Here is a 576716-nt window from a genome sequence, read left to right as displayed (position 1 = left end):
GTCTCCTCACGCATCACCAACTTACTAACAGACATATCTGTATCAATGTCATAACACCTCCTCAAACTCAACTTGTCCAAAACCGAACTTATAATATTTCCTCCCCCACGTGCCTCTTCCCCCGACTTCTCTGTCAAGAGTCATGGCACAACCATCCACCCATCCCCACATGCCAAGGTTCTAGGTGTTATCCTGGACTTTGAACTCTCCTTTCAGCCCCACATCCAATCACTTTCCAAAGCTTGCCGCCTCAACCTCCGTAACATCTCTAAACTACGTCCCTTTCTAACCAATGAAACCACAAAGCTCCTGATTCACTCCCTGGTTATCTCTCGCCTTGACTACTGCAACTCCCTCCTCATTGGCTCACCTTTAAATAGAATATCCCCCCTTCAGTCCATCATGAATGCTGCTGCCAGACTCATCCACCTTACAAACCGCATAGTGTCTGCTACCCCTCTCTGCCAATCCCTCCATTGGCTGCCACTTGCCCAACTAATTAAATTCAAAATACTAACACTTACTTACAAAGCCATCCACAACGCTGCCCTCAGCTACATCACTAGCCTAGTCTCAAAATACCAACCTAATCGCCCACATCGTTCCTCTCAAGACCTCCTGCTCTCTAGCTCCCTCATCACCTCCTCCAATATCCACCTCCAGAACTTCTCCTGAGCCTCGCCCATCCTCTGGAACTCACTACCCCAGTCTGTCAGACTGTCTACAACATTATCCACTTTTAGGCGATCCCTGTAAACTTTCCTCTTCAGAGAAGCCTATCCTGCCTCCATCTAACAACTGTTTTCTCCATTAGCTCATCCCCAACAGCTATTACCCTTTTGTATAACTTGACCCTCCCTCCTAGATTGTAAACTCTAATGAGCAGGGCCCTCTGATTCCCCCTGTCTTGAATTGTATTGTATTGTAATGTCTACCCTAATGTTGTAAAGCGCTGTGTAAACTGTCGGCGCTATATAAATCCTGTATAATAATAATAATACTATAGTTTGTTGCCTACTAGGCTGAGGAGGGGAGGAGATAACTGTTTGTATTGGTAATTGTAATTAGCTCCTGCTATTGTGTGAAGGTGTCCTGTGTTTATACTCATGATAATGTATAATCTACTGTGTGAAGCTCGGTGACAACAAGTCTGACCTGTAGTGAAACCTGATTAATCATAACAATGCTCAGGAGGGCATGGAGTCACATTGTCTGCTTTAAGGGATTAGTTAATTAGCTCATGTTAATTACGTTTCTGGTTTCTGGTTACAGTTGTATTGTTAGAGTAATATGAGCAGGAGGGAGGAACCTCCTCTTCTACTGTATATAAGACTTGTATTTTAGTTCTAAAATAAAGAGTCCATGGTAAGCAACTAAACAAGTATTGTCTTGTTTTGTGCTTGTTAGCGGTTGGAATATCTGATATCTATATTCAGACTGGGAGGAAGCGGTATATGACGAAAGCACTCAAGAGGAGTGTGTGACGTTCTGTTACAGGACAAATGGTAAGAGGGGCCTTACAGAGAAGAAAATACCCCATACTCTCCAATCAGCAAGGCCTAGGTGGCTGTGGCCATGTTTACCGGGAATAGCTACAGAGAATGGCAGTAATATATGCTTGGGAAGGGAGCTGATGGAGCGGAGTCAACCAAAAAACCCAAATCAAGGAATGATGGGAAGGCGGACATGGCATGGGTAGAAATGAGTGACCTTGGAGGTCCTGGATAATCTGTTCAGGTGTCAACTATAATATAACATAATATGTATATAATCAAACATTGCTGAATTGGCAAAATAATTATGAAGTATATAATGGAATGCATGAATGCATGTATAAACCAACCTGTTTGTGATAAGGCCTTATTATCCATCCTACCATCGCAACAGGTTGGTTTATACATGCATTCATGCATTCCATTATATACTTTGTGATTATTTTGCCAATTCAGCAATATTTCATTATATACATATTATATTATAGTTGACACCTGAACGGATTATCTAGGCCCTCCAAGGTCACTCATTTCTACCCATGCCAAGTCCGCCTTCCCATCATTCCTTGGTCTGGGTTTCTTGGTTGACTCCACTCCCTCAGCTCCCTTCCCAAGCATATATTACTATATTACTGCCATTCTTGGTAGCCATTCCCGGTAAACATGGCCACAGCCACCTCGGCCTTGCTGATTGGAGAGTATGAGGTTACAAACTCCTGGTCCTGGACAATGTGTTGCTGAGGCATCGGTCAGAAGGAGCGGTGGAGAAGGTGGCTGTCTGACCGATGCGTTTAGACAATTTTTTAGTCCGCAGCCCCAAGGTATGATCGGTTCCAGCAACCATCGCCAGCGTCTGATTTACATGGTGCAGGAATACCTAGGGGCAAGGTCAGACTTGGACACCTTTCCCACTGAAAATCCTCTGGCTTACTGGGTCTTGAGGATGGATCACTGGCCAGAGGTTGCACAGTATGCAATTGAGCTACTGGCCTGTCCTGCATCCAGCGTTCTTTCGGAACGCACCTTCAGTGCTGCTGGTGGCTTTGTTACCATTCACAGGGTGCACTTGTCCACCGACTCGGTTGATCGACTGACCTTCATAAAGATGAATCAGTCTTGGATCACCCACAGCTACCAAGCACCTGAAGCTGATGTAACTGAATATTTTTTTTTGAAATATCACATCCCTTCAAGACTGCCTATGCTGATGCTGAGTGACTTTCCTGTTATGTTGATTGTCTATCCTCTTCCTCCTCCGCTGATATCTTGGAAGAACATTTTTGGTTCTGGGTGATGCCACCAGTCCAATTTTTCAGCCCCTGTTTAACAGGGGCGTTTAATTACAATTTTTGAAGCAATGCTTTGCAGCAGGGCTCATTCCTGCACTACAACTAGAGTATATGGGAGAGGTTACAGTGTCGTGGCACCAGCACCAGTGCCTAAGGCCCAATTTTTCAGCCCCTGTTTAAAAGGGGCATGTAATTACAATTCTTGATATAATATTTCACAGCAGGGCCCATTCCTGTGCCCACCGAGATTAACTGTGAGGACTTATAGTGTTGTGGCACCAGCACCAACACCACAACCACCAAAGGCCCAATTTTTCTACCACTGTTCAACAATGGCATGTAATTACAATTCTTGAGATAATCGTTCACAGCAGGGCGCTCCAGCGCCCACCAAGAGTCACGTTGAGGGCTTACAATGTTGTAGCAACACCTTGTTCCTCCATTTCTGCAGAGCATATAGGGCAGACCCCTACTTTCAAACATCCAACTTACAAACGTCTCCTACTTGCAAACGGAAGCAGACAACAGGCAGTGAGATGAAAAAAGACGGACGGCAAAACAAATTATACAGGGGTGATAACCCTTCCCTATGTTTTCCAAAAAGCTTAAAAATAGATTTTTTGACTGGAGCTACACTTTAAAAATATACCAGTTCAAAATTACAAACAGATTCTACTTAACACAACAAACCTACACAGTCCCTGTCTTGTTTGCACTGCCTGTATACTGCTGTTCTGAGTATATAGGGCCTGGGGGCACCACGCCTTTCCTTTTTTTAATATGGGTACGGGGTTCCCCTTAATATCCGTACAAGACCCAAAGGGGCTGGTAATGGGCAGGGAGGGCTACCCATGCCATTTTTCTCAATGATTTCCATCCATATTGCCGGAACCAGATATTACATTAAAACCGCAAGCAGTTTTAAATTACTTTTTTTCCGTTAGTTGTCATTTTGTGCAGGGACTGTTCGAAACGCGGGAAACACGTGGCACTTCATAGGCATACTATAGACACCCCCCAGGCACAATATTTAAAGGAATATTTCACTTTTTTTTCACTTTAATCATCATTAAAATCATCATTAAAATCCCGAAAAAACGGCCCTTTTTAAAACATTTTAGGCATTGACCCATGTCCCCTGGGGCAGGAGCCAGGTCCCCAAACCCTTTTTAGGACAGTATCTTGCATATTAGCCATTAAAATTAGCACTTTTTATTTGGAACGTTCAAGTCCCATAGACTTCAATGGGGTTCTAAAGTTTGCACGAATTTGCGGTCCGTTCGAAAGTTCTGGTGCGAACCGAACCGGGGGGTGTTCGGCTAATCAATACAAATCAGCAAGGAGTGGACAATAAGCACTGAAAATCAAAGCATACTACCGTATATACTCGAGTATAGGCCGACCCGAATATAAGCCGAGGCCCCCAATTTACCCCCAAAAAAACTGGCAAACTTATTGACTCGTGTATAAGCCGAGGGTGAGACATGCCTGTCCATCCCTGTGTGTGTGTCCGTCCATCCCTGTGTGTCCGTCCATCCCTGTGTGTCCGTCCATCCATCCCTGTGTGTCCGTCCATCCCTGTGTGTCCGTCCATCCATCCCTGTGTGTGTGTGTGTCCATCCATCCATCCATCCCTGTGTGTGTGTGTCTCCATCCATCCATCCCTGTGTGTGTGTGTCTCCATCCATCCATCCATCCATCCATCCCTGTGTGTGTGTGTGTCTCCATCCATCCATCCATCCCTGTGTGTGTCTCCATCCGTGTGTGTGTGTGTGTGTGTGTGTGTGTGTGTGTGTGTGTGTGTGTGTGTGTGTGTGTGTGTGTCCAGCCTACCTTTGTCCCGAGCCTCCGTCCCGTGCCTTGCCTCCTTGCCTCCGTCCCGTGCCGTGACTTGCCTCCTTGCATCCGTCCCGTGTCGTGCCGTGCCTTGCCGCCGCCGTCCCGTGCCGTCCCGTGCCGTGCCTTCCCTTGCCTCCGTCCCGTGCCCTCTTCGTCGGCGGCCATTGTAAAGTTCAAAAGCTGCGCCGCCGCCTTCGCCTGTGATAGGCGGAACACTGAATTTCCCAGCAGCCTGTGTTCCGCCTATCACAGACGTCGTATCATCCTCGTCCGTAGTACGAGGATGATACGATGTCCGTGATAGGCGGAACACAGGCTGCTGGGAAATTCAGTGTTCCGCCTATCACAGGCGAAGGCGGAGCCGGAGGCGCGGCTTTTGAATAGAATGGCCGCTGTCTGTCTGCTCGACACGCTGATCGAGCGGGCAGACAGCGATGACTCGAGTATAAGCCGAGGGGGGCACTTTCAGCCTCAAAAAAGAGGCTGAAAATCTCGGCTTATACTCGAGTATATACGGTATATCAAAGATATAGGCCGCAATGACAAACAAATGTGAACTGACTACACGCACTGATAGGCAGATACGCACCAACAAGCACAAACTGTAGATCAGGGACAATCTGAAGCACAAGTCTGAAAATCGCGAATCGTCTCTAACCAAACTTCTAATAACACGAGATAAACACGAGAACAGCAGAAGGAGCCCAAAGGTGCAGTACGTGGTGCTGAACTCCTCTTTTCTAGTCCCGTCGTACGCTTAGTGTCGGCTAGATGACACATTATGATGTGAGTGCAATATGTTTTTTTAAGTTTTGTAATTAAAGTTGAAACGGTTTTACACTATGTTGGTTCCATATACCTTTTTTATGAACATACAATAATCGAGGAGTTGCTGATGGGAAAGTGGATATCCATTGAATGAACCGAAGGCGTATTGTGACGTTAAAGTCTGGTGAGTGGCCATTTTATAAGGTGGTGGTGGCACAAATAGTTTTGGTGGAAAATAAGGCACATGGACACAGAAGGACTTGTGTTTTGATTTAACAATATATCACAATTTTTAGATAGGACTGAACCCACATTACACCCACATTACAGTGGGGGGTCCTGGCACATAAATAATGACCATTGCATTTGAGGACAATTGTGGCATCTTTGATTAACTTATTGTTTTTTATTTATTTTTTTATTTTATTTTCTTTTGTTTTTTTTTTATTTGATTTATTTTTGATTTGGGATTTTGTTGAGCCCATGGAGTGGTCCTCAGCCGGGAGGATCACACCCATATGAATATACGTTGTAAGACACTGGAATGATTGGTAAAAATGAATTATTCTTTGGGATATAATTATATTACATGTACTATAGAAGTTCTGTGTTGTACATAAAAGCAATAGGGGGCGCAATCCTCAAACACAGTTTATACATATTGTGCCACCTGTACAGTGTACACCTAAAGCTACCCCAATTGCTGGTGTTCTGCTGCTCCTATACCACAGACAGGCAGCTGCAGCATTTACAGTCGGTGTATTGTGCCACCTGCACAGTGTACACCTAAAGCTACCCCAATTGCTGGTGTTCTGCTGTTCCTCTACCACAGGCAGGCAGCTGCAACAATTACATTCAGTGTATTGTGCCACCTGCACAGTGTAACCTAAAGTTACCCCAATTTCTGGTGTTCTGCTGCTCCTATACCACAGGCAGGCAGCTGCAGCAATTGCAGTCGGTGTATTGTGCCACTTGCACAGTGTACACCTAAAGCTACCCCAATTGCTGGTGTTCTGCTGATCCTATCCGCAGGCAGCTGTAGCAATTACAGTAGGTGTATTGTGCTATCTGCACAGTGTGCACCTAAAGCTACCCCAATTGCTGGTGTTCTGCAGATCCTATACCGCAGGCAGCTGCAGTAATTACAGTCGGTGTACTGTGTCCTCTGCACAGTGTGCACATAAAGCTACCCAAATTGCTGGTGTTCTCATACTAATTATACTATAGGCAGGCAGTTTATTCTGCTAGCTGTAGTATATCAGTATATACGTCCCAGCTTTTTGCAGCTACATCTCCCTGTAGGCAATTAGTATGTCTGGAAGGCCAACAAGGAGAGGCAGACAGTCACGAGCCAATAAAAGAGGGAAAGCAGGCTCTGTGTCTAGAGGCAACAGTGCTGGTCGTAGACACAGTGCATCCTCATCAGCACATGGCCATGGGACACGCTTGTCCTTATTTTTGGCAGCTTGACATGTTGAGCCGCAACATGCCGAAGACTTGGTAGAGTGGATGACCAAGCCATCCTCATCCTCTCTCACCCAGGCTCAGGGTACTGGCAAAGAAGCTGCCAATGTGGCCTCTTCCCTCGTCTCAATGGCATCAGTCACTCCTTCCCTAGCCCCACCATGTCCTCCTAAAGAGTCCCCCGAACTGTTTGAGCACAGTGTTGGGTACATGTTCCATGAGGATGCCCAGCGTTTTGAAGGCTCTGATGATTATACCCAGCTAGAGGAAGGCAGTAACGTGAGCCCAGAGAAAGGGGATGCCCAAGAAGGACAGCAATCTGGCAGTCATGTTCCCCCAGCTGCAGCATACTGCCAGGTTTGCTCCAGTGATGAGGAGGGAGGGGATAATAAGGTCACTGACTCCAGGTGGGTGCCTGATAGGAGAGAGGAGGAGGAGGAGGCACATCTCCAGCGAGGCAGGATGCCCTTCAGGGGCCAGCTTAAGGGCAGCACACCGCAGAGCTCCGCATGTGCAGGGTGCTGCCTCTGCGTGTTATTCCAAAAGTGCTTTGGTTTGGGCCTTTTTTGAGACGAGAGCATCAGATGGCACCGCTGCTATTTGAAACATATTTCTCAAGCGTATCTCGCATGGCCAAAATATCAGCCACTTGGGCACCGTATGCTTGACCAGACATATGTCGACCTGCCATGCAGTTTGTTGGCAAGCGTACCTAAAAGACCCACACCGAAGAAAAAAGCGTATCTCTCCTTGCTCCTCATTAGCTGGGATCTCCAACCCCACTATATCTTCAGCCCTCTCTGAAACCTGCACCGAGAGCAATGAAGTTGTAGAATTAGGTGTGTCACAGCCAAGTACTTGCAGGCAATCTGCTATCGGTACACTGACATCCGATTGTACCAGGCAAATTTCCCTGCCCCAGCTGCTGCACCATCAAAAGAAGTTCCCTCCCAGCCATCCACATGCCCAGCGATTGAATGCTAGCTTGGCTAAATAGCTAGCACTTCAACTGCTGCCTTTTCAGTTGGTAGACTCGGCCCCCTTCCGTGAGTTTGTGCAATGTGCGGTTCCTCAGTGGCAAGTTCCCAAACACCACTTTTTCTCATGGAAGGCGATTCCAGCTCTCTACCGGCATGTGGAAGGCAATGTCTTGACCTCGCTGGACAAGGCGGTCAGCGGTAAGGTGCATATTACCGCTGACTCATAGTCCAGCAGGCATGGACATGGATGTTACCTATCTTTCACTGACACTTCTGGCAGCTGGGAAGGATGTAGGACAAGGTGCAATAGTGTTGGAGGTTGTTCCACCACCACGCCTCCAAAATGTTACTACTAGTGATTCTGACACACCTCTCTCCTCCACCCCTGCTCTTCTTCTTCCTCCATGGCCTCTTCCTGTGCTTTGTCCTTGGAACCAGTGGTGCTCCGTAGGCATTCAAGGGACTATGCAAGTACGCAGGCAAAAAGATGCCATGCCGTGCTTGTGCTGGTGTGCTTGGGGGACAGCAGCCACACTGGGGCAGATATTCTGTTAGCTCTGCAGGGGCAGGCTGAGAGGTGGTTGATGCCATGCCAGCTTAAGCCAGGCATTTTGGTTTGCTACAATGGCACCAACCTCCTCTCCGCCCTCCGACGGGGACAACTGACCCATGTGCCCTATGTGGCTGACGTCTTTAACTTGGTGGTGTAGCGGTTCTTGGGCAGGTACCCAGGCTTACTGGATGTCCTGAGGCAGGCCAGGAAAGTTTGTGTGCATTTCTGCCGGTCATATAAAGCCAGTGCTCAGCTGGCTGACCTACAAAAGGAATTTAACCTGCCCAAGAACCGCCTAATCTGTGACATGCCCACCAGGTGGAACTTAACGTTGGCCATGCTGCAGTGGCTGCACATGCAGCAGAGGGCCATCCATGAGTACCTGGCCGACTACGGCACCAGGACAGGATCAGGGGAGCTTGTTTTTTTTTCCCCATGCCAGTGGGCCATGATCAGGGATGCATGCACTGTCCTGTCGCCATTTGAGGAGGCCACAAGGATGGGGAGCAGTGACAATGCATGCATCAGTGGCACTGTCCCTCTTGTCCACCTGTTGGAGCACACGCTGCGTGGAATAATGGACAGGGCACTTGAGGCAGAACAGAGGCAGGAAGAGGAGGACTTCCGCTGGCCCGCCAATCACATAGGAAGAGGAGGAGGAGGATTGTGTCAGCATGGAGGTGGAGCCTGGCACTCAGCATCAACAGCAGTCTTTTAGGGATCATTTACAGTTCCAAGAAGCCTGTGGACTTGTAGGTGGCTGGGAGGAGGTGGCTGCGGATCATGTCGTCCTTAGTGAATCAGAGGACTCCAGAACAAATTCCTCAGCTAACCTATGCTGCATGGCCTCCCTGATCTGGCAAAGCCTGCGGAAGGATCCTCGTATCAAGGAGATGGATCGTTACTGGCTGGCAACCCTCCTTGATCCACGTTAAAAAGGTAAGGTTGCGTACCTTATCTTGCTGTCGCAGAGGGAGCAGAGGATGAAACATCTTCGGGAGGCCTTGCAGAAAAGTCTGTGCAACGCATTCCCAGAGACTGGGAGGTTACAAAATCCTGGTCCTGGACAACGTTTTTCTGAGGCTTTGGTCAGTCACAGAAGGAGTGGTGGAGAAGGTGCCCGTCTGGTTACAGTTGTATTGTTAGAGTAATATGAGCAGGAGGGAGGAACCTCCTCTTCTACTGTATATAAGACTTGTATTTTGGTTCTAAAATAAGTTAAGTAACTAAACAAGTTTTGTCTTGTTTTGTGCTTGTTAGCGGTTGGAATATCTGATATCTATATTCAGACTGGGAGGAAGCGGTATATGACGAAAGCACTCAAGAGGAGTGTGTGACATTCTGTTACAAGACAAATGGTAAGAGGGGCCTTACAGAGAAGAAAATACCCCATACTCTCCAATCAGCAAGGCTTAGGTGGCTGTGGCCATGTTTACCGGGAATGGCTACAGAGAATGGCAGTAATATATGCTTGGGAAGGGAGCTGATGGAGCGGAGTCAACCAAAAAACCCAAATCAAGGAATGATGGGAAGGCGGACATGGCATGGGTAGAAATGAGTGACCTTGGAGGTCCTGGATAATCCGTTCAGGTGTCAACTATAATATAATTTATGGTTCAGAGCCCTATGACCGATACGTATAACGATGACAAACAGGGTTAACATAAACTTACCACTTGAAATAGATCTGAAGGCGTGCCCTGGTCTAACGTACGGTATACCAAAATAAGGGGGCATACCCTAGATAAGAAATGAGGATTAAATGAAATGAACATGAAATGAAGTGAAATGAGTACTCTGTGAGGAGTATGATGCCTTGAGAAATGCCCTAAAAAGGGGATGGGAGGGTGGGTATTGCACACAGGAACCGACGAGGAACACAGCAGAATGGGCTGATTAAATACCCCTCCTCCCATAAATTCCGGCCACCATACTGGCTGATAAGGAACACAGCTGAACGGGCTGATCAATTACTCCTCCGGGCTCCTCCCATAAATACAGGCCACCATACTGGCCTTTCAACTTATGGTTCAGAGCCCTATGACCGATACGTATAACGATGACAAACAGGGTTAACATAAACTTACCACTTGAAATAGACCTGAAGGCGTGCCCTGGTCTAACGTACGGTATACCAAAATAAGGGGGCAAAAACATACTGGTAGGGAATTGCTCTTTATCGATTGAGTTTGACCACTGAGTGAGTTTAACAGATGCCTGAGCTATTTCCACCTGAGGATTGTGGCTGTACTGGGTGAAGCAGGCAGACTCCTACCTGCCTAGCTATTCAATGACATTGTCTGGGGACCCGCTGTTACCGATTCTGTAAAAGTGATCTTTGTATCAGGCTAAGTAGCATCTACATAGCTCTCGGCCTGCTGGATTACCGCAGGTGAACTCTCCAGGTCACAGGAACCTGTAGTAGGCCAACACCTGGCTGCTTGTAGGACCATGCTAGGGGAGAGAACAACAAGGGGATAGTCAGGATGGTCGGAATACCCTTAAGGATGTCGCCCGTTTGGGTAAGCATTTGTCACCGACCATCGGTTGGATTTCCTGGACTTCACAAAGCACGGTTCAACCAGCGTGGGACATGAATAAAGAAGGTTTGCGGGGTCCGGCAAGGACAAGAAATGTTGCCTGCCGGCTAGGTATGGCCGAACAGTGTTATAGGATAGGCAGCTGGGTATGACAGTATGACGGAAAGGCCAGTAACTGCCGGATGTAGGAGGTTTCATAGGAGTGGTGTGTCCGGAATTTCTGAAGGCCCTCCAGGCCGTCTGGTAGTTTGAGCATGTTGCGAGAAAGTGAGATGTTTACGAGTTTGGTTCGCTGTTTGTAGATATCGTACTACACCGGGGTTTAGGTGAGACCGACCAAGGACAATGGCTGACACTGGATCGGCTCCAGTCAGATACGACAGCGCATCTGCTACGAGATTGCTCTAGGCCAGGAACAACGTATAGTCAACTTTAAACTGAATTACAACGACAGCTGTACCAGCCTACCCAGGCAGGACATGACTGCTAGGGATTTAGACCTATCTTGCAATAATCTCTGCTGGTTGCCTGATGGTGGCCAAAAATTGCAGCGACGCCTGTGATGGTCGCTTACATCTGTCCCTAGCTGGGGTGATAGGGGCGAGATAGACAGTATAAACATGATATACCGATCTACGTAGTACGGAACCTCTGAAATTGAAAGATCCGTGGCATCCAGATTAAGGGTCTGACAGGGGCCCTGAATCTGGGAGGGGAAGACGAGGATGCATGACATAAAGACCAACCCTGAGGAATGAACATATGCAGAACTGAGCATACCCGAAACAGACTGAAGCTGCTTCTAGGTATACCCCTGTGTGTGGGTGAAGTGTTTGAAAAACTGACCTGATAGGGTCAGCTTGTCAAGGGGGAAACTGGCGTGCGAGGATGTTCTACATGTCCCTAAAGATGGCAGTTGTGATGGGCAAGCGTCTAGCGTTGGCTACGGGCCGATGTTTCTGGATACCCGTTAGAGGGGATCTTACTGTATGGGCCATCAACAGACGGCTCACCGGGGTCCTGTAAGGATAGAAATGTCGGGTGCTGGCTAGATATAGCCTGACCGTGTTACGAGAAGAAGCCAGCTGCGTGTGGCAACTCGACCTCTGGTGTAGGACGGAAGCTGAACTCAACTGCCCAACGGGAGGAATGAGCGTCAGGAGTGGCGTAGACACTGGGGCTAAGTGGCCGAATGAGTACCGCTGAAAATGATGTGTGGCTGAGTGCCAACAAAATGCTTGCAACGATCACAAGTTATGCTAAGTTGCACGCCTAGCCGTGATAGCAAGTGTTGCGCTTAAATGTGTGCACACAATGATAGCAAGGGAGTTAACGTCACTGGAGATGTGTTTGTGGTGGCTGGACTCGGTGGTGTCGCAGACGTCCGGACACCGGGCTGTGAGCAGTAAGACCTGAAAAGGCTGAATAAGTTATGCCAAGATGCGTGCTTGCTGCGATTGCAAGAAGTTATGCTAGGATGCGTAGTTAGCTAGGTTGAAAATACAAAGTCCACCCAGCCCACGACAAAATCAACAATTTAGACAAACATTGCACAACCCGACACACCCAATGCTAACCCCACAGCTGATCCAGAGGAAGGCAAAAAACCCCCGCAGAGCATGCTCTAATTAGCTACAGCAGGGGAAAAAATTCCTTCCTGACCCCTCGAGTGGCAATCAGATTTCTCCCTGGATCAACCTACCTATGATATAGCACCCCATTATACTACGTACGTTAGGAAGATATCCAGGCCTTACCCAGCAATGCACTGAGCCAGCCAGAACTGCCTGCCAGCAAGGATAGTACTACATTTGTGCCTGGGGCTTGCTAGCGACAACTGCAAAGTTTGTGCTAGGATGTGTGCTAGCAACTATTGCCAGAAGTCTATGCTTGGATGCGTGTTTGCAACGATTGCAAGAAGTTTATGCTTGGATGTGAGTCTGCCACGATTGCAGGGAGTTATGCCTAGATGTGCTTGTGGTGACTGCAGGATGTTTGTGATTGGATGCGTGCTAGCAACGAGCTTGCACAGAGTTGTACTTGGATGCGTGCGAAATGAACCCGATATGAACCGGATGTAGGTGTGAAATGAATCCTATGAATTGGTTATGTGATAATCCGACCCAAACGATCGTGGAGTAGATGACAATGAATCCGATATGAATTGCTGAGTTATACCCATAAGGCTAACAAGACGGGTGTGGATTAATGCGTTGCTGGTTTGAGGGATTTGAGTTGGTAAGCGATGAATATGTGGAATGAAATAAATGAAACGTTTGCCGTGATATAGACAAGAATTGGTATGTTTATGATTAATGATGAGTTGGAACTGCGGAGCACAGAACGAAATGAGGTCAAGACACCTGGGGCATGCCTAGATGAATCAGTGCATGGAGGGTGCTACTGGACTTGACTGAGCTGTAAACACAAAGGCCAAACCAGTTGAGGATTCCATACCTGTCATAGACAACTGGCCAAATGGTGACTCCTAATGGGAGTGGTGAGCTTTGAAATGAAACGAAATGACATAAAATAAAATGAAACGAGACAAACAAACAACGAAATGTTTTTTTTTTTTTTTAAGATATACATTTTTTTTCCCTTTTCCTATTATTATTATTTCTTCTTTTTCCCCCCCTTTTTTTTTTTTGAAATGAAATGAAATGAAATGAGACGAATAAACATAAACGAAATGTTGCCTTTGATGAGAACCTGCCATGGCAGAAGCGCAGCTCGGTCGTGTCACAGGCGCCACTGACAGCGAGCCGGACTCTGGAGCATGTACTGAAATGAGGCAATTAGTGAAATGAGGCCAAATGAGCATGGCCCCCTGTCCAGAACCCGAATTTGTAAAACAACTGGGTTTGAACCGAGGTGCAGGAGGTGACAGTGAGATGAGTGAAATGAGTGAATCCGCCATGACAGAGGCCCGAATCGCCATGCCGTAACTTTGCGACTGAGCACGAAACGGACTCTGGAGCATGTACTGAAATGAGGCCAGTCCTGGGGCACGCCGAAACGAATTAGCACATAGGTGTGACTATTCGTGTCGGAGCGTGATAGGTGAAACAAAATGATACCCATGACAAAGACAGGGATCAATGGCTGCACTCAAGAATCAACAATGACCCTGTTCTCTGGAGCATGTACTGAAATGAGGCCAGTCCTGGGGCACGCCGAAACGAATTAGAACATAGGTGTGACTATTCGTGTCGGAGCGTGATAGGTGAAACGAAATGATACCCATGACAAAGACAGGGATCAACGGCTGCGCTCAAGAATCAATGGTGAACCCTGTCTCTGGAGCATGCACTGAAATGAGGCGAAGCAGCTGGGCACACCGGAACGAATCGGTGCATATAACTGCGACAGGATTCGAATCGGAGCGTAATAAGTGACATACCATGACAGAGACCGGAATCAACGAGTGGCCCACCGATTCGGTAAAGAATCCATCTCTGGAGCATGTATAGAAATGAGGCCAAACAACTGGGCGTACCGAGGCGAATCGGTGCATCGATATAATGCGACTGGATTCGTAACGGGGCGTGATAGGTGACCAGAAATGATATGCCATGACAATGACAAGAATCGAAAACCGTGGCTGAACCTGCAAATGATTCTGTCACTGGAGCATGTATTGAAATGAGGCCAACAACTGGGGCACACCGGAGCGAATCGGTGCATCGGAGATGCGACTAGATTCGAATCGGAGCGCGACTCGTGACCGAAATGAAATGAAATGATTGAAATGATCGAAAATGATTGAAATTATCGAAATGATAGAAATGATCAAAACGACTGAAATGATTGAAACGATTGAAACGATTGAAACGATTGAAATGATTGAAACGATTGAAATGATTGAAACGATTGAAATGATTGAAACTCTCCGGTTAGTTAGAATTTAGGACATCTGATTGGGAATTTCCGAAATGATCCGAACGATTCGGACGTAGGGACCCGTGATTTGGTCGGTATGTTTGAAAAATGAAACGCTCGATGTGGTGTCATGAACGAGTGACCACGACTTCTTTCGAGAAGAATGAAATGAAATGCCATGATTAAAATGATTAAAATGAGCCGGTTAATTAGAATTTAGAACATCTGATTGGGAATTTCGAAATAAACCGAACGATTCGGACGTTTCAGTAGAGACCAGTGATTTGGTTGGTATAGCGGGTTTGTGAAATGAAATGCTCGATTTGGTGTCACGAACGGATGACCACGACTTCTTTTGAGAAGCAAGGAGCACAAATGTTTAGAGGTAATGGACGCGTGAACGATATCGGAAAAATACGAAGGTGATATTTCAGTGAGTGGTTCGTGAGTTCAACAGATCACAGTTTAGTGACATGAAATAACATGAAATGAGAAATGGGAGCCGAAGCCCTACCCGTGACCGCCGAACCAGATGCGTTGCACGATACCGGCAAGTTTTCGAGTGTTGCGCCTCAGACAATACACGAACGCTCACGACGGCAAAACCGACTGTAACACGAGGATGAAGACAGGACTTCAATGAAGACGGAACTCACGAACACTGCACTCAATCTATCGAACGGTCTCGAATAGTCGGCCCTAGATCTGTGGCGTAGCTAGTATTGCACACAGGAACCGACGAGGAACACAGCAGAATGGGCTGATTAAATACCCCTCCGTGCTCCTCCCATAAATTCCGGCCACCATACTGGCTGATAAGGAACACAGCTGAACGGGCTGATCAATTACTCCTCCGGGCTCCTCCCATAAATACAGGCCACCATACTGGCCTTTCAACATAATATGTATATAATCAAACATTGCTGAATTGGCAAAATAATCATGAAGTATATAATGGAATGCATGAATGCATGTATAAACCAACCTGTTTGTGATAATAAGGCCTTATTATCCATCCTACCATCGCAACAGGTTGGTTTATACATGCGTTCATGCATTCCATTATATACTTTGTGTTTATTTTGCCAATTCAGAAATATTTCATTAATATTTCATTATATACATATTATATGATAGTTGACACCTGAACGGATTATCTAGGACCTCCAAGGTCACTCATTTCTACCCATGCCAAGTCCGCCTTCCCATCATTCCTTGGTCTGGGTTTCTTGGTTGACTCCACTCCCTCAGCTCCCTTCCCAAGCATATATTACTATATTACTGCCATTCTCGGTAGCCATTCCCGGTAAACATGGCCACAGCCACCTAGGCCTTGCTGATTGGAGAGTATGAGGTTACAAACTCCTGGTCCTGGACAACGTGTTGCTGAGGCATTGGTCAGAAGGAGCGGTGGAGAAGGTGGCCGTCTGACCGATACGTTCAGACAGTTTTTTAGTCCGCAGCCCCAAGGTATGATCACTTCCAGCAACCATCGCCAGCGTCTGATTTACATGGTGCAGGAATACCTAGGGCAAGATCAGACTTGGACACCTTTCCCACCAAAAATCATCTGGGTTACTGGGTCTTGAGGATGGATCACTGGGCAGAGCTTGCACAGTATGCAATTGAGCTACTAGCCTGTTCTGCATCCAGCAATCTTTCGGGAAAGCACATTCAGTGCTGCTGGAGGCTTTGTAACCGATCACAGGGTGGGCCTGTCCACCGACTCAGTTGATCAACTGACCTTCATAAAAATGAATCAGTCTTGGATCACCACCAACTACCAAGCACCTGATGCTGATGTAACCGAATAATTTTTTTTTATATGACAGATTCCTTCAAGACTGCCTATGCTGAGTGACTATCCTGTTATGCTGAGTGACTATCCTCTTCCTCTTCAATGATCATGCTGATAGCTTGTAAGAAAATTTTTCATTCTGGGCACTGCCACCAGTGGCTAAGGCCCAATTTTTCAGCCCCTGTTTAACAGGGGCATGTAATTACAATTTTTGATGGAATACTTTGCAGCAGGGCTCATTCCGGCGCTCCATCTAGAGTATCTGTGAGGGGTTGCAGTGTTGTGGCACCAGCACCAGTGCCTAAGTCCCAATTTTCCATCCCTTGTTTAACAGTGTTTAGGCACCAGCACCACCATCAAAGGCCCAATTTTTTCTACCACTGTTCAACACTGGCATGTAATTACAATTCTTGATATAATAGTTCACAGCAGGGCGTTCCAGCACCCACCAGTCACTTTGAGGGCTTACAGTGTTGTGGCAACACCAACACCTTAAGCCCAAATTTCTGCAGAGCATATAGGGCAGGCCCCTACTTTCAAACATCCAACTTACAAACGTCTCCTACTTGCAAACGGAGGGAGACAACAGAAAGTGAGATGAAATCTACGTCTAGGAAGGGAAATTCTCTCCTGTAAGAGTTGATATGGTAAAAACGTGTCTCCTCTCCACTGATGCTTTATCCCAATCCTTGTTTACTAAAACCTCCAAATTTTCAAAATCATTTGTCATTGGGACAGAAAGTGAGGTGAAATCTTATGAAGAGGTGCACAGACAGCAAAAAAAATGTTACAGAGCTGATAACCCTTCCCTATGTTTTCCAAAAAGCTTAAAAATAGATTTTTTGACTGGAGCTACACTTTAAAAATGTGCCAGTTCAAAATTACAAACAGATTCTACTTAACAACAAACCTACACAGTCCCTGTCTTGTTTGCACCACCTGTATACTGCTGTTTAGAGTATATAGGGCCTGGGGGCCCCACGCCTTTCCTTTTTTAATTTGGGTACAGGGTCCCCCTTAATATCCACACAAGACCCAAAGGGGCTGGTAATGGGCAGGGGGGTACCCCCATGCCATTTTTCTCAATGATTTTCATCCATATTGCTGGAACCAGACATTACATTAAAACCGCAAGCAGTTTTAAATTACTTTTTTTCTGTTAGAAATGTCATTTTGTGCAGGGACTGTTCTAAACACGGGAAACATGTGCCACTTCACAGGCATACTATAGACACCCCCCAGGCACCATATTTAAAAGAATATTTCACTTTAAGCGTCATTAAAATCAGTGCTCCTGAAAAAACTTCCCTTTTTAAAACTTTTTTTTGCATTGATACATGTCCCCTGTGACAGGACCCGGGTCCCCAACCCCTTTTTAGGACAATAACTTGCATATAAGCCTTTAAAATTAGCACTTTTGATTTTGAATGTTCGAGTCCCATTGACTCGAACATTTGTGCAAATTTTCGGTCCGTTTTCAGGTTCTGGTGCGAAGCAAATGGGGGGGGGGGGGGGGTTCGGCTCATCCCTAATCCAAAGCATCTTGGAGCTGTGATAGCTGCAAAAGGTGGCTTTAACAATAGTTATGCACATTGACTTTTTCTGTTATTTTATCCAATTCGTTGGTTGCTTCACAGTAAAAAAAAAAAAAAAAACATCTTCAAAGTTGTGGGCATGTTCTGTAAATTAAATGATGCAAATCCTCAAACAATCCATGTTAATTTCAGGTTGTGAGGCAACAAAACACAAAAAATGCCAAGGGGGTGAATACTTTTGCAAGGCACTGTATTTGTTCCCGCCTGACATGGGCGTTTTCATTGGACCACATACGTCACTGTGTATGAGCTGCAGAGGTTGGGTGTATTTTCTTTGAGAGGCCTGTGGAAGAGGAGCACATGTGGCTTTTGCTTCAATAAAGCTCTTGCATTTTATGAGCTCTTTGCAAGGCATTATTGTCAAATCTTCTGATAAACCTCTCTTTATAATATCCTGTATAGCTTCTGGACTTCTGCATCTCAGTTGCCTGTGCCATAAGTGAATACATTTGCTGTGTAGGCCATTATAGACTATATTGGCTTGCTTGTGTGTGGTGATAAGCCCATAGTTGCCAATAGTCCCGAAAATCACGGGACAATCCCAAATTTTCGAGACTTGTCCTGATTTTAATTTGTCCCGTTTATTGTCCCGAATTTTGCCGCTTGTCCCGGGCATCTGAAATTTCGGGCAATCAGGTGTTAATGTTTTGGCGCTTTTACAACAGCCTGGGTCCTCCCTCTACCCTAGAGTGTCCCCTCTTGCCTTATTTTGTCCTCCTTGTCTCTATTGGAGATCTTCGGCAGTGGGGTGCCCCCCCCCTTATGGGGACAAATAGCTGATGTTTGCCCTGTTAGATTGGGCAGGTAAGTGCTCGGCTCAGCCTCAGAAACTGTGTGCTCTCTAGGGATAATTTTTAAAGTAATCAAAAATTGAGCAGGCTGCAGCTACTCCCTTGAATCATCATGCCTGTTTTTTTGTTTTTTTTATTATTTTTGGGTTGTTTTTTTTTTAGGGAGATCTTCGGCAGTTTGACCCCCCCACCCCCCCCCCCCCCCCCCGCTTTATGGGGACAAATAGCTGATGTTTGCCCTGTTAGATTTTTATATATTTTAAAAAAGGCCACTCACTGCTGCTTCCTATTACTGCCCCACCCCCTAAAAAATTTTTTTGAATAGTACATAAAATCTAGGGTAGGGGGAGCAGTAATAGGAATCTGAGTAGGTGACCTTTTATGGGGTTGGATGCTTGAAGGTAGACTTTAAAAAAATATATATATATATTTTTTTTTATTCAATTTTGGTGGTATGTGTGATACTAGGAAATGACAGTGAATGAGCATGGCCTTGATTTGGGGGGGGGGGGTGTAGATGGGAAGTGGCGGTGGGTGACCCTGTTCATTTTTGATTTTTAAATACACCAAAATCTAACAGGGTCGTCACCATCAGCTATTTGTCCACATAAGGGGGTCACCCACTGCCACTTCCAATCTCCCCCCCCCCCCCCCAACAAAAATAAGAAAAACTCATCAAGATGCTCACTGTCGCTTTCTATCACACTCGCCCCCCCCCCCAAATGGGGGTGGTGGGTAGAAAAGGAGGGGGTCAACCTTCAGCCATCTGTCCCATAAAGACCACCCACTGCTGCTTCCTATTACCACCCCACCCTCTCATTTTTATTTAAAATGCACAAAAATCTAGGGGGTGGGGGCAGTAAGAGGAATTTTATTTCTAGGAAGCGAAAGTGAAAACTAGGAATTCCCCCGAAATTTCGGCTGCCGAAAAACGGTGGCAAATGGGGCGTGGCCTGGGGGAGCCGGGCAATCCCCCCATGTAGTCAACAAAACATGTCCCTTTAAAAAAAAAATATATATATATTTTTAAATTTACCTCCCTATGTGCACTGTATCTGGGCGCAGTGCAATATAGGAAGTGCCACGTCTATGCAATCACAAGATTGCAGGCGAGGCGCTTCATTTGACCAAAAAAAAAGCGCTCTGTGGCGCAGCCGATCGCGCCACAGCTTCCAGTGCGATTGACTGTCCAAGCGAGTACATAGACTTGCACTTTGAGTGAGTGGTGGGCGGTGCTTCCGACGTCACTCAAGGAAGTGACATTGGCCCGGCACTGCTCTGTTCTGTCTCGCCTGAGAAAATGAGGTAAGGGGCTGCCGTATGGCTGCTTACCACTTCTTTGTTTATTCAGCGCCGCCACCGCTACCCCCTCCACATCCACACGGTAACTATGGTGGTCGGCACTCGGCAGCATACCCCAACCCCCCCACCCCCCTGCTAAACAAGATTTTAAAAAAGTGTTATTATCGGTGGTCGGCAGCATACATCCCCCCCCCCCCCAGAAGTTTTTTAAAAAAAGGATTGTTAATAACCCTTTTTTTTCTAAAACTTGTTTAGCGGGGGTTAATGTTGCCAACCACCAATAATATCCCTTTTTTTTAATCTTGTTTGGGGGGGTATGCTGCCAACCACGATAACAAATTATCAGTGTTTGGCAGCATACCCCCCCCAAACAAGTAAGAAAAAAGGGTTATTGGTGGTCGGCAGCGTACCCCCCCAAAACAAATTTGCAGGTTGTAGATATGTGCGATTTGCAGGTTGTAGATTTATGCGATTTACAGAATGCGATTTACAGAATGCAGATATGTGCGATTTACAGGTTGTGATATGTGCAATTTACAGAATGGGATTTACAGGTTGTAGATATGTGCGATTTACATGTTGCAGAATGCAGATATGTGCGATTTACATGTTGCAGAATGCAGATATGTGCGATTTACAGGTTGTAGATATGTGCAATTTACAGAATGTGATTTACAGGTTGTAGATATGTGTGATTTACAGGTTGTAGATATGTGCGATTTACAGGTTGTAGATATGTGCGATTTACAGAATGTGATTTACATAATGCAGATATGTGCGATTTACATGTTGCAGAATGCAGATATGTGCAATTTACAGGTTGTAGATATATGCGATTTACAGGTTGTAGATATGTGCGATTTATAGGTTGTAGATATGTGCAATTTACAGAATGAGATTTACATGCTGCAGAATGCAGATATGTGCAATTTACAGGTTGTGATTTACAGAATGCGACTTACAGGTTGTAGATATGTGCAATTTACAGAATGCAGATATGTGCGATTTACATAATGCGATTTACAGGTTGTAGATATGTGCCATTTGGCCTCTGCCTCTCTCTCCCCCCTCTCTCCCTCTCCCCCCTCTCTCCCTCCCCCTCTCTCCCTCCCCTCTCTCTCCCCCTCCCCCTCTCTCTCCCCCCCTCTTTCTCTCCCTCCCTCTCTCTCCCCCCCTCTCTCTCACCCCGCTGCCAAACTCTGCTGTTGCTGTGCAGGAGACAGGACAACACAGCCCGGTGGTAAGTGCTGCAAGCGGTCAGTGCTGAGCTGGATCTTGTAGTGCAGTGATTGGCAGCTGTAGGGTTCCCAAATACCCCCCATGTGCAGTGCTAGCAGTCAGTTTCCCGCTCTCTCTCTCCCCCCCTCTCTCTCCTCCCCCCTCTCCCCCTCTCTCTCTCTCTCTCTCCTCCCCCTCTCTCTCTCTCCCCCCTCACCCCCATCTCTCTCCCTCCCCCTCTCTCTCTCTCTCTCTCTTCCCCTCTCTCTCGCTAATGTATAATGCCTTGTTTCATCCTTTATCCTCAGGTTCCAAGGCTCGTACAAACCAAAAGATCTGATGCTGCCAAACTCTGCTGTTGCTGTGCAGGAGACAGGACAACACAGCCCGGTGGTAAGTGCTGCAAGCAGTCAGTGCTGAGCTGGATCTTGTAGTGCAGTGATTGGCAGCTGTAGGGTTCCCAAATACCCCCCCCCCATGTGCAGTGCTATCAGTCAGAGTCTCTCTCTCTCTCTCTCCCTCCCTCCCTTCCCCTCTCTCTCCCTCTCTGATGTGTAATGCCTTGTTTTATCCTTTATCCTCAGATTCCAAGGCTCGTACAAACGGTGCAAAACTCTGCTGTTGCTTTGCAGGAGACAGGACAACACAGCCCCGTGGTAAGTGCTGCAATTGATGGTTACTGTAAGCGGTCAATGCTAATATTTGAGGCTGTGCTGGATGTTGTAGGGCACCCAAATGCCCCCTTCCCCTCCCTTCCTGTATATTCCAACAATCACCCACCTACCTTATTCTCCATCCTAAATGATAAACTGCCTCCCCTCCCCCACCTCAAATGTTAAAGATACAGCGTTACATAGTAAAAATGGTTATCGGTGCTATTAGTATGTGGTTGTAGGATATACTCCCCCTCCTATGTGCAGTGCTAGCAGTCTCGCTCTCTCACATTGGTGTATCTTATGGATGTGTAATGCCTTGTTTTATCCTTTTTAACCTCTGTTTTTAAAGATCTGCCGGTGCCAAACTCTGCTGTTTATAGATTTTTTACTTTTTGAAATTGTTAAAGTGGAGCTCCACCCAATTTGACAGCTACCCGTCCCCACTTCCGGGTGATTTTGCCGAGACCTTGCCACGGCAAGATCACTATGATCCCTACTATGCACCTGTGTGCATAGTAGGGAACCAGCTGTGAAGCTGCAAGGCTTCACTGCCAGTTTCCCTTATTGGCAAGGGGGCGCCGTTGGCAGTTGAGAGCCGATGAAAATATTTAAGCAGAAATGTGGTCATCTACTTCTTATAACCTTGTTTTTCAACATGCATTAAGAAGGAAGCTTTCACATCGAGGCATCGGCAGTAAAGCGCTCTTAATTTTTGCAATGATTTACCGTCGTATTTGCAGATGTATTCTGCCAATAGCATGGTGCTTTTCAACCCCGGTAGTGGCCAAAAGGGTTAAAACCGCTCACAAAGCGCAGCTGCCCATTCATATCAATGGGCAGGAGTGGTGTACACGCCTCTCGTTCACCACTCCGAAGATGCTGCTTGCAGGAATTTTTTTTTTTTTTTTTTTAAAGAGTATAAACAAAGAGAACAATACAATACAAATGCAACATAAAATAAGTGCGAGAGTTCGGAACCATAATCGCAGATGAGGTGCATAAGAAAATTGGAGCAGAATGTAGCTCTAGCGTAATAAACTAATACCATATACATAGATATATAAAATCAAGAGGATGGTAGTGAATTTAGTGTAATAGAGCGGCGTACTAACAGCGACTGGATGGATCTTGCATAAAGACAGTTGCAAATGTAATGTGTATGTAGAACAGCAAGAATTACCATTTCCCAAGTATAAGTGCTCATGCACACGGACGTTTTAAAAAACTGGCTGCAAAGCTAGCTCCGATGCCTGGAAAAATTGTTGTTAAAAACGGGATTTTTACCGCGTTTTGCATTGGCGTTTTTGCGCGTTTTTTAGCGTTAGCGTTAAGTAGCGTTTTTTAAGAAACACATCTCTTGGCTATAGCACTCAGAAAACAAAGAAAATATGTTGCACGTTTATGCGCGTTTTTGCGCGTTTTCCCGCGATTCGCGTTTTTACAGCTCTAGCTCCACGCCACGGAACGCACTGGTCCTGGGTTTTTTTTACAGCTTAAAAACGCCTATGCCATTTGCAGCTCAAAAACGCCTAGGTGGGCATGAAGCCATAGACTAACATGGACAGCCGTTTTTAAGCTGCAAAAAAAGCTCAAAAAAGTGGCTGTATAAACGTTCGTGTGCATGAGGCCTAACAATATAACAGATCGTAGGAACGGTAGTAACAGGTCGGATGTAGCAAAGGAAAAGAAAAGAACAGAAAGAGAAATAAAGAACAAAGAGAGGGGAGGTAGGTGAAGAGGGGAATGCATACAGATACATAAAGGAAAAATAAACAGGTAAAGAGAGGGGGGGAAGAGGGATATGGGGTTCACAGGAAGAGTCCCTAAGGTAGGAGGGTTTCAGAGAGAAGGTCCAGGGGTTAGTTGGCTGCTGGGCGAGGCACAGGTGGTAGATTGGGGGGAATCCAACCCCGGGATTGGTAGATTAGTGCCAAAGTAGGAGAAAGTGAAGTTGTCCAAGTTGAGGATGTCCACCGGAGGGAGAGTGTCAGATATGAAGGGAAGCCATCTCGCATAAAAACGAGATTTCGCTTTTTCGTCCCTAAAGTTTGTATTGTAGCGATCTTTGTAGAGGAGTGAAAGGAGTTCCTTCTGCGCCTGGGCGACGGAGGGTGGAAGAGATGAAGTCCAGCTCTTTAGAATGGATTTCCTGGCAAGGAGTAGGCACATCAGAGACCAGTCCACATGGGGGAGTTTGCAGGGCGTGCCGCTCAGGGGCACACGGTTGGTGATGGAAGACCATGGAAGCAGGAGAGGGTCCCAGTATCCAAAGATGAGAAGAAGGGGGTCCTTTGGCAATTTCAGCAGGGTGACTTTAAAGATGTAGGAGAGGATCTGATCCCAGAAGGAAGAGATGAAGGAGCAGGACCAGAAGCGGTGTGCAAGCGAGGGCCTGTTCTGAAGACATAGGGGGCACTTGGTGCTGTCCTGGTCGGATTTGGAAGGCAGGAAGGGGAGGTAGGCCCTGTGGGCAATTTTTAGTTGCATTTCTCTCCAGAGCTCGTTCGGGGTTAGGCGGTAAATTTTGTTGAGTCCATGCAGGATTTTATCTACTATATCTGGGTCACGGAAGTCTTTCTCCCAGTTGGCGACTGATGAGGATGTCAATTGAGGAGCGACCTGCTGGAGTAGCGGTGTGTAGATGTCAGAAATTTTATAAGTATCGTCCTTGAGCAGGCGGTCCAGGAAGGTTAGGGGGAAACGCTTACGTTCATCGCTGCAGATATCCTTTAAGTAGCTGACACATTGCCTGTGGTGGAAGGCGTGAGCTGGCGGGAGGGAGAACCTTTCAGCTAGAAGGGAAAAAGGCAGAGGGTGTCCAGATTCAAGATCGCAGATTGTAGCAAAATTGACAATGCCCCTCTCTTTCCAGATGTGGAACGGTTTGTGGAGTAGGCCAGGGGAAAAAGAAGGATTCCCCTGAATCGGAAGGTGTCTGGAGATGAAAGGGGGGAGCTTAAGGCATTTTCTGGTTTCCCTCCAGGCTATGGCAGTGTCCCTGAGTAGGAGGTTGTGTTGAAGCAGAGACGGCATTGACTTCCACCTGCAGTGGAGGAGTGCTGTCAATGAGAGTGGAGAGACCATAGCAGCTTCCAAGGAGTAGTTGGAGTATCTGGAGGATTGAGAGATCCAATCCAGACTAGTTCGTAGCAAGCATGACAGGTTATACAATCTTACATTAGGTAGGCTGATACCCCCCTCGCGCCTGGGAAGATGCAACTTTTTTAGGGCTATGCGTGGGCGTTTTCCCCTCCATAAAAAGGAAGAAAAAGCCGATTCTAGAATTTTTATGTCCTTGTGGAGAAGGAACAAAGGAATAGTTTGAAGTGGGTACAATAGCCTGGCAAAGCTAACCATTTTCAGCAGGTGGCATCTTCCCAGAAGCGAGAGAGGCAGATCCATCCAGTTCACCATTTCTTGAGAGATTTTCGTGATCGGGGGGGGGGTAGTTGAGATGGTAAAGGGAGGAAGGTAATTTTCCAATTTTAATGCCCAGATAGGTGATATGTGAGTTGGCGATTGAAAAGATAGAATGTTGTGTCCAGGGGGGTTTGCGAGAGGACCCTATCGGGAGGATTTCACTTTTACTATAATTTATACGTAGCCCTGAGCATGATCTAAAAACGTCAAAGACCTCTTTAATAACGGGCATGTCAGAAGTGGGGTCTGATGAGAAGATGAGCACATCATCGGCAAAAAGAGAGGTGCGCAGGTCGTGCTGACCAATATGAATCCCGTGGAGAGGAGCCGATTGGGACAGGTATCTGGATAAGGGTTCTAGGGCGATGTTAAAGAGGAGAGGGGAGAGTGGGCAGCCCTGACGAGTGCCTTTATGCAGGAGGAAATCATCGGAGAGAACTCCAGCCACGACTAATTTAGCTGCTGGGGATGAGTACATGGCTTTGATGAGATGGCAGAAATGCCCCGAGAAGCCCATTTCAGATAAAGTCATAGAGAGCCATTCAAAACTGACATTGTCGAAGGCCTTTTCCGCGTCTAAAGTTATAATAGCAAAATCCCCATCCGGATTGTTTTTAGCATGTTCCAGAGCAAGCATAACCTTACGTATATTCAAGGTGGCAGTTCTGCCTCTCACAAAGCCAGATTGGGCAGGATGTATGAGGGAGGGTACAATGGCAGCCAATCTCATGGCTATGATTTTGGACAGGATTTTTACATCCAGATTGAGAAGGGAGATCGGCCTGTAAGAACCTGGGTCAAGCGGGTCTTTCCCTTTTTTGGATAAGAGTTTAATAACGGCCTGGTTTCCAGAAGGGAGATATGGACCACCAGACCAGATGCCATTGTACACCTTTAGGAGAGTGGGTTCTGTAATGGAGGAGAGAGTTTTATAAAATTCACTGGTAAACCCGTCGGGGCCTGGAGCTTTGGACGGGGTTAGTTTACGAATAGTGGAGGAAACTTCGACAAGGGAGATGGGGGCATTGAGCGCTTCTAGTTGTTCAGGGGTAACTTTAGATAACAATACATTATCGAGGAAAGAACGAGCCGCATTACTATCTATGGGGTCTGGGGCGTAGAGGGACGTATAGTAGTTTAACATCGCCTTATTAATTGCTTGTGGGGTAGAGTGTACAACACCCTTAGCGTCTCTGAGGGAAGTGATGTGCGTCGGGTGGAATGGGCCCTTACACAGCCTCGCCAGTAGCTTGCCCGCCTTGTTACCAAACTTGTGGAGCGTCGCGTCTAGTTGGGATCTTTTAGTTTGTTCAAGTGTGTTTGCCCAAGTGTCGAAACTATTCTTGGCCGCCTGCCATTCGGTTCTATTAACAAGGGAGTCGTTGGTAGAGAGGGACCTTTGGGCTAAATGTAGTCGCGCACTGGCCCGTTTGTAATGGGATAGTGCGTTCCTTTTAAAGAAGGAGGCATAGGAGATGATCTGGCCTCTGAGGAACGCCTTGCCGGCATCCCAGAAGAGGTTGGGGGAGTCCGAATGGGGGGAGTTTGCTTCGGAGTATTCGCGCCAGGAGTTTGCCATAAAATGTTGAAAGTCTGGGTTGTCATGGAGGTACGAGGGGAAGCGCCACAGTCTTGGGTGAGGTGGGAGATCTAGGTTAGCAAGACTAATAGAGATTGGGGCATGGTCAGAGATAGCTATATCGAGCACTTCAGTGTCAGACAAATTTGGTATGAGATCGTCAGAGCCAAAGAAATAATCGATTCTCGAGAACATGTTATGGGGGTGTGAGTAAAAGGTATATTCCCTGTCCGCTGGGTGAGATAGACGCCATAGGTCACGAAGATGGAGTGATTCCATGGTGGATGCAAAGTGGGAGGGAGTAGACGAAGCACTAGTCGCCCTGCGACGTGGGGGGAGGACCTGTCATCTGTATGGTGCAGGATGTCGTTAAAGTCACCGCCGACTAAATGGGGGGTCTGGGAGGTCTGGAGTATCCAAGAGGTCAGGTCACTATAAAAAGACTTAGTAGGGTTATTGGGAGCATAAACGTTCGTGATCACTAGTTCCTTAGTCCCCAAGCGGGCGTGTAGCGAGAGGAGCCTGCCCTGGGAGTCTGAGTGCGTGGACAGCACCTCGCACGGGAGGTTTTTGTGGATCAATAGGAGAACACCCGCTTTGCGACTAACGGCGTCTGAGCCTAGGACTTTGCCGACCCAGAGTTTTCGCATACGATGAAAATCTGGGGCGGACAAGTGGGTTTCCTGCAATAGGGCGATATCTGTTTTCAACCTTTTTAGGTGTCGGAGTACTTTCATTCTCTTATGTGGAGATCTGAGGCCTTTCACGTTCCATGAGACTATTCTTACGTCAGGGGCGTCGAGAAGAAGAAATGGGCAGACTTTAGAAAATTGTCGCCAGCCGGTGGGCAAGGCAGGAGAAGTTGTTGCTGGGAGAAAATGGACCTGGAAGTAATGTGGGACAAGGGAAATAGGATGTTCAGGAAGGAGACACTGGCATTGAGTGAAGGAGGGGGAAGGGGGCAGTAAAAGTGGGGAGCAAACTGAAATATAAACAAAAACATAAACATATACACTGGAGAGAACTTCACTTTTTTCCGCATGGAGTCACTGTGTAGGCCAGCTCCCAGTGCACGACCCAGAGGTATAGGACGCGAGCGTCCGGGCAGTGGGCCTAAATATCGAACAAGGATGCGGATACGCCCCAAGTGCCAAAAAGGGCGCGTGCCATGTTGCGGCAGTAGACATACGCAGTGATTCCAGGAGGAGTGCGGCACATTTCAATAAACATATGCATTAAAGTAACAGACCCACATTAGTGTAAAACAGTACATATATGAGGACCCAGGGGTGGAGAAAAAACAGAGTAATAATAAAAAAAAGCAGAGTACCCTATCATAAAAAAAGAAAAAAATACGGTATTATATAAAAGATAAGTCAGGTGGCCGCAAGATAAAAAAAAGAAAAGGAGCAGCGGGATCAGGAGCGGCGGGAACTCCTGGTATACTTAGGCCAGGGTGTCAAACAGAACATAGGTGGCCAGTATCACTGATGGTGTGCCCATTGGATGGGGGCAGCGCTGAAGGCCGAGGTAGACAAGTAGCAACAGGCTGGACCGTGAGCAAGCTTGGGCGATAACATAAAAAGGAAAAATAACAGCATAGTAACTCACAGAAAATAAGTCAGGTTGACGAACCTGGCGAGAGGGTCACCTATAAGGTGAGGAGAGAGGGATCCAAGAGGGCCGAAATGTCATCAACGAGGGACGTCCCGATGGCGGGCATCAGGGGCAGCGGACCTGAAGCATTTGGGTGAGTCCTTCCGGGGGCTCCTCTGGTCCAGGGCGCGGTTGAGCGGTGAGGATTTGGAAGGGGTGTGAGGGTGTGCATCCTGGCGTAGGGAGCGGAGAAAGGCTTCGGCTTCAGAGGGGTCCTGGAAAGATAGTTGGTCACCGTTGGGGGCCTTTAGGCGAAGAATAGCCGGAAAGGCTAGGGAGAATTTAAGTTGCATATTAAAGAGTTCCGAGCATACCTGTTGGAATGCCTTTCTTTTCTTGGAGACCTCGATGGAGTAATCGGCAAAGATTAGAACCTTGATCCCATCCACTTGTAGAGAGTGTGTTTGCCTGAACTTCTGTAGGATCAGGGCCTTGTCTGAGTAGTTTAGGTACTTTGCGATGATAGGTCTAGGTGACTTGCGTTCTGGTGCAGGTTGACCCATACGATGTGCGCATTCGCAAGGGCCGGGTAGGCCAAGGGCTTCTGGGATGCGCACTGCGCAGAAGTTAGACAGCTCCGAGGACTGTAGCGACTCGGGGATCCCTACGAATTGCAGATTGCTCCGTCTGGCCCTGTTTTCCAGGTCATCAAGCTTCTGAAGAACATATTGATTTGTTCTGTCCTGGGAGCGTTCCGTGGCTTGGGCCTGGTAGAGTTCTTCCTCTATGTCCGACAAACGGTGTTCCAAATCATTCAATCTGGTGTGGTGTTCACCTATTTGGGCCTTGAGCTGCTGCATGCCAGCATTTACAGCTTTTTCCACCGATGCCGTTATCATGGGGGATAATAGAGCGGCCACGGCCTGGGCAATGCGCTCTGTGGTGGAGTCCCCTGCAGGCTGCATGGAGAGGCTACTCTGTGTTGGAGGGGCTGGAGAAGCTGGTAGTGCTTGTGGAGAGGGGGGAGGCACAGTATCACAGCTCACCTCCATGTCTGCTGCACGTTGTGGAGAGAAGGGGGCCGAGTAGGCCGAAGCCGGGGCCTCGATTTGCGGCCGCGCCGCGGTCGCGGGCGGCGCCGCATGCGATCGCGTTCCGGTTTTCTCCAGGAACCGGTCCATGGTCGTGGGGGATGATCCTGGGGGGTGTTCCGTCGGGTGCCCGGCCGCTCAGCGGGATTTATTAGCCGATATGGGGGCCGTGATGCGGGAGCCGAGGAGGAGAGCAGTCACTCCATGCGGCACCGGAACCGGAAGTGAGGAATTTTTTTAATGTACTGGCAGCGCACCGCCTCAGCTTTCACACTGAGACTGCAGGGGAGTCGTTTTACAGGCACTATTTTTAGCCCCAAAAAAACAGTGTGAAAGGGGTCTAGTTGTTGTCCTGGTTGTGTCCGTAGTTGCTGATGTAGTGGAACAAGTGTACTACCACAATGTATCCAAAAGCCAGCTAGAATATGGTACTCTTGTTCTGGGAGGGTTTCTATGGATGTCCTCACAGAGTGCTTTATGCGTGGCCCCTTGGGCACACATCAGGCATGCTCCTGTGAAGTTTCTCAAAACTTTTTATTTTTTATATACTGATATGTTCTGTTGTATTAGGCTTTTTTTGTGTGCTCTGTGATTAACATCAACGTGTTGGGCTACAAATCGGGTTCCCAGGCAGGGCAACACTGGCTTCCACAGTCAACTTTACTTATGTAATGTAATTGACACGACACAGCCAAGAGGCATGGTTGGCAAAACAGCAGGGTTCCAGGCCAATGGTTACATCACCCTAAAATATAGTATTTAACTGCTTGCCAACTCCCTCATGACGATGTATGTCGGCAGAAGGGCTCATACAGGCAAACTAACATATCTGTACATTGCCCTTTAAGAGGCGGCTAGCTCTGAGTCGAGTCGCGCTGACTCTATGTCCGCAGGAATACCCGCAATCGTCTCACGGACAGGAAGAACAGGGAGATGCTAATGTAAACAAGCATCTCCCCGTTCTGCCTAATGAAAGTGTCACTGATCTCTGCTCCCTGTGATCGGGAGCAGAGAACATTGAGTTGCCACATGTAGCCATGCCCCCCACAGTTAGAATCCCTCCCCAGTACATAACCCCCTACACTGCCCCCTAGTGGTTAACCCCTTCACTGCCAGTGATCAGTGTATTTGTATAGCACTCCTTGTTGTATAAAGTAAATTTTTGGGACCATTGTCAGATGTGTTCGTCATGATGTAGCAGTCATTACAGTGGTGGGGGGTGTTTTTTTGGAAGCACCTGACTGGAGCCATAGGCTGTAATAGGCGTCCAAAAAAATGAACAGCGGGTGCCATGCTGGGTGTTCGCTGTTCACTCAGCTGTGTTAAGAAAGCAAATTCTGACTTTCCTAACACTGAACGGCCTCTCAACTAATCAGGTGCTTGGGTCTGTTACTTGATTGGCTGGAATGACAGGTGCTGTGATTGGATGCCACCTATCAGGCATCCAATAATAGCAGAGAATGGGAATAGGACAGGAGAAAATCAAAACAAATCAGAGCACCAGTGGCCACTGGTATCCATGCTTTCATATTTATGCCAAATTCTGATGAAATTGAGACTTGTCATAACAGGCAAAGTTATTCAAATCTGTTACATTTTGGTGAGCCTTTGGGAATGTTAACCTTTCCTGTTCTCGGCTGTCAGGAGCAGTACCTGGTGTGGTCTTCTGCTGTAGCCCATATGCTTCAAGGTTCAATGTGTGTGTGTGTGTGTGCATGCCTTGGTTGTAACGAGTGGTTATTTGAATTACTATTGCCTTTCTATCATCTGTAACCAGTCTGCCCATTCACCTGACATGAACAAGGCATTTTCCTCCAAACAACTGACGCTCACTGGATATATTTTTTTCCCACCATTCCCTAATCCCCGACAAACGGTTGTGTGTGAATCTCTGATCAGCAGTTAATGCCATAATCAGACCAGCCCATGTGGCACCAAAAATTATGCCATCTGTTAAGTCACTTAAATCCCCTTTCTCCCCCATTTTGATGCTTGGTTTGAACTTCAAGTTGTCTTTACCACATCTAGATGCCTAACTGCATTGAGTTGCCACCATGTGATTGGCAGATTTAGCAATTTGTGTACTAATAGAGTGGCCTGTGAGTGTATATTGGGAAGCCAATCATAAGGGCACAAATAAATATGAAAATGGTGACAGGCTATAAAATGATATAATTTTTTTAAAGCATGTAATTTATTTATTTTTTTGTATTTTTTTTTCTCTAATACAGTCCACTGTGGTAAATCTAATAGCTTTAATTTGTCCTTTAAATCCAGTAAGATACTGAATCTGAAAATGAGCTGGACCAAAAAAAACCTATACAATTTCTTTAAAAAAAAACCTGTATGCCGAAAAGATGCTGATGTATCCGAACAGGATGAAGGACTCAATTCAATGCAAAACGGAACGGTTACGAAAAAAAAATCAACTTCTATTGCTCAAAATAGCACAGTAATGCATCCTATTTTTGAAAAAATACCGGTCACACTGCAGTAGAACCTGCACATGTACAATCCATTGCAGTGTATTGTGTGGATTCTGAAAGCAATGATTCTGATTGCCAAGATGAAGCACAATCCTGTGATGGATTATTCTGTGTCAGTAACCTAGTTTATGCGCATATTACAATCAGGGCCCAGATTAAGAGTATCATGGGCCTGGTGCTGAGGATTTTGATGGGCCTTTTTATGGAAATAAATAAAATGAAAAATTCACACTGTATGTGCAAGAGAACCCATGTGAATGAGCCCTTAATTCGTTTAATTATTTATAACATTTCTGAATTATTTTCTTCATTTATTATTATTTGCTGGAGTTTTTTTTTTTTGATTTTTTACATTTTTTTCACAATACTTTTTTGGGAGAATGGAGCAGTGGAAGGTGTCAGTACTGCACACGGGGGGGGGGGCAGAGCAGGAGGAATCTAATGGACAGTCTTGGGTGATCAGTACAGAGCGGCGCAATTACAAGCACCGATCTACCTCTAGAGGAGGTGGAGTGGCTTCCAGCTGCTTCATGGAGAGTCATAGAGGGAGTGGTGATGGTGTCGTGGTGATGGTGCTTGTGATTGCCCGCCGCAACGATTACCCCCGATTTTCAGATTCCCCTTGCTGCAGGAGGTACAAGGAGCATCTCAGGCAGTGCAGTATCCAAATGGTCAGTCCGTCCCTGCTGGGCCTATATTAAGGTAGGGGCCTGGAGCTGCAGCTCCAATAGCCCCTATGTTAATCTGGCCCTGATTACAATAAGTTCAGAAAATAGTGAGGGTGACAATGATAGTATTTTGCATCAGCGGGATCAACTAGCGCTACAAATTGTGACAACAAAGGAGAGTCTTCCTAATATGGAAGAATCTACTTCAGAACTGTCTCTTGACATTCAGGTATTGCCTGAGCATGAGATCGTATTGCCTGAGCATGAGATCGTATTGCCTGAGCACGAGATCGTAGAGGAGGAGCTCATTGAGAGTGCATCGGCTGAGGAAGATAAACGCAAAGGTTCTCAGACTTTAGCACAATTAAAAGCAACCAAAAAAAAAAAAAAAGAGGACATGCAGCTTTAATGCTGAATGGCTGACAAAATATGCCTTTATAAGAAAGAGTTCTCTTGGCGTGGAGTATGCCTTTTGTACTCTTTGTAGCAAGGATATTAATATTGGCCATGGTGGAGCAAGTGACATCAAAATCCATTGCAAGTCTCGGATCCATACAGAAAAGGCTGCACAAGAAGACTCATTGATGGGTAATAGAAGAATAACCACATGGGCCAGTACATCAGAAAATGCCACACTAGATGATCAAGTCAAACGAGCTGAACTGCTGTGGACTGCCTTCTTAATTGTTCCCAGGAGAGGTCACAGCTAGATTTGCATGTGGTCGAACCAAGACCATACATCTGCGTAATGGTGTTATAGCACCAGAAGCAAATACAATTGTTGCTGATGCATTGTCGAATACAGAAGATGGCTTCTTTGCTATTGCTACTGACGGAAGTAGTGATACAGAGGATAAAATGTTCCCAATTCTTGTCACGCATCATGAAAAGAATTCCATGAATGTTGTTACATCATTGCTGGATATGTCCCACTGTAACAAGGCAACAGGGGAAAACATATTCAACACTATCAATGAAGTGATTAATGAGAAAGGCCTTAATTGGAAAAAATGTGTAGCACATTTACTAAGTCAACGATCTGTCAAGGTTTTGTCTGTGAATGTGGAAGAACTTATAATTGACACTTATTATCACTTTGAGAAAGCTTGTGGCCGAAAACAGGATTTGCGAGACTTTATGGTCTTCTGTGGTACTGATATCAGGAAAGTTCTAAAGCACAGCTCAACCCGTTGGCTTAGCCAAATGAAATGTGTGGGAAGAATTCTTTCGAAATGGGATGCATTAGAAGGCTACTTTCTGATCTATTTTCAAGATGATAACGGGCAAGGGAGGAAGAAAGGAAATGAGAGAAAAATGTTTGGTTGCAAAGTTTGAAGACAGAATCACAATGATCTACCTCTATTTTATCCATGTGGTGTTAAATGGTGCTGACAGCTTTAACATACTGCTGCAATCCAAGGAACCTAAAATTCATGTTTTGCATGAAGAAATTATAAAGTTGTACAAGCACTTTCTTGTGAAACTTGTAAGAGTGGACATTTTGGCAAACAAGAGTGAAGGTGAGCTGCTGGAGATCGACTCCATCGAATCCATCCAAAGAGATAATAGAAGTCTTTTCATTGGTTTTTCTACCAGAAAAGCTCTACGAGCACATGAGGATGACCCGAGCCAAATTCACATTAACACATTTTTTGCAGATGTGAGATCTTTCTACTGTGCTGCACTCAAATATATGCATCTAAAATTCCCTCTGGAAAACCAAGTTCTAAAAGCTGCCAGATATCTTCATCCAAAAAACAGATCTGTTGTTGGATTTGGAGAACTAGCTGATCTACTTGTGAAATTTCCAGTCATATTTTCTTCTGAAGAAATCGATACATTGCAATCTGAATATGAATTGTACCAAATAGATCAAAACACAGAAATTGGAATTGATGAAGACACAGCTGTTGATAGAATTGATTCTCTCTGGCAGAATATTGCTACACTGACCTGGACTTCATCAGGAGTTAAAAAATACCCCCGTCTCTGCAAGCTTTCAAAATGCATCCTGCTCATTCCACATAGCAATGCCTACTGTGAAACTATGTTCAACATGGTGCAAAAAGTACAAACAGAATTACGAAACCAGCTTGGAAAAGACACCAAGGAGGCTTGTTCATCCACCAGTGTGTACTCAGATTTTACTGGAATCCGAAACACGTTGGTTGCAATTTTATCTTCAAAAATGTATTTGTTTTCCACAGTTTCTTGTCATGAATAGAAGGCAAATGAGCAGCTTGTAAAGAAGGTGAAAAGTATCACATATACAACATTGAAACAGAGGAGGGATAAGGTTTCTCAGGAGACCAGGCAATGATATCTTTGCTAAGGAATTGGGTGTGTTATACTCTTTGGGCCTTTATTTGTGGTTGGCCTCTTTCTACTTAATACATCTATGAAGCCAAGCCTAAATCCATAGTCAATTCTTATAAGACACAGAATGCAATGATTTCCATGTCTCAACCCTTTTTATTTTTTTATTTTTTCACCAACACAAGAGCAACATATTTTTTTCAACTGAAAATTTACCATTTGTAAGAACTTTTTTGGTTAATTTAACATTGATGGCATCGACAATGCCAAGTCATGGCCGGTCTGTAAGCTATACAATCTGCTTAGATTTCAAGTCTACAATCAGGACAGGACAGGAACTAACTGACCGCTCTGGATCACAGACAGATAAAGCTGCTGTGTTAACACACACCCCCAAAGGGACAGCACTTCTACTCCTCCTCCTGTCCTCTCCTCTGTCTGCCCTGCACGTATTCCCTGACAGTGTTCGGCCTAAGAGTAAATGTGTGCAGCATAGGTAAGATGAATCATACTGATCCATCCACTCCCTCCCTTCTTACTCCTGCTTCAGTTGGTATTCTGATGTAAGGGGCTCCCTTACTCTTCTCCTCCCTTACTCTGTCCTCTTTTTTTTCTGTCTCTCCTTCTTTCTCTCCCTCTCCCTTATTTCCTTTTCCCCCCTTTTTTTTCCCCTTCCCTTTTTTCCCTTCCCGTTTTCCCTTTTTTTTTCCTTTTTCCCCACTCCCTTTTTTCCCTCTCCCTTTTTTTTCCCACTCCCTTTTCCCTTTTTTTTCTCCTCTCCCTTTTTCTCCTCTACCTTTTTCTCCTCTCCCTTTTTCCCTTTTTTTTCCCTACTCCCCTTTTCCCTTTTTTTCCCTCTCCCTTTTTTCCCTTTTTTCCCCTCTCCCTTTTTTCCCCTCTCCCTTTTTTCCCCTCTCCCTTTTTCCCCTTTCCCTTTGTCCCCTCTCCCCTTTTCCCTTTGTCCCCTCTCCCCTTTTCCCTTTGTCCCCTCTCCCTTTGTCCCCTCTCCCTTTGTCCCCTCTCCCCCTTTCCCCTTTCCCTTTTTCCCATTTCCCCTCTCCCTTTGTCCCCTCTCCCTTTTTCCCTTTGTCCCCTCTCCCTTTTTCCTTTTTTCCCACTCCCCCTCTCCCTTTTTCCCCTCTCCCTCTGTCCCCTCTCCCTTTTTCCCTCTGTCCTCTCTCCCTTTTTTCCCACTCCCCCTCTCCCTTTTTCCCCTTTGTCCCCTCTCCCTTTTTCCCCTTTGTCCCCTCTCCCTTTTTCCCTTTTTTCCCCTCTCCCTTTTTCCCCTCTCCCTTTTTCCCCTTTCCCCTCTCCCTTTTTCCCTTTGTCCCCTCTCCCCTTTTCCCTTTGTCCCCTCTCCCCTTTTCCCTTTGTCCCCTCTACCTTTGTCCCCTCTCCCCCTTTCCCCTTTCCCTTTTTCCCCTTTCCCCTCTCCCTTTGTCCCCTCTCCCTTTTTCCTTTTGTCCCCTCTCCCTTTTTCCTTTTTTCCCACTCCCCCTCTCCCTTTTTCCCCTCTCCCTTTGTCCCCTCTCCCTTTTTCCCTTTGTCCTCTCTCCCTTTTTTCCCACTCCCCCTCTCCCTTTTTCCCCTTTGTCCCCTCTCCCTTTTTCCCCTTTGTCCCTTCTCCCTTTTTCCCCTTTGTCCCCTCTCCCTTTTCCCCTTTGTCCCCTCTCCCTTTGCCCCCTCTCCCTTTTTTTCCCACTCCCCCTCTCCCTTTTTTCCCACTCTCCCTCTCCCTTTTTTCCCACTCCCCCTCTCCCATTTCCCCTTTGTCCCCTCTACCTTTTTCCCCTTTGTCCGCTCTCCCTTTATTCCCACTCCCCCTTTCCCTTTTTCCCCTTTGTCCCCTCTCCCTTTTTCCCACTCCTTTTCCCCTCTGCCTTTCCCCCTCTCCCTTTCCCCTCTCCCTTTTTCCCCTCTCCCTTTTTCCCACTCTCCCTTTTTTCCCACTCTCCCTCTCCCTTTTTCCCCTTTGTCCCCTCTCCCTTTTTCCCCTTTGTCCCCTCTCCCTTTTTTCCCTTTTCCCCTTTGTCCTCTCTCCCTTTTTCCCACTCCTTTTCCCCTCTCCCTTTTCCCCTTCCCTTTTTCCCCCTCTCCCTTTGTCGCCTCTTCCTTTGTCCCCTCTCCCCCTTTCCCCTTTCCCTTTTTCCCCTTTCCCCTCTCCCTTTGTCCCCTCTCCCTTTTTCCCACTCCCCCTCTCCCTTTTTCCCCTTTGTCCCCTCTCCCTCTTTCCCTTTGTCCCCTCTCCCTTTTTCCCCTCTCCCTTTTTCCCCTCTCCCTTTGTCCCCTCTCCCTTTTTCCCCTCTCCCTTTTTCCCCTCTCCCTTTTCCCCCTCTCCCTTTGTCCCCTCTCCCTTTGTCCCCTCTCCCTTTTTCCCTTTGTCCCCTCTCCCTTTTTTCCCACTCCTCCTCTCCCTTTTTTCCCACTCCCCCTCTGCCTTTTTCCCCTTTGTCCCCTCTCCCTTTTTTCCCACTCCCCCTCTCCCTTTTTCCCCTTTGTCCCCTCTCCCTTTTCCCCTCTCCCTTTCCCCCTCTCCCTTTTCCCTCTCCCTTTTCCCTCTCCCTTTTCCCCTCTCCCTTTTCCCCTCTCCCTTTTTCCCACTCCTTTTTCCCACTCCTTTTTCTCCCCTCTCCCTTTTTTCCCTTCTCCCTTTTTTCCCACTCCCTTTTCCCCCTCTCTCTTTTCCCACTCCCTTTCCCTTGCCCCCTCCCCTATTTATTTATTTTCCTTCCCCTACCTGTTCAATCTCCCTTCTTGCTCCCCATCCCCATGCTCAAATTATACTATGGTTATGCTATGGTTATTCCCTATCCCTCTCCAGTCCCCTTGGGATGCATCTATTTAACCCCCTTCTACTCTCATGCCAGCACAAATCCTCTGTAGAGCCGCCTCTGTGGGATGGTACAAAGATCTTGGGCTCTGAAACTGGCAGCGGTGGCTGTCTTCGGGTAAATATCTCCTAAACCGTATAGGTTTAGGAGATATTTCTTGGACCTACAGGTAAGCCTTAATCTAGACTTACCTGTAGGTCCAAGTGGTTTGTAAGGGTTTACAACCACTTTAAACAGGTCACTAATGTAAGGCAGCAGCTATAGAGAATAGCTGCAACCATTGTTTCTACAATCTTCATTCCTAGCCAGGCACCTTCATACAGAAATAATACTCTATTTTGTGCCGTTGCGCTTCGGAAATATTTCCTATTGCACTGTTTAAAGTGGAACCATGCAAAATCTAAAATCCCTGTATCTATAGACACCAGGGATCAAACACTAACCTCTCTATTCCAGTAAATAAAATATGAATATACATAACTTTTTTTTTGGTAGCCGATCTGACCCACTCCGACCCAATCTCCACGGTAGAAGCTCTGCAGAGGACACAAACAACTGCTGTGAAATTAATGAGACATAACATCACCCATGGAGGTACTATGGGGCTTCTGTTTGTCTCCTCTACACCTGTCTATACAGAAGCGACAGCTCAGCGTGGGATCCGGTAAGAACGGGTCGGAACGGCTTCCAAAAAGGTATGTATACTTATTTTTTCTTTACAGGGATAGATAGGTTAGAATTCTATTCCCTGGTGTCTATAGATGCAGGCATTTTAGATTTTTGTTAGACTTCCACTTTAATCCAAATCTTGCACTTTTTGGGGCCTGAAGTGATTTATTTATATTTGATTGATTACTTTTTATACTCGGACATGTTAATTCAGGCTGCTTTTATCAAACGGTGTGAAGATAAAAACACTTGGGGAAAATGTTAGCAGCCATCGGAGAGTAGTACTGAAAATTGCTATTTTTCGGTAGCTGGTAAATGCAGTTTATTCTAATTTAGGTAGATTTTTTTCGTCAATGTACCGTATATACTCGAGTATAGGCCGACCCGAATATAAGCCGAGGCCCCCAATTTACCCCCAAAAAACTGGAAAACTTATTGACTCGTGTATAAGCCGAGGGTGAGACATGGCTGTCCATCCCTGTGTGTCCGTCCATCCCTGTGTGTGTGTCCGTCCATCCATCCCTGTGTGTGTGTCCATCCATCCATCCATCCCTGTGTGTGTGTCCGTCCATCCATCCCTGTGTGTGTATCCATCCATCCATCCCTGTGTGTGTGTGTGTCCATCCATCCATCCCTGTGTGTGTGTCCGTGCAGCCTTGTGTGTGTGTCCAGCCTACCTGTGTCCCGAGCCTCCGTCCCGAGCCTCCGTCGTCCCGAGCCTCCTCCGTCCCGAGCCGTCGTCCCGAGCCTCCGTCGTCCCGTGCCTCCTCCGTCCCGTGCCGTGCCGATGGATCGCCGCTCCAGGATCGCCACTCTTCTCGGCGGCCATTCTACAATTCAAAAGCCGTGCCTCCGCCTCCGCCTGTGATAGGCGGAACACTCAAATTCCCAGCAGCCTGTGTTCCGCCTATCACGGACATCCTCTCATCCTCGTCCGTAGTACGAGGATGAGCGGATGTCCGTGATAGGCGGAACACTGACTGCTGGGAAATTGAGTGTTCCGCCTATCACAGGCGGAGGCGGAGGCGGAGGCGGAGGCGCGGCTTTTGAATTGTAGAATGTCCGCTGTCTGTCTGCTCGATACACTGATCGGGCAGTCAGACGGCGATGACTCGAGTATAAGCCGAGGGGGACACTTTCAGCCTCAAAAAAGAGGCTGAAAATCTCGGCTTATACTCGAGTATATACGGTATCTGCCTTGTGAAAGTTTACTATTTATCCATTTTGCACTTTATTATTGCCCTGTGAGGTGTTACTAATGTAATCTGAAATGTTGCTTTCATTTATGACCATTTTGACAATGTTTGTTGAATTAAAATGTACAAAATAAATAAAATATTTTTTCAAATATACAAGGTTTGGTTCTTCTGTCTTAATGTAGCTCTTGGAAAGGGGTTCTTACTAGAATACTGTTTGTTTTTTTGTTTGTTTTTTTAAGATTAAAGTGGATGTAAACCCGAAACTTTTTTTTTTAGTCTGGCACAATAGAGAGTATGGGATTTCAGATCAGCTGTGCTCAGTCTTGCCAGAGAGTTAATATAGGCTCTGAGCAATCCTTGTTTTTTATTTCAGTGAAATACAAAATAACGGAAAACTTTGTCCGTTCTTCCCTCTTGCTGTGATTTACATCTCTCAAGCACTAGCTTACCCTTAAGACATGCATTATTTTTTAATTCCCACCCCCACTCCTTTCTTCAGCAGCTCTGCAAGGATTGGCTGATCCACACCTCAGCATGATTTGGCATGCTGAAGTCATGTGGGGACTTTTCTAGGTTTGGACTGGATGTTAGAGATCATAGCAGAACTTCAGTGTAAGAAATACACAGGAGAAAATGCATGTTAAGGGGAGTGTAGAGGTAGGCGGGGAGTCTACTGACATCATAACTTCACCTACTGAGCCCTGGAAAACGGACCCACCCACAAAATCTGTAGTTTGTTGGGTCTCATAGACAGGGGAGACATTTGACAGATGGTATACATGCAGGAGGCATGTATATCCTTCTAGATAACCAATATTGCAGTAGTTTAGAAAGGATGAGATTGAGTTTACATCCACTTTAAGCTTTGGCAATAACACCTAGAAGCTGGTTGGTTTATAAGCCGAGCTGCACCAGATTTTGTACCATGAAGTTGGAGTTACTAAACCACTATTACGAGGTAAACCATCTCTTGGATGGTGTGATAAACTGCACCATGGGCCACGAAAAGAGAGTGGAGCTAGATTTTCCGCTGCATCTTTTGTGATGCCGGTTTTGGAGGATTTATTCCACTGTCCTATTTTTACAATAGGAGACACATTCTACAGGCCTCTGCCCTATATATTAGACCTGCTGTACATACTACAGTCCTCTGTACAATGTCCTTCCAACATTTCCTATTTAACTTTACCACATTCTCCACTATGTAAGCTATATCAATCCAATGAGCAGCAGAGCCAAGGGACTCTGCTGGGGGCACCTGGTGGCAGGTGACACACTCAGGGGTCCCACTGATTCTGGTGAGTTGAATTATTTCATTCTATATTACAATGTAATAGAAATAATGCACTTCAATCAATCTGACACCATAACAACCATGGTGCCGGTATGATTAAAGCGCTAACACCAGGTGTTTGGGGTTTCTTTATCTGCTAATTGTTAAACTCTGGAATACACATTTCTATTCTGGTGTAGGATCTGGGGCTGCTAGCCCTCCCCCACCCCCTTTCCCACTCCATCCCTCATTTATATCAGACTCTAACCACGCCCCTTTTGAGACACACCCCTTTACATAGACCACACCCCTTTTTTCATTTCTTCAGTAGCTTCTTGGTTTCTGCCCTAGGCCAAAGTCATGTCATACATCTCAGGAGTCTTTCTACCAAATTTACCATGAGACTAATGCCCCGTACACACGTTCCGATTATCGTACGACAGATCGTACGACTTTTGTTGACTAAAGACTAACATCGAATACAACAGTGCAAAAAGTGCTCTATGTAGTTAAGATTTTTGTCGTATGATTTCGGAAAAACCTTCCGGTGTCCGTAGCTACGTATCGAAAATGAAATCAAATACGTGTGACCCCTGTGTCTGCCATGCCTCTCCGTTCGTAGTGTACAGGCATATTTTCTCTCCAGAACATTTCTTTACACAAGCTCGTTCTCTGAACCTCTCTGAACAAACGGACAGAAGTAATGCAGGACCCAGCACTTCCAATTGCAATGTTGGGGATATTGACTGTCCATAATGTCATGAAAATGAAAAAAAAAAAAGGAGGACATGGTCCAAGCAATGGCTACAGGACCGTCAGAAATACTCCCATATGTCTCTTCTCAAAGAGTTGCAAGAGAACAATCCAAATGATTATAGAAATTTTCTAAGGATGAATGATGACAATTTCCAAAATCTGCTGCAAGCTGTCACACCATTGATCATCAAAAAGGATACATCAATGCGAGAATCTATTAGCCCTAAACCACGGCTAATAACCACGCTCCGTTACTTGGCGACAGGGCGAAGTCTTCAAGACCTGAAATTTTTGACCGGTATTTCTCCCCAAGTACTTGGACAAATCATCCCAGAAACCTGCAAGGCTATTATACTGGCATTAAAGGAAGAATATATTAAGGTACAGTGATTTTTTTTCTTACGCATGTCATACGCTATGTGCATGGTTTTGAACATATTGGCCCTGATCCTCCTTGTATGATGTGTCCCTGGGGGGCTTCTGACTTCTCCTCCTCAACCTTTTGGTGGCTACTTCAGCACAAAAGGTTTTTTTAACTTAATGCATGGAATGCATCAAACTAGAAAACCTATAGACTTTACAATTAATTTTGCAAAAATGTTTGCTAATACTGTAGCGTTCCATCTTAATATTTTACTTTTGTTAATAGCCTGTTTTTTTTTTCTTTCAGTTCCCCACCAATGCACAGGAGTGGAAGGAGGTTGCCAATGATTTCCAACAACATTGGAACTTTCCTAATTGTGGTGGCGCCATCGATGGCAAACATGTTCGTATTTTACCACCTGCAAATTCAGGCTCTTACTACTACAATTACAAGGGCTTTTTTTAGTATTGTTATGTTAGCAATAGTCAATGCCACCTACGAGTTTCTTTACCTTGATATTGGTAAAAATGGTCGGAACTCCGATGGAAGCATCATCGACCAAACTGAGTTCTACAAGCGTCTCAAGGAAGGGACACTCAACCTACCATCCCGTGATGAAAGCGTTGAAGGCATGAACTTTGTATTCACTGCAGATGATGCATTTGCACTCAGCGAACATATAATGAAACCATTCCCCATAAGAAATCTTACAAGAGACGAAAAGATCTTAAAAAAAAGTATGACAACATTCTACATATATGGACAAAAACAGTAATCAACATACCTATATCAAAGGTATAAACAAAATTTCAATATCAAAAAAGGAACTTAAAAATGACGTGTTTGCACTTTAGCTATCACATCAATGAGGTACTGCATCTGGGGCAGTATGGATGACGCAGCATCTTTAATCCTTTGCACCTCGGCATAACAGTGCAGTAGCTCATTGGACATCATGCCCAATGTTGTGGAATCCAAAGTTGAGTCTGTAGAAAAATACATAGTACATTTAATTCATCAAGTAATGCAGTAACATGTGTGTACATATCCATGCATGCTACTCACCTGAGGCAGAGACAAAATCGACTATGCTTTTCCGTTCTACTGCTGTATCAAAATGAATATTCGAATTATCTTCTACAAGATCGGGTAGTTCAGGGTCACAACGATCACTATTGCTGTCCTGTCTAGAATCCTGGAGGTTGCTTATATTACCTTTAAAAAAAAAATAATAACTAGAAATTATTCACAATTAATTAACAGCAAAATAATACTGTATTGCCTGAAATAAAATCACATTATACCACTGTGGAACATTAAACACGAGAACACAGAATAACATTAAAACAACAACATACAAACCTTTTGGAGATTCCATAGGATAGGACAAATCCTCAAGAGTTATCACACCACTATCTTCGTCTAGGACATATGCTTGCTCATTGGTTCTATCTTCTGCATTCTCCAAAATGCCCTCTTCTTCACTATCTTCTTGCTCTATTTTACTTAAATGACTTTCTTGCTCTAACCAAAAAAAAAAAAAAAACAACAACAAAAAACAGTACATTATGTTTGTTAAAGTTTACATTTTTCCAATATGTGACGGTAATCGTAGTTCAAATATGTTTCTGTACCCTGGTAAAATAATAAATGCAGCATTCGTATGTATTGTAAAAGCAATTCCAGCATCTAGCTGCCGGATTGCTGTTACAAGCTGTGAGCGTGAACATAGCCTCCTCCCCTGCAACTTGGGATATCTAGAATGCTTTCAATGACAGAGTGGGGAATGGACATGTGATAAAAAAACAATTTTACACATAAGTAGTACCTGACATATGATGTGATATTGATTTTATAAATACTGAGAAAAATAATTTACATAATTTTAATTAAATTTTAAAATAAAAAACAATGGATGTATAAGACACTTAATTATTTTTGAAGTCTATGAAGCTTATGCTATTAAGTAGCCTGTAATATTAAAGGTGTTGTAACGGTTCACATATTATATTCTTTAACCACCTCAATATAGCGCTCTCACAGTTTGAATGACAATTACTCAGTCATCCAACACTGTATCCATATGAAACTTGCGTCCTTTTTTTCCACACAAATATAGCTTTCTTTTAGTGGTATTTAATCACTAGTGGGTTTTTTTTTTTGTTTCTGTCATAAATTTTTGCTAATTAGTAATTTTTCTTCATAAATTTTGGCCAAAATTTATACTGTTACCTATCTTTGGTAAAAAATAACACACATTAGTGTATATTATTTGGTCTTTGTGAAAGTTATAGAGTCTACAAACTATGGTGCCAATCACTGAAAATTGATCACATCTGATCAGGCCTTCAGTACATCAGGTGTATCTAATTTCTTGAGACACTAACAAGTCAGGAAAGTACAAATACCCCCCAAATTACCCCTTTTTACAAAGTAGACATGAGAATAAGTAAGTAACATGGTGAGTTTTTTTTAAGTTGTCATTTTTTTCCCACAATTCTTTGCAAAATGAAGATTTTTTTTATTATTATTATTATTTTTTACAAAATTGTCATATTATCAGGTTATTTCTCACACACAACATATGCATACAACAAATTACACCCCAACATACATTCTGCTACTCTTCCCGAGTACGGCGATACCACATGTGTGAGACTTTTACACAGCCTGGCCACATACAGAGCACCAACATTGATGTAGTACCTTCAGACGTTCTACGAGCAAAAATGATGCATCTCATTTCTCAACCACCTATTACATTTTTGAAGGCCCTGGAGTACCAGGACAATGGAGTTTCCCATAAAATGACCCCATTTTGGAAAGCAAACACCCCAACGTATAATCTGTGAGGCATAATGAGTCTTTTGAATGCTTAATTTTTTTCCAGAAGTTTTTGGAATATGTGGAAAAAAATTAAAACGCATTTTTTTTTTTTACACAAATTTGTCAATTTATAAGATATTTCTAACACATAGCATGTATATAGCAAAAATTACACCCCAAAACACATTCTGCTACTCCTCCCGAGTATGGCGATACCACATGTGTAGGACTTTTACACAGCCTGGCCACATAGAGAGACCGAACATTGAAGTAGTACGTTCAGGCATTCTAGGAGCATAAAAGACACATCTCATTTCACTCCTACCTATCACACTTTTGAAGGTCCTGGAGCACCAGAACAGTGCAATTACCCACAAAATTACCCCATTTTGGAAAGCAAACACACAAACGTATATTCTATGAGACATGGGCTGCAAATAGGTACTCGGGTACTCTGATGGGCTGGAGATAGGTACTCTTGTACTCTGATGGACTGGTGACAGGTACTCTGATGGCTTGGTGACTGGTATTTGGGTACTCTGAAGGGCGGTGACAGGTACTAATATGGACTGTGACAGGTACTCGGGTACTAAGATGAACTGTGACAGGTACTCGGGTACTCAGATGAACTGTGACAGGTACTCAGGTACTCAGATGGGCTGTGACAGGTACTCGGGTACTCAGATGGGCTGTGACAGGTACTCGGGTACTCAGATGAACCGTGACAAGTACTCGGGTACTTTAATGGGCTGTGACAGCTACTCGGGTACTCGGATGAACCGTGACAGGTACTTGGGTACTTTGATGGGCTGTGACAGGTACTCGGGTACTCTGATGGACTGTGACAGATACTCGGGTACTCTGATGGACCGTGACAGATACTCAGGTACCGTGATGGACTGTGACAGGTACTCGGGTACCCTAATGGACTGTGACAGGTACTTGGGTACCCTGATGGACTGTCACAGGTACTCGGGTACCCTGATGGACTGTGACAGGTAATCGGGTACTCTGATGGGCCATGACAGGTACTCGGGTACTCTGATGGGCTGTGACAGGTACTCTGGTACTCTGATGGGCTGTGACAGGTACTCGGGTACTCAGATGGGCTGGGACAGGTACTCGGGTACTCTGATGGGCTGTGACAGGTACTCGGGTACTCTGATGGGCTGTGACAGGTACTCGGGTACTCAGATGAACTTTGACAGGTACTCGGTACTCAGATGAACTGTGACAGGTACTCGGGTACTCAGATGAACTTTGACAGGTACTCGGGTACTCTGATGGGCTGTGACAGGTACTCAAATACTCTGATGGACTGTGACAGGTACTCTGATGGACTGTGATTGACAGGTACTATGAGGGGTGGTGACAGGTCCTCTTTATTGGGGGGGGCAATCAGTGTGCTTGATGTGTACTGTAGGCGGTAACGAGATGTTACCGTAATCTCCTCCACGATCGGTGTGTGAGGAGGAGAACCCGGTAACATCTCGTTACCGCGGTTTGTTTACATTTTAGTGATTGGCTGTGAAAGGATCACAGCTGATCACGTGGGTAAACAGCCGGCCAATGGCTGTTTACCAGTGTTGGTGACGAGCAGTGTTCCCGGGGAACACGCCGCCACCGACGTGATCACGCGCATGCGCCGTGCACAGTCGGGGTGTGACCATCTGTGATTGGCCGTGATTTCATCATAACCAATGGCTGTTCACCCCCTTCGGTGGCGAGCGGTGTCTCCGTGACACGCCGCCACCGTAGAAACAGGGATGCGCGCGCATGATCGCGCGCATTCCCTGTTTAAACGGGAGGCCGTCATATGACGGCCTCCCGCCACAATAGGTGCGCCGCCTGGCCGTCATTTGACAGCCGGCGGTCAGCAACTAGTTAAATAAAAAAACATGTCATACTTATCTCCTATGTGCAGTTCATTTTGCACAGAGTGGCCCCGATCGTCCTCTTCTGGGGTCTCATGGCTCCCCCCGCAAGAGCTAACCCCCTCTGAGGAACACTTTACAAAAAAGGGGTTAGCTTGCGGGTGCGCTCCTGTGTCATACAATCGGTGTCCATAGCCGCCAATTGTATGACTCGGCTCCACCCCCTGGTGGGCGTGCAATTGGATGTGATTGACAGCAGCGGGAGTCAATGTCTGTGGTGCTATGAGTTATCCAATGAAGAGCCTAGAAATGCTGGGGGAAAGCAATGTGGAATATCGCACACAGAGATTTGGGGCTCAGGTAAGTAAAACAGGGGCTCTGGGGGGCCGCTGACTACAAGGTGTTTATCCCCCTTAATGAATATGATGCATTAGACCCCTTTCACACTGAGGCGCTTTTCAGGCGCCACAGCACTAAAAATAGCAACTGCAAAGCGCATTGAAAGAGCAGCTGCTGTGTCTCCACTGGAGCGGAGTGCTGGCAGGACGACAGAAACAGTCCTGCTAGCAGCATCTTTGGAGCGGTGTATTCACTGCTCCTAAACCGCTCCTACCCATTTAAAATAAATGGGGCAGTGCAGCTATACCGCCAGCAAAGCGCCACTGCACCAACGCTTTGCGAGCGGTTTTAAACCTTTTTAGGCCAGTAGCGGTGGTCTATCACATACTAGCACATCATGACATGGTCTTTCATGTATTTAATTTGGAGCAGGTTATTAATTTAAAATCTAACAATTATAATTTACATTTGGAACAAAGCTGTTTACATTAATTAATATTAAACTTTTATATAACATACCTTCTTGAATTATTCTTTGCTCATGAGCTCCTGAGATGTCACCATGTGCTATTTTATGATCTGAGGTGATTTCTTCCAGTCGTTTCTTAATGCGCCTTTGACGCTGCGATTTCTTTGATCTTATTTTTTTCTTTTGCCCTGAAATAAGGAAAACATACAATATATTCAGTTTAGGGGTATTAGATATTTTCATAAGCCACACAAAAACATCTGAAAAAGGCAATATATCTTTTTTTTTTTTTACTTACTTTTTTTAATAGTTTGATGAATTTTTTCAAGCTGGTCTTTTTCACGGTGCTTTAGGTCAGACCAGCGCTTCCTCAACTGATCCTTGGATCTTTCTACATCATGTTTCCTTTTTAGCAATGCAATCACTTTATCCATGATGATGTCCTTTCTTCTGTTGGGCTTTTCATAGTTTGCCAGTTTGCCATCATAATCATTCTTCTCAAGAATATAGACCACGTCCACCATCTCACTTCTTGACATTGGGGTTGCTTTTGTTTTGTGTCCAGGTCTGGCAGCATGTGCCTTTCTGCCCTCCATGTCCACCATTTTCTCCATGCTGCTGGTGAGAACTCATGGCTGTGTCGCAGGCGTCGGGAATATTGCATGTTCACACATCAGAAAGGGGCGGGGCAATGTACACATGACCAGTGTGTAATGTACCGATTGAACGTTGCAATGTTCGTTGACACTAGCCTAGGACAAGATCACGAGTTTACACCGCGCACGAATGCTATTTACACACGAACGTAGGTATGTGTCATGGTTTTGCAATAGTGTTTGTCTGCTTACCTGTTTCCATGTGTTCATCTCTAGAGACCATCCGACCCTCACCGGACTGCTTTTGTAATCCATCCTCTGGCATGACTCCACCCTAGCTCCTATCCGAGAACTCTATATTAACCTGTGCACTGCAGGCCAACCTTGCTGATCAACCTTTGTGTGTTAGCCTCCTGTTACCTGCCGTGTGCTCTTCTGTTGTTCCGTTACCGACTTTGGTGTGTCCTTGACTATCCCTGTTTGCCTGTGATCCTGACCTATTGGCGTGTCCCTGACTATTCCTGTCTGCTTGTGGCCCCGACCTTGGCTTTGTCCCTCACCATCCCTATCCTCCTGTTGCCTACTGTGGGTGTGAGCTGGGGGACCCTGGGGGTCACGACCTGGAGCCAGTTGCAGCCAAGTCCATCCTCACCTCTAGAGGCTCTGGTGAACACCTGCTGGCTCTTAGACTCCACACCCCAGGGAATCTTACACTCTAACCCCGGTGGGATCTGTCCCCCGTCTGCAGCAGTCAGCCGTAGGGTCCACAACCTTGCGGTGCACTCCTGATCCCTACGGTGTGCATCTGTCACCTCGCCTCAAGGTGACCTGACAGTATGTTTCAAACATGTTTTTTTAATCCTTGTTTCTGTATTACATTGCAAATCTTTTTTTTATTCAAGTGCTGTGTACATTAAGGCCTTGTTTAATGGTAGAAATGAGTGCATATTGTGAGGTGATAGCATAATGTATATGTAGGTCTGATGTAAAAGATAGGTATTATTTAGAATATTTACATTTTATTTCGCAGGAAAAATGGTGGACATGTTTACAAGCCCAGAATTCTTGGCACAATTCATAGATATATACAAGCAGATGCCATGCTTGTGGAAGATAAAATCAAAGGAGAACTCCAACCGTAATAAAAGGCACGAGGCCCTCACTAAACTAGTTGAACTGTGCAAACCAATTTGTAGTTCTGCGGACTTGAACTATGTTCGCAATAAAATTGCTAACCTAAGAACTGTTTTTAAAAGGGAACTCAATAAAATTAATGATTCTCAAAGATCTAGAGCAGGAGCCAATGATATATATGTTCCCAGACTATGGTACTTTCAAAGCCTGAGGTTTCTAACAGATCAAGTAGATGCAAGATCATCAATATCTACTCTTCCTTCAACCTCCAGTACTCTACTTTCCACCTCTGAGGATTTTGAACAAATGTCTCCTGAAATGCAGTTTGAGGATTCAGAAGACATACCACGGACACAGGTATTAACAAATATTTGGCTTTTCATATATTTTCTTACATCGTGGTTTGCATCATGGTATTTATTTGCAATACTATAATACTATAATTTCCCTTTTTTGAATAGACAACAACACAGGCACATGAATCACCAGAAGACTTGAATGTGTCCACTCCGAACACACCGGAGACAACATCCATCACAAGTATGACCACTTTGAGTAGACCTGTGACTAGGCCTCAGAAGAGAAGGAGACTTGAGGATGCCATTACATCTTTTCTGACCAAGGCGAGTGCTGCTCTTCAAAAGAAAACAGATGTATTTGACGCTTTCGGCATTATAACAGCAGATGAGAAGCATGTCGGTGGAACAACGACAAATTGCTGAAATTTTAATGCTTGAGATGCTGAATAAAGGAGTTAGAGGTGAGCTAACTAGAAAAACGATAATTACGGAGTCTGCTTCATCTCCATCATCAACACAACAATCACAACACATTGCTCATGGATCAAATCATCCTGGTGCCCAATGGCAATACATACAGCATGAACGTCAAATTCCACCTTGGTCACAAGACTTTAATTATACACAACTGTAGTTTCAGATTAATGTGTGTTATGTTTAAAATAGTGTTTTTTTTTGGATGTTATCAACATTATATTGCATTTATGTTGTGACTTGTTCTTTGTTTCTTTGTTCTTTGACCACCAGGTCTATTATAATGCATTTATATTGTTTGTTAGATATCAGCAATGTGGATCTCTAGTGGTTTCATTACAACTACTTCCAGTTTAAAATGTAATGTTTATTATTGTAAAAATTTATACAATATTGGACACATGTAGAAGCACTGAGATTTATTTTGTTCAGTTTTATAAGACACGCTTTAATAAACATGATCTGATTTGAAAACATTCTGCAAACTTTATTATTCTTTAGTTTATTTTTTATTTATTTTTAGGGGAGCAATTAGTACAGTGCAATGAATATTCAAATAATTAATATAATTATATCCTATTTTCAAGGAATATCCTGATTTAATAATTAACTACAATATTATCATCTGTTGATTGATTCTTGAAGAAAAATTTGATTGGCTACAGGCGATTTTCTGTTCGTATATAGGAGCAATTTCCTGGTAGATCATTGTTTACATTCTCACATCTCCTTCTGGGTTATTTTCGTGTTTCCGATCATTCGCGGTGTTTGTCTATCGACTTTTAGCGGACGTATACTGTACTGATTACACGATTGTCGTACGATGGGCTGTCGTCCGAGCAAAGTTTTATTTTTTGTCCCTTCGGATTTGGTTGGACGGACTATCATGATCGGCAGTCGAAAGCGGTGTACTAACGATCAGATTATCAAACGATCTATCCGAATGCGATTTTTATCATCCGATAATCGGAACGTGTGCACGAGGCATTTGACGCATGTCTAAATCTACCCTCACTATGATTTTTATTTAGATTTTTACAATTTTTCTTAACAGATACCATTTTATTTTAATTATTTTTTCATTTTTTGGGGGGCCTTGGGGGACTTTGAAGAGACATCAGGGGTCTAAACAGACCTCTAATGTCTCTTTTTTGGAAAGAGAAAGGGACTGAAGACAGTTCAGTCCAATTCTCTACAGGCCCGGCTGCAATGCATATGAATGAATTGAAGTCTTTGCATAGAGGCTCCTATTCATTCATAAACCAGGGCATAGTAAACACTGTTTACTATGGCACAGTGATGAATGAAGATAGTCATCCATTCATCCAGGAAAGGAAGGGGGCTGGTAGTGATCTCCCTCCCTCCCTAGCAACAGCTGCAGGCTGGGGTGCCAGGAGATTGTGGATAGGGTGGGTCAGAATGGTGGCGAGTGGGAAATATAGCTGGATTTTTTCCCTCGTGGCTCCCCTGCAGCATATAAACCTGGAAGGAGGGCAGAAGAGGAAAGCCACAAGCTGCAGGGGAGTATCAGTGCCGGGGGGGGGGAAGAACAGTGTGGGGGTATGAGGGGGGAGGGGTGAGTGTAGAGAAATAGTGTGAGGTGGGGAAGGGATATTTTAGGTTAAATCAGGGGATAAATGTCAGTGTACTACTGGCGGCAGCGGAGGAGGGGGCACCTTTTTGGGGGAATAGCTCTGATCAGCAGATGACCTGGCCAGCTGGAAGCAGTGCTGTAGGTCTGTACGCCATATGGACCTGGCAGCGAAAGGGTTAAATTCCCCAAACAATTATATATTTTCTGAAAACAGAAGATCTGTAAAATAAAATAGAGGCAGTAGCATTTTTTTTTTTTAGGAGAAAATACCTTAAAATGATTTTAGTGCAACGGTTACTTTCTTTTGTATCACTTGACGTCATCCTTTTATATTGTAAGCGCTAACGAGGAGGGCCCTCTGATTCCTCCTGGATTGAATTGTATTATAACTGTACTTTCTGCCTTCATGTTGTAAAGTGTTTCACAAACCAACTGCGCTATATACTGTAAATCCTGTATAATAATATTAATCTTCACTGCGCAGACTATCCCCTTGCCGCCGAGCGTATGCAGATGTGCGTACTCGGCTTTCGGGGGTTATACCGGGATGATGCCCACAGCTGCAGGCATCATCCCGTTACCATTTTTTAAAATCGGCGATCGGCTTTCCAGCCATAATAACCGATTTGGCTAAAAGCCACTCAGCTGTTATACCGAAGGAGCGGGAGGGGACACCCCCCGCCACTCTTACCGGGGCTCCCGTTCCATTGGGAGCCCCGATCAATAAACCGCCACTTCTGGCGGCTAGGGACAGACTGGATTGAAGCAATAAGCAGCTTCATTCCAGTCTCCTGATCGTAAACACGGAAGCGACGTCATGACGCCACTTCCCGTTTATTCGGCTGCCAATGGCGCCGGTTTTAAAAAAATATACAGTATTCAGAATCACCGAAAACGGCAATCTGAATACTTTGAATTGCAAAGGAGGTATTGGAGGTCTTTTAGACCCCCCATCCCTCCATAAAGAGTATCTGTCACCACCTATTACTGTCACAAGGGATGTTTACATTCCTTGTGACAGCAAAAAAAGTGATCCCAATGTACATATACGGCTGGGTGGGAGCCGCCTCCTTCTGACTGGACGTTCAGGAACGTCCTTCAGAAGGAGGGGGATCACGCGCGTGCCCGCGCAGCGGCACGATCCCGATGTGCTCGTGTCACCCGGACATGGCGCATCTCGGATCGGCAGGAGGGCTCTGTGATTGGCCCTCCTGATCACATGACGGCCATGTCCAATCACAGCCATCATGTGATGTAAACAAGCAGCCGGTTGCTAGGCAATCGGCTCTCCTCTCCTCACACGGAAGTCATCGCTAAGGAGAGGAGAGCAGATCGCTGCAGCCGGCTGGTGATCAGTGAGTATGGGCTGTTTTTTACAGCTTTTTACTCACTGATCACCAGTCTAGTATAAACCTACAGTGTAAACACAAATGTCATCACAATACACGTCACCACACATGTCCCCAAATAAAAAAACGCATGTCCCCCACATATGTCCCACTAAAATCACATGTTCCAATGATTATCTGCACACATATGTACATGATCATTTGCGTACATATGTCCGTGATCACACAAACCAATTATTATACACTTAACAGAATTTTTTTTACCAAAAATATGTAGCAGAATACATTTTGGCTTAACCACTTAAGGACCAGGCCTCTTTTTCAGACTTGGTGTTTCCATGTTTAAAACAGTTTTTTTTGCTAGAAAATTACTTAGAACCCCCAAATATTTTATATTGTTTTTTTTAACACCCTAGAGAATAAAATGGCGGTCATTGAAATACTTTTTTTCACACCATATTTGCGCAGCGGTCTTACAAGCGCACTTTTTTTGGAAAAAATTCACTTTTTTGAATAAAAAAATAAGACAACAGTAAAATTAGCCCAATTTTTTTTTATTGTGAAAGATAATGGTACGCCGAGTAAATTGATACCCAACATGTCACGCTTCAAAATTGTGCCCGCTCGTGGAATGGCGTCAAACTTTTAGCCTCAAAAATCTCCATAAGCGACATTTAAAAAATTCTACAGGTTGCATTTTTTGCGTTACAGAGGAGGTCTAGGGCTAAAATTATTGCTCTCGCTCTATCGATCGCGGCAATACCTCACATGTGTGGTTTGACCACCGTTTTCATATGCAGGCGCTACTCACGTATGCGCTCGCTTCTGTGCGCAAGCTCGTCGTGACGGGAGTTTTTTAAAAAAAAAAATTTTTTTCTTATTTATTTTAATTGATTTCATTTATTTTTACACTGTTTTAAAAAAAAAAATGGATCACTTTTATTCCTATTACAAGGAATGTAAACATCCCTTGTAATAGAAAAAAGCATGACAGGTCCTCTTAAATATGAGATCTGGGGTCAAAAAGTCCTCAGATCTCATATTTGGGCTAAAATGCAACAAAAAAAAAAGAAAATATAACATTTAAAAAAAATATACCTTTAAGAGGTATGGGTGGAAGTGACGTTTTGACGTCGCTTCCGCCCTCCTATGGTATAGAGACGAGTGGGGGCCATCTTAGCCTCACTTGTCTCTATGCCCAGCTAGCGAAAGGACCCGATCTCCTCCACCGCTACCGACGGCTCCGGTAAGCGGCGGAAGGTGCGGGAGGGCGGCGGGAGGGGGGTGACACCTCTCCCGCCACCGATAGCGGTGATCTCGCGGCGAATCCGCCGTGGAGACCACCGTTATCGTACAGCCGACCACCGCCTGAAGAGATGGATATCTTGGTTGTGGCAGCAGCTGCTGCCGTTACCGAGAAATCCCTCTTCAAAAATAGGACGTACATCGGCGTGCGGCGGTCGGCAAGTGGTTAAATTTATGACAAAATTTGATTTTATTGGATTTCTTTTAAAATAGAAAAAAGAAAATATTATTTTTTTTCCAAATTTCCACTTTTTTTGCACTTATATCGCAAAAAATAAAAACCGGAGTCGTGAATAAATACCACCAAAATACCACCGCGCAATTGTCATTGAAAGCGCTAGAGCGATGAACGCTGAAAATTGGGCTGGGAAGGAAGGGGGCGAAAGTGCCCTGTATTGTAGTGGTTAAAACAATTTATTCATTTTAAAATAAAATAAATAAGAAAAAATAAAATTTGAAATCGCCACCGTCGCCGCGAGCTCGCACAGCAAAGAAAACGCATACGGAAGTCGCGCCCGCATATGTAAACTCCTCTGTAACTCTAACCTGGTAACCGTAAAAAAATTTAAAGCGTCGCCTATGGAGATTTTTAGGTACCATATTTTGTCGTCATTCCAGAGTGAGTGCAATTATAAAGCGTGACATGTTTGGTATCTATTTACTCGGCGTAACATCATCTTTCACATCATACAAAAAAATTGGGCTAACTTTTGTTACTTTACTGTTTTAGTTTTTTTTTAAATCCATGAAAGTGTCCCTTTTCCCAAAAAGTTGCATTTAAAACACCGCTGCAAAAATACCGTGTGACATAAAATATTGCAACAATCGCCATTTTATTCTCTAGATCCCCTGCTACAAAATCTATATAATGTTTGGGGGATCTAAGTAATTTTCTAGCAAAAAATATAGATTTTAACTTGTAAACACCAAATGTCAAAAATAGGCTTAGTCATGAAAGGGTTATACAAGATACAGATTTCCTACAGCTTTCTCCAATATCTGGATCTGTTAAGACATCTGCTGACTGCTGAGACATTGACACTGTTATTGCTGTATCTGGGCAGCACAGTGGTGTAGTGGTTAGCACTATTGCCTAGCAGTAAGAAGGGTCGTTGGTTTGAATCCCAACCCCGACACTACCTGCCTGGAGTTTGCATGTTCTCCCTGTGCCTGTGTGGGTTTTCTCCAGGTACTCCGGTTTCCTCCCACAATCCAAAGACATGCAGGTAGGTTGATTGGCTTCTGTCCAAAATTGGCCCTAGTGTAGGTATGGGGACCTTGGATTGTGGGCTCTTTGAGGGTAGGGACTGATGTGAGTGTGCAATGTACAGGGATGGGGACAATTGTAGACACTCAAATTACAAAGCTATGAAACTATCTGTTGTAAGTATTGGTCTCAGTATCATTGTCTGTGATGGGTTCATCTCCACTTCACATGATATTGCAGGTCTGTCCTTTATGCCATTTGGAGTCACAGTCTTAATGCTTCTCTTTTTCTTCCTGAAATGGATCTGAGAATATAAAACCCAGTATAACAGGTAAGATGACAAGCACAGAATATCCTCACAGATCACATAGGAATTATAACAGTTACACCTCATCCTTTCACTGACTGTCCCTGGTCATGTGACTGCTGGGTGTTTATTGCATCAGAATAGGGCCCCCAAGCTGGTGTGCCTCACCCCTGATCACCTCCTAACAGTCCATTGTATGACTTTACTTTCTACACAGTGTTTAGTCCTTAAAGCGGAGGTCCACTCTAAAGTGGACCTTCCACTCATCGGAACCCTCCCCCCCTCCGGCGCCACAATTGGCACCTTTCAGGGGGGAGGGGGGTGCAGGTACCTGTACAGCACAGGTATCTGCACCCACTTCTGGGATAGCTCTCTGCGGAAAGGGGCGTAGATTACGCCCCTTTCCGAAAGTCCCCCGCTGTCTGCTGGGAAACACATGGATCCCAGAGACAGCGGGTCCATTCTTATTGCGCAGCGTGACTCGCGCATGCGCAGTAGGGAACCGGGAAATGAAGCCGAAAGGCTCCACTTCCTGATTCCCATACCCAAGATGGCGGCGGCGGCAGCACCCGAGAGGCGATCGAGAGATTGGCTTCGGGTGCCGACATCGCGGGCGCGCTGGACAGGTAAGTGTCACTATTTTAAAAGTCAGCAGCTGCAGTATTTGTAGCTCCTGGCTTTTAAAAAAAAAAAAAAAACGCGGAGTCCCGGCGGACTCCCGCTTTAATAATACAATTACTGTCCCTATAAGGAGCTTGTATAAACAGGGATGTTGTCTGACCACACACAGTAGACGACCCACAGATGGACAGAAATTATTGGGGGACAATTGTTGCTATGAATGAATTCTAAAAATGTGACCTGGTCTTTATCCAAGTCATAGTAATAAAGGATGTTTTGTTTACCAATAAAAACATTCTTCTTCTTCATGTTGGAAAAAAAAAAAAAGTAACACTTTGGGATAAAAGCATCTTTAAAAAAACAAAAACTGGTGTCATCTAATCCAGCTGTACAAACCATCCCCTAGTTTTTGTTACCTGCCTTTCAAAATTCAATTCTGTTAAAGCGGAGGTCCACCCTAAAGTGGACCTTCCGCTCATTGTAATCCTCCCCCCCTCCGGCGCCACAATTGGCACCTTTCAGGGGGGAGGGGGGTGCAGGTACCTGTACAGTACAGGTATCTGCACCCACTTCCGGGATAGCTCTCTGCAGAAAGGGGCGTAGATCTATGCCCCTTTCCGAAAGTCCCCCGCTGCCTGATGGGAAACACACAGATCCCAGAGAGAGCGGGGTCCATCCTTATTGCGCAGCACGACTCGCGATTGCTCAATAGGCAACCGGGAAATGAAGCCGAAAGGCTCCACTTCCTGATTCCCATACCCAAGATGGCGGCGGCAGCACCCGAGAGACGATCGAGAGATCGGCTTCGGGTGCTGACAAATTCGGGGGCGCTGGACAGGTAAGTGTCACTATTTTAAAAGTCAGCAGCTGCAGTATTTGTAGCTGCTGGCTTTTAAAAAAAAAACGCGGACTCCCGGCGGACTCCCGCCTTAAAGGGCAAAATGGCTTGATCAAAGAAGACTTCAGTAATCAGCAAAAAATGAACACTAGAGCACGCCTACATAAGTGTAGCATTAGAAAGACTTTAAAGTGGTTGTAAACCCTTACAACACACTTTGACCTATAGGTAAGCCTAGATTAAGCCTACACGGTTTAGGAGATATTTGCTGAAAGACAGGCACCGCGGTGCGCAGGTCATCGGCGAAATGCCGCGAGCGGCGGCTCCCGTGCGCATGCATGGGAGTGACGTCATTGCGGCTTCGCCGAATGACAGCGGCGGAGTGGCGAGACCCACCGAGAAGATGGATGTGCTGGACTACAGGGGACAGCGGTGACTTCGCTGGCTCCTGTGTCAGGTAAGTGACACATAATGGATTACAATGCGATGCATAGTAGTCCATTATGCTTTACCTTTGCAGGGAATGAAAGAGGAAGTAAACCAATCAGGGTTTACTTCCTCTTTAAAGTGTGATTAAACCCAATAGTTCACATTCACTATATCTGGTCTCCCACAGTACACAGAGCATGGAACTGCAATTATTTTAGTAAATATAAACAGGTAAATACCTTTTCTCTTCAGCAGTATATAGCAGCCCTGTGAATTCTATCAGTGTCTGGTTAAGCACGGTTAAAGTTTGTAGGAGGAGTTTTCATTCTCCTCTGACTGTCCTATGAGGCGGCATGACCGCCGCCCCTCTGTCTGGACAGTGTTTATTGGCCCTAAGCTGATCACATGCACCCCCCCCCCAAAAAAAAACAAAAAAAAACTCTAGGAATAAACACCAAAATGAGCATGTGCAGAGTGGAAATATATTGGGGACAGTAGAAGAAAGGGAGGATCAGAGAAGACCGGATCAAACTGCCTTTTTACACAATGCAGAGGATTAACCCCTTAGGTTCCACAGTGAGTATAACAAGCATGCTTTACAGACTGATTTTACTGTTGTGGGTTTAGTATCACTTTAATGATAAAAATGACAGCTCATAAAAGTAGCAATATATGGCACTGGTTGTAAGTACATCACAATACAGATCCCACGCAGATGGATGGCAGATTACTCCAGGAAACAGCATCACCACCACTGGCCAGGTTGAAGAAACCAGGAAACAAGCCCAGAAAAGGGGACAAAGAAGCTAGGGATCTCGACTGAGTGGAGGGCTCGACTGGTAGTGATGTTGGACGCTTTTGGAGGGAAAAAAGGTGTATAGGACCTTTTGCAGAGGAGGCTATTTACATATACATTTCACTGAATTTCGTGCAAAATGGTCTCAGGGTTTTAGTCATTGAATTTATCCCCAACAATCTTCCACCAGCCGAATGCTTCAAAAAGCTGTGTGAACAAGAAATATATTGAACCTACGTGCTCAACTCCCTTAATCCCAGGGGTCTTAATGAGGAAATTGAGGTGCTTTCAGAAACCATGAATCAGATCGAGATAGAAGTACAGTTAAATCACACTTGTTTAATAGGGATGAGCCGAACACCCCCCCCCCCCAGTTTGGTTTGCACCAGAACTTTCAAACAGACCTTAACCTCCCTGGCGGTACCATTATTTCGGATTTTAGGTGCTAAAAGCGGTACCATTATTTTGCATGAAAATTTGGCGTTTTATATTGTAGTCCTGCAATTCTTAGGAATAACTCTCTTAAATCTGTCCAAACCAGAGTCTAGCAGACATCCCGGGTATGATAAAGTTTGAAAAATTAAATCATAAATTATAATATAAGAAATAATTATAAATAATTGTACCAAATAATAATATAACAATAATAAAAATTATTCAATAATGTAATCACATCAAAAACACTGAAATTTGCTCAGTTGCAGAATTGTCACTGTCATTACTTTTCAGTATTTGATGACGGATCTCCCCACAAATCGCTATCGCTCAATTCTGCGAGTGATTCTAATTTATTATCGCTGTTTTCTAGCTGGTCTAAAATCATTTTTGATGTACAGTGACAGTTTTGGTTGCTATGGACAATCTCCAGTTTCCAGGTATAAAGAACAGCTTTTATTATATAAAACTACATGCAGGACACTGGGCAGACCACTAGGGACAACGGGGGATGTGAAATGTTTACATACAGCAATGTAATCTGTAAGATTACATTATACTGTATGTTTACTGTGTGTTTCACTTTTTGAATTTGGCGCCGATCTCCGTGCCCGTGCGTCGCAACGCTCGCAGGGCACGGAGATCGCCGATGTGATAGATCGAGCGAGACACGGCTCGCTCATACAGCGGGGAGACGACGCTGGATCCGAGGGAGAAGGTGAGTATTCCTCCTCCTGGATCCAGCGATGCAGTCCCGAGTCTGACTCGGGGATACCGCTAATGGTATAAAAAATCCACCCCGAGTCAGACTCGGGAAAACCGTCAGGGGGGTTAAATTCATGCGAACTTTAGAACCTCATTGAAGTCTATGGGACTCGAACGTTTGAAATAAAAAGTGCTAATTTGAATGGCTAATATGCAAGATATTGTTCTAAAAAGGGTTTGGGGACCTGACTCCTGCCCCAGGGGACATGGATCAATACCTAAAATGTTTTTAAAAACAGCCGTTTTTTCAGGAGCACTGATTTTAATGACGATTAAAGTGAAAAAAAGTGAAATATTCCTTTAAATATTGTGCCTGGGGGGTGTCTATAGTATGCCTGTGAAGTGCCACGTGTTTCCCGTGTTTAGAACAGTCCCTGCACAAAATGACATTTAACGGAAAAAAAGTAATTTAACCACTTGACCACTGGGCACTTAAACACCCTTAATAACCAGACCAATTTTCAGCTTTCGGTGCTCTCACATTTTGAATGACAATTATTCAGTCATACAACACTGTACCCATATGAAATTTTTGTCCTTTTTTTTACACAAATAGAGCTTTCTTTTGGTGGTATTTAATCACCGCTGGGTTTTTTATTTTTTGTGCTTTAAAAGAAAAAATACCGAAAATTCTGTAAAAAAATAAATTTTTCTTCGTTTCTGTTATAAAATTTAGCAGATTAGTAATTTTTCTTCATAAATTTTGGCCAAAATTTATACTACTACATATCTTTGGTAAAAATAAGTACAAATTGGTGGATATTATTTGGTCTTTGTGAAAGTTATAGAGTCCACAAACTATGGTGCCAATATCTGAAAATTGATCGCACCTGAAGGACTGACGGCCTATTTCAATTTTTGAGACCCTAACATGCCAGAAAAGTACAAATACCCCCCCAAATGACCCCTTTTTGGAAAGAAGACATTCCAAAGTATTTAGTAAGAGGCATGATGAATTTTTTGAAGTTGTCATTTTTCCCACAATTCTTTGCAAAATCAAGATTTTTTTTCTTTTTTTTCCCACAAAATTGTCATATTATCAGGTTATTTCTCACACACAGCATATGCATACCACAAATTACACCCCAAAACACATTTTGCTATTACTCCCGAGTACGGCAATACCACATGTGTGAGACTTTTACATAGTGTGGTCACATACAGAGGCCCAACATGCAGGGAGCACCATCAGGCGTTCTGGAGTTTCATAGTTTCATAGTTAGTTAGGTTGAATAAAGACACCAGTCCATCCAGTTCAACCTGAGTAAGTGTCTACAATTGTCCTTATCCCTGTACATTGCTACACCCACATTGGTCTCTATCCTCAAGGAGCCCACAATCCAAGGTCCCCATTCATATACTAGGGCCAATTTTGGACAGAAGCCAGAAGCCAATTAACCTTACCTGCATGTCTTTGGATTGTGGGAGGAAACCGGAGTACCCGGAGGAAACCCACGCAGGCACAGGGAGAACATGCAAACTCCAGGCAGGTAGTGTCATGGTTGAGATTTGAACCAGCGACCTTCTTACTGCTAGGTGAGAGTGCTAACCACTACACCACTGTGCCGCCCAAGCACCCAGGCCAATTCTGACATTTCTCTCCTACATGTAAAAATCATCATTTATTTGTTAGAAAATTACATAGAACCCCAAAACATTATATATATATATATATATATATATATCTATATATATATATATATATATATATATATATATATATATATATATATATATATATATGTGTGTGTGTTTTTTTTAGCAAAGACCCTAGAGAATACAATGGTGGTCATTGCAAAAAAAAAAAAACAGTAAAGTTAGGCCAATGTTTTTGCACAATGTGAAAGATGAAGTTACGCCAAGTAAATAGATACCTAACATGTATCTATGTAACATACCTTCAAAATTGCACACGCTCGTGGAATGGCGCCAAACGTCGCTACTTAAAAATCCCCATAGGAGACACTTTAAATTCTTTTACTGGTTACATGTTTTGAGTTACAGAGGAGGTCTAGGGCCAAAATTATTTCTCTCGCTCTAATGTTCGCAGCGATACCTCACATGTGTGGTTTGAACATTGTTTTCATATGTGGGCAGGACTTACGTATACGTTCGCTTCTGCATGGGAGCACATGGCTTTAATTTTTTTTTCTTTTTTATTGTTCATTTTACTTTATTTATTTTAGTTTGACATTTTTTTCCCCAAAAATAATTTTTTTGATCACTATTATTCCTATTACAAGGAATGTAAACATCCCTTGTAAGAGGAATATGGCATGAAAGGTCCTCTTTACAGTGAGATATGGGGGGTCAATTATACCCCATATCTCACCTCTAAGCTGGGAAGCCTGAAATAAAAAAATACAAATAGAAAAATGGCAGAGTATTGGCAGGGTATTGCAGAGTATTGCAGATTATTGCTGGGTATTGCAGAGTATTGGCAGGGTATTGCAGAGTATTGGCACTTTGGCAGGGTATTGGGTATTGCAGAGTATTGCAGGGTATTGCAGAGTATTGGCAGGGTATTGCAGAGTATTGGCAGGGTATTGGGTATTGCAGAGTATTGTAGGGTATTGCAGAGTATTGGCAGGGTATTTCAGAGTATTGACAGGGTATTGGGTATTGCAGAGTATTGGCAGGGTATTGGGTATTGGCAGGGTATTGCAGAGTATTGGCAGGGTATTGCAGAGTATTGGCAGAGTATTGCAGGGTATTGCAGGGTATTGGCAGGGTAGTGCAGAGTATTGCAGAGTATTGGCAGGGTATTGGGTATTGCAGAGTATTGGCAGGGTTTTGCAGAGTATTGGCAGGGTATTGGGTATTGCAGAGTATTGCAGGGTATTGCAGAGTATTGGCAGGGTATTGGGTGTTGCAGAGTATTGCTGGGTATTGCAGAGTATTGCAGGGTATTGCAAAGTATTGGCAGGGAATTGAGGGGTTCATTTTCGGTGAGCAGCACTGTGGGCACTGCAGATCCAGCCCACAGCGCTGCTGACACCAATCTCTTCTCCCTCCGCTGTACCGATCGGTACAGAGAGGGGAGGGAGGAACCGGCGTCATAACATGACTTCTGGTTTATTTACAAGTGATCGCTCCATCATTTGACGGAGCGATCATGTGGTAAACGGCCGTGTCAGACTGGCACTTACCGAACTGGTTAACCCGCTTGGGCAGAGGGTGGTCTCCCGTACGTGTCCGACTTACAACCCCTGATAGAGCAGACAGGTGGCTGAGAGTGCGGAGTGGTAAGAGAGCCTGTGGTATGGCTCCAGGAGCAGGAACTTGCAGGAAACTTCCAGCAGCAGGTGCGTAGGTTGGACACAGGCAAACTGGGTACGGAGCAGGAGCAGAGCAGGAGCAGAGCAGGCAGGTCCGGGTTCAGGCAGGGTTTGGCAACAGGCGGGCAGCAGAGGTACAGTAGGAGCAGGCAAGAGAGAGGTCAAACAGGCCGAGGTCAGGTGCAGGCAGAGGTCAGAGGTGTCCAAGGAGAGCCAGGTCGTCTGGAGATCTGGAAACAGGAACGCAGGATACGGACAACGGAACAGGAACCGAGGAGCTGTTGATCAGGCAGCACCTGAATGGTCTAAGCAGCAGGCCTAAATAGGCCGATTGGCGCCAAGCGCCGCACACGCACGCGCGCACCCGGGCGCCAGCAGACACACCAGCGCCACCCGAAGTGCCCACAACAGCGCGCGCCGGCGCGCGCCGACGTGCACCGGCACCGGCAGGGGCACGCAAGGGCACACACTGACGCGCACCAGCGCCCACAGGAGCGTGCAACAGCGCGCGCACAGGAACACGCACCCCAGCACGCACCGCAGGACATTGGCACACACCAACACGGGCAGCACCGCGACCATCCAGGTAACTACCCTGACAGTGCCCCCTCCTTAAGGGCAGACTCCAGCTGCCCAGGTGAGCCGATTTGGAAACCTGGCGGTTCTTGAAGGCCCGCAAAAGTTCTTGAGCATGTAGATTGTCCTCGGGCTCCCAGGAGTTGTCTTCAGGGCCATACCCCTTCCATTTGATGAGGTACGGGGTTACATTACCCTTCTTCCTGCAATCAAGGATTGCTTCGACCTCAAACTCTTCTTCATTGTCCACTATAACAGGTTCGGGTGGGCCAGTAGTGCGGTCAGCAAAGGGATTTGGAGTAACAGGTTTCAGTAAGGTCACGTGAAAGACCGGGTGCACTCTAAAAGAGTCAGGTAGGTTAAGTTCATAGGCAACTTCATTTATCTTCCTCTTTACTGTTAAAGGGCCCATGAATTTAGGGCCTAACTTCCTGGAGGGACAGGCCACCTTTAGGTTAGCTGTGGATAACCATACTTGGTTGCCGGGCGCCAGAACAAGTTCTCCACGTCTCTTCTTGTCAAACGCCCGTTTATAGCATTCCTGGGACCGGGCCATAGTCTCCTTTAGGAGTTTGTTGTTATTAGAGAAGAAGTCCAATGTCTCGGAAACTGCAGGAACAGAGCATTCTGGGACTGAGCTGGGTAAAAAAAAGCTGGGTGGAAGCCGTAATTGGCAAAGAACGGTGTTTGGTTGATGGCGGAATGCAAAGAGTTGTTATATGCAAACTCCTCCATAGGTAGTAGCGAGACCCAGTCATCTTGCAAGAAAGAAGAAAAACAGCGGATGTACTGCTCCAGGGACTGATTGGTTCTTTCCGTTTGTCCATTTGTCTGGGGGTGATAAGCGGAAGAAAGGGCCAATTCAATTTCAAGAGACCTGCAGAGCGCTTTCCAAAACCTTGAAGTGAATTGGACACCTCGATCGGAAACAATACTTGCCGGGACCCCATGCAGCCTTACAATTTCTTTGATAAAGATCTTGGCCGTCTCCATTGCCGAGGGGGTGCCCTTCATCGGGAGGAAGTGGGCCATTTTGGACAGCCTATCTACAACAACAAAGATAGTAGAGAACCCCTCGGATAGTGGAAGTTCCACGATAAAATCCATCGAAATCATTTTCCACGGTCTCTCAGGGACAGGCAAAGGTTTCAGTAGACCCCAAGCCCGTGTCCGGCTATTTTTACTTCGGGCACAAGTGCTACAAGAGTCAACATAGTCCTTGCAATCCTTGAGAAGTTAAGGCCACCAGAAGGTGTGTTGAACCAGTTCGGCAGTCTTCAAGGTACCAAAGTGTCCGGCCATCTTATGGTCGTGGCAGAGTTCCAACACGTTCACCTTCAAGGCTTCAGGAACCACAATTTTGCCTTTGTGCCAGAACAACCCTTCACTACAGCTGACTTCAGGGCTCGGGGGCATTCCCACAGAAGCCTGTCTGATCCGGGAGATAAGGTCCCCTTGGAGGAGCAGGAAGTTCCCAGAAGGGAGAATTGTATCAGGAGGCCGAGTCTTTTCAGGGTTAGAAAACATACGCGACAGGGCATCCGGCTTGACTTTCTTAGAACCAGGTCTATACGTGAGGTGGAATTGAAACCGGGAAAAAAAAAAGAGCCCATCTGGCTTGCCGTGGTCTAAGTCTTTTGACCGTTCTCAAATATTCCAGGTTTTTATGGTCAGTGTAGACCAGGATATGATGTGCAGCACCCTCCAATAGATAACGCCATTCCTCCAGAGCCGCCTTAATGGCCAGAAGTTCTCGGTCCCCAACATCATAGTTCCTTTCGGATGACGACAGTTTGTGAGAAAAGAACGCCACCGGAAAAAGAAGGGCCTTGGCATCCTGCCGCTGGGAGAGCACCGCCCCCACAGCGATTTCTGAAGCATCAACCTCAAGGACGAAGGGTAAGGCTGGATCAGGATGTTTCAGAATAAAGGCAGAAGTAAATAGCATCTTGAGTCTTTCAAAGGCCAGCTGAGCCTCGGGGGTCCAAGAGAATCGGGTACCCTGCCTGGTCAGTTCGGTGATGGGAGCAATAATTGCAGAGAAACCCCTGATAAATTTCCGGTAGAAGTTGGAAAAGCCGATGAAGCGCTGTACACCCTTCTTGTCCACAGGCGCAGGGCAGTCCAGGATGGCAGACACCTTTTGGGGATCCATCTTGATGCCCTCCACTGATATAACCAGGCCCAGGAATTGGATGGACTGGCGTTCAAACTCACACTTTTCAAGTTTTAGTTTACCCTGAGTCGAGCTAAAACGCTACGGACATGTTTACGATGGTCTTCCAATGATGAGGAAAAGATTAAGATATCGTCCAGGTATGCAATTACATATAGATCCAGGTAATCATGAAAAATGTCGTTGACAAAATGTTGAAAGGTCGCGGGTGCATTACACAAACCGAAGGGCATGACAAGGTACTCGAAGTGTCCAAAACGAGTACGGAACGCTGTCTTCCATTCGTCTCCTTCTCGGATACGGATTAAATTGTAAGCTCCGCGAAGGTCTAATTTCGAAAAGATGACTGCAGACCCCAGCCTTTGGAATAACTCGGGTACTAGGGGTAAAGGATAACGGTTTTTAACAGTTATTTTGTTCAATTCCCGATAGTCAATGCAGGGGCGTAGGGAATGGTCCTTCTTTTCGACTAAAAAAATGCCAGCACCGGCAGGGGAAGTAGAAGGATGGATAAACCCCTTTTTCAGGTTTTCATCAATATAATCTTTCAGCGTGCCTAACTCCTGCTCCGTTAATGGAAAAATTCTCCCAAAAGGAACTTCAGTACCTGGTAACAGTTCTATAGGGCAGTCATAAGGCCTGTGGGGGGAAGAGTCTCTGCCCCTTTCTTGCTGAATACATCCAGAAAGTCCTTATAGGGTTCAGGAATGGACTGATGCAATTCCGGATCGACATCCAAACAAAGAAGTTGAGAGGAATTATTGGTTGGTTGGCCCAAGCAGTGTTGTTGACAGTACTCAGAAAGAAACTTGACTTCTCCTGTGGCCCAGTTTATGCTTGGATTGTGGGCCTGCAACCAGGGTATCCCCAGGATAACAAGGGGGAGGAGATGGCATCCAGATGTAGGTGCTCTTGGTGACAGGTGCCCATAGTAGCCAGCAAAGGGACAGTCTCTTGCGTGACAGGACCGGAACTAAGAGCGGAGACATCAGCTAGATGTACAGCAAGCCCCTGAGCCTTAGGTAGAAGCGAGATGTGATGGTTGGCAGCGAAAGTCAGATCGATGAAGCAGCTGCATGCTCCGGAATCAATGATGGCTGACACTGGGAAACTCCCTCCTGGAAGCTGCAAAGTGAGGAGAAGGGCAAGGTGAGAACTGGGTTTTCGTAGAACAGAGGCACACATGAAGGAAGAGGAAACACACTTACGTGTCTTGTTGGGGCAGGCCCTGGCATAGTGCCCAGGTTCCCCACAGTAGAGACATAGGTTGTGGGCACGTCTGCGCTGCTTTTCTTCAGGGGTCAACGAGGGCCGAAGTAACCCGAGCTGCATCGGTTCAGGGGCTTCTAGAGCGGGAGCAGAAGAGGTAGAAGAGAACTGACCAGCAGAACTGGGAACCTTGGGGAGCACCCAGGTGGGACGGAAGTGGCTGGAGGACCTCTCCGACCGGCGCTCCCTTAAGCGACGATCAATCTGAATGGAGAGGTTGACTAACTCATCCAGGGTTTGTCTTATTCCTACCCGTGCCAACTCATCCTTAAGGGGGTCAGAAAGTCCCATCCGGAATTGGTGGCGCAAGGCGGCGTCATTCCAATCCATGTCGGAGCTCCAACGGTGGAATTCCACCGCATAGTCCTCGGCCGCTCTGCGACCTTGTTGAAGAGAGTACAGTGCAGCTTCTGCATCGCAGTCAATTGGGGGTCCTCATATAGTTGAGACATGGCCAAGAAGAAATTTTCAAGGCTATCCAGGGTTCCAGATTTCTGCTCCAGTAGACGGTGGGCCCAGGTCTGAGGCTCGCCGGACAACAGGGATATTACAAAGCCCACCTTGGTTGCCTCTAGAGAGAATGTCCGGGGCTGCAGTGCGAAGTACAGTTCGCAAGAGTTGCGAAACGCATGATACTTGGTGCGATTGCCAGAAAACCTCTCGGGCGTAGGTACCCTTGGCTCTGGAGGAAGCATCACTACGGAGGGTGCAGATGAAAGACCGGTGACAGAGGTTCCTTGAGGGTTAGATGAGGAGGACAAGGCTTGAACTTGCTCCTCCAACCTTGAGTAGCCTTCCTGGAGATTCTTCACGGCTTGGGTCAGACCGGCCAAATGTCTGCATAATTCATCCATGGGGGAGGCCCCCTGCCCGGACTCAGTCATGGCTGCCTGATACTGTCAGACTGGCACTTACTGAACTGGTGAGTCCACTTGGGCAGAGGGTGGTCTCCCGTACGTGTCCGACTTACAACCCCTGATAGAGCAGACATGTGGCTAAGAGTGCGGAGTGGTAAGAGAGCCTGTGGTATGGCTACAGGAGCAGGAACTTGCAGTGAACTTCCAGCAGCAGGTGCGTAGGTTGGACACAGGCAAACTGGGTACGGAGCAGGAGCAGAGCAGGCAGGTCCGGGTTCAGGCAGGGTTTGGCAACAGGCAGGCAGCAGAGGTACAGTAGGAGCAGGCAAGAGAGAGGTCAAATAGGCCGAGGTCAGGTGCAGGCAGAGGTCAGAGGTGTCCAAGGAGAGCTGGGTCGTCAGGAGATCTGGAAACAGGAACGCAGGATACGGACAACGGAACAGGAACCGAGGAGCTGTTGATAAGGCAGCACCTGAATGGTCTAAGCAGCAGGCCTAAATAGGCCGATTGGCGCCAAGTGCACCCGCGGGCGCGCGCATAGGCGCGTGCACACCCGGGCACCAGCAGACACACCAGCGCCACCCGAAGTGCCCACAACAGCGCGCGCCGGAGCGCGCCGACGCGCACCAGCACTGGCAGGGGCACGCAAGGGCACACACTGACGCGCACCAGCGCACACAGGAGCATGCAACACCGCACGCACAGGAACACGCACCCCAGCAGGCACCGCAGGACATCGGCGCACACCAACACGGGCAGCATCGCGACCATCCAGGTAACGACCCTGACAGGCCGCGATGAGCGGCTGTTTACCGTGATACGTGATGTGCCGGGTCCTGTGGTCATGGATGCTCTCGAGTGCGTGCCCCAGGGGGCGCACGAGAGCAGAATTCTGGGAGGATGTCATATGACGGCTAAACAACTGCCCTGTAGCCATCATTCGGCTATGGGCCAGTTGTTAAGTCATTAAAACTGCTTGCGGTTTTAATGTAATATCTGGTTCCAGCAATATGGATGAAAATCATTGAGAAAAATGGCATGGGTAGCCCCCCCTGCCCATTACCAGCCCCTTTGGGTCTTGTACGGATATTAAGGGGAACCCCGTACCCATATTAAAAAAAGGAAAGGCATGGGGCCCCCAGGCCCTATATACTCAGAACAGCAGTATACAGGCGGCGCAAACAAGCCAGGGACTGTGTAGGTTTGTTGTGTTAAGTAGAATCTGTTTGTAATCTTGAACTGGTACATTTTTAAGTGCAGCTCCAGTCAAAAAATCTATTTTTAAGATTTTTGGAAAACATAGAGAAGGGTTATCACCCCTGTATAATTTTTTTTTGCCATCCGTGTTTTTTCATCTCACTTCCTCTTGTCTCCTTCTGTTTGCAAGTAGGAGACGTTTGTAAGTTGGATGTTTGAAATTAGGGGCCTGCCCTATATGCTCTGCAGAAATGGCAGAACAAGGTGTTGGTGTTGCCACAACACTGTAAGCCCTCAAAGTGACTCATGCTTTTCGGCATGATGTGGCTCAACACTGCCGAAAATAAGGATAAGCGTGTCCCATGGCCACGTGCTGATGACGATGCACCGCGTCCACGACCAGCACTGTTGTCTCTAGACACAGAGTCTGCTTGCCCTCTTTTATTGGCTCGTGACTGTCTGCCTCTCCTTGTTGGCCTTCCAGACATAGTAATGGCCTGCAGGGAGATGGGAAAACCAGCAATTGGGTAGTGTATATTGTGCTGGAGGCACACAACACCCACTAACTCCTGCAGATGCCTGTATGATAGAACACCAGCAATAAAGGGTAGATACAGGGGTATACTGTGCTGGAGGCACACAACACCCACTAACTCCTGCAGATGGCTGTATTAGAGAACAACAGCAATAAACGGTAGATACAGGTGTATATTGTGCTGTGCTGGAGGCACACAGCACCCACTAACTCCTGCAGATGGCTGTATTAGAGAACAACAGCAATAAAGGGTAGATACAGGTGTATAGTGTGCTGTGCTGGAGGCACACAACACCCACTAACTCCTGCAGATGCCTTTATTATAGAACACCAGCAATAAAGGGTAGATACAGGTGTATACTGTGCTGGAGGCACGCATCACCCACTAACTCCTGCAGATGGCTGTATTAGAGAACAACAGCAATAAAGGGTAGATACAGGTGTATATTGTGCTGTGATGGGTGTACACAACACCCACTAACTACTGCAGAAGGCTGTATTGGAGAACAACAGCAATAAAGGGTAGATACAGGTGTATACCACGCTGGAGGCACACAACACCCACTAACTCCTGCAGATGGCTGTATTATGCCGTGTACACACGATCAGACTATCTGGCGGACTTAGTCTGGCGGGCAAACCGCCGGAAAGTCCGCCGGACTATCTGAACGAGCAGACCTGCCCACACACAACCGGACTTTTCCAGTGGACTAGCTCCGACAGACTATGGCGAGAGTCCGGCGTACTTTGGAAATGAATGGACTTGCCCACACATAGAGGAAAGTCCATTACTTTCGAACGCGGCTCCAGGTAGCCGGGACTAGCGAAGGAAGTCAATGTTGCTGGCCCCATCACCTGGTATGGACTTAAAGGGGAAGCCCTATGCAGAAAAAACAGCGTGGGGGTCCCCCCAAGGTCCATATCAGACCCTTATCCAAGCATGCAACCCGGCCGGTCAGGAAAGGGGGTGGGGATGAGCAAGCACCCCCCTCCTGAGCCGTACCAGGCCGTGTGCCCTCAATATGGGGGGGTGCTTTGGGGAAGGGGGGCCCCTGGACGTTGGTTGTCGGGGTCTGCGGGTGAGGGGCTTATCGGAATCCGGGAGCCCCCTTTAATAAGGGGGCCCCCAGATACCGGCCCCCCACCCTATGTGAATGAGTATTGGGGTACCATGTACCCCTACCCATTCACCTGTGAAAAAATTGTAAAAAAAACACAACACATGTTTTTAAAATAATTTATTGGACAGCTCCAGTGGGAAGAGGCCCTTGTCCTCATCAACATGGGGACAAGGTGCTTCCCCAAAGCACCCCCCATGTTGAGGGCACGTGGCCTGGTACAGCTCAGGAGGGGGGCCACTCGCTCGTCCCCACCCCTTTTCCTGACTGGCCGGGTTGTGTGCTCGAATAAGGGTCTGATATGGACCTTGAGAGGGACCCTCACGCCATTTTTTCAGTGTAGGGCTTCCCCTTTGAGTCCATACCAGGTAACGGGGCCAGCGAGGTGTCAATCATTGACTTCCTTCGCTAGTCCCGGCTACCTGCAGCCGCGTTCAAAATGAACAGACTTTCCTCCGTGTGCGGGAAAGTCCGTTCATTTCAAAAGTCCGGCGGACTAGCACACAGACAGCCGCAGGATTGTCCGCAGGATTGTCCGCAGGACTCGCAGTCCGGTGGACAATTTTTGAGTCAAAACTTCTAATTTCGCCGGACTTTTGGGGGAAAAAAAGACAGCCAGACCCCACATACGGGTGGATTGTCCAGCGGACTCTGGTCCGCCGGACCAAGTCTGCCAGATAATCCGATCGTGTGTACGCAGCATTAGAGAACAACAGCAATAAAGGGTAGATACAGGTGTATACTATGCTGGAGGCACACAACACCCACTAGCTGCTGCAGATGGCTGTATTAGAGAACAACAGCAATAAAGGGTAGATTCAGGTGTATACTGCGTTGGAGGCACACAACACCCACTAACTCCTGCAGATGCCTGAGAAAAGAACAAACTGTCCCTGCTTATCCTTCTCTCCCTGCACGCCGGAACACACTGCACAAGGCCGCCGCTCTATAATTGGCTACAGGCAATTATGGCTCTCCTCGCTGCCGGCGCTGTGATTGGCCAAGCATGCGGGGTCACAGTGCATTCTTGGCCAATCATGAGCCAGCAATGCACTGCGAAGGCACAGTGCATTGTGGGCCATGAGCGCCACACGAATTTGGCGCGAACGGCCCATAAAGTTCGGTATTTGCCGAACGTGCGAACAGCCGATGATCGACTCGAACACCAAGCTCATCCCTATTGTTTAATAATAAAAGTAAATCGAACATACATAGTCAAAACATTGCCAAAGTTTGGTAACCGGAACATATAGCCAGCCAAGCCAGAAAATCAGGGATCAGTGTAATGGAACAGCAAGCAGGGTCTGGAGCCAGAAGGGATGTCAGCCAAGCAAGTCTAACAGGAACGCAGGTCTCTGTGATGTTGACCAAGGCGAAGGCAGAGATCCTCTGGGCTGGACTGCTTAAAAAGGAAGTAAACTCTGCCACTCTGATGCTTCTTTTCATTTAGTCCATTATAATAACTAATTATCAAACTATAGCCACTGTAATCCAGCCCAAATCGCATATTATTTACAATTTAAAGAAACTTTAAAAAAAAAAATTCCAGGGGTAAAGCAGTGCCATCTTAAGTATTGTTTTCTGAGTCCACAGTAGAGTGTATTTTTACCCTTACATTGAATACTTCCTGTACTGTTAACCAAGCCTCCTTCTCAATCCAACATTTCTATGGCAACCCTGCTTCCCTGTTCCTAGCTGACTTGTTTTATTTCATAGTATTTACTTGTGCCGATTATCTAGTGTTTGCGTAATGCTGTCCAATGGCCAGGTTTACACTTCATGTGATGTCACATGGTCACATGGGGTGTAGTAGGAAGCTCTGAGTGATTATGCAGCCTCGTGGGATTTCAGTGTTGTGCTGTAGGAAGTCCTGATAATAGATAGACAAGCACACAGAGTGTGCCGTAAATCAGGAGAGATATGGACATGCTCAGTTACGTCATTCTACAGAACAAAAAGGATTACAACAATACTAAGCAAGTAAGGAGATATCTACAAGCAGTGTTCATTAGGTTTTTTTATGCTGATTTACATGGGACAAAAGTTGTAGGGGAGAGTTTACAACCACTTTAAGTAGGCAGGACCGATGAGCAGGATATCATTAACAGATGAGTTACTGTGAAGAGATAGGAGCTGGCAATTAGCCGACAGCTGAGCTGCCAGCTCAGAAAAGGAAGGGCTGAGCCCAGCCCTGACAGTACCCCCTCCTCAATGACCCCTCCCCCTCGGAGGATCATCAGGCTTGAGGGGAAAATGTCTATGGAAATCACAGAGGAGGACAAGGGCATGTACATCCAAGGACGAGACCCAAGAGTATTCCTCCGGACCGTACCTGTCAGGGACATGGCTGTCACGGTACTGGTAATACTGCCCTGAACACTCATTGATGCCCACGGAGGATCCCAAGACATTCATGAGCGTGTGCCACGCATCAGCACATACTGGCGCGCATGGGCGCGCATCGGCGCATACCAATGAGCATCAGCACGCATTGGCGCATACCAGGCGCACGCGATGGCACACAACTGGCATGCCTAACGCTGGAACCAGTGGCCCTACTTAAGCCAGCCTGCAACCACAGGACATTGCTGGATTATCTCCTCAGCTGCCTTGTGTACCTTGACCTTGCTTCCTGACCCGAGATACCCGTTGTGACCCGGTTTGCCTTCGACCTTGCTTCCTGATCTCCTAATATGACCCTTGGCCTGTTCCTGGACTCTGCTTCTGCTTCCTGATCTCCCGGCTTGACCTTCGGCTTGTATCTGGACCCTGCCCATGTTTGACTTTGGCTCGCCCCTGTGTATTCTCTGGACTGATCTATCTGTGCATGACCTCTCACCTGGCTCCTGGTTTCTCTGCAAGTTCTGCTCTGCCTGCTCCATCCATCCCGCAGCGGCCAAGCTCATCGAACTACAAGCAAGCACCCAGCCACCGTGCTTCTTCGGGCACCGTGCTTCCTGTTCCCAACTTCAGGATCACGCTGCACCTAGCCGCAATGGGAGTCCTCCTAGCATCTCGATCTCCATACATGCACCTGACAGTACCCTTTCCAATATACCAAGTACTGTATGCGCCCACTGAACCTACGGCAGTCAACAATGGACTGTACTTCATACACCTCATGGTTCTCAACCTGTACAGGGTGAGGACATGGCACCGAGGTGGTAAAGCAGTTGCAGACTAGGGATGGGCGAATGGTTCGGCCCGAGCATAAGTTCATTATTCGGATGTTCTGCGAGCACCGAACACTAAGCGGTGTTCGGGGCAAATTTGAAAGCTGCCGGAACACCGTTAAAGTCTATGTGACACTAACATGAAAAATCAAAAGCGCTAATTTTAAAGGCTTATATGCAAATTATTGTCATAAAAAGTGTTTGGGGACATGGGTCCTGCCCCAGGGGACATTTATCCTATGCTTTTTTTTTTTTAAACTGACGTTTTTTCGGGAGCAGTGATTTTTTTAATGCTTAAAGTGAAACAATAAAAGTGAAATATTCCTTTAAATATTGTGTCTGGGGGGTGTCTATAGTATAGCCTGTAAAGTGGCGCATATTTTCCGTGTTTAGAACCAATACCACAGCAAAATGAAATTTCTAAAGGAAAAAAGTAATTTAAAACTGATCGCGGCTGCAATGAATTGTCGGGTCTCGGCAATATAGATAAAACTCATTGAAAAAAGACTTTGGGATCCCCCAGTCCATTACCAGGCCCTTTGGGTCTGGTTTGAATATTAAAGGGAACCCCGAATCATACCATGCCCTTCAAGTCTGATATAGAAATTAAGGGGAACTCTGCACCAATTTTTTTTTTTTAAATGGCATAGGGGTCACCCCAAAATCCATACCAGACACTTCAGGTCTGCTATGGATTTTAAGGGGAACCCTGTGCCAAAATGTTAAAATAAAAAATGGCGTAGGGGTCCCCCAAAATCCATACCAGACCCTTATCTGAGCACGCAACCTGGCAGGCCATAGGAAAAGAGGGGGGATGAGAGAGTGCCTCCTCTCCTGAACCGTACCAGGCCACATGCCCTCAACATGGGGAGGGTGCTTTGGGGTAGCCCCCCAAAGCACCTTGTCCCCATGTTGATGGGTACAAGGGCCTCATCCCCACAACCCCCGCCTGGTGGTTGTGGGGGTCTGTGGGTGGGGGGCTTATCAGAATGTGGAAGCCCCTTTAACAAGGAGACCCCCATATCGCAGCCTCCCCCCGTGTGAAATGGTAACGGGGTACAAATGTACCCTACCATTTCACAAAAAAGGGTCAAAATGGTACAAAAGACAAGACACAGCTTGGGACAAGTCCTTTATTAATTGATTAATTTATTAAAATGGCTGGGATATCTTCTGGGACCTGTGATATGCCCCAGAAGATTGCAGGGAGGAGGAGGAAGAACTTCCACTCGAGCCACCTAGGTAGCTCAAGCAGAAATGGGAACAGGTATCTGTCAAAACAGGGTGCCTGTAATGTTGGCCGCCCAAGGCCAACCCGTCCCTAAGCTCTAGGGTTCCAGCGCTGCCATCCTCACTAAGAGAAACAGGCAGTGGAGCCTTGTGGCTTCACTGCCCGTTTCCTACTGCACATGCGCGAGTCACACATCGCTTTGTGAATGGGATGCGCTGTGTTAGGAAACACACAGTTCCCAGAATACATTGCGCCCCATTACCCAGAAGACAACGCGAAGACCGAAGATCACCGTGGAGTAGGAAGAGGCAGATTAGGAAGACTGCCTAGCAACAGGGATTTCTGGTAAGGTATTTTTTTTTCTTCAAATGTTTTTTTTTGTAAGAATATTAATCCTGTTTTTTTTTTTTTAGGGTGGCCCTCCACTTTGAAGCAGAAGTTCCACTTTTGGATGGAACTCTGCTTTAAGCATCATTGGCAGTCACTCAGGTGTGCAGAGGGCTGACAGGTATGTATAGGTGTTACATTTAGAGTTGTGCATGAAGACCAAATATTGTGATTAAAGAAATTAGTAAAGGGTGAAGAAAAAGGTAATGAAAAATAAAAAATAATAAAATGTAGAAAGATGGGGTTTTCAAGTCATCCAAAATCAAGAAGTATAAAAGATGTATAAAGTGGATAATTATGGATGAATAAAAAATGCTAGTGATAGCAAAATATTAAACACAAAGGGGCCAAAAAGCCAACAATCCCTCCCAAATCCCATTTAAAACAAACCCTTTATTGTTCTATCATTAAAACATATCCAGCAAAAGTACAGTAAAAGTTGTACAGAACCTCCAAAACAATGGAAAACACTCCAAAATGTACTTATAAGTAGGGCAGGCCAAAATATATTTACTGATATGTTTGGTATTGGAATGAGAATGAAAATAAAGATAAGAATGAAATTGAAAATAAAGATATAGAGATCGACCATGTGTGGATTATTCATAGTAATCCACAGGCCAGACTGCGGGTTAGAAGCTAAGCAGTGAGGACCTTGAGTGGAGTGTGTGAACAAGTTGGGCTTTTTGACTGCTGGTGATTAGAGATGGCCTTGCGGTTCGCCCAGCAGTCGGTTCGCTGCAAATTTTGGTCATTCGCGATTCACTTCTGGCGCTGTTCACGCGGCGGACATATGCATTTACATTGTGAAGAACTTTGACCCATGACACATCCATCATGGGGTACAGGACAGCCAATTGAGACATTTCAGCACACGGACAATTGGACATACCCCCTACCTTATAAATAGACCTGATCTGGTGGCCATTTTACATTCTGTCTTTTGTCAGTGTAGGGAAAGGACGCTGTGTGGAGCAGGGACAGTCAGTTTAATCAGTAGCTTTTACTATTAGGTCCACAAAGTCCTTTTAAGGACTGGTATAGGTGTACAGTATATAGGGTTTTAATACACCTATAATTTACTTTCTTTCAAATATACAAAGTATATTATGGTGCACTGCTGACTGCTGTGCTGAGTGCTGCCCGATTCTGCAGCTGTCTTTTGTCAGTGTAGGGAAAGGACGCTGTGTGGAGCAGGGACAGTCAGTTTAATCACTAGCTATTACTATTAGGTCCACAAAGGACCTTTTAAGGATTGGTACAGGTGTACAGTATATAGGGTTGTACACGTATAATATACGTTCTTTAAAATATAGAAAGCATATTATGGTGCACTGCACTGCTGTGCTGCTGACCGATTCTGCAGCTGTCATTTCTCAGTGTAGGGAGCGACAGTTTGGTGTTTGGAGCAGGGACAGTCTGCAATTCACTAGCTACTAGCTAGCTACTATTAGGTCCACAAAGGTCCTTTTAAGGACTGGTATAGGTGTACTATTTGGTGTGCAGCATATAGGGGTGTAATACACGTATAAAGTACTTGCAAATATAGAAAGCATAGTATAGTGCATTTCCACTGTGTAGCATTGTGACTGCTGAGTGGTTCTGCAGTGATACTACAAAGAGTGACAAATGCAATAAAAAAAAAAGTATTATAACTGGTGTGATAAACCACTGGCCCCCCAAAACAACCGATTGAAGCGGGGTGTTATATACCTTCTTCCACATACATACTGCACTTCTCTAGAGACTTTTGTCACAGGGTCATTTAAAAAATGACAGGCAGAGGAAGAGGCAGGCCCTTCCGCAGGGGTGGTAGGGGTAGGGCAGGAGCAACAGGCTTGAGCCAAAGTGGCAAATTGCAGAAGGTGTGTTTGATTACGTCAAAGGACACACCAGACTTGGTTGAGTGGCTCACTCAGCCTTACTCTTCTGCACCCTCCTCATCCTCTCGAACTGCACCCTCTTCTTCACTCTCTGCTGTGTGCACCCCCAAAGACACTACCACCAACACCACCACCACCATATACCCTCCGTTTGAGTCACAGGAATTAGTTTCTGATCCTTCACAAGACATTGCCGATGCACAGCCACTCTTGGCATTGGATCAGGAAGAGGAGGTAGCAACAACCACCACTCAGCAGTCTGACGAAAAGTACCCAGATCAGCCTAAGGAAGTGGTCTCCGGTGTTGCTGCCTACTCCGAGATCTCTAATTATAGCGGTGGGGAAGATGGGGAAGGTGACATAGATGATGATGTGTCTAGTGATGTCACGTGGGTGCTCACAAGAGAGGAAGAGGAGGGGAGTTCAGAGGGAGACATGGACCAGCAGATATGGAGGAGAAGCAGGCAGAACTTAGATTGCACAGGAGGGGCAAAGCAGACTGCAAATGTATCAGGAGCGAGGCATCAACCATGTACGGTCACATCTGGCTCTCCCAGGATGCCGGCACATGGTTTCCGCAGTGCCGGCTTTTTTTAACGTGTCCACTGCTGACAATAGTATTGCCATCTGCAATCTTTGCAGTCAACGCATTAGTCACGGTAAGCCCAACACTCACCTAGGGATGACCGCCTTAAGAAGGCACATGAGCTGCCATCACTGAGCCCAGTGGGAGCAACGGAACCCACAAAGCCACACTCCAGGCTCTCACCGTCCAGCCTCATCTTCTACTTCTCCTTCTCCTCTCTCCTCACAATTGTCCTCCACTTCACCTTCCATCATGCCGTCCTCACGTTTTTCTGGAAAAAGGCAGGCTTCCGTGAGCCAAATGCTCGAACATAAAAAAATGATGACGCCGGATAACCCTCTTGCCCAACGGTTGACGCCTGGCTTGTCAGAAATGATAGCCCGCCAACTACTGCCATATAAACTGGTGGACTCGGAGGCCTTTCAAAAATTTGTGGCCATTGGAACACCACAATGGAAGGTCCAAGGAAGGAAGTATTTTTCACAGAAGGGCATCCCAGAGCTATATGGCCATGTTCAGCGGCAAGTGAATGTATCTCTGGCACACAGTGTCGGTGCCAAGATACATCTAACTAGGGATGAGCCGAACACCCCCCGGTTCGGTTCGCACCAGAACTTTCGAACGGACCCCAAATTCGAACGAACTTTAGAACCCCATTGAAGTCTATGGGACTCGAACGTTCGAAATGAAAAGTGCTAATTTTAACGGCTAATATGCAAGATACTGTCCTAAAAAGGGTTTGGGGACCTGGCTCCTGCCCCAGGGGACATGGGTCAATGCCTAAAATGTTTTTAAAAATGGCCGTTTTGGCGGGAGCACTGATTTTAATGACGATTAAAGTGAAAAAAAAAAGTGAAATATTCTTTTAAATATGGTGCCTGGGGGGTGTCTGTAGTATGCCTGTGAAGTGCCACGTGTTTCCCGTGTTTAGAACAGTCCCTGCACAAAATGACATTAAACGGAAATAACACCATTTAAAACTGCTTGCGGTTTTAATGTTATATCTGGTTCCTGCAATATGGTTGAAAATCATTGAGAAAAATGGCATGGGTAGTCCTCCCTGCCCATTACCAGCCTATTTGGGTCTTGTACGCATATTAAGGGGAACCCTGTACCCATATTAAAAAAAGGAAATGCGTGTGGCCCCCAGGCCCTATATACTCAGAACAGCAGTATACAGGCGGTGCAAACAAGACAGGGACTGTGTAGGTTTGTTGTGTTAAGTTGAATCTGTTTGTAATTTTCAACTGGTACATTTTTAAAGTGTAGCTCCAGTCAAAAAAACGATTTTTAAGCTTTTTGGAAAACATAGGGAAGGGTTATCACCCCTGTATAATTTGTTTTGTCGTCCATCTTTTTTCATCTCACTTGCTGTTGTCTCCTTCCATTTGCAAGTAGGAGATGTTTGTAAATTGGATGTTTGAAAGTAGGGGCCTGCCCTATATGCTCTGCAGAAATGGCGGAACAAGGTGTTGGTTTTGCCACAACATTGTAAGCCCTCAAAGTGACTCTTGGTGGGCGCTGGAGCGCCCTGCTGTGAACGATTATATCAAGAATTGTAATTACATGCCATTGTTGAACAGTGGTAGAAAAATTGACCTTTGGTGGTTGTGGTGCTGGTGCCACAACACTATAAGTCCTCACCGTTACTCTGGGTGGGCACAGAAAGGGGCCCTCCTGTAAAATATTATATCAAGAATTGTAATTACATGTCCCTGTTAAGCAGGGGCAGAAAAATTTGGCCTTAGGCACTGCTGCTGGTGCCACCACACTGCAACCTCTCCCATATACTCTAGTTTTATTGCAGGAATTAGCCCTGCTGCAAAGCATTGCATCAAAAATTGTACTTAAACGCCCCTGTTAAACAGGGGCAGAAAAATTGGGCCTTAGGCACTGGTGCTGGTGCCACCACACTGCAACCTCTGCCATATACTCTAGTTTTATTGCAGGAATTAGCCCTGCTGCAAAGCATTGCATCAAAAATTGTAATTAAACGTCCCTGTTAAACAGGGGCAGAAAAATTGGGCCTTAGGCACTGGTGCTGGTGCCACCACACTGCAATCTCTGTCATATACTCTAGTTTTATTGCAGGAATTAGCCCTGCTGCAAAGCATTGCATCAAAAATTGTAATTAAACGCCCCTGTTAAACAGGGGCAGAAAAATCGGGCCTTAGGCACTGGTGCTGGTGCCACCACACTGCAACCTCTGCCATATACTCTAGTTTTATTGCAGGAATTAGCCCTGCTGCAAAGCATTGCATCAAAAATTGTACTTAAATGCCCCTGTTAAACAGGGGCAGAAAAATTGGGCTGATGGCATCAACCAGAACCAGAAATGTTCTTCCAACATATCAGCGGAGGAGGAAGAGGATAGACAATCAACATAAATGGACAGTCACTCAGCATCAGCATAGGCAGTCTTGAAGGGATGTGATATTTCAAAAAAAATTATTCTGTTACATCAGCTTCAGGTGCTTGGTAGCTGTGGGTGATCCAAGACTGATTCATCTTGATGAAGGTCAGTAGATCAACTGATTCGGTGGACAAGCGCACCCTTTGATCGGTAACAAAGCCACCAGCAGCACTGAAGGTGCGTTCCGAAAGAACGCTGGATGCAGGACAGGCCAGTAGCTCAATTGCATACTGTGCAAGCTCTGGCCAGTGATCCATCCTCAAGACCCAGTAAACCAGAGGATTTTCAGTGGGAAAGGTGTCCAAGTCTGACCTTGCCCCTAGGTATTCTTGCACCATGTAAATCAGACGCTGGCGATGGGTGCTGGAACCAATCATACCTTGGGGCTGCGGACTAAAAAATTGTCTGAAAGCATCAGTCAGATGGCCACCTTCTCCACCACTCCTTCTGACCGATGCCTCAGCAACACGTTGTCCAGGACCAGGAGTTTGTAACCTCCCAGTCTCTGGGAACGCGTTGCACAGACCTTTCTGCAAGGCCTCCCAGAGATGTCTCATCCTCTGCTCCCTCTGCGATGGCAAGATAAGGTCGGTAACCTTACCCTTGTACCGTGGATCAAGGAGAGTGGCCAGCCAGTAATGGTCCCTCTCCTTGATCCGAAGAATACGAGGATCCTTCCGCAGGCTTTGCAGGATCAGGAAGGCCATGCAGCGTAGGTTAGCTGAGGCATTCGGTCTGGAGTCCCCCGGGTCACTAAGGACAACATGATCCGCAGCTACCTCCTCCCAGCCACGTACAAGTCCACGTGTTTCTTGGGACTGTAAATCATCCCTACAAGACTGCTGCTGCTGCTGCTGATGCTGATGCTGAGTGCCAGCCTCCGCCTCCATGCTGACACAATCATCCTCCTCCTCCTCTTCCTCCTCCTCATCCTCTTCCTGTGTGATGGGTGGCACAGCAGGAACACTGTCTGGATAAAGGGGGCCTTGAGAGGCAAGGAAGTCCTCCTCTTCCTGCCTCTGTTCTGCCTCAAGTGCCCTGTCCATTATTCCACGCAGCGTATGCTCCAAGAGGTGGACAAGAGGTACAGTGTCACTGATGCATGCACTGTCACTGCTCACCATCCTTGTAGCCTCCTCAAACGGTGACAGGACAGTGCATGCATCCCTGATCATGCCCCACTGGCGTGGTGAGAAAAAACCAAACTCCCCTGACCCTGTCCTGGTGCCGTAGTCGCACAGATACTCATTGATGGCCCTCTGCTGCGTGTGCAGCCACTGCAGCATGGCCAATGTTGAGTTCCATCTGGTGGGCATGTCACAAATAAGGCGGTTCTTGGGCAGGTTCAACTCCTTTTGGAGCTCAGCCAGCCGAGCACAGGCATTAAATGATTGGCGGAAATGCACACAGACTTTCCTGGCCTGCTTCAGGACATCCTGTAAGCCGGGGTACCTGCCCAAGAACCACTGCACCACCAGGTTAAGGACGTGAGCTACACAGGGCACATGGGTCAGTTGTCCCTGTCGGAGGGCGGAGAGGAGGTTGGTGCCATTGTCGTAAACCACCATTCCTGGCTTAAGCTGGCGTGGCGTCAACCACCTCTCGGCCTGCCCCTGCAGAGCTGACAAAACATCCGCCCCAGTGTGGCTCCTGTCCCCCAAACAAACCAGCGCAAGCACGGCATGGCATTGTTTTGCCTGCGTACTTGCATAGCCCCTGGAACGCCTACGGAGCACCGCTGGTTCTGAGGACAGAGCACTGGAAGAGGCCATGGAGGAAGAAGAAGAGGAGGGGGTGGAGGAGAGAGGTGTGTCACAACCAATAGTAGCATTTTGGAGGCGTGGTGGCGGAACAACCTCCAACACTACTGCACCTTGTCCTGCATCCTTCCCAGCTGCCAGAAGAGTGACCCAATGGGCTGTGAAAGACAGGTAACGTCCCTGTCCATGCCTGCTGGACCATGAGTCAGCGGTAATATGCACCTTACCGCTGACCGCCCTGTCCAGCGAGGCAAGGACATTGCCTTCCACATGCCGGTAGAGAGCTGGAATCGCCTTCCGTGAGAAAAAGTGGCGTTTGGGGACCTGCCACTGAGGAACCGCACATTGTACAAACTCACGGAAGGGGGCCGAGTCTACCAACTGAAAAGGCAGCAGTTGAAGTGCTAGCAATTTAGCCAAGCTAGCATTCAACCGCTGGGCATGTGGATGGCTGGGAGTGAACTTCTTTCGCCGGTCCAGCAGCTGGGGCAGGGACATTTGCCTGCTATAATCGAACGTGGGTGTACCGCTAGCAGAGTTCCCGGAAGCACTTGGCTGTGACACACCTAATTCTACACCTTCATTCCTCTCAGAGCAGGTTTCAGAGAGGACTGAAGGTCTAGTGGGGTTGGAGATGCCAGCTGATGAGGAGCAAGGAGAGGTCCACTTTGTTCTTTGGTGTGGGTCTTTGAGGTACGCTTGCCAACGAGCTGCATGGCAGGTCAACATATGTCTGGTCAAGCATGTGGTGCCCAAGCGGCTGATGTTTTGGCCACGTGAGATACGCTTGAGACATATGTTGCAAATAGCAGCGGTGCGATCTGATGCACTCGTCTCAAAAAAGGCCCACACCAAAGAACTTTTAGAATAACGCGCAGAGGCAGTGCTCTGCACAGGCGGAGCTCTGCGGTGTGATTCAGTCGGTGTGCTGCCCCTAAGCTGGCCCCCGGAGGGCATCCTGCCTAGTTGGACATGTGCCTCCTCCTCCTCCTCCTCTCTCCTTCCAGGCACCCACGTGGAGTCAGTGCCCTCATCATCCCATCCCTCTTCATCGCTGTAGCAAACCTGGCAGTATGCTGCAGCTTGTGGAACATGACTGCCAGATTGCTGTCCTTCTTGAGCATCCCCTCTCTCTGCACTCACGCTACTGCCTTCCTCTAGCTGAGTGTCATCATCAGAGCCCACAAAACACTGGGCATCCTCCTGGAGCATGTACCCAACACTGTGCTCAAAGAGTTCAGGAGACTCCTCAGGAGGACGTGGTGGGTCTAGGGAAGGAGTCACTGATGATGACATTGAGATGAGGGAAGACGATGCGTTGGCAGCTGCTTTGCTAGTACCCTGAGACTGGGTGAGAGAGGATGAGGAGGATGAAGAGGGCTTGGTCATCCACTCTACCAAGTCGTTGGCATGTTGCGGTTCAACATGTCCAGCTGCCGAAAAGAAGGACAAGCGTGTCCCATGGCCACGTGCTGATGACAATGCACCGCGTCCACGACCAGCACTGTTGTCTCTAAACACAGAGCCTGCTTGCCCTCTTTTATCGGCTCGTGCCTGTCTGCCTCTCCTTGCTGGCCTTCCAGACATGGTAATGGCCTGAAGGGAGTTGGGTAAAAAAGCAGTTGGGTAGTGTATATTGTGCTAGAGGCACACAACACCCACTAACTCCTGCAGATGCCTTTATTATAGAACACCAGAGATAAAGGGGTATATACAGATGTATACTGTGCTGTGCTGGAGGCACACACAACTTCCAATAACTCCTGCAGATGGCAAGTGGGCTCAAATAGAGAACAGCTATGTAGGTGGATATAGCGGTATGTACTGGGTACAGAGCACACAGACAGCACGCACTATCTCCTAACACTACTGACTGCAAGCTCTATTATAAAAGATAGATCACTAGCTATATAGGTGAGGTGAATATAGCGGTGTATACTGCGGTCAGGGCACGCAGACAATAACCACTACACAACAGCAAGATCGAAAATCGGCCGAAAACGATCGGTGTGTACTGTGTTGAAGGTACACAGAACACCCACTGCTTCAGACGCCAACACACTACACAAGGCCGCCGCGCTGGCGGCCTTATATAGTGTGGGGCGTGCACTACACAGCCTGAGCTATGATTGGCCACAGGCATCCTGCCTGTGGCCAATCATGGCTCTCCTCGCTGCTGGCGCTGCGATTGGCCAAGCATGCGGGGTCACAGTGCATGCTTGGCCAATCATGAGCCAGCAATGCACTGCGCCATCGCAGTGCATTTTGGGCCGTGAGCGCCACACGAATTTGACGCGAACGGACCAAAATGTTCGGACTTCGCCGAACGGACGAACAGCCGATGTTCGAGTCGAACGTATGTTCGAATCGAACACGAAGCTCATCCCTACATCTGACCACAGACACGTGGTCTAGCAAACATGGGCAGGGAAGGTATATCACTTTTACTGCCCACTGGGTGAACCTTCTGATGGCCGTCAAGCATGTAACCCTTGGCATCGATGTAGATTTGGTTTTACCGCCACGGATTGCATGCAGGCCAGCCTTCTCCTCTCCTCCTAGTCCATCCTCCCTCTCCTCCTTGGCTGACTCCTCCTTTTCCGCTGCTAGCATCTCTTCCGCTGCGCCACCCAAGATCCCCAGAACCAATTCAACATGCCAGGTAAAACGTTGCCATGCTGTGCTGCGTCTGTTGTGCCTGGAAGCCAAGAGCCACACTGGCCCTGCACTCCTTTCAGCTTTGCGTTCACAGGCAGATCAGTGGCTAACACCGCTCAATTTGACAGTTGGTAAAGTGGTGTGTGACAACGTTGCAATCTGCTTAGCGCATTGAAACAGGGCAAAATTACACAAGTGCCATGCATAACACACGTCTTAAACTTGGTAGTGCAGCGATTCGTTGTCAAATACCCTGGGGTCCAGGACATCTTGCGGCAGGCAAGGAAAATCTCAGCCCATTTCAGAAGATCTTACACGGCCATGGCTCGCCTTTCTGACATTCAGCGGCAACACAATCTGCCGGTCAGATGTCTTATTTGCGATCGCCCGACGCGATGGAACTCAACCTTCTATATGCTTGATAGGCTGTTCCAGCAGAAACGTACAGTTAACGACTACCTGTACGAACTCTGCGGCAGAACAGGTTCTGGGGAGCTTGGTTTTTTTCACCGCGCCAGTGGCTGCTCATGCGCGATGCATGCAGACTTCTGCGGCCATTTGATGAGATCACCAAACTGGTCAGTCGCAGCCATGGCGCCATCAGTGACATCGTACCTTATGCCTTCTTTATGGAGTGTACATTGCGTCATGTCATTGATCAAGCCATGGAGGAGCAAGAAGATGAGGAAGTCGCAATGCTAGATGAATTCCCAGGGGGGCTACTCTATCTGAGACACGTGAACAACAAGAGTGTGAAGAGGAGTCAGAGGAGGATAGTGCCGGGGCGGATGAGGAGGAGCAAGAAGAGCATGCTTTAAACCTTTCTGGGATCCCTGTTGTTGTGCGTGGATGGGGAGAGGAGAACGAGGAGGATGACATTATCCTGGATGAGGAGCAGGAACCAGGCCACCACACCGCTTACAGTTTAGTGCAAATGGGTGCCTTCATGCTCCAGTATTTTAACAGGCACCCTGTATAAAAAGCATAAAGGTCAAGGACCAGTACTGGGTGGCAACGTACTTAGACCCCAGGTACAAACACAAAATGGCAGAAATGTTACCACCATCACAGAGGGCTGTCAGAATGGAGCACTTCCAGGCCTTACTTCGAGAAATGCTGCATTCTGCTTTTGCATGCGCTGGCAGAGGAGCAATTCCCACTCCCAGAGAAAGAGTTGCGGGTACCAATTCAACAGCGCTTACAAGAAGAGGGGGTGGTTTGAAGATGGGTTGGTGACTTCTGATATGATTCTTTCAGTCGACCCATCGACAGGTCTCATCCGGATCCAGCATCAGGGAACGCCTAGACCAACAGGTGTCCGACTACATCGGGTTAACTGCCGATGTGGACGCTCTGAGAAGTGATGAACCCCTGGACTACTGCGTGGGCAGGCTTGACCTCTGGCCAGGGCTTGCCCAGTTTGCAATGGAACTGTTGGCTTGCCCCTCGTCCAGTGTCCTGTCCGAAAGGACGTTCAGCGCAGCAGGGGGGATCGTGACCGATAAGCGCACTCTCCTAGCTCACGACAGTATTGACTACCTCACATTTATAAAAATGAATGAGGCATGGATCTCGAAGGTATTCAACACATGTGACCAGTAGACCATGTATATGCATAACTCTATAAACTATTTATTTAATCTAGCACACAGACCTTTTTTCTACCTTTGGCTCACTTCCTTGTACAAAAAAAGCACACTGTACTATATGCTCATACCCTCCTGTTTGAAGAGGTTGAGCGGTGTCATATTTTTGGGTCCCGCAGCGAGTTGCTGGTATCAGTGCTGGTGTCAGTGCTGGTGTGGTGTCAGTGCTCTCTATCTCGATGCTGGTGTCAGTGCTCTCTATCTCGGTGCTGGTGTCAGTGCTCTCTATCACGGTGCTGGTGTCAGTGTTCTCTATCTCAGTGCTGGTGTCAGTGCTCTCTATCTCGGTGCTGGTGTCAGTGCTCTCTATCTCGATGCTGGTGTAAGTGCTCTCTATCATGGCGCTGGTGTCAGTGCTCTCTATCACGGTGCTGGTGTCAGTGCTCTCTATCACGGTGCTGGTGTCAGTGCTCTCTATCTCGGTGCTGGTTTCAGACAGTGAGGGAGATAGCAGCGGAGAAGCCAATCAGCAGGCAGTGCCAGCACCATGGCTGAGGATCAGCACTGGACTGGCACCTCCGGACCACCGCAGTGGAGCCCTGCATAGGTGGGGGTAACGGCCGGGCAGAGGGAGGGGCTCAAGCACAGGTGGTTGGCACACTGGGACACTGGCACAGGACTGCGCTGCCCTGACTGTGGCACTGATCATCTCCTGCACCCCCTTCATAGCCTGGCCTGACCTTGCCTCTCCTCCATAGCCTTCATGCGCTCCTGAATTGTCAAAATTTCACAGATAAAAAAGAATGCTTGTTGTTATCGATCCCAGATTCACTTAATACTTTTGTTATGTCAGTGTCCTTGTTGTGGGACTATGTGTGCACAGCTAGTAAGTATTTTGTGGCTGAAAATATGACCTGGAGGTTTTTAAGGTTCACCTGCCATTAAAGTCAATGGGGTCCGCCACGAACCGCACGGTTCACAATCTTTTGGACACATTCGCGGTTCGCGTTTGCGAAACGCCCCATCGGGAGTTCGTCCATCACTACTGGTAATTGCTGGGTTGCATTTTTAGGTACTTTTTGGGGCTTTTCCTTGTAGCTTTTTAATGCCTTTTTTAACTTTTTTAACACCTTTTTTTCTTTGCTTCCTTCAGCCTACTAATTAAGGGGAGTGGTTAATTGGTCACAGGTGCTTGAGGCCTTTATAACCTGCTGTAGAACCCATTGTGAGCCTGCTCATCTTTGAGCTTCCTGGAACTTAGCCTAACATTAATAGTATGCATGAACCCAAATGAGGTTTAATGTAGAAAAATGTAAAATAATGCATTTGGATTGCAAAAATATGAATGCAATTTATACACTCGGGGAAAACCTCTGGGGGAATCTAGGATGGAAAAGGACCTGGGGGTCCTAGTGGATGATAGGCTCAGCAATGGCATGCAATGCCAAGCTGCTGCTAACAAAGCAAACAGAATATTGGCATTAAAAAGGGAATTCATTCCAGAGATAAAATGATAATTCTCTGGCTATACAAGACTCTGGTCCGGCCGCACCTGGAGTATGCTGTCCAGTTCTGGGCACCAGTCCTCAGGAATGATGTACTGGAAATAGAATGAGTACAAAGAAGGGCAACAAAGCTAATAAAGGGTCTGGAGGATATTAGTTATGAGGAAAGGTTGCGAGGACTGAACTTATTCTCTCTGGAGAAGAGACGCTTGAGAGGAGATATGATTTCAATATACAAATACCGGACTGGTGACCCCACAATAGGGATAAAACTTTTTTTCAGAAGGGAGTTTAACAAGACTCGTAGCCACTCTTATAAATTAGAAGAAAAGAGGTTTAACCTTAAACAATGTAGAGGGTTCTTTACTGTAAGAGCTGTAAGGATGTGGAATTGACTTCCACGGGAGGTGGTCTCAGTGGGGGGCATAGATAGTTTCAAAAAACTATTAGATAAGCACCTGAACGACCGCAACATACAGGGATATACAATGTAAAAAATGACATATAATCACACACATAGGTTGGACTTGATGGACTTGTGTCTTTTTTCAACCTCACCTACTATACTATGTAACTATGTAACTATGTCCCATTCATAATTTAAGCCTTTAGGGATTCTGATGTCCATCCTAAAAATCCAATAAACTTCCCTTCTACAAAGGAGAGTCACCGGTCTCCACCATGAACCGGACAATTTACTCTTTCAACTGAAATTTGAAAGATTATGTGGTTTGTTGGTGAAATTGATTAAAATGTCTGTCCAGATTTGTGTTCTTATTGGTTCTGATGTCAGAGAAATGTTCTGTCATTCTGTCACTAAGTCATCTAGTTATTCTTCTTATGTATTGAATGTTGCGTGTGGTGCAAGTGACCACAATTATGCCATATTTCGTGTGACAGCTGACCAGTTGTATGATGGTTAAGGACAGAGCATTGGAGCAGGAGGCTATGGTGTGGGGGATTTCCCAGATGTTTGCAGGTGGAGCATCCAGTAACTCTGCATCTATACATCCTTGTGGTATTTAAAGAGGAACTGCAGTCTGCTTATATAATTTGTAATAAAAACTATTTAAACATGTGAACTGGTGAAAAATATGTTAGTTTTCATGTTCATTTCATTCGTGTGTTTTTTTTTTTCATTTTTCGGGTCATTCGTTATGATTGCAATTCGTAAATTTGAAAATTTGTAAATTTGAAAATCCATAATTTTGTAAATTTGAAAATTCGTAGAATGGTAAATCGAAAATCTGAAAATAAGAAAGAAAATCCGAAAATTCTAAAGAATGAAAATTTGAAAGAATAACTAACTAATAATAACTAACTATTAAATTATAAGTATTAGAATTTCCTTTCAAATTTGGCTGCTAGTGAACATAATGAATACAAATGTATCTGAAGTTACAAATTATCCGAAATAACAAATTCTGTTAATACTAACCCGAAACAACCGAATAAACAAATGGAAACGGAATGAATTAATGATAAATAATAATATTAAAAAGTTTTTATTATTTTATTATTATTATTATTTTATAATTCATTACATTCTATTTGTTTAGATGCGGCATTTGATATTTTGGATAATTCGTAACTTTGAATAGATTCGTATTTGTTACGTTCATTAACAGCCAAATTTGAAAGGAAATTCCAATACCTATAATTTAATAGGTAGGTATTATTTCAGATTTTAGAATTTTCTGGTTTTTCGCATTTCGAATTTTTGAATTTATGAATATTTGGAAAAATTCGTTAAACAGGTTTTCGTTAATTCGTATGTTTCCGAATCAACTAATTTGTCAAAATTAGTTAACCGCTTGCTGACCATCTCACGCCAAAATACGTTGGCAGAATGGCTTGTACAGGCATATTAACACACCTGTACGTTGCCCTTTAAGACGTGGCTTGTGGGTGCGTGCGCACGCCTGCCGCAAGTTCTGTGAGTGTGATCATGGCTCCTGCGGACTCGATGACTGCGGGGATACCCGCGATCATCTCACGGAGAGGGAGAATGGGGAAATGCTGATGTAAACAAGCATTTCCCCGATCTGCCTAGTGACACTGACACTGATCACAGCTCCCTGTAATCAGGAGTGGTGATCACTTGCGTGTCACACGTAGCCCTTCCCGCCCACAGTTAGAACACCTCCCTAGGATACTCTTAACCCCTGCAGGGCCCCCTCCTGGTTAACCCCTTCACTGTCAGTCACATTTACACAGTAATCAGTGCATTTTTAATCGCCCTGATCGCTGTATAAATGTGAATGGTCCCAAAATATCGCCAAAAGTGTCCGATGCGTCCGTCATAATGTTGCAGTCACGATGAAAATCGCTGATCGCCGCCATTACTAGTAAAAAAAACAATTATTAATAAAAATGCCATAAAACTATCCCCTATTTTGTAGACGCTATAACTTTTGCGCAAACCAATCAATAATCGCTTTTTGTGATTTTTTTTTACAAAAAATATGTAGAAGAATACGTATCGGCCTAAACTAAGGAAAAAATTATCTATTTTTTGGGGATATTTATTATAGCAAAAAGTAAAAAATAATGTGTTTTTTTTTTTTTAAATAGTCGCTCTTTTTTGTTTATAGCACAAAAAATAAGGTGATCAAATACCACCAAAAGAAAGCTCTGTTTGTGGGGGAAAAAAGGTCATCAATTTTGTTTTGGAGCCACGTCGCCTGACTGCACAATTGTCAGTATATCAAACATCCAGCATACACATTTCATTTTTTGGGTGTCATTCCCCCTTTTTATCTCTATTTTCTGTTAACCTCTCCATACTCAGATAGTTTCCTTTTTTTGTTGATATCCCAGACTCTGGGTACTTTTTTTTATATAGTTTCCTCACATATTTGTAAGCCTGCCAATATTATTACTAGAGTAATATGGCTCTATCTAGTGGTCTTTTCTGGGTGCATACACCAAGGTCCTAATGCCAAAAATGTTTGCAATATAAGATCAATAACTTATTAGTTTATTTAAATATATTTTATAAGGTTTTACCCATTCTATCTATTTGGTTATTTTTAAATCATGCTGGCAATTTGTATAGTTGTTTCTTATTCTTTTTTTTGGATTTGATTCCAAGTAGCAACTAATCACACATCGTATTTTATTTATATATTTGTATCGTAATTTTTTTAATGTACTCATTACAATAATATTGCTAGTCTAGCCGATACTTGTTGTTGCCTTCCATGTAATGCCCTACTTTGAGGTCACCCCTAGTATTAGTTCATTTCACCCTATCAATGCTGGGAAATGTAGTCCCAGGTTAATATAAATAACCCCTTCACAATAGGTCCTATAGGCTTGAGAAAGGAGCCTGGGTGGCCCCAAAACACGTAGCCACATCCCTTTGCCCTACAGCAACATCTGACATAACTTCCAGTCCAGTCCTGCACTCCATTGGAATCCCTGCCTTCTTGGTCCCTGGTTCTAGCCCTACTTCTTTCTGGTTTCTACCACTTGACCAGTGGTGGTGAGTCAGTTTCCTGGAATGGAGTGAACTGACATCAATCTGCATTGGATTTGTACTTATGACCAGTGCCATATTTGCTACTTTTGTGAGTTAGGGAGAAATATTATTTGCTGGACAAACCCGAGAGTCATTTAGCACCACATCTATGCATAGTATATCAAGAATTTAAAGGACTGGGATTTTAAAGGTGCAGAAATAGAAAACATTTTTTTAGAAAAGTATAACAATTTTATTTAAGAAACATTAAAATTCTGATGACAAGACACGAGTGGTATGCACGCTGTGCAATCAGAGCCTGAAGCAAGGCATAAACGTTCTCAGCCTGAGCACAACCTGCATGACCAGGCATCTCAGTGCAAAGCACGAGCTGCAGTGGAGTAGACGCCTCAAAAACCAAGAAAGGTCTCTGGCTCCTCCTGCTTCCTCTTCTGCTGCAGTCTCAGCCTCTTCATCCACCTCTGTAGTGACAGTGGCACCTGGCAACCCGCAAACAGCAACACTACCACCTGGGTCACCAATCATCTCTACAATGTCCCATGGAAGCGTTCAGCTTTCTATCTCCCAAACACTGGAGCGGAAGAGGAAGTACCCCCCTACCCACCCGCGATCCCTGGCCCTGAATGCCAGCATTTCAAAATTCCTCGCCTTTGAAATGCTGTCATTCCGTCTGGTGGAGATGCAGAGTTTTAAAAGCCTGATGGCATTGGCTGTCCCATGGTACATCGTGCCCAGCCGCCACTACTTTTCCAGGTGAGCTATCCCTTCCCTGCACAACCAAGTGGGGGACAAAATCAGGTGTGCACTGCTCAATGCCATCTGTGGCAAGGTCCACCTAACTACGGATGCGTGGACCAGTAAGCACGGTCAGGGATGTTATATCTCCCTAACAGCATACTGGGTAAATGCAGTGGTGGCTTGACCTTAGGCGGATAGCAGTTTGGCGCATGTCCTTCTGGGGCGTCTGTGCACAATTTTGGTGTTCTCACCCTGCTGCTGCTCGCCTATCAGCGCTGCAGCGTAACTTCAGCCTTCCCCCTCACCGCCTCATATGTGACGTGCCCACAAGGTGGGACTCCACCTTGCACATGATGGCCAGACTGTGCAAGCAGCAGCAGGCAATAGTGGAGTTTTAGCTGCAGCACGCACGCGTGAGTCACTCTGCGGAACAGCACCACTTCACCACCAATAACTGGGCCTCCATGCGAGACTTGTGTGCCTTGTTGCACTGTTTCGAGTACTCCAACAACATGGCCAGTGCCGATGACGCCGTTCTCAGCGTTACTATCCCAGTTCTATTCTAAACGCTTCGGGCGATGATGGAAGAGGATGTGGCACAGGAGGAGGAGGAGGAAGAGGGATAATTTCCAAGGCTTTCAGGGCAGTCATTCACAAGTGGCTATGAGGGTGGGTTCCTGCCCCAACAAACGCCAGGTACACAATTGTCCTGCAGCAAGGGCACAGTTCTGGAGGATGACGAGGTGGAGGATGAGGAGATGGAGGAGGAGGAATTATGTTCACAGCGGGTGGCACCCAGACCAGCTCATGGCCATCACTAGTGTGTGGCTGGGTGGACACAGAGGACACAGATGATACACCTCCCACAGAGGACAGATTTTCGTTGCCTCTGGGTAGCCTGGCACACATGAGCGATTACATGCTGCAGTGTCTCCGCAATGACCACCGAGTTTCCCACATTCTAACTGGTGCTGATTACTGGGTGGCCACCCTGCTGGATCCCCGTTACAAGGACAATGTACCGTCCTTAATTCCCTCACTGGAGCGTGATTGTAAGGTGCGCGAGTACAAGCGCACGCTGGTAGATGCACTGCTGGTGGCATTCCCACCTGACAGCGGGGGTACGGTGGAAGCACAAGGCGAAGGCAGAGGAGGAGGAAGAGGTTGCCAACGCAGCCGGGGCACCGGCAGCACCTCAGAAGGCAGGGTTAGCATGGCCGAAATGTGGAAAAGCTTTATCAGCACGCCACAAGAACCAGCACCACCAGCTGAGATGGAACGTCTTAGCAGGAGGCATCATTTCACCAACATGGTGGAGCAGTATGTGTGCACACGCTTACACGTACTGAATGATGGGTCTGCCCCCTTCAACTTCTGGGTCTCCAAATTGGGAACATGGCCTGAGCTTGCCCTTTACGCCTTGGAGGTTCTGGCCTGCCCTGCAGCCAGTGTATTATCTGAACGTGTATTTAGCACTGCAGGGGGCTTTATCACAGACAAGCGCAGCCGCCTGTCCAGAGCCAATGTGGCAGACTCACGTTCATTAAAATGAACGAGGCATGAATCCCACAGGACTTGTCCATACCACGTGCAGAATACACATGTATATCAGTGTTCTAACAAAAACTGTCTGGCCATCGGATAGTGACAAGGAGATTCCGAAAATCTCGGAAGATGAACGGTGCCTGAGCAGTGAGTGCAGGTTCAAGCCCCACCATCCAAGTGAATATACAGTAGCACATAGTAACAGGGCCCCTCACGGGCTCGCTTCGCTCGCCACGCTTCGGGCATGGCCTTGCTTCGCTCGCCACGCTTCAGGCACGGCCTCGCTTCACTTGGCATGAACCTTGGATGGTGTGGCTTGAACCTGGACTCACCGCACAGCGCCGTTAGTCTTCAGAGATTTTCAAAATCCCCTTGTCCTACATACTGAGCAAGCACAGTACAGGGGGGGACACTATCCGACGGGGGACAGAATTCAACACATCACCGGCCTTACCCAGCCATTGTTATATTTTTGAACCAGTCTTGGCTACCTCGTCCTCCTCCACTGCCGCTTCCACCTATACTGCCACATCCACCGCCACCTCCACCTCCTACTCCATATGGATCTCCTCCTCCTAGGTCAAGATTATAATTTTTATTTTTTTTAAATTTCAAAGTATTTTATTTTCCCACTAGCTTATCCATTAAATGTAATAATTTTTTCCAGAAAGGGCGTATTCTGGGGCATTCCCACCATATGTGTGGCATTGTGCCGTTGAGTTTCTGAGGTTCTTAATCATTTCCTGTACCTCTTCTTCTGAGAAGGGGGCCTCCAGCATATATATATATATATATATATATATATATATATAAATATTTATTTTTATTTATTTTATGTTATTTTAAGTTATTTCCCTATCCACATTTGTTTGCAGGGCACTTGCCATGCTCTTAACATTTTGTTGCCATTTGCAGTGCTCTAGCCCTTTCCATTACTTTTTTAGAGCCATTTTAGTCCTCAAAAGTTCAGGTCCCCATTGACTTCAATAGGGGTCGGGTTCAGGGTCAAGTTCAGTCCCGAACCCAACCTTGTTTCCGAAGTTCGGCCGAACCCGTCGAACCCGAACATCCAGGTGTCCGTTCAACTCTAATTACAAATCAATATATAATGCAGACAAATTATAAGTTCAAAAAGAACAAAAACAAGAAATTATTTATGAGAAATGAATCTCTAAGAACATGACAAAAAACCTACAGAAAAGGCTTAAATTTGATGGATTTATTCAATCCTGGATACATAGTGGCAGCCAGAGAATGAATCCATTTGGTCTCCCATTGAAGGAGAATTCTATCCACATCTCTCTCTCTCTTTCATGTGTGGGTATATATTCAAGAGCACAGAATTTCATCTTTGATGCCTGTAAGGAATGATAGAGTCCCATGTGCCTACCTATCGATGTCTCCATTTTCTTTTTAAATACAAGCAAAACATGGTCCCTAATTAAGTGGAAAAAGGGCCGTTCCCTTTTGTGGTCTTTCCCACATAGAATACCCAACATTCGCACTCCATGTAGTTTGGTTTATATACCATTAGGGAGAGCTTCCTCCGCAGAGTTCATAAGAAAACTGCAGAAATCACATCTCCCACATGGGGCAGTGCCCCTACGAGACTGTCCTGACCTTGGGGTCAGATGGCTATGCACCAGCTGATCTTTAACTAGATGCCGACCGCCGACCGTCAAATGACGGCCAGGCGGCGCACCTATTGTGGCGGGAGGCCGTCATATGTGCTGTGCGTGCACGTCACCGTCGCTGGTAAACAGCCATTTGCCGGCTGTTTACCCACGTGATCGGCTGTGATCCTTTCACAGCCGATCACTAAAATGTAAACAAACCGTGGTAACGGGATGTTACCGGGTTCTCCTCCTCACACATCGATCGTGTGTGAGGAGGAGATTGCGGTAACATCTCGTTACCGCATACAGTGTACACCAATCATACTGATTGCCCCCCAATAAAGAGGACCTGTCACCACCCCTCATAGTACCTGTCAATCACAGTCCATCAGAGTACCTGTCACAGTCCATCAGAGTATTTGAGTACCTGTCCCAGCCCATCTGAGTACCCGAGTACCTGTCCCAGCCCATCAGAGTACCCGAGTACCTGTCCCAGCCCATCTGAGTACCCGAGTACCTGTCCCAGCCCATCAGAGTACCTGAGTACCTGTCCCGGCACATCAGAGTACCCAAGTACCTGTCACGGCACATCAGAGTACCCGAGTACCTGTCACGGCACATCAGAGTACCCGAGTACCTGTCACGGCACATCAGGGTACCTGTCACGGCCCATCAGGGTACCCGAGTACCTGTCACGGCCCATCAGGGTACCCGAGTACCTGTCACGGCCCATCAGGGTACCCGAGTACCTGTCACGGTCCATCAGGGTACCCGAGTACCTGTCACAGTCCATTAGAGTACCGAGTACCTGTCACAGTCCATAAGAGTACCGAGTACCTATCACAGTCCATTAGAGTACCGAGTACCTGTCACAGTCCATCAGGGTACCTGAGTACCTGTCACAGTCCATTAGAGTACCGAGTACCTGTCACAGTCCATTAGAGTACCGAGTACCTGTCACAGTCCATCAGGGTACCCGAGTACCTGTCACAGTCCATTAGAGCACCGAGTGCCTGTGACAGTCCATTAGAGTACCGAGTACCTGTCACAGTCCATTAGAGTACCGAGTACCTGTCACAGTACATCAGGGTACCCGAGTACCTGTCACAGCCCATCTGAGTAACCGAGTACCTGTTCCAGTCCATCTGTGTACCAGAGTACCTGTCACAGTCCATCTGAGTACCCGAGTACCTGTCACAGTTCATCTGGGTACCCGAGTACCTGTCACAGACCATATGAGTACCTGTCACCGCCCTTCAGAGTACCCAAATACCAGTCACCAAACCATCAGAGTACCTGTCACCAGGCCATCAGAGTACCTGAGTACTTGTCACCAGGCCATCAGAGTACCCGAGTACCTGTCACCAGGCCATCAGAGTACCCGAGTACCTGTCACCAGGCCATCAGAGTACCCGTGTACCTATCACCAGCCCATCAGAGTACCCGAGTACCTATTTGCAGCCCATATCTCATAGAATATACGTTGGGGTGTTTGCTTTCCAAAATGGGGTCATTTTGTGGGTAATTTCACTGTCCTGGTGGTCCAGGACCTTCAAAAGTGTGATGGGTAGGAATGAAATGAGATGTGTCATTTATGCTCCTAGAACGCCTGAACGTACTACTTCAATGTTCGGCCTCTCTATGTGGCCAAGCTGTGTAAAAGTCCTACACATGTGGTATTGCCATACTCGGGAGGAGTAGCAGAATGTATTTTGGGGTGTAATTTTTGCTATATACATGCTATGTGTTAGAAATATCTTATAAATTGACAATTTTGTGTAAAAAAAAAAATGCGTTTTAATTTTTTTCCACATATTCCAAAAACTTCTGGAAAAAAATGAACCGTTCAAAAGACTCATTATGCCTCACAGATTATACGTTGGGGTGTTTTCTTTCCAAAATGGGGTCATTTTATGGGAAATTCCATTGTCCTGGTACTCCAGGGACTTCAAAATTGTAATAGGTGGTTGAGAAATGAGATGCGTCATTTTTGGCTCGTAGAACGTCTGAAGGTACTACATCAATGTTGGTGCTCTGTATGTGGCCAGGCTGTGTAAAAGTCTCACACATGTGGTATCGCCGTACTCAGGAAGAGTAGCAGAATGTATTTTGGGGTGTAATTTGTTGTATGCATATGCTGTGTGTGAGAAATAACCTGATAATATGACAATTTAGTAAAAAAAATATAAAAAAATAAAAAATCTTCATTTTGCAAAGAATTGTGGGAAAAAATGACAACTTAAAAAAACTCACCATGCTACTTACTTAATACCTTGGGATGTCTACTTTGTAAAAAGGGGTCATTTGGGGGGTATTTGTACTTTCCTGACTTGTTAGTGTCTCAAGAAATGAGGTACACCTGATGTACTGAAGGCCTGATCAGAAGTGATCAATTTTCAGTGATTGGCACCATAGTTTGTAGACTCTATAACTTTCACAAAGACCAAATAATATATACTAATGTGGGTTATTTTTACCAATGATATGTAGCAGTATAAATTTTGGCCAAAATGTATGATGAAAAGTTACTAATTAGCAAAAATTTATGACAGAAACGAAGAAAAAGGCATTTTTTTCACAAAATTTACGTTTTATTTTATTTATAGCACAAAAAAATTAAAAACCCACTAGTGATTAAATACCACTAAAAGAAAGCTCTATTTGTGTGGAAAAAAGGACGCAAGTTTCATATGGATACAGTGTTGGATGACTGAATAATTGTCATTCAAACTGTGAGAGCGCTGAAAGCTGAAAATTGGTCTGGTCAGGAAGGGGGTGTAACTGCACTGTACTGAGGTGGTTAAAGGATTTCGACTTTCTGTAAGTAATCTGCGGATATGAACTCACATATTTGGATATCACCTCATCAGTAGCCAGGAGGTGTCAATATCTTTGAATGATTTGTTGAACTTTTCCGTGTTCACAATATGTCCATATTGTGTTAATCAAACCTTTTTGATATCTTTTTAAATTTCTTTGAATGAATTTGATTATTTCTATCATTCTGTTTCGCTCTATGGTAGGCTTTTTTCAAACACAATTGACTGTAGCCTCTATCAGTGAGGCGAGTCTGTAAAGCCCTTGCTTCATGCTCTAAGTCCTCATTACGACTACAATTTCTTTTTATTCTGAGATATTGTTTATAACAATATCGGATTAATTCGCCATTTCTTGTTTAACCTCTTCGTGCCCACCCTATAGCTGAAAGACGGCTACAGAGCGGACGCTAACTGCCGGGAGGCTGTCCCTGGATGGCCTCCTGTTTACTTCCGCAATGCGTGCTCCCGTGAGCGCGCATCTGGGAAGTTCTGTGCTGGCCGTGTCCGAGGGACACGGCCAGTCACAGATCGCTGTAAACGGCCAATCACAGCGGCCGTTTACAGCGCGATCGGCCTATCCAATGAGAGATGATCTCATATGTAAACATATGAGATCATCTCTCAGCACCGCACTCCCTCCTTACACAGACAGCATGTGAGAAGGGACAGATGAACGGCTGCAGCGGCCGTAAGTAAAAAAAAAAAAAAAGTGCCATCCGCCCCAGTGCCATCCTCCCCCAGTGCTACCTGCCCCCAGTGCCATGCTCCCCAGTGCTACCTGCCCCCAGTGCCACCTGTTAGTGCTATCTGTCCCCAGTGCCACCTGTTAGTGCTATCTGTCCCCAGTGCCACGTATAAGTGGCATCTGTTATCAGTGCCACGTGTCATCAGTGCCACATAGTGCCATCTGTCATCAGTGCCACATATTAGTGCCATCTGTCATCAGTACCACGTATTAGTGCCATTTGTCATCAGTGCCACCTGTCAGTGTCATATGCCATCTGTTGTCAGTGTCACGTGTCAACAATGCCACTTATCAGTGCCATCTTTCATCAGTGTCACGCGTCATCGGTGCCACGTATTAGTGCCATCTGTCATCGGTGCCACGTATTAGTGCCACGTATTAGTGTCATCTGTCATCAGTGCCACGTATTAGTGCCACGTGTCATCAGTGCCACGTATTAGTGCCATCTGTCATCAGTGCCACATATAAGTGCCATCTGTCATCAGTGCCACATATTAGTGCCATCTGTCATCAGTGCCACGTATAAGTGTCATCAGTGCCACGTATAAGTGCCATCAGTCATCAGTGCCACGTGCCACGTGTCATTGTCCTGGTGCTCCAGGGCCTTCAAAAGTGTAATAGGTAGTCAACAAGTTAGATGTGTAATTTATGCTCCTAGAACACGTGGCGGCGCTCCCTGCATGTTGGGCCTCTCTATGTGGCCAGGCTGTGAAAAAGTCCCACACATGTGGTATTGTAATACTCAGGAGGAGTAGCAGAATTTTTTTGGGGGTATCATTTGTGGTATACACATGCCATGTGAGAGAAATAACCTATTACAATGACAATTTTGTGGAAAAAAATAAAAAAAAATAAAAAATCTTAATTTTGCAAAGAATTGTGTGAAAAAATGACAACATCAAAAAGCTCGCGATGCCTCTTACTAAATACCTTGGAATGTCTACTTTCCAAAAAGGGGTCATTTGGGGGGTATTTGTACTTTCCTGACTTGTTCAGGTCACAAGAAATGAGATAGGCCACCAGTACATCAGATGTGATCAATTTTGTATGATTCGCACCACAGCTTGTAGACTCTCTAACTTTCACAAAGACCAAATAATATCCACTAATTTGGGTTATTTTTACCAAAGATATGTAGCAGTATAAATTGCGGCCAAAATTTATGAAGAAAAATTAATAATTTGCATAATTCTGTCACAGAAACAAAGAAATATGCGTTTTTTTCTAAATTTTCGGTCTTTTTTCATTTATAGCGCAAAAAATAAAAATCCAGAGGTGATCAAATACCACCAAAAGAAAGCTCTATTTGTGGGGAAAAAAAGGACAAAAAATTCATTTGGGTACAGTGTTGTATGACTGAGTAATTGTCATTCAAAGTGTGAGAGCACCGAAAGCTGAAAATTGGTCTGGGCAGGAAGGGTGTTTAAGTGCCCAGTAAGCAAGTGGTTAAAGTGTTGTTTGGTATGTCTCTTTTTGAGACATTTACTTTTAGAATTTTGGACATTAATCAAATTCTTAAGGCCCCTTTCACACTGGAGAGGGAACAGTGTCGGCGGTAAAGCGGCGATATTTTTAGCACCACTTTACCGTTGTTTTAGCGGTGGTATTCGGCCGCTAGCGGGGTGGTTTTAACTTCCGCTAGTGGCCAAAAAAGGGTTAAAACCTGCAGCGGCGCTTTGCCAGCGGTATAGCCACGCTGCCCCATTGATTTCAATGGGTAGGTGCGGTGTGGGAGAGGTGAATACACCGCTCCTTCACCGCTCCAAAGATGCTGCTAGAAGGGCATTTTTAACCGTCCTGCTAGCTCACCGCTCCAGTGTGAAAGCCCTCCGGCTTTCACACTGGAGTGAAAGGGGCCGGATTTTTTCAGGCGCTACACAGGCTCTATTTTTATGTAGCGCCTGAAAAACGCCTCAGTGTGAAAGGGGCCTAAAGGAATGGATCTGGGTTAGGTAACCATACAGATGCCCAGGGCGTCATTCGGATATTGTCCTTTTTCTGGACTCCATTAGGTGGCGCCATTTGCCTTTGTACTTGTTTTGTCGCCTATTGTAAAGCTGCTGCTGCTGCTTTAAATCATCTTAGCGCAGCATTTGGATGGTTTTTGGGTTAAATTTAGCCAGTTAGGGTTTCTTTTCCATCATGGCGCCGATGTCCGTGTCATCACGTTGGACGTCTGACGTTTTCTATGTCTGATGTCAATTCCGGTGTGTTTTTTGAGGCATCCGCACCTCTTTTGGTGTCAATACCGCCATTCGGAGTTGGAGGGGGGTATATATAGAGGCCAGTAATGGTTGAGTTGTGATGGTCCAGTATAGGAGAGGGAGAAGATGTTGGTGATTTTCCTACGGCAGGTAATGAATTTTCCTTAAATGACAACATGTATGCAGTTCAATCCGTTTTTTGGCTATTTGAAGAACCGCACTGATTTTTGTGTCTTTTGATTACGGTTAAATCTTTCAGTGTTCCTTGGCTGGCTCTATATAAATTGGTGCTTTATCTACATACCCCATGTGGCATCCTTGATATCTGGGAAGTAAATCTAAACTTGAGTTTCTGGTATTTAGGAGTTGTTTTTCTACAGCTGTTGGCCTCGGGTAGGCTGGGATTATCAATCTGTATCATGATGACATTGATATTTTCTATCTTTCTCACAGACTGACTTCTAGTGAGCATGTATCTGCCTCAATCTATGGTTTTACCAACTGATCCATCCCTATGACTCTGGGGTCTGTAGATTTTTTTTTCAAATGTATCCATTGACTATACAGGTAACTTATCTGACCCAAGATTTGCTGTTCAGGCCCTACCCCTTTTTTTGCCGATTCAGGAAATTATAATATATATGTGTATTTATGTGTTTAACCACTTGCTTACTGGGCACTTAAACACCCTTCCTGCCCAGACCAATTTTCAGCTTCCGGTGCTCTCACAATTTGAATGACAATTACTCAGTCATGCAACACTGTACCCAAATGAATTTTTTGTCCTTTTTTCCCCACAAATAGAGCTTTCTTTTGGTGGTATTTGATCACCTCTGGGATTTTTATTTTTTGCGCTATAAATGAAAAAAGACCGAAAATTTTGAAAAAAAACGCATATTTCTTTGTTTCTGTGACAGAATTATGCAAATTATTAATTTTTCTTCATAAATTTTGGTCACAATTTATACTGCTACATATCTTTGGTAAAAATAACCCAAATTAGTGGATATTATTTGGTCTTTGTGAAAGTTAGAGAGTCTACAAGCTGTGGTGCGAATCGCACAAAATTGATCACATCTGATGTACTGGTGGCCTATCTCGCTTCTTGTGACCCGAACAAGTCAGGAAAGTACAAATACCCCCCCAAATGACCCCTTTTTGGAAAGTAGACATTCCAAGGTATTTAGTAAGAGGCATGGTGAGCTTTTTGATGTTGTCATTTTTTTCCCACAATTCTTTGCAAAATTAAGATTTTTCATTTTTATTTTTTTTTTTCTCCACAAAATTGTCATTGTAATAGGTTATTTCTCTCACGTGGCATGTGTATACCACAAATGACACCCCCCAAAAAATTCTGCTACTCCTCCTGAGTATTACAATACCACATGTGTGTGACTTTTTCACAGCCTGGCCACATAGAGAGGCCCAACATGCAGGGAGCGCCATCTTGTGTTCTAGGAACATAAATTACACATCTAACTTGTTGACTATTTATTACACTTTTGAAGCACCAGGACAATGACACATGACACTGATGACAGATGACACTGATACGTGGCAATGATGACACTTATACGTGGCACTGATGACAGGTGGCACTGATGACAGATGGCACTAATATGTGGCACTGATGACAGATGGCACTAATATGTGGCACTGATGACGCGTGGCACTTATACGTGGCACTGATGACAGATGGCACTAATACGTGGCACTAATATGTGCCACCGATGACGCGTGACACTGATGACAGATGGCACTGATAAGTGGCATTGATGACACGTGACACTGACAACAGATGGCACGTGACACTGACAGGTGGCACTGATGACAAATGGCACTGATACGTGGCACTGATGACAGATGGCACTATGTGGCACTGACGACACGTGGCACTGACGACACGTGGCACTGGGGGCAGGTGGCACTGGGGGCAGGTGGCACTGGGGGCAGGTGGCACTGGGGGCAGGTAGCACTGGGGTGGATGGCACTGGGGGCAGGTAGCACTGGGGTGGATGGCACTGGGGGCAGGTAGCACTGGGGTGAATGGCACTGGGGGCAGGTAGCACTGGGGCGGATGGCACTGGGGCAGATGGCACTGGGGCAGATGGCACTGGGGCAAATGGCACTGGGGCAGATGGCACTGCTGGGGGCGGATGGCACTGCTGGGGGCGGATGGCACTGCTGGGGGAGGATGGCACTTTATTTTATTTTTTTACTTTTTTTTTTATCCCACAGGCAGAACGGCTGCCGCTGCAGCCGTTCATCTCTCCCCTCTCGCACTGTCTGTGCGAGGAAGGAGAGCGGCGCTGAGAGATGATCTCATATGTTTACATATGAGATCATCTCCCATTGGACACGCCGATCACGCTGTAAACGGCCGCTGTGAATGGCCGTTTACAGCGATCTGTGTTTGCCTGTCCCCGGGGGACACGGCGAACACAGAACTGCCGCGATGCACGCCCGCGGGGGCGCGCATTGCGGAAGTAAACATCAGGCCGTCCAGGGACGACCGCCCGGACGAACGCGCCTGCTCTACGGCCGTCATTCGGCCATAGGGCGGGTGCGAGGAGGTTAAAATTGTAAAGTAATATATTTTGTGCCTCTAAAAAAAGTCTTTATTTATTGTTTTGGCTCTTAGTGACTATATATATATACAGTGCCTGATAACCATCTCCTGAAGAAGCCATTGATGTGGCAAAACATGTAAAGATTCAATTAGTCTGCTTTGTCTATGTATTGTATGGTCATTTAGGACATTTTATATCTATATACTGAGTTTAATGTTTCTAAAATAAAATTATTATATTTTTCTAAAAAATTGTTTTGTATTTCTGCACCTTTAAAATCCCAATCCTTTTAATTATTGATATACTTTTGTGAGTTATTTATTGTCTTTTTATCATTAAGGTATTTCTAATGCTACACTTAGGTGGGCGCCCTCTAGTGTTTAAAAAATTCTACAGGTTGCATGTTTTGGGTTACAGAGGAGGTCTAGGGCTAGAATTATTGTTCTCGCTCTACTGATCGCTGCAATACCTCACATGTGTGGTTTGAACACCGTTTTCATATGCGGGTGCTGCTCCCGTAATCGTTCACTTCTGCACGTGAGCTTGGCGGGACAGGAACTTTTAAAAAAAAATTCTTATTATTTATTTTACACAGTTATTTTTACACTGTCCTTTAAAAAAAATGGTGTCACTTTTAATCCTATTAGAAGAAATGTAAACATCCCTTGTAATAGAAAAAAAGCATGACAGGACCTCTTAAATGTGAGATCTGGGGGTTAAAAGGACCTCACATCTCATATTTAGACTAAAATGCAATAAAATAAAAATAATTTTATGTAATTTGTCCCTTTAAGCCCTTGTACACACGGTCGGAGATTACGTCGGAATGTTTCCTATCGGACTGTTTTGTCGGATATTCCGACTGTGTGTGGTCTCCATCGGACTGTTTCCGTCAGAATATCTGTCAGACCAAATTTCTCAACTTGTTGGAAATATTTCCCGACCAACTGGTTCGATCGGAAATACTCCGATCATGTGTAGAGAATTTTGATCGGACCAAGTGCCACGCATGCTCAGATCAAATTCCTACATCAAAGCTATTGGCTACTAGACTGAATGTAGTCCCATCATAACGAAATTACGTCATCACGTTCTGAAAGATGGGATTTTCCGACAACTTTGTCCGACCGTGTGTATGCAACAGTTTCGGACAAGATCCATTGGACAAAATCCGACGGACAAAATCTGACTGATTTGGTTGTCGGAATCTCCAACCGTGTATACAAGGGCTAAGAGCTTTGGGCGGAAGTGACAAATGGACGTCGCTTCCACCCAGCAATGGTATGGAGACTGATGGGGCCATCGTCCCCTCCCTCATCTTCATACCACACAGGGAGAAGAACCTGATTGCCTCTGCCGCTACCGGTGGCTCCGGTAAGTGGTGGAGGGTAGGGATGAGCCGAACACCCCCCGGTTCGGTTTGCACCAGAACTTTCGAACGGACCCCGCGTTCGTAACGAACGTTAGAACCCCATTGAAGTCTATGGGAATCGAACGTTCGAAATGGAAAGTGCTAATTTTAACGGCTAATATGCAAGATACTGTCCTAAAAAGGGTTTGGGGACCTGACTCCTGCCTCAGGGGACATGGGTCAATGCAAAAAAAAGTTTTAAAAATGGCCGTTTTGGCGGGAGCACTGATTTTAATGACGATTAAAGTGAAAAAAAAAAGTGAAGTATTCCTTTAAATATGGTGCCTGGGGGGTGTCTGTAGTATGCCTGTGAAGTGCCACGTGTTTCCCGTGTTTAGAACAGTCCCTGCACAAAATGACATTAAACGGAAATAACACCATTTAAAACTGCATGCGGTTTTAATGCTATATCTGGTTCCTGCAATATGGTTGAAAATCATTCAGAAAAATGGCATGGGTAGCCCTCCCTGCCCATTACCAGCCTATTTGGGTCTTGTACGCATATTAAGGGGAACCCCGTACCCATATTAAAAAAAGGAAATGCGTTTGGCCCCCAGGCCCTATATACTCAGAACAGCAGTATACAGGTGGTGCAAACAAGACAGGGACTGTGTAGGTTTGTTGTGTTAAGTTGAATCTGTTTGTAATTTTCAACTGGTACATTTTTAAAGTCTAGCTCCAGTCACAAAAACTATTTTTAAGCTGCAACCTCTGCCATATACTCTAGTTTTATTGCAGGAATTAGCCCTGCTGCAAAGCATTGCATCAAAAATTGTAATTAAACGCCCCTGTTAAACAGGGGCAGAAAAATTGGGCTGCTGGCATCACCCAGAACCAAAAATGTTCTTCCAACATATCAGCGGAGGAGGAAGAGGATAGACAATCAACATAACAGGACAGTCATTCAGCATCAGCATAGGCAGTCTTGAAGGGATGTGGTATTTCAAAAAAAATTATTCGGTTACATCAGCTTCAGGTGCTTGGTAGCTGTGGGTGATCCAAGACTGATTCATCTTGATGAAGGTCAGTCGATCAACTGATTCGGTGGACAGGCGCACCCTGTGATCGGTAACGAAGCCACCAGCAGCACTGAAGGTGCGTTTCGAAAGAACGCTGGATGCAGGACAGGCCAGTAGCTCAATTGCATACTGTGCAAGCTCTGGCCAGTGATCCATCCTCAAGACCCAGTAAGCCAGAGGATTTTCAGTGGGAAAGGTGTCCAAGTCTGACCTTGCCCCTAGGTATTCCTGCACCATGTAAATTAGACGCTGGCAATGGGTGCTGGAACCAATCATACTTTGGGGCTGCGGACTAAAAAATTGTCTGAAAGCATCAGTCAGATGGCCACCTTCTCCACCGCTCCTTCTGACTGATGCCTCAGCAACACGTTGTCCAGGACCAGGAGTTTGTGACCTCCCAGTCTCTGGGAACGCGTTGCAAAGAGCTTTCTGCAAGGCCTCCCGGAGATGTCTCATCCTCTGCTCCCTCTGCGATGGCAAGATAAGGTCGGCAACCTTACCCTTGTACCGTGGATCAAGGAGAGTGGCCAGCCAGTAATGGTCCCTCTCCTTGATCCGAAGAATACGAGGATCCTTCCGCAGGCTTTGCAGGATCAGGGAGGCCATGCAGCGTAGGTTAGCTGAGGCATTCGGTCCGGAGTCCTCTGGGTCACTAAGGACAACATGATCCGCAGCTACCTCCTCCCAGCCACGTACAAGTCCACGTGTTTCTTGGGACTGTAAATCATCCCTATAAGACTGCTGCTGCTGCTGCTGATGCTGAGTGCCAGCCTCCACCTCCATGCTGACACAATCATCCTCCTCCTCCTCTTCCTCCTCCTCACCCTCTTCCTGTGTGATGGGTGGCACAGCAGGAACACTGTCTGGATAAAGGGGGCCTTGAGAGGCAAGGAAGCCCTCCTCTTCCTGCCTCTGTTCTGCCTCAAGTGCCCTGTCCATTATTCCATGCAGCGTATGCTCCAAGAGGTGGACAAGAGGTACAGTGTCACTGATGCATGCACTGTCACTGCTCACCATCCTTGTGGCCTCCTCAAACGGTGACAGGACAGTGCATGCATCCCTGATCATGCCCCACTGGCGTGGTGAGAAAAAACCAAGCTCCCCTGACCCTGTCCTGGTGCCGTAGTCGCACAGGTACTCATTGATGGCCCTCTGCTGCGTGTGCAGCCGCTGCAGCATGGCCAATGTTGAGTTCCATCTGGTGGGCATGTCACATATAAGGCGGTTCTTGGGCAGGTTCAACTCCTTTTGGAGCTCAGCCAGCCGAGCACAGGCATTAAATGATCGGCGGAAATGCACACAGACTTTCCTGGCCTGCTTCAGGACATCTTGTAAGCCAGGGTACCTGCCCAAGAACCGCTGCACCACCAGGTTAAGGACGTGAGCTACACAGGGCACATGGGTCAGTTGTCCCTGTCGGAGGGCGGAGAGGAGGTTGGTGCCATTGTCGCAAACCACCATTCCTGGCTTAAGCTGGCGTGGCGTCAACCACCTCTCGGCCTGCCCCTGCAGAGCTGACAAAACATCCGCCCCAGTGTGGCTCCTGTCCCCCAAACAAACCAGCGCAAGCACGGCATGGCATCGTTTTGCCTGCGTACTTGCGTAGCCCCTGCAACGCCTACGGAGCACCGCTGGTTCTGAGGACAGAGCACTGGAAGAGGCCATGGAGGAAGAAGAAGAGGAGGGGGTGGAGGAGAGAGGTGTGTCACAACCAATAGTAGCATTTTGGAGGCGTGGTGGCGGAACAACCTCCAACACTACTGCACCTTGTCCTGCATCCTTCCCAGCAGCCAGAAGAGTGACCCAATGGGCCGTGAAAGACAGGTAACGTCCCTGTCCATGCCTGCTGGACCATGAGTCAGCGGTAATATGCACCTTACCGCTGACCGCCCTGTCCAGCGAGGCAAGGACATTGCCTTCCACATGCCGGTAGAGAGCCGGAATCGCCTTCCGTGAGAAAAAGTGGCGTTTGGGGACCTGCCACTGAGGAACCGCACATTGTACAAACTCACGGAAGGGGGCCGAGTCTACCAACTGAAAAGGCAGCAGTTGAAGTGCTAGCAATTTAGCCAAGCTAGCATTCAACCGCTGGGCATGTGGATGGCTGGGAGTAAACTTCTTCCGCCAGTCCAGCAGCTGGGGCAGGGACATTTGCCTGCTATAATCGGATGTGGATGTACCACTAGCAGAGTTCCCGGAAGCACTTGGCTGTGACACACCTAATTCTACACCTTCATTCCTCTCAGAGCAGGTTTCAGAGAGGACTGAAGGTCTAGTGGGGTTGGAGATGCCAGCTGATGAGGAGCAAGGAGAGGTCCGCTTTGTTCTTTGGTGTGGGTCTTTGAGGTACGCTTGCCAACGAGCTGCATGGCAGGTCAACATATGTCTGGTCAAGCATGTGGTGCCCAAGCGGCTGATGTTTTGGCCACGTGAGATACGCTTGAGACATATGTTGCAAATAGCAGCGGTGCGATCTGATGCACTTGTCTCAAAAAAGGCCCACACCAAAGAACTTTTAGAATAACGCGCAGAGGAAGCGCTCTGCGCAGGCGGAGCTCTGCGGTGTGATTCAGTCGGTGTGCTGCCCCTAAGCTGGCCCCCGGAGGGCATCCTGCCTCGTTGGACATGTTCCTCCTCCTCCTTCTCCTCCTCCTCCTCCCTCCTTCCAGGAACCCACGTGGAGTCAGTGCCCTCATCATCCCCTCCCTCTTCATCGCTGTAGCAAACCTGGCAGTATGCTGCAGCTTGTGGAACATGACTGCCAGATTGCTGTCCTTCTTGAGCACCCCCTCTCTCTGCGCTCACGCTACTGCCTTCCTCTAGATGAGTGTCATCATCAGAGCCCACCAAACACTGGGCATCCTCCTGGAGCATGTACCCAACACTGTGCTCAAAGAGTTCAGGAGACTCCTCAGGAGACTCCTCAGGAGGACGTGGTGGGTCTAGGGAAGGAGTCACTGATGATGACATTGAGAGGAGGGAAGACGATGCGTTGGCAGCTGCTTTGCTACTACCCTGAGACTGGGTGAGAGAGGATGAGGAGGATGAAGAGGGCTTGGTCATCCACTCTACCAAGTCGTTGGCATGTTGCGGTTCAACATGTCCAGCTGCAGAAAAGAAGGATAAGCATGTCCCATGGACACATGCTGATGACAATGCACCGCGTCCACGACCAGCACTGTTGTCTCTAGACACAGAGCCTGCTTGCCCTCTTTTATCGGCTCGCGCCTGTCTGCCTCTCCTTGCTGGCCTTCCAGACATGGTAATGGCCTGAAGGGAGTTGGGTAAAACAGTAGTTGGGTAGTTTATATTGTGCTGGAGGCACACAACACCCACTAACTCCTGCAGATGCCTTTTTTATAGAACAGCAGAGATAAAGGGGTATATACAGATGTATACTGTGCTGTGCTGGAAGCACACACAACTTCCAATAACTCCTGCAGATGACAATTGGGCCCAAATAGAGAACAGCTATGTAGGTGGATTATAGCGGTATGTACTGGGTACAGAGCACGCAGACAGCACGCACTATCTCCTGACACTACTGACTGCAAGCGCTATTATTAAAGATGGACCACTAGCTATATAGGTGAGGTGAATATCACGGTGTATACTGCGGTCAGGGCACGCAGACAATAACCAGAAAACAGCAGAGTTAAAGGGGTATATACAGATGTATACTGTGCTGTGCTGTGCTGGAAGCACACACAACTTCCAATAACTCCTGCAGATGGCAATTGGGCTCAAATAGAGAACAGCTATGTAGGTGGATATAGTGGTATGTACTGGGTACAGAGCACGCAGACAGCACGCACTATCTCCTAACACTACTGACAGCAAGCTCTATTATTAAAGCTAGATCACTAGCTATATAGGTGAGGTGAATATAGTGGTGTATACTGCGGTCAGGGCACAGACAATAACCACTACACAAGAGCAAGATAGGAAATCAGCCAAAAACGATCGGTGTGTAACTGTGTTGAAGGTACACAGAACACCCACTGCTTCAGATGCTAACTAACACACTACACGAGGCCGCCTCAAAGGCGGCCTTATATAGTGTGGGGCGTGCACTACACAGCCTGAGCTATGATTGGCCACAGGCAGGATGCCTGTGGCCAACCATGGCTCTCCTCGCTGCTGGCGCTGCGATTGGCCAAGCATGCGGGGTCACCGTGCATGCTTGGCCAATCATGAGCCAGCAATGCACTGCGCCATCGCAGTGCATTGTGGGCCACACAAATTTTGCCGCGAACGGCCCAAACGTTCGGAATTCGGCGAACGCCCGAACGACGAATGTTCGAGTCGAACTTACGTTCGACTCGAACACGAAGCTCATCCCTAGTGGAGGGCACCGGAGCGCGCCGGTAGGGGGGGGCCCTCTCCTACTGCCGATAAAATTGATCTCACAGCGAATCTGCCACAGAGATCCCTATTATCGGAAACCAGACCACCCATCAAAAAAGATGATATCGGGGCTTATGGTAGCTAGCTGCTGCCATAACAACGATACTCCTCTTCAAAGTAGCGACGTAAAACGATGTTAGGCGGTCCGGAAGTGTAGGGAAAGTGTAAAAAGAAAAAAAATTTAATAAAAATAAAAATTAGAAAATTAAAGTGCCCCCGTCCCCGCGAGCTTGCACACAGAAGCGAACGCATACGTACATCACATCCACATATGTAAACGGCGTTCAATCCACAGATGTGCGGTATCCCCGTGAACGTTACAGTGAGAGCAACAGTTCTATCCCAAGACCTTCTGTATAACTCTAAACATGTAACCTGTAAACATTTTTAAAATGCTGCCTATGGAGATTTTTGAGTACAGAAGTTTGGCGCCATTCCACGAGCATGCGCAATTTTCAAGCAAGACATGTTAGGTATCTATTTACTCTGCGTAACATCATCTTTCACATTATATTTTTAAAAAATGGGCTAACTTTAGTGTTTTGTTTTTTTAATTCATGAAACCTTATCCCCCCCCCCCCCCCAAAAAAAAAAACACTTTGAAAAATTGCTGCCCAAATACCGTGTGACATAAAAAGTTGCAATGACCACCATTTTATTCTCTGGGGTCTCTGCAAAAAAAAAAACATATATAATGTTTGGGGGTTAATTTTCTAGCAAAACAATGATGATTTTTACATGTAGGAGTGAAGTGCTAGAATTGGCCCAGATGGGAAATGGTTAATTAGTCCATAGTACATTCAATGTTAGCTCTCAGTCAGCAGGCGAAAATAAGAAATCTGTATCTGGATCCACTGATCAACTACTCTCATTATTAATGTAGTGGTATAATTCAGAGAAAGGGAAGATCACTCACCATCAGCACTACCAGCATTACTGTGACAATGGAACCGATTATGAGACTCTTTCTATATGGATCAGAATCTGTGAAAGAGAAATGCAATGTACACACAATGTATACGATTCACATACAGATATGATAAATATACAATGTATACAATTTATAAACACATATAATAACTATACAATGTATCGGTTTGTATGGTTGGTGGTCATGTGACATCTCACCTGTATGATCCTCCATCAGGAGAGCAGAGAAGAGACAACAAGACACAATGTTACTATTCTGTGTCACCCTCCCACTATGACCCCCAGAGAAGAGGAGACAGGACCCCAATCTATAACACCCCCATACATGGAATATAACATGACCCCCCATAGTCACCAATACCTTCTGTTTCCAGCATTCTGATGAACTGAGTCTCATTGATTAGCCGGTATTCCCGGATCTCCTCACTGACCGGGTTTGTGATCCTGACCCGGAATGTCCTCTCGGCGTCGTCTCTCTGCACACTGGGGATAATCAGCGTCCTATTGTCATCTATCAGCCGGTATCTTTCAGGGATCGGCTCCCCGTCCACCTCCCAGGTCACATAGCTCTCTTCTCCAGAGGACTGGATGATCACAGCCATCTCCTCACCCAGCCGGCTGAAGTTACTGGTAATGTTGGAGATGAGAACCGAATCTGGAAATATCAGGACAGTCACCTCAGTCATAGATCACCAACACAGAGCCCAGATACATGGAATAGATTACAAACAAATAACAATAATAGGCAGCGCACATAATATGCATAAGCATGAAAATATAGACCATATACCTATGTGCAATCTTGAAATAGTAAATAAATCCACCAATGTGTATCACTCAGTACTCCACGGCACAATCCCACCACCTACTGGACTAAAACTCACAGCATCAGAAAGACCATCTGTATAAAGGCAAGTCAAAATGCAGTTTGTTATCTCCTCTCCGTGGAAAAAAATTTTTTGTCTAACTCTGGTATTTAATTCTGTATATTGTATAAAAGGATATATTATTGACAAATCTTGGTTTTTGTACCAACACCCATTAAGGGGTCTATTTATAAAATAAAAATGCATAGCCATTCTTTAGTGAATCTGCATGTACATTTACTGTGTGTGAATCAGGGAAATATACAATTTTCTTTAGTCTATTTTCTTTTCTGAACAAATGTTCTTTTATTATAAGCAGTAAGAAAATGCTGCATTATGGCCAGAAGATGGCACTGCAGAGCAAAGGTTATCTTTTTTTTTATTTATTTTTTTATCAAAAGTTTTTTATTAATAAATTGCTTATTCAATGCATACAATAATTGCAACCTGTATGTAAAAGAGTATACATATTGAACAGATTGTATTGAACATCCGTAGAGCATGAGCAATGACAGAAGATAAGACAGATATTGTGATTTAAAAAAAAAAAAAACACCAACTACCACTTTCTCTCCAATGTGTTATAACAATATTAGACACTTCTTCAGCCAACAGATTATGTGGATTCTAGTGCTTTAACTTTGAATCATGACCTAACCTGTTTCTCTTACCTCTTTCCCTCTCTCCCCTCCCCCATAACAGTGGTGGGTCTCTACTGAAGGAGTCTGTCTATCACCAATTGTGGTGGGGCAAGGCTGGGATCATCCAGCCATGGTTGCCAAATAAGATTGAATTTTCTCACAGCTTTCCTGAGAAGAAGTGAATTCACATAAGTAATCAATTTTTTTTTTTTTTTATTATTTGGTTCCAGCTCCCATCAACACCCATAAAGAAAGGCACCGCATCCCAATTAGAAATATTTTATGTAATTGGAAAGACCAAGAGGGGGATTTTTACTCTGCATAATTTCAAATTAGAAAATGAGGAGAAAAGGGAAGTACATGAAAGTATAAAAACAATTATTTTATTACAATGCAATAAAAATAACACATGGCAGTGTGTTACGTAGACGTCTACATATACAGTGTTACATATAATAACTGGTCTAAAAAGCAAACGAGTTGGGGTGCTTGTAATCGACTATCCCAACATGTTTTGCAATAGCTTCCTCAGGGGATATACAAGCTAGTAATAAATAACATCAAAAACTGACAGTCAATAACAGTCATCACAGTACACATCGATTAAATACATCCATAGCACAGCTTAAATACATAGCTAAATAATGCAACCCTCCACGCCTAGAATTCCAAAGGAGTGCTTACCCTCCCTCCAATCCAATATCCTATGCAGGAGGTACCAGTCTTGATGTACAGGAGAGTGTGCAGGACCCCGTATCCGACAGTGAGACAACCAGCAAAAGAGGGCACAGACGGGAGCAAGTCTGGACAGTGATAAAAAAAATGCATGAGATGCACTAGCGGAATAGGATATGTAATATCAAATGGTGAAAATAAATTATAATAGAAATTAATTATAAATGTCCTCCAACACGAAGAAAGGGCAAAAGGCCTTCATAAATATAAATAAATGAATATGTCCGGGCAATAATAATTACGTGAGATGTACTGAATGCCATATACAGACCAAATTATATCCAAAAAATGAATAAATAGTATCCAAATTACGTAAATATTTTCGTTATTACTTACTGATGCAAAGTGTGGTATAAGGCTGGATAGAGACAGCCTTAAAGTGGTATATTATGGTTACAGTCCAGCCTTATACCACACTTTGCATCAGTAAGTAATAACGAAAATATTTACGTAATTTGGATACTATTTATTCATTTTTTTGTATGTAATTTGGTCTGTATATGGCATACAATACATCTCACGTAATTATTATTGTCCAGACATATTAATTTATTTATATTCATGAAGGCCTTTTGCCCTTTCTTCGTGTTGGAGGACATTTATAATTAATTTCTATTCTCATTTATTTTCACCATTTGATATTACATATCCTATTCCGCTAGTGCATCTCATGCATTTTTTTATCACTGTCCAGACTTGCTCCCGTCTGTGCCCTCTTTTGCTGGTTGTCTCACTGTCGGATACGGGGTCCTGCACACTCTCCTGTACATCGAGACTGGTACCTCCTGCATAGGATATTGGATTGGAGGGAGGGTAAGCACTCCTTTGGAATTCTAGGCGTGGAGGGTTGCATTATTTAGCTATGTATTTAAGCTGTTCTATGGATGTATTTAATCAATGTGTACTGTGCTGACTGTTATTGACTGTCAGTTTTTGATGTTATTTATTACTAGCTTGTATATCCCCTGAGGAAGCTATTGCGAAACATGTTGGGATAGTCGATTACAAGCACCCCAACTCGTTTGCTTTTTGGACCAGTTATTATATGTAACGCTGTATATGTAGACGTCTACGTAACACACTGCCATGTGTTATTTTTATTGCATTGTAATAAAATAATTGTTTTTATATTTGCATGTACTTCTCTTTTCTCCTCATTTTCTAATTTGAAATTATGCACAGTAAAAATCCCCCTCTTGGTCTTTCCAATTACATAAAATATAAGTAATCCATTGTTTCCCTGTGGGGACTGTAGATGCCATCCAATATCTAGCTATAAGTTTCCTAGCCAGTTACAGCAGTCTGGTTATTGTGTAATACATTCCCTTTGGGCAGGGGCCGACTGACCATTGGGCCACTCGGGCACTGCCCGAGGGCCCCATACCACTAGGGGGCCCCATCAGGGTTGCCAGCCTTAGTAAACACAGGGACAGTATGTAAAAATCTGTGTTTTTTTTACATCTGTCTCTGAAATGTCCCTTACCAACATCCTTTTGGTCTAAAAATTCTGAGATTATAGCTGCCCCACCTCTCCAGTACCTTCTCAGCCAATAGAAACAAGTCTGTGTATACTGTGTGATTGTATACTGTGTGTGTGTGTTTGTGTCTACTGTGTGGCCCCATAATCTCTGATTGCCTGGGGGCCCCATAATCTCCTATTGCCTGGGGGCCCCCTGAGTTGTCAGTCCGCCCCTGCCTTTGGGTACATCTCTTCTTGAATTGCCCCTAGTAGGTATACCGGGGGGGTTCAGGGGTACAGTAATCTGAGTCAATCTAGAGATACATTGGGATACCTCCGCCCAGTATCGGTGGAGTTTGGGGCATCTCCAAAGCAGCTATATAAAGTCCCCCTGATGTACTTTACATTTTGGACATAGGGGAGAGTCTCTCTTGCCCCAACCATGGAGTTGTATAGGTGTTCTATGTAAAGTAAACAATTGCGAAAGTTTATGAGAGGCTGAGACAGATATTGCAGGTATCGATTCCAAAGCCATGTCCCATTGATCCCCATCTATATCTCCAATGTCTTCCACCCATCTAGTTCTACATTTAAAAGAGGAGTGATCTTGGACAGATGACAACAACTCTGCATATATTTTAGATATCAGTCCCTTCCGGGTGTCTGACCGGAGGACTTCCATCAGCAAAGAAGAGGATGATACAACTAAGGAGTGCGTTTGTTGATGCGCATGTCTAAGTTGGAGATATTTATAAAAGCCCCTTCAGGTGAGCTGGAATTCCGTGCATAACTGTTCATACGTTTTCAGGACGGTCCCCTCATAGAGCTGTGGGAAGAACCATATCCCCTTCTGTCTCCAGGGAGAGAACCCTTGTAATTCAAGGAGTTCCGGGTATCTGGGATTGTTCCACAAAGCTTTAAAGGGCAATGGGCCCATAATGGTCAACGCTTTTTGAAATTCCCTCCATACCTTCCTGAGGAGATCGCCGGTTGGGGCTGAGGGTGGAATGCTCGGTAGATCCATCTCCATATGGGATGCAGCCTTCAGTGCGGGGTAAGACATAGTCACTAATTTAGCTACGGGTCCCTCGCCTGCATCCTGTCCCCATCCCACCAGTTGTTGAATTTGTGAGGCTATGAAATACATTTTGGAATGTGGTACTGCCAGTCCTCCCTGATCCTTCCCATATTGTACCGTGGTCAAACTAATTCTAGCCTTTTTTTTCCATATTAAATCTCTCATTAAAGAATCAATGCGTTTGAACCATTTATATAAAATCTACATAGGTGAATTGTAAAACCCATATAAGAGTTGCGGTGCCCAAACCATTTTAATTAGGTTCACTCTGCCCACCACCGATAGGAGAAACTTACACAAACGAGTACATTTGATTTTCTGTCTGTCCAGTAGTGGGTCCAAATTCAACCGAAGATAATCAATCGGGTCTGGGGTAACCCCCACCTCCAAGTATTTGAAGCTATTTGATATGGTAATTTAAAAGGTTATCTTTATTTGCTAATCCCCTATACCACCTAGATCAGTGGTCTCCAAACTTTCTAAACAAAGGGCCAGTTTACTGTCCTTCCGACTTTAAGCGGGATGGACTATGGCCAGTGGGAATAGAAAATACTCTTGCATCTAGTGGGAGTAAATAGTAATAATAATAATCTTTGGTGTCAGTGGGTGGAACAGTGCCCCATTGTTGGTGTCAGTGGGAGGAAAAGTGCCCCATTGTTGGTGTTAATCAAAGGAATTGTGCCCTATTGTTGGTGTCAGTGGATGGAATAGTGCCTCAAAGGCCAGATAAAGTCAGGGAAAGGGCCACATCTGGCCCCAAGGGTCACAGTTTGAAGACCGCTGATCTAGAGTTCTTTAGAATTGCTTCATTGTATCTCTTGTTACAAAGATGTATGAATTTAATATGCTGAAAAGCTCCATCTATTGGCCATAATATGCTAGTTTACTACTGCTAATAATGAAGTAGCTAAAAAAAAAAAATCATACAGAATGAATGTACATACATCTTCACTAGAGGAATGGCTATGCATTTATTTTAATGAACCATCAAGTATGTAATGCTCTGGGGGGGGGTGGGACCGGATGTCCGTGTGAGAGGACACTTCAACTGAGAGCTCTGGCTCCCTAGGCTCTCTATCCGGCTCAATCCTTTGCCTATCTTTGCCATCCTGCCTAGCTACTGGCTGCCACTGCTGGGGGAACCCTTCCTTGACCCATCCATGCCCTGCAAGAGGAAATCCAGCAAGAAACAGCCTCCTCCTAAGTGCTGTAACTCACCGGCTGGACATCACACGGCGGCCATCTTGCCTTCTCCCTTTGCCACACTCATGGAGCTGCAGCAGACCCATCCAGTGGATCGTGGCCATGACGCACCTGATACACCTCTGGGCACAGCTGACCAGAGCCCTGGCACATGTCGGCCTGCTTCTCAGGGCGAGACATCCATGGCCACCATCCTGGCAGCCAGTGATGCTAGCAGATCCTCCCTCATGAGCCGCATTGACTCTCTGGCCCTGAAATGCAGTCTAATCCGAAACAATACGGACAAATTCTGGGGGTGGATGGTGGAGGCAGAGTCTATAATTTCTGTGGTGGAGGATGCCTCGGCTACCTCTGCGTGCACCATTGCAGACCTGCAACGCACGGTAAAAATGGTCACGGATCGCTCTGAAGACGCAGAGAACAGACTCCGCTGGAATAATATCCGGGTGGTTGGCCTGCCTGAGGGAGCTGAGGGGGATAGCCTGGCCTCCTTCGCTGAAGATTTCTTTAAACAAATCCTGCATCTTACACAGGTTTCCTCAGCCTACATAGTGGAACGCACGCACAGGGTCCCGAGTGGGCCTAGATGGGTGGGAATGCCTCCAAGGCCTTTCTTGGTGAAATTCCTCAATTTCTGGGATCGGGACCTTATCCTTGCCGCTGCCAGAAAGAAGTATGAGAACACCAACATCCACCTGTTCCCTGGTTTTTCTCCTGAGATTCAACGTCGCAGGCATTCGTTTGTGGATGTCCGCAAACGCCCCAGGGAGAAGGGGTGCACATACAGTATGCTGTATCCAAGCAAGTTTTGAGTTTTGCATCAAGGTACTGTTAATTTTTTTCTTACCCCTTCAGAGGCTGCTGACTGGCTGGACTCCTTATGCCGCGTACACATGACCGGAGTTTCCGGCAGAAAAGGTCAGACGGAATCATTCCGTCGGATATTCCGATTGTGCGTGGAATGATCCGATCATTTTTCACAAAAAAAATCAGATGAACCTAGAAATAGAACATGTTTCAAATCTTTCCAATGGAATCAATTCCTATCGTGAAAGCCGTTCGTCTGCATGCTGGTCCGTCGGACCAAATATGACGCAAGGGAAGCTATTGGCTATTGAACTTCCTATTCTAGTCCTGTCGTGCGACATCACATTCAAAAACGAACAGACTTTGGTGTGTTTATGTGTGGGCAAGTCAGTTAGTTCGTAACTCCACCGGAACTCTGTCAGAACTCTGTCGGGAAGACTGTTGGACCTTTTCTGCCGGAAAGTCTGGTCGTGTGTACGTGGCGTTAGGATGATTTCTACTCATGCAAGTGTGATTGGTCCTGGTGGAGTCTTTCCCTGGCTTCCCACTAGCCTATTGTGCTTATTTCCCCCCCTTGATCTTCGTCCATCTGATTTTTTTGTCCCCCTTTTTTTGTATTATTTTTTCCTTTAATTAACAAAACAAGAAAAACATGTAGGTCCTAGGGGTCAGATACAAATATTTGTATGACTCTAGTCTATCATTGGGACTTACACAGAATCCTATATAAGCTCGGGTATAGGGAGCCGAGGGATGCAGGGTCAGCTGAATTTTTCCCTTTTGCTTTTCTCTCCCCCCTACTACTGGTCTGGCCAACCCCCTTTTTGGTTGTCCTAGGCTGGACTGTTACTAAGGGTCTTGTTCTATTTTTGGGTATAGAGTCCAGTGGCACAGATTTTTTGTTTTTTGGTTCGCACATGCTACTGGGACAGGGAGTTATGTTTAATGAACTATGTTGTGTTTTTTTTCTTTTTGTATCGCTATTGTTTTTAGCACTACAACAGCCCTTTTAGAGATGGTGAGAGGGAGTGTCTTTTCAGCTCCTACACTGTACCTATGTGTAAGGGTTAACTGTGAAGGGTTGTACACTACACACCACTGTAAGTGGCAATGTATGACTCCTGGATCCTTCGCTGTGATTAGGCCCCATCTTGTCACATCTTTTGGTATTGCACTCATGGGTACACACACACACACACACACACACACACACACACACACAGGTTAAACTTGTCTCCTGGAATGTCAGGGGATTGAATTCTAAAAGAGCCCTTGTTTTTAAATATTTACAAACTCACCGCCCGCACATCATTTTTCTCCAAGAAACACACCTTATGGGTAATAAAATTTTAGCCCTGAAGCACCCCTGGATACGGCGAGCTGTACATGCCACGGGAGTTACCATACTCCTGCACAAATCCTTGCCTTGTCATATAGCAGAGGTTGTTACAGATCCAGATGGGAGGTATGCTATGGTAGTGTTGGAAATGCCGCATAGCACTAGTGAATGTATATATCCCACCCTCTTTCTTCAGCAAGCTTATCTATATAATGTTAGACAAACTGTCTGCATTGGCTCCAATGAAAATCCTACTGGCTGGAGACTTCAATAATATCCTTGATTACACACTAGATACCTCAAACTCACAATGTGCACAGAATCTGGAGCTGGTTCATTGGGCCGCTTCTGCTGGGCTGACAGAATTTTGGAGTTGGAAGCACCGGAATCTCAGAAGCTACTCTCATCTGTCTTTGGGACATGCTTCCTCCTCCAAAATGACCTGGCATTTGCCTCATCTGACTTACTGCCATCGATATTGGAGGCCTCATATTTGCCAGGGGGTCTGTTTGATCATTCTCCACTCCAGGTTGTGTTGCGCTTGGCGGGTCTTTAGTCCTCAGGTGCTTGGCGGCTATCACCAGAGTGGGTATGTGATTCGTTTGTGGCTTGTACCATCCAGACACCATTACAGTCTTATTGGCAGATTAATGAGGGCTCCTCATCTGCACAGTTAACCTGGGATGCTTTTAAAGTGACTATTAGAGGCGAGTACATTTCGGCCATTAAGGCCGCTAGAACTCAATATAGCCACGATACTGAGATACTACAGGAGAAGGAGCAGGTATGCGCCCAGACATATGCTGACAATCCATCATCTGCTTCACTGGCAGACCTGCGCCAAGCCAGAAGGGAGCTCCATGTACACTATAAAGACATGACAAAAAAAGCTAGTACACTTATGATGGAGCGGGTATTTGAACGGGGGGACAAGAATGGACGTTTGCTGGCCATGCTGGTGGCTGATAGCTTTGTATCCACTGTTGTCTCTTTGTGTGTTTTCACCCTCTGGATCACTGGTGTCTTCTAGGGAGGAAATTCTTGATGCTTTCATTTATTTTTATGCAACACTATACTCCTCTATCCCATCCTACCCCAAGGAAGACCTGGCTGCACTTCCCGGTAGCTAGGGGGATGCGCCAGGGCTGCCCATTTTCTCCTGGCCTATTTGCCATGCTTATCGAGTCATTGGCTGCAGCCCTGCGTGCATCTTCTGGGGTGAAGGGAATTCAGGTGGGTGTATTGGAGGAAAAAACAGCGCTATACAGGAATGATATGGTGCTTTTCCTGGGGGATCATGATTCCTCATTGACCAGAACCCTGTCCATTCTAGACACCTTCTCCCGGTTCTCTGGTCTTAAAATAAATTGGGGTAAGTCACAAATTCTACCATTACAAGTTCCATCCCCAACCCTTAGGGCCCGACAGGCTGCCCACTCCAGTGGGTGGATAAGGTGAAATATCTGGGACTGCATATTACCCAGTCAGTATATAACTTTATCCCCCTTAATGTTGCTCCGATTGTTCAGACGCTTAAGCTGCTCACACAGGCCTGGCGTAACCTACCATTGTTCCTGATTGGAAAAATAAACTCGCTGAAAATTAAACCTCTTCCCCTATTCATTTGCATCTTTAAGAATTTCCCAGTTTGGATACCTCAGACTATCTTTCAGTCCATTGACAGAGTGATTACAGATTTTCTCTGAGGTGGGGGGACCCCACGCATTAGATTGCAAGTGCTACAGCAGCCCTGGAAAGAAGGGGGATGGTGGTACCCAATTTTGTTAGATATTTTTTAGCGGGGCAGTTCGTTTTTGCACATAGATGGCTGACTCAACCAGAGGATAATGCTGTGGTAACTTTGGAAGCTGCAGTAGTTGGCTCATATGAGGCACTGTCTGACCTACTATACAGGGGAAGAAGGGCACCTGTTCCCATGAGGGGACAATCAGAGCATGGGACTTGACTAGAAGGGCGGCACTTCAGTACGGGGTAGTGTCACCTTATACTCCTCTGTGGCGCAATCCAAGCTTATCCCATTTTTTTCCATATCCAGATCCAATAGTCTGGACCAGATATAGGATTAAAACAGTGGGTGCGGTGGTTGGAAACGGGGTGTTATTGTCTGATGTGCTCAGAAGTAAGTAGCAGCTTCCTATCTTGCACCTGTTCTGTTTTTTACTGTTCAAGCATTCTTTTTCGGCCCAGTTTGGTGACCTGGAATCACTACTCAGGGACAATGACCTACCCAAAGCCTTGTCTACTATATACAAGGAACTGTTCACTGATACTATGAAGTTTTAGTGCTACCTGGACGTTGGATTTCCTGCAGCTTGACAATGATGATTGGGATGATGTCTGGAGCATCACATCTACCAGACTGGTGTCGGCCTTGATCACCTGATACAGTTCAAGTTTCTTCATAGTATATACTACACCCCCGCTAAATTAGCAAGGATTTTCCCTGCGCACCCCTTGCACTGCTGGAGGTGTGATGTACCTGGAGCAGATTTTCTGCAATTTTTTTGACTTTGCCTGCACATCCGGCGGTTCTGGGTGGGTGTGATGGACTGTGTTAGGTCGGTAACTACAATCGCCATTGCACTATCTATCAAAATCTGTCTGTTGGGCTTGGTAGACACATTAGCACCCAAAAATGTAATTCGTACTCTTCTCACATTGCTCCTGTATTATGCTCGCAAAGTGACTATCTTATCGTGGAAGAAACCAATGGCTCCTACCCTTATGGCCTGGAAGGCATTGCTTAACAAGGCTCTACCGCTGTATGAAGCTATGTATCTAAGTAGAGGGGTACCTGATAAGTTTAAAAAGGTGGATAGACAATAATTCAACCACATTATATTAATTGCCCCCTGGTGAATAGTTGAAATGTGTGGCGGGTAGTGAGGTTTGTGTACGCCTGGATGGCAACTTATAATCTCCTTTAATACTGCTATTGGGGGATACTATACTGCATATAACGAATGTAAATTATATATAAAAAAATCTCTATAATAAGGGAACCTGAAAAAAATCAGCTCTGGTTCTCTAAGGAGACAAGAGAATTAAAATGGGTTGCTGAAAGTGCATGGAGAAAATCCCCAAATGAATCATCAAAATTAAATTATATGGTTAAGTTAAAAAAAAAATACAAGGAAGGCATCAGAAATGCCAAGAAAGGATTTTTCACAAGCAAAATAAAAAATGCATCTAACTCATCAGCGGTGCTCTTCAGGGTGGCCAGGCAATTGGCTAATCCCACTTGTGGTCAGCCTGAAGAGAAAAACTCTGCTGAATTGTGTGACATTTTATTCTGTTATTTTAAAGAGAAAATAGAAATTATCAGAAAAAACATTTCCTCTGTGGAGGTGGAAGAAACATGCCCACCATATGTAGAGGGACCGCTTCTCGGTATTTTATTTGGTGACTCCAGAAGATATTTAAACCATCCTCAAATCTCTCAGAGCCCCGCCCTCATCACTTGGTCCCTGCATTGCTCAGTTGGTGAAGGACTCCTCAGATGCTCTGGCGCCTTTTATTGCAGACATTGTCAGCATGTCTTTTGCTATGGTGTCATTCCATGTATTATGAAGCAGGCGGTGGTTATACCTCTTCTAAAGAAAGCTAACGTGTAGCGCACCATGCTGAGCAACAATTGTCCTATTTCTACCCTGCCGTTTTTGGCAAAAATCATGGAGTGGTCTGCGGTATGGCAACTTCAACCTCACCTGGAGTCTAATAAAATTTTTCATGACTTCCAGTCAGGATTTGGTCCTGGGAGAGGTTCGGAAACAGCCCTGGTAAAGGTCCTAGACAATTTGCTCTGGGCCTTGGATGAGAATGAAGCTTTGGCCTTGGTACGTCCAAATCTGTTGGCAGCTTTGGATACCATCGACCACTCTATACTTGTGGATAGGTTTAAGATGGTGGCAGGAATGGATGGTATAGCTCTGGCATGGGTATCCTCGTTCCTGTGAGACAGGGTTAAGAGGGTAAAGTTGGGACCATTTTATTCCTCTGATAGTCCCCTGTCTTGCAGGGTCCCACAAGGATCGGCTTTATCTCCGATCCTTTTTAACATCTATATGAGGCTTTTGCCTTTTCGCTCAAATGTATATGGGATGGATTTTCATGACTCTACCAAATCATGATATCATGCAAAGTCCCTAGGGATGGAAATACATGACCTTACCCAGCCTTGGCTTCCTAAAAGTCCCTAACTTCCCCCCGGAAAAAATTCAGTTTTTTCCAATTTCTGAATATAATTAGGGATGGAAGCACACTGATTAGCTCTATCAGTTACTGTAAGTTGTATTATCTCCTCTGCCCTCTTTGACCTATGTTTTAAAGTCCTCCACTTTACCTTATTAACTTTGTACCATATTAACTTGCCATTTTCCCAATTGTGTATTTTCTACATTCCAAACAGGTTTAATAGTAGGCATTGTGTTTGCTGTTGGTGGACATATTTTGGGCCACACTGTTGTCTGATTTATCTCCTGTTCCAGGAACTGCGACATGCCTTCCGGGCATCCCCCCTCCCCCTTGCACTTTCTATTGCCAGGGAGGACAGATGCGCCGTTACTGCACGTCAATGTCACGTACCTCATGCTGCACACGTGGTGTCTTTGTGAAGCTGCTGTGAGCAGGCTGTGTTTACCATGCACGTGTACAATGGGGGAGGTGACTGTGCGTTGGTGCCGGATTTTCGGCAGTCCGTCCACATGGTGCTCCTCCCCCGGTGCACAGCGTGACATTGGTGGATTTTCCCTCACCTGGTCTATTTAGGGGTGATCCCCGGGTGGTCCCGACATGCGAGGCTTTCTCTACACAAATCCTCACACAATTTGGCTATTCCTGATCCTTCTGGTTCCCTCCTATTGGGTTCCTCATTCTCACAAGGTAAATTTGTCATACTGTATCATCACTATTTTGGCTTCATCTACTTCACCATTCACTTTTTGGCCCTTTCTCACCATCCCCATCATACACAACCTTGCCCACTCAATTTCCATTCCCCCACATCACCCCTCCCACACTTTCACTATTCACCAATACCTCCCCTTTCTTTCTTTCCCTTTCTTCCTCTCTTCTTCCCTTACCTCTTTTTCCTCTCCCCCTTTTTTCCTTTCTCCCCCCTTTTTCCCCCTTTTCCTTTTCCCCTTTCCCCGTTCTTTTTCCTCCCCTCCTCCCCATCCGCCCTTTTTTCCCCCCTCTTTCCTTCCCTCTCTTTTCCTGCCCCTCTTCCCTTCCCCCTTTTCATCCTAAACCCCCCTCCTCCTCTTTCTTCTCCATCTTTTCCCATTTTCTTCTTTTTTTACCCCCTTTTTCCCCCTTTTCCCCCCTTCCACCAATTTGTTCACACTGTGTTTTCCCCTCATAGAGTGTCCTCGTTTTCCGTGCCTGCCCTGGGTATTGCCCTTTCCCAGTCCGCTGGGTTTCCACCACAGTTCCTGGTTGGAGCTATTATCGGACTGTCTGTGGGGCCCCGCCACCATATCAGCAACACATTCAACCTCAGCAAGTAAGCCTTGGCTATTGGGGTTCTATATTTTACCCTCAACCTTGTCTTCTGCATTTTTGTTATTTTTTTCTCTTATCTCTACAATAACTCTTTACAGATAACACACGCGCTTGCTCCTGATGAGTGGCATTAAAGCCACGAAACGCGTAGAGCTACAGGTTGCCGGGTACCTACCAATTATATCAAGATTTTTCAAGTGATTATGCAATTTATCCCCCCCAGGTCTAGTGAGGCCATAGGATCTGCAGGCAATACCATTTAAAAAAAAAATTATGCATTTTTCTTGAGATGAATTAAGGAATTTAATGTGTTCATACCATGTAATGCCATCATTAACTTTATTGTTCTCATTTTTTATTGTATATTATTGTCATCACCATAAACTTATATGGATTGTGTCTAATGGCCCAATTATTCTATGTATGTAACTGTTTATTAATGATACCATGTATTTGTACAATTTTAATTGAGTTTTCTAATAAAATTCCTTATATTCATCCTAGTACCCTTTTGCTGTCCAGTGCTTCATACAAAGTCCCACCCTCCTTGTTTAAATACACCCTTTTCGCTCAAATGTATATGGGATGGATATTCATGACTCTACCAAATCATGATATCATTCAAAGTCCCTAGGGATGGAAATACATGACCTTACCCGGCCTTGGCTTCCTAAAATTCCCTAACTTCCCCCCAGAAAAAATTCAGTTTTTTCCAATCTTTTATGAATATAATTAGGGATGGAAGCACACCAATTAGCTCTATCAGTTACGTTTTATTATCTCCTCTGCCCTCTTTGACCTATGTTTTTAAATCCTCCACTTTACCTTATTAACTTTGTACCATATTAACTTGCCATTTTTCCAATTGTGTTATTCCTACATTCAAAACAGGTTTAATAGTAGGCATTGTGTTTGCTGTTGGTGGACATATTTTGGGCCACACTGTTGTCTGATTTATCTCCTGTTCTGGGAGCTGCAACGTGCCTTCCGGGCATCCCCCCCTCTCGCTTGCACTTTCTATTGCCAGGGAGGATGCGCCGTTACTGCGTGTCGATGTCACGCACCTAACGCTGCAGGTCCTGTGAGGCCATAGGTCCTGCAGGCAATACCATTTAAATACATTTTCATATCCATTTTTCTTGAGATGAATTAAGGAATTTAATGTGTTCATACCATGTAATACCATCATTAACTTTATTGTTATCATTTTTTTATTGCATATTATTGTTATCACCATAAACTTATATGGATTGTGTCTAATGGCCCAATTATTATATGTATGTAACTGTTTATTAACGATACCATGTATTTGTACAATTATAATTGAGCGTTCTAATAAAATTCCTTATATTCATCCTAGTACCCTTTTGCTGTCCGGTGCTTCATACAAAGTCCCACCCTCCTTGTTTAAATACACCCTTTTCGCTCATCTATATGAGGCCGCTGCTGTACATCATTCGCTGTCACAATCTCCCGTTCCATGTCTATGCTGACGACACCCAGATCTACTTCAAAGTATCCAAGAAAGGGGAGGATCGGTTCATGCTGGCCTCCTGTCTGGAGGAAATCCAATCCTGGATGGGTGCCAGTTATCTAAAGCTAAATGGTAACAAAACTGAATGTATCATCTTCAGTAACAAGGCATATTCCAACTTGTTTCTGTCATGGCCATAATCTTTCAAACCTTTTCCAATTCCGGCCACTCAGGTCAGGGAGGCCACGCAGGTCAGGGACCTGGGTGTCATCTTTGACTCTAGGTTGAACCTGCGCCCTCAGGTAAATCAGGTGGTGAGTTCATGTCACTTCTACCTGAGACTCCTGAGGTCGACTTTTTGCTATATCGCAGACTCTGACAAGATCGCCATGGTCAATGCCATCATCAGCAGTCGATTGGACTACTGCAATGCCCTGTAATTGGGTTTGCCTGCTTGTACCATCTGCAAGCTCCAGTTGATTCAGAATGCCACAGCCAGGCTACTGACAGGTGTTGGTCACCGTGACCACATCACTCCATCCCTTAGAGCCCTGCATTGGTTGCCCGTGAAAGAACGGGTTCTGTTTAAAACTGGATGTCTTGTCCATAAAGCATTGCATGGATATGGCCCAGGGTATCTGAAGGAAAAATTTGTCAAGTATGTGCCGACCCGATCCTTGAGATCGGCGAACTTGGCCATACTGAAGATTCCAAAATCTTAAAAGAAAACATGCGGGGGGAGAACGAGTGAAGTACAAGGAGCTGAATTTTGGAACTCCTTGTCTCTGAAACTGAAATTTCAGAATTACGTTTTGAAATTCTAAAAGAAATTGAAAATTTTACTTTTTGTACAAACTTTTAGAGTCACCTCATTTTTAATTGGGGTGTGATGGACAGACTCCCTGGCTTTTATTCTGTATCTTGCTTTGCTGGTTTGTTGATTCTCTTAAGGTTATTTAATGTCAATGTCCTATTTTTTGCGCATTGAGGCCTCCGGGTAAGACTGTGTAGGTCAAGCATTTTAATAAATATAAAAAAGTATGCTAAAAATTGTAAAACCAGCCCTAATAGCACACTGCTCTGCGCTTCTGGATGTAAATAAATGCACTAATATATAAATGAAAATAATATATATATGAGCAGTCACTCAATATTACACCACTTATATATCAAAACTTACAATAGCTGCTGCTTTTATACCAAACAATATACAAATATATAAAAAAATGCAACTTAAAAAGAGTCCACGCCCTCAGACGAAGTCGGAAGTGACGAAACGCATCAGTGCGTAATCATACCGGAAGTGACGTGTGCTCCTCAAACTCTGCGTTACAGTTAGCCGAGGAAGCAGGAAGTGAACCGCTGCTCCATAGAGCAAATGATCATTTCTCCTCTGGCAAACCAGGACCAGGAAACAAGGCATAGTACTTTTTTGCTTTAGCAATTCATTTATTTGGTACGCATATTTGTATTGGGTTGTTTCTTATAATAAATGGTGAAAAGCAGTATTATGCTATGTTTGGACATTTTGTTCCTTTTATATGACAAACGGGATTCCTATACCAATAAGAGAGACATCTAGTGGCCAAAGAAGAAATGTTCAATGGTATTTTGAAGGCTTATAATTTCAGGCGTTCGGTGAGTGCATCCCTAAAGTGGGATCAGTTTGATCCACAAGTGGTGTATTACATGGTGGAAGCTGTCCCTCTACCCTATATCATATTAAGAACTGGTTGATTGAGCACCATCTTTTTCTGAACACCGGATAGGACTAATGATGATTCACTTTGGTTGAAAGTGTTTATGTGCTGCTATATATGGAAAATTGACTCTTTTTATGTTGCATTTATTTATATATTTCTATATTTTAATAAATATGTCCTCCCCCTTCCCTTCTTTTACCCTTTACTATGATTTTATATGGAAGGATTTCTGGTGTCTGCTTTTATTTGGCGTGGGAGCTGCATTGTACACTGGTGCTGGGAATTGTAGTGCTGAATGTTTATTATGTTCTAAGTTTGTATACGTCTTTTTCTATGTTAAAAACCTTTAATAAAAAAGAATTGACAATATATATATATATATATATATATATATATATATATATATATATATATATATATATATATATATATATAATGCTCAGTAAAGGGGAAAACAGTTTTGAGACCGCTGATCTAGAGTTCCCTAGAATTGCTTCATTGTATCTCTTGTTACAAAAATGTATGAATTTAATATGCTGAAAAGCTCTATCTAGTGGCCATAATATGGTATTTTACTACTGCTCATAATTAAAAAAAAGAGGAAATAGCTGAAAAAAAAATCATACGGAATGAATGTACATACAGCTTCACTGGAGGAATGGCTGCATTTATTTTAATGAACCAACAAGTATGTACCGTATTTATTGGCGTATAACACGCACAGGTGTATAACACGCACATTCATTTTAAGAGGGAAGTTTCAGGAAAAAAAAAACTTAAATTTTAAATAAGGAACTTTGAAGCAAAATAAGGGTCAGTGCTCATCTGCAGCCTCACCATTGCCATCAATGCAGCCTGATCAATATCCATCTGCAGCCTCACCATTGCCATCAATGCAGCCTGATCAATGTCCATCTGCAGCCTCGCAAGTGCCATAAATACAGCCTCATCAGTCCTCATCAATGCAACCTCACCATTACCATCAATGCAGCAGCCTCGCCATTGCCATCAGTGCAGCCTGATCAATGCCTATATGCATCCATTTAGTAAGAATCTCCTATGATAGACAGAACAGTGGTCCAATGGCGGCCCAGGAGATGGGACTTCCTATTACAGAGGCCACCAAGTAAACAGGAGATTCTCACTATATGTAATCTGATGACTCTTGTCCTGCCCCCCTCCCTGTCCCCCCAGAGGCAGCTTAAAAATAAGTATTGGCGAATAACACACACACGCTATTTGCACCCGATTTTCATGGTGAAAAAGTGAGTGTTGTATGCCAATAAATACAATAATGCTCAGTAAAGCCCTCCCATTTCTTATCTTAGGCCGCGTACACACGAGAGGATTGTCCGTCCAACTTAGTCCGCTGAAACGTGTTTCAGCGGACAATTCACTCGTGTGTGGGCTTCAGCGGACTTTTTCAGCGGACAGTCTGGCGGGCTAAGTCTTTCGGAATTTCCGTAATTTTGTCCGTCCAAACTTGGTTTCAGCGGACAGTCCGCTCGTGTGTAGGCAAGTTGGACGGACTAAGTATGGCGCATGCTCAGAAAGGATTTACACGCCGAAGGTTGCATTGCAGTGTATTGGACGTCGTATTTCTAGTCCCGTCGTACGTGCTGTACACGTCATCGCGCAAGCTTTCAGCGGACTGTCTGTTCATCGTGTGTGGTCAAGTCCGTTCATTCAAAAGTTGAACGGACTGTCTGTCGGATTGTCTGACGAACTTAGTTGGGCAGACAATCCGCCCGTGTGTACGCGGCCTTAGAGTACAAAACAATCAGCCTTTTTGTTGTAAGGATCTGAGATTGGGGGTGATTAGGTCGTTTAGCAAAAAATACTGGCAGGGCTGACACCACTCAGTCCACAAAAATGCTGCATGTTGTAGGCCCACAACAGGAGAAGCTGAGTGCATTTCTAACAAATCAAAAAATTTCTGTACACTGACCTTTTTTATTTTTTCTAATAACAGTGCCTTGGCATTTACTTTACCCTTCTTCATTCCCAACTCATAGTACAAAGGTTTAAAGAGTAAAATCATGAATATCTAAACTTCCACTTCCACCTGGCAGCACTAGGATTTTCAGTTCCAACCATGGCACTCCCTGCCTGGAGTTTGCATGTTCTCCCTGTGCCAGTGTGGTTTCATCCCACACTCCACAGACATGCTGGTAGGTAAATTGGCCCTAAATGTGTATGTATGAATGTGAGCCTTAGATTGTAAGCTCTTTGGGGGCAGGGACTGATGTGAATGTACAATATATTGTAAATAACAAATCCAGTATACTGTGTATGTCATAGTTTGCAGACTTTAAAACTTTCACACGAACCATATAATATTCAGTGCCTTGAAAGAGTATTCATTTTGTCATATTACAACCAAAAAATGTAAATGTATTTTACTGGAATTTTATATGATAGAACAACACAAAGTGGCACATAATTGTGAAGTGGAAGGAAAATGATAAATGGGTTTAATTTTTTTTACAAATATGTGAAAAGTGTGGGGTACATTTGTATAGCGCCCCCCTGAGTCAATACTTTGTGGAAGCCCCTTGCTCTGCAAGTCTTTTTGGGGATGTCTCTACCAGCTTTGCACATCTAGAGAGGGACATTTTTGCCCATTCTTCTTTGCAAAATATCTCAAGCTCTTTTCAGATTGGATGGAGAGCGTCTGTGAACAGTAATTTTCAAGTCTTGATTCTCAATTGGATTTAGGTCTGGACTGTGACTGGGCCATTCTAACACATGAATATGCTTTGATCTAAACCATTCCATTGAAGCTCTGGCTGTATGTTTAGAGTCGTTGTCCTGCTGGAAGGCAAACCTCCGCCCCAGTCTCAATTTTTTTTGCAGACTCTAATGCCCCATACACACGATCGGACGTTGATCTGACTTTCCCCAAAACAAAATCCATGGATTTTTTCCAGACGGATGTTGGCTCAAACTTGTCTTGCATACACATGGTCACACAAAGTTGTTGGAATTTCCAAACATCAAGAACGCAGTGACGTACAACACGTACGACGGGACTAGAAAAGGGAAGTTTAACCACTTTCAGACCGGACCATTTTGCTGGTAAATGACCAGAGGTCTTTTTACACTTTGGCACTGCGCTGCTTTAACTGGTAATTGCGCGGTCATGCAATGTTGTACCCAAACAAAATTTGCGTCCTTTTCTTCCCACAAATAGAGCTTTCTTTTGATGGTATTTGATTGCCTCTGCGATTTTTATTTTTTGCGATATAAACGTAAAAAGACCGCAAATTTTGAAAAAAAATGATATTTTCTACTTTTTGTTATTAGAAAAATCCAATAAACTCAATTTTAGTCATACATTTAGGCCAAAATGTATTCAGCCACATGTCTTTGGTAAAAAAAAAGTCAATAATTGTATATTTATTGGTTTGCGCAAAAGTTGTCACATCTACAAACTAAGGTACGTTTTCTGGAATTTACGCAGCTTTTAGTTTACGACTGCCTATCTCATTTCTTGAGGTGCTAAAATGGCAGGGCAGTACAAAACCCCCCCAAATGACCCCATTTTGGAAAGTAGACCCCCTAAGGAAATTGATAAGAGGCATGTTGAGCCCATTGAATATTTTATTTTTTTGCCTCAAGCGATTGAATAATGACAAAAAAAAAAATTTTTTTTTTTTTTTACACAAAGTTGTCACTAAATGATATATTGCTCACACATGCTATGGGCGTATGTGAAATGACACCCCAAAATAAATTCTGCTGCTTCTCCTGAGTACGGGGATACCACATATGTGGGACTTTTTGGGAGCCTAGCCGCGTACGGGGCCCCGAAAACCAAGCACCGCCTTCAGGCTTTCTAAGGGCGTAAATTTTTGAGTTCACTTCTCACTACCTATTACAGTTTTGAAGGCCATAAAATGCCAAGATGGCACAAAACCCCCACAAATGACCCCATTTTAGAAAGTAGACACCCCAAGCTATTTGCTGAGAGGCATATTGAGTTCATGGAATATTTTATATTTTGCCACAAGTTGCGGGAAAATTACAAACTTTTTTTTTTTTATTTTTTTTTTAACAAAGTTGTCACTAAATGATATATTGCTCATGCATGCCATGGGCATATGTGAAATGACACCCCAAAATAAATTCTGCTGCTTCTCCTGAGTACGGGGATACCACATATGTGGGACTTTTTGGGAGCCTAGCCGCGTACGGGGCCCCGAAAACCAAGCACCGCCTTCAGGCTTTCTAAGGGCGTAATTTTTTGATTTCACTCCTCACTACCTATTACAGTTTTGAAGGCCATAAAATGCCAAGATGGCACAAAACCCCCACAAATGACCCCATTTTAGAAAGTAGACACCCCAAGCTATTTGCTGAGAGGCATGTTGAGTCCATGGAATATTTTATATTTTGCCACAAGTTGCGGGAAAATTACAAACTTTTTTTTTTTTTTTTTTTTTTTCACAAAGTTGTCACTAAATGATATATTGCTCACGCATGCCATGGGCATATGTGAAATGACACCCCAAAATAAATTCTGCTGCTTCTCCTGAGTATGGGGATACCACATATGTGGGACTTTTTGGGAGCCTAGCCGCGTACGGGGCCCCGAAAACCAAGCACCGCCTTCAGGCTTTCTAAGGGCGTTACAGTTTTGAAGGCCATAAAATGCCAAGATGGCACAAACCCCCCCCAAATGACCCCATTTTGGAAAGTAGACACCCCTAAATTTAGGGGTACACTAGTGAGACTAGGTAATAAATGGCGGGTGCCCTGAAACTATAAAAAAATAACTAACCAACCAGCGTCACCTGTAACAGTTATATGGTGATCACTGGTGAAAGGGTTAACTAGGGGGCAATTAGGGGGCTTTATGCGGTAGTATATGGGGGTCCCTGGCGCTATAAAAAGCTGCAGCGAACCTAAATACCTACCTGCCTAACTAGCGTCACCTGTGACACTAATACAGCGATCAGAAAAACGATCGCTTATTAGGCTGGGTTCACACTGGAGCGATGCGGGAACGCCACGAATGCGCGGCGGGTTCCCGCATCGCATGCCTCCCGGCGGCAGTTCACACTGCCCTATGCGAACTGCTGGGAGTGTCAGTGAAATGTTACTGACACCCCCAGATCAGTTCGCATATCGCAGTGCGATCTGCAAACTCGGATCGCATGGTGTGAACACCCATGCGATCCGATTCTGCTGCGGGCCAAAAAAAGGGTCCCGTGCGAATTTGCGGCGGGTGTGGCGGGTGCGGCGAATGGCTGAACTCGAATCGCACAGAGATCGGATGTGATTTGCACTGCAGTGCGGTGCGAATCACATCCGTTCTCATAAACCGCTGCAATGTGAACCCAGCCTTAGTGACACTGGCGACGGGGGGTGATCACGGGGTTAAACCTTTATTGGGGGGGTTAGGGGGGTACCTTAGAACTAAAGGGGGCTAACCCTAACTGCCCTAACAGTTATTAGTCACAAATGACACCCGCCGGGTGATCAGGGGGTTAAACCTTTATTAGGTAATAAATGGCGGGTGCCCTGAAACTATAAAAAAATAACTAACCAACCAGCGTCACCTGTAACAGTTATATGGTGATCACTGGTGAAAGGGTTAACTAGGGGGCAATCAGGGGGCTTTATGCGGTAGTATATGGGGGTCCCTGGCGCTATAAAAAGCTGCGGCGAACCTAAATACCTACCTGCCTAACTAGCGTCACCTGTGACACTAATACAGCGATCAGAAAAATTATCGCTTATTAGGCTGGGTTCACACTGGAGCGATGCGGAAACGCCGCAAATCCGCGGCGGGTTCCCGCATCGCATGCCTCCCGGCGGCAGTTCACACTGCCCTATGCGAACTGCTGGGAGTGTCAGTGAAATGTTACTGACACCCCCAGATCAGTTCGCATATCGCAGTGCGATCTGCAAACTCGGATCGCATGGTGTGAACACCCATGCGATCCGATTCTGCTGCGGGCCAAAAAAAGGGTCCCGTGCGAATTTGCGGCGGGTGCGGCGGGTGTGGCGGGTGCGGCGGGTGCGGCGAATGGCTGAACTCGAATCGCACAGAGATCGGATGTGATTTGCACTGCAGTGCGGTGCGAATCACATTCGTTCTCATAAACCGCTGCAATGTGAACCCAGCCTTAGTGACACTGGCGACGGGGGGTGATCACGGGGTTAAACCTTTATTGGGGGGGTTAGGGGGGTACATTAGAACTAAAGGGGGCTAACTCTAACTGCCCTAACAGTTATTACAGTCACAAATGACACCAATGCAAAAAAAAAAAAAAAAAAAAAAAAAAAATGACATTGGTGTCACTGTGACTGGGGGGCAGGGGTAATTGGGGGGGTGATCGGGGGGTAAAGGGGGGGTGTGAGTGTGCCTGGCATGTTCTACTGTGTGTGTGAGTGTTGGTGCAACTTACTGATCCGCTCTCCTCCGTGTCGGAACGAAAAATACCGACACGGAGGAGAGAATACATCACTTCCTCTCCTGTGTTTACATTACAGGAGAGGAAGTGATGTCACCGGGGATTTCTATTCGTCGGGAGCGATCGCGAGGGGGTGGCCATGAATGAATGGCCGTCCCCTCGTCCGGGATCGCTCCCGAACGAATACCGACCGCCGCAGGCACCGGGCGGGGGCCCGATCGGGCCCCCGACCCGCGGGAGGCAAGGGACGTACATGTATGTCCTTATGCCTGCCCGTGCCATTGTACCGACGTACATCGGCGTGCGGCGGTCGGCAACTGGTTAATAGCCAGTACGCCACCTTTTGGGCTCCTTCTGCTTATCTCATGTTAGTAGAAGTTTGGTGAGAGACGATTCACGCTTTTCAGACTCGTGGTTTTCAATCCATTACTGCTCTTCAGTTTGTGCTTGTGGGTTTGTATCTGGTTTTCAGTGCGTTCTTGTCCACTCGTATCGGATTTTCAACTTGCTCTTATCAGGCCTTGCGGTTTTTCAGTGCGTTCTGTTCATTGGTTCTGACCAGCCGACCATTTTGAAGCCATGTTGCGTTTACATACTCGTCGTAGAGTTCATGCTATGCAGGGGCTTAATGTTGGGGTTCTTACTTTGACCCAAGCCCAGTCCATGAACAGGGCAAGGAGGAGGAGTTCATGGACCAAGAATTGGTTACTCCAGCATGACCAATTCTCTCATATGCTTTTGTTGCAGGAAATCCGTGAGAATAATCCTGATGATTTCAGGAATTATCTTCGGATTGCGGGCCCTTTTTTTCACCATTTGTTGGCTTTGCTGTCCCCTTATATTACGACGCAGGACACCTGCATGTGGCAAGCCATCACTCCCGAGCAGAGGCTAGTCGCTACGTTGCAGTACTTGGCCATGGGGAGAAGTCTACAGGACCTCAAGTTCTCAACAGGCATCTCCCCCCAGGCTTTGGGGATTATTATTCCAGAGACCTGTTCTGCCATCATTCAGGTCCTGCAGAAGGACTATATTAGGGTAAGTTTTATCCTTTAACATCACATTATATGTATTTAATGTTTACTAATGTATTGTATTTCTTTCCTCATTCCCTAATTACCATGAATGTAATATGCTGTGAATGTCCCCTTTGTTCTCATGCATGCTTGAATTCTTTTTTTTGTCCTTCATGCATATTTGCCTTTACTAACCTCCCCAGCATGCTATCTTGGGCCCATACACACCTAGCCTAGTCACTTAACAATGTATTTTGTCAGCTCCATAGTAGTGCTTTACCCTAAACACCCCGTAAAATGTGTCCAAATGTTATTTGTGTACTTAAATTCAGGCAGAGTGCCTGAGCATTTTTTTGGGGTCCCAAAATCATTTGGAACCCTCCCCCCAACTGCTAGGTCAACCAATACCAATCCTCTATCTGCTGACTTTGCCAAACCCATACACACTATACCTACCTCTTTTGTGTTCATATTTATGGATGAATTCACCAAAGCATGTAGTGAAAGGGCTTGCCCGAACACTTTCAAATGGTACTGTTTAAAGTTTTGTTCTCCTATTATCTTGACAGGTAATTGCAGATTGTAAAAATGTGCTTCCATTTGTCTCCAGTGCGTATTTTTATTTTTCTATTATGACACTTCTTACCTGTCCAGTGGGCTGCCAATAGTGTAAGTAAGGAGGGCCTAGCCAAAGTAACACACATTATGTATGCATTCAGCTCTCAATGAAGTGGAGAGGGTTACCTGTCCAAAACATCCCCCCCTCAAATTTTTACATTGGGCCATCGGAGCGAGGGGAATCTGATAATTGGACCTTGTACTTTTGTCTTTAAATACTCCTTCAAATAAAAGTGTCGCGCCGACTCCTGAAGAGCACATGCTATGTGTTTTTGTAATTTAATATTCCTGGAACCACAGTTTGGTTTTGGGTTCAATTACACAAAATTTTGGTCTCAGTACCAATTTGGCTGGATTGCATTGTGTTCTGCTTGACCATAGGTGGTGCTGTCATCTCTGGCAAGTGCCAGGACGTAGTCCAGTTAGGTGCATTGAGTGCCAGTTCTCCACTTCTCTCTCCGAACCAGCCCAGTGGGAGTGTCACTCTTGCTGTGCATTCTGGGAGGGGGTACTTAAGTGCTGACATCACGTGTTTCGGGATTCAGGTCCAGAAGTGCTTTCTGGCTTTTTGGTCCCGGTCCTCCTGCCCAGCCCCCAGGGTTCTCATGGCCTGGGGTGCAGATCCACCTGACTCCAAGTCTCGGGGCTGGCTGGCCCGAGGCAAAGTAACTGAAGGAAGGATTGGGGGGTGGTTCTGGTGCCTTCTCGGTTTGTGGAGAGGCCCAGCAACTGTAGAAGCATCCAGGGGAAGACTCTTTGGGAGAAGGCCACGCAAAGGTTGGCTTCTCAGAAGAAGCCTGGAGGCTAAGTTGAAAGACCCCAAGCGAATCTGATCTTGCATGCTATCGTTGGACCGGCTGCAAGATACTGGTGCCGTACGAGGGTTCTCTCTGTTTTCTACATCCTTCAGTTATTCAAGTATTCTACAACAAGTCTGTGGCAGAGACTTTATTCAAGTGTTTTACAACAAGTCTGTGGCAGAGACTTTGTTTTATTCAAACACCCTGTTGGCTGCTAGGCCTGGTGAGAGAAGGACTATCCGATAAGGGTGAGGATCCAGCTGTGAATGGCTATTCTCTGGATTTCCTAAAGTGAGAGACTTTTTTCTACTTTACTTAGTTCAAAACGTACCTGGACCTTCCTACCTGAACCCTCTAACCCTACTTTGAGAGACTGTGTTTGTTTATTCTTCTTGCAAATAAAAATCCCTTAAGTGGATCTGGTCAGTCTTTGCAGTTCTTGGGCCATCTACCTCTGGAAACCTTTAGACATACACAAGGTCAAGAAGGTAACGGTAAGCCCAATTAAATCAGCTATATACTGATGTTGGTCAAGAATGTTTGTGTCTAATCTGCTTGCAATGTTTATGCAAAATTACAATTTTTTTGTTCTTGTTTGACTCTACAGTTTCCTTCAATGCCACAGGAACGGCAGACTGTGGCATCCCACTTTGCCGTTCGTTGGGACTTTCCCAAATGTGGAGGGGCAATTGATGGCAACCACGACCACATAGTTCCACCCCCCAACTCGGGGTTCTACTAACTATAAGGGGTTTAATAGTATTGTGATGTTGGCGGTGGTGTCGGCAACATTTGAGTTCCTCTATGTGGATGTGGGGAAGAATGGCCAGATGTCGGATGGTGGAGTCACTGCCCAGACGGAGTTCTACAAGCGTCTCCAGAGTGATGGCTTGGGAAGGACTCCCATTTGTCTTTGTTGCTGATGAAGCATTTGGGTGAACTTCTGATGAGGCCATTTCCCATATGGACCCTCACCCACCCCGGACCAGCGGGTTTTTAATTACCAGCTGGCCAGAGCCATAAGAGTGGTGGAGAAAGCTTTCAGGATAATGGCCAGCCAGTTCCGCCTATTTCTGACACCAATCCACATAGCGGAATATAAACTGAACCATAATGTGCATGCTGCATTCTGCACAATTTTCTTCGAAAAAATGCAATGAACTATGTGGCCTCAGTTGGGACTGAGGCTGGCTTTCCTGATAGTTCAACCCTGATGGCACTTGAAGCTGGCCATCCTGGCTTACCCCCCAAAGCGCCCGCAAAGTGAGACAAAAATATCTGGAATTATTTGCAGGTAGGGGGGCCATTGATATGCCAGCAAATGTCTGAGACATTTTTTCAATAAATATTTTATATATCTGAACTAATATTTCATTTGATTTACTGCTTGTGTTTCTTTTAGCTGTCTCCTAGGTTCTCCAATGGGCTTTTTTTGGCCATTTTCTTCAATAGCGCAAAACGTTATTTCTTTGATACATGAGGTGACAATCTCTTCTTCAGCTAACTATTATGTTGTGGGTATGCTACAGACGTACCTTGTTTTTGTTAAGGTATGTAATGCATTAATGATTGTTGCAAATTATAAAACACTGTGGGTGTTATATACTAAAGGAAAATCCACTTTGCACTACAATTGCACTTGAAACTGCACTGAAAGTGCACTTGTATTGCAAAGTAAATTTGCCTTTAGTAAATAACCCCCATTGTCACTGTAAACACCAACTTACTCCAAAAAATGGTTTTGAGCATTGAAAGAAGAAGCCACACATTGTTGAGTATAAAACTTTTTACTCAAAGCACATTCACATGTGTTTTTATAAAAGGATTTTTGAACAAACCAATATCTTTGTTGTATAACATTATTTTTTTCATATTAATTAGAAATAGTCTTTTTTGGTTAAACAAGCATGTTTCAAAGCATAACATACGCAACTCAGGAACTTACAAAGTTCAACCTTGATGAAGTGAAGGCAATATGTCAAAACAGTTGATCTTGCCTTCATCAGATGGGGTGATGTCACCCCTGTAAAAGCTAAGCTTGAAGATGCACACAAATTGAGAGTCAAAATAGGGATTTCCCTCTTGACCCCATGCCTAATGTCAACATGTGCTATCTACCATCATGGGGGTTGAATGGACATGCTCTGGGGGTGCAACCCCTTCCTCTCAGCTACTTTATCTGGGAGGTGTTGCACCGGCAAAACACATGTTGACACACTGTGTGCGTCTTCAAAATTTGGCTTTTAAAATACTTTACATAATAAAAAAGGGTAACATTTTTGTGTGTTTTAGATTCTCCCTAAAACATCAATGATGTTCTTAATTTTTTTGAACATCATTGATGTTTTGCTTAAGATTTTCTAAATCGTGATTGCACCCCATTATCTCCCTGATGAGGATCTGGGCACTTTCACTTGTGAAATGACATTCTTCTTCAACATCCACATCACCTTAAAAACAAAACAAAAAAAACACCATGTATTATAAATATGCAGGCATCCATCTATTACCTGAAGCTGTGGTCTCAGACACTCACCTGTTGTGCTGACAATTTCGCCAACATCCAAAACGTCCCCTTCCTCTGCTTGTGTTTTGGTGACTTATCCTTTTTTAGGAGGTGGGGGCTCCCTGGTAGTGATGGACGAACTTCCGACGGGACGTTTCGCGAACGCGAAACGCGAACGGGCACAAACGTTCGCGAAAACGACCGTTCGCCGCGGGCTCCATTGACTTCAATGGGAGGCGAATTTCGCAAACCTTTAGGTCGAATTTGCGGCCACGGGGTAATTATTAGGGGGTAGCACGTAGTCCCACCACCTGGACAATAGCATAATACATGTATGAGGTGAATTTGGGATCGATAACTACAAGCATTTTTTTTTTATTTGGGAAATTGTTCTGACAATTCAGGACTATGGAGCTAATGAAGGCAATGGAGGAGAGGGAAGGTCAGGGACCAGGGTAGGCAAACAAGAGGGTGCAGGAGATACAGAGCACTGACAGCAGCACCGTAATACAGAGCACTGACATCAGCACCGTGACATACAGCGCTGACAGCAGCTCCGTGACATACAGCGCTGACAGCAGCTCCGTGACATACAGCGCTGACAGCAGCTCCGTGACATACAGCGCTGACAGCAGCTCCGTGACATACAGCGCTGACAGCAGCTCCGTGACATACAGCGCTGACAGCAGCACCGTGACATACAGCGCTGACAGCAGCTCCGTGACATACAGCGCTGACAGCAGCTCCGTGACATACAGCGCTGACAGCAGCTCCGTGACATACAGCACTGACAGCAGCTCCGTGACATACAGCGCTGACAGCAGCTCCGTGACATACAGCGCTGACAGCAGCACCGTGACATACAGCGCTGACAGCAGCTCCGTGACATACAGCGCTGACAGCAGCTCCGTGACATACAGCGCTGACAGCAGCTCCGTGACATACAGCACTGACAGCAGCTCCGTGACATACAGCGCTGACAGCAGCTCCGTGACATACAGCGCTGACAGCAGCACCGTGACATACAGCGCTGACAGCAGCTCCGTGACATACAGCGCTGACAGCAGCACCGTGACATACAGCGCTGACAGCAGCTCCGTGACATACAGCGCTGACAGCAGCTCCGTGACATACAGCGCTGACAGCAGCACCGTGACATACAGCGCTGACAGCAGCTCCGTGACATACAGCGCTGACAGCAGCTCCGTGACATACAGCGCTGACAGCAGCTCCGTGACATACAGCGCTGACAGCAGCTCCGTGACATACAGCGCTGACAGCAGCTCCGTGACATACAGCGCTGACAGCAGCACCGTGACATACAGCGCTGACAGCAGCTCCGTGACATACAGCGCTGACAGCAGCTCCGTGACATACAGCGCTGACAGCAGCTCCGTGACATACAGCGCTGACAGCAGCTCCGTGACATACAGCGCTGACAGCAGCTCCGTGACATACAGCGCTGACAGCAGCTCCGTGACATACAGCGCTGACAGCAGCTCCGTGACATACAGCGCTGACAGCAGCACCGTAAGCAGCCCCAGGAGGAAGTCAGCACAGCACAGGGATGGTGTGATCCCCTCATAATAAGAACCCCCAGGAGGAAGTCAGCACAGCACAGGGATGGTGTGATCCCCTCATAATAAGAACCCCCAGGAGGAAGTCAGCACAGCACAGGGATGGTGTGATCCCCTCATAATAAGAACCCCCAGGAGGAAGTCAGCACAGCACAGGGATGGTGGGAGCCCCTCATAATAAGAACACCCAGGAGGAAGTCAGCACAGCACAGGGATGGTGGGAACCCCTCATAATAAGCAGCCCCAGTAGAAATATGACACCGCTCAACCTCTTCAAAGAGGAGGGTAGGGGCATATAGTACGGTGTGCTTTTTTGGGTCAGGGAAGTGAGCCAAATGAATTAAGAAGGTCTGTGTGCTTGATTCCAAAAATTGTTTATAGACATATACATGGTCTACTGATCACATGTGTTGAATTCCTCCGAGATCCATGCCTCATTCATTTTTAGAAATGTGAGGTAGTTAACACTGTGGTGAGCTAGGCGAGTACGCTTATCGGTCACAATCCCCCCTGCTGCGCTGAACGTCCTTTCGGACAGGACACTGGATGAGGGGCAAGCCAACAGTTCGATTGCAAATTGGGCAAGCTCTGGCCAGAGGTCAAGCCTGCCCACCCAGTAGTCTAGGGGTTCATCACTCCTCAGAGCGTCCACATCGGCCGTTAACCCAATGTAGTCGGACACCTGACGGTCTAGGCGTTCCCTGATGCTGGATCCGGATGACACCTGTCGATGGGTCGGCTGAAAGAATGACCTCATATCCGAAGTCACCAACACATCTTCAAACCGGCCTCTTCTTGCAGGCGCTGTTGGATTGGTACCCGCAAATCCTTCTCTGGGAGTGGGAATTGCTCCTCTGCCAGCGCACGCAAAAGCAGAATGCAGCATTTCTCGAAGCAAGGCCTGGAAGTGCTGCATTCTGACAGCCCTCTGCGACGGCGGTAACATTTCCGCCATTTTGTGTTTGTACCGGGGGTCTAAGTACGTTGCCACCCAGTACTGGTCCTTGACCCTCATGCTTTTTATACGGGGGTCCCTATTAAAACACTGGAGCATGAAGGCCCCCATTTGCACTAAAGTGGAAGCGGTGTGGTGGCCTGGCTCCTGCTCATCATCCAGGATAATGTCGTCCTCTTCATTCTCCTCTCCCCATCCTCGCACAACAGGGATCCCAGAAAGGTTTAAAGCATGCTCTTCTTGCTCCTGCTCATCCGCCCCGGCACCATCCTCCTCTGACTCCTCATCAGACTCCTGTTGTTGACTTGTCTCAGATAGAGTAGCCCCCCCTGGGAATTCATCCAGCATTGCGACTTCCTCATCTTCCCGCTCCTGCTCCTCCACAGCCTGATCAATGACACGACGCAATGCACGCTCCAGAAAGAAGGCATAAGGTACCATGTCACTGATGGCGCCATGGCTGCGACTGACCAGTTTGGTGATCTCCTCAAATGGCCGCAGAAGTCTGCATGTGTCGCGCATGAGCAGCCACTGGCGCGGTGAAAAAAAACCCAGCTCCCCAGAACCGTTTCTTTCGCAGAGTTCATACAGGTAGACGTTAACTGCACGTTTCTGCTGGAGCAGCCTATCAAGCATATAGAAGGTTGAGTTCCATCGCGTCGGGCAATCGCAAATAAGACGTCTGACCGGCAGATGGTGTCGCCGCTGAATGTCAGCAAGGCGAGCCATGGCCGTGTAAGATCTTCTGAAATGGGCCGAGATTTTCCTTGCCTGCCGCAAGATGTCCTGGACCCCAGGGTATTTGACAAGGAATCGCTGCACGACCAAGTTTAAGACGTGTGCCATGCACGGCACGTGCGTGATTTTGCCCTGTTTCAATGCGCTAAGCAGATTGGCACCGTTGTCACACACCACTTTACCAACTGTCAAATTGAGCGGTGTTAGCCACTCATCTGCCTGTGAACGCAAAGCTGAAAGGAGTGCCGGGCCAGTGTGGCTCTTTGCTTCCAGGCACAACAGACGCAGCACGGCATGGCAACGTCTCACCTGGCATGTGGAATAGGTTCTGGGGAGCTTGGGCGGTGCAGTGGAAGAGACGCTAGCAGCGGAAAAGGAGGAGGCAGCTGAGGAGGAGAGGGAGGAGGATGGAGTAGGAGGAGGAGAAGAAGAGTCAGGCCTGCATGCAATCCGTGGTGGTAAAACCAAATCTACACGGGTGCCACGGGTTACATGCTTGACGGCCGTCAGAAGGTTCACCCAGTGGGCAGTAAAACTGATATACCTTCCCTGCCCGTGTTTGCTAGACCACGTGTCTGTGGTCAGATGTATCTTGGCACCGACACTGTGTGCCAGAGATACATTCACTTGCCGCTGAACATGGCCATATAGCTCTGGGATGCCCTTCTCTGAGAAATACTTCCTTCCTGGGACCTTCCATTGTGGTGTTCCAATGGCCACAAATTTGCGAAAGGCCTCCGAGTCCACCAGTTTATATGGCAGTAGTTGGCGGGCTATGAGTTCTGACAAGCCAGCCGCCAACCGTTGGGCAAGAGGGTTATCCGGCGTCATCATTTTTTTACGCTCAAACATTAGGCCCACGGAAGCCTGCCTTTTTGCAGAAAAATGTGAGCTTGGCGTGATGGAAGGTGGAGTGGAGGACAATTGTGAGGAGAGAGGAGAAGGAGAAGTAGAAGACGAGGCTGGACGGTGAGAGCCTGCAGTGTGGCTTTGTGTGTTCCGTTGCTCCCACTGGGCTCGGTGATGGCTGCTCATGTGCCTTCTTAAGGCGGTCGTCCCTAGGTGAGTATTGGGCTTACCGCGACTAACGCGTTGACTGCAAAGATTGCAGATGGCAACGCTATTGTCAGCAGCGGACACGTTAAAAAAAGCCCACACTGCGGAGCCATGTGCCGGTGTCCTGGGAGCGCCAGATGTGACCGTACATGGTCGATGACTCGCTCCTGATACATTTGCAGTCTGCTTTGTCCCTGCTGTGCAATGTAAGTCATTGCTGCTTCTCCTCCCTATCTGCTGGTCCATATCTCCCTCTGAACTCCCCTCCTCTTCCTCTCTTGTGGGCACCCACGTGACATCACTAGACACGTCATCATCAACGTCACCTTCCCCACCGCTATAAGTAGAGTAGGCAGCAACACCGGGGACCAACCTCCTCCTTGGGCTGATCTGGGTACTGGCGTCAGACTGCTGAGTAGCGCTTGTTGCTACCTCCTCTTCCTGATCCAATACCAAGAGTGGCTGCGCATCAGAAATGTCCTCTTGATATGGATCGGAAAATAATTCCAGTGACTCAAGCGGAAGGTATGTGGTGGTGGTGGTGGTGGTCGTGTTGTTGGTGGTAGTGTCTTTGGGGGTGCACATAGCAGAGAGTGAAGAAGAGGGTGCAGATCGAGAGGATGAGGAGGGTGCAGAAGAATAAGGCTGAGTGAGCCACTCAACCAAGTCTGGTGCGTCCTTTAAAGTAATTGAACGCACCTTCTGCAACTTCCCACTTTGGCTCAAGGCTGTTGCTCCTGCCCTACCCCTACCACCCCTGCGGAAGGGCCTGCCTCTTCCTCTGCCTGTCATTTTTTAAATCACCCTGTGACAAAACTCTTAGTCCCTATACCGCTGAAGGACTGCTGCAGTATAGGGCAGCGGTCAGCAGTAGTGCACGTCAACCCTATGTATTGTGGACCGATAGCGGTCCTTACAGAACAGCAGACTGTACTGCACTCAGGCCTATGTACCGTAGCACCCTATACCAAGTTACCAGTCCTTATAAAAACTTTTGTGGACCAAGCAGGTTGTGTGTTAGTGATTAGCAGACTGTACGTCAGTCCCTATACCAATGAAGGACTGCTGCAGTATAGGGCAGCGGTCAGCAGTAGTGCACGGCAACCCTATGTATTGTGGACCGATAGCGGTCCTTACAGAACAGCAGACTGTACTGCACTCAGGCCTATGTACCGTAGCACCCTATACCAAGTTACCAGTCCTTATAAAAACTTTTGTGGACCAAGCAGGTTGTGTGTTAGTGATTAGCAGACTGTACGTCAGTCCCTATACCAATGAAGGACTGCTGCAGTATAGGGCAGCGGTCAGCAGTAGTGCACGGCAACCCTATGTATTGTGGACCGATAGCGGTCCTTACAGAACAGCAGACTGTACTGCACTCAGGCCTATGTACCGTAGCACCCTATACCAAGTTACCAGTCCTTATAAAAACTTTTGTGGACCAAGCAGGTTGTGTGTTAGTGATTAGCAGACTGTACGTCAGTCCCTATACCAATGAAGGACTGCTGCAGTATAGGGCAGCGGTCAGCAGTAGTGCACGGCAACCCTATGTATTGTGGACCGATAGCGGTCCTTACAGAACAGCAGACTGTACTGCACTCAGGCCTATGTACCGTAGCACCCTATACCAAGTTACCAGTCCTTATAAAAACTTTTGTGGACCAAGCAGGTTGTGTGTTAGTGATTAGCAGACTGTACGTCAGTCCCTATACCAATGAAGGACTGCTGCAGTATAGGGCAGCGGTCAGCAGTAGTGCACGGCAACCCTATGTATTGTGGACCGATAGCGGTCCTTACAGAACAGCAGACTGTAACGCACTCAGGCCTATGTACCGTAGCACCCTATACCAAGTTACCAGTCCTTATAAGAACTTTTGTGGACCAAGCAGGTTGTGTGTTAGTGATTAGCAGACTGTACGTCAGTCCCTATACCAATGAAGGACTGCTGCAGTATAGGGCAGCGGTCAGCAGTAGTGCACGGCAACCCTATGTATTGTGGACCGATAGCGGTCCTTACAGAACAGCAGACTGTACTGCACTCAGGCCTATGTACCGTAGCACCCTATACCAAGTTACCAGTCCTTATAAGAACTTTTGTGGACCAAGCAGGTTGTGTGTTAGTGATTAGCAGACTGTACGTCAGTCCCTATACCAATGAAGGACTGCTGCAGTATAGGGCAGCGGTCAGCAGTAGTGCACGGCAACCCTATGTATTGTGGACCGATAGCGGTCCTTACAGAACAGCAGACTGTACTGCACTCAGGCCTATGTACCGTAGCACCCTATACCAAGTTACCAGTCCTTATAAGAACTTTTGTGGACCAAGCAGGTTGTGTGTTAGTGTTTAGCAGACTGTGCGTCAGTCCCTATACCGCTGAAGGACTGCTGCAGTATAGGGCAGCGGTCAGCAGTAGTGCACGGCAACCCTATGTATTGTGGACCGATAGCGGTCCTTACAGAACAGCAGACTGTACTGCACTCAGGCCTATGTACCGTAGCACCCTATACCAAGTTACCAGTCCTTATAAGAACTTTTGTGGACCAAGCAGGTTGTGTGTTAGTGTTTAGCAGACTGTGCGTCAGTCCCTATACCGCTGAAGGACTGCTGCAGTATAGGGCAGCGGTCAGCAGTAGTGCACGGCAACCCTATGTATTGTGGACCGATAGCGGTCCTTACAGAACAGCAGACTGTACTGCACTCAGGCCTATGTACCGTAGCACCCTATACCAAGTTACCAGTCCTTATAAGAACTTTTGTGGACCAAGCAGGTTGTGTGTTAGTGATTAGCAGACTGTACGTCAGTCCCTATACCAATGAAGGACTGCTGCAGTATAGGGCAGCGGTCAGCAGTAGTGCACGGCAACCCTATGTATTGTGGACCGATAGCGGTCCTTACAGAACAGCAGACTGTAACGCACTCAGGCCTATGTACCGTAGCACCCTATACCAAGTTACCAGTCCTTATAAGAACTTTTGTGGACCAAGCAGGTTGTGTGTTAGTGATTAGCAGACTGTACGTCAGTCCCTATACCAATGAAGGACTGCTGCAGTATAGGGCAGCGGTCAGCAGTAGTGCACGGCAACCCTATGTATTGTGGACCGATAGCGGTCCTTACAGAACAGCAGACTGTAACGCACTCAGGCCTATGTACCGTAGCACCCTATACCAAGTTACCAGTCCTTATAAGAACTTTTGTGGACCAAGCAGGTTGTGTGTTAGTGATTAGCAGACTGTACGTCAGTCCCTATACCAATGAAGGACTGCTGCAGTATAGGGCAGCGGTCAGCAGTAGTGCACGGCAACCCTATGTATTGTGGACCGATAGCGGTCCTTACAGAACAGCAGACTGTACTGCACTCAGGCCTATGTACCGTAGCACCCTATACCAAGTTACCAGTCCTTATAAGAACTTTTGTGGACCAAGCAGGTTGTGTGTTAGTGTTTAGCAGACTGTGCGTCAGTCCCTATACCGCTGAAGGACTGCTGCAGTATAGGGCAGCGGTCAGCAGTAGTGCACGTCAACCCTATGTATTGTGGACCGATAGCGGTCCTTACAGAACAGCAGACTGTACTGCACTCAGGCCTATGTACCGTAGCACCCTATACCAAGTTACCAGTCCTTATAAGAACTTTTGTGGACCAAGCAGGTTGTGTGTTAGTGTTTAGCAGACTGTGCGTCAGTCCCTATACCGCTGAAGGACTGCTGCAGTATAGGGCAGCGGTCAGCAGTAGTGCACGGCAACCCTATGTATTGTGGACCGATAGCGGTCCTTACAGAACAGCAGACTGTACTGCACTCAGGCCTATGTACCGTAGCACCCTATACCAAGTTACCAGTCCTTATAAGAACTTTTGTGGACCAAGCAGGTTGTGTGTTAGTGATTAGCAGACTGTACGTCAGTCCCTATACCAATGAAGGACTGCTGCAGTATAGGGCAGCGGTCAGCAGTAGTGCACGGCAACCCTATGTATTGTGGACCGATAGCGGTCCTTACAGAACAGCAGACTGTAACGCACTCAGGCCTATGTACCGTAGCACCCTATACCAAGTTACCAGTCCTTATAAGAACTTTTGTGGACCAAGCAGGTTGTGTGTTAGTGATTAGCAGACTGTACGTCAGTCCCTATACCAATGAAGGACTGCTGCAGTATAGGGCAGCGGTCAGCAGTAGTGCACGGCAACCCTATGTATTGTGGACCGATAGCGGTCCTTACAGAACAGCAGACTGTAACGCACTCAGGCCTATGTACCGTAGCACCCTATACCAAGTTACCAGTCCTTATAAGAACTTTTGTGGACCAAGCAGGTTGTGTGTTAGTGATTAGCAGACTGTACGTCAGTCCCTATACCAATGAAGGACTGCTGCAGTATAGGGCAGCGGTCAGCAGTAGTGCACGGCAACCCTATGTATTGTGGACCGATAGCGGTCCTTACAGAACAGCAGACTGTACTGCACTCAGGCCTATGTACCGTAGCACCCTATACCAAGTTACCAGTCCTTATAAGAACTTTTGTGGACCAAGCAGGTTGTGTGTTAGTGTTTAGCAGACTGTGCGTCAGTCCCTATACCGCTGAAGGACTGCTGCAGTATAGGGCAGCGGTCAGCAGTAGTGCACGTCAACCCTATGTATTGTGGACCGATAGCGGTCCTTACAGAACAGCAGACTGTACTGCACTCAGGCCTATGTACCGTAGCACCCTATACCAAGTTACCAGTCCTTATAAGAACTTTTGTGGACCAAGCAGGTTGTGTGTTAGTGTTTAGCAGACTGTGCGTCAGTCCCTATACCGCTGAAGGACTGCTGCAGTATAGGGCAGCGGTCAGCAGTAGTGCACGGCAACCCTATGTATTGTGGACCGATAGCGGTCCTTACAGAACAGCAGACTGTACTGCACTCAGGCCTATGTACCGTAGCACCCTATACCAAGTTACCAGTCCTTATAAGAACTTTTGTGGACCAAGCAGGTTGTGTGTTAGTGATTAGCAGACTGTACGTCAGTCCCTATACCAATGAAGGACTGCTGCAGTATAGGGCAGCGGTCAGCAGTAGTGCACGGCAACCCTATGTATTGTGGACCGATAGCGGTCCTTACAGAACAGCAGACTGTACCGCACCCAAGCCTATGTACCGTAGCACCCTAGACAGACCAAGTTACCAGTCCTGATAAAGAGCTTTGTGGAACAAGTGAGTTGTGAATGATTAGCAGACTGCAGCAGAAGGGCAGCAGTCAAGTATAATATTCTTTCTATATTTGGAAGAAAGAATATTATACGTGTACAAGCCTATTACCGTACCACTGATACCAGTCCTGAAAAGAACCTTTGTGGAACTAATAGTAACAGCAAGTCTTTAAAATTATCCTCACTGCCTGACAACACTGCTTCCTGCCTGTCCCTATACAAATTGGCAAAAAAGAGTAGGCTGGAACGATTAGCTGGAACAGCTCTTTTGTGGACCTGATAGTAACAGCTAATGATGATGATGATGATGATGATGAAGAAAGACTAATCTGGCTGAGCTGTCCCTAAAATAGCAGCATACAGCGCTCTGTCCCTTTATCTAAACTGACAAAAGAAACTCAGGCTGCTGACCTAACACCTATACCAGTCCTGAAAAGAACTTTTGTGTACCAAATAGCTAGCGTTTTCTCTGTCCCTACTCCACACAGGATCCTTTCCCTACAGTGACAGAAGAAAGAATGTAAAATGGCCACCGGATCGGGTGTATTTATAGGTTAGGGGGAATGTCCAAGTGTCCATGAGCTGTCATGTCTCAATTGGTTGTCCTGTAACACATGATAAACGTGTCACGAAAGGTTAAAGTTCTTGTATACATTAAACACGTAAGTCCGCCGGGGCGAACGACGGAAAAAGGCGTTCGAACCCGCGGACGGCGAAAGTCGGAAATTCGCCGCGAAACGACCGCCGGGCGAACCGTTCGGCCATCACTACTCCCTGGTGTCCTCAGATGTCCCAAGTCTTTTCTCCCCTATGTGAATAAAAAAAAGGTATACTTAGCACACACATATTTGAGGCCAGAAATAGGAATATGAAACATTGCTTGGAAGTGTCGTACAATTGTCTGTTTTGGCAGAGTTCCAAGCTGAAGACATTTTTATTTCCTTTCCAATGCTGGAATACTTACCTTTTTTGGACAAGTTTCACACATGGCACATCTGTGTGGGACATCGCACAGCATTTGTCTGTTTGGGAAGAAATCCAAGTTGAAGACATGATTAAAATTCCCTTTTTACCAACGTGCAATACTTACCTTTTTTTGGGCAAGTTTCACAGATGGAGACACCCCAAGTATCCACTGGAGCACCTGTGTAGGTTACTCTAAAAAATGTGCTCTGGTGTCCCACACTAGTGCTCCTGCGTCCAGATGTGTAAACACCTGCTGAGTGTCCTCTCCTTAAGGCTGGGTTCACACCGCTGCGGGGGGAGAACCGGATGTGATTCGCACAGCAAATCACATCCGATCTCCGTAGCGCTGCGAGTTCAGCCATACAGATAGTATGGCTGAACTCGCAGCAGTCCCGCAGCAAACTCGCACAGGACCCTTTTTTGGGTCCGCAACGGAATCGGATCGCATGGGGGTTCACACCATGCGATCCGATTCCTGTGCGAGTCGGCAGATCGCACTGCGATATGCCGACGGATCTGGGGGTGTCATTAACATAACATTGACACCCCCAGCCGTCCGCATAGGGCAGTGTGAACTGCCGGCGGGAGGTGAGCGATGCGGGAAAACGCCGCGGATTCGCGGCGTTCCCGCATCGCAATAGTGTGAACCTAGCCTTACACTGAATCAAGTTTGCATTTCATTCTAGTTACAAACCCATCTAGACAACAAACTTCTTTGCATGTGCCCAAAACATTGTATTTTAGTGAGCGAACGGACAATGTTTCCTATGACCGATTAATGTGCCCATAACCATGAAAGTTGCCATTTTAAACTGTACAACAGTAAAGAAAAACACATGGAGCAGCATGCAAGTAATAATAATAATAGGAACATAGGACAACTACTTACTTTTTAGAAGCACTCTCTTGATCCTTCTGTACTGATCGTGCTCCTTCAATTTGAGGTCTGACCATCGTTTCCTCAGTTGATTCTTGAAACGTCATACCCCAAAATTCTTCTGCAGACTCTTCACAACTTTAGTCCTGATCTTGACTTTCTGACATTTGGGTTTGAGTATGGTCCATGCTTCCCATCATAGTCGGCCCTCTTGAAGATATCCACCATCTCCACCATCTCTACAAAGGACATATTTGCGGCCTTAAATCTCCTCCTGGATCGGGACGTTCGTGGTTCTGAGCTTTTGTCGTCGTTGCTGAGATTGTCATGCACCTGCTGTGTCTCCGCCATGTGCTCTCTCCACGAAAGACAAGGGGCGGGGAATAGACTAGAAAGAACATCGGGGCAGGCGGAGTTTCACACATGCGCAGTGTATATAAAGCGGAACATGTGTGTGTGTCATACGTATGATCTGTAAGCGGATGACGAAGTAACGGAAGCGTTGATCGTTCTAACGAAGGTACGATATTAACTTGCTGCATCACTGGCCTTATAATGCTTATAGATTGAGGCCTATATTGGGTCAAGATTAGGAGAGTTTAGCCTGACATTAGTGCTTGACTTGTGTTGTGTCTTGCAGAGAAAATGGATGGGTTCAAAGACCACAGCTTTCTCCCAATCTTCATAGAGAAGTTCAGGAAGCTGCCCTGTCTGTGGCAGGTCAAACATCTGCATTATAACAACAAATTAAAGAGGCAGGCAGCGATGGAGAAACTCCTGGAGTTGGTGAAGCCACAGGTCCCCATGGCAAACATCCCCTATTTAAAAACAAAAATTGGTGGCCTGAGGAGCACATATTTTAGGGAGCGCAAGAAGGTCCAGGATTCCCAGAGATCAGGAATAGCAGCAGATGACATTTATGTCCACAGGCTGTAGTACTATGACAGACTGCATTTTCTGTCAGACCAGACTGAAGTCAGGCCAGCACTCTCCAAACTTCCTTCCACCCTTCCTTCAACGATTCCTTCCACCTCAGCTGAGGCTTCCGATGCTTAATCTGGGCCTTCCAGCCAGGAAGAAGTGGAGTAGCCCAGCTTGAGCCAGGTATAGCATTGTTCAACATATTTCTTTTCAAAAAATGAATGTTAACTAGATGTTATTATTGATCACTAATTGCTGATTTAATAAAGTGTTTTACAGATCAATAGACAGTAGTGGCCAAAAATGATTGTGACAAGAATGAAAAATGCTAGGTCAGAATTTTCTATTTATTAACATTCAATTTGCAACAGTCATGAGCTGAAAACTGTGTATGATTGATGAACAAAAAACTAAAACTATGCCCCTTTTTCATACACAGGAAAGCCTCTGCCAGGAGGAGGCTGTGGAATGTGGCAGCCAGGAAGAGGCTGTGGAATGTGGCAGCCAGGAGGTGGCGGGGTAGGTGTCAGCCAGGAGGTGGCGGGGCCAAGTAGCCTGACAGAGTTCCAAGTCCCTCTCCTCCGCCTTTCACCAAAAAGGCCCAAGAAGGGGAGTAATGTGGTGGAGTCAGCCCTCAGGCTGATTGGGGAGGCTTCTGCGGCCCTCAGAACCACCCCCACTCTTCAAGAGGCCTTTGCCTCCATGGCTGCATGCAAACTGCAGGAAATGGAGGAGGGCCAGTGCTTCTTGTGTGAGGAAATCATGTACCTCACACTAAATAAGGGTTTGAGGGGCGAAATCACCAACAAAACCCACCTGTGTGAGTTGGACCATCCTCCTCCTGCCACCACACCTCCAACACCTCAGCCACAGCCTGGATGTAAGTCTGGAAAGAAGAGTGGAAGGAAGACAAGAAAGTGATGGCCTGGGTTCAGTCTGGTCTGACAAAAGATGCAGGCTGTTGTATGATCATAGCCTGGGGACATATATGTCCTCTGCTGCTGTTCCTGATCTCTTGTAGTCTGGGATCGGATTGTGCTCACTATTATATGGACTCCTCAGGCCACCAATTTTGGCTGGCAAATAATTGATGTGTGCCCTGGGGTACAAAGGCTTCGCCAATTTCATCAGTTTCTCCAGCATTGCCTTCCTCTTTATTTGGTTATGACCCCGTAATAAAGGGATATTTATTTTTCACAAATACTTGCCTATGTTTTTTCCTTCAAAAAGGACAGTTTGTTTGTGAGTAGGCAGGTACATTTCAAAAATACAATGTGGAATTAACAAGGGACACCAACCAAACCTCCTTGAGGTTAAAAAATACCAGATAATAATGGTGTTGTGGTAACTTGACACACAAAACCCACAAAAAAATTAGGGAGATCACCAAAAAAAAAACAAGAACAAAAAAACACAGGAGATCTTGATAAAAAAACATATTCACTATAAAAAACCCCCAAAAAAATTCTTCTGGATGAACAAAATATATATATATATATATTTATAAAATCACAAGAAATAATAAAGAAATCAGTTTGTGAGAACTGTGTGAGAATATGAGCAGCAAAACAATTTCATTCTTCTAGCACTATAAAGAAGAAGAGAATATGCTTAATTTAAAGATTTTAAAATTTGCAGCGTGACGAATGTGCTACCTCCATTACTAACGGTAGTTTTACCAGACCTAGCGCTTCCGTCTTGTAATTTACTCTGAGCAGGCGTGGCACTTTGTACGTCGGAATCGTATACACACACAATCGGAAATTTGGGCGAATGGATTTTGTTGTCGGAAAATTTCAGAACCAGGTCTTAAATTTTGTGTGACGGAAATTCCGATGGAAACTGTCCGATGGAGCCTACATGCTCCGATTGCACATTTTAGTTGGAAAGTCCGATCGTGTGTATGGGGCATAACAGAGTTTCTTCTAAGATTGCCCTGTATTTGGCTCCATCCATCTTCCCATCAACTCTGATCAGCTTCCCTGTCCTTGCTGAAGAAATGCATCCCCACAACATGATGCTGCCACCACCATGTTTCACGGTGGGGATGGTGTGTTCAGTGCGATGTGCAGTGTTAGTTTTCTGCCACACATATCATTTTCCTTTAGGTCAAAAGGTTAAATTGTGGTCTTATCTGACCAGAGCCCCTTCTTCCACATGCTTGCTGTGTCCACCATATGACTTCTCGCAAACTGCAAACAGGACTTGTTATGGCTTTTTTTCAGAAATGTCTTTCTTCTTGTCACTCTACCATAAAGTGCAGATTTGTGGAGAGACGACTAATAGTTGTCCTGTGGACAGATTCTCCCCCCTGAGCTGTGGATCTCTGCGGCTCCTCCAGAGTTACCATGGACCTCTTGGCTCTTCTCTGATGAATGCTCTCCATGCCCAGCCTGTCGGGCCAGGCAATTGTTTTTTTGTTTTTTTTACTATGTAGCGGATGACATTTTGGTTATAATGTCATACGCATGTAAATTTAGTTTTTGCCTCAGAACAGTAGGGGTTCTGAGGGTTAATTGAGTAGGTAGGCCTTAACACCAGTCTGACCAGGCTCTGTTTAGAAGTTCTTCCTGGTCATGTGGACGGTGAGGTGCACATGACAGGCCAGAACCAAGTCTGGTTGGATGTTTGGGTATCGGCCTTCTCGGAACCAATCAGTGGGAATGCCGGGGGCCCACTGAGGAGTCTGGGAGGGGGTACTTAAGAGGTGTGAGTCAGGTGTTTGGGGAGAGGAGTTTTCAAGACCCGTGGGGTCTGTTCTGGTTCCAGGACTGGGGTAGCCCCTTGAGGGGTCCCGGGGTGTTCAACACCCCGCAACATGTTCCTGTTAGAGGCCCCTGATAGACCTGTCTGGTCTGGGGTAGGGATCTGTCTGTTCCTGAGTCTCAGAACCGGCTGATCCGAGGCGCAGTAACTGAGGGAGGATTCAAGGTGTCCAGGTGTGCTCTCGGCTAGGAGAGGCCCCACAGCTCGTGGAAGTGACCGGGGGAGGACTCTTCGGAGGAGGGCCTGCAAGTGGCATCCTGGGAAATGCCTGGTTACTGAGTTGGGAAGGACATTGATGAATTCACGCTTTTCCAGTACCATTGAGGAGGCGGGAAACGTTCCAGGTACTGAGGAAAAGGTTCCTGTTCGCCTTTGGTTACAACTTGTACACGTTCACAGGACTGTTTCAAGTTTTGAGTCAATGTTCTGACTGGCATTAACTCTGGTTAGAGATCTGTTCAGCTTTGAAGTACCCGGCTGCGAGTGGCTACTCTCTGGGTGGAATTAGAGACTTTGCTAGACCTGCAGTTCAAGGTGCCTGAGTTCTTCACCCGTGCCCTCTGTTCCCAAAGAGACTGTGTTGTTTGGAAGTTAATATTTTAAAAGAGGACTTCATCTGTGTCAGCATTCAAGTTGTTGGGTATCAACCCTGTGAACCCCTAGACATGGAAGAGCAGGCTGAGAGAAGGTAACTGGTAAGCCCAATAAGTCAAGGCCACACAGCAAAGGTTGTGGCCGCTACAACTATATAAACAATTGTTTTACACAATATCTATATACGATACACGCAAATATGTGTGTGTTTTGCTATAGGTTGTTGTAGGTTCTCTCTATTCTACGTGTATCATATATAACAGGAATTATGCGAATTAATGATTAGTGTCACCTGCTTTATAAGTAGATCTATGCTGCTCTTTCTGTGTAATGATTAAGCACACTTGGAGTGTGTGAAATGCATCTACCAGCTTTCTGTCAACACTTGGGATGTTATGAATAAAAAAGAATTTTAATCCAGTACAGAGTGTGGCCATTTCTTCTATTATTGCCAGGCCGGTCAGTTTAGGTGGACGGCCGTGTCTTGGTAGGTTTGTAGTTGTGCCATACTCTTTCCATTTTCAGATGATGGATTGAACAGAGCTCCGTGAGATGATTAAAGCTTGGGATATTGTTTTATAACCTAACCCTGCTTTATACTTCTCCAAACTTTATCCCTGACCTGTCTGGTGTGTTCATTGGCCTTCATGATGCTGTTTGTTTACTAAGGTTATCCAACAAACCTCTGAAGGCTTCACAGAACAGCTGTATTTATACTGAGATTAAATTACACACATGTGGACTCTATTTACTAATTAGGTGACTTCTGAAGACAATTGGGTTGACTAGATTTTAGTTAGGGATATCAGAGTATAGGGGACTGAATACAAATGCACCCCCCCCCCCCCCACACACACACACACACACCTTTCACATATTTGTAAAACATGTTGAAAACCATTTAACATTTTCCTTCCACTTCACAATTATGTGCCACTTTGTGTTGGTCTATCAGATAAAATCCCAATAAAATACATTTTTGTTTTTGACTGTAACATGATAAAATGTGGAAATTTTCATCATGTCTTTGGGGTGTGGGAGGAAACCCATGTAAGCTCAGGGAGAACATGCACATAATGCCTTGGCTAAGATTTGAACTAAGGACCCCAGTGCTGCACGGCAGAAGTACTTACCATTAAGCCACCGTGCTGCATCATTTTCACACTTGAATTATTCACGCATATGGCAGAAACACAACATTTTCCACCCATAGAGCAGTGTAATACAGTATATATGGACTCTTACCCAATACACGGATCTCTGTAGAGGATATTAGATATTCTGGAATATCATAACACCAAATCTTATACACACAGGAATCCTCCTTCCTGGCATGTCTCAGCTTCCAGCAGCCGCTCCCTGTGTGCAGTTGGAGTCTGGGGTCTCGAGATTTACTATTATTGTAATAACAGTGACTTTCCAGCAATGTCCTATCCTCCCCTCCGCATACTTTGTACAATTCCACAGTAACATCATCCTTAGGACATTTCATATTACAGTCAGTGATGTCTGACCCGCTCTGTACATACACCGTTTCTGATGACACCGATATGATCATCATATACAGGCTACCTGGGAGGAGAAGACAAATCAGAAATGTGAGCAGAACTTTCATAGCGTCCTTAAATGAAAGCGATATTACACCCAAAACCCCAAAATGTTATATATTGCAGCTTACCAATGATTAGATGTGGTGGCTGCACTCATTTTCTTTTTTATGCCCTTTTGCCCCTGTTTTCACCTGGTGATCTGGCCAGTAGCACACCTCCTCTGGATGAAGGAGCACAGGTGAGATTTTGGATAGCAGCATTATCAGTCTGAGGAGTGTTATATGTACTAGCAGATTTAGATACACTAACAAACGGAAGTCAAACTCCAGCTAAAACTTTATGCTAGGTTCACACATGTGTGGATAGTTACCGCTGTGGTACCGCACTTGTTTCAGCAGCCACAATCCCCCACACAGGAAAACGTGCAGCTGTTCTGGAGAAGCATGCAAGCAGGGACGTTTTTTTCCACTGGGCATGCTGGGCAGTTGCCCGGGGGCCCTACTTGCCTGGAGGGCCCCACCCAGGGCCAATCCTCAGCACTGCGACAGAGGCTGCGGCTGCCCCAGCATTCATAGCACGCCCACACATAGCGGCTAGTGAACAAGCTCCGTCCACCTCTTCCATGTTCTTCAGACAGCATGGAGAGGGAGCGTAGCGGAAAGACAGCCCTGATTGATAGCTGGTGCTGCCTTGCTGCTGTGAGTGACACACTGTACTGCACCAGGCGGGCGGCCTCAAGTAAGTCTACCGTAACACAGTCTACAAGTAAGTTCACTGTTCAAGTTGTGCATCAAACACAGCCACTGTCTGTGCCCCTCAATAGCTGCCACTGTCCCCATCAAACACAGCCACTGTGCCCATTAAAGCTGCAACTGTGCCCATCAAAGCAGCGCCATCTTACTGATTGGGCACACCTTGGCACAGCGCTTGTGATAGACAATATGTGGGTCCAATGCTGGGATGTGTTCCATCTATCACAAGTGTGGAATCAGGAGCATGGCAGGGCTGTGTGTGACGATGAGCAGAGCAGAGGCAATTTCAATGTAAGCTGTAACAGTGGCTATCCATTCTGTTATCCTGCCCCGAACTCCTATTCCACCTGTCATGATCTGGCCGTCCTCTCTTCCTCCGCCCCTGGCGAGGCTGCAATGGGGGTACAGTGAGGCTACAGGGGGCACAGTGAGGCCGCAATGGGGGCACAGTGAGGCTGCAATGGGGGCACAGTGAGGCTGCAAGGGGGGCACAGTGAGGCTGCAAGGGGGGCACAATGAGGCCACAATATTGGCACAGTGAGGCTGCGATGTTGGCACAGTGAGACTGCAATGACAGTGAGGCTGCAATATTGGCACAGTGAGGCTGCAATGTTGGGCACAGTAAGGCTGCAAGGGGCACAGTGAGGCTGCAATGGGGGCACAGTGAGGCTGCAATGTTGGGCACAGTGAGGCTGCAATGTTGGGCACAGTGAGGCTGCAATGTTGGGCACAGTGAGGCCGCAATATTGGTTACAGTGAGGCCGCAATGTTGGGCACAGTGCGGCCGCAATGTTGGGCACAGTGAGGAATTATACTTTAATTCTTGAGAGTAGGGGTGAAAATTGGGACAGGCTTGTAGGGGCCCCAGTGCATTACTTTGCCTAGGGGCCCATGGTGCTGTTAAGATGGCCCCGGGTGTCACTATAGAAGATGGGGGGGATTTCACTATAGAAGATGGGGGGGATTTCACTATAGAAGATGGGGGTGTTACTATAGAAGATGAGAATAATGCCCTGTACACACGATCAGACATTCCAACAATAAAATCCATCGGATTGGCTCAAACTTGTCTTGCATACACACGGTCGCACAAAGTTGTCGGAAATTCTGATCGTCAAGAACGTGGTGACGTACAACACATACAACAGGACCATAAAAAGGAAGTTCAATAGCCAGTAGCCGATAGCTTCCATTTCATAATTTATTCTGAGCATGCGTGGCACTTTGTGCGTCGGAATTGTCTACACACGATCGGAATTTACGCAATCAGATTTTGTTGTCGGAAAATTTTATATCCAGATCTCAAACTTTGTAGGTCTGAAAATCTGATGGAGAAAGTCCGATGGAGCCCACACATGATCGGAATTTGTGACAAAGCGCTCCGATCGCACATTTTCTGTCAGAAAATCTGACCGTGTGTACAGGGCATTAAAGATGGGGGTGTCACTATAGTAGATGGGGGTGTCACTACAGGAGATGGGGGTGTCACTACAGGAGATGGGAGAGTCACTATAGTAGATGGGAGAGTCACTATAGTAGATGGGAGAGTCACTATAGTAGATGGGGATGTCACTATAGTAGATGGGAGAGTCACTATAGTAGATGGGGATGTCACTATAGTAGATGGGGATGTCACTATAGGAGATGGGGATGTCACTATAGGAGATGGGAGAGTCACTATAGTAGATGGGAGAGTCACTATAGTAGATGGGAGAGTCACTATAGTAGATGGGGATGTCACTATAGGAGATGGGAGAGTCACTATAGTAGATGGGGATGTCACTATAGGAGATGGGAGAGTCACTATAGTAGATGGGGATGTCACTATAGGAGATGGGAGAGTCACTATAGTAGATGGGAGAGTCACTATAGTAGATGGGGGATGTCACTATAGGAGATGGGTATGTCATTATAACGGATGGGGGTTTTGCTATCAGAGATGGAGGGGTGCCACTATAAGAATGGTGGTGTCACTTTAGGAGACTTTGTAGGGGGTGCCACTATAGGAAATGGGATGTAACTATGAGAGATGGGGGTATCACTATGGAAGATGTGAGAAGTCAATGTAGGAGATAGAGGATGTCGATATAGGAGATGGGAGATGTCACTATTGGAGATAGGGGTGTCAAGAGTTGGAGATGTCTCTATAGGAGATGGAGGGGCGCCACTATAAAAATGGAGGTGTCACTTTTGGAGATGGTGGGGGTGCCACTACAGGAGATTGAGCGTCTCACTATAAGAGATGGGGAACATCGCTAGAGATATTGCTATATAAGATGGGGGAATGTCACTATAGAAGATGGGGGTATCACTAAGAAGGTGGAAGGATTTCACTATAGAAGATGGGGGTGTCACTATAGAAGATGGGGGATTACACTATATAAGATGGGGGTGTCACTTGTAACATTGGGGGATGTTTAACTCGGTGGCAGATGCCTTTCAGTAAGTTCACAGCGAACAGGAACTTTCATTTAAGGGCATGGTAGCCCACTTTTATTAAAAAGGAACATAAAGTTCATACATGCACTTGGTTGCCCACACAGGGATTCTTCTGCCAAAAAAACAACACATGAAAAATGCCAAGCCACCTGGCTCTCTTCAGCAGCACTGCCACCTAGGCTTTACAATTCAGCCCTCTTGACCATATAACAGGGTTCCCGCACAACTACTGTACCTCTTTTCAGCTTCCTTGCTGCTCGGGCCTTCCGCTTCAGGCTCTCATTTGTCTCAGATGCACACAGCTTTAACACACACAGTCAGGGGTGGACTGACAACTCATGGGGCCCCCGGGCAATAGGAGATAATGGGGCCCCCCGGCAATCCAAGATTATGGGGCCACACAGTATACACACACACAGTATACACATACATGTACACACAGTATACACAGACATGTTTCTATTGGCTGAGAAGGTAGTGGAGAGGTGGGGCAGCTATAAACTCAAAATTGTTAGACCAAAAGGATGTCGGTAAGGGACATTTCAGAGACAGATGTAAAAAAAAAACATATTTTTACATACTGTCCCTGGTTTTACTGAGGCTGGCAACCCTGATGGGGCCCCCTTGTGGCTCAGGGCCCTCGGGCAGTGCCCAAGTGGCCCAATGGTCAGTCCGCCCCTGCACACAGTGTCTATCTAGAAAGCAGCCCCTCACTGCTCTGATCCTCAGACTTGTGTCTCTGGCTTTCACTAGTGCACACCTGGACTCTCTGCACTCTCTGCACTCTCTGCACTCTCTGGACTCTCTGGACTCTCTGGACTCTCTGGACTCTCTGGACTCTCTGCACTCTCTGGACTCTCTGGACTCTCTGCACTCTCTGCACTCTCTGGACTCTCTGGACTCTCTGGACTCTCTGGACTCTCTGGACTCCTGGAGACCTCCTGTCTCTCTGGGTGGAGCCCAGAACCCTAATCCTAACTTTGCTATAAGATGGGGGATTACACTATAGAAGATGGGGGTGTCACTATAGAAGATGAGGGTGTCACTATAGAAGATGGGGGGTTACACTATAGAAGATGGGGGGATTTCATTATAGAAAATGGGGATTACACTATAGAAGATGGGGTCTCACTATAGAAGATGGGAGGATTACACTATAGAAGATGGGGGATTACACTATAGAAGATGGGGGTGTCACTATAGAAGATGGGGGGATTACACTATAGAAGATGGGGGATTACACTATAGAAGATGGGGGCGTCACTATAGAAGATGGGGGGATGTCACTATAGAAGATGGGGGGATTACACTATAGAAGATGGGGGATTACACTATAGAAGATGGGGTCTCACTATAGAAGATGGGGGGATTACACTATAGAAGATGGGGGATTACACTATAGAAGATGGGGGTGTCACTATAGAAGATGGGGGGATGTCACTATAGAAGATGAGGAGATTTCACTACAGAAGAAGGGGTGTCACTATGGAAGGTGGAAGGGTGCTACTATAAGAATAGAGGTGTTACTTTAAGAGATGAGGGAAATTACATTTTAGGAGACTGTGACTGTGTACCACTACAGTTGATGGGAGAGTCACTATAGAAGATGGGGGTGTCACTGTAGAAGATGAGGGGATTTCACTATAGAAGATGAGGGGATTTCACTATAGAAGATGAGGGGATTTCACTATAGAAGATGGGGGTGTCATTTTAAGAGTTGGGGGTGTGCTACTTACTATAAGAATAGAGGTGTCATTTTAGGAGATGAGGGAAATGTAATTTTTGGAGGCTGTACAGGGGGAACCACTACAGGAGATGGGAGAGTCACCATAGGAGATGGGGTGATGTCACTATTAGAGATGGGGTGTCACTATAGGAGATGGGGGTGTCATTATAAGAGATGGGGTTTTACTATAGGAAATTATATAAGTCAATATAGGAGAGTATAAGACTATAATGCCCTGTACACACGATCAGACATTCCAACAACAAAATCCATTGGATTGGCTCAAACTTGTCTTGCATACACACAGTCGCACAAAGTTGTCGGAAATTCCGATCGTCAAGAACGTGGTGACGTATAACACGTACGACAGGACTATAAAAAGGAAGTTCAATAGCCAGTAACCAATAGCTTCCATCTCATAAGTTATTCTGAGCATGCGTGGCACTTTGTGCGTCGGAATTGTCTACACACGATCGGACTTTACACGATCCGATTTTGTTGTCGGAAAAATTTTATATCAAGATCTCAAACTTTGTAGGTTGGAAAATCCGATGGAAAAAATCTGATGGAGCCCACACGTGATCAGAATTTCCGACAACGCACTCCGATCGCACATTTTCCATCAGAAAGTCCGACCATGTGTACACGGCATTAAAGATGGGGGTGTCACTATAAGAGATGGGAGAGTCACTATAGTAGATGGGGGTGTCACTATAAGAGATGGGAGAGTCACTATAGTAGATGGGGATGTCACTATAGGAGATAGAGATGTCATTATAAGGGACGGGGGGTTTGCTATATGAGATGGAGGGGTGCCACTATAAGAATGGTGGTGTCACTTTAGGAGATGACGGATATGTCATTTTAGGAGACTTTGCAGGGGGTGCCACTATAGGAAATGGAGGGATATCACTATAAAAGATGGGGGTATCACTATGGAAGATGGGAGAAGTCAATGTAGGACATAGGGGATGTCAATATAGGAGATGGGAGATGTCACTATTGGAGATAGGGGTGTCAAGAGTTGGAGATGTCTCTATAGGAGATGGAGGGGTGCCACTATAAAAATGGAGGTGTCACTTTTGGAGATGGTGGGGGTGCCACTACAGGAGATTGAGCGTCTCACTATAAGAGATGGGGAATATCGCTAGAGATATTGCTATATAAGATGGGGGAATGTCACTATAGAAGATGGGGGTATCACTAAGAAGGTGGAAGGATTTCACTATAGAAGATGGGGGTGTCACTATAGAAGATGGGGGATTACACTATATAAGATGGGGGTGCCACTTGTAACATTGGGGGATGTTTAACTCGGTGGCAGATGCCTTTCAGTAAGTTCACAGCGAACAGGAACTTTCGTTTAAGGGCATGGTAGCCCACTTTTATTAAAAAGGAACAACATAAAGTTCATACATGCACTTGGTTGCCCACACAGGGATTCTTCGCCAAAAAAACAATACATGAAAAATGCCAAGCCACTGTCACTTTTGGGGATGGTAGGGGTGCCACTACAGGAGATTGAGCGTCTCACTATAAGAGATGGGGAACATCGCTAGAGATATTGCTATAGAAGATGGGAGTGTCATTATGGGAGATGGGGCAGTCACTGTAGAAAACTGGGGGATGTCACTATAGATGATGGGATCCAGGGGTTGCCCATCCATGAAGGGTGCATGGGCACCACCCCCTCTATCCATGCCAGCTCCTATATGGTTAATTGATAGATTCATGTATTGGATAGCATATCCACGGTTGCCGCAACTACCCCCTATTCATGCGTCCGGCCCCTTTCAAGGTACTGGGTGCAGGTCCCCACCCAGGTGTGATAGAAAAGCAAATAAATATTTGCTTTTCTAACACAGAATTACCTCTCCACCAATCAGAATGTGCAGGTCTGATACCTGTTTGCCGAGTTGCTGAAAGGTCAGGCGATCCTATTGGATGCCCAGGAGGATGGGATGAGATGTACGGCGGAAGCCTGATCAGCCTGATCCCCTGTCCAATGTGCCCACCGTTCCCTGCCACTGTGTGCCTGCCAATCCATGATGCTGTGTGCGTGCCGATCCCCGTCGCTGTGTGCTTGCTGATCCCCCATGTGCCCACCAATCCCTGCCGCTGATGGGGTAAGTTCTGGTGGACTGTCAGACAGCAGAGGGGGTTTGAGGTGCTTCGGGGGGGTTGCTGTTTGCCTCCCCCCAAACAAAAAAACAGCTGCCACTGGAAGTCACTATAAAAAATGGGGGGGATGTTTGGTTATTTTATGGGGATTGGTGCACTCTTTCTCTCTCTCTCTCTAATGCCGCGTACACACAAGTGGACATTCTGGCAGACTAGGTCTGGCGGTCTTTCCAACAGACTTTCGACGGAGTTCCGACGGACTTTCAGAATGAACAGACTTGGCCACACACAATCACACCAAAGTCTGGCGGATTCGAACGTGATGACGTACGACCGGACTAGAATAAGGAAGTTCATAGCCAGTAGCCAATAGCTGCCCTAGCGTCGGTTTTGTCTGTCGGACTAGCATAGACACGAGCGGATTTCTCAATAGGAACTGGGTCCGGCGAAAAAATTTGAAACATGTTCTATTTCTAAAGTCCATCAGATTTTTGGACAGCAAAGGTCCGATGGAGCCCCACACACGATCGAATTGTCCGCCGGATTCGTTCCGTCGGATCTTTGCTGTCAAAAAGTCCGGTCGTGTGTACGTGGCATAAGAGAAACTATGGTCTCTGGAATGTAGTAGGCAGGTAGATTACACATCAGACACTACACAGCACACACAGCTCGGACATTACCTGTTATAAACCACCAGATGTTTCCTGATAGATCCTCTACTGTCCTCTCCATTGTCCTGGCAGAGCACTGTATGAATTATCACATTGGAAGATCATGAGTTTATAAGGTGAGCAACAGGTGTGAGAATGTCTTGTGATATATACAAGGGGGAGGTGACAGACGCCAAGTACACAGAGATCATAACACTGTAAAGAAGCAGCAATAAAAAAAATTAAAAAAAAAACCTATGAAGAAAACATATAAAAAAAAGTCCCGGAAACACACTCTTTATACCCACAAAATATTGCCCCCTTATACATTTGAGTTCCCCTTCAGCTGCTGGACAGACGCATGCCTCCATTTAAGCTCATCCTGTGCAGAAACAGGTTCGTCAAGGGGAGTCAGCACTTGCTGTATCCTGGCCATAAGAGCTCCGCTTCAGCCCGTGGACAAAAAATGCTCGACTCAAACATCGCCTGTTCGGTTGTTCGTCGAATTGCGAACGTTATGGCCCATTCGCGCCAAATTCGAGTGGCGCGTCACGGCCCATAATTCACTGCAGCATCGCAGTGCATTGCTGGCTGATGATTGGCCAAGCATGCACTATGACCCGCATACTTGGCCAATCACAGTGCCGTCTGTACAGAGAGCCGTAATTGGCCAAAGCCAGGGTGGCTTTGGCCAATTATGGCTCAGGGGGTTTAATAAGCGCCCCACACTATATAAGGCCGCCTGCGTGGCGGCCTTGTGTAGTGTGTTGCGGTGGCAGAAAGAGATAGACATAGAGATAGTGTCATTTGATTGAAGTTAGAATAGGCAGGCAAGTCAGCTGCAGTTACAGTGTATGGAGGATATATATGCATCCTAGGTGTTGTGTGCATATATATATATATATATATATATATATATATATATATATATATATATATATATATATATATACTGTATGTATATATATATATATATATATATATATATATATATATATATATCCCCCTTTGTTTTCATTGACTAGAGGTTCCAGTATATATATTGGTTATGGATTAACGGTTCTATAGTATACAGTCCTATATACTCTAATACATCATATATCATCTACATGTAGTGTTTAGAGCAGTGCACCAATGTAGGCTGGACATTATGTGATTGGCTCCCGCAGCGGTGGACATGGCGATATAAGCTCGCCTGTCGTGTCGTGTGGCCACGCCCTCTGTTGAAGTCGGAAGTGAAAAAACACGTCAGGGCGTGGCCTACACCACGTTCCCGGAAGTGACGAGTGCCTTCCACCTCTAGCCAAGGTCCAGGAAGTCACCCATAGTGTCTGCAGTGGAACACAGGTGGACGATCCTGGCGTTAGGAGACACGGTGAAACACACAACTTTTTAATGCTGTTTTTCTATTTGTTCAATGTACGCAGATAATTAAATGGGGTAACTTACTAGCTTGTGCAATTAACTTTAAATGAAACGGAATTACGCTATGTGCACACTCATTTTATGACACTTGTTTTATGACATTTGTGGAGCATTGTTGAAAGCTGGACCCTGGTGGATGACGTATGAAATGTGGTAAACCTAGAGAGGGAATACTTCCTTAAGGCTCTTTTGCTCAACTTTGTCTGGTGAGTTTAACCCCCTAAGGGGGACGTATTACACGCAGTGAAATCCTGCCATTATCTAGTGGAAGTGATACTAACAGCACTTTGAAACAACCACCGTTATCACCTTGCAACGTTGATTCAATCACTACAGTCACCTTTCCTGCACATTAAGGACTCTTTTTTAACTTTTTATGGATATAACTTTTTATGGATATATCTTGGACTTTATTTATAGCTCTGTTTTAATACTGAAATTTTCAGGAATCATATTGACTAATTTCTGTATTACTTGTTATATATATATATATATATATATATATATACACTGTATTCGGTTTAGCTAAATTCATTCCTGTTATTCTCTTCCTAATATACTGACAGGCAGGCAGGTGATTTTAGTACTTGCAGTATTTACAGTTAGTGTACTGTGTCTTCTGCACAGTGTGCACCTAAAGCTACCTTCAAGACAATTGCTGGTGCTGTTCTGATCCTATTAATACCACAGGCAGGCAGATGCAGTATTTACAGTCAGTGTACTGTGCCCTCTGCACAGTGTGCACCTAAAGCTACCTGAAGACAATTGCTGGTATTCTGCTGATCCTATTAATACCACAGGCAGGCAGCTGCAGTATTTACAGTTAGTGTACTGTGCCCTTTACACAGTGTGCACCTAAAGCTACCTGAAGACAATTGCTGGTGTTCTGCTGATCCTATTAATACCACAGGCAGGCAGCTGCAGTATTTACAGTTGGTGTACTGTTGTCAGGAACCATGAAACAGACAGAGACAGAAGTACAATCAAATCACACTTGTTTATTAATAAAAATAAAAAGGTAAATAGGAAAAAGCATAGTCAAGCAAGCCAGAGTCCAGTAGCCAGATTGGTAGTCAGCCAGTCCAAATTGTACACCGACGTCAGATTGTACCAGGCAAAGGTCCCTGCCCCAGCTCCTGCACCGCCAAAAGAAGTTCGCTCTCAGTCATCCCCATGCATGGAGGTGGAGCCTAGCACTCAGCATCAGCAGCAGTCTTCAAGGGATCATTTTCAGTCCCAAGAAACCTATGGACTTGTATGTGGCTGGGAGGAGGTGGCTGCGGATCATTTCATCCTCAGTGACCCAGAGGACTCTGGATTGAATGCCTCAGCAAACCTATGCTGCATGGCCTCCCTGATCCTGCAAAGTCTGCGGAAGGATCCTTGTATTTGTGGTATCAAGGAGAGGGATCATTACTGGCTGGCAACCCTCCTTGATCCACCTTACAAGGGTAAGCTTGTGGACCTTATCTTGCTGTCACAGAGGGAGCAGAGGATGAAACATCTTCGGGAGGCCTTCTTTGAGAACGCACATTCAGTGCTGCTGGAGGCTTTGTAACCGATCACAGGGTGTGCCTGTCCACTGTCTCGGTCGATCGACTGACTTTCATAAAAATGAATCAGTCTTGGATCACCACCAGCTACCAAGCACCTAATGCTGATGTAACCGAATAATTTTTTTTGAAATGTCAAATCCCTTCAAGACTGCCTATGTTGATGCTGAGTGACTGTCCTGTTATGCTGTGTGACTATCCTCTTCCTCCTCAATGATCCTGCTGATAGCTTGTAAGAACGTTTTTGGTTTTGGGCGCCACCACCAGTGGCCAAAGCCCAATTTTTCAGCCCCTGTTTAACAGGGGCATGTAATTACAATTTTTGATGCAATATTTTGCAGGAGGGTTTGTTGCCGTGCTCAACTACAGTATTTGTGATGGGTTGCAGTGTTGGGGCACCAGTACCAGTGCCTAAGGCCCAATTTTTCTGCCCCTGTTTAACAGGGACATGTAATTACAATTTTCGATGCAATAATTTGCAGCAGGGCTCGTTCCTATGCTCCAACTAGAGTATCTGTGTGGTGTTGCAGTGTTGTGGCACCAGTGCCTAAGGCCCAATTTTTCTGCCCCTTTTCAACAGGGACATGTAATTACAATTCTTGATCTAATATTTCACAGCAGGGCCCATTCCTGCACCCACCAAGAGTAACTGTGAGGGCGTAAAGTGTTGTGGCAACAACAACACCACCAAAGGCCCAATTTTTCTGCCCCTGTTCAACGGGTGCATGTAATTACAATTTGTGATATAATATTTCACAGCAGGGCCCGTTCCAGCACCCACCAAGAGTAACTGTGAGGACTTACAGTGTTGTGGCACCACCACCACCAAAGGCCCAATTTTTCTACCACTGTTCAACAATGACAGGTAATTACAATTCTTGATATAATAGTTCACAGCAGGGTGTTCCAGTGACCACCAAGAGTCACTGTGAGGGCTTACAGTGTTGTGGCAATACCAACACCTAAGGCCCAAATTTCTGCAGAGCATATAGGCCAGGCCCCTACTTTCAAACAACTCCTACTTGCAAACGTCTCCTACTTGCAAACAGAAGGAGACAACAGGAAGTGAGATGAAATCTACACCTAGGAAGGGAAGTTCTCTCCTGTAAGAGTTAATATTGGAAAAACGTGTCTTCTCTCCACTGATGGCAATTGTACAGAAAAGAGCCGCGCTCATGGAATAGAACACAATAAACAGGAAGGTAAGTATATGCTAACGTACCAACAAAAAAAAAGATTTTTTTGTTGTTTGTTTGTTAATTTTAAGAGGTTGCTGCCTCCCTAAAATACACGGGCTATGTTCAACAACTCGTGTTAAAAAATGAGTGATTAATGTGGGCTACTGGCGCTACCTCAAGTATACTTATATTCAAAATATTAGAATTATTTAAATCACCATTACTGGCCCTAAGGCCTAAAATATATCCAGATTATGTTTAATACCTTATACCAAATAATGAGAATGGGCTAAAAAATTCCTCACTATTTAAACCAAAGAAGATGAGTGATATCTAAACCCCGATAAAGGGGTTGTGTATCAGAGAAAAAAGCCTAATATTCCCTAATATTACAACATAAATACTTAATTTATATACCATTTATCTATGTTTACCAATATGTGAGAAATATACAAATTAGTGTAGAGTAAATCCCAAGCTTTGTGATATTCTAAAAAAGAAAGAAAAAATCCCCATACATGGGGAGTGTAGCAGCTTAAGGACCCAATTGATAAAAATTAACCACTTGAGACCCGCAATACATCTATTGACGTCATGGGGTTCCGGTGGTTATATCTAAATGATGCCTGAGTCCACAGACATCATTTAGATATTGCCGTTTTCAGCCGGCGATTCCCTACACCATAAGAACGATCATAGCGGCTGTTCCGCCGCTTGATCGTTCTTACGGGCAGCGGGAGGGGACGCCCCCCCCTCCCGCCGCCCTCCGGTGCTTCTACCGACTCACCGTTTCCATCGGGTCCGCCGGCCCCAGCATTTGATCATAGAGATTTCCGGCGGACTAGATTGTCCCCGGAGTCTCTATGATCGTTCGGAGGCCGGGCGCGATGTTATGACGTCACGCCCGGCCTCGGTATTCAAATCAACGGCGCCAATCTGGCTAGGAAGCCAGGATCGTTTTTTTTTTTTTATTCTTCCCAGCCTAGAGGTGAGATATGGGGTCTTATTGACCCCATATTTCACTGTAAATAGGTCCGATCGTGCCATATTCCTATTATAAGGGATGTTTACATTCCTTGTAATAGGAATAAAAGTCATCAATTTTTTTTTTTTTTTTTTAAGTGTAAAACTAAAAAATAAAAATAAAATTAACAATAAAAAAAAAAAAAAATTTAAAGCGCCCCTGTCCCCGTGAGCTCGCACACAGAAGCGAACGCATACGTAAGTCCTGCCCACAAATGAAAACGGTGTTCAAACCACACATGTGAGGTATTGTCGCGAACGTTAGAGTGAGAGCAATAATTCTAGCCCTAGACCTCCTCTGTAACCCAAAACATGTAACCAGTAAAAAAATTTAAAGCGTCGCCTATGGGGATTTTTAAATACCAAAGTTTGGCGTCATTCCATGAGCGCGTGCAATTTTGAAGCGTGACATGTTGGGTATCTATTTACTCGGCGTATCCTCCTCTTTCACACTATGCAAAAAAATTGCGCTAACTTTACTGTTTTTTTTTTTTAGCATGAAACTGTTTTTTTTCTGAAAAAAACGCGTTTGAAAAATTGCTGCGCAAATACCGTGCGAGATAAAAAGTTGCAATGACCGCCATTGTATTCTCTAGGGTCTTTGCTAAAAAAGCATATATAATGTTTGGGGGTTCTATGTAATTTTCTAGCAAAAAAATTAGGAATTTTACATGTAGGAGAGAAATGTCAGAATTGGCCTGGGTCTCAAGTGGTTAAACAACTAAATGGAAATCCCATAAGCTAAATACAGAAAAACCCAAAGCCAATCCTACAAATTCCTTAGACCAGTTATAAACAAAGAATATAACGATGATAAAAAAATTATTTATTTTTTTACGGTAAAAGTTATAGATGTGAGAAAATGAAAAAAATTTTTTTGCAAGTGATAATAAAAAAATGAAAATGAAAATAGAAAAAATAGTCCACAATAATTCTTCTATCAGGTATCCACAAATATGCAAATTTTCTGCTTCAGGAGACAAGAAGGGGACTTTCGTGATTATGAATGCTTATTAGTGACTTCCGTGCTTATTCCCCCTCAAGGGTCCCCACTCACCGAATCCACGCACCCCCTAAGGGGTTATGGGCATGTACGCTGTATTCCGCTTTATTGTTGAGGATTTCACCGCTCGGCTGTGTCTTCCAAAGTCCTCCACAGGATTTTATTCGTTATTAAGTAGGAAAATCACTCTTGTATCCGGTGGTAATTCCTCAAAGGAAAAAAAACCCACTCATGGTGAAGTATATCTGGTATCCAGAACACTTTTTTGTTGTTGGGGGAAGGGGAGCAGGCTAGAGCCACACTTTTATTAAACTCTTTTCAGAGCTGTAAAAAATATATAGTGGGAGACCTATAGCCACTATTTAAAATATATATTTTATTGCAAAAAATAATAAAAAAATCTTTTAAACAGAGAAAGATTTTTTACAAAAATTATAAAAAAAATTATAAAAATATATTTTTTCATAAAAGTTATATAAAGTACAATTACAAATGATGTAAAAAATGCAAAGTCTATATTATAAATCAATCATATAAAGCCTATTTACAAAGTCGTTTCCCTCCTTATAAAATGGGGAGCTGGACTGACATATCTTCCAGAATGCCACTCTCTATATGTGTTATATCCCCAAGGGAGCCGCTTAGCAGAAAATTTAGGCTATTATAGACTGAATTTAAAAAATAATAAATTTAAAAATTGTAAAATTGATAAATCTTTGGCGCCCTAGCGCTAAAGGAAACAAAGGGAAACACACCGGTTTGCCAAAACAAAACAGACCCCCTCTAGCGAGCGGCGTGCATTCCAGCTGCACTCTAATGGGTCAGGCGCACCGGAAGTGACGTAGTGTGCGTAATGACGCTGTACGCGTTTCGTCAGAGACGTCTTCAGCAGCGATAGTACGCACACACACACTAGCATCTTTGAAGGCGGCCGTCCCTCCCACTCCCAGGCATCTACCAATCCGCAGCCAGGGTGGGGGCACGATTTTTTTCACCTCCTTCTTAAGCAATTACATTACTGCGGGCGGGGCGATTTCTGTTTACATAACTCCTAGAACACATTATTTGGGACAAATAAGTTATCTTAAGGATGGTATGAGGAGAAACTGTTTTCTATTTTTATTCTTTATGTATTTGCCATATTAACAGTATTGTGAACCAATCTTAACGCAAAAAGGGGGAAGAGAAGCAAGAAGTTAGACTGTTTTCTACTTTTATCATATTATTATTAGCCTTATATTCTTCTCGTGCTCCAATCCTAGTTATAATAAGAAAAAAATCCTTTTAGGATTATAATACATAACATGTGTTTTCGTAGAATTTGACACCAGATATTCAGCTTCTTTCTCATTGAGGATACCCATTTGTTGCCCTTTTCTCACATAGGCTTTCAACTGATCTTCGTATCCTAATTTGGGATTACCACGTATCTTCCAGAATGCCACTCTCTATATGTGTTATATCCCCAAGGGAGCCGCTTAGCAGAAAATTTAGGCTAATATAGACTGAATTTAAAAAATAATAAATTTAAAAATTGTAAATTGATAAATCTTTGGCGCCCTAGCGCTAAAGGAAACAAAGGGAAACACACCGGTTTGCCAAAACAAAACAGACCCCCTCGAGCGAGCAGCATGCGTTCCAGCTGCGCTCCAATGGGTCAGGCGCACCGGAAGTGACGTAGTGTGCATAATGACGCTGTACGCGTTTCGTCAGAGACGTCTTCAGCAGCGATACTACGCACACACACACTAGCGTCTTTGAAGGCGGCCGTCCCTCCCACTCCCAGGCATCTACCAATCCGCAGCCAGGGTGGGGGCACGATTTTTTTCACCTCCTTCTTAAGCAATTACATTACTGCGGGCGGGGCGATTTCTGTTTACATAACTCCTAGAACACATTATTTGGGACAAATAAGTTATCTTAAGGATGGTATGAGGAGAAACTGTTTTCTATTTTTATTCTTTATGTATTTGCCATATTAACAGTATTGGGGGACTTTAATATGACCCTCACACCCGCTCTAGACGGAATGGGCGCGCCGGACCCCTATTGATCCACCGGCCCATACCAGGCTGCACCGCAATTTGACCGACTTTGCTCTAATAGACACTTGGCGCCACAAACATCCGTACGCTAAGGTCTTTTCGTGCTTCTCGGCCAGCCATAACACAATGTCGCAAATCGACTTTATTTTCATCTCAAGGACCCTGACACCTAAATTGGGAGATGTGGGCTTTGCTCTGAGAATTCTCTCGGATCACGCCCCCTACTGGATTACAGTGCAACTCTTGAAGGCCTCTCCCCCTCATCCTTGGCGGCTGAACCCATTTTGGCTGACAGCTTTGCAGGACCAGGAAGATATCCCCACGGAATTGCAATATTATTTCACAGCCAACGGGGACTCAGCCACGTACGATATAGTGTGGGAGACATTTAAGCTTCAGGCCCGCTCCCTGCTCTCCACACGTATTAATAGACTCAAGCGGTCATCACACCAACAGAACACCTGCAGGTGCTGGAGGAGGTGTTTCACCAAGACCCTTCACTCAGCAATGCCAACAATCTCAAGGTTCAGTCACGACAGGTCTCCAAATTGCATATTAAGAGGGCCAAGCAGCGCATTTTTTCTGTAGGCAAAGGATATATGAGTATGGAGAAAGATCTGGCAAACTGCTTGCATATTTTTCTTTTTTTTCTTGAATTTAGAATCACGTCCCCTGGTGGTGGTATCATTGACGGACGGCCAGGGGAACGATATTACGGATCCACAACGAGTGGCGGAGGAATTTGTGAGATTTTATCGCGATGACGTGTACAGCACGTACGACGGGACTAGAAAAACGACGTCCTATACACTGCAATGCAACCTTCGGCCGTGTAAATCCTTTCTGAGCATGCACCATACTTAGTCCGTCCAACTTGCCTACACACGAGCGGACTGTCCGCTGAAACCAAGTTTGGACGGACAAAACCAAGTTTGAACGGACAAAATTACGGAAATTCCGTAAGACTTTGTTCGTCAGACAGTCCGCTGAAAAAGTCCGCTGAAGCCCACACACGAGCAGATTGTCCGCTGAAACACGGTTCAGCGGACTAAGTTGGACAGACAATCCGCCCGTGTGTACGCGGCCTTAGAGGCTCCCATCACTAAGGAGGATATTTCTTAAGCCATCTCCTGCCTGGCTACTAAGAAAAAAACATTAAACCCCTAAACTCCATGACCTTTATAAATCCATATTTGACTCGGGAATCCTACCCCCCTCCATGCGAGAAGCCCAAATTGTAGTAATTCCCAAGCCCGGTAAGGACCCCAAATATCCGGAGTCGTATAGACCTATTTCCTTACTACAGGTTGCCTCCCGCCTTAACCAGGTCATTCTCTCACTGATCCACCCTGACCAGACTGGCTTTATGTTATGAACATTCGCCGCCTACTTATGAACATTCAGGGGTCCCATGATTAAGTCGGCTCGAGGTTTGTGGTGGCCTTAGATGGCGCCAAGGCCTTCAACTCCATGGAGTGAAACTATCTGTGGGAGTGCCTCTCTCTACCTGTGGGATTTGGACTTGGCCCCAACTTTATTCGCTGGGTTCAACTCCTGTATCAATCCCTAAGGGCCAAGATGTTTGTAAACGTCTGGCTCTCTGACCAATTCCCGCTGGAGAGAGGGACCCGACAAGGCTGTCCCCTTTCCCCCATGCTGTACGCATTGGCTATGGAGCCACTGGCCATCATGATTTGTGCAGACACCAGCACCTGCTGCCTTAGGATAGGGAGTATGGAGGAAAAGATCAGGATGTACGCTGACGATACGCTCCTATACTTAGCCGACTCAGGTCCCTCTCTTGTTGCAGCCCTTCACTCCATAGAATGCATTGGTAGCCACTCGGGTCTGCGTATTAATTGGTCTAAGTCCCAGATCCTTCCCCTTGATCATTTCCCCCCTTTGACTCTCCCTAGGGTTTCTTTGATTAAGTACCTTGGAGTGCAAGTCACTAGATCACTGAAAGACTATGCACCCCTGAATATTGAACCCCTGTACACCCTGATCAAGACCAAGACACAAACTTGGGCTAGACTACCCCTGGGTGTTATGGGATGTATCAGTCTAGTCAAAATAATTCTCCTTCCAAAGATACTCTACTTGGTGTGGCATGCCCCCCTGTATATACCACAATTTTTTTTTTTAAAACAATTGAATCAATTCTTAATTCGTTTGTATGGGGTCATAGCAGACACAAATTATCTTGGAGGATTCTGAAGAACCCAGTGACATTGAGAGGAGCTGCTCTTCCAGATTTCCAGGACTATTATCTTGCCTCCCAATTGTCCCACTTCTATCATTTTGACAAGAATGAACTACCAAGATACCAATTACTACTCTGTAAACACCCTGATGACCCAGCCCATACCCCACTTCAGTCAGCCCTCAGAGCCCCATTGCCAAGATGTCCCTCTCAGCACAAAGTAGACATGTTGACACATCACCGGAAGATATGGCAGACAGCACTACAAAAACTAGGGACCCCAAAGATTCACTCTCATACCCCTCTCTAGTTTAATACACACCTGCCTGAACTATTGTACATTCCTTCAAACCCATGTACAACCCAGGATGCCACCTATGTGACCACGCCCCAGGCTCTTTCTACCACCTTATATGGTCCTGCCCAACCATCCAAGCATACAGGATACAGGTGATACGCTTCTTCCACGATCAGATGGGCTCTACTGCTACCTTAGACCCGAAGATATGCCTGCTTGGCCTGCTGCCAGACTTAGGCCCTGACAGACCCCTTCACACCTTTTTACATGAGATGCTATTCTTGGCGAGAAAAGCGATTGCTCGTAATTGGATGCAGGCCCTTCCCCCCACAGTCCAGTGCTGGAAAAAAGAGATTATCGACACTCTTCCTTTCAAGAAGTTGATTTATGTACATAGAGGCTGTCCTCTTAAGTATGAGCAGGTCTGGAACAGATGGTTGGAAGACGGTTAAACATTTACTTTAAATATTGATTTGCCCATCCCTTATCCCCCCCCTTTTTTTTTGTTTGCTTTTGTGTTTTTTGTTTTGCTCTCTCCTTTCCCTTGCATTATATGTTGACTCTACTCCCGTTGGGTGCTTAACCCTATATTATGCAGATAACCTATTGTGCTCATGTACGTACTACTGTTTTGGCCATGTTGGCCTATACCATTTTCTGTACCATGCATATACTTATTCTCTCCTCCTTTTTCTTTTTTTTCTCAATAAAGTTGCTTTTTCAAATAAAAAAAAAGAAATGTCATTTTTGCAGGGACAGTTCTAAACACGGGAAACACGTACCACTTCACAGGCATACTATAGACCTATAGACACCCCAAGGTACGATATTTAAAGGAATATTTCACTTTTTTTCCCCTTTAAGCATAATTAAAATCACTGCTCCTGAAAAAAACAGCAGTTTTTAAAACTTTTTTTGCATTGATACATGTCCCCTGGGGCAGGACCCGGGTCCCCAAACACTTTTAGGACAATAACTTGCCTTTAAAATGAGAACTTTTGATTTTGAACGTTCGAGTCTCATAGACTTTAACAGGGTTCTAAAGTTTGCGTGAACTTTCGGTCCGTTCACAGGTTCTGGTGTGAACCAAACCGGGGGATGTTCAGCTCATCCCTATTCAGGAGTGTATTGTGTGATTATCTAGTGTACTATTCCTTGTCTCTTCAGATATGAGGCCAATTCTTTGCTTATGTATTCTCCCCCATTGTCCGTTCATATTATTGCTGATTTGCGTTGGAATTTGTTGCTAGACATGGGAACGAACTCTTGAAGTTCCTCTGATGTTTCAATCTTCTGTTTCAGATAAACAGTTGTGTACCTGGAATAATCATCAATGAAAGTCAGTAGAAACAATACCTTGCAAAAATATTCACCCCCCCCCCCCCCCCCTGGCTTTTTGCCTATTTTGTTACATTGCAGCCTTTAGTTCAATGTTTTTTTTTAATCTGAATTATATGTGATGGATCAGAACACAATAGTCTAAGTTGGTGAAGTAAAATTAGGAAAATATATACATAAAACTATTTTTCAGAAATCAAAAAACGATAATTGGCATATCCGTATGTATTCATCCCCTTTGTTATGAAGCCCATAAAAATCTCTGGTGTCACCAATTACCTTTAGAAGTCACATAATTAGTGAAATGATGTCCACCTGTGTGCAATCTAAGTGTCACATGATCTGTCATTACATACATACACCTTTCTGAAAGGCCCCAGAGGCTGCAACACCTAAGGGAGAGGCACCACTAACCAAACACTGCCATAAAGACCAAGAAACTCTCCAAGCAAGTAAGAGACAATGTTGTTGAAAAGTACAAGTCAGGGTTAGGTTATAAAAAATATCCAAATATTTGATGATCCCTAGGAGCACCATAAAATCTATCATAACCAAATGGAAAAAACATGGCACAACAGCAAACCTGCCAAGAGACGGCCGCACACCAAAACTCACAGACCGGGCAAGGAGGGCATTAATCAGAGAGGCAGCACAGAGCCCTAAGGTAACCCTGGAGGAGCTGCAGAGTTCCGCAGCAGAGACTGGAGTATCTGTACATAGGACGACAATAAGCCTTATGCTCCATAGAGTTGGGCTTTATGGCAGAGTGGCCAGAAGAAAGACATTACTTTCAGCAAAAAACAAAATGGCACAAATTTGAGTTTGCAAAAAAGGCACGTGGGAGACTCCCAAAATGTATGGAGGGAGGTGCTCTGGTCTGATGAGACTAAAATTGAACTTTTTGCCCATCAAAGAAAACGCTATGTCTGGCACAAATCCAACACATTACATCACCCAAAGAACAAAATCCTCACTGTGAAACATGGTGGTGGCAGCATCATGCTGTGGGGATGTTTTTCAGCAGTTGGGACTGGGAAACTAGTCAGAGTTGAGGGAAAGATGGATGGTGCTAAATACAGGGATATTCTTGAGCAAAACCTGTACCACTCTGTGATTTGAGGCTAGGACCGAGGATCACCTTCCAGCAGGACAATGACCCCAAACACACTGCTAAAGCAACACTTGAGTGGTTTAAGGGAAAACATGTGAATGTGTTGGAATGGCCTAGTCAAAGTCCAGACCCCAATCCAATAGAAAATCCGTGGTCAGACTTAAAGATTGCTGTTCACAAGCGCAAACCATCCAACTTGAAGGAGCTGGAGCAGTTTTGCAACGTGGAATGGGCAAAACTCCCAGTGGTAAGATGTGGCAAGACTCATAGAGACTTATCCAAAGTGACTCAGAGCTGTTATAGCTGCAAAAGGTGGCTCTACAAAGTATTGACTTTAGGGTGGTGAATAGTTATGCACATTGACTTTTTCTGTTATCATGTCCTATTTTTTGTTTGCTTCACAATAAAAAAAAAACATCTTCAAAAGCTGTGGACATGTTCTGTAAATTAAATGATGCAAATCCTCAAACAATGCATGTTAATTCCAGGTTGTGAGGCAAAAAAACACGAAAAATGCCAAGGGGGGGTGAATATTTTGATATTTTGCAAGGCACTGTATTTGTTCCCTGCTGGCGTGGGAGATTTCATTGGACCACATATGTCACTGTGTATGAGCTGCAGAGGTTGGTTGTTTTTTCTTTGAGAGGCCTGTGGAAGAGGAGCACATGTGGCTTTTGCTTTAATACAGCTCTTGCATTTTTTGAGCTCTTTGCAAGGCATTATTGTCAAATCTTCTTATAAACCTCTCTTTATAATGTCCTGTATAGCTTCTAGACGTATGTGTCCCAGCTGCCTGTGTCATAAGTGAATACATTTGCTGTGTAGGCCATTAGAGACCATACTGGCTTGCTGGTGTATGGTGATAAGCCTGTATAGGTGATCATCCAGTTTTCCTTCTGGGAGGAATCGTTTATTGTGAATTGTGCATTCATCACCCTGGAACTTAACCGTCAGACAGTTTGCAAGACTTTTTATTGATAGAAGGCTGCCTTCTAGTTCTAGAACATACAGCACTTTCTTTACAAAGATACTGTGGTGACCTCCCTGTGGTGTAATGCAGTTCAGGAAGCCCTGGCCTTTACGTACAAAATTTATGCTTTTCCCGTTTGCTAGGAAAACTTTGTCTTTTGCACTGTAATCAATGTTTGTGAAAAAGGTCTCACCACTAGAAATGTGGCTTGTCACTCCTGAGTCTATGCACCAGCCACGTGGCTTGCAGCTTTGTGTCACTTTAAAAGTACCACTCCATGATGTGTCTACAGTTTCCGTTGTGGCTGCTTTGACTTTTTCTTTTGTGAATAGTTCTAGCTATCGCTGCTTAGCTTAGCAGATAGAACAGTCTTTTTTTAAGTGACTAGTCCTTTTACAGCGGAAATAGGATCTGCTTTCCTTGTTGTGTTTTGTTCCTTTGTTGCATAGCATACTAGCTCATTATGAATTACTTACCCAAGCCGCCGGCAACATACATGCCATTGCTTCAGTTTGACCCAGTGCGCATGTGCCGATGTCATTGACATATGCAGGGGACAGGCAATATCTCTCAAACCGTGCAGGTTTAGGAGATATCCTGGATAGCTACAGGTAAGCCTTATTATAGGCTTAACTGTACTGGGTAAGCCACGGAGACCCTGCAAATGCAGACCATCTGGTAGAGTTGGTCGAAAGATACACCATGGTTGTAGACCATATTTCCCAAATGGATGAGAGGGTGGCTAGACTGATGCCATTAGTGAGGGAGTATCTCCAGAAGGTCCAGGATGCCCAGAGGAGGGTGGGAAATTGGTCAGCTAACATCAAACAGTTTCAAGTGGGAGCCCAGGTGGCTGTTCTGATCCCCACAGTAGAAAGCTAATTTTTGGCCAAGTGGCAAGGTCCATTTGAGGTGGTGGAAAAGTAATTGAGGTGAACTACAGGGTACATCAGCCTGGAAAGAGGATACCATACCAAATTTATCAAATCAATTTGTTAAAACCCTGGAAAACCAAGAAGAGCTGTGCACTGTGGTAGGCATCAATGCAGGGAACCCTGCAGGAGTTGACCTGGTGTAGGTTGCTGCTACCTTGTCTAAGCCCCACACCCAACAAGCAAAACGGTTTCTGCAGAGAAACAGAGCAATGCTTTCAGTATTGCCTGGTCTCCCCAATGTCATTGAGCATGACATTGTAACAGAGCCCAATGTAAGAATACGGTTAAAGACATATGGCATCCCAGAAGCACATAGGAAGGCAGTGTTCGAAAAGGTGAGAAGAATGCTTGAACTTGAGTCGCAGAGTGAATAGTCAAGTACAATCATTTTGGTACCAAAACCCAATGGCACCCCACACTTTTACAATGACTTTAAGAAACTTAATGAAGTGTCCCTGGTTGATGAGAGGTTGAGTCCCGTCTGGTACATCACCACATTGGACCTCGCAAAAGGGTACTGGCAGATTCCCCTCACCAAGGAAGCCTGGGAGAAAAACATTTTCTTCCACTCCCAAAGGCCACTTCCAGTATAAAAGGATGCCATTTTGGCTTACGCTCTGCCCCGGCCACGTTTCAAAGGTCAGTGGACAAAACATTACGCCCCCATCGATAATACATTTTGGTCCACCTGGATGACATTGTCATTTTTAGCACCGATTGGGATACCCATCTTCCCCGGGTTCAGTCAGTCATAGACTCGCTGAAGAAAGCAGAGTTCACAATAAATCCTGAGAAATGTGTGGTTGGCATGGAGGAAGTACCTAGGGTACATTGTGGGTTGGGGGCTAGTGAAACCTCAATTGAATAAGGTAGAAGCCATACAGAACTGACCATGTCCCCTAACTAAAAAGCAGGTCAGAACATTTCTGGGCTTAGTTGGCTACTACCGGAGGTTCATCCCCAACTTTGCTACCATCGCTACACCCAGGGCCGGTACAAGGGGTGGGCCGGCAGGGCTTCTGCCCTGGGCACAATGTGGAAGGGGCGCTAGGTTGTGAGCTGAAAAATCTATCCATAACAAAACCTAGCTGTGACACTTGTATGCCCCGTTGCCTGCCTAAATCAATGAATATATGCCCCTGCTTGCTGCTCTGCGGCAGCAGATACACACCTTTCCAGGCTCCCTTATTGAGTTCCTGTGAGTCTCCCCCCCTCCCTAGATCGAAGCTGGTACAGTTTCAAAGACAGTACATGTGGGCGGAGCAGGAAGTGAACCTCACATTGCAGCATCAATCTTTGGTTTCCGCCCAGCACACAGCAGAGACGTCCTCCAGAGCAGAGTGGAGATGTGTAAATCACAGATGGCAGACTGGATATTTTTATATTGAGGGTCCTAACTGCTCTGCATTCCTCACTGTGATGTAAACATGCTGTGTTCTTTTGAAGTAAAATTTTTGAATAGGTTAGGAATTATTGTGACATATCAGGTGCTACATAGATATAATCCACCTACACATTATATCTTCTAAATAGAATGATTTTTAATAAGATATAATGTGTGTGGATTACATCTATGTAGCACCTGACATGTCCATAGTTGCCAACTGTCCCGGGACATTCCCAGGATTTAGACCCCTTTCCAGATTTAATAGTTTCCCGGGAAATGTCTTTTTGTTTTTTCATGATTTTCGTTGCCGAGGTCCGCTCCACCGGCAGTTAGAGGTCCACGGGCTTTTTCTAAGAAGACCGTAGTAGAAGTAGGCTGGCCGGATGGCTACGATAGAAATTGAGCTGCGACGCCGACCACCCCCCACCCCACTCCACCCCGCTGCCAGTTTCTGCGACCTAATATGGAAAGGGGCAGGGGATGGGCGGCGCCGCAGCTCAATCTCTATTGTAACCACGCGGCTCCGGTTGACCAACTTTGGGGTCCATATAGTCTGCATTTCACATGGGGAGCAAGTCTGGATGTCACGGGAGGGGGCAGACTGGATGTTATGGGGGGGCAGTCTGTCGTCCTCCTCCCTAGACATCATCACATATGCAAGAAGGATAACCATGTATTGTCCAAAGTGGAGGCTGGAATGTCCCAGTAAGGGTGGATTTCCTCATCCACCCCCCCCCCACTTGCGTGGATGGAGGAATCTGTCAGCCACTTGCTCTCTAGTGGACTGTTTGTTTGTAGTGCACTTTATACTTATACTTTGCACTATGGTGTCCGTTTATGAAACAGTGAATAGCGGTGATCCCAAGGGTCGCTGCTGATCACAGTCCATAAACGGTTTATGAACCAGAGATAATCGGGGGTAGAAGTGTTTGAACATGTTCTCCCGCCAATGAGCTCCGCACACTGAGAATCCTCATTGACCGACACAGAAATGGCCAGTTTATGAAGCTGTGATCTCATCGATTCACTGGTGATCTGTGTCAGAATTCATACTCCCCGATTCACCAGCTCAGAGGTGGAGAATCGGGGAGTGAAGAGAGAATCTTGGGGGATCTGAGGGGAAAAGAGAAAGATATTTAACTTCCTTATACCTTGTAGGGGGACTTTTTTTTTTTTTTTTTATTAACTACACCATCTGTCAGTGTATTGAGCTTTGATAATTTATCACTGCTTAACCACAGGGCACTTAAACCTCCTTAATAACCAGACCATTTTTCAGCTTTCGGTGCTCTCACATTTTGAATGGCAATTACTCAGTCATACAACACTGGACCTATATGAAATTTGTCCTTTTTTCACACAAATAGAGCTTTCTTTTGGTGATATTTAATCACCGTTGGGTTTTTTTATTTTTTGCGCTATAAAAAGAAAAAATATGAAAATTCTGTAAAAAATAAATTTTTCTTTGTTTCTGTTATAAAATTTAGCAAATTTGTAATTTTTCTTGATAAATTGTGGCCAAAATTTACACTGCTACATATTTTTGGTAAAAATAAGTACAAATTGGTGGATATTATTTGGTCTTTGTGAAAGTTATAGAGTCCACAAGCTATGGTGCCAATATCTGAAAATTGATCACACCTGAAGTACTGACGGCCTATCTCATTTCTTGAGACCCTAACATGCCAGAAAAGTACAAATACCCCCCAAATGAACCATTTTTGGAAAGAAGACATTCCAATGTATTTAGAAAGGGGCATGGTGAGTTTTTTGAAGTCATCATTTTTTCCCACAATTCTTTGCAAAATCAAGATTTTTTTTTTCTTTTTTTTCACAAAATAGTCATATTATCAGGTTATTTCTCACACACAGCATATGCATACAACAAATTACACCCCAAAACGCATTCTGCTATTACTCCAGAGTATGGCGATACCCCATGTGTGAGACTTTTACACAGTGTGGCCACATACAGAGGCCCAACATGCAGGGAACACCTTCAGGCGTTCTGGAGCACCCAGGACAATTCTGACATTTCTCTCCTACATGTAAAAATCATCATTTATTTGCTAGAAAATTACATAGAATCCCAAAACATTATATATGTTTTTTAGCAAAGACCCTGGAGAATACAATGGCAGTCATTGCAACTTTTTATCTCGCATGGTAATTGCGCAGCAATTTTTAAAACTTTTTTGGGGGAAAAAAACTGTTTTGTGCTTTTAGAAAAAACAAAACAGTAAAGTTAGCCCCTTGTGACAGCAATAAAAGTGATCAAATTTTTTTTTTAACAATTTAGTCATTTTAAATTAAAAAATAAAACATTTTTTAAAGTGCTCGCCGTCCCCGCGAGCTCGCAAAGCAAAGAAAAAGCATACAGAAGTCGCGCCCGCATATGTAAATGGTGTTCAAATCACACATGTGAGGTATCACCGCGATCATTAGAGCGAGAGCAATAATTCTAGCACTAGACCTTCTTTGTAACGCTAACCTGGTAACCGTAAAAAAAATTTTAAAGCGTCGCCTATTAAGATTTTTAGGTACTGTACTTTGTCGTCAATCCACGAGTGTGTGCGATTATAAAGTGTGACGTTTGGTATCTATTTACTCGGCGTAACATTATCTTTCACATTATGCAAAAAATTGGGCTAATTTTACTGTTTCGTTTTTTTTTTTATTCATGAAAGTGTGCATTTTCCCAAAAAGTTGCGTTTAAAACACTGCTGCGCAAATACCGTGTGACATAAAATATTGCAACAATCGCTGTTTTATTCCCTAGAGTCTCTGCTAAAAAATATATATAATGTTTGGGGGTTCCAAGTAATTTTCTAGCAAAAAATATGGATTTTAACTTGTAAACACCGAATGCCAAAAATAGGCTTAGTCATGAAAGGGTTAATTAATTTATTTTAATTTGACATTTTTTTCCCCCCCAAAAATTTTTTTGATCACTTTTATTCCTATTACAAAGAATGTAAACATCCCTTGTAATAGGAATATGGCATGACAGTTCCTCTTTACAGTGAGATATGGGGTCAATAAGATCCCACATCTCACCTCTAGGCTTGGAAGCCTGAAATAAAAAAAATAAAAAAGATCCTGGCTTTGATCGTAGCGGTGAGTCGGTAGAAGCACCGCAGGGCGGTGGAAGGGGGGGCTGTATGGCTGAGTATGGCTGAGCATGGCTGGGTATGGCTGAGTATTGCTGAGTATGGCTGGGTATTGCAGAGTAGTGATAGACGAACTTCCAACGGGACGTTTCGCGAACCCGAACCCGACCAAAAGTTTGCGAACCGCAAAGTTTGCGGCGGACTCCAATGACTTTAATGACAGGCAAACCTTAAAAACCTCCAGGTCATCCACAAAATACTTACTAGCTGTGCACACATAGTCCCACAACATGGACACTGACATAACAAAAGTATTAAGTGAATCTTGGATCGACAACGATAAGCCTTCTTTTTTTATCTGTGAAATTTTGACAATTCAGGAGCTCATGAAGGCCATGGAGGAGAGGCAAGGTCAGGGCAGGCTATGAATGGGGTGCAGGAGATGATCGGTGCCACAGTCAGGGCAGCGCAGTCCTGTGCCAGTGTCCCAGTGTGCCAACCTGTGCTTGAGCCCCTCCCTCTGCCCGGCCCTTACCCCCACCTATGCAGGGCTCCACTGCGGTGGTCCGGAGGTGCTGGCACTGCCTGCTGATTGGCTTCTCCGCTGCTATCTCCCTCACTGACACTAGCACTGAGATAGAACACTGACACCAGCTCCATGATAGAGACTGAGCACTGACGCCAGCATCGAGATAGAGAGCACTGATACCAGTACCGTGATAGAGAGCACTGACACCAGCACCGTGATAGAGAGCACTGAGACCACACCAGCACCGAGATAGAAAGCACTGATACCAGCACTGTGATAGAGAGCACTGACACCAGCACCGTGATAGAGAGCACTGAGACAAGACCAGTACCAAGATAGAGAGCACTGACACCACACCAGCACCGAGATAGAGAGAGAGCACTGACACCACACCAGCACCGAGATAGAGAGAGAGCACTGACATCAGCACCGAGATAGAGAGAGAGAGCACTGACATCAGCACCGATATAGAGAGAGAGCACTGACACCAGCACCGAGATATAGAGCACTGACACCAGCACTGTGATAGAGAGCACTGACACCAGCACCGTGATAGAAAGCACTGACACTAGCACCATGATAGAGAGCACTGACACCAGCACCGAGATAGAGAGCACTGACACCACACCAGCACCGAGATAGAGAGCACTGACACCACACCAGCACCGAGATAGAGAGCACTGAGACCAGCACCGAAATAGAGAGCACTGACACCAGCACCAAGATAGAGAGCACTGACACCAGCACCGAGATAGAGAGAGAGCCCTGACACCAGCACCGAGATAGAGAGCACTGGCACCACACCAGCACCGTGATAGAGAGCACTGACACCAGCTGTCAACTGTCCCTCCCTACACTGAGAAACGATAGCTGCAGAATCGGTCAGCAGCACTGCATGCAGTGCACTATAATATGCTTTCTATATTTGAAAGAACTGTACACCTATAAAAGGACCTTTGTGGACCTAGTAGCTAGTGATTTGCAGACTGTCCCTGCTCCAAATACCAAATTGTCCCTCAGTCCCTACACTGATAAAAGACAGCTGCAGAATCGGGGCAGCAATCAGCGCAGCAGCACAGCAGTCAAGTATAATATGCTTTCTATATTTGTATAAGTATATTATACGTGTACAACCCTATATACTGTACACCTATACCAGTCCTTAAAAGGACCTTTGTGGACCCAGTAGCTAGTGATTTGCAGACTGTCCCTGCTCCAAACACCAAATTGTCCCTCCCTACACTGATAAAAGACAGCTGCAGAATCGGTCAGCACTGAGCATCACAGCAGTCAGCAGTGCACCATAATATACTTGAAAGAAAGTATATTATAAGTGTATTACAACCCTCTATACTGTACACCTATACCAGTCCTTAAAAGGACCTTTGTGGACCTAATAGTAATAGCTAGTGATTAAACTGACTGTCCCTGCTCCCCACAGTGTCCTGTCCCTACACTGACAAAAGACAGAATGTAAAATGGCCGCCAGATCAGGTCTATTTATAAGGTAGGGGGAATGTCCAATTGTCCATGTGCTGAAATGTCTCAATTGGCTGTCCTGTACCCCATGATGGATGTATCATCATGGATCAAAGTTCTTCACAATGTAAACACAAATGTCCGCCGTGCGAACAGTGCCAGAAGTTTGCCGGTTTGGCGAATCGCGAACGAGCAACATTCGCTGCGAACCGTCCACCGGGCGAACTGCAAGGCCATCTCTATTGCAGAGTATGGTTGGGTATGGCCGGCCTATTACAGAGTATGGCAGGGTATGGCAGGGTATGGCAGGGTATGGCTGATCATGGAGGGATGGCTGAGCGTGGATGGATGTCTGGATGTGACTGCAATTGGCACTACAGATCCAGTCCACAGCACTGCTGCCACCGATCTCTCCCCCTTTCGGTACCGATCGGTATACAGACAGGAGAGAGGAACCGGGGTCATGATATGACGACGGTTTGTTTGCAAATGAAATGCTCTGTCATTTGATGGAGTGCTCATGTGGTAAACGGCCGCAATCAGAGGATGGTCATGGATGTTCTCGGGTGCGCGCCCAGGGGGCGTGCGAGAGTGGAATTCTGGGAGGACGTCATAGTACACCCTCCCAGAGTTAAGCAACCGCCCTGTAGGCATCATTCGGCTATGGGCTATGGGCCAGTTGCTAAGTGAATTTCTGATACTGTAATCTCATGGGATTCCAGTATTAGGGGCCGTTCTCCACTGTTGGAAGCGTTTGTAGATCTCTTCACTCCTCCAAAGGTGAAGCGATCTACTCCACTTCATAAACGGGCACATAGAGAAGAAAGATCTCCTCTGAGAATGCCGGAGAATGAAGCAGTGAATAGATTTCACTGCTTCATAAACGGACACCTCTGTGTTTGATTTGCAGCACTGGGAGTTTGGTAGCGACTCCTACACCAAATTTTGTGCAAATGAACCAAAAGAATTTGACTCGAGTTATTTGAATATTATTTGGGAGTTATTCACATTATGTTACAGTATTTACATTTTTTATTTACAGCACGAGGAGTGCGGTCTTAACTCCCTCACAAAATGTTTTTGCAGCACAGGGATTTTGGTCCCATATATATCTGATATGTAATTGAATATTTATGAGTTGTACGCATTATATGTTTTGGTATTCCACATACAGCAACAGGAGTCTGGGATTCGCTCTCTTAGGCCGCGTACACACGGGCGGACTGTCTGCCCAACTTAGTCCGCCGAAACACATTTCAGCGGACAGTCCGCTCGTGTGTGGGCTTCAGCGGACTTTTTCAGCGGACAGTCTGGCGGACTAAGTCCTTCGGAATGTTGGAAAGACTGTCCGCTGGACTCGCATTTGGGCGGACAATCCGCGGACAATCCGCCCGTGTGTGTGCCAGTCCGCCCAACTTTTGAAATGAGCGGACTTTTCCCGCTCGGAGAAAAGTCTGCTCATTTCGAGCGGGTATCCAGGTAGGCGGGGCCCGCGACGGAGACGTCGCTGGCCCCGCCGCCTGGTATGGACTTAAAGGGGAACCCCAACGCCGAAAAAAATCGGCGTGGGGTCCCCCCTAAGTCCACAACAGACCCTCGATCGAGCACGCTACCCGGCCGGCCAGGTATGTCACATGGGTTGGTCACATGGGTTGATGTCACATGGGGACTAGGACACCGTAAGGGGGCGGGGTCAGCATGTGACACCAACCCATGTGACATATACCATGTGACACCGCCCCATTGTCACTATATAAGTGGCCGCGCAGCGCGGCTCTGGCATTCCGGCCGGAGAGATCGTCGAGGCAACATCTCCTGGAGAAGAAGAAGAAGAAGAAGAAGAAGAAGAAGAAGAAGAAGAACGGAAGGCGGCGGCGACATCGGCGACAGAAGAACCGAAGAGGGGGACAAGACCCCCGAAGTCGGGAGAAGAGGCCGGCGGCGGGGAGGAAGAAAGCCGGACTCCTCCGCTAGCAAAAGAGCTACAAGAAGATAGCGGAGGAGTCCGGCGAGAAGACCCCCGAAGACGGAAGACCCCCGGAGCTGTGCAATAAAGTATTTTATCTCGTCTGTTGTGTTTTTTTTTGGTACTTTTATTTTACAGGTGAATGGGTAGGGGCACATTGTACCCCATACTCATTCACATAGGGTGGGGGGCCGGTATCCGGGGGCCCCCTTATTAAAGGGGGCTCCCGGATTCCGATAAGCCCCCCGCCCGCAGACCCCGACAACCAACGGCCAGGGTTGTCAGGAAGAGGCCCATCAACATGGGGACAAGGTGCTTTGGGGTGGGGGGGCCGCGCGGCCCCCCCTTCCCCAAGGCACCCCCCATGTTGAGGGCACGTGGCCTGGTACGGCTCAGGAGGGGGGGCGCTCGCTCGCCCCCCTTTCCTGGCCGGCCGGGTAGCGTGCTCGGACAAGGGTCTGTTGTGGACTTGGGGGGCACCCCCACGCCGATTTTTTTCGGCGTTGGGGTTCCCCTTTAAGTCCATTCCAGGCGGCGGGGCCAGCGACGTCTCCTTTGCGGGCCCCGCCTACCTGGAGACGCGCTCGAAATGAGCGGACTTTCCTCCGCGTGTGTGGGCGAGTACGTTCATTTCAAAAGTAGAGCGGATTGTATGGCGGACTTAGTCCGCCGTATTAGTCCGCTCAAAAAGTGCCGTGTGTGGGCAAGTCCGTTCATTCAAAAGTTTGGACGGACTGTCTGTCGGATTGTCTGACGAACTTAATTGGGCAGACAATCCGCCCGTGTGTACGCGGCCTTACAATTTTGTTTGCAGCACTGGTATTTTGGTACCATATTCATTTGAATATATATATATATATATATATATTTTTTTTTTTTCACTTGGTCATATTTGATAATGACACATATACACTAAATTTGATATAATTTATAGGGGTACTGCTATGCAATAGGGTGTATATACTCCTGGTCTTTGCACTCTGCAGTTTACCACTCTTGACTCCTGCACATTATATTACTATACATACACCTTACCTCTGCACTCTGCGTGTTTTCCTCTCCTGACTCCTGCACACTGTACATTATCTTTGCTCCTGATCCTTGTACTTTGTAATTTATACAATCCTGATCCTCTGGTTTGAACCTTTGAGCTGGTCCTGGGGAGTGCAGCTCAACATGTTCGCCCTGGGCGCTGTTTGACCTTGTCCCGTCACTGGCTGCACCATTGACTGACTTAAAGGGATTGTAAAGTGTTTTTTTTTTTAAATAACAAACATGTTATACTTACCTCCACTGTGCAGCTCATTTTGCACAGAGTGACCCCGAACCTGCTCTTCTGGGGTCCCTCGGCGGCTGTCTCGGCTTCCTCCTGCAGGTGCTTCTCACGTTCATGTGAGCTCCCTCACATGGTGAGAAGCATCTGCGGGCGTGCTCCTGTGATACAGCCGGCGGCTATAGCCGCTCGCTGTATCACACGGCCCGCCCCCCCCCCGATGCTCCGCGTCATTGGATGTGATTGACAGCAGCGAGAGCCAATGGCTGCGCTGCTTTCCATCCATCCACTCCAGCCAATCAGCGGCCAGGCTGAACGGTGGAAAGGACGTCGGGAGACAAGCGCGGGACTTTCGAGGGGTGAGGTAAGTAAAATGGGGGGGCTGGGGGCGCCGGGACTGTCAGATGTTTTTTCACCTTAATGCACAGAATGCATTAAGGTGAAAAAACATTTTACCTTTACAACCCCTTTAACAAAAGGCAGGAAGTTGGTAAGGATAATGGAATGTGGATGCTGAAGAAGCCTTTCAGAGGCTTAAAATTGCATTGTGCTAGCATCCGATGCTTGTGGTCTGATTTGTGGTGCAGACAGGTGCCTCTAGTGAGGGCTTAAGAGCAGTGCTATCTCAATTGGTCAATGGGGAAGAGCACCCCGTAGTTTTTCTCAGTAGGAAACTGATGGCGGTGGAGAAAAACGATGCTGTGGTGGAGCGAGAATGTCTCGCCATCAAGTGAGCTCTGCAATACTTTCTGCTAGGTAGGAGGTTTCGCCTGGTGTCAGCCCTTGTACACACGGTCGGAGAATCTGTCGGAATGTGTCCTATCGGACCGTGTCGTCAGATAATCCGACTGTGTGTGGTATGCATCGGACTGATTCCGTCCGAATCTCTGTCCGACCCAATTTTCCAACATGTTGGAAATATTTCCCAACCAACTGGGCCAGACGGACCTAATCCGATCATCTGTAGAGCATTTTCATCGGACAAAGTGCCACGCATGCTCAGATCAAATTCCTACATCAAAGCTATTGGCTACTAGCCTGAATGTAGTCCCATCGTAACAAAATTACGTCATCACGTTCTGAAAGATCGGATTTTTCACCAACTTGGCCTGACCGTGTGTATGCAACAGTTTCGGACACAATCCGTCGGACTAAATCCGACAGGCAAAATCCGACGGATTTGGTTGGCAAAATCTCCGACCGTGTGTACGTGGGCTAAGACCATGCCCCATTGACCTGGATGAGACAAAACAAGCAGACCAATGCCAGGGTGACAAGATGGTTCCTTTCCCTCCAGGATTTACATTTTATAATAAAGCACAGACCCAGGAGACAGCATCAAAATGCTGAGTACATTGTATGCTATTGAATTTTGCCTCCAACACCTCTGCGTTGAGGCGGGGGGAGGGGGATACGTACAGGATGCCAAGGATGGGTCCTGGACGGATGCTATGTTCCACCGATAGTCGGGTAATGGTTGTTTTAAGAGTAATAGATTGGTGTACTCAGGGGGTCTGAACCATACAGGGTGAGGGATTCCAGGGCAGTAGTACAGAAGAGAGAACTGACTCGCAGTTTTCTCGGCATTAGTATTGGCGTAGTTGGGACCCAGAATTAGAGAGGCCCTAAAGTGACATTGGAAAAAGGGTCCCCACTCCTGACTACAGGGCCTCCAGTCCTCAAGGGTTAAGAGCCTCCAGGAAGCAGCTCTTAAAACAAGAAGTAGTATTAGGTGTGGTGGTGTGAGTAGGAGTTGAAGGTTAGATACCTGTTTTGGAATGCTGCAAGCTGGCAAACAGCCAGACTGGGGTATGGACTGTATGTTTCTGTTATGATAAACATAAGGAGACTGTTTTATGTTTTTTTCTAGTTTTACTGCTAGAAAGAGTTTATTTACATTTACGTTAAGAAAGGAAAGTAAACACTTTAGGGCCGGTTCACACTGCAGGCGAGGCGAGGCGTCTCCGACTTGCCTCGCCGCGACCTGCGGCGACCTCAGCGGCGACTTGCAGATGACTTCTGTATAGAAGTCAATGCAAGTCGCCCCGAGGTCGCCCAAAAGTAGTACAGGAACCTTTTTTCTGAGTCGGAGCGACTCGAGTCGCTCCTCTCAGAACGGTTCCATTGTACAGAACGGGGGCGACTTGCGGGAGCGAGGCGAGGCGAGTCGTGTCGCCTCGCATCGCCCGCTGTGTGAACCGGCCCTTAAAGTGGTTGTAAACCCTCCTAAACATGTTTTGTTAGGTAGATAATACTTTTCTCAGGCAGCGATCTGAGAAAGTACACACTCATTTTCGTATAAACTGCCGTTTGATGTCCATGACCTCAGCCTCGCTTGCGCAGTATGGACTTGCGAGCGCGGCATATATTGTATTGCAGCCTTTGTCCTTCCTGCTTCTCTGCCTTTGTTAATACGAGACATTCTCCTTAGAGCGACAGAGGAAAAGTCTCACGATGTACAGATATCCCTGCTCTTCCTTGACACTCCCCCTTGTGACTGAAGAAGACGTGACACAGGGGAATGAATCATAGCAGAGCAGAGTGAGAGAGAGAGAGAGAGAGAGAGAGAGAGACACACAGGCAGACAAGAAGTATACAGTGAAGAGTGAAAATCATCAGTGAAAACCGATCTAACAATGTAAGTACAGTTAAAAAATAATAGAATAAAGATGTAAGAACATTTTTTTTCAGAGTTTTATGTTATTTTTAATTCTTTATTATTGGGACAAAAATAATGATCTTTAAAAATATTCAAAAATATATAGAGAGTGCAATAATAAAATAAATATTTAATTAAGGAATAAATTCAGTGCATTGTCTTTATTTTATTAATAATGTGAATTGTTAAAGTAAATTATTTTTCAAAGCACTTTAAAATATTTACAAATTTTCTTTTTTATTTCTAATATTTTTTTTAATATTTAGCAATAATAAATAAATAATACTTACTAGAACCTTTTCCGCAAAAAAAATATTTATCAACAATATTCTACATTAATTGTATATAATTATTATGTATTTAAAATAAATCTCGAAAATAAAATATCTAGTGTGTGTGTGTGTGTGTGTATGTATGTATATATAATAAAAATCAGGATACACACTTAAACAAATCGCCAACCTAGTGTATCATCACAGCGCTAAACACACCCTCCTCCAGCTGCTACTTAAAAATGCAAATATGTAAATCAGAAGGTGAATACAAGAATAAAATAAATAATTAATCAAAACATCACCTAGTAGCGCTCAAAAAATAATCAAAGTTACATATATTAATAGTGAAACCATATTAACCCCACAATTTTATATAAACTCACATGTGCATAGTCAGTGATGCCTCAATAAAGATAGACTCTACTACAATAAAGTGCAAATGTGAAAAAATAAACGAATGTGTAAAGAACAAAGAATAAATGTAGAGTCCATAAAAAGAAATCCAGAATGCGGAAAAGTTTTTCTTTTATGTGCAAATTCAGTGTCCGTATAACACAAAGCCTTCACCACACCCTTGGTGTTCATGACCCCCCTCGTATGGAGCTGTACTGCTGTACTGCTCAGCACTCTCGTGTTGAGACACAAAGCGTTTAAAGATTTTATGAATGGTGTTGTTCAATATCCAGCAATCGCTTGCAGTATGATTCCCTTCAGATATCAATAGATTTTCCGCATTCTGGATTTCTTTTTATGGACTCTACATTTATTCTTTGTCCTTTACACATTCATTTATTTTTTAGTATTTTGTAGTAGAGTCTATCTTTATTGAGTCATCACTGACTATGCGTATATATATATATATATATATATATATATATATATATATATATATATATATATCTCTATAAATAAATTAAAAAATATTTTTATTTTCCTCTATTTCGAGTTCTATATACACACACAAACACACACACACACACACATATATATATCAAAATAGAGGAAAATAAAAATATTTTTTTATTTCTTTATTTGGAATATATTTTTAAAATGGTTATGAGATTTTTAATTAAATTTTATTATTTTATTATAGAAGAGCGCTGTAATGACAATGTACATCTGTGTGTATATATAGTAAAACAGCTAGACTGTTTACTATATTGGTCACAGCGTTGATCTGCATTTCATACATGAAATGCTTTGTTGCCTTAGTAACGGCAACTGGGATCAAGGCTTGGTTAGGATTGTTATGATGCTACGGCGCATGCGCGAGATTTCTTGAGGGAAATCAAACTAAGGGCGGAAATGACGTCCGCAAAGGAGAGGAAAGCCAGACGTTGCAATGGCGCGGGCGATACCCGGAAGGCACAGATTTTTTAAAATGAGAAAAAAGGTATTTTTAACGCTCGTTTTGCGGAAATATATAGATCGTATGAATGCTGATGTTAAGTAGAATAGAAACAATAGAAAATTACGATTTTTTTTTTGGTGGGGTTTACTTCCTCTTTAAGTGTACGGGCTTTGCACAGGTCCAGTGGTTTTACAACATGCAAAGTGTGAGTATTCAAAGGTCAGTCTAAAGCCCCATCAGATTTTCTGCTGATTTCTTCCATCAGATTTACCAAAACCATATAATATGAGGTCAAACTGTGATGGATTAGAACTATAAATTAGTTCTTGGTTATCTGCTGCTATTCCTAATTAAAAAGTATAAATGTGCATGCACATTAGAAGTAAACACTCTCTGAGATATGTTCAGCTCAGGCTACTTCTAAATACTGATTTATTCGTGGGCGGTGTTAATATTTTATACAGAAAGATACGTCATTACTATGTCAGTCTAATTGGTACATCTTATTGGTTACAATACAAGAGAAATGAAGAAACTTGATGCTTGAAGTTTGGTTGAAGCTGGTTCTGTTATCTCGAATGCATTCTTTTAATGCGGGGGATGTAGGGTATAGACGCCATCTTGGCTCCGCAGAACAGGGTCAATCTGTATGCTACATAATAAGTAAGGAGCATGGGAACATGTATACACATAAGCAAATAGACATTTTCTGATTATCATTATGTACATTGGATTCCTTAACAGTCCCCCCTAAAATGGCTATTTTCTTCTGTCCCTCATCTAAAGGTCCTACTCACCTGGCCCATTCTCCTCAGCAACTCTTTTTAAGCTGTATATAGAGTTAGGCAGCAACTACTTCACTACCCCCCTGGATACAGCTGGAGAAGGGCAATCAGGTGCTATCTACCCCTATAACCCTAGAGGATTGTGAGATTATGGACAGGGAGTGACTGTAGAGGAGTGAAGGGTTTGTCATTCTCCATCATAAGAGGGTCCTCTTCCTCTTGGTGGAGAAATGTAGGTGGGCTGTTGTCTACAGCCTTGCTCATTAACTTCTTTATGAAAGGTAGAATACAGCATACAATCGGGGGGTAAAAGACCAGGATTATTAGTACCGTTCCCCCTATCTGGGCGACCACCTTCTGCCACCCACTCATCCAGCTAAAATATTGATCCCATGGGTCTGTAATACCGGAGTTCTTCTTCAACTCCAATGACAAATCTTCTAATTTCTTTATAGCTAAAGTTACTTTACCATTTGGGCCGGTATTATCAGGAATGTAGGTGCAACAGGTTCTCATTTTTTCTATGATTTAACAGACACCTCCTTTCTCAGCTAACACCATGTCTAAGGCCATCCGGTTCTGGAATGTCATGTAGGAAGTGGGGGGGGGTAACTGGTCAGCAATTCCCTGGAGGGCATCTTTAGTGTAATTCACCAATCTTTGTTGGTTGTAGTATATGTAATTGATCCAATCTACATTCTTGTTCACAGTTATTATGGGGATCAAAGACTCAAAACCAGCTTTTACCTGATCCCTGGCTTTGAATTCATCAGGGACCCCCCTTGGGACCCCTATAGCATCTATGTACACATGAGGGTCAAAGCTTCCGCAGAGAGCTGCTCGCTTCCTCCTCTGACTGTGTGCTGGGTCAGTGTATGTATCAGGGGTATCTTCTGCTAGGATATGGAGGGGCATAATCACCTTTTCAAGGGCACATTCACCGGTCCAGATACCCTCTAATCTGGTCCTATGTTCCAACCCACTGTCCCTCCCAGGAACCACAATTCTGGCCCCAGTAACTGTCTGTAAAACACACATATATATCCTTACCATCAGGGATGTCACTGTACCAATGGCATTGCCATGAAAGAGTCAAACGGACAAGTTACTATGTCACAGTAATCAAAGGTAAAGGTGGTCACATGTCTACCTGAAGAGTTATACCAAAATGTAATTATGTTATCATTTTTTTTTTTGTGATGACCACCTCCTGAGCCTCCCCCCTAGACCAAACAGAAAAAGGATATGCAGCATGGTCGTCATGAAGTGGGCGGGATCTTGTCCTTGGGGGTGGAGCTTTCTTGCAGTGGGAAGCGTGTATTCAGGTGTTCTTCCCGGCCAATTCCACTAAGGTGGCTGTGGTCAGCAAAACTTGGAATGGACCATCATATCTGGGTTCAAGAGTGAGAATGTTTTCTCACAAATTTCTTTACCAGCCCCCAATCTCCAGGCAGTAGTTGGTGTGTTCCTGTATCTAATTCAGGATCTGGAATGGAAGAAAACACCTGGACATGCATTTGGGTTAATTCTCGTGATAATGCGGTTACATAATTAGTCAACACATCAGATTGTAACTGTGACTGTTGTGGAAAGTGACAGCCAAGTCTGGGGGCTGAACCAAACTAAATTTTATAAGGAGATAGGGCATATTTCCCCCGGGGTGTGTGTCTGACACTGAACAGGGCAATGGGCAAACTGTCTGGCCGACTCATGTTAGTCTTTTGGGCCATCTTCTAACATCCTGTTTTTTCTAGTGTCCCTTTCATCCTTTCTACCTTCCCGCTACTTTGAGGGTGGTAAGGGGTGTGTAGAGCCAACTGAACCCCCAGTGCTGCCCTAATCTTTTGTAAGGGTTGCTGTGAAGGCTGGGCCTGATCGCTCTCTATCACCTCTGGGACCTAAAATCTACATACTATCTCACTCAGTAGTTCCTTAGCTGTGGTCCTGGCAGTCATGTCCACCTCCACTAGGGCGTATTCGAATCTGTCACTCCTTTGACATTTGGGAGTGATCAATTTGTATCCTCTGGAAGGGGTATAAGAGCTTTTGCCAGGTGCTTCTTCTGTGCCTTTTCTGTAGATTCTGGGTTACATTTGTTGCAGATAGTGCATGATCTGCAGAAGTTGTTGGTCAATGGAGTAACTCATAAGTTCATAAGAGTCTTTGTCAAGTGGGCAGTTCCATTTCCCCATTGCACCATGGCTGGGTACATACTCCTGGGTAGACAAGGCTTCTTGCTGCACTCGAATAGTCCATCTCTGAGAGTTCCTCCTCTCCGTTTTCCAGCTTTCCTTCTCATCCGGACTTGCTGCTTCCTGTAATTATTTCAGATAAACTCTGTCCATTGGGAGAGTCTGTAGGATAAGCACAGGGTGGTCTTCTTCTACCACCCTGCTGTCCACTTCCCGTGGAACACTGTCTGTCTGGCAGCTGAATCGGCTAGATTGCCTCGAGCTTCCTTCAAGTTGAGTTTGTTGTGTGCTTTTACTTTTAGAATAGTCACTTGGGTTGGAAGAAGCAGGGCGTCCAAGTCCTTGATGGCTGAGCTGTTTCACAGGTGTTCCTGCAGCCGTTAGGAACCCTCTGTCCTTCCAGATAACACCAAAATAATGGGCAACGCTGAAAGCATATCTTGAGTCCGTATGAATGTTGGCTCTTTTTCCCTCTGCCAATTTACATGCTGTAGTAAGTGCTTGCAGCTCTGCCACCTGTGCAGACATCACCGGCGGTAAGGTTTCAGTTTGGAGAACCGAGTTTTCAGTGGTGACCTGGATCCTGCAGGGGTATTTCACTCACGGTGGGGAGATGTGTGGTTTCCAGCTGCATTAGTTCGATGCAGTTATGGGGTGACAAGTCAAGACTCGACTCCTCCTCCTCCTCCTTACCCCCCTCGAGAAGTGGAAGAAGGGTGGTAGGTTTTGGTGTTTGACAACGTAATAGAGTAATGCTGTCTAGAAGGTAGAAACACAGGGGTATCAAGTGTCTGGCAATGGACAGATGTTTCGGCTGGATCTTGGTGGAGTATGGGAGCAATGTCATGGGAAGCAAGCAGAACGAGGCAGCGTCCGAGAGCCAAGTTTGAAGTTTTGTCAAACAAGGCTTGTACAGCAAAGACAGCTCACAGACACGATGGGCCTCCTCTTGCTATCGCATCCAGCCGACAGGAATAATATCCTATAGGGCATTGGCAGATGCCGTGTGATTGGGCGAGTACACCTGTAGCATGTCCCAGATGTTCAGATACAAAGGGCTTGAACGTTTTGTCGTAGTCTGGGAGCCCTAGCACCAAAGATGGTGTGCTTGAAGGCCTCAAAGTTGGATATTGCTTCAGGAGACATCTGGAATCCATGCTCTGCAATACGAAATTAGTCCAAGGAAGGAATGAAGGGGCTTCTGGCCTTGTGGCAGTGGGATGTCAGAGATTGCTTACACCCTGTCTTCAGTGAGGTGTATTGTCCCATGGGACAAAACAGTGTCCAAGAACAATTACAGATGTTGAGCACCACTGCAATTTGGGCTTTGAGGCTTCGCAACCCTGTGTGGCAAGATAGCCCAACTGGCTTTCTGAGGTGACTTCAACAGTGGGTAAGTCAGCTGCACAGTGGAGAAGGTCATCAACATATTGGAGGAGAGTCACTTCCAGGTGATCCTCTTGTTATGTGTCAAGGATGATAGCCATAGCGTTTGCAAACTAGCTTGGAGAGTTCTGTGCCCCTTTTTGGCATAACTGTCTGGGTACGTTGCTGTCTTTTCGTGGGTGAATGCAAAAGGTACCAGCATGAGGGGTGAGGGTGGACACTGAAGAGAGCGTTTGCATGGTCCACCACTGTGAGGTACTTTGCAGTCAGGGACACCCCCACAACCAGCTTGTTCTCTTTTAGGGGTTCTCTTCTTCCTAGAGAACAGAGGTGTGTTGCATGGAGATGCGCAGGGTGGGCTCCATCTGACACGAGGGCCTTGACATGCTTCAAAATAGCTGCAGATTGAGCTAACTTTAGGAGGGGGGTATTGTGGTTTCCGGGGCAATGATGTGCCCTCTTTGAGCTTGACTGAAAATGGTGGCACCATTAAGTGACAGTTGTCTTCCGGTCCTGTGGATCATAGACACGCAGGGATTCTGTCAAGTACTTCCTGTGGTATTGAACTTGGAGTTATTGCTTCATGAAGTGTCATCAGGAGAGGCAGAGAATACAAAGCAGATGAGTCTTCCAAGGATAGGGGAGTATGTAACTTCACCGCCCCCTTCAGGTGTGAAGATGATTGACGCCTGTAGTCTGGACAGCACATCAGCTCCTAGTAGATTCAAGGGACATGTAGAGGACACCACAAATCTGGTAAGCAAATCAGGAAATGTCCCCACTTGGAGAGGCTCAGTGAGTGGACTGGAGCGGGGCACCCCATCCACTCCCACGCAGGAAACATCAATAGTGGAAAGGAAAGAATTATCAGGCAGGTCCTCAGCCCTCAACACACTCCTGGCTGCACTCATGTCAATGAGAAAAGTGGTAGGTTTTCCTTGTATAGGTAACGTGACCTTTGCTAGGGGTCCCCCAGTCTCATTTGAGGACACTGTCATAAGGGGTGACACGGGTTTTCTCATTTCCTAGCATGAGTTGGGGCATGGTGGTGGAGGTTCATGTCCACGTTGCCCTTCGGCGGGATCCCTGTCTTGTCTCGGATGTCTTGGGGCTCTGCATACTATTCTGATGTGACCCCCGCTTCCCACAGTTGTAACAGATGATCTTTTCCCTGGTATTGGGCAGTGGTGGTGGACGAGTGTAGGCGGGATCTTCGTCTTGTGTTACCATGAGGGGCGTTGGTTTTTTTCCTTTTTGGTTTTCTATCCCTCTGGCCACCAACAGTAAATCAGACATTTTCATTGAGCGATATTCAGGGCGGGCCACCATCAGCCTTTTTCTGATATCCTCTCTGAGTCCTGAGACAAAAGCAGATGATAATGTGTGTGTGTGTGTCTTTTCATAGAGGGAGAAGGCCAGATCATCAAAGGCCTGTATGAGTCTAGCATGATACTTCTCCACAGACTCCCCTTTATCTTGGGCAATATCTTGGATTGTGGTGGTCTGATCTGCCAATTTCTCCTTTGCCCAGTCGCGGAGTTGTGCACAGAACTCCAAGCCTGAGGTATAAGAAGTGGCACTTGCCAGGCAGGCATCATAGTAGGGCCGCCTGCATAACTGGCCAAAAGACATGTCCTGCTTTAATTTGGCATAGGCTGATCAAGTCTCTCCAGGCAGCTTAATAAGTTTCTTGTATCTGCACTATCCTGCGGTAGAAGGGCATTGGCTGTTTCTCTGGGTCAGGCAGACTTGTCACTAAGGTTGCTGCTTGTGATGGGGTAAAAGCGACATACATCACCAGTGCCCCTTCTGGTAACCGAGACTGATGTTGAGGCAGGGGGCTGAGAATGGGCACTGTTTCTCATGGTTGTCAGCATATGTTTGCGATCCTCTCAGAACTGTGAGTCCGGAGCCAGATTAGGGGTTAAATCAGCAGGTGGCCTTGCTGCCTGTTGTTGGTCTTCCCACTCGGACGCTTCTTCATCATTAACATATCCGGCCTGTGAAGGTAGTGCTTCCATATTAGGGAAGACAGGTGTGTGGTAGGAACCATCCTGGTTTAAATGGGAAGAACTGGTTATATGCCACGGCTGGGCCTATTGGGTGTACCAAGATGGCCGCCGGCAGGAAGTGCACTGGGCTGTGCCTGAAGCGAGGGCTTGGGTGTACCAAGATGGTCGCCTGGGAGTGGTCACAGTGGGTTATGCTCGGGTTGGGGTGGTGAGAAGGGAGTGGGCGTTAGTTGTCCCTCTCCTCCTTCGTTCCAGTTTTTTGTATATGGGGGCGGTACAGCCACATTTAACTCTGTGATACACATACATAGTACAATTTGCATCTTTCTTGATTTCCTCTTCTATCCAACCCTCTTTGCAATGTCCTTGCCATCCTGAACCATGCTTCTGCCACATCCAATAAGCCGTTATCACACAGAGCTCCTCTTTTTTTTCTCTTATCAGCACATGCCATTCCTCTGCTTCTTGCAACATCTTCTCTCCTCTTCTAATATCACATTCTAGCATTCCCTTCTCTCTCTCTCTCTCTCTCTCTCTCTCTCTCTCTCTCTTTTTTTTTTCTTTCTTTCTTTCTTCGGACGGCTCAAGAGGAGAATACAGGCAACAAAGTGGTTAATACTCCTCTGACTGCTGTCTTATCAAAGAATTCCTAGGGTGGGGGCTCGCATCCCTGCGAGAGATCTGTCTCCTCGCACACTCCTGACTGTTCGAGGGTCAAAACTAGCACGTCAGAGGTGGTGTGGAGCAGTGGCTTATGGCCCAACTGATCCTTCAGGTAGCCACTTTCTCTCACCATCACCCTCTTCCTGTATATCAAACAGTAATGGACAAATACACACACACACAGTACAGGACATGACACCTGACACTCTTTGAACTGCAAAGATAGCTCTCGGGAAAAGCTCACCTGAGTCACAAGACTGCCAAATTCCAGCTAGCCTTCTTTCAAACTGCCCTAATTCACAGTTTGAGATTAACCCTCAGGAAAGCTTTCCCGAGCAAAACATTCATAGACGGTTGCAAGACTGCCACTTCCGCAAGCCTTCTTTCAAACTGCCCTAATTCACAGCTTGAGATTAACCCTCAGAGGTCCTACACAGCCAACCTCGAGTAACCCCGTCTATAAATGCCTACAGAATTCCACCCCACCACTAGAGGTAGAATCTAGGGGTGAGGATGGACACACGCCTGCAGCTGCACTTTCAGTCTGCTAAATCTGCAGTCCTTCAGAATGACAGACACTTAACAGATAATAGTCAGCAGAAAACCATCAGCAGGTTCGTTAAAACGGCTTCAGGCGAGAAATAAGTTACCTGCCTCTTTGAACAATCGAAAGGAGCCAACAAGACCAAATCAACCAGGCAAACCAGAGAAGTCGTACAAATGGTAAGGATAAATATGCTTACCGTACTGTTAGGGCTGCGCGCTTAACCCCCTTCTCTGATCTGGCCAGTCGTTCAGTCCTGGAATGCGGTCTCCCTTCGATTGTGGCCTGAAAGCCGCCCCACACACGGACGCCAGTTGTGATGGATAAGAACTATAAATTAGTTCTTGGTTATCTGCTGCTATTCCTAATTAAAAAGTATAAATGTGCATGCACATTAGAAGTAAACACTCTCTGAGATACATTCAGCTCAGGCTACTTCTAAATACTGATTTATTGGTGGGCGGTGTTAATATTTTATACAGAAAGATACGTCATTGCTATGTCAGTCTAATAGGTACATCTTATTGGTTACAATACAAGAGAAATGAAGAAACTTGATGCTTGAAGTTTGGTTGAAGCTGGTTCCCTTATCTCGAATGCATTCTTCTGACGCGTGGGATGTAGGGTGTAGACGCCATCTTGGCTCCGAACAGAACAGGGTCAATCTGTATGCTACATAATAAGTAAGGAGCATGGGAACATGTATACACATAAGCAAATAGACATTTTCTGATTATCATTATGTACATTGGATTCCTTAACAGTAAACCTCGCACCTCCGCAATCCGCAATCCTAACCACATCCGACCTACCCGCTGACTCCGATGCCCCCTTTTCACCAGCCGTCTCGGTAACCGCTGCCTGCACTATTGCCCAGGGGGCTGTGGGCTTCTGCCCCAGCCGATCCCACCGCTGCAGGCACGCTGGCCCCAGCCATCCATGGTGCCACCTGGAGTGGTTGGCCCTGTCCCCCCTCTAACCTACCCACCAACGCCCGCAGCCCCTCCAGCAAATCCTTAATTTGCATTGCGGGTCCAGACAAGGCAGGTCCACACCTCCACTCACCTGTGCCACCGGTGCTACTGACCCCACTGTGCCCGCTTGAACCACCCCCAGCAGATCCTGCAGTGCATCAGACAATGAAACGTGATCAATAGACTTACAGGCTTCACCCCCAAAGACTTTTACTAGGATTGATTTTTATTCATCACTCGGATTGATTTGTTTCCACCTAAATCAACAACATTGATGGGCTTTTTGAAGTCCTTAGGTCTTAGCCTCGGTCAGGGGTGGACTGACAACTCATGGGGCCCCTGGGAAATAGGGGATTATGGGGCCCCCGGGCAATAGGAGATTATGTGGCCACACAGTATACAATCACACAGTATACACAGACATGTTTCTATTGGCTGAGAAGGTACTGGAGAGGTGGGGCAGCTATAATCTCGGGATTTTTAGACCAAAAGGATGTCGGTAAGGGACATTTTAGAGACAGATGTAAAGAAAAAAAAAATACAGATTCTTACATACTGTCCCTGGTTTTACTGAGGCTGGCAACCCTGATGGGGCCCCCTAGTGGCCTGGGGCCCTCGGGCAGTGCCCGAGTGGCCGAATGGTCAGTCCACCCCTGGCCTCGGTTCACAGTACTGTGATGCGATGTACTGCGAATTTGATCCATTTTTTTGTCCTGTGTGAGGTGTGAATTTGCCTTGCATTTTGAGGTGGACAGGTGCAAATTTACTGCGATTTTTCAGGAGGCAGACAGTGAACAATTAGCAGAGATGTGAACTGTGTGCTGTGAGTTTACTGCAAGTTCAATTGAAGCCTATAAAGATAAAATTAGCACTGCACCATAGAAATTCAACACGCACAGGATCCTTTTTTATTATTTGGGAATAGTTACATTGTGTATAATAGTGATCGCTGGATTTATAGGTATTAGTTAAATTGTGTGTTATAATAATAATAATAATAATATTATTATTAAGAATCGTTTTAAATTTTTTTTTACATTTATAGGGGAATAGTTGCAGTATTGTGTTTAATAATTATAATGATCGCTGAAATGATGGGGGAATAGTTCCATTGTGTATAATATTAGTAGTAATAATACTAATAATTGCTGAATTTATGGGGAAATAGTTACAGTCTAAATAATATGTAAAACCATGCTCCCTTTGTAATATTATACGTGCAAAATTCAATACAATACAATTCACATTAGGCTCTGTTCACACCTAGGCGTTTTGTTCAGACAGAAAGTTTTTGCCACGATTTTGCTGCGTTTTTACTGTGATTTTTGCAGCGGTTTTACCGTGATTTTGCAGCATTTTTGTACAGGTCAAAAGGTCACCAATCTAAAAAGCAGAAAACGCCTGTAATCTGCCAAAAAAGAAACTCCTCTAAGTTCACACTATTACAATGTGATGTACTGCAAATTTGATAATTTTTTTTTTTTTGTCCTGTGTGAGGTGCAAATTTGCCTTGCATTTTGAGGTAGACAGGTGCGATTTTACCGCAACTTTACCGCAAATTCCAGGAGGCAGAAAGTGAACAATTTGTAAAGATGTGAACTGTGTGCTGCGAGTTTACTTCAAGTTCAATTTTAGCCTATGAAGATAAAATTTGCACTGCACCATAGGAATTTGTATCACACCCGCAATCAACATGCACAGGACCCTTTTTTTTGTCCATCGCACCAAATTCGCAACGCATAGATGTGAACCAAAGCCATGGAATACAGTGCTGTTTACATGACCTGTGAATCTGTGTGTTCCTAAATAGTGATGGACGAACTTCCGACAGGACGTTTCACGAACGCGGACCGCGAACGCGGCTGATAGTTCGCGAACCGGAACGTTCACGGTGGGCCCCATTGACTTCAATGGGAGGCGAATTTCGCAAACCTACAGGTCAAATTTGCAGCCACAAAATAATTAATAGCTGTGCAAACATAGTCCCACCACATGGCCAATGACATAACACATGTATGAGGTGAATCTGGGATCGACAACTACAAGCATTCTTTTTTTATATGGGAAATTGTTGTGACAATTCAGGACTGTGGAGCGCATGAAGGCAATGGAGGAGAGGGAAGGTCAGGGACCAGAGTAGGCAAAGAAGAGGGTGCAGGAGATGATCACCAGCAGCGTGACATACAGCAATGACACCTGCACCGTGATAGAGTCATCTGACAACAGCACCGTGATAGAGAGCACTGACATCAGCAGCGTGACATAAAGCACTCACACCAGCACCGTGATATACAGCACTGACAGAAGCACCGTGACAGAGAGCTCTGACATCAGCAGCGTGACATACAGCAATGACACCTGCACCGTGATAGAGTCATCTGACAACAGCACCGTGATAGAGAGCACTGACATCAGCAGCGTGACATAAAGCACTAACACCAGCACCGTGATATACAGCACTGACAGCAGCACCGTGATAGAGAGTACTGACATCAGCACCGTGATATACAGCACTGACACCTGCACCGTAAGCAGCCCCAGGAGGATGTCAGCATAGCACAGGGATGGTGGGAGCCCCTCATAATGAGCATAGCACAGGGATGGTGGGAGCCCCTCATAATGAGCATAGCACAGGGATGGTGGGAGCCCCTTTATAATAAGCAGCCCCAGGAGGATGTCAGCATAGCACAGGGATGGTGGGAGCCCCTCATAATAAGCAGCCCCAGGAGGATGTCAGCATAGCACAGGGATGGTGGGAGCCCCTCATAATAAGAAGCCCCAGGAGGATGTCAGCACAGCACAGGGATAGTGGGAGCCCCTCATAATAAGCATCCCCAGTAGAAATATGACACCGCTCAACCTCTTCAAACAGGAGGATACGGGCATATAGTACAGTGTGCTTTTTTTGGACAAGGAAGTGAGCCAAATGAAGAAAGAAGGTCTCTGTGCTCGATTAAAAAAATTGTTTATAGACATATACATGGTCTACTGGTCTATGTGTTGAATTCCTCTGAGATCCATGCCTCATTAATTTTTAGAAATGTGAGGTAGTTAACACTGTCGTGAGCTAGGCGAGTGCGCTTATCAGTCACGATCCCCCCTGCTGCGCTGAACGTCCTTTCGGACAGGACACTGGATGAGGGGCAAGCCAACAGTTCGATTGCAAATTGGGCAAGCTCTGGCCAGAGGTCAAGCCTGCCCACCCAGTAGTCCAGGGGTTCATCACTCCTCAGAGCGTCCACATCGGCCGTTAACCCGATGTAGTCGGACACCTGACGGTCTAGGCGTTCCCTGATGCTGGATCCGGATGACACCTGTCGATGGGTCGGCTGAAAGAATGACCTCATATCCAAAGTCACCAACACATCTTCAAACCGGCCTCTTCTTGCAGGCACTGTTGGATTGGTACCCGCAACTCTTACTCTGGGTGTGGGAATTGCTCCTCTGCCAGCGCACGCAAAAGTAGAATGCAGCATTTCTCGAAGCAAGGCCTGGAAGTGCTGCATTCTGACAGCCCTCTGTGACGGCGGTAACATTTCCGCCATTTTGTGTTTGTACCGGGGGTCTAAGTACGTTGCCACCCAGTACTGGTCCTTGACCCTTATGCTTTTTATACGGGGGTCCCTATTAAAACACTGGAGCATGAAGGCCCCCATTTGCACTAAAGTGGTAGCGGTGTGGTGGCCTGGCTCCTGCTCATCATCCAGGATAATGTCGTCCTCTTCATTCTCCTCTCCCCATCCACGCACAACAGGGATCCCAGAAAGGTTTAAAGCATGCTTTAAAGCATGCTCTTCTTGCTCCTCCTCATCCGCCCCGGCACCATCCTCCTCTGACTCTTCAGACTCCTGTTGTTGACTTGTCTCAGATAGAGTAGCCCCCCCGGGAATTCATCCAGCATTGCGACTTCCTCATCTTCCTGCTCCTGCTCCTCCACAGTTTGATCAATGACACGACGCAATACACGCTCCATAAAGAAGGCATAGGGGTACCATGTCACTGATGGCGCCATGGCTGCGACTGACCAGTTTGGTGATCTCCTCAAATGGGCGCAGAAGTCTGCATGCATCGCGCATGAGCAGCCACTGGCATGGTGAAAAAAAACCCAGCTCCCCAGAACCGGTTCTGCCGCAGAGTTCATACAGGTAGACATTAACTGCACGTTTCTGCTGGAGCAGCCTATCAAGCATATAGAAGGTTGAGTTCCATCGCATCGGGCAATCGCAAATAAGGCGAGCCATAGCCGTGTAAGATCTTCTGAAATGGGCCAAGATTTTCCTTGCCTGCCGCAAGATGTCCTGGACCCCAGGGTATTTGACAAGGAATCGCTGCACGACCAAGTTTAAGACGTGTGCCATGCATGGCACGTGCGTGATTTTGCCCTGTTTCAATGCGCAAAGCAGAGTGGCACCGTTGTCACACACCCCTTTACCAACTGTCAAATTGAGCGGTGTTAGCCACTGATTTGCCTGTGAACGCAAAGCTGAAAGGAGTGCCGGGCCAGTGTGGCTCTTGGCTTCCAGGCACAACAGACGCAGCATGGCATGGCAACGTCTCACCTGGCATGTCGAATAGGTTCTGGGGAGCTTGGACGGCGCAGTGGAAGAGACGCTAGCAGCGGAAAAGGAGGAGTCAGCTGAGGAGGAGAGGGAGGAGGATGGAGTAGGAGGAGGAGGAGAAGAAGAGTCAGCCCTGCATGCAATCCGTGGCAGTAAAACCAAATCTACACGGGTGCCACGGGTTTCATGCTTGACGGCCGTCAGAAGGTTCACCCAGTGGGCAGTAAAAGTGATATACCTTCCCTGCCCGTGTTTGCTAGACCACGTGTTTGTGGTCAGATGTATCTTGGCACCGACACTGTGTGCCAGAGATACATTCACTTGCCGCTGAACATGGCCATATAGCTCTGGGATGCCCTTCTCTGAGAAATACTTCCTTCCTGGTACCTTCCATTGTGGTGTTCCAATGGCCACAAATTTGCGAAAGGCCTCCGAGTGCACCAGTTTATATGGCAGTAGTTGGCGGGCTATCAGTTCTGACAAGCCAGCCGTCAACCGTTGGGCAAGAGGGTTATCCGGCGTCATCATTTTTTTACGCTCGAACATTAGGCCCACAGAAGCCTGCCTTTTTTCAGAAAAACGTGAGCTTGGCGTGATGGAAGGTGGAGTGGAGGACAATTGTGAGGAGAGAGGAGAAGGAGAAGTAGAAGACGAGGCTGGACGGTGAGAGCCTGCAGTGTGGCTTTGTGTGTTCCGTTGCTCCCACTCGGCTCGGTGATGGCTGCCCATGTGCCTTCTTAAGGCGGTCATCCCTAAGTGAGTGTTGGGCTTACCGCGACTAATGCGTTGACTGCAAAGATTGCAGATGGCAACGCTATTGTCAGCAGCGGACACGTTAAAAAAAGCCCACACTGCGGAGCCATGTGCCAGTGTCCTGGGAGCGCCAGATGTGACCGTACATGGTCGATGACTCGCTCCTGATACATTTTCAGTCTGCTTTGTCCCTCCTGTGCAATGTAAGTTATTCCTGCTTCTCCTCCCTATCTGCTGGTCCATATCTCCCTCTGAACTTCCCTCCTCTTCCTCTCTTGTGGGCACCCACGTGACATCACTAGACACGTCATCATCAACGTCACCTTCCCCACCGCTATAAGTAGAGATCTTGGAGTAGGCAGCAACACCGGGGACCAACCTCCTCCTTGGGCTGACCTGGGTACTGTCGTCAGACTGCTGAGTAGCGGTTGTTGCTACCTCCTCTTCCTGATCCAATACCAAGAGTGGCTGCGCATCAGAAATGTCTTGATATGGATCGGAAAATAATTCCTGTGACTCAAGCGGAAGGTATGTGGTGGTGTTGTTGGTGGTAGTGTCTTTGGGGGTGCACATAGCAGAGAGTGAAGAAGAGGGTGCAGATCGAGAGGATGAGGAGGGTGCAGAAGAGTAAGGCTGAGCGAACCACTCAACCAAGTCTGGTGCATCCTTTAAAGTAATTGAACGCACCTTCTGCAACTTCCCACTTTGGATCAAGCCTGTTGCTCCTGCCCTACCCCTACCACCCCTGCGGAAGGGCCTGCCTCTTCCTCTGCCTGTCATTTTTTAAATGACCCTGTGACAAAACTCTCAGTCCCTATACCGATGAAGGACTGCTGCAGTATAGGGCAGCGGTCAGCAGTAGTGCACCTCAACCCTATGTATTGTGGACCTATACCAGTCCTTATAGAATGGCAGACTGTACCTCACTCAACCCTATGTACTGTAGCACCCTAGACAGACCAAGTTACCAGTCCTTATAAGGACTTTTGTGGACCAAGTAGGTTGTGTGTGAGTGATTAGCAGACTGTACGTCAGTCCCTATACCGATAAAGGACTGCTGCAGTATAGGTCAGCAGTAGTGCACCTCAACCCTATGTATTGTGGACCGATACCAGTCCTTATAGAATGGCAGACTGTACCTCACTTAACCCTATGTACTGTAGTACCCTATACCTTACCAGTCCTTATAAGGACCTTTGTGGACCAAGTAGGTTGTGTGTGAGTGATTAGCAGACTGTACGTCAGTCCCTATACCAATGAAGGACTGCTGCAGTATAGGGCAGCGGTCAGCAGTAGTGCACCTCAACCCTATGTAGTGTGGACCTATACCAGTCCTTATAGAATGGCAGACTGTACCTCACTCAACCCTATGTACTGTAGCACCCTAGACAGACCGAGTTACCAGTCCTTATAAGGACTTTTATGGACCAAGTAGGTTGTGTGTGAGTGATTAGCAGACTGTACGTCCGTCCCTATACCGATGAAGGACTGCTGCAGTATAGGGCAGCGGTCAGCAGTAGTGCACCTCAACCCTATGTATTGTGGACCGATACCAGTCCTTATAGAATGGCAGACTGTACCTCACTCAACCCTATGTACTGTAGTACCCTATACCTTACCAGTCCTTATAAGGACCTTTGTTGACCAAGTAGGTTGTGTGTGAGTGATTAGCAGACTGTACGTCAGTCCCTATACCGATGAAGGACTGCTGCAGTATAAGGCAGCGGTCAGCAGTAGTGCACCTCAATCCTATGTATTGTGGGCCTATACCAGTCCTTATAGAATGGCAGACTACCTCACTCAACCCTATGTACTGTAGCACCCTAGACAGACCAAGTTACCAGTCCTTATAAGGACTTTTGTGCACCAAGTAGGTTGTGTGTGAGTGATTAGCAGACTGTACATCAGTCCCTATACCGATGAAGGACTGCTGCAGTATAGGGCAGCGGTCAGCAGTAGTGCACCTCAACCCTATGTACTGTGGACCTATACCAGTCCTTATAGAATGGCAGACTGTACCTCACTCAACCCTATGTACTGTAGCACCCTAAACAGACCAAGTTACCAGTCCTTATAAGGACCTTTGTAGAACAAGTGGGTTGTGAATGATTAGCAGACTGCAGCAGAAGGGCAGCAGTCAAGTATAATATTCTTTCTATATTTGGAAGAAAGAATATTATACGTGTACAAGCCTATTACCATACCACTGATACCAGTCCTGAAAAGAACCTTTGTGGACCTAATATAGTAACAGCTACTGATTAAACTGACCCTCACTGCCTCACACACAGCTTCCTGCCTGTCCCTATATAAACTGACAAAACAGAGGCTATTGGAACAATAATTGAAATAGCACTTTTGTGGACCTGATAGTAACAGCTAATGACTAAACTGGCTGTCCCTGCAGCACACACCGTCCTGTCCCTTTCTCTAAACTGACAAAAGACACTCAGGCTGCTGCACAGCACTGCCTATCCTGAACTACACCTAACTAGAGGTCGACCGATATGGGTTTTTCTCTGGCCGATGCCGATACCGATATTTAGAAATCGCCACGGCTGATGGCCGATATATGATGCCGATTTTTTTGGGCCGATATGTTAGGCCGATTATTTCTTTTTTCCCCTTCATCTCATAAAATCTAACAGTTCCACACCTTTCCCACTGGGGCGTTTTTCAGGCGCTTTAAAATAGCGCCTGTAAAGTGCCTGCAAAACGGCTCCCCTGCAGTCTGTGTGGAAGCCCCGAGTGCTTTCACACTGAGGAGATGCGCTGGCAGGACGTTAAAAAAAAGTCCTGCAAGCAGCATCTTTCGAGTGGTGTATACCGCTCCTCCACCACTCCTGCCCATTGAAATGAATGGGCACCGCTGCCGAAGCACCTGCAATGCAATTTGGCAGCGGCGCTTCACGGGCACATTTAACCCCTTCCTGGGCCGCTAGCTGAATTATAAGTGCCCCGCTAAAATGACGGTAAAGCGCCGCTAAAACTGGCAGCGTTTTACCATCAACGCCTGCTCGCTCCAGTGTGAAAGCAGCCTTAAGACCCCTTTCACACCATGGTGTTTTGCAGGCGCTATAGCGTTAGAAATGGCGCTTGCAAAACGCCCTAAAGAAGCTGCACCATCGTGTGTAGTGTGATAGCCCGAGGGCAGGACGCTGGCAGGACGTCAGAAAAAAGTCCTGCCAGTAGCTTCTTTGGAGCGGTGTGTTTACCGCTCCTCCACCACTGCTCCCTATTGAAATCAATGGGGCAGCGCTGTAATACTGCCGGAAAAACGGCGCTATTGCGGCGTATTGCCGGCGGGTTTAACCCTTTCGCGGCCGATAGCGGGGGTAAAAGCGCCCCGCTAGCGCATGAAATGCGCCGCAAATCCGGCGGTAAAACGCCGCTAAAAATAGCAGCGTTTTACCGCCCACGCTATCGGCGGTGTGGTGTGAAAGGGGTCTTAGGCTTGGTTCACACAGGGGTGGCACGACTTGCAGCGCGACTCACAGACGCGACCTGCAAACGACTTCAGCGGCGACTTGCAAAACGACTTCTGTATAGAAGTCAATGCAAGTCGCCTGAAGTCGCCCCAAAAGTAGTAAAGGAACCTTTTTTCTAAGTCAGAGCGACTTGAGTCGCTCCTATTAGAACGGTTCCATAGTACAGAACAGAGCGCGACTTGTCAGGCGGCTAAGTCGCCTGGACAAGTCGCCCCTGTGTGAACCGAGCCTAAGTGATACAGAAAATTTCTTAGGCCGCGTACACACGGGCGGACTGTTCGCCCAACCTTGTCCGCTGAACAGTGTTTGGGCGGACAGTCCGCTCGTGTGTGGGCTTTCAGCGGACAGTTTCAGCGGACAGTTGGACGGACAAAGTCTTTCGGAAATTCCGAAAAACTGTCCGCTGAAACTGTGTTTGAGCGAACAGTCCGCCCGTGTGTGGGCCTGTCCGCTGTACTTTCGAAATGAGCGGACTGTTCCCGCTCGGAAAGTCCGCCCATTTCGAGCGCGTGTACAGGTAGGCGGGGCCCGCGAAGGAGACGTCGCGGGCTCCGCCGCCTGGAATGGGCTTAAAGGGGAACCCCAACGCCGAAAAAAATCGGCGTGGGGGTTCCCCCCAAGTCCACACCAGACCCTTGTCCGAGCACGCTACCCGGCCGGCCAGGAAAGGGGGGCGAGCGAGCGCGCCCCCCCTCCTGAGCCGTACCAGGCCGCGTGCCCTCAACATGGGGAGTGCCTTGGGGAAGGGGGGGCCGCGCGGCCCCCCCACCCCAAAGCACCTTGTCCCCATGTTGATGAGGACAAGGGCCTCTTCCCGACAACCCTGGCCGTTGGTTGTCGGGGTCTGCGGGCGGGGGGCTTATCGGAATCCGGGAGCCCCCTTTAAGAAGGGGGCCCCCGGATACCGGCCCCCCACCCTATGTGAATGAGTATGGGGTACAATGTACCCCTACCCATTCACCTGTGAAATAAAGTACAAAAAAAAACACAACACATGGAAAAAGTATTTTATTGCACAGCTCCGGGGGTCTTCCGTCTTCGGGGGTCTTCTCGCCGGACTCCTCCGCTATGTGTGTGTAGCTCTTTTACTAGCGGAGGAGTCCGGCTTTCTTCCTCCCCGCCGCCGGCCTCTTCTCCCGACTTCGGGGGTCTTGTCCCCCTCTTCGGTTCTTCTGCCGGGCCACCGCGCCTGGTCCGGTGTCCCGGTCTTCTGTCGCCGTCTTCCGTTCTTCTGTCGCCGCCTTCGGTTCTTCTGCCGGGCCACCGCGCCTTCTTGTAGCTCTTTTACAGGCGGTGGCCCGGTCTTCTGTCGCCGTCTTCCGTTCTTCTGTCGCCGCCTTCGGTTCTTCTGCCGGGCCACCGCGCCTTCTTGTAGCTCTTTTACAGGCGGTGGCCCGGTCTTCTGTCGCCGCTGTCGTCGTCGTCGCCGCCGCCGCCTTCCATTCTTGTTCTTCTTCTTGTTCTTCTTCTTCTTCTCCTGGAGATGTTGACTCGACGAGCTCTCCGGCCGGAATGCCAGGGACACGCTCCGCTGCCACTTATATAGTGACAATGGGGCGGTGTCACATGGTATATGTCACATGGGTTGGTCACATGGGTTGATGTCACATGGGGACTATGACATCGTAAGGGGGCGGGGTCACCATGTGACCAACCCATGTGACATATACCATGTGACACCGCCCCATTGTCACTATATAAGTGACCGCACAGCGCGGCTCTGGCATTCCGGCCGGAGAGATCGTCGAGTCAACATCTCCAGGAGAAGAAGAAGAACAAGAAGAAGAACAAGAACGGAAGGCGGCGGCGGCGGCGACGACGACAGCGGCGACAGAAGACCGGGCCACCGCCTGTAAAAGAGCTACAAGAAGGCGCGGTGGCCCGGCAGAAGAACCGAAGGCGGCGACAGAAGAACGGAAGACGGCGACAGAAGACCGGGACACCGGACCAGGCGCGGTGGCCCGGCAGAAGAACCGCGCGGCCCCCCCTTCCCCAAGGCACCCCCCATGTTGAGGGCACGCGGCCTGGTACGGCTCAGGAGGGGGGGCGCGCTCGCTCGCCCCCCTTTCCTGGCCGGCCGGGTAGCGTGCTCGGACAAGGGTCTGGTGTGGACTTGGGGGGAACCCCCACGCCGATTTTTTTCGGCGTTGGGGTTCCCCTTTAAGCCCATTTCAGGCGGCGGAGCCCGCGACGTCTCCTTCGCGGGCCCCGCCTACCTGTACACGCGCTCGAAATGGGCGGATTTGCCTCCTCCTTACGTGGGCGAGTCCGTTCATTTCAAAAGTTGAGCGAACTGTTTGCCCAACCTTGTTCGTCAAACAGTCCGCTCGTGTGTGGGCAAGTCCGCTCATGCAAATTTTGAGCGGACTGTTTGCCGAAACTGTTTGACGAACAAGGTTGGGCAAACAGTCCGCGCGTGTGTACGCGGCCTTACATTTATTAAACAAAACAAACATCCAAACAGTTCACGTGTATGTATAATTTAGAATGATATATATATATATATATATATATATATATATATATATATAAAAATTTATATATATATATATATATATATTACACAAAAACAGGTAATCAAAACTTTTGGATGAAAAAAAATGGGCTAACTTTACTGTTTTTTTTTATTTTTTTTTAATCTGTGTATTTTTTCCAAAAAAAATTGAGTTTGAAAGACCGCTGCGCAAATACTGTGTGACATAAAATATTGCAACAACCGCTATTTTATTCCCTAGGATCTCAGCTAAAAAAATATATATACGTTTTGGGGGTTCTAAGTGAATTTCTAGCAGAAAATACAGGATTTTTATTTGAAAGCATCAAGTGTCAAAAAAGATTTAGTCTTTAAATGGTTAAACTGAGAACTCTACACACAGAGTTGAATTCATTCATTCAAGTGTAAACATTGTATCATTTTGATCTTTTCTTGGCAGACTGCCCAGAGAGGAGACAAGTTGCTTCACTCAAGTCTCCAGGCAACTTGCATTGACTTCTATTACTGAAGTCATTTTCAAGTCGCGCTGAATATATCATCGGCCTTTTTTAACAGCACAATCGGCCGATGCCGATTAATTAAAAAACTCCAAATATCGGCCGATATATATGCTGGCCGATATATCGGTCGACCTCTACACCTAACACCTATACCAGTCCTGAAAATAACTTTTGTGTACCAAATAGCTAGCGATTTATCTCTCCCTACTCGACACAGTTCCCTATAGTGACAGAAGAAAGAATGTAAAATGGCCGCCGGATCGGGTGTATTTATAAGTTAGGGGGAATGTCCAAGTGTCCATGTGCTGTAATGTCTCAATTGGCTGTCCTGTACCCCATGATGGATGTGTCATCATAGGTCAAAGTTCTTTTACACAGTAAACACGGAAGTCCGCCGGGCAAACGGCGCCAATAGTCCGCCAAATGGGCGGACCGCGAACAGCCGAAATTCGCCGCGAAGCGACCGCCGGGTGAACCGTTCGGCCATCACTATTCCTAAACGCATCAAACATGCTGTATATTCTTATCAGTGTGAACCCAGGCTAAGCTCTGAGCTTTATACTGGCTGTGAAAGAAAGAAAGAAACATTTTTTTTTTAATGTACACACTTAGGCCCCTTTCACATATGTGGACCGTTCAAATCCGCCTGTCAGCTTTTTCAGGCGGATCTGAACGGGCGCTCCATTGTCTCTATGGAGCGTCGGATGTCAGCGGTGACATGTCCACTGACATTCGATCCGCCCCGATCTGCTCTGCAAAATCCAGATGGATGCAAACCCTGGCGGATCGGATGAAAACGGACAGGTGGTCTGTAATCATCCGATCCCCCCATAGGGGAGAGCGGACTCTCTGACAGGTCCATCCCTGGAGTGATTCCCCAGCTGAGCAAACGGAAAGAAAGGAAAATTTACAGCCCCATGTGAAAGGGCCTTATAATGTCTTACCTTAAAACCAATAATGGGATTTTTATATACAGCTTACCTGTAAAATCCTTTTCTTGAGAGTACATCACGGGACACAGGAGCTTCATTACATAGTGGGTTATATAGGCACCTCTGGTGATTGGACACTGGTTGACCCTAATTAAAGAGAATTCCTCCCCTATATAACCCCTCCCATCTGGGAGGCACCTCAGTTTTGTAGCAAAGCAATAAGAAACCACGTAAAACCCAAGAGGGGCGGGAGCCCTGTGTCCCGTGATGTACTCTCAAGAAAAGGATTTTACAGGTAAGCTGTATATAAAAATCCCATTTTCTTGATCATACATCACGGGACACAGGAGCTTCATTACATAGTGGGATGTCCCATAGCAATGCTCAGGTTGAGGGGAGGGAGACACAGATCATAAATCTAGACCGCCAGGGACCTGAGGACCTAAACTGCAGCCTGCAGTATACTGCGCCCAAAGGCGATATCCTCTTGCCCTCTGACATCCACCTGATAGAATCTGGTGAATGTGTGGACTGATGACCAAGTCGCAGCCTTACAGATCTGAGCCAGGGAGGCCTGGTGATGCACTGCCCAAGAAGCACTGATAGCCCTAGTAGAGTGCGCTTTCACCTGAAAAGGAGGAATCTTCCCCTTTAAGTTATAGGCCTGAGAAATAACCTGTCTGATCCACCTTGAGAGAGTGGACTTTGATGCTGCCTGACCCCTTCTAGGGCCTTCTGGCAGAATAAATAAACAGTCAGTTTTCCTTATCTGAGCAGTTGCTTGAAGATAAAGACTGATTGCTCTAACCACATCTAAAGTGTGTAAGGACTCTTCCTCTATGGACTGAGGATTTGGAAAAAAGGATGGTAGGATTATATCCTGATTCAGATGGAAACCTGAAACCACCTTAGGTAGAAAGGACTCGTTGGGACGCATAACCACCCGGTCCTTATGGATAATTAAATAGGGCTCTTTACAGGAAAGAGCTGCCAATTCTGATACCCTTCTAGCCGTGGATATGGCTACTAGGAAGACCAGCTTCTTTGTCAAGAGAGCTAAAGAAGCCAGATGCAGAGGTTCAAATGGTTGGGCCTCTAAGGCCGAGAGAACCAAATTCAGATCCCATGGGCATACCGGAGGTTTGACTGGCGGTTTTATCCGCATAGCCCCCTGGATAAAAGCCCGTACTAGGGAGTGTGATGCAAGAGGTCTTTGAAAAAAGACCGATAGGGCCGAAATCTGCACCTTGATGGTGCTTATGGCCAAATTTATTTCTAGGCCTGATTGGAGAAAGGCCAAGATTCTGCTAATGACATACCTTCTAGGATGCCATCTCCTGGGTTCACACCAGGAAACATATGTCCTCCAGATCTTGTAATAGATACGCCTGGAGGCCGGCTTTCTGGCATTGACCAGAGTGGAAAGGACTGGCCCCGAAAGACCACGGTCTCTCAAAATGTGGGTCTCAGCAGCCAGACCGTCAAATTCAGACTGCGTAAAGCAGGATGGTAAATTGGACCCTGTGAGAGCAGATCTGGCCGGAGAGGGAGGGTCCATGGCCTGCCCACTGCCAACTTCATGATTTCTGCAAACCATGGTCAAAAGGTAAAAAATAGTGTAGCGCTTCTGTAATAGTGAATGTGATCAACACATACACAAAAAATTCCAAATATATAGTCACATGAGAAAGTCCATAAACATAAAACAAAGTCCAATGGAATGGGTATGAACTTCCGTGATGTAACTGGTGCAAAGATGGTTAGGCCATTTCAAGGAAAGAGAGAGATCTTGCTAAACAGATATGCCCATGTAAAACAGCTTGTCTGTAGACATTAGGGAAGTAGATAAATACTCTTACCAACTGTGTTGGACTCACACGGTCATATGACAGTTGAGTCTGTAAAGCTTGGGGTCCCAATCTAGGGCCAGGGGGTGGATCGATGAGGGTCCGTCAGACTGGTGAGAGAACTCCAACCGACTGTGTGCCAAGCGATGTGTTTCACGGATGCAACATCAGGATGTTTCTTATCCAACTCGGACGTAGCACGATCAACACCGATACTCCGATCACCCCAAAATAGGGTGAAAGATGTTAAGGGTTTTTAGGCCAAAAAAGAGAAAGGAAAAAGAGAGCTCCACATGGTGCGGGTCAGACGGTATAAAACGGCAAATTTATTTAAAAGTCAAAAAATTATATAAAATATTTTATGACTTAGTGATCACAAAAAGATTAGATAAAAATGAAAGTAAAAGCAATGTAGGGTGCCAACAGCTAGCCCGACGCGTTTCGACACATATGTCTTCGACAGGGGCATGTCCTCGACATTCAACATGCCCCTGTCGAAAACATATGTGTCGAAACGCGTCGGGATAGCTGTTGGCACCCTACATTGCTTTTACTTTCATTTTTATCTAATCTTTTTGTGATCACTAAGTCATAAAATATTTTATATAATTTTTTGACTTTTAAATAAATTTGCCGTTTTATACCGTCTGACCCGCACCATGTGGAGCTCTCTTTTTCCTTTCTCTTTTTTGGCCTAAAAACCCTTAACATCTTTCACCCTATTTTGGGGTGATCGGAGTATCGGTGTTGATCGTGCTACGTCCGAGTTGGATAAGAAACCATCCTGATGTTCCATCCGTGAAACACATCGCTTGGCACACAGTCGGTTGGAGTTCTCTCACCAGTCTGACGGACCCTCATCGATCCACCCCCTGGCCCTAGATTGGGACCCCAAGCTTTACAGACTCAACTGTCATATGACCGTGTGAGTCCAACACAGTTGGTAAGAGTATTTATCTACTTCCCTAATGTCTACAGACAAGCTGTTTTACATGGGCATATCTGTTTAGCAAGATCTCTCTCTTTCCTTGAAATGGCCTAACCATCTTTGCACCAGTTACATCACGGAAGTTCATACCCATTCCATTGGACTTTGTTTTATGTATATGGACTTTCTCATGTGACTATATATTTGGAATTTTTTGTGTATGTGTTGATCACATTCACTATTACAGAAGCGCTACACTATTTTTTACCTTTTGATTGCGGAACTTTGTTTGTTTTAAGTGTTGGCAGCTGCTTTTTTGTTTTACATTCAGTTATAGCGCAGTGTTTTCCCCCACTTTTTCCTTTGCAAACCATGGTCGCCTGGGCCAAGCCGAGGCCACTAAAAGGACCGACTTCGACTCCCTCTTGACCCTTCCCAGGAACCGCGATAGCAGCGGGCTCGGGGGGAAGGCATAGATCAGATTGTACTGATCCCAGGGAACCGTCAGAGCATCTGACCCCTGAGCAAGTGCATCTCTTGTCCTTGACACAAAGTTGTCCAGTTTCCTGTTGAATCTGGACGCAAACAGATCCACGTCTGGAGTGCCCCACTTGTAACATATGTCTCGAAACACATTGGGGTGCAGAGCCCATTCTCCTGGGCACAACTGCTGGCGGCTGAGAAAATCCGCCTGCCAATTCTCCACTCCTGGGATGAAGACTGCAGAGAGGCACGGAACATGCTCCTCTGCCCAGACAAGTATGCGATTCACCTCCTTTTGGGCCACCAGACTTCTGGTACCGCCCTGGTGATTGATATAAGCCACTGCGGTGGCATTGTCGGACTGAATCCGAACTGGGAAACCTCGCAGTCTGTGAGACCACTCTATGAGTGCCATGTAAACTGCCCGAATCTCCAAGATATTTATGGGCAGCAGATTTTCGGTCGCAGACCATTTTCCCTGCGAGCATGTTCCCTCCAATATGGCTCCCCAGCCTGTCAGGCTGGCATCTGTTGTGACAATCTTCCATGAGAGGGGAAGAAAAGTTTTGCCTTTCAGCAAATTTCTGGTTTGTAACCACCAGACAAGCGTGCCCGGGGGGATAAACGCATAGGAAGATCCAGGGATTGGGGCTTCCTGTTCCAAATCGCAAGGATGCATCTTTGCAGGGGCCTTGAGTGGAACTGGGCGAATGGGACGGCCTTGAATGAGGCGACCATTTTTCCCAATAGTCTCATACATAAGCGAATGGAGGAAGATCTTCTGCCCAGAATCAGGCGCACCAGATCTCCAATGGCCAAGGCTTTTGGCCCTGGAAGGAACACCCTGCCCTGAGCGGTGTCGATAATCAGACCCAGGTAATCCAACCTGGTGGTCGGTTGCAAGGACGACTTTTCTAGGTTTATAATCCAACCTAGGCGCCCTAGATGTTCTAGCGTTCTGGTGACGCTGCGACTTAGGCACGTTGTAGTTCTCTCTACGAGAAGCAAGTCGTCTAGGTAAGCCATGATGGCTATGCCCTGAACTCTTAAGATTGCTAAGAGAGGGTCTAGAATCTTCGTGAAGACTCGGGGGGCCGTAGCTAGGCCGAACGGCAGGGCCACAAATTGAAAATGGCGCTGCTCTACCGCGAACCTTAGAAACTTCTGGTGTGCGGGAAATATTGGCACATGGAGATATGCATCTTTGATATCTATTGATGCCATGAATTCTCCTCCTTGCAGGGAGGAGACCACAGTGCGTATTGACTGCATCCGGAAGGTCTGGATGTGTAAAAACCGGTTTAAGTCTTTCAGATCCAAGATAGGTCTGACACTTCCGTTTGGTTTTGGAACGGTGAAGAGATTCGAATAAAAACCTGAACCCTGATCTTTCGGGCTCACTTCTACTATCACACCTTGGGATAGTAACTGATCTAAGGCCAGTAATAGCGGTTTCTGCTTTATCGGATCCTTGGGGATCCTTGACCTTAGAAAACGAGAAGGTGGAATCTTCTGAAACTCTAGCCTGTAGCCCAGAGATACTGAAGAGATCACCCATTTGTCCTGAATCTCCTCCCGCCAGGCGCCTGCAAACTGCAGGAGCTTTCCCCCCACTCGGCCGAGCGGGGGCGCCCCTTCACAAGGAGGTCTTGGGGGTCTGCTTGGCAGGCTTTCGCCCCCAAGTCTTTTTCTGTCCCTGGGCTCAGCCCTGAGGCTTTCTAGCAGCGGAGGGCTGGGAAGGCCGTCGCCACTGTTTAGAGCTTGATGCTTCGGGAGAAAGAGTACGCCTGAATGAAGGACGTTTACTCTTTTTGACTGGAAGGAGTGTAGATTTACCTCCCGAAATATTTTGGACGAATTTATCTAATTCTTCCCCAAACAAACGTTCCCCTTTAAACGGGAACCCAGCCAAATGCTTCTTGCATGACATCTCAGCAGCCCAATTCTTTAGCCATAGAGCCCTACGCATGTGTACCAACATGAGGGATAAACGTGATGCTTGTTGGACAGAATCCAAAATCGCATCAATTATGAAACATAAGATATGAGGCATCTCTGCATATTTCTCTACTTCCTCACTGGGGAGGAGTCCAAACATTTGTTTAACTTGTTCCTTAAGGAACTGACACAACCCCACGGCTGCGACTGTAGGTTGCACCACAGCGCCAGCCATGGAAAAGGAGGCTTTTAACAAGGTTTCCAGCCTTTTGTCAGCTGGATCCTTAAATACCTGCGCATTATCCAAAGGACAAGTTAGGTTTTTATTCACACAAGAGATAGCCGCATCGACAGATGGGGCCCCCCATTTCTTGGTGAAACTTTCTTCCATAGGATAATGCATAGAAAACCTCTTGGGAGGAGTAAACAGTTTATCGGGATGTCCCCAGTCCTCATACATCAAGTCACCCATTAAAGGATGAATTGGGAAGGAACAAGCAGTCTGTGGGGCTTTCCTGACTCCCAGGGAAGAGACAGAGGATGTAGCGACTTCAGCAGCCGGCATTCTGAACGTGGTACGCACCAATTCAGTATAATACTGCACCTGCTTTCTGAGTGCCTGGGAGGAGGGGACTAACTCCTCTTCCTCTGACTCATCCGACTGCTCATGATCCCTATCCAAAGATAGGGATCCCTCCTCATTTTCAGAACAACTGTCTGAGAGAGGGATCTCAGCAGAGGGAGGGGATCTACCCCTTTTCCTGCTATCTTTTAGGGAAGCAGAAATAAAATTCATGATCCTCCCTTCAAAACCCTCCAATGTAGCCCTAAGGGAGTCCTCAGTGACATAGACCGGGGCTGCGACATTGGGAGAGGCTGCAAAGCCTGAAAGGGGCACTGACTCGTCTTGAGATGCAGGCTCCAGTCTTGCAGAGGGGGATGGTAATTTGCATGCACTTTTGGAACCCCTGGAACTAGGCGGTGACTTTCCAGTGCTTTTATTACCTGCCCCTGAAACCCTCTTACGAGGAGACATAGTACTGAGCTACAAAGCAGAGGTACTAGTACAAATGCAATCACTGTTGCGCTTAAAGTCTCACAATAAATCAATATATGCTTAAACTGCACAACCTGATGCTGAGTAGGTGTCTTAAGGTTTGCCTGGATCCAATCCCCACGGATGCTTACAGCCCACAGCTCCTGTGTCTCCAGTTACAGTCCCCTGACGCTCTGGGCTTTTTAAAACTGCCGCTTGGCGCCTGCACTACAGCATTGAGCACACTAATCGTGCACAGCTGGCAACCACACCCCCCCTTCTCCATTAGGCCGGGAGCGCGCCCGGCGCGCGTGCACGAGGACCGCGGAATCCGGGGGGGAAGGAGAACCCAAAGGGAGCAACGTGGGACCCCTGGACCTGCATGGGACCCCTTTTTACCTTAACTGTGGCAGGAACTGTAAGGGAGACGTGAGTAGCTGGAGAACCAGGCTTTCACTGAGCGTGTTTGTATTGAAAGGCATGTAAGTATGCATCAGGCTGCTCTTACTCCCTCTAGTGGTGGAAACCAGGTAAGACATACAACTACTCACAATGAAGAAATCCATTCATATATTTAAAATATATAGGATGACTTCCCTTACCTGTTCCCCGCCGCAGGAATTGCTGATCTCAGACCAATTCCAGCCTTCACCCATTACGGCGGGTATTGTTAGCCAACCTTCAGGCGTATCTGGGGTTCTTACGAAAAGATCCTCCTACCTGGGCCATGTAAAAAGCTCTGCCAGAAACTTACGGGCGCCCTGAGTCAACAGTACCCCAAGTCTGGTTGTCCCAGAGCCCAGTCTTCCAATGGAGAGGACTTACAGGCAGAACCTCGTTTCTTCGGCAGACGAGGCCCGGGTACCATACCATCTTGGGAGTCAAATATCGGCCCGAGGTATGGATCCGGTTTGTTGTAGCCCTTCGGCCCTCGCCGGGACCCGCATAGAGCTAAGTTTTACGTGACCATCGACCAGACACTGGCGAAAAAACTGAGGTGCCTCCCAAATGGGAGGGGTTATATAGGGGAGGAATTCTCTTTAATTAGGGTCAACCAGTGTCCAATCACCAGAGGTGCCTATATAACCCACTATGTAATGAAGCTCCTGTGTCCCGTGATGTATGATCAAGAAAAACTTTTACAGTCAACTGACTAATAAAAAGATATGCAGCATAAAACACAGCAATAGTAAATACCTACATAAAAAAAAATAACCACACAAACTTCTTCCACCTGACTGACCTTTGAACACTCAAGTTTTGCACCTTGTAAAGTGTGGAGGTTGTAACTCCCCTGGACCATATGCAAAGCCAGTAAACTTTAAACAAAGTGTTTATTTTCTTCCTTAAAGAGGAAGTAAACCCAGTAAAAACATCTCTGGTATTAAACTGCTATTGTTGGCAAGACGGGTTTATGAGTCTCATCGAGGCTTCAGCCCCCGCTGACACGTGGCGCTCACTGCTGACATCCATAGCTCCCTCTGCTTCTTCCACAGCTTTACCTTACATACCTTTACCTACTGAGCACCATGTGAGTGCATTTTAATTGTTTTAAACGTTGTTACTTACCATTAAAATGATACTGCACCAGAAGTGGCTTGGCACGTCTCTTTTTTTCCCTGCCCTCTTCTATAGTGTGAAGATACAATATAAGTTGGCTCAAAAAAAAAAAAAAATGTTCAATGAACAGAACAAGTTCAAATACAAACTGTTGCATGGGCTTTTGCAAAATCTCTCAATTTCACAGAGAGGGAAAACATAGAAAGACAACATGACACGTTCTCAGCCATGGGGGCCATTCAGAAAGAATAAAGTGTTCACATATGTGGGGGTGGGGGGGCTTAGCTCTCAGCCAATCACAGCGCCGGAGCAGCGAGACCCCGAAGTCACTCCGGGATACATGGCAGCGGTGAAGATGAAGAAGGAGGAGCGCTTCGGAGGCTTCGTTCTCAGGTAAGTTATTCCTTATGAGCTAGTATGCTATGCATACTAGCTCATTATGCCTTTACCTTGCAGGTTTAAGCACTTTCCCCATGTCACTGTACACTTTCTTATACAAATGCAGCAGTTCTGAGGAGACATTGCAGAGCCTTTGTTCTTCTCACCTCCCTCCCAGTGACAGTGCAAGTTCCCGTCAGATTTTTAGCACTTCCTTGTTGTTTCTTGCTTCCCATACCTCCAGGCTAGGTCCCCCGTGCTGCCGTATCGGGCCTGTGTATGGGATGCTGATCGCTAGGATGTCTCTCATGCCAGGTACTGACCTACCACTGGCTGGTTGCTATTGCATTCACACAGCGCTGGTTACCCATGGCCACGGCAATATAGCCGCATCTCCTGACAACTTTCCTGCATGTCCTGCAACCCTTTCATGGTGGCCTTCTTGTATCCCCTCTTCATTCTCTTTGTAAAAACCTTTGTGGAAGAACTTCAGACCAGACAATCACAATTTTATTGAAGAACTTTTTGAGCAATTTCCACGATATTGCTCTTTATTAGGGATGAGCTTCGTGTTCGAGTCGAACGTACGTTCGACTCGAACATTGGCTGTTCGGGCGTTCGGCGAATTCCGAACGTTTTGGCCGTTCGCATCAAAATTCGAGTGGCGCGCACGCGGACCACAATGCACTGCGGTGGCGCAGTGCATTGCTGCCTCATGATTGGCCAAGCATGCACTGTGACCCCGCATGCTTGGCCAATCGCAGCGCCAGCAGCGAGGAGAGCCATGATTGGCCACAGGCATCCTGCCTGTGGCCAATCATAGCTCAGGCTGTGTAGTGCACGCCCCACACTATATAAGGCCGCCTTTAAGGCGGCCTCGTGTAGTGTGTTGGCATCTGAAGCAGTGGGTGTTCTGTGTACCTTCAACACAGTTACACACCAATCGTTTTTGGCTGATTTCCTATCTTGCTGCTGTGTAGTGGTTGTTGTCTGTGCCCTGACCGCAGTATACACCACTATATTCACCTCACCTATATAGCTAGTGATCTAGCTTTAACCACTTAACAACTGCCCATTGCCGATTAACGGCTTCAGGGCGGTTGTTTATCTCTGAGAGGCCATTAATTAACGGCCTCCCAGAATTCTGCTCTCGCGCGCCCCCTGGGGCGCGCACTCGAGAGCATCCGTGACCGCCGAGTCCACGGTAAACGGCCGCTCATAGCGGCCGTTTACCACGTGATTGCTCCGTCAAATGACGGAGTGATCACTTGTAAACAAACCGGCGTCATGTTATGACGCCGGTTCCTCCCTCCCCTCTCTGTACCGATCGGTACAGCGGAGGGGAAAGAGATCGGTGTCAGCAGCGATGTGGGCTGCATCTGCAGTGCCCACATCGCTGCTCACCGAATTTAACCCCTCAATTCCCTGCCAATACTCTGCAATACCAGTGCATACTCTGCAGTACCCTGCCATTACTCTGCAGTACCCCGCCATTACTCTGCAGTACCCCGCCATTACTCTGCAGTGCAGTACCCTGCCATTACTCTGCAGTACCCGCCATTACTCTGCAGTACCCCGCCATTACTCTGCAGTGCAGTACCCTGCCATTACTCTGCAGTACCCGCCATTACTCTGCAGTACCCCGCCATTACTCTGCAGTACCCCGCCATTACTCTGCAGTACCCTGCCATTACTCTGCAGTACCCGCCATTACTCTGCAATACCCCGCCATTACTCTGCAGTGCAGTACCCTGCCATTACTCTGCAGTACCCTGCCATTACTCTGCAGTACCCCCCATTACTCTGCAGTAACCCCCATTACTCTGCAGTACCCTGCCATTACTCTGGAGTACCCCCCAATACTCTGCAGTACCCTGCTATTACTCTGTAGTACCCCGCCAATACCCCGCCAATACTCTGCAATACCCTGCCATAAATTGCCACACCCAGCCATACTCGGAGATACCCAGCCATACTCGGTGATACCCTGAAATACCCAGCCATAGACGCCCCCCACCCCTCACCGCCCTCCGGTGCTTCTACCAACTCGCCAGTACGATCAAAGCCAGAATCTTTTTTTTATTTTTTTATTTCAGGCTTCCCAGCCTAGAGGTGAGATGTGGGGTCATATTGACCCCCAGATTTCACTGTAAAGAGGACCTGTCACCCCATATTCCTATTACAAGGGATGTTTACATTCCTTGTAATAGGAATAAAAGTGATCAAAAATATATTTTTGGGGAAAAAAATGTCAAACTAAAATAAATAAAGTAAAATGAACAATAAAAAAAAATAAAAATAAAATTAAAGCGCCCATGTCCCCATGTGCTCGCATGCAGAAGCGAACGCATGCGTAAGCCCCGCCCACATATGAAAACGGTGTTCAAACCACACATGTGAGGTATCGCCGAGAACGTTAGAGCGAGAGCAATAATTCTAGTCCTAGACCTCCTCTGCAACTCAAAACATGTAACCAGTAAAAAAAAAATTAAAGCGTCGCCTATGGGGATTTTTTAAGTAGCGACGTTTGGCGCCATTCCACGGGCATGTGCAATTTTGAAGAGTGACATGTTTGATATCTATTTACTCAGCATAACTTCATCTTTCACTTTATGCAAACATTGGGCTAACTTTACTGTTTTTTTTGTTTGTTTTTTAAGCACAAAACTGTTTTTTCCCCCAAAAAAACGCGTTTGAAAAATTGCTGTGCAAATACCGTGTGAGATAAAAATTTTCAACGACCACCATTGTATTCTCCAGGGTCTTTGCTAAAAAAATATATATATATAATGTTTTGGGGTTCTCTGTAATTTTCTAGCAAATAAATGATGATTTTTACATGTAGGAGAGAAATGTCAGAATTGGCCTGGGTGCTCCAGAACGCCTGATGGCGCTCCCTGCAAGTTGGGCCTCTGTATGTGGCCATGCTGTGTAAAAGTCTCACACATGTGGTATCGCTGTACTCGGGAGTAATAGCAGAATGTGTTTTGGGGTATAATTTGTGGTATGAATATGCTGTGTGTGTGAAATAACCTGATAATATGACATTTTTGTGGAAAAAAAAAAAAAAAGGAAATAGGCCGTCAGTACTTCAGGTGTGATCAATTTTCAGATATTGGCACCATAGCTTGTGGACTCTATAACTTTCACAAAGACCAAATAATATCCACCAATTTGTACTTATTTTTACCAAAGATATGTAGTAGTATGAATTTTGGCCAAAATTTATGAAGAAAAAATGACTAATCTGCTAAATTTTATAACAGAAACGAAGAAAAATTCATTTTTTCGCAGAATTTTCGGTCTTTTTTCTTTTATAGCACAAAAAATAAAAAACTGAGAGGTGATTAAATACCACCAAAAGAAAGCTCTATTTGTGTGAAAAAAAGGACAAACATTTCCTATAGGTCCAGTGTTGCATGACTGAGTAATTGTCATTCAAAATGTGAGGGCACCGAAAGCTGAAAATTGGTCTGGTTATTAAGGGTGTTTAAGTGCCCAGTGGTCAAGTGGTTAATAATAGAGCTTGCAGTCAGTAGTGTTAGGAGATAGTGCGTGCTGTCTGCGTGCTCTGTACCCAGTACATACCGCTATAATATAGGGCAGGCCCCTACTTTCAAACATCCAACTTACAAACATCTCCTACTTGCAAACGCAAGGAGACAGCAGCAAGTGAGATGAAAAAAGATGGACGACAAAACAAATTATACAGGGGTGATAACCCTTCCCTATGTTTTCCAAAAAGCTTTAAAATAGTTTTTTTGAATGGAGCTACACTTTAAAAATGTACCGGTTGAAAATTACAAACAGATTCAACTTAACACAACAAACCTACACAGTCCCTATCTTGTTTGCACCGTCTGTATACTGCTGTTCTGAGTATATAGGGCCTGGGGGCCACACGCATTTCCTTTTTTTAATATGGGTACGGGGTTCCCCTTAATATGCGTACAAGACCTAAAGGGGCTGGTAATGGGCAGGGAGGGCAACCCATGCCATTTTTCTGAATGATTTTCAACCATATTGCAGGAACCAGATATAACATTAAAACCGCAAGCAGTTTTAAATGGTGTTATTTCCGTTTAATGTCATTTTGTGCAGGGACTGTTCTAAACACGGAAAACACGTGGCACTTCACAGGCATACTACAGACACCCCCCAGGCACCATATTTAAAGGAATATTTCACTTTTTTTTTTCACTTTAATCGTCATTAAAATCAGTGCTCCCGCCAAAACGGCCGTTTTTAAAACTTTTTTTGCAGTGACCCATGTCCCCTGGGGCAGGAGGCAGGTCGCCAAACCCTTTTTAGGACACTACCTTCCATATTAGCCGTTAAAATTAGCACTTTCCATTTCGAACGTTCGAGTCCCATAGACTTCAATGGGGTTCTAACGTTCGTACCGAACGCGGGGGTCGTTCGCAAGTTCTGGTGCGAACCGAACCGGGGGGTGTTCGGCTCATCCCTACTCTTTATGTGAACACATCAGAATCACACATCGGACCAGTTTTAAACCCGAATTTGATCCAGAATTATTTTTATCAATCTCCCACCAATCCCGGGTGTGGGTCTGTGGGCAGGACGCTTATAGGAATCTGGAAACCCCCTTTAATAAGGGGGGGGGGGCCAGATCCTGCCCCCGATGTGAATGTACCCCTACTCATTCACCAAAAATAAATAAAAACACACACACACAGTTTTTGACAATACCTCTACTAGAAATAAAAAAACAATGTCCCCCAGTGTATATCTATCATATCATGACACCCACTGCCACCGCCAGACCCGGAAAAAAAATGCTCCGCCCACGGCAAAAACTACTGCCATCTGTCTGCTCCGCCGTGTGACAGTTCTTAAACAGGTAAGGGGTGGGGCTATCTGGTTATGTCATCTGGTGGCACTGCCCCCTGTGACGTCCCCAACTGGTGCATGCTGGATCTGTGACATCACAGAAGGGACGGTGCCACCGGGTGACATCACCAGGGTACTCCTTAAAATCCCTACCAAACACAAAAAGGCCTGGTATTGGGGGAGGATTCCCCGCACCTTTTTTCCGGCCCACTCCTTAACAACCAACTAGGGTTGTAAACCTTCGTGTTTTTTCACCTTAAAGTGGATCTTCACACAATTTTTCAACTTTGGCTCAGTAGTTTTTAAATAGATAGCATAGAGTGCTCAATAGACCTTTTTTTTGTACCTGTACATATATATATGTGGCCCAATCTGTTTTCACTGAATAACGCCTCTGCGGCTGTGGGCGGGAATTTTGCAGGTATTATCGTCATTTTCTGTCTTGGCCGCACTGTCTCCTGGGATCTCATGTCATTGCTCCCAGGAGTCAGTGCAGAGGGCCGTCGCGAAATTTCATGGGATTTGAACAGACGCCACCCGTTGTAATGGCAACCAAGATGTTTGCGGCGATCCGCGCTGTTACGACCGAACACACGCGGGATCCAGCAAGGAATGCTGGTACATCTGCAATACTGGAACCAGGAAGTGATTGCTTTTGGGCTTCAAATGCTCACAAGCAAGATAAAAACGGCAGTAAACATTTTATATACGTTACGATTTGAAAGAAAAAACTGACATCTAGGGAGCAAAAGAATGCAAAAAGTGAGTGTGACATTTGAAAAATGGGAATTTTTAAGCGTAAAAAAAAAAAAAATTAATAAAAATTTGCGAGTGCACATCCGCTTTAATGCATCCTATACATTAAGTTGAAAAAAAACACTTGTCAGTGACCGGCCCTCCAGACCCCCCCCCCCCCGTTTTACTTACCTGAACCCTCGAACTTGACCCGGTGGGGACGCGCTGTCTTTCTGCCCGGGGTTCTCGGTTCTTGATTGGATAGATTGATAGCAGCACAGCCATTGGCTCCCATGGCTGTCAATCAAATCCAATGATGCGAGCGCCGGGGCGGGGCCAGGTCCTACATTTAGTAAAAGGAAGGAGAAGGAAGTAAGGTCGCGCTATGGAGCAGTTTGGTGTAATTTTGGTATGAGCGGCCTCTATTCAATTTCCACCCAATGTGGGTGAAAACAGTAAAATGAAATGAGAAGGGGAAATAGACTTGGCGCTATACCGTTTTGGTTTGAAAAATTAATAATTGGTTATGGTTTATATAAATTTTCCAGCATACTGGTAAATAATAAAATAAAAGTAGAATAAACCTAAATGAAAGTAAAAACTATCTGTTCATACCCAATCCAATGTGCAGCTCTTTTTGCACAGAGTGGCCCCGAACCTGGTCTTCTGGGTTCCCCGGTGGCTCTCACGGCTCCTTCCCACATCTGATAACCCCCCTCGGAGAAGCATTTCCCTGAGGGGGGTTACCTTGCAGCCACATTCCCGAGTCCAGTATTCAGCATCCATACATGCCAAATGTAGGACCTGAAATGAGAAGGGCAAATAGACTTAGCGCTATACCGTTTTGGTTTGAAAAATGAATAATTGGTTATGGTTTATATAAATTTTCCAGCATGCTGGTAAATAATAAAATAAAAGTAGAATAAACCTAAATGAAAGTGAAAACTATCTGTTCATACCCAACAGTACTCTCCAATAATTATTTATACATATATGTTTTTGTGCTTCCTTATAAATGTTAATAAACCATAAATAAACATGCGATACCTCTATTTAAGTATTAAAGTGCAAGTGCCAGTGAAAAAACATGTGCGAGTGTTGAAATACACAATTACAACTCCAAAATAAATAAATAAGTAAATATATGATTAATTAACAATTTTGTATATTATATCTCAATTAGTGCTCACATAAAATACCATGTGACAAATGGCCCGTGAAAGGATAAAAAATAAATATTAAAATTAAAATTAAAGAGGTGAGCAGCCTAGAAAATTATAAAAATAGTAATGGCTAGCCCATATAAAATTGAAAGATTTAAAGTTAGATATTGGAAAAACAGACAAAAATTGTTTTTTTATAAAAATAATAATAATAATAATAAACAGTGAAAAAACAGTGAAAAAAAAGTGAAAAAAATTGTGAAAAAATGGTGAAAAAATCTGTTATGAGTGTCTTTAAAAAGGGAGAGGGAGGAGGGTGACTGCAATTGCTGCTTGCTGTGCTCAGTGACTGCTAATGTGATTGCTCTCACCAGAGGTAGAACCCTGTCCGAGGTGGATCAGCCTTCACAGTGTAAGCCACTGTGTTGCTCTCTGGCTTGTCTCTGCTGTAGTCCTGGGGGTCCCTCGTTCCCTTCGTTCGTATAGCGTGCCTCGTTATATGCAACAAGTAAGAGGCATATCCATTGTGCAGTACGTTTGTAAAATGAATTTTATTAATATAAAGTAAAATTACTCACAAACGTTCAATTTAAAAGATCGTTTTCTTGAAATGCTCTATTTGAAAGTCCCGCCCGGCTGTGCCGCCGTCTAAGCAAGAGGTGTACGCTGCCTGGCCACGCCCTATGCGTTTCGTCATTCAGACGTCATCTGGAGCGTTTTTTTTCACTGTTTATTATTATTATTATAAAAAAACAATTTTTGTCTGTTTTTCCAATATCTAACTGTTCATTTTTCAATTTTATATGGGCTAGCCATTACTATTTTTATAATTTTCTAGGCTGCTCACCTCTTTAATTTTAATATTTATTTTTTATCCTTTCACGGGCCATTTGTCACATGGTATTTTATGTGAGCACTAATTGAGATATAATATACAAAATTGTTAATTAATCATATATTTACTTATTTATTTATTTTGGAGTTGTAATTGTGTATTTCAACACTCGCACATGTTTTTTCACTGGCACTTGCACTTTAATACTTAAATAGAGGTATCGCATGTTTATTTATGGTTTATTAACATTTATAAGGAAGCACAAAAACATATATGTATAAATAATTATTGGAGAGTACTGTTGGGTATGAACAGATAGTTTTCACTTTCATTTAGGTTTATTCTACTTTTATTTTATTATTTACCAGCATGCTGGAAAATTTATATAAACCATAACCAATTATTCATTTTTCAAACCAAAACGGTATAGCGCTAAGTCTATTTGCCCTTCTCATTTCAGGTCCTACATTTGGCATGTATGGATGCTGAATACTGGACTCGGGAATGTGGCTGCAAGGTAACCCCCCTCAGGGAAATGCTTCTCCGAGGGGGGTTATCAGATGTGGGAAGGAGCCGTGAGAGCCACCGGGGAACCCAGAAGACCAGGTTCGGGGCCACTCTGTGCAAAAAGAGCTGCACATTGGAGGTAAGTATGATATGTTTATTATTTAAAAAAAAAAGAAAAAAGTGCCTTTACAATCACTTTCAAGATGCCGGTGGCCACCGGCTCCAAAAATTTGCATCTGAACCGCATCTAAAATCGCAGCTGAGCAGCTGCTTAGGAAATTTGCAGTGAAAACGGAGTGGAAATTTGCAGCAGTTATGTGTGAACCTGGCCTAGCAGAAAAAAAAAACAATTCAACACAGTCTCTTACAGATATCTTGCAGCATAAACCTCTCCTCTCCAGTCCTAGGCTACCAGCTCATACCTCTCCATATGATCAAATCCACTTGATTTTCTGTTGGACTCTGTTTGGGTACCCCCAAAAGGGTTGCTCTCCTCAGAGGTGACGGCTACATTAGTACATAGCCCTTTCCCATGTGCTCAGCCACCCTCAGAGCAGAGCCCCCCCCCTATTTATAGCAATATAGGGTAGAGGGCAGAGACCAGAAATACTGGGAAAGCACAGAGCCTACGCTGAAGTGGTAATAAACAGCAAAAAAACAAACAAACACCACATTATGAAAGCCTTCGTGAAAACAAATGCCCTTACTACCACTTTAACCACTTACTGGCCCTCTCACAGATAAAGCACAATACACATAGCTCACAGTAATTATGACTCGGCAATAGGGATGAGCCGAACATCCCCCCTGATTCAGTTTGCAGCAGAACATAAGAATAGGCAAAAAATTTGTGTGAACACAGTTAAAGTCTATGGGACACAAACGTGAAAAAACAAAAGTGCTAATTTTAAAGGCTTATATGCAAGTTATTGCCCTAAAAAGTGTTTGGGGACCTGGGTCTTGCCCCAGGGGTTATGTATCAATGCAAAAAAAAAGTTTTAAAAACGTTTTTTTTCGGGAGCAGTGATTTTAAAAATGCTTAAAGGGAAACCATAAAAAATAAACATTCCTTTAAATATTGTGCCTGGGGGGTGTTTATAGTATGCCTGTAAAGTAGCACATTTTTTCCCATGTTTACAGTGTCTTATGTAATGCAATAAAGTGTTTCCATGGGCAAGGTGTCTGTACACAGTCTCCAAGCAAGACAACCGGGTAAGGATTGTGAACGATGGGCGACTGCCCTCTCACCAACAGCAGAACTGGATAGGAACCTCCCGAACAGCGATCCTAGATAAGACGTCCTTCTGGGAAATGAACAGTGATGACCAGCCAGATGCTGGACACAGGTGACGATTGGATCCGTATGGTGAGGTGGTGCCGCGATGATGTCTCACCAACAGCCAGCAGAGTGGGGCCCTCCAGGGCCAGGCTGGATTGCCATGTGGTAGGCACGCGTGAGGCCCAGGAAGAAGACACGCGGGGCGGATATTTTGACCCTTTTCTAGTCCCTCCCAGAGGTCTGTTGATGTTACAGAGGAGCTGTAACGTACCTGACAGTAGAGCCTGATATGCAGCGGACAGCCTCTCTTACACCTCTGACTCGCAGCCCCCCGGTAGAGCAGACAGGAAGCGCAGAAGTGCAGAGTCGCACGAGTGCCTGATTGGTTGCAGACCGTGGAATCCAAAACAGCTGTAGGAGGAGCGGTACCTCAGTAGAATTCTCCAGGTGGAAGCCAAGTAGCAGAAGGAGTAGGCAGGTGCAGTGGCCAGACAAGCCGGGCCGGGTGCAGGCAGATAGCAGGGATCGTCAAAGGCAAGCCGGGTCGGGTAACAGGAACAGGTAACAAGATGCAGGCAGCAGGAACACACGGGAACGCTGTAGAGCAGACAGCACCATGTCTGTGTACTGGCAGTGTTTAAATAGGCTGTTGAGCGCCAAAGCTGTTACTGGGTCAATGCGCGCGCATGAGCATCTGACAGGTCTTGGATTCTTATGTGCACGTGTGCGCACACGTGCACGCAGATGCACCGGAGGTGTTCGTATTCTTCGGCTGCCATCTTGGATATTGGCTAGCCCTTCCTGACAGGAGCCTCTGGGATGTGTAGTTCAGGGGTAGTTTCACTTCATCAGAGAGGCTGCTCCAAAGACTACTAGTCCCATAATCCTTCCTGATTAGCGCAGATATATGTCAGTCACTGGAGCCCAGCACTAGAGGGACACTGGAATAGACTGAGAATGACAGGGTGGTCTGCGGAACAAGGCAAGTAGTCCACTGTTGCCTACACATAATTTTAAATGTAATGTTTATTGAAAAAAAAACCAACCTCATCGCATTCTATTTGTTACTTATGCAAGTGTTCATTGACAGTCAGGGCCGTAACTACAGGGGGCGCATAACCCGGCCCCATGCTCCAGGGGGCCCATGTGCTTCTCCCCTGTTAACCTGGGTGTCATGTAGAGAAACTGATCCCCTTCATTTTCCTTGTTCTCCCCTCCTAACCAGGTCCTGCCCCCCCCCCCCCCCCCCGCAGTGCTGCTGGCTTCCCCTCTCACCTCTTCCACTAGCTGCTGTGGTGAAAGGTGTAAAGATAGAGAACGGGAAAGGGGCCAATAAATATGTAATTTCCTTTTTCCAAATGATTAGTACTGGTCACTATGTCCATTCATGACTGAAGCATGGTAAACTGTGTCTACTATGCTTTAATTTGTGAATGAATGGGAACCTCTGTAGAGAATTATTCCCGTTCATTTATTCTGTGCAGCTGAGGCTTCAGAAAAGGAGGTTGAGGGCTGTGTCCTTAATCAGTTTTTCTGTCTCAAAGGTGATACATAAGAGGTAGGTTTAGACCCCTGATATTTCCCCAAAGCCCCCCAACGAGGCTCCTAAAAAACAACGTAAACAATAATAGAAAATATTGTAAAAAATAAAATAAAATGTTAAAATGTTTTTAAAAAATAATAAGTAATAATAATTAAAAAATAAAATATCAAAAATAAAAAACTACTGCCACTAGTCAGGCAGAACTACCATGGTCGCAAAGGTCGCACTTGTGACCAGACCCAGACATTCCACCACTGGGCTGGGGGGGGGGGTGGCGGTCAGGGGGACCCTTCCTGGTTTCCTGTTCTGGGGCCCTGATGCCCCTCTGCATACAGTCCTGATGCTAGGTAATTTCTAGAAGTTCCTAACTCTTTATTTGGAATATTTTGGTAATAGGTGGGGATGGGAGGGGGTCCGGGGAATTTTAGGGGGGTGGGTGGGTTTGAAAGGGTTTTGTGAACTCTGTTTTGATATTTTATTCAGTTTTTAAGACATTATAATGTGGCACTGTGAAAAGTGAACTACAAAACTTTGGATTGCGATTTGTTCCAGAAACATGCTTGTAATCCAAAGCACTTGTATATCGAAGCAAATTTTCCCATAAGAAATAATGGAAACTCAAATGATTTGTTCCATAACAATTTATTCATAGGTCCTTCAGTTTATAGTCCATATAAAAAGATTATAGCAATGTGATTGTGTAACCATAAAATGCCCATCCACAAATGGAAGCCTCCACAAGGGGATTAGAAGCAAAATCCAGCAGGAGCTCCAGAGTATAAAAGAGAAGAAAGGTAAATATCTAAGTATGGAGCCATCCGGGGTAAAGCTGTCCACATAGACCATCCCCCTCACCGCTGTCAGTCTCTGATCGTGACCAGGAAGACTACCCTGCAGTAGAGCGATCTGAAAGCGAGGCTTGAAGTGCTGCTGGAAGAGATGACATCCATGGTGGTGTGGGGGATGGTCTATGTGGACAGCTTTACCCCGGATGCCTGCATACTTAGATGTGTCTGTTTTAAACCTCAAACATGCGAGTTGCGAAATGTTGTACCTTCGTTAAATGTAACCATATTGCTACACTTAGAGGCGCCTCTCATCTCTTTTATACTCTGTTGTGACGTGACTAAGGATGAGCCAAACACTCCCCGGTTCGGTTCGCACCAGAACCTGCGAACAGACCTAAATTTCGTGTGAACTTCAGAACCCTATTAAAGTCTATGGGACTCAAACATTCAAAATCTAAAGTGCTAATTTTAAAGGCTAATATGCAAGTTACTGTCCTAAAACGTGTTTTGGGACCCGGGTCCTGCCCCAGGGGACATGGATCAATGCAAAAAAAAGTTTTAAAAACTGCAGTTTTTTCAGGAGCAGTGATTTTAATAATGATTAAAGTGAAACAATAAAAGTGTAATATTCCTTTAAATTTCGTAGCTGGGGGGTATCTATAGTATGCCTGTGAAGGGGCGCATGTTTCTGGTGCTTAGAACTGTCCCTGCACAAAGTGTAACTTCTGCAGAAAAAAGTCATTTAACTACTTCCCACCCGGCCAATGTACATATATGGCCGGGTGGTAGCCGCCTCCTTCTGACTGGACGTTCAGGAACGTCCAGAAGGAGGGGGATCGCCCGCGCAGCGCCACGTCACCCGGACATGGCGCATCTCGGATCAGCAGGAGGGCTCTGTGATTGGCCCTCCTGATCACATGACAGCCATGTCCAATCACAGCCGTCATGTGATCTAAACAAACAGCCGGTTGCTAGGCAATCGGCTCTCCTCTCCTCACACGGAAGTCGTCACTGAGGAGAGGAGAGCAGATCGCTGCAGCCGGCTGGTGATCAGTGAGTATGAGCTGTTTTTACTCACTGATCACCAGTCTAGTGTAAACCTACAGTGTAAACACACATGTCACCAAAACACACATGTTCCCAAATAATAAAAAGACATGTCCCCAAATAAAAAAACACATGTCCCCCACATATGTCCCACTAAAATCACATGTTCCAATGCTTATCTGCACACATATGTACATGATCATTTGTGTACATATGTCCGTGATCACACAAACCAATTATTATAAACTTAACGGAATCTTTTTTTACCAAAAACATGTAGCAGAATACATTTTGGCTTAAATTTACGACAAAATTTGATTTTATTGGATTTCTTTTAAAATAGAAAAAAGAAAATATATATTTTTTTCCAAATTTCTGCTTTTTTTGCACTTATATCGCAAAAAATTAAAAACGGAGTCGTGAATAAATACCACCAAAATAAAGCTCTATTTGTGCGAACAAAATGATAAAAATTTCATTTGGGTACAGTGTAGCATGACCGCACAATTGTCACTGAAAGCGCTAGAGCGATGAAAGCTGAAAATTGGGCTGGGAAGGAAGGGGGCGAAAGGGCCCTGTATTGTAGTGGTTAAAATCACTTGCGGCTATAATGAATTGTTGGCTCCCGTAATACAGAGAACACTCATTGAAAGTCATTAATAAAAAAAAAATTGTGGGGTTAGCCCAAATTCAATTGCCAGGCCCTTCGGGTCTGGTATGGATATTAAGGGGAACCCCATGTCAAATTTAAAAAAAAATGACGTGGGGTCCCCCTAAAAATCCATACCAGACCCTTTATCCGAGCACGCAACCTGGCAGGCCACAGGAAAAGAGAGGGGGACGAGAGAGTGCCCCCCCTCTGAACCGTACCAGGCCACATGCCCTCAACATTGGGAGGATGCTTTGGAGGTCTGTGACCCCCTCAAAGCACCTTGTCCCCATGTTGATGAGGACAAGGGCCTCATCCCCACAACCCTGGCCGGTGGTTGTGGGGGTCTGCGGGCGGGGGGCTTATCAGAATCTGGAAGCCCCCTTTAACAAGGGGACCCCCAGATCCCGCCCCCCCCCTGTTTGAAATGGTAAGTACCCCTACCATTTCACAAAGAAAGTGTAAAAAATAGTTAAATAAGACAAACACACTTTTTTGAAAAATTCCTTTATTAAAAATAAAAAAAATAAAAATAAAGATTCCAGCGGTGATAATCCACTCTTGCTATCCAGCGACGGACGATCATCTCTCCGGGGTCCAGCGATGACTGATCTGATCCAGCGCAGCGCATCCATCCATCTTCTGTCTCCACGGAGGAGACACTGCGGGGATCCCAGAGGCCTGACGTTTGTTACATGCGGAGGGCGGGGCCACCGTCTTCTGACCCCGCCCCCCTCTGACGCTAGTGAGGAAAGCCGGGCTTCCCCAATGACGTATGGGTGACCCGCCCCCCTCTGATGTAACGCAGGTTTCCGTTACATCAGAGGGGGCGAGGTCACCCACACGTCATTGGGGAAGCACGGCTTTCCTCACTCGCGTCAGAGGGGGGCGGGGTCGGGAGACGGGTGGCCCTGCCCTCCGCATATAACAAACGTCAGGTCGCCGGGATCCTCGCAGTGTCTCCTCCGTGGAGACAGAAGATGGATGGATGTGCTGCGCTGGACCAGATCAGCCATCGATGGACCCCGGATGATCATCCGTCGCTGGATAGCAAGAGTGGATTACCACCGCTGGAATCTTTTTTTTTTTATTTTTTTTTTTTTATTTTTTTTTAATAAAGGAATTTTTCAAAAGTGTGTTTGTTTTATTTAACTATTTTTTTACACTTTCGTTGTGATATGGTAGGGGTACTTTTGTACATTTTTTTTTAATCCATGACTTTCAGTGCGTGTTCTCTGCATTACGGGAGCCGTCAATTCATTATAGCCGCAAGTGATTTTAAATGAATTTTTTTTCTGCAGAAATGACACTTTGTGCAGGGACAGTTCTAAGCACGGGAAGCATGCGCCTCTTCACAGGCATACTATAGACACCCCCCAGGTACGAAATTTAAAGGAATATTACATTTTTATTGTTTCACTTTAATCATTATTAAAATCACTGCTCCTGAAAAAACGGCCGTTTTTAAAACTTTTTTTTTTTTGCATTGATCCATGTCCCCTGGGGCAGGACCCAGGTCCCCAAACACTTTTTAGGACAGTAACTTGCATATTAGCCTTTAAAATTAGCACTTTAGATTTCTCCCATAGACTTGTACAGGGTGTTCTGCGGCTTTTCGAATTTGCCGCGAACACCTCAAATTGTTCACTGAACAGGCAATGTTTGAGTCGAACATGAAGCTCATCCCTAGACATGGCGCTACTTGTATATCATAGTATGAAAAACATTTACTCCTCTAAGGAGAGGACTTTATCATGGGCAGGTGGCCATACAAGATATACAAAATTGCATCAAAAGATAATAAGTAATTATTTAATGATAATAGTTAAAAATGTATAATATTAAATACAATATACATTTCATGTATTTACAGACAGAAAATAAATATACATAATTTATCAACTAGGGTTTCTGCCTTCTGTCCACTGTAGGGTGTTGTCATACAGTTGACTGAGGAAATATACAGTGTAACAGGATAAATTATGTATATTTATTTTCTGTCTGTAAATACATGAAATGTATATTGTATTTAATATTATTAATTTTTAACTATTATCATTAAATAATTACTTATTATCTTTTGATGTAATTTTGTATATCTTGTATGGCCACCTGCCCTTAGAGGAGTAAATGTTTTTCATACTATTTTGTCTATTAGGATGGGGTTCAGGTAGGCCTTGCTAGACTTGTGATCTACAGCACCTTGTTCAATTTGTCTACTTGTATATCAAGACATCGCTTGTATATCAAGTCAAAAAATGTATTAAAAGATTTAGCTCTCAAACCAAGTTACTCTCAAACCAAGGTTTTACTGCAATTTGTATTATTAAACTGTTGCCACTGCCCAATTTGTACAGAGTTGAGGTATTAAGCTTTATTTTTATTTTTTTTAATTCATTGTTGCTGCTACTTCCATCAGTCAATTTTTTCCAAGTTGAAAATAAATCAGATAGGGGTGCTACTGCTGGGCCAAGGTACTCTAAAAAAAAAAAAAAAGATTTTAGTTGTGTCAGATGCCCCCATAACAATGTCCAGCTCTTCACTGTCATTTTCTGCCAATTAGACATGTGCAGAATGCAAAAATATGTTTCTTTTCATTACAGATTGATTTGTTAAGTTACTCCATTTTTTTTTTTGTTTTTTTGTTGCAATTGTAACAAAATTCTTTTTCATTTTGTTTAATTTATGTGTTTTCGACTGGATTCAAAGTATTCAAAATCAAATTTGAATCAAAAATATTGAATCAATCTGAATTCATTATGAAGAATAGCTGGTTATATTCCATTTAAAATTTGAATTTTGGAAGACAGCTGTATGCTCTCTATTCTATTTTATTCTATTCTTTTTTTTTCATTCTATTCTATTATATTTTATTCTATTCTTTACTAAATTCGAATTTCGAAAGACAGTGATATTCTTATTCTATTCTATGCTTTTCTATTCTATTCTATTCCTTCTTCTGTTTTATTCATTTTTTTTCTTTTCTATTTTTATTCTATTCTATTCTTTTTAAAAAGCTATATTCTAACACTAATACACATAAGTCTTTGAAGGAAATCAGCCATACTCAGCAATATGTTTACATTTCAAATTTGTTTTCAAATCCGTTTTGAATTCAGATAATTTATTTCAGCCAAAATGTCATTATTTTGGATTCATTTAAATTTGTTACTATTGTAATTCAGAAATTTGGATACATCAAAATCTCCAAAAAACAAAATTTTCATCCGAATTTCTATTCGGAAGGAAACAAACCGCAAATATCTACTGCCAATAGCTTGCCTATTAGCCTTGAAAATGGCCAGAATTTAGTAACAAGATTTGCCCCCCCATAGACCTCAGTGTTCTCAGCTAAGTTTGGGTTTCATGGATTTGATGCAGGATTCAACAAACCCCCCCACTAATCAAACTAAACCAGGGGGTGGATAAAACTGAAGCCTAACATTACCCACTTCCTGCCCAGCTCATAACAAGAAGGCTGGGCGGGGCCTCTCATTGATCCAGGTTGATCCAGGTGGACATCATATGACGTCCTCCCAGAACGTGGCCCGCTGGGCCATACAGCTGCATGTTCTGTCCCCGGCTGCATCCACCAGGCACAGCCAAAGACTGATCAGTGTACCAGCTCGCTACGGGGTACCATGTGACCAATCACAGCAGATCACGTGACATGATAGTTGCAAAACACAGAATGGCTTCTTTTCATGCTATTCCTCATATACAATTGTGTTGCTAGCTGTGATTGGTCACATGTGATCACATGGTGCAGACAGGGCCAACCACAGCCCATCTGTACCATGTGATTTAGTTCTTGCCAAATACAGCTAATCAAAACAAACTGAATGAATCAGTTTCATTCAGGAAAATGCTTGCAATCATGATGTATAATAAAAAAATAAAATCCTGATCACTTCCCCAGAGTAGTACAATGTTACTATGTTAACATTATATTGCTCTGGTCACAACATGTTTAGAAAAAAATTGTAAAAAAATAAATCGAAAAAAAATATTTTTGTACTGTCAGTGTACTCGATCACTGCCACGCCAGTTATATTATAATGCTGTAATGCACCGGTGACAATATGTAAAAAATAAAAATAAAAAATAAAATTAACTTTTTTTTGTTTTGTTTCTTAATTTTCACAGAAATTATGACAAAAAATGACAACTTCAAAAAACTCACTATGCCTCTTACTAAATACCTTGGACTGTCTACTTTCAAAAAAGGGGTCATAGGGCCCCCTCCCCCTATGACTATGAGTATTTTTTACTGTCCTGACATTTCTGGGCCTCAAAAAAATGAGATCGGCTGTCAGTACATCAGAATTGATTGATTTTCAGATATATATCCCATATTTTGTGGACTCTATAATTTTCCTACAGACTAAATAATATACACTGATTTGGGTTATTATCACCAAAGAAATGTAGCAGAAAACATTTTTGGGTTAATTTTTTATGAAGAACAATTATTTATTTGCAACAGAAATAAAGTGAACTTTTTTTCTTTTTTCCAAAATTTTTAGCAAAAAGTACAAAACACCTTGTGGGGGATTAAATGCCACCAAAAGAAAGCTCTATTTGTGTGAACAAAATGATAAAAATGTAGTTTAATATACTGTGTGTTGCGATTTTTTTTTATTTTTATTTTCTCCTAAAACAGAGGTTTTTTTTTTTTGTTTTGTTTTTTGTAGGTTTGTGATGAAATTGGTGATCTGTATGAAGAAGCCAAAACTAAAGCAATCTATGGCCGGTGACGAGTGGAGACAATCTAATGACCATGTTTGCACTCACGAACAAGTGTGTGTTTAGAGCTTCTGTTTTATAGCACACTTAAAGCACAAATATAGAAATGATTACCGTATCTCTGCCCATTATCTACTAATGAGGAATGAACTTGGTTTTGATTGGTTAGGAAGTAATATGAGAAAAGTGTCCATGTAAAAAAGTCATGCTGTACAACACATACTACAGAACTTCCAGACTTTTTCCTGCTGCTCTGGCATCATCTACTGGTCACATTGAGGTATGACAGCCAATGTTATCTTCGTTGGAGTGCAGGTGATTCTATTTATTGGCTAACGCAAAGTTCTGGAAACACAAATACATATACACTATATTGTCAAAAGTATTGGAACGCCTACCTTTACACGCACACAAACTTTAATGGCATCCTAGTCCGTAGGGTTCAATATTGAGTTGGCCCACCCTTTGCAGCTATAACAGCTTCAACTCTTCTGGGAAGGCCGTCCACAAGGTTTAGGAGATGTGTCTATGAGAATGTCTGACCATTCTTCCAGAAGAGCAAGAGAAGAACATCAGTGCCTGACTTCACAAATGCTCTTCTGGAAGAATGGTCAAACATTCCCATAGACACACTCCTAAACCTTGTGGACGGCCTTCCCAGAAGAGGTGAAGCTGTTATAGCTGCAAAGGTGGGGCCAACTCAATGTTGAAGTATGTGCAAAAGAGGTGACCGCACTCCAATCTTCAGAAGTATGAATGCTTTAATTGTAAAAATCCACACAGTACATCAATAGACCACGATACAGCAGGACTATAGCAGCAAGGCAGGGGCGGATTGACCATTGGGCCACTCTGGCACTGCTGAGGGCCCCATGCCACTAGGGGGCCCCATCAGGGTTGCCAGCCTCAGTAAAACCAGGGACAGTATGTAAAAATGTTTTTTTTTTTTTTTTACATCTGTCTCTGAAATGTCCCTTACGGACATCCTTTTGGTATAAAAATACAGAGATTATAGCTACCCCACCTCTCCAGTACCTTCTCAGCCAATAGAAACATGTCTGTGTATACTGTGTGATTGTATAGTGTGTGTGTGTGTGTGTGTCTACTGTGTGGCCCCATAATCTCTGATTCACTGGGGGCCCCATAATCCCCTATTGCCCGGGGGCCCCATGAGTTGTCAGTCCGCCCCTGCAGGAAGGTTAACATGTTTTGTGAACTAAATCGCTTAATCATAACCTCAGAAGCACATGTGTAGTTAACTCTTATATACCTGAATAACAGCTGAATCAATTGGTGCCTAACCACTTGTCGACCAACCGCCGCAGTTATGTAACGTTGCTTCGCCCTGTGGCCACTAGGGGCACACGTGTGCCCGCTGCTCGCCCCGGGAGCCGATGCGAGTGTCCGGCAGTCACGATCACCGCCGGGCTCCCACGATCGCTGGTGACACACAGAGAACCGAGATCTGTCTGTGAAAACACAGTTTCCGGTTCTCTGAGGGTAGAAGTGACAAATCGTCTGTTCATACAAAGTATGAACAGCGATCTGTCATCTCCCCTAGACAGTCCCCTCCCCCTTCAGTTAGAATCACCTCCCGGGAAACACAATTAACCCCTTGATCGCCCCCTTCCCTGACAGTGACATTTTTACAGTAATCAATGCATTTTTATAGCACCGATCGCTGTATAAATGACAATGGTTCCAAAAATGTGTCAAAATTGTCCGATGTGTCCGCCATAATGTCACAGTCTCGATAAAAATTGCAGATCACCACCGTTACTAGTAAAGAAAAACAAGAATAATAAAAATGCCATAAAACTATCCCCTATTTTGTAGATGCTATAAGTAATCAATATACGCTTATTGCATTTTTTGTTTTTTACCAAAAATATGTAGAAGAATACAAATCGGCCTAAACTGAGGAGGAAATTTTTTTTTATATATTTTTGGGGGATATTTATTCTAGCAATAAGTAAAAAATATTGTGTTTTTTTTTTTGTTTTTGTTTTTTTAAATTGTCACTTTTTTTTTTGTTTATAACACAAAAAATAAAAACCGCAGAGGTGATTAAATACTACCAAAAGAAAGCTCTATTTGTGGGGAAAAAGTGACATTAATTCAAGTGCAACGTCGCACGATCGTGCAATTGTCAGTTAAAGTGACGCAGTGCTGAATCTCAGAAAGTGCTCTGGTCAGGAAGGGGGTAAATTCTTCCGGGGCTGAAGCGGTTAAAGACTGCTGTTTAGGATGAAACAGACACATCTAGCATGTAAAACACAAAAGATAGAGCAGAATAGGAGAAATAGCTACATATAGGAAATAAAAAACCAAAATGAGATTATAAAATGAAAGAATGTAACAATATTCAAAAAAGTTTGTCCTACAAAGCCAGACACAGGTTGTGCCCACAAAAGGAGATATCCGGAGATTTCTGTATAGGTGTCACCCACCCCAACCATACCAAAGAAAGACCACTGACCGTTGTATCAAACAATATATATGAGTATCAAATAATGATAGATCATGAACAAATAAATGAAAAATAGAAACCTATTGATATCAGCCTTAGCCCTTGTACACACGGTCGGAGATTTTGCCAACCAAATCCGTCGGATTTTGTCTGTCGGATTTAGTCCGACGGATTGTGTCCGAAACTGTTGCATACACACGGTCGGGCCAAGTTGTCTGATTTAGCGGTTACCAAGAACGTGATGACGTAATTTCGTTACGATGGGACTACATTCAGGCTAGTAGCCAATAGCTTTGATGTAGGAATTTGATCTGAGCATGCGTGGCACTTGGTCCGATCAAAATTCGCTACACATGATCGGAGTATGTCCGACCGGCCCAGTTGGTCGGGAAATATTTCCAACATGTTGGAAAATTGGGTCTGACGGAGATTCGGACGGAATCAGTCCGATGCATACCACACACAGTCGGATTATCTGACGACACGGTCCGATAGGACACATTCCGACGGATTCTCCGACCGCGTGTACGCGGCATTAGACATGCACAAATTGCTATCACAGCTGTAATCATAAAACATATATAATTCTAATATCACAAAACCTGAGTAAACAACATTTCGGTCTTTTCACAGATATATCACATGTGAACAAATACTGGAGATAAGGATTAATGTATAAATGCCTACTTAATGCAAATAACCAACATAATATGAATACAGCAAGCATGTGGTTAGAGGTATGTGTGTGTGTGTGTATATATATATAGTCAATGGACTGTACAGAATAATGTAATGTGGAAATATCATTAAAGGCTCCAAAAGACTGATTACTGTCGGAGAAGATCACTAAATAATTCAAACGTCATAAAAAAAAACTTTAAAAAATATATTTTGAGAAAGTGTGTGTGTGTGTATGTATGTGTATATGTGTGTGTGTATAATATATATATATATATATATATATATATATATATATATATATATATATATATATATATATATATACAGTATGTATTTAAATTATGATTTTAGTACTTTGGATCAATAACTCTATTCTATAGAATCCCAAATCCCTTTATTGGATTTTTTTCCTTCTGCAGAAATGTATCTTCCCCAATATAGAGTAATATAAGCCACCAACACAGACTTCTGTTCATGGTTTAGGGAAGGGGTCTCCAAACTGCAGCCCGAGGGCCGGATGTGGCCCTTTGCTTGCCTTCACCTGGCCCTTGGGACACTATTCCTCCAATGATATGGGGCACTATTCCTCCCACTATCACCAACAATGGGGCACCATTTCTCTCACTAATACCAATGATAGGGCACCACTACTCCTTATACTGACCACCAACACTGAGGCCATGTTTACTCTCACTGATGCTGGGCTAAGGACATATTCGCTGACCACATTCTGGTCCCCCCTAAAGTCTAAAGGACAGTAAACAGGCCCTTTGTTTGGAAAGTTTGGAGACGTCTGGTATAAGGTTATAGACTATGTTTTTGGCAAGACAACATTCCTAACACTGGTGACACTGGGGGGGGGGACACTGCATTATATTTAAAAAAAGGTAGTAGCACACTGCCACCTAGTGATAACAATATATACAAAATATAGCTCCTGCAATCGCCAAATGTGTTCCCACATCCACAGAGAATCAATCAGATGAAGCCACGTGCTCTGGCGGCGGGATTATTCACCGATATACGTGAGATGCTGGATTTGTTTCGTACCAAAATAGTGCATTGTATAAAGGGATGTTCTGTGCGGTTTGTTTAGCTTAATAACCCGGATACTGCACTATCGGAGGCTGTCTCTTCTGTGTATTGCCTATGATCTACTTGTGAGCTGTGTGGAGCCATTTTGGAGAAGGAAAACCCCGTCCGTCTTAAGGGAACCCGAACATCAGAGTTTGGTCCAACAGATTGATCTGCTTTGTATGCTTTATCGGGGTCTATAATGAAGGTGAGCTTGTACTTCACCTGGTGAAAGGAGCACAATTTGGAAATTGGAGAAACACCATGGTGTCATCTCTATGAATTACTTTATGAAATAGAGACTTTTTGTATTGCACGATTCATAAGAAGTTTTACTATTCATATTCTATTCTATTGGACTTTTTGTGTATTATTTATTTATATATTTGTTCAATGATCTATTTGGCTCTGGCACTTTATCTATATGACATGTTTATATTTATAGTCATTCATTGTCACTTTTCAGTTATCACCCTATCATAGTATGGAGGCATCGCTATCCCACGTTTTAATATTGAAACGCTGCATTATAATATTGCATGAAATGATCCAGTCATCCAGGGCCTGAAATACTCTTTAAGTCCTTGTACACACGGTCGGACATTCCGACAACAAAATCCGTCGGATTTTGTCCGAAACTGGTATTGCATACACATGGTTGGACAAAGTTGTCGGAAAATCCGATCGTACATAACGTGATGACGTTATTTCGTTACGACGGGACTACGTTCAGGCTAGTAGCCAATAGCGCTGGTCTAGGAATTTGATCTGAGCATGCGTGGCACTTTGTCCGATCGGAATTCTCTACACACAATCGGACAAAGTCCAATCGGATCATGTTGTCGGAAAGTTTTATAGCCCAGCTCTAAAACTTTGTCCGTCGGATATTCTGACGGAACCAGTCCGATGGAGCCCACACACAGTCGGATTATCCGATAACGCGGTCCGATCGGACATTTTCCGTCGGAATGTCCGACCGTGTGTACAAGGGCTAATACTGCAATGTGAGGGGATGCCAGTAACCACTACTGGAACGGTGGTATTATTCTACAAACTAGAGTCATTCTATAATGTTTCCATAGGTGATCAGCAGAGCTGGGAACTCTAATGCGCGTACACACGATCGGAATTCTCGTCGGAAAAAGCTCTGATGGTTTTCCCGACGGAATTCGGCTCAAGCTGTCTTGCCTACACACGGTCACATCAAATTCCGATCGTTTATAACGCGGTAACGTACAACACGTACGACGGGACTAGAAAAAGGAAGTTCAATAGCCAGTAGCTTCCGTCTCGTAGTTGAAACTGAGCATGTGTGATTTTTTGGCATATCGGAATTGCATACACACGATCGGAATTACCGATAGAAAGTTTTTCCGTCTGGAAAATTGAGAACATGCCATCAATTTTTGGCTGGCGGAAATTCGGACAGCTAAATTCCGATGGAGCATAAACACGGTCGCATTTTCCGATTGAAAAGCTCTCATCGATCTTTTTCTGGCCGGAATTCCGATTGTGTGTACGCGGCATTAGGCTGGGTTCACACCTTAGATGGAGGCCGCTCACAGCAGGGGTCCGGTGTGTCCCTGTTCTCTGTTATTTGCAAATTTTTGCCTGAATTTGGACCTGAAACTGAGCCAAAGACGCACACGTCCCCCGTGCAATTTGCTCCACAGCTGCTCCGGAGATGTGTGAACTGGCTCCATTGAGAGCTGGTCACATTCTCCTGTCATGTGAATTGGATGCGGGGGAAACTCCTGATAGGGGACTCAGATGTGCGGAAAGGCTCTGATGGGGACACAGATGTGAGGGAAAGCCCTGAAGGGGCAAAGATCTGTGGTAGAGTCTGATGGGGACACAGATGTGTGGAATGTCTCTGATGGGGACACAGATGCAGGGGAGACTCTTATGGGTACACAGATGCAGGGGAGACTCTTATGGGTACACAGATGCAGGGGAGACTCTTATGGGTACACAGATGCCGGGGATATTCTTATGGGGACACAGATGTGTGGAAAGGCTCTGATGGAGGCACAGGTGCAGGGGAGACTCTGATGGAGAAACAGATGCGGGGGAGACTTTTTATGGGGACACAGATGTGAGGGAAGGCTGTGATGGAATCATACATGTGGGGGGAGACACATTCATTCATTATAAATAACTGATTTTTTTCAGCCCATGAATGTGTCAAATTTGTGATGTAGCCCCCCTATTGAAAAGTTTGGAGACCCCCGCTCTGGACAATTGTTTTTGTTTTTTTTTAATTTTTGCATAAGTGTTAAAATCTGCATTTTTGGCTATAAAATTACTTAAAACCCCCTAGCCTTGTAAAATAAAAATATAGTAGTTGAAAATGCAATTCTTTGTCGCACAATATTTGTGAATCGGTTAATCAAATCTATACTTTCTATCTATCATCTATCTAACACTATCAGGAAAAAAATACACAGAAATGTATTTTATTGCACAGAAACACAATTGAATGCCTTATTTTTGGTAAAAATAAATAAAACATGAGGTAATGTAGAGTAAGTAGATACCAAATGTGCATGCGCCTGCAAAATGGCATAAAGATGGTACCCAAAACAATAGGCAATGTTTAAGTGCTTTTAGAGCTCATCAGTTTTGATCGGGGGGTCTTCAAACTTTCTAAACAAGGGGCAAGTTTAAGGTTATTCAGACTTTAGGGGGGCTGGACTGTGGAGCAGAAAAGGTTCCAACATCAGTGTTAGAAAACAATGCCCAATCTTTGGTGTCATTGGAAGGAACTGTGCCCCATCGTTGGTTTCATTTGGCCCAATGGTTGGTGTCAGTGGGAGGAATTGTGCCCCACCGTTGATGTCATTAAAAGGAATTGTGCCCCTTCATTGATGTCAGTGGGGGGGGGATTATGCTCATTGTTACCATCAGTGGATGAAATAGCACCCCAAGGGCCCGATAAAAGCAAACAAAGGACCACATCTGGGAAGCTAGAGGGAAACTAGTTTATAACTTAATTTAGTCATCAAAGTGGGTTACTTAAATTTCAAACTTCCTGCATTAAGACTGCTTGCACACTGGAGTGGGCGGGCGTTGACAGTAAAATGCCGATAATTTTAGCGGTGCTTTACCGTCATTTTAGCGGCGTTATTCGACTAGCGGCCAAAAAAAGGGTTAAATGTGCCCGTGTAGCGCCACTGCCAAGGCAGTTTGCAGGCACTTTGGCAGTGGTGCCCATTCATTTCAATGGGCAGGGGCGGGGGAGGAGCAGGGTATACCCTGCACTAGTGATGGCCGAACGGTTCGCCCGGCGGTCGTTTTGCTGCGAATTTCGGCTGTTCGCGATTCGCCCTATCGGCGGACTATTGCCGCCGTTCGCCCGGCGGACTTCCGTGTTTACTGTGTAAAAGAACTTTGACCTATGATGACACATCCATCATGGGGTACAGGACAGCCAATTGAGACATTACAGCACATGGACACTTGGACATTCCCCCTAACTTATAAATAGACCCGATCCGGCGGCCATTTTACATTCTTTCTTCTGTCACTATAGGGAGAGGTTGCTGTGTGGAGCAGGGAGAGATTGCAGTGACCCAAATCGCTAGCTATTTGGTACACAAAAGTTCTTTTCAGGACTGGAATAGGTGTTAGGTGTATATAGGTTTGCTGTGCTACTGATTGTTGCAGCAGCCTGAACGTCTTTTGTCACTTTAGAGAAAGGGACAGGACGGTGTGTGCTGCTGTAGGGACAGTCAGTTTAGTCATTAGCTGTTACTATCAGGTCCACAAAAGTGCTATTCCAGTTACTGTTCCAGTAGCCTCTGTTTTGTCAGTTTATATAGGGACAGGCAGGAAGCAGTGTGTGAGGCAGTGAGGGTCAGTTTAATCAGTAGCTGTTACTATTAGTTCCACAAAGGTTCTTTTCAGGACTGGTATGGTAATAGGCTTGTACACGTATAATATTCTTTCTTCCAAATATAGAAAGAATATTATACTTGACTGCTGCCCTTCTGCTGCAGTCTGCTAATCATTCACAACCTACTTGTTCCACAAAGGTCCTTTATAAGGACTGGTAATAACCTGGTGTAGGGTGCTATAGTACATAGGGTTGAGTGAGGTACAGTCTGCTATTCTATAAGGAATGGTATAGGTCCACCATACATAGGGTTGAGGTGCACTACTGCTGACCGCTGCCCTATACTGCAGCAGTCCTTCATCGGTATAGGGACTGACGTACAGTCTGCTAATCAGTCACAACCTACTTGTTCCACAAAGGTCCTTATAAGGACTGGTAAGGTATAGGGCACTACAGTACATAGGGTTGAGTGAGGTACAGTCTGCCATTCTATAAGGACTGGCATAGGTCCACAATACATAAGGTTGAGGTGCACTACTGCTGACCGCTGCCCTATACTGCAGCAGTCCTTCATCGGTATAGGGACAGAGTTTTTTCACAGGGTCATTTAAAAAATGACATTCAGAGGAAGAGGCAGGCCCTTCCGCAGGGGTGGTAGGGGTAGGGCAGGAGCAACAGGCTTGAGCCAAAGTGGGAAGTTGTAGAAGGTGCGTTCAATTACTTTAAAGGACTTACCAGACTTGGTTGAGTGGCTCACTCAGCCTTACTCTTCTGCACCCTCCTCATCCTCTCGATCTGCACCCTCTTCTTCACTCTCTGCTATGTGCACCCCCAAAGACACTACCACCAACACCACCACCACCACCACATACCTTCCGCTTGAGTCACAGGAATTATTTTCCGATCCATATCAAGAGGACATTTCTGATGCGCAGCCACTCTTGGTATTGGATCAGGAAGAGGAGGTAGCAACAAGCGGCACTCAGCAGTCTGACGACAGTACCCAGATCAGCCCAAGGAGGAGGTTGGTCCCTGGTGTTGCTGCCTACTCCGAGATCTCTACTTATAGCGTTGGTGAAGGTGACGTAGATGATGACGTGTCTAGTGATGTCACGTGGGTGCCCACAAGAGAGGAAGAGGAGGGGAGTTCAGAGGGAGATATGGACCAGCAGATAGGGAGGAGAAGCAGGAATAACTTACATTGCACAGGAGGGACAAAGCAGACTGCAAATGTATCAGGAGCGAGTCATCGACCATGTACGGTCACATATGGCGCTCCCAGGACACCGGCACATGGCTCCGCAGTGTGGGCTTTTTTTAACGTGTTCGCTGCTGACAATAGCGTTGCCATCTGCAATCTTTGCAGTCAACGCATTCGTCGCGGTAAGCCCAACACTCACCTAGGGACGACCGCCTTAAGAAGGCACATGGGCAGCCATCACCGAGCCCAGTGGGAGCAACGGAACACACAAAGCCACACTCCAGGCTCTCACCGTCCAGCCTCGTCTTCTACTTCTCCTTCTCCTCTCTCCTCACAATTGTCCTCCACTCCACCTTCCATTACGCCAAGCTCACGTTTTTCTGCAAAAAGGCAGGCTTCCGTGGGCCTAATGTTCGAGCGTAAAAAAATGATGACGCCGGATAACCCTCTTGCCCAACGGTTGACGGCTGGCTTGTCAGAACTCATAGCCCGCCAACTACTGCCATATAAACTGGTGGACTCGGAGGCCTTTCGCAAATTTGTGGCCATTGGAACACCACAATGGAAGGTCCCAGGAAGGAAGTATTTCTCACAGAAGGGCATCCCAGAGCTATATGGCCATGTTCAGCGGCAAGTGAATGTATCTCTGGCACACAGTGTCGGTGCCAAGATACATCTGACCACAAACACGTGGTCTAGCAAACACGGGCAGGGAAGGTATATCACTTTTACTGCCCACTGGGTGAACCTTCTGACGGCCGTCAAGCATGTAACCCGTGGCACCCATGTAGAGTTGGTTTTACCGCCATGGATTGCATGCAGGCCTGACTCTTCTTCTCCTCCTCCTGCTACTCCATCCTCCTCCCTCTCCTCCTCAGCTGACTCCTCCTTTTCCGCTGCTAGCGTCTCTTCCGCTGCGCCGCCCAAGCTCCCCAGAACCTATTCGACATGCCAGGTGAGACGTTGCCATGCCGTGCTGCATCTGTTGTGCCTGGAAGCCAAGAGCCACACCGGCACTCCTTTCAGCTTTGCGTTCACAGGCAGATCAGTGGCTAACACCCCTCAATTTGACAGTTGGTAAAGTGGTGTGTGACAACGGTGCCAATCTGCTTAGCGCATTGAAACAGGGCAAAATCACGCACGTGCCATGCATGGCACACGTCTTAAACTTGGTCGTGCAGCGATTCGTTGTCAAATACCCTGGGGTCCAGGACATCTTGCGGCAGGCAAGGAAAATCTCGGCTCATTTCAGAAGATCTTACACGGCCATGGCTCGCCTTGCTGACATTCAGCGGCGACACAATCTGCCGGTCAGACGTCTTATTTGCGATTGCCTGACGCGATGGAACTCAACCTTCTATATGCTTGATAGGCTGCTCCAGCAGAAACGTGCAGTTAACGTCTACCTGTATGAACTCTGCGGCAGCACAGGTTCTGGGCAACTGGTTTTTTTTTCACCGAGCCAGTGGCTGCTCATGCGCGACGCATGCAGACTTCTGCGGCCATTTGAGGAGATCACCAAACTGGTCAGTCGCAGCCATGGCGCCATCAGTGACATGGTACCTTATGCCTTCTTTATGGAGCGTGCATTGCGTCGTGTCATTGATCAAGCTGTGGAGGAGCAGGAGCGGGAAGATGAGGAAGTCGCAATGCTGGATGAATTCCCAGGGGGGGCTACTCTATCTGAGACAAGTCAACAACAGGAGTCTGAAGAGGAGTCAGAGGAGGATGGTGCCGGGGCGGATGAGGAGGAGCAAGAAGAGCATGCTTTAAACCTTTCTGGGACCCCTGTTGTTGTGCATGGATGGGGAGAGGAGAATGAAGAGGACGACATTATCCTGGATGATGAGCAGGAGCCAGGCCACCCCACCGCTTCCACTTTAGTGCAAATGGGGGCCTTCATGCTCCAGTGTTTTAATAGGGACCCCTGTATACAAAGCATAAGGGTCAAGGACCAGTACTGGGTGGCAACGTACTTAGACCCCCGGTACAAACACAAAATGGCGGAAATGTTACCGCCGTCACAGAGGGCTGGCAGAATGGAGCACTTCCAGGCCTTGCTTCGAGAAATGCTGCATTCTGCCTTTGCGTGCGCTGGCAGAGGAGCAATTCCCACTCCCAGAGAAGGAGTTGTGGGTACCAATCCAACAGCGCCTGCAAGAAGAGGCCAGTTTGAAGATGTGTTGGTGACTTCGGATATGAGGTCATTCTTTCAACCGACCCATCGACAGGTGTCATCCGGATCCAGCATCAGGGAATGCCTAGACCGTCAGGTGTCCGACTACATTGGGTTAACGGCCGATGTGGACGCTCTGAGGAGTGATGAACCCCTGGACTACTGGGTGGGCAGGCTTGACCTCTGGCCAGAGCTTGCCCAATTTGCAATCAAACTGTTGGCTTGCCCCTCATCCAGTGTCCTGTCCGAAAGGACGTTCAGCGCAGCACGGGGGATCGTGACCGAGCTCATGACAGTGTTAACTACCTCACATTTCTAAAAATGAATGAGGCATGAATCTCGGAGGAATTCAACACATGTGACCAGTAGACCATGTATATGTCTATAAACAATTTTTTTAATCGAGCACAGAGACCTTCTTTCTTCATTTGGCTCACTTCCTTGTCCAAAAAAAGCACACCGTACTATATGCCCGTACCCTCCTCTTTGAAGAGGTTGAGCAGTGTCATATTTCTACTGGGGCTGCTTATTATGAGGGGCTGCCACCATCCCTGTGCTGTGCTGACATCCTCCTGGGGCTGTACCTCTGCTGTGCATATTATGAGGGGCTCCCACCATCCCTGTGCTATGCTCATTATGAGGAGCTCCCACCATCCCTGTGCTGTGCTGACTTCCTCCTGGGGCTGCTAATTATGAGGGGCTCCCACCATCCCTGTGCTGTGCTGACTTCCTCCTGGGGCTGCTTATTATGAGGGGCTCCCACCATCCCTGTGCTATGCTGACATCCTCCTGGGGCTGCTTATTATGAGGGGCTCCCACCATCCCTGTGCTATGCTAACATCCTCCTGGGGCTGCTTATTATGAGGGGCTCCCACCATCCCTGTGCTATGCTCATTATGAGGGGCTCCCACCATCCCTGTGCTATGCTGACTTCCTCCTGGGGCTGCTTACGGTGCAAATGTCAGTGCTTTATGTCACGCTGCTGATGTCAGTGCTCTCTATCACGGTGCTGCTGTCAGTGCTGTATTTCACGGTGCTGGTGTTAGTGCTTTATGTCACGCTGCTGCTGTCAGTGCTCTCTATCACGATGCTGCTGTCAGTGCTGTATATCACGGTGCTGGTGTTAGTGCTTAATGTCACGCTGCTGATGTCAGTGCTCTCTATCACGGTGCTGCTGTCAGTGCTGTATATCACGGTGCAGGTGTCATTGCTGTATGTCACGCTGCTGGTGATCATCTCCTGCACCCTCTTCTTTGCCTACCTTGGTCCCTGACCTTGCCTCTCCTCCATTGCCTTCATGCGCTCCACAGTCCTGAATTGTCACAACAATTTCCCATATAAAAAAAGAATGCTTGTAGTTGTCGATCCCAGATTCACCTCATACATGTGTTATGTCATTGGCCATGTGGTGGGACTATGTTTGCACAGCTAGTAATTATTTTGTGGCTGCAAATTTGACCTGTAGGTTTGCGAAGTTCGCCTCCCATTGAAGTCAATGGGGCCCGCCGCCAACATTCCGGTTCGCGAACTATCGGCCGCGTTCGCGAAACGTCCCGTCGGAAGTTCGTCCATCACTACCCTGCACTTTAACCGCCCCAAAGATGCTGCTTGCACTCTGGCTTTCACACTGGGACTGTGGGGAGTTGTTTTTCAGGGGCTTTACAGGCACTATTTTTAGCCCAAAAGCACCTGAAAAATGCCCCAGTGTGAAAGGGATCTTACTGTAATCTAACACAGTACAACAGTCTACTTCAGCAAAATATGTTTTAGAAATGTAATTTAATCTGCCATCTCAAAAACATATTAGCATATACATTACAGTTCAATCCAAACCAATACAGAAGTGCTTATCGTAATAGTGGGCAGTGAGAGGCCCCCGACATTATTACAAGAAAAAGTAAGGCTCGGTTCACACAGGGGCGACACGACTTCAGGACGACTTTGTGAGGCAACTTGGAGACGACTTGAACACGACTTTTAGACACGACCTGGGGCGACTTACAAGTCGCCCCAGGCCAGGCGACTTTTGCCGTGGCCAATCAGAGAATGAGCTCTGAAGGGGGAACTCCACGCCAAATTTCTGAAAAAAATTTGGCGTGGGTTCCCCCTCCGAGAGCATACCAGGCCCTTAGGTCTGGTATGGATTCCAAGGGGAACCCCCTACGCCGAAAAAACGGCGTGGGGGTCCCCCCCAGATCCACCCCAGACCCTTATCCGAGCACGCTACCCGGCCGGCCAGGAAAGGGGGTGGGGACGAGCGGGCGCCCCCACCTCCTGAGCTGTACCAGGCCGCGTGCCCTCAACATGGGGGGTGCCTTGGGGGAGGGGGGGGCGCGTGGCCCCCCCACCCCAAAGCACCTTGTCCCCATGTTGATGAGGACAAGGGCCTCTTCCCGACAACCCTGGCCGTTGGTTGTCGGGGTCTGCGGGCGGGGGGCTTATCGGAATCCGGGAGCCCCCTTTAATAAGGGGGCCCCCGGATACCGGCCCCCCACCCTATGTGAATGAGTATGGGGTACAATGTACCCCTACCCATTCACCTGTAAAATAAAGTACAAAGAAAAAAACACAACACACAAGATAAAATAGTTTATTGCACAGCTCTGGGGGTCTTCCGTCTTCGGGGGTCTTCTCGCCGGACTCCTCCCCTATCTTCTTGTAGCTCTTTTACTAGCGGAGGAGCCCGGCATTCTTCTTCGTCGCCGCGGCCTCTTCTTCCGACTTCAGGGGTCTTGTCCCCCTCTTCGGTTCTTCTGCCGGGCCACCGCGCCTTCTTATAGCTCTTTTACGCCGACTTCCGTTCTTCTTCTTCTTCCTGGAGATGTTGACTCGACGTTCTCTCCGGCCGCAATGCCAGGGACGCGCTGCGCTGCCACTTATATAGGGACAAGGGGCGGTGTCACATGGGTTGGTCACATGGGTTGATGTCACATGGCGACAGTCCCAGCATCCTCCGGGACTGTGACATCGTAAGGGGGCGGGGTCACCATGTGACATCAAACCATGTGACATCCGCCCATGTGACATCAACCGATGACCCCGCCCCTTGTCCCTATATAAGTCGCCACGCAGCGCGTCCCTGGCATTGCGGCCGGAGCGATCGTCGAGTCAACATCTCCAGGAGAAGAAGGAGAAGAAGAACGGAAGGCGGAGGCGGCGGCGGCGGCGGCGGCGGCGGCGGCGGCGGCGGCGACGGCGGCGGCGGCGACGGCGGTGACAGAAGACCGGGCCACCGCCTGTAAAAGAGCTATAAGAAGGCGCGGTGGCCCGTCAGAAGAACCGAAGAGGGGAACAAGACCCCCGAAGTCGGAAGAAGAGGCCGCGGCGACGAAGAAGAATGCTGGGCTCCTCCGCTAGTAAAAGAGCTACAAGAAGATAGCGGAGGAGTCCGGCGAGAAGACCCCCGAAGACGGAAGACCCCCGGAGCTGTGCAATAAACTATTTTATCTTGTGTGTTGTGTTTTTTTTTGTACTTTATTTTACAGGTGAATGGGTAGGGGTACATTGTACCACATACTCATTCACATAGGGTGGGGGGCCGGTATCTGGGGGCCCCCTTATTAAAGGGTGCTCCCGGATTCTGATAAGCCCCCCGCCCGCAGACCCCGACAACCAACGGCCAGGGTTGTCGGGAAGAGGCCCTTGTCCTCATCAACATGGGGATAAGGTGCTTTGGGGTGGGGGGGCCACACGCCCCCCTCCCCCAAGGCACCCCCCATGTTGAGGGCACGCGGCCTGGTACGGCTCAGGAGGGGGGGCGCCCGCTCGTCCCCACCCCCTTTCCTGGCCGGACGGGTAGCGTGCTCGGATAAGGGTCTGGTGTGGATCTGGGGGGACCCCCACGCCGTTTTTTCGGCGTAGGGGGTTCCCCTTGGAATCCATACCAGACCTAAGGGCCTGGTATGCTCTCGGAGGGGGGACCCACGCCCAATTTTTTTCAGAAATTTGCCGTGGAGTTCCCCCTTCAGAGCTAATAATTCTGTCAAAGTCGCCTCCGTATAGACAGAGATCCGACTTTGAGGCGACCTCCATTGAAATCAATGGGTACCAGTCGCCTACAAGTCGGATTCAAGTAGTACAGGAACTTCTTTTGAGGCGACTTCAGTAGCGTGCATTAAGACGGCTCTCATTCACTTACATTGATTTTTAAATGTTGTCCGACCTGAGGCGACTAGGGGCGACCTGAAGTCGGATCGCAGTCGCCCCTGTGTGAACCGAGCCTAACAGAGTTTAATTTTCACTAACCACCATATGTAAAGGAGGCCCTTCTTCTTCTGACCACCATATGTAAAAGGGGTCCTTCCCCTTCTGACCAGCATATGTAAAGGAGGCCATTCTTATGACCACCATATGTAAAGAAGGTCCTTCACCCTCTGACCAGCATATGTAAAGGAGGTCCTTCTCCCTCTGACCACCATATGTAAAGAAGGCCCTTCACCCTCTGACCAGTATATGTAAAGGAGGCCCTTCTCCCTTTGACCACCACATGTAAAGGAGGTCCTTCTGAATCTGATCACCATAGGTAAAGGAGGTCCTTCTTCCTCTGATTGGTATATAAAGGAGGCCTTTCTCCCTTTGACCAGCATATGTAAAGGAGGCCCTTCTCCCTCTTACCACCATATGTAAAGAAGGCTCTTCTCACTCTGACCAGTATATGTAAAGGAGGACCTTCTCCCTCTGACCACCACATGTAAAGGAGGCCCTTCTCCTTCTGATCACCATAGGTAAAGGAGGTCCTTCTTCCTCTGATCAGTATGTAAAGGAAGCCTTTCTCCCTTTGACCAGCATATGTAAAAGAGACCCTTCTCCCTCTGACCACCATGTGTAAAAGAATGCCCTTCTCCCTCTGACCACCATGCGTAAAAGAATGCCCTTCTCCCTCTGACCACCATGCGTAAAAGAATGCCCTTCTCCCTCTGACCACCATGCGTAAAAGAATGCCCTTCTCCCTCTGACCACCATATGTAAAAGAATGTCCTTCTCCCTCTGACCACCATATGTAAAGGAGGCCCCTTTCCCTCTGACTACCAGCGTAAGGGGCCCTTCTCTCAGTAACCACAAGGATAAGGAGGCCCCTCTCACAATGACCTTTAGTAAAGGAGGTTGATAAATATAAGCCGAAAAACTCTGTGGACTGGACTCAAACATTGAAAATCTATTATTGGCTACACATATTGGATATTGGATACTCATGTGAGTAAGGCCTCAGCGGCCGAAATGCATTAGAGTTGATTTACTGAATGTACTTGTGTAGTTAATAACGATTTTTAACAATTGAGTCCACTGATTTTCCAGCTTATACCTAGCAACGTTAGCAGTATTGAGTGACTGCAAATCCCAGCCATGAACACCAATTTTCAGCCTTGGATAGCATCACCAGCAGTAGAGCTTGGGTATTGTATTCAGTGATTCTATGTTAGTATAGGGCCACCAATGTCATAGGGGTCCTTCTCCCAATGACCACAAATGTAAACTGGTCCTTCTTCCAATGACCACCAGTATAAGAGGGTCCTTCTCCCATGGACTCCCAATGTAAGGGACGCCTTTTCCCACTGATCACCAATTACATAGTTACATAGTAGGTTAGGTTGAAAAAAGACACAAGTCCATCAAGCCCAACCTATGTGTGTGATTATATGTCAGTATTACATTGTATATTCCTGTATGTTGTGGTCGTTCAGGTGCTTATCTAATAGTTTTTGAAACTATCGATGCTCCCCACTGAGACCACCACCTGTGGAAGGGAATTCCACATCCTTGCCGCTCTTAGAGTAAAGAACCCTCTACGTAGTTTAAGGTTAAACCTCTTTTCTTCTCATTTTAATGAGTGTTAAACTCCCTTTTGCGAGTCACCAGTAAAGTTTTCTCCCTATTGTGGGGTCACCAGTACGGTATTTGTACATTGAAATCATATCCCCTCTCAAGCGTCTCTTCAGAGAGAATAAGTTCAGTGCTCGCAACCTTTGCTCATAACTAATATCCTCCAGGCCCTTTATTAGCTTTGTTGCCCTTCTTTGTATTTCCATTACATCCTTCCTGAGGACTGGTGCCCAGAACTGGGTGCGGCCGGACCAGAGTCTTGTAGAGCGGGAGAATTATCGCTTTATCTCTGGAGTTGATCCCCTTTTTAATGCCAATATTCTGTTTGCTTTGTTATCAGCAATTTGGCATTGCATGCCATTGCTGAGCCGATCATCTACTAGGACCCCCAGGTCCTTTTCCATCCTAGATTCCCCCAGAGGTTCTCCCCCCAGTGTATAGATTGCATTCAGATTTTTGCCACCCAAATGCATTATTTTACATTTTTCTACATTGAACCTCATTTGCCATGTAGTTGCCCACCCCATTAATTTGTTCAGATCTTTTTGCAAGGTTTCCACATTCTGTGGAGAAGTTATTGCCCTGCTTAGCTTAGTGTCGTCCGCAAATACAGAGATACCAATGTAAATGGGTCCTTCTCCCACTGACCACCAGTATAAGTGGGTTCTTCTCACCATGACCACTAGTATTAGAGGGTTCTTCTCCCACTGACCACCAGTATAAGTGGGTTCTTCTCACCATGACCACTAGTATTAGAGGGTTCTTCTCCCACTGACCACCAATGTAGGGAGATTCTTCTCCCAATGACCACCAGTATAAGTGGGTTCTTCTCCCAATGACCACTAGTATTAGAGGGTTCTTCTCCCACTGACCACCAATGTAGGGAGATTCTTCTCCCAATGACCACCAGTATAAGTGGGTTCTTCTCCCAATGACCACTAGTATTAGAGGGTTCTTCTCCCACTGACCACCAGTATAAGTGGGTTATTCTGACCATGACCACTGGTATTAGAGGGTTCTTCTCCCACTGACCACCAATGTAGGGAGATTCTTCTCCCAATGACCACCAGTATCATAGGGCCTTGTCCCACTGACCAGCTGTGTAAGGGAGCCCATCATCCTTATGGCCAAAATTGTATGGGGCCCTTCTCTCATTAATAATCGATGTAAGGGACCCATCCCTCATGAACCACCAACTGATTAAAATAACTTTGTAAAAGCCATTACAAAGGGACATACTGTCCCTTGTCACATTTCTTTAGCTCCAAAAGCACTCATATACATTGAGGGTGGAGCTGGTGATATTTTTAGTAAAATCGAACTTATCCTTTAACAAATATATAATTATTTTTTTCCCAACTACGCAAAGAGTAAAAAAAATCTAGTGGAGCACAGATCCATCTCCATTCTTCTTTATGGAACTGAAGTGTACCTGTCTTCTAAATAAAAACTCAAGCCAAATGTTAATAAATGAACTTTGAATATAAAGGGGTGGGTCCTGCGCAAATCGTGCCACTCAAATAAAATACACAAATTCAAAATAATATAAATATGTGCATACATACAATGCCGTGAAAAAAAAAAAAATATATAGTCCAAAAAACAGCACGCATAAAAATATATAAAAAATATATAAAAAATGGAAAAAAGGTTTAATGATAGAACAATAATAAAATGTCCGCTACTCAAGGCTCCCAGAACTCTCACCTTTAAACGAAGTGAATAAGCAAATCAAACAAACTCCAGGATTCTCTTATTTCATTCATAAATAATAAATAATAGCCATCAGGAAATCCAAAGGAGGGATGCAATGATACAATTCCGCCACTAGAGGGCCAGTCCCAGCTTCCAGAATAGCTGAAATGGATCTTCACTTCTATTTCACAGTGTATGGCTCAAAATAAGAGAGAGGAGGGGGAGAGAGAGAAACAGGAGACTTCCATAGTGTAGTAGTTTAAAAAACGGCAGGTAAATTTATTAAAAAGCAGTAAAGACTCTCACATTTTAATTGCAAAAACAAGCACAATCAGGAAGAGGGTATAATGACAACTTCCTCCCGCCTTACTCTACTTCCGGTTCATCCTCTGGCCAATCCCTACGCGTTACGTCATGTGACTTCTTAAGTTTTTGCAATTTTTTGCAATTAAAATGTGAGAGTCTTTACTGCTTTTTAATAAATTTACCTGCCGTTTTTTAAACTACTACACTATGGAAGTCTCCTGTTTCTCTCTCTCCCCCTCCTCTCTCTTATTTTGAGCCATACACTGTGAAATAGAAGTGAAGATCCATTTCAGCTATTCTGGAAGCTGGGACTGGCCCTCTAGTGGCGGAATTGTATCATTGCATCCCTCCTTTGGATTTCCTGATGGCTATTATTTATTATTTATGAATGAAATAAGAGAATCCTGGAGTTTGTTTGATTTGCTTATTCACTTCGTTTAAAGGTGAGAGTTCTGGGAGCCTTGAGTAGCGGACATTTTATTATTGTTCTATCATTAAACCTTTTTTCCATTTTTTATATATTTTTTATATATTTTTATGCGTGCTGTTTTTTGGACTATATATTTTTTTTTTTTTTTCACGGCATTGTATGTATGCACATATTTATATTATTTTGAATTTGTGTATTTTATTTGAGTGGCACGATTTGCGCAGGACCCACCCCTTTATATTCATTATTTGATAGTTTGTGCTCACTATTTTGTCCTGCTGCATTTTTTAGTTTAGCATTTGCACTTTATATCACTCAGGCTCTTTTTCACAGCATCTGTGTTTCATTATATCTGATTTTGGATTTTGTTCCACTTTAGTCACTTATTACCACTTAGCGGCGCGAAGGCTGACCACTTTTATTTTAATAAATGAACTTTATTTACATTTATATTAAAACAGTAGTGTAACAAATCACAATCTTTGTATCTATCTGCCAGGATCCCCTTCACCCCAAAGATCAGGGGGGGGGGGTGACACCCTGTGTTAGAGGGAATGGCTGAATGAGTGTTAGAGCTTAGAGTGTTAGAGGGAATGGCTGAATGAAGATGGAAACCCAAGGCAGATGGAGAGTAGGCTCCACCCACCTTTATGCTTCATGCCCCGCCTCTTTTGATACGGCAGGGCCAAAGTTTAATAGCTAGGGAGAGAAGATTCAAGAATAGTTGGAGCAGTTGCCAAATTGGGTTTAAAATGGAATCTTCTTGGCTGTTATAGGCATTGGTGCCACAGTCCACACTTCAGGCCCTCTGGGTAAGGGGAAGTGATCCATACTGTACCACCAATTAGAAGAGGTCAGAGCAACTCTCATCTCCTCACCAGGTGACAGTGTTGTCTTAGACAGAGGAGTTACCTTTACCCAGATTATAAGCCCTTGTACACACGGTCGGAGATTCGGACGGAATGTGTCCTATCGGACCGTTTTGTCGGATATTCTGACTGTCTGTGGTCTCCATCGGACTGTTTCCGTCGGAGTATCCGACGGACCAAGTTTTCCAACTTGTCTGTAAAATTTTCCGACAAAATGCTCCGATCGGATATACTCCGATCATGTGTAGCCTACTCCGACGGACAAAGTGCCACGCATGCTCAGATCAAATTCCTAGACCAAAGCTATTGGCTACTAGCCTGAACGTAGCCCCGTCATAACGAAATAACGTCATCACATTATGTACAATCGGATTTTCCGACAACTTTGTCCGACCGTGTGTATGCTACAGTTTCGGACAAAATCCGTCTGACAAAATCCAACGGATTTGGTTGTCAGAATGTCCGACCGTGTCTACAAGGGCTAAGAGGACCTGTCAGATCAGCACTTGTGTTTGTGAAGTCCCATCTGTAGGAGTCACTCTGCCCCTTCCATCACTTCCTGCACATTGGCTGGTGCAAACATCACAACGAGGGGACAAGGAGCTCTCAATAGTAGGTTAGTGAAGAGATATGATATAGGTGAGGAGGGCTCAGACATACAGAGAGTTATAGGACATTGCACATTGTTATTCTAACATAATTCAGGCACTGGGAGCTACAAAGGGGTGTTTATTTTGCTCTCAGACAGGTGGAAACACAAAGGATGGTATTAATGAGGTCATACTGATGGGGTTGGGGCAGTGTCACGGTTCCCTGCTGTGGCACCTGGATTTCAGCATATAGCCAGTAATTGGCGGAGGGATCATTAAAAATGCTGAACAGAATTATAGCTTTAGGCAGGTAACCTAGATAACTTTTCAGTTTGACCTCTGTATACAGTCTTTAGCTAGAGTTCAATTCTAATGCTTTATTGCAGTGGTCTCCAAACTGTGGCCCGGGGGCCAGATTCAGCCCTTTGCTTGCCTTCATCCGGCCCTTGGGACACTTTTCCTCCAGCTGACACCAATATATTGCTATACTGCTTGGCAGGGGTGTCTGGAACACAAGACTGGCTGTATATTTTGCCAAGTTCAGGAATATGTATTTCATTGGTATGTTCTTTTTTTTTTTTGAAACAGCACAAGTTTATTGAACAACTCAGTTATAACAAGATATTACAGTAGGTACAAACATTAGCCTCTTCATAGATGACGGATAGAAATACAACGTACATTAAGGAAAATTCCTGACAATGATAATATATACTCCAATATAGCTCACTCCACACACGTATGCAGATTTTCCACCCACCTATCCCATATTTTGTGGTATTTGGCTGGACACCCACGATTTCTATACACCAGTTTAATCAAGGGTAGCTTATTATTAATGCCCATTACCCATTCCCGCATAGTAGGCATGTTTGGACGCATCCAGTATTTATCTACAAGCTTTCGTGCGGTAAACAGCGTAGAGTGCAAGAATGTAGCCAAGTATTGATCAACAGAGGTATCAGGAAATATACTAAGTAGGCAACTCTTAGGGTCAAGTTGAAGGGGTGAACCCATGTGGTCATGTAGAAACTTAATAATCTGCCCCCAATACTCCTGAACCAATGGGCACTGCCAGAGAAGATGGTAGAAAGTACCCGTCATACATGAGCAACGGGGACACTGCGGGTTATAGTCAGGATGATACTTAACTATCCGGAGAGGGGTGAGATGGGACCTGTGTAGCACATAATACTGCGTTAGTCGGTCAGGTAGACTAAGCGAAGCCTGTTTAACGTTCTCAAGGGCATCCTCCCATTCCTCCCCATCAAAGGGACCTATGTCCTCTTCCCATCTCAACCTGGCCCGTTCAGTGGTTTGCGCCACCAAGCGGGCCCGGAGTAGGCCGTATAGAGTCGAGATCAATTTAGCCGGTTCGTCTCCCATAATTACATCTGTCAAAGCTAGCGTCTGTACATTCGGGAAGTCCTGAGAAAATTGCGCACGGAGCGCGTGTCGCAATTGCAAGTAGCGAAAATGCATATGAGGGGGGTATGTTAAATTCCACTTGTATGGAGGGAAAATCCCTTACGCCCATAGGAGTCACCACCTGATACAGAAAAAGTATCCCTCTAGAAGCCCATAAGTCTACATCTGGTAAGCCAGACAACTCACGAAGCAGGGGGTTGCGCCATAGCGGTGTATGTGAGTGGTAATAGTCAGCTCCCAGTAATCTAAGGGCTTGTTTCCAAATACTCCGGTGGTGTGGCAGGATCCGGGACCGGGCATCCCTAACCCCACCACCCCGAAAAATCATCTGAAGGGGAGTATCAACAAGGGATTCAGCCCTCCCGCCCACCAAGGCCTGATATCTGTGACTATCCGCTCTATGGAGGTGATAAAAATGGGAGATCTGGGCTGCTATGTAGTATGTGTGGAAATCAGGGAGAGCCAGTCCCCCCATAGATGTCGGGTTTTTAAGTGTGTTCCATGCCAACTTATGTCTAGATGGTCCCCAGATAAAGGTGTTTAAGACACCGTCCAATGTTTTAAAGAACGCCACGGGGACCATGACAGGGGAATGCCAAAGTACATAAAGGAGTTTCGGCAGGAGGATCATTTTAGTAATATTGATCCATCCCATAACCCCAATGGGGAGACGGGACCATGCCTTAGTCTTCTCCCGCACATACAGAAGCAGTGGTTCAAGGTTAAGATGAATATACTCCCCAGGTTCCCTCGTAACCTGCACTCCCAAATACCGAATGGAGGATACCCTGGAGAGCGGGAGAGAAGCTGCAACCCGGTCCGGGGAGAACAAGTCAATGGGCAGAACCTGCGACTTGGTCCAATTAATACGCAGACCGGAATGACCACCAAACTCCTCTATGACCCCCAGGGCAGTCTCCAATGACCGACCCGAGTCCTCTAAATACAGTAGGGTATCATCCGCATACATACTTACCGATTCCACCAGGGAACCGCGTCGGAGGCCTACTACAGCCGGGTGTGCCCGAAGTGCAGCAGCCAACGGTTCTGCCGCCAAAGCATATAACATAGGAGAGAGCGGACAACCCTGACGTGTGCCACGGCCCAATTGAAAGGGGGTCCGACACCCATCCATTAACCGCTACTCTAGCCATTGGGCGATAATATAGGAGAGTAATCCATTTAACAAAATTGGGGCCAAACCCAAATTTACCCAGGCATTCCCAAAAATAATTCCACTCAATGGAATCAAACGCCTTAGCGGCATCCAGTGACACCACCACCCTCGAGCCCACTCTGTCATGTTCAGCCTGGATATTCATATACAACCGGCGGATATTAATGGCCGTGTTTTTCCCGGGCATAAATCCCGTTTGATCCGGGTGAACAAGTGATAGGATGACTCCACTCAGACGGGTGGCAAGCACTTTAGCCAAAATTTTAATATCTGCTTGGAGCAGCGAGATGAGGCGATAGGAATCCGGGGAGTGGGGATCCTTTCCTGGCTTGGGTATCACAATAATAACTGCCTGCCGTAGAGTATCAGGTAGGGACCCGGAGTCAAATATGTGTGTATATAATCTCATCAATTCTGGCACTAGTGTCTCAGAGTAGTGGGCATAGAAATCCAGGGGAATACCATCCAGTCCAGGGGCCTTAGCCGTTGCAAGGGATGCCACCGCTAGCCTAATCTCATCTGCCGATATCGGGGCCTCAAGAGACTCAACCTGAGCCTCAGACAGGTGGGGAAGAGAGATATCTTGGAGGTACGCCCCCGTCTCGGTTCTCAGCCTATGTACCTGCGACTCATAAAGGGCAGCATAGTAAGCGCAAAATATGGTGGCCACTGTTGGCGGATCAGTCACCTCCTCACCCCCACTGTCAGTCAACGAAACCACCACCGGGGGCTTGGAGTCCCGATGCGCCAAGTAGGCCAGCAACTTTCCCGCCCTCTCTCCTTGTTCAAACACCCGTTGCTTAACAAAAAACAACTTTTGTTTAGCCTGTTCAATGTGGAGGTGATCTACTAGCCTTGTGTGGTGACGTAATACCTGGGCCTTAGCAGGCGTGGGGTCAGTAGTGAAGTCAGTGGTCACCGAGTCCAGCTCCCTTAGGGCGTTAGAGAGCAAAGTCTTGGAGGTACGCTTCAAACGGTTAATCCGGTGTGTTAAAGTGGAGCGTACGTGCAGTTTAAAAGCCTCCCAGGTACAGTCAACCGGAGCCGTCCCCTGATTAGTGGTAAAGAAAAACCCCCATTCGTCCCCTAAGTCTCCGCTGTCACTCAATGCGGTTAACCAGAAGGGGTGAAGCCACCATGGTTTCGGTCCAGTAGGTCAAGGAAAAAGTTGCCCAGCAAGGAGCGTGGTCTGACAATGATCTAGCATAATAGCCCGTATCTACTAGCCTGGGTAACAACTGGGCGGACACAGCAATATAATCAATACGCGACATGGTGGAGTGAGTTGCAGAGAAACAGGAGTAAACACGTTTAGCCTGATATTTAAATCGCCACAGATCTGTAAGAGAGAATTCCTTTAACGTGCGACCCAGGCCAGTATCGCCCGGTAATTGATCCCCTCGGGCAGAGCTCATTCTATCCACCCCCAGATTCAAAACCATATTAAAATCCCCCAGCCAAATTGCTGGGACATTAGGGTGTTGAGCCATAAAAGATAATCCCTCTGTAATTAGTCTATGATCGTAAGGCGGGGGTACATAATAGGCAAGAATAATGTACTGTTCGCCGTGCAACAAGCAGTGTATAAATATATATCTGCCCTGCGGGTCTGTCTGCAATGAAACCAAGGAAAATTGTGCCGTTTTAGATATCAATACAGACATCCCGCGAGAATAGGACGTATGGGTGGCATGGTAGGCCCATCCAATCCACGGGCGACGCAAAGCTATTTGCAATCTTCCAGTTACATGCGTCTCCACCAGAACTGTGATATCCGCTCTATAAGTTTTGAGACACCCAAACACTGCCGCCCTCTTAATTTTATCCCGAATCCCCCTGACATTCCACGTCAGCAACTTCAGGGTACCCATTGCGTGGTCTCATCCAATATCACAAGGAGAAAAATAGTATCCAAACCACCCGTCAAAACAGTATCCATTCACATATTCATCAGAGTATACATGAAAAAGAGACATTTGTCTGTTCCATAACCAAATAAAGCTTGTGCCATAAACTAAGCATAAAACATAACATGCTATAACATAATAACTACAGCCCATCCCCACCCTCCCTGCTCTCAGCCACCCCAACTTGGCTGGAGCTCCCTTCCCAAAACAAACCATAAAACACTAGGCAATGTTAATAACAATTAGCCACGGGGGTGGACTTTGCCAGATATGGACTCAGTGACAAGACCAAGTCTTCTCCCGTCATAACCCGGCTTGTAGGCCGGAGCCGGACCATGCATCCTTTTCCCACCCCACTCCCGTTGGTGTGGTGCCCAGTTCAGCAGCGGCACATAACAGTCCAAGAAAAGGCATGCATCAGGAGAAAGTCAAAGTTCTGCAGTCCCATGCAACAAGTCCAGATGACCCGCGTCCCCCCCACCCCCCCAGGGAAAGGGTCCAAAAAGCCCGCCAAGCAGGTCCCCCAAACTAAAAGGGAGGGGGAAGGGGTATTGTGTAACGAACCAGGGGGATGCCCGCAGAGTGTGGCCATAGGCAGCAGTATAGGTCCAGTCAACAAGAACATCGGCCATCCATGTTCGAGAGGGGGAACAGAAGCAACAATTCAGGGACTGAGGATAGTGAACCACGCATAGGCAGTCCAACAGCGATCTGCTTGCAAATATAGAGGGGGGAGCAGATAGAGTACTCACAAACTTCCAATGATTTTAGTCTCGAGGTGGCCGATTTCGAGCTTTCATTGGTATGTTCAACTGTCTGCCTGGAGTTCAGCACTAAAACTTCTCCTCATATTTGTAACATACGTTTTGCAAGATCCAAATGTCCAGTGCCTGGACAAGAAGAGATGTTAGTTGCATGTCCATCTTCATGTATCATGTATGAGCGATGAGCACAGATCCATTCACCATAGCGGGGCATATCTTATTTATATATGGAGAACACGGGTTCTTTGTCAATAGAAGTCCCAGATAAAGATCCTTTCTTCATAACGAGCACAGATCCAATGTAGATGCCTTCTAATGGCCTAGTTCCCTGGATATTGGAGTTGGACCTCTGAGAATATAAAACCCGGGATAACAGGTCAAGTTACAGCACAGAATATCATCACAGATCACGCAGGATTTATAGCAGTTACACCTCGTCCTTTCATTGATCGCCCCTGGTCATGTGACTACCGGGGAACCAGAAGAGGGCAGCCAAACTGGTGGCTCCCCAAGGCATTCTGGTGCCCTCACTATCCCAATCACCTCCATACACTCCATTCTATGACTCCATTTTCTAAACAGTGTTCAGCCTTTAACCATACAGTAGCTGTCTCCTATAAGGATCTTCTTCATGTATAAGCAGGGACGTTTCCCTGACCCCACACACAGTAGATGACCTCCAGATGGACAGTGTAAGCCCCCGTACACACAGTCAGACATTCCGACCACAAAATCCCTCTGATTTTTTTCTGACAGATTTTGTCCGAAACTGGTGTTGCATACACACGGTCGGACAAAGTTGTCAGAAAATCTGATCATACGGAACGTAATGACGTTCGTTCGTTACGACGGGACTACGTTCAGGCTAGTAGCCAATAGCTTTGGTCTCGTAATTTGATCTGAGCATGCGTGGCACTTTGTCCGATTGGAATTCTCTACAAACGATCAGACAAAGTCCGATCGGATTTTGTTGTGGGAAAATTTGAGATCCTGCTCTCAAATTTTTTCAGTCGGAAAGAGCCCGATAGAGCCCACACACGATCGGATTTTCTGACAATATAATTCGATCGGACCCTTTCCGTTGGAATTTCCGACCGTGTGTACAGGGCATAAGGGCCCTGAGCAAGCACAACACTTAACTATGGGAATCCAATATTAGAAGTAATGCAGGAGAAGATGATTATCTAAATTAATGGCTCCTAAATGTGATCTAATCACTCTCACAAAAAGATTGAAATGTTAATAATAATAATAATAATAATAATTATTATTATTAGGTCTGGGAATCTGCATTTGGACGCTTTACCATCTCTTCCCATGTAGGACACCTCAGTGTTAGGCAATCCAGAATTGCTGCTAGGGTAGGCTTGTCGGGAATTCTTAAGCTGGTCTGCTGCAGGTCCCGCTCTGCTTAGAAGAGTTGTTGGCTCTTTGGGACTCATATACGGGAACTCCTCTCTGAGGATGGATCTTACCCAGGTAGTTGGCTGGCTTACGTCCAACTGAAACATTTTTATGACAGACTATCTTCCCTTGGTACCCTCCAGAGAGACTTAAAACCCTTTCGAGGCCCTATGTCAGTGATGGCGAACCTTGGCACCCCTGATGTTTTGGAACTACATTTCCCATGATGCTCAACTATACTGCAGAGTGCATGAGCATCATGGGAAATGTAGTTCCAGAACATCTGGGGTGCCAAGGTTCGCCATCACTGCCCTATGTCTTCATGACCCGGATTGTCCACATGTAGTGTCAAGACGGTATACAATTATCCTTTGCAAACCTCCCTTACTATATAAATAATAATAATTACATTTTATTTATAGTGCCCTTTTCATCAAAAGATCTCAAAGTGCTACAGGTTAAAAGAGAAATGAGCAATCTATACAATTAAAACAAACATCTAAAAGGGACGAAAAGCTTTGCTAAAAAGAAATGTCTTAAGACACAGTCAGTGACTTGAGGAGCCCTCAAAGTGTCAGGTAGGGCATTCTACAGGCGCGGGGCAGCTACACAAAAGCTACACACCCCTCACTGATCAGAAATGGGACAAGCCGTTGGCTCCTCTGCTGTCAGCCACAGCCAGTGAGCCAAAAAGGAGAGAGTGGGGGTGGGGCAGAGCTGCAGCTCTGTGTCTTATGGACGCATAGATCGGGGCTCGTGAGCTAGCATGCACCAGTGCCCCATAGTAAGTGGCTATTGGGGGCACTGGATAAGAGAGAGGACCCAAGAAGCCCCAGCAGGGGACTCAGGAAGAGGAGAATAAAGGCTGTTCTGTGCAAAACCATTGCAGGTACATATAAAATGTTTTTCTTTTTTTTTTATTAGCCAAACCTTTAACCACTTTCTGACCGCTCTATAGCCAAATGACAGCTACATTGCAGTCGTCCAGTTCTGGGAGGCCCTTCTAATAACGGTCTCTCGTGATCGCACCCGTGCTGCTGGGTGCGGGCGGCACACTCCTGTGTTCACATTGTCCTCCGAACACTGCCGACACACCGATTGAGGTAAAGAGCCAATAGGTGGCTCTTTACCACATGATCAGCTGTGTCCAATCACAACTGATCACAATGTCAACATGAGCCGGTCACCTGCTCGCTTCACCCGCTCCTTCTCATGCTGCCAGCGTATGGAGTAGAGGAGACAAGAGCCGATAACTGGCTTCTGCAAAAGTGCTGCCAATCAGTGCCCACTACTGCTAATCAGTGCCCACCTGTGTTTCCTCAATGTCACCCATCAGTGTCACCTACTGGTGCCCATCTATCAGTGTTGCCTATTGGTGCCCATCTATCAGTGTTGCCTATTGGTGCCCATCTATCAGTGTTGCCTATTGGTGCCCATCTATCAGTGTTGCCTACCAGTGCCCATCAGTGTTGCCTATCAGTGTTGCCTACCAGTGCCCATCAGTGTCGCCTACCAAGGCCCATCAGTGTCACCTATCGGTGTCAACTATTATGGTACCAAAATTTAAATTTAAATTGCCTCCATCATGGCACCTGTTTCTTCTTGCCAGAGAATGTCATTTTGCTGAAGCCCAGAGCTCCTGAACAGCAGTAAATCTTTAGGCTGTCAGCAGATTTGGCACAGTGCTAAAAAATAGAGAGCAACTGAGCACGTGCAGAGCGAGACGGTGTGATACTGGATTTTATACGGTATAGGGGCTTATTTTTAATGTTTTACATCGCTATACCTACAAAAGGGGCCAGTCTGAAGTCATCTATTCTCACAGGACTTTATTTTCTGACCAAAGTTCCGCTTTAATGTGTAGTAAAAGTCACATTCACTCTGCTCAAAACTGCAACAAACACTTGCAACGATTTCATGCGTGAACTACAATGCTTCTCTCTTGTCATATCTACATTCACCCTCCACAACATTCACCAATTAGCTTTGTATATCCCAGTTAAAGCTGCCAGTGAATAATGGCTCATGCAGGATCCATCCACTACGAACCGAGCCCTTAGTGCATTCAGTGTCAGATCACAGCCAGCAGGTGGCGGTAATGAGAAATCTGTTTCTGGATCCACTGATAGACTACTCTCATTATCAGTGTAATATATGGGGAGGGAGAGGATGGATATCACTTACCCGATATTTGGTGTAAAAATACAGAGCTTGTAATATTCCTAGGACACCAAGACCAACCATGAGAAAAACCTCTAGACTCAGTCTTCTTCTATATGAATTGGAATCTGTGGGAAAGTAAATGCCATATACACACAATGTATAAGATTTCTATACACAAATGATAAATCGGCATTGGGGGGCTGGTTTGCTAAAGAAGTATAGAATTACCACTTTAAAAATGATTGTTTTCTTATTTTAGTTAATGAAACACAATTGACTTTGGAAAGCATACCCAATCATATGCAAAGAAAAAAAAAACAAAAAAAAAAAACTGTATTTTTGCTTGCACGTGATTGGATAAATGAAGTCAGCACAACTCCAACTCATTTACTATATTAACCACTTGCCCTCCAGAAGGCTTTACCCCCTTAATGACCAGGGGATCTTTTGTTAGTCAGCACTGCGCTACTTGAACTGACAATTGCGCAGTCATTCAACACTGTACCCAAATTAACCCCTCCAGCCTCGGAAGGATTTCCCCCCCGTTAATGACCAGGCCATTTTTTGCGATACGGCACCGCGTCGCTTTAACTGGCAATGACGTTGTGTGACGTTGTACCCAAACAATATTTGTCCTTTTTTTCCCCTTTTTTTTGTTACTTAGGCCGCGTACACACGGGCGGATTGTCTGTCCAACTCAGTCCGCTGAACCGTGTTTCAGCGGACAATCCGCTCGTGTGTGGGCTTCAGCGGACTTTTTGAGCGGACAGTCTGACGAACAAAGTCTTACGGAATTTCCGTAATTTTGTCCGTCCAAACTTGGTTTCAGCGGACAGTCCGCTCGTGTGTAGGCAAGTTGGACGGACTAAGTATGGCGCATGCTCAGAAAGGATTTACACGCCGAAGGTTGCATTGCAGTGTATAGGATGTCGTTTTTCTAGTCCCGTCGTACGTGCTGTATACGTCATCGCGCAAACTTTCAGCGGACTGTCTGTTCATCGTGTGTGGTCAAGTCCGTTCATTCAAAAGTTGGACGGACTGTCTGTCGGATTGTCTGACGAACTTAGTTGGCCAGACAATCCGCCCGTGTGTACGCGGCCTTACTGTCATCAGAGTAGTTCAGTGCCACCATAGTGACACTTTACTACTTTGGGGGGGTTGATCAGGGATTTTTTTTTTTTTTTTTACACCGCAATTGTTATTACAGTGATGATCACTGTAACAGAAATCGTTTGATAAATATATATTGCTGAGCACATGTGGAATGCAGCTCCTGGTAAGCAGCCGCTATGAACCGCTGGGGTATCATGTGATCGATAAGTTTTATTCATAACGCTAGTGATGCTGTCATTGGCTCACAGCTATCACATGGTACAGGGTGCTAAGATTGGCCCAAGTACCATGTGATAGCTGTGGGTCAATCACAGCATCACTATAGAAGCAACAGCTGTTATGAATAAAATGAATTGATAACATCTTTGTTGACATTGCAATCAATTGATACCCCAGTCACTTAAAGTTGCTGTGTACTTGGAACCATAATGTGCATGTGCTCAGCCATGTATATTTACTTTGCTGAGCCTAGGGAAGCCACTCACCCCCAGTAAAGATTCTGTGGGCAAGAGTAAAGTGATAATTCTATTGTCATCCATATAACGCATACGTGCAGTGGCAAAGAATTGAATTCTTAACAGCTGTGCTTACTCTAATGATGCTGTGATTTGCCCACAGATATCAGATGGTACAGGGTGCTGAGATTGGCCCGGGTATCATGTGATAGCTGTGGGCCAATCACAGCATTACTATAGGAAGCACAGCTGTTATGAATTAATTGGGATGAAAGGTTTAACACTGGGAAACACTTTTTGAAAGCTAAATAGTGCATTTTATATACAACTATATAGATCAGACCAAACTGAGGGACACATGAGGAGGAAATAGGGACATTGTTCCAAATCAGGGACAGTTGGGCACTATGGGTTTCTGTGCTGAGGGCATGATCACTGGAGAACAGGGAAGAGACAAGATGATACTATTTTGTGTCACCCACCCACTATGATTATCTTCTATACAGATCAGATTATTACCCCAGTAATTGCCCCTCTCACCTCTGATCTCCAGCCGGTATTCCTGGATCTTCTCACTGACCGGGTTGGTGATCCTGACCCGGAATCTCCTCTCGGCGTCGTCTCTCTGCACACTGGGGATAATCAGCGTCCTATTGTCATCTATCAGCCGGTATCTTTCAGGGAGAGGCTCCCCGTCAACCTCCCAGGTCACAGCGCTCTCTTCTCCAGAGAACTGGATGCTCACCGCCATCTCCTCACCCAGCCGACTACAGTTATTGGTGATGTTGGAGATGAGAATCGAATCTGGAATGATCAGAAGGAAGACAGTCACCATCAGTCATATGCCACCAACATGCAGGGTTGCCAACCGTCAGTAAATTTACTGACAGTTTGTAAAACCTGTGACTTTTACAACTGCCCGTAAATATCAGGGGCTGATAATTTGTCATGCTGTGTTGACTTTTGTAAGTGTAAACCGTGCAAATGACTTGCTACGTGTATTGTTGGTGTTTCCATATTGTGTTTAAACTATTTAAATATTGATTTGTTTTTAATAGAAGTTCTGACATTTTTTCAGGTTGTCAGTAAAAAAAAGTGTTCCGTCAGTAAATTTAACATGTTTTGTCAGTAAAAGAAGCCACAGGAGCTTGGCATATTGCCAAAATGGAACCTAGATACATAGAATAGATACAAAGTAATAATAGGCACTGATTATGACCCATGGAGAGAGCAGATCATTCTCCAATGATGGGCAACCACGTTATGAATGTTGAGAGCGAGGCTTGGATTAATTCTCAGAATAAGGACAATAAAGCTTCCCTTCTGGAGTGGATGGAAAGGTATAATATTTAATCTTGTACAGGTAATGGTCAGAGGGAATATGGTGGCCCTCCTGTAGACTGGGTTGGTGATGCTCCTTGTCTTGGGACAGAAATATTTATCAACAAGATCCCTCAAGAAATATATGAAAATAAATTAATTCCACCTTTTCAGACTGCTAGAACATTGTATGAGTAGTCTAATAGACTGTTGTAGACGGGTGCTGGACAGTCTGAGGTGGGGTGGATCCTCTGTTTGTTATCTTTATTGTTGAGTATTTCTCTGCTACTGTGTGCCTTCTAGGTGTGCATTCCCATTGTTAAGTGAGTCACCTATTGTATCTGTCTGTCTACTCATCTCTTGGAGATGATATTAATATTGTGTCCACTTTACCTTGTTATCGAACTATTGTGGGATGTTATATGTTTATGTGTATTAGCATACTATTTATGTTGGCTGTTCCTTAACTATGTCAATTATATCCCTGTTTACAGTTTGCATTGTTTAGGATAATGTAATCAAATTCTTATCTGACCTTGCATGGTATATATTCTGTGTGAATTTACAATAAAGTCAGCTACAGTTCCAGTATACACCTAAGCTAGTGTTGCCTAGTATCTTGAGTGCAATATTCTGCTATAATACCCCGTTCCTGGGTCCAGACTGGAGGAAGCTATATCTTGTAGACATGTGCGATTAGTTTCGTATAAATCGAAAATTCGTACGAATTTCCAAAAATTCGTACATTCGTACGAATCCGAAATACAAATTTTTATGCATATGAATTCTGTACGAAATACAACATTTCTTTCTTGATCATACATCACGGGACACAGGAGCTTCATTACATAGTGGGTTATATAGGCACCTCTGGTGATTGGACACTGGTTGACCCTAATTAAAGAGAATTCCTCCCCTATATAACCCCTCCCATTTGGGAGGCACCTCAGTTTTTTCGCCAGTGTCTGGTCGATGGTCACGTAAAACTTAGCTCTATGCGGGTCCCGGCGAGGGCCGAAGGGCTACAACAAACCGGATCCATAACTCGGGCCGATATTTGACTCCCAAGATGGTATGGTGCCCGGGCTTCGTCTGCCGAAGAAACGAGGTTTTGCCTGTAAGTCCTCTCCATTGGAAGACTGGGCTCTGGGACAACCAGACTTGGGGTACTGTTGACTCAGGGCGCCCGTAAGTTTCTGGCAGAGCTTTTTACATGGCCCAGGTAGGAGGATCTTTTCGTAAGAACCCCAGATACGCCTGAAGGTTGGCTAACAATACCCGCCGTGATGGGTGAAGGCTGGAATTGGTCTGAGATCAGCAATTCCTGCGGCGGGGAACAGGTAAGGGAAGTCATCCTATATATTTTAAATATATGAATGGATTTCTTCATTGTGAGTAGTTGTATGTCTTACCTGGTTTCCACCACTAGAGGGAGTAAGAGCAGCCTGATGCATACTTACATGCCTTTCAATACAACACGCTCAGTGAAAGCCTGGTTCTCCAGCTACTCACGTCTCCCTTACAGTTCCTGGCACAGTTAAGGTAAAAAGGGGTCCCATGCAGGTCCAGGGGTCCCACGTTGCTCCCTTTGGGTTCTCCTTCCCCCCCCCCCGGATTCCGTGGTCCTCGTGCACGCGCGCGGGCGTGTGCACGCGCGCCGGGCGCGCTCCCGGCCTAATGGAGGAGGGGGGTGTGGTTGCCAGCTGTGCACGATTAGTGTGCACAACGCTGTAGTGCAGGCGCCAAGCGGCAGTTTTAAAAAGCCCAGAGCGTCAGGGGACTGTAACTGGAGACACAGGAGCTGTGGGCTGTAAGCATCCGTGGGGATTGGATCCAGGCAAACCTTAAGACACCTACTCAGCATCAGGTTGTGCAGTTAAGCATATATTGATTTATTGTGAGACTTTAAGCGCAACAGTGATTGCATTTGTACTAGTACCTCTGCTTTGTAGCTTAGTACTATGTCTCCTCGTAAGAGGGTTTCAGGGGCAGGTAATAAAAGCACTGGCAAGTCACCGCCTAGGTCCAGGGGTTCCAAAAGTGCATGCAAATTACCATCCCCCTCTGCAAGACTGGAGCCTGCCTCTCAAGACGAGTCAGTGCCCCTTTCAGGCTTTGCAGCCTCTCCTAATGTCGCAGCCCCGGTCTATGTCACTGAGGACTCCCTTAGGGCTACATTGGAGGGTTTTGAAGGGAGGATAATGAATTTTATTTCTGCTTCCCTAAAAGATAGCAGGAAAAGGGGTAGATCCCCTCCCTCTGCTGAAATCCCTCTCTCAGACAGTTGTTCTGAAAATGAGGAGGGATCTCTATCTTTGGATAGGGATCATGAGCAGTCGGATGAGTCAGAGGAAGAGGAGTTAGTCCCCTCCTCCCAGGCACTCAGAAAGCAGGTGCAGTATTATACTGAATTGGTGCGTACCACGTTCAGAATGCCGGCTGCTGAAGTCGCTACATCCTCTGTCTCTTCCCTGGGAGTCAGGAAAGCCCCACAGACTGCTTGTTCCTTCCCAATTCATCCTTTAATGGGTGATTTTATGTATGAGGACTGGGGACATCCCGATAAACTGTTTACTCCTCCCAAGAGGTTTTCTATGCATTATCCTATGGAGGAAAGTTTCACCAAGAAATGGGGGGGTCCCATCTGTCGATGCGGCTGTTTCTTGTGTGAATAAAAACCTAACTTGTCCTTTGGATAATGCGCAGGTATTCGAAGGATCCAACTGATAAAAGGCTGGAAACCTTGTTAAAAGCCTCCTTTTCCATGGCTGGCGCTGTGGTGCAACCTACAGTCGCAGCCGTGGGGTTGTGTCAGTTCCTTAAGGAACAGGTTAAACAAATGTCTGGACTCCTCCCCAGTGAGGAAGTAGAGAAATATGCAGAGATGCCTCACATTTTATGTTTCATAATTGATGCGATTTGGGATTCTGTCCAACAAGCATCACGTTTATCCCTCATGTTGGTACACATGCGTAGGGCTCTATGGCTAAAAAATTGGGCTGCTGAGATGTCATGCAAGAAGCATTTGGCTGGGTTCCCGTTTAAAGGGGAGCGTTTGTTTGGGGAAGAATTGGATAAATTCGTCCAAAATATTTCAGGAGGTAAGTCTACACTCCTTCCAGTCAAAAAGAGTAAACGTCCTTCATTCAGGCGTACTCTTTCTCCCGAAGCATCAAGCTCTAAACAGTGGCGACGGCCTTCCCAGCCCTCCGCTGCTAGAAAGCCTCAGGGCCGAGCCCAGGGACAGAAAAAGACTTGGGGGCGAAAGCCTGCCAAGCAGACCCCCAAGACCTCCTTGTGAAGGGGCGCCCCCGCTCGGCCGAGTGGGGGGAAGGCTCCTGCAGTTTGCAGGCGCCTGGCGGGAGGAGATTCAGGACAGATGGGTGATCTCTTCAGTATCTCTGGGCTACAGGCTAGAGTTTCAGAAGATTCCACCCTCTCGTTTTCTAAGGTCAAGGATCCCCAAGGATCCGATAAAGCAGAAACCGCTATTCCTGGCCTTAGATCAGTTACTATCCCAGGGTGTGATAGTAGAAGTGAGCCCGAAAGATCAGGGTTCAGGTTTTTACGGAAGTGTCAGACCTATCTTGGATCTGAGAGACTTAAACCGGTTTTTACACATCCAGACCTTCCGGATGCAGTCAAGACGCACTGTGGTCTCCTCCCTGCAAGGAGGAGAATTCATGGCATCAATAGATATCAAAGATACATATCTCCATGTGCCAATATTTCCCGCACACCAGAAGTTTCTAAGGTTCGCGGTAGAGCAGCACCATTTTCAATTTGTGGCCCTGCCGTTCGGCCTAGCTACGGCCCCCCGAGTCTTCACAAAGATTCTAGACCCTCTCTTAGCAATCTTAAGAGTTCAGGGCATAGCCGTCATGGCTTACCTAGACGACTTGCTTCTCGTAGAGAGAACTACAACGTGCCTGTAGTTGCCAAGTCGCAGCGTCACCAGAACGCTAGAACATCTAGAGCGCCTAGGTTGGATTATAAACCTAGAAAAGTCGTCCTTGCAACCGACCACCAGGTTGGATTACCTGGGTCTGATTATCGACACCGCTCAGGGCAGGGTGTTCCTTCCAGGGCCAAAGGCCTTGGCCATTGGAGATCTGGTGCGCCTGATTCTGGGCAGAAGATCTTCCTCCATTCGCTTATGTATGAGACTATTGGGAAAAATGGTCGCCTCATTCGAGGCCGTCCCATTCGCCCAGTTCCACTCAAGGCCTCTGCAAAGATGCATCCTTGCGATTTGGAACAGGAAGCCCCAATCCCTGGATCTTCCTATGCGTTTATCCCCCGGGCACGCAAAAGTCTTGTCTGGTGGTTACAAACCAGGAATTTGCTGAAAGGCAAAACTTTTCTTCCCCTCTCATGGAAGATTGTCACAACGGATGCCAGCCTGACAGGCTGGGGAGCCGTATTGGAGGGAACATGCTCGCAGGGAAAATGGTCTGCGACCGAAAGTCTGCTGCCCATAAATATCTTGGAGATTCGGGCAGTTTACATGGCACTCAGAGTGGTCTCACAGACTGCGAGGTTTCCCAGTTCGGATTCAGTCCGACAATGCCACCGCAGTGGCTTATATCAATCACCAGGGCGGTACCAGAAGTCTGGTGGCCCAAAAGGAGGTGAATCGCATACTTGTCTGGGCAGAAAAGCATGTTCCGTGCCTCTCTGCAGTCTTCATCCCAGGAGTGGAGAATTGGCAGGCGGATTATCTCAGCCGCCAGCAGTTGTGCCCAGGAGAATGGGCTCTGCACCCCGATGTGTTTCGAGACATATGTTACAAGTGGGGCACTCCAGACGTGGATCTGTTTGCGTCCAGATTCAACAGGAAACTGGACAACTTTGTGTCAAGGACAAGAGATGCACTTGCTCAGGGGTCAGATGCTCTGACGGTTCCCTGGGATCAGTACAATCTGATCTATGCCTTCCCCCCGAGCCCGCTGCTATCGCGGTTCCTGGGAAGGGTCAAGAGGGAGTCGAAGTCGGTCCTTCTAGTGGCCTCGGCTTGGCCCAGGCGACCATGGTATGCAGAAATCATGAAGTTGGCAGTGGGCAGGCCATGGACCCTCCCTCTCCGGCCAGATCTGCTCTCACAGGGTCCAATTTACCATCCTGCTTTACGCAGTCTGAATTTGACGGTCTGGCTGCTGAGACCCCCATTCTGAGAGACCGTGGTCTTTCGGGGCCAGTCCTTTCCACTCTGGTCAATGCCAGAAAGCCGGCCTCCAGGCGTATCTATTACAAGATCTGGAGGACATATGTTTCCTGGTGTGAACCCAGGAGATGGCATCCTAGAAGGTATGTCATTAGCAGAATCTTGGCCTGTCTCCAATCAGGCCTAGAAATGAATTTGGCCATAAGCACCATCAAGGTGCAGATTTCGGCCCTATCGGTCTTTTTTCAAAGACCTCTTGCATCACACTCCCTAGTACGGGCTTTTATCCAGGGGGCTATGCGGATAAAACCACCAGTCAAACCTCCGGTATGCCCATGGGATCTGAATTTGGTTCTCTCGGCCTTAGAGGCCCAACCATTTGAACCTCTGCATCTGGCTTCTTTAGCTCTCTTGACAAAGAAGCTGGTCTTCCTAGTAGCCATATCCACGGCTAGAAGGGTATCAGAATTGGCAGCTCTTTCCTGTAAAGAGCCCTATTTAATTATCCATAAGGACCGGGTGGTTATGCGTCCCAACGGGTCCTTTCTACCTAAGGTGGTTTCAGGTTTCCATCTGAATCAGGATATAATCCTACCATCCTTTTTTCCAGATCCTCAGTCCATAGAGGAAGAGTCCTTACACACTTTAGATGTGGTTAGAGCAATCAGTCTTTATCTTCAAGCAACTGCTCAGATAAGAAAAACTGACTGTTTATTTATTCTGCCAGAAGGCCCTAGAAGGGGTCAGGCAGCGTCAAAGTCCACTCTCTCAAGGTGGATCAGACAGGTTATTTCTCAGGCCTATAGCTTAAAGGGGAAGATTCCTCCTTTTCAGGTGAAAGCGCACTCTACTAGGGCTGTCAGTGCTTCTTGGGCAGTGCATCACCAGGCCTCCCTGGCTCAGATCTGTAAGGCTGCGACTTGGTCATCAGTCCACACATTCACCAGATTCTATCAGGTGGATGTCAGAGGGCAAGAGGATATCGCCTTCAGGCGCAGTGTACTGCAGGCTGCAGTTTAGGTCCTCAGGTCCCTGGCGGTCTATATTTATGATCTGTGTCTCCCTCCCCTCAACCTGAGCATTGCTATGGGACATCCCACTATGTAATGAAGCTCCTGTGTCCCGTGATGTATGATCAAGAAAATGGGATTTTTATATACAGCTTACCTGTAAAATCCTTTTCTTGAGAGTACATCACGGGACACAGGGCTCCCGCCCCTCTTGGGTTTTACGTGGTTTCTTATTGCTTTGCTACAAAACTGAGGTGCCTCCCAAATGGGAGGGGTTATATAGGGGAGGAATTCTCTTTAATTAGGGTCAACCAGTGTCCAATCACCAGAGGTGCCTATATAACCCACTATGTAATGAAGCTCCTGTGTCCTGTGATGTACTCTCAAGAAAAGGATTTTACAGGTAAGCTGTATATAAAAATCCCATTTTTATGAATTTCGGATCCAAATTCATAACGAAAATTCGTAATTGTTACGAAAAGTTAACGAACCTAAAAGTTAAAACCCCAGGAAGTCACACAGCACAGGGATGGTGGGAACCCCTCATAATGATAAATTCATCATAACGAAAATTCATAATTGTTACGAAAATTTAACAAACCTAAAACTTAAAACCCCAGTAAGTCAGCACAGGGATGGTGGGAACCCCTCATAATGGGCACAGCGGGTGTACACTCAGACCCGGGAACTCAGCAAAGGGATGGTGGGAACCCTATGGGAATTTCTATGCTTACAAATTTTATAGGAAATATGAAACGTGACTGGTGTTTTTTTCACCAATCAGAGGAAGTCAGCACAGGGATGGTGGAAACCCCTCATAATGGGCACAGCGGGTGTACAGACCTGGGAACTCAGCACAAGGATGGTTGGAACCCCTCATAATGGGCACAGCGGGAGTACAGACCTGGGAACTCAGCACAGGGATGGTGGAAACCCTATGGGAATTTCTATGCTTATGAATTTTATAGGAAATTTCGTTAACCAATTTCGGAATTTCGGATCCAAATTCCGTTACAACAGTGGCCAAATTGAATCCAAATTGAATTTCGGACACAAATTTTCGTGCAAAACAAAATGGAACGAAACAGAACAAATTTATTGACGGCGCACATGTCTACTTTCTTCAAGGAAGCACCCATGCTGGGTGCTGGACGGTTCCGTCACAGTGCATTTCTGTAAATTCACGAGTCCCTGTCCTCAAATCAGAATCTAAAGAGCCAAGGCAGCCAAATGGCATCTGTTTTGGAGTGGGGGAGATAACCCAAGCAAGCCAGGGAGATGATGCAAACTCCATGCAGATAGTGCCCTGGCTGAGATTCAAACCAATGATCCCAGTGTTGCAAGACAGAAGTGTTAACCATTAATCCACTGTACTCCTCCATTTGAAATAGATTCAAACAGAAAATGTTCTCCCACAGAGCGGTGTGATATTGTTTGTTGCAGTATATGGACTCTTACCAAGTACAAGGATGTCTGTAGAGGACGGTAGATATCCAGGATCACAGTGACACCAGATCTTATACACACAGGAATCATCCTTCCTGGCAGGTGTCAGCATCCAGCAGCCACTCCCTGTGTGCAGTTGGAGTCTGGGGTCATGAGATTTCATATTGTTGTGATAAGAGTGATTTTCCAGCAGTGTCTTCTGCTTTCCTCCACATTGTCTGTACAGCTCCACAGTAACATCATCATGAGGACATTTCATATTACAGTCAGTGATGTCTGATCCGCTCTGTACATACACCGTTCCTGATGACACCGGTATGATCATCATACACAGGAGACCTGGGAGGAGAAGACAGATCAGAAATGTGAGCAGAATTTTCATAGTGCCCCTAAATTTTAATTGTAATTTCTGGTGTAATGGATACAAACAGAACAATAAAACAGCTATAACTGTTAGAATATTCATTATTAACAAATATTAATGAATGGATTAGATCTTAGCAGTTCGATGTAGAGTCAACGTGTTAGTAATTCAGAGTGGGTTGAGTTCTCACCTCCCCCCATCATAGATGAGAAGGAAGGTTTTACATTACTTAAGATGCAAAAATTTTCAAAGTTTTAGTTGAGATCATCATTTCTTTATATTACAATATTTCTTGATTAGGATAATAATAAGAACATTGGGGTTTCAATTAATATAATATATATATTATATAGATAGATAGATAGATGTAGATAGATAGATGTAGATAGATAGATGTAGATAGATAGGTAGATAGATATAGATAGATATAGAGATATATATAGATAGATAGATATTAATGATATATGTAGTATTTGATTTAGAAGTTAAAGGAAACTTATATTGTATATGTTAAATGGATTCACACAGCATTCTTGCCCATTCCCATGGAATGTTGTGAATAGAGATGGTGTTGGATTTTAACATCTGGCCAAACCTTTTTTAGGAAGACGGGGGCTATTTTCATGGGTTTGATTTTAGGAGTAAAAAGCTAGTAACAGAGGTCAGAAAAGAAGATTCTGCTGCAGACACTCGCAGCACGAGGACAGCTACATCTACACACAGACACACATCTGATTCAATCTTCATCTTAAGAATATGATACATTATTAATGACATTTTATACTTTGATATTGTTCTTGTAATATTTTGCTATTTTTATTATTAAATCAATTTTTGAGTTTTTACACGAGAACTGAACGGACTTTCTTGGAACTTTCCTCATCAATATGAATTATTAAAATATTGTTTAAAACGAGAATCTTACAATAACAAAAACATAACATGACAGCAAAGAGGAAGAAACAAAACACACATAAAATTAGAGCATGTAAGAAAAGGCTAACCCTAGTAGACTGCCATGCAAGCTTGTTGTCTTACAAAGTGAGCTCCTCAGGGTAGGCCCGGTAGAGGTTCCAGGGGAGAGCTCACCTATGGGGACCTACAGTGAGGACAATGGAAGAGATGGGCGGGCCATTCTATGTCAGTGTTGGACTTGCTCTGTGCAGAGTTATGGATGTCAGGAGTAAAGAGATGGAGGTGAAGGATGTGTTGGCCAAGAATGGCTTCTGCTATAGTAAAACTTTAAAGCCTGAATGTGGGGCTATTTCTAAATTCTGGAGGTGGGCCTTGGACCGGAAAAATGTGAGGGATAAAAGATGACAGATTTTCTCCAAGTTTTAGGTGTATACCCTATCTTGTTCCTGTATAGGAAGATGGTGAAATGGGCCCTCATGAGAAAGGGGGTGTCACTATAGTAGATGGGAGATGTCACTATAGGAGATGGGGGTGGCACTGTTGGAGATGGGAGATGTCACTATAGGAGATGGGGGTGGCACTGTTGGAGATGGGAGATGTCACTATAGGAGATGGGGGTGGCACTGTTGGAGATGGGAGATGTCACTATAGGAGATGGGGGTGGCACTGTTGGAGATGGAAGATGTCACTATAAGAGATAGGGGTATCTCTATAGGAGATGGAGGCGATGTCACTATAGGAGATGGGAATATCATTATAGTAGATAGGGGGTGTCACTATTGGAGATGGGGGATGTCACTATGGCAGATGGAAGAGATGTCACTATTGAAGATGGAGGGATGTCAGTATAGGAGATAAGCAGAAGTCATTATAGGCGATGGGGGCTGTCACTGTAGGAGATGGAAGACTTCACTATAAGAGATGGGGGGATGTCACTATAGGAGATGAGGGGATGTCACTATAAGAGATGGGGGATGTCACTAAAGGAAATGGAGGATGTTACTACAGAAGATGGGTGATGTCACTGTAGGTGATGGGGGGATGTCACTATAGGAGATAGATGGTGTCACTATAGGAGATGAGAGATATCACTAAAAGAGATGGGGGATGTTACTATAGGAGATGGAGGAGATGTCACTATAAGAGATGGGGGATGTTACTATAGGAGATGGAGGAGATGTCACTATAAGAGATGGGGGATGTTACTATAGGAGATGGAGGAGATGTCACTATAAGAGATGGGGGATGTTACTATAGGAGATGGAGGAGATGTCACTATAAGAGATGGGGGATGTTACTATAGGAGATGGAGGAGATGACACTATAAGGGATGGAGGATGTTACTATAGGAGATGGAGGAGATGTCACTATAAGAGATGGGGGATGTTACTATAGGAGATGGAGGAGATGACACTATAAGAGATGGGGGATGTTACTATAGGAGATGGAGGAGATGTCACTATAAGAGATGGGGGATGTTACTATAGGAGATGGAGGAGATGTCACTATAAGAGATGGGGGATGTTACTATAGGAGATGGAGGAGATGACACTGTAGGAAATGGGGATGTCACTATAGGAGATGGAGGAGATGTCACTATAAGAGATGGGGGATGTTACTATAGGAGATGGAGGAGATGTCACTATAAGAGATGGGGGATGTTACTATAGGAGATGGAGGAGATGACACTGTAGGAAATGGGGATGTCACTATAGGAGATGGAGGAGATGTCACTATAAGAGATGGGGGGTGTTACTATAGGAGATGGAGGAGATGACACTGTAGGAAATGGGGATGTCACTATAGGAGATGGAGGAGATGTCACTATAAGAGATGGGGGATGTTACTATAGGAGATGGAGGAGATGTCACTATAAGAGATGGGGGATGTCACTATAGGAGATGGAGGAGATGTCACTATAAGAGACGGGGGATGTCACTATAGGAGATGGGGGATATAATTATAGAAGATGAGTGGATGTCACTATAGGATATGTGGGGAGATGTCACTAGCGGAGCACATACAGAATAAAAAAATTGGTTATAAGAACCATGGTGTTCACTATAGACATCCTAAATTATTTAAAATTCTGGGGAGTTGATAGGGTTGTTATACACTGAATGGGACTAACGCCAGCAGATGGAATGGCTCCCCCAAATCATCACGGACTGTGTAAAATGTTGCATTTCATTTGGAAATCAAGGTCCCAGAGTCTGGAGAGGGACAGAATCCAAGTCACATGAGGTCCAGTGTAAAATTTCCACAGTGAGTGATGATTTGGGGAGCCATGTCATCTTCTGATGTTGGTGCACTGTGTTTTATCAAGTCCAAAGTCAGTGCAGCCCTCTACCAGGAAATTCTAGAGCGCTTCACGCTTCCCTCTGCTGACCAGCTTTATGGAGATGCTGATTTCATTTTCCAGCAGAACATGTCACCTGCCCACATTGCCAAAAGTACCAATACCTGGTTTAATGATCATGGTATAACTGTGCTTGATTGGCTGGCAAACACGCCTGACCTAAACCCCATAGAGCAGGGATATGCAATTAGCAGACCTCCAGCTGTTGCAAAACTACAAGTCCCATCATGCCTCTGCCTCTGGGTGTCATGCTTGTGGCTGTCAGAGTCTTGCTATGCCTCATGGGACTTGTAGTTCTGCAACAGCTGGAGGTCCGCTAATTGCATATCCCTGCCATAGAGAATCTGTGAGATATTGTCAAGAGGAAGATGAGAGACACCAGACCCCACAATACAGACAAGCTGAAGGCCACTATCAAAGCAACCTGGGCTTCCATAACATCCTTAGCAGTGCCACAGGCTGATCGCCTCCATGCTACGCCACATTGATGCAGTAATTTATGCAAAAGGAGCCCCGACCAAGTGCATACTACATGGATATTACATTTAAGTAAGCCAACATTTCTGTATTAAAAATCCTTTTTTTTTTATTGGTCTGATGTAATATTCAAATTTTCTGAAATACTGAATTCTGGATTTTCACTAGCTGTAAGCCATAATCATCGAAATTAAAAGAAAGAAATGCTTGAAATATATCACTCTGTGTGTAATGAATCTATATATAATATGAGTTTCACTTTTTGAATACAATTACTGCAATAAATTAACTTTTTGATGATATTCAAATTTTTTGAGATGCACCTGTACAATTTAAGAGCCTCTAAGCCCTTGTACACACGGTCGGACATTCCGACGGAAAATGTCCGATCGGACCGTGTTTTCGGATAATCTGACTGTGTGTGGGCTCCATCGGACTGTTTCCGTCGGAGTATCCGACGGACCAAGTTTTCCAACTTGTCTATAAAATTTTCCGACAACATGATCCGATCGGACTTTGTCCGATCATGTGTAGAGAATTCTGATCGGACAAAGTGCCACGCATGCTCAGATCAAATTCCTAAACCAAAGCTATTGGCTACTAGCCTGAACGTAGTCCCGTCGTAAACGAAATAACGCCATCACGTCACGTACGATCGGATTTTCTGACAACTTTGTCCGACTGTGTGTATGCAACAGTTTCGGACAAAATCCATTGGACAAAATCCGACAGATTTGGTTGTCGGAATGTCCGACCGTGTGTATGTTGTGTCTGTCTGTCTGTCTTATTTATAAAAACTCACCTTGAATGTACAGGTTCCAGAAGCAGTAGGTATTTGGGCTGCTGCTTTTCATGGCTTTGGTCTCAAGAAGAAGAAAGTCCATTGTCTTCATGGCTTGATGCATCCACCAGAGACAGTTTAGTGGGTAAAATTGGATGTGGTGAGTGGTCAGCCTTCGTGATAAGTGGTTGATGCTCAAGAGAGAAAAGCGGGAGTGTGAAGCAGTCTGTCATTTACTGTAAATGACCAAACTCCCATCTGTCTAAGTAAAACAAGAAGCAACGTGTTGTTGACACTGATCAAAGAGCCTTAGTCAGTTTCAGTTTCGTTTTTTTCCTGAGGCTCTGGCTCTGTGCCAAATTATGCAGTTTGCTCTTTAGCGTTGCAGATCGTGCTGCACTGATTCAATCCATTGTAGGTAGTGGTTGTCATGGTTATGCAGTGATCTTCCTGTGTTTGCTTACCTCCCCTCATGTCTTCAGACTAAGAGGCCAGCCACTTCCACCTGGTGGTTTTTATAACCTCTCCTCTAAGCATGGCTCCACCCCAGGCCCTATCAGGGAGCCCTATATTAACCTGTGCACTGCAGGCCATCAGTGCTGATCAACCATTCTGTATTCCTTTGTGTGTTAGCTTCCTGTTTCCTGCCGTGTGCGCTGCTACTGTTTTCCGTTACCGACTTTGGCGTGTCTTGACTATCCCTGTTTGCCTGTGATCCTGACCTTTTGGCGTGTACCCGACTATCCTTGTCTGCTTGTGGCCCTGACCGTGGCTTTGTCCCTCACCATCCCTATCCTCCTGTTGCCTACTGTGGGTGTGAGCTGGGGGACCCTGGGGGCCACGACCTGGAGCCAGTTGCAGCCAAGTCCATCCTCACCACCAGAGGTGCTGGTGAACACCTGCTGGTTCTTAGACTCCGCGCCCCAGGGAATCTTACGCTCTAACCCCAGTGGGATCTGTCCCCCGTCTGCAGCAGTCAGCCGTAGGGTCCACAACCTTGCGATGCACTCCTGATCCCTACGGTGTGCATCTGTCACCTCGCCTCAAGGTGATCTGACAGTGGTGCACCAAAATGAAAATTCCTGTGCCGAAACTGAAAATTCAGGATGCACTTGGCCGAAACCAAAACCAAAACTGAAATTGAAGGTATTTTTATTATATATAATATATTATATATATATATATATATATATATATATATATATATATATATATATATATATAGATAGATATATATATATATAGATATATAGATATATATATGTATATATGTATATATGTATATATGTATATATATATATATATATATATATATATATACATCTATATATATATATGTATATATATATATAAAATGGGTAAAATAAATATTGAACACTTCACCATTTTCCTAGGTAAATACATTTCTAAAGGTGCTATTGATATGAAATGTTCACTACCTGTCAGGCTCCGTTCACACAGGGGCGACTTGTCCAGGCGACTTCGCCGCCTGACAAGTCGCGCTCCGTTCTGTACTATGGAACCGTTCTAATAGGAGCGACTCAAGTCGCTCCAACTTAGAAAAAAGGTTCCTGTACTACTTTTGGGGCGACTTCAGGCGACTTGCATTTACTTCTATACAGAAGTCGTTTTGCAAGTCGCCGCTGAAGTCGTTTGCAGGTCGCGTCTGTGAGTTGCGCTGCAAGTCGTGCCGCCCCTGTGGGAACCGAGCCTAAGTAACAACCCATGCAATCCATACACACAAGGAAACCAAAACAAATAAGTTCAGAAATTAAGTTAAAACATGGAATGACGCAGGCCTGCTGTATGGAGAAACGAGTCGCACGCGTTGCTCAGGTGTGATTTTGGTCCATTCTTCCACACCACCTTGAAATCTTGAAGGCTCCGTGGGCCTCTTCTATGAACTCTGATCTTTAGTGCTTTCCATAGATTTTTCTATTGGAGTCAAGTCAGGTGATTGGTTGGGCCATTCTAGCAGCTTTATTTTATTTCCTTGAAACCAATAGAGTTTTCTTGGCTTTGTGTTTGGGATGATGGTCTTTCTGAAATGTCCGCCCTCGTTTCATCTTCATCATCCTGGTAGGTGACAGCAGATTATTATCAAGAATGTCTTGGTCCATATTTCCATTTATGCTTCCTTCAATGATATGAAGTTTGCCAGTACCCTATGCTGAAAAACAGTCCAGTCCACATCATGATATTCCCACCTCCAAACCTCACTGTTGGTATGGGGGGGGGGGGGTGTTTTTGGGGTGATGTGCCATTTGACCTCCAAACATGGTGTGTATTATGGCATCTATACAGTTCTATATTCTTCCCGTATTTCACAGGCTTGTCTACCTGTTGTGCAGCAAACTTTAAACAAGCTTCCCCATGCTTTTTCTTCAGCGATGGAGTCTTGCGTGGTGAGCGTGCATACAGGCCATGGCGGGTGAGTGCATTACTTATCTATAAGAGATGGGGGGATGTCACTATAAGAGATGAGGGGTGTTACTATAGGAGATGAGAGGATGTCACTATAAGAGATGGGGGGATGTCACTAAAGGAAATGGAGGATGTTACTATAGAAGATGGGTGATGTCACTGTAGGTGATGGGGGGATGTCACTATAGGAGATAGATGGTGTCACTATAGGAGATGAGAGATATCACTAAATGAGATAGGGTGTCACAATAGGAGATGGAGGAGATGTCACTATAAGAGATGGGGGGTGTTACTATAGGAGATGGAGGAGATGTCACTATAAGAGATGGGGGGTGTTACTATAGGAGATGGAGGAGATGACACTATAGGAAATAGGGATGTCACTATAGGAGATGGGGGATATAATTATAGAAGATGAGTGGATGTCACTATAGGATATGTGGCAGATGTCACTCTAGCGGAGCACATACAGAATAAAATAAAATATAAAAATATAAGAACCATGGTGTTAACTATAGACATCCTAAATCATTACAATTCTGTGGAGTTGATAGGGTTGTTATACACTGAAGGGGACCAACACCAGCAGATGGAATGGCTCCCCCAAATCATCACGGACCGTGGAAAATTTTGCATTTCATTTGTAAATCAAGGTCCCAGAGTCTGGAGGAAAAGTGAAGAGGCACAGAATCCAAGTCACATGAGGTCCAGTGTGAAGTCTCCACAGTCAGTGATGATTTGGGGAGCCATATCATCTTCCGATGTTGGTGCACTGTGTTTTATCAAGTCCAAAGTCAGTGCAGCCCTCTACCAGGACATTCTAGAGCCCTTCATGCTTCCCTCGGCTGACCAGCTTTATGGAGATGCTGATTTCATTTTCCAGCAGGACTTGTCACCTGCCCACAAATTGCCTAAAGTACCAATACCTGGTTTAATGATCATGGTATCAGTGTGCTTGATTGGCCGGCAAACACGCCTGACCTAAACCCCATAGAGAATCTGTGGGGTATTGTCAGGAGGAAGATGAGAGACACCAGACCCCACAATACAGACGAGCTGAAGGCCACTATCAAAGCAACCTGGGCTTCCATAACATCCTTAGCAGTGCCACAGGCTGATCGCCTCCATGCTACGCCACATTGATACAGTAATTCATGCAAAAGGAGCCCCGACCAAGTATTAAGTGCATACTACATGGACATTACATTTCAGTAAGCCAACATTTCTGTATTAAAAATCCTTTTTTTTTTTTTTTTTTTTATTGGTCTTATGTAATATTCAAATTTTCTGAAATACTGAATTCTGGGTTTTCACTAGCTGTAAGCCATAATCATCAAAATTAAAAGAAAGAAATGCTTGAAATATATCGCTCTGTGTGTAATGAATCTATATATAATATGAGTTTCGCTTTTTGAATAGAATTACTGCAATAAATTAAATTTTTGATAATATTCAAATTTTTTGAGATGCACCTGTACAATTTAAGAGCCTCTATGAGTAGTTTTGTGTTTTTTTTTTTTTTTTAATGTTGTGTCCGTCTGTCTGTCTTATTTATAAAAACTCACCTTGAATGTACAGGTTCCAGAAGCAGTAGGTATTTGGGCTGCTGCTTTTCATGGCTTTGGTCTCAAGAAGAAGAAGGTCCGCTGTCTTCATGGCTGATGCATCCACCAGAGATAGTTTAGTGGGTAAAATTGGATGTGGTGAGTGGTCAGCTTTCGTAATAAGTGGTTGATGCTCAAGAGAGAAAAGCATGAGTGTGAAGCAGTCTGTCATTTACTGTAAATGACCAAACTCCCATCTGTCTAAGTAAAACAAGAAACAACGTGTTGTTGACACTGATCAAAGAGCTTTAGTCAGTTTCAGTTTCGTTTTTTTCCTGAGGCTCTGGCTCTGTGCCAAATTATGCAGTTAGCTCTTTAGCGTTGCAGATCGTGCTGCGCTGATTTAATCCGTTGTAGGTAGTGGTTGTCATGGTTATGCAGTGATCTTCCTGTGTTTGCTTACCTCCCCTCATGTGTTCAGACTAAGAGGCCAGCCACTTCCACCTGGTGGTTTTTATAACCTCTCCTCTAAGCATGGCTCCACCCCAGGCCCTATCAGGGAGCCCTATATTAACCTGTGCACTGCAGACCATCAGTGCTGATCAACCATTGTGTATTCCTTTGTGTATTAGCTTCCTGTTTCCTGCCATGTGCGCTGCTACTGTTTTCCGTTACCGACTTTGGCGTGTCTTGACTATCCTTGTTTGCCTGTGATCCTGACCTTTTGGCGTGTACCCGACTATCCTTGTCTCCTTGTGGCCCCGACCTTGGCTTTGTCCCTCACCATCCCTATCCTCCTGTTGCCTACTGTGGGTGTGAGCTGGGGGACCCTGGGGGTCGCGACCTGGAACCAGTTGCAGCCAAGTCCATCCTCACCACCAGAGGCGCTGGTGAACACCTGCTGGCTCTTAGACTCCGCGCCCCAGGGAATCTTACGCTCTAACCCCAGTGGGATCTGTCCCCCGTCTGCAGCAGTCAGCCGTAGGGTCCACAACCTTGCGATGCACTCCTGATCCCTACGGTGTGCACCTGTCACCTCGCCTTAAGGTGATCTGACAGTGGTGCATCAAAATAAAAATTCCTGTGCCGAAACTGAAAATTCAGGATGCACTTGGCCGAAACCAAAACAAAAACTGAAATTGAAGGTATTTTTATACATATATATATATATATAACGGGTAAAATAAATATTGAACACGTCACCATTTTCCTAGGTAAATACATTTCTAAAGGTGCTATTGATATGAAATGTTCACCACCTGTCAGGCTCCGTTCACACAGGGGCAACTTGTCCAGGCGACTTCGCCGCCTGACAAGTCGTGCTCCGTTCTGTACAATGGAACCGTTCTACTAGGAGCGACTCAAGTCGCTCCAACTTAGAAAAAAGGTTCCTGTACTACTTTTGGGGCGACTTCAGGCGACTTGCATTTACTTCTATACAGAAGTCGTTTTGCAAGTCGCCGCTGAAGTCGTTTGCAGGTCGAGTCTGTGAGTCGCGCTGCAAGTCGTGCCGCCCCTGTGTGAACCGAGCCTAAGTAACAACCCATGCAATCCATACACACAAGGAAAACAAAACAAATAAGTTCAGAAATTAAGTTGTGTAATAACATGGAATGACGCAGGCCTGCTGTATGGAGGAACGAGTCGCATGGGTTGCTCAGGTGTGATTTTGGCCCATTCTTCCACACCACCTTGAAATCTTGAAGGCTCCATGGGCCTCTTCTATGAACTCTGATCTTTAGTGCTTTCCATAGATTTTTCTATTTGAGTCAAGTCAGGTGATTGGTTGGGCCATTCTAGCAGCTTTATTTTATTTCTTTGAAACCAATAGAGAGTTTCCTTGACTTTGTGTTTGGGATCATTGTCTTTCTGAAATGTCTGCCCTCGTTTCATCGTCATCATCCTGGTAGATGGCAGCAGATTTTTATCAAGAATGTGTTGGTCCATTTTTCCATTCATCCTTCCTTCAATGATATGAAGTTTGCCAGTACCGTATGCTGAAAAACAGTCCCGTCCACATCATGATATTCCCACCTCCAAACCTCACTGTTGGTATGGGGGGTGGGGTGTTTTTGGGGTGATGTGCCATTTGAGCTCCAAACATGGTGTGTATTATGGCATCTATACAGTTCTATATTCTTCCCGTATTTCACAGGCTTGTCTAACTGTTGTGCAGCAAACTTTAAACAAGCTTCAGCATGTTTTTTCTTCAGCGATGGAGTCTTGCGTGGTGAGCGTGCATACAGGCCATGGCGGGTGAGTGCATTACTTATTGTTTTCTTTGAAACAATTGTACCTGCTAATTCCAGGTCTTTCTGAAGGTCTCCACAAGTGGTCCTTGGCTCTTGGACAACTCTTCTGATAATTATTTTCACTCCTCTGTCAGAAACCATGTGAGGAGCACCTGATTGTGGCCGGTTTATGGTGAAATTATGTTTTTTTGCACTTCCAGATTATGACCCCAACAGTGCTCACTGGAACATTCAGAAGTTTAGAAATCCTTCTGTAACCAATGCCATCAGTATGTTTTGCAACAGTAAGGTTGCAAAGGTTTTGAGAGAGCTCTTTGCTTTTACCCATTTGTTTCTTGTGTGACACCTTGGTAATGAGACACGTTTTTACAGGCCATCAGTTGAGACTGAACCAGCTGATATTAATTTGCACTGACAAGGTGCAGGATTGCTTTCTAATTACTAATTTCAGCTGGTGTCTTGGCTTTCCATGCCCTTTTGCACCTCCCTTTCTTCATGTGTTCAATATTTTTCCCTGTGTTATTCCATTTTATTACAAATTAGCATTTATTTATGAATGTATGTGTTTTGGTGTCTTTGTATGTATGAATTGCATGGGTTGTTACCTACATGTGGTGAAAATTTCATGTCAATAGAACCTTTAGAAATATATTTACCTAGAAAAATGGTGATGTGTTTAATACTTATTTTACCCGCTCTATATATTTTTTACTTTTTAATTAAAGCAGAATCTCAATCATTTTTTCCATCTATTAAATCTTCTGCTTGTCAGAAACCATGAATCAGACTGAGACAGAAGTACAATTAAATCACACTTGTTTATTAATAAAAATAAAAGGGTAAATAGAAAAAGCGTAGTCAAGCATAGCCATAGTCCAGTAACCAGATCAGGTAGTCAGCCAGGCCAGAAGTCAGGGATCCAAGTAGAGCAACAGCAAGCAGGATAAGGAGCAGAAGGGATGTCAGCAAAGCCAGTCTTTAAACAAACCGCAGGAGATGGTTTCTAGTGATGTGACCAAGGCGAAGGCAGAGGTGAAGTGAGCTGGAAGGCTTCAAGTAGGCAGGTCAGAGCATCATCAGGAACAGCTGGTAACTGTGGAGAGAGAAGAGAGCTGGCAATTAGCCGTCAGCTGAGTGGCCAGCCCAGAGAAGGAAGGGCTAAGCCAGCCCTGACAATGCTCTTGTTGTTGTTTTAACTTTGGATAGTAATACATTTTTTTCTGCCAGTAAATCCCTTATACAGCCCACTTCCTGTTTCCTGTCTGGTCATTAGCCTAGGCTTATGACACCATGTACAGCTCTCTCTCTTACTCTCATGAGAGTTTGCCAGGAAGGGGGGAGTGATGAGTCATAAGAGGGCCAATGAGAGCTGCAGAGCTGGAGGTGTGCCTCTGTGTGTCTGTGTAAATCCAGGAAGTGAACAGGCAGCAGCTTTACCTGCCCACAGTTAAAATGGCTGCAGCCAGACTCGGTGGAGGGAGATTTCTGCAGCATATTTGGCAAGTACAGAATCACAGTATATATAAAATAATATGCAAAGTTGTTGGAGGGAAGCTTTAGAATGGCAAATATGTTTTTATTATAAATGATGTGAGCAGACTGCAGTTCCTCTTTAATACCATGAATTTAAATGAATATGAATTAATTGTCGGCCGTTATAGGTACTTTTTCAGCCAATAGGTTGCTTTCACACTGAGCTTTTGTGTTAAAAATAAAGTGCAAGAAAAGCTCAAGAAAAATATATCCCTTTAAATTCTATGTATGTCTTCACACTGGTACCTAGTGCTTCTGTTGCGGTGTTAAAAATACTGCTTACTGAATTTTTGACAGCTAAAAAAAAAAAAAAAAGCACACCTCTCCCATTGACGTCTACTGATGACGAAACGCGCCTGGGAAAGGCACGTAGTGGCGTCACCACGCGATTGGAGTAGGAGGATGGGCTCCGTGGGTTTGTGCCGGCCAGCATTTCTTTTATATGCATACTTATTTCTTCCTAAATGTAAGTGCATTACTTTGTTTTAAATAAATTAATATTTAGACTATATCACACTATGGCTAGTTTTATCTCTTTTTGGGTATCCATTTGAGCTCAAACGGACACCGTAGCTGGATAGAGGGAGCGATCTGCACGATGCGGTTTACTGCTACCATTGTTGTCACCTGCAAGCTAAAGGCCTAGGCCGGGTTATAACCATTCACCCTTTATGCTTGCCATCTGGTAAGCAGGTTCTACAACTACGGTGGTCGGGCACGTTCTTGTTTGTGTGTGCACACTGCGGTGAGATCAAGAACTCCAAGTGGCCTATATTGATTTTCTTGTCGCTTTGCAAAGTTTCATTGGACTCATTGATTGAGACTTTTTTAGCGCAACTTTTTTAAATTTAGTTTATTAAATTATAGGTATTGGTATTTGGTAATTTGGCTGTTGGTGAACGTAACGAATACAAATTTATCTGAAGTTGCGAATTATCTGAAATAACGTATGCCGCATCTATACAATTGGAATGAAACTAATTAATAATAAATAATAATATAAAGGTTTTATTATTATTTTTGTGATTTATTATTATTATTAGATCATTACGTTCCATTCTTTTAGATTCATTATTTCAGATAATTCGTAACTTTGGAATAATTCGTATTCCTCACGTTCACTAACAGCCAAATTTTAAAGGATATTCCAATACCTAGAATTTAATAGTTATTATTAGTTAGTTATCATTTCAGATTTTATTGTTTTTTTGGATTTTTATTCCTTTGAATTTTCAGATTTTCATTCTTATTTTCGGATTTTCAAATTTCCAAATTTTAGAATTTTAAAATTTCCGAAATTCCTAATTCCAAACTTCGGCATTCCCCAATTCAAATTTTCCAAATTCCGAAAATTTCAAATTTCCAAATTCTGAACTTCTCAACTTCTGCATTCCCAAATTCAACTTTCCCAATTTCCCCAAAAATGTAATTTCTAGAATTCCAAACTTCCGAAAATTTCAAATTTCATAAATTTAGAATTTCCCAAATTCGAATTTTAGAAATTTTCGAATTTTCGGAAATTCGTTAAAAAACTAATTTGGAACTAAACGCATTGCACATGTCTAGAAGTGATTGTAGTGGTGGTTAGAGGTGGCAGCAGTTGGATAAGGCTTACTGATCCTCAATGTTAGTGGACTGTTGGGGCTTAGGGCCCCTTTCACACGGGCAGATGGATTTGACCCGCCTGTCCAGCTTTTTAGGTAGGCCCGATCGGAGCAGCGATTGCACTCTAAGGAGCAGCGAATGTCAATCGACGTGTTTGTTGACACCCGCCAACATCCTATCCGCTAAAAAAAGACAGATGGGGATCTGTTCACCATCCGCCTGGAGGATCGGATGACAGTCAGATGGAAATAAACAGGTGGTCCATTTCCATCCAACCGCCCCATAGGGGAAAGTGGCTGTGTGTGCGGAGTGGACACGAACCTGTCATCCTCCTGCTCAGCGTGGATCAGCGGTGAGAACCCCTACTGAGCAGGATGATCCGCTGAGTCTGCCCATCTGAAAGGGGCCTAATACCCAAGAAACATCTTTATGTCGTAACACAGATTACCATTACTTGGGCTGTAATAATAATATTTTATCTACTAAGTTTGTGCTCAAAGTGCCAGTGCTGCAACAAACTCCTCATCAAGATGTACAAAATAATGCAAATGAAATGTATATTCTTATGCCTTATCACAATCCAACAATAAAATGATACCCCTACTGGGTATTGTAACCGAAAACACCAGTGCTGCCAATAATGCGGAATTGTGCAAATAAGCAAAAATAGGTTAAACATTAACTACTTCCCATCCGGGCCAATTCTGGCACTTCGCTCCTAGGTGTAAAAATCATCTTTTTTTTTTGGTAGAAAATTACTCACAAATATTATTATTTTTTTTTTATTTTTTTTTAGCAGAGACTATAGGGAAAAGTTGCTGTTGCAACTTTTAATGTCACATGGTATTTGCGCAGCAATTTTTCAAAAGCGTTTTTTTGGAAAATGTAAGCAAAAACAAAACACTAAAGTTAGCCCAATTGTTTTGTATAATGTGAAGAGATACCTAACATGCCATGCTTGAAAATTGCGCTCGCCCGTGGAATGACGCCAAACTTCGGTACTCAAAAATCTCCATAGGTTACGCTTTAAAATGTTTTACAGGTTACCTGTTTAGAGTTACAGAAGACGCCTTGGTATAGCATAGTTGCTCTCTCAAGCCCTTGTACACACAGTCGGACATTCCGACGGATTTTGTCCGAAACTGGTGTTGCATACATACGGTCGGACAAAGTTGTCGGAAAATCCGATCGTTCAGGACGTGATGACGTTTGTACGTTATGACGGGTCTACGTTCAGGCTAGTAGCCAATAGCTTTGGTCTCGTAATTTTATCTGAGCATGCATGGCACGTTGTCAGGGCCGTCTTTAATATTGATTGGACCCGGGGCAAAAATTTTCTTGGGGGGCCCCCCTCCCCCCATGCAATTTCACTCTCCACCTTCCCTGAGTCATACAATAAATAGCAGCTAGACTTAAAATCAGTTTACTGTATCAGATCAGGCAGCGATTGGGATTGGTTGCCAGAGGTTACAGCATATCATTACCGCTTATTGACTGGTTGCTAGAGGTTACAGCACACATTAAGGCTCACTGATTAGTTGCTAAAGGTTACAGCACATGATTTCTGCTTGTTGATTGGTTGCTAGAGATTACTGTACAGTAATACTGCTCACTGGTTGCTATAGTTTACAGCACATCTTCTCCTCTCTGTAGGGGGGCATGATATGCATATCAATGCCACCTTTATTTACCTATCAATGCCCCCGGTCTCAGATATTTACATATGGATGCTGCTACTATTTACATACGAATGATGGTTATTTACATGTAAACACAGGGTCTGCAGGTGAGTCATCTTTACACAACAATAGGGCAGAGCTGGGCAGCATTAGCACAGGTCTAAAACTTCAAGGGACAAGGGAATTTAAACTGGAATGGTTGGCAAGTATAAGGCAGCTGCTTTGGGCCCCACAACAATGACAGGGCCCAGGGCAGCTGCCCCTTTTGCCCTGCCTTAAAGACGGCCCTGCACGTTGTCCAATCGGAATGCTCTACACACAATCGGACAAAGTCCAATCGGATCATGTTGTTGGAAAATTTTATATCCAGCTCTCTAACTTTGTTGGTCGGACGTCCCGACGGAAAAAGTCAGATGGAGCCCACACACGTTCAGATTATCCATCAACATGGTCTGATCGGACATTTTCCATCAGAATTTGCAGACCGTGTGTACAAGGGCTAACGTTCGAGGCGATATCGCACATGTGTGATTTGAATGCTGTTTACATATGTGGGTGCGACGTACTTATGCGTTCGCTTCTGCGTGTGAGCTCGCGGGGACGGGGGTGCATTAAAGCCGGAGCACGCCGGGACTCCGCGTTTTTTTTTTTTTTTTTTTTAAAGCCAGCAGCTACAAATACTGCAGCTGCTGACTTTTAAAATAGTGACACTTATCTGTCCAGCGCGCCCGCGATGTCGGCACCCGAAGCCGATCTCCCGATCGTCTCTCGGGTGCTGCCGACGCCATCTTAGGTATGGGAATCAGGAAGTGGAGCCTTTCGGCTTAATTTCCCGGTTCCCTACTGCGCATGCGCGAGTCGTGCTGCGCAATAAGGACGGTCCCCGCTGCCTCTGGGATCTGTGTGTTTCCCAGCAGGCAGCGGGGGACTTTCGGAAAGGGGCGTAATCTACGCCCCTTTCCGCAGAGAGCTATCCCGGAAGTGGGTGCAGATACCTGTACTGTACAGGTACCTGCACCCCCCTCCCCCCTGAAAGGTGCCAATTGTGGCGCCGGAGGGGGGGAGGGTTCCGATGAGCGGAAGGTCCACTTTAGGGTGGACCTCCGCTTTAGAAACATTTTTAAAAAAATTTATTGTTTGTTTTATTATATTTTTTTGATTTTTACACTTTCCCTTTAAAAAAAAAAATGTTTGATCACTTTTATTCCTAATACAAGGAATGTAAACATCCCTTGTAATAGGAATAGTGTGTGACAGATCCTCTTTATGGAGAGATGGGCGGTCAATAAAACCCCACATCTCTCCTCCGGGCTGGAAAGCCTAAGATCAAAAAAAACAAACAAAAAAAACCAGGATGATCTTGGCTCTCCGGCCGAGTATATGGCAGTATTTACAACTGCCAGACCTCCGAAAGTCATAGAGAGGATTGGGGACCATCTGTTATGGTCAACTTCCGCCACCGCTGGATTCCTTCTCCGGCTCACCATTTGCAGGGGTGAGTCCGGAGAAGCACCAAAGGGCAGCGGGATGGGGGTGCGTCCCCTCCCTCCGCCTGTAAGAACAATCAAGAGGCTGAACTGCCGCTAAGATTGTTCTTACGGTGAAGGGAATCGCTGACTGAAGAGAATGATACTGGGTTGATGCCTGTAGTTGTAGGCATCATCCAGGTATAACCACTGAAAAGGTGGGATGTCCATGGACGCCCTCCCGGCGGTAAGTGGTTTTAATCAATACAGTTATAAAGTGAGCAAAACAATACAATTTGGTGACTTGATTTTCATATAATAAGGCCCATTCCAGGACAAAATCAGTGTGTCAAGTGATATCCGTTGCAAATGTCATCAAATTCCTCAGTGATGTCATCACTCTCCGTTGCACCTCAATCCACAGTGTGTGTTAGCAGCTCACCTCATTCCCTAGACCAGAAGGTCTAATAGCATTTAGGGTCTAAGCAATTCCTCTCCATGGGTGGCCATATCATATCCTTTCTTCCAATCAGCAATACAATGGTATCTGGGTCTGTCCACACTCGCTCCCCCTATCCACTCTCCTCTCCTCCAGTGGGTGATATGGTTATACAAGAAAGCAAATCCTCATTGTGTAGTATTCCAATTAAAATTTATTATATTAAAAAAAATGTAGTAACTCACATTTATAATTGAGTACAACAGCATTAGAAACCATGAACTCTGAGATCGGCTGAAAAAAAACCAGAAGTGTTGAACCCAACTCCTTCCCGACTATGACACTACTAGTCGGGAAGGAGTTGGGTACATCACTTCCTGTTTTCAGCCGATCCCAGGAAGTTCATGGAATTCATCGCAGTGCCAAGTGTTTGAGGTGGTTGGAGCTTATAGATTCTTTTCTCAAACTCAGTGTTGTCGGCAGATCATCCCGCCCTACTTACCCCATCCAGATAGCGGGCAGCTTTGGCGCTTCCCCACGGCTTCCTGGGCGACTTTGGTGGCTTCTCAGCTGCTTCTCCTCTTCGGGGGCTTCCCGGGCGGCTTCCCCACTGCTTCTCATACCGGCCAATCCAGTCACTTCTCCTCCCGGGCCAATTGAGTCTTAAGAACCGCTTCCTGATTGGCCAGGAGGAGAAATCCATGCGTCCGGTACCCTGCATGGAGATTAGGGGCCGGGCGCATGTAGATTAGGGGAGCGGTGTCCCTGCGCCCCATATGAGCGGCCTCCACTGCTCAAACTCCTCTGGCTATACTTGAAATTTGATTAGTTATATTTGCTGCACTTTGTTGAGGCACTGCCAGCAATAATTTGTATAAAGCAATTAATACCTTAAAAAAAAAAATCCAGGTATGGATATATTATACATAGTTATGTAGTGCACCCCAGAGCAGAGGAGCCCATGAGGGTCAATAAAGTATTAATCACACCCGACCAGCGAGCACCTACTATGACTGACCTAGGTCCTGCTGCCCTTAGATAAAATAACAAAAATAAAAACTACTGACACCAGTGGCAGAACTTCCAGGGTAGGAAAGTTTGCCCTTCCCTTGCGACTGGGCCCTGCCATTCTACCACTGTGGAGCGGCTCCAAGACAGTAGGAAGGGGGCCCACTGCAGAACATGTGAAAGGGTCCCGCTACAAGACCCTAATAAAGGGGCCTGCAACAGGTGTAAAGGGCCTCAGAATCAGTGGGAAGGGCCCCTGGCCCAGAAAGAGGGGCCCCCCTTAATGGTTTCTTGCACTGGAGCCCTGAACATTCAAGTCACGCCTCTGACAAGTTGCACTGCCTTATCAGCAGCCCTGACTGAGTCCAATGTGTTAGGTCAAAAGATGAGGTTAAGTTGAAAAGTTGGGATGTAGCTTTGCTGGTAACATTAAAGGGGCACTAAAGGTTCCCTTTTTTTTCTTTTAAAATAACAAACATGTTATACTTAACTCCTCTGTGCAGTTGGTTTTGCACAAAGTGGCCCCAATCCTCCTCTTCTGGTGTCCCTCCATGGCACTCCCGGGCTCCTCCCCGCATCGAGTGACCCTTCGGAGAAGTACTCTCCTTCGGGGGATCCGTGCGCTCAAGTGTCCTGCTGCTGTGTCCATTGACACAGACAGCAGGACTCAACAATGCCCCCCAATGCTCTCATCATTGGATTTGATTGACGACAGCGGGAGCCAATGGCTGCGACCAATCAAGAGCCAAGACACCGGCTAGAGAAGGTGTGCACATCTCCGGCATGGGAACACAGCTCAGGTGAGTGAAACAGGGGGCTGGTGCACTACAATAGGTTTTAATGGGCCTTTAACGGGGATGATAAAATTACCAGAAAGGATAGTGAGTATTTCAGAGGAGAGAAGTCATCAAGGAAGAGTGACACCAGTTCAGGAGGCCGATAGATCAGTGAAATCCGTAGAGAAATGGGAGAAAACAGATGAATCCAATACGTCTTGAAAGAAGAGAAGGATAGAGAGGGAGGGGTGGGAAGGACTTGAAAGGTGCTCATTTGGGATAGAAGCAAACCAACTCCACCTTCTTTCTGTCCACTGGGTCTGGGTGAGTGAGTCCAATGGAGGCCTCCATGGGAGAGGGCCACGGGAGAAGCAGAGTCTGCTGCTTGAAGCCAGGTTTCTGTGATTGAAACTAGGTAAAGGGAGTGGGAGACAAAAAAGGTCATGGACAGTGGTGAGCTATTCACAGACAGAGCGGGCATGATTTTTGGGAGCAGGGGGGTGGAGGTTAAACTGGAGTGCATTGCAGCTATTGCTAGTGGGAGGAGGGTGACGGGTGTGGGCCAGTGGAGCCTGGTGAAGTTTTAGGATGGGGGGCGCCAGACCCTGCTCTTCCTTTTTGACCCCTCCCACTTGGTGAAATGGGCGTAGTTTAAGAGAAATAGTGGGTGTCACTCTAAGGTGGTGTGGTTAGCGTCTGAGATGAATGAGGGATGGAGGGAGAGAGGGATGGAGGGACAGCAGGCCCAGATCCTACACAACAACAGAAATATGTGTATTCTAGAAAGTTTAACAATCAGCAGATAAAGATACTCCAAACACCTGGTGTTAGCACTTCAATCATCCTGGCACCATGGTTGTTATGGTGTCAGGATGATTGAAGTGCATTATTTATATTATTACATTGTAATATAAAATTAAATCATTCAACTCACCATAATGCAGAATCAGTGGGAGCCCTGAGCGTGTCACTAGCCATGTCACCTACAACCAGATGCCATCAGGCGTCCCCAGCAGAGTCTGTCCTTACATCAGGTGCCCCCAGTGGAGTCCCTCCTTACATGCAGCCTGTGTCTAATCAAATGCAGCCTGCGTCCCACCAAATGCAGCCTGCGTCCCACCAAATGCAGCCTCTGTTCCACCAAATGCAGCCTCTGTTCCACCAAATGCAGCCTGCGTCCCACCAAATGCAGCCTGCGTCCCACCAAATGCAGCATTCGTCCCACCAAATGGAGCCTGAGTCCCACCAAATGGAGCCTGCGTCCTGTCAAATGCAGCGGACTGGGTTTTTTTTTGTGGCTGCCTGGAGGGGAGGGGGGGCAGCGCCCATGCGCCCCCTATGGACGGGCCGCCACTGGGTGAGATAATGGAGGATGAGGATTAGGGGAGATATCCCCAAAGGTTAGTAGTAGAAGAATGCGGGTGAGGAAAGTAAGATGGGAGTGAGATGTGCACATACTTTCCCGTCCTGGTGTGTGGGTCCTGTGTCCCTGACAATTTTAATGAAGTTCTTCTTGAAGGCAGGCTCAGACAAAGCAATCTAAGCTAATTTTATAGGTACAAGGAAACCCGGGTTTTATTTAACCATGCCCCTTAAGCCCTTCCCACTGTTAAGAATTTGGCGACACCCACATTTTGCATTGGCTTAAGCCCCTCCCACTGTTAAGAATTTGGCTACACCCACATTTTACATTGGTGGTCACCTCCCCCTCAAGTGTCCCTCAGTTCAAAAGTTGGGAGGTATGGCGGATCCTGTGCAACCTGTCATAATATAAAAATCCTATGCCCCCCACCGGTTATTATATCAGAATCCTGGGGCCACCTGTCATCATATCAGGATCCTTTGTCCACCTGTCATTATTTTAGGATCCTGTGCCCCCTATCAACATATGAGGATCCTGTGCCCCCCCATCACCATATGAGGATCCTGTGCCCCCCTGTCAACATATGAGGATCATGTGCCCCCCTGTTATCATATGAGGATCCTGTGCCCCCCTGTCATCTAATGAGGATCCTGTGCCCCCTGTCATAATATGAGGGTCCTGTGCCCCCGTCATCATATGAGGATCCTGTGCCCTCCTGTCATCATATGAGGATCCTGTGTCCCCCTGTCAACATATGAGGATCCTGTGCCCCCCTGTCATCATATGAGCATCCTGTGCCCCCTGTCATCATATGAGGATACTGTGCCCCCTGTCATCATATGAAGATCCTGTGCCCCGTTATCATATGAGGATCCTGTGCCCCCTGTCATCATATGAGGATCCTGTGGCCCCTGTCATCATATGAGGATCCTGTGGCCCCCTGTCATCATATGAGGATCCTGTGCCCCCCTGTCATCATATGAGGATCCTGTGAGCCCCATCATCATATGAGGATCCTGTGCCCCCCTGTCATCATATGAGCATCCTGTGCCCCCTGTCATCATATGAGGATCCTGTGCCCCCTGTCATCATATGAAGATCCTGTGCCCCATTATCATATGAGGATCCTGTGCCCCCTGTCATCATATGAGGATCCTGTGGCCCCTGTCATCATATGAGGATCCTGTGCCCCCCGTCATCATATGAGGATCCTGTGCCCCCCGTCATCATATGAGGATCCTGTGCCCCCCGTCATCATATGAGAATTCTGTGCCCCCTGTCATCATATGAGGATCCTGTGACCCCCTGTCAAAATATGAGGATCCTGTGCCCCCTGTCATCATCCTGTGCCCCTGTCCTCATATGAGGATTCTGTGCCCCCTGTCATCTTTTGAGGATCCTGTGACCCCCCTGTCATCATATGAATGGCCTATGCCCACTCTCATCATATGAGGATCCTGTGCCCCCTCTCATCATATGAGGATCCTGTGCCCCCTGTCATCATCCTGTGCCCCCTGTCATCATATAAGGATTCTGTGCCCACTGTCGTCATGAGGATCCTGTGCCCCCTATCATCATATGAGGATCCTGTGCCCCCTGTCATCATCCTGTGCCCCTGTCAACATATGAGGATAGGAGGATCCTGTGCCCCCTGTCATCATATGAGGATCCTGTGCACCCTCTGATCATATGAGGATCCTGTGCCCCCTGTCATCATCCTGTGCCCCTGTAATCATATGAGGATCCAGTGCCCCCTGTCATCATATGAGGATCCGGTGCCCCCTGTCATCATATGAGGATCCTGTGCCCCCTGTCATCATATGAGGATCCTGTGCCCCCTGTCATCATATGAGGATCGTGTGCCCCCTCTCATCATATGAGGATCGTGTGCCCCCTCTCATCATGAGGATCCTGTGCCCCCTGTCATCATATGAGGTAGGGAGGAGCTTGGTGTTCGAGTTCGAACGCATGTTGGACTCGAACACCAGCTGTTCGCCTGTTCGGCGAAGCCAGAACTCTTTGGGCCGTTTGCGCCAAATTCGTGTGCCACTCACGGCCCACAATGCACTGCGCCATCGCAGTGTATTGCTGGCTCATGATTGGCCAAGCATGCACTGTGACCCCGCATGCTTGGCCAATCACGGCGCCGGCAGCGAGGAGAGCCATGATTGGCCACAGGCATGATGCCTGTGGCCAATTATAGCTCAGGATGTTTGGTACACGCCCCACACTATATAATGCCGCCAGCGAGGCGGCCTTGTGTAGTGTTCCGGCGTCTGCAGGAGTTAGTGGGTGTTGTATGCCTTCAGCGCAGTATACACCTGTATCTACCTATATTTCTGTTCTCTAATTGAGCCATCTGCACGGGTTAGTGGGTGTTGTGTGCCTCCAGCGCAGTATACACCTGTATCTACCTATATTGCTGTTCTCTAATGGAGCCTTCTGCAGGAGTTAGTGGGTGTTGTGTGCCTCCAGCGCAGTATACCTTTATTGCTGTTCTCGAATAGAGCCATCTGCAGGAGTTTGTGGGTGTTGTGTGCTTCCAGCGCAGTATACACCTGTATCTACCTTTATTGCTGTTCTCTAATAGAGCCATCTGCAGGAGTTAGTGGGTGTTGTGTGCTTCCAGCGCAGTATACACCTGTATCTACACTTTATTGCTGTTCTCTAATTGAGCCATCTGCAGGCGTTAGTGGGTGTTGTGTGCCTCCAGCGCAGTATACAACTGTATCTACCTTTTATTTCTGTTCTCTAATAGAGCCATCTGCAGGAGTTAGTGGGTGTTGTGTGCCTCCAGCACAGCACAATATACACCTGTATCTACCCTATATTGCTGGTGTTCTATAATAAAGGCATCTGTAGGAGTTAGTGGGTGTTTTGTGCTTCCAGCACAGCATACACCTGTATCTACCCTTTAATTGCTGGTGTTCTATAATAAAGGCATCTGCAGGAGTTAGTGGGTGTTGTGTGTCTCCAGCACAGCACAATATACACCTGTATCTACCCTTTATTGCTGTTCTCTAATTGAGCCATCTGCAGGCGTTAGTGGGTGTTGTGTGCCTCCAGCGCAGTCTACAACTGTATCTACCCTTTATTGCTGTTCTCTAATAGAGCCATCTGCAGGAGTTAGTGGGTGTTTTGTGCCTCCAGCACAGCACAGTATACACCTGTATCTACCCTTTAATTGCTGGTGTTCTATAATAAAAGCATCTGCAGGAGTTAGTGGGTGTTGTGTGCCTCCAGCACAGCACAATATACACCTGTATCTACCCTTTATTGCTGGTGTTCTCTAATAGAGCCATCTGCAGAAGTTAGTGGGTGTTGTGTGCTTCCAGCGCAGTATACACCTGTATCTACCTTTATTGCTGTTCTCTAATAGAGTCATCTGCAGGAGTTAGTGGGTGTTGTGTTCTTCCAGCGCAGTATACACCTGTATCTACCCTTTATTGCTGTTCTCTAATTGAGCCATCTGCAGGCGTTAGTGGGTGTTGTGTGCCTCCAGCGCAGTATACAACTGTATCTACCTTTATTGCTGTTCTCTAATAGAGCCATCTGCAGGAGTTAGTGGGTGTTTTGTGCCTCCAGCACAGCACAGTATACACCTGTATCTACCCTTTAATTGCTGGTGTTTTATAATAAAGGCATCTGCAGGAGTTAGTGGGTGTTGTGTGCCTCCAGCACAGCACAATATACACCTGTATCTACACTTTATTGCTGTTCTCTAATATAGCCATCTGCAGGAGTTACAGTAGTGGGTATTGTGTGCTTCCAGCGCAGTATACACCTGTATCTACTCTTTATTGCTGTTCTCTAATTGAGCCATCTGCAGGCGTTAGTGGGTGTTGTGTGCCTCCAGTGCAGTATACAACTGTATCTACCTTTATTACTGTTCTCTAATAGAGCCATCTGCAGGAGTTAGTGGGTGTTGTGTGCTTCCAGCGCAGTATACACCTGTATCTACCCTTTAATTGCTGGTGTTCTATAATAAAGGCATCTGCAGGAGTTAGTGGGTGTTGTGTGCCTCCAGCACAGCACAATATACACCTGTATCTACCCTTTATTGCTGGTGTTCTCTAATAGAGCCATCTTGCAGGAGTCAGTGGGTGTTGTGTGCTTCCAGCACAGTATACACCTGTATCTACCTTTATTGCTGTTCTCTAATAGAGCCATCTGCAGGAGTTAGTGGGTGTTGTGTGCTTCCAGCGCAGTATACACCTGTATCTACCCTTTATTGCTGTTCTCTAATTGAGCCATCTGCAGGCGTTAGTGGGTGTTGTGTGCCTCCAGCACAGTATACAACTGTATCTACCTTTATTGCTGTTCTCTAATAGAGCCATCTGCAGGAGTTAGTGGGTGTTTTGTGCCTCCAGCACAGCACAGTATACACCTGTATCTACCCTTTAATTGCTGGTGTTTTATAATAAAGGCATCTGCAGGAGTTAGTGGGTGTTGTGTGCCTCCAGCACAGCACAATATACACCTGTATCTACACTTTATTGCTGTTCTCTAATATAGCCATCTGCAGGAGTTACAGTAGTGGGTATTGTGTGCTTCCAGCGCAGTATACACCTGTATCTACTCTTTATTGCTGTTCTCTAATTGAGCCATCTGCAGGCGTTAGTGGGTGTTGTGTGCCTCCAGCGCAGTATACAACTGTATCTACCTTTATTGCTGTTCTCTAATAGAGCCATCTGCAGGAGTTAGTGGGTGTTTTGTGCCTCCAGCACAGCACAGTATACACCTGTATCTACCCTTTAATTGCTGGTGTTCTATAATAAAGGCATCTGCAGAAGTTAGTGGGTGTTGTGTGCCTCCAGCACAGCACAATATACACCTGTATCTACCCTTTATTGCTGGTGTTCTCTAATAGAGCCATCTGCAGGAGTCAGTGGGTGTTGTGTGCTTCCAGCACAGTATACACCTGTATCTACCTTTATTGCTGTTCTCTAATAGAGCCATCTGCAGGAGTTAGTGGGTGTTGTGTGCTTCCAGCACAGCACAGTATACACCTGTATCTACTTTATTGCTGGTGTTCTCTCATACAGGCATCTGCAGTAGTTAGTGGGTGTTGTGTGCCTCCAGCACAGTATACACCTGTATCTACCCTTTATTGCTGGTGTTCTATCATACAGGCATCTGCAGGAGTTAGTGGGTGTTGTGTGCCTCCAGCACAATATACACTACCCAATTGCTGGTTTTCCCATCTCCCTGCAGGCCATTACCATGTCTGGAAGGCCAACAAGGAGAGGCAGACAGGCACGAGCCAATAAAAGAGGGAAAGCAGGCTCTGTGTCTAGAGACAACAGTGCTGGTCGTGGACGCGGTGCATCACATCAGCATGTGGCCATGGGACACGCTTGTCCTTATTTTCGGCAGCTGGACGTGTTAAGCCGCATCATGCCGAAGGCTTGGTAGAGTGGATGACCAAGCCCTCTTCATCCTCCTCATCCTCACTCACCCAGGCTCAGGGTACTAGCAAAGCAGCTGCCAACTCATCCTCTTCCTTCGTCTCAATGTTATCATCAGTCATTCCATCACTAGACCCACCATGTCCTCCTGAGGAGTCCCCCGAACTGTTTGAGCACAGTGTTGGGTACATGCTCCAGGAGGATGCCCAGTGTTTTTGTAGGCTCTGATAATGATACTCAGCTAGAGGAAGACAGTAGTATGAGCGCAGAGAGAGGGGATGCTCAAGAAGGACAGCAATCTGGCAGTCATGTTCCACAAGCTGCAGCATACTGCCAAGTTTGCTCCAGTGATGAAGAGGGAGGGGGTGATGATGTCACTGACTCCACGTGGGTGCTTGGTAGGAGAGAGGAGGAGGCACATCTCCAATGAGGCAGGATGCCCTCCGGGGGCCAGCTTAGGGGCAGCACACTGACTGAATCACACCGCAGAGCTCCGCCTGTGCAGGGCGCTGCCTCTGCGCATTATTCTAAAAGTTCTTTGGTGTGGGCCTTTTTTGAGACGAGTGCATCAGATCGCACCACTGCTATTTGTAACATATGTCTCAAGCGTATCTCGCATGGCCAAAACATCAGCCGCTTGGGCACCACATGCTTGACCAGACATATGTTGACCTGCCATGCAGCTCGTTGGCAAGCTTACCTCAAAGAATCACATCAAAGAACAAAGCGGACCTCTCCTTGCTCCTCATCAGCTGGGATTTCCAACCCCACTAGACCTTCAGTCCTCTCTGAAACCTGCACTGAGAGGAATGAAGGTGTAGAATTAGGTGTGTCATAGCCAAGTGCTTGCGGGCACTCTGCTAGCAGTACACCCACATCCGATTGTAGCAGGCAAATTTCCCTTCCCCAGCTGCTGGACCGTAGAAAGAAGTTCACTCCCAGCCATCCACATGCCCAGCGGTTTAATGCTAGCGTGGCTAAATTTCTAGCACTTCAACTGCTGCCTTTTCAGTTGGTAGACTCGGCCCCCTTCCGTGAGTTTGTGTAATGTGCGGTTCCTCAGTGTCAGGTCCCCAAACGCCACTTTTTCTCACGGAATGCGATTTCGGCTCTCTACCGGCATGTGGAAGGCAATGTCCTTGCCTCGCTGGACAGGGCGGTCAGTGGTAAGGTTCATATTACCACTGACTCATGGTCCAGCAGGCATGGACAGGGACATTACCTGTCTTTCACCGCCCATTGGGTTACTCTTCTGGCAGCTGGGAAGGATGCAGGACAAGGTGCAGTAGTGTTGGAGGTTGTTCTGCCACCACGCCTCCAAAATGCTACTACTGGTTGTGACATACCTCTCTCCTCCACCCCCTCCTTTTCTTCTTCCTCCATGGCCTATTCCAGTGCTCTGTCCTCTGAACCAGCAGTGCTCCGTAGGCGTTCAAGGGGCTACGCAAGTACGCAGGCAAAAAGATGCCATGCCGTGCTTGCGCTGGTTTGTTTGGGGGACAGGAGCCACACCGGGACAGATATTTTGTCAGCTCTGCAGGGGCAGGCCGAGAGGTGGTTGACTCCACGCCAGCTTAAGGCAGGAATGGTGGTTTGCAACAATGGCACCAACCTCCTCTCCACCCTCCGACAGAGACAACTGACCCATGTGCCCTGTGTGGCTTACGTCCTTAACCTGGTGGTGCAGTGGTTCTTGGGCAGGTACTCGGGCTTACAAGATGTCCTGAAGCAGGCCAGGAAAGTCTGTGTGCATTTCCGCCGATCATTTAATGCCAGTGCTTGGCTGGCTGAGCTCCAAAAGGAGTTGAACCTGCCCAAGAACCGCCTTATATGTGACATGCCCACCAGGTGGAACTCAACGTTGGCCATGCTGCAGCGGCTGCACATGCAGCAGAGGGCCATCAATGAGTAACTGTGCGACTACGCACCAGGACAGGGTCAGGGGAGCTCAGTTTTTCTCATCACGCCATTGGGGCATGATTAGGGATGCATGCACTGTCCTGTCAACGTTTGAGGAGGCCACAAGGATGGTGAGCAGTGACAGTGCATGCATCAGTGACACTGTACCTCTTGTCCACCTGTTGGAGCATACGCTGCGTGGAATAATGGACAGAGCACTTGAGGCAGAACAGAGGCAGGAAGAGGATGACTTTCTCGCCTCTCAAGGCCCCCTTTATCCAGACAGTGTTCCTGCTGTCCCACCCATCACACAAGAAGAGGAGAAGGAGGATGATTGTGTCAGCATGGAGGTGGAGCCTGGCACTCAGCATCAGCAATCTTGTAGGGATGATTTACAGTCCCAAGAAACCCGTGGACTTCTACGTGGCTGGGAGGAGGTGGCTGCGGATCATGTTGTCCTTAGTGACCCAGAGGACTCCGGTCTGAATGCCTCAGCTAACCTACGCTGCATAGCCTCCCTGATCCTACAAAGCCTGCGGAAGGATCGTCGTATTCTTCAGATCAAGGAGAGGGACCATTACTGGCTGGCCACTCTCCTTGATCCACGGTACAAGGGTAAGGTTGCGGACCTTATCTTGCCTTCGCAGAGGGAGCAGAGGATGAGACATCTCTGGGAGGCCTTGCAGAAAAGTCTGTGCAACGTGTTCCCAGAGACTGGGAGGTTACAAACTCCTGGTCCTGGACAACGTGTTGCTGAGGCTTCGGTCAGAAGGAGCGGTGGAGAAGGTGGCCGTCTGACCGATGCGTTCAGACAATTTTTTAGTCCATAGCCCAAGGTATGATCGGTTCCAGCAACCATCGCCAGCGTCTGATTTACATGGTGCAGTAATACCTAGGAGCAAGGTCAGACTTGGACACCTTTCCCACCGAAAATCCTCTGGCTTACTGGACTCAACTGCAATTGAGCTACTGGCCTGTCCTGCATCCAGCATTCTTTCGGAACGCACCTTCAGTGCTGCTGGTGGCTTTGTAACCGATCACAGGGTGCGCCTGTCCACCGATTCGGTTGATCGACTGACCTTCATAAAGATGAATCAGTCTTGGATCACCACCAGCTACCAAGCACCTGAAGCTGATGTAACCGAATATTTTTTTTTAAAAATATCACATCCCTTCAAGACTGCCTTTGCTGATGCTGAGTGACTGTCCTGTTATGTTGACTGTCTATCTTCTTCCTCCTCCGCTATCTTGGAAGATCATTTTTGGTTCTGGGTGATGCCACCAGCCCAATTTTTTAGCCCCTGTTTAACAGGGGCATGAAATTACAATTTTTGATGCAATTCTTTGCAGCAGGGCTTATTCCTGCACTACAAATAGAGTATATGGAAGAGGTTGCAGTGTTGTGGCACCAGCACCAGTGCCTAAGGCCCAATTTTTCAGCCCCTGTTTAACAGGGGCATGTAATTACAATTTTTGATGCAATGCTTTGCAGCAGGGCTCATTCCTGCACTACAAATAGAGTATATGGGAGAGGTTGCAGTGTCGTGGCACCAGCACCAGTGCCCAAGGCCCAATTTTTCAGCCCCTGTTTAACAGGGGCGTGTAATTACAATTTTTGATGCAATGCTTTGCAGCAGGGCTCATTTCTGCACTCCAACTAGAGTATATGGTAGAGGTTGCAGTGTATAGGCCCAATTTTTCAGCACCTGTTTAACAGGGGCATGTAATACAATTTTTGATGCAATGCTTTGCAGCAGGGCTCATTCCTGCACTCCAACTAGAGTATCTGGGAGAGGTTGCAGTGTTGTGGCACCAGCAAGCAGTGCCTAAGGCCCAATTTTTCAGCCTCTGTTTAACAGGGGCATGTAATTACAATTCTTGATATAATATTTCACAGCAGGGCCCGTTCCTGTGCCCACCGAGAGTAACTGTGAGGACTTATAGTGTTGTGGCACCAGCACCACAACCACCAAAGGCCCAATTTTTCTACCACTGTTCAACAATGGCATGTAATTACAATTCTTGATATAATTGTTCACAGCAGGGCGCTCCAGCGCCCACCAAGAGTCACTTTGAGGGCTTACAGTGTTGTGACAACACCAACACCTTATTCCGCCATTTCTGCAGAGCATATAGGGCAGGCCCCTACTTTCAAACATCCAACTTACAAACGCCTCCTACTTGCAAACGGAAGGAGGCAACAGGAAGTGAGATGAAAAAAGACAGACGGCAAAACAAATTATACAGGGGTGATAACCCTTCCCTATGTTTTCTAAAAAGCTTAAAAATAGATTTTTTGACTGGAGCTACACTTTAAAAATGTACCAGTTCAAAATTACAAACAGATTCTACTTAACACAACAAACCTACACAGTCCCTGTCTTGTTTGCACCGCCTGTATACTGCTGTTCTGAGTATATAGGGCCTGGGGGCCACACGCCTTTCCTTTTTATGGGTATGGGGTTCCCTTTAATATCCGTACAAGACCCAAAGGGGCTGGTAATGGGCAGGGGGGCTACCTATGCCATTTCTCTCAATGATTTTGATCCATATTGCCGATACCAGATATTACATTAAAATCGCAAGCAGTTTTAAATGACTTTTTTTCCGTTAAATGTCATTTTGTGCAGGGACTGTTCTAAACACGGGAAACACGAGGCACTTCACAGGCACACTATAGACACCCCCCAGGCACGATATTTAAAGGAATATTTCACTTTTCTTTTCACTTTAATCGTCATTAAAATCAGTGCTCCCGAAAAAACTGACGTTTTTTAAAACATTTTAGGCATTGACCCATGTCCCCTGGGGAAGAAGCCAGGTCCCCAAACCCTTTTTAGGATAATATCTTGCATATTAGCCATTAAAATTAGCACTTTTTATTTTGAATGTTCGAGTCCCATAGACTTCAATGGGGTTCTAAAGTTCGCATGAATTTTAGGTCCGTTCGAAAGTTCTGGTGCGAACCGAACCGGGGTGTTCTGCTCATCCCTAATATGAGGATTCTGTGCCCCTTTCATCATATGAGGATCCTGTGCCCCCTGTCATCATATGAGAATCCAGTGACCCCTCGTGAAAATATGAGGATCCTGTGCCCCCTGTCATCATATGAGGATCCTGTGCCCCCTGTCATCATATGAGGATCCAGTGCCCCCTGTCATCATATGAGGATCCTGTGCCCCTCTGTCATCATATGAGGATCCTGTGCCCCTCTGTCATCATATGAGGATCCTGTGCCCCCCTGTCATCATATGAGCATCCTGTGCCCCATGTCATCATATGAGCATCCTGTGCCCCATGTCATCATATGAGAATCCTGTGCCCCCTGTCATCGTAAGAGGATCCTGTGACCCCCATCATCATATGAATGGCCTGCGCCCCTTTTCATCATATGAGGATCCTGTGCCCCCTGTCATCATCCTGTGCCCCTCTCATCATATGAGGACCCTGTGCCCTCTGTCATCATCCTGTGCCCCTCTCATCATATGAGGACCCTGTGCCCCCTGTCATCATCCTGTGCCCCTCTCATCATATGAGGATCCTGTGCCCCCTGTCATCATCCTGTGCCCCTCTCATCATATGAGGATCCTGTGCCCCCTGTCATCATATGAGGATCCTGTGCCCCTCTTTCATCATATGAGGATCCTGTGCCCCCCTGTCATCATATGAGCATCCTGTGCCCCATGTCATCATATGAGAATCCTGTGCCCCCTGTCATCGTAAGAGGATCCTGTGACCCCCATCATCATATGAATGGCCTGCGCCCCTTTTCATCATATGAGGATCCTGTGCCCCCTGTCATCATCCTGTGCCCCTCTCATCATATGAGGACCCTGTGCCCTCTGTCATCATCCTGTGCCCCTCTCATCATATGAGGATCCTGTGCCCCCTGTCATCATCCTGTGCCCCTCTCATCATATGAGGATCCTGTGCCCCCTCTCATCATATGAGGATCCTGTGCCCCCTGTCATCATATGAGGATCCTGTGCCCCCTGTCATCATATGAGGATCCTGTGCCCCCTCTCATCATATGAGGATCCTGTGCCCTGTCATCATATGAGGATCGTACTGTATGCCCACTGTCAGTATAGTGTGAATACATACCTCCCAACATTTTGAGATGGGAATGAGGGACACCTACTAGGAAATGTATGTAGGCATAGGACACGCCCCCCTGCCACACCCCCTTAAAGGAGAATTAACACAAAAAAAAGGTTAAAGCGGAGTTCCCCTTAAAAAAAAAAATTAAAAGTCAACAGCTACAAATACTGTAGCTGCTGACTTTTAATAATCGGACACTTACCTGTCCCAGGGTCCAACGATGCGGGGGAACGAAGCCCCGTTCGTTTCCCCCCTCCGCTCGTTGGCGACGGCATTCTAACTGTGGGCATAGTCGGGCACCCACTGCGCATGCGTGAGTGGCGCCGTGATTGGCCGCGCAGTCATCTGGGACCTGTCACGTGTCCCAGATGGCTGACAGGAGGGAGGGGGCAGAGCTGAGCCGTTCCTGGGAAGTGATGTCACCAGCCCGGGCACTGAAGGAGGCAGACTACGAGCGACCCCCTGGCAACAGGCATTTAGAGGTGAGTTTAAAAAAAAATGTAATTTTTTTTTTTTTTTTTTTTTTTTTTTAGGAATTTTAATTAATTTATTTTTTTTCTGTGCAGCACCACTTTAAATCCGCAAGTGATTTTTTACCATTAGTATTACACGACATCCTACGACCACGGGAGGAGGCAAAGGGGGGCAGGCTTTATGCAGCCTGACTCCTCCTACAAATACAGGATGACCTGCGGTCAGCCTTACACTTATATCGGCTTTTGGAATTAACAAATGTAGCAATTTAGAATTTGGATGAAAGGTTTAGTGCTGGAAAACACCTTTTGAAAGATAAAAAGTGCATTTTATATACAACTATAGAGATCAGAGCAAAGTGAGGAGGAAAGAGGGACATTGCTCCAAATCAGGGGCAGTTGGGAGGAATGTGAATATACCTCAGACATGTCACAGTGATATGATGATTCCTCTCTATGGTGTCATCCTGATCCTCATTCTATCACATGATTCTGATGACATCTCCCTCCTCCTGACAGCTGTCATATGACCAGTGAGGAGGATTGTACCACAGACAGGGAGGGGGGGAACTGCTGGTGATCTGTAATGCTGACACATCTCTGTACACAGAATGCTGACTATCCCCCCGCCCCGGTATAGATGGTACATCCCGGTGTTATATAGGTGGTGACAAGCAGAGATCGGGTGATACCAAACCAGCGAGATGCCTCTGAAGTGCGGAGGAGTCGGGGAGACCAAACCGGCCGATGCCACCGTGCAGGAGCTGTGCGACCAGGTGAGGATACAATGTATCTGTGTGCGGGGAGAGGGCAGGACTAGGATACAATGTATCTGGGGAGAGGTGACGGAGGATACAATGTATCTGTGTGCGGGGAGAGGGCAGGACTAGGATACAATGTATCTGGGGAGAGGTGACGGAGGATACAATGTATCTGTGTGCGGGGAGAGGGCAGGACTAGGATACAATGTATCGGAGGGGAGGGGGGAGGACTGGGATACAATGTATCTGTATACACTCCAATGTAGGAAGAATGTGCTAATTGCTTGTCACCCACAGCAACCAGTCAGAAGCCAGACTGGAAATAATTTGGAAACTGTTGCTATGGGCAACAAGTGTGAGACAGCAAAAGGTGGGTGGGGTTGTTATTGTCTTTAGGAACCAGAGTGTTTATACATAATAAAAAGTGTGTGTGTTGGGTTGTCAATGGTGGAGGGTAGTGATGTGATTGGTGCTCTGTGATGGTGGGGGGTAGACAGTGGAGATAATGGTTGGGTGCTCTGTGATGATGGATGAGTTGGTGAAAGGCGGTAGTGGAGGAGGTAACGATTGGTGGGGTGCTCAGTGGAGGAGAGAACAGTGGGGGTGCTCGGCGGGTGGGGAAGGGAGCTGGCAGTGGGGGTGCTCGGCGGGTGGGGAAGGGAGCTGGCAGTGGGGGTGCTCGGCGGGTGGGGAAGGGAGCTGGCAGTGGGGGTGCTCGGCGGGTGGGGAAGGGAGGTGGCAGTGGGGGTGCTCGGCGGGTGGGGAAGGGAGGTGGCAGTGGGGGTGCTCGGCGGGTGGGGAAGGGAGCTGGCAGTGGGGGTGCTCGGCGGGTGGGGAAGGGAGGTGGCAGTGGGGGTGCTCGGCGGGTGGGGAAGGGAGGTGGCAGTGGGGGTGCTCGGCGGGTGGGGAAGGGAGGTGGCAGTGGGGGTGCTCGGCGGGTGGGGAAGGGAGGTGGCAGTGGGGGTGCTCGGCGGGTGGGGAAGGGAGGTGGCAGTGGGGGTGCTCGGCGGGTGGGGAAGGGAGGTGGCAGTGGGGGTGCTCGGCGGGTGGGGAAGGGAGGTGGCAGTGGGGGTGCTCGGCGGGTGGGGAAGGGAGGTGGCAGTGGGGGTGCTCGGCGGGTGGGGAAGGGAGGTGGCAGTGGGGGTGCTCGGCGGGTGGGGAAGGGAGGTGGCAGTGGGGGTGCTCGGCGGGGAAGGGAGGTGGCAGTGGGGTGCTCGGTGGGGAAGGGAGGTGGCAGTGGGGTGCTGGGTGGGGAAGGGAGGTGGCAGTGGGGTGCTGGGTGGGGAAGGGAGGTGGCAGTGGGGTGCTCGGTGGGTGGGGAAGGGAGGTGGCAGTGGGGTGCTCGGTGGTGTAGGTGGGGAAGGGAGGTGGCAGTGGGGTGCTCGGCGGGTGGGGAAGGGAGGTAATAGCGGGGTGCTCGGTGGGGAAGGGAGGTATTGTCAGTTTTGCTGTGTATAACTCTGACTATTATTATGGAGCCTCTCCTCCTCCTCGGGCTGCACACAGTCGGAGTTGGAATTACAATTCTGCAGCCTGCAGTCATCTGAGCAGGTGACTCATTGTAATGGGATTTGGGAGAGGCGCCCACATCATGTGACTTTATGACAAACACCTGGCATTGTCTGCGTTGAGCAACCAGCTGCAGCGTCCCGTGTTCAAGTTCCCTTTTCACCCCCGGATCCTCTATGATGAATCTCTGCTTATGAGACCTGCATTGGGCAGAACTCCAGCCACAAATAAAAACCATATATGTATATATATATATATATATATATATGTATATGTCACACTGCTCAGATCTGATCGTTGTTTTCAAACCTTCTCCTATATCAGTTCTGACATTTAACTTCTGAAATAATTGGGATCTTTATTCAAATCAAATTTTAGTGTAATTTTGTTCTTTCATTTCTGTGTCCGGATCTCAATTTTCTTGTTTGCAAAATCCTATATTTTCTGGAAAACTAAAGAATTAAAAATAAATGAATAAGAGATGTACCTTTTCATATAATTTAAGTTGTGCTGGGTGGGGATGTTCTTCAGGTTGTATAGTGTGATCAGGGCTCTCGGGGTCTGGTTGCCTCCAATTGGCACCAATGTGTACTATTATCCCAACCCCTCCATAGCGTCAGACTGAAGGGGCAGTCGGCCTCAACTTCCCTTTTTGGTCACCTGAGCCAAAGCTGAGCACAGAGGGTTCATCTCCTGTGTTGCATTACAGCTGAAAGTATTAACAAAAAATAAAAAGGAAAGGGGCATGCTGACAGAAGGAGAGAGCAGGGTTGAAAATCTGTCCGCTGATTTGCCCGGGGGATGGGTTTGAATGCCAAACTCTGGGCATTTCTTATCGGGATTGGCCATCATTCAAGCAGAAAGACTGAGGACATCTTGTGACGAAGGGAGGGTACTGCAGGGGGCAGCTCTGGATTGGAGAGTATAGAAGCATGAGATGTTTTTATTTATTTTTATTTTTTCCTCCAATAAGACATTAAAAAAAAAAACTAAAATTGGATCTTAATCTTGCTGGATGGCTGCTAACGGCTCATATAAAGCCACAGCCAGCACTTCCATTGAGATCGGAGCCCAGTGTTCTCAAGTCAGATGATGGTTTACTAAAAGCTTTGTAATATAATGGCTTCTCATACTTTGGTATTACTGTGTAAATAAATGATACCTGTCACTACAGGAGGGCCACTGTCCCCAAAGTAACTTTTTTTTTATTTTATTTTTTTTCTCCTCCCCAGGTGAAGGCGGAGGTGGAACAGAAAAATGGACGAACGTTTAGCACATTCGTTGCCGTCTCATACAAAACCCAAACGGTCAATGGAACAAACTATTTTGTTAAGGTAAGTGCAGTCTGTGCAGTCTGTGGAGGCTACATGCATGGCAGCATCGCACATCGTGGTGCAGATTAAAGTACTATATATCTAAAATTTCCCATGGCAAACCCTATCAGATTTCTTTTTATTTGGCCATGTGTCCCATTGGGGAGATTTCTTCCCTGCCTGTCCTGTAGATGTAGTACCCTATTGGAATATAATTGGCTGCTAGCTAAATTTTACTTTAGCTCCTCTGTAAACCATGGAGCTGGGCTTGATTACTTAGGGCTGCTGCTTTGTTACCACCTCCTGTCTTCTAGAGACTTCTATATCAGGGGTGGCCCATCCATTAAGGGCGCAAGGCCCCGCCCCCCCATCCATGCGTCTGGCCCCTTGCAGCACACCGGATGCATGAATTGCAATGTGTTTGTTTCTAATCACCTGATTAGAGCCAGAGGCTTGAATAGGGTGGGTTCGGGATGCAGAGAATGCAAACTGAACCCACCCAGGTGTTATAACAGCAAATTTAATATTTACTATTGTAACCCTGATCCTCCTCCCAGCCAATCAGGAAGTGGGTTTTGAGACCTGTTGCCAGATTGGCTGAAAGGAAAGGCGATCCTATTGGATGCCTAGGAGGGGAGGAGCCGCACACTGAAAGTCTCTGTGATGGAGAGGACAGAGCCGCTGCATGCTACCTGCCTAGATGGGGTAGGTGCTGAACCAGCCAACAGTGGGGGGTGGAGGTGCCACCGACCACTAAGGGGGTGGGGGGGGGGGGGGTTAGGGACCCAAAAAACACCAGCCACCACTGATCAGAGGTCTCCAAACTTGGTAAACTGTCCCTCAGATCTTAGGGGGGCTGGACTCGGCATTGGGAGTAGAAAAGTTCCTGACATCAATGGGAGTAAGCCATGTCTCAGCTTTGGTGTCATTGGGAGGAATTGAGCCCCATTGTTAATGTTAGAGGATGAAAATGGTGCTCAAGAGCTGGATAAAAGTAAGAAAAGGGCTGCGGTTTGGAGACAACTGTTCTAGAACATAGTGGGAGGTGTGCCCAGAAGGTGGAGGGAAAGCCCATAAGTATTCTGAGGCCTGAGCAGCAAGGGACAGTATTCCTGGGTCCAGTCCTGCAGGAGGAGAAACCTGTTTAAAGGGCTCTGCCCCCTGGGGCAGGTGTCTGGGATGAAACCAGCCTGAAGGAACACACTGAGGTCCCAGCTAGGCTTAGCTGAGGGGGGCCTATTTACAGGTCCTATTCGAGGGGTCCAGTTGGGTCAGGAGACTACTCACGGGAGAGGGCTGGTAAGAGTCTGTGGGAGAGAGCCCAAGTTGTCCAGAGGTGGTGCGAGTCTATATCCCTCACTAGGAAGATCCTGGTGGATATCAGTAAGAGGCAACTGATTTGTGGCTGGGTGAATACAAGACTCAAATTCTGCAGAGTGAGGGTGTGGTGCTTTGAGACTGTGGTTCAGGAATTTGAGTGGGAATGCGGCTCTCCTGAACTGCATTCCAGTGTGTGTGTTTTCTGAATAAATATGCACCAAGAATGCAAGCAAGATTTTTACACTTCAACAGAATTGCAACGGACCATAGTTTCATAGTTAGTAAGGTTGAATAAAGACACCAGTCCATCCAGTGTCTACCCCTATCCCTGTACATTGCACACTCACATTGGTCCCTACCCTCAAGGAGCTCACAATCTAAGGTCCCCATTCATATAATAGGGCCAATTTTGGACAGAAGCCAATTAACCTACCTGCATGTCTTTGGAGTGTGGGAGGAAACCGGAGTACCCGGAGGAAACCCATACAGGCACAAGGAGAACATGCAAACTCCAGGCAGGTAGTGTCGTGGTTGGGATTCAAACCAGCGACCCTTTTTACTGCTAGTGCCGCCCAGTGTGAGGACATGTATAGAATTTTTAAAGGGAAGCTTTTTTCTGAGCTTTTTCTTGTGCTTTAATGCAAAAGTGCTTCCAAAACTGCTCAGTGTAAAAGCAGCCTATTGGCCGAAAAGGTGCCGACAGTGGCTGAAAAATTTATTCATGCCCACTCTAATTCATGAGATTAGAGTTCCACCCAAAGGTGGAACTTCTGCTTGTTTGTCAATCCCTCAAACCCCCCCCCCTTCCTCTGGTGTTGGGCCAATTGGAAAGAGTAGTGTGATGGATCCTATCCCACACTCCTCTGAGTGCTTCTGTCAGTAATACCGTTTCCTCCAGTCTGACCATCAGAGATTATAGCTGCATTGAATACAAGTCTAGCCAAAAATGGCTTGTAGAATCTTGAATGCTTTATTGGACAGAATACAGCCTTTTTTATAAACTTAACACAAGGGGTTAGATAACGAGGTAGGGCTGGCTCATGGATACTACCCCCTCCCCTCTAGCAACAACTTGAAAGACAATTATATAATTAACATGTTGGTTAACACAGCACTAAAGGCAGTCTAGGTGACCAGACAGTCTGTCTACAGAGGTCAATGTGATCAGCTCTTTCAATGATCATGTATTCAGAATTAACAACCAAGTATAGTCTTTAAGCATATACAGGGTTCCCAGAGTCTGTGTCTTGGGGGACATGGACCTGAATCTAAAGTTACACCACCTCCAGGGTCCCCAGGCATACAGCCCCCAAATGCCAGGGCCCGTGATCTGTAGTTAAGAGGCTAGTATTCGGTCCTCCTCCAAAAGCCCCTGTCCTGGCTAGGTCTGTCACAAGACTTTGGTTGCCCCAGCAGAGATATAGATCTGGCATTAGAGTTCCTGGGGCTGCTGTGGATCGTCCTTTTTCAACATACACCAGGACTGTCTGAGGATGAATACCTGGAGCTCAGGCAGCAGAATTGGGTGGAACTCTGGATTGGAGCCCTCCAACTCGCTTGTATAAAACCAGGCAGAGTGCTACCAACCTCTGCCCAGCACCGGCAACAACTGTGGAGTTCCAGGGAGCTGGGGCAGTCGGGCTCTCTCCCCAACCGTTAGCTGGAGCAGATAATGTAGGGAAGCTCCTACACCCAGCTGAACTGCTGGCAATGGAACAGAGCGCTGCTGGCCTCTGCCCTCAACTAATAGAGGACGGATTTCCTGTAAAGGTGGATGGAACTTCAGTCTCCACCTGTATACCTCCAGGGATGCTGGGCAGTCAGCCCAGATGCCCAACAGCATGATGGACTGAGCCCAGCCACCCTGTCTCCTCTCCTGCGGCTAAAGGGACTCCAGGGGGAAGGACCTCCTGGACACGGACTGTCTGGTCACCTAGATTGCCTTAAGTGCTGTTAACTAACATGTTAATTATATAATTGTCTAAAGTTGTGCTAGAGGGAAGGAGTATCCATGAGCAGCCCTACCTCCATTATCTAACCCCTTGTGTTAAGTGTATAAAAAGGCTGTATTCTATCCAATAAAGCATTCAAGATTCTACAAGCTATTTTTGGCTAGACTTGTATTCAATGCATCTATAATAATCTCTCTGCTGGTCAGACTGGAGGAAGCGGTATTACTGATGGAAGCACTCAGCAGGGTGTGGGTAGGATCCGTCACAAGTAGTGTGCTTCATGCATGCGTAGTAGGGAACCGGTCATTAAGTCGAAAATGGCTTCATTGCCGGGTTCCCTTACTGGCAATGGTGACTGCACCTGACAGTTGAGCGGAAGATTGGCTGCGTTGCTGACATCATGGGCTCCCTGGGACAAGTGGGTCTTCTCCTCCTCCTCCTCCTCCTCCTCCTCCTCCTCCTCCTCCTCCTCCTCCTCCTCCTCCTCCTCCTCCTCCTCCTCCTCCTTCTCCTCCTTCTCCTCCTCCTCCTCCTCCTTCTCCTCCTTCTCCTCCTCCTCCTCCTCTCCTCCTCCTCCTCCTCCTCCTCCCCTCCTTCTCCTCCTCCTTCTCCTCCTCCTTCTCCTCCTCCTTCTCCTCCTCCTTCCTTCTCCTCCTCCTCCTTCTCGTTCTTCTTCTCCTCCTCCTTCTCGTTCTTCTTCTCCTCCTCCTTCTCGTTCTTCTTCTCCTCCTCCTTCTCGTTCTTCTTCTCCTCCTCCTTCTCGTTCTTCCTCTCCTCCTCCTTCCTCTTCTCCTCCTTCTTCTCCTCCTCCTTCTCGTTCTCCTCCTTCTTCTCCTCCTCCTTCTCGTTCTCCTCCTTCTCCTCCTCCTTCTTCTCCTCCTCCTTCTCCTCCTCCTTCTTCTCCTCCTCCTTCTCCTCCTCCTTCTTCTCCTCCTCCTTCTCCTCCTCCTTCTTCTCCTCCTCCTTCTCCTCCTCCTTCTTCTCCTCCTCCTTCTCCTCCTCCTTCTCCTCCTCCTTCTTCTCCTCCTCCTTCTCCTCCTCCTTCTCCTCCTCCTTCTCCTCCTTCTTCTCCTCCTTCTTCTCCTCCTTCTTCTCCTCCTTCTTCTCCTCCTTCTTCTCCTCCTTCTTCTCCTCCTTCTTCTCCTCCTTCTTCTTCTCCGTCTCCTTCTTCTTCTTCTCCGTCTCCTTCTTCTTCTTCTCCGTCTCCTTCTTCTTCTTCTCCGTCTCCTTCTTCTTCTTCTCCGTCTCCTTCTTCTTCTTCTCCGTCTCCTTCTTCTTCTTCTCCGTCTCCTTCTTCTTCTTCTCCGTCTCCTTCTTCTCCGTCTCCTTCTCCTTCTTCTCCGTCTCCTTCTCCTTCTTCTCCGTCTCCTTCTCCTTCTTCTCCGTCTCCTTCTCCTTCTTCTCCGTCTCCTTCTCCTTTTTCTTCTCCTCCTCAAACTGAAGCATACTAAACAGTTTACAATGCTTCAGATATGAATGAACACAGTGAGTGATCGGTACCAATGACTGATTGGGTTGATTTAGAAAAGGAAGAGGCTGGTAAATGACATTTACTAGCCCCTGCTCTCCTCTCCATCCTGAATGATCTGGCCACAGCATTGTGGGACAGAAGGAAAGCCAGCAGCACTGCAGGGGTGCCCAGGCACATCCAGAGCACACCTATTCTGAACAGCAAGCAAGGGTCCTTCTCTGCAGCATGCTGGCAGGGGACAGGCTTTTCTACTCAAGTTGTAGCTATGTTGTGTGTTTTGATCCATGAGAAGCTCTTCAAGCAGCACAATGCTATTGGACTCTACATATAGTCCAGTGATTCTTCTAAAGCAGTTTTTTTTCTTTTAGGTCCAGCTCGATGGGGATGAGTACTGCCACCTTCGTATACACAAGGCGTTTCCGCACGCACAGGAGAAGGTCACCCTGTCCACCACCCAGCTGGGGAAGACCAAGGAAGAGGAGATCGCTTATATAAACTGAGCAGAGTCCATCCTCACCATCCACATGCAGTGCAGCCGTGTTTGTCACTACTCTCCTCTAATAGACTTTCCGCTCATTTTCAAAAATCTCTTCTCTAATTCCGTAACACAAGTCTGGTCCTAGCGCTCCTATGAGTTCAGTTATCGCAGTGCATTCTGGGATACGAGGCTGCGCCATGTAGAGAATATATTTTGTACTTTTGTTTACCTTTTTGTTAACATGCACATTTATTAAACCTGGTGTATTTCTTTAATGTGTCTTGCTGTGCCTCTATCTTTTCTGTGTCCATTCCTCTGATGGAAGATCGGTGACCAGACCTTTCTCCATTCCACCCACCATGGTGGAAAGGACAGCAGAGTTCAGGTCACATGAGAGCATTTGGCCAGTGGGGGGGGGAGGAATTTTTGGCAGGCTGTGTAAGTGAATGGGCATGCACTATAAACTTTAACATGGCGGACCAGAGTGTGTTTAACCACTTGAAGGGGAGTTCCACCCAAAAGTGGAACTTCTGCTCCTCGCCCCTGACATGCCACATTTGGCATGTCATATTTTTTTATTTTTTGAGGGGAGGCAAGAGTGTACCCAGTTTAGAGTGACTTCCTCCTTCCTGCTTTTGGCCACCTGTTGGGGGGACGCTGACAGTGAAACCGAAAGGTGTCATGGCCTGGTGCCCACAGTTGCTATGACGGTGCCGACAGAGAGAAGCGAGGCTCCGGCACCCGCATTGCTGGACCGTGGGACAGGTAAATGTCTGTTTAGTCAACAGCTATGCTTTTTGTAGCTGCTGACTTTTGGGGAGGGAGAGAGACTTTGTGTGTGGGTTTTTTTTTTTTTTTTTTTTTTTTTTTTTTTTTTTTTTAGTAAAGGTGGCGAGCTGCCAAAAAATCAGATTGCGGTGGACATAGACTTTTTTTTTTTGGGACCAGTGACATTAAGACCCCTTTCACACTGCCAGCGTGTTTTTCAGTCACTACAGCGCTAAAAATAGCGACTAAAAAGTGGCTCCATTCACACTGGATTGGTGTGCTAGCAGGGCATCACAAAAAAGCCTGCCAGCAGCTGCTTTGGAGTGGTGAACTCAGTACTGCTCCTCATTTTAAGTCAATGGGGCAGCGCTGCAATACCACTGGCAAAACGCCACTCCGGTTGGATTTAACCTCATCCCCACTGGGCACGTGCATCGGCTCCATTGTCGCGCACCCCCAGCACTCTTAAAGCAGCTAATGTATAGCTACAATGGCTTGCCCAGGGGAGCCAACCTGCTGCAGTATAATTGCGGTGGCTGGTCCTCAATAGGGATGAGCTGGGTGTTCGACTAAGCCAGAACTTTGTGGGCTGTTCGCACCATATTTGTGTGGGGCTCACAGCCCACAATGCACTCCGCCATTGCTGGCTGATGATTGGCCAAGCATGCACGGTGACATGCATGCTTGGCCAATCAGTGTGGCAGCAAGGAGAGCCATAACTGGCCACAGGCCTGGCCTGTGGCCAATTATAGCTCGGGGGGTTTAGTACACACCCCCACACTATATAAGGCGGCGTTCATAGAGGATAGGCAGGGACAGTGTCTACGTTTCTTGTGATTGAACCTAGCGCAGTTACAGTCAGTGTATTGTGCCACCCACACAGCATACACCTGAAGCTACCCCAATTGCTTGTGTTCTTCAGATCCTATACCGCAGGCAGCTGCAGTAATTACAATCGGTATAATGTGTCATCTGCTCACTGTGCACCTAAAGCTACCCCAATTGCTAGTGTTCTCATCTCCTTGCAGGCCATTAGTATGTCTGGAAGGCCAACAAGGAGAGGCAGACAGTCACCAGCCAATAAAAGAGGGCAAGCAGGCTCTGTGTCTAGAGGCAACAGTGCTGGTTGTGGATGCAGTGCATTGTCAGTGGCACGTGGCCATGGCAGATGGTTGTCCTTATTTTTGGCAGCTGGACGCATTCGGCTGCAACATGCCGAAGACTTGGTAGTAGAGTAGATGACCAAGCCCTCCTCATCCTCTCTCACCCAGGCTCAGGGTACTGGCAAAGCAGCTGCCAACACGGCCTCTTCCCTCATCTCAATGTCATCAGTGACTCCTTCCCTAGACCCACCATGTCCTCCTGAGGAGTCCCCCGAACTGTTTGAGCACAGTGTTGGGTACATGCTCCAGGAGGATGCCCAGCATTTTGAAGGCTCTGATGATGACACTCAGCTAGAGGAAGGCAGTAGTGTGAGTGCAGAGAGAGGGGATGCTCAAGAAAGACAGCAATCTGGCAGTCATGTTCCACCAGCTGCAGCATTCTGCTAGGTTTGCTCCAGTGATGAAGAGGGAGGGGATGATGAGGGCACTGACTCCACGTGGGTGCCTGGTAGGAGAAAGGAGGAGGAGGCACATCTGCAACGAGGCAGGATGCCCTCCGGGGGCCAGCTTAGGGGCAGCACACCGACTGAATCACACCGCAGAGCTCCGCCTGTGCAGTTCGCTGCCTCTGCGCGTTATTCTAAAAGTTCTTTGGTGTGGGCCTTTTTTGAGACGAGTGCATCAGATCGCACCGCTGCTATTTGCAACATATGTCTCAAGTGTATCTCGCGTGGCCAAAACATCAGCCGCTTGGGCACCACATGCTTGACCAGACATATGTTGACCTGCTATGCAGCTCGTTGGCAAGCGTACTTCAAAGACCCACACCAAAGAACAAAGCGGACCTCTCCTTGCTCCTCATCAGCTGGCATCTCCAACCCCACTAGACCTTCAGTCCTCTCTGAAACCTGCTCTGAGAGGAATGAAGGTGTAGAATTAGGTGTGTCACAGCCAAGTGCTTCCGGGCACTCTGCTAGCAGTACACCCACGTCTGATTATAGCAGGCAAATTTCCCTGCCCCAGCTGCTGGACCGGCGGAAGAAGTTTACTCCCAGCCATCCACATGCCCAGCGGTTGAATGCTAGCTTGGCTAAATTGCTAGCACTTCAACTGCTACCTTTTCAGTTGGTAGACTCGGCCCCCTGTGTTGTGTGGTGATTAATGGGTTAAAGAGTCTGAGCCATAGGTGTGCTCTGGATGTGCCTGGGCACCCCTGCAGTACTGCTGGTTTCCCTTCTGTCCCACAATGCTGTGGCGGATCATTTCAGGATGGAGAGGAGAGCAGGGGCTAGTAAATGTCATTTACCAGCCTCTTCCTTTTCTAAATCAACCCAATGAGTCATTGGTACCGATCACTCACTGTGTTCATTCATATCTGAAGCATTGTAAACTGTGTTTAGTATGCTTCTGTTTGTGAATGAACAGGAAGCCACTTGGCACAGAGCACTTCCCATTCATTCACTGTGCAGTGCAGCTGAGGCTGCAGAGAAAGGGACTGAGGGATCTCCCTTCAATCCTTTTCTGTCTTAAAAGTCAGAGGGTTTGAGCTTTTGGGGTGCGTACAGCTATGGTCTGTGCTAAATAAAAATGCAAAATCAATATATCTTCTGCTAGATGAAAATTTTCCCCATGTTACCCTTTAATCACTTCCCACCCAGTTAATAGCAGATTGATGTCCGGGAAGTGGTTCTGTTATCCTGACTGGGCGTCATATGACGTCTTTCAGGATAACATGGCGCTGCGCGCACGTGGGGGGCGCACATCGCGGCGATCGGTGGTGCGGTGTGTCAGTCTGACACACCACTCCACCAATCTTGGTAAAGAGCCTCCAGCGGAGGCTCTTTAGCATGTGATCAGCCGTGTCCAATCAGGGCTGATCGCAAAGTGAACAGGAAAAGCCATTGATCGGCTTACTCGCGTCTGACGGCGTTTTTTGATGCATTTTGCAGAAATGCAAGGACATTTTTTAACATGGGTTCCTATGGAACATGTTCACATCAATGCATTTTTGTGCCTCTGCGTTTTTGGAAAGGGTCGGGGACTTTTTTTCATGCAAAATGCAGCGTTTTGCATGTAATAGAAGTCAATGGACCTGCATCAAAAACACAAGTACTGCTTTTTTGCCGCGATTTGCTTTTTTTTTTTCACTGTATATATCTGGCTGCTCAGCAACCACAGTGTAAAAAAAAAAAACGTAAAACGTGGTAAAAACGCGTGTCCAAAAACACGGCAAGCACCGCAAAAAGCACTGCAAAAACGCTCAAAAGCAACATGCATAGATGTGAATCGAGCCTTAGTGCCGGTTCACACTAGCGTGATGCCAGACATCGCATGTAATTCGCAGCGCACTGCTGTTCACATTACATGCGATGTCTGTGCCGTGTGATATCAGCCATACAGATAGAATGGCTGATATCGCACCACATTCGGTCCAAACACGCACAGGACCCTTTTTTCTGTTCGGACCAGAATCGCATGGGTGTTCACACATATGCGATCCGCTTCATGTCCGAACTGTCAGTTCGCAGTGCGATACGCGAGCTGAAATGGGGGTGTCGTTAACATATAATGACACTCCCCAGCAGTTCGCATATGGCAGTGTGAACTGCCATGCATGTCGGGAGCGATGCGGGAACCCGCACATGATTCGCAGAGTTCTCAAATCGCGCTAGTGTGAACCGGCACTAAGTCCGTACGGTTCAATATTAAGTTGGCCCGCCCTTTGCAGCTATAACAGCTTCACTTCTTCTGGAAAGGCTGCCCACAAGGTTTACGAGTGTAGAAATGTTTGGCCATTCTTCCATATGGATGGGCGAGTTTGGGGTGGAGGAACTTGACTGGCCTGCACAGAGTCCTGACCTCAATCCGATAGAACACCTTTGGGATGAATTAGAGTGGAGACTGCGAGCCTGACCTTACAAATGCGCTTATGGAAGAATGGTCAAGCATTCCCATAGACCAGTGATGGCGAACCTTGGCACTCCAGATGTTTTAGAACTACATTTCCCATGATGCTCATCTACACTGCAAACATCAGGGGTGCCAAGGTTCGCCATCACTGCCATAGACCAATGGCGGCTGGTGCTCAAAATTTGGGGGGGGGGGGCGCACACAAAATGAAAAAAAAACAACAAAAAAAATACATCAAGCACAGCCACTGTGGCCATCTAACGGAGCCACCGTGCCTTCAAACGGAGCCACTGTACCCATCAATTGCTGCCAGTGTGCCCATTAATTGCCGCTACTGTGTCCCATCAAATGCCACTACTATGCCCCATCAAATACTGCCAGTGTGCATCGCCTGTCACTTACCTGTCTCGCAGTGGGTCAGCGACGGTGTCCTGCACGCTCCTCGCTGTCTTCTTCCATCCTCTCTATCAGGTGTCCAAACACAACCAATCACGTGACAGGTAACAGACCCGAGCACCCGATTGGCTGAGAGGCGGTTGAGTGTTAGCAAAGCGAATTCCTTCACTTTTGCTAACAAACAGCTGTGTGAACGGCGAACGCACAGCACTGCGCCCGCTGGTCACCTTTTTTGGGCGTCTATTCGGCTGGATTCACACCTATGGGGCATTTTTAGTGCTTTTTGCATTTTGCAGATTTGCACTACAGAACGTGTTCCATAGGAAACCATGTTAAATGGACTGTTGTGCAAATCTACAAAAGCACTAAAACTGCCTAGGTGTGAATCCAGCCTTAGAGCCTATGGCTCTAATCGGGTTCTTCCAAAAAAAAAAAAAAAAAAAAAACACACCCGCCCCTCTAATTCAGGCCTGAAAAGGGGCCGGACACCTGAATAGGGGGTTTATTTAAATAACGAAGTCGAGCTACCAAAACAGAACGATACCACATCCTAAGGGCCAGTTCACACTGCAGGCAATGCGAGGCGACACCGACTTGCCTCGCCACGACCTGCCGCGACCTCAGCGGCAACTTGCAGATGACTTCTGTATAGAAGTCAATGCAAGTCGCCCCGAGGTCACCCGAAAGTAGTACAGGAACCCTTTTTTCTGAGTCGGAGCGACTCGAGTCGCTCCTCTCAGAACGGTTCCATTGTACAGAACGGGGGCGACTTGTAAGATAGCGGCGAGGCAAGTCGTGTCGCCTCGCATCGCCCGCAGTGTGAACCGGCCCTTAATGTTTGATATTAAAAATAGGACATGGGAAGAGGTAACCAACCTCACGGGACTTTTAACGGTATCGTAAATTACATAATATAAAGGGAACCATATGGGGATCACACACAGTAGACTTAGAAATTTATTACAGATAAAAAAAAGATTAACAGATTTTGCTAAAAAAACACCATCACATATACAAATCCATCCAGTACATGATGATTTTGAAGAATCGTTTTAGAACTCAGTCACTATGATATGATGCTCGACATGTTTCACTCATAGACGAGTTTCTTCAGGAGCTTTAAATATCAATGACATATGTAATACTGTATGGATAAACGCATAAAGAAGATTATTAGATATAAGGTGCGTATTTAACCACTTTCCGACCAGCGCACGCCGATATACGTTGGCAGAATGGCACGGTCAGGCAAATGGGTGTACCTGTACGTCCCTTTAAATTTGCCACCCTGCCATCGGGAGCGCGCCGGCGGCGGCGCGCTCCCGCGCCGGTCGGGACCACCGTGAGTCCGGTTGTGGAACCCGCGGACTAGATCGCCGCGGGCATACCCGCGATCGTCTCACGGAGCGGCCGAATGAAGAAATGCCGTTGTAAACAGCATTTCTCCATTCTGCCTAGCAACCAGTGACGCTGATCTCTGCTCCCATGTGATTGGAGCAGAGATCAGTGTTCACTAAATTAAAGCCCAACCCCCCCCCCCCCCCACAGTTAGTAACACGCCCCTAGGAACACTTAACCCCTACACTGCCACCCACTGGTTAACCCTTTCACTGCCAGTGTCATTTACACAGGAATCACTGCATTTATATAGCAGTGATTGCTGTATAAATGACAATGGTCCCAAAAATGTGTCAAAAATGTGTAAAAAAAGTCCGATGGGTCCGCCACAATGTCGCAGTCACAATAAAAAAAATCGCTGATTGCCGCCATTACTATTAAAAAAAAAAATAATAAAAATGCCACAAAACTATCCCTATTTTGTAAACGCTATAACTTTTGCGCAAAGCAATCAATAATCGCTTATTGCGATTTTTTTTAACCAAAAATATGTATTGGCCTAAACTGAGGGAAAAAAACGTTTTTTTATATATTTTTGGGGGATATTTATTATAACAAAAAGTAAAAAAGAATGCGTTTTTTTTCAAAATTGTCGCTCTATTTTTGTTTATAGAGCAAAAAATAAAAACCGCAGAGGTGATCAAATACCTCCAAAAGAAAGCTCTATTTGTGGGGAAAAAAAAAAGGACGTCAATTTTGTTTGGGAGCCACGTCGCACGACCGCGCAATCGTCAGTTAAAGCGACGCAGTGCCGAATCGCAAAAAGTGGTCTGGTCTTTGACCAGCAAAATGGTCCGGGGCTGTAAGTGGTTAATGTTACAATCAATTGTTTCCAAGATGGAAAAACATAAGCATAATCAAATACAAGACAACAAAACAAATATATATATATATATATAATAATAGGGACATCTGGGTCGTTAGGGATCAAAAGGCTGGAAGATCCAACACTTACCCGCTGAGAATACAAGGGATAATTCAATCAATGATAGCCAAATGGAGTAACAAACGAGTTGAAAGCCTCAATAATAGGAGAATAGGTGGCGTCCGGACATTAATTGCTTGCAGGGAGACTCTTCAAAGTATCAGTCTAGATTCAGTGATAGATAGAATGAAAAAGACTAGAATCTGATTAAAATAAAATAAAAGTATACCTATTAGAAATCGTAAATGTAGAGATTTCGCAGGGTATATAATTAAGTAGATAATCAAAAAGAAATTACCTGGTAGAATCAATTTAAGTAAAAAAATGAACCAAAACGGGAAGGCGACCATGACCAATCTGTGGCTCAATAGGGAGATATAATCCCCAGCCACTCAGACCCAGGGAGAGAGTTTCACTTTGAAGTGCACAGGAGATGTCAAATCTAATGAAAAAATATAGGAAGGAACAAAACACAGACCAAAAGCACATATTAGCCATGGTATGCCTTAACCCCTACAATACAGGGCACTTTCACCCCCCTTCCTTCCCAGCCCAATTTTCAGCTTTCATCGCTCTCGCGCTTTCAATGACAATTGCGCGGTCGTGCTACACTGTACCCAAATGAAATTTTTATCATTTTGTTCGCACAAATAGAGCTTTTTTTTTTTTTGGTGTTATTTATTCACGACTCCGTTTTTTATTTTTTTGCGATATAAGCGCAAAAAAAGCGGAAATTTCTATTTTAAAAGAAATCCAATATAATCAAATTTTGTCATAAATTTAAGCCAAAATGTATTCTGCTACATGTTTTTGGTAAAAAAAAAATTCCGTTAAGTGTATAAAAGTTGGTTTGTGTGATCACGGACATATGTACGCAAATGATCATGTACATATGTGTGCAGGTGATCACGTACATATGTGTGCAGATAATCATTGGGACATGTGATTTTAGTGGGACATATGTGGGGGACATGTTTTTATTATTAGGGACATGTGTTTTTATTATTTGGGGACATGTGTGGGGACTGTGTTTGTACTGTGTGGTGTGTTGCAGGGACGTACTAAGTGGGGGGGGCAGGGGGGCGTGCAGCCCCAGGTGCCACACACTGGGGGGGGTGTCAGGCCAGTGCCCCCCCCCGCAACTGAAGTGTCAGACAGCGCCGTGCCTCGGGTTCGCAGCCCGCACAGAGAGAGCCCGAGGCACTGGCAGTGGGCGGCATTGCAGGGGGGGGGGGCAGCAGCCGAGTGGAGTGACATCAGCTGGCTCAGTGACCCGGCACAATAATCCCCTTCTCTCTGTGGTCGTGTCGCGCGGCCGTTCTCGGGCAGCGGCTGTCACTCACAGCCGAGCAGAGTGAAGCCGCCTCCCCCTCCTCTATGCACAGCACTGTGTAGACAAGGAGGGGGAGGCGGCTTCACTCTGCTCGGCTGTGAGTGACAGCCGCTGCCCGAGACTGATCAGAACGGCGCAACGTGAGTCACGCGACCCAGAGAGAAGGGGATTATTGCGCCGGGTCCCGGATCACTGAGCCGACAGGTGACACTTCACTCGGGTGCTGCCCACACCTCCCCCCTGCAATGCCGCTGCCTTGGGCTCGAGGTACACTATGGGTCCTTAGGGGAGGCTGTGCACTGTAGGGGGGGGTTCTTTACTGTGGTGAGTCCTGCACTGTAGGGGGGTCTGCACTGTAGGGGGGTCCTGCACTGTAGAAGGGGTCCTGCACTGTGGGGGGGGGGGTCCTGCACTGTAGGGGGGTCCTGCACTGTAGGGAGGTCCTGCACTGTAGAAGTGGTCCTGCACTGTAGGGGGGTCCTGCACTGTAGGGGGTCTGCACTGTAGGGGGTCTGCACTGTAGGGGGGTCCTGCACTGTAGGGGGTCCTGCACTGTAGAAGGGGTCCTGCACTGTAGGGGGGGGTCCTGCACTGAAGGGGGGTCCTGCACTGTAGGGGGGTCCTGCACAGTAGAAGGGGTCCTGCACTGTAGGGGGTCTGCACTGTAGGGGGGGTCCTGCACTGTAGGAGGTCTGCACTGTAGAAGGGGTCCTGCACTGTAGGGGGGATCCTGCACTGTAGAAGGGGTCCTGCACTGTAGAAGGGGTCCTGCACTGTAGGGGGGTTCTGCACTGTAGGGGGGTCCTGCACTGTAGGGGGTCTGCACTGTAGGGGTCCTGCACTGTAGGGGGGGTCTGTACTGTAGGGGAAGATTTGGCACTGTAGGGGGGTCTGTAGGGGAGTCTGCGCGGTAGGGGGAGGGGTCTGTACTGTAGGAGGGTCTGCACTGTAGGGGGGGGGGGTCTGTACTGTAGGGGAGGATTCTGTACTGTAGGGGGGTCTACACTGTAGATGGGGGTCTGTATGGTAGGGAGGGGGGTCTGCACTGTAGGGGATCTGTGTAACATGCAGAGGGTCCAGAGCTATGAGGGGCTGTGTAATGTAAAGGGGTGCAGAGGTGCAGGGTGCTGTGTAATGTAAAGGGGTCCAGAGGTACAAGGGCTGAGTAATGTAAAGGGGTCCAGAGGTTCAGGGTGCTGTGTAATGTAAAGAGATCCATAGGTACAAGGGCTGTGTAATGTAAAGGGGTCAGGAGGTTCAGGGTGCTATGTTATGTAAAGGGGTCCAGAGGTACAAGAGCTGTGTAATGTAAAGGGGTCCAGAGGTCCAGAGGTGCAGGCTGCTGTGTAATGTAAAGAGGTCCTTAGGTGCAAGGTCCTGTGTAATGTAAAGGGGTCCAGAGGTACAGGGTGCTGTGTAATGTAAAGGGGTCCAGAGGTGCAGGGCGCTGTGTAATGTAAAGGGGTCAGGAGGTTCAGGGTGCTATGTTATGTAAAGGGGTCCAGAGGTACAAGAGCTGTGTAATGTAAAGGGGTCCAGAGGTGCAGGCTGCTGTGTAATGTAAAGGGGTCCAGACTGCTGTGTAATGTAAAGGGGTCCAGAGGTGCAGGCTGCTGTGTAATGTAAAGGGGTCCAGAGGTGTAGGCTGCTGTGTAATGTAAAGGGGTCCAGAGGTGCAGGCTGCTGTGTAATGTAAAGGGGTCCAGAGGTGTAGGCTGCTGTGTAATGTAAAGAGGTCCTTAGGTGCAAGGTCCTGTGTAATGTAAAGGGGTCCAGAGGTGCAGGGTGCTGTGTAATTTAAAGGGGTCCAGAGGTGCAGTTGTGGAGAGGGGGGGTACACAGTAGTGACAAAAAGATATTGAAGGATGCAGAGGTATGCAGGGGACACGGTGGGTGTTTTTAAATTTTATGGTGGGGGGGGGTGCCAGATATAGGATCCGCCCCGGGTGCCAAATGCTCTAGGTATACCCCTGGTGTGTTGTGTGTTGACACTAGACTGATGATCAGTGAGTAAAAAGCTGTAAAAGCTGATTGGACACGGCCGTCATGTGATCAGAGCCCTCCTGCCGATCTGAGATGCGCCGTGTCCGGGTGACACGAGCGCATCGGGATCGCGCCGCTGCGTGGGCATGCGCGCGTGCGATCCCCCTCCTTCTGAAGGACGTTCCTGAACGTCCTATCAGAAGTAGACGGCTCCCACCCGGCCGTATATATGTGCATTGGCCGGGTGGGAAGTGGTTAATGAATAAATCCATTGAAAAAGTTAGCCAGAATGTACAGCGGAGACAATTACCTTTTACTTCACAGGTCAGCGGACAGTCAGAACAGGACATCCTCCTCAGAGAGAATGAAAGGCAGAAATGCACTGCCTTATAAAGGGTCTCCCCCCATCACGGCGGCGTCTGACGTTGCCGTCGAATGGCGGGCGGAAGTGCCCCAACTTTCGATTACCGCAAAACTTGTTCTGTTTAGGCTACAATCATTGATTATATGACTATATTTTTTTCCTCTGAATTTGTTTTGAATAGTCTCCTAAAAATATGCAGAAAAAAGGGTCCTTTTTTCCCCTTTTTTTCCAATTATATATTACTTATCATTACCATGGGGCACCTCTGGACTTGGCTTGCACGGGCACATTGGGCTTTAATACAATTTAGGCATTATTAATCAATTTGTGCGTTTTTGTATTCATGTAAGTCCCTTCCCTTTCCTCACATTCTATTGGCCTTTTTTGCCATTTAAAGAGGGATTCCACCCACAAAAAAAAAAAATATTAAAAGCCAGCAGCTATAAATACTACAGCTGCTGACTTTTAATAAATGGACACTCACCTGTCCCGGGGTCCAGCGATGCCGGCAGCCAAGGCCGATCGATTGCTCGCTCGGCCCTCGGCTGCTGCCGCCACCATTTTAGGTGAGGGAATCAGGAAGTGAAGCGAATTGGCTCTGTGATTGGCCCTCCTGATCACATGACGGCCGTGTCCAATCACGGCCGCCATGTGATGTAAACAAACAGCCGGTTGCTAGGCAATCGGCTCCTCCTCTCCTCACACGGAAGTCATCGCTGAGGAGAGGAGAGCAGATCGCTGCAGCCGGCTGATGATCAGTGAGTATGAGCTGTTTTTACAGCTTTTTACTCACTGATCACCAGTCTAGTGTAAACACACAACACACCACACAGTATAAACACAATGTCCCCATATATGTCCCCAAATAAAAACACATGTCCCTAATAATAAAAACATGTCCCCCACATATGTCCCACTAAAATCACATGTCCCAATGATTATCTGCACACATATGTACGTGATCACCTGCACACATCTGTACATGATCATTTGCGTACATATGTCCGTGATCACACAAACCAATTATTATACACTTAACGGAATTTTTTTTTTTACCAAAAACATGTAGCAGAATACATTTTGGCTTAAATTTATGACAAAATTTGATTTTATTGGATTTCTTTTAAAATAGAAAAAAGAAAATATTGTTTTTTTTTTTCCCAAATTTACGCTTTTTTTGCGCTTATATCGCAAAAAAATAAAAAACTGAGTGGTGAATAAATAACACCAAAAAAAAAAAAGCTCTATTTGTGCGAACAAAATGATAAAAATTTCATTTGGGTACAGTGTAGCACGACCGCGCAATTGTCACTGAAAGCGCGAGAGCGATGAAAGCTGAAAATTGGGCTGGGAAGGAAGGGGGGTGAAAGTGCCCTGTATTGTAGGGGTTAAGGCATACCATGGCTAATATGTGCTTTTGGTCTGTGTTTTGTTCCTTCCTATATTTTTTCATTAGATTTGACATCTCCTGTGCACTTCAAAGTGAAACTCTCTCCCTGGGTCTGAGTGGCTGGGGATTATATCTCCCTATTGAGCCACAGATTGGTCATGGTCGCCTTCCCGTTTTGGTTCATTTTTTTTTTACTTAAATTGATTCCACCAGGTAATTTCTTTTTGATTATCTACTTAATTATATACCCTGCGAAATCTCTACATTTGCGATTTCTAATAGGTATACTTTTTTTTTATTTTAATCAGATTCTAGTCTTTTTCATTCTATCTATCACTGAATCTAGACTGATACTTTGAAGAGTCTCCCTGCAAGCAATTAATGTCCGGACGCCACCTATTCTCCTATTATTGAGGCTTTCAACTCGTTTGTTACTCCATTTGGCTATCATTGATTGAATTATCCCTTGTATTCTCAGCGGGTAAGTGTTGGATCTTCCAGCCTTTTGATCCCTAACGACCCAGATGTCCCTATTATTATATATATATATATATATTTGTTTTGTTGTCTTGTATTTGATTATGCTTATGTTTTTCCATCTTGGAAACAATTGATTGTAACATTAACCACTTACAGCCCCGGACCATTTTGCTGGTCAAAGACCAGACCACTTTTTGCGGTTCGGCACTGCGTCGCTTTAACTGACAATTGCGCGGTCGTGCGACGTGGCTCCCAAACAAAATTGACGTCCTTTTTTCCCCACAAATAGAGCTTTCTTTTGGTGGTATTTGATCACCCCTGCGGTTTTTATTTTTTGCGCTATAAACAAAAATAGAGCGGCAATTTTGAAAAAAACTAATTATTTTTCACTTTGTGCTATAATAAATATCCCCCAAAAATATATAAAAAAAACGTTTTTTTCCCTCAGTTTAGGCCGATACGTATTCTTCTACATATTTTTGGTAAAAAAAAAATCGCCATAAGCGATTATTGATTGCTTTGCGCAAAAGTTATAGCGTTTACAAAATAGGGATATTTTTGTGGCATTTTTATTATTATTTTTTTTTTTACTAGTAATGGCGGCGATCAGCGATTTTTATTGTGACTGCGACATTGTGGCGGACACATGGGACATTTTTTACACGTTTTTGGGACCATTGTCATTTATACAGTAATCACTGCTATATAAATGCAGTGATTCCTGTGTAAATGACACTGGCAGTGAATGGGGTTAACCAGTGGGTGGCAGTGTAGGGGTTAAGTGTTCCTAGGGATGTGTTACTAACTGTGGGGGGGTTGGACTTTAATTTAGTGAACACTGATCTCTGCTCCAATCACATGGGAGCAGAGATCAGCGTCACTAGTTGCTAGGCAGAATGGAGAAATGCTGTTTACAACGGCATTTCTTCATTCAGCCACTCCGTGAGACGATCTTGGGTATGCCCGCGGCGATCTAGTCCACGGGTTCTGCGACCGGACTCACGGGGGTCCCAACCAGCGCGGGAGCGCGCCGCCGGTGGCGCACTTCCGATGGCAGGGTGGCAAATTTAAAGGGACGTACAGGTACGCCCATTTGCCTGCCCGTGCCATTTTGCCGACGTATATCGGCGTGCGCTGGTCGGCAAGTGGTTAAATACGCACCTTATATCTAATAATCTTCTTTATGCGTTTATCCATACAGTATTACATATGTCATTGATATTTAAAGCTCCTGAAGAAACTCGTCTATGAGTGAAACATGTCGAGCATCATATCATAGTGACCGAGTTCTAAAACGATTCTTCAAAATCATCATGTACTGGATGGATTTGTATATGTGATGGTGTTTTTTAGCAAAATCTGTTAATCTTTTTTTATCTGTAATAAATTTCTAAGTCTACTGTGTGTGATCCCCATATGGTTCCCTTTATATTATGTAATTTACGATACCGTTAAAAGTCCCGTGAGGTTGGTTACCTCTTCCCATGTCCTATTTTTAATACCTGAATAGGGGGTGTCAGCGGCGACCATAGATAGATTCATGCAATGCATGAATTTATCTATGGTGATGGAGCGGTGCCAGGAGAGAGGGGGCACCGCCACAGCCATAGACACACTCCTAAACCTTGTGGACGGCCTTCCCAGAAGAGTTGGAGCTGTTATAGCTGCAAAGGGGCGGGGCCAACTCAATATTGAACCCTACGGACTAAGACTGGGATGCCATTAAAGTTCATGTGCGTGTAAAGGCAGGTTGTCCCAATACTTTTGACAATATACAGTGCATCACCTTTTCCTCATTTTGTTATGTTACAGCCTTATTCCAAAATTGAATAAATTCATTATTTTCCTCAAAATTCTACAAACAATACCCCGCAATGACCATGTGAAAGAAGTTTGTTTGAAATCTTTGCAAATTTATTAAAAATGAAAAAAAGAAATCCCATGTACATAAGTATGAAGGCCTGGATTCACACCTACCGGTATTCATTTTTAGTGCATTTTGCAGATTTGCACTACAGAACGTGTTCCATAGGAAACCATGTTAAATGGACTGTAGTGCAAATCTGCAAAATGCACTAAAATTGGAGAGGTGTGAATCGGGCCTCGCAGCCATGAGGATGGAAATTGATCTCGGGTGCCTCCCGTTTCCACTGATCATCCTTGAGATGTTTCTACAACTTGATTGGAGTCCACCTCTGGTCAATTTGGTTGATTGGACATGATTTGGAAAGGCACACACCTGTCTATATAAGGGTCCTACAGTTAACAGTGCATGTTAGACCGCTTTCACACAGAGGGCGTTTTGCAGGCGCTATAGCGTTAGAAATAGTGCCTGCAATCCGCCCTCAAGTCCCCCGAGGGCTTTCACACTGGAGCGTTGCGCTGGCAGGACGTTAGGAAAAGTCCTGCCAGCAGCTTCTTTGGAGTGGTGTGTTTACCGCTCCTCCACCGCTGCTCCCCATCGAAATCAATGGGGCAGCACTGCAATACCGCCGGCAAAACGCCGCTATTGGGGGCAGTTTTAACCCTTTCTTGGCGGGGGGGGGTAGAAGTGCCCCGCTAGCGGCTGAATTGCGCTGCAAATCTGACGGTAAAAAAAATAGCGCCCTTTTACCACCCGCGCTATGGGCGGCTTAGTGTGAAAGCCGTCCAAGAGCACAAACCAAGCCATGAAGTCCAAGGAATTGTCTGTAGACCTCACAGACAGGATTGTATGGAGGCACAGATCGGGGGAAGGGTACAGAAACATTTCTGCAGCATTGAAGGTCCCAATGAGCACAGTGGCCTCCATCATCCGTAAATGGAAGAAGTTTGGAACCACCAGGACTCCTCCTAGAACGAGCCTCCCAAACTGAGCGATTGCGGCGAGAAGGGCCTTAGTCAGGGAGGTGACCAGGAACCTGATGGTCACTCTGACAGAGCTCCAGTGTTTCTCTTTGGAGAGGAGAACCTTCCAGAAGAACAACCATCTCTGCAGCCCTCCACCAATCAGTCCTGTATGGTAGAGTGGTCAGATGGAAGCCACTCATCAGTTAAAGGCACATGACAGCCCACCTGGAGTTTGCCAAACGGCACCTGAAGGTCTATCAGACCATGAGAAACACAATTCTCTGGTCTGATGAAACAAAGATTGAACTCTTTGGCCTGAATGGCAAGCGTCTGGAGGAAACCAGGCACCGCTCATCACCTGGCCAATACTATTCCTATAGTGAAGCATGGTGGTGGCAGCATCATGCTGTGGGTATGTTTTTCAGCAACAGGAACTGGGAGACTTGTCAGGATCGAGGGAAACATAGATGCCTCATTAGAAGTCCATATTGGACGAAATGCGTAGTGAAGCATGGCGGTGGCAGCATCATGCTGTGGGTATGTTTTTCAGCAGCAGGAACTGAGAGACTTGTCAGGATCGAGGGAAACATAGATGCCCCAGTAGAAGTCCGTATTGGACGAAATGCGTAGTGAAGCATGGTGGTGGCAGCATCATGCTATGGGTATGTTTTTCAGCAGCAGGAACTGGGAGACTTGTCAGGATCGAGGGAAACATAGATGCCCCAGTAGAAGTCCGTATTGGACGAAATGCGTAGTGAAGCATGGTGGTGGCAGCATCATGCTATGGGTATGTTTTTCAGCAGCAGGAACTGGGAGACTTGTCGGGATCGAGGGAAACATAGATGCCCCAGTAGAAGTCCGTATTGGACGAAATGCGTAGTGAAGCATGGTGGTGGCAGCATCATGCTATGGGTATGTTTTTCAGCAGCAGGAACTGGGAGACTTGTCAGGATCGAGGGAAACATAGATGCCCCAGTAGAAGTCCGTATTGGACGAAATGCGTAGTGAAGCATGGTGGTGGCAGCATCATGCTATGGGTATGTTTTTCAGCAGCAGGAACTGGGAGACTTGTCAGGATCGAGGGAAACATAGATGTCCCAGTAGAAGTCCATATTGGACAAAATGCGTTGGACGAGGTTCTCCATTGCCCATATTGCTTTTATCACATGCGATTGTTTTTATACGTTTTTTTGTACCTATTAAAAGGGGGGGGCCCTCCTTTTTTTCTTTTTTTTTATGTGTACTGATGCAAGTGCTGCTGAACTTCACCATTTGGTTCCAGCACCCTCATTAGGGTTGGTTTTGGTCATTCATTTGCCATCACTGGAGTTCCTGTCCTGGTACCGCCTGCCGTATCCATTATATCCATGGTCGATACCGTGTGAAGTTGGAGTAAGGCCAATCCGGGAATTTCCTGACATCGGATATACAGTCATTGTGGATCTGTCCCATGGGTGCATTCATTGCTCGACTGGCTCGTTGTCTTATGATAGTCGAGTCCAACATCTCTGGTAAGCGTATATATATATGATGTTTATTTTGAAGATGCCTTCAGTTTGATGACTCTCGGGGCTGTGTGACATCCTGTGTATTCACCTACCTGTCTAGATGGACATTTGGCGTTTCATTTACCTCGATGTGGACTTTTTCTCACACACAAGTTTGCACTGCTTATATGTTTGGTTTAGCGCTACATATTCACCACTATTACAAACATGAATGCAGCAATGTACAGAGCAGGGGCGGATCCAGAGCATAGTCTCGGGAGGGGCGCTGCCAGAAAATATGTTTTTTTTGGGGGTAAATTTATCAGGGAAATGGCTGGTGTTGGCGCTTCAATCATCACGGCGCCATGGTTGTTATGGTGTCAGGATGATTGAAGCGCATTACTATTATTACATTGTTATAAAAAATTAAAATGGTTCAACTCACCATAATGCAGAATCAGTGGGAACCCCACGCGTGTCACCTGCCACACATTGCGGATTGTCACTTCACCAGATGCAGATTGTCACTTACCACGTCCCATGCCACACGTTGAAGATTGGCACGTCCCATGCCACACAATGCAGATTGTCACTTGCCACGTCACCTGATGCAGATGGTCACTTGCCACATCCCATGCCACGTCACCTGTCACCAGATGCAGACTGTCATTTGCCACATCCCATGCCACACGAAGCAGATTGTCACTTGCTACATCCCATACCACACAATGCAGATTGTCACTTGCCACATCACCTGATGCAGATTGTCACTTGCTACGTCCCATGCCACGTCACCTGTCACTTGCCACGTCCCATGCCACACAATGCAGATTGTCACTTGCCACGTCCCATGCCACACAATGCAGATTGTCACTTGCCACGTCACCCGACACCAGATGCAGATCGCCACTTTCCACATTCCATGACACACGATGCAGATTGTCACTTGCCATGTCACCTGTCACCAGATGCAGATTGTCACTTGCCACGTCCCATGCTGCAGATTTTCACTTGCCACGTCACCTGTCACCAGATGCAGATTGTCACTTGCCACGTCCCATGCCACATGTTGCCGATTGTCACTTGCCACGTCACCTGTCACCAGATGCAGATTGTCTCTTGCCACGTCCCATGCCACACGATGCAGATTGTCACTTGCCACACGATGCAGATTGTCACTTGCCACACGATGCAGATTGTCACTTGCCACACGATGCAGATTGTCACTTGCCACGTCCCATGCCACACGATGCAGATTGTCACTTGCCACGTCCCATGCCACACGATGCAGATTGTCACTTGCCACTTCCCATGCCACACGATGCAGATTGGCACTTGCCATGTCCCATGCCGCACAATGCAGATTGGCACTTGCCTCGTCCCATGCCGCATGATGCAGATTGTCACTTGCCTGATATAATTGTCTCTTGCTATAATTGTCCCAGGCAGCAGATTACCAGTCAGGCAGCAGAGAGATGAAGTAATCTCTCTGCTGCCATGGCTGCCTGCACACTGCACAGTGAGGGCGGAACTGCAGGATGGGCGCCGGGCAGTGAGAGATGATGTCATCTCTCTGCTCCCCCACCTGCCGGCTCCCTGATTGGCCAGCAGCCGCTCACACACTGTCACTGAACCGGGCTGCCCGTGGAGTCACCCGCTGTCTCTCACCGACAGAGCCACCCGCCGGCTCTCTCACCCGTGGCGACACCTGCCCGCCCACTCGTATTCTCGGAGGGGGACATTGCCCCGTTGCCCCCCCCCCCCCTTGGATCTGCCCCTGGTACAGAGACATCCTTGATGAAAGCCTGTTTCAGAGCACTCTGGGCCCTCAGACTGGGAGGAAGGTTCATCTTCCAACAAGACAACGACCCCTAAGCACACAGCCAAGATAACAAGGGAGTGGCTACGGGGCAACTCTGTGAATGTCTTTGAGTGGCCCAGACTTGAACATCTCTGGAGAGATCTGAAACTGGCTGTGCACCGACGTTCACCATCCAACCTGATGGAGCTTGAGTGGTCCTGCAACGAAGAACGGGAGAAACTGCCCAAAAATAGGAATGAATGAATGAATGAATGAAATACTTGTATAGCGCACAATGCGAACTGAATCGCCTCTAGGCGCTGCCGAGCTTGTATAGCATCATACTCAAAAGACCTGAGGCTGTAATTGGTGCCTGTGACAGACCTAGCCGGGACACAGGCTTTTTGAGAGGACTGAATGCGAGCCTCTTGCCGACAGATTATGGGCCCTGGATTTTAAGGGGCACAGGGTGAATGAGAACCCCACTATAATCTGCGCTAGTCAGATTCAATGCTGTATATATGTATATATATATATGTATATATATATATATATATATATATATATATAAAAAATGTGTGTTGCCTCATGCTGTTGGGACACAAACTGTTAGATGCTAATGTCATGAACTCCTGCCACCTGTCTGTTGTGTAAATGAGTCTAGTCTGGCTTGTAAGAGTATTCAACACATTGTTGTTTGTGCTAATTAACCCTGTATTGATGTTTATGGTAATGTTTATTGAATTGTTATTGAGCTAGGAGCCGAAAAGTCTTATCCCTCAGTCAACTAGTCTGAGTGTCGATTTAGATAATTAGCTCATGCTAATTAGGTTAGGTTTTAGTCTTCTACTGTATTATAAATACTTGGCATTTTGGTTCTAATAAACGAGTCCATGTTGAGCAGCTAAGCGAGTCTCGTCTTGTTTTGTGCTTGTGAGCGGTTGGAATATCTGATCTCTATATTTAGACTTGGGAAGCGGTATACTGACGGAAGCAATCAATCGGAGTGTGGGATCGGTTCCGTCACAGTGCCAAAGGAGCTTCACCAAAGTATTGAGCAAAGACTGTGAATATTTATGTACATGGGAGGTTTTTTTTTTAGGTTTTTTAATAAATTTGCAAAGACTTCAAACTTCGTTCACTTTGTCATCATGGGGTATTGTTTGTCAAATTTTGAGGAAGATAATGAATTTAATCCAAGTTGGAACAAGGCTGTAACAACAAAATGAGGGAAAAAAGTGAAGCGCTGTAGTGTACTTTGTGTAGTCTGAAGGTTTTTAGCTCCTTTAGTAAATTAGCACAGAATGAAAGAGCTCCAATGAGCTTTCCTTAAACTCATTTTACAAGCCCGATGACGTCACAAGGATTAAAAAGTTGTATCTTTCTACAAGAACAAAAAGGTGAGCTAAAAAAAAATAAAAAATACCTGTAGGGCTCATTCCCCTATAGCAGGTATCCTCAAACTACAGCCCTCCGGCTGTTGTGGAACTACGCATCCCATGAGGCATTGTAAAACTCTGACATTCACAGGCATGACTAGGGCATGATGGGAATTGTAGTTTATGAACAACTGGAGGGCCGTAGTTTGAAGACCCCTGCCCTATAGCAGGGATATGCAATTAGTGGACCTACAGCTGTTGCAGAACTACAAGTCCCATGAGGCATAGCAAGACTCTGACAGCCACAAGCATGACACCCAGAGGCAGAGGCATGATGGGACTTGTAATTTTGCAACAGCTGGAAGTCCGCTAATAGCATATCCCTGCTCTATAGTGTTGTTTCTCTGAAAGTTAAACTGCAGTGGAGTTTTTTTTCCTCTGAGGGCATTTGGCAAGCAGCGTGGAGGTAATATACCATCTCCTCACCACCTGCTTTAACCCTCAAAATGCTGACCAAGCGTGCTGCAACTGCATGCCTTGCAAGTGGTTGCAGCGTGGCCTCATTCACTTGAATGGGTCACGTTCAGGGCAGTACCACCTGCCAAAGCAGCATGCTATTCTTGACAAGGCACGTGTCCAGTCCCGAATGGCTGCAGACCTTAGGTGTCGGGGCGGCAGTGTTACCACCAGTGTGAATGAGCCCCTACTCTGGATGTTGTGCCCAAAAATAAAAAAAAGGCAGGAAGAGGACACAGGACTAGTCACCAGTCTTGCCTTTAGTCTTCCTGTTAAGATCCCCATTGATGTGCTAGATGCAGTGATAGAGAACCTTGGCAGCCCAGATGTTTTGGAACTACATTTCCCATGATGCTCAACTACACTGCAGCGTGCAAGAGCATCATGGGAAATGTAGTTCCAAAACATCTGGGGTGCCAAGGTTCGCCATCAACACGCTAGAACCTACCTTTCCAGCGGGACAAAAGCCCCAATAAAATTATTCCCCCTATAAATTCAGTGGGACTTCACACATCGCTGTGCTGCGGTTCGAAAAGTCCTGCAAGCCGCATCTTTCCAAAAGCACACAGAAGAGGACTTCACCTGCCAAATATCTGCTGGCTGTTATAGAGCAGCCAGCCGCCGGGGGCGTCCTTAAAGTGTTTACTAAGCCCTCATTTTGTTTTTTACATTAAAATAACAAACATGTTCTATACTTACCTGCTCTGTGTAATGGTTTTGCACACAGCAGCCCCCGATCCGCCTCTTTCCGGGTTCCTTTGCCGGCGCTCCTGTGGAGTGCCCCCCACAGCAGGCAGCTTGCTATGCGGGACACCCGAGTCGACCTGCAGCTTTGCGTGTCCATTCAGACATGGAGCCCTGGCACGGCCCCACCCACTCTCTCTCTCCTCACTGGCTCACTGATTTTGATTGACAGCAGCAGGAGCCAATGGTGTTTCGCTGCTGTCTCAGCCAATAAGAACGGAGAGTCCCAGACAGCCGAGTCTCCCGTGCAACACTGCTGGGTCGAGAGGGGGCTCAGGTAAGTACTTGGGGGGGGGGGGGGCTGCTACACGATGAAGGCTTTTTATCTTTTATGCATAGAGTGCACCTTCTGACTTTACAATCACTTTAACAATGAGCTCACAAGTAAACAATGATCACCACCGAGGTATAATGGGAGTTCTGCAATCTTGCCATACAGCTCCTCCAGCCAGCAGCTGTACAGAGCCATGAACTCGGCACAGGGATGGTGGGAATCCCTCAATGGGCACAGAAGGTGTACAGACCTGGGAACTCAGCACAGGGATGGTGGGAACCCCTCTATAATGGGCACAGCATGTGTACAGACTCGGGAACTCAGCACAGGGATGGTGGGAACTCCTCATAATGGGCACAGCGGGTTTACGGACCTGGGAGCTCAGCACAGGGATGGTGGGAGCCCCTCATAATGGGCACAGCGGGTATACACTCAGACCTGGGAACTCAGCACAGGGATGGTGGGAACCCCCTATAATGGGCACAGCAGGTGTACAGACTCGGGAACTCAGCACAGGGATGGTGGGAACTCCTCATAATGGGCACAGCGGGTGTACGGACCTGGGAAATCAGCACAGGGATGGTGGGAACCCCCTATAATGGGCACAGCAGGTGTACAGACCTGGGAACTTGACACTGGGATGGTGGGAACCCCTCATAATGGGCACAGCATGTGTAGAGACCCGGTGTCCTATCATATACTGTCCCCCATCGGATAGCGTCTGCTGTGTACTGCGCATGCGCAGTACACAGCACACTCAGATTCTGAAAATACCTGAAGATGAACGGCGCCTGCGCCGTGAGTCCAGGTTCTATCCCCACCATCCAAGTGGACATAGAGTTGGAATATAAAAAGAGCTGAAGCGCAGCGAGGCCGAGCCCGAAGCATGGCGAGCGACCCTCTAATTTTCCCAACCCTATGTCCGCTTGGATGGTGGGGCTACCACCTCCACTCATGGCGCAGGCGCCGTTCATCTTCGGAGATTTTCCGAAGCTTCGTTGGCTCCGTACTGCGCATGCGCAGTACGGGGCGGACACTATATGATGGTAGGACACTATCTGCCAGAACACCAGGAACTCAGTGCAGGGATAGCGGGAACTCCTCATAATGGGCACAGCAGGTGTACAGACCTGGGAACTCAGCACAGGGATGGTGGGAACCCCCTCATAATGGGCACAGTAGGTGTACGGACCCGGGAACTCAGCACAGGGATGGTGGGAACCCCTCATAATGGGTACAGCAGGTGTACGGGCCCGGGAACTCAGCACAGGGATGGTGGGAACCTCTCATAATGGACACAGCAGGTGTACGGACCCAGGAACTCAGCACAGGGATGGTGGGAACCCCCTATAATGGGCACAGCAGGTGTACTGACCTGGGAACTTGACACTGGGATGGTGGGAACCCCTCCTAATGGACACAGCAGGTGGACAGACCCGGGAACTCAGCACAGGGATGGTGGGAACTCCTCATAATGGGCACAGCAGGTGGACAGACCCGGGAACTCGGCACAGGGATGGTGGGAACCCCTCCTAATGGACACAGCAGGTGTGCAGACCCAGGAACTCGGCACAGGGATGGTGGGAACCCCCTATAATGGGCACAGCAGGTGTACAGACCTGGGAACTCAGCACAGGGATGGTGGGAACCCCTCATAATGGGCACAGCAGGTGCACAGACCCGGGAACTCGGCACAGGGATGGTCGAAACCCCTCATAATGGGCACAGAAGGTGTACAGACCCAGGAACTCAGCACAGGGATGGTGGGAACCCCTCATAATGGGCACAGCGGGTGTACAGACCCGGGAACTCAGCACTGGGATGGTGGGAACCTCTCATAATATGGACAGACCTGGGAATGTAGCAGGGGGGATCTCACCAATAGAAACACCAAGAGATAAAAACGTGATGGGTCTGAGCTTCTTTTTTTTAAAAGCAATTTCTGTAACAAAACGTTCCAAACCAAATGGCGATCGTCATTCCTGGATCCAGTCTGGTGAAGGATAACTGAACACAAATGACCCGGCTGTCCACAGGAGATAAATCACAGGCATAACTTCCCTCTGAAAATGATATTTAATGGCTATAAAACATTGTCACAAAGAATTTAATACAAAATGGCAGAACGTATCCGTCCGGACAGCCTGATCCTAGAAGTGAGATTTACGTCTGTCGGTCTATGTCCAATCACAGACGGGAGAAAACCGATTCCATGTCAAGATCCGCTTCACCGGAATCCTCCACTGTCCAATCAGAGCGCAGAAACAGAGCGTCCCCTGAGTCACTGGTCCTTCGGAGGTTTGTAGTGTAGCCGGCAGCGCTCATTGAATATCTGAAAGATGGAAGAAGTTTAAAGGGTAACTCTGGACACCGAAGTACATGGAATCCAGCAATACAATGCAGCTGTGCTAAAGACAGGAGGCGCGGTGCGTGAAAGGAAAACTGTCAGGGCTGCCTTGGGAACCCAGAAAGATCAAAGGTTAAAAGTCATTTCCAAACGTTGCCCTCAGAGATTCCCTTTTAGGGCCGGTCCACACAACAAAAAACGCACTCCAGATCCCTTCCGGATGCATTTTTGCATGCGCGATTTTAACGCGTTTTGGCGCATTTCCACATGCATTTTTTTATTTCTTTTTTCTTTTTTTTTTTTAAACTATACTGGGGTGCGGTGCATTTTTCATGCGTTCCAGTGCTTTCTAGTATAGTCCAGTGCAAGAAAATTTCAGAATATTCTTTTCTTTTTTTTTCTCCTGGAACTGGGAAGCCCTGGAACTGGCCGCACTGGTGTCAACTATGCAATTGGAAACCATATAACCTACTTTCCATGCTTTTTGATGCAGAGAAAAAATAAATAAAATAAAAACGCAACAGACTGCATGTGGTGTGAACTGTGGCATAAACTAGTAGTAGTCAACTTTCTTTGTATAAGCAAAGTATAACTAACCCGGGCCAATCACAGATCGCTAGTAAATCACAGCCATTTATGAATGTAACCCCTTCATGAAGGTTGAAAACTTTGCTGTTGCAATGATCATCATTGAATAAAAGTGTTAAAAAAAAAAAAAAAACACAAACATCATATGACTGGTGTGGTGGTGATCAGGGACACTGACTGGTGATAGGATGTAAAAAAATAAATAAAAATCCCCGATTACTGCCCCAGAGTAGTACAGTGTCACTTTGATGACATTAAACTACTCTGATAAAAGTATGTAAAAAATAAATAAAAAAAAGTATTTTTTTTTATATTCATTTTTAATTTTTTTATTTTTAACGTACTTTTATCAGAGTAGTTTAACCACTTAAGGACCACCGCATGCCAATGTACGTCATCAGAATGGCATGTACAGGCACAAGCATGTACATGTACTTGCTTGCCTTCCAGCGGGTGGGGGGTCCGATCGGACCCCCTCCCGCTGGATGCGGTGCTCCGTTTCGCTTCAGGAGCGATCTGGGATGAGGGGATGGCCTTTGGTTTCTGGCCATCCCCTCTCGATCGCTCCTGGCCAATGACAAGCTTCCTCCCACTGTGTATAGTAAACACAGGCAGGGAAGAAGTGATGTCATTCTCCTCGGGGCGGTCTTTTTGACCGGACTACGAGGAGAACAGTGAAAGTAAGTGCACCAAACACTACACTGACATGTAGGCACACAAACCCCCCCCCGATCACCCCCCGCCCTCCCAGTCACAGTGTCACCGATTGCAGTGATCATTTATTTACTGATCACTGCATTCAGTGTCAGTTGTGACAGTAAAAAGTGTCAGGGCAGTTAGTGTTAGGTCCAGGGTAGCCCCCTATCACCCCCCAATAAAGGTTTAACCCCCTGATTGCCCCTAGAGTTAACCCTTTCACCCCTTTTGCCAGTGTCACTAAGCGATCGTTTTTCTGATCGCTGCATTAGTGTCGCTAGGTAGCTAGTTATTTTTTTAGGTTCACCGCCAGGTTTTTATAGCGCTAGGTACCCCGATATACTACCCAATAATGGTTTTAACCCCCTGATTGCCCCTAGTTAACCCTTTCACCAGTGATCACCGTATAAGTCTTACGGGTGACTCTGGTTAGTTTGCTTTTTATAGCATCAGGGCACCCACCATTTATTACCCAATAAAGGTTTAACCCCCTGATCACCCGGCGGGTGATATCAATTAGGTTTTAGGGTCAAGGTCTGAGTCGCCCCAGGCAGCGCTAGGTTAGTGCCAGTACCGCTAACACCCACGCGCAAAGCATAAACCTCCTGTAGTGGTATAGAATCTGAACAGATCAATATCTGATCTGATCAGATCTATACTAGCGTCCCCAGCAGTTTAGGGTTCCAAAAAAACGCATTGTTAGCAGGATCAGCCCAGATACCTGCTAGCACCTGCGTTTTGCCCCTCCGCCCAGCCCACCCAAGTGCAGTATCGATCGATCACTGTCACTTACAAAACACTAAACGCATAACTGCAGCGATCGCAGAGTCAGGCCTGATCCCTGCGATCGCTAACAGTTTTTTTTGGTAGCATTTTATATTTAAATCCGGAAGGCAGTGCTTGGTTTTCGGGGTCCCGTACGTGGCTAGGCTCCCAAAAAGTCCCCCACATGTGGTATCCCCGTACTCGGGAGAAGCAGCAGAATTTATTTTGGGGTGTAATTTCACTTATGCCCATAGCATGTGTGAGCAATATATCATTTAGTGACAACTTTGTGCAAAAAAAAAAAAAAAATATTCCTCCAACTTGTGGCAAAATATAAAATATTCCATGGACTCAACATGCCTCTCAGTAAATAGCTTGGGGTGTCTACTTTCCAAAATGGGGTCATTTGGGGGGGGGGGGGTTTGTGCTATTTTGGCATTTTATGGCTTTCGAATCTGTGATAGGTAGTGAGGAGTGAAATCAAAAATTTGCACCCTTAGAAATCCTGAAGGTGGTGATTGGTTTTCGGGGTGCCGTGCGTGACTAGACTTCCAAAAAGTCCCACACATGTGGTATCCTCATACTCAGGAGAAGCAGCAGAATATATTTTGGGGTGCAATTCCACATATAACTATGGCATGTGTGAGCAATATATCATTTAGTGACAACTTTTTGTAAACTTTTTTTTTTTTTTTTGTGTCATTTTTCAATCACTTGGGACAAAAAAAATAAATAAATATTCAATGGGCTCAACATGCCCCTTAGCAATTTCCTTGGGGTGTCTACTTTCCAAAATGGGGTCATTTGGGGGGGGGGGGGGGGTTGTACTGCCCTGCCATTTTAGCACCTCAATAAATGAGATAGGCAGTCATAAATTAAAAGCTGTGTAAATTCCAGAAAATGTGCTCTAGTTTGTAGACGCTATAACTTTTGCGCAAACCAATAAATATACACTTATTGACATTTTTTTTTACTAAAGACATGTGGCTGAATACATTTTGCCCTAAATGTATGACTAAAATTGAGTTTATTCGATTTTTCTTATAACAAAAAGTAGAAAATATCTTTTTTTTCTCAAAATTTTCGGTCTTTTTCCATTTATATCGCAAAAAATAAAAATCGCAGAGGCAATCAAATACCATCAAAAGAGAGCTCTATTTGTGGGAAGAAAAGGACACAAATTTCGTTTGGGTACCACATTGCATGACCGCGCAATTACCAGTTAAAGCAGCGCAGTGCGAAATTGTAAAAAGACCTCTGGTCCTTAGGCTGACAATTGGTCCGGGCTGAAGTGGTTAATGTCATCAAAGTGACACTGTACTACTCTGGGGGAGTAATCAGGGATTTTTTATTTATTTATTTATTTTTTTTTACATCCCGTCACCAGTCAGTGTCCCTGATCACCACCACGCCAGTCATATGACGACGCTGCATTGGTGACAATATGTCAATTTTTGGAAAATCAAGAAAGAAAACAATTTGTATTTTTTTTTTTTTTTTTTAACCATACTGTCAGTAGTGCAGCGTCATCATATGACTGGCATGGTGGTGATCAGGGACACTGACAGGATGTAAAAAAAAATAAAAAAATAAAATAAAATTGTTTAATTTCTTGATTTTCAAAAAAAAAAAAAAAAAATTGACAATTTTGATGCAAAGTGCAACTTTTCGGAAAATCAAGAAATTAAACAATTTTTATTTATTTTTTCCCCCACATACTGTCACCAGTGCAGTACAGCATCATCCTATAACTGGTGACAGGATGTAAAAAAATTAATAAATCCCTAATTACTCCCCCAGAGTAGTACAGTGTCACTTTGATGACAAACTACTCTTTTAAAAGTACGTAAAAAAAAAAAAAAAGTTTTAATAAAGTACTTTTTTTTAGATTCATTTTTATTTATTTTTTTACATACTTTTATCAGAGTGACAGTATGTGTGGTGTGTGGGGGAATAATTTAACAATTTGTATTATTCCCCCACACACCACACATACTGTCACTCTAATAAAAGTATGTAAAAAAAATAAATAAAAATGAATCTAAAAAAAAGTACTTTATTTAAATTTTTTTTTTTTTTTTTTTTAGGTACTTTTAAAAGAGTAGTTTGTCATCAAAGTGACACTGTACTACTCTGGGGGAGTAATTAGGGATTTATTTATTTTTTTACATCCTGTCACCAGTTATAGGATGATGCTGTACTGCACTGGTGACAGTATGTGGGGGAAAAAAATAATACAAATTGTTTAATTTCTCGATTTTGAAAAGTTGCACTTTGCATCAAAATTGTCAAATTTTTTTGGGGAAAAAAAATCAAGAAATTAAACAATTTTGTATATATTTTTTTATACATCCTGTCAGTGTCCCTGATCACCACCATGCTAGTCATATGATGACGCTGCACTGCTGACAGTATGGTTAAAAAAAAAAAAAAAATACAAATTGTTTCATTTCTTGATTTTCCAAAAAATTTACATACCGTCAGCAGTGCAGCGTCGTCATATGACTGGCGTGGTGTGGTGGTGATCAGGGACACTGACTGACAGGATGTTAAAAAAAAAAAAAAAAGAAAAAATACAAATTGTTTAATTTCTTTTCTTTTCTTGATTTTCCAAAAAGTTGCACTTTGCACCAAAATTGTCTTTTTTCCCCCAAAAAAAAATAAAAATAAAAAATTTTGGTGCAAAGTGCAACTTTTTGGAAAATCAAGAAAAGAAATTAAACAATTTGTATCATTTTTTTTCCCCCACATACTGTCACCAGTGCAGTACAGCATCATCCTATAACTGGTGACAGGTTTCTTGATTTACCAAACAATTTTGACAAATTTTGGTGCAAAGTTGCACCAAAATTGTCAACATTTTTTGGCAAAAAATCAAGAAATTAAAACCAACTGTATTTTTTTTTCCCCATACTTTTTTTTTTTATGTACTTATTCCCCTTTCACACTTGTGTGACCTGAAAGTGAGGTGACTTGAAGCCATACCTGTGTGATCTCGAGTTCTATGGACCTCAAGTCGCATCAAAGTCGGACTAGTGCGGGGACTACTTTGAAGTCGCACAGATATGACCGGTACTCATTGGAAATCATGGGGGGGGGGGGTACGACTTGTCATGCGACTTCGCAGTCCCAAGTCGCAGGAAAAGTTGCACAAATGTGAAAGGGGCCTTAGAGATCCCCGCTATCACACCCCTTTACAAATCAATGCTTGAAGGCTGGGTTCACATTGCAGCGGTTTATGAGAACGGATGTGATTCGCACCGCACTGCAGTGCAAATCACATCCGATCTCTGTGCGATGAGAGTTCAGCCATACAGATAGTATACAGATAGTATACAGATAGTATGGCTGAATTCGCATCGCACCCGCTCCAAACTCGCACAGGACCCTTTTTTTTTGGTCCGCAGCAGAATCGGATCGCATGGGTGTTCACACCATTGCGATCCGATTCCTGTCCGAGTTTGCAGATCGCACTGCGATATGCGAACTGATCTGGGGGTGTCATTAACGTTTCACTGACACTCCTAGCAGTCCGCATAGGGCAGTGTGAACTGCCGCCGGGGAGGTATGCGATGCGGGAAACCCGCCGCGGATTCGCGGCGTTCCCGCATCGCTGCAGTGTGAACCCAGCCTTAAGACTGCACTGCCTACACCAGCGCCCTAAGACCCCTTTCACTCCACACCGCCCTTTGCGTCGGTGGTAAAACGCCGCTATTTTTAGCGGCGTTTTACCGCCGGATTTGCGGTGCATTTTGGCCGCTAGCGGGGCGCTTTTACCCCCCCCGCGCTAGTGGCTGCGAAAGGGTTAAAACCCATCGGCAATACTCCGCAATAGCGGCGTTTTGCCAGCGGCATTATAGTGCTGCCCCATTGATTTCAATGGGGAGCAGCGGTGGAGGAGCGGTAAACACACTGCTCCTCCACCGCTCCAAAGAAGCTGCTGGCGGGACTTTTCCCTGACGTCCTGCCAGCGCACCGCTCCACTGTGAGAGCCCTCGGGGCCTTCACACTACAGACAAAGGTGCAGCTTCTTTAGGGTGGATTGCAGGCGCCATTTCTAACGCTATAGCGCCTGCAAAACGCCATCGGTGTGAAAGGGGTGTTATAAAGGACTTGTGCCGCGTTTACTATTTAGAACAAAGAATAAAAACAGAAAAAGAACACGATGGACCCGGTAATGTCAACTAAGATATCGGGGGGGGGGGGGGGGGGGGCACTCAAATGGGCGATGACACCCGCGCCCGATGCTGAGCTGCCGTTTGCTGCGTCTGCATCCATCCCGGAGCCGCACGCAGGCAGCCTATAGAAGTGGATGCCGATACAGAGGCTGCACGGAGGAGGGGCGTCATCGTCCGTCTGAATGAGCCCATAAAAGTGACCCCACAAAATACTAAAAGAGAAAAGTACAAAAAAAAAAGCAAAAACAGGGAGAAATCCAAAAGCTGCTACTGCTAAACTTCTGAAAATGCTAGTTTACTGGCTCTGGTCGGGTTTTAATACTTTCTTATTGGCTGTGCCAGAAAAACACATTTAGCAAAATGAAGAAGAAAAAAAAAACTCCGGATCCACATTGTTGTTCTGGGTCAGGGACTGAGAACAGCCGGGCAGCTTGCATTTTCAGGAAGTGGGGGGGTGGGGGGGGGGGGGAGGGCACACTGGCACCCTGCACACTTCTCTCAGCACAGAGGATACACCAGAGACAGGTCACCTTACCTTCCAGCTTCTATCATTCACTACTTCTTCTACGTTCAGCTCAGACTGCAGCAGCTTCAACTAGAAAACAAAAAGGAGAGAGAGAGTGTAAGAGAGGGGCGCCCCCTGGTGGAGTACAATGTGAACTACAGGACACTAAGATTCAGTAGGAGTGTGTATGAGGAGGGGGTCCCCCTGCTGGAGGACAATGTACATTACAGGACACTAATAGATTTAGTAGGAGTGTGTGCGAGGAGAGGGGTCCCCCTGCTGGAGGACAATGTACATTACAGGACACTAATAGATTCAGTAGGAGAGCATGAGGAGAGGGGTCCCCCTGCTGGAGGACAATGTGCATTACAGGACACTAATACATTCAGTAGGAGAGCATGAGGAGAGGGGTCCCCCTGCTGGAGGACAATGTGCATTACAGGACACTAAGATTCAGTAGGAGTGTGTGAGGAGAGGGGTCCCCCTGCTGGAGGACAATGTGCATTACAGGACACTAATAGATTCAGTAAGAGAGCATGAGAGGGGTCCCCCTGCTGGAGGACAATGTGCCTTACAGGACACTAATAGATTCAGTAGGAGTGTGTGAGGAGAGGGGTCCCCCTGCTGGAGGACAATGTACATTACAGTACACTAAGATTCAGTAGGAGTGTGTGAGGAGAGGGGTCCCCCTGCTGGAGGACAATGTACATTACAGTACACTAAGATTCAGTAGGAGTGTGTGAGGAGAGGGGTCCCCCTGCTGGAGGACAATGTGCATTACAGGACACTAATAGATTCAGTAAGAGAGCATGAGGAGAGGGGTCCCCCTGCTGGAGGACAATGTGCCTTACAGGACACTAATAGATTCAGTAGGAGTGTGTGAGGAGAGGGGTCCCCCTGCTGGAGGACAATGTACATTACAGTACACTAAGATTCAGTAGGAGTGTGTGAGGAGAGGGGTCCCCCTGCTGGAGGACAATGTACATTACAGTACACTAAGATTCAGTAGGAGTGTGTGAGGAGAGGGGTCCCCCTGCTGGAGGACAATGTACATTACAGGTCACCAAGATTCAGTAGGTGTGTGCGAGGAGGTCACTTCTGCTGGAAGACAGTGAGAGAAGAGGGCTCCACCTGGTGGAACACAATGTGAATTACAGGAAACGAACATCCAGGAGTGTGTGTAAGGCGGGGGGGTCAGCAACCTGTAGATGGCGGACAGGTGACTGGTAGATCGCGGTCTGGGCTTGCTGACCCGCCATCCTAGAGCATCAGACAAAGTGCAATGCAAAGGGACTACTTGTAAAGTTGGAGCTGTAGTAGGGAACAAGAGCCGCATAATCTGATGCCTCCTTTGTAGTGCCAGGTCCTGTCCTATGTGGAGTGATACCAACTGCACCCCACCTCTTGTCCCGGCTAGCGGTCTCCAGAGTGGTGCCATCAGCAGGAAAGAAAAGATCTTCAGGTCAATATGAAGCAATACACCGGGCAGAATAGTATAGGGCTGCTTTCACACTGAACCACAGGGTTTTACCAACCCTCCCCCAACTTTACGCGTGAACGAGCCCCAAGGGTGCCACTGCCAACTGCAACTATGGGTTCATTCACAAGTGCAGCAAGCACTGCTGCTCCTCTAAAAAGCGATACGTGTGCATTTGACAGGTGGTGAGGAGGTGATATGTTGTGTGCTCACCACCCGAATTAAACCCACAAGTGCCACGCAATGCATGCGACAGCAACGTGGTAATACGGGTGTGAGGAGGTGACACTGTGCCCAGAGATCTTTGACTTCTCTACTATTGTTCAGGTAGATCTCCATCTCTTCAAGATTGCCTACCCCTGGTGTGAGGAGAGGGGTCCCCCTGCTGGAGGACAATGTGCATTGCAGGACACTAATAGATTCAGTAGGAGTGTGTGTGAGGAGAGGGGTCCCCCTGCTGGAGGACAATGTGCATTACAGGACACTAAGATTCAGTAGGAGTGTGTGAAGAGAGGGGTCTCCCTACTGGAGGACAATGTACATTACAGGACACTAATAGATTCAGTGGGAGAGCGTGTGAGGAGAGGGGTCCCCCTACTGGAGGAAAATGTACATTACAGGACACCAAGATTCAGTAGGAGTGTGTATGAGGAGGTCACTTCTGCTGGAAGACAGTGAGAGAAGAGGGCTCCCCCTGGTGGAACACTATGTGAATTACAGTAAACGAACATCCAGTAGGAGTGTGTGTGTGTATTGTTCAGGTAGATCTCCACCTCTTCAAGATTGCCTACCCCTGGAGGACAATGTGCATTACAGAACACTAATAGATCCAGAAGGAGAGTGTGTGAAGAGAGGGGTCCCCCTACTGGAGGAGAATGTGCATTACAGAACACTAATATATCCAGAAGGAGAGTGTGTGAGGAGAGGGGTCCCCATACTAGGGTGCAATGTGTATTACAGGACACTAAGATTCAGAAGGAGAGTGTGTGAAGAGAGGGGCCCCCCCTACTGGAGGACAATATGCATTACAAAACACTAATAGATTCAGTAGGAGAGTGTGTGAGGAGAGGGGTCCCCCTACTAATAGATTAAGTAGGAGAGTGTGTGAGGAGAGGGGTCCCCCTACTGGAGGACAATGTGCATTACAAAACACTAATAGATTCAGTAGGAGAATGTGCGTGAGGGAAGGGGTCCCTCTACTGGAGGGCAATGTGCATTACAGGACAATAATAGATTCACAGTTGGAGAGAGTGTGTGAGGAGAGGGGTCCCCCTACTGGAGGACAATGTGCATTACAGGACACTAATAGATTCAGAAGGAGAGTGTGCGAGGAGAGGGGTCCCCCTGCTAATAGATTCAGTAAAAGAGTGTGCAAGGAGAGGGGTCCCCCTACTGGAGGACAATGTGCATTACAGGACACTAATAGATTCAATAGGAGTGTGTGTGTGCGTGAGGAGAGGGGTCCCCCTACTGGAGGACAATGTAAACTACAGGACACCAGGAAATCCATTACAATTTTTTGGAGGAGAAGGTGCCCCACTGTTGCCAACAATGAGAATTACTGGACACTAACAGATCCATGGGGGGAGGTAACACCCGATGGAAGACATCAGAATTACAGGACACTAAGGGCTCATTTATCTATAATTTTAGCCCCCCCCCCCCCCCCAACTCTCTTAAAGCGATCTGGACGTGGAACATCGTAACCTAGCCTAATAGATCAAGAAGAATATTAAACACAAGTATTGAAATGCTGGCAAAATGCGTTAGTGCAAGTATGTTATTTTTATTAATTTTACGTTTATAATGGATTAGTGAGGCGTTAATCACCTTTATTTTTTTGCTTTCTGTGTCCAGCCTGAGCTCGTTTGGCTGGGCTTCTCCTATGTTTTGGACTCCTGTGACCCGTTTTCAGCAGAGAGTGGTCTGAAGTCCGCTCTTTGCCGACGTCACACAGATCAGTCCAGGCACCGTGTCTTCCCGACTCTGGGAGTTTGGATCTGCCTGGTGCCTGGACTGATGGTTGTCTCAGCCTCTCAGCGAGCCGATGAGACGGCCGCTCCCCCCGCCCGCTCCACAGCTAAGCACTCCAATGAGCGAGGAGGGAGCAGAGCAGGAGAGCTGCTGACCGACAGTCAGCAGCTCTCCGCTCAGGGAGCCGAGAGAACCGAGCTATCAGTGGTGTACAATCGCTCGGTTCTCAGTGCAGGGACGCCGGGGGACAGATGCAGCATCAGCCTCATGCTGCATCCACCTAGGCAAATATGATTAACCACTTACAGACCGGACCAATTTGCTGGTCAAAGACCAGACCACTTTTTGCGATTCGGCACTGTGACGCTTTAACTGACAAAATTGACGTCCTTTTTTTTCCCACAAATAGAGCTTTCTTTTGGTGGTATTTGATCACCTCTGGGGTTTTTATTTTTTGCGATATAAACAAAAATAGAGCGACAATTTTGAAAAAAAAAAAAAAAAACGCATTCTTTTTTACTTTTTGTTATAATAAATATCCCCAAAAAATATATATAAAAAACATTTTTTTCCCTCAGTTTAGGCCGATACATATTCTTCTACATATTTTTGTTAAAAAAATAAAAATAAAAAATATATATATATAATAAGCAATTATTGATTGGTTTGCGGAAAAGTTGTAGCGTTTACAAAATAGGGATAGTTTTATGGCATTTTTATTAATAATTTATTATTATTTTTTTTTTTTTATTTTTTTTTACTAGTAATGGCGGCGATCTGCGATTTTTACTGTGACTGCGACATTGCAGCGGACACATCGGACATTTTTGGGACCATTGTCATTTATACAGCAATCAGTGCTATATAAATGCACTGATTCCTGTGTAAATGACACTGGCAGTGAAGGGGTTAACCAGTGGGTGGCAGTGTAGGGGTTAAGTGTTCCTAGGGGCGTGTTACTAACTGTGGGGGGGGGGGGGGGCTGGGCTTTCATTTAGTGAACACTGATCTCTGCTCCAATCGGCATCACTAGTTACTAGGCAGAACGGGGAAGTGCTGTTTACAACGGCATTTCCTCCATTCAGCCGCCCCGTGAGACGATCGCGGGTATGCCGCTGCGATCGAGCCCGCGGGACCCGCGACCGGACTCACGGGGGTCCCGACCAGCACGTGAGCACGCCGCTGGCGCCGCGCTCGTGATGGCAGGGCAGCATTGAAGATTGCACGTACCTGTACGCCAATATGCCTGCCCGTGCCATTCTGCCGACGTACATCGGCGTGCGCCGGTCGGGACCGGTTAAGGGAAAAAAACTGATTCCTATACTTATCTTTTTAAAGAAGGAGATTACCTTCCACTTCCTGTCCCAAAGACACAACAGGAAATGAAAACACCCTTCTACATAAACGAGGAGAATTCACCTCTGACAGTTGGCCCCAGCACAGGCTTTTCATTCACCCTCACCGGCAACTGCAACATTCCCATTAGCAGAGGATGTGGTCTCTGCTCTTTTTGGTAGGAAATCAAAACCCACCATCACTGAGATAGCAAAGAGGGTGCAAAAAAGGTGGAAAAAAAAAAAAAACACATGGGAATGGAGTATGTTCCATGGAGCACAGAGCAATCTAAACAACATACAGTCAGGATTTGTATCTATTTTAGTGCCGAGTCTTTTCTTCATTCTCAAAGAGAAAAGCCCGACACTAAATATAGATATCTGTATTTCCATATGAATGTCCCCCCCCAGCTGTGCAGAGTACAATGTACACAGAGATGATGACAGGCGGTATACCCAGCACAGCGATAAAAAGGCGACCGCCTCAGAGCTTCCCCCCTCCCCTGCAGCCGCTCTCACCTTAGTCTGCTCTTTCCTGAGCTGTTTAATTAGCGGTAGATTGTCGGAGTCCTTCCTCCTCGACTCCTGCAGTCGGTTCACATTGCTGGATGACTGAGTGATACAATTCTTTATGGCTTTCTCCCGGGAGACGTGAACTTCCCGCAACTGGGAGAAGGAGAGAGAATGGAAAGGATTATTAACATATGAAGAATGCCACTATATGTGCCCGCAATCAGGAGGATAAAGCCACTGTTATTCTGTATAGGGAAAAAAAAAAAAAAAAAGTAGTACAGGAACATTATGGCAGTTACTGCCAAACACATGTAATAAAATGATCTTCTCCTGCTTACATGTTCCCAGTTGGCCCCTAGTACTGCCCCACCCTCTCCCAGTCTGAGACCAACTTCACTTAAGGTACTTAACCACTTGCTTACTGGGCACTTAAACCCCCCTCAGTCCCAGACCAATTTTCAGCTTTCAGCACTGATGCACTTTGAATGACAATTGCGCGGTCATGTAACACTGTACTCAAATGAAATTTTTATCATTTTTTTCCCACAAATAGAGCTTTCTTTTGGTGGTATTTAGTTACAGCTCGGAGTTTTATTTTTTGCTAAACAAACAAAAAAAGATGCAAAAAAATAAAATAAAAAAATTCATGCTTAATAGTTTGTTATACAATTTTGCAAACAGGTCATTTTTCTCCTTCATTGAAGTGCGCTGATGAGGCGGCACTGGTGTGCACCGATAGGCACAGACAAGGCGGCACCGATAGGCACAGATAAGGCGGCACTGATAGGCACAGATAAGGCGGCACCGATAGGCACAGATAAGGCGGCACCGATGGGCACAGATAAGGCGGCACCGATGGGCACAGATAAGGCGGCACCGATGGGCACAGATAAGGCGGCACCGATGGGCACAGATAAGGCGGCACCGATGGGCACAGATAAGTGGCACTAAGGGGCACTGATAGGTACCACTGATAGGCACTGATAGGTGGCACTGGTAGGTGACACTGATGTGCACGGATATGTGGCACTGGGGTGCAGCACCGTTGTTGAGGCAGATTGTGGGCACTGCTGGGTGGCACTTATTTATTCATGAGGTGGCACTGGCAGGGCTGGCCGTAATTGGGACTAATGTCCCGATCACGGCCGCCGGTGATCGGCTCTTTTTTTTCTCCTCGCGCTCTCAGCGCGAGGAGGAATAATAGCAGATTACCGGCTCCGTTGTATCACATGATCAGCTGTCATTGGCTGACAGCTGATCATGTGGTAAGGGGCCGGGAGCGCCCCCTTGCTCGGATCCTTGATCAGGCGAGTCTCATAGACTCGCCAATCACAGAGGGCGCGCAGGCCGCTCGTGCACGGGACGACGTCAATAGACGTAGTCCCGGCAAAGGAGGTCTGCGCTGTAGCCGTCATTTGGCTATAGCGCGGATCTCTAGTGGTTAAAGTGGTTCTAAATGCTGAACGATCTTTACCTTCACGTAATTATGCATGAAGGAGAAAAAAATAAAAAAAAATAAAAATAAAACACCCCTTTCTGTGTGCAGCCCCCTCCCCCAAAATCCTTACCCCCAACTCCTTCTGATCCAGCCATGTTTGAGATAAGCACAGCTGTCCCAGGACTCTCCCTCCTCATTGGCTGAGACAGCAGTGGAAGCCCAATTGCTCCCACCGCTATTAATCACAGTCAGGGAGCCCCCGAGGAGAGAGGGGGGGGGGAGGGGGCGCCTGACTGTGTGTCTTATGCACAGAGCGAGCGCTCAGTGCTGCCCCTAGGGCAAGCTGCTTTCTCTGGGAGCACTGCTCGGGGGGGGGAGGAGCCAGGAGTGCAGGAGCGGGACCGAAAAGGATGGGAGCTGCTCTGTACAAAACCACTGCACAGGGAAGGTAAGTATAAGTCAGGGGTTGACAAATTTGCTTGGAATCTAGGAGCCAGCTAAAAAAAAGTTAGGAGCCAGGTCCGTGACGGCGATCTGGACCTGTCCCTGGCCTGACATGGAGACGAGTGAGGGGAAGATGCCCCCCAGCCCCCCACCTGTCTCCAAGTCATTGCCCATAGCTCTTAGAGGGACATTTTATTTATTTTATTTTTTTCAAATGAAAATTTTTTTTTAAATTGCATTTTAGTGTAAATATGAGATGTGAGGTCTCTCTGACCCCAGATCTCATATATAAGAGGACCTGTCATGCTTTTTTTCTATTACAAGGGATTTTTACATTCCTTGTAATAAGAATAAAAGTGACACACATTTTTTTTTAAAAGAACAGTGAAAAAAATTAAAATAAAAAAAAAAAAAAATTTTTTAAACGCGCCCTGTCCCGCCAAGCTTGCGTGCAGAAGCGAACGCATATATGAAAGCGATGTTCAAACCACACATAGGAGGTATTGCTGTGATCGGTAGAGTGAGAGCAATAATAGGAGAGAGAGAGAGAGAGAGAGAGTGAGAGCAATAATAGGAGAGAGAGAGAGAGAGAGAGAGTGAGAGCAATAATAGGAGAGAGAGAGAGAGAGAGAGTGAGAGCAATAATAGGAGAGAGAGAGAGAGAGAGAGTGAGAGCAATAATAGGAGAGAGAGAGAGAGAGAGAGAGTGAGAGCAATAATAGGAGAGAGAGAGAGAGAGAGAGTGAGAGCAATAATAGGAGAGAGAGAGAGAGAGAGAGTGAGAGCAATAATAGGAGAGAGAGAGAGAGAGAGAGAGTGAGAGCAATAATAGGAGAGAGAGAGAGAGAGAGAGAGAGAGAGAGAGAGCGAGAGAGAGAGAGCGGAGAGAGAGAGAGCGAGAGAGAGAGAGAGCGAGAGAGAGAGAGAGAGAGAGCGAGAGAGAGCGAGAGCGAGAGAGAGCGAGAGTGAGAGAGAGCGAGAGAGAGCGAGAGCGAGAGCGAGAGAGAGAGAGAGAGAGAGAGAGAGAGAGAGAGAGAGCGAGAGAGAGAGAGAGAGAGAGAGAGAGAGCGAGAGAGAGAGCGAGAGAGAGCGAGAGAGAGCGAGAGAGAGCGAGAGCGAGCGAGAGAGCGAGAGAGCGAGAGAGCGAGCGAGCGAGCGAGCGAGCGAGCGAGCGAGAGAGAGAGAGAGAGAGAGAGAGAGAGAGACCGCGTACACACGGGCGGACTGTTCGCCCAACTTTGTCCACTGAACAGTGTTTCAGCGGACAGTCCGCTCGTGTGTGGGCTTCAGCGGACAGTCTGACAACCGTTTCGGCGGACAGTCCGCTCGTGTGTAGGCTTGTTCGACAAACTAAGTTTCGCGCATGCTCAGAAAGGATTTACACGGCGAAGGTTGCATTGCAGTGTATAGGACGTCGAATTTCTCGTCCCGTCGTACGTGCCGTTCATGTCATCGCGCACGGTTTCAGCGGACTGTTCGTTCATCGTGTGTGGTCAAGTCCGTCCATGCTAATTTTGAGCGGACTGTTTGTCGTATTGTTTGACGAACAAAGTTGGGCGGACAGTCCGCCCATGTGTACGCGGCCATAGAGAGAGATTAGAGAGATATATATATATATTTATTTTCCATCTCATATCCTTCTGGAGGCAATTGGTATCAGAGTAATGGGGGCGTCATACAAATGCCCCCCCCCCCACACTTTTCACATATTTACTTGTAAAAAATGTTGAAAACCATTTATCATTTTCCTCGCACTTCACAATCATGTGCCGCTTTGTGTTGGTCTATCACATAAAATCCCAATAAAATACTTTTACATTTTTTGGTTGCAACATGACAAAAATGTGGAAAATGTCAAGGGGTATGAATACTTTTTCAAGGCACTGTATAGGAAGCGGATCCTGGAAAAGAACCTCCTAAGCCTCGAGTTTGGTAACAATTTATTTGGAGCTGTAGAGCGGATCCCGGCGGTTCAGTTTCCCACTTACAGATTCGTAGAGCTGTTTGCAGGTCTGGCCGGCGTCGATCTTTCCAGCAAAGGAGATGGTGGGGATGGTCGTGTTCAGTTCATGAACGATGCGATCATCGATCGTCCTCATCACCCGGATGATTTCCTGGTACAGGGGGGGGGGGGGGAGGACAAAAACAAGGAGGGGAGGGTCACATCACACAGATATTACACACAGTAAAATATATAGCAACTGGTACACCACAGGACGGGTCAGTCCCATTATGACATCACTGAGCCAGTCACATCAGTCTGTGCACCAGAGGAGCTTACACTCTAATGTTCCCCCCACAGTCACACACTATTATTATTATACATTTCTATAGCTCCAACATATACCGCAGTGCTGTACAGAGAACACTGAGCCAGTCGCTTCAGTCTCTGTACAACAGGAGCTTACACTCTAATGCTCCCCCCCACAGTCAGACACAATATTATCATACATTATATAGCTCTGACACTGTAATGCCCCCACCTGGGTGGATTTGGTATAACAGTCTTTTTTTTTTTGTGTTATGGAAGGAGTTAGAACTCTCAGCATTTATTGGTCGGACAATAAGAACAGTTGTGATGTCATTCTTTCTATTCCTGAAGACCCGACTCTGTAACCGGAGACCCAACATGCAGAAGCAAACCAGTCTGACCAGTACAGGCGGGGGGAGGTGGGGGCTTTCATTTTTAAATCAGTATTTTTTGCTAGAAAATTACTTAGAATCCCCAAACATACATACAATACAATAATATATATATATATATATATATATATACACACACACACACACACACAGACCCCAGAGAATAAAATGGCGATGGTTGCAATATTTTATGTTACACAATATTTGCAAAGCGGTCCTGCAGACAATTTTTTTTTTCTTGGGAAAAATACAATATATACACACATTTTATATATATATATATATATATATATACATACACACACATATACATACATATACATATACACACACACACACACACACACCCCAATTGTTTTGTAAAATATGAAAGGCAAGTTTACACCGAATAAATAGGTACCCAACATGTGATGTTTTAAAATTGCGCACGCTCATGGAATTGTGACAAACTACGGTACTTTAAAAAATGTAACAAGTCACCCTTTTAGCATTACAGCGGAGGTCTAGCGATAGAATTATTGCTCTTGCTCTAAATATCGCAGTGATACCTCACATGTTTACATATGCTTGTGTGCCTTGCATATATATTAGGAGTTTTTTTTTGTTTTTTTTCCCTTATTTTACTCCCCCCCACCCCTTCTCTTTAATGAATTTTATTTTTAATAATTTGTATTAAATTTTTATTTTTTTTGTCACTTTTATTCCTATTACAAGAAATATAAAAACAGGGAATGACAGGTCCTCTTTACGGAGAGATGTGAGGTCTAGCAGTCTCCTGCATCTCTCCTCTAGACTGGAAAGCCTGAGATTTAAAAAAAAAATAAAGTATCGATCTCAGGCTTTCCAACAAAGATAAATAAATATATAAAACGTCAGTGTTTACATCTGCTGGTGCTGGAAGTGACATCATGATGTCGCTTCCGGCCTCCGAGGGTCATAGAGACGGCCGGGGACCATCTGGTCTTCGGTCAGCTCTATGGTAAACCACCACCGCTGGCGAGTTCATTCTCCGGCTCCCCAATCACACGGGCAAGACGGGTGGCGGGAGGGGATGTCCCCCCCCCCCCCCTTAAACAGCTGATAGGATTGCTTTTACATTGCAGGGAATGAGCAGCTGATAAAAAAAGATATCTGAATGATGCCGGCAGCTGCACCCATCATCCAGGTATCTCCACTTCAGGGACCTTATAGGATGTCCTATGGGCAGAAAGTGATTAGAGACCCCTAAAGAGACTCTGGGTGCCGCCATCTTGGATGTGATGACAGCAGACTGATAGCCATCACTCAGGTCACACTCTATAGCAGTGATGGTGAACCTTGGCGCCCCGGATGTTTTACATTTCCCATGATGCTCAACTACACTGGCAGAGTGCATGAGATATCATGGGAAGTGTAGTTCCAAAACACCTGGAGTGCCAAAGTTCATTGCTGCTCTATAGTATTGTCCTTCACTCCACCCCTGGGTGCAAAATACAAGGCAACGTAGGGAGGCGAGGTGTGGAGGAGCTGGCCCAGCACAGGCAGTAATTAGACACTCAAGAGGAGATCTGCAAGAAGGGAAATAGTGGATTCTTCTGTACTTTTACCTGCAATGTGTTTTGGCCTCGTTCAGACATGTGACAGCCCTTGCTGCCCCCCTCTGAGAAGTGATCTGCGGGAGAGCCCCCTTTCAGAGGGCAGCTGGGGAGGTGATATGCCGCCTTCCTCCTCAGCGGCCATCTCATCAGTCCCTCCTCCTCAGCGGCCATCTCATCAGTCCCTCCTCCTCCTCCTCAGCGGCCATCTCATCAGTCCCTCCTCCTCCTCAGCGGTCATCTCATCAGTCCCTCCTCCTCCTCAGCGGCCATCTCATCAGTCCCTCCTCCTCCTCAGCGGCCATCTCATCAGTCCCTCCTCCTCCTCCTCCTCCTCCTCCTCAGCGGCCATCTCATCAGTCCCTCCTCCTCCTCAGCGGCCATCTCATCAGTCCCTCCTCCTCCTCAGCGGCCATCTCATCAGTCCCTCCTCCTCCTCAGCGGCCATCTCATCAGTCCCTCCTCCTCCTCAGCGGCCATCTCATCAGTCCCTCCTCCTCCTCAGCGGCCATCTCATCAGTCCCTCCTCCTCCTCAGCGGCCATCTCATCAGTCCCTCCTCCTCCTCCTCCTCAGCGGCCATCTCATCAATCCCTCCTCCTCCTCCTCAGCGGCCATCTCATCAGTCCCTCCTCCTCCTCCTCAGCGGCCATCTCATCAGTCCCTCCTCCTCAGCGGCCATCTCATCAGTCCCTCCTCCTCCTTCTCAGCGGCCATCTCATCAGTCCCTCCTCCTCCTTCTCAGCGGCCATCTCATCAGTCCCTCCTCCTCCTCCTCAGCGGCCATCTCATCAGTCCCTCCTCCTCCTCCTCCTCAGCGGCCCTCTCATCAATCCCTCCTCCTCCTCCTCAGCGGCCATTTCATCAGTCCCTCGTCCTCCTCCTCAGCGGCCATCTCATCAGTCCCTCCTCCTCAGCGGCCATCTCATCAGTCCCTCCTCCTCAGCGGCCATCTCATCAGTCCCTCCTCCTCCTCAGCGGTCATCTCATCAGTCCCTCCTCCTCCTCAGCGGCCATCTCATCAGTCCCTCCTCCTCAGCGGCCATCTCATCAGTCCCTCCTCCTCAGCGGCCATCTCATCAGTCCCTCCTCCTCAGCGGCCATCTCATCAGTCCCTCCTTCTCCTCCTCCTCAGCGGCCATCTCATCAGTCCCTCCTCCTCCTCCACAGCGGCCATCTCATCAGTCCCTCCTCCTCCTCCTCCTCCTCCACAGCGGCCATCTCATCAGTCCCTCCTCCTCAGCGGCCATCTCATCAGTCCCTCCTCCTCAGCGGCCATCTCATCAGTCCCTCCTCCTCCTCCTCCTCCTCCACAGTGGCCATCTCATCAGTCCCTCCTCCTCAGCGGCCATCTCATCAGTCGCTCCTCAGCGGCCATCTCATCAGTCGCTCCTCAGCGGCCATCTCATCAGTCCCTCCTCCTCAGCAGCCATCTCATCAGTACCTCCTCCTCCTCAGTGGCCATCTCATCAGTCCCTCCTCCTCAGCAGCCATCTCATCAGTACCTCCTCCTCAGTGCCAATCAATCCCTTCTCCTCAGTACCACCTCATCAGTGAAGGAGAAAAATTACTTATTTGCAAGATAAGTGCTGAGTATTGAAGTAGGTGATGACTTTCTAAGGTAGAATATATGAATGGGATCCATGAACCCTTCTACACCAGGGAAGCCGACACTTTAATTGTGTCAGTGGGAGGGGCTTCTGATTGTGCGGCACTGCGATTGGCAGCATGGTGCTGACATCATCAGGAGCCCCTCCTACCAGTCCCGATTGCCAGGACAGTCGGTGACAGCGCAGTCACAGTTCTGGGGTTGTGTTAAGGTCCACTCACCCCTCCCCCACATATAGCGGTTAACCCTTTGTATGCATGAACATTGTGACCTGTGGCCCCCCCCCCGCAGACATTACATACACTTCACTCCCAGGAGCGGAATGTAAAGTGGTCAGTCCAGGCATGCTGGGAGTTGTAGTGCCCGCATGAAGAGGATATTAGGGGCCCCTGTGTGTGGGAGGTTGGAGGAGGGGGTCCCCTGCCTGCAGGAGGTTTGGGGGGTCACCTGTCTGCGGAGGTTGGGGGGGTCACCTGTCTGCGGAGGTTGGGGGGTCCCCTGTGTGGGGGAGGTTGGGGGGGTCCCCTGTGTGGGGGAGGTTGGGGGGTCCCCTGTCTGTGGGAGGGGGTTGGGTCCCCTGTGCGTCTGTAAGGCTGGGGTGTGTCCCCAGTCCCTGTAGAGTCAGGTGGGGAGTACAGAGGGCAGACGGTTGGAGGTGACTCTATGGAGGGAATTGAGAGGTCAGCCCGGTCCGGTGTATATATGAGAACTCCTCTCCCCTCCCCCTACCATCCCCCCTCACCGCCCACCTACCGGCTCCCCCACTCACCTGGAACTCCGTGAAATCCTCACAGCTCACCTCTTCACTGGGCGCCGCCATATTGGGAAGGCCAAGGGGAGGACCCCGCCGTCCCTGACCTCTGACCTCCTCCTGGGGTGTCCTCGGCGGTGCCTGAGCCGTTATCTCTGTCCGACCACAGAGGGGGCTGCTTCTATCATCACACCTTACGTCAAGACTACGATTTTACTCTTTTTTGACAGAACAGCGGGTCACGTCATCCCGGAGAAATCATTCAAAGGTCGGTTCAGGACGGCTATCAGGTTTACCTAAAAATGTCCCCATAAATGTGTGTTGAAGCGGCCATTTTGTCGGAGCCTCCCCGTAACAGTAGCATGCAATATCTATAATATTATGGAGGCCTTACTGGAGACAATTTTTCTCCGCTACGTGCGTGGAATCGTTCCAGCGACTTTATTTAATTGGGTGGATATTTAATCACTCCGCTCCGTTATTGGTGGAGACAGGCCTCATGGTTCCGCTTTATTTGTTGACAGAACACATGCCTCGTCTGCCCATTGGCTGCTCTCGTTGAGGCGGGGCTAGCGCGAATAGGTGTCTCATTGGCTGACGGCTGTGGTTTGAGGTCACTTTAGTCTACGGGTTGACATCGGGGATCTAACACTCGTCTTAGGATGCTGCGAGCGGCGCTGGGGAGGAGCGGCCTGCGCCTATTGGCTGGTGAGGGGGGGGATATGTGAGCTGAGTGTTGGGGGGCCACACGATGCAATGACAACCTGTGACCACTGGGCGCTGTGACTCATTACCACACAATGCAGTGACCAATGGGGGTGCTGTAGCCATAGGCCAAGCCTATTGGATTAGGGTGTGCACCCCAAAACTCAAACACACACACGTGTGTGTGTGTGTGTGTGTGTGTGGAAGGGGGGATCAATAGCAATGCTGGGGGGGGGAGATAGGATGAGTGGCAGTTCTGGGGGGGGGGGGCATAGGATGAGTGGCAGTTCTGGGGGGGGGGGGCATAGGATGAGTGGCAGTTCTGGGGGGGGGGGCATAGGATGAGTGGCAGTTCTGGGGGGGGGGGCATAGGATGAGTGGCAGTTCTGGGGGGGGGGCATAGGATGAGTGGCAGTTCTGGGGGGGGGGGCATAGGATGAGTGGCAGTTCTGGGGGGGGGGCATAGGATGAGTGGCAGTTCTGGGGGGGGGGCATAGGATGAGTGGCAGTTCTGGGGGGGGGGGCATAGGATGAGTGGCAGTTCTGGGGGGGGGGGCATAGGATGAGTGGCAGTTCTGGGGGGGGGGGCATAGGATGAGTGGCAGTTCTGGGGGGGGGGGCATAGGATGAGTGGCAGTTCTGGGGGGGGGGCATAGGATGAGTGGCAGTTCTGGGGGGGGGGCATAGGATGAGTGGCAGTTCTGGGGGGGGGGGGCATAGGATGAGTGGCAGTTCTGGGGGGGGGGGCATAGGATGAGTGGCAGTTCTGGGGGGGGGGGCATAGGATGAGTGGCAGTTCTGGGGGGGGGGCATAGGATGAGTGGCAGTGCTGGGGGGGGGCATAGGATGAGTGGCAGTGCTGGGGGGGGGGGGCATAGGATGAGTGGCAGTGCTGGGGGGGGGGGGCATAGGATGAGTGGCAGTGCTGGGGGGGGGGCATAGGATGAGTGGCAGTGCTGGGGGGGGGGGCATAGGATGAGTGGCAGTGCTGGGGGGGGGGGCATAGGATGAGTGGCAGTGCTGGGGGGGGGGGCATAGGATGAGTGGCAGTGCTGGGGGAGGGGGGCATAGGATGAGTGGCAGTGCTGGGGGGGGCATAGGATGAGTGGCAGTGCTGGGGGGGGGGCATAGGATGAGTGGCAGTGCTGGGGGGGGTCATAGGATGAGTGGCAGTGCTGGGGGGGGGCATAGGATGAGTGGCAGTGCTGGGGGGGGGGGGGGGTTGATGAGATCGGTGGCAGCGCTGGGTGGGGGGGGGGGTGGATGAGATCGGTGGCAGCGCTGGGTGGGGGGGGGTGGATGAGATCGGTGGCAGCGCTGGGTGGGGGGGATGGATGGGATCGGTGGCAGCGCTGGGTGGGGGGATGGATGGGATCGGTGGCAGCGCTGGGTGGGGGGGGTGGATGGGATCGGTGGCAGCGCTGGGTGGGGGGGGGGGTGGATGGGATCGGTGGCAGCGCTGGGTGGGGGGGGGTGGATGGGATCGGTGGCAGCGCTGGGTGGGGGGGATGGATGGATGGGATCGGTGGCAGCGCTGGGTGGGGGGGGTGGATGGGATTGGTGGCAGCGCTGGGTGGGGGGGGATGGATGGGATCGGTGGCAGCGCTGGGTGGGGGGGATGGATGGATGGGATCGGTGGCAGCGCTGGGTGGGGGGGATGGATGGATGGGATCGGTGGCAGCGCTGGGTGGGGGGGATGGATGGATGGGATCGGTGGCAGCGCTGGGTGGGGGGGATGGATGGATGGGATCGGTGGCAGCGCTGGGTGGGGGGGATGGATGGATGGGATCGGTGGCAGCGCTGGGTGGGGGGGATGGATGGGATTGGTGGCAGCGCTGGGTGGGGGTGGGGGGTGGATGGGATCGGTGGCAGCGCTGGGTGGGGGGGGGATGGATGGGATCGGTGGGGGGGGGTGGATGGGATTGGTGGCAGTGCTGGGTGGGGGGGATGGATGGGATTGGTGGCAGTTCTGGGTGGGGGATGGGGTCGGTGTAGGAATAACCTATAATCACTGGGGCTCTGTGACCCATTGCCACTCTGCACAGTGACAACCTGTGACCACTGGGGGCTCTGTGTTCCTTTGCCACACAGTGCAGTGACCCAGTGCCACAGAGAGCACTGCCCACACCACATGTGGACCATTGCAACACAGTGTAGGGGCAACATATGACCAGTGGGGGGGCGCTGTGACCTGTTGCCATGTTTTCTCATTATATTCGCAGATTCTGCTTCCTGCTGAGAAGTCCTGCACAGTGATTGGGCTTTACTTCTTTTACTAAGGAAGCCAGGGAGTCTGACTGACAATCACAGCCCTTCCCTTATATAATCAGCAGTGACATACAGACAGCCACTAGAGGGGGTTTCTATATGTGAAATATGGTACAGCAGTGATGTGGGAACGGTGAAGTGTCTTCAGGCTCTCAGTATAATGATATCTGAGTGGTGATCTCTGGCAATGTGTTCTGATCTCTTCCCATATTGTTACAGAGAGGTCGGTGATGGGGAGAGGAGACTCGGCCGTTGTGGTGATGGGGAGACACCTGTGTAGTAAACCTGAGAATGAAGGTGAGTCCTGTGCGTGTGAATGAGGAACAATGTATCCATGTACTGTGAGTAAAATAAGTATTTGATCCCCAAGCAAAACACGACTTGGTACTCGGTGGAGAAACCCTTGTTGGCGATCACAGAGGTCATACGTTTCTTGGAGTTGGTGACCAGGTTCACACACATCTCAGGAAGGATTTTGGTCCACTCTTCTTCTTCTCTAAATCTTTAAGGTTTCTTGGCTGTCGCTTGGCTACTCGAAGTTCCAGCTCCCTCCATAAGTTTTCTATAGGATTAAGGTCTGGAGACTGGCTAGGCCACTCCATGGCCTCAATGTGCTTCTTCTTTATTGCCTTGGGGGTGCGTTTTGGGTCATTGTCATGCTGGTAGACCCATCCACGACCCATCTTCAGTGTTCTGGCTGAGGAAAGAAGGTTCTCATCCAAAATTCTACAATACATGTCCCCGTCCATTGGCCCCTCAATGTTTCCACCTGTGTGTGACTGTAGGGATGGTGTTCTTGGGGTCACAGTCAGCATTTTTCTTCCTCCAATCACAGCGAGTTGAGTTATGGGATGGGTGACAGTTCTTGGGTGGGAGAGAGGGATGGGATGGGTGGCAGTGCTGGGTGGGGGGGGATGGATGGGATCGGTGGCAGTATGGATGGGATCGGTGGCAGTATGGATGGGATCGGTGGCAGTGCTGGGTGGGGGGATGGATGGGTTTGGTGGCAGTGCTGGGTGGGGGGATGGATGGGTTTGGTGGCAGTGCTGGGTGGGGGGGATGAGTGGGATCGGTGGGAGTGCTGGGTGGGTAGGGAGGGTGGATGGGATCGGTGGCGGTGGTGGGTGGGGGGGATGGATGAGATCGGTGGCAGTGCTGGGTGGGGGGGGGTGGATGGGATCGGTGGCAGGGGTGGGTGGGATCGGTGGCAGTGCTGGGTGGGTGGGGGAGGATGGGATCGGTGGCAGGGGTGGGTGGGATCGGTGGCAGTGCTGGGTGGGTGGGGGAGGATGGGATCGGTGGCAGTGCTGGGTGGGGGGATGGGATTGTGGCAGTGCTGGGTGGGTGGATGGGTTTGGTGGCAGTGTTGGGTGGGGGGGTGGATGGGATCGGTGGCAGTGCTGGGTGGGGGGGAATGGATGGGATCGGTGGCAGGGGTGGGTGGGGGGGATGGATGGGATCAGTGGCAGTGCTGGGTGGGGGGGATGGATGGGATCAGTGGCAGTGCTGGGTGGGGGGGATTGATGGGATTGTGGCAGTGCTGGGTGGGTGGATGGGTTTGGTGGCAATGCTGGGTGGGGGGGGGGGGGCGTGTATGGGATCGGTGGCAGTGTTGGGTGGGGAGGATGGATGGGATCGGTGGCAGTATGTATGGGATCGGTTGCAGGGGCGCGTGGGGGGATGGATGGGATCGGTGGCAGTGCTGGGTGGGGGGGATGGATGGGATCGGTGGCAGTGCTGGGTGGGGATGGATGTGATCGTGGCAGTGCTGGGTGGGGATGGATGGGATCGTGGTAGTATGGGTGGGATCGGTGGCAGTGCTGGGTGGGGATGGGTGGGATCAGTGGCAGTGCTGGGTGGGGATGGATGGGATCGTGGCAGTATGGATGGGATTGGTGGGGGGGATGGATGGGATCAGTGGCAGTGCTGGGTGGGGGGGATGGATGGGATCGTGGCAGTGCTGGGTGGGGGGGATGGATGGGATCGTGGCAGTGGTGGGTGGATGGGTTTGGTGGCAATGGTGGGGGGGGGGGGTGGATGGGATCGGTGGCAGTGTTGGGTGGGGAGGATGGATGGGATCGGTGGCAGTATGGATGGGATCGGTTGCAGGGGTGCGTGGGGGGGATGGATGGGATCGGTGGCAGTGCTGGGTGGGGGGGATGGATGGGATCGGTGGCAGTGCTGGGTGGGGATGGATGGGATCGGTGGCAGTGCTGGGTGGGGATGGATGGGATCGTGGTAGTATGGGTGGGATCGGTGGCATTTTTCTTCCTCCAATCACAGCGAGTTGAGTTAATGCCACAGAGCTACATTTTGGTCTCATCTGACCACAGCAGTTTCTCCCAATCCTTCTCGGAATCATTTAGATGCACATTGGCAAACTTCAGGTGGACCTGTACACGTGTCTTCTTGAGGATGAGGAGGACCTTGCGGGTGCTGCAGGATTTCAGTCCATGGCGTTGTATTGTTACCAATGGTTGGTTTGGTGACTGTGGTCCCAACTGTCTTGAGATCATTCACAAGCTCCTCCCGTGTGGTTCTGGGTTGACCCCCTCACTTTTCTCATGATCATCCTCACCCCATGAGGTTGAGATCTTGCATGGAGCTCCAGATCCGAGGACAATTGATGGTTATTTTGTATTTCTTCGTTTGCGAATAATGACATCAACAGTTGTCTTCTTCTCACCAAGCTTTTTGATGATGGTCTTGTAGCCCATTCCAGCTTTGTGCAGGTCTACAATCCTGTGCCTGGTGTCCTTTTGGTAGCTCTTTGGTCTTGGCCATGGTGGTGAGGGTTTGAATAGCAGAGATTCTGTGGACAGGTGTCTTTTATACACATAACGAGTTGTCGTTAGGAGAACCTTCTTAAGCCTCATACACACGATAGGACTTTGTACAAACTTTCCCGTGGATTTTTGTACAAAGGGCGTCGGGCCCTGAACTTGTTTTGCATACACACAGCGGGACTTTTTTCAGCCAACTTTCACCAAATCACGTGGTTTTTCTGCTCTTTATCGCCACCTTTGGTCAACTTCTGTATTGTTGTCTCATCTTTTGCATTGGTTCTGAGCATGCCTGTTTGTACTTTGTACAAAAGTCCTATGGTTTTCTGTACACACGATCAGACTTTGCTCCATCAGACTTTTGTTGCCAGAAAGTTTGTCTGTTCGCACAGCCAACAAAAGTCCGATGAAAACCAAAAAAGTTTGTCCGATGGAGCGTACACACACGGTCGGATGTTGCTCCAAAACAGCTAATTTGCATGTTTGTTGTCAAAAAGTCTGATCGTGTGTATGAGCCTTTACATTGACAGGACTAATCTGTGTACCACATGAGCCAGTCTGGAGCCAGTCTGTTGGAGCCAGAATTGTGGTTGGTTGGGGATCAAATACTTATTTTACTCACTAAACTAAATTTATAACATTTTGTTTTCTGGATTTTTGGTTGATATTCTGTCTCTATCATATAAAATACACCTATGATGATTTTCGCCACTGTATCGCCCTTCTTCCTCTCGGCTTCTGTTCCATTGTTTTTTTTTGTTTTTTTTTTTCTAATATCGAAGGGCCAAAAAATGGTAAAATGTAGCAACGATTAAATTTAAAAAATGATCCCATGACTATTACCTCTAGGGAAGTGCGTCCTCCAGTGTACATAAAGAATTACTGTGGGGGTTGTGGGCCTTTTATCGGTGATAAATCCAGCTTCATGGATTAGAGCAGTGATGGCGAACCTTGGCACCCCGGATGTTTTGGAACTACATTTCCCATGATGCTCCTGCACTCTGCAGTGTAGTTGAGCATCATGGGAAATGTAGTTCCAAAACATCTGGGGTGCCAAGGTTCGCCATCACTGGATTAGAGAATGGTCTGCAGAATAGTGAATATGAGAGATGAAGTAGGCGAAGGAGTCGGGATCGGTGGTTTCTTTTTGTTAACAATGAAGGATCTATGATTATTGATTGATAAGTGGCTATATAAGATGTCTATATGAGAGACTGACAACCTCCACCATGTAGTCACCCTCCCCGCCTCCTTCTTTTACCTCCCAGGTCAGTCCTTCAAGATCTCCACACACAGACCCAGCAACTTTGAGAAGAAGATCCTGCTGTGGGGAGGTCGGTTCAAGAAGGAGTCCGATATTCCAGAATTTGTCTCGTAAGTATCTGAGATGACTTCCATCTCCACCACTTCTGGCCATCCTCTGACCCAACCGTGGGCAGCTTGGTATCTACAGTGCCCGTACCTTCTGGGACACATCAGGTTTATTGTCGGCCCCTTTTTCGTTTTTGCTGGACTTGTGGGGAGGTCGGTTCAAGGAGTCCGATATTCCAGAATTTGTCTCGTAAGTATCTGAGATGACTTCCATCTCCACCACTTCTGGCAGTCCTTCGACCCAACCGTGGGCAGCTTGGTATCTACAGTGGCCGTACCTTCTGGGACACATCAGGTTTATTGTTGGCACCCTTTTCCTTTTTGCCGGACTTGTATTCTAGGACATCGTAATATGTTTGTAAGAACGGGGTAAGAGGAATTTTTCAAAACTGGAGCAAGCTATACACGACAACCAATCGGCTTCCATCTTCCGTTTTGCTCAGTTAAATTTTATTTTTATTTTATTTTTTTTTTATTTTTTTAATGAAATCTAGAAGCTGATTGGTTGCCATGCACAGTTTTTACAGTGTTGTTTTTTTTTTTTTTTTTTTAATTCCCCATCCAAAAAGGGATAGATGTGCCCCTTCGGAAAAAGGGAGGTACAGAGCAGGAGAGAGGCGGGGTTTACAGACTAGGCATTAACCCTACGGCTGCTGAGGCTTTTTCTTCTTTTTTTTCACACGTGTTAAAGTGGTTGTAAACCATTACAAACCACTTTGACCTACAGGTAAGCCTAGATTAAGGCTTACCTGTAGGTCCAAGAAATTATCTCCTAAACCTACACGGTTTAGGAGATATTTACCTGAAGACAGCCACCGCTGTCTACGGCGCATGCGCCCGTAGACAGCGGTGCGCAGGCGCACTGGGTAAGCCGCAGATCGCGGCGATATGCCGCGAGTGTCGGCTCCCATGTGCATGCGTGGGAGTGACGTCATCGCTGCTCTGGGCGAATCACAGCAGCTAGACCCACCAAGAAGATGGACGCTCGGAACTACAGGGGACAGCGGTGACTTCGCTGGCTCCTGTGTCAGGTAAGTGACACATAATGGACTACTATGCGATGCGATGCACAGTAGTCCATTATGCTTTACCTTTGCAGGGAATCAAAGAGGAAGTAAACCCATCAGGGTTTACTTCCTCTTTAAAATGCCCTAAATAACTAAATATTAAGTGAATAATTTCCCAAATAATTCATCAACATATAGAAGGAATAATAAATAAATAGTGCACAAATTCATAAATAGTGCTAATAAATAATGAAATATATAGAAATAGGAAAATCGTACCCCAGACGACGTCATCATATGACGCCACGTGCGTCGGGTGACTAGGATCTGCTGCTGAGGCTTTTTCTTCTTCTTTTTTCCACACGTGTTAAAATGCCCATTTTTTTTTTTAGGCCTGAAAATTGCTTAAAACCCCCAAAACATTATCTATTTTATGAAAGTAGGTCAAATCTAAAAGATGCATTTTGGGTCGAGTAAGTAGATATGAAACATATGGTTGGGTTGAGCAAGATATGGTTTGGTCGAGTAAGTAGATACCAAATATGTCAAGCCTTAAAGTTAACCACGTCCGTGAAATGGGTGAAAGGACCCTTTTACTTGACACAAACTTTCCAGAACCGCTAAAATGATGTGTGACGTGCCGGATGTAGTACCCCGTTTCCCCGAAAATAAGACAGTGTCTTATATTCATTTTTGCTCCCAAAGATGTGCTAGGTCTTATTTTCAGGGGATGTCTAATCCACCTGTGCCATTTTGATCCCCCCTTCTAATCCACCTGTGCCATCTTGATCCCCTACTTCTAATCCACCTGTGCCATCTTGATCCCCCCCTTCTAATCCACCTGTGCCACCTCGATCCCCCCCTTCTAATCCACCTGTGCCACCTCGATCCCCCCCCTTCTAATCCACCTGTGCCACCTCGATCCCCCCCTTCTAATCCACCTGTCCCATCCTTCTAATCCACCTGTGCCATCAATTAAAAATAGAAAATGACTGCGCTCCTAAAGACGTTTTTTTTTTTAAACTAAATTACTAAAGCTGCAGCTATTAAGATGTGATACACATCCAAAATACCAATGAAAAACAGAAATGTATAGCTGCGCTACCTATATACTCCCACCTCCCTAAATCTGAACACTGGTAATATTACAACCTTCAGACCATCGCCATAGTGAATAAAATAACTAAATATTAAGTGAATAATTTCCCAAATAATTCATCAACATATACAAAGAATAATAAATAAATAAATAGTGCACAAATTCATAAATAGTGCTAATAAATAATTAATATATAGAAATGGGAAAATCTTACCCCAGACGACGTCATCATATGACGCAACGCGCGTCGGGTGACTAGGATGTGCTGACGCAGTCACGTGGGAAATTGCTCACTTAATATTTAGTTATTTTATTCACTATGGCGATGGTCTGAAGGTTGTGATATTACCAGTGTTCATATTTAGGAAGGTGGGAGTATATAGGTAGCGCAGCTATACATTTCTGTTTTTTCATTGGTATTTTGGATGTGTATCACATCTTAATAGCTGTAGCTTTACCAATTTAGTTAAAAAATGTATTTTAGGAGTGCAGTAATTTTCTATTTTTAATTGATGTGGGCAGATCTACCGTGTTTCCCAGAAAGTAAGACATCCTCCGAAAGTAAGACCTCCCACCAGGTTTCCATCTTGCAGAAATATAAGGCACCCCCCCTATAATAAGTCCTCCACCGAACATAAGGCCTCCCCGATAATAAAGCCACCTGAAGCTACGGTACCGTAAGGAGTCTGACTCCTCTGGACTGTAGCGGTGGCGAGTGACGTCACCGTCATCAGGGAGCCCACGCCGCGGCCATGACATGCTGATGCCTTCTACCACCTGACGGAGTCTGCTTCACAAGACAGTGAGTCGTGCGGGGCAGGAGTCGGGCACATTGAAGGAGAGAGGGTAAGTAATCCACACAGGGGGCTCACAGTGGATTTGATGAGGGTCAAATGGCACAGGTGGATTAGAAGGATGGGACAGGTGGATTAGAAGGGGGGGATCGAGGTGGCACAGGTGGATTAGAAGGGGGGGATCGAGGTGGCACAGGTGGATTAGAAGGTGGGGATCGAGGTGGCACAGGTGGATTAGAAGGGGGGGATCAAGATGGCACAGGTGGATTAGAAGTAGGGGATCAAGATGGCACAGGTGGATTAGAAGGGGGGGATCGAGGTGGCACAGGTGGATTAGAAGGGGGGGATCGAGGTGGCACAGGTGGATTAGAAGGTGGGGATCGAGGTGGCACAGGTGGATTAGAAGGGGGGGATCAAGATGGCACAGGTGGATTAGAAGTAGGGGATCAAGATGGCACAGGTGGATTAGAAGGGGGGGAATCAAAATGGCACAGGTGGATTAGAAGGGGGAATCAAAATGGCACAGGTGGATTAGAAGGGGGGATCAAAATGGCACAGGTGGATTAGAAGGGGGGATCAAAATGGCACAGGTGGATTAGACATCCCCTGAAAATAAGACCTAGCACATCTTTGGGAGCAAAAATGAATATAAGACACTGTCTTATTTTTGGGGAAACGGGGTACTACATCCGGCACGTCACACATCATTTTAGTGGTTCTGGAAAGTTCGTGTCAAGTGAAAGGGTCCTTTCACCCATTTCATGGACGTGGGTAACTTTAAGGCTTGACATATTTGGTATCTACTTACTCGACCAAACCATATCTTGCTCAACCCAACCATATGTTTGTTATCTACTTACTCGACCCAAAATGCATCTTTTAGATTTTACCTACTTTCATAAAATAGATAATGTTTTGGGGGTTTTAAGCAATTTTCAGGCCTAAAAAATGGGCATTTTAACACGTGTGCAAAAAGTGAAAAAGAAGAAAAAGCCTCAACAGCACATCCTAGTCACCCGACGCACGTTGCGTCATACGATGACGTCGTCTGGGGTACGATTTTACTATTTCTATATATTAATTATTTATTAGCACTATTTATGAATTTGTGCACTATTTATTTATTATTCTTTGTATATGTTGATGAATTATTTGGGAAATTGTTCACTTAATATTTAGTTATTTTATTCACTATGGCGATGGTCTGAAGGTTGTGATATTACCAGTGTTCAGATTTAGGGAGGTGGGAGTATATAGGTAGCGCAACTATACGTTTCTGTTTTTAACTGCCCACACCAATGAAGCATAAAATATGTTTTTGTTTTTTTTCCCCCCCAGGTATGAGATGGTGGACGGAGCAAAGAGCAAAGTCCGGGTGAAGTTCTCGGTGATTATGATGCTTCTCACCATTATGGGCTGTATTGGAATGGTCATTTCTGGAAAACGGGTGAGTGCCAGATGGGATATTCTTTAGTGCTGTTATTATACTTTTCTATAGCTCTGACAAATTCAAGTAGTGCTGTACAGAGAACACTGAGCCAGTCACATCAGTCTCTGCACCAGAGGAGCTTACACTCTAATCTTCGTCTTCCTCCTCTTCCTCCTCTTCCTCCTCTTCCTCCTCTTCCTCCTCTTCCTCCTCTTCCTCCTCTTCCTCCTCTTCCTCCTCTTCCTCCTCTTCCTCCTCTTCCTCCTCCTCCTCCTCCTCCTCCTCTTCTTTCTTCCTCTTTCTTTCTTCCTCCTTCTTTCCTCCTCCTCTTCTTTCTTCCTCTTTCTTTCTTCCTCCTTCTTTCTTCCTCCTTCTTTCTTCTTTCTTCTTTCTTCTTCTTCCTCCTTCCCCCACTGACAACTAAATAATCAGTCTATAATTTTAATGGTCTGTTTATTATAACAGTGAGAGACAGAATAACAACAAAAAAAACGCATTTCATAAAAGTTTTATAAACTGATTTGCATTTTAATGAGTGAAATAAGTATTTGATCCCCCTATCCATCAGCAAGATTTCTGTCTCCCAGGTGTCTTCTATACAGGTAACTAGCCGAGATTAGGAGCACTCACCTAAAGGGAGTGCTCCTAATCTCAGCTTGTTACCTGTATAAAAGACACCTATCCACAGAAGCAATTTAGATTCCAATCTCCCCACCATGGCCAAGACCAAAGAGCTGTCCAGGGATATCAGGGACAAGATTGTAGACCTACACAAGGCCGGAATAGGCTACAAGACCATCGCCAAGCAGCTTGATGAAAGGGTGACAACAGTTGGTGCGATTTATTTGCAAATGGAAGAAACACAAAATAAGTGTCACTCTCCCTCGATCTGGGGCTCCATGGAAGATCTCACCTCATGGAGTTTCAATGATCGTGAGAACGGTGAGGAATCGTCCTACACGGGAGAATCTGGTCAATGATCTCAAGGCAGCTGGGACCATATTCACCAAGAAAACAATTGGTAACACCCTACACTGCGAAGGACTGGAATCCTGCAGCGCCCGCAAGGTCCCCCTGCTCAAGAAAGCACATGTACAGGCCCGTCTGAATTTTGCTAATGAACATCTGAATGACTCGGAGGAGAACTGGGTGAAAATGTTTTGGTCAGATGAGACCAAAATCAAGATCTTTGGCATCAACTCAACTCGCCGTGTTAGGAGGAGGAATGCTGGCGATGACCCCCAAGAACATCATCCCTGCGGTCAAACATGGAGGTGGAAACATTATGCTTTGGGGGACAGGACAACTTCACCACATCAAAGGGACGATGGACGGGGGCCATGCACCATCAACTCTTAGGTGAGGACCTTCTACCCTCAGCCAGGGCATTGAAAATGGGGACATGGATGGGTATTCCAGCATTCCACAATGACCCAAAACACACGGCCAAGGCAACAAAAGAGTGGGCCAAGAAGAAGCACATTAAGGTCCTGGAGTGGCCTTAGCCAGTCTACAGACCTTAATCCCATAGAAAATTTGTGGAGGGAGCTGAAGGTTTGCGTTGCCAAACGTCAGACTGGAAACCTTAATGACTTGGATCTGCGAAGAGGACAAAATCCCTCCCTGAGATGTCTGCAAACCTGGTGGCCAACTACAAGAAACTAGGGCTGTTACTGATTAAAATTTTCCTGTTCGATTAATCGACTAATTTCGATTAATTATAACGCACATACAGTTTTTACTATATATATAAAAAAAATTTTTTTATTAAACTTTAAGAAAAACGTAAAAGTTAGTTTAACTTTAACTGTCCACATCTCCCCCATACTGTACGGTACACATCTCCCCCCCATAAAGTACTGTCCACATCTTCCCACATACCTTAATTTTCATGATTGTCTGCTCTGTCTGGAATAGACAGCAGGCAGACCCGTCCGTCCTCAGAGTAGACCCAAGCAGGCGGGCGATGATGACGTCAGCGCGCGCGTCTAGGCCACCGTCGGGTGGACCAAGATGGCCGCGGCTCCGGAGCTAGGCCGAAGCCGCGGCCTTTCCTATGGGCGAGACCGCGGAGCTCACTCCGCGGATCGTCCTCGATCAAAATTATTTTAATCATTCAAAGAAATTAACGATTAATCGAACAATTAATCGTTAATTTCCGCAGCCCTACAAGAAACGTCTGACCTCTGTGATTGCCAACAAGGGTTCTGCCACCAAGTAATAAGTCATGTTTTGCGAAGGGGTCAAATTCTTCTTTCACTCATTTAAAATGCAAATCTAATTATAACTTTTTTTGAAATGCGTTTTTTCTGGATATTTTTGTTCTGATTTTTCACTGTTTAACATAAACCGACCATTAAAGATATAGACTGATCATTTCTTTGTCAGTGGGCAAACTTAGAAAATCAGCGAGGGATCAGCAACTTTTTTATATATTTTTTTTTTTTTTCCGCTCACTGTATGCAGAGAGACCACTGCTTCCACACACACAGACTGCTGGCAGGAAACAGACTTTCCTACTCTACAGGCTGTGGTTGCTTTCTAAGAAAACCAGCTGTAATATTTTGCACCCCTTTTTTATTTGCTGCACCCGCATTGTATTTCTATGGCTTATACTGAAAGCTGAGTTGGCCTTCTGGTTGAAGAGTCTCGGGGGTTGAGCTGTTCCCTGGCTGTACACGAGCCGCTCTCTCTAGTCTGGGCTCCTCTCCAGATCACTCTGAAGGTCACACGTGTTCGGTATGATTAGCTGAATTCTTGGCTTCGCATCCCAGGAAGTGACCTCTGGGCACACCGCGCTCGTCAAGAGACTTATTACTCTCCGCTCCCAGCATATTCCCACATACCTCCAATAGAACTGCAAAGACATGCCTGATTTCTGCCTACCAAGTGCTTTCCTAAATTATAAGGTGACCCTATACATCTGCAGGTATCTACTATGGGGGGAAACATGCTGACCTCCTTCTCAAAAAAAAAAAAAAAACTTAAAGTGCTTGTAAACCCTTCCATTTACCCAGTGAAGTGACTGGCCTCAGGTGATGCAGAGATGAAACTAATCCTTCATAAGTTGTACCTGTTTATCTGCCCTCTTCTCTATATCCATTCAAAATACTGAATTTATAAAGCTTGCCTGAGTGTTCAGAAAAAGGGGGCGGGGAGCTGAAGTTACACTCTGCAGAGCTCAGCAAGGATAGTTCTGAGAGCTGATTGGAAGAAAGGGACATCATCCCCCCCCCCTCCTTCTCACAGTACACAGGAACAGAGCTGAGGCTGCCAATCACAGGCTGTGTTGGCTATCCCTCCCCTGTCACAATTTTCCTCTTAGTGTCAGGAAGGTGTGTCAGAAGTGACTCGTGCAGATAGCAGAGGAAGGAAACAGCAGACAGAAATGACACTTTGTTCTCTGGAGTGACACAAGTACACACTATAGAGGGATATGCTTTGTTCACATTTCATGGCTGTGGTTTACAACCACTTTAACTCTTTGCCGCTGTACATAAACGGGCAGGTGGGAGCTTTGCCATCCTGACTGGACGTACCCGTGTGTCGTGTCAAAACCCGTCATGGCTCGCGCAGCCTCAGGGCCACGCAGCAACACAATTTTATGTGATGTGCTGTGTCCTTTGGACACAGCACATCACAGATCGGGACATGAGTACTGTGATTAGCCCTGCCCAATCACAGCCGTCGTGTGTCTCTCTAGCAGTTTTACCCACTGAGCTCAATGAGGGCTAATTTGTCGTGCACGCGGGGGGGTCGCTGGGCTGGGCGCTGCAGCCTGTCAGATCTCTGTGTGTTATGATTTCTGCAAAGGTACACAAAGCACCATCTGTCCCTGTCCAAGTGTCCCATCGGCATCATCTGTACCGGTGTCCCATCGGCATCATCTGTACCGGTGTCCCATCGGCATCATCTGTACCGGTGTCCCATCGGCATCATCTGTACCGGTGTCCCATCGGCATCATCTGTACCGGTGTCCCATCGGCATCATCTGTACCGGTGTCCCATCGGCATCATCTGTACCGGTGTCCCATCGGCATCATCTGTACCGGTGTCCCATCGGCATCATCTGTACCGGTGTCCCATCGGCATCATCTGTACCGGTGTCCCATCGGCATCATTTGTACCGGTGTCCCATCAATATCTGTCAGTGTACACACCAATCGTGGTGTGATCAGATGATTTTAGGGCAGAGGGGACATCTGGGGTCTGAGAGACCCCAGATCTCTCCATAAAAAGTACCGCTCACTGCCTATTGCTGTCACAAGTGATATTTACACGCCTTGTGATACCAATAAAAGTGATTTAAAAAAAAAAAAAAAATGGAAAAAAAACTGTGTGAAAAATAAAAAAAATCTTGTGTGCAAAGGCAAACGCCCGCGTTGGTGTCATACATATAGGGCGTTTGCACCACATATAAGATATTGCTGCGAACGTCAGAGTGAGAGCACTCATTCTAGCATCAGACTTCCTCTGTAACTCTAAATTGGTAACCTGTGAAGAATTTTTATAAAGCGTCGCCTATGGAGATTTTTAAATACCAAAGTTTGATGCCATTTCACAAGCGTGCACAATGTTAAAGCGTGAAATGTTTGGTATCTATTTAGTTGGTGCAACACTATATTTTATCAAAAAAAAATTGTATTATATTGTTTGTGCATTATTGCATTCAAAAAAACGCTGCACAATAGACTTTTTTTTGCCTAGTGAAGGAGATGCACCTAGGAACCCTGCGGTTTTTTTGTGCAGAAGCTTGGCTTTTTGAGCAAGATGAATGATCCTGGGATCTTCTATCAACAGCCGGCTGGGTGACAGGCTGGATACTCTTATCCTTGTAGTCTCCCCATTCTGGCCATCGAGCGTGTGCAGGCCGCAGCTACGGCTTGGCAGGCCACAACATACCTCAGCTCCAGAGGTGGTTGGTGAGCTTTTTGCTCCGGGGCACACATATGACCGGGCTACTGATGTCTGCGTCACAGTATGCCGGACCAGTAGTCTTCCCTGTACTGATCAGGAGTTGACTACCATGGAATGTCCCCCAGCTCTTCAGGACTGGTAAGTACAGCTCTCCCTGCCTCGGCAGGATGGAGCAGCTGAGCATTCCCTGGGAGGTCGATTAGGGAGGGCCCCCCTCTCTTCTCTCCCCCCTCTCTTCTCTCCCCCCCTCTCTTCTCTCCCCCCCTCTCTTCTCTCCTTCCCCCCCCCCCCCCCCCCTCATGTGCGTGCGTGTGCCCTGGGCTCTCACCTGGGGGTTTAGCTGTACTGGGTCCTGCAGCTTAGTCCCGCTGGATGCCTATGTAGTCTGCCCCTGTGTTGGTGCAGCGCTGTGTCTGCCACATGTTCTCTCTAGCCTCTCATAATGCTGTTCAGCAGCCATTTTAAGTATGGGAAAGGGTCAGACATGCTTCTGGCTTCAAATGGCCATTTTCCTAGTGATTCTCTATTAGAACACTGGCGGCCATTTTCTTGTAGCCGGACCGCGTTTTTTGTGCTCTAGCAGCAGCCCCTGTGCCCTCAGCTTCCTGTTTGGTCATCACAGAGCACTGGGAGGTTTATGCTGTGATTCTGGACACGTGTGTCAGATCGCTCACCGATCGCGCGACTGGCCGGCCACCGACACAGTTTTGCTAGCTGCATCTGGGAGCGCTGGGGATCATCGGGCACTGCGGTAATACAGTGCGGAACTGCCCAGGGTGGTGAGTCCAGCGGGTTAGAGCCCCTCAGTCAGCAGCAGCAGCAGGAGAGTGGGACTGTCACTGTCCTAAGTCCTCTTCGGGTGGCAGACAGGGTAGGGTCAGCATGGCTTCAGAAACTGGTGTTTCTTCCCCCGAAATCCAGGCAATTGCAACCGGGTCACCTGCGGACTGCACGGTCCCTATGGACACCCTTACGGCGGTCCTCAATTCGTTCGTTGCCAAGATGGAGGTGGTGCGTGGGAAGAAAGGTGCTAAAAAGCGTTTGTTTCCGTTCACAAGCGGCTTTTTCGTCCGCCCGGAGCTTCGGCAAAACGTCCCCAGCCCGACAGGACGCCCACGGACGGTCAAAAACATCCCTGGAACCGCAAGCCTAACAAGCCTGCGAACAAAAGTGCTACCGCATGAAGGTTTGCCCCCACCCGTGTCTCGGGTGGGGGGGGGTCACCTTCGGGAGTTTGCAGCCCGGTGGTCCTCCCGGTTATCCGACCAATGGGTCTGTGATCTGATTTCCACAGGCTACAAGATAGTGTTCCTCTCTTGGCCGCCAAACAGATTCTTCCCCTCCAGCATACCCGGTTCGCCAGGAGGCCATGTTGGGGGCTGTAAGGGACTTGCTGAATCGAGGGGTGATTATACCAGTTCCGGAGCCGGAACGCTTCCAGGGATTCTACTCAAATCTGTTTTTGGTTCCCAAGAAGGAAGGGGTACATCCAATCTTGGACTTGAAAGCCCTCAATCACTTTGTAAAAGTGCAGAGGTTCAGAATGGAATCAGTTCGCTCAGTAGTCGCTGCACTCCATCAAGAGGGCTCCCTGGCGTCCTTGGACATTCAGGATGCGTACCTGCACATACCCATATGCCTTCGGCATTAAAAGTTTCTGCGTTTTTCAGTTGGGGAAGCCCATTACCAATTTGTGGCTCTTCCCTTTTGGCCTGGCATCAGCCCCCCTGAGTCTTTACCAAGGTATTGGCTCCAGTATTGGCGTTGCTGAGACAACGTGGGATCGCGATCGTGGGTTACCTGGACGATCTCTTCCTGAGATCATCTTCTGCCTCAGAATTAGAGGAGGATGTGGTGATCACCATGCAGACCCTGCAAGAAGTTTTTCTCCCTGGAGACAAATTGCAGACTCTCAGGTCCGCAGTGAAACTGCTGAACCGCAAGTGGTCGTCACTCCGGTTTTGCATGCGAGTACTGGGGCTCATGGTAGCCTCCTTCAAGGCAGTACCCTACGCCCAATTCCACACCAGAGTCCTGCAGAAGGAGATCTTGTTAAAATGGGACAAGTCTCAGTTGTCCCTGGATTGACAGATCCAGGTGAGCCAATCAGTCAGGGACTCTCTACTCTGGCGGTTGAGGTCCCCGGTAAATCAGTCTGGAAAATCGTTTCTTCCTCTGAAGTGGACGGTGGCGACTACGGACACCAGTCTATCCGGCTGGGGTGGACTGATGGGGGTTCAGTCGACTGAGGGCCTCTGGTCGACGGTAGAATCCGAGTCGCCGAGAAATCTACTCTAATTGAGAGCGATCGGGCTGTGCCTCCACACGTCGTTGAGCCTTCAAGGACGTCCGATCAGGATTCAGTCAGACAACGCCACGGGTGTGGCATACATAAATCGCCAAGGGGGAACAAGAAGCTCAGCCGCTGCCTCGGGAGGTCGCTCACATACTTCGGTGGGCAGAGCGACACGTTCCGGCCCTGTCGGCCATTTACATCCCGGGTGTGGAGAACTGGTAGGCGGACTATCTGAGCCGACAGATACTGGACCCAGGAGAATGGGCATTGCATCCGGAGACGTTCAGGCTGCTGTGCCTGAAGTGGGGAACACCAGATGGGGATCTATTGGCCTCCCGTCTCAATCAGAAGGTGCCAAGATTCATGTCCAGGACGAGAGATCCATGGGCAGACGCGTCAGACGCGCTGGTGGCTCCGTCGGATCAGTATCAGCTGATCTACGCCTTTCCTCCACTGAAATTGTTGCAACTTCTGCTTCACAGAGTGGAAGCCGAGGGGATCCCAGTGATACTGGTGGCCCCAGATTGGCCTCAGAGTCCCTGGTATGCAGATCTGGTGCGTCTGGTGGCAGATGCTCCCTGGCGACTGCCGTTGTGAGGGGACCTTCTGTCTCAAGGTCCGATTTTTATTTTATTTTATTTTATTATTATTATTTTTTTTTTTTTCCCATCGCTGGCTTTAACGGCATGGCTGTTAAGAGCCAGGTGTTGAGGAACCGGGGTTTGTCGGACTCGGTGATTCCAACTATGTTGAGGGCATGGAAATATTCTTCTAGGAAGATATACCATCGTACCTGGAAGGCTTACATCTCCATGTGTGAGGAGAATGGTTGGTTGGCATCCGCGTTCCTTTTCCATAGCAAGGATCCTGTTTCTCCAGCGAGGAGTAGACCAGAGATTGGCATTGAGCACTATCAAGGGGCAGATCTCAGCCCTGGCTGTCTTTTTTTTTTTTTTTTTTTTTTTTTCAACCACCCCTGGCATTGCACTCCTTAGTGGGTACCTTCGTTCAGGGGGTATGACATGTAGTCCCTCCGGTGCGCCCACCGTTACCCCCATGGGATTTCAACCTGGGGTTGTCTGCGCTTCAAAAACCGCCGTTTGAGAATATCAGGTAGATTCCCTTGTTGACCCTTTCACAGAAGGTGGTCTTTCTAGTGGCCATCACCTCGGCCAGGAGGGTTTCGGAACTGGCAGCCTTGTCCTGCAAGTCTCCTTATCTGGTCATCCACAGGGATAGGGTGGTGTTGCGTCCGCACCCATCTTTTCTTTCAATGCATGATACACAGGAGATTGTAAAGTGTATGTTCACCTTTTACCGCTCAGAGAGGGTTGACGCAGACACAGAGCTGCTCATCTGTTCCCCCCGACACACTACATTCCTTGTAATAGGAATAAAAGTGATCCATTTTTTATTTATTTTTTTAAAGTGTAAAAAATCAAGTAAAATAAGATTTTTATTTTTTATTTTTTTAAAACACCCCATCCCGCCAAGCTCGCGCACATAAGCGAACGCATGCGTGAGTAGCGCCCGCATATGAAAACGGTGGTCAAACCACACATGTGAGGTATCGCCGCGATCGGTAGAGCGAGAGCAATAATTCTAGCCCTAGACCTTCCTCTGTAACCCAAAACACGCAACCTGTAGAATTTTTTTTTTTAAATGTCGTCTATGGAGATTTTTGAGGGTAAAAGTTTGACGCCATTCCACGAGCGGGGCGCAATTTTGAAGCGTGACATGTTGGGTATCAATTTACTCTGCGTAATATTATCTTTCACAATATAAACAAAAAATGGGCTAATTTTACTGGTTTCTTCTTCTTTTTTTTTTTTTAATTCAAAAAAGTTAATTTTTTTTCCCCCCAAAAAAAGTGCGCCTGTAAGACCGCTGCGCAAATACGGTGTGAAAAAAAAAGTTTTACAATGACCGCCATTTTTATTCTCTAGAGTGTTAGAAAAAAAAATATCTATCTATATGTATGTGTGTTTTTGGGGGTTCTAAGTAATTTTCTAGCAAAAAAACAAAAACTGTTTTAAACGTGTAAACACCGAGTCTGGAAAAGAGGCCTGGTCCTTAAGTGGGTTATAAAGAATTGCTGGCTGTGCTGTCCTCTGTTCACCCCGTCCTGGATCTTCTCTGTGTCACCATCACCTCCATCCACCGCTCCTGATATCCTAATGAGAGATAAATGTGATTTCCCAGAATAGAACATTAACTCAGACCTCCTACCGAGTGCCATGTCCTATAGAACTACAGGAACCAAAACCTCCTCATCCTTTTAACCCAAAAACAGAAAATTATTATATTGCAGCTTACCAATTCTCGCCACCATTAGTTGTCCTTCTTCTTTTTTTATTTTTTTTTAATATAATATTTATATATGTAATTATTATTAATAAATGATATATTATTATTATTATTAAGAATTTTTTTTTATATATAATATATATATATATATATATATACACACACACATCATTTTATTTTTGTTAAATATAATATTTTTATATACAATTATTATTAATAATATATATATATATATATATATATATATATTAAATAATTTATTATTTTTTTTTTTTTTACAAGGTTGGTTTCTTTTATTTTTACCTGATGGTCCTGCCAGTTGTTATTTTTCATCTTCCTTTAGCAGGCCGAGTTGTCCAGCAAAAGTGGGTAGGGGGTTGAGACAAAACACTTGCCACTGACGGAGGCTAATGCAGCCATCTGATTGGTAAGCAGCAATATATGACCTTTCCTATTTTGGGATTGGATACGTGGGTTTGTTTTGGAGGCTGGAAAGGTGCCAAATGACGATCGTTCTCCAGTTTGTTAGGTTGACCCGTCTCCGTTCTTGTTTTAAGAGAAACATTAAAAAAAAAATGTGTTTTTATATCTTGTATAAAGTTCCTTCTCTCTCTTTTCCCTCCATTGGAGATAATGATTTATGTCTCGTGGTATAAATTGTCACGTTGTTTAACCCGATCGTTCTGCAAGGTACATGTTGTTGGTTATTGTCTCCATTTCCACCATAGTAGGATAACGGGGAGGGGGGATTGTGTAGGACGGCTTTATTATTATTATTATTATTCACGATTTATATAGCGCCAACAGTTTACGCAGAGCTTTACAATGTATAGGGGAGACAACACAATTACAGTACAATACAAAAGGTACAGGAGGGCCCGGCTCGTAGAGCTTACATTCTAAAGGGAGGGGGCGGTGGTACAAAAGGTAATAGCTGCAGAGAATGATTTGATGGGGGTGGCTTTATACAAAGAATATAGAAAATTTGGTTATACAACCCGGGGGGGCAGGGGGGGGGGTGGGGGCTGTATGTGCCGTCCTGTACACTCCGTTTTGTTGAGCGGGGTCGGTGGGGCTCCAGTGAGCAGTTTGTTTTATTTTAATCGATTAATTTCTATAAATTATAACGCACATACAGATCCAACTACTTGTAGCTAATCTCCTTGCATTGCAACTCTGCATTAGTCAGTGGTAAATGTGGTATACACTATATACAATCACCCGACACTAGTTAGTTTCCACAATCCATGACTTAACTTCACAGTGCACACAAATACGTTTTTAAATTCAAACTGTAGCACTGATGTCTTTTTTTTCCCCCCACAGTAGCGTGACAATCCCTCCACCTCCGGTCTAACTAATCACTCACTGGCATGGACCCCTGTGCAAACAGGTGGTAATGCAAGCAGGTATCAAAAGGGTTAACACGGACCATAAACTTCTCTCACGTCTCCTTAGATCTCAGCAAGGACGGCAGGTCATGGGTAGAAAGAGAAAAGATCGAAGCGCTCACCGCTTAAGTATAAGATTTTAAAAAACTACTCGCATAAAGATAGTAAAAACACAGCATGTAAAGCCGACAATCGCGTTAGTTCCGTAGGGCAGCAGCGGGTGACGTCATGCGTAGCTCCGCCCCCGTGTGCGTTGCGTTCAATCAGAACTTCGACGTCACCGGACACCCCCCCCCCCTTCGTTAGCAGACGGAGGCACTTGGGGAAGGGGGGAGGAGTCCAGTGACGTTGATGTCCGTGACGTCACCAGATCTCCAATGGAACTCCCTGAAGATCCGGAAGCCGGCGGAGAGGTGAGTACCGTTGAAAATAATTTCGATTGATCAAAAAAATGAATCGATTAATCGAGGAATTAATCTTTAATTTCCACAGCCCTAAATAAAATGTATCCCTTATTAAGCAGCATGGTCCGCCTGTGTCTCTTCTCACTGGGAGTCTTTCCCCTGTAAAAAAATAACATTCTCTTTATACAAAGAACTGTCAGAATCCATTGCATAAAAGCAGAAGGATGTAAAGAGGACCTGTCAGTAAAGCTGGCCACACACATGGTGGAGGGGGGGGGGGGGGGGGGATTTACTAAAACTGGAGAGTGCGGAATCTGGTGCATTTGTGCAAAGAAACCAATCGGCTTCCAGATTTTATTGTCGGAGCTGAAGTGCGAAGCTGATTGGTTTCGCTGCACCAGATTTTGCACTCTCCAGTTTTAGTAAATCGCCCCCCCCCCAGTGTGAGTGCGTTTCACTAGTTCAACAGGAACCATTCCAAATACACACTAGGGGGGGTATTTACTAAAACTGGTTTCACTGCACCAGATTCTGCATTCTCCAATCAGCTTCGGCCTTCAGCTAGTTCAATGAAGATTTGGAAATAAAACCTGGAAGCTAATTGGTTTCTATACAGAGCTGTACCAGATTTTGCACTCTAGTTTTATTAAACCCCCCCCCCCCCCCACACACCCCCAGTTTGTATTTCAAATGGTTCCTGTTCAACTGGTGAAACGCACTCAGTTGGGTGTTCCTACCAACCCCCTCCATTTGAAAAAAGTTGAACGTTTGACTTTGTTGGAGGATCCTACTGGAAGAGTAAAGTGTGTATTCATCGGGAGCCCATGGGGGGAGGGGGGAGGTGTACCAGGAGGAGAGCTGACCTGGTAAAGTGTTCTCCTGGCTCGGAGCTGAACAATTCTCTCTCTGTTCTCCTCAGGCCGCCGGCCGACACGAGACCCTCGCTAATTTGAACCTGGAGAAGAAGGCGCGCTTCAAGTCTGGATCAGAAGAATAGTCTGCAGGGGGGAGAACGCAGAATATTCCACCTTCTTAGAATGTGTAGATTTTAGTGACGTCTTGGGCTAATGTACATTGATGATCACATATATATATATATATATATATAAGCTACCTGTGTAGAGACAGTGTTATGATCCCATTGGATATGATCAGTGGGGATCCCCTCCCCTTGGATATGATCAGTGGGGATCCCCTCCCCTTAGATATGATCAGGTGGGGATCCCCTCCCCTTAGATATGATCAGGTGGGGATCCCCTCCCCTTAGATATGATCAGGTGGGGATCCCCTCCCCTTAGATATGATCAGGTGGGGATCCCCTCCCCTTAGATATGATCAGGTGGGGATCCCCTCCCCTTAGATATGATCAGGCGGGGATCCCCCCCTTAGATATGATCAGGCGGGGATCCCCCCCTTAGATATGATCAGGCGGGGATCCCCCCCTTAGATATGATCAGGCGGGGATCCCCCCCCTTAGATATGATCAGTTGGGGATCCCCCCCTTAGATATGATCAGGTGGGGATCCCCCCTTAGATATGATCAGTTGGGGATCCCCCCTTAGATATGATCAGGCGGGGATCCCCCCTTAGATATGATCAGGCGGGGATCCCCCCCTTAGATATGATCAGTGGGGATCCCCTCCCCTTAGATATGATCAGGTGGGGATCCCCCCCCTTAGATATGATCAGTGGGGATCCCTCCATTGGATATGATCAGGTGGGGGATACCTCCATTGGATATGATCAGGTGGGGATCCCTCCATTGGATATGATCAAGTGGGGGATACCTCCATTGGATATGATCAGGTGGGGATCCCTCCATTGGATATGATCAAGTGGGGATCCCTCCCATTGGATATGATCAGGTGGGGATCCCTTTATTTGATATAATCAGGTGGGGATCCCCCCATTAGATATGATCAGGGGGGATCCCGCCATCGGATATGATCAGGTGGGGATCCCTCCATTAGATATGATCAGGTGGGGATCCCTTTATTTGATATGATCAGTGGGGGATCCCTCCCTTAGATATGATCAGGGGCGAGCCCTCCATTGGATATGATCAGTGGGGGATCCCTCCATTGGAGATGATCAGTGGGGGATCCCTCCATTGGATATGATCAGTGGGGGATGCCCCCATTAGATTGGATCAGTGGGGGGATCCCCACTTATGTACATAGGATAGTTCAGTACCCCTCCTAGAGGGGGCGCAGAGGTCAAACTGACTGTGATCCAGTCTCTAAAAAATTGCTCGTAGTTGAGGATAAATGTTGTTTTGTATTTTGGCTTCCTCTGGCATTTCAACACTTTTATTGAGATTTATTTTTCACTTCCTGAGAGTCACAATAAAATTATATCAGACATTGCGACTTATTATTTTTATTGTACCTGTAACAAATATGGTATAAAGTGGAATTCCAGTATTGTAAAAGACAAATGGGAATGTTGGAAGGATCTGATCAAACTTAAAGGCCTAGTCCTATCCTTCTTTTTTTTATATTAGAGGAATTTTAGTCCCCCTCCCCATTCCTTCTCCGTCCCCACCCCCCCCCCCCCCTTTTTTTTTTTCCACCCTCTTACCTGTTATTCAGCATTATCCTCAAATATGATGTTTACCTGTCCAGCAGATCCAGCCTTGTCCTGTAACCATTCAGGTGCTGCAGCCCAAGTCCACCATGCTTCCCGGCTACCTCTTCCTGGTTCAGGCAACCGGCCCCCAATGATGGTGCAGTAGACTTGCCTACCAGTCGCTGTGAGTCCCTACTCATGTAGCCTCCTGAAATATGTGATGCCCACACGTGGACACTTCATTCTTGCCTAGGGAAGAATGGTGGCAGGGGGCGGGGCCAAAAAATAAGTACTTTATAATATTACAGAGCATAGGAGGAGGGTGATTGGTTGCATGGAGGAAAAGTCCCTTTTGGGGCTGAAGGTCTCCTTGAATAAATGCACCAGCAATGAATGATTTAAATGTTTGCCTTGAAGCCTGCAGAGCATTGCAGCAGCAGCAATCGGTGTGCTGTGGGTTCAGTGCATTGCTCAACGCTCCTGCCTTGTTTACCTCCAGTCCTGGGTCTATATAGAGAAGCGGACCCATTACTGGGCTGGAAGACGTTATTAATGGACTGGAAGTGCGGACTCCTTGCTCTATTTGTGCCGACACAATCGCTAAGTCCCCCTGCCATGGTGGACGATGGAACTTGTAGTCTTTCCATTTACAGGAGCTGTGCAGGAAGGAACATGCAGAACTGTGCTAAAGTCAGGGGCGGACTGACAACTCATGGGGCCCCCGGGCAATAGGAGAAGATTATGGGGCCCCTGGGCAATAGGAGAAGATTATGGGGCCCCTGGGCAATAGGAGAAGATTATGGGGCCCCCGGGCAATGTGAGATTATGGGGCCACACAGTATACACACACATACAGTATACACACACAGACACACAATATACACACACAGAATACACATACACAAAATGAAAAGGTACTGGAGAGGTGGGGCAGCTATAATCTTGGGATTTAAAAAAAAAACTGATTTTTACATACTGTCCCTGGTTTTATTGAGGCTGGCAACCCTGACGGGGGCCCCTTAGTGGCATGGGGCCCTCGGGCAGTGCCCTAGTGCCCGAATGGTCAGTCCGCCCCTGGCTAAAGTCCTATATATCAGTGGCTGTCTGGAAGCAGAAGCACCCTGTGGTTTAGGTAAGTAGTGGTGTTGGTGGGGAGGGGCTGGGGAATGTGACTATTTTTCATGGTACACCCTGAGTATGGGGGTCAGGTTAAAGTGGTGTTGCACACAAAAAAAAAAAATGATTAACATTCCTAAAATAATTTTTTAAAAATGTGGATTTTTTTTTTAACTTACCTCTAAATGCCTGTTGCTAGGGGGTCCCTCGTAGTCTGCCTCCTTCAATGCCCGGGCTGGTGACATCACTTCCCCTCGGCGCAGGAAGGGCTCGGCTCTGCCCCCTCCCTCCTGTCAGTCATCTGGGACACTTGACAGGTCCCAGATGACTGCGCTGGCCAATCACGGCGCTGCCGAGCGGAGGGGGGAGACGAGCGGGGGCTTCAACTCCCCCCCTCCCCCCCCCCCCACATCGTTGAATCCTGGAACAGGTAAGTGTCCGATTATTAAAAGTCAGCAGCTGCAGTATTTGTAGCTGCTGACTTTTAATGCATTTTTTTTTCAAATGGAAACTCCTCTTTAAAGCGGGGTTCCACCCTAAAGTGGAACTTCCGCTCATCGGAAACCCTCCCCCCCCCTCTGGTGTCACAGTTGGCACCTTTCAGGGGGGGGGGTGCAGATACTTTGTCTAAGACAGGTATTTGCACCCACTTCCGGGCATAGACTCCCGCGGGAATCTATGCCTCTTCCTGTCCTGCCGCGCTGTCTGCTGGGAGACACACGGGTCCCAGAGACAGCGCGGACCATTCTCATTGTGCTGCGTGACTCGCGCATGCGCAGTAGGGAACCGGGAAGTGAAGCCGCAACGCTTCACTTCCTGATTCCCTCACCTAGAATGGCGGCGGCAGCAGCCGAGAGATCGATCGGCCTCGGCTGCCGATATCGCTGGACCCCGGGACAGGTGAGTGTCCATTTATTAAAAGTCAGCAGCTGCAGTATTTAGAGCTGCTGGCTTTTAATAGGTTTTTTTTTTTTTTCCAGTGAAACTCCTCTTTAAGCATGGTCAGAAAAGGTGGACAATGCCTTTAATTTCAGATCCTGATTTGCTTCTGTGCTGTGGAGATGAGTTCATGAAAGTGCAGCCGTGTTACATGTAAAGCCCAGCTCCAGGCATTTTTCTCATGTCTTGTTGCTGGTCACACCACATGCTGGGTTCTTTTATTCTCTTCTACATGCTGATAGGCGGAGAGAGCGGAGTGACAGAGAAGTTAGCTAATCTGTCTGCTGCTTTTCCTGTTGCTGTCCAGTGATTGGTTGGGAAAGGGAATTGGGGGGAGCAGGGGCGTAACTATAGGGGGTGCAGCAGTCGCGACCGCAACTGGGCCCTGTGATGCAGGGGGCCCATGCAGCCCCCTCTACATATGGCCGGCAGAAGCATAGGCAGCTAGCACACACTATTGCATACCCCCTCCATATCCCCCTGGGGACAGGGAACCCTTCTCATGTAGGGACAGGGACCCCCACCTCCCCTGGGGAGAGGGACCCCTTGTCACCTGGAAGCAGTAACTTCATCTGCCCTGGAGAAAAGGACCTCATCTCTTCTGGGGACGGGGACCCAATCCTGCCTAGGGACAGTCCCCCTAAAGGGGCACCTAAAAATGTAAAAAAATAAATAAATAAAAACTACTGATACCAGTGGTGGAACTACAGGGCTCACAAAGGTCATACCTGTGACCACGCCCTGGAGTTCCACCACCGGACTCGGAGGGAAGGGCCCTGGCTGGGGTTCAGGGGGGCCCTTCATGGTTTCCTGCATCGGGGCCCTGAAGGTTCTGGTTACGCCACTGGGGGGGAGGGCAGAAAAGAAAAAAAAAAGCAGGTCTCCTTCCTTACCAGACATTACTGTCATGTGCCAGAGCTCTGTAGATCCCAGAAAATGATGAACAGGCAGACATACAAATCCTTTCACGGTTAAAACAACCTTCATATGTCTTGTAGCTGTGTTTTTAGCAGTTCATCTTTAATAAAAGAAAAAAACAAACACTAATTGAGCACTTCCCCTTTTTTTTTTTTGTCTTTGCAAATTTTGCATACAGAATTGCCCCTCTGTAATATGAAGTTTGGGTTTTGCGCATTAAGCCGCGTACACACGATCGGACATTTCGACAACAAAATCCATGTTTTTTTTTCCCGACGGATGTTGGCTGTAACTTGTCTTGCATACACACGGTCGCACAAATCTTGTCAGAAGTTCCGATCGGCAAGAACGCAGTGGCATACAACGCGTACGACGAGCCGAGAAAAATTAAGTTCAATAGCCAGTGTAGCTCTTCTGCTCGATTCCGAGCATGAGCGGCACGTGTGCGTCGGAATTTACGACAATGGATTTTGTTGTTGGAAAATTTGATATCCAGATCTTATTATTATTATTATTCACGATTTATATAGTGCCAAGTTTACGCAGTGCTCTACAATGTATAGGGGGGGACAACACAATTGCAGTACAGTTCAACACAAAAGGTACAGGAGGGCCCGGCTCGTAGAGCTTACATTCTAAAGGGAGGGGGGTGGTGGTACAAAAGGTAATAATAGCTGCAGAGAATGATTGGATGTGGGAGTGGCTCGAGGACAGTAGTTAGGTGGGTGTGGGATAGGCTTCCCTGAATAAATGAGTTTTCAGGGATCTCCTAAAGGTGGGCAGGGTAGGAACTGATCGGACATACCGGGGCAGGGAGTTCCAGAGGATTTTGTTTGTTGGAAATTCCGACGAAAAATGTCCAATGGAGCCTACGCGCGGTCGGAATTTCCGACAACAAGCTCACATCGAACAATTCCCGACGGAAAATCCGATCGTCTGTACGCAGCACTCATATATGTGCTGCTGCCACCCAGTGGTGACATGGAGAATTGGCACAATGCTAGTGAGTTTTAGGATTTACTGTACTTGACAACTCCTCCAATGACCACTGGGTGGCAGCATTTGTGCTGCTGTGCCTTAACTAGGCTACTAGGGAGGGAGTCTTGTGCTGATGTGAGGATGGGCCAGGAAAGGAAAATTACAGTAAGTACAGTAATAACAATTTTCCTTTCCCACCTCATGTCAGCACACAACGGGTTATACTAAAGCTAATATAGGACAGGAGAGAACATATGAAAAGAGACACCCACAATCAAAGGAAAGCCTCCTAAGCCAGAAAGAGTTGATCTCTCTTGTCCCAAACTTGCTGGTCGCATAGTTTGTAAGGTTGAATGCAAGCTGCACCAGACTTTCAAGCGAGCCCTTACCTACTGTATATCTTCCAAGCAATCCTGGCATAACTGCCCCAAAAGGCTGACACCCCTCTAGTCAAATAGGTTTGCAATTGTTTCAGAGCCGAAAAGCGCGCTTCCTGCATGCCAATCTAATCACCCTGGTGACCCAAGATTGGATGACTCCTAAGGGCCTGATGGCTGAATTAAAAGATTGTACGCTTTCCTCTTTTGACCAAGCGTAAGAAAACAAGCCTTCCTGCTGTGCACTCAGTGACTCTCGTGCAAAACAAATGCCGTGTACACACGATCAGACTATCCGACGGACTTAGTCTGGCGGACAAACCACCGTAAAGTCCGCCGGACTGTCCGAACGAGCGGACCTGCCCACACACGGGACATTTCTGGCGGACTATCCGCCGTACTTTTGAAATGAACGGATTTGCCCACACACGGAGGAAAGTCCGTTCATTTTGAGCGCGGCTCCAGGTAGCCGGGACTAGCGAAGGAAGTCAATGTCGCCGCCGGCGGCGAGATTGACACGTTGCTGGCCCCGTCACCTGGTATCGACTTAAAGAGGAAGCCCTACGCCGAAAAAACAGTGTGGGGGGCCCATATCAGACCCTTATCCGAGCACACTACCCCGTCGGTCAGGAAAGAGGGTGGGGATACTGGTCCCCCCCCCACCCTATGTGAATGAGTATGTGGTACAATGTACCCCTACCCATTCACCTGTGAAAAAAATGTAAATAAAACACAACACACAAGGGTTAAAAATAGTTTATTGCACAGCTCCGGGGGTCTTCTTCCGTCTTGGGGGGGGTCTTCTCGCCGGACTCCTCCGCTATGTTCTGCTAGCTCTTTTACTAGCGGAGGAGCCCGGCTTTCTTCTTCCTCGCCGCCGTTAAAAAGAAAAGTATTTTGTCACTCCCTACAGAATCTTCCCTACATAATAATCTGGCCACCTCATGCACATCAAACACGCAACTTCCTATAGAACCGTCTTCTAAGAATCCCCAGGGCCCCAACACTCAAGTTGTTTTGCCCATTACTCACTCCCAGTCATCAAGTGACCATCCCACTGACCTATTCACACCAATTATCGATCAGTCTTTTTTAGTCCTAACCCCCCCCCCCCCCCCCCCCCCCCCCAGCCTGCACAAAAAAGAAAACTAGAAGAGGCAGACGAGGGGGTAGAACAGGGATATGCAATTAGTGGACCTCCAGCTGTTGCAGAACTACAAGTCCCATGAGGCATAGCAAGACTCTGACAGCCACAAGCATGACACCCAGAGGCAGAGGCATGATGGGACTTGTAGTTTTGCAACAGCTGGAGGTCCACTAATTGCATATCCCTGGGGTAGAAGAATCAGAACCCAAAGAAAAGATTGCCAAACTATAAAGATCTTCTATCTTTCTTCTCATGTCCTTACTCCAGATGAGATCTCCTTGTTAAAAAAAAAAGGGTCTCAATTTTGCACCCACTACAAAACCCAATCCCTTTACCTTGTTTGTAGACCTCAACAAATGTGTATGAAATCTTACAGTGAAACGCTTTTTCAACATTAAATCCAATAACAACAATCCTACTAACAGTATAGAGCCCATTGATAATATTCCTTCCTCATCTACATCTGAAGAGGCCCCAGATGATCCCTGTCTAGCCATTCTAGAAGAACTCTATAACATCAATGAAGATTCTTTTCTTCCAGACACTCCCTATTTCACACAATATCAGTTTGATTCGCCCGCAGTGAAACATACCCCCTTTCGACCAAAATCCATATTCAATCCCAGCCATACCAAAGGTCCGTACACACAAAGTTTTTACCAAGTTGTATATGCAGACATAAAACGTCTATGCAAATCCACTCCTCCGCAGCGTCCTAAAAATAACCTCACCCCCCCAAGAATCCTCCTCCCTCCACAAGTTGAAGCGGTTCTGCACCTTAAAAAAACAAAAATATTAAAAGCCAGCAGCTACAAATATTGCAGCTGCTGACTTTTAATAAATTGACACTTACCTGTCCCAGGGTCCAGCGATGTCGGTGGCAGATGACGAGCGATCGCTCGTCTCTCTGCTGCCCCTGCCGCCATCCTCTGTCAGAGGATATATATATATTTATGGTCAAAACCCTTCGTCCTCAAAGATATGGAAGGAAAACATAAACACGCCACATGACGAACAACATAAAATAGACCTGAAGTGTGCCCTGGTCTGCGGTAAGGTAAACCCAGGTGAGCTGGGCAGTGAGCCCTGTGCTACTGGGCGGTATGCTAAGAGAAGGGCGCATACCTGAAGAAAGTAATGGATGTTTCTGTAGAGAAACTTGTTTTTTGAGTGCTGTGAGAAAGGGAAATGGGTGGGAGGGTACCGCGCACTGGAATCGACACTGAACGGTGTGCGAGGTCTGGTTATATACCCTCCGGGCTCCTCCCATAATTACAGGCCACCATACTGGCCCTCTTATTTATGGTCAAAACCCTTTGTCCTCAAAGACATGGAAGGAAAACATAAACACGCCACATGACGAACAACATAAAATAGACCTGAAGTGTGCCCTGGTCTGCGGTAAGGTAAACCCAGGTGAGCTGGGCAGTGAGTCCTGTGCTACTGGGCGGTATGCTAAGAGAAGGGCGCAAAAGACTTGATTTAGGGACAAAGTAGTTTATTATAGTAAGACAATATGATTAGAGAGCAAGGCCGCAGAAGGCTTGAGCCATTTCTGACTGTGGGTCGGGAATGTACTGAGCGAAGCAAGTGGATTTCCATCTTCCTGATTACGTGTGCTGGAACTCCGTTGCGTGAGGCTGCTGATGCTGCTCCGATGCGGAAAGAATGTCCTGAATAACGAGCTGGGTCAAGGCCTATATTGCGTAGGAGGATCTTGACATGGCTGATAAACTGATTACAGCTAAGAGGTTTAACCGGAAATGGTAATAACGGGCTGTCGGGTGATGGATCGGATAAGTGCGCTAGTAATTGGTCCAAGACGGCCACGGGGCACCAGGTGTTGAAGGTTTCGAAAAACTTGATGTCCGTCCCTGGGCCCACCTGTTGTGTTTTAGATACCTCTAGATGTAGAGTGAAGAAGGTTTGGTGGCGAGTGAGGTGCCGTCTGCATAGCGTCTTACAGCGGGAGCTGGTGACTGTAAATTCGCTGGGGCGCAGAAAACCATAGAAGGCTAGGTAAATGGCTGCTTTAATGACCAGGCTAGGAAAGGGGCCAAAAGGGGAACGAGAGAGGAAGAGCGATATCTCACGAAAGATGGCGCCGGTCACGGGAAGACGTTTGCTGCTGACTGGCGGCTGCTGTTTGAGAATACCACGCAGAATTGTCTTGACTGCATGAGCGGCGAATAAGGATGGCTTGGCGGGGTCTTGCAAAGAAATAAAGTGTTGGATGCCTGCCAGATAAAGTCTGATAGTATTGTGAGCCAAAGTCATCTGCGTGTGGCAGTATGAAATGAAAGCGAGGATATGATGGAGATCGCCTGGGCTCGCCCCGGGAAAGGCTGCTAGGAATCTGTTGTACATTTTCCAGGCAGCACGATAGGCCTTGATCGTGTTGTGAGATAACGAAAGGTTAATGAGCTTGGATTCAATGCAGAGTTAGCTGAGACCAGTGTGGGATAGTAGTCATGGTTGGGTCGGCTCCAGGTTCCTGTGAAAAGAACGATTCGAAATTAAGGCGGGACAGGGCATCAGCTAAGGTATTACACTTGCCTGGGATGTGGATGCAGAGAAGATTAAATTGGTGCTGAAGGGACAATTGTACCAGCCTGCGTAGAAATGCCATTATGGTCAGTGACCTAGAACGGCCTTTGTTTATGATGTTGGCTGTGGCTTGATTGTCTGTGACAACAGTAACTGTCTGTCCTGCCCAGCTACTGCCCCAGGCTTGTGCTGCAGCCACTATAGGATATAGCTCGAATAACGAGGATGATAGACTGAACCCGGGGATTGCAAGAATTTCTGGCGGCCATGGGCCTGCGAACCAGTGACGGTCAAAGATCGCTGCAAAGCCTGTGGAGGCTGCAGCATCAGTGACTATCTGGGGTGAAGAGGGGGATACTGATGGGATAAACATTGAGATGCCGTTCCAATTTGCTAAGAAATCGTCCCACATGTTGAGATCGGCTGTCGCTGCTTGATCTAGCCTGAAGACACGGTCGGGGTCTTGGACTTGGGAAAGAAATACCAAGAGGCGGGAGACAAAAGATCGACCCTGGGGGATGATCCTTACCGCGAAGTTGAGCATCCCGAGCAAAGACTGAAGTTGTCTCTTGGTGCACCCTTGGGTAACCGTAAAGGTATGGATGACCTCCCTGATGCGGGTTAGTTTGTCGAGAGGTAAGCTAGCCTGCATGGTTTGAGTGTCGAGGATGATACCCAAGAAGGTGATGCGTTGTGCGGGGCCTTCCACCTTCTTCTCTGCTATGGGTATATTGAGTTTGGCAAAAACTTCCCTAAGGCTATTTAGATCTACTGGAGGTTCCCCAGGTTCCTCAATAAGCAGAAAGTCGTCCAAGTAGTGGATCACTTTCTGACAGGACGCGTGGTGTGAAAGTATCCAGGACAGGCACTGGGCGAACGTGTCGAAGAGCCACGGACTGCTTTTGGAGCCGAAGGTTCATTTTGTGGCGAAATAGTACTGGTCCTTCCATTTGACACCGTGCCATTGCCATAGGCATGGATGGATCGGTAATAACTTAAAAGCGTCCGCGATGTCGGCTTTGGACAGCCAGGCGCCAGCTCCTAAGCTGAGGATGCTTTGGATGGCAAGGTCTACGGAGGAATATTTGAGGCCAAATTCTTCTGAGGGTATAAGGGAATTTAAACTAGGTACGTGAGAAAAATGAGGCGCGGACAAATCATAGACTAAACAAAGTTTATTTGAGAATTTCCCTTTCAGAAGCCCGATAGGGCTGACTCTCCAAACAGAAAAAGGTGGGTGTGAGAAGGGGCCGATCATGTATCCCCGATCAAGTTCATTTTGCAGCAAGGTGCTGATCGCTTCTTCGTCTGTGGCTGCTGACCGAAGATTTCTGCATTCGTGGGTGGTGTCTGGAAGAGTGATAAACCCCGTGTGGAAACCTACGGTGAAACCCTGTAGTAGGAAGGCTGCTAGTGAGGGTGATGGGTGTGAAAGAAGGTAGAAGTGTAGCCATCCGATGTGTATGCGGCTCAGTCATGTGTGGTTAGGTTTTTTGATCCCACAGGCGATTCTGGGGTAAGCTTGGTGGCAAGCGAGGCAGACGTGGAGGAGTCTACATTGAGGGAAATGGCAACCCCCGATATTGAAGTTGTTACAAATTTGAGCTCCTCCTAGCGTTTTAATGGGTCGACCTAACTTGTCTTCTTGTGGGCGCTGTGTGGATGTACCTGAGCTCTGAGCTGTGTTTGAGAAGGGGGGAAAGTACGGGGGGCGTCTGCCCTCGTTTTCCGAACACCAGCTAGCTGTGTGGGTGGCCGACTGGCAGTTGGTGCACGGTGGGGAGCGTAGTCCCGCGAAACGGTGACAGAATAGTTCTGTATCGACTGCGCTCCAGTCGGTAGCCAACTGAAACTGGCTGAGCCTGGCAGCTGCTTTGGCTGAAAAGGAGCGGTGGTAGTCATAGAACGCGCTACCTCCATACCTATAACCTAGATCCGTCACTGCGTGTAAATACAGATCTAGTTCTTCCCTTTTGTTGGGGTTGAGGGAGCAAATTATGTCTCTGACCATGCCGAAGGCGAGCACGAACTCAGTGACTGTGAGCTTACGTGTGAGCCTGCGGTCTTTTGCTTTTAGGACGACGGAGACATCCCCCCATGTATAGGCTTTGTTCTCCGCTGCGTCGTGTACCGAAATAAGGAGGGATGCGAGATTGACGTCCCGGCCATCTAAAATGTCCTTCCTAATGTTAGCTGGGACGAGATGTGCCGGGAAGATGGTGGAGCTGTACTGGGGCGTACCTAACGGCATTGGCATGGGGGTGGTAGTGGCGGGTGACGTGGGGAGCACTTGTCGTTCTTCCAGAGACACTACTCTGGTCTGGACATCGGAGACTGTCGATGAGAGTGAAGCCACTAAGGAGTGCAGCTGAGCAACTGCTGATGCGATGGAGTGTAGGGACGCCTGGGAGTCTGATGGGGCTGGCGTAGATGGTGGAAATAGCAATTTGAAGAGTTCGGCTTTTCTTGCTGTAGCCGGGTAGGGAATATCCCTACGTCGCAGTTCTGCCGTGAGTTTCGGGATGGTCCAGGCTCTGTAGAGCTGTCCGTCATCGTTGGTTGAACCCGCCCCAGGTGATGACGGGTCGGGGGAAGAGATGTCGCTGCCGGCCAACGACATGGCGTCCGCTAAACGAGAGGGGAAATGCATATGTTTTAAGAAAAGGTTGGGGATACAGGAGGGGACAGAAAGGTATTTTGAGGAAAGCACGAAGTAGGAAAAATCAGGGGGAGTGACAGCCATAGCGACAGTTGGTTTGCGCTTGAGCGCTGTTTGAGTGAAAAAAAATTTAAAACTCATAAGAATGCATGACAACCGAGGTGAGCCAGGAGGTGACTGGCTAGGTAACCGATAGCTCGGGTGTCCGACTGTGCTCTGCACAGACTAGTGCACCAGAGTCCCCGGGGCGGACCGGGGAGGGTAAGGGAAGTCTGGTGTGCTAAGTAGGAATGTTGCGGTCTGTAGAAACTTGACGTGTGTTCGGTCGGCTAAATGCTTGCACTGCCAGCAAGAATGGGGGTTTAGGCGACCTTGTCTGCGTAGTGGAGGCTTGTGCTCCGAAAACAGAGTGAGATGCGTAGAAGTATGTGACAGTTGCTAACGCCTCGGAACCAAAAATAAAATTATGCGTGTGAAGTTAAATATGTCGTGAAAGTGTGTAAGAGAAAGGAAATTTTTAAATCTTATCGTTCCATACCTTCTAATGATGCACCTGCCTTGAAGCCCTGGTGCTGGCGACTCTGTTGGGGTCAAGGACTGAGTTTGTGTGAAAACCTACAGCGGGGTGACACGGGAGTAGTAATAAGGTGGGTTTACAAGCTGTTTCGGGGCCATAGCCGACCCCCTGGTGAAGAAATGCAAAACCTAGCCAGGTTACCTTGTGTTCTACCCCCCCCCTTTTTTTTTTTTTTTTTACCTGGAATGGGTGGTCCGAGCCTGTTGTAGGATGGACCAAATGGCAAACTTACTGACCTAAAAGAGGAACAGGGATAGAGAAAACGTATGAGTAGCCGTGTTGCTACTGGAGACGTTCGGCTGTTTTGTGAGCCAAATGCAGAAAGACTTGCCGTGGTTGCAAGATGGTTTAGTTTAGAAAGATAAAAGGTAAGAAAAATTATTATGTGGGGTTGACCGTGCGTACTTCGAGCGATTTGGTTCAGAAGTTGTGAATGAACATGCAATTAGGTTCGAGAAAGGTGAAAGAAAGTATCGTAGAGCTTGTGCTGTGACTAGTAGAACCGGGCTGGATGCGAGCCCTGAAAGAACGGTTGGTGAAAGATTTGGCCCGTTGGGTCGATGATGTGATAAGACTCGGTGCGGTATTTTTACAATTGGTTCTGTGCGGATTCGAAACATAGCTGCAAATAGGTTCGAATCCCACGTAACCAGTTGTGAGTCAGTCGATGACAAGGGTTCGGACTGCCTAAGTGTATTTTTTATATTTAAGGGTATTTGACAAAATGCCGAAAATATTAGAATCGTACAGTTTGACGACCGGATTTCGAATCGGCAGTCTGGAGTGCGTATGTGATCTGAACGAGAGAGTAGAAGGCCAACTCGAGGCAGGGTGCATGTTTGAAACCGTGTAAGGGTAGCAACTGGTTTCGGTTTACTTAGCGGCAGGCCGAACATTTTTAACATATATGAAGATGCTGTTAGAAAAAGGGGGGGGGGTACTAACTGAGCAATAATTTTGAAAAAGTAAACATGGTAACGAATCAAAAAAATACAGAGTAAAGGAAGCAAGATGACCCTGCCTGTGACGGAAATGCGTGCCGATTTTAACGAAAGCTGTGAACGAGTACAGAATGAGAACGTACGGGTGAATACGGCAGGTAGAAGACAATATACGTGAAAGATAGCGTAAAAGAGATACTAGCCGAAAGTGCGACAACTTTAGCAAAGAAAAACAAGCTAACGAACTGATACCAACTTGAGTAAAGAATAACGAGAATAGTCCTACCTGCGACGACGAGGTGTAACGGTCGACAAAAGTTTACGAATGGAGACGGGATAGCGATGGTGTTTGTACGCACTTACGAAGACGAAGTAAGAAGCAAAGGTCGGCCTGGTGACGTTTGTACCGCGCACTGAAATCGACACTGAACGGTGTGCGAGGTCTGGTTATATACCCTCCGGGCTCCTCCCATAATTACGGGCCACCATACTGGCCCTCTTATATATATATATATATATATATATATATATATATTCATTTAGAGCGCTCACTTTTGTATATGTGTATAGGTAATTTTTCCATCAAATCTATTCTCAGTCTTTATGTTTTGTTAAGCCTCTCTTTTCTCTTCTTTATGTTTCACAATTCTATCATGACCTATGCAATCTGTTCTTGTCTAAAATGCAATTTCAGCCAGCTTGTGCTTTTATCTTAAGGGCCGGTTCACACTGCGGGCGATGCGAGGCGACACCGACTTGCCCCGCCGAGACCTGCCGCGACCTCAGCGGCGATTTGAAAATGACTTCTGTATAGAAGTCAATGTAAGTCGCCCCGAGGTCGCCCAGAAGTAGTACAGGAACCTTTTTTCTGAGTCGGAGCGACTCGAGTCGCTCCTCTCAGAACGGTTCCATTGTACGGAACGGGGGCGACTTGTCAGATTGCGGCGAGGCAAGTCGTGTCGCCTCGCATCGCCCGCAGTGTGAACCAGCCCTAAAGAGGAAGTAAACCCTGATGAGTTTACTTCCTCTTTTTTTCCCTGCAAAGGTAAAGCATAATGGACTACTATGCATCGCATAGTAGCCCATTATGTGTCACTTACCTGACACAGGAGCCAGCGAAGTAGCGCTGTCCCCTGTAGTCCTCCGCATCCATCTTGCTGGTGGCGTCTCGCAGCTCCGCCGCTGTCATTCGGCGAAGCCGCGATGACGTCACTCCCGTGCATGCGCACGGGAGTCGACAAATGCGGCAGCTCCATTTTTGGAACTGCCGCGTTCAGTGCGCCTGTGCGCCGCTGTCTACGGCGCATGCGCCGTAGACAGCGGGGCCCGTTTTCGGGCAAATATCTCCTAAACCATATAGGTTTAGGAGATATTGCTTGGACCTACAGGTAAGCCTTAATCTAGGCTTACCTGTAGGTCAAAGTGGTTTGTAAGGGTTTACAACCACTTTAATATGCACAAAGGTCAGTGTTTACATTTCCCCCATTCCCGAGAAATGCAATACAAGCTTTTAGTCTCCACAATCCCGCCTCCTAATAGGGTGGAACTATGATCCTATTGGCCTACTAGCTTTGCTTTTCCTCTATTTCACCATTTCCAAGATGGCGGGATGCTATGCCTGACGAAGGAGCATGCATGCTCCGAACGCGTGCATGCAATTTGCATCATCCCAGTGCGACTCCACACACTCCACCAACTGACCTCCGTGACGCTGTGCTGACCTGAGCCCGAGACACTGGAAACCACCGGCGCCACTGGATGAGATTGTGTAGCGCAAGAGGATCACCCCCTCCCTTGGAGTCCTGTGTCGCTTACCAGATTACCCATCGGAACATTTTTAAACATGATGTGCCTGCTTTCTTACTACAAAGAGTGAGTGTATTACTATTGAAATAAACAAACGTGGATTATATTGCTGCACTTAGGTTGGCGCTGTTTTGTCTCTGCTTTTGTGTGATTCTCCAAAGGTGCCTTCTAACCTTCAACGTGCTGCCTCCGTTTTTGTGCAACAACATCCTCTTATTCAAGTGACTATAGACCCAGGTTATGGACATTCTAATGTCAACCTAAACCGATCACTGTTTTTTTATTTTTTATTTTTTTTAACAGTATCTAATTTTCTAGCAGTTTTTGATCCTTGGACATATTGTAAATAGCATCTGGTCCTTGGACATTGTTCTCTGAACCCCAGCCCCCCTTCCCCTCTCTCCCCTTCCCCCTCCCCCCGCTGTCTTCTGATATTTTCATTTATACAGCCTTTACCCATTAGCGCAACAAAAAAATTGTCTTTTAGAGACTGGGGACATGCTATTAGAGATGGTCAGCGACTGGGGACATACTCTGGGAGATGGTCAGAGACTGGGGACATACTCTGGGAGATGGTCAGAGACTGGGGACATGCTCTGGGAGATGATCAGAGACTGGGGACATACTCTGGGAGATGGTCAGAGACTGGGGACATACTCTGGGAGATGGTCAGAGACTGGGGACATACTCTGGGAGATGGTCAGAGACTGGGGACATACTCTGGGATATGGTCAGAGGCTGGGGACATACTCTGGGAGAGGATCAGAGGCTGGGGACATACTCTGGGATATGGTCAGAGACTGGGGACATACTCTGGGAGATGGTCAGAGACTGGGGACATACTCTGGGAGATGGTCAGAGACTGGGGACATACTCTGGGAGATGGTCAGAGGCTGGGGACATACTCTGGGATATGGTCAGAGACTGGGGACATACTCTGGGATATGGTCAGAGACTGGGGACATACTCTGGGAGAGGATCAGAGGCTGGGGACATACTCTGGGATATGGTCAGAGACTGGGGACATACTCTGGGAGATGGTCAGAGACTGGGGACCTACTCTGGGAGATGATGAGAGATTGGGGACCTACTCTGGGAGATGGTCAGAGACTGGGGACATACTCTGGGAGATGGTCAGAGACTGGGGACATACTCTGGGATATGGTCAGAGGCTGGGGACATACTCTGGGAGATGGTCAGAGACTGGGGGCATACTCTGGGAGATGGTCAGAGACTGGGGACATACTCTGAGAGATGGTCAGAGACTGGGGACATACTCTGGGAGATGATGAGAGATTGGGGACCTACTCTGGGAGATGGTCAGAGACTGGGGACATACTCTGGGAGATGGTCAGAGACTGGGGACATACTCTGGGATATGGTCAGAGGCTGGGGACATACTCTGGGAGATGGTCAGAGACTGGGGACATACTCTGGGAGATGGTCAGAGACTGGGGGCATACTCTGGGAGATGGTCAGAGACTGGGGACATACTCTGGGAGATGGTCAGAGACTGGAGATACACTCTGAGAGATGGTCAGAGACTGGGGGCATACTCTGGGATATGGTCAGAGGCTGGGGACATACTCTGGGAGATGGTCAGAGACTGGGGACCTACTCTGGGAGATGATGAGAGATTGGGGACCTACTCTGGGAGATGGTCAGAGACTGGGGACATACTCTGGGAGATGGTCAGAGACTGGGGACATACTCTGGGATATGGTCAGAGGCTGGGGACATACTCTGGGAGATGGTCAGAGACTGGGGGCATACTCTGGGAGTTGGTCAGAGACTGGGGACATACTCTGAGAGATGGTCAGAGACTGGGGACATACTCTGGGAGATGATGAGAGATTGGGGACCTACTCTGGGAGATGGTCAGAGACTGGGGACATACTCTGGGAGATGGTCAGAGACTGGGGACATACTCTGGGATATGGTCAGAGGCTGGGGACATACTCTGGGAGATGGTCAGAGACTGGGGGCATACTCTGGGAGATGGTCAGAGACTGGGGACATACTCTGAGAGATGGTCAGAGACTGGGGACATACTCTGGGAGATGGTCAGAGACTGGAGATACACTCTGGGAGATGGTCAGAGACTGGGGGCATACTCTGGGATATGGTCAGAGGCTGGGGACCTACTCTGGGAGATGGTCAGAGACTGGGGGCATACTCTGGGAGATGGTCAGAGACTGGAGATACACTCTGAGAGATGGTCAGAGATTGGGGACATACTCTGGGATATGGTCAGAGGCTGGGGACATACTCTGGGAGATGGTCAGAGACTGGGGACATACTCTGAGAGATGGTCAGAGACTGGGGACATACTCTGGGATATGGTCAGAGACTGGGGACATACTCTGGGAGATGGTCAGAGACTGGGGGCATACTCTGGGAGATGGTCAGAGACTGGGGGCATACTCTGGGAGATGGTCAGAGACTGGGGCCATGCTCTGGGAGATGGTCAGAGACTGGGGCCATGCTCTGGGAGATGGTCAGAGACTGGGGACATGCTCTGGGAGATGGTCAGAGACTGGGGACATGCTCTGGGAGATGGTCAGAGACTGGGGACATTCTCTGGGAGATGATCAGAGACTGGGGACATGCTCTGGGAGATGGTCAGAGACTGGGGACATGCTCTGGGAGAGGATCAGAGACTGGGGACATACTCTGGGAGATGGTCAGAGACTGGGGACATGCTCTGGGAGATGATCAGAGACTGGGGACATGCTCTGGGAGAGGATCAGAGACTGGGGACATGCTCTGGGAGATGATCAGAGACTGGGGACATGCTCTGGGAGATGGTCAGAGACTGGGGACATGCTCTGGGAGACGGTCAGAGACTGGGGCATGCTCTGGGAGACGGTCAGAGACTGGGGACATGCTCTGGGAGATGGTCAGAGACTGGGGACATGCTCTGGGAGATGGTCAGAGACTGGGGACATGCTCTGGGAGATGGTCAGAGACTGGGGACGTTCTCTGGGAGATGGTCAGAGACTGGGGACCTACTCTGGGATCACAAGGGGGAAGCATGGAGTAGTTTGTGTTCGAAACAGAGTCGAGAGTATCAGAATAATAACTACAATACAACAAATATGGACAGCAGAGGGCGCTCACAGACCTTTTTTTTTTTTTTTTTTAAAGCACATGTATACAATACACACGTGTGTGCCAGACTGACAATCACAACACTAAAGCCCCATACACACTATCAGATTTTCTGCAGATTTTTGTCTTCAGATTTACCAAAAACATGTAGTAGAAGGGCCGGCCTGATTGCCATTCACATTGAAACCCCTAAGGTTTGACCTCATATTATATGGTTTTGGTAAATCTGAAGAAAAGAAAAAAAAAAATCAGCAGAAAGTCTGATAGTGTGTATGGGGCTGAACAGTACGGAGCCGACGATACACTGAATGAATTTCAGCCGGTTCCTGATGCAGCATTGTGCTGATACTATTATCTGAATCCTGCATTCCCATGTGGTTGGATAGACGTTATTTTTACAAATGAGATATGGGAATTCCCCACTTTAGCGTGTTAACAGTCACAGGTGGTAGTTCATAAAGGAGCTTCAGTTGGAAAGCAATGGGGCTGATTTACTAAAGGCTAATAGACTGTGCACTTTGCAAGTGCAGTTGCTCCACAGCTTAGTAAATGAGGTCAAACAGAGAATACCCAATCACATGCAAGGAAATAAAAATAAAAATAAAAAAAATGCATTTTTCCTTGTACATGATTGGATGTCAGCAGAGCTTCCCCTCATTTACTAAGCAACTGCACTTGCAAAGTGCACAGTCTATTCGCCTTTAGTAAATCAACCTCAATGTGATATCAGAACTGAGATGATTCAAAATGTTTCTACTACTTGTGAGCTGCACACATGATTCATATATGTCAGAAATCCGTGTTTTCCAGAAATCTGACCCCACATGAGTGCAGTATACTCAAAAGTAAGGGGGGGAGGGGCACTTATGCTGGATGTAGTGTGCGCTCTCTTTTTTCATTTTCATTGAGTTTGTTTTTTTGTTTGTTTTCTCAGATCATTCGTTATGATCCATATTCGTTATTTCAAATACGTTATCATTATCCGTAACGTCAGATACATTTTATTTCCTTACATTCCATTCCTTTAGATGCGGTATTCATTATTTCCATAATTTGTAATAATTTGAAAGAACGAAAATTCGAAAATCCACAAGAAGGAAAATACAAAAATTAGAAAAAAAAACGAAAATCCGAAAAAAAATTGAAATTTCAAAGAACGAAAATTCAAAAATGAGAAAGAACGATAATCCATTACTTCAGATTAAATTTGTATTTGTTACATTCACTAAAAGCCAAATTTGAAAGGGATTTTCAATACCTAAAATTTAAGAGTTTATAAATATTATTATAGTTTTTATTATTATTTATTAATAATAATAAAAATAATTTAAAAAAACTATAACGGTTAATACATTTACTACTTTAATTATAATCAAAATTATCTGAATTTTTTTTGTTCTTTTAGATTTTTGAATTTTCAGATTTTCGTTCTTATTTTCAGATAAAGGCATAATGTAAAGGCATAATGTGCTAGTATGCATCGCGTTTGAGTTTGTTTGTTTTTTTGTTTGTTTTTCAGATCATTCGTTATGATCCATATTCGTTATTTCAAATACGTTATCATTATCCGTAAACTTCAGATACATTTTATTTCCTTACATTCCATTCGTTTAGATGCGGTATTCATTATTTCCATAATTTGTAATAATTTGAAAGAACGAAAATTCGAAAATCCACAAGAAGGAAAATACAAAAATTAGAAAAAAAACGAAAATCCCAAAAATTTGAAATTTCAAAGTATGAGAATTCAAAAATGAGAAAGAACGACAATTCATTACTTCAGATAAAATTTGTATTTGTTACATTCACTAACAGCCACATTTGAAAGGGATTTTCAATACCTATAATTTAAGAGTTTATAACTATTATTATAGTTTTAATTATTATTATTTATTAATAATAATAAAAATAATTTTAAAAAACTATAACGGTTAATACATTTACTATTTTGATTATAAGAGAAATTATCTGAATGTTTTTTGTTCTTTTTAGATTTTAGAATTTTCAGATTTTAGTTCTTATTTTCAGATAAAGGCATAACGTAAAGGCATAAGAGTAAAGGCATAATGTGCTAGTATGCATCGCATACTAGCACATTATGTGAAACTTATTCTGAAATTTTTTTTCGTTTTCATTGAGTTTGGTTTTTTTTTTTTTGTTTTTCAGATAATTCGTCCATATTCCTTATTTCAAATACGTTATCATTATCTGTAGTTTCAGATACATTTTATTTCCTTACATTCCATTCGTTTAGATGCGGTATTCATTATTTCGATAATTTGTAATAATTTAAAAAGAACGAAAATACAAAAATTCTAAAGAACGAAAATTCTGAAAAAATTTGAAATTCGAAAGAATGAAAATTAAAAAATGAGAAAGAACGATAATTCATTACTTCAGATAAAATTTGTATTTGTTACATTCATACATAATAATAAAAACTATAACGGTTAATACATTTACTATTTTAATTATAAGAGAAATTATCTGAATGTTTTTTGTTCTCTTAGATTTTTGAATTTTCAGATTTTTGTTCTTTAGAATTTTCGGATTTTCTAATTTTTGTTCTTTTTTTTCGAATTTTCAGATTTTCATTCTTTCAAATTTCCGATTCTCGTTCTTCCAAATTTTCAGATTTTCGAATTTTGGATTTTCGTTCTTTTAGAAAATTTGTTTTTGAAAAAAAAATTTGTTAAACGTTCTTTCCGAATTAACGAATATGCCGACTTTTGCAGAGATACGAAATTTGGAACGAAACTAATTGCACACGTCTAGAAAACATCCTATAAACTCCTCTGCTGATAAACTGCTAGAAATGTTCATGTGTGCTCGGACACATAGGATAACATAGAGGGGAGTTTACAGTGGGAGCAAATTCCCATCTCTGACTTTATCTATAGGTAAGGTTATACGAAGACTTACCTATAGGTCAGTGATGGTGAACCTCGGCACTCCAGATGTTTTTGAACTACATTTCCCATGATGCTCTTGCACTCTGCAGTGTAGTTGAGTATCATGGGAAATGTAGTTCCAAAACATCTGGAGTGCCAAGGTTCGCCATCACTGCTATAGGTAGTGTAATTATCTCCTAAACATGCACCGTTTTAAAAAGATATACAGCCTATGAAGTCATCGGCACATGCACTCAGAAGGACCGACCGCCCAGTCCGTTCCCTCAGAGTCCTGTACCGTAAACGATGGCTCCCTCCTGCATGCGCGGGAGTGACGTCGTCACGGCTCCGGCCACTCACACAGCCGCAGACCCAGAAGGAAGACGGGTGAAGAATAAAACAGCCTCCAGCGATGACCGCACTTCACTGGAATGCTTCGTTTTCAGGTAAGTTTCACATAATGTGCTAGTATGCAATGCATACTAGCACATTATGCCTTTACTCGTATGCCTTTACGTTATGCATTTATCTGAAAATAAGAACGAAAATCTGAAAATTCAAACATCTAAAAGAACAAAAAACATTCAGATAATCTCTATTATAATTAAAATAGTAAATTTATTAACCGTTATAGTTTTTTATATTATTATTAATAAATAATAATAAAAACTATCATAATATTTATAAACTCTTAAATTTTATGTATTGAAAATCCATTTCAAATGTGGCTGTTAGTGAATGTAACAAATACAAATTTTATCTGAAGTAATGAATTATCGTTCTTTCTCATTTTTTAATTTTCATTCTTTCGAATTTCAAATTTTTTCAGAATAAGTTTCACATAATGTGCTAGTATGCGATGCATACTAGCACATTATGCCTTTACTCTTATGCCTTTACGTTATGCCTTTATCTGAAAATAAAAACGAAAATCTGAAAATTCAAAAATCTAAAAGAACAAAAAAACATTCAGATAATTTCGATTATAATTAAAATAGTAAATGTATTAACCGTTATTATAGTTTTTATTATTTATTAATAATAATAAAAATAATAAAAAAAAACTATAACGGTTAATACATTTACTATTTTAATTATAATAGAAATTTTATGAATGTTTTTTGTTCTTTTAGATGTTTGATACCTAAAATGTATGAGTTTATAAATATTATTATAGTTTTTATTATTATTTATTAATAATAATAAAAATAATAAAAAAAAAACTATAATATTTATAAACTCTTAAACTTTAGGTATTGAAAATCCCTTTCAAATGTGGCTGTTAGTGAATGTAACAAATACAAATTTACCTGAAGTAATGAATTATCGGTCTTTCTCATTTTTTAATTTTCATTCTTTCGAATTTGAAATTTTTCAGAATAAGTTTCACATAATGTGCTAGTATGCGATGCATACTAGCACATTATGCCTTTACATTATGCCTTTATCTGAAAATAAGAACGAAAATCAGAAAATTCTAAAATCTAAAAAGAACAAAAAACATTCATATAATTTCTATTATAATTAAAATAGTAAATGTATTAACCGTTATAGTTTTTTTTATTATTTTTATTATTATTAATAAATAATAATAAAAACTATAATAATATTTATAAACTCTTAAATTTTAGGTATTGAAAATCCCTTTCAAATGTGGCTGTTAGTGAATGTAACAAATACAAATTTTATCTGAAGTAATGAATTATCATTCTTTCTCATTTTTTAATTTTCATTCTTTCGAATTTCAAATTTTTCAGAATAAGTTTCACATAATGTGCTAGTATGCGATGCATACTAGCACATTATGCCTTTACTCTTATGCCTTTACGTTATGCCTTTATCTGAAAATAAGAACAAAAATCTGAAAATTCAAAAATCTAAAAGACCAAAATCATTCAGATAATCTCTATTGTAATTAAAATAGTAAGGGCCGGTTCACACAGCGATGCGCGGCGAGGCGTCTCCGACTTGCCTCGCCGCGACCTGCACGGACCTCAGCGGCGACTTGCAGAGGACTTCTGCATAGAAGTCAATGCAAGTCGCCCCCGAAGTCGCCCCAAAGTAGTACAGGAACCTTTTTTCTGAGTCGGAGCGACTCGAGTCGCTCCTCTCAGAACGGTTCCATAGCACTGAATGGGGGCGACTTGCGGGAGCGAGGCGAGGCGAGCCGTGTCGCCTCGCCTCGCGTCGCAGTGTGAACCGGCCCTAAATGTATTAACCGTTATTATAGTTTTTATTATTATTTATTAATAATAATAATAAAAATAATAAAAACAACTATAATATTTATAAACTCTTAAATTTTAGGTATTGAAAATCCCTTTCAAATGTGGCTGTTAGTGAATGTAACAAATACAAATTTTATCTGAAGTAATGAATTATCGTTCTTTCTCATTTTTAAATTTTCATTCTTTTGAATTTCAAATTTTTTTAGAATTTTTTGTTCTTTAGAATTTTTGTATTTTCGTTCTTTTTAAATTATTACAAATTATGGAAATAATGAATACCGCATCTAAACGAATGGAATGTAAGGAAATAAAATGTATCTGAAACTACAGATAATGATAACGTATTTGAAATAACGAATATGGATCATAACGAATTATCTGAAAAACAAAAAAAAACAAAAAACAAACAAACTCAATGAAAACGAAAAAAAAGAGAGAAGACACTACATCCAGCATAAGTGGCCACCTCCCCCTCTTTTTGAGTAAAAGAAAATCACCTAGTGGTTTAACTACTGCGTCAAGAGCAGGAAAAAAAACAAAAAAACGCCCAAACTCACAAAAAGTTTAAGAGCAGCATTGTGCATGAGACCTACGTCTCTAAAGCCCCGTACACACGAGCGGACTTTTCGACATCCAAACTCCGACGGACTGAGTCCGGCGGACTATCCGATCGTGTGTGGGCTGCAACGGACTTTAGCGAAGCTAAAGTCTGACGGACTTTAGAAATGAAGCATGCTTTAAATTTTCCCGACGGAACTCCGCCGGACCCGGTCCCCTTTGAAAAATCCGCTCGTGTGTGTGCTACTCCGACGGACTAAAACCGACGCTAGGGCAGCTATTGGCTACTGTCTAGGAACTTCCTACGTCGAATCCAGTCGTACGTCATCACGTTCGACTCCGTCGGAGTTTGGTGTGATGGTGTGTGGTCAAGTCCGTTCGGTCGAAAAGTCCGCCAGAACTCCGTCGGAACTCCGGCGGAACTCCGGCGGAACTCCTTTGGAGGTCTGTCAGACTTAATCCCTCTCGTGTGTACGGGGCATTACACATTACACATAAACACATTTTGGGAGCTCCCCTTCATCACGGTTGAGAAATAAAATTCCATAAACCTCTATCAGTATGAGTTATATGTAAAAATGTGATAGTGAAATAGTTTACATATCAGTCATATTTTGTGTGTGTGTGTATATATATATACATACATACACACACACACACTGTATATAAGAATAAGAATAAAAATGCCATAGTAAATGATATGGCAATAGTTTAAAACGTTGCCATAGTAAAATATGTAAGAATAGTACAAAAATATATCACAATAGTTTAAAGGATGTCATAGTAAACTGTATAAAAATAGTATAAAAGAGGCCATAATAAAATATATAAAAATAGTATAAAAGAGGTCATAATAAAATATATAAAAATAGTATAAAAGAGGTCATAATAAAATATATAAAAATAGTATAAAAGAGGTCAAAATAAAATATATAAAAATAGTATAAAAGAGGACATAATAAAATATATAAAAATAGTATAAAAGAGGTCATAATAAAATATATAAAAATAGTATAAAAGAGGACATAATAAAATATATAAAAATAGTATAAAAGAGGACATAATAAAATATATAAATATAGTATAAAAAAGATGTTATACTGGAGATATATATATATATATATATATATATATATATATATATAATAAATCTATTCTTTTTTATATAAAAAAAAATATAAAATATACAAGAATAGTATAAAAGATGTTATATATATATATATATATATATATATATATATATATATATATATATACACACATATACTTTACACACACACACACACACACAGTAAAGATGTCATGCTAAAACATATAATGATCAGTGAACTGTATAACAATAGTTTTAAAACAAATGTCAGCGCAATAACATAAAAGAATGTCATAGCAAGGGCATTTTTGGCTATTCAGCACTGTGCTGCTTTATCTGGTAATTGCTCGGTCACGCAACGCTGTACACGTTTTATTATTATTATTATTTATTATTAATCTGTTCCGTTCCATTTGTTTAGATGCGGCATTCGTAACTTTGGATAATTCGTATTTGTTACGTTTATTAAGAGCCAAACTTGAAAGTAAATTCCAATACCTATAATTTAATAGGTAGTTCTTATTAGTTAGTTATTCTTTCGAATTTTTGCACTCTTTCTTTCTTATTTTTTGGGTTTACGAATTTACGAATAGCGATCATAACAAATGACCCGGAAAACAAAAAAAAAAAGAACACATTTTTCATGCAGTGCACATGCTTAGAGTCTGACTGTCCGCCGCAAAATATCGCAGTCCCACTATAGGTCGCTAATCGCCGCCATTACTAGTAAAAAGTATAGCAGAAAGCAAAAACTTTTATTTCTTTTTTTTCAAAATTGTGCTTTTTGTTTACTTCTTTATAGTGCAAAAAAATAAAAAACCACAGAGGTGATTGAATACCACCAAAAGAAAGCTCTATATGTGGGGGGGGGGGGAGGGGCATCAATTTTATTTGGGTACAACGTCGCATGACCATGCAATTGTCAGTTAAATTAACACAGTGCCGTATTGCAAAAAAAAAAAGGCCTGGTCATGAAGGGGGGGAGGGGGGGGGGTAAATATTTCGGCGGGCAAGTGGTTAAAGGGGTTGTAAAGGTTCGTTTTTTATTTTCTAAATAGGTTCCTATAAGCTAGTGCATTGTTGGTTCACTTACCTTTTTCTTCGATTTCCCTTATAAATGTTTTTTTTCTTTGTCTGAATATCTCACTTCCTGTTTCTCCTCAGTAAGCTGTTCTGGCTGACTAACCACCGCTCGGATGATGGTGTGAAGTTTACTGAGGAGAAACAGGAAGTGAGATATTCAGCCAAAGAAAAAAAACATTTAGAAGGGAAATCGAAGGAAAAGGTAAGTGAACCAACAATGCACTAGCTTAGAGGAACCTATGTAGAGAATAAAAAAACGAACCTTTACAACCCCTTTAAGCTTTAACAATAAAACCTGGAAGCTGATTAGTTTCTATGCAGAGATGCACCAGATTTTGCGCTCTTTTTTTCTTAAATTAACCCCCCAATGCCGGAAATTTAAACGGAGCTGCGTATGAACAGCTCAGAGTACACTGTACAGAGGACTGCAAGTAGGTAGGGAGGTTTATTTCTTACAGTTTTTTTTTTAAATTTGACTTTATTTTAATTTTAAGAAGTAACTCCACTTTTGTGGACAAGAGAAGTTGTACTGTGCAGAGTCCATACATATAGAATGAGAACAGATACCGAAAATTACACACGGCATACAGAAAAAGAGAAGTTGTACTGTGCAGAGTCCATACATACAGAATAAGAACAGATACTGAGAATTAATCCTTCCCCGCTGGGTGATCTCTGTACATTTCAAGGATTTAAAGCAGATTCCTACCTTTTTTATTCTGAAGAAATAGCTGTTTGTTTCTCTGTGTCCATGTGCAAAGTGAATGAGAGGGTCTTTATAATTATCAATCAGCTGCTGTACCTGCAGGGCTTCAATGAGGAAAGTGGCAGTGTCTGCATCCCTTTAGATGTGATTTCCCTTTGGGAGTATCTTGCCAAAATTTTTATTTTTGTTGCAGAGGATGCCGAAAATTACACCCGGCATACAGAAAAAGAGAAGTGCTACTGTGCAGAGTCCATACATACAGAATGAGAACAGATACCGAGAATTACTTTTGGCAGTTGGGTCTCCACCCTCACATACAGGTTGCAGAGCATCATGCAGCTGTGCTGTGACGAATCCTTGTCTTTAACAGAACTTGGTCTGCTGTAAATGCTTTCTTTGTCCAGAACCACACTATCCAAAACTCTTTAACCCACCCAGTCACCAGACAACACCAGTCTTGGAGTACATCAAGAATAGCCTTTTTATTTTGAGATCTCACACAAATATATACACAAGGATGGCAATACAAACTGTAACCAGAAACCTAATTAACATGAGCTAATTACTAATCGTTTGGACAGCCTAGGTCAGGAGTCATCAACCCCCAGGCCTCAGCCCACTGTTTGTAGCTGGGTCATGAAGGCTCCACTGTCTGACATGCGGTGGCGGAGCGAACAGAGAGATGACATCATCTCTCATTGCTCCCGCCCACATCACCGCTGTTCCGTGCTCAGAGCGGGGCCGCTATACTGAGGTGAGCGAGCAGAGAGATGAGATCATCTCTTACCGCCTGCCTGCATCGCCACTCTTCCATGCTCACAGCAGGGCTGCTATAATGCTGGAGGTGAGGCGGGTGAGCAGAGAGATGAGATCATCTCTAACCACCCGCCCCCCCATTACGACTGTTTTCTCTCACCAACCACTACTCCAGGCTTGTCTCTGAACTGATGCACACACCTGTGCTGCCCCCACTGCAGTGACAATCTACTTGTGGTGGCAGGTGACAATCCACATCTGGTGGCAGGCAACGTGGCAAGTGACAATCCGCATATGAAGGCACATGACGTGGCAAGTGACAATCCACATCTGGTGGCAGGCGACATGGCAAGTGACAATCGGCATATGAAGGCACATGACGTGGCAAGTGACAATCCACATCTGGTGGCAGGCGACATGGCAAGTGACAGTCGGCATATGAAGGCACGCGACGTGGCAAGTGACAACCCGCATCTGGTGGCAGGTGACGTGGCAAGTGACAATCCGCATCTGGTGGCAGGTGATGTGACAGGTGACGTGGCAAGGGACAAAATGCATCTGGTGACAAGCGACATTGCAAGTGACAATCCGCATCTGGTGGCAGGCGACATGGCAAGTGGCACATTCTGCATTCTGGTGAGTTGTACTATTTGATTTTATATTACAATGTAATAATAGAAATAATGCGCTTCAATCATCCTGACATCATATCAATCATGATGCCGGGATGATTGAACTACTAACACCAGCTATTGCCCCGATAGAGTGCCTGTGAAAAGCCGCATACACCCCCCCCCCCCCCCCCCCGGGCCATTTTCTTCAACAACACCGGTCCCTAGTGCCAAAAAGGTTGGGGACCACTGGCCTAGGTGACTCAGAGGCATAACCTTTAGGACAGACTTGCCGTCTTTTAGCTCAGAAGACACAATAAACATGATCATAAATATAAACACAGAAAACCTTCACACAATAGCAGAGTTAATTAACACAACCAACAATGGGTGAAAGACTCTTGACACACTTGACTTATTTAAATAAACACATTATAGCAGACAACAGACAGACGGGTGGCTGGAGTTGATGACATCAGCATCTTCTATGAGCCCCACTATTATGAATCAGTCACTATTTATAATATGGCATATACAGGGTTCCCAGAGTCTGTGTGTTTTGGGGAGACATGGACTTGAATCCAAAGTAACATTACTCCAAGGGTCCCCAGGGATACACCTCACAAAGAGTATTGTTACCTCAAAATCTAGGGCCCATAGTCAGAATGCAAAAGGCTACCATTCAGTCCTCTCCAAAAGCCTCTGTCTCGGCTTGGTCTGTCACACCCGCATACTGTTTACATCAGGGGTCTCAAACTCAATTTACCTGGGGGCCGCTGGAGGTAGATTCTGGGTAAGGCTGGGCCGCATCAAGTTTTCCACAAAAAATGCGCTTACAAAATATCATTATTCAGATTCAAATGTCTTTATTAACAGTTCTTTAACATTTAACTTTTAGAACATGAATGGACATAAACTGTTTGAACATGGCTTTATCTGCCTACTTCTTGCTGCTAGAGATCTGACAGCGCTTACTCTTGCATAGCCGAGCCACATTTGGCGTAAGTGAGGAAGCAGTTGAGACCCTCAGCACAGCTTGAAGATGAGCATCAGTAATTCTAGACCTGTACTTTGACTTATTGAAGTTCAAGGTAGAGAAGAGCTTTTCGCACAAGTATGTGCTCCCAAAAAGACACATGGTCTGCTTGAACATTCGGGAAAGCTCAGGGAAGCTCGGGGGCAATTCTCTTAAAAATTGCCCAAGTTTGTCTGCTTTTCCACTCACATCCCTAAACTTGGCTTTGAGTTCAGAGTTACACTGCAGGTCAATGAGCTCTATTTGAAACACTGGAGGGGCATCTTGCACATCAAAGGAGAAGGGGTCTGCAAAAATTTGAAATGTGGCTCTGTGTCTCTTGAAGTCTGCAAATCTATGATCAAATTCCTCCTGTAGCCTCAAAATGACATCCACATACTCCTCATGACTGAATAGTGTGCCTGAATCAATGAGTGACTTGCATGCTGGGAAATGGCAAAGGTTTGTTTGAGAAAGCTGGTCTTTCCACAATATAAGTTTTGTAGAGAACGTTCTCACGCTGTCATAGGCAGCACTGACAAGTTGCCCCTGGCCTTGTAACCTCTTATTCAGTACATTAAGCTCATGTGTGATATCAACCAAAAAAGCTAAGTCCATGAGCCATTTTGGATCACTTAGCAAAGGAACAGAAGCCCCATCTTTCTCCATAAAAGCTTTCACTTCCGCTCTCAACTCAAAAAATCTCTTCAATACGTTTCCCCTGCTGAGCCAACGCACCTCGGTAAAGTAGAGCACATCCCCATATTCTGACTCTATTTCCTCTAAAAAAGCACGAAACATTCTGTGTTTTAAGCCCCTGGATCTGATTTGGTTGATGCATTTCACAATGAAAGACATCACGTTGTCAAACTTCAGGCATTTGCTGCAAAGGGCCTGCTGATGAATAATGCAGTGCAGAGCAATGACCTCCTCTAAACCTTCCTCTTTCTTTTTTTTATTAACAAGTGCCACCAGTCCTTTTTTCCTCCCGATCATTGATGGTGCTCCATCAGTTGTTATTCCGACAAACTTCCTCCAAGGCAAACCAGCATTCTGAAAAGCATCATACAGCTGGTGAAATATCTCTTGGGCGGTGGTCTGGCCATGCATTGGAACTAGTGAGAGCAACTCCTCTGTGACTTCAAAATTGTCATCAACACCCCGGACATAGATTGCAAGCTGGGCAGTGTCGGTGATGTCTGTGGTCTCATCAAGAGCGACTGAGTATACACTGAAACATTTTATTTTCTCACACAGTTGATCATAAATGTCACTTGAAAGGTCAGAAATGCGCTCTGCCACGGTGTTGGAAGAAAGGCTGATGTTGCTAAACTGACCTTTCTTTTCTGGAGAGATAATACTTGCAGCCTGTAACATGCACTTTTTTATAAATTCCCCTTCTTTAAATGACTTTCCTGCTTTAGCAATCATCATACTAACTACGTAGCTGGCTTCGACTGCTGCATCATGCTCTTTGGTTGCTTTCTTAAAGAAATCTTGTTGCCTCAGCAGACATGTCTTAAGTTTAGCAACCTGGTTGGCTCTCTCATCTTCCTGGTACTTTGCATACTCCTCAGCATGTCTAGTTGTGTAATGACGCTTCAAATTGTATTCTTTGGGCACTGCAACTTTCTCTGTGCAAATAAGACAAGTTGGGATGCCCTTGTGCTCAATAAAGAAATATTGCTTTTCCCACTTTTCCTGAAATTGTCTGTGCTCATCATCAACCTTTCTCTTCACTGCAGGCTTTGAGCAAGACATATTTGGGGCTGCGTACCAAAAACTTAGGCCTATGGTGCCTTGAGATACCCACTTCAGCACAAGGTGCTCTGGATGAGCGGAAATAGAGTTTCCCAGTCCCCCTAGCTGCCTAGCATGACCTTCGGCAACATTAAAGAGGACCTGATTTTTACTCACAGGAGTAGCCAAATACCTTTAGGGTGGGCACGCACCTGTCTGGTTTATAAAAATAGCACTCCTCCACTCTGCTGTGCCCCCCTGTATATTTCTTGCCCTGTATGCTAATACTGAGCATCAAGGAGGAAGAGACGCCGGGGTTTCTCAATGGGCGTCTCCTTCTCCATGTGCCTCAATCCAATCACAGTGAGAGTCACAGCCAGGAAGAAAAAAACTCCTTGTCTGTGACACTCTTTGATGTGATTGGATCACAACACAGCCAGGGAGAAGGAGACGCCCATTGAGAAACCCCTGCGTCTCCTCCTCCCATGCAGGGCCTCCAATGGCAGAACGTCCTGTCGCCTGAACGGGAAAGAGAAGAAAAAAAGTGAGGCGTGGAGAGCGTGACTGACAGGCTGGTACTTGCCTCTCCGTGTCCCTCCCATCGAAGAAGATGAAGTCGCCGCTCTGAACGCACTTGGTGCAGGTCAGCGTCCGGCGGTGTTACACAGCGGGCAGCGCTCCACCGCCACTTACTCCCCCTGGTGAGACGCCGAGGTACTGTACTTGGCGGTGGAGCGCTGCCCGCTGTGTAACACCGCCGGAGGCTGACCTGCACCAAGTGCGTTCAGAGCGGCGACTTCATCTTCTTCAAGTACCGGAGGGAAGGTGGCTAAGTGCTTTTCCAGGCGGGGGGCCGCAAAATATTGTCCCGCGGGCCGCGAGTTTGAGACCCCTGGTTTACATGTACAGACGAAGGTCCTAAATCTCTCCTAACCCTGTCATACCCAGTGGCGCGCCTTGGTGGGGGCAGGGGGTGCGGTCTGCACATGGGTGACACCCACCAGAGGGTGACACCAGGGTGAGACTGGCAGTCTGGCCCCGGTGCTGTGGCTCCCTCCTTCCTTCCAGATCTCCTCAGCTGCATGCCATGTGTTGGGAGAGTAGGGGAGGAGGAAGTGAGGACGGACACTGTCCCACATGCTGCAATCACATCTCTCCCCGGCCAGCTGCACTCACTGCACACCGGACAATAGCCGCCTCCTCCTCAACTGAGGAGGAAGAGGGATAGCGCAGCAAAGCACCTGCCCGGGGCCAAGGTATTGCAGAGGAGGGGACATCTATGTGTTGCCAGGAGAGTCATTTTACTGCGGGGGGTTGAGTATATGTGATGGGGGGGTGCTTTGTTTTTGGGTGCTCCATCCATCCCCATCCCATCCCTGCTCCATCCACCCCAACATCCCAGCTCTATCCATCCCCCTAATCCCATTCCAGCTCCATCCACCCCCATCCCATCCCTCCTCCATCCACCCCCCATCCCATCCCAGCTCCATCCACCCCCCATCCTGTCCCAGATCTATCCACCCCCATCCCGTCCCAGCTCCATCCACCCCCCATCCCGTCCCAGCTCCATCCACCCACCCTATCCCATCCCAGCTCCATCGATTCCCCCATCCCATCCTAGCTCCATCAATTCCCCCCATCCCAGCTCCATCCATCCCCATCCCATCCCAGCTCCATCCACCCCCATCACATACTAGCTCCATCAATTCCCCCATCCCATCCCAGGTCCATCCACCCCCTATCCCAATCCCATCCCTGCTCCATCCACCCCATCCCATCTCTGCTCAACCCCCCCATTCCATCCCTGCTCCATCCACCCCCATCCCATCTCTGCTCAACCCCCCCATTCCATCCCTGCTCCATCCACCCCATCCCATCCTAGCTCCATCGATTCCCCCATCCCATCCTAGCTCCATGCCAATCCCATCCCTGCTCCATCCACCCCCATCCCAATCCCATCCCTGCTCCATCCACCCCCATCCCATCTCTGCTCCACCCATCCCCCCAATCCCATACTAGCTCCATCCATGCCCCATCCCATCCCTGCTCCATCCACCCCAACATCCCAGCTCTATCCATCCCCCCAATCCCATTCCAGCTCCATCCACCCCCATCCCATCCCTCCTCCATCCACCCCCCCATCCCATCCCAGCTCCATCCACCCCCCATCCTGTCCCAGATCCATCCACCCCCATCCTGTCCCAGCTCCATCCACCCCCCATCCCGTCACAGCTCCACCCACCCGCCCCATCCCAGCTCCATCGATTCCCCCATCCCATCCTAGCTCCATCAATTCCCCCATCCCAGCTCCATCCATCCCCATCCCATCCCAGCTCCATCCATCCCCATCCCAGCTCCATCCACCCCATCACATACTAGCTCCATCAATTCCCCCATCCCATCCCAGCTCCATCCACCCCCCATCCCAATCCCATCCCTGCTCCATCCACCCCATCCCATCTCTGCTCAACCCCCCCATTCCATCCCTGCTCCATCCACCCCCATCCCATCTCTGCTCAACCCCCCATTCCATCCCTGTTCCATCCACCCCATCCCATCCTAGCTCTATCGATTCCCCCATCCCATCCTAGCTCCATCCCAATCCCATCCCTGCTCCATCCACCCCCATCCCAATCCCATCCCTGCTCCATCCACCCCCATCCCATCTCTGCTCCACCCATCCCCCCAATCCCATCCTAGCTCCATCCATGCCCCATCCCATCCCTGGACCATCCATCCTCATCCCACCCCAGCTCCATCCACCCTCCCAATTCCATCCCTGGTCCATCCACCTCCATCCCATCCCTGGTCCATCCATCCCCTGATCCCATCCCTGGTCCATCCACCCCCCTGATCTCATTCCAGCTCCATCCACCCCCCATCCCTGATCCTTCCACCCCCTGATCCCATCCCAGCTCCATCCACCCCCATCCCATCCCTGCTCCATCCACCCCAACATCCCAGCCCAGCTCTATCCATCCCCCAATCCCATCCCAGCTCCATCCACCCCTATCCCAATCCCATCCCTGCTCCATCCACTCCCATCCCAATCCCATCCCTGCTCCATCCACCCCCATCCCATCTCAGCTGCATCAATTCCCCCATCCCATCCCAGCTCCATCCATCCCCCATCCCATCCCAGCTCCATCCACCCCCATCCCAATCCAATCCCTGCTCCATCCACCCCCATCCCATCTCTGCTCCACCCATCCCCCAATCCCATCCTAGCTCCACCCATGCCCCATCCCATCCCAGCTCCATCCACCCTCCAAATTCCATCCCTGGTCCATCCACCCCATCCCATCCCTGGTCCATCCATCCTCTGATCCCATCCCTGGTCCATCCAGCCCCCGATCTCATTCCAGCTGCATCCATCCCCCTATCCCTGGTCCTTCCACCCCCTGATCCCATCCCAGCTCCATCCACCCCCCCATCCCATCCCTGCTCCATCCACCCCAACATATCAGCTCTATCCATCCCCCAATCCCATCCCAGCTCCATCCACCCCATCCCAGCTTTATCCATCCCCCCAATCCCATCCCAGCTCCACCCCCCCAATCCCATCCCATCTCTGCTCCACCCATCCCCCCAATCCCATCCTAGCTCCATCCATGCCCCATCCCATCCCTGCTCCATCCACCCCAACATCCCAGCTCTATCCATCCCCCCAATCCCATTCCAGCTCCATCCACCCCCATCCCATCCCTCCTCCATCCACCCCCCCATCCCATCCCTGCTCCATCCACCCCCATCCCATCCTAGCTGCATCAATTCCCCCATCCCATCCCAGCTCCATCCATCCCCCATCCCATCCCAGCTCCATCCACCCCCATCCCAATCCAATCCCTGCTCCATCCACCCCCATCCCATCTCTGCTCCACCCATCCCCCAATCCCATCCTAGCTCCACCCATGCCCCATCCCATCCCAGCTCCATCTACCCTCCAAATTCCATCCCTGGTCCATCCACCCCATCCCATCCCTGGTCCATCCATCCTCTGATCCCATCCCTGGTCCATCCAGCCCCCGATCTCATTCCAGCTGCATCCATCCCCCTATCCCTGGTCCTTCCACCCCCTGATCCCATCCCAGCTCCATCCACCCCCCCATCCCATCCCTGCTCCATCCACCCCAACATATCAGCTCTATCCATCCCCCAATCCCATCCCAGCTCCATCCACCCCATCCCAGCTCTATCCATCCCCCCAATCCCATCCCAGCTCCACCCCCCCAATCCCATCCCATCTCTGCTCCACCCATCCCCCAATCCCATCCTAGCTCCATCCATGCCCCATCCCATCCCTGCTCCATCCACCCCAACATCCCAGCTCTATCCATCCCCCCAATCCCATTCCAGCTCCATCCACCCCCATCCCATCCCTCCTCCATCCACCCCCCCATCCCATCCCAGCTCCATCCACCCCCCATCCTGTCCCAGATCCATCCACCCCCATCCCGTCCCAGCTCCATCCACCCGCCCCATCCCATCCCAGCTCCATCGATTCCCCCATCCCATCCTAGCTCCATCAATTCCCCCATCCCAGCTCCATCCATCCCCATCCCATCCCAGCTCCATCCATCCCCATCCCAGCTCCATCCACCCCCATCACATACTAGCTCCATCAATTCCCCCATCCCATCCCAGCTCCATCCACCCCCCATCCCAATCCCATCCCTGCTCCATCCACCCCATCCCATCTCTGCTCAACCCCCCCATTCCATCCCTGCTCCATCCACCCCCATCCCATCTCTGCTCAACCCCCCCATTCCATCCCTGCTCCATCCACCCCATCCCATCCCTCCTCCATCCACCCCCCCCATCCCATCCCAGCTCCATCCACCCCCCATCCTGTCCCAGATCCATCCACCCCCATCCTGTCCCAGCTCCATCCACCCCCCATCCCGTCCCAGCTCCATCCACCCGCCCCATCCCATCCCAGCTCCATCGATTCCCCCATCCCCCATCCCATCCTAGCTCCATCAATTCCCCCATCCCAGCTCCATCCATCCCCATCCCATCCCAGCTCCATCCATCCCCATCCCAGCTCCATCCACCCCCATCACATACTAGCTCCATCAATTCCCCCATCCCATCCCAGCTCCATCCACCCCCCATCCCAATCCCATCCCTGCTCCATCCACCCCATCCCATCTCTGCTCAACCCCCCCATTCCATCCCTGCTTCATCCACCCCCATCCCATCTCTGCTCAACCCCCCATTCCATCCCTGCTCCATCCACCCCATCCCATCCTAGCTCCATCGATTCCCCCATCCCATCCTAGCTCCATCCCAATCCCATCCCTGCTCCATCCACCCCCATCCCAATCCCATCCCTGCTCCATCCACCCCCATCCCATCTCTGCTCCACCCATCCCCCCAATCCCATCCTAGCTCCATCCATGCCCCATCCCATCCCTGGACCATCCATCCCCATCCCACCCCAGCTCCATCCATCCCCTGATCCCATCCCTGGTCCATCCACCCCCCTGATCTCATTCCAGCTCCATCCACCCCCCCATCCCTGGTCCTTCCACCCCCTGATCCCATCCCAGCTCCATCCACCCCCATCCCATCCCTGCTCCATCCACCCCAACATCCCAGCCCAGCTCTATCCATCCCCCAATCCCATCCCAGCTCCATCCACCCCTATCCCAATCCCATCCCTGCTCCATCCACTCCCATCCCAATGCCATCCCTGCTCCATCCACCCCCATCCCATCTCTGCTCAACCCCCCATTCCATCCCTGCTCCATCCACCCCCCATCCCATCCTAGCTGCATCAATTCCCCCATCCCATCCCAGCTCCATCCATCCCCCATCCCATCCCTGCTCCATCCACCCCAACATCCCAGCTCTATCCACCCCCCAATCCCATCCCAGCTCCATCCACCCCATCCCAGCTCTATCCATCCCCCCAATCCCATCCCAGCTTCACCCCCCCAATCCCATCCCAGCTCCATCAATCCCCCATCCCATCCCTGCTCTATCCACCCCATCCCGTCCCAGCTCCATCCACCCCCCATCCCGCCCCAGCTCCATCCACCCCCATCCTGTCCCAGCTCCATCCACCCCCATCCCATCCTAGCTCTATCCATCCATGCACCCAATCCCATCCCAGCTCCATTGATTCACCCATCCCATCCTAGCTCCATCAATTCCCCCCCTCCCAGCTCCATCCATCCCCATCCCACCCCAGCTCCATCAATTCCCCCATCCCAGCTCCATCCATCCCCATCCCATCCCAGCTCCATCAATTCCCCCATCCCATCCCAGCTCCATCCATCCCCATCCCATCCCAGCTCCATCCATCCCATCCCATCTCTGCTAAACCCCCCATTCCACCCCTGCTCCATCCACCCCCATCCCATCCTAGCTCCATCAATTCCCCCATCCCAGCTCCATCCACCCCCCATCCATATCCCATTTCTGCTCCATCCACCCCCATCCCATCTCTGCTCCACCCCCCATTCCATCCCTGCTCCATCCATCCCCCCAATCCCATCCTAGCTCCATCCATGTCCCATCCCATCCCTGAACCATCCACCCCCATCCTGTCCCAGCTCCATCCACCCCCATCCCATCCTAGCTCTATCCATCCATGCACCCAATCCCATCCCAGCTCCATTGATTCACCCATCTCATCCTAGCTCCATCAATTCCCCCCCTCCCAGCTCCATCCATCCCCATCCCACCCCAGCTCCATCAATTCCCCCATCCCAGCTCCATCCATTCCCAGCTCCATCAATTCCCCCATCCCATCCCAGCTCCATCCATCCCCATCCCATCCCAGCTCCATCCATCCCATCCCATCTCTGCTAAACCCCCCATTCCACCCCTGCTCCATCCACCCCCATCCCATCCTAGCTCCATCAATTCCCCCATCCCAGCTCCATCCACCCCCCATCCATATCCCATTTCTGCTCCATCCACCCCCATCCCATCTCTGCTCCACCCCCCATTCCATCCCTGCTCCATCCATCCCCCCAATCCCATCCTAGCTCCATCCATGTCCCATCCCATCCCTGAACCATCCAAACCCGCTCCATCCACCCTCCTAATTCCATCCCTTGTCCATCTACCCCCATCCCATCCCTGGTCCATCCATCCCCTGATCCCATCCCCCATCCCATCCATCCCCTGATCCCATCCATCCACCCCCTGATCTCATTCCAGCTCCATGCACCCCCTCATCCCTGGTCCATGCACCCCCCGATCCCATCCCAGCTTCATCCACCCCGATACTATCCCTGGTCCATCCACCCCCCATTCCTGCTCCATCCACCCCATCCCATCCCTGCTTCATCCACCACCCCATACCAGCTCCATTCAATCCCCAGATTCCACCCGGCTCCATCCATTCCCCTAATTCCATTCCATCCTTGCTCCATCCACTCCCCTGATCCCATCCTGGCTCCATCCACCTCCGATCCTATTCCAACTCCATACACCCCTCTGATCACATCCCAGCTCCATCCATCCCCCTGATTCCATCCTGGCCCCATCCATTCCCCGATTCCATCCCGGCTGTATTCATTCCCCTACTTCCATCCCGGCTCCATCCATTCCTCTGATTCCATCCTGGCTCCATTTGTTCCCTAGGCAAGGGGGTGGGGGTGACACCATGTTTTACCACACCAGGTGACACCAACCCTAGTGACGCCACTGGTCATACCTGGAGTGCTCATACATAAGCCTATGTTTGTCACATACTCCAGATAGAAGCTCCAGAAGCCTTAGGGCGCTTTCACATGGGCGGCTCTGTTTTTAGACCAACCCCTCAGTGTCTGCCAACCCTCTCCTCCAATCCCTACACTGGCTCCCAATCACCCAGAGTATTAACCACTACAATACAGGGCACTTTCGCCCCCTTCCTTTCCAGCCCAATTTTCAGCTTTCATCGCTCTAGCGCTTTCAGTGACAATTGCGCGGTCATGCTACACTGTACCCAAATGAAATTTTTATCATTTTGTTCGCAAAAATAGAGCTTTATTTTGGTGGTATTTATTCACGACTCCGTTTTTATTTTTTTGCGATATAAGCGCAAAAAAAGCGGAAATTTGGAAAAAAAAACAATATTTTCTTTTTTCTATTTTAAAAGAAATCCAATAAAATCAAATTTTGTCATAAATGTATTCTGCTACATGTTTTTGGTAAAAAAATTCAGTTAAGTGTATAATAATTGGTTTGTGTGATCACGGACATATGTATGCAAATGATCATGTACATATGTGTGCAGGTGATCACGTACATATGTGTGCAGATAAGTATTGGGACATGTGATTTTAGTGGGACATATGTGGGGGGCATGTTTTTATTATTAGGGACATGTGTTTTTATTATTTGGGGACATGTATGTTTTGGGGACATGCGTGTTTTGGGGACATATGTGGGGACTGTGTTTATACTGTGTGGTGTGCTGTGTGTTTACACTAGACTGATGATCAGTGAGTAAAAAGCTGTAAAAAACAGCTCATACTCACTGATCATCAGCCGGCTGCAGCGATCTGCTCTCCTCTCCTCGGCGATGACTTCTGTGTGAGGAGAGGAGGAGCCGATTGCCTAGCAACCAGGTGTTTGTTTACATCACATGACGGCCGTGATTGGACACGGCGGTCATGTGATCAGGAGGGCCAATCACAGAGCCCTCCTGCCGATCTGAGATGCGCAGTGTCCGGGTGACACGAGCACATCGGGATCGCGCCGCTGCGCGGGCACGTGCGCGCGCAATCCCGTTCCTTCTGAAGGACGTTCCTGAACGTCCTATCAGAAGTAGACGGCTCCCACCCGGCCGTATATGTGCATTGGCCTGGGTGGGAAGTGGTTAACGGTGTTCCTGAGGCTTTTGAATTTGCCGCAAACACCGCATAATGTTCGCTGTGCGGCGAACAGGCGAACACCTGATGTTCGAGTCTAACATCAGGCTCATCCCTCCCTACTCCTGGTTCCCCTGATGACTGATATAGGCCACTGCAATGGTATTTAACGAATTAAATTCAAAACACTAACACTTACTTACAAAGCCATCTACAACTCTGCCCCGGCTACATCACTAGCCTAGTCTTAAAATACCAACCGAATCGCCCACTTCGTTCTTCCCAGGACCTCCTGCTCTCTACCTTCCTCATCACCTCCTCCCATATGCGCCTCCAGGACTTCTCCCGAGCCTCGCCCATCCTCTGGAACTCACTACCCCAATATGTCAGAATGTCTCCAAATTTATCCACTTTTAGACGATCCCTGAAAACTTTTCTCTTCAGAGAAGCCTATCCTGCCTCCATCTAACAACTGCACTATTTTCTCAATTAGCTCACCCCCCCATGGCTATTACCCTTTTGTATAACTTGACCCTCCCTCCTAGATTGTAAGCTCTAACGAGCAAGGCCCTCTGGTTCCCCTTGTCTTAAATTGTATTGTAATGTCTACCCTAATGTTGTAAAGCACTGCGTAAACTGTCGGCACTATATAAATCCTGTATAATAATAATAATAATAATTTTCTGATTGCACCCCTATTGGGTATTCCTGAAGAAAAGGGGTCCAGTGGTGCAGGGCCAATTTCAGTGCGATTAGCTGTGAGAGGCAATCCCATTAAAAGCAGTGGGAGGCTGCTAGCTAATTGCAGCCACTCATGCAGCTCGTGTAATCGGTTATGTAGCGTTCGCATGCAAGTGATCAGTCCTGGACGCATAAACGATTCCATAGGAGTAGCCTCAATTAGCTGCGGAAGCCACCTGCCTCCCATTGCTTTCAATAAAGCTTTCGTATCTAATCGCCGTGTTTGTTCATTCGCAGGGGAGAATGCACCCTTAAGGCAAAACCTTCCGTTATGTAAATCCACCTTCTCTATTTGTCATGTTTACCGTTACCATCAAATGTAAGAGAAAATCCCAAATTCTGGGTTGTCGTCAGCATAGAAATAGAGGGGGAATGTTCCAATGGGGACACGAGTTCTGGTGACAACCAGGGATTTCCTCTCACTTCATGTTTTGCCAATGGGATAAGATAGGGCTTCTCAACCGGGGTTCCGCCGCAATTTTACTATGAAGGCTGATGTATATCCTCAATTTTGATTTCAAAGCACACTGACAATGAGTGTTGCCAGGGCACATTGATACCCCATGCCTGCCCTGTTTTTACGGCTCCTGTGACCTCACAGCGGAGGGTGCCACAGGAATAGATGGAGTAGAACATATGCGGTGGGATCTCATCAGTGGTTGTTGATGGCTGTTGAATTTGTTTCAGTGAGGTAAGCACATTAATTGGTACTGTATATGGATCTGCAGAGTGACGCAGGGAAGCATACTTAATTGTGCTTTGCTGTTTCCTCATAAGTCCTCTTCTTCTTTCCATCCCTTCTTTCCACCCTCTTCTTCTTCCTATCCCCTGGTCCATCCTAGGTGTATCATCACCTGGGATGGGCCAGAGCAGGATCAGCCAGAAAAGGCATGTAACTGCAGCTTCCCTGCATTGCTCTGCCTGTAAAGAATCTAAACAGTGCTACTGACTCCTTCTGCCCTAGTAATTCCCTTGTGTTCTGCCTCGGTGATCTCCCCTGCTCTGACCTGGGGCCCCCCATTCTCTGCCCTGGTAACCCCCAAACTCTGCCTTGGTGACCCCCTATGTTGTCACTTGGTGACCCCTCCCCCATGCTCTGACCTGGTGATCCTCCTGTCAGGGACATCTTTTCGCATTGGGCACGCCGGGCAGTTGCCCAGGGGCCCCACTTGCCTGGGAGGCCCCACCTGCAACCCTAGCCTAGCAGTATGTAGTTCCGCCAATTCAAGGGAGGCCCACCAGCCGCCCATTCGCCCGTGTTAGGGGCATTCCGGCCAGTGTGAGGGGCCCACCTGACCGGCTGACTGTCCTGTCCCTGTGTGAGTGTCCACAGTCCACTCTGGCTGCTGTTAGTCCGTCGTGGGCAGGGGGGCTTTCGCCCGCTGAGGGGAGACAGAGAAGACAGAGGCAGTGCTGAGACTGTGGACCCTAAAAAATTTAATCAGCAGACCCGCTGACACCAAATGAGAGAAGGCGGGGGAGGAGCTCTGCCCCCTGCGGCTGCGGGGAGTACCTGTACCAGCGTCTACCCATGAGGCAAGGCGGGAGAAGGCACGGTGACGGAATTCCCACGGAATCGATTGATTGATGGTAAGTCAATCAAGTGACATTTTGCAGAACTGAACAATTGATCCCAACCTCCACCACCTGTGCCTCTTACTGATCCTATCCCCCCCACCACTGATCTCATCCCTATCCCCCCCATCACCGCTGTTGTAGAAATAATGGGGGGGGGACTAGGGATGAGATCAGCGGTGGGGGGATAGGATCAGTAAGAGGCACAGGTGGTGGTGGGAGAGGATGGCACCACCACTGCCACCCCCTTCAAGTACCACCATAGCCACCCCCTCAAGTACCACCGCTGCCACCCCCCAAGTACCACCGCTACCACCCCCTTTAAGTATCACTACAGCCACCCCCCTGAAGTACCACCGCTGCCACCCCCCAAGTACCACCGCTACCAAACCCCTTCAAGTACCACCACTGCCACCCCCCAAGTACCACCACTTGCCACCTCCCTCAATTACCTCCGCTGCTACCCCTCCCTCCCAAGTACCACCGCTGCCACCCCCCAAGTACCACCATTGTCACCCCCCCAAGTACCACCACTTGCCACCCCCCTCAAGTACCACCGCTGATAGCCCCACCCCCAAGTACCACCGCTGCCACCCCCCCACCCAAGTTCCACCGCTGCCATCCCCCAAGTACCACCGCTTGCCACCCCCCTCAACTACCTCAGCTGCTACCCCTTCCCCTCAAGTATCACTGCTGCCACCCCCTCAACATAACCATTGCCACCCCCCTCAAGTATCACTGCTGCCACCCCCTCAATATCACTGTTGCCACCCTCCCTCAAGTACCACCGCTGCCACTAATAAATAATTTGTGCTATTGTACTGTCCCATTTCAATCTGTAATTTCTTGCTTTTCAAGCTCATGTTATATTGTCCAAACATTGAGTTAATGTTTAAACACTGATTTTGTTGGAAGTACCAATAAATATAGCCTTATTGATAATTTGCATTTTTATTCTCGTGCGTGATTGTGTAGACAGGGCCCCAGTGCACTGTATTGCCCAGGGGGCTAAAATGCTCTTAAGATGGCACGGTCACCCGGTGACTCTCCTATGCTCTGAACTGACCTTCAGTCTTTTTTGATTTGTTTAGCAGAAAATAAAATTCCCAGAGGTGATCAAATACCAGCAAAAGAAAGCTCTATTTGTGGGAACAAAATGATAACATTTTTGTTTGGGTACAGTGTAGCATGACCGCGCAACTGTCCTTTAAACAGCGACAGCGATGAAAGCTGAAAAATTGGCCTGAGCAGGAAGGGGGGAAAGTGCCCGGTATTGAAGCGGTTAAATGTTTTAAAACGTCCCGTGTACATAAAGCCTAAGGGTCCTTTCACACGGGGCGGATCAGTTCTGATCCGCCCCGTGGATATCCGTTTGCTCAGCGGGGATCACTCCGCCGATCCCCGCTGAGCAGGGAGATGACAGGTCCGTCTCTGCACACTGTGCAGGGACGGACCTGTCACAGCGCCGCTCTCCCCTATGGGAGATCGGATGACGACGGACCGCAGTGCCCGTCGTCACCCGATCCGATCCGCAGACGGATGGAAAAATAGCTTTTTCCTCCGTTACACTTTTTCGGATCGGAGCGGGTCGGATGTCAGCGGACATGTCACCGCTGACATCCGACGCTCCATAGAGCTCTATGGAGCAGCCGTTCAGGTCCGCCTGAAAAACTGACAGGCGGGCCTGAACGGCACGTCAGTGTGAAAGAGGCCTAAGGCAGAATAAGAAATTGTAAACATATGTAGTAAGCCACCTGCTGGAACCATTGTAAGGTCTCTAGCCCACTGCTATGTTGCACACAATTGTTTGCCTCATCTCATGTCTCTGTAGATACCAAAGCCCACCCTTGTCATGACCAATGTATGTTTATTCTTTGTTAAATGTTTCAAAACTCAATAAACAGATTAAAAAAAAAAAAACAAACATATGTAGTAAAATAAAAATATCAATCTTTATTAAAAAAGTGACCTGTAGTCGATGTAACAAAATATGACCAGATAAAAACAGGTTACATAGCAATGTACAATAATAATTCTTCAAAATACCTCGCTTTTCCATCATTTTTTACAAATAAATATGTGAAAAGTGTGGAGGGGGGGGGGGCATTTTTACGGCGCCCCCCGGAGGCAATACTTTGTAGAACCCCCTTTCTCTGCAATTACAGCTGCAAGTGTTTTTGGGGATTTCTCTACCAACTTTGCACATCTAGAAAGGGACATTTCTGCCCATTCTTCTTCTTTGCAGAATATCTCAAGCTCTGTCAGATTGGATGGAGAACATCTGTGAACAGCAATTTTCAAGTCTTGCCACAGATTCTCAATGTGATTTAGGTCTGGACTGTAACTGGGCCATTCTAACACATGAATATGCTTTGATCTAAACCATTCCATTGTAGCTCTGGCTGTATGTTTCGGTTCGTTGTCCTGCTGGAAGGTGAACCTCCGCCCCGGTCTCAAGTCTTTTGCAGACTCTAAGCCCTTGTACACACGGTCGGAGATTCCGTCGGAATGTGTCTGATTGGAGCGTTTTGTCGGATATTCCCATCGGACTGTTTCCATCGGAATATCCGTCGGACCAACTTTTCCAACTTGACGGAAATATTTTCCGACAAAATGCCCACGATCGGACATACTCCGATCATGTGTAGAGAATTCCGATCAGACAAAGTGCCACACATGCTCAGATCAAATTCCTACATCAAAGCTATTGGCTACTAGCCTGATGGTAGTCCCGTTGTAAGGAAATAACGCCATCACGTTCTGAACGATCGGATTTTCCGACAACTTCGTCCGACCGTGTGTATGCAACAGTTTCGGACAAAATTCGTCGGACAAAATCCGACGGACAAAATCCGACGGATTTGGTTGTCGGAATCTCCGACCGTGTGTACAAGGGCTAATGCTGCGTACACACGACTGGACTTTCTGGCAGAAAAGGTCCGGTGGATATTACGATCATGTGTGGGCTTCATCTGAACTTTTTCTTCAAAAATTCAGATGGACCTAGAAATAGAACATGTTTCAATCTGTCAGACGGACTAAATTTCTATCGGGAAAACCGTTTGTCTGTATGCTGGTTCGATGGACCAAATACGACGCAAGGGAAGCTATTGGCTATTGAACTTCCTTTTCTAGCCCCGTCGTACATCATCATGTTCAAAGCGAACTGACTTTGGTCTGTTTGTGTGTGGGCAAGTCCGTTCGGTCGGACGTCCGTCGGGAAGACCGCCGGACCTTTTTTGCCGGAAAGTCGGATCGTGTGTATGGGGCATAACAGGTTTTCTTCTAAGATTGTCCTGTATGTGGCTCCATCCATCTTCCCATCAACTCTGACCAGCTTCCCTGTCCCTGCTGAAGAAAAGCATCCCGACAACATGATGCTGCCATCACCATGTTTCACAGTGGGGATGGTGTGCTCAGGGTGATGTGCAGTGTTTGTTTTTTGCCACACAAAGCATTTTGGGGGCTGAATACATATGCCCTCCACACTTTTCACATATTTATTTGTAAAAACATTTGACTATTTCTCATTTTCCTTCCATTTCACAATTATGGTGCCACTTTGTGTTGGTCTATCACATAAAATCCCAATAAAAGACATTTACGTTTTTTGGTTGTAACATGACAAAATGTGGAAAATGTCAAGGGGTATGAATACTTTTTCAAGGCACTGTATGTTTACAAAGTCACACTGGGGTTAAAAACATTTCTGTACAACACTGATCTAGGTAAAGAGTCTGACGGAGGCTCTTTAACACGTGATGAGCTGTGTCCAATCACGGTTGATCACGATGTAAACAGGAAAAACATGTATTGGGTTTTCCTCACTCACGTCTGACAGGCTCGAGTAGAGGAGAGCCGATCGTTGGCTCTCCTGATAGGGGGGGTCTGCGCTGATTGATTATCAGAGCAGCCCCCCCCCCCGACGATGCCCACCCAGGACCATCAGGAATGCCACCAGGACTGTAATGGATGTGATCATGAGTGTTATAAGTGAAATGTCTATTTCTGGTACTCTTATAGATATAAGGGGTTATCTTTCATTATCAGTTATCAACCTTAATCATACTAATTTAATCATAATTAAGATGTCTGCCAGCTTCTCCCTTCATGTGGAACGAAACTGCAAGGGTTAAAAAGAGCAACGTCAAAAAGAAGATAGCACCAGTTTTCGGAAACATGAGACTACACCCAAGAGGAAGAAGGGGGCGGAAAACAAGACCCTATTTTAGCTACGATAGTTTGCTTTTCCCTTTAAAAAAATATAAAAAATGAGCCCTCGCGCCACTAGGTAATAAAGTGACTAAAGTGAAAATATATCTAAATTGGTGTACCACGAAAAAATAGAAAATATGCAAAAAAGATAAATAGCATGTAAACCTTAAAGTGATAAAAAGTGCAAGTGCTACTTAATAATGCAAAAAATGCAGCGGGACAGTTGTTGTTGTGTTGTGAAAGTTGTTTTATTCATTGCTTTTCCCTTTCCCTTCCTGACAGGGGGGGTCTGCGCTGATTGATTATCAGAGCAGCCCCCCCAATGATGCCCACCCAGGACCATCAGGGATGCCACCAGGATCACCAGGGATGCCCACCACTAATGACCACCAGGCATGACACCCATGGCCACCAGGGATGCCAATCAGTGCCCACATATGATGCCAATCAGTGCCCATCAGTGCTTGTGCCTCCATATCAGTGATGCCCATCAGTACCACCCATCAGCGTTCATCAGTGCCCATCAGTGAAGGAGAAAACGTACTTATTTACAAAATTTTATAACAGAAATTAAGAATTATTTTTTTTTCAACATTTTCAGATTTTTTACATTTGTTTAGCAAAAAATAAAAATCCCAGTGGTGGTCAAATACTACCAAAAGAAAGCTCTATTCGTGGGAACAAAATGATGAAATTTTTGTTTGGGTACAGAGTAGCACGACCGTGCAATTGTCATTTAAAAAGTGACAGCGCTGAAAGCTGAAAATGGGCTTCAGCAGGAAGGGGTTAAAATTCCAAAAAGGCAAAAAAACATGGAGGCATAAAGAAAAAATTTCCAGGTGAGGACACAGGCATGACAAAAAGGTGTTTTATGGAAAAACAGATATCCAGAGAGTTGGATATAGAGAAAAGGCCAGACAGTGCCAATCACTGATCATCCTCACACATCCACTCTCCGGAGCACTGAATTCCCTGTAACATTTGGTTAGTCCAGACTATATTGATTCCGAAGCCTGCGGGAAAATAAATAGAGTTACATCCACACTGTAAATGTAATTGTAGCGCCCTCCTCTAGTTAGGCTGCAAGGCTAAATTTAGTTTTTGGATTCACTGTAGTGAGTGGAGCAGTGATTGATTGGTTTTGTCTGTTCAGGGTTTCCTGAGCTGGTCGTTTGATTCCTTCCACCTGCTTCTGAAAGAAGTTTCCAGTGTATAGGGCGGAGAGAATCAAATGTCCAGTCTGAATATTTTAACATGCTCTAACGGCCAATCCCCGGAAGAAGGTATCCAGAAGGTGGCTGGGGAGGTGATAAATGTTTGGGAAGCCTGACTAGAGTGTTCTTTCCTCTCCAGGGAGGGTTCCACTTCTCCTGGGGCTGCTGCCCCTAGGATAGATCTACTAAGACAAGAGATTGCCATCTGGGCCTCAATGGGAGCTTGGCTGAGGGCCTGGAGGGGATTGCTAATGGAGTTTTTGCTTGAGGGCACTGTCTTGAAGTCCCAGTCTGGAGAAGGATCTGTAATCTCCCTCAATGATAATCTACCTGTGGAGGACAGCTCCTGGGATATTGAAAGACCTGATTTGGAACTGTAGATTTTTCACTAAGAAGTTGGAGGTAAGTGCCTACAAGGGGTTAATGTCCTGCAGCTATCTGTCTCAAGCTGTGCTTTTTCTCCTGTTTGCAAGTTTACTGAGCCAGCAAGGTGCAAATCTTTACAATGTAGATGTGTGGTGGGTGTGATGAATTGATTGGCTAGATTTTCCTGCAAATTTTTCAGATATCCATGTAAAAAGGCTCACTGAGATTCCCTGGGGCAGCTGCTGGGAACCACTGCCAAGATGTAAGCTGTCAGTCTGTACCTCCATCTGAAGTGGGGTCAGTCGGGGTTCCCTGAGGGGCTGGGAACCTGAGGACTCTATGGACTCTTAAACAATTGTGGACTCTTGTACACACAGTCGGAGATTCCGACAACCAAATCCTTCGGATTTTGTCCGAAACTGTTGCATACACACGGTCAGAGAAAGTTGTCGGAAAATCCGACGTGATGACGTTATTTCGTTACGACGGGACTACGTTCAGGCTAGTAGCCAATAGCTTTGGTGTAGGAATTTGATCTGAGCATGCGTGGCACTTTGTCCGATCGGAATTCTCTACACATGATCGGAGTATGTCCGATCGGAGAATTTTGTCGGAAAATTTTACCAACAAGTTGGAAAACTTGGTCCATCGGATACTCAGACGGAAACAGTCCGATGGAGACCACACACAGTCGGAATATCCGACAAAACGGTCCGATAGGAAACATTCCGACGGAATCTCTGACCGTGTGTACAAGGGCTAAATGTAAAGTGTATTTATAGACCAAAAACTTTCTTTGAGCTTTGGAGTATGGTGGAGCTGAACAATTAATCGTCAAGAATCGTTATCGCGATCTTGACTAAAGAGTTTCACAATTCTTTCTGGCCAAAGAATTCTCTCTGCTCTTCTGAAGCCATCAAAAGAAAGGAAGAGAAAAACTGGGCAGTCTGACAACAATCAAAACATTCTTTATCAGTTGAACTTGAATATAAACATTGTAACAATTTGTCAATGGATTAGACTTTGTGTGTAAGTGAAAAAAGTTTAACCGCTTAAACACTAAACCTTTTTCTGACATTTGTTGGTTTCCAGTTAATATAATTTTATTTTTTTTTAATAGAAAATTACTTAGAACCCCCAAACATTTTATATATATATATACACATACATACATACATACATACATACATACACACACACACACATATATATATATATATATACACATACATACATACATATATATATATATATATATATATATATATATATATATATATATATACATATACACATACACATACATATATATATATATATATATATATATATATATATACATACATACATACATACATATTTTTTAGTAGACACCCTAGAGAATAAAATGGTTGTTGCAATATTTTATGTCACACTGTATTTGTGCAGCGATCTTTCAAATGCCATATAAATTAAAAATTTCTTTAATGAATTAAAAAAAAAAAAATACTGGTTAGTTAAGTTAGCCCATTTTTTTGTATAATGTGAAAGATTTTAGATTGCGAGAATCCTGCGAGAAGCGTGCTCTTTTTATTCTAAGCAAAAAAATTTGCCCAGAATCGTGCAGCTCTAGAGTATGGGGAATTAGAACCCTTATTAATGTCTGCATCCCCATTGTGGAGATTTGCTCTCTCTATTCCTCCTGATAACTTTTATATAATGGCAACAAAACAAATTTTAAAATTGCCACCTCCCACTTTTCTTTTGCGTCCACGGGACAGGAAGTCAAGGAAAATCCCCCCAACGAGACAGAGACACAAAATAATTATCAATCAACGATCATCTGTGTTTTTTCTGTCTGCACAGAAGATTTATTTATTTATTAATTTTTATGAATTTTCACTGGATTATTTATATAATTAACTATTCATTTTTCACTGGACTATTCTCACTTCACTGCACTATCTTTCACTACTTTACTGGAATATTTTGTTATTTATTAATTCATTATTAATATCAACACTTATATTGACTTATATTTTACTCACATATATTGCATATTTTTTTTATTAATTTTAGTCAAAATTGAGGGGTTGTTATTGACTTTTCTAATACTATAATGGTAATTAATAATTTCTAGTTGTCATCTCTAATTGATACACACTATTCAATTCATGTGCACAGTTTTTTCTTTTGTTAATTTATTGCGTTTACATATATCTTGTAAAATTGAGCTATTCTATTTAATTTTTGAATTGTATTTAATTTTTATTTTGGTTATAGCGCAGTATTTATTTTCCCTTTTATACAGAATAATTATCTGAGGAGTTTTTACTCGCCTCTTCTCTAAACCAAAGCAAGCAGGGGCGGACAGACCATTGGGCCACTCTGGCACTGCCCGAGGGCCCCTCGCCACTAGGGGGCCCCATCGGAGTTGCCAGCCTCAGTAAAACCAGGGACAGGATGTAAAAATCTGTGTTTTTTTACATCTGTCTCTGAAATGTCCCTTACCGACATCCTTTTGGTCTAAAAATACCGAGATTGTAGCTGCCCCACCTCTCCACTACCTTCTCAGCCAATAGAAACATGTCTGTGTATACTGTGTGTGCATGTATGTGTATACTGTGTGATTGTGTGTGTGTGTGTGTGTGTGTGTGTGTGTGTGTGTGTGTGTGTGTGTGTGTGTGTGTGTGTGTGTGTGTATACTGTGTGGCCCCATAAACTCGGATTGCCTGGGGGCCCCATAATCTCCTAATGCCATGAGTTGTCAGTCCACCCCTGATAGCAAGTCACTGAAATATAAATGTCTCGGAGAACTGCAATAACAAAAATCCTGTCCCCCAAAATACAGCACTGTATTCTATATCCTGACTGTCTCCATAACCCATGCAGGACACCGCCCAACCCTTCTGTTCCATTGCTGTGCAAGAGAGGAAGCCAACAGCAGCTTGCATCAGTCTGGCATCTGCCGGAGAGGCTACTCCAGTTCTATCTGAAGCCACGGAAAATACAAATTTGTAATGCTATCAACTCCCAACCTGCTATAGAACCAATGCCAATATACACAAGAAGACTTGTTGGTATAATTGTGCACTTCCCGCGCCATACTTACACCAGTATATGAATAGGAAGAAGAAGAGTCTTGACATTTTCTACCTGTAAAAAAAAAAAAAAAAAAAAAGAGAGAAAAGGAAGAAATCAGACATTGGGCCCGAACTGTTAAATAGCGTAAGGTAACTTGGACATCACCACACACTCAATTATATGCAGATTCAGCTATATATTAGGGTTGGGAAAATTAAAGTTTAATTCCTCGATTAATCGTTATTTTTTTGATTGATCAAAATTCTTTTGATCGGTACTCACCTCTCCACTGGCTTCCGGGTCTTCAGGGAGTTCGGTCGGAGATCCGGTGACATCACGGAAATTGATGTCACCGGACTCCTCCCCCCTTCCCCAAGTGCCTCCGTCTGCTAACGAAGGGAAGGGGGGAGGAGTCCGGTGACATCACGGACATCAACATCACCGGACTCCTCCCCCCCTTCCCCAAGTGCCTCTGTCTGCTAACGAAGGGAAGAGGGGAGGAGTCCGGTGACATCACGGACATCAACGTCACCGGACTCCTCCCCCCCTTCCCCAAGTGCCTCCGTCTGCTAACGAAGGGAAGGGGGGAGGAGTCCGGTGACATCACGGACATCGACGTCACCGGACTCCTCCCCCCCTTCCCCAAGTGCCTCCGTCTGCTAACGAAGGGAAGGGGGGAGGAGTCCGGTGACATCATGGACATCGACGTCACCGGACTCCTCCCTCCTTCCCCAAGTGCCTCCTTCTGCTAACAAAGGGAAGGGGGGAGGAGTCCGGTAATGTCACGGACATCGACGTCACAAGACTCCTCCCCCTTCCCCAAGTGCCTCCATCTGCTAATGAAGGGAAGGGGGAGGAGTGCGGAGACATCACGGACATCGACGTCACCGGACAGCCTGGACAGTGATGGTAAATATGGATGTGGTTAACTGGGATCATTCAGTGAGTAAGTAAGTGTAGGCAAATTTGATAACTTCCATTTTTAACATTGTTGTAAAAAAAAAAAACACAACAAAATGTAAACACTCTGGTATGTCTGCGTGACTGGCTGAAGTGATGCCTTCTATAAAGTGACTGACAGTCAATATACTAGATAAGTTTTATAATTAAAGTTAAACGAACTTTCTGTGTTTTTCTTAAAGTTTAATTTAAATTAAATGACTTACGTCAGTGCTACAGTTTGAATTTAAAATGTATTTGTGTGGACTGTGAAGTTAAGTCATGGATTGTGGAAACTAACGAGTGTCGGGTGATTGTATATAGTGTATGCCACATTTACCACTGACTAATGCAGAGTTGCAATGCAAGGAGATCAGCTAAAAGTAGTTGGATCTGTATGTGTGTTATAATTAATCGAAATGAGTTGATTACCGTATATACTCGAGTATAAGCCGAGATTTTCAGCCCCTTTTTTGAGGCTGAAAGTGCCCCCTCGGCTTATACTCGAGTCACCGCTGTCTGACTGCTCGATCAGCGTATCGAGCAGACAGACGGCGGACATTAAAATTCAAAAGCCGCGCCTCCTTCTCCGCCTCCGCCTGTGATAGGCGGAACACTGAATTTCCCAGCAGTCAGTGTTCCGCCTATCACGGACATCCGTTCATTCTCATACTACGGACGAGTATGAGAGGATGTCCGTGATAGGCGGAACACAGGCTGCTGGGAAATTGAGTGTTCCGCCTATCACAGGCGGAGGACGGAGGCGCAGCTTTTGAATCGTAGAATGGCCGCCGAGAAGAGCGGCGATCCATCGGCACGACACGGGACGGAGGAGGCACGGGACGGAGGAGGCACGGGACAGAGGAGGCACGGGACAGAGGAGGCACGGGACAGAGGAGGCACGGGACAGAGGAGGCACGGGACAGAGGAGGCTCGGGACGACGGCGGCTCGGGACGGAGGCTTGGGACACAGGTAGGCTGGACACACACACAAGGCTGCACGGACACACACACACACACACACACACACACACACACACACACACACACACACGGATGGATGGATGGATGGATGGATACACACACACACACACAGGGATGGATGGATGGATGAATACACACACACACACACACACACACACACAGGGATGGATGGATACACACACAGGGATGGATGGACGGACACACAGGGATGGATGGATGGATGGATGGATGGATGGACACACACACAGGGATGGATGGACGGACACACACACAGGGATGGACGGACACACAGGGATGGACAGCCATGTCTCACCCTCGGCTTATACACGAGTCAATAAGTTTTCCATTTTTTTGGGGGTAAATTGGGGGCCTCGGCTTATATTCGGGTCGGCCTATACTCGAGTATATACGGTAATCGATTTAATCAATTATTATTTTTTTTTTTTAATCGAACACAAAAATTTTAATCAGTAACAGCCCTAATATATATCTTTTCAACATTGCATGGTGGAGCTCCACACAGGTTCACGTCAAAAAGTAACATGTCAATTGAAATGAGTGTTTTATATGTGACTTTATGTAAGCAATACTGGATAGCAACCAATAGCTCATCTATGAGTGCAATACTGAATACTATCGTACCTAACGCTTATGCCCCATACACACGATCGGAAATTCAGCCAGCAAAGAACCGATGAGAGCTTTTGGTGAGAAAATGCAATCGTGTGTAAGCTCCATCGGACTTTTGCTGGCTGAATTCCCACCAGCAAAAGATTGAGAGCAGGTTCTCAATTTTTAGGTCGGAAAAAGTTTCGATCGGAGATTCCGATTGTCTGTAGCAATTTCGACACACAAAATTCAGCGCATGCTCGGAAGCATTGAATTTCATTTTCTCGGCTCATCGTAGTGTTGTACGTCACCGCGTTCTTGACGGTCAAAAGTTCAGGAAACATGATGTGTGACCGTGTGTATGCAAGGCAAGCTTGAGCGAAATTCCGTTGGGAAAACCATTCAAGATTTTTCCGATGGAAAATCCGCTTGTGTGTACGCGGCATTACAGTTTTTTCTTAATCCGCCTTCAAAGTCATACTAATAGCCAGGGTTGCTGCTAGAAACCACATGGGCCTATACAGCCAAGTTGCAGCCCCTCTCCAAATAAACACAGTTTACTATGCTTTGGTTATGAATTAACACAGTAAGTGTGATCTCTTACTGTGTTAATTCATAACCAAAGCATAGTAAACTGTGTTTATTTGGAGAGGGGCTGCAACTTGGCTGTATAGGCCCATGTGGTTTCTAGCAGCAACCCTGGCTATTAGTATGACTTTGAATGCGGATTAAGAAAAAACTGTAATGCCGCGTACACATGAGCGGATTTTCCATCGGAAAAATCTTGGATGTTTTTTCCGACGGAATTCCGCTCAAGCTCGCCTTGCATACACACGGTCACACTTACTGATCACTCATTGTGTTCATTTAGGAAAGGAAGGGACTGGTAAAAAGGACATATTTACTCTCTTCTGTCCATCCTGAAGGATCCTCGTGTGTGCTTTCAGCTTCATGAAGGAGAGGAGGGAAGCCAGCAATACTGCAGGGGTAAGGGGGGGATACACAGGGGGGCCTGGGCAGTAAGGGGAAAGTATGGTGCAGAGTGATCAGTGCGATGGGGGGAAATTACTGCAACCCTTATGGGTCTCTATGCAGCTGAAAGCTGGCTTCTTCTGCTCTCCCTCCTGACAGATTTCCCACCCTGCTACCTGGGCCCCATACAGGAAGATCAATGGTACTCCTTTATCCAGCCCTGCTAATAACCATTGATCCTGGGAGTGAAGTCCAACTAATGAAGGGTGACAACAATGCTGCACTGCTCCAGAATTCAGAGCAGAGTTGTTGCTCCCATGTAGGCTGTGTCTGCTTGCACTACAGTGGGAAGAGAATACGTTGTAGGGTGCGTGACTATCAGCATGTCTGTAGCTTGTCGATCATCACCTTGCCACACCTAGTTTTACCCACTGTTTCTTAGGATTGAGGCTGGGTTCACACGAAAGACGAGGAGTCCGGTGCATCTCCATTCACCGTTTCAGGTCCGATTTCAGCCCAAATTTTGGGCTGAATTCGGAACCTGAAATGGACCAAAAGTCACACAGAACTCCTGTGCAATTCGCACCGGAGACGCTGAGGAGCTGTGTGAACCGGCTCCATAGAGAGCCCGGTCACAATCTCCTGCTATTGGATGCGGGGAAGACCTGTATCCAATTTACATAGGTTTAAACCCAGCCTGACAGCAGGGTCGGGGCAAGGGGTGGGCAGAAGTGCCAGCTGCCCTGGGCGCATCGTGTATTGTAGGCATGGGTGCGACGCTATTTCCTTCTACTATAAGGCTGACAGGAGTAGTGACAGCAGCATCACTACTTCTGTCAGACCAGCATTGGAATTGGAAAAGAGAGGAGGAGAGAGTCAGGAGGAGGTGTGGGCTGTTCTCTCTCTCCTCCACCCCCGCCCCTTGCACAAAGGGGGCACAAATTTGTATCTTTGCATTGAGCACTGGACGTTATTGCCCCAGCACTGATTGACAGCGCTGCCTCTGCTGCTAAAACCCTCCTACTGCTAGCTGTAGTGTCTGGGAGGGGGAGCGTGTGAGGAACCAATCGAGGAGCATTCGGTTCAGCCAGGGATGGTAAAGATCCATGTTTAAAGCTGAACACAAAAACTTAAATTCAAATATATTCCTCAATAACCACAAAGGACAGAAATTCACTTTGTGTGCATTAAAATCCTTTCCAGATCAAGTTATTACCATGTAAAAGTAGTGGTGACATCATCACTGTGCTGTTTCTCTGCCCGGGGGTGGTACATGGCTCTTGACTGGATAGATTCATAGCAGCGCAGCCATTAACTGCGGCAGTGCGGATGCTCTGAGCAGAACCACATTACCTGTATGTGTTCCTGCACTGCCGGGTTTGGGGCACAGCGAGAGACAATCAGCGGGTTCCGCCGGGACTCGCCGTCCACCGAGACCTGCCGATCGTTTGGGAGACAGGCAGAACGATGATCTGCCTATGTACACAAGACAGATGGCTGTTCTGTGACAAGGAAAAGGCTGTGATCCCGGCTTGCAGGAACACAAATCTCTGTCTTCCCACAGTACAAGCACCTCCCCCACACAGTTAGCAAGCACTCCCTAGGGATCGCCCCTGATGTTAACTCCTTCACAGCCAGTGTCATCAGTACAGTGACAGTGCATATTTTTATTACCGATCACTGTATTTGGTGTCACTGGTTTCCAAAAAGTGTCAGGTAGGTGTCTGATTTGTCTGCCGCAATGTCGCAATCCTGCTGTAAGTCACTGATCATCGCCATTACTAATAAAAAATTACTAATAAAATAAATAAATAAATCCAAAAATCTATCCCCTATTTTGTATAACTTTTGCGCAAACTAATCAATATACGCTTATTGGGATTTTTTTTTTATTTTTTTACCAAAAACATGTAGCAGAATACATATTGGCCTAAATTGATGAAGAAATTAAATTTTTTACATTTTTTTTAATTGGATATGTTTTACAGCAGAAAGTAAAAAATATTTATATTTTTTTTTCGCTCAAAATTGTCGGCTTTATGAAACCAACCAAGTGATTACCTGATGTATACTCAACTGTATCACAGATATGGATGTTGTTTTATTATACCGCTGTATTTAATTTCTGTGAAAAAAAAAACTCATAAAAAACGATTGAAATAATAAAAAAAAATTGTCGGCTTTTTTTGTTTAAATCGCAAAAAAATCAAAAAACACAGAGGTGATCAAAAGAAACCAAAAGAAAGCTCTATTTTTGGGGAAAAAATGGAAATACATTTTATTTGGGTACAGTGCCGCAATTGTCGGTTAAAATAACGCAGTGCTGTATCGCAAAAAGTGGCCTGGTCATGAAGGGGGTAAAACCTTCCGGAGCTGAAGTGGTTTATGAATGACTCCAAAAACAAAATGAATTTTCTCATTGTGCACATCTCTAAGGGCTCATTTACACTTGCTTTGGCTTCAACACACACGCGCTGCACGGCGGGGACCCGACGCGCGTGGCTGGTGGGCGCGATCGCTGCCAGCCACACGTGTTTGCATGCCCGAGAGCCAGCACGGGGATTTGTGTGTGTAAACACACAAATCCCTGTTCTGTCAGGGGAGAGGAGACATATCATTTATTCCTACCAAGTAGGAACAACGGCATGTCTCCTCCCCCAGTCAGTCCTATCCCCATACAGTTAAAACACATCCAGGGAACACAAATTTAACCCCTTGATCGCCCCCAAGTGTTAACCCCTTCCCTACCAGTAATAAAAATGCCCTAAATCTTTCCCATAGTTTGCAGACAATATAAATTTTGCGCAAACCAATCTATATGTTTATTGCGATTTTTTTTTTGTTTTTGTTTCACCAAAAACATGTAGAAGAATATATATTGGCCTAAACTGATGAAGAAATTTGTTTTTCTTAAAACATTTGGGGGGTTATATTATAGCAAAAAGTAAAAAATAATGTGTTTTTTTTTTTTTTTCAAAATTGACGCTCTTTTTTTGTTTATAGCGCAAAATATAAAAGCCGCAGAGGCGATCAAATACCACCAAAAGAAAGCTCTATTTGTGGGGGAAGAGGATGAAAATTTAGTTTGGGTACAGTGTCGCATGACCGCGCAATTGTCAGTTAAAGTGACGCAGTGCCAAATTGTAAAAAGTGCTCCGGTCAGGAAGGGGGTACAATCTTCCAGGGCTGAAGTGGTTAGTTTACGCTTTGCTTCAAAACAAGGCTTCGGGCACACTTTGTTAAGGCTCTCTGAACGCCGTCACTAAATAAAATGGTTAGCTTACAGTCCTGTTTACACCTTGCTTTTGTTTAACTTTTATTAGGCTTTGCTTCAAAAATTATACCCCATGTAGCTTTAGTGGTGCTTCAAAGTGTCTTAAAAAGCCTCCATAGAAGTCTATGGCAAAGCTCTCTTGAAGCCCCACCGAAGCATCATCAAAGCCCCACTAAGCCTTTACGGAAGCCCCACTGAAGCTCCACCAAAGCCTCAACTAAGCCCCATCAAAGCTCTTACAAAGCCTCATCGAAGCTCAACCAAAGCCTCACCAAAGCCCCATCGAAGCTCAACCAAAGCCTCACTGAAGCTCCATCGAAGCTCAACCAAAGCCTTACTGAAGCCCCATCAAAGCTCCACCAAAGCCTCACCAAAGCCCCATCGAAGCTCCACCAAAGCCTCACTGAAGCCCCATCGAAGCTCAACCAAAGCCTCACCGAAGCCCCATCGAAGCTCAGCCATAGCCTTACTGAAGCCCCATCGAAGCTCCACCAAAGCCTCACCAAAGCCCCATCGAAGCTCCACCAAAGCCTCACCAAAGCCCCATCAAAGCTCAACCAAAGCCCCATTGAAGTTCAAAAATTATACCCCATGTAGCTTTAGTGGTGCTTCAAAGTGTCTTAAAAAGCCTCCATAGAAGTCTATGGCAAAGCTCTCTTGAAGCCCCAGTGAAGCCCCACCGAAGCATCATCAAAGCCCCACTAAGCCTTTATGGAAGCCCCACTGAAGCTCCACCAAAGCCTCAACTAAGCCCCATCGAAGCTCTTACAAAGCCTCATCGAAGCTCAACCAAAGCCTCACCAAAGCCCCATAGAAGCTCAACCAAAACCTCACTGAAGCTCCATCGAAGCTCAACCAAAGCCTTACTGAAGCCCCATCGAAGCTCCACCAAAGCCTCACCAAAGCCCCATTGAAGCTCCACCAAAGCCTCACCGAAGCCCCATCGAAGCTCAAGCGAAGCCCCATCGAAGCTCAACCATAGCCTTACTGAAGCCCCATGGAAACTCCACCAAACCTTCACCGAAGCCCCATCAAAGCTCAACCAAAGCCTCACCGAAGCCCCATCAAAGCTCAACCAAAGCCTCACCGAAGCCCCATTGAAGTTCCACTGAAGCCTCATCGAATCACCAAGTGAAAGCAAGGTGTAAACAGGACTGTAAGGTAACCATTTTATTTAGTGACAGGAGCTTTGATTGACTAGCCCTAAAATCAAATTCAACCAGGTGTTTTACCCTCCCCCGATCACTAGTGTAGACATAGCCTAGAGCAGGGATATGCAATTAGCGGACCTCCAGCTGTTACAGAACTACAAGTCCCATGAGGCATTGCAAGACTCTGACAGCCACAAGCATGACACCCAGAGGCAGAGGCATGATGGGACTTGTAGTTCTGCAACAGCCGGAGGTCCGCTAATTGCATATCCCTGCTCTAGAGGAATACCGACTACTGCCTTAGAGCCCTTTCACACTGCGTTCACGGTAAAGAGGCGCTCGTCTTAGTGGCGCTTTTGCGATGATTTCCATCCACTGGCGGGGAGCTTTTAACCGCCGTGTTTCGGCACTTCCGAAACACTTTTCAGGTGCTTTGGAAGAACTGCCCATTCATTTCAATGGGCAGGGCGTTATGGGAGTGGTGTATCCAGTGCTCCCAAACCCCCCCAAAGATGCGGCTTGCAGAACTTTTCCTAACGTCCCCCCTGGCACCGCCCCCAGTGTGAAAGCACCCATTGCAGCGAATGGGAGGCGCCTTTCAGGCACATAATGGGTGCGATTTCTAGCGTTAAAACACCTGAAAAGCGCCTCAATGTGAAAGGGGTCTAAGAAGTGCAAAGCAAATGTTTGCTGATCTTGGTAAATAGGGCGACACTCTGATCATTTAATACATGCATAAAAAAAAACACCTTTATATCATAATAAAATAATACAGCTCCTGCGAAGGCGGGCAACCACTTTGTAATTTACAGAAGTACATTCTGAGTTGAAGCTTGTGGTGAATAACAAGGAAGGAGGAGTAGATATTTCAAACCCAAAACGGATGTGGCGAGTTCTGTTTTATTCTCGTTTAACGTTCCAATGTAATTTACCGTACAGCTGTGGGTTGAACAGGAACTTAAATGGTGGGTGTTGCAATTTTTCATGTCGCACGTTTTTTGTGCAGCAGTTTTTCAAACGCAATTTAGAATAATAAAAAAAAAAAAAAAACACACTTCCATGAATAAAAAAAATAAAAAAAACCCCCCAAACATTGTGATATATATACATATTTTTTTTTTCTTTAGCAGAGGCCTTATAGAATAAAATGGTGGGTGTTGCAATTTTTCATGTCGCACGGTTTTTGCACAGCGTTTTTTTTTTCAAACGCAATTTAGAAAAAAAAAAAAAAACACTTCCATGAATAAAAAAAAAAAAAGACAAAAACACAAAAGTTAGACCAATTTTTTTTTTGTATGATTTGAAAGATGATTTTATGCCGAGTAAATAGATACCTAACATGTCACGCTTTAAAATTGCGTCTGCTCGTGGAATGGCGGCAAACAACGGTGCTTAAAAATTTTTCATAGGCAAAACACTTAAAACGCCTTTACAGGTTACCAGATATAAAAGATACAGAGGAGGTCTAGTGCTGGAATTATTGCTCTCGCTCTGCGTTCACGACTATATCTCACATGTGTGGTGTGATCACGGTTTACATGTCCATGCGGGATTAACGTATGTATATATGTGTGTATATTATATTATATATATATATATTTACACACACACACACACACACACACACACACACACATTTTGCGTATGCGTATATATTTTATTATTTATTTTATGCAAAAAAAAAAAGTTACACTTTTTTTTATTATTATTAACCGCTTCAGCCCCGGAAGATTATACCCCCTTTCTGACCAGAGCACTTTTTGCGATTTCGGCACTGCGTCGCTTTAACTGACAATTGCGCGGTCGTAACAACGTCGTTGCCAAACAAAATTGACACCCTTTTTTTCCCCCCCACAAATGGAGATATCTTTTGGTGGTATTTGATCGCCTCTGCGGTTTTTATTTTTTGAGCTATAAGCAAAATAAGAGCGACAATTTTGAAAAAAAACTCAATATTTTTTACATTTTGCTATAATAAATATCCCCCAAAAATATCGAAAAGCTATTTTTTTCCTCAGTTTAGGCCGGTACGTATTCTTCTACATATTTTTGGTAAAAAAAAATAATCGCAATAAGCGTATGGTTTGCGCAAAAGTTCTAGCATCTACAAAATAGGGGATAGTTTTATGGCATTTTTATTATTCTTTTTTTTTTATTAGTAATGGCGGCGGTTTTTATCGGGACTGCGACATTGTGGACAATTTTGACACATTTTTGGGACCATTGGCATTTTTACAGTGATCAGTGCTATGAAAATGCATAGATTAGATTACTGTAAAAAATGTCACTGGCAGTGAAGTGGTTAACCACTAGGGAGCGATCAAGAGGTTAATGTGTTCCCTAGTGTGTGTTCTAACTGAAGAGGGAGGGGACTGTGTAGGGAAGATGACAGATCCCTGTTCATACTCTGTATGAACAGACGATCTGTCTTCTCCCCTCAGAGAACCAGAAACTGTGTGTTTACACACACAGATCCCGGTTCTCCGTGTGCCCCCAGCAGTGATCGCAACTGCCGGGCACTCGCATTGGCTCCATGGGCAAGCAGGGGGCATGTGCGCCTCCAGTGGTGCGTGCGCACGCCCCCTAGTGGCCACAGGGCGAATTGACGTTACATAACGTCATTTCGCCCAGCCATGCCATTCTGCCACAGGGCAAGTGGTTAACTTTATTGCTATCACAAGGGATGAACAACATCCCATGAGATAGCATGGGCCGTGGCAGGTCCTCTTTATGGAGAAATTTGGGATCTATTGGACCCCAAATCTCTCCGCTGGCCTCCCATGCATCCGATCAGATACAGATCAGTCCAAATGGCTGCTTTCCTTACCAGTGGTGGCCAGGTGAACAAAGGGGCAGAACCTAAAGTAACGACATAACTCATCACTCCCTGTTTCCGGGGTTACAGCGAGAGAGGAATGAGGTCAGTTCGACATTCTCTGCTCAGGGCAGCCATCGCCGCCGGCCGCATTACTCCTGGGCGCGACAATCATACGGTAGAGACCAGGAGGGGGGTGGCCCCCTTCCGCCACCCTCAGAAGTGATCGAGTGGCTAATTAGCTGATCGGATCAGTTCTGCATGAAAGAGAATCGCCGGCTGAAAACATACCTGTAGGTGCAGACATCATGCCGGTATAACCACTGAAACCAGGGGGACACCCATGGATGTCCTCCTGGCAGGAAGTCATTAACAAATCAATCTTTATAAACCCGCTGTCACAGACAAGGGGAACGAGGGCACAAGAGAGATTGGCCGACTGCGAGGTATCGTCATCGATCGCCCATCCTCAGAAATCAACCAGCACACTGGCAGATCGTTAACAGCACCCCCCAAATTCCCCAGTCCAAGCACAGGGGTAAGTAGGGAGAGGTGAACAATGGCTAGGGATTCCTAGAGCGATGGAGGGTATGACAATGGGCATTATATGCAGGTCAGAGGTGCAGAGAATATGACAGTGGGCAGCAGTGTTGCCTACTGTCTGTAAATTCACAGTCTGTAAATATCTGATAGATGACACAGATTCCTCAGCCCCTGCAATGATCCACATGGGTGTTTTTTCTCCCTATTAGGGATGAGCCGAACACCCCCCCCATTCGAACGGACCTAAAATTCGTATGAACTTTAGAACCCTATTAAAGTCTATGGGACTCGAACGCTCGAAATCAAAAGTGCTAATTTTAAAGGCTAATATGCAAGATAGGCAACACACAACGCCAGCAATAAGGGGTATCTTCAGGTGTATACTGTGCCGGAGGCACACAACACCCACTTTAACTCCTGCAAATGCCTGTATTAGAGAACACCAGTAATAAAGGGTAGATACAGGTGTATACTGTGCTGTGCTGGAGGCAAACACCCACTAACTCCTGCAAATGCCTGTATTAGAGAACACCAGCAATAAAGGGTAGATACAGGTGTATACTGTGCTGGAGGCACACAACCAGTGTTGCCAACCATCAGTATTTTTACTGGCAGCCAGTAAAAAACAGGCAATTGTGTGCGGGTCTGCGGTATGGGAGCAAGGCAGGCTGGGACGTTTCATGTTTATGCCTTTCTTGTCATTGCCCTTTGTTCACTGCTTTTCTGTTAGCTGGTGCTCATGTTTACAGGTCCTTACAGGCTGAGGTTTCGTTATTAATGGATTGTCGTCCCACAATCTTCTCGCCTGTAGTCCATACCTTACGTTCACCTTTACACCTCTACTACTACCCACCACGGTCTGTGGGTACCTTAGCCCTGAGTGTTCATTTTCATTTCCTGTCTTAGCGCTGCAGGATGCTCGGGCTTACTTTTGCATTCACTAGGGTGGTGTTGTCATTAGGTTCACTTTCATGCGTTGTTGGTCCTGTCATTTCCACACACCCACGTCCTTATAGTTTGCAGATACCAGGGGGATGGTCATGTCATGAGTAGGTGGTCTATCATGTTCTTTGGTTGTTTCACACAGCTGGGCTGTCCATGTTCTTCTACCGTGGGTTACCCATCACGCTTATGGGTTTAACAGATTGAGGTGATCATTTTTAATTGGCTTGTTCGGTGGCAAGTCTCCTCATCTGTTAGTTTCACCACTCGTATTTCATTTTACTCACATTTCTCACGCGGTTTGTTCTTATGCAGGTAAGTTTCATGCAAGTTATGTTTCTCATGGAATATTTCAGTTCTCAAGCAATGTTACGGTTTATAATGCATGTCCTCATGCTATGTTACGTTTCTCATGCTATGTTACGTTCTCTCTCGTGTCCCCAGGTTCCCTCTCGTGTCCCCAGTGTCCCTAGGTTTCTCTCTTTTTATTTATTTTTTCCTAGGTTTTTCTCGTTGTTTCATCAATTCACGTTTTCATGCAAACTGCGTGTCTTATGCTGACGGTGTTTTCTTGCAGCCTCAGTTTTGCTGCTCTCGTTTGTTTCAGCTCACGCTACTCATGTTTCCTGTTCCGTCATGTTTCCGTCGCGCAGGTTACAATTTTGGCACGGGTTAGGTTTGTCTCATGTCACTGCTTGGCATGTTTTCCAGTCTAGGTTTCCAGTCCTGATGGTTAACATCCAGTTCCTACTTGCTTTTCTGTTTCTTTTTGGCCTCTTCCAGCTCGTAACAGCCCACAGCACTTTCGGGTCGGATCGAGTTGAGTCTCGCCATTTCAGGTGGGTTAACCCATCTGGTTGTTTATTTTCGGCACTTTCGATTGAAGCCATCCTCAGGGGTTTCAGCAGAGTAGTCCCCCTACTGTGTTCAGCCGACTTCCCATTGTGGGTCTTATTTTCGTGACATATCTGTCATACTCTCAGGTCTCCTTGTGCCTTGGTTACCAGCCTGGTGCTCAAGGCAGGGCTATAGCTATTTTGTGGTTCCTAGGGCCAAGGGGAGTGGTGCTTCTGGCCCAGGGTCTCGCTTACTTTAGCCAATCAACTGATTTGCACCTCGGCTTTCTGTTTACATCTGTATGTTCGCGAGTTTCAGCTTTCGGGGGCGGCTCTGTTATCAGGTACTTGGAGCCCAGTAAGGTGTGGTGCCCAGGTTGGTCTATACCAGCTTGTTGTGTTACATTTGCCAAACCCTGAGATGGTCCTCTGCTGCCTTTCCTAGCACTCCCCCTTTCTGCAGCTAGGTTATACTTTCATTGCCGCCACCCCAGGTTAGAAGTCAATTCTCAGTGTATCTGGTTGTTAAAACTTCATCCTACTGTACTTTTTGCCCCCCTTTAGGCATACTGACCACGTGACCGTGGCACACTTCAGGTCTATGTTCTTTGTTGCTCTTTGTTCCTTGCCATACTATCCTCAGATTGACTCCGAGTTCAAATGTAAGGCTGACCGCAGGGCAGCCTGTGATTGTAGGAGGAGTCAGGCTGCATAAAGCCTGCCCTCCTCTCGTGGACGCCGGCTCTTCCTAACGACACTGGCCCTGACAGAGGAGGAGGTTTAAATAGCCCTCTCAGGCTCCTCCTACAAATACAGGCTGGCCTGCGGCCAGCCTTACAACTTGTAGTCAGAGTCTTCAAGCGGGAAATGCGATACTCCTAAGAACCAAGGCCTGAGGTGTGCCTTGGCCTAGCTGGCCAGTATGCCTGAGAAGAGGGCAAAAAGACACAAAATTTAGGTGAAGAAGGGAAGGTAATGAACCATCACGGATAAAGGTGTGCTCCCGGACGGCAGCAGTACGTATCCAGCAAGTTATTGGAAAGTGTTCGCAATGGCAAAAGAACACACCGACTCCTGACTTGGCGATGAGAAGGAACCCCCTATTGAACCTGTGACACTACCCTGAACCCAACTGAACATCCCCTGAAAGATTGAATTGAGCCGGATGCCCGCGACACCCAGACCCGAGAATGAACTGCTTGTGAAATGAGAGGATACGAGAGGGGAAAGGAACAAGGCCTGGCCCGAGGAAACCCCTGCAAAAGATGGCGAAATACCCCAATGAACACCAGTGAAATAGCCCAGAGACATACCCCCCCAAGAGGGTGAGTGGCAAAAAGACCACTAGCAGGAGTGTGAAAAGCTGGAAACCTGATGGATGTGACTGAGTAAGCAGATAAGGCCCATGCACCACGGCAATAATACTGTCAACCTGGAGAAACCATACCGGACGCAGGACCCAGGTCCCACCGGATACAATCGGGTCATGCTACAGCCTGAACCCAACAACTGGGACAGAATCATGAACCAAGGAGGGCCAAAAACTCCTTCCCGGGGAAGTAGTCCCCATGGCATGATACAGACATACCCAAGCCCCCCCTACTTGGAACAAGCTGGGGATCGGAAAAGGCGACTGGACTGATGTCCCTAAGTGGAACTCCAGGCAATAAATTCAAACAAGATCAGAGCCAAGAGTGGAATCCAAAACCATTATGTTTAATTTCAATAAATTTTTATTGAGATATAAGTATGCAGAATACAAGTTAAAGAAGTAATCATGACAATAAGTCGTTAACAGTATATGATGCGATGTTGGTACAATCATTATGGAAACATAACAAAGGGGATACAAACTAGTGAAGAAAAGGTAGGTCGGTTTCAGTACAAAGTCTGAAAGATAAGGGGGTCAGTCCCTCGTTCCAGGCACCCCAAATGGGAGCACACTGTACCCAAGAGCGAGGAGCCGCTCCCTCGGCCAAGGTTTCGATGTTAATGAACTTTTGCAATGCATACATTCTATGCGATCGCTGCTTTGACAAGCTGTTCCAATGAAAAGTACAAAACAGAATCGACCATGGAATAACCAGAACAGTAATGTTAACATAGGAAACAAATAGAGGTATCCTGTTGGCAGTAAATAGTAGTAGTTTATAGGTTACATAATGGGGGAGAGAGGGAAAGACAAAAAACAAAAAAAAACAAAAAGGGGGGGGGGGGAGGGAGTGTACAGGTAGATGAGGATCTGAGCAAAATGTGTCTCTCAGAGATTATCAAGAGTTGTCAGTGAAATATAGGCTTGGTCCTGTCATACCATTCTAGCCAAGCCTCCCATCTGTGTGTCAGTTTAGATAAGGAACCTTCTGCCGATGCATACATGTGTTCATACATGCCATGTAGATGTGTCATTCTTATGACTTCTGTATGGAATAAATGGTCAGGGGATTTCCAGTTACGTACAATAACCAATCTTGCTGCTAGGCATTTATGGGTGAATATGCTTTGAAGATTGTGTGGCAAAACCATTATGTTTAGACTGGAGTGGACTGGAGGGACCACTTGGCTTGGAGGGAGACTGTCCCTTTGACTTAGGAGGGGATGTGTTGTGTCAGTGAGGTCTCATCATAATCTGTGCTGCTTCAAACTGCTGTCAGTGTCACTGTAAGCCCTTGTACACACGGTCGGAGATTCCGACGGAATGTGTCCGATCGGACCGTTTTGTCGGATATTCCAACTGTGTGTGGTCTCCATCGGACGGTTTCTGTCGGAGTATCCCACGGACCAAGTTTTCCAACTTGTTGGTAAAATTTTCCGACAAAATGCTCAGATCGGGCATACTCCGATCATGTGTAGAGAATTCCGATGGGACAAAGTGCCACGCATGCTCAGATCAAATTCCTACACCAAAGCTATTGGCTACTAGCTTGAACGTAGTCCCGTCGTAACGAAATAACGCCATCGCGTTCTGAACGATCGGACATTCCGACAACTGTGTCAGACCGTGTGTATGCAACAGTTTCGGACAAAATCCGTCGGACAAAATTTGGTGGACGGATTTGGTTGTCGGAATGTCCGACCGTGTGTACAAGGGCTAAGAGTCAATTGTATGTGTGTGTCTGCACCCATTCTAATTTCTTTCCCTGAGCTACTTACTTACTATATCGAAAATAGGAAAAATTTTTTTGACTTATTAGCTACTTTAAATCATATTGCCAATTGCGTATTGTATTTGTTTGTAGCCTAAATACTCTCATTTGCACTTAAAACTGTAATTTTGCAACTTTTGGAAATGCCAGTAAAAACCTGACCTGCCAGTAAATTTTGGGTGTTGTGTCAGTAAATTTCAATCTGGTAGGTTGTCAACACTGCACACAACACCCACTAACTCCTGCAGATGCCTTTATTATAGAACACCAGCAATAAAGGGTAGATACATGCGTATACTGTGCTGGAGGCACACAACACCCACTAACTCCTGCAGATGCCTTAATTAGAGAAAAACAGCAATAAAGGGTAGATATAGGTGTATACTGTGCTGGAGGCACACAACACCCACTAACTCCTGCAGGTGCCTCTATGATAGAACACCAGCAATAAAGGGTAGATACATGCGTATACTGGGCTGGAGGCACACAACACCCACTAACTCCTGCAGGTGCCTCTATGATAGAACACCAGCAATAAAGGGTAGATACATGCGTATACTGGGCTGGAGGCACACAACACCCACTAACTCCTGCAGATGCCTTAATTAGAGAAAAACAGCAATAAAGGGTAGATACATGCGTATACTGTGCTGGAGGCACACAACACCCACTAACTCCTGCAGATGCCTTAATTAGAGAAAAACAGCAATAAAGGGTAGATACATGCGTATACTGTGCTGGAGGCACACAACACCACTAACTCCTGCAGGTGCCTCTATGATAGAACACCAGCAATAAAGGGTAGATACATGCGTATACTGTGCTGGAGGCACATAACACCCACTAACTCCTGCAGATGCCTTAATTAGAGAAAAACAGCAATAAAGGGTAGATATAGGTGTATACTGTGCTGGAGGCACACAACACCCACTAACTCCTGCAGGTGCCTCTATGATAGAACACCAGCAATAAAGGGTAGATACATGCGTATACTGGGCTGGAGGCACACAACACCCACTAACTCCTGCAGGTGCCTCTATGATAGAACACCAGCAATAAAGGGTAGATACATGCGTATACTGGGCTGGAGGCACACAACACCCACTAACTCCTGCAGATGCCTTAATTAGAGAAAAACAGCAATAAAGGGTAGATACATGCGTATACTGTGCTGGAGGCACACAACACCCACTAACTCCTGCAGATGCCTTAATTAGAGAAAAACAGCAATAAAGGGTAGATACATGCGTATACTGTGCTGGAGGCACACAACACCACTAACTCCTGCAGGTGCCTCTATGATAGAACACCAGCAATAAAGGGTAGATACATGCGTATACTGTGCTGGAGGCACACAACACCCACTAACTCCTGCAGATGCCTTAATTAGAGAAAAACAGCAATAAAGGGTAGATACAGTTGTATACTGTGCTGTGCTGGAGGCACACAACACCCACTAACTCCTGCAGATGCCTGTATTAGAGAACACCAGCAATAAAGGGTAGATACAGGTGTATACTGTGCTGGAGGCACACAACACCACTTTAACTTTAAGATGCCTGAGAAAAGAACATACTGTTCCTGCCTATCTAGCTCTTTCCCTGCATGCTGGAACACACTACACAAGGCCGCCGTGCTGGCGGCCTTATATAGTGTGGGGCATGTACTAAACCCCCTGAGCTATAATTGGCCACAGGCATCCTGCCTGTGGCCAATTATGGCTCTCCTCGCTGACGTCGCTGTAATTGGCCAAGCATGTGGGGTCACAGTGCATGCTTGGCCAATCATGAGCCAGCAATGCACTGCGATGGCGTAGTGCATTGTGGGCCGTGAGTGCAACACCAATTTGTTGCGAAACAGTCCACAAAGTTCTGAATTTGCTGAACAGACAAACGGCCGATGTTTGAGTCGAACATGCATTTGAGCCGAACACTGAGCTCATCCCTACTCCCTATACTTGGTCTAACAAGGGACAGAAGCAGCTTCTTCCAGCAAGGAGAGAACAGGCTCGTTTCTATGGAAAGCGGAGAGTTAGCAGAATGGCAGCAGAAGAGAAGACTCTTTTAATTTCAATACATTCATACTGCATTGTGACACCAGCAAGGCTTTTGATAAAGATCCTCAGTGGGACAGACAGAACACAGACTTTGTGCATATCTTTCTGCCAGTAGGAATCATGTTTCTTACAGAGACAGGGAGAAAATAATGCAGGATCTCCATCCTTCCTTCCCTCCCTCTGCTTGCTTCATATGTAACATAAACATTGTTGGTGTCACAATACAAGATGAGTGGATTGAAAAAAAGGGTCTTTTTCTCTGGTGCCATTCTGCTATAGGTCTGATTCACACACCGTCGGGAAACTTCAGGTTACTTTTATTTAGATTCAGGGGTCTTGCACATCAATTGTCTGAGCCTAATTAGTGTAATTGCAGTTGAAGATCTTCCATCCAGGCATCCCTGGTGCAGTGTACAGCCTTTCATTGATGTGAACAATGGCGGCCCGTAATGCAGGGCGCACAGGCGCCACCCCCCATCAATGCATCCCTAATCTACATGCAGGGTGCCAGATGCATGGATTCCAACAGCGATTTTTTTTTAGAAGCACATGATTAGAGCATGTGACAATAGCAAATTCATACTCGCTATTGTCTTCTTGATTCTCCTCCCGCCCAATCAGGAACCTGAGACCCGGCACCTGATTGGCTAAGAGGGGAAGCTATCCTATTAGCTGCTGAGGAGGAGCAGGGAGGAGATGCAGGGGAAGCCACCGTGAAGCACCAGGAGGAGGAGACGCCCGACGCCCAGAGGGAGCGCTGCCAGAGACCTAGATGGGGTAAGTGCAGGGACCGTTCTGACCCCGGCCGGGGAGGGGGGTGCCTGTGACCTGATCAAGTGACTGTACAGCTCCGCCGCCAGATCAGTGTAGCACAGAGCCGAGGAGGGGGTTTCAGAGCGCTCCACTCGGCTCCGTGCTACACTGATCTGACAGCCAGCAAGCGAGGATAGAAGCTCTGGAATTCCCCATTAATCCCCCATTAAATGGCAACAGTTGGCATTTGGACCCGGGGGGGGGGGGAATATACCACCTGCCTCCATCAGGCTGTACGCTGTTGTACTCCTGTATACAGCATTGCTATCATAAACATCAGTACAGCCCCCTACAGCCATTCATGTCAATGGCAGGCTGTATGCTGAACCTTGGTTACCTGGATGGAGGAAATTCGGCTGCAAGTACACTGAATGGGCTCTGTGTAAAATAAAAGTAATGTGAATTTTCCCTCTGTACTATCTCTCCCTTCTCATGTCATTGTAAATTATACCCCGTACTGAGTTTGTCTCTGTGCTAACGGTCCCTTGTTAACCACTTCAGTCAGAGAAGATTTACCTCCCCTTCATGACCAGGGCATTCTTTGCGATACAGCACTGCATTAATTTAACTGACAATTGCACGGTCGTGCGACGCTGTACCCAAATAAAATTGATGCCCTTTTTTTCCCCCACAAATAAAGCTTTCTTTTGGTGGTATTTGATCACCTCTGCGGTTTTTATTTTTTGTGCCTTAAAGCGGAGTTCTGCTAAAAAAAATAAAAATAAAAGTCAGCAGAAAAATACTGCAGCTGCTGACTTTTAATAAATCGGCCACTTACCTGTCCCAGGGATCCAGCGATGCAGGGGGGGGGGGGGGGGGGGGGGAGCCCCGCTCATCTCCCCCTCCTCTCTGCGGTGACACCATTGTAAGTGTGGCACCCAGCTGTGGCCTGTGGCTCACAGCCAGGCACCCACCACGCATGCGCATGCAGCGACGTGTCCCAGATGATTGCCGAGAGGGAGGGGGAGAGGTGAACTGACTTCTGGTGCCGCGGTGCGCCGGGAAGAAAAAAAATGACATGCCAAATGTGGCATGTCAGGGGGGTCACCTCCCTTAAAGCGGAAGTTCCATTTTTAGGTGGAACTCCGCTTTACACAAAAAAAGGCCGACAGATTTGAAAATAAAAACACTATATTTTTTTACTTTCTGCTATAAAACATACCCAATAAAGGACTGTAAAAAATCAAATTTCTTCATCAATTTAAGCCAATATGTATTCTGCTATATATTTTTGGTTAAAAAAAATCCCAATAAGCGTATATTGATTTGCACAAAAGTAATAGCATCTATAAGCTATGGGTTATATTTATGGATTTTTGGTTTATTTTAATTTATTTTACTAGTAATGGCGGCGATCAACCATTACACACAGGCTCCTTACCTTTAACTTGTTGCTGTTTGATTCCAACTCTCCATCAGATTGAGGTAGGAACCGAATATGGAGGAACCTTTGTCTAAATAGGGGGGGCTGCATTTGTATTGTCTATCATTTACCGATACATTTTGGTTGTAATTTACTTGTATGCATTAAAGATTGCATGTGTATAATGTGACAGACCTAGCCGGGACACAGGCTTTTTGAGTGGACTGAATGCGAGCCTCTTGCTGACTGATTATGGGCCCTGGATTTTAAGGGGCACAGGGTGAATGAGAACCCCACTATAATCTGTGCTAGTCAGATTCAATGCTGTATATATGTATATAACACACACACATACAGTGGTGTGAAAAAGTGTTTGCCCCCTTCCTCATTTCCTGTTCCTTTGCATGTTTGTCACACTTAAGTGTTTCGGAACATCAAACCAATTTAAACAATAGTCAAGGACAACACAAGTAAACACAAAATGCAATTTGTAAATGAAGGTGTTTATTATTAAAGGTGAAAAAAAATCCAAACCATCATCGCCCTGTGTGAAAAAGTAATTGCCCCCTTGTTAAAACATACTATAACTGTGGTTGTCCACACCTGAGTTCAATTTCTCTAGCCACACCCAGGCCTGATTATTGCCACACCTGTTCACAATCAAGGCATCACTTAAATAGGAGCTGCTTGACACAGTAAGGTCCACCAGAAGATCCTTAAAAGCTACACATCATGCCGAGACCCAAAGAAATTCAGGAACAATTGAGAAAGAAAGTAATTGAGATCTATCAGTCTGGAAAGGGTTATAAAGCCATTTCCAAAGCTTTGGGAATCCAGCGAACCACAGTGAGAGCCATTATCCACAAATGGCGAAGACATGGAACAGTGGTGAACCTTCCCAGGAGTGGCCGGCCGCCCAAAATTACCCCAAGAGCGCAGCGACGACTCATCCAAGAGGTCACAAAAGATCCCACAACAACGTCCAAGGAACTGCAGGCCTCACTTGCCTCAGTTAAGGTCAGCGTTCATGCCTCCACCATCAGGAAAAGACTGGGCAAAAATGGCCTGCATGGCAGAGTTCCAAGGAGAAAACCACTGCTGAGCAAAAAGAACATCAAAGCTCGTCTCAATTTCTCCACAACACATCTTGATGATCCCCAAGACTTTTGGGACAACATTCTGTGGACTGATGAGACAAAAGTGGAACTCTTTGGAAGGTGTGTGTCCAAGTATATCTGGCGTAGAAGGAACACTGCATTTCATAAAAAGAACATTATACCAACAGTAAAATATGGTGGTGGTAGTGTGATGGTCTGGGGCTGTTTTGCTGCTTCAGGACCTGGAAGACTTGCCGTGATAAAAGGAACTATGAATTCTGCTGTCTACCAAGAGATCCTGAAGGAGAATGTCCAACCATCTGTTCGTGTACTCAAGCTGAAACGAACTTGGGTTCTGCAGCAGGACAATGATCCTAAACACACCAGCAAGTCCACCACCGATTGGCTGAAGAAAAACAAAATGAAGACTTTGGAGTGACCTAGCCAAAGTCCTGACCTGAATCTTATTGAGATGTTGTGGTATGACCTTAAAAAGGCCGTTCATGCTCGAAAACCCTCTAATGTAACTGAATTAGGACAATTCTGCAAAGATGAGTGGGCCAAAATTCCTCCAGGACGCTGTAAAAGCCTCATTGCACGTTATTGCAAATGCTTGGTTGCAGTTGTTGCTGCTAAGGGTGGCCCAACCAGTTATTAGGTTTAGGGGGCAATCACTTTTTCACACAGGGCCATGATGGTTTGGATTTTTTTTCACCTTTAATAATAAACACCTTCATTTACAAATTGCATTTTGTGTTTACTTGTGTTGTCCTTGACTATTGTTTAAATTGGTTTGATGTTCCGAAACACTTAAGTGTGACAAACATGCAAAGGAACAGGAAATGAGGAAGGGGGCAAACACTTTTTCACACCACTGTATATATATATATATATATATATATATATATATATATATATATATATATATATATATATATGTTGTCTCATGCTATTGGGACACACACTGTCAGATGCTAATGTCATGAACTCCAGCCACCTGTCTGTTGTCTTCTATAATGTAGATGAGTCTCGCTTGTAAGAGTATTCCACACATTGTTGTTTGTGCTAATTAACCCTGTGTTGATGTTTATGGTAATGTGTATTGAATTGTTAGTGAGCTAGGAGCCGAAAAGTCTTATCTCTCAGTCAACTAGACTGAGTGTTGATTTAGATAATTAACTCAGGTTAATTCTGTTTCTGGCTACAGTTGTATTGTTAGAATAAATGATCAGGAGGGGGGACCTCCTCTTCTACTATATTATAAATACTTGTCATTTTGGTTCTAATAAAATCAGTCCATGTTGAGCAACTAAGCTTATCTTGTTTTGTGCTTGTGAGCGGTTGGAATATCTGATATCTATATTCAGGCTGGGAGGAAGTGGTATATGACGAAAGCACTCAAGCGGAGTGTGGGATTGTTTCATCACATACACAGTGCCTTGCGAAAGTATTCGGCCCCCTTGAACTTTTCAACCTTTTGCCACATTTCAGGCTTCAAACATAAAGATATAACATTTTTATTTTTTGTGAAGAATCACCAACAAGTGGGACACAATTGTGAAGTGGAACGAAATCTATTGGATTTTTGAAACTTTTTTAACTAATAAAAAAATGAAAAGTGGGGCGTGCAAAATTATTCGGCCCCCTTGCGTTAATACTTTGTAGAGCCACCTTTTGCTGCGATTACAGCTGCAAGTCGCTTGGGGTATGTCTCTATCAGTTTTGCACATCGAGAGACTGAAATTCTCGCCCATTCTTCCTTGCAAAACAGCTCGAGCTCAGTGAGGTTGGATGGAGAGCGTTTGTGAACAGCAGTTTTCAGCTCTTTCCACAGATTCTCGATTGGATTCAGGTCTGGACTTTGACTTGGCCATTCTAACACCTGGATACGTTTATTTGTGAACCATTCCTTTGTAGATTTTGCTGTATGTTTGGGATCATTGTCTTGTTGGAAGATAAATCTCCGTCCCAGTTTCAGGTCTTTTGCAGACTCCAACAGGTTTTCATTCAGAATGGTCCTGTATTTGGCTGCATCCATCTTCCCCTCAATTTTAACCATCTTCCCTGTCCCTGCTGAAGAAAAGCAGGCCCAAACCATGATGCTGCCACCACCATGTTTGACAGTGGGGATGGTGTGTTGAGGGTGATGAGCTGTGTTGCTTTTACGCCAAACATATCGTTTTGCATTGTGGGCAAAAAGTTGGATTTTGGTTTCATCTGACCAGAGCACCTTCTTCCACATGTTTGATGTGTCTCCCAGGTGGCTTGTGGCAAACTTTAGATGAGACTTTTTATGGATATCTTTGAGAAATGGCTTTCTTCTTGCCACTCTTCCATAAAGGCCAGATTTGTGCAGTGTACGACTGATTGTTGTCCTATGGACAGACTCTCCCACCTCAGCTGTAGTTCTCTGCAGTTCATCCAGAGTGATCATGGGCCTCTTGGCTGCATCTCTGATCAGTCTTCTCCTTGTCTGAGCTGAAAGTTTAGAGGGACGGCCAGGTCTTGGTAGATTTGCAGTGGTCTGATACTCCTTCCATTTCAAAATGATCGCTTGCACAGTGCTCCTTGGGATGTGTAAAGCTTGGGAAATCTTTTTGTATCCAAATCCGGCTTTAAACTTCTCCACAACAGTATTACGGACCTGCCTGGTGTGTTCCTTGGTCTTCATGATGCTCTCTGCACTTTCAACAGAACCCTGAGACTATCACAGAGCAGGTGCATTTATACAGAGACTTGATTACACACAGGTGGATTCTATTTATCACCATCAGTCATTTAGGACAACATTGGATCATTCAGAGATCCTCGCTGAACTTCTGGAGTGAGTTTGCTGCACTGAAAGTAAAGGGGACGAATAATTTTGCACGCACCACTTTTCAGTTTTTTATTTACTAAAAAAGTTTAAAATATCCAATAGATTTCGTTACACTTCACAATTGTGTCCCACTTGTTGGTGATTCTTCACAAAAAATTAAAATGTTATATCTTTATGTTTGAAGCCTGAAATGTGGCAAAAGGTTGAAAAGTTCAAAGGGGCCGAATACTTTCGCAAGGCACTGTAATAATCGTTCCTGTACCAAATCTTTCTTTTTTTTTTATTGGGTTTTATATAGTACAGATGCTTAAACAACAAGATTGTTACATTGAAAAAAAAAAAATATAACTGAGGAGTACGCAGACTCCACCTCCAACCGGTACTAGCTTAATAAGTAATGCAAGCTTATATCACACCAAACATTCATAGAGCTACTTCCATTACATATACTGATGGTTTTTATATAATGGCTCCCACAATTTCCACCTCCTGGAAAACAACATCATACTGTTTTCTCTAAATGCAATGCTTTTTTCATAGGAATAAGAATCATCAACCAAACACAATACTTCTCTTATATTAGGCGAAGCAGTGGACTTCCACTTTCTCAAAATAGTTAATCTGGCCGCATATAATATGTGCATAACTAAAGTGTGACACGAGGAAGGGTATATTTCCATATTTATACTTAAAAGAGCCTGCTCAGGTCTAAGCGGATTTAAAATGCCTGTTATCCGTGCTATCACCTTTGTGATTGAACCCCAAAAGCTGCACACAGATACACAATACCAAAGCATATGTGCTAAAGTACCCACTTTGCCACACTCTCTCCAACACAAATTTGAACCACCTCCCCCAAACTTCTCCATTATGTAAGGGGTTCTGGACCACCTCCATGTTATCTTTTGAGCAGCTTCTCTAAAGTTTGAACATCTAGTAAGGGTATAATTGCATTTAATTGCGCTCAACCATTGAACTTGTGTGATTTTTATGTTTAGATCCTTTTCCCATTTAAGCAGTGGGGACATCATTTCAAATCTGGACTTATTGCCAATAATACTGTATATCCTCGTGATTCCTTTCCTGTGACTGAACGCTGGTTGCCACATTTCCCAGATTTGTTCTGGGACTGCAAGATGATAGGTGCCTGTATTAGGTACTATGCTCGCTAGTCTTGCATAAGTCAGAAACTCAGTCGCAGGCAAGGAATATTGGGACTGAAGTTTACTAAAGGCCTTTATATGCTTGCCTTCCAATAAATCGTGGACAAATAATATTCCATGAGCTAACCAGTTTTTTAAACTTAAATCCTTGGTGAAGAGCGATAATGTCGTTAACGGGATGGGGATAGTTCTATGCTTAGTTGCTACATCTCTATTGTTTATAAGATAGTTCCACGCTTGAATTGTGGCTGCAATTGTGGGGTGTTGAGGACACGGTTTTGAATTACCGATAACCGTAGCATAAATAAGCTCCACTAGGGTACCCTGAGTTACTTGACTTTGTTCACAACTACACCAATAGTTCAGTTCAGGAGAGTAAAACCAGAACCGGAGTTGATCTATAATGGCCGCTGCATGATAGTCCTTAAGGTTCGGTACTCCCATGCCCCTGGCCTTCCTATGTTTTGTTAGAATGTTAAAGTTACACCTTGCCTTTTTCCCTGCCCATATAAAGTTAGTTAAAGCGGGAGTCCACCGGGACTCCGCGTTTTTTTTTTTAAAAGCCAGCAGCTACAAATACTGCAGCTGCTGACTTTTAAATAGTGACACTTACCTGTCCAGCGCGCCCGCGATGTCGGCACCCGAAGCCGATTGCTCGCTCGTCTGGCGGGTCCTGCCGCCGCCATCTTGGGTATGGGAATCAGGAAATGGAGCCTTTCGGCTTCATTTCCCGGTTCCCTACTGCGCATGCGCGAGCCGCGCGGCGCAATCCGGATGGTCCCCGCTGCCTCTGGGAGCTGTGTGTTTCCCAGCAGGCAGCGGGGCACTTGCTGAAGGGGGCGGGCGCTTGCGGAAAGGGGCGTAACGTACGCCCCTTTCCGCAGAGAGCTAGCCCGGAAGTGGGTGCAGTTACCTGGATTATCCAGGTAACTGCACCCCCCTCCCCCCTGAAAGGTGCCGATTGTGGCGCCGGAGGGGGGGGGGATTCCGATGAGCGGAGGTCCATTTTAGGGTGGACCTCCGCTTTAACTGACATTGTAACTTACGGTAAAAGGATGAAGGCAGATGTATTGGAAGCGCCCTAAACAAATAGAGCAACTTGGGGAGCAAGAACATTTTGTAGGCCGCTAGCCTCCCTGACCAGGACAAGTAATAGTTTTTGAGCCTATTTATTTCTTTCTCCAATTCCCCTATCATAGGTTCGAAGTTAAGACTATAAAGATGATATAGAGCTGGACACCTGAATCCCCAAATATTGCAACGCTCCCTCTGTTCAAGGATACGGGGTCCTGTCCTGAATTTGTTTCTTCACTTCCGAATCAAGCCCTAAGTTCAAGATACTGGATTTTGCAGCATTAATCTTATAGTAGGAGATATTATTGAACTCCTCCAGTATGCCATGTATAGCAAACAAAGACCTTGCAGGATCTTCTACAGACAAAATAACGTCATCGGCGAATAGTGTGATCACATGTCTAGATTTCCCAATCTGTATACCTTTAACGAGAGGGTGGGTCCTAATCCTCTCCGTCAAGGGCTCCATCAGTAAGGCAAAAATTAAAGGGGACAATGGGCAGCCTTGCCATGTCCCATTGGTGATACAAAATTGTTTTGAAAACATTCCTTCAGCAAAGACATGCGCTGATGGTTTCGAATATAGAGCTGAGATGGCGGAGAGAACCTGGCCCTCAAATCCAAATTTCGAAAGAACCGCCGAGAGGTAACCCCAGTGGACTCGATCGAAAGCTTTCTCGGCGTCCAGGGACAGAAGCACCGCTGTGCTCCTGCCCCCGGACGCCGAGTGGATCAAATTTAATACCCTTCTCGTAGTGTCCGTCGCTTGCCTACCCACCACAAAATCAACCTGGTCAGGCTGTATCAGGGAGGGAAGCAGCCGGACATATCCTATTCGCCAACATCTTGGCGTAAACCTTCAGGTCCACATTCAAGAGAGATATGGGCCTGAAGTTTTGTGTCCTATCTGGCTCCTTCCCCGGTTTAGGAAGAGTGATTATCGTAGTTTGTAACATTTCATCTGGAAATAAGGCCGACGAGGCAGCAGCATGGAACACTTTTTGTATTTTTGGGATCAAAGTGTTAGCAAAGCATCTATAGTACTCTGAAGAAAACCCATCTGGGCTGGGCATTTTATTAACTGGTAGGCTCGCTATTGTTTTTTGAATCTCCAGCACTGAAAGGGGGGCGTTCAAAATGTCCAGATCTGCTTGTTGCACAGTAGGGAGATTAATATTTCTCAAAAAGTTTTCTATCAATTCTGTTGTGGGTTGGGGGGTATGAGGGTCCTCTTTAAGGTTATAAAGACTACTATAGTAAAAGCTGAATGCATCAGCTATGTCTTTAGGATTAGTAAATTTGACGCCTGAGTCGGGATGAATTATGAAAGGGAGTTTTTGTTTGATAATCCTATCTTTAAGTTGGGTGGCCAGGAGCTTACCTGCTTTATTGCCATGGGTATAATGATTTGCCTTAAGAGTGTGAATATTTCGTGCGTGCTGGGCTATCAACATGGCTCGTAATTCGTTCCTTGCAGCCGTTAATTTATTACTAAGCAAGAGTGAGGGGTTTTTCTTATTGTCACTTTCTAAGTCTGTTATTTCTTTCAAAATGTTATCCATGTGCTGCCTCCTCGACCTTTTCAATCTTACACTCTCCTTAATTAGGATACCTCTCATGAATGCTTTATGGGCATTCCATACTACAAAGGGGTCCACTTCAGCATTATCATTAATATTAAAAAACTCCTCCAACGACTTAGCTATACCTTGAGCTATACCTGGTACATTAAACAACTGTGTATCGTTCTTCCACCTATTAGCACGGGTGGAACAAACTGTGTCACCTATTGTGTCAGAGATTGGAGCATGGTCTGACCATTCTATACAGCCAATATCTGACTTTGATATACGTTGCAGCAGGAACCTGTCCACCAAGAACATGTCAATCCTAGAGTATGATAAATGAACACGTGAGAAATAGGAAAAGTCCTTTTCTGTGGAGTGCTGGCATCTCCACACGTCGTACAAACCAGTGGATCGTGAAAATTTCGTTATAGTGGGTCTACGATAAGATGTAGCCATCGTATTCGCAGTGTCCATTTGGGTGTCCATTACAGCATTCAAGTCACCACACAGAATTAAATGACCCGACTTGACTTTCTGTATTTTTTTCCACAATTTGTTTAAGTAGCTAACTTGTTTGGAATTAGGGACATATGTATTGACCAGTGTATAGACCACATTGTTAATTTCACCAATCAGAATTAAGTATCGTCCAGCACTGTCACAATGGTGAGATATATACTTAAACGAAACTGTATGCCTAAGCAATATCGCAACACCTCTCTTTTTCTTTGAAGCATTGGCTAGGTAAATGTGAGGATACTGCTTATGCGTCAACATGGAATGAGTACCATCTCTGAAATGTGTCTCCTGTAAACACAGGATGTCACACCTCAGAGAGTGCGCCGTTCTCCACATCATATGCCGTTTGTGTGGCGTATTTAGACCATTTACATTTAGGGATGAAATTTTAAAAGACATTGTGCTCGAAGGGATATATTTCTAAGCCACGGATTTAATTTCTGTGGTACTCTGTTGGTGGCTTGCCCTGTTTGCAAAACTGAGCGTTGAGTCAAATCCAGGCAGTCAAAAGGAACTCAGGTGAAGGCAAGAGAAACTGTCTCGTCCGGGTCGGAAGATAGGAGCAAATTCCAGTAACAAATGAACTATCCGTGGGTGTACTGAGGAGGAACGAAAAGTAACAAATGAAAACAAAAAAAAGGAAAAAAAAAGCTTCGTAATATCAAACAGCGAACGTAAGGCACTGCCGTAGTGCTCGAATAACGTAATAAGAACTTTGCGATTCTTACAGAATCTGAGCTTGTATCAACAGCTAAGAGTAGGGGGTAACAAAACGAATGGATGCCGGGTGAGACGTCCGGAACTTGAAATTTAGTCGAAAACATAGGGCAATGTCCCAAGAAGTAATCCTCAGCCCAGGTCGGCCATTGCCGGAGATCCCTGACGGCTTCTGGGGCTTGCATCATCAGGTGAAATTATCCGCCAATTTTCCAATAGGCGTAGACCTTCCTCTAGCGTGTTTACTCGGTAATCCGGGTCGCCTTTGTGAATCACCAAGGTAGCCGGGTGATTCCAACGGTAAGAAATGTTGTGATTTCTTAGGGGCTTCGTTACAGTCATCAAGTTACGCCTCCTCCTCATAGTATGAGCCGATAAATCAGGGAAAAAGGACAGTCCTTGTAGACTATCAGGGGGATCATCCATTTGTCTAATGGCATGTAGCAGCCGTTCTTTGACGCGATAATAATGTATTCTGGCTATGGTATCCCTAGGTAGCTTGGCCGGGATGTGTTGCGGTTTTGGGAGACGATGTATCCGATCTATAATCAATTCTTCCAGGGGCAGGTCGGGTAGGGCATCTTTCAACACATTTGTAAAATAAGCCATTAACTCCTGGGGTTGGACCGTTTCAGGGATGCCTCTAATTTTTACGTTGTTCCTCCTGGAATGGTCTTCCAGGTCCGCGACTTTAGCTTTGAGCCAGGTGATGTCATCGTCATGGTCGTTGTGAGCGTCAACCATGCTGTTGAAAGTATCTGTGAATTCCCCCATTTTATTTTCTATGTGCGCGACTCGCTCACTGACCTCAGTCACTGCTGATTTACACTGAGACATTAAGTGCAGCATATCCGTATGAATGGCACTCCTCAGCGACATCAACATGTCCTTTAGAGTGGAATCCATAACTGGCAGGTTGTTAGTAGGAAAGGACACTATGGCGTCCTGAAATTCCAGCGTGTCATCTAATACTGAGTTTGTCTCCTTCTTCCCCCTCTCTGTAGCCTCAGGTGATAGTCTGGGCCTGGATTTAACCGGGCTAGTGGCGCTGGATGAGGGCTGGGAAGAGTCAGTCAGTGGTCTAAGCTGGCCTCTCTGCTTGCGATCACCACCTCACTCTGCTGCTGCTCTGTCAGCCTGTGTGTCTGAGAGGTTCCGTACATCGCCGGCGCCATCTTGGATTAACGAGCGGCCGGAGTGCGGATAAAAGTCGGTCATCTTACCGGGATGCTTCCCCGATTTCCTCCTTCGCGACATCCTCCGAGGTTGTGCGGGTAGTTAGGCACTGGTTGCGGTGTTCGTAGCTGCCCTCCATCGCTTCTAATGTCGCTGGATGTCTCAGTCCGCCAGGAGCTCCTGTCTCATGCGACCATGCTCCTCGCGCGCCGGCTCCGCCCCCCCCGTACCAAATCTTGACATATGCTTCTTTATTTTAGTAGCTAGAACACCACGCAATTTCCTCAAGAAGCCTTTCGGGCGAAACATGATGAAATAAAGGCACGGAAAAAGCAATGTTACAATAGAAATAGTGTCCTTTATGCTTAATGGACGCTAATGTATTCTATGCAATGTTGTTTTTATCTATTTTTATCTATGTGTATAAATAAAAAACATATTTTTTTTATTGTTTCTGTCCTATGAATGTGTATAATTTGCACCTATAAAGTTCCATATCTCCCCCACTTTTCTCTAGTCCCCACATTCATACAGCACTCTTTATCAAGCTAATTTTATATTCCAGTAGAGTGGAGATTACCCATCACCAGAAAGGCGGCATATAAAAATACAGCGTTTTCTGTACTTACATTTACGCCATTTAATGTATATCTGTACCGTAGCAGCAGCAGCAACAAGAACAAGAACAAGAACAGCAACTGAAATCCACAGGGTTTTACCATAATCTGTAAGAAAATAAACAAAAGCATGTATTTTTTTGGGGAGGTATGAGAACATGCCTGTGATAAACGATTGCATTAAAAAGAACACTAAGTATTTAGATTTTTTTTTTAACGTAGCGCTGGTTTAAAGCACTAATAAATCTGTAGCCAGTGAAGCAGTGGTTGATTACTTTAGCCTGCTCAGTGTTACACAGGCTGCTTGTGTTAATTATTTCCTCCTGCATTCTAGAAGGTTCTGAAATCACTGTGGGAGGAGAGGCAGAATATTCATCATGGGAACCAAGCCAATACCTGTGGAGGTGTGCCCAGAAGGTAGTTGGAGAGCTCCTTAATAGTCTGAAGCAGGAGTTGAGTTGATCCCAGGCCCCATCCTGCTGATAGAGCCTGCTGGAACATTGCTTGAGGATCATTCAATGGACTGTGATGAAAAAAAGCTGCCCAACACAGTCAAAAAGCACCAGGTGTGAATGGGCCCAGAGGTTTGAAAAGAGGTCAAGATACCAGCACAATTGGCAGAGAGAGACATCCTGCTTTCCGAGGACACCAAGCTAAACTAAGCTTCTGTGCATGTGAGGGGGTATAACCACTACAGGGAGATGGTCTATTTTCATTTGCAATGCGACTGGATGGCAGGAAACCAATATGTTGAACACAAGTGTAGAGACAAGACAACATGACACAATGTCACCATTTCTGTGTCACACTCCCACTATAATCCCAATCTATAACACCCCCATACATGGAATATAACATGATACCTTCTGTTTCCATCATTTTGATGAACATCGGATCATTGGTCAGCCAGTATTCCCGGATCTCCTCACTGACCGGGTTTGTGATCCTGACCCGGAATCTCCTCTTGGCGTCATCTCTCTGCACACTGGGGATAATCAGCGTCCTATTGTCATCTATCAGCCGGTATCTTTCAGGGATCGGCTCCCCGTCCACCTCCCAGGTCACAGCGCTCTCTTCTCCAGAGAACTGGATGCTCACCGCCACTAACTCACCTAGCCGGCTGCCATTACTGGTGATGTTGTAGATGAGAACCGGATCTGGAATGATCAGGAGGACAGTCACCATCAGTCATAGGTCAACAACACAGACCCAAGATACACGGAATAGAGTGCTAGCTCTTGTATACATGCTCATTGCAAGTCATATGGTCTGAAGCCCCTCCCCTCACATACAGCCCCAGGGTTACTGGCCTCCAATACTAAGAGTATTATTCCATCTTTGTTCAATGCCTAAGGAAGGAAAGAGTCCAGAGAGCTTTTTGTAATTGTAGGTGAGTGCAGTCTATTTTCTCCCCCGCAGGTGGCACTTGTCCGCAGAGGCAATGCAAGTAGAGCAGGAAGTAAAGAGGAACCTAGTTCCTTTATGATCTCCTTGGTCTCAGGGAGGCGGCATCTTACTCCTTGGTCTTAGGGAGGCAGCATCTTACAGGATGCTGGCACCCCATGTGACGATCACCTAGTGTAAGGCAGAGTCTATTTTAGACCCTCACTCCAGGTTTGGCATGCATTTTGTTAGCGACAGTGTAGGGACAGGATGCATGTTTGTTAAGGACAGTGGTAAGCATCATCAAAAGGTTCCAGAGGAGTAGAGAAAGTGCAGAGACATGTTATCCTTCTTTGAAACCTCCCCATTTGGGTACAGACCAGCTAGGCTGCATGCCATCCCTCGAGACAGATGCTGTTGGCTTCCACGAGATTATCACATACTAACACATCGCTGTTACACCCTGTGAGTGTTCCAGGGGAATATCTATTGTGAGGCAAACAAGGAGTTTGCCTCAGGTGGCATTTTTCAATGGGGCGGCACCGCCCCCAGACAGAAGGAACACTACAAGGACTGCAGAAAAGTAGTGGTGTCACTACAGGGGTGCAGTGGCGGCTGGTGCTCAAAATTTTTTGGGGGGGAGCGCAAACAGACTGAAAAAATCTGGGAAAAAAACCCCATCAATTGCAGCCTCACTGTGCCATCAAACACAGCCACTGTGCCCATCAATGGCCGCCACTGTGCCCATCAAATGCAGCCACTGTGCCATATCAAATGCTCCCACTGTGCCATATCCAATGCTCCCACTGTGCCCCATCAAATGCTCCCACTGTGCCCCATCAAATGCAGCCACTGTGCCCATCATATGCAGCCACTGTGCCCATCATATGCAGCCTCACTGTGCTCCATCATATGCAGCCACTGTGACGTCATATGCAGCCACTGTGACGTCATATGCAGCCACTGTGACGTCATATGCAGCCACTGTGACGTCATATGCAGCCACTGTGTCCCATCAAATGAAGCCTCACTGTGCCCATCAAATGCTCCCGCTGTGCCTCATCAAACCTAGCCATTGTGCCATATCAAATGCTGCCAGTGTGCCCCCCGCTGGCCCGCCGTCTGTACTTATCCTTGATGTCTTCTCCCATCCTTGCTTTCAGTCCTCTGCTATGATTGGACGCCTGATAGGCGTCCAATCACAGCGCCTGTCATTTCAGCCAATGAGGTGATGGATAACAGATCCGAGCACCTGATTGGGGGAGAGGTGGTTTAGTGTTAGGAAAGCAAATATTCATTCGCTTTTCTAACACAGCTGAGTGACCTGCGATCGGCCAGCATGTCGCTCGCAAGTCACCTTTTTTGACGCCTATTAGTGCCTATGGCTCTAATCAGGTGCTTCAAGAAAAACAAAAAAAAACTGCCGCTGTAAGTCAGGCACCCAAAGAGGGGCTTGACGCCTGGATAGGAGGTGGCAGCAGCAGCCATAGATAGATTCATGCATTGCATAAATCTATCTATTGGTGCTAGAGGAGTGGCTGGAGAGAGGGGGCGGCGCCTGTGCACCCTTATGGACGCACCGCCACTAGCGGGGGGTGCGGACCACACCCGGGTGACACGCGCCAAAAGGGTGACATCAGGTGCAGCCTCTGATCCCGGAAGCAGCTCAATTGGCAGAACAGGCCTGAGTCCTGGGGCTGTGATAATGCCTCGGCAGCCTCGCTACGCACAGCTGGTAAAAAGGAGCCAGTAGGCTGTGAAAATAGCCACTTAAGAAGGAAGGGGTGGGACAAATTTAGATGGGGGACGCCGGTTTTTAGTCTTGCCTAAGGCAGCACAAAACCAGAATACACCACTGGAGTGTTCTCGGCCGGGTTGCCTTCCCGCCATTCCTGTTGTGTATTGCTGGACTTCTGTTACGATATATTTCTGTTTTTAGTGCAAAAACAATGCCGCGCTACATCAAAGGACAAATTATTATTATCAGATGAACCGCACATACTATATTTACCATTCTTCCAATATAAGCGTTATTTGACACATGCTGTATGATAACCTCTTGTTTGTACAAATTATCCATAAATCGATAAAAATTATGAAAAAAAAAGAAAAAGAAAAGAAAAGTCGGGATCAGCTGTCCATAAAGGACTGTAGTTCCAATGATCTCAAATTCACACAGATAAAACATGTGAGAAAAAAAAAAAAAAAGAACGAATTGCTGTTGCGGGCTGACAGCTCAGGTCCTCGGATAGATCGAGGCTGCGACTGGGGGAACCTTCTGTCTTAATGCCGCTAATGAGCTCTGCCCTATGCTTTAGGTCATTAGTTTGAATTAGAATTATGCTGGCGGAGGGCCCTGTTGAGGAGGACGAAGAGGAGGGCCCCCAGAGATCCTGGTGGAGATCTTCTGCTGTCTGCCCTGGGACACAGCTACCCCTCCTGGCACCACATTCTCTACACTGACATCATCTGTAAGCGCCGCTGTAGGACCGGTGAGATCTAGGAGGATTGGTCATTCCACAGGTCAGAGTGACACTGCCCCCTTCATGTCACACTGCCCTCTTCCTGTCCCGCTGCCCCCCTGCTGTCCCACTGCCCCCCACCTGTCCTGTTCCTGCCCCCCCTTCTGTCATACTGCCCACCTGTCATACTGCCCTCTCTCCTGTCTCACTGTTCCCCTCCTGTCTTACTGTCCCCCCTTATGTCACACTTTCCCCTCTCCTGTCTCCATGTCCTCCTCCAGTCACACTGCCCACCTGTTACACTGCCCCCCTTCTGTCACACTGCCCCCCCTGTTTTACTGTTCCCCTCCTTTTACACTGCTCAGTTACCCCTCTCCTGTTTCACTAACCCCCTCCTGTCACACTGCTTCCACCTGTCAATCTGCCACACTGGCCAAATACCCCTTTCCGGTGACACTGCCCCCATCTGTTACGCTGCCCCCCACATGTCACACTCACCAAATACCCCTCTCCTGTGACACTTCTTCCCACCTGTCACAATGCCCCCTACTGTCACACTGGCCAAATACCCCTTTGTGGTCACACTGTCCCCTACCTGTCACACTGCCCCCTGTCTGTCACACTGCCCCTCCGTCACACTGCCCAGATACCCCTCTCCTGTCACACTGCCCCACCTGTCACACTGCCCAGATACCCCCCACCTGTCACACTACCGTCCTCCTGTCACACTAGCCAAATACCCCTCTTGTGTGACACTTCCCCCACCTGTCACGCTGCCGTCCTCCCTGTCACAGTGCCCCTACCTGTCACACTATCCAGATACCCCTCTCCTTTGACACCACTCCCCTCTTGTGGCACTGCCCCCCACCTCTCCTACTGTCACACCATCCCCCCTCCCTGTCACACTGCCCAGATACCCCTCTCATGTCACAATGGCAGATGTGGCTGGAGTATAGTGTATGTGGAGGTGGGGGTGCTGGAAGGATGGGGGGGTGGCAAAGCCTCCTTCCACCTTTTAGGCATCCCATCGGAATAGTGGGGTCCACTACCTAGGAATGGGTCAATGGCACCAATAGAGGATAGAAGTAGGATAAATTGCCAGTAGAGCTCCGGAAATGCCTGTCGCTCAGTCCACCACCTTGGCCATGCCCACCAAACTTCAGCTTTAATGGCTGAGTGCATTTCTAGCAGATTAACAGGTATTTTTCTTTATATGCTGGGTATTTAAATGGATAAAAGACAATGATCTGTACATGTATTGCAGAAATGCATACCACCCAACCTTCTGAGATTGGAATGAGGGACACCTATTAGCAAACATATGTAGACATAGGACACAGCCCCTGCCTCCCCTTACTCTATCCAAATTTTTTTTTAAAAAGTTTTGGCTATAGTTATACTTGAACCACTTGCCGACCAGTTGCCGTCATTATACTGCAGCAGGTTGGCTTGTTCAGGGGCGGGCTGGGCCAGGGGGGGAGGGCGGGGCAGGGATGCAAATGCCCCCTGGGCTGCTCTAATGTCCTGCACAAAGGCTGCTGAGCTGGCCGAGTGCAGCAGCTCGAGTGGCAGGCACGGCCAGATTCAATACTGCAAGGCAGCGATGAGCTCAGTCATAAGGCTGACAGTCTGTGTTAGTTTAGCCCAGCCCCTCCCTCCTCCACAGGAAGCTCTATCAGAGGCTGGATGGAATCTGCTCTTTCCCCGCCCCCACACTTGGGACAGCCCTGTTGTCTGTGAAGAGGATGTGTGGCCAGGAAAGTTAACCCATTCATGACTAAGCCTATTTTTGGCATTTGGTGTTTACAAGTTAAAATCCATATTTTTTGCTAGAAAATTACTTGGAACCCCCAAATATTATATATATTTTTTTAGCAGAGACTGTAGAGAATAAAACGGCGATTGTTGCAATATTTTATGTCACACGGTATTTGCACAGCAGTGTTTTAAACGCAACTTTTTGGGAAAAGGGACACTTTCGTGAATTAAAAAAAAAAACACTAAAATTAGCCCAATCTTTTTGCATAACGTGAAAGATAATGTTACGCCGAGTAAATAGATACCAAACATGTCACACTTTATAATTGCACGCACTTATGGATTGACGACAAAGTACGGTACCTAAAAATCTCAATAGGCGACGCTTTAAAAATTTTTTTACGGTTACCAGGTTAGCGTTACAGAGGAGGTCTAGTGCTAGAATTATTGCTCCCGCTCTGACGATCGCGGCGATACCTCACATGTGTGATTTGAACCCCGTTTACATACGCGGGCGTGACTTCCGTATGCGTTTTCTTTGCTTCGTGAGCTCGCGGGGACGGCGGGCGCTTTAAAAAAAAAAAATTTATTTATTTTAAAATGACTAAATTGTTTTTAAAAAAAATAAATAAATGTGATCACTTTTATTGCTGTCACAAGGAATGTAAACATCCCTTGTGACAGTAATAGGGGGTGACAGGTACTCCTTTATGGAGGGATCGGGGGTCTAAAAGACTCACCATCCCTCCTTTACACTTCAATGTATTCAGATCGCCGAAAACGGCGATTCTGAATACCATATATTTTTTTAAAACTGGCGCCATTGGCAGCCGAGTAAACGGGAAGTGACGTCATGACGTCGCTTCCGTGTTTACTATGAGGAGACTGGAACGAAGCCGATTACGGCTTCGTTCCAGTTCCTCCCCAGCGGCCGGAGGCATCGCACACGGAATCGGTGCTCCCGATCGAACGGGAGCACCGGTAACAGCGGCGGGGGGATGTCCCCTCCCGCTCCTTCGGCATAACAGCCGAGCGGCTTTTAGCCGCATCGGTTGTTATGGTTGGGAAGCCAATCGCCTGCTGAAGAAAACGGTACCGGGATGATGCCTGCAGGTGCGGGCATCATCCCAGGTATACCCCCTGGAAGCCGAGTACACAGATCTGCGTACGCTCGGCGGGAAGGGGTTAAACCTGAGCAGTCGGCTGAGCTCGGCAGCCACAGCCTTAAAAAAAAAGAAAAAGAAAAAAACAAGTGAGCCTCCTGGAACTGTCAGTTGCATCCAAGTGACAAGTGAGCTTCTCCTCCCTCCATTCCCACTCTCTCTCCCCTCTCTGCAGCTTAAATGTTATATTACAGCAGGTGACAGTTGCTTTCCTTCCTAGATGTTATGATGTGGGGTCACACTGGCATGCTGCAGTGCTGGTGTAGTGCCAGTCTTCCTGCATGTTACCCCTGGTTCATTAGACTTCTATTAGTTTGTACATTTTTGCTGCATGTTCTGAAAGGGCACAAAAAGTCCTGCATGCTGCATCTTTGATGCAATTCCAGAAAATGCAGCAAAAACGCACAACCTAATTAGAAGTCTGAGGGACAGCGGCTATGGAAAACCACCAGCACAGTGGCAGCCTGTCCATTAAGGGCACACGGGCACTGCCCCCTCCATTATGCCACTCGCTATATGTAAAATGCATAGATTCATGCATTACTGTGGCTACCCTCTGTTCAGGCGTCTGACCCCTTTTCAAATGCCGAGTGCCTGAATTACAGTGGTGGGTTTTTTTTTGTTTTTTTTTAAGCACCTGATTTGTGCCATAGGCTCTAATAGGCTTCAAAAAAGGTGGACTTGGAGCGCAGAGCATTGCGCCATGAGCCCACCCAGGTGTGTTAGAAAAGCAAATTAATGTTCTCTTTTCTAACACTGAACCACCTCTCCGCCAATCAGGAAGCGCGGGTGTAATACCCGTCACCTGATTGGTTGAAAGCACAGGCATTCCTATTGGACATCTAGCAGACCAGAAGAAGAGACACACGGGAGCGATGGAGGACATAGGACAGGAGCAGTCACCTGACCCACTGCATGCCCCACAGCTCGCCGCCATCACCCACTGCCTGACCTACCACCAAGATGGGGTAACTGTCAGTCAGGCAGCGAGTGTGCGGAGGGGGTGTCTCAGAGGCTGCATATGATGGGGCACAGTGGCTGCATTTGATGTTTTTTTTCAGTTTGCTTGCCCCCCCCCCCAAAAAAAAAATGTTGAGCACCAGTGTGAGCCCGAAGGCTTGCACTCTTAGCAGGCACTGCCACTCCACTGAAAAGTGATCAATGCTCAGGTCACTTTTCAGGGGCATTTGACAGGCAGTGAGGAGGGGATATCTAATTTCCTCCCTGCCTATTTTAACCTCCTAAATGCCAATCCCTCCAGGTAATTCACTTTGAACTCCACCTTATTTCCATTACTTTCTGTAGGTATGAGATGTTCTCTCACCTTATTCTTTGAACTCCACCTTATTTCCAGAACTCTCATTATGTATTAGGTGTGCAAAGTGAATTTACCTAAGTGGAGCCCCCCCCCCCCCCTTTCAGAAGATTTTAGGATATTAAACTCAGACTGGTGGACTTAGGCCACCATAGACAGACTGAAATTTCTGCTGAACTTCCAGAATTTCAATCTATCAATGTGCAGACGGGTTATACAGAATCCCATCTATCAACTGACTTCAGTACAACCAGCGTGTCCTGTCTTCTTTTTTTTTTCTTCTTTTTGTCAGTCACTGCTGGCTGCTATAGCTGCCGGCAGTGACTACTGTATTCTGATGGCTGGGAAATGAGCACACACCGACGCGCGGCTCTTACGGAAGCTTGGTTAATCAAGTGCCAGGCTTCCCTAGCATTACACCTGTGTGGCTGCAACCAAGTCTTGGCACCAGCCTGCACAGGGTCCTGGAAACGCATGAGGGTGGCCAGTAAGAGGAGAGCTGGGATAGAACATTACTTATACCATATCCCTGGACCCTGGCACTCCTAAACCTGCTCCACTGCCACACCAGGCCCACAGTGCCCTTAATTTTGTCCCGGGGCCCAGTGCAGAGGCCTGTGCCTGCACAGCACTGCCCACACAGAGAGAGTGGCCACTTCACATTGCCCTCACAGAGAGAGAGAGACTGCACAACATTGCTTCCAGAGAGAAACTGCAATGTAGAGTGATTTCTCTCTCTCTCTCTGTGAGGACAACGTGGAGCAGTCTCTCCCCCCTCTCTCTCTCTCTGAGGACAATGTGGAGCAGTCTCTCCCCCCTCTCTCTCTCTGTGAGGACAATGTGGAGCAGTCTCTCCCCCCTCTCTCTCTCTCTGAGGACAATGTGGAGCAGTCTCCCCCCTCTCTCTCTCTGAGGACAATGTGGAGCAATCTCTCTCCCCCTCTCTCTGAGGACAATGTGGAGCAGTCTCCCCCCCTCTCTCTGTGAGGACAACATGGTGCAGTCTCTCCCCCTCTCTCTCTCTTTGAAGACAACATGGTGCAGTCTCTCCCCCTCTCTCTCTCTTTGAAGACAACATGGTGCAGTCTCTCCCCCTCTCTCTCTCTCTGTGAGGACAACATGGTGCAGTCTCTCCCCCTCTCTCTCTCTCTGTGAGGACAACGTGGAGCAGTCTCTCCCCCTCTCTCTCTCTCTGTGAGGACAACGTGGAGCAGTCTCTCTCCCCCTCTCTCTCTTTGAAGACAACGTGGAGCAGTCTCTCCCCCTCTCTCTGTGAGGACAACATGGTGCAGTCTCTCCCCCTCTCTCTCTCTTTGAAGACAACATGGTGCAGTCTCTCCCCCTCTCTCTCTCTCTGTGAGGACAACGTGGAGCAGTCTCTCTCCCCCTCTCTCTCTTTGAAGACAACGTGGAGCAGTCTCTCCCCCTCTCTCTGTGAGGACAACATGGTGCAGTCTCTCCCCCATCTCTCTCTCTTTGTGAGGACAACGTGGAGCAGTCTCTCCCCCCTCTCTCTCTCTGTGAGGACAACGTGGAGCAGTCTCTCCCCCCCTCTCTCTCTCTGAGGACAACATGGTGCAGTTTCTCCCCCCCCTCTCTCTCTCTGAGGACAATGTGGAGCAATCTCTCTCCCCCTCTCTCTGAGGACAATGTGGAGCAGTCCCCCCCCCCTCTCTCTCTCTCTGTGACGACAATGTGGAGCAGTCTCCCCCCCTCTCTCTGTGAGGACAACATGGTGCAGTCTCTCCCCCTCTCTCTCTCTTTGAGGACAACGTGGAGCAGTCTCTCTACCCCTCTCTCTCTTTGAAGACAACGTGGAGCAGTCTCTCCCCCTCTCTCTGTGAGGACAACATGGTGCAGTCTCTCCCCCTCTCTCTCTCTTTGAAGACAACGTGGAGCAGTCTCTCCCCCTCTCTCTGTGAGGACAACATGGAGCAGTCTCTCTCCCCCTCTCTCTCTGTGAGGACAACGTGGAGCAGTCTCTCTCCCCCCCTCTCTCTCTCTGTGAGGACAACGTGGAGCAGTCTCTCTCCCCCTCTCTCTCTGTGAGGACAACATGGTGCAGTCTCTCCCCCATCTCTCTCTCTTTGTGAGGACAACGTGGAGCAGTCTCTCCCCCCTCTCTCTCTCTGTGAGGACAACGTGGAGCAGTCTCTCCCCCCCTCTCTCTCTCTGAGGACAACATGGTGCAGTCTCTCCCCCCCTCTCTCTCTCTGAGGACAACATGGTGCAGTCTCTCCCCCTCTCTCTCTCTTTGAGGACAACGTGGAGCAGTCTCTCTCTCCCTCTCTCTCTTTGAAGACAACGTGGAGCAGTCTCTCCCCCTCTCTCTGTGAGGACAACATGGTGCAGTCTCTCCCCCTCTCTCTCTCTTTGAAGACAACGTGGAGCAGTCTCTCCCCCTCTCTCTGTGAGGACAACATGGTGCAGTCTCTCCCCCATCTCTCTCACTTTGTGAGGACAACATGGAGCAGTCTCTCCCCCCTCTCTCTCTCTGTGAGGACAACGTGGAGCAGTCTCTCTCCCCCTCTCTCTCTGTGAGGACAACATGGTGCAGTCTCTCCCCCATCTCTCTCTCTTTGTGAGGACAACGTGGAGCAGTCTCTCCCCCCTCTCTCTCTCTGTGAGGACAACGTGGAGCAGTCTCCCCCCCCCCTCTCTCTCTCTGAGGACAACATGGTGCAGTCTCTCCCCCCTCTCTCTCTCTGAGGACAACGTGGAGCAGTCTCTCCCCCCTCTCTCTCTCTGTAAGGACAACGTGGAGCAGTCTCTCCCCCCTCTCTCTCTCTGTGAGGACAACGTGGAGCAGTCTCCCCCCCCCTCTCTCTCTCTGAGGACAACATGGTGCAGTCTCTCCCCCCTCTCTCTCTCTGAGGACAACGTGGAGCAGTCTCTCCCCCCTCTCTCTCTCTGTAAGGACAATGTGGAGCAGTCTCCCCTCTCTCTCTCTCTCTGAGGACAATGTGGAGCAGTCTCCCCCCTCTCTCTCTCTCTCTGAGGACAATGTGGAGCAATCTCTCTCCCCCTCTCTCTGAGGACAACGTGGAGCAGTCTCCCCCCCCTCTCTCTCTCTCTGAGGACAATGTGGAGCAGTCTCCCCCCACTCTCTCGCTCTGAGGACAATGTGGAGCAGTCTCCCCCCTCTCTCTCTCTGAGGACAATGTGGAGCAGTCTCCCCCCCTCTCTCTGTGAGGACAACATGGTGCAGTCTCTCCACCTCTCTCTCTCTTTGAAGACAACATGGTGCAGTCTCTCCCCCTCTCTCTCTCTCTGTGAGGACAACGTGGAGCAGTCTCTCTCCCCCTCTCTCTCTTTGAAGACAACGTGGAGCAGTCTCTCCCCCTCTCTCTGTGAGGACAACATGGTGCAGTCTCTCCCCCATCTCTCTCTCTTTGTGAGGACAACGTGGAGCAGTCTCTCCCCCCTCTCTCTCTCTGTGAGGACAACGTGGAGCAGTCTCTCCCCCCTCTCTCTTTCTGTGAGGACAACATGGTGCAGTCTCTCCCCCCCTCTCTCTCTCTGAGGACAACATGGTGCAGTCTCTCCCCCCCCTCTCTCTCTGAGGACAACATGGTGCAGTCTCTCCCCCCTCTCTCTCTCTGAGGACAATGTGGAGCAATCTCTCTCCCCCTCTCTCTGAGGACAATGTGGAGCAGTCCCCCCCCCCTCTCTCTCTCTCTGTGACGACAATGTGGAGCAGTCTCCCCCCCTCTCTCTGTGAGGACAACATGGTGCAGTCTCTCCCCCTCTCTCTCTCTTTGAGGACAACGTGGAGCAGTCTCTCTCCCCCTCTCTCTCTTTGAAGACAACGTGGAGCAGTCTCTCCCCCTCTCTCTGTGAGGACAACATGGTGCAGTCTCTCCCCCTCTCTCTCTCTTTGAAGACAACGTGGAGCAGTCTCTCCCCCTCTCTCTGTGAGGACAACATGGTGCAGTCTCTCCCCCATCTCTCTCACTTTGTGAGGACAACATGGAGCAGTCTCTCCCCCCTCTCTCTCTCTGTGAGGACAACGTGGAGCAGTCTCTCTCCCCCTCTCTCTCTGTGAGGACAACATGGTGCAGTCTCTCCCCCATCTCTCTCTCTTTGTGAGGACAACGTGGAGCAGTCTCTCCCCCCTCTCTCTCTCTGTGAGGACAACGTGGAGCAGTCTCTCCCCCCCCCCCTCTCTCTCTCTGAGGACAACATGGTGCAGTCTCTCCCCCCTCTCTCTCTCTGAGGACAACGTGGAGCAGTCTCTCCCCCCTCTCTCTCTCTGTGAGGACAACATGGTGCAGTCTCTCCCCCCCCTCTCTCTCTCTGAGGACAACATGGTGCAGTCTCTCCCCCCTCTCTCTCTCTGAGGACAACGTGGAGCAGTCTCTCTCCCCCTCTCTCTCTCTGAGGACAACGTGGAGCAGTCTCTCTCCCCCTCTCTCTCTCTGAGGACAATGTGGAGCAGTCCCCCCCCTCTCTCTCTCTCTGTGAGGACAATGTGGAGCAGTCTCCCCCCCTCTCTCTGTGAGGACAACATGGTGCAGTCTCTCCCCCTCTCTCTCTCTTTGAGGACAACGTGGAGCAATCTCTCTCCCCCTCTCTCTCTCTTTGAGGACAACGTGGAGCAATCTCTCTCCCTCTCTCTGTGAGGACAACATGGTACAGTCTCTCTCCCCCTCTCTCTCTTTGAAGACAACATGGAGCAGTCTCTCCCCCTCTCTCTGTGAGGACAACATGGTACAGTCTCTCCCCCATCTCTCTCTCTTTGTGAGGACAACGTGGAGCAGTCTCTCCCCCCTCTCTCTCTCTCTGTGAGGACAACGTGGAGCAGTCTCTCTCCCCCTCTCTCTCTGTGAGGACAACATGGTGCAGTCTCTCCCCCATCTCTCTCTCTTTGTGAGGACAACGTGGAGCAGTCTCTCCCCCCCTCTCTCTCTCTGAGGACAACATGGTGCAGTCTCTCCCCCCTCTCTCTCTCTGAGGACAACGTGGAGCAGTCCCCCCCCCTCTCTCTCTCTCTGTGAGGACAATGTAGAACAGTCTCCCTCTCTCTGTGACGACAATGTGGAGCAGTCTCTCCCCCTCTCTCTGTGAGGACAACATGGTGCAGTCTCTCCCCCTCTCTCTCTCTTTGAGGACAACGTGGAGCAATCTCTCTCCCCCTCTCTCTCTGAGGACAATGTGGAGCAGTCCCCCCCCTCTCTCTCTCTGTGACGACAATGTGGAGCAGTCTCCCTCTCTCTGTGACGACAATGAGGAGCAGTCTCCCCCCCTCTCTCTCTCTCTGAGGGCAATGTGGAACAGTCTCCCCCCCTCTCTCTCTCTCTGTGTGAGGGCAATGTGGAGCAGTCTCCCCCCTCTCTCTCTGTGAGGACAACGTGGAGCAGTCTCCCCCTTTCACTCTCTGTGTGAGGACAATGTGGAGCAGTCTCCCCCCTCTCTCTCTCTCTCTGTGAGGATAATTTGGAGCAGTCTCCCCCTCTCTCTGTGTGAGGACAACATGGAGCAGTCTCCCCCTCTCTCTCTCTCTGTGAGGACAACGTGGAGCAGTCTCCCCCTTTCTCTCTCTGTGTGAAGACAATGTGGAACAGTCTCCCCCTCTCTCTGAGGACAATGTGGAACAGTCTCCCCCTCTCTCTGAGGACAATGTGGAACAGTCTCCCCCTTTCTCTCTCTGTGTGAGGACAATGTGGAACAGTCTCCCCCTCTCTCTGAGGACAATGTGGAACAGTCTCCCCCTCTCTCTGAGGACAATGTGGAACAGTCTCCCCCTTTCTCTCTCTGTGTGAGGACAATGTGGAACAGTCTCCCCCTCTCTCTGAGGACAATGTGGAACAGTCTCCCCCTCTCTCTCCCTCTCTCTGTGTGAGGACAATGTGGAGCAGTCTCCCCCTTTCTCTCTCTGTGTGAGGACAATGTGGAGCAGTCTTCCCCTTTCTCTCTCTCTGTGAGGACAATGTGGAGCAGTCTCCCCCTCTCTCTCTCTCTGTGAGGACAATGTGGAGCAGTCTCCCCCCCTCTCCCTCTCTCTCTGTGTGAGGACAATGTGGAGCAGTCTCCCCCTTTCTCTCTCTCTGTGAGGACAATGTGGAGCAGTCTCCCCCTCTCTCTCCCTCTCTCTCTGTGAGGACAATGTGGAGCAGTCTCCCCCCCTCTCCCTCTCTCTCTGTGTGAGGACAATGTGGAACAGTCTCCCCCTTTCTCTCTCAGTGTGAGGACAATGTGGAGCAGTCTCCCCCTCTCTCTCTGTGAGGACAATGTGGAGCAGTCTCCCCCTCTCTCTCTCTCTGTGAGGACAATGTGGAGCAGTCTCCCCCTCTCTCTCTCTGTGTGAGGGCAATGTGGAGCAGTCTCCCTCTCTCTCTGTGCGGGCAATATGAAGCAATTGGATGGTGAGCTGATTCAGTGGTTCAATGGGCCACTTGACTAGACTTGCCCCCCAGGCCTAAGGCTGCCAGCCCTCCCCTGGGCTTGTCCCCGCAAATCGTCGTACATGTATGTCAGCACCTTTAAGGGCTATAGCAGGCACGCACGCGATGCGCCTGGCCGGCAGCTGAGATGTCCTATGGCCACCCATGATCGCGGGAAAGAGAGCCAGAATGGGGATCTGTCAATGTAAACCGCCGTACTTTTGAAATGAACAGACTTGCCTACACACGGAGGAAAAGTCCGTTCATTTTGAGCGCGGCTCCAGTTAGCCAGGACCATCAAAGGAAGTGTCGCTGGTCCCGTCACCTGGTATGGACTTAACCCTGGCCGTTGGTTGTTGGGGTCTGTGGGCGGGGGGCTTATCGGAATCTGTGAGCCCCCTTTAATAAGGGGGCCCCTGGATCCCGGCCCCCACCCTATGTGAATGAGAATGGGGTACAATGTACCCCTACCCATTCACCTGTGAAAAAAATGTAAAAAAAAAAAACACAACACACAAGGGTTAAAAATAGTTTATTGCACAGCTCCGGGGGTCTTCTTCCGTCTTCGGGGGTCTTCTCGCCGGACTCCTCCGCTATCTTCTGCCCTTTTGCTAGCGGAGGAGCCCGGCTTTCTTCTTCGTTGCCGCCCTCTTCTTCCGACTTCGGGGGTCTTGTCCCCATCTTCGGTTCTTCTTGCCGGGCCACCGCGCCTTCTTCTAACTCTTTTACAAGCGGTGGCCCAGTCTTCTGTCGCCGCTTTCTGTTCCTCTGTTGTTCTGTTCTTCACTTCTCTTCTTGAGCTGTTGACTCGTCGCTGTCTTTGGTCACAATGACAGGCGTGCGGCGATTTATATAGGGACATTGCCGGGTGATGTCCCCGCCCATTATGATGTCACAGTCCCAGCATCCTCTTTTTTTAAATTGTCTGTCTTTTTTGCAAACAATAAAAACCGCAGAGGTGATAAAATATCCCCAAAAGAAAGCTCTATTTGTGGGAAATATAGGACACCAATTTTGTTTGGGTACAACATCACACGACCGCACAATTGTCAGTTAAAGCGACGCAGTACCGTATCACAAAAAAATGGCCCAGTCATTAAGCGGGAAAAACTTCCGGTCTGTGTGCGGCTAACTACTTAAGCCCCGGACCATTTTGCTGGCCAAAGACCAGAGCACGTTTTGCGATTTGGCACTGCGTCATTTTAACTGACAATTGCGCAGGCGCGCGATGTGGCTCCCTAACAAAATTGACATTTTTTTCCCCACAAATAGAAATTTATTTTGGTGGTATTTGATCACCTCTGCGGTTTTTATTTTTTGCGCTATAAACAAAAAATAGTGAGAATTTTGAAAAGAAAAATGCATTGTTTTTTGCTATAAATATCCCCTAAAAATATATAAAAAAAATGTTATTTTTCCTCAGTTTAGGCCGATATGTATTCTTCTACATATTTTTGGTAAAAAAAAATAAAAAATAATAATAATGATAAATAAAAAATAAACAATAAGTGTTTATTGATTGGTTTGCGCAAAAGTTATAGGATCTACAAAATAGGGGATAGTTTTATGGCATTTTTATTAATATTTTTTTTTTTTTTTATTAGTAATGGCGGCGATCAGCGATTTTTATCATGACTGCGACATTATGGCGGACATGCCGGAGAATTTTGGGACCACATTTATACAGCGATCAGTGCGATTAAAATTGCATTGATTACTGTGTAAATGTGACTGGCAGGGAAGGGGTTGACACTAGGTGGCACTGTAGCGGTTAAGTGTGTCCTAGGGATGTGTCCTAACTGTAGGGGGGATGGGCTAGCTGTGACACATCACTGATCACTGCTACTGATCACAGGGAGCTGTGATCAGTGACACTGTCACTAGGCAGAACGGGGAGATGCTTATTTACATTAGCATCTCCCCGTTCTTCCTCTCTCCGTGAGATGATCGTGGGTATCCACGCTGGACATCGAGTCTGCGGGACCCGCGACCCGACTCAAGGAGCTCCCGGCTGGCGTGCACGCGATGGCATGGCAGAAAATTCAAAGGAGACGTACAGGTACGCCCATTTGCCCAGCTGTGCCATTCTGCAGACGTACATCGGCGTGCGCCGGTCGGGAACCGGTTAAGATAGCCAGGTATTCCTTAAATTTTAAACTGTGCATTTCTTCTTCCCCCATAGAGTAGAGAAGTGTGATGCAGTATATGGACTCTTACCCAGAACACGGATCTCTGTAGAGGATATTAGATATTCCGGAATATCATAACACCAGATCTTATACACACAGGAGTCATCCTTCCTGGCGGGTGTCAGCTTCCAGCAGCCGCTATCTCTGTCCAGTCGGAGTCTGGAGTCTCGGGATTTAGTGGCATTGAAAGAGCAAAGATTTTCCAGCAATGTCCTCTCCTCTCCTCTGCATACTCTGTACAGCTCCAGGGTAACATCATCCTCAGGACACTTCATATGGCAGTCAGTGATGTCTGATCCGCTCTGTACATACACCGTTCCTGATGACACCGATATGATCATCATACACAGGAGACCTGGGAGGAGAAGACAGGTAAAGAAATGTCAGCAGGAGTTTGAAAATCCTGATGTTAAACATTTGAACAAATGAAAAAAGAAAATAAAAATGTTGAAAAAAAATATAGCAGCAGCATTAAAACAAATTCAAATGAAATCTTGCGAGCAACTAAAATATAGAAAAGCAGGCAGCAAGGAACACACTCCCAACACAAATGTGCAAAATTATATCTAAAAAAGAATTGCTGCGCATGCTCAGAACCAATGCAAAAGATCAGACAACAATACAGAAGCTGACCAAAAGTGGCGGAAGAGCAGAAAAAAAAACCACGTGAATTGGTGAAAGTTGGCTGAAAAAGTCTGATCGTGTGTATGCTGAACAAGTTCACGGCCAACGCCCCTTTGTACAGAAATCAACGGGAAAGTTTGGTTAAAAGTCGGATCATGTGTACGAGGCTTTTTTTTGTCTTCAGATTTACCAATACCATATAGTATGAGGTCAAATCTTAATGCCGCGTATACACACGATCGGACTTTCCTACAATAAAATCGTGGAATTTTGTTCGAAGGTTCGCCCCATTCGGCGAAGGAAGCTGCCCAGAGCTTCTTTGCCAAAAATGTGGGTCACGCAACAATATGACAAACATCTCAGATGCCTACAACTGAAATCTTATGTGAAAATAGGGCATGGAAAATACCTGGCTAGTAGAATCAGGGCTGCATGCAAAAAAAACTAGAACAGCACATCTGACACATAAACACCCTACGCCACAAAATCACCAACCCACAGGAGATAGCGAAACAATTTGCAGATTACTACGGGGCACTGTACAATCTCCATACTGATACATCAAACCCACGACCACCATACACTACTTCTAACAAAGAATATGAATCCCGTCACTGGCGGAAGATCAACTTAAAGCAGGATTCCACCCTAAAGTGGTACCTCCGCTGATCGGAACCCCCCCCCCCTCCGGTGTCACAATTGACACCTTTCAGGGGGGAGGGGGGTGGAGATACCTGTCAAAGACAGGTATTTTCACCCACTTCTGGGCATAGACTCCCACGGGAGTCTACGCCATTTCCTGCCCTGCCGCGCTGTCTGCTGGGACACACACGGGTCCCAGTGACAGCGCGGAGATTTCCTATAGCGCGGCGCCGCTCGCGCATGTGCAGTAGGGAACTGGGAAGTGAAGCCGATTCGCTTTACTTCCTGATTCCCTCACCTCGAATGGCGGCGGCAGCCGCCGAGGCCCGAGCGGTCGATCGGCCTCGGCTGCCGGCATCTCTGGAACCCGGGACAGGTGAGTGTCCATTTATTAAAAGTCAGCAGCTGTAGTATTTATAGCTGCTGGCTTTTAATATTTTTTTTTTTGGGCGGAAACCCTCCATTTTTCACTCAAGAAATAGAAAATATCACAATGACATTACCAAATGGCAAGTCACCGGGACCAGATGGTTTCGCAAATGAATATTTCAAAACATTCAAAGAAATCCTGGCTTCACACATGCAACGAGTATTCACAAAGGCGGAAAAATCCTCCTCATTCCCACAGGAGATGCTGAGAGCCCACATTGTCACACTACCCAAACCGGGAAAAGATCCCACCACGTCAGCCAACTTTAGACCAATATCCGTTCTAAACTCAGACATCAAAATACATGCAAAATTGCTAGCCAAGAGATTGACGGATATAGTTCCCTTCATCATAAAGCGCGACCATATGGGATTTTTGCGGGGGAGATAAACATCAGATGCTACTAGACGTTAGAGCTGCACGATTAACCAAAATAAGATCGCAATCTCGATTCACACCCCCCCCCCCCCCCCACGATCTCCAGGCTGGATGACCCGCGATTTTAGTATATTGATATTCCCGCAGGTTCCACGTAACCAGCATGTAACACTGATGTCAGCAACCGGAACTGATGTCAGCCATCAGAGAGCGTGATGCGGTGCACCGCTGGAAGTCATGATGCCTGGGCGTGGGCCGGGAAACGAATACAGCACAGCAGTGAGTCCGCACTGTGTGTGCACGCCACGGATCTGATTTCCAATTCCAACACATGAGTGAGCTTCCTTCCTTCCATCACTAAGTGATACTTAGAAGAACGTCAACATATACATACATATATTGTGAACACCACACGGCGGGACCACAGTGAGTCAGTTTCCCACAGGCCCAGGCCTGGCTTACAGCAGATGACAGTCATGGCTATTAAAATGGGTCATGTGAGCCTGTGAGTGATTGAACCGAGCGAGGAGTGGACCACTGTCCCTCATTATGAATATTACCAGTCTGAGTCAGCTACCCCATGTAGCCGATGACATTTGGGATCAAATGTCACACGCATTGTAAATTTAGCTTTTGACCTCAGGACAATAAAGGTTCTGAGGGTTAATTATTGTAGGTAGGCCTAACACCAGTCTGGCCAGACTGTGTTTAGAAGTTCTGCCTGGTCATGTGAACGGTGAGGCTAGAACCAAGTCTGGTTGGATGTTTTGGTATCGGCCCACTCAAAGCCAATCAGCGGGAGTTCCGGGGCCCACTGAAGAGTCTGGGAGGGGTACTTAAACAGGTGTGGGTCACGTGTTCAGGGTTCCGGAGTTGTTCGAGAGACCCGTGTGGTCTGTTCTGGTTCCAGGACCAGGGTGGGTCCCGGTCACGGGGTGTTTCACATCCCGCAACATATTCCTGTCAGTGGCCCCTGATAGACCTGCCTGGTCTGGGGTAGGGATCTGTATGTTCCCGAGTCTTGGAACCTGCTGGTCCGAGGCGCTGTAACTGAGGGAGGACTCAAGGTGTCCGGGTATGCTCTCGGCTTGGAGGGACACCACAGCTCGTACAAGTGACCCGGGGGAGGACTCTTCAGAGGAGGGCCAGCAAGTGGCATCCTGAGAAGTGCCTGGTTACTGAGTTGGGAAGGACATTGGCGAATTCACACTTTTCCAGTACCACAAAGGAAGTGGAAAATGTTCCAGGTACGGTTGGAAAAGGGTTCCTGTATACTCTCAGTTGATTGTTCAAGTTTTGAGTCAACGTGCTGACTGCCATGATCTCTGGCTAGAGATCTGTTCAGCCTTGAAGTGCCCAGCTGAGAGTGGCTACTCTCTGGGTGGAAATTAGAGACTTTGTTAAACCTGCAATTCAAGGTACCTGAGTTCTTCACCTGTGACCTCTGTTCCCTAAGAGACTGTGTTTGTGAAAGTTTTACTGCAAAATAAACCCTTTTTGAAAGGACTTCATCTGTGTCAGTGTGCAAGTCGTTGGGTATTAACCCTGGGAACCCCTAGATGTGGAGGAGCAGGCCAAGAGGAGGTAACCGGTAAGCCCATTAAGTCAAGGCCGCCCTGCAACCGGTTATGGCCGATACACCCATATTATGAATATTACCACAGCACAGTCACAGTGACAGTCTGAGTCAGCTACCCTACCGCATATTATGAATATTACCACAGTCAGCTAGTGCAACCCAGAGTCTGGGGTAGCTGACTGTGGTAATATTCATAATATGAGTCAGCTACCCTATCCTATATTATGAATATTACCACAGCACAGTGACAGTCTGAGTCAGCTACCCTACCCCATATTATGAATATTACCACAGTCAGCTAGTGCAACCCAGAGTCTGGGGTAGCTGACTGTGGTAATATTCATAATATATTAAGGGACAGCAGTTGTTGCCAGTATTTTAAGTCCACTCCTCACATGCCCCTCTTTAATAGCCTATCCTGCCCGACTGTCATCTGCAAGCTGTTTGGGGCCCAGCCATGACAGCACCAGGTTGTGTGACTTTTAAAAAAACACTGTTTTGTTGCCTTTTAAATGTCAGTGCAATAGTGTATGCATGTGCATAGCTGCAACTTAAGACAGTGTTTTCAAACTAAGGAAAATGACAGTGTGCTCTCTCAATTTGTTTTCTCTAGGTACATACAACATTGTCAACAGATTTGTCTGCTTCACTCCACCACACCACAACCAGTTGAATATAACGGAAAGAGAGAGAGCCGCAGCAGCACCTTAGCAATTTGGAGAATATACATGTAGCACAGGCTTAGTATTGCCTCTGTAATATATGCAGAATATTTCTCTCTGAAACATTGCATTGCATTTTCTGGCTAAACTGATAGCTGCAGGATTGAAGGCAGATTGGGTCCTGCTGTAGCTAAGAAAGAAGCCCACCCCTAACAACAAAAACAATGAAAGACAGGATTGGATAGCTACTCAGGAGAGCTGTGATTAGGGGAAGAGAGAGGAGGACACAGGAGGAGAGACAGACTGGCATGGTGGCAGGCAGACAGAAGAAAGTATCCCATGTGTTTATCTCTTGAGCACTTCCAGAGCCTGTGACTCTCCTAAGGAAGGTGCACACTTGAGAGGGGAGTTTGCAGTGTGTTATTCTACCTGATTACTGAAGATGTGATAACAGTGCAGAGAAATCTAGAGATCAGTTTCAGTGCTGCAGCAATCATCATCATTATCCTGTTTGGAGGTTTCTGTGGCCTGTGTTGCTCCCATCACCATCCAGTCAACTGAGACAGCGTTCAATCTACCAATTGCTGGAAGGAGGATATATCAAGTGCATCTAATGGTGAGAGATCTTCTGCCATCCTTGTGTATGTGGATCTAGCTGCTAGGTCCTATTTACTGTTAATGCAGCTTTATCTGAAGGTGGATCTCCACATCTGTTAATCTTTGTGACACTTTGTGAAGATATCCCTTTCCATTCTGTGGATTACAAATATTACTTCACAAAAGTCTGAGTACTCAAACACAGGATTTAAAGGGCCCCAATGCTGGCAGACTATGTGCGTTTGTGTGAATAGAATTCCCACTGGCCAGTAATTAGCTAGAACCTACAAGACCTAGGTAGGATCTTATAGTCAGTAATATCACTTTTGGGAAATTGTTGAACATTATTCTTTGTATTCTATTGTACAGTTTGTTCACTACTTGTTCAGTGCATTTCAGGCAAGGCCTCCCACTGGCGGTTAAAGTGAATGAACACAAATCCTGTTTTCCTTTACTGAGAAGTTGTAGTATATTATTGCACTTAATATTTGTATTCTGTTAATCAGTTTATCTCTTTTCAGGGCTTTTTGCTAGTTCTAATAAAGCCCAACTAGAAGTTTAAACTGTGTTTTGGTGTTACTGAGATCCTGGGGAGGGCGAGTCATCACTGGTTTGGGACAGAAGACCCGTATATTACAGTGGCCCTTGCGGAGGTGGCGCTACATGTGGGGGCTCGTCCGGGATACCTTCTGGTCCCTGTCACAGAGTGATGACTACCTCTACCAGCCAAGTCACCATGATGGACCCGGTCATTGCTGCCAAGTGGTGTGAAGAACAAAATGACAGGTTAGGGCTCTGTGTAATTATGAGCCTCACTGGTGCCACCTGGACCGAGAAACAGGTCCAGCAAGTAGTGTCGGCTTTGATGCCTGATCAGAAAACATTCATATTGGACCTGAAAGTTGATCGGATAGCCTCGTCCACCTATGCTTTGCTAGAATGGAAAAGAGGAATCCTGACCTGTTTCCAGGGAGATAGCATACAGTAATAACTGACACAGTAAAAAGACAAAGGTTAATCGAGAGCCTAAGATCTCCTGCTTCAGATGTAATCAGAAATCTAAAAAGGGACAAGCCAGGCTGCACAGCCACTGAGTGTCTAGAAGCTTTACGAGAGGTTTTTGGAGGGGTGGAGGATTGTGCTGAGCTAATTTATATGTTCTCACACACCTATCAAAATTAAGGAGAAGAGTTATCCGCTTATGTCCGACGACTGGATAAAATCCTTCATCAGGTCATTCTAAAAAGGAGGCATGGAGCCGAGTCATGCAAGCAAAGCTTTGTTGGATCAAATTCTTAAAGGAGCACTCCCACTGGATCCCATAATGTTGAAATTTCAGGCTAGAGACCAGAACAAGCCATTGACTTACTCCAAATTGGTCAAAACTATCCTAGAAGAAGAGGCTTTAATTAAGGCTAAAAAACCTGCTGGTGCTTCACATGCGGCTTTCACCATAGAAGTAGGAACCATGGACATAGTAGAAGTCCAGTCCGAAGTAATGGCTTGGAAAACTCAGATGTCACAGATGATGGAGTTGATGACATCGCTGTCTGCCAGAATTGCCATACCAGAGGGGGGAAAGACATTAAAACCAACCAGGGCAGAGGCAATACAGAATGTTCCTGCTGGAGAACCCTTTAGTTCAGTGGTCTGCTATAATTGTGGGGGTATTGGTCACATTCAACGTGACTGTCCCAGCCCAACAAAGCCACGAAGAGTACATCATAAGCCGACGGGAAACTCCAGAGGGTCCTGGTGAGGGAGCCAGCCGGGTGCCCATCTAAGTTAACTCGCTCCAAGTCTTAAATGAAGGGCGGGTAAGGCCTAAACCTTTGTACCAAGCCTCACCCAAAGCCTCAGTTAGGCTGCCCAAGCTACTCTCAGAGTCGGGTCCCGGATCATGGGAGATCGGTGCACACCACAACCAAAACTGTCAGTCCAGGCGACAACGGAAACAGGCCCAGGCCAAAAGAGGGATTCAAGCCCAAACAGCAAAGCAAGCTGCATCAAAACAACCAAGCAAGTTGCCTGACAAGCTGGTGGGTCCTTCTCCTATAGTGCCAGTTCAGGTGGAAGGTGTATACACAAAAGCCCTTATAGACTCTGGTGCCCAAGTGACTCTAATTTACTGTGATTTCTATGATAAACACCTGAAACACCTGCCCTTGCAGAAGTTAGAAAGTCTAGAGATCTGGGGTATAGGAACTAAGAAGCTCCCCTATGACGGATATCTTCTGGTCAAGCTTGAATTTGGCCCATCTGTTGTAGGGCAGAAAGATACTTCCGACACATTGGCCATTGTATGTCCCCGCCTCCCGTGGGCTAATCGGAGTTCCTCGATTGTGGGGACGAACACTGACTTGAGTAAGTAACCGACGAACCCTCAGGTCTCAGAGGGTGAAGATGAAGCTAAAAGTGTACATCCGATGCTGCGCTCAGTGTACCAGCGATTGGTCCATGAACAAAAGGCCCCAACAGAAGGAGTGGGAAAATTGTGGAAGTTGGACAAGATGGAAAAGGTCTTGCAGCCAGGTGAAGTAACATGTTTGCGGGCTTCAGTCAAACTGAATTGGGACCAATCTGGTCCTTATGTTATCCTTGAAGGTGACCCACAGAAGATAAATTCAGGTTTGGAACTGATTCCGGAAGTAATCTCTGTGAAGGCCTTACAGAGAACCCATGGAAAAGTTCCTGTCAGTGTTCGTAATGTTACTGATTCTCCAGTGAAGCTTCGGACCCGAATGATGATAGGGCAGGTAAATCCAGCCACAGCCATCACACAACACAGTGTAGTGGGGGAAGCCAAGGAAGAGTTACCAGAGGAGTATTTCTATCCAAAAGGTTCTCCTATGACATCTGAATGGAAAGAACGGGCAAAAACACAACTCTTAAAGTGGAGGAAAATTTTCTCTAAAAAGGAGTTTGACGTGGGATGCACAGCATCATATTCGTCTACAAGAGGATAGGCCATGACGAATACCATTAGCTGATTTAGATGACCTTAGAGAATATATTGCGGAGTTGAAGAGGACAGGAATTATTCGGGAGCCCCGAAATCCCTATGCTTCTCCCATTATGATGGCGAGGAAGAAAAATGGGTCATTACGGCTCTGTATCGATTATCGCACTCTCAACAAAAGAACCATTCCAGACCAGTACACCACTCCACGAATAGAAGATGCCCTGCAATGCCTTTCAGGTGCCAAATGGTTCAGCGTGTTAGACCTGAGAAGTGGGTACCATCAAATCCCGATGCATCCAGATGACCGGGAGAAAACCGCTTTCATCTGCTCAGTGGGGTTCTTTGAGTTTGAAAGAATGCCACAGGGTCTGTCTGGAGCCCCTGCTACATTTCAACGCTTGATGGAACGGACTGTTGTTGATATGAACTTAATTGAAGTGTTAGTGTACCTAGACGACATAATTGTCTTTGGACGGACTTTGGAAGAACATGAGGAGCGTCTAGAGAAGGTTCTGAAGCGACTCTATGAAGAGGGATTGAAGCTGTCCCTTGAGAAGTGCCAGTTCTACCAGTCAACAGTCACCTACCTTGGGCACGTTGTCTCAGCGGAGGGAGTGGCCACTGACCCCAAGAAGTTGGAAGCCGTTACCACTTGGCCTAGGCCCAGAAATGTGCAAGAGCGGAGATCTTTTCTTGGGTTCTGCTCCTACTACAGGAGGTTTGTGGAGGGATTTGCCAAAATAGCCAGACCTCTCACTGAGCTTTTGCGGGCTGGAGATGATGGAGAGCAAGAGGTCCCAGAAGTAGTCCAGCAAATCAGTGGAGCGAGAAAGTCTCGGGAGTCCATAGAGGGAGAGTGGTCTGATCAGTGCGAACAAGCTTTCCTTCAGTTGAAACGGAGCTTGACCAATGCATCAGTTTTAGCCTACGCTGACAACCGCAAGCCCTATGAGCTCCATGTTGATGCCAGCAGAGAAGGACTAGGTGGTGTGTTGTACCAAGAACATGATGGACATCTGAGACCGGTTGCTTATGTGAGTCGAAGCCTTACTCTGAGAGAAATTACCCTACCCACAAGTTGGAATTTTTGGCGTTAAAATGGGCTGTCGTGGACAAGTTTAAAGAATACCTGTATGGTGCAGAATTCGAAGTCAAAACAGATAACAACCCACTCACATATGTCCTTACCACGGCCAAGCTGGATTCCACGGGACACCAATGGTTGTCAGCACTTTCTAGTTTCCGTTTTAGCTTGAAGTACCGACCTGGAGTTGTTAATAGGCATGCCGATGCTCTGTCAAGGAGACCCTATGACCCGTTAACTCATACAGAAGGGTGGACTCAACTGACGACAGAAGGCATTCAGGCTTTATGTCAAGGGATTGAGTACCAAGCCAGAGGAGCGACAGGGGCCGAAGCCATTGGAGTCACCACTGTTGGGGTCCCAAAGCTCTATTGTGACTTGACCCAAGTGAGGGATGAGGGACTGCCTGCCCTTTCCAAGAAAGACTTGAGGAAGGATCAAACAGAAGATCCCCTTTGTTCTCTGACTTTGAAAGCCTTGGAGAGTGGTCACCCAGAACTTCTACTCACAGCAGACTCCCCAAAGGAGGCTCGACTGGTTCACAAGGAGTGGAATCGACTGCAGCTCTCAGATGGAGTGGTCTACCGAAGGGGCCCCTCGGATGATCCAGAGGAGAGTTGGCAGCTGTTCCTACCGGAGAAGCATAGGGGGACAGTGCTGAATGCATTGCATGATCAACATGGACACTTGGGACCTGATAGAGCATTTAAGTTAGTTAGGGATCATTTCTACTGGCTGTGTATGCGAACTGAAATCGAAAGTTACTGTCGCTCCTGCCTTCGCTGCATCCAGAGAAAGACTTTGCCTTCCAGAGCTGCCCCAATGGGTCATCTACAGAGTCAAAGTCCTATGGATCTGGTGTGCGTCGATTTCTTGTGTCTGGAACCCGACACGAGTGGTCAAGGGAATGTGTTAGTAGTGACTGATCATTTCATCCGTTATGCCCAGGCTTATCCAACAAGAGATCAACGAGCTGTCACAGTCGCCAAAGTGTTAGTGGAGAAATTCTTTGTTCATTATGGATTACCTCAGAGAATTCACTCTGACCAAGGAAGAGACTTTGAAAGCAGGCTCATTAAACAGCTATTTGATCTTCTGAGTATCAAAAAATCGAGAATGACACCTTACCACCCTCAAGGGGATCCTCAACCAGAGAGGTTTAATCGTACCCTCCTTGACATACTTGGAACCCTTCCATCTGACAGAAAACAGCATTGGAGCAGGCACATTTCCACTGTGGTTCATGCCTATAACAGTACTGAAAATGACGCAATGGGTTACTCACCATATAGACTGATGTTTGGAAGAGAAGCTCATCTGCCAGTGGACTTGGCCTTCATTGTCTCAATAGACAGAACTTCCACTACATCCTACAGGGGCTATGTGGATAGGCTCAGAAAGAACCTAAAGACAGCCTATGAGAAGGCACAAGAAGCTTCTGGTGTTAGAGGTCAGCGGAACAGTAAGAATTATGATTTGAAAGTTAGGATTCATGATTTACAGCAGGGTGACAAGGTGTTGCTGAGGAATCTGGGTCTTTCTGGAAAGCATAAGTTAGCTGACCGTTGGAGTTCTCAACAATATGTTGTCTGCAAGCAACTGCCTGGTCTTCCTGTATACCAAATTCGGCCTGATGGAAAAACGGGTCCCCTGAAGACCTGGCATCGAAATCATTTACTACCTCTGAGTGAAACCGTCAGGGTACCTGTGAGAACAGAGACATCATTACCCAAACCATCTTCTTTCAGGCAAGTTACAGTTACTAGGTCTCAACCTCTACTGCCAGATGAAGCCACAACAATAGAAGATGACAGTGATGATGAGCTTGAGGTAGGATGGTTGTGGCCATCTGAGCCCATGGATGCCACTCCCTCCACATCAACTGCTAATCAGCCCTCAAGTGTGCTCCGGACTGATGCATCAGAATTTGTGCCCCAGGTGCAAGGAAATTCAGAGCTAGTAGAGCAAGCTTCCAGCTAGTCCTTGAACCTGAAGAAGGGTTTCCGGATGGGAGTTCCTCTGAACTTGAAGAAAAACTGTTTGAGGAAAGCCACCTTGAACCGGATGGAGAATCCTGTGAAGAGACTAGTCTTCAGCCCAAAGAACAGAGAGCTAGGAGAACAGTGAGACCTCCACTTAGATTAACATATGACACCCCTGGAACAAGCTCAGAAGAAGCTATTCCCACTGTTCACAGACTTCCTGATTCTCAGACACATTCTATGGTGGTATCAGTGACCGATGTCCCCAACCCATCGCCTAACACCCTTTGGTGGCAGGTCCCATTACCTAATGCATTTGTTAGGAACTGTCATAAAATCAGCCTAAGATCATAGGCCTAATTTGTTGGTTCATGTGTAAGGTTACTGTACAAATGCTATGTTATTATTAACTGCACTCATCTCTCTTTGGGGGACCAAAGATTTTTTTAGAAGGGGGTGGATGTAGCACAGGCTTAGTATTGCCTCTGTAATATATGCAGAATATTGCTCTCTGAAATATTGCATTGCATTTTCTGGCTAAACTGATAGCTGCAGGATTGAAGGCAGATTGGGTCCTGCTGTAGCTAAGAAAGAAGCCCACCCCTAACAACAAAAACAATGAAAGACAGGATTGGATAGCTACCCAGGAGAGCTGTGATTGGGGGAGAGAGAGGAGGACACAGGAGGAGAGGCAGACTGGCATGGTGGCAGGCAGACAGAAGAAAGTATCCCATGTGTTTAACTCTTGAGCACTTTCAGAGCCTGTGACTCTCCTAAAGGAAGGTGCACACTTGAGAGGGGAGTTTGCAGTGTGTTATTCTGCCTGATTCCTCAAGATGTGCTAACAGTGCAGAGAAATCTAGAGACCAATTTCAGTGCTGCAGCAATCATCATCATTATCCTGTTTGGAGGTTTCTGTGGCCTGTGTTGCTCCCATCACCATCCAGTCAACTGAGACGGTGATCAATCTACCAATTGCTGGAAGGAGGATATATCAAGTGCATCTAATGGTGAGAGATCTTCTGCCATCCTTGTGTATGTGGATCTAGCTGCTAGGTCCTATTTACTGTTAATGCAGCTTTATCTGAAGGTGGATCTCCACATCTGTTAATCTTTGTGAAGATACCCCTTTCCATTCTGTGGATTACAAATATTACTTCACAAAAGTCTGAGTACTCAAACACAGGATTTAAAGGGCCCCAACGCTGGCAGACTCTGTGTGTGTTTATGTGAATAGAATTCCCACTGGCCAGTGGTTAGTTAGAACCTACAAGACTTAGGTAGGATCTTATAGTAATATCAGTAATATCACTTTTGTGAAATTGTTGAACATTATTCTTTGTATTGTATTGTACAGTTTGTTCACCACTTGTTCAGTGCATTTCAGGCAAGGCCTCCCACTGGCGGTTAAAGTGAATGAACACAAATCCTGTTTTCCTTTACTGAGAAGTTGTAGTATATTATTGCACTTAATATTTGTATTCTGTTAATCAGTTTATCTCTTTTCAGGGCTTTTTGCTAGTTCTAATAAAGCCCAGCTAAAAGTTTAAACTGTGTTTTGGTGTTACTGAGATCCTGGGGAGGGTGAGCCATCACTGGTGTGGGACAGAAGACCCGTATATTACAGTGGCCCTTGCAGGGGTGGCACTACACAGGGGACTCTTTAGCCCAGATGGGGTCTTCTGTATCAGCACAATCACTGGTGCCTGCCTGCAGTGCCTGGCCGTAGAAAAATGAGTGAGGCAGCAGAGGCCAGTGCAGACAATGCAGACAGTGCAGAGGCTGCCGCAGGCACAGACTCAGAGGCAGAGCAATGCGCAAGTGAGTCTGATAAAATTAAAAACCCAGATGTTTTTGTTCCAAAAAGAGGAGCTTATTCCCAAGTGTGGGCTTATTTCAGATTCAAACCAGATGATGACCCTCAGCAAACCATCTACTGCAAGCAAGGTTTAGCCGTTGTTTGTGCACCAAAGGGTAACACCACCAATCTGTTCAATCACCTGAAATGTAATCACATACAAGAATATGAGACGGTAGGGTAAAAGAAAACTGCTCACTCACAAAGTACCTGCAAGCATACGAAACAAACGTCAATTAAAGGAACATTATTTAATGCAACACCGTACCCAACAAACTCTCTCAGGCGCAAAGAAATAACAGAAGCAATCACATTTCACCTGGCGAAAGACATGGTTCCCGTGACCACTGTTGAAAAAGAGGGGTTTAAAAAATTCATTTAAACCCTTGATAAGCGCTTTCAAGTGCCCTTTCTTACTTATTTTTCACATGTTGCAATCCCTGGTCTGTACGTCAAATGTCGTGAAAGAGTTGCAACGGAATTGCGAGATTTACTTAATTTTGCAGCAACTTCAGATTTATGGTCCAGCAGAGCAATGGAACCATACATGAGTTTAACAATCCATTTCATTAATGATGATTTTGAGATGACAAGTCGGTGCCTACAAACTGGGTTTTTCCCTGAGGACCACACTGGCGAAGCTTTGGCACAGGGATTAAAGGATGCTCTCATCAACTGGAAATTGGAGGAGAAGAATCTTGTGTGCATCACTACAGACAACGGAAGCAACATTGTAAAGGCCATATCCATAAATCACTGGACGCGATTGCAGTGTTTTGGCCATAGGCTTCATCTCGCAATAGAAAATGCAATGAAGGACCCATGAATTGAGCGTGCTATGGGTTTGTGCAAAAAGCTCATCGGGTGTTTTAGCTATAGTTAGAGGAGGAAGAGGGAGCTTTCTGAGGCACAAACACAACTCTGTTTACCAGACCACAAGCTCAAGACAGAGTGCCCAACAAGGTGGGGATCTAGGCAGGCTATGGGGAAGAGGATACTTGAGCAGCAAGCTGCCATCACCCATCACCTCTTGCCAACATGGCAAGACCTAGAGATCCTGGAGGCTGTGGACAAGACTCTCACCCCACTGGCAGACTTCACAGATGCTCTTTCAGGAGAGCAATATGTCAGTGTCTCTTCTGTGAAACCTGCTCTACACCTATTTCAGTCTTCTGTTTTGGCTGTTAAGGAAGATGACTCTGATCTTATTTGCACAATGAAATCAAAGATCATGGGGTATCTGGAGGAAAAATATCAGGACCAAAAAACACAAAAACCTTCTCGACATAGCCAGAAACCTTGATCCCAGGTTTAAGATGACTTACGTTAATGAAGATAACAAAACTGTTGTCCAGAAGAGACTAATGCCGCGTACACACAATCAGAATATCCGCCGGACAATCTGCCCGTGTGTGGGCTCTGGTGGACTTTTTTTACCCAAAAGTCCGGAGGACTTAGAAAGTAGTTTTGACTCAAAAATTGTCCGCCAGACTAATCTGGCCGTGAGTGTGCTAGTTCACTGGTCTTTTGAAATGAACGGACTTTCCTGCACACAGAGGAAAGTCCGTTCATTTTGAACGCGGCTCCAGGTAGACAGGTCTAGCGAAGGAAGTCAATGAGATTGTCAATGAGATTGACACGTTGCTGGCCCCGTTACCTAGTATGGACTTAAAGGGGAAGCCCTACACCGAAAAAACGGCATGGGGGTGCCCCCAAAGTCCATATAAGACCCTTATCCGAACATGCAGCCCGGGCCAGAGGATGCTGGGACTGACATCATAATGGGCGGGGGACATCAGCCGGCGATGTCCCTATATAAGTCACTGCATACTGCGTCCCTGTCATTGCGGCCAGACAGAGCGTCGAGTCAACACAGAAAGAAAGAAAGAAAGAAAGAAAGAAAGAAAGAAAGAAAGAAAGAAGGAAGGAAGAAAACGGCAGCGGCGATGATAGAAGACTGGGCCACCGGTGTAAAAGAGCTGGAAGAAGGCACGGAGGCCCGGCAAGAAAAACTGAAGAGGGGGACAAGACCCCCGAAGTCGGAAGAAGACCCCTGGGCGGCGACGAAGAAGAAAGCCGAGCTCCTCTGCAAGTAAAAGAGCTTGCAGAAGATAGCAGAGGAGTCCGACGACAAGATCCCCCAAGACGGAAGAAGACCCCTGGAGCTGTGCAATATGTTTTAAACCCTTGTGTTTTTACATTTTTTCACCAGGTGAATGGGTAGGGGTACATTGTACCCCATACTCATTCACATAGGTTGGGGGGCCGGTATCTGGGGCCCCCGGATTCCGATAAGCCCCGATTCCGATAAGCCCCCCGCTCGCAGACCCCGACAACCAACAGCCAGGGTTGTCGGAAAGAGGCTCTTGTCCTCATCAACATGGGGACAAGGTCCATACCAGGTGACAGGGCCAGCAACATGTCAATGTCGCCGCCAAAGGCGGTGACATTGACTTCCTTCCCTGGACCCATCTACCTGGAGCCACGTTCAAAATGAACGGACTTTCCTCCGTGTGTGGGCAAGTCCATTCATTTCAAAAGTCCGGCGGACTCCCGCCATAGTCCGGCAGACCTAGTCCGGTTGTGTGTGGGCAGGTCCGATCGTTCAGAAAGTCCGGTGGACTTTCCGGTGGTTTGTCCGCCGGGCTAAGTCCGTCGGACAGTCTGATCGTGTGTACACGGCATAAAAGAGGAGATGTCAAAGCTAACAACAGTTAAGGAAAGCCCCCCTACAACTCCTAATAGTGGTCAATGTCATGCAAAGAAGGCTTGAAAGAGCTTGGGTAGCTTTTTCAAATCGGCAAGTGAAGGGGCACCAGATCCAGCCTCAGGCTCACAGCAACAACAATCCGAAAGCTTGTCCTTGGAGCTACACACTTATCTGTTCTTAGGCAACACCGACAGTGAAGATGATCCGTTAGTCTGGTGGAAGACTCACAAGGAGCAGTATCCGAGATTGTCTGCACTGGCCAGAAAATACCTTAGCATTCCTGCAACCAGTTCCCCTTCTGAAAGGGTTTTTAGCACAGGGGGCAACATTGTCACTTGTCGCCGTTCTGCACTGAAGCCACAAAATGTGGATAGGCTCGTGTTTCTAGCTAGAAATCTTTAAATCTGTTATCTTTATCTGACATGATACTACATGAATGTCTTTTGAATGTAATTGTAATTTCTTTCTTTCACATTGTTTTTCATTAGATTCATTTTCATTTCTTTAAAATTTGTTTGATTGAAGCCAGAGTAATATGACTTGTTTTAGAACAAAGGACTGTTTCCCAATCCCCCTTGGATGGGACTTTTAAGGCCACAAACACTGAAGTGCGTTAGAAATAGATTTTTATATATATAGATCACACAACAATGATTAAAGGCATAAACCACTACATGTGGTATAATACATGTGACAAAACAAATTATGCTTTTTAACCATTCATTGTATGTGATCTATCTTTATGTAAAATAAATCAATGTTCGAATGCACTTCAGTGTTTGTGGCCTTAAAAGTCCCATCCAACGGGGAACAGTCCTTTGTATGTTCTATACAATCCAGGGATGTGGCCACAATCACATTCATGTGTTATCCAGTGTTATAGTGATGATCTCCCTTTTCTGTATGGCTTATTTTATTGCCATTTGGTTTGATAACCTAATGTTCTCAGAGATTGTAAATTTTTCAAATAAAACAGTTTTTTGAGAATCGTGATCTTCATTCTAAGCAAAAGAATCGTGATTCTCGTTTTTCGCAGAATCGTGCAGCTCTACGCCGTGTACACACGGTCGGAGATTCCGTCGGAATGTGTCCTATCGGACCGGTTTGTCAGATAATCTGACTGTGTGTGGTATGCATCGGACTGTTTCCGTTGGAATATCCGTCGGACCCAATTTTCCAACATTTTGGAAATATTCTCTGACAAACTGGTCCGATAGGACATACTCCGATCATGTGTAGAGAATTTTGATCGGACAAAGTGCCACGCATGCTCAGATCAAATTCCTACATCAAAGCTATTGGCTACTAGCCTGAACGTAGTCCCATCGTAACGAAATTACGTCATCACGTTCTGAAAGATCGGATTTTTCGACAACTTAGTTCGACCGTGTGTATGCAACAGTTTCGGACAAAATTCGACGGACAAAATCCGACGGATTTGGTTGTCGAAATCTCCGACCGTGTGTACAGGGGCTACTAGACATATCATTAATGTTATTCATCATGCTGGTCAAACACAAACGCCTTCTCTGCTGCTATCTATAGACGCAGAGAAGGCGTTCGACAGGGTCCACTGGACTTATATGGAAATGGTGTTGGCCAAATTCGGCTTCAAAGGTCAAATTCACAAAGCAATATTAGCTCTTTATTCCTGCCCATCAGCACAAGTTTATACATCAGGTCTCCTATCCAAACCATATAAAATTACCAATGCGACTCGCCAAATATGCCCTATTTCCCCTACAATATTTAACTTAATGATAGAACCCCTAGCAGTGATTTTAATAATGCTTAAAGTGAAACAATAAAAATGAAATATTCCTTAAAATTTTGTACCTGGGGGGTGTCTATAGTATGCATGAGCAAAAAATTTAAACTCCAGGGGTGATCAAATACCACACAAAGGAAAGCTCAGTTTGTGGGAAGAAAATTATAAAAATTTAGTTTGGGTACAGTGTTGTATGACCGCGCTACAGTGTTGAAAGCTGAAAATTGTCCTTGGCAGGAAGGGGGTGAAAGTGCCGTTATTGAGGTGGTTAACCGCTTAAGGACCGCCTCCTGCACATTTATGTCGGCAGAATGGCACGGCTGAGCACATCAACGTACAGGTACGTTGCTCTTTAAGTGCCCAGCCATGGGTCACGAGCACGCCGCTGGCGGTGCGCTCGCGACCCGGTCCTGAGCTCCGTGACCGTGGCTGCGGGACCCGATCGCCGCTGGTGTCCCACAATCGGGTCACAGAACTGAAGAATGAGGAGAGGTCTTTGTAAACAAACCTCTCCCCGTGCTTCCTACTGAGCCTGTCACTGATCGTCTGTTCCCTGTTATAGGGAAAGACGATCAGTGACGTCACATGCCAAGCCACGCCCCCCTACAGTAAGAAAAAAAACACAACGTCACACATAACTCCTCCCCGCCCCCTAGTGGTTAACTCCTTCACTGCCAGTGTCATTTACACAGGAAACAGTGCATTTAAAGAGCACTGGTTGCTGTATAAATGACAATGGTCCCAAACAGTGGTGTAACTAGAACCTTCAGGGCCCTGATGCAAGAAACCATGAAGGGCCCCCCTGAACCCCAGCCAGGGCCCTTCCCTCCGAGTCCGGCAGGGGAACTCCAGGGCGTGGTCACAGGTATGACCTTTGTGAGCTCTGTAGTTCCACCACTGGTATCAGTCGTTTTTTTTAATTATTTTTATTTTATTTTTAGGTGCCCCATTGGGGGACTTTCCCTAGGCAGAATGGGGTCCCCGTCCCCTGAAGAGATGAGGTCCTTTTCTCCAGGGCAGATGAAGTTACTGCCCCCCAGGTGAGAAGGGGTCCCTGTCCCCAGGGAGGTGGGGGTCCCTGTCCCCACATGAGAAGGGGTCCCTGTCCCCAGGGGGAGATGGAGGGGGTATGTATTGGTGTGTGGGGGGATGGGGTTCTCTCACTCACTATGACCAAGCTGCAGGCCGCGCACTCATCCATGTTGGCCTGGGCTCCATCCAGTGTGCTGGACGGGTGATCAGCATATCTCCCAGAAAGACCTTTCATCATCTGTGTATGACGGGGGAGGAGGGGGGCTGGCAGACAAGCCTACAGTGTCCTCCGGGGGGCTCTCATAGGGCTGCACTGCATCTGTGTGCTTAAACTTTGTTTACCTGGGAGAAGTATGCAGTACAGGCCGGACTTGGGGGGGGGACTCTGGCTGGGGAAAACAGACATCGGACTGAGCGGCAATGCATGGAGCAGGAGAGGGGTACTCTGAGGAGCCGGCCGAGGACACAGGTCATGCGGGGAATGCACAACTAAAGAGCAGCCAGTGTGATAGTCGAGCATGGAGCTCTGCTAGTCACCCTCCACCTCCAGCCACCCGTGTGCATGGTGCACTAGTACCCCTAGCTGCCTATGCTGCTGCCGGCCATATGTAGAGGGGGCTGCATGGGCCCCCTGCATCACAGGGCCCGGTTACGGTCGCGACTGCTGCACCCCCTATAGTTACGCCCCTGGTCCCAAAAATGTGTCAAAAATGTCTGATGTGTCCGCCTTAATGTAGCGGTCACAATAAAAATTGCTGATTGTCGCCATTACTAGTAAAAAAACAAATATTAATAAAAATGCCATAAAACTATCCCCTATTTTGTAAACGCTAAAACTTTTGCGCAAACCAATCAATAATCGCTAATTGCGTTTTTTTTTTACCAAAAATATGTAGAAGAATACGTACCGGCCTAAACTGAGGGGAAAAAAAGTTTTTTTTATATATTTTTGCGGGATATTTATCATAACAAAAAGTAAAAAAATATAGATTTTTTTCAAAATTGTTGCTCTATTTTTGTTTATAGCACAAAAAATAAAAACCGTAGAGGCGATCAAATACCACCAAAAGAAAGCCCTATTTGTTAGTCAAAGAGACGCCAATATTGTTTGGGAGCCACGTCGCACGACCGCGCAATTGTCAGTTAAAGCGACGCAGTGCCAAATCGCAAAAAGGGGCCCGGTCCTTTGGCTGCAAATTGGTCCGGGGCTTAAGTAGTTAAACAGGACAGCTTGAGGCTGGGTTCACACTATTGGCGCATGCGGCTCACAGCAGGGGGTCCGGCAAGTCCCCGTTCAACGTTTCAGGTGCGATTTCAGCCTGAATTTTTGGGCTGAATTTGGCCCTGAAAACGGACCCAAAGACACACAGGACTCCTGTGCAATTCGCACCGGAGCCACAGTGGAGAGGTCACATTCTCCTGACATGCAAATTTGATGCGGGGGAAACCAACATCCAATTCGCTTACCTGTGAACCCAGCCTGAAACCTTGTTCAATCACCAGCTTGCAGCAAATCATTTGCAGGACTAATCAGTGTATTCTGACGATGGAGAGTCCCCGCTGTCACAATACGATGTCCCCAAAAGTGGGATCCTTGCATCCACAGCGCTTGCGTAGATGCAAGAACCTGTCACCTAGCAAACTGAACAAACAAAAAAAAAACGGTGTTTATGTGCCAACTTAAAACGATTGTAAACTGCGGTAGTTAATATAATAAGAAAAAATACCGTTCCCCTGGAAGGCAATTGCATCACATACTGGAACATTATGAAATGCTTGCCTTGGAAAGAAGCACGGGGCTTTCCTCCTCCCTTGGCCTTCCTTCTGGGCTCTGGGCTGTATGAGTGGTTGAAGCCACAGTAAAATCACTTCCAGGCATGCAGAGAGCATTTGAGTCCACACAGCCTGCTTTAACCCCTTGAACTCCATGCTGCACACAGTTGCGCGCTGCTTGCAGAGTGCTGCCTTTCACTTGAATGCGCAGCTCCCAACTGTCCCCAATTTTGAGGGACTGTCCCCGATTTGGAGCAATGTCTCTCTTTCCTCCTCATTTCTCCCTCATTTTAGTCTTATCTATATAAAATGCACTTTTTTTTTAGTGCTGTGGAAATTAAAGATGAATTCCTCGATTAATCGATACATTTTTTTGATCGATCAAAATTCTTTTGATCGGTACTCACCTCTCCGCCGGCTTCCGGGTCTTCAGGGAGTTCCGTCAGAGATCCAGTGATGTCACGGACAGCAACATCACTAGACTAGTCCGGTGATGTTGAAGTTCTGATTGAACGTAACGTGTACGGGGGTGGAGCTACACATGACGTCACCCATTGCTGCCCTACGGAACTAACACGTTTGTCGGCTTTACATGCTGTGTTTTTTATCATCTTTATGGGAGTAGTTTGTGTTTGAACACAAAGATTTAATCTTATACTTAAGCGGTGAGCACTGAGATCTTTTCTTTCTACCCATGACCTGGCATCCTTGCTGAGATCTAAGGAGACGTGAGAGAAGTTTATGGTCCATGTTAACCCTTTTGATACCCGTTCATGCCATAAGGTGAGAGTGATTAGTTAGACCAGAGGTGGAGGGATTGTCACGCTACTGTGGAAAAAAAAAAAATTACTTACGTCAGTGCTACAGTTTGAATTTAAAATATATTTGTGTGGACTGTGAAGTTAAGTCATGGATTGTGGAAACTATCTAGTGTCGGGTGATTGTATATAGTGTATACCACATTTACCACTGACTAATGCAGAGCTGCAATGCAAGGAGATCAGCTAAAATGAGTTGGATCTGTATGTGCGTTATAATTAAAAATCAGTTGATTAATCGATTAAAAATAAAAATCGATTAATTGAACACGAAAATTTTCATCAGTAACAGCCCTACTTTTTTTCCATCAAAAGGTGTTTTTACAGAGCTAAACCTTTCATCTGATTCATATCATAAATTGCTGCATTTGTAAATGTCAAAAGCCAATATAAAAGGAATAGTAGTGGTAAAAAAAAAAAAAAGCACTGGTGGGTTTAACCAATCTTGTTTTTTTGTACAATTCTCCTTTAAGGGGACGTGGCAAGGGGGGTGTGTCCTATGCCTGGATACTTCTTCTGATAGGTGTCCCTCATTCCCCTCTCAAAAAGTTGGGAGATGTGTGAATGGGTCACATTCAGTGGGTGCTATACCTGCTAAAAAGCAACAGGGGGTATAATTGCAGCCGCAACATGTGAACATGCCCAGCTGCTGCCTCTACAGCTAAAAGATGGTGGTGGTTAAGGGGCAGTAAAAGCACAGCTCAACTGCAGGGTTTTACTGCACTTCAAGCAAGTTGTGAACAACTAAAGCAGAGTTCCACCGAAATAAAAAAAATATAAAAGTCAGCAGCTACAAATAAGTGTAGCTGCTGATTTTTAACAATCAGACACTCACCGGCCCAGCGATGTGGGCGAACGAAGCCCCGCTCTTCTCTCCCCTCCTCTCCATGGCGCCGGCATTCTTACTGTGGGCGCCCGGATGTGGCTTCACAGCCGGGTACGCACTGCACATGACTGGCCGGACAATCTTCTGGGACCTGTGACGTGTCCCAGAAGATTGCAGGGAGGGAGGGGGGAGAGGTGAATTTCCTTTCGGCACCATGGAGCCAGGGGAGGAAGAGAGAGCTGGATGCCTCTAAAAAAAGAGGGTATCCCCCCCCAAAAAAAAAAAAAACAACATGGCAAATGTGGCATGTCAGGAGGTCACCATCACTTAAAGCAGAAGTTACATTTTTGGGTGAAACTCCGCTTTAAATGTTTTAATAAATTTTAAAAAATATTACATTTTTTATTTTTAGATTGATAAGTGCTTATATAATTAAAACATGTTAAAAATGTTTGTTTGCATTTATTTCCAAAAGCTTGTGCATGTGAGTGTATATATTTATATTTATATTTATTAGGGCTGTTACTGATTACATTTTTTGTGTTTGATTAATCAATCTTTTTTTTAAATCGATTACTCAACTAATTTTGATTAATTATAAACGCACATACAGATCCAACTACTTTTAGCTGATATCCTTGCATTGCAGCTCTGCATTAGTCAGTGGTAAATAGGGTATACACTATATACAATCACCCGACACTAGTTAGTTTCCACAATCCATGACTTAACTTCACAGTTCACACAAATACGTTTTAAATTCAAACTGTAGCACTAATGTAAGTCACTTTTTTTATTAAGAAAAACATAGAAAGTTAGCTTAATGTTAATTATAAAACGTATCTAGTATATTGACTATCAGTCACTTTATAGTAGACAAGTAGGCATCATTTTAGCCAGTCACGCAGACATACCAGAGTGTTTACATTTTGTTGTGTTTTTTTTTTTACAACAATGTTAAAAACGGAAATTATCAAATTTGCCTACACTTAGCTCACTGAATGATCCCAGTTAACCATATCCATATTTACCATCACTGTCCAGGCTGTCCGGTGACATCACGGACATCGATCTCACCGGACTCCTCCCCCCTTCCCTTCGTTAGCATACAGAGGCACTTGGGGAAGGGGGAGGAGTCTGGTGACATCGATATCCGTGACTTCACCGAATCTCCGGCGGAACTCCCTGAAGACCCGGAAGCGGGCAGAGAGGTGAGTACCGATCAAAAAAATTAACGATTACTCAAGGAATTAAACTTTAATTTTCCCAACCCTAATAAAATATATATATATATATTACACACACACACACACACACACGTGTGTGTTTGAGCTTTGGGGTGCACACCCTAAGGTAGTATGCTGCGTACGCCTATGGCTGCAGTGTACTGCTGTCTGCCTGCTCCGCCTACCTGTACGGGAGGCTCGGGAGCTCTCGCTGTCTCGATCCAGCCACCCAGCCTGTCAGGGACCTGTGCACGGGAGACAGAGTTTCTGTCCTTTCTGGCAAAGGGCAGGGAAGCCTGCAGGAAGTAAGGGCACATTGTCAGCAGCAACGCAGAGCCTGAGACAAAGGGTGAAGCTCCAGTGTGTTGGTGCCACCTCCCACACTCCACCCAGTGCAGTGGCCCCTCCTGCCCCCCCATGTACTGGGCCTAGTGCCTGCAACAGAAGTTACTGGAAAGAAAAACATTCCTGCATTGGTGTTGTCACTGGAAGGAAACATGTCCCTGTGTTGATGGTGGAGCTGCACGATTCTGGCTAAAATGAGAATCATGATTCTCGGGGCGTCATCTTTCACATTATACAAAAAAATTGGGATAACTTTACAGTTTCTTTTTTTTTTATTAATTAAAGTGCATTTTTCCAAATATATTGCATTTGAAAGACTGCTGCGCAAATACAGTGTGACATAAAATATTGCAACGACCGCCATTTTATTCTCTAGGGTCTGAGGCTGAGCGAAGGTGTCGACAATGAAGCCTTGGTCCAGTTCAGTCTGTAATAGCTGATCTACGTTCTGTACATCGGTGGCTGCTGAGAGGAGGTTCCTGTATTCGTGAGTTGTGTGATGAGGTCAGTATGGAATCCTGCTGAAAAATCTTTGAATAAGGAAGGTGGATAGTGAGGGAGTGGGGGGTAAAGCCCCAGCCATAGGACGTCTACTCGGCCTAGTCAATAAGATTTATTTTTTGGTAAGAAGGGAAAAAAAAAAACTCTGGACAGCCGCACTCCGGATATGGAATCTGTAGTAACTTGTGCCTTTATTTTCAAGTAAAAATTACATCATACGAAACAAAGCAAAAGGTGACATGGACCAAAAAAATTGACGCGTTTCGCACTGAGATTAGTGCTTACTCATAGCTAGTGATCAATCCAAATAGGGGACAAATATATACTCTGTAAGTGGCATCATGTGACTTTGATAATAGTGAAAATCCATAGCAGCTGCTAGACCATTATCTTGAAATCTCCACACATGTGATCCCTATAATTAGTCCCTAATCTAAACAAGTGATCATGTATTCTAAAACAAATGAAAAAAAATAAAAAATAAATGAAAAGAACCGCAGACAAAACAAATTGCTCAAAAATACATATACATATTATATATATATATATATATATATATATATATATATATATATATATATATATATATATATATATATATATATACATACACACACACACACACACACACACACACACACACACTATATATATATATATATATATATATCCAAAGTTAATCATGATCAGTTCTATGTGCAAAAGGATATATATGGTATGTGCAGTGGTGAAAAAGCCATGTGTAAAAGGAAACGCACAGAAAAAAAATACCGGCGTAAAAAAGGAAAAGAAACTGCGCTAGGGAGAATAATCACACCAGAGTGCAGAAAAGATAGATCTATTATACAAATATATGGGAAGCTGCGACTCTACTGTATAAACATACCTTACAGTGAAAACAAACTAAAAACTACAGAGCTGCGCTAAACCCAAATTAACAATGTGCAAAACATTATGTGAAAAAATTCTCAGGAAATTTTGTGAAAAATGACCTAAACAATTGTGTCATCTACAACTATAAATCACAATACGGTTAAGTACATCAATTAGTTGTATATAATCACACATATAGTGAGCAGATGTCTCATTCATCAGAAAACAAAAATAAACAAAAATATCAAATCAAAAATATATGGAAGAAAAAATTATTAATCCACGCCCATACGGAAATGGTATAAACAAATGCCTAATTCATCAAGTCCATACAAAAAAATATGTATATAAAACACTCGTGAAGAGGTATAAAAATGTGTTGCAAGTTAAATGAAGTCCATCCGTGAACGAATCTTCATATATAAGTGCTGTGACCGATCCGCCACCAAAAACGTAAAGATTGGCTGCTTACCAGATGTCTATGACCCCCCGTTACAGAAGGTCATAGAAAGCCTGCAACATTAGTGGATCTCCCAGATCCCCGCACAATCCCGAAGTTCCCTTATAGTGTACAGCCGCCAAACAGTGGACACCCCTTCGGGGCTCTCCGGTCAAACAATCGTTGATCCGAAGGGACATTGACGTTGCAACATAAAAAACAAAAAGAGCTCTGATAGTGTAAAACTCACGTATTTATTGTATAAAAAAAAAAGTGTAACACTTACAAGCATAAGATATTTTATATAGAGAGAACATGGGGCCTAAGGCGCTACCACAAACTTATATACCCTCAATCAGTAATAAACAGGGGTTCCCGAAAACCTCTCAACCCTCTACAAACCGGGGGAGATCAGGTTAATCCAGGGATCCTCAAACTACGGCCCTCCAGCTGTTGCGAAACTACACAACCCATGAGGCATTGTAAAACTCTGATATTCACAGACATGACTGGGCATGATGGGAATTGTAGTTCCTGAACAATTGGAGGGCCATAGTTTGAAGACCCATGGGTTAATCTATATTTTCTCCAATAATGAATGCTGCTAATATTATATAAGGCTATAAATTGCAGTAGACCCACCAGATCATACGCACAGAGTACTCCCTTATAGTAGATATACACACCATACACTCAGGGCGAGCCAAACGGTTCGACCGACCTTTACATCTACACTCCCTAGGCTATTTATATGAAAAAAGTATACAATATCAAAATGAATATGGTAAGTAAAAATAATTCTAAAACTAATAGTGAATATATATGTGAAATATTAAATCACAATGCTGCTCAATCACTCCACTTTTTTACATTGTATGTCTCCGTGTGGGAGAAGAAAGGAGCAATTATCAGTTAGTAGTCCATATAAGTTTGTGCAAAATAAACACGCAGTTTTCCAAAGTGCATAAAGTGCTAAATGTGCAAAAAAGTGCAAGAGCATCTATAAAAAATGTCTACAGTGCCCTAATATTTGCATATGTATCCCAAAGGGGGCTTTTCAAAAGTTATATATAATGAAGGTGCACAGTCAATGTGTAAAGTGAAAAAACATCTCAGGTTAAATGTGACTTTGGTGCTTGGTCAATAAAATCCAGTGACTTCCGTGCTCGCCCACTCGGGTCCCCACTCACCAGATCCTTATCCCCCCTAGGGCAGGGATGTCCAAACTTTTTTCAAAGAGGGCCAGATTTGATGAAGTAAACATGCGCGAGGGCCGACCATTTTGCCTGACATTCTTTGAACCATTAAAATTCGGTCTAATGCCACGTACACACGACCGGACTTTTCAACATCAAAAGTCCGACGGAACAATTCCGGTAGACTATTCGATCGTGTGTGGGCTGCAGCGGACTTTTGATTTGCAAAAGTCTGACAGACTTTAGAAATGGAACATGTTTCAAATTTTTCCGCCAGAACTCTGCCGGACCCAGTTCCTACCGAGAAATCCGCTCATGTGTATGCTAGTCCGATAGACAAAAACCAACGCTAGGGCAGCTATTGGCTACTGGCTATGAACTTCCTTATTCTAGTCCAGTCGTACGTCATCACGTTCGAATCCGTCGGACTTTGGTGTGATTGTGTGTGGCCAAGTCCGTTCACTCGGAAAGTCCGTCAGAACTCCGTCGAACCTAAGTCTGGTCGCGTGTACGCGGCATTAGTGTGTTCGTCTGAGCACTAATACACTTCCCCACAAGAATTCTCCTGCCTTTGTAGCTGTGTGGTGAATATTTGAACTCAAGTGTATTAATTTGGATACGCCGTATTTATTGATGTATAACACGAACCTTCACTTTAAGAGGGAAGCTTCAGGAAAAAAAAAACAAAAAAAAACAACCTTACAATTTTAAATAAAGAACTGTGAAGCAAAATAAGGGTCAGTGTCCATCTGCAGACCCACCATTGCTAGGAATGCAGCACCCACCATTGCCGGGAATGCAGCCACCTTTGCCGGGAATGCAGCTCCACAATTGCAATTGCCAGGAATGCAGCCACCATTACCATCAGTGCAGCCATGGAGGGCAGGACGAGCGCCAAAGACATCTTACAGGAGAATCTCCTGTTTACACAACGGCCTCTTTAAGAGAAAGTCCCACCTCCTTTGATGGACAGCACAGTCGTCCAATGGCAGAGACGGGACTGCCTATTACAGAGGCTGCCGTGTAAATAGGAAATACTCCTCCTGTGTGCACGGCCTCCTCCCTCCGAAGCAGCCGGACTATATATCTTTTGTGGCCCCAGCGCCGGGGGCCACAAAAGATATATGTTTAAATAACCAGACGGGCCGTTCAAAAACGGACCGGACTTTGGACATGCCTGCCCTAGGGGGTATTGTGCATTTAATTAGTCAATAACTGCCTGTTCAATTCATCAGTTATGATGCAGATCACCACTCATGCACGGGTTTATCGGTTACTCATGTACGTTCACATATGTACTTTAAAATTGCCCACAGGTATTATTTATTTTTCGACATATGTTACATGCTACATCAACATAGAGGTTTATGTGTCTATTTTATTCACATATTTCTGTAAAAGTCGGAATACGCTAAAGATATCAGTTTGGTCTCCATGTGGCTTGGATTTGAGGGACTCAACGTCGTCTTGTGTATCAGTGTTATGTGGATTTGTCCATACACGTACACATCAATTATTTATATATACATGCATAAACATGTATATGGTGGGCATATTTGGTGGGCATATTTGGTGGGCAGCACAGTGGTGTACTGGTTAGCACTCTCACCTAGCAGTAAAAAGGGTCGCTGGTTTGAATCCCAACCACGACACTAGCTGCCTTGAGTTTGCATGTTCTCCCTGTGCCTGCGTGGGTTTCCTCCGGGCACTCCGGTTTCCTCCCACACTCCAAAGACACGCAGGTAGGTTAATTGATTTCTGTCCAAAAATGGCCCTAGTATATGAATGGGGACCTTGGATTGTGGGCTCCCAGAGGGTAGGGACAGATGTGAGCGTGCAATGTACAGGGTTAGGGACAACTGTAGACACTCAGGTTGAATTGGATGGACTGGTGTCTTTATTCAACCTTACTAATTATGTAACATGGGTTTACATATGGCTTGGGTCTGAATGACCCGTTGCTACTACATGCATAGATGCTGTTACTGTGAGGACTATTGTCCATGCGCGTACACATCAACCAACAAAATATGTTTACCGTATTTATCGGTGTATGACACGCACCTTTTTCCCCCTAAAATCAGGGGGAAAAATCGGGGGTGCGTGTTATACGCCAATTCCCCGCTGTTTCTAAACCTTTCTGCCGTTCTCTGTGGCTTCCGGGTATTTTCGGCCGTTCTCGGCTATCTTCAGCCGCTCTCAGCTATTTTCGGCCGCACTCGGCCGTTCTCGGCTATCTTCGGCCATTCTCGGCGGCTTTTGGAAAGCCAAAAGCCAATAAGAACGGCCGAGTGTGGCCCGAAAATAGCAGAGAATGGCCAAAAATACCCAAAAAGCCGCCGAGAACGGCCGAGAACTACCGAGTGCCGCCAAGATACACAGGACATCCGCTCTGTACTCGGCGTCGCCATTTTTAAATGGCAAACACACTGACAAGACTGCAAATGACTAACAAGGCTAAATGGAAGGCTGCAAATGAAACCGATAAAGGCTGCATTGATGGGCATTTAAATGCAAGTTTTTTTTCCTTAAACTTCCCTCCTAAAAGTTTTTTTCTTTTAAATTCCCTCCTAAACTTGGTGTGTTTGTTGTATGCCAATAAATATGGTATATGCATGCGTTTACATGGGTCATGGTTATTCCATATGTCACATTGTCATCGGCCCCTTATTTTTACCATCTGTCTTTCATGTCCCCCTCACGTTCAGACCCTCATTCCAGGATCGGCTTTATAACTAGTGCTGTATACCAAGTCATCTTTTTAACTTTTCTCATCATCTGAATTGAACTAATATATTGAACTAAGACATTTGATTTTAGACAGTATATTTGCACATTTCATTTTTTGTCTTTGACTGTCTGCATTGGTCTTGATTTTACTGCCTGTAAGCCCTTGTACACACGGTCGGAGATTCCGACGGAATGTGTCCGATCAGAGCGTTTTGTCGGATATTCCGACTGTGTGTGGTCTCCATCGGACTGTTTCCGTCAGAATATCCGTCTGACCAAATTTTCCAACTTGCCGGAAATATTTTCCGACAAAATGCTCCGATCGGACATACTCCGATCATGTGTAGAGAATTCCGATCGGACAAAGTGCCACGCATGCTCAGATCAAATTCATACACCAAAGCTATTGGCTACTAGCCTGAACGTAGTCCCATCGTAATGAAATAACGTCATCACGTTCTGAATGATCGGATTTTCCGACAACTTTGTCCGACCGTGTGTATGCAACAGTATTGGACAAAATCCGACGGATTTGGTTGTCGGAATCTCCGCCCGTGTGTACAAGGGCTTAGACCTAAGATCTCTAAACCACTACATCAATCCCAAGACATTCAAGATGGAATCAATATTTACAATTATATCAATTCTGCAACCAGGGAAATGGCGAATATCAGTCAATTTAGCAGATGCCTACCTTCGTGTCCCAATTAATAGGCATCACCAAAGATACCCGAGATTCATGGTAGGGGAAGATCATTTCCAGTTCAAATGTCTTCCCTTCGGAATCAGCACAGCACCTTGAGTCTTTTCAAAGCGGATGGCAGTCGCTTATATAACCAATCAAGGAGTAACTAAGAGCTTGCCGCTGCTGCAGTTGGCAATCGAGATATTCGCCTGGGCCGAGGCACATGTGGAAGCCTTGACGGCAGCCTACATTCCGGGCAGTCAAAACTACATAGCAGACCATCTGAGTTGGGATTTCCGAGTGGGCACGCAACAAGGACTATCTGAAAACAATATTTTACAGGTGGGGGTACACCCTCGATAGATCTGATGGCGACCCCATGGAATGCACAGGTACCCCAGTTTGTGTCAAGATTCCACTGCAACGAAGCGCTAGCTCAAGATGCCTTCTCAATTCCGTGGGAGTTTCCCCTATTCTACATTTTCCCACCGGTACCTCTGATAATGAAAACCCTATTAAAAATCGCAAGGGAGAACATCCATGCAATTGCAATCCTACCCTTCTGGCCACGAAGGCCATGGTTCCCACTGTTCCTGCAGATGGCGGCAGTTACCCCAATATGGCTGCCGCTGAAGAGGGACCTTCTACAGCAGGACCAATGGTGTCACCCCAACCCAGGCAGATTGCAACTGACAACATGGCTGTTGAATCAGCCAGACTGCAGTCTCAGGGCATCTCAGAGGAGGTACTCTCGACACTATTGAAGTCAAGAAGGGCCACAACTAATGCCACATACACCAGGATTTGGAGAAAATTTACAGAATTCGCTTTACAACAACATTTCTCCCCATTGTTCGCAAACACTGCGTAGGTGCTGGAGATTTTACAGTCAGCTTTAAGTATGGGCTTAGCATACAACACCATAAAGGTGCAGGCGTCAGCCTTGTCTTGCTTCATAGGCCACAAATGGGCAGACAAGCCGCTAATAAAGCAATTTCTTAGAGCGGCCATAAGAATAAGCTTGGGACTTGGGCACAGTGCTAAAAGCTTTGCTCCAACATCCATTCGTGCCTGCGGAGACATGCCCACTATGGTTCCTGACAGTCAAGCTGATTTTCCTCACAGCCATAACGCCAGCAAGGTGAGTTTCAGAGCTGGCAGCTCTATCTTGCAAAGATTCCTTTTGCATCATTCTCCCGGACAAAGTGATCGTAAGGCCCTCGCCAGCCTTAACCCCTAAGGTGGTTTCCAAGTTCCATGTAAATTGGGAGGCGGTCCTACCTAGCTTCACCCAACCGCCAAGAGAAGCGGAGAAACTAGATCTCAGACCATTGGACATGGTCAACTTATTTTCAACCTACTTAAAACGCTCTCTACAGATGCGCAAAACAGATACCTTGTTCATCCTGCCATCAGGACCTAGAAGAGGAGAAGCGGCATCAGCTAGAACCATAGCTACCTGGATCACCAAGGGGATAAGCCTCACATATGAGAAACAGGGGCTGATGCCTCCACAAGTTATTAGAGCTCATTCTACAAGAGGGGTGGCAGCCTCATGGGCAGCTTCTGCTAAAATATCGGTTGAAGACATATGCAGGACCATTAGTTGGAGTGCCTGCGAAACCTTCTCAAGACATTACAGTTTAGATGTCACAGTGGCTAGTGCATCAAATTTTGGAAACGCAGTGGTGTCAGCACCCTTCCAAGCAAAATAAAATATTCACTAAAGCAGTATTACCAGTTGTTTTTCAACTCTTTTTGTTATCCTACCCTATATCAGCTAAATCAAATCCCATTGTGTGCTGACGTGAGCCTGGCCAGGAAAACGGAAAATTGTTACCAATACTTACTGTAATTTTCCTTTCCTGGCCTGCCCTCACGTCAGCACAATCTTTTTCCCCTCCCTACAAGCCTGTCGTCCGCTAGTAATGGAACAAGAGCGGGGGAGGACTGCGGTCAAGCCAGCCGTGGTTTGTAAATGCACGGTCTAGCCAGCTGCCAAAAAAAAAAAAAAAAGTGTGTGCGCCTATTACGATGAGTACGGTAGTGACAAAACACACAGCCCGCCCGGGGTGGGGCTGCGAGGCCAGTCGGCACAACCCCTTCACGGCTCAGATCAGTCTCACTCTCTACAGCGGCTGTCACAGACGAGCAGAGTGAAGCTGCCCCCCCCTGCATGCAGGATCCTTGTGGCGGGTTCCGGGTGTGCAGACTGGCTCGGATGCGAAGCCATTACCTTGGGCTCTCCGTGTGTGTTCTGAACAGGGGCTGTATTGTGTTAGGGGGGGTCTGTGCACTGTAGGGAGGTTGTGTACTGGGGGGTCTACACTGTAGGGGTCTGCACTATGGGGGGGGGGTCTACAATGTAGGGGTCTGCACTGTAGTGGGGGGGTCTGTGTAAAATGCAGGGAGTCCAGAACTGTTAGGGGGGTGTCTGTAAGGGGGTCCAGAGGTGCAGCAGGGAGCTGTGTAACGTAAAGGGGTCCAGAGGTGGACTGTAATGCAAAGGGGTTCAGAGGTACAAGGGCTGTGTAATGTAAAGGGGTCCAGAGGTGTAGGCTGTTGTGTAATGTAAAGAGGTCCAGAGGTGTAGGGTGCCGTATAATGTAAAGGGGTCCAGAGGTGCCGTATAATGTAAAGGGATCCAGAGGTACAAGGGCTGTGTAATGTAAAGGGGTCCAGAGGTGTAGGCTGCTGTATAATGTGAAGGGGTCCAGAGTGCCATATAATGTAAAGGGGTCCAGAGGTGCAGGGTGCAGAGTAATGCAATTAGGTCCAGAGGTACAAGAGCTGTGTAATGTAAAGGGGTCCAGAGGTGCAGGGTGCTGTGTAATGTGAAGGGGTCCAGAGGTGCCATATAATGTAAAGGGGTCCAGAGGTGCAGGGTGCAGTGTAATGTAAAGGGGTCCAGAGGTGCAGGGAGCTGTGTAATGTAAAGTGGTCCAGAGGTGCAGGGTGCTGTGTAATGTGAAGGGGTCCAGAGGTACAAGGGCTGTGTAATGTAAAGGGGTCCAGAGGTGTAGGCTGCTGTATAATGTGAAGGGGTCCAGAGTGCCATATAATGTAAAGGGGTCCAGAGGTGCAGGGTGCAGAGTAATGCAATTGGGTCCAGAGGTGCAGGGTGCTGTGTAATGTGAAGGGGTCCAGAGGTGCAGGGTGCTGTGTAATGTGAAGGGGTCCAGAGGTGCCATATAATGTAAAGGGGTCCAGAGGTGCAGGGTGCAGTGTAATGTAAAGGGGTCCAGAGGTGCAGGGTGCTGTGTAATGTGAAGGGGTCCAGAGGTACAAGGGCTGTGTAATGTGAAGGGGTCCAGAGGTGCAGGGTGCTGTGTAATTTGAAGGGGTCCAGAGGTGCAGGGTGCTGTGTAATTTGAAGGGGTCCAGAGGTGCAGGGTGCTGTGTAATGTGAAGGGGTCCAGAGGTGCAGGGTGCTGTGTAATGTGAAGGGGTCCAGAGGTGCAGGGTGCTGTGTAATGTAAAGGGGTCCAGAGGTGCAGGGTGCTGTGTAATGTAAAGGGGTCCAGAGGTGCAGGGTGCTGTGTAATGTAAAGGGGTCCAGAGGTGCAGGGTGCTGTGTAATGTAAAGGGGTCCAGAGGTACAAGGGCTGTGTAATGTAAAGGGGTCCAGAGGTGCAGGGTGCTATGTAATGTAAAGGGGTCCAGAGGTGCAGTTGTGGAGAGGGCGTACACAGTAGTGACAAAAAGATATTGAAGGATGCAGGGGGTACAATGTGATGTTTTTACATTTCAAGGTGGGGGGGGGGGTGTCAGATATAGGATCTCCCCTGGGTGCCAAATGCTCTAGGTACGCCCCTGTGGTAATTAACAGCAGAGAGAGAACTCGCTATCAGAGTGCTTGAGTTGCCCATATCTGTCTGTCTTTATTTCTCTCTCTTTCTCTTAAATTCTTAATTATTCTTGTTAGTTCTCTCCCGCTCTCTTGCTTTCATTCTATATTTTTTTCTTCTCTGTTTCTTTTTTCTCTCTCTCTTTCAATCTTTATTTATCTCTTTCATTGTTTTATGAAAACGTTTTACAGCACAAGCGTTTATTTTTTTTTATCTTTCTCTTTTCTATCTTTATCCTTTTTTAACCACTTCCTTACTGGGCACTTAACCACTTAACCGGCCCATAGCCGAATGACGGCTACAGGGCGGTTGCTTAACTCTGGGAGGCCGTCATATGACGTCCTCCCAGAATTCCACTCTCACACGCCCCCTGGGGGGGGGCGCACTCGAGAGCATCCGTGACCGATGGGTCCTGTGGGGAAAGCGTCCTGTGAGGAGTGCTCATAGCGGCCGTTTACCATGTGATCGCTCCATCAAATGACGGAGAGACCACTTGTAAACAAACCGGCGTCGGTAAAGTGGAGGGGGACAGATCGGTGTCAGCATCGCTGTTGGCTGGATCTGCAGTGCCCACAGTGCTGCGCACCGACAATTAACCCCTCAATTCCCTGCCAATACTCTGACAATGCTCTGCAATGCCCTGCAATACCCTCACAATACTCTGCGATGCCCTGCCAATTCTCTGCAATACCCAGCAATACTCTGCAATAGCCTGCAATACCCTGCCAATACTCTGCCATAATTTACCATACCCAGCCATACTCTGTGGTACCCTGCAATACTCAGCCATGCTCGGCTGTACTCGGCCTCTGTATGTTGCCAGGCTGTGGAAGTCTCACACATGTGGTATCGCCGTACTCAGGAGGAGTAGGAGAATCTATTTTGGGGCATCATTTTTGCTATGTACATGTTATGTGTTAGAAATATTGTATAAAATGGAAAAAAAAAAAAAAAAAAAAGCATTTTAACCACTTCCCGCCGGCCGTCATATGACGTCCTTGACTTTGTGCGGGGATATCTGAATGATGGGTATAGCTATAGGCATCATTCAGATATCGGATTTTTCAGCCGGCGATTCCCTACACCATAAGAATGAGCATTGCGGCTGTTCCACTGCCTAATCGTTCATACGGGAGGTGAGAAGGGACTCTCTCCCCCCCCCCCCTCCGCTGCCCCTTGGTGCTTCTACCGACTCGCCAATATGATCAAAGCCAGAATCGTTTTTTTTTTAGGCTTCCCAGCCTAGAGGTGACATGTGGGGTCTTATTGACCCCATATCTCACTGTAAAGAGGACCTGTCATGCCATATTCCTATTACAAGGGATATGTAAACACAAAAAACATGTAACCAGTTAAAATTTTTAAAGCATCGCCTATGGGGATTTTTAAGTAGCGACGTTTGGTGCCATTCCATGAACGTATGTATGGGCAACATGTTAGGTATCTATTTACTCGGCGTAACTTCATCTTTCACATTATTTAAAAACATTGGGATAAACTTACTGTTTTATTTTTTTTAAAGCACAAAACAGTTTTTCTTCCAAAAAAAATGTGTTAGAAAAATTGCTGCGCAAATACCGTGCGAGATAAAAAGTTGCAACGACCACCATTGTATTCTCCAGGGTCTTTGCTAAAAAAATATAATGTTTTTGGGGTTCTATGCAATTTTCTAGCAAATAAATGATGATTTTTACATGTAGGAGAGAAATGTCAGAATTGTCCTGGGTGCTCCAGAACGCCTGATGGCGCTCCCTGCATGTTGGGCCTCTGTATGTGGCCACACTGTGTAAAAGTCTCACGCATGTGGTATCGCCATACTCAGGAGTAATAGTAGAATGTGTTTTGGGGTGTAATTTGTGGTATGCATATGCTGTGTGTGAGAAATAACCTGATAATATGACAATTTTGTGAAAAAAATAAAAAGGGAAGAAAAAAAAATCTTGATTTTGCAAAGAATTGTGGGAAAAAAATGACAACTTTAAAAAACTCATCATGCCTCTTACTAAATACCTTGGAATGTCTTCTTTCCAAAAAGGGGTCATTTGGGGGGTATTTGTACCCTGGCATGTTAGGGTCTCAAGAAATGAGATAGGCCCTCAGTATATCAGATGTGATCAATTTTCAGATATTGGCACCACAGCTTGTGGACTCTATAAAACTTTCACAAAGACCAAATAATATACACCGATTTGTACTTATTTTTACCAAAGATATGTAGTAGTATAAACTTTGGCCACAATTTATGAAGAAAAATTACTAATCTGCTAAATTTTATAAGAGAAACAAAGAAAAATTAATTTTGTTTACAGAATTTTCAGTCTTTTTTCTTTTATAGCACAAAAAATAAAAAAAACCAGCGATGACCAAGTTGCTGCTCGACAAATTTGTTCTGGTGTCGCTCCAGCTCTCTCTGCCCATGAGGTGGATAGTGCCCGTGTGGAGTGAGCCATGGGGGGAAAAAGGACATTCCATTTTCATTCCTTTGTAGGCTTCTACAATAGCTTGTTTGATCCACCTTGCGATTGTATTTTTTGAAGCTTGTGACTCCAATTTTTTACCCGCATGTAAAACAAATAATGCATCTGATTTTCTAATGCTTTTTGACATCTCCAGATACTGTAAGACACAGGCTCTCACGTCCAGTTGGTTAAACTCTACCTCCTTAGGATTAGTGGGAGACCCACAGAACGAAGGTAAAACAATTTCCTGTGTTCTATGGAACTTTGTTACTACTTTGGGCAAAAACCAAGGGTCCGTGCGCAACACCAGCCTATCTTCAAAAATTTGTAAAAATGGCTCTTTTACCGAAAGTGCCTGAAGCTCGCTAATGCGTCTGGCTGTGGAAATAGCCTCTAGGAACAAAGTTTTAAACGTGATCCGTTTCAAGGAAAGTTCTTCTTCCCGCGACTTTTTTACCCATCCCTGTAACACAATTGACAGGTCCCATTTGGGTAAAATTTTGAAAGGAACAGGTTTAATCCTGGTCAACCCCTTAAAGAACCTGCTGACTAGCGGGTCTACCGCCAGAGGTTGATCCAAAAAAAACAGACAGGGCCGCAATTTGTACCTTTAAAGTGGTTGTAAACCCTTACAAACCACTTTGACCTACAGGTAAGCCTAGATTAAGGCTTACCTGTAGGTCCAAACAATGGTTTAGGAGATATTTGCCTGAAAACGGGCACCGCTGTCTACGGCGCATGCGCCGTAGACAGCGGCGCACAGGCGCACTGAGCGCGGCATTCTCAGCGACGGAGCTGCCGCTCGTGTCGGCTCCCGTGCGCATGCGCGGGAGTGACGTCATCGCGGCTTCGCCGAATGACAGCGGCGGAGCTGCGAGACCCCACCAACAAGATGGATGCGGCGGACTACAGGGGACAGCGGCGACTTCGCTGGCTCCTGTGTCAGGTAAGTGACACATAATGGGCTACTATGCGATGCATAGTAGTCCATTATGCTTTGCAGGGAATGAAAGAGGAAGTAAACTCATCAGGGTTTACTTCCTCTTTAAGGTACTAATGGCCAGTCCCTTATCCACACCATCTTGTAAAAACTCCAAGACTGTCGGGATACTTAGACACCTTTTTAGAGTCCAACCATGAACAAAAAAACCTTCCAATACTTAACATAAATTGCTTGGGTTACCATCTTTCTACTAGAAAGGAGTGTTTTAATTACCCTAGCCGAGAGCCCCTTAGACTTTAAGAGACTCTCTTCAGACGTCAGGCCGATAACTTTAGGGTCTGTATTTCTGGCAACAGAACTGGACCCTGGGACAGCAGATCCTCTCTCTCGGGCAGTATGAGGGGAGGCTTGTCTGTCAGACCCAGCAGCATTGAGAACCATGGTCTCTTCGGCCAATACGGAACCACCAGTATCAATGTGGTCTGCTCCTGCAAAAATTTCCTCAGGACTAGAGGAATTAGCTTGAATGGGGGGGGAGGTGTAGCAAGTGTGAAACGCCCAGTTTTGTGCCAGTGTCTATCCCTTTTGCCCCCGCCTCCCTCTCTAGGGAGAAGTATACTGGGACCTGGGTGTTCGCTTTCCTGGCGAACAAGTCCACCTCCGGAAGACCCCATTTGCGCACTATCAGCTGGAAACTCTCCCTGTTCAGTGACCATTCCGATTCGTACACCGGTGTCGACTCAAAGTCTGCCAGGTGGTTGTCCACCCCCTTTAGATGGACCGCTGAAACAGATTTTAGGTTTTCTTCTGCCCAATGCATGATCATACTTGTTAGCTTGATCAAGGACGGGCATCTTGTTCCTCCCTGCTTGTTTAGGTAGGAAACCGCCACTATACTGTCCGAGAGGACCTGTACATGGTGGTCCTTCAGATCCCTGGCAAACGCCCTTAAGGCTTCCCAGATTGCCTGCAACTGCCTCCAATTGGCCGACCTTTGGGACTGTGTCTTCCCCCAGCATCCTTGGGCTACTTTCGACCCCAAGTGGGCCCCCCAGCCCCAAGCACTGGCATCCGTGGTAATGCGAACAGACACTGGAGGAGACCACCATAGACCCCGTACTAGGTTCTCCTCCCTCTTCCACCACCAAAGAGACCTTCTGGTCTTTGAGGATAGATGGATAGTCCTGTCCAGGGATTCTTGTGTCCCATCCCATCTGTCAGAATATTGGCCTGAAGGCACCTGAAATGAGCTCTTGCCCAGGGAACTGCAGGGATTGTTGCTGCTAATAGGCCCAACCCTGCCATAGCTGATCGAATGAAAATTGTCCGATTGGACTGCAAAAAGGTTACCATCTCTTTCACCTTTTCTACTTTTTCCCCTGTGAGGAAGACTTTCTGTGACACTGAACCCACCAGAAAACCTAGATACTGTATGGCCTGTGTTGGTATCAAGTGCGACTTTTCTTCATTTATTAACCACCCCAGCCTTTGTAGGTAAGAGATGGCTACCCTCAGATCTCCCTGCAGTTGGAGCTTTGAGGGGGCGAAGAATAAAAGGTCATCCAAGTATGGTATGACAGCGATCCCTTTCAACCTTAGGGGAGCCAACGCTTCTGCCAGGACCTTGGTAAATATCCTGGGGGAAGAAGACAGACTGAATGGCAGAGCCCTGAATTGGAGGTATCGAATCGGACTTCCCCAAAGAATCACTATCCTCAAATACTTTTGAGAGTCTTCTCGGATCGGGATGTGTAGATAAGCGTCCCTTAGATCGAGAGAGGCCATGAAACAATTTGGAGGGAGTACTGATCTCACTGTAAAAATTGTTTCCATCCGGAAATTTCTTGTAAGTTACCGACTTGTTCAGTAACTTCAGATTCAAAATCAACGGTTTCTTCACTACAAATACGTGCGAATAGAAACCGTGGCTTATTTCTTGAGACGGGACTGGCACTAGAACCCTCTGGTCTATTAAATCGCCAATTTGCGACAGCAAAGCTGTCGCTTTCTGGGGATCCTTGGGAGGCTTGGTCAGACACATCCTTGTAGGTGGGGTGTGCTTGAACTGTATTTTCTAACCCTCCCTGATGATCCTCAGAATAAAAGTATTTGGGGTAGTGTTTTCCCACTGTGGGAGGAACTGCCCCAGTCTTCCCCCCACAGGAACCAAGTCACTGGGATTTAGTGTTTTTTTTAGAAGAGGAAAAGAGATTGCCTTTCTGTTTTCTTCCCACCCACTGTTTCTTAGGGGTTGACTCCTTAGAGGTCTTGCCTTGGGACTGTCCCTGCCTTTGAGGACGAAAAAAGCGTTTACCTGTAGTCTTTTTGGGTTTGACAGGAAAGGCCTTCTTCTTGTCCGCAGTACGGTCCAGGACTTTCTCAAGATCCTGTCCGAACAAGAGGTCTCCCTCAAAGGGGATGCCACATAACCTCACTTTTAAGGCCGAGTCTCCTGACCAAGACTTCAACCAAAGTGCCCTGCGAGATGAATTTACGAGGGCAGCGGTCCTGGCTGACAATTTAACAGACTCCGCAGAGGCATCTGCTATATAACCTGCTGCTTTATGTAGCATAGGAAGGGAATCCAGGATTTCCTTTCTGGAGGTCCCCCCCTTCCAAATGGCCTTGTAATTGTTCCAGCCAGACCTCCAAGTTGTGAGCCACTATTGTCGTGGCCATTGCAGGTTTTAAATTAGTCATGGTTACTTCCCATGACCTCTTCAGCAGTACCTCCATCCTTTTATCCATGGGTTCCTTAAGAACACCCATGTCTTCAAAGGCGAGATCTGTTGATTTTGCACACTGGGAAAAAAGCTGCGTCTACCTTGGGCACTTTGTTCCAAACACAAGAGGGGTCTTCGCTGAAGGGGAGGGAATCTCCGCTTCATACTTTTAGGAAAAAATTGTTTTTTCTCTGGCTCCTCCCACTCTTTCTTGATCGAATCTATCAGTGTGCTATGAACCGGAAAGACCCTAACTGAATCTGTCTTTAGGGTCTGATACATCCGGTCACGCAAGGACAGGGAGACTGGCTCTTCTCTAATTTCGAGCGTCTCATAAATCACCCCCAGTAAGGCATCAACCTCCTCGAGTGAGAGCCTGAATCTGGGAGAGCTTGATCCTTGAACAGGAACATCTCTGGATGATGCCGCCTCACTTAGGCCATCCAGAGAATCAAATTCCTCTTCCTCTGATTCGTCACCTTCCGCTGGGGTGGAAGCAGGGGGAACTGCGGCTGGTTTTGGGGTTTCAATGTTCGCTAACATCGCTTTGATTGACTCCATTTCTTTCTGTACTCCAGAAATCAAATCCTTACAAGCTCCCGTAGCTTCCTTATAGACCAATTTGTCTATGCATGGTTTGCAAAGGGGCTTAGACCATCCTCCTTTTAATTTACTCATACATGAAGGACATCTCTTCTTCCCCCCTGACCTCTCTGGTTCTTTGGGCAGAGCCTAAGGCAAGAGAAGGAGAGAAGAAGGAAGGGAAAAACAGACAAGCCAACGTCAGCGAAATCTTAGCAAAAATAGGACGCCTTCACCAAACACCTATGTGCACCCCACCAACCGCTAACAGGATTCGCAAGACTCTTTAGTCCGGATCCTGTTTGAGAGAGGGGAGGGAGGAAAAACACACCTGGATCATTTCAGAATGCCTTTGCATTGATTAGTCCATCACTCCCCCCCCTCTCTCCCAGCCCTGTAGGTACAAGACACCTCTGTGTTTGCCTACCTGAGCTGGTTTGGCTCCACTGCCACTCTCCACTGCATCCATATTCGGTCGGAATCTTGCCTAACCGCCTGGAGGCTTTTCCCTTCATTAGAGATGCAGCACGAACGTTATGAGGCCGGGGCTTTTTAAAATAGCCGCCAAGGTCCCGAACGTCCACGCTCGCCGAGCGACCCGGAAGTGGATTGCCGGAAGTCCTCTATCCTCCTCCTGCGTTCCACAGGCCGGAACTCGATGCCTGTGCCCACACCCCGCGCCCAATTGTGAACCTATCGTCAGGCGGGGAAACGACAGCCCTCCCCGGGCTTCAGAAGGAGAACGCCGGTTCGTAGCTGCTGTCAACCCGACCGGAGGACTTCAGATGTCTGTTACCAACAACAGGTACCCAGAACTCCTTCCCCGTCTCTTATGGGCAATCCCACCGTCAGGGGAAGGAGAGCTCCTGATCCAGCCTCCTCCTCCGGTGGAGGAAACACAAAGACTGAAAGGGACGGAGACCGCCCTTTAAAGATCTGGTTTGTGTTTCCTGCCTCTGGAGGTGGAGCCTCTCTCTCTAGTGCTGTCCTGGACAGACAAATAGAGAAAACTTGGAACCCCCAAACACACACATACATACACACACACACACACACACACACACACACACACACATTATATATATAAGTTCGAGGGATCAGGTAGATCGCAGGACACAGGCTTTTCACACAAGGGATTTATTAAACTTAAACAGCTTTACAGCAGCCAAAAAACAAAAGGAAAAGGTTTTTAGTCTCACCGACTTGCAAAGTCCAGAATAGCTGTCTCAACAAAACAGTACTTGATCTTTTATGGCAGGTAGCTTCCCCTGCCAGGAGGCTTCCAGGCAGGACACTGCTGTCCACTTCTGTTGCTGCAGCCCAAAAAACAAACACCATCCACCATGTCTTCTACACTCCTCCACACCCATCTACCACTTCCTGTCTTGTTTTTAAACACACTTCCTCGGACAGGTGAGTTAACCACTTTTGTTCCATTAAAGGGACCACAGTCCAAACAAAGGGGAAACATAGCGTCCTTCCAGGACCCAGCCACGGCGTCCTGTACATATCCCCCCCCTGTGCCACAACGCCAAGGAGGTGGAGGAAACAGTGGAGCTCAAACAATGGACTCGGGAGAGGGCATCTGCATTTTGATGCAGTCTCCCGGGCCTATGCTCCACTACAAACGTAAATTCCTGGAGTGCCAGGAACCACCGGGTAACCCTGGCATTAGTCCCTTTTCCTTGTCTCAGCCATGTTAAAGGGGCATGATCAGAAATCAACCTAAACTTCCTCCCCAAAAGGTAATATCTGAGGGATTCCAGAGCCCACTTAATGGCCAGACACTCTCGTTCAATTATGGCAGGGGTCTTCAAACTATGGCCCTCCAGATGTTCAGAAACTACAATTCCCATCATGCCTAGTAATGTCTGTGAATGTCAGAGTTTTACAATGCCTCATGGGATGCGTAGTTCCGCAACAGCTGGAGGGCCGTAGTTTGAGGATCCCTCAATTATGGCGTAGTTTTTCTCCGCTGGTGTTAACTTCCTGCTGAGGAAGACTATCGGGTGTTCCTCGCCATGAATAACCTGTGACAACACCGCTCCCAATCCTACATCAGAAGCATCAGTCTGGACAACAAACTCTTTTGAAAAATTAGTTGCTACCAGGACAGGGTGTTGGCACAGCGCCGACTTGAGCTCCAAAAAAGCCTTCTCAGCGTCTGCATTCCACTCCACCATGACCGATTTCCGACCCTTAGTCAGATCGGTCAACGGAGCCGCCAATGTGGCAAAGTTGGGTACAAACCTCCTGTAGTATCCCACCATGCCCAGGAATGCACGTACCTGCTTTTTTGTGAGGGGGCGGGGCCAATTCTGTATAGCCTCTATCTTGTTGACCTGAGGTTTCACTACCCCTCTACCCACGATATAACCAAGGTATTTCACTTCCTCCATTCCCAAAGCACATTTTTCAGGGTTTATTGTAAACCCCTCCTCCCAAAGAGTCCAGCACTGCCTGAACTTTGGGCAAATGTGATTCCCAGCCTTTGGTAAAAATGACTATATCGTCCAAGTACACTGAGGCATACTTCCGGTGAGGTCGTAAAATCCTATCCATTGCTCTCTGGAACGTGGCTGGAGCAGTTTGCAATCCAAAAGGCATCCTTTTGTACTGAAAACTCCCCTCTGGGGTAGAAAAAGCAGTTTTCTCTCTAGCAGCCTTAGTCAACGGTATTTGCCAATACCCCTTGGTAAGGTCTAATGTAGTGATATACCTGGCTGGACCTAGTCTCTCGATAAGCTCATCTATCCGGGGAATGGGGTAGGCATCAAACCGGGAAACTTCATTAAGTTTCCGGAAATCATTGCAGAATCGCAGAGTCCCGTTGGGCTTCGGTACCAACACGATCGGGCTCGACCACTCACTCTGCGATTCCTCAATAATCCCCAGGTCTAACATCTTCTTTACTTCCTCTGAAACGACCTTCCTTTGAGCCTCTGGGATGCGGTAGGGCCGGACAAAAACTTTGACTCCTGGTTCTGTGATAATATCATGCTCTATGACACTAGTGAGCCCTGGCAAGTCTGAAAATTTTTCTTTATTTCTCTGCAAGAACTCCTTTGCCTGCTGACTTTGGGTTTTAGACAGGGTATTTGCTACTTGGACACTCTCCACCCCAACCCGAGGCTCAAGCTTTGTACTAGCCAGGGAGGTCACTGGTTCCCTGTCTGTTCAGGGCTTTAACAAGTTTACATGATATATCTGGAAGGGTTTCCTCTTGCCTGGCTGATGGACTCTATAATTTACCTCTCCCACTTTTTCTACAACCTCGAAAGGGCCTTGCCATCTGGCCAAGAATTTACTTTCCACAGTGGGAATCAACACTGCTACTCGATCCCCCACTTGGAAGTTCCTAATTTTGGCTGCCCTATTATAGACCAGTCGTTGAGCCCCCTGGGCTTTTTGTAAATGTTCCTTAACTAGCTGCATCACAGTTCGGATCCTCTCCTGCATTTGAGAGACATATACAAGAACACTCTTATGCTGAATTGGTTCACTTTCCCATTCTTCTTTAACAAAGTCAAATAATCCGCGAGGTCTCCGCCCATATACCAATTCAAAGGGCGAAAACCCAGTGGAGGCCTGGGGCACTTCTCGGATAGCAAACAGGAGAGCTGGTAACAGGCAGTCCCAGTCTTTCCCATCCCTTTGTACCACTCTCTTGAGCATAGACTTAAGGGTCTTATTAAAACGTTCTACCAATCCATCTGTTTGGGGATGGTAGACCGATGTGCGCAGCTGTTTAATCCGGAACAGTTTGCATACATCGGCCATAACCGTCGACATAAACGGGGTGCCCTGGTCTGTGAGTATTTCCTTGGGAAAACCTGTCCGTGTAAACAACTGGAATAGTTCCTGGGCAATAGCCTTAGAGGAGGTATTCCGCAAGGGTAGCGCCTCAGGATATCAAGTGCCATAGTCGAGGATCACCAGTATGTAATGTCGTGGTAATTTGGCTGTATGCTATCCACACAGCCCCATCTACTGCTGTGCTTCCAATAAGCACCCATTTCCATCTTAATGATATAATGCTTTAGGCTTACCTTCCAACACATTCATCCCAATGAACAGACTCAACCATCCTTCTACGGTCTCAGTTCCATGCTTATGCCTTGGGGGCTTAACATCGACTTTTATTATCTCCCAAAGAATGACAAACAGGAAGTCCTGCCCCCAACAGGCAGGCACTACCTTAGTACAGAAAATTACATCACAGGAAATGACATACATTAAAGGGGAGGGCATTCACAAGAGGAAATGCACACGCCCCCTTTTAGTCAGTATGGCGCACAGACCATAGTGCTTTCAAAGTAAACAGTATGGGGTGAGCTCATTATGATTCTTAAACGCTTGAGACAATCTGCGGGGACATTGCCACTGGTGTTGTTAACATACGGTACTAGTATATTAACAAGGCAGATACCAATGTCCTCTTATTAAAGCAGATATGTATCCAAAAAGGATAAACGTAGCCACACAGAGATAAAATAATATGTATATCTCGTTATGTAGACTTCGCTTCTCTAATGCCCATATTCATTTGAAGGCAAGAAGCCCAGCGCATTGCGCTTGGTACCTACAAACATCCACAGACACAGAGAACACGTCTCAAATCCGATGAGGTTTTCATACTGACTTTTTACCACTGGTCTCGATTTGACCCAAGTACGCTCTGCTAGAGCGCTCCTCAAACAAACCGGACACAGGGAGACAGATGACAAACTATAAAACACACATCCTAGAATAAAATGTTATACAATCAAATTTTCCACAACAGTAAGAATGACCTTGAGCCGACTTTACCAAGGGACCCACTATATCCATGGCTATCCTCTCGAATGGGACCTCAATTATGGGCAGAGGGACCAACGGGCTCCGGAAATGGGTCGCCGGAGCGGTCAACTGACAGGTGGGACAAGAGGTACAGTATCTCCTTACCTCTGCTTTCAAGCCTGGCCAGTAAAACCGGTCGGCGATCCGTGCCTCCGTCTTTTCAACTCCCAGGTGTCCCCCTAACACATCATCATGGGCCAGGTCCAGGACCTTGCGTCTATACTGTTGGGGTACCAATAATTGTTCTACCACATTTTCTCTCACTTTAGTAACCCGATAAAGCAATTCATTACATATTGCAAAATGTGGCCACCGCTCATTAGCACCTGGCTCTTGGGGCTCCCCATTTATTACTACAACCTGTTCCCGTGCCCTGGCCAAAGTGGGGTCCTGCATCTGGGCAGTACCAAATGCCCCCTGGGGAACACCCAAATCTGGCAAGGCAGGGGTAGAGGCCACTTCCTCATCCTCTTCCCCCAGCATTACCTGAAGCGGGGGAAGGTCCCCCCCCCCCAGTGTTCAGGTAGGTCTGAGAACCCCACATTTTGACATCCTTAACAGTATCAGCACTATTTTCATCACCATTAACCAAAGCCTTGGCCTTTTTATCAACTGGGTCCATATTACGAACATGTGGCATCTCAAGGTTATTACCCTCAACAACAGGAACAGAGGGACTAGTTTCTTCCCAGTCTCTGGACCTTTCAGATAGTTCTCCTTGTCCCCACAGTTTTGCAAATAATGGACAGTCTCGTCCTATGATAACGTCATGTACCAAGTTCTTTACCACCCCCACCTCTCGAGTACCAGTGCCACATGCTGTGGAGATGGACACCGAGATGAGAGGGTACTCTCTAGTGTCCCCATGAATGCCCACAACCCGCAAAAAAATTTTTTTACCGGACCAATCTTCCCAATTACTCTAGGGTGGACCAGGGTTACCATGCTTCCAGAGTCCAGCAAAGCCCGTGCAGGGTGGTGGTTCACTTGGACTTCACACTCAAATTTCCCCACTCCAAGGTCAAGATGTGTTGTACACGCTATATGGGCATAAAAAGACCCCCTTCGAAGAACCCCGCATTCCATGGGTTCTTCCTGCAGTGGGCCCGGGTATGGCCCCGGGCATGACATCGCCAACATTGTATATCCCCTCCTCTCCGAACAGGAACAGGTCGCTGAAGGGGTAACGGGTGTGACTCTTGGCCTTCCGGTGTGTTGGTTCCAGGGCTCCCGAGGACATCCTTTCGAAGGGCGGCAGTTGGTTGGAAAGGCCGCAGCAGACTGGGCCCTTGACGCTTGGTAGGGCCACGCAGATCCTCCACCACTGTATATCGTTCCACCATCTCGACAAGGAGGTTCACCGTTTTGGGGTCTCCATGGCTGACCCACCGTTGAAGGTCGTCTGGCAGTGACCTTAAGTATCGGTCCAACACGACCCGCTCCACAATTTGGGGACCAGACAACACTTCGGGCTGCAGCCATTTTTTTACTAGTTGCACCAGGTCATGCATTTGAGACCGCGGTGGCCGATCTGGACGATACTTCCATTGGTGCACTCGTTGGGCTCGAACAGCCATAGTCACTCCCAACCGAGCCAGTATTTCTGCCTTTAATTTTTGATAATCTTTAGCGTCTTCTGGTGGTAGGTCGAAATAGGCTTTTTGAGGATCTCCGGTGAGGAAAGGAGCAATTAAGCTGGCCCACTGGTCCTGGGGCCACCCTTCTCTCTCCGCCGTCCTCTCAAATGTAGCCAGAAACGCCTCTACGTCATCACTCGGGGACAATTTCTGCAAAAAATGGCTAGCCCTTATGGTCACCTGGTTGCCATGGGCAACGGCCACTTGTTCACGGCCCTGAGAAAGCTGCTGCACTGCTTCTTTTAAGGCAGTCATCTGAGCCTGCATAACCCCTTGTTGGGTCGCTTGCTGGGCTGCTAACTGGGCCACCAACAGGCGAGTATTTTCTTGCTGCAGAGCCAGCGCCTCGTTGTGGTGCGTTTTTTAGACCTCTAGCTGGGTTGCTAAGCGCTGATTAGCTTCCTCATGGCGAGTCTGCGCTTGCATATTAGCCAAGGACAGCTGTTTAATTAGCTCCTCCATTGTTTCAGCTTTCAACAGTTGTGCAGCTTTAACCCAGGACATAAATTCACTGTACTGTCCCTTTAAATGTCAGTTCAAATCCAACGCAAAAAAAAAAAAATAGCAAGAAAAATGCCTGTTACTTTGTCCTGCCCGCATTCGAGCACCACTTGTAATGTTCGGGGGACCAGGTAGATCGCAGGACACAGGCTTTTCACACAACAAAGGGTTTATTAAACTTAAACAGCTTTACAGCAGCCAAAAACAAAAGGAAAAGGTTTTTAGTCTCATCGACTTGCAAAGTCCAGAATAGCTGTCTCTATCAAACAGTGCTTGATCTTTTATGGCAGGTAGCTTCCCCTGCCAGGAGGCTTCCAAGCAGGACACTGCTGTCCACTTCTGTTGCTGCAACCCAAGAACCAAGAACAAAGAACAAAGAACAGAGAACAAAGAACAGAGAACAAAGAACAGAGAACAAAGAACAAACACCATCCACCCATCACTTCCTGTCTTGTTTTTAAACGCACTTCCTCTGACAGGTGGGTTAATCAATTGTATTCCCTTAAAGGGACCACAAACCAAATAAAGGGGAAACATATCGTCCTTCCAGGACCCAGCCATGGCGTCCTGTACAATATATATTATATATATAATACATTTTTAGCAGAGACTCTAGAGAATAAAACAAGGATTGTTGCAATATTTTATGTCACACGGTATTTGCTCAGCGGTGTTTTAAACGCAGCTTTTTGGGAAAAGTGACACTTTCATAAAATTAAAAAAAAAATAAACAATAAAATTAGCCCAATTTTTTTGCATAATGTGAAAGATAATGTTACGCCGAGTAAATAGATACCAAACATGTCACACTTTATAATTGCACACACTCGTGGAATGACGACAAACTACGGTACCTAAAAATCTCAAGAGGCGACGCTTTAAAATTTTTTTCCGGTTACCAGGTTAGATTTACAGAGGAGTTCTAGTGCAAGAATTATTGCTCTCGCTCTGACAATCGCGGCGATAACTCATATGTGTGATTTGAACACCGTTTACATATGCGGGCGCGACTTCCGTATGCGTTTTCTTTGCTGCGCGAGCTTGCGGCGACGGGGGGGCGCTTTAAAAAAAAAAAAATCTTATTTATTTTAAAATTAACAAATTGTTTTTAAGAAAATAAAAATAAAATTTGATCACTTTTATTGCTGTCACAAGGAATGTAAACATCCCTTGTGACAGTAATAGGTGGTGACAGGTACTCTTTATGGAGGGATGGGGGTCTAAAAGATCCTCCACCCCTCCTTTACACTTCAATGTATTCAGATCGCAGAAAAGGGCGATTCTGGATACTGTATATATTTTTTTAAACCCCACGCCATTGGCAGCTGAGTAAACGGGAAGTGACGTCATGACGTTGCTTCCGTGTTTACAATTAGGAGACTGTAATGACGCCGCTTACGGTGTCATTCCAGTCCCTCCCTAGCCGCTGGAAGCGGCAGATGTGAGATCGGTGCTCCCGATTGAACGGGAGCACCGGCAAGAGCGGCGGGAGGTCCCCTCCCGCATAACAGTCGAGCGGCGTTTAGCCGCATCGGTTGTTATGGCTGGAAAGCCAATCGCCCACTCAGAAAAACGGTACCGGAATGATGCCTGCAGGTGTGGGCATCATCCTGGTATAACCCCCGGAAGCCGATTACACACATCTGCGTACGCTCAGCAGCAAGGGGTTAAGTGCCCAGTAAGGAAGTGGTTAAAAAAGGATAAAGATAGAAAAGAGAAAGATAAAAAAAATAAACGCTTGTGCTGTAAACGTTTTCATAAAACAATGAAAGAGATAAATAAGAGCCCATTCACACAGGGGCAACACGACTTGTAGGCGACTTGAGTCAGGCAACTTGGACACGACTTGAGTTAAAAACTAATTGCACACGTCTAGAAAACATCCTATAAACTCCTCTGCTGATAAACTGCTAGAAATGTTCATGTGTGCTTGGACACATAGGATAACATAGAGGGGAGTTTACAGTGGGAGCAAACTCCCATCTCTGACTTTATCTATAGGTAAGGTTATACGAAGCCTTACCTATAGGTAGTGTAATTATCTCCTAAACATGCACCGTTTAAAAAGATATTTACTATACAATATATGCAGCCTATGAAATCATCGGCACATGCACTCAGAAGGACCGACCGCCCAGTCCGTTCCCTCAGAGTCCTGTGCCGTAAACGATGGCTCCCCCCTGCATGCGCGGGAGTGACGTCGTCACGGCTCCAGACACTCACACAGCCGCAGAAGTCGTGTTGCCCCTGTGTGAATGGGCTCTGAGAGAGAGAGAAAGAGAAAAAAGAAAGAAACAGAGAAGAAAAAAAAATTAAAATGAAAGCAAGAGAGCGGGAGAGAAATAATAAGAATAATTAAGAATTCAAGAGAAAGAGAGAAATAAAGACAGACAGACAGGGGCAACTCAAGCACTCTAAAAGCGACTTCTCTCTCTGTTGTTACTGAAATTACCGCAGGGGCGTACCTAGAGCATTTGGCACCCGGGGCGGATCCTATATCTGACACCCCCACCTTGAAATGTAAAAACATCACATTGTGCCCCCATGCATCCTTCAATATCTTTTTGTCACTACTGTGTACGCCCTCTCCACAACTGCCCCTCTGGACCCCTTTTCATTATATGGCACCCTGCACCTCTGGACCCCTTCACATTACACGGCACCCTGCACCTCTGGACCCCTTTACATTATACGGCACCCTGCACCTCTGGACCCCTTTACATTATACGGCACCCTGCACCTCTGGACACCTTTACATTACACAGCCCTTGTACCTCTGAACCCCTTTGCATTACACTGCACCCTGCACCCCTTTACATTATACGGCACCCTGCACCTCTGGACCCCTTTACATTATAAGGCACCCCGCACCTCTGGACCCCTTCGCATTACACTGCACCCTTTTACGTTACACAGCTCCCTGCTGCACCTCTGGACCCCCCCACAGACACCCCCTAACAGTTCTGGACTCCCTGTATTTTACACAGACCCCCCCCACAGTGCAGACCCCTACATTGTAGACCCCCCCATAGTGCAGACCCCTACAGTGTAGACCCCCCAGTACACAACCTCCCTACAGTGCACAGACCCCCCTAACACAATACAGCCCCTGCTCAGAACACACACTGAGAGCCCAAGGTAATGGCTTCGCATCCGAGCCAGTCTGCACACCCAGCACCCGCCACAAGGATCCTGCATGCAGGGGGAGGGGGGAGGCGGCTTCACTGTGCTCGGCTGTGACAGCCGCTGTAGAGACTGATCTGAGCCGTGAAGGGGTTGTGCCGACTGGCCTCGCAGCCCCACCCCCATAAAACTAGGGGTGGGCTGTGTGTGTGTTTTGTCACTACCGTACTCATCGTAATAGGCGCACACACCTTTTTTTTTTTGGCGGCTGGCTAGACCGTGCATTTGCAAACCACGGCTGGCTTGACCGCAGTATATACTGATCTCCATGTATACACCGCTGGGATCACATATTATATCTCTGTATACAGATCACATCTATTCTATATACTGATCTCCATGTATACACCGCTGGGATCACACATTATATCTCTGTATACAGATCACATCTATTCTATATACTGATCTCCATGTATACACCGCTGGGATCACATATTATATCTCTGTATACAGATCACATCTATTCTATATACTGATCTCCATGTATACACCGCTGGGATCACATATTATATCTCTGTATACAGATCACATCTATTCTATATACTGATCTCCATGTATACACCGCTGGGATCAGATATTATATCTCTGTATACAGATCACATCTATTCTATATACTGATCTCCATGTATACACCGCTGGGATCACATATTATATGTCTGTATACAGATCACATCTATTCTATATACTGATCTCCATGTATACACCGCTGGGATCACATATTATATCTCTGTATACAGATCACATCTATTCTATATACTGATCTCCATGTATACACCGCTGGGATCACATATTATATGTCTGTATACAGATCACATCTATTCTATATACTGATCTCCATGTATACACCGCTGGGATCACACATTATATCTCTGTATACAGATCACATCTATTCTATATACTGATCTCCATGTATACACCGCTGGGATCACACATTATATCTCTGTATACAGATCACATCTATTCTATATACTGATCTCCATGTATACACCGCTGGGATCACATATTATATCTCTGTATACAGATCACATCTATTCTATATACTGATCTCCATGTATACACCGCTGGGATCACACATTATATCTCTGTATAAAGATCACATCTATTCTATATACTGATCTCCATGTATACACCGCTGGGATCAGACATTATATCTCTGTATACAGATCACATCTATTCTATATACTGATCTCCATGTATACACCGCTGGGATCACACATTATATCTCTGTATACAGATCACATCTATTCTATATACTGATCTCCATGTATACACCGCTGGGATCAGATATTATATCTCTGTATACAGATCACATCTATTCTATATACTGATCTCCATGTATACACCGCTGGGATCAGATATTATATCTCTGTATACAGATCACATCTATTCCTATATACTGATCTCCATGTATACACCGCTGGGATCAGATATTATATCTCTGTATACAGATCACATCTATTCCTATATACTGATCTCCATGTATACACCGCTGGGATCAGATATTATATCTCTGTATACAGATCACATCTATTCTATATACTGATCTCCATGTATACACCGCTGGGATCACACATTATATCTCTGTATACAGATCACATCTATTCTATATACTGATCTCCATGTATACACCGCTGGGATCACACATTATATCTCTGTATACAGATCACATCTATTCTATATACTGATCTCCATGTATACACCGCTGGGATCACATATTATATCTCTGTATACAGATCACATCTATTCTATATACTGATCTCCATGTATACACCGCTGGGATCACACATTATATCTCTGTATAAAGATCACATCTATTCTATATACTGATCTCCATGTATACACCGCTGGGATCACACATTATATCTCTGTATACAGATCACATCTATTCTATATACTGATCTCCATGTATACACCGCTGGGATCACACATTATATCTCTGTATACAGATCACATCTATTCTATATACTGATCTCCATGTATACACCGCTGGGATCACATATTATATCTCTGTATACAGATCACATCTATTCTATATACTGATCTCCATGTATACACCGCTGGGATCACACATTATATCTCTGTATAAAGATCACATCTATTCTATATACTGATCTCCATGTATACACCGCTGGGATCACACATTATATCTCTGTATACAGATCACATCTATTCTATATACTGATCTCCATGTATACACCGCTGGGATCACACATTATATCTCTGTATAAAGATCACATCTATTCTATATACTGATCTCCATGTATACACCGCTGGGATCAGACATTATATCTCTGTATACAGATCACATCTATTCTATATACTGATCTCCATGTATACACCGCTGGGATCACACATTATATCTCTGTATACAGATCACATCTATTCTATATACTGATCTCCATGTATACACCGCTGGGATCAGATATTATATCTCTGTATACAGATCACATCTATTCTATATACTGATCTCCATGTATACACCGCTGGGATCAGATATTATATCTCTGTATACAGATCACATCTATTCCTATATACTGATCTCCATGTATACACCGCTGGGATCAGATATTATATCTCTGTATACAGATCACATCTATTCCTATATACTGATCTCCATGTATACACCGCTGGGATCAGATATTATATCTCTGTATACAGATCACATCTATTCTATATACTGATCTCCATGTATACACCGCTGGGATCACACATTATATCTCTGTATACAGATCACATCTATTCTATATACTGATCTCCATGTATACACCGCTGGGATCACACATTATATCTCTGTATACAGATCACATCTATTCTATATACTGATCTCCATGTATACACCGCTGGGATCACATATTATATCTCTGTATACAGATCACATCTATTCTATATACTGATCTCCATGTATACACCGCTGGGATCACACATTATATCTCTGTATAAAGATCACATCTATTCTATATACTGATCTCCATGTATACACCGCTGGGATCACACATTATATCTCTGTATACAGATCACATCTATTCTATATACTGATCTCCATGTATACACCGCTGGGATCAGACATTATATCTCTGTATACAGATCACATCTATTCTATATACTGATCTCCATGTATACACTGCTGGGATCACACATTATATCTCTGTATACAGATCACATCTATTCTATATACTGATCTCCATGTATACACCGCTGGGATCACACATTATATCTCTGTATACAGATCACATCTATTCTATATACTGATCTCCATGTATACACCGCTGGGATCAGACATTATATCTCTGTATACAGATCACATCTATTCTATATACTGATCTCCATGTATACACCGCTGGGATCACACATTATATCTCTGTATACAGATCACATCTATTCTATATACTGATCTCCATGTATACACCGCTGGGATCAGATATTATATCTCTGTATACAGATCACATCTATTCTATATACTGATCTCCATGTATACACCGCTGGGATCAGATATTATATCTCTGTATACAGATCACATCTATTCCTATATACTGATCTCCATGTATACACCGCTGGGATCAGATATTATATCTCTGTATACAGATCACATCTATTCTATATACTGATTTCCATGTATACACCGCTGGGATCAGATATTATATCTCTGTATACAGATCACATCTATTCCTATATACTGATCTCCATGTATACACCGCTGGGATCAGATATTATATCTCTGTATACAGATCACATCTATTCCTATATACTGATCTCCATGTATACACCGCTGGGATCAGATATTATATCTCTGTATACAGATCACATCTATTCTATATACTGATTTCCATGTATACACCGCTGGGATCAGATATTATATCTCTGTATACAGATCACATCTATTCCTATATACTGATCTCCATGTATACACCGCTGGGATCAGATATTATATCTCTGTATACAGATCACATCTATTCCTATATACTGATCTCCATGTATACACCGCTGGGATCAGATATTATATCTCTGTATACAGATCACATCTATTCTATATACTGATCTCCATGTATACACCGCTGGGATCAGATATTATATCTCTGTATACAGATCACATCTATTCTATATACTGATCTCCATGTATACACCGCTGGGATCAGACATTATATCTCTGTATACAGATCACATCTATTCTATATACTGATCTCCATGTATACACCGCTGGGATCAGACATTATATCTCTGTATACAGATCACATCTATTCCTATATACTGATCTCCATGTATACACCGCTGGGATCAGATATTATATCTCTGTATACAGATCACATCTATTCTATATACTGAGCTCCATGTATACACCGCTGGGATCACATATTGTATCTCTGTATACAGATCACATCTATTCTATATACTGAGCTCCATGTATACACCGCTGGGATCACACATTATATCTCTGTATACAGATCACATCTATTCTATATACTGATCTCCATGTATACACCGCTGGGATCAGATATTATATCTCTGTATACAGATCACATCTATTCTATATACTGATCTCCATGTATACACCGCTGGGATCAGACATTATATCTCTGTATACAGATCACATCTATTCTATATACTGATCTCCATGTATACACCGCTGGGATCACACATTATATCTCTGTATACAGATCACATCTATTCTATATACTGATCTCCATGTATACACCGCTGGGATCACACATTATATCTCTGTATACAGATCACATCTATTCCTATATACTGATCTCCATGTATACACCGCTGGGATCAGATATTATATCTCTGTATACAGATCACATCTATTCCTATATACTGATCTCCATGTATACACCGCTGGGATCAGATATTATATCTCTGTATACAGATCACATCTATTCCTATATACTGATCTCCATGTATACACCGCTGGGATCAGATATTATATCTCTGTATACAGATCACATCTATTCTATATACTGATTTCCATGTATACACCGCTGGGATCAGATATTATATCTCTGTATACAGATCACATCTATTCTATATACTGATCTCCATGTATACACCGCTGGGATCAGACATTATATCTCTGTATACAGATCACATCTATTCTATATACTGATCTCCATGTATACACCGCTGGGATCAGATATTATATCTCTGTATACAGATCACATCTATTCTATATACTGATCTCCATGTATACACCGCTGGGATCAGACATTATATCTCTGTATACAGATCACATCTATTCTATATACTGATCTCCATGTATACACCGCTGGGATCAGATATTATATCTCTGTATACAGATCACATCTATTCTATATACTGATCTCCATGTATACACCGCTGGGATCAGACATTATATCTCTGTATACAGATCACATCTATTCTATATACTGATCTCCATGTATACACCGCTGGGATCAGACATTATATCTCTGTATACAGATCACATCTATTCCTATATACTGATCTCCATGTATACACCGCTGGGATCAGATATTATATCTCTGTATACAGATCACATCTATTCTATATACTGAGCTCCATGTATACACCGCTGGGATCACATATTATATCTCTGTATACAGATCACATCTATTCTATATACTGAGCTCCATGTATACGCCGCTGGGATCACACATTATATCTCTGTATACAGATCACATCTATTCTATATACTGATCTCCATGTATACACCGCTGGGATCAGATATTATATCTCTGTATACAGATCACATCTATTCTATATACTGATCTCCATGTATACACCGCTGGGATCAGACATTATATCTCTGTATACAGATCACATCTATTCTATATACTGATCTCCATGTATACACCGCTGGGATCAGACATTATATCTCTGTATACAGATCACATCTATTCTATATACTGATCTCCATGTATACACCGCTGGGATCACACATTATATCTCTGTATACAGATCACATCTATTCTATATACTGATCTCCATGTATACACCGCTGGGATCAGATATTATATCTCTGTATACAGATCACATCTATTCTATATACTGAGCTCCATGTATACACCGCTGGGATCACATATTATATCTCTGTATACAGATCACATCTATTCTATATACTGAGCTCCATGTATACACCGCTGGGATCACACATTATATCTCTGTATACAGATCACATCTATTCTATATACTGATCTCCATGTATACACCGCTGGGATCAGATATTATATCTCTGTATACAGATCACATCTATTCTATATACTGATCTCCATGTATACACCGCTGGGATCAGACATTATATCTCTGTATACAGATCACATCTATTCTATATACTGATCTCCATGTATACACCGCTGGGATCACACATTATATCTCTGTATACAGATCACATCTATTCTATATACTGATCTCCATGTATACACCGCTGGGATCACACATTATATCTCTGTATACAGATCACATCTATTCTATATACTGATCTCCATGTATACACCGCTGGGATCAGATATTATATCTCTGTATACAGATCACATCTATTCTATATACTGATCTCCATGTATACACCGCTGGGATCACACATTATATCTCTGTATACAGATCACATCTATTCTATATACTGATCTCCATGTATACATATCTCTGTATACAGATCACATCTATTCTATATACTGATCTCCATGTATACACCGCTGGGATCAGATATTATATCTCTGTATACAGATCACATCTATTCTATATACTGATCTCCATGTATATACCGCTGGGATCAGATATTATATCTCTGTATACAGATCACATCTATTCTATATACTGATCTCCATGTATACACCGCTGGGATCACACATTATATCTCTGTATACAGATCACATCTATTCTATATACTGATCTCCATGTATACACCGCTGGGATCACACATTATATCTCTGTATACAGATCACATCTATTCTATATACTGATCTCCATGTATACACCGCTGGGATCAGACATTATATCTCTGTATACAGATCACATCTATTCTATATACTGATCTCCATACACAGGTGACATTACCGATCACACATCGCCCGATCATCACCGACATCTCTTCTCTCCTCCGGTACAGATCACACATGGACACCGGATGGCTGTGAACTCTTCCCACAGTCTGTAGTTTAGTACAATTCAGCAGTCGGGGTTTCCGAGAAGACAGGAGGGGGGCGGAGAGTTATTTCAATTTTCTATTCCTGAGCGATTACAGTTTATATACTGCAGATGTGTCTGATTGGTGGAGTAGTGATTGGAGGTGGAGCCATCCATCCAGCAGATATTTATATAGTATAAGAATCTATACTGTGTGTATATTATATATATATATATTGGTGTTGCCACCATTGCATGTGATGTCAGTGTACAGAACTATCATAGGACGGGGGAACCTCGGAGCTCTGACCTCCTCCTCATTGCAGCATCTCTGGGGCTTTCAGTGCCATATTATTGATATCATTGTCGGAAACCGCATAATATGACTGGTGTTGCAATATGTGACTATCAGAGTCCTCATCATCTATGGGAGTCGGGGGGGGGATTGGTATGTAACCCACCGAATCCCCCGCGGAGATCTCTGAGGGTTTGGTGTGGGCGGCGCCTGTGTGTGAACAGTATAAAGAATGCCTCAACAGATGATCGGAGACACTCCGCCCACACTGATTGCAGGTATCCGCCCACCCTCCAATCAACACCTTCCGTTCTGTAGCTGGGCGGGGCTGTGCGCACATGGCTACTAATTATTCATCGTCTCCAGCCAGTCAGGTACATGAAATGGATTAGGGGCGGGGATTTGATGGGCGTAGCGGACGGGGTGTATCAGATCAGCAGGACATTCCCCCTTCCACGTCAGATTTTATTTTCCGGTGATTTCCCAGCATGTTGTCAGTTTCTGCAGTGCTGAGACTTCTCACTTGTGTTTTCGGGTTCGCTGTTTTCCCTTCGGGGAACTTTTAGATTATTCACAAATGTTGTGCATGACTGAAAATAAAGTGTGAAATCAACATGTAGTCCTACTACATCATTTACTACAACAGTCATACCCAGTCCCTCCAATTGTTCATCATATGGCACATTTATCAATCCTTCTTCCTGCACAGTGCCCCTTACCCAGCATTAGGCCACCTACCCCCCCCCCCCAGCCCGACCACCAACATTCCCCAGAGCCCAACCACGGAATATCCCACCAAATACACACTCAGCCCCCCCCCCCCCACACCTCTCTACACACTCAGCCCCCCTCACATCTCTACACACTCAGCCCCCCTCACACACCTCTACACACTCAGCCCCCCCCACATCTCTACACACTCAGCCCCCCTCACATCTCTACACACTCAGCCCCCCTCACACACCTCTACACACTCAGCCCCCCCCACATCTCTACACACTCAGCCCCCCTCACATCTCTACACACTCAGCCCCCCTCACACACCTCTACACACTCAGCCCCCCCCACATCTCTACACACTCAGCCCCCCTCACATCTCTACACACTCAGCCCCCCTCACACACCTCTACACACTCAGCCCCCCTCACATCTCTACACACTCAGCCCCCCTCACATCTCTACACACTCATCCCCCCCTCACATCTCTACACACTCATCCCTCCTCACATCTCTATACACTCAGCCCTCCTCACATCTCTACACACTCAGCCCCCCTCACACACCTCTACACACTCAGCCCCCCTCACATCTCTACACACTCAGCCCCCCCTCACATCTCTACACACTCAGCCCCTCCCACACCTCTACACACTCAGCCCCCCTCACATCTCTACACACTCAGCCCCCTCTCACATCTCTACACACTCAGCCCCCCTCACATCTCTACACACTCATCCCCCCCTCACATCTCTACACACTCAGCCCTCCTCACATCTCTACACACTCAGCCCCCCCTCACATCTCTACACACTCAGCCCTCCCACATCTCTACACACTCAGCCCCGCTCACATCTCTACACACTCAGCCCCCCCACATCTCTACACACTCAGCCCCCCCTCACATCTCTACACACTCAGCCCTCCCACATCTCTACACACTCAGCCCCCCCTCACATCTCTACACACTCAGCCCCGCTCACATCTCTACACACTCAGCCCTCCCACCTCTCTACACACTCAGCCCCCCTCACATCTCTACACACTCAGCCCCCCTCACACACCTCTACACACTCAGCCCCCCTCACATCTCTACACACTCAGCCCCCCTCACATCTCTACACACTCAGCCCCCCTCACATCTCTACACACTCATCCCCCCCTCACATCTCTACACACTCAGCCCCCCCTCACATCTCTACACACTCAGCCCTCCCACACCTCTACACACTCAGCCCCCCTCACATCTCTACACACTCAGCCCCCCTCACATCTCTACACACTCAGCCCCCCTCACATCTCTACACACTCATCCCCCCCTCACATCTCTACACACTCAGCCCTCCTCACATCTCTACACACTCAGCCCCCCTCACATCTCTACACACTCATCCCCCCCTCACATCTCTACACACTCAGCCCTCCTCACATCTCTACACACTCAGCCCCCCCTCACATCTCTACACACTCAGCCCTCCCACATCTCTACACACTCAGCCCCGCTCACATCTCTACACACTCAGCCCTCCCACATCTCTACACACTCAGCCCCCCCTCACATCTCTACACACTCAGCCCCGCTCACATCTCTACACACTCAGCCCTCCCACATCTCTACACACTCAGCCCCCCTCACATCTCTACACACTCAGCCCCCCTCACATCTCTACACACTCATCCCCCCCTCACATCTCTACACACTCAGCCCTCCTCACATCTCTACACACTCAGCCCCCCCTCACATCTCTACACACTCAGCCCTCCCACATCTCTACACACTCAGCCCCCCCTCACATCTCTACACACTCAGCCCCGCTCACATCTCTACACACTCATCCCCCCCTCACATCTCTACACACTCAGCCCTCCTCACATCTCTACACACTCAGCCCCCCTCACACACCTCTACACACTCAGCCCCCCTCACATCTCTACACACTCAGCCCCCCTCACATCTCTACACACTCATCCCCCCCTCACATCTCTACACACTCAGCCCTCCTCACATCTCTACACACTCAGCCCCCCTCACATCTCTACACACTCATCCCCCCCTCACATCTCTACACACTCAGCCCTCCTCACATCTCTACACACTCAGCCCCCCCTCACATCTCTACACACTCAGCCCTCCCACATCTCTACACACTCAGCCCCCCCTCACATCTCTACACACTCAGCCCCGCTCACATCTCTACACACTCAGCCCTCCCACATCTCTACACACTCAGCCCCCCTCACATCTCTACACACTCAGCCCCCCCTCACATCTCTACACACTCAGCCCTCCCACATCTCTACACACTCAGCCCCCCCTCACATCTCTACACACTCAGCCCCCCTCACATCTCTACACACTCAGCCCCCCCTCACATCTCTACACACTCAGCCCCGCTCACATCTCTACACACTCAGCCCTCCCACATCTCTACACACTCAGCCCCGCTCACATCTCTACACACTCATCCCCCCACACATCTCTACACACTCAGCCCCCCTCACATCTCTACACACTCAGCCCTCCCACATCTCTACACACTCAGCCCCCCTCACATCTCTACACACTCAGCCCTCCCACATCTCTACACACTCAGCCCCCCTCACATCTCTACACACTCAGCCCCCCTCACATCTCTACACACTCAGCCCCCCCTCACATCTCTACACACTCAGCCCTCCTCACATCTCTACACACTCAGCCCCCCCTCACATCTCTACACACTCAGCCCTCCTCACATCTCTACACACTCATCCCCCCCTCACATCTCTACACACTCAGCCCTCCTCACATCTCTACACACTCAGCCCCCCCTCACATCTCTACACACTCAGCCCTCCCACATCTCTACACACTCAGCCCCCCCTCACATCTCTACACACTCAGCCCCGCTCACATCTCTACACACTCAGCCCTCCCACATCTCTACACACTCAGACCCCCTCACATCTCTACACACTCATCCCCCCCACACATCTCTACACACTCAGCCCCCCTCACATCTCTACACACTCAGCCCTCCCACATCTCTACACACTCAGCCCCCCTCACATCTCTACACACTCAGCCCTCCCACATCTCTACACACTCAGACCCCCTCACATCTCTACACACTCAGCCCCCCTCACATCTCTACACACTCATCCCCCCCTCACATCTCTACACACTCAGCCCTCCTCACATCTCTACACACTCAGCCCCCCCTCACATCTCTACACACTCAGCCCTCCCACATCTCTACACACTCAGCCCCGCTCACATCTCTACACACTCAGCCCCGCTCACATCTCTACACACTCAGCCCTCCCACATCTCTACACACTCAGACCCCCTCACATCTCTACACACTCATCCCCCCCTCACATCTCTACACACTCAGCCCTCCCACATCTCTACACACTCAGCCCCCCTCACATCTCTACACACTCAGCCCTCCCACATCTCTACACACTCAGCCCCCCTCACATCTCTACACACTCAGCCCCCCTCACATCTCTACACACTCATCCCCCCTCACATCTCTACACACTCAGCCCTCCTCACATCTCTACACACTCAGCCCCCCCTCACATCTCTACACACTCAGCCCTCCCACATCTCTACACACTCAGCCCCGCTCACATCTCTACACACTCAGCCCCGCTCACATCTCTACACACTCAGCCCTCCCACATCTCTACACACTCAGACCCCCTCACATCTCTACACACTCATCCCCCCCACACATCTCTACACACTCAGCCCCCCCTCACATCTCTACACACTCAGCCCTCCCACATCTCTACACACTCAGCCCCCCTCACATCTCTACACACTCAGCCCTCCCACATCTCTACACACTCAGCCCCCCTCACATCTCTACACACTCAGCCCCCCTCACACACCTCTACACACTCAGCCCCCCTCACATCTCTACACACTCATCCCCCCCACATCTCTACACACTCAGCCCCCCTCACATCTCTACACACTCATCCCCCCCTCACATCTCTACACACTCAGCCCCCCTCACATCTCTACACACTCACCCCCCCTCACATCTCTACACACTCATCCCCCCCACATCTCTACACACTCAGCCCCCCTCACATCTCTACACACTCATCCCCCCCTCACATCTCTACACACTCATCCCCCCTCACATCTCTACACACTCAGCCCCCCTCACATCTCTACACACTCAGCCCCCCCTCACATCTCTACACACTCAGCCCCCCTCACATCTCTACACACTCAGCCCCCCTCACATCTCTACACACTCATCCCCCCCTCACATCTCTACACACTCAGCCCCCCTCACATCTCTACACACTCACCCCCCCTCACATCTCTACACACTCATCCCCCCCACATCTCTACACACTCAGCCCCCCTCACATCTCTACACACTCATCCCCCCTCACATCTCTACACACTCAGCCCCCCTCACATCTCTACACACTCATCCCCCCCACACATCTCTACACACTCAGCCCCCCTCACATCTCTACACACTCATCCCCCCCTCACATCTCTACACACTCAGCCCCCTCACATCTCTACACACTCCGCCCCCCTCACATCTCTACACACTCATCCCCCCCTCACATCTCTACACACTCAGCCCCCCTCACATCTCTACACACTCATCCCCCCCTCACATCTCTACACACTCAGCCCCCCTCACATCTCTACACACTCATCCCCCCCTCACATCTCTACACACTCAGCCCCCCTCACATCTCTACACACTCATCCCCCCCTCACATCTCTACACACTCAGCCCCCCTCACATCTCTACACACTCACCCCCCCTCACATCTCTACACACTCATCCCCCCCACATCTCTACACACTCAGCCCCCCTCACATCTCTACACACTCATCCCCCCCTCACATCTCTACACACTCAGCCCCCCTCACATCTCTACACACTCAGCCCCCCTCACATCTCTACACACTCATCCCCCCCTCACATCTCTACACACTCAGCCCCCTCACATCTCTACACACTCAGCCCCCCTCACATCTCTACACACTCATCCCCCCCTCACATCTCTACACACTCAGCCCCCCTCACATCTCTACACACTCATCCCCCCCTCACATCTCTACACACTCAGCCCCCCTCACATCTCTACACACTCATCCCCCCCTCACATCTCTACACACTCAGCCCCCCTCACATCTCTACACACTCATCCCCCCCCTCACATCTCTACACACTCAGCACCCCCTCACATCTCTACACACTCAGCCCCCCCACACATCTCTACACACTCAGCCCCCCTCACATCTCTACACACTCAGCCCCCCTCACATCTCTACACACTCATCCCCCCCTCACATCTCTACACACTCAGCCCCCCTCACATCTCTACACACTCATCCCCCCCACACATCTCTACACACTCATCCCCCCCCTCACATCTCTACACACTCATCCCCCCCCCTCACATCTCTACACACTCATCCCCCCCACACATCTCTACACACTCATCCCCCCCACACATCTCTACACACTCAGCCCCCCACACATCTCTACACACTCAGCCCCCCCACATCTCTACACACTCATCCCCCCCCCCCTCACATCTCTACACACTCATCCCCCCCACACATCTCTACACACTCATCCCCCCCACACATCTCTACACACTCAGCCCCCTCACATCTCTACACACTCATCCCCCCCACACATCTCTACACACTCATCCCCCCCACACATCTCTACACACTCATCCCCCCCACACATCTCTACACACTCATCCCCCCCACACATCTCTACACACTCATCCCCCCCACACATCTCTACACACTCAGCCCCCTCACATCTCTACACACTCATCCCCCCCACACATCTCTACACACTCATCCCCCCCCTCACATCTCTACACACTCAGCCCCCCCACATCTCTACACACTCAGCCCCCCCACATCTCTACACACTCAGCCCCCCCCCCCTCACATCTCTACACACTCATCCCCCCACACATCTCTACACACTCAGCCCCCCCACATCTCTACACACTCAGCCCCCCCCCTCACATCTCTACACACTCATCCCCCCCACACATCTCCACACACTCACCCCCCCCACACATCTCTACACACTCATCCCCCCCACACATCTCTACACACTCATCCCCCCCACACATCTCTACACACTCATCCCCCCCACACATCTCTACACACTCAGCCCCCCCTACACATCTCTACACACTCAGCCCCCCCACATCTCTACACACTCAGCCCCCCCCCCACACATCTCTACACACTCAGCCCCCCCCACACATCTCTACACACTCAGCCCCCCCCCCACACATCTCTACACACTCAGCCCCCCCACACATCTCTACACACTCAGCCCCCCTCACATCTCTACACACTCAGCCCCCCCACATCTCTACACACTCAGCCCCCCCCTCACATCTCTACACACTCATCCCCCCCACACATCTCTACACACTCATCCCCCCCACACATCTCTACACACTCAGCCCCCCTCACATCTCTACACACTCATCCCCCCCCCACATCTCTACACACTCAGCCCCCCCCCACATCTCTACACACTCATCCCCCCCACACATCTCTACACACTCATCCCCCCCACACATCTCTACACACTCAGCCCCCCCTCACATCTCTACACACTCATCCCCCCCACACATCTCTACACACTCAGCCCCCCACACATCTCTACACACTCAGCCCCCCACACATCTCTACACACTCATCCCCCCCACACATCTCTACACACTCATCCCCCCCACACATCTCTACACACTCAGCCCCCCTCACATCTCTACACACTCATCCCCCCCACACATCTCTACACACTCATCCCCCCCACACATCTCTACACACTCAGCCCCCCTCACATCTCTACACACTCATCCCCCCCACACATCTCTACACACTCAGCCCCCCTCACATCTCTACACACTCAGCCCCCTCACATCTCTACACACTCACCCCCCCACACATCTCTACACACTCAGCCCCCCCCCCCCCCTCACATCTCTACACACTCATCCCCCCCACACATCTCTACACACTCATCCCCCCCACACATCTCTACACACTCAGCCCCCCACACATCTCTACACACTCAGCCCCCCTCACATCTCTACACACTCAGCCCCCCTCACATCTCTACACACTCAGCCCCCCTCACATCCCTACACACTCAGCCCCCCTCACATCTCTACACACTCAGCCCCCCCTCACATCTCTACACACTCAGCCCCCCCTCACATCTCTACACACTCAGACCTCCTCACATCTCTACACACTCAGCCCCCTCACATCTCTACACACTCATCCCCCCCACATCTCTACACACTCAGCCCTCCTCACATCTCTACACACTCAGCCCCCCTCACATCTCTACACACTCAGCCCCCCCTCACATCTCTACACACTCAGCCCTCCTCACATCTCTACACACTCAGCCCCCCTCACATCTCTACACACTCAGCCCCCTCACATCTCTACACACTCAGCCCCCCTCACATCTCTACACACTCAGCCCCCCTCACATCTCTACACACTCAGCCCCCCTCACATCTCTACACACTCAGCCCTCCTCACATCTCTACACACTCAGCACCCCTCACATCTCTACACACTCATCCCCCCCTCACATCTCTACACACTCAGCCCTCCTCACATCTCTACACACTCAGCCCCGCTCACATCTCTACACACTCAGCCCTCCTCACATCTCTACACACTCAGCCCTCCTCACATCTCTACACACTCAGCCCCCCACATCTCTACACACTCAGCCCCCCTCACATCTCTACACACTCAGCCCCCCTCACATCTCTACACATTCAGCCCCCCTCACATCTCTACACACTCAGCCCCCCTCACATCTCTACACACTCAGCCCCCCTCACATCTCTACACACTCAGCCCCCCTCACATCTCTACACACTCAGCCCGCCTCACATCTCTACACACTCAGCCCTCCTCACATCTCTACACACTCAGCCCCCCCACATCTCTACACACTCAGCCCCCCCCACATCTCTACACACTCAGCCCCCCTCACATCTCTACACACTCAGCCCCCTCACATCTCTACACACTCAGGCCCCTCACATTTCTACACACTCAGCCCCCCACTTCTCTACACACTCAGCCCCCCTCACATCTCTACACACTCAGCCCCCCTCACATCTCTACACACTCAGCCCCCCCACATCTCTACACACTCAGCACACTCAGGCCCCCCTCACGTCTCTACACACTCAGGCCCCCCTCACGTCTCTACACACTCAGGCCCCCCTCATGTCTCTACACACTCAGCCCTCCCCACATCTGTACACACTCAGCCCCCCCTCACATCTCTACACACTCAGCCCCCCACATCTCTACACACTCAGCCCCCCTCACATCTCTACACACTCAGCCCCCCCTCACATCTCTACACAGTCAGCCCCCCACATCTCTACACACTCAGGCCCCCCTCACGTCTCTACACACTCAGCCCCCCACATCTGTACACACTTAGCCCCCCCCCACATCTGTACACACTCAGCCCCCCTCACATCTCTACACACTCAGCCCCCTCACATCTCTACACACTCAGCCCCCCCACATCTGTACACACTCAGCCCCCGCACATCTGTACACACTCAGCCCCCCCCCCCTCACATCTCTACACACTCAGCCCCCCCTCACATCTATACACACTCAGCCCCCTCACATCTCCACACACTCAGCCCCCTCACATCTCCACACACTCAGCCCCCTCACATCTCTACACACTCAGCCCCCCACTTCTCTACACACTCAGCCCCCCTCACATCTCTACACACTCAGCCCCCCCACATCTCTACACACTCAGCACACTCAGGCCCCCTCACGTCTCTACACACTCAGGCCCCCCTCACGTCTCTACACACTCAGGCCCCCCTCATGTCTCTACACACTCAGCCCTCCCCACATCTGTACACACTCAGCCTTCCGCACATCTGTACACACTCAGCCCTCCCCACATCTGTACACACTCAGCCTTCCGCACATCTCTACACACTCAGCCCTCCTCACATCTCTACACACTCAGCCCCCCTCACATCTCTACACACTCAGCCCCCCTCACATCTCTACACACTCAGCCCTCCTCACATCTCTACACACTCAGCCCTCCTCACATCTCTACACACTCAGCCCCCCTCATATCTCTACACACTCAGCCCCCCTCACATCTCTACACACTCAGCCCCCCTCACATCTCTACACACTCAGCCCCCCTCACATCTCTACACACTCAGCCCCCCTCACATCTCTACACACTCAGCCCCCCTCACATCTCTACACACTCAGCCCCCCTCACATCTCTACACACTCAGCTCCCCTCACATCTCTACACACTCAGCCCCCCTCACATCTCTACACACTCAGCCCCCCTCACATCTCTACACACTCAGCCCCCCTCACATCTCTACACACTCAGCCCCCCTCACATCTCTACACACTCAGCCCTCCTCACATCTCTACACACTCAGCCCTCCTCACATCTCTACACACTCAGCCCCCCTCACATCTCTACACACTCAGCCCCCCCCCACATCTCTACACACTCAGCCCCCCCCCACATCTCTACACACTCAGCCCCCCTCACATCTCTACACACTCAGCCCTCCTCACATCTCTACACACTCAGCCCCCCTCACATCTCTACACACTCAGCCCCCCACATCTCTACACACTCAGCCCCCCTCACATCTCTACACACCCAGCCCCCCTCACATCTCTACACAGTCAGCCCCCCCACATCTCCACACACTCAGCACACTCAGGCCCCCCTCACGTTTCTACACACTCAGCCCCCCACATCTGTACACACTTAGCCCCCCCACATCTGTACACACTTAGCCCCCCCCCACATCTCTACACACTCAGCCCCCCTCACATCTCTACACACTCAGCCCCCTCACATCTCTACACACTCAGCCCCCCCACATCTCTACACACTCAGCCCCCGCACATCTGTACACACTCAGCCCCCCCCCCTCACATCTCTACACACTCAGCCCCCCTCACATCTCTACACACTCAGCCCCGTCACATCTCTACACACTCAGCCCCCTCACATCTCTACACACTCAGCCCCCCTCACATCTCTACACACTCAGCCCCCCTCACATCTCTACACACTCAGCCCCCCCACATCTCTACACACTCAGCACACTCAGGCCCCCCTCACGTCTCTACACACTCAGGCCCCCCTCACGTCTCTACACACTCAGGCCCCCCTCATGTCTCTACACACTCAGCCCTCCCCACATCTGTACACACTCAGCCTTCCGCACATCTGTACACACTCAGCACTCCCACATCTCTACACACTCAGCCCCCCTCACATCTCTACACACTCAGGCCCCCCTCACGTCTCTACACACTCAGGCCCCCCTCACGTCTCTACACACTCAGGCCCCCCTCACGTCTCTACACACTCAGGCCCCCTCTCATGTCTCTACACACTCAGGCCCCCCTCATGTCTCTACACACTCAGGCCCCCCTCATGTCTCTACACACTCAGGCCCCCCTCATGTCTCTACACACTCAGCCCCCCTCACGTCTCTACACACTCAGCCCCCCTCACGTCTCTACACACTCAGCCCCCCCTCACGTCTCTACGCACTCAGCCCCATTCACGTCTCTACGCACTCAGCCCCCCTCACGTTTCTACACACTCAGCCCCCCTCACGTTTCTACACACTGAGCCCTCCCCACATCTGTACACACTCAGCCCTCCCTACATCTGTACACACTCAGCCCTCCCCACATCTGTACACACTCAGCCCCCCTCACATCTCTACACACTCAGCCCCCCCCTCACATCTCTACACACTCAGCCCCCCCTCACATTTCTACACACTCAGCCCCCCCTCACATTTCTACACACTCATCCCCCCCTCACATCTCTACACACTCAGCCCCCCCTCACATCTCTACACACTCAGCCCCCCCCACATATCTACACACTCAGCTCCCCACTTCTCTACACACTCAGCCCCCCACATCTCTACACACTCAGCCCCCCTCACAGTCTGCCCACAATCTATGATCATTTTATTTCTGATATTAATAATACATGTATTACCTTTTGTATTTCAGCCTTCTTTTCCATGGAGGGGCCAGGAGTTCGGGCTGCAGATGCCACATGTCAGAAAACCTTAACCACTTACATTCAGGGATGCCACAACCATTTCCTAGGATTGAAGCCCTGCAGGGTTATGGGACACTGGAGGAAGGGGATAATGAATCACCCTGTTTAGTAAGAACTTGGAGAGTTCTGTTCAGAGGAGTATTAAGGTCTGAGGATGAAGTATAAAGATGTATACACGATCAAATAGGTTTCGGCTCGGTGCATGGCCTTCATTTCGCCCTTTTAGCAAAACTAGATGTAGCAATATGGGTAGTCTACTCCTGCTAGGGACTAGTGATGGACGAACTTCTGACGGGACGTTTCGCGAACGCGGACTGCGAACGCGGCCGATAGTTCGCGAACCGAAACGTTCGCGGCGGGCCCCATTGACTTCAATGGGAGGCGAACTTCGCAAAACCTATAGGTCAAATTTGCAGCCACAAAATAATTATTAGCTGTGCAAACATAGTCCCACCACATGGCCAATGACATAACACATGTATGAGGTGAATCTGGGATCGACAACTACAAGCATTCTTTTTTTATATGGGAAATTGTTGTGACAATTCAGGACTGTGGAGCGCATGAAGGCAATGGAGGAGAGGGAAGGTCAGGGACCAGGGTAGGCAAAGAAGAGGGTGCAGGAGATGATCACCAGCAGCGTCACATACACCTGCACTGTGACACACATGACACCTGCACCGTGATAGAGTCACCTGACAACAGCACCATGATAGAGAGCACTGACATCAGCAGTGTGACATAAAGCACTCACACCAGCACCGTGATATGCAGCACTGACAGCAGCACTGTGATAGAGAGCACTGATATCAGCACCGTGACATAATGCACTCACACCAGCACCGTGATATACAGCACTGACAGCAGCACCGTGATAGAGAGCACTGACATCAGCACCGTGATATACAGCACTGACACCTGCACCGTAAGCAGCCCCAGGAGGAAGTCAGCATAGCACAGGGATAGTGGGAGCCCCTCATAGTGAGCATAGCACAGGGATGGTGGGAGTACCTCAAAATATGCACAGCAGAGGTACAGCCCCAGGAGGAAGTCAGCACAGCACAGGGATGGTGGGAGCCCCTCATAATATGCACAGCAGAGGTACAGCCCCAGGAGGATATCAGCACAGCACAGGGATGGTGGGAGCCCCTCATAATAAGCAGCCCCAGTAGAAATATGACACCGCTCAACCTCTTCAAAGAGGAGGGTACGGGCATATAGTACGGTGTGCTTTTTTTGGACAAGGAAGTGAGCCAAATGAAGAAAGAAGGTCTGTGTGCTCGATTAAAAAAATTGTTTATAGACATATACATGGTCTACTGGTCACATGTGTTGCATTCCTCCGAGATCCATGCCTCATTCATTTTTAGAAATGTGAAATAGTTAACACTGTCGTGAGGTAGGCGAGTACGCTTATCGGTCACGATCCCCCCTGCTGCGCTGAACGTCCTTTCGGACAGGACACTGGATGAGGGGCAAGCCAACAGTTCCATTGCAAATTGGGCAAGCTCTGGCCAGAGGTCAAGCCTGCCCACCCAGTAGTCCAGGGGTTCATCACTCCTCAGAGCGTCCACATCAGCCGTTAACCCAATGTAGTCGGACACCTGACGGTCTAGGCGTTCCCTGATGCTGGATCCGGATGATACCTGTCGATGGCTTGGCTGAAAGAATGACCTCATATCCGAAGTCACCAACACATCTTCAAACCGGCCTCTTCTTGCAGGCGCTGTTGGATTGGTACCCGCAACTCCTTCTCTGGGAGTGGGAATTGCTCCTCTGCCAGCGCACGCAAAAGCAGAATGCAGCATTTCTCGAAGCAAGGCCTGGAAGTGCTGCATTCTGACAGCCCTCTGCGACGGCGGTAACATTTCCACCATTTTGTGTTTGTACCGGGGGTCTAAGTACGTTGCCACCCAGTACTGGTCCTTGACCCTTATGCTTTTTATACGGGGGTCCCTATTAAAACACTGGAGCATGAAGGCCCCCATTTGCACTAAAGTGGAAGCGGTGTGGTGGCCTGGCTCCTGCTCATCATCCAGGATAATGTCGTCCTCTTCATTCTCCTCTCCCCATCCACGCACAACAGGGATCCCAGAAAGGTTTAAAGCATGCTCTTCTTGCTCCTCCTCATCCGCCCCGGCACCATCCTCCTCTGACTCCTCTTCAGACTCCTGTTGTTGACTTGTCTCAGATAGAGTAGCCCCCCTGGGAATTCATCCAGCATTGTGACTTCCTCATCTTCCCACTCCTGCTCCTCCACAGCTTGATCAATGACACGACGCAATGCACGCTCCATAAAGAAGGCATAAGGTACCATGTCACTGATGGCGCCATGGCTGTGACTGACCAGTTTGGTGATCTCCTCAAATGGGCGCAGAAGTCTGAATGCGTTGCGCATGAGCAGCCACTGGCGCGGTGAAAAAAAACCAAGCTCCCCAAAACCTGTTCTGCCGCAGAGTTCATACAGGTAGACGTTAACTGCACATTTCTGCTGGAGCAGCCTATCAAGCATATAGACGGTTGAGTTTCATCGCGTCGGGCAATCGCAAATAAGATGTCTGACCGGCAGATTGTGTCGCCGCTGAATGTCAGCAAGGCGAGCCATGGCCGTGTAAGATCCTCTGAAATGGGCCGAGATTTTCCTTGCCTGCCGCAAGATGTCCTGGACCCCAGGGTGACAACGAATCGCTGCACGACCAAGTTTAAGACGTGTGCCATGCATGGCTCGTGCGTGATTTTGCCCTGTTTCAATGCGCTAAGCAGATTGGCACCGTTGTCACACACCACTTTTCCAACTGTCAAATTGAGCAGTGTTAGCCACTGACCTGCCTGTGAACGCAAAGCTGAAAGGAGTGCTGGGCCAGTGTGGCTCTTGGCTTCCAGGCACAACAGACGCAGCACAGCATGGCAACGTCACACCTGGCATGTCGAATAGGTTCTGGGGAGCTTGGGCGGTGCAGCGGAAGAGACGCTAGCAGCGGAAAAGGAGGAGTCAGCTGAGCAGGAGAGGGAGGAGGAGTCAGCTGAGGAAGAGAGGGAGGAGGATGGAGTAGGAGGAGGAGGAGAAGAAAAGTCAGGCCTGCATGCAATCCATGGCGGTAAAACCAAATCTACACGGGTGCCACGGGTTACATGCTTGACGGCCGTCAGAAGGTTCACCCAGTGGGCAGTAAAAGTGATATACCTTCACTGCCCGTGTTTGCTAGACCACGTGTCTGGGGTCAGATGTATCTTGGCACCGACACTGTGTGCCAGAGATACATTCACTTGCCGCTGAACATGGCCATATAGCTCTGGGATGCCCTTCTCTGAGAAATACTTCCTTCCTGGGACCTTCCATTGTGGTGTTCCAATGGCCACAAATATACGAAAGGCCTCCGAGTCCACCAGTTTATATGGCAGTAGTTGGCGGGCTATGAGTTATGACAAGCCAGCCGTCAACCGTTGGGCAAGAGGGTTATCCGGCATCATCATTTTTTTACGCTTGAACATTAGGCCCACGGAAGCCTGCCTTTTTGCAGAAAAACGCTATTGTCAGCAGCGGACACGTTAAAAAAAGCCCACACAGCGGAGCCATGTGCCGGTGTCCTGGGAGCGCCAGATGTGACCATACATGGTCGATGACTCGCTCCTGATACATTTGTAGTCTGCTTTGTCCCTCCTGTGCAATGTAAGTTATTCCTGCTTCTCCTCCCTATCTGCTGGTCCATATCTCCCTCTGAACTCCCCTCCTCTTCCTCTCTTGTGGGCACCCACGTGACATCACTAGACATGTCATCATCGACGTCACCTTCCCCACCGCTATAAGTAGAGATCTCGGAGTAGGCAGCAACATCGGGGACCAACCTCCTCCTTGGGCTGATCTGGGTACTGTCGTCAGACTGCTGAGTAGTGGTTGTTGCTACCTCCTCTTCCTGATCCAATACCAAGAGTGGCTGCGCATCAGAAATGTCTTGATATGGATCGGAAAATAATTCCTGTGACTCAAGCGGAAGGTATGTGGTGGTGATGGTGGTGGTGGTGTTCGTGGTAGTGTCTTTGGGGGTGCACATAGCAGAGAGTGAAGAAGAGGGTGCAGATCGAGAGGATGAGGAGGGTGCAGAAGAGTAAGGCTGAGCGAGTCACTCAACCAAGTCTGGTGCGTCCTTTAAAGTAATTGAACACACCTTCTGCAACTTCCCACTTTGGCTCAAGCCTGTTGCTCCTGCCCTACCCCTACCACCCCTGCAGAAGGGCCTGCCTCTTCCTCTGCCTGTCATTTTTTAAATGACCCTGTGACAAAACTCTCAGTCCCTATACTGATAAAGAACTGCTGCAGTATAGGGCAGCAGTCAGCAGTAGTGCACCTCAACCCTATGTATTGTGGACCTATACCAGTCCTTAAGGAATAGCAGACTGTACCTCCCTCAACCCTATGTACTGTAGCACCCTAGACCTTAACAGTCCTTATAAGGACCTTTGTGGAACAAGTAGGTTGTGAATGATTAGCAGACTGTACCTCAGTCCCTATACTGATAAAGGACTGCTGCAGTATAGGGCAGCAGTCAGACTCAGCAGTAGTGCACCTCAACCCTATGTACTGTGGACCTATATCAGTCCTTATAGAATAGCAGACTGTACCTCACTCAACCCTATGTACTGTAGTACCCTATACCTTACCAGTCCTTATAAGGACCTTTGTGGAACAAGTAGGTTGTGTGTGACTGATTAGCAGACTGTACGTCAGTCCCCATACTGATAAAGGACTGCTGCAGTATAGGGCAGCGGTCAGCAGTAGTGCACCTCAACCCTATGTATTGTGGACCTATACCAGTCCTTACAGAATAGCAGACTGTACCTCACTCAACCCTATGTACTGTAGCACACTACACCAGGTTACCAGTCCTTATAAGGACCTTTGTGGAACAAGTAGGTTGTGCGTGACTGATTAGCAGACTGTGCGTCAGTCCCTATACTGATGAAGGACTGCTGCAGTATAGGGCAGCGGTCAGCAGTAGTGCACCTCAACCCTATGTATTGTGGACCTATACCAGTCCTTATAGAAAGGCAGATTGTACCTCACTCAACCCTATGTACTGTAGCACCCTAGACCAGGTTACCAGTCCTTATAAGGACCTTTGTGGAACAAGTACGTTGTGTGTGACTGATTAGCAGACTGTACGTCAGTCCCTATATTGATAAAGGTCTGCTGCAGTATAGGGCAGCGGTCAGCAGTAGTGCACCTCAACCCTATGTATTGTGGACCTATACCAGTCCTTAAGGAATAGCAGACTGTACCTCACTCAACCCTATGTACTGTAGCACCCTAGAACAAGTTACCAGTCCTTATACGGACCTTTGTGGAACAAGTAGGTTGTGTGTGACTGATTAGCAGACTGTACGTCAGTCCCTATACTGATGAAGGACTGCTGCAGTATAGGGCAGCGGTCAGCAGTAGTGCACCTCAACCCTATGTATTATGGACTTATACCAGTCTTTATAGAATAGCAGACTGTACCTCACTCAACCCTATGTACTGTAGCACCCTAGACCTTACCAGTCCTTATAAGGACCTTTGTGGAACAAGTAGGTTGTGACTGATTAGCAGACTGCAGCAGAAGGGCAGCAGTCAAGTATAATATTCTTTCTATATTTGGAAGAAAGAATATTATACGTGTACAAGCCTATTACCATACCACTGATACCAGTCCTGAAAAGAACCTTTGTGGACCTAATATAGTAACAGCTACTGATTAAACTGACCCTCACTGCCTCACACACAGCTTCCTGCCTGTCCCTATATAAACTGAAAAACAGAGGCTGCTGGAACAATAACTGGTTACTGGAATAGCACTTTTGTGGACCTGATAGTAACAGCTAATGATTAAACTGACTCTCCCTGCTGCACACACCGTCCGGTCCCTTTCTCTAAACTGACAAAAGACACTCGGGTTGCTGCAACAATCAGTAGCACAGCAGTGCCTCAAACCTATATCCTGAACTACACCTAACACCTATACCAGTCCTGAAAAGAACTTTTGTGTACCAAATAGCTAGCAATTTGGGTCACTGCAATCTCTCCCTGCTCCACACAGCAACCTCTCCCTATAGTGACAGAAGAAAGAATGTAAAATGGCCGCCGGATCGGGTGTATTTATAAGTTAGGGGGAATGTCCAAGTGTCCATGTGCTGTAATGTCTCAATTGGCTGTCCTGTACCCCATGATGGATGTGTCATCATAGGTCAAAGTTCTTTTACACAGTAAACACGGAAGTCCGCCGGGTCGAACGGCGGCAATAGTCCGCCGATCGGGCGAATCGCGAACAGCTAAAATTGGCCATGAAACGACCGCCGGGCGAACCGTTCGGCCATCACTACTTAAGAGCCGGTGTTTGTGAAAGTTTTACTGCAAAATAAACCCTTTTTGAAAGGACTTCATCTGTGTCAGTGTACAAGTAGTTGGGTATCAAACCTGGGAACCCCTAGACGTGGAGGAGCAGGCCAGGAGAAGGTAACCGGTAAGCCCATTAAGTCAAGGCCGCCCTGCAACCGGTTATGGCTGCTACACCCATATTATGAATATTACCACAGCACAGTCACAGTGACAGTCTGAGTCAGCTACCCTACCGCATATTATGAATATTACCACAGTCATCTAGTGCAACCCAGAGTCTGGGGTAGCTGACTGTGGTAATATTCATAATATATTAAGGGACAGCAGTTGTTGCCAGTATTTTAAGTCCACTCCTCACATGCCCCTCTTTAATAGCCTAGCCTGCCCGACTGTCATCTGCAAGCTGTTTGGGGCCCAACCATGACAGCACCAGGTTGTGTGACTTTAAAAAAACACTGTTTTGTTGCCTTTTAAATGTCAGTGCAATAGTGTATGCATGTGCATAGCTGCAACTTAAGACAGTGTTTTCAAACTAAGGAAAATGACAGTGTGCGCTCTCAATTTGTTTTCTCTAGGTACATACAACATTGTCAACAGATTTGTCTGCTTCAGTCCACCACACTACAACCAGTTGAATATAACGGAAAGAGAGAGAGCCGCAGCAGCACCTTAGCAATTTGGAGAATATACAGGGGACTCTTTAGCCCAGATGGGGTCTTCTGTATCAGCACAATCACTGGGGGTGCCTGCCTGGCGCCTGCAGTGCCTGGTCATAGAATAATGAGTGAGGCAGAGGCTGGTGCAGACAATGCAGACAGTGCAAAGGCTGCCGCAGGCACAGACTCAGAGGTAGAGCAATGCGCAAGTGAGTCTGATAAAATTAAAAACCCAGATGTTTTTGTTCCAAAAAGAGGAGCTTATTCCCAAGTGTGGGCTTATTTCGGATTCAAACCAGATGATGACCCTCAGCAAACCATCTACTGCAAGCAATGTTTAGCCGTTGTTTGTGCACCAAAGGGTAACACCACCAATCTGTTCAATCACCTGAAATGTAATCGCATACAAGAATATGAGACGGTAGGGTAAAAGAAAACTGCTCACTCACAAAGTACCTGCAAGTATACGAAACAAACGTCAATTAAAGGAACATTATTTAATGCAACACCGTACTCGACAAACTCTCTCAGGTGCAAAGAAATAACAGAAGCAATCACATTTCACCTGGCTAAGACATTGCTCCCATGACCACTGTTGAAAAAGAGGGGTTTAAAAAACTCATTCAAACCCTTGATAAGCGCTTTCAAGTGCCCTTTCTTACTTATTTTTCACGTGTTGCAATCCCTGGTCTGTACGTCAAATGTCGTGAAAGAGTTGCAACGGAATTGCGAGATTTACTTAATTTTGCAGCAACTTCAGATTTATGGTCCAGCAGAGCAATGGAACCATACATGAGTTTAACAATCCATTTCATTAATGATGATTTTGAGATGACAAGTCGGTGCCTACAAACTGGGTTTTTCCCTGAGGACCACACTGACGAAGCTTTGGCACAGGGATTAAAGGATGCTCTCATAAACTGGAAATTGGAGGAGAAGAATCTTGTGTGCATCACTACAGACAACGGAAGCAACATTGTAAAGGCCATATCCATAAATCACTGGACACGATTGCAGTGTTTTGGCCATAGGCTTCATCTCGCAATAGAGAATGCAATGAAGGACCCATGAATTGAGCGTGCTATGGGTTTGTGCAAAAAGCTCGTCAGGTGTTTTAGCTATAGTTGGAGGAGGAAGAGGGAGCGTTCTGAGGCACAAACACAACTCTGTTTACCAGACCACAAGCTCAAGACAGAGTGCCCAACAAGGTGGGGATCTAGGCAGGCTATGGTGAGGAGGATACTTGAGCAGCAAGCTGCCATCACCCATGTCCTCTCTTCTGACCGCAAGGCTAGGCACCTCTTGCAAACATGGCAAGACCTAGAGATCCTGGAGGCTGTGGACAAGACTCTCACCCCACTGGCAGACTTCACAGATGCTCTTTCAGGAGAGCAATATGTCAGTATCTCTTCTGTGAAACCTGCTCTACACCTATTTCAGTCTTCTGTTTTGGCTGTTAAGGAAGATGACTCTGATCTTATTTGCACAATGAAATCAAAGATCATGGGGTATCTGGAGGAAAAATATCAGGACCAAAAAACACAAAACCTTCTCGACATAGCCAGAAACCTTGATCCCAGGTTTAAGATGACTTACGTTAATGAAGATAACAAAACTGCTGTCCAGAAGAGACTAATGCCGCGTACACACAATCAGACTATCCGCCGGGCAATCCGCCCGTGTGTGGGCTCTGGTGGACTTTTTTTACCCAAAAGTCCGGGGGACTTAGAAAGTAGTTTTGACTCAAAAATTGTCCGCCAGACTAATCCGGCCGTGTGTGTGCTAGTTCGCCGGACTTTTGAAATGAACGGACTCTCCCGCACACGGAGGAAAGTCCGTTCATTTTGAACGCGGCTCCAGGTAGACAGGTCTAGCAAAGGAAGTCAATCAGATTGTCAATGAGATTGACACGTTGCTGGCCCCGTCACCTGGTATGGACTTAAAGGGGAAGCCCTACGCTGAAAAAAAATGTTGTGGGGATCCCCCCAAAGTCCATATAAGACCCTTATCCGAGCATGCAGCCCGGGCCAGAGGATGCTGGGACTGACATCATAATGGACGGGGGACATCACCCGATGATGTCCCTATATAAGTCGCCGCACACCGCGTCCCTGTCATTGTGGCCAGACTGTCAGGGCTGGCTTAGCCCTTCCTCCTCTGGGCTGGCCGCTCAGCTGTCAGCTAATTGCCAGCTCTCTTCTCTCTCCACAGTTACCAGCTGTTTCCGATGATGCTCATCTGGCCTGCCTATTTAAAGTCTTCCAGATCATTTCTCCATTGCCTTCACGTTTGGTCACATCACTAGGAACCATCTCCTGCTGTTGTTTCAAAACTGGCTTGCTAACATCCCTCCTGGCTTCCATCCTGCTTGCAGTTGCTCTCCTTGGATCCCTGACGTTTGGACTGGCTGATTACCCGATCTGATTTATGAACTTTGGACTGGCTGACTACCCGATCTGGCTACTGGACTCTGGCTTGCTTGACTACGCTTTTTCCTATTTACCTTTTTATTTTTATTAATAAACAAGTGTGATTTGATTGTACTTCTGTCTCTGTCTGTTTCATGGTTCCTGACACAGAGCGTCGAGTCAACACAGAAAGAAATAAAAAAGAAAGAGAAGGAAGAAGACGGCAGCGGCGATGATAGAAGACCGGGCCACCGCTTGTAAAAGAGCTGGAAGAAGGAGCGGAGGCCCGGCAAGAAGAACTGAAGAGGGGCAAAAGACCCCCGAAGTTGGAAGAAGAGGCGGTGGTGACAGAAGACCAGGCCACCGCTAGTAAAAGAGCTAAAGGAAGAAAGCAGAGGCCCAGCAAGAAGAACCAAAGAGTGGGACAAGACCCCCGAAGTCGGAAGAATATCCCTGGGCGGTGACGAAGAAGAAAGCCAAGCTTCTCCACTAGTAAAAGAGCTAGCAGAAGATAGCGGAGGAGTCCAGCGAGAAGACCCCCCAAGACGGAAGAAGACCCCTGGAGCTGTGCAATACATTTTAAACCCTTGTGTGTTTTTTTTTTTACATTTTTTTCACCAGGTGAATGGGTAGGGGTACATTGTACCCCATACTCATTTAAATAGGGTGGGGGGCTGGTATCTGGGGGCCCCCTTATTAAAGGGGCTCCCGAATTCCGATAAGCCCCCCGCCCGCAGACCCTCACAACCAACGGCCAGGGTTGTCGGAAAGAGGCCCTTGTCCTCATCAACATGGGGACAAGGTGCTTTGGGGTGGGGGGGGGCGCATGGCCCCCCGTTCCCCAAAGCACCCCCCCATGTTGAGGGCACGTGGCCTGGTATGGCTCAGGAGGGGGGGCGCTCGCTCGTCCCCACCCCCTTTCCTGACCGGCCGGACTGCGTGCTCGGATAAGGGTCTCATATGGACTTTGGGGGGGACCCCCACGCCGTTTTGGCGTAGGGCTTCCCCTTTAAGTCCATACCAGGTGACAGGCTCGGCGGCGACATTGACTTCCTTCTCTAGACCCATCTACCTGGAGCCACGTTCAAAATGTGGGCAAGTCCATTCACTTCAAAAGTCCGGCGGACTCCCGCCATAGTCCGGCAGACCTAGTCCGGTTGTGTGTGGGCAGGTCCGCTCGTTCAGAAAGTCCGGCGGACTTTCCGGTGGTTTGTCCGCTGGGCTAAGTCCGCTGGACAGTCTGATCGTGTGTACACGGCATAAAAGAGGAGATGTCAAAGCTACCAACAGTTAAGGAAAGCCCCCCTACAACTCCTAATAGTGGTCAATGTCATGCAAAGAAGGCTTGAAAGAGCTTGGGTAGCTTTTTCAAATCAGCAAGTGAACGGGCACCAGATCCAGCCTCAGGCTCACAGCAACAACAATCCGAAAGCTTGTCCTTGGAGCTACACTCTTATCTTTTCTTAGGCAACACCGACAGTGAAGATGATCCGTTAGTCTGGTGGAAGACTCACAAGGAGTAGTATCTGAGATTGTCTGCACTGGCCAGAAAATACCTTAGCATTCCTGCAACCAGTTCCCCTTCTGAAAGGGTTTTTAGCACAGGGGGCAACATTGTCACTTGTCGCCGTTCTGCACTGAAACCACAAAATGTGGATAGGCTCGTGTTTCTAGCTAGAAATCTTTAAATCTGTTATCTTTATCTGACATGATACTACATGAATGTCTTTTGAATGTAATTGTAATTTCTTTCTTTCACATTGTTTATCATTAGATTCATTTTCATTTCTTTAAAATGTGTTTGATTGAAGCCAGAGTAATATGGCTTGTTTTAGAACAAAGGACTGTTCCCCAATCCCCCTTGGATGGGACTTTTAAGGCCACAAACACTGAAGTGCGTTAGAAAATAGATTTTTATATAAAAATGTATGTATGTGATCTATCTTTATGTAAAATAAATCAATTTTCAAATGCACTTCAGTGTTTGTGGCCTTAAAAGTCCCATCCAAGGGGGAACAGTCCTTTGTATGTTCTATACAATCCAGGGATGTGGCCACTACATGCACAATCACATTTATGTGTTATCCGGTGTTATAGTGATGATCTCCATTTTCTATATGGCTTATTTTATTGCCATTTGGTTTGATAACCTAATGTTCTCAGAGATTGTACATTTTTCAAATAAAACAGTTTTTTGAGAATCGTGATCTTCATTCTAAGCAAAAGAATCGTGATTCTCATTTTTCGCAGAATCGTGCAGCTCTACTAGACATATCATTAATGTTATTCATCATGCTGGTCAAACACAAACGCCTTCTCTGCTGCTATCTATAGACGCAGAGAAGGCGTTCGACAGGGTCCACTGGACTTATATGGAAATGGTGTTGGCCAAATTCGGCTTCAAAGGTCAAATTCACAAAGCAATATTAGTTCTTTATTCCTGCCCATCAGCACAAGTTTATACATCAGGTCTCCTAGCCAAACCATTTAAAATTACCAATGCGACTCGCCAAATATGCCCTCTTTCCCCTACAATATTTAACTTAATGATAGAACCCCTAGCAGTGATTTTAATAATGCTTAAAGTGAAACAATAAAAATGAAATATCCCTTCAAATTTCATACCTGGGGGGTGTCTATAGTATGCCTGTAAAGGGGCGCATTTCCGGTGTTTAGAACAGTCTGAGAGCAAAATTACATTTCTAAAGGAAAAAAGTCATTTAAAACTACTAGTGGCTATAATGAATTGTCGGTCCAACAATACACATAAAAGTAATTGAAAAAAAAATGGCATGGGATTCCCCAAAATAAAAAAAAATTAAAAAATAATGGCATGGATGGAGGAAGAAGAAGAACACCGAAGGAAGACCAGAAGAAGATGGAAGAAGAAGCTGGGAAAATAGAAGACATTAATAAAGGAATTGTCAAAAACCGGCTATTGACTTTTTCGACACTTTTTTGTGAAATGGCCATTACCAATTCACACGGGGGGCGGGATCTGGGGGTCCCCTTGATAAAGGGGGCTTCCAGATTCCGATAAGCCCCCACCCGCAGACCCCCACAACCACCGGGCAAGGGCTCTTCTCGCCATCAACATGGGGAAAAGTACCCTCCCAATGTTGAGGGCATGTGGCCTGGTACGGTTCAGGAGGGGGGGCACTCTCTCATCCCCTCTTTTTCTGCAGCCTGTCAGGTTGTGTGCTCGGATAAGAGTCTGGTATGGATTTTGAGGGGGACCCCCACACCATTTTTTTTTAATTTTGGCGCAGGGTTCCCCTTAATATCCATACCAGACCCAAAGGGCCTGGTATGGAATTTGGGGGGACCCCCATGCATTTTTTTTCAAAATTTTGGTTTGAGGTTCCCCTGTAGGGGAATCCCATCCCGTTTTTTTCAATGACTTTTAAGGGTACCGTATATACTCGAGTATAAGCCGAGATTTTCAGCCTCTTTTTTGAGGCTGAAAGTGCCCCCCTCGGCTTATACTCGAGTCACCGCTGTCTGACTGCCCGAACAGCGTGTCGAGCAGACAGACAGCGGCCATTCTACCTTTCAAAAGCCGCGCCTCCGGCTCCGCCTCCGCCTGTGATAGGCGGAACACTGAATTTCCCAGCAGCCTGTGTTCCGCCTATCACGGACATCGTCTCATCCTCGTACTACGGCAGGTTGTGCAGATATTCACGACTACCACTGGGCAGCAAGACTAGACCAACTAAAAAACTGGTTGCACACCACAGACAGTCCCCTGTGGGTAGAAATAGACAAATCATCACTCACAGCCAGAAACACAACCACATTCCTACTGGAAGACATATGGGAACACTGGGAAACCGGGGGTCTATCGCCCTCCATACGAGTATACCGTCAAGCATGGAAATTCCTCCAAAAACTTGACAGAAAAGACACACACAAAATAGAATATGACTTCCCCATAGACCTCTAATGCCACGTACACACGACCAGACTAGGTCTGACGGTCTTCCCGACAGACTTTCGGCTGAGTTCTGACGGACTTTCCAAATAAACGGACTTGGCCACACACGAAGTCCGTTCGAAAGTCCGTTCATTTTGAACGTGATGGCGTAAATGGGACTAAACGAGGAAGTTCAATAGCCAGTAGCCAATAGCTTCTCTTGCATCGTATTTGGTCTGTCGGACCAGCACACAGACGAACGGTTTTCTCGATTTTAATCCGTCGGAATCGAGTCCGTCGGATAGACTTGAAACATGTTCTATTCTATTTCTAGGTCCATCTGATTTTATTTCTAAAAACGATCGGACTAGCCCACACGAGATGATTGTCGGATCCCTTCGGACCTAGTCTATCTAGTCTGGAAAGTCTGGTCGTGTGTATGTGACATTAGGGGCAAAAATTCCTATGCTCTCAACCACGACACTCTGTACACAGGGCATAAAACACATACAAGACTTAATTACAGGACCAACACCAAAATCAGCAGAACAAATAATGACTGAATACCAATTACCCAAACACTTGTTGTTCTCCTGCCTGCGCATATCCAAATTCATAAGAGAACACCCTATAACCAAACTGAAAATAACAACCAAAGCATGGCACTTTTACACAAATACCCCTCAGCCGGCTAAAAGAATATCGTTATTCTACAATCTCATCCGAAACAAACAAACCTTTAGTAAGTCAGCTGCCATAAGGAGGTGGGAAAAGGATCTTGGCACTACCTCCCCTGATGAGCAATGGAAATACGCTTTCAAAGGCTTTCCACAAACACTCCCATTCTGTGAACCACTGGGAAATGATGCTCAAAATTACCAATAGATGGCACTATACGCCCTAGACTTGCCGCCTTCTTCCCAGATACATACCCCCTCTGTTGGAGAAACTGCAGACAAATAGGTAATCTGGTAGACACCTTATGGACATGCCCAAGCATAACCAGTCTCCGGAACAAAACGTTCCAACTGATCTCGTCAACTACAGGGATCTTAACAACCCCAAACCCCACACTAGCAATCCTCCACATTGGCACAGAGAAATGTTCTTCAGAAGATAGATCAGTCATCACCCACATACTTCTGGCAAACCACACCCTTATACTAAGAGACTGGAAAAACACCTTAGCTATCAACATATATGAAGTGATTGCGCTAGTTAACAGAAACCACACATTTGAACGCCTTCTAGCTATCAACTCTTTAACATGCAAAAAATGTGATGGTAACTGGAAACTATGGACTGAAAAACACGAAATCTCTTATAAACGCTATGTAATGACCAATTTGTCCTTCCTGTACTCATAATACCAATACTTCAAATCTACTGAATTGAATGTATAAATCTTGTGACATGGGGGCATACTGGAACATGTACTTGTGCGATGTGTGTAACTGGTGTTTAATTGTTAGAAATGAGTGGCTCTGCCTGAGAGAAAAATCAAAAGACAACATAGCCCGAATATATAAAATTCTCTCAGAGGGGGACGAACTGGAGGGCCCGTCGTATATCAAAAAGTGGGAAAAGGATTTGGGGGTCACAATGTAGAGCACAGATTAGTAAGAAAATATTTAAATTAATTCACTGCGCAATGGTCGATAATAAGATGATAGAGACGAATTACAATTGCCTGGTCAGGAAGGGGGTAAATCCTTCCGGGGATGAAGTGGTTAAAGCGGTTCTCCACACTAAAGTGGAAGGTCTGCTCATCTGATCCCCCCCCCCTCCGGTGCCACAATCGGCAACTTTCAGGGGGGGGGTGCAGTTACCCGGATAATCCAGGTATCTGCACACATTTCCGGGACAGACCGCCGCAGATGCCCCCCCCCCCCTGTTGTGTTCTGGGAAACACACAGTTCCCAGGACACAGCGGGGACCAGCAGTAGGGAACCGGGCAGTGAAGCCGCAACGCTTCACTTCCCGATTCCCTGACAGAGGATGGCGGCGGGGGCAGCAGAGAGACGAGCGATCACTCATCATCTGCCGCCGACATCGCTGGAACCTGGGACAGGTAAGTGTCAATTTATTAAAAGTCA

At 46.5% G+C, this 576716-nt stretch overlaps 5 protein-coding genes across 17 annotated transcripts; 2 read left to right on the top strand and 3 right to left on the bottom strand.

The window, feature by feature from the left end:
* Nucleotides 1-50831: 50831 nt before the first annotated feature.
* Nucleotides 50832-157143, bottom strand: LOC143981649 (uncharacterized). The gene is made up of 4 exons (XM_077479643.1): nucleotides 156820-157143; nucleotides 112111-112404; nucleotides 111736-111803; nucleotides 50832-56186 (listed from the first exon to the last, which is right to left on the bottom strand). Exons 1-4 carry the CDS (start codon nucleotides 157133-157135, stop codon nucleotides 56034-56036), a joined length of 831 nt encoding a protein of 276 aa, XP_077335769.1. The 5' UTR covers nucleotides 157136-157143; the 3' UTR covers nucleotides 50832-56033.
* A 110800-nt stretch (nucleotides 157144-267943) lies between these two features.
* On the bottom strand, nucleotides 267944-549180 carry LOC143981648 (uncharacterized). 4 transcript variants are annotated; one of them, XM_077479642.1, is made up of 5 exons: nucleotides 549025-549172; nucleotides 282029-282355; nucleotides 273617-273880; nucleotides 271530-271633; nucleotides 267944-268290 (listed from the first exon to the last, which is right to left on the bottom strand). In XM_077479642.1, the coding sequence occupies exons 1-5, from the start codon at nucleotides 549083-549085 to the stop codon at nucleotides 268159-268161; spliced, it is 888 nt and encodes a 295-aa protein (XP_077335768.1). In that variant the 5' UTR covers nucleotides 549086-549172; the 3' UTR covers nucleotides 267944-268158. The 4 variants fall into 4 exon arrangements, with proteins under 4 accessions (XP_077335768.1, XP_077335764.1, XP_077335767.1 ...); XM_077479638.1 differs by lacking the exon at nucleotides 549025-549172 and adding an exon at nucleotides 290902-291494; XM_077479641.1 differs by lacking the exon at nucleotides 549025-549172 and adding an exon at nucleotides 286934-287216.
* LOC143981646 (cystatin-B-like) lies at nucleotides 315497-323961 on the top strand. Its single transcript, XM_077479636.1, has 3 exons — nucleotides 315497-315658; nucleotides 318385-318486; nucleotides 323577-323961. The coding sequence occupies exons 1-3, from the start codon at nucleotides 315587-315589 to the stop codon at nucleotides 323706-323708; spliced, it is 306 nt and encodes a 101-aa protein (XP_077335762.1). The 5' UTR covers nucleotides 315497-315586; the 3' UTR covers nucleotides 323709-323961.
* Nucleotides 347824-368817, bottom strand: MIX23 (mitochondrial matrix import factor 23). Its single transcript, XM_077479634.1, has 5 exons — nucleotides 368620-368817; nucleotides 364014-364139; nucleotides 360150-360296; nucleotides 354876-354935; nucleotides 347824-348098 (listed from the first exon to the last, which is right to left on the bottom strand). Exons 1-5 carry the CDS (start codon nucleotides 368668-368670, stop codon nucleotides 348048-348050), a joined length of 435 nt encoding a protein of 144 aa, XP_077335760.1. The 5' UTR covers nucleotides 368671-368817; the 3' UTR covers nucleotides 347824-348047.
* LOC143981644 (protein FAM162A-like) lies at nucleotides 369102-393735 on the top strand. 10 transcript variants are annotated; one of them, XR_013274343.1, is made up of 7 exons: nucleotides 369102-369309; nucleotides 371794-371871; nucleotides 375626-375731; nucleotides 379967-380075; nucleotides 392292-392888; nucleotides 392973-393000; nucleotides 393120-393735. XR_013274343.1 is itself a non-coding variant. In XM_077479635.1 (5 exons), exons 1-5 carry the CDS (start codon nucleotides 369264-369266, stop codon nucleotides 392367-392369), a joined length of 417 nt encoding a protein of 138 aa, XP_077335761.1. In that variant the 5' UTR covers nucleotides 369102-369263; the 3' UTR covers nucleotides 392370-393735. The 10 variants fall into 10 exon arrangements, 1 of the variants encoding a protein (XP_077335761.1); XR_013274342.1 differs by having other exon boundaries at nucleotides 392292-392587; nucleotides 392917-393735; XR_013274340.1 differs by having other exon boundaries at nucleotides 392292-392587; nucleotides 392889-393735.
* Nucleotides 549181-576716: the final 27536 nt, after the last annotated feature.

The sequence above is a fragment of the Lithobates pipiens genome, unplaced genomic scaffold (genome assembly GCF_037356315.1).
Source record: "Lithobates pipiens isolate NorthernLeopardFrog02 unplaced genomic scaffold, aLitPip1_a1.2 Scaffold_16, whole genome shotgun sequence".
NCBI classification, from domain to species: Eukaryota; Metazoa; Chordata; class Amphibia; order Anura; family Ranidae; genus Lithobates; species Lithobates pipiens.
Note: the sequence above shows the minus strand (reverse complement) of the source record. Positions and strands in the feature narration are given on the sequence as shown.

What these genes read in the sequence shown, in the direction of transcription:
- LOC143981649 (XM_077479643.1), bottom strand. Translation starts at nt 157,135, where the DNA reads ATGATGATCATATCGGTGTCATCAGAAACGGTGTATGTACAGAGCGGG. An exon ending in TACAGAGATCCGTGTATTGG is followed by an intron (nt 112,405 to 156,819) that starts GTAAGAGTCCAT and finishes TGATATTTCCAG; the next exon opens with ATTCGGTTCTCATCTCCAAC. An exon ending in TAATGCTGGTAGTGCTGATG is followed by an intron (nt 56,187 to 111,735) that starts GTGAGTGATCTT and finishes TTATATTCTCAG; the next exon opens with ATCCATTTCAGGAAGAAAAA.
- LOC143981648 (XM_077479638.1), bottom strand. Translation starts at nt 291,112, where the DNA reads ATGACAGACTGCTTCACACTCATGCTTTTCTCTCTTGAGCATCAACCA. An exon ending in CTGGAACCTGTACATTCAAG is followed by an intron (nt 282,356 to 290,901) that starts GTGAGTTTTTAT and finishes TTCTCCTCCCAG; the next exon opens with GTCTCCTGTGTATGATGATC. An exon ending in TACAGACATCCTTGTACTTG is followed by an intron (nt 273,881 to 282,028) that starts GTAAGAGTCCAT and finishes TGATCATTCCAG; the next exon opens with ATTCGATTCTCATCTCCAAC.
- LOC143981646 (XM_077479636.1), top strand. Translation starts at nt 315,587, where the DNA reads ATGCCTCTGAAGTGCGGAGGAGTCGGGGAGACCAAACCGGCCGATGCC. An exon ending in TGCAGGAGCTGTGCGACCAG is followed by an intron (nt 315,659 to 318,384) that starts GTGAGGATACAA and finishes TCTCCTCCCCAG; the next exon opens with GTGAAGGCGGAGGTGGAACA. An exon ending in GAACAAACTATTTTGTTAAG is followed by an intron (nt 318,487 to 323,576) that starts GTAAGTGCAGTC and finishes TTTTTCTTTTAG; the next exon opens with GTCCAGCTCGATGGGGATGA.
- MIX23 (XM_077479634.1), bottom strand. Translation starts at nt 368,670, where the DNA reads ATGGCGGCGCCCAGTGAAGAGGTGAGCTGTGAGGATTTCACGGAGTTC. An exon ending in GCAAACAGCTCTACGAATCT is followed by an intron (nt 360,297 to 364,013) that starts GTAAGTGGGAAA and finishes TCCTTCTCCCAG; the next exon opens with TTGCGGGAAGTTCACGTCTC. An exon ending in TGAATGATAGAAGCTGGAAG is followed by an intron (nt 348,099 to 354,875) that starts GTAAGGTGACCT and finishes TCCATCTTTCAG; the next exon opens with ATATTCAATGAGCGCTGCCG.
- LOC143981644 (XM_077479635.1), top strand. Translation starts at nt 369,264, where the DNA reads ATGCTGCGAGCGGCGCTGGGGAGGAGCGGCCTGCGCCTATTGGCTG. An exon ending in CGGCCTGCGCCTATTGGCTG is followed by an intron (nt 369,310 to 371,793) that starts GTGAGGGGGGGG and finishes ATATTGTTACAG; the next exon opens with AGAGGTCGGTGATGGGGAGA. An exon ending in TAGTAAACCTGAGAATGAAG is followed by an intron (nt 371,872 to 375,625) that starts GTGAGTCCTGTG and finishes TTTACCTCCCAG; the next exon opens with GTCAGTCCTTCAAGATCTCC.